The 531154-nt window shown below is 44.3% G+C and overlaps 2 protein-coding genes across 4 annotated transcripts; one reads left to right on the top strand and one right to left on the bottom strand.

The window, feature by feature from the left end:
* The first annotated feature begins 158669 nt into the window (after positions 1-158669).
* On the top strand, positions 158670-483644 carry RALGAPA2 (Ral GTPase activating protein catalytic subunit alpha 2). Of its 3 annotated transcripts, XM_069768931.1 has the most exons (41): positions 158670-159046; positions 204671-204781; positions 207164-207213; positions 210491-210548; positions 214972-215015; positions 223005-223182; positions 228716-228831; positions 229159-229297; positions 232823-233022; positions 235502-235732; positions 237778-237951; positions 239051-239191; positions 242996-243144; positions 251258-251369; positions 251793-252030; positions 253779-253943; positions 254639-254779; positions 255702-255836; positions 256182-256282; positions 260664-260754; positions 263944-264120; positions 272693-272886; positions 273633-273731; positions 274757-274912; positions 302243-302371; positions 310566-310685; positions 315193-315251; positions 316149-316257; positions 325261-325371; positions 327092-327160; positions 330177-330314; positions 334291-334474; positions 336570-337341; positions 339148-339219; positions 360346-360469; positions 367653-367808; positions 371391-371549; positions 394298-394425; positions 451674-451795; positions 468294-468324; positions 479355-483644. In XM_069768931.1, exons 1-40 carry the CDS (start codon positions 158941-158943, stop codon positions 468296-468298), a joined length of 5763 nt encoding a protein of 1920 aa, XP_069625032.1. In that variant the 5' UTR covers positions 158670-158940; the 3' UTR covers positions 468299-468324; positions 479355-483644. The 3 variants fall into 3 exon arrangements, with proteins under 3 accessions (XP_069625032.1, XP_069625030.1, XP_069625031.1); XM_069768929.1 differs by lacking the exon at positions 468294-468324; XM_069768930.1 differs by lacking the exons at positions 254639-254779; positions 468294-468324.
* A 22115-nt stretch (positions 483645-505759) lies between these two features.
* INSM1 (INSM transcriptional repressor 1) lies at positions 505760-508503 on the bottom strand. Its single transcript, XM_069768932.1, has one exon. It carries the CDS (start codon positions 508421-508423, stop codon positions 507161-507163), a length of 1263 nt encoding a protein of 420 aa, XP_069625033.1. The 5' UTR covers positions 508424-508503; the 3' UTR covers positions 505760-507160.
* Between the last annotated feature and the right edge of the window lie 22651 nt (positions 508504-531154).

Genomic DNA, 531154 nt, shown 5'->3' on the forward strand with positions numbered 1-531154 from the left:
AGTACAGGTGAATACGGAAGCGCCTAAAAAGAAGGGTCTATCCAGGCACCACTACGTTCTACATATCCATGAGTCAGAATACAGACTACATTTACCGGGTTCACAAGCAGCAGCATAGCCTAAAATGCCTCCGTTATTACCTCCCCGCTTTGTTTTTAATGAATTGTCCTTAACTAACACCGCTCAAAAACTCTTGGGTAACTAGAACTAACCTCACCATCAAAAGAAGTATATGTCCCAGGGATCCAAGAAGGTGGATATGGAGAGCTCTTTTATGGTGTCCTTTTTGTCACATTTTCTGGGCTACCATCATTTCTGTCCAGGTCTATTTCATGAGTTTTATTTATTTATTTTTTTATTCTGTGGAAGCATGGTTGTAAAGCAATGTCTGACTTTCATTTGTCCATTTTCATAGATTTTTTATTTATTATTACTTTTGTCAGATTCAAGTTATTTCTGTGACCATTGTGGGTTTTTCTGTCATTAAACAAGGGGTACCAACAATTTTGACCACGTGTGTATACACATGGGATAAGTAGATACAGTTGTGCTCAAAAGTTTACATACCCCGGCAGAATTTTTGCTTTCTTGGCCTTTTTTCAGAGAATATGAATGATGACACTTTTTCTCCACTCATGGTTAGTGGTTGGGTGAAGCCATTTATTGTCAAACTATTGTGTTATCTCTTTTTAAATCATAATGACAACCCAAAACAGCCAAATGGCCCTGATCAAAAGTTCACATACCCTGGTGATTTTGGCCTGATAACATGCACAGAAGATGACACAAATGGGGATGAATGGCTACTAAATTTAACATCCTCATCTGTGACCTGTTTGCTTGTAATCAGTGTGTGTGCATAAAAGCTGAGTGACTTTCTGGGATCCAGACAGACTTTTGCATCTTTCATCCAGCCACTGACATTTCTGGATTGTGAGTCATGGGGAAAGCAAAAGAATTGTCAACAGATCTACAGGAAAAAGTAGATGAACTGTATAAAACAGGAAAGGGATACAGAAAGATATCCAAGGAATTGATATTGCCAGTCAGCAGCGTTTAAACTGTGATTAACAAATGGAAATTCAGGGGCTCTGTAAAAATAAAACCACGGTCAGGTAGACCAACAAAAATGTCATCCACAACTGTCAAGAAAATTGTTCAGGATGCAAAGAAAAGCCCACAAATATCATCAACAGAAATACTGGAGTCTCTGAAAACTAGCGGTGTGGCTGTTTCAAGATGCACAATAAGGAGGAACTTGAAATAAAATGGGCTGTATGGTCGATTCGCCAGAAGAAATCCATTACTGCGCAAATGCCACAAAGTATCTCACCTACAATACGCAAAATAGCACAGAAACAAGCCTCAAAACTTCTGGAACAAGGTAATTTGGAGTGATGAGACCAAAATTTAACATTTTGGCCACAACCATAAACGTTACATTTGGCGTGAGGTCAACAAGGCCTATGATGAAAGGAACACCATTCCTACTGTAAAGCACAGAGGTGGATCGCTGATGTTTTGGGGATGTGTGAACTACAAAGGCACAGGAAACTTGGACAAAGTTGAAGGAGAGATGAATGCAGCACGTTATCAGCAAATCCTGGAGGCAAATTTGCAATCATCAGCCCGGAAGCTGGGCATGGGATGTAATTGGACGTTCCAACATGGCAACGATCCAAAACACAAGACCAAGTATACCTGTTATTGGCTACAGCAGAACATAGTGAAGGTTCTGGAGTGGCCATCTCACTCTACTGACCTCCATATCATTGAGCCACTATTGGGAGATCTCAAGTGCACAGTTAATGCTACACAGCCCAGGAATTTACAGGAACTGGAGGCTTTTTGCCAAGAAGAGTGGGCAGCTTTACCTTCTGAGAAAATAAAGAACCTCATCCACAACTACCACAAAAGACTTCAAGCTGTCATTGATGTTAGAGAGGGCAATACATGGTATTAAGAAATGAGGTATGTGAACGTTTGTTAAGTGTCATTTGGATGTTTTGGGTTGTCATTATGATTTAAAAAGAGAAAACACAATAGTTTGACAATAAATGGCTTCACCTAATCCCTAACCATGAGTGGAGAAAAAGTTTTGGGGTATGTAAACGTTTGAGCACAACTGTATGTAGATGTCAGTGATACACATATATATGTACTGTATGTATAATAGATAGATAGATAGATAGATAGATAGATAGATAGATAGATAGATAGATAGATAGATAGCAAATAAATTAATGGCTGCACTCAAAATTAATCTGTGCTAGAGCAAGGAAATGTGTGATATATGAAATGGGAATAGCATAATGGCTTGTGAAATTTATGAAAAAACACATGAGATTCTTAGCACAAGATTTGGCCAAAAGTTGTGAGCTCATCCACCAATCATCAAGATAATCTCAGAACGGATGGGTACCTGAGCTGACTGCCTAGTGTGAACACTTACCTATGGCTAATAACTTGGTAAAGCCTGCTTATATAGGAAGCTCAGAACCAACTGTGTTAGGATGTAATTAAAATCACAGCATGGTGAAGGGCGGAGCGTTCAAGTCAGAAAAAATAGTACATAGTAGATATAGATTTGCTATATGACTTTTTTGGTTATGCACCAGTTCAGATTAGATTGCTGTTCAGTCAGTTTTTCTATATCTACTAGATAGATAGATAGATAGAAGAAAAGATGACAATTCAGCAGCCGCATAGTGTAAAATCACAGCAGGAGCCGACAGCATAGAATAGCTGAATTACATAGGGTAAATACACATAGAATACGTAGATATATGGATGTCAGTGACATATACTACTAGTACAGAAGCATTAACATTCTTTAATCAACCAGTATCTAAAGATGAAATCATAGATATCCTGAAGGACCTTCCTTTGGGTCTCCAGGTCTAGATGGGCTGACTTATTTGTATTATAAGACCTCTATGGAGGAGCTTTCCACTTACATGGTAAAGATGTTCAATTCTTTTATAAAGGGTTCATGCATCCCAGATTCGCTCTTGCACTCTTATCTGGTCCTTGTCCCCAAGTCTGGAAGAGATCCCTTGGATTGTTCAAACTATTGCCTGATAGCACTATTAAATTCTGACCTTAAAATTTTTACTCGCATACTAGTTCAATGGGCTTAATTCTTGGCTACCCCGGCTTGTTGAAAAGGATTAGGTATGTTTCGTTATTCCCTTCCGTCGGGGGGGACAATTCTAAACGAACAATTTACTTAATAGCGGTCTCTAATAGAAATAACGTGCAGATTCTTGTCTTGGATGCAGAAAATGCGTTTGATCGATTAAATTGGTCTTTCCTCTTTGGGACTCTGAGAGCATTTGGTTTCTCGGGGTCCTTTCTGACGGCTATCAGGGCCTTGTATAGTTCCCCTTCGGCCTCAATTAAACAGACTTTTCAGTCTTCTCCCTCTTTTAAAATTTTAAATGGTACGCGCCAGGGATGCCCTCTCTCGCCTTTACTATATGTTCTGTGCATATAGCCTCTAGCTGCCATGATAAGGCAAAATCCTGATATTTTAGGTGAAGAGGTTAGAAATAAAGTCTATAAGATTTCATTGTTCACGGATGATGTTCTTTTGACCCTTACTAAACTTCATACTACGTTACCTAACCTCATGGAGGTGCTAAAATTATACGGGAACTTATTGGGATACAAATTACCGTAAATACTACCAAAACAGAAGCCATGCCCTTAAATGTTCCTTCGGACGCTCTGTATGATTTGAAATTAAACTTTAAATTTAGATGGAACAATGATGCTCTCAATTATCTTGGGGGGTCTCCTGTCCTCTTCTTATAATACACTCTATAATTGCAATTTTCCGTCATTGTTCTCTGATCTGAGGAAATTACTAGATAAATGGATGCCCGTTTCACTTTCCTTGACAGGTCGTATATCCTCCATTAAGATGTCTCTTCTTTCTAAGGTACTCTATTATTTTGAGATTCTCCCAGTTAAAGTTCCCATGGAGGAACTTAAGTCCCTACAGGGTTCTATAATGAAGTTAATCTGGAATTGTAAGGATCATCGTTTCTCTAAGTATGTCCTTGTCTCCTACAGGACTCAGGGGGGTCTTTCTGTCCCTGATATCGTTGGATATTATTCTGCTGCCCTTTTGTGTAAGATCCCCTCGTGGACCTCTTTGTGGGCATTTAACAAATGGATGGATCTAGAAAAGCTATGGCTAGCCCCAATCTATCCAAATGCCTTATTATGGACAAATAAGCCCATCAGAGTTTCAGTTCCGCTTTTGGGACATGTATGAGAAAGTTTAACTTGGCTTCTTACAACTCGCCAATGATCATTTATTTCTCAACCTTTGATACCAAATAGCATGGATCCTGCAATGGTTCACCCATGGATTCAGGAGGGTTTGTTCAAATTTGCGGACTTGGTAGATGGGGACACCCTGGAGGTTCTTACGTTTGACAATATTAAAGCTAGATTTAATATAGCTAATAGGGAGTTTTTTCAGTTTATGCAGATTAAGCACCTTGCTTGGTCGCTATATGGATCATCAAAGATGTTCCCTCCATCTGACGTCAAGAGGATTTACAAAGGGGGCCCATCAACCAAGGGATTAATCTCAGAAATATACAAGATAATAAACCATCCTTAGGGGGGTCGGCAAATTAAACATCCGTACATGAGTAAATGGGAGTCTATTTTGGAGAGGGGTCTGTCGCCTCAAACCTGGCAACATATTTGGGATAGGGCAGCTAAGTCTTCTATTTGTACTCTATATAAGCCAGAAAGATTTTGTGGAAAACCATACAGTCACCGACATAGTTATCATCCCAATAGGGTATACATCACTGATTTAAAAATGGGACTGAATTCGGACCGTACTGGACAAACTGCATAGACATAAGTCGACCTAATCAACAGAATTTCAGTCAAAAAGTCCAAATGTGTGAAAACATAGAAAATACTTTATTTGGGATAATAACAGGCAAATAGATAACAGATAAGAACAATCACCGTGCCACCCACAGCACACACAAAAATAGGACAGGGGGGAGTTGCCTTATACTACAAACTGAGTACACGGAATGGCCATACATAGTATATACAGGTCAAATATACAAATCAGGGGCCAGTTCATATGTCTGCATATATGAAAATATACTTAAAGCACATGTAAGCAGTAAGAACAGCCACAGAAGTAATATACATACCAGGTCAGCCGTGAAAGGTGAAGATGTAAGATGTGCAGGCACCCCACCCCTGTCCACCCCGATGCGCGTTTCGGCAAATGCCTTTCTCAAGGCATCCCCTTGAGAAAGGCATTTGCTGAAACGCGCGTCTGTGCTAAGGGACTGTGCTATACATAAGTGAGCACATTTTATACTAAGGGACTGTGTTAGACATAATAATCGATAATAATGTATTCCTCCACCTCCCCCTGTTCTTAAACCCATTATAAATCCCCCGCATCCTATTATTGCCCTCTTCACCACCTCCATTATTGCCTTCTCCCCCACCACCCCATATCATTGCCCATTCCACCACCTCCATCATTGCCTCCTCCCCACCACCCCATCATTGTCTTTTCCACTGCCACCATCATTTCCTCCTGCCCCACCACCCCTATCATTGCCCTCTCCATCAACCCAATCATTGCCTTCGGCCCCATCACCCACATCATTGCCCTCTCCTCCACCTACACACACATTCACCTCTCTTAACACACAACACCATTCACCTCTCTGCACACACACACCTCACCTCTGCTCACACGGTATCCTGAAGCCGCACCATCACCAGCAGCTTCCTGTCTCGCAGAGCCGCAGCGCTGAATGATGATGTCATTCAGCCGCTGCTGTGTGACTGGACACGCAAGCAGGAAGCAGGATGGATCCATTCCCTGCAGCTCCGTTCCGCTGCCTTTTTCTCTTGCAGGCAGCGGAGCTGCAATCCCATGATGGCAATCTGGCCAGGGGCCCCCCGGAGCTTGATAAACTGGCCAGTGTGCCCTCATTATTAGCCACCCTGCAGGCAGGGCCAATTTTAGGCAAAGTGGGGCCCTAGGCAAAGTTTAAAATGGGGCCTCAAATGCATCACACAGAATCATTTCGGTTCTATTTACATTCCCTGAGTTCAGGCCGCTAAAGGAGTGTGATCGACAATATTGAAATCGTTCAACGCTTGTTTCCCAGCCTCTTTCTTCCGTTTGAGAAAGAATGATGGGAACACAATGATCACTACTAGATCATTAACAGATCACCATACAGTATCATGTTATCAGCAGCACATCTACAGTTTACACCGGCGATGTGCTGTTGAGAACAATGATTTCTGTTCCGGCATAAACTATCCAATCACTCGATGAATAGGCATTTTACTTGTTTAGTATAATATATCCCATAGTCCTCAATATATTATAATGTGCACCACAGTCCTCCATATTGTAAAATGCACACCGCATAGTCCTCCATATAATATAATGTGCCCTATAGTCCTCCATATAGTATAATACACTCCCTATAGTTCTCCATATAGTATAATGCACTCCTCATAGTCCTCCATATATTAAAATACAGTGCTCAGTCCTCCACATAATATAATACACTCATAGTGCTCCATATAGTATAATGCACCGCCATAGTCATCCATGTAGTACAATTCACTTCCCATAGTATAATGCACCTCATAGTTCTTCATATAGTATAATGTATTCCCCATAGTCCTCAATACAGTATAATGCAGCCGACATATAGTATAACGCAGCCACCTCATACAGCATAATGCAGCCACCCCACAGATTATGATGTAACCCCCATAGAATATAATATATAATAATGCAGCCCCCCTCATATAGTATAATGTAGCCCCCTCATAGAGTATGATGCAATCACCCCTCATAGAATATAAATATAATACAGCTCCCCATAGAATATAATACAGCCCACCTCCCCATAGAATATAATGTAGCCCCATCAAAGTATGATGCAATCCTCCCTCATAAAATCTTATACAGCCTCCCATAGAATATAATGCTGCTTCCAGTTCCTGCTCCTGTCGGCACACAGTGAGTGCGCGGCAGTGTCTCTCAGAGGCAGAGCGGGGAATGATGGGAGCGTCAGGTTACGCTCTCTCCTCCATCATTGCTTTGAACTGTACCGGCAGATTCCAGTATAGTTCAATGCAGCGTGGGAGTCGGCGCTGGTGGCAGGCGGGCCCCCTGCCTCACAGGGGCCCCATAGAAGCTGCATGATGTGCCGCTAGCTGGGGGCCCCTGGGGGAGCGGGGACCTAGTCAGCTGCCTGCCCCCTAACAAGGGCCCTGCCTGCAGGGCCCCCTGGAGCCTCCGGGCCCTGGTGCAGCCGCACAGGCTGAACCGGCGGTATGTCCGCCCATGGTTTACCAATCAGATTCATTTATTTTATATTTTGATAGATCGAACATTACCGAATGCAGCAATAACAAATATGTGTATTTTTTATTTTATTTTCAATGGGGCAAAAGGGGGTGATTTCAACTCTAGTGGGGGGGGGGATATATAATTTATTCTTTTTTCTTTCACTTTTTACTTTATTTAACCCCTTCCCGACCTGTGACACAGTGTATGCGTCATGAAAGTCGGTGCCAATCCGCCCTGTGACGCATATGCTGTGTCACAGAAAGATCGCGTCCCTGCAGATCGGGTGAAAGGGTTAACTCCCATTTCACCCGATCTGCAGGGACAGGGGGAGTGATAGTTTAGCCCAGGGGGGGTGGCTTCACACCCCCGTGGCTACGATCGCTCTGATTGGCTGTTGAAAGTGAAACTGCCAATCAGAGCGATTTGTAATATTTCACCTAAAAAACTGGTGAAATATTACAATCCAGCCATGGCCGATGCTGCAATATCATCGGCCATGGCTGGAAACACTTATGTGCCCCCACCCCACCCCACCGATCGCCCCCCCAGCCCCCCGATCTGTGGTCCGCTCCCCTCCGTCCTGTGCTCCGCTCCCCCGTCCTCCTGCCCGCTCCCCCGTGCTCCAATCACACCCCCGTGCTCCAATCAAACCCCCCCGCACTCCGATCCACCCCCCCGCACTGCGATCCCCCCCGTGCTCCGATCCACCCCCCCGCACAGCGATCCCCCACCCCGTGCTCCAATCCACCCCCCCGTGTTCCGATCCACCCCCCCCCCGTGCTCCGATCCACCCCCCGTGCTCCGACACCCCCCGTGCCCTGATCTCCCCCCCCTTATACTTACCTAGCCTCCCGGGGTCCGTCCGTCTTCTTTCCTGGGCGCCGCCATCTTCCAAAATGGCGGGCACATGTGCAGTGCGCCCGCCGAATCTGCCGGCCGGCAGATTCGTTCCAAAGTGAGTTTTGATCACTGAGATATAACCTATCTCAGTGATCAAAATAAAAAAAATAGTAAATGACCCCCCCCCTTTGTCACCCCCATAGGTAGGGATAATAAAAAAAAAAAAAGAATTTTTTTTTGTTCCACTAATGTTGGGGTAAGAACTAGGGCTAGGGTTAGGGGTAGGGTTAGGGTTAGGGGTAGGGTTAGGGTTAGGGTTAGGGGTAGGGTTAGGGGTAGGGTTAGGGGTAGGGTTAGGGATAGGGTTAGTGGTAGGGTTTGGGGTAGGGTTAGGGGTAGGGTTAGGGTTAGGGGTAGGGTTCGGGATGTGCACACGTATTCTGGTCCTCTGCGGATTTTTCCGCAGAGGATTTGATAAAACCGCAGGGCTAAACCGCTGTGGATTTATCGCGGATTTACCACGGTTTTTCTGCGCATTTCACTGCGGTTTTACAATTGCGATTTTCTATTGGAGCAGTTGTAAAACCGCTGCGGAATCCGCAGAAAGAAGTGACATGCTGCGGAATGTAAACCGCTGCGTTTCCGTGCAGTTTTTCTGCAGCATGTGTACAGCGATTTTTGTTTCCCATAGGTTTACATTGAACTGTAAACTCATGGGAAACTGCTGCAGATCCGCAGCGTTTTCCGCAGCGTGTGCACATACCTTTAGAATTAGGCTATGTGCACATGGTGGATTTGGCTGCGGATCCGCAGCAGTGTTCCATCAGGTTTACAGTACCATGTAAACATATGGAAAACCAAATCCGCTGTGCCCATGGTGCGGAAAATACCACGCGGAAACGCTGCGTTGTATTTTCCGCAGCATGTCAATTGTTTGCGCGGATTCCGCAGCGTTTTACACCTGTTCCTCAATAGGAATCCGCAGGTGAAATCCGCACAAAAAACACTGGCAATCCGCGGTAAATCCGCAGGTAAAACGCAGTGCCTTTTACCCGCAGATTTTTCAAAAATGGTGCTGAAAAATCTCATACGAATCCGCAACGTTGGCACATAGCCTTAGGGTTGGGTTGGAATTAGGGTTGTGGTTAGGGTTAGGGGTGTGTTGGGGTTAGGGTTGTGGTTAGGGGTGTGTTGGGGTTAGGGTTGTGATTAGGGTTACAACTACAGTTGGGATAAGGGTTAGGGGTGTGTTGGAGTTAGAATTGAGGGGTTTCCACTGTTTAGGCACATCAGGGGGTCTCCAAACGCAACATGGCGCCACCATTGATTCCAGCCAATCTTGTATTCAAAAAGTCAAATGGTGCTCCCTCACTTCCGAGCCCCGACGTGTGCCCAAACAGTGGTTTACCCCCACATATGGGGTACCAGCATACTCAGGACAAACTGCGCAACAATTATTGGGGTCCAATTTCTCCTGTAACCCTTGGGAAAATAAAAAATTCTGGGCTAAAAAATTATTTTTGAGGAAAGAAAACGTATTTATTATTTTCACGGCTCTGCGTAATAAACTTCTGTAAAGCACTTGGGGGTTGAAAGTGCTCACCACATATCTAGATAAGTTCCTTTCCGGGTCTAGTTTCCAAAATGGGGTCACTTGTGGGGGGTTTCTTCTGTTTAGGCACACCAGGGGCTCTGCAAACGCAACGTGACGCCCGCAGACCATTCCATCAAAGTCTGCATTTCAAAAGTCACTACTTCCCTTCTGAGCCCCGACGTGTGCCCAAACAGTGGTTTACCCCCACACATGGGGTATCAGCTTACTCAGGAGAAACTGGACAAAAACTTTTGTGGTCCAATATCTCCTGTAACCCTTGGGAAAATAAAAAATTCTGGGCTAAAAAATTATTTTTGAGGAAAGAAAATGTATTTATTATTTTCACGGCTCTGCGTTATAAACTTCTGTGAAGCACTTGGGGGTTCAAAGTGCTCACCTCACATCTAGATAAGTTCCTTTCGGGGTCTAGTTTCCAAAATGGGGTCACTTGTGGGGGGTTTCTACTGTTTAGCCACATCAGGGGCTCTGCAAACGCAACGTGACGCCCGCAGAGCATTCCATCAAAGTCTGCATTTCAAAACGTCACTACTTCACTTCCGAGCCCCAGCATGTGCCTAAACAGTGGTTTACCCCCACATATGGGGTATCAGCGTACTCAGGAGAAACTGGACAACAACTTTTGTGGTCAAATTTCTCCTGTTACCCTTGGGAAAATAAAAAATTGCGGGCTAAAAATCATTTTTGAGAAAAGAAATTTTTTTTTTATTTTCATGGATCTGCGTTATAAACTTCTGTGAAGCACTTGAGGGTTCAAAGTGCTCACCACACATCTAGATTAGTTCCTTTGGGGGTCTAGTTTCCAAAATGGGGTCATTTGTGGGGGATCTCCAATGTTTAGGCACACAGGGGCTCTCCAAACGCGACATGGTGTCCGCTAATGATTGGAGCTAATTTTCCATTTAAAAAGCCAAATGGCGTGCCTTCCCTTCTGAGCCCTGCCGTGCACCCAAACAGTGGTTTACCCCCACATATGGGGTATCTGCGTACTCAGGACAAACTGGACAACAACATTTGTGGTCCAATTTCTCCTATTACCATTGGCAAAATAGGAAATTCCAGGCTAAAAAATCATTTTTGAGAAAAGAAAAATTATTTTTTATTTTCATGGCTCTTCATTATAAACTTCTGTGAAGCACCTGGGGGTTTAAAGTGCTCAGTATGCATCTAGATAAGTTCCTTGGGGGGTCTAGTTTCCAAAATGGGGTCACTTGTGGGGGAGCTCCAATGCATAGGCACACAGGGGCTCTCCAAACGCGACATGGTGTCCGCTAACAATTGGAGCTAATTTTCCATTCAAAAAGTCAAAAGGCGCGCCTTCCCTTCCGAGCCCTGCCGTGTGCCCAAACAGTGGTTTACCCCCACAAATGAGGTATCGGTGTACTCATGAGAAATTGCTCAACAAATTTTAGGATCCATTTTATCCTATTGCCCATGTGAAAATGAAAAAATTGAGGCGAAAAGAAATTTTTTGTGAAAAAAAAGTACTTTTTCATTTTTACGGATCAATTTGTGAAGCACCTGTGGGTTTAAAGGGCTCACTAGGCATCTAGATAAGTTCCTTGAGGGGTCCAGTTTCCAAAATGGGGTCACTTGTGGGGGAGCTCCAATGTTTAGGCACACAGGGTCTCTCCAAACGCGACATGGTGTCCGCTAACGATGGAGATCATTTTTCATTCAAAAAGTCAAATGGTGCTCCTTCCCTTCCGAGCCTTACCATGTGCCCAAACAGTGGTTTGCCCCCACATGTGAGGTATCGGTGTACTCAGGAGAAATTGCCCAACAAATTTTATGATCCATTTTATCCTGTTGTCCATGTGAAAATGAAAAAATTGAGGCTAAAAGAATTTTTTTGTGAAACAAAAGTACTTTTTCATTTTTACGGATCAATTTGTGAAGCACCTGGGGGTTTAAAGGGCTCACTATGCATCTAGATAAGTTCCTTGGGGCGTCTAGTTTCCAAAATGGGGTCACTTGTTGGGGAGCTCCAATTTTTAGGCACACGGGTGCTCTCCAAATGTGACATGGTGTCCGCTAAAGAGTGCAGCCAATTTTTCATTCAAAAAGTCAAATGGCGCTCCTTCCCTTCCAAGCCCTGCCGTGCGCCCAAACAGTGGTTTACCCCCACATATGAGGTATCAGCGTACTCAGGACAAATTGGACAACAACTTTCGTTGTTCAGTTTCTCCTTTTACCATTGGGAAAATAAAAAAATTGTTGCTGAAAAATCATTTTTGTGACTAAAAAGTTAAATGTTCATTTTTTCCTTCCATGTTGCTTCTGCTGCTGTGAAGCACCTGAAGGGTTAATAAACTTCTTGAATGTGGTTTTGTGCACCTTGAGGGGTGCAGTTTTTAGAATGGTGTCACTTTTGGGTATTTTCAGCCATATAGACCCCTCAAACTGACTTCAAATGTGAGGTGGTCCCTAAAAAAATGGTTTTGTAAATTTCGTTGTAAAAATGAGAAATCGCTGGTCAAATTTTAACCCTTATAACTTCCTAGCAAAAAAAAATGTTGTTTCCAAAATTGTGCTGATGTAAAGTAGACGTGTGGGAAATGTTATTTATTAACTATTTTGTGTCACATAACTCTCTGGTTTAACAGAATAAAAATTCAAAATGTGAAAATTGCGAAATTTTCAAAATTTTCGCCAAATTTCCATTTTTATCACAAATAAACACAGAATTTATTGACCTAAATTTACCACTAACACAAAGCCCAATATGTCTCGAAAAAACAATCTCAGAACCGCTAGGATCCATTGAAGCGTTCCTGAGTTATTACCTCATAAAGGGACACTGGTCAGAATTGCAAAAAACGGCAAGGTCTTTAAGGTCAAAATAGGCTGGGTCATGAAGGGGTTAATAATTCCCTTAGGGTACTTAAAGCTGCGATGGTCCGACCACTTGTGCTAAACATAGCAGAAATCACAATCTCCTATAAGTGCTGGACACAGACCGACATTCACAGCAGGATCGTAATGACAAGCATGGTGGTCATCTGCTGATGCCTGGCTGTTATGGCAACCCATTGGCACCATGCGATAATGTCAGAGATTGACAGTTGGATTTAACATGCTGTTGGAGCGCCCCCATGGGGCCATGGGGTACTCGGTACCGGGTCCTTCGGTTCTCAGGGGGATGTCACAGTGGCTGACCCGGTCCGTGGCCCTGGGACATCCGTGTAAAAGGGAAAGGTCTTTAAGGGGAATGTTCGTGATGCCACCTGTGGTATTCGGTCAGGGTGACCGACGCTGCTTTAAGGGGTCCACTGGGGTGATGTTATGGCAGCTAGATGGTATACATTCCCATAGGTGAAGTGTATCCCCAGGGCTTCCCAGTGTGTCGATGGTGAATGATGAATGGCACAGTGAAGAATGAGGACTCAAGGTTGCAGTCTCTTTACTGAAGACTTCAGCATCCACAGTCCAGAGCACAGACCACAGGGAGGCAGAGTCCGGCCGGTTTGGAGACAAGTCCAGAGTTCCCTTATCCCTTATCCAGGTGGAAATCAGTAGCCTTCCTTTGCACTGCGGTGGTGCAGTCCTTTACTGCCTATGGCTTCACATAAGGGTCTCACAGATGCGATGTTTCACTCTCTCTGTCTCCCATACAGGATAGGACAATACCCGTATGACTGGTGACTTGTGCTTGTTTATAGGGTCTCTTAGATAACCCGGCTCTGTAGGTGTCACCGTGCCTCCTGGGTGTAGGTGCGGACAGGTAACTTGCAATTAGCTGTCCTGCAGGTCTCTGAAATAAGGCGTAGAGGTCCTTACTCCCTCGGTGTTCCGGCTACCGGGATTTGCGCCTCAGAAGGAGGCAGCCTGTGCGGGTCCCTTTCTGGTATCCTCTCCTTTGCTTCAACTTCCTTCACGCTCGCTGCAATATAGTTCTGCCTTCTGAATGTCTCTTTCTGGGAGCTAAAGCTCTGAGGGCATGCACAGCTCCTTTACCCTTCCATCCTCCTCAGACTCTGGTCTGAAACTAACAGAACTCCTGTCTGGAGCTCTGCCAGCAACTGAACTAACTTTCCCTACAGACTATCAGTTATATATATATGAGGAGTGACCTAATAAATAGGAGCAGAAGCTCCCCCTGGTGGTCTGGAGTGTGAAATGTGTTGCATGTTTGTGATACCTGGATGCAGTTATCCTTCTTTGCCTCCAAACGTAGCATCACTCTCCCCGAGAGGAAAGCAATACCACTGCGATGACCAGGACCCTGGGGTGCCACATTAACAGCTGCGGATGAAGCGCCACTCCACCCGTGGCTGTTAAAGGCCCATGACAGCTGATTTAAACAGCCATCATGTGTGAAGAAAGATGCGGGCTCAGTGAGCAAAACTGCATCAAAGGCAGGGATATGACATATTATATGTCATATGTCATGAAGGGGTTAATGCAGATTATTCTCCTGAATACAGAGTTTATATAATGAAATATTAGTCCAGGGGGAGAAAGCAGTAGATTTCTCTGATAAGATATATTACAAAGTTTGATTCATGGAAAACAAAATTAACGTGACCCTTTAAAGTTCCCCAATGCAAAATCAGTCAAATAAACCCTCACCTACCATGTGCCATTTTTAAAACTTTTCATATGACGGAGGGCTAGGGCTGCTGCCTTACAGCTATGCCCTCCCTGATAAATTACGTCAGTCACAGCATTGTTTCTTCCCCTGTCATTTGAGAACATATTTAGCATGATATTTAAAGGGTTATTCCCAAAAATTTTACATTATTCCCTAAAATTAATGATCACTGGTCGTCTGACCACTGATATCCATCTCAATCCCAAGATTGGTGACCACTGACCAGGGTCTGCAGCACCCTATCTTGAACAGTTTTGAGGTTCCAGAACTCGAATCCATTGATCAATAACTTATTCAATTATAGGGGATACATTTGTATTTTGGAAATAATAGTTTAATGAAGCTTTAACATTGGTAGCAATAAGGTTTAACATTGTGACCATATGTTTAACAATTATCTCAAGATTTAAAATAACAAAAAAAATAAATCAGAAATTAATCAGAGAATAACTTGTCGGTGATTTTTCTTACAACTATAAGAAACTCTTCTTTACCAGATAACATGGAAAGTTACAGTAGCTCTTCCTTAAATCTGTAATCCTTTGCATGCATATCAGATCATCTTATGATGAAGTGAGGCTTACAATCCTATGAAAAGGGGACATCAGAGGATAAAACGGTATTATAGCATGCTGTATCAATTCAAATAAAGGAAAATACTTCCAAACATGTGCTTCTGGGATATCGCTCTATAATGTAGGTTCACAAGGTGGCTGCCAGCTAGAATCTAGGATTTGTATCCAGCTGCCGATTTTCTTCAAGGAATACATTAATAGGCTTTAATGTGCTTATGTTTTTGTCTGAAGGGTATTTCTTGTAGTATTAATTCCCTTCTCTTGAAGATGTGATGTACTGGTTTTCAATTCTTCACTAGAACAATGAGTGAGATGTAGAAATATCTTTTCCAGTACATTTTACTTCATTTGTTTTAATTGGAATAAGACAGGAACTGTGTTCTTGTGGATTAATAGACTTCAACATCTGGTCCCTCAAGTCCTCTAAACCTAGTTCTTCTTGAAAGCCGGTCTCAGTAGTCCTCAAAAGCACAATGAAATGGGCTGCAGCCAGAGGCGTAGCTAGAGCTTTTGCCGCCCGGGGCTGTTCCCGAGTTTGGCGCCCCCCCCCCCCCAGCTCAATACACACAAAGGTTACCAAAAATGGTTTTCCTGTTTTGTAGAACTTAAACTGGGCCTAATGGTGTCACCCCCACATGCCACACCTGTGACTTAATACCACCACACCATGACCAGGCCACATAGTGACCGAATAATACTACATACAAGGGACAAATACCACCGCACCATTTCCAGACCACATATTACCACCACATAGTGACTGAATACTACAATACTGATCAGTAATAAAAAAAAAAACCACAATACTATCACCATAAGTGCCAGTATTCACAGGAGATCTGTACTTAGTATGCAGTGTCTGTGTAGAGGTAATACAGAGATCACTGGTGACATTATACACAGGACCTCTATATAGTATACAGTGTATAGTGTCAGTGTATAGGTAACACTGACTCACCAGTGACGTCTCTAGGTGAAGTCCTTCATCTTTTATCCAGCACAGACCGCCATCATTCCTTCCAGCCAGGACTCGTTTCTGCAGGAAATAACACAGTTATCTCGAGCTCCGCTTGCAGAACACATTACTTAATTTTTCACAACTTCTACATTACATCACATGAAGAAAAAAAGGTGATATAGTGTCACTCTGCACAGTAACAGGCCTGCCCCCCATTTAAAACAGTGTCCTCAAAAAATAAAATAAATACATCACTGCAGTAATAATATCCCTTAATTATCCCCTATGGTAATAATATTCCCCACCCTGGCCCCGTTTATCTCATTCCTGGCTCCAGCCATATGTTGTCGTATCCTGCCCTCATGAGTATCCATTCTACCCCATATGATCTCCCCATCCTGCCCCACCAGCCTCCATCGTATCCGTCCTGCCCCATGATCCAATCCTGCCCCGTGTCTCCAATCATGCCCCGTATCTACATTCTGCCCATGCCTCAAGTCCTGCCCCCAGTGTGTCCAGCATATTACCCCCATGTTGTCCAGCAATCTGCCCCAGTGTGTCCAGCATATTACCCCCAGTGTGTCCAGCAATCTGCCCCAGTATGTCCAGCATATTACCCTCAGTGTGTCCAGCAATCTGCCCTCAGTGTGTCCAGCAATCTGCCCCAGTGTCCAGCCTTTCCCCAGTGTGTCCAGCAGTCTGCCCCAGTGTGTCCAGCATATTACCCCCAGTGTCCAGCATTGCCCCAGTGTGTCCAGAAGTCTGCCCCAGGGTCTCCAGCATTGCCTCAATGTGTCCAGAAATCTGCCCCAGGGTCTCCAGTATTGCCCCAGTGTGTCCAGCAATCTGCCCCAGGGTCTCCAGTATTGCCCCAGTGTGTCCAGCATTCTGCCCCATGGTCTCCAGTATTGCCCCGGTGTGTCCAGCAATCTGCCCCATGGTCTCCAGTATTGCCCCAGTATGTCCAGAAGTCTGCCCCAGGGTCTCCAGCATTGCCTCAATGTGTCCTGAGATCTGCCCCATGGTCTCCAGTATTCAGAGTGTCCAGCATTCTGCCCCATGGTCTCCAGTATTGCCCCAGTGTGTCCAGCATTCTGCCCCATGGTCTCCAGTATTGCCCCAGTGTGTCCAGCAATCTGCCCCATGGTCTCCTGTATTGCCCCAGTGTGTCCAGCAATCTGCCCCATGGTCTCCTGTATTGCCCCAGTGTGTCCAGCATTCTGCCCCATGGTCTCCAGTATTGCCCCAGTGTGTCCAGCATTCTGCCCCATGGTCTCCAGTATTGCCCCAGTGTGTCCAGCAATCTGCCCCATAGTCTCCTGTATTGCCCCAGTGTGTCCAGCAATCTGCCCCATGGTCTCCTGTATTGCCCCAGTGTGTCCAGCAATCTGCCCCATGGTCTCCAGTATTGCCCCAGTGTGTCCAGCAATCTGCCCCATGGTCTCCAGTATTGCCCCAGTGTGTCCAGCAATCTGCCCCATAGTCTCCTGTATTGCCCCAGTGTGTCCAGCATTCTGCCCCATGGTCTCCAGCATTGCCCCAGCCCCAGTCAGAAATAAAGAAAAAAAAAAAAAGTAAAATCCTCACCTCTCCCGTTCCCAGCGCAGGTCCGGTGCAGTCAGCGTCTCTCCGGCTCTGCGACGCTCAGGACAGAGAGGCAGAGCGGCGCGCACAGTAGTGACGTCATCGCGCCCTCTGCTCTGAGACGTCGCAGAGTCAGAGGAGGCTGCAGCTGCCGGCGCCGCAGGAACCAGGAGAGGTGAGTATAGAGCAGGGGGCGGGGGCGGGGGCGGGACCCGGGGGTGGGGGGAGCTGGCCCTGGTCGTGGCGGCGGACGGCGCCGCCCGAAGATTTAAAGGGGCGTCTTTTTTTTTTTTTTTTTTTTTTTTATCTTCTTCTGCAGCGCCGGCCGCCCCCTGCATTGTGCCGCCCGGGGCGGACCGCCCCCCCCGCACCCCCCTTCCTACGCCACTGGCTGCAGCTAATCAAGTAGGCAAAGGGTTTGTTTTTTCTTCTAGTTTACAGAAATTTATATGTCACTGCATGGAAATAAGGCTGAGTGTTTATACTAGATGATAAATATACTTTGTGGACAAAAGTATTGGGATCCCTACACATTATGCTTACAATAGTTTTTACGGCTTCCCATTCTAAATCCATAGGCATAAAATGGAATGTGTTGCCAAAACAGGAGGAATTGCTTGTATCAAGTTTTTATGCTTACATTTATTTTTTCAATTTTTTGGTGTAAATATTTTTAAACCCAAAAATGACAAAAGTAATCTATTAGTGATACCTTCATTGGATAATCAGAAGAACTATGTTTGCAAGCTGTCAGAGTGTAGCGTGGCGCACTCGGTACCGAGTTCAACACAGTTCTTAAAGGGGAAAGTGGCCTGGTCTGTGGCCCTGGGCGTACAATGAAAGAGTCCGTGAATGAAAAAGGGTAAATAAAGTTTACAGGGGAAAATGTTTGTGACGCCACCTGTGGTACTCGGCAATAAAGGTGTTAGCCGGCGCTGCTTCAGAGTCCGCTGGGGCTGATGGTGATGCAGCAGAGTCGGTGCAGCTCTCCACAGGTGGAGCTAGACCCCAGGTCAACTGTAGTGTTAAATGATGAGATGATGGTGGTAGTGATAGGCCGGGCAGGTGTTGTAGAAATAACACAAGGACACAGCAAGGTGCAGTTTCCACTTTTACTCACAGTTCTCCAGTCCACAAACGCCAGCTGTATGCTGTATTCTCCGGGTCAGTGGTCCAGCAAACGCCCAGGTAGTTCGGGATGCACCTTTCCAGGACTCCTTTCGTATGTCTTTCTCTGGCCGTCTCACTACACTGGTTTCCACTTCTCCTGCCCAGCGCTTTCCTCACAGTGTCCCAAGCCAGGAGCCACAAAACTGGTCTGGTGACGTCTTCTCAATCCCCTGGATTCTATATGGCTGCCTTTTTGGTGAAGTATTGGTCAACTGTAGTGTTAAATGATGAGATGATGGTGGTAGTGATAGGCCGGGCAGGTGTTGTAGAAATAACGCAAGGACACAGCAAGGTGCAGTTTCCACTTTTACTCACAGTTCTCCAGTCCACAAACGCCAGCTGGATGCTGTATTCTCCGGGTCAGTGGTCCAGCAAATGCCCAGGTAGTTCGGGATGCACCTTTCCAGGACTCCTTTCGTATGTCTTTCTCTGGCAGTCTCACTACACTGTTTTCCACTTCTCCTGCCCAGCGCTTTCCTCACAGTGTCCCAAGTCAGGAGCCACAAACCTGGTCTGGTGACGTCTTCTCAATCCCCTGGATTCTATACGGCTGCCTTTTTGGTGAAGTATTGGTAGATGTGGCTGTGACTTTTGCAAAAGCCACAGCCTCCAGTTTCTTAACTGAACTTGAAGGATTCCACTAAGTTGGGGCTGGTCCCCTAACTGCAACCTGGTCCCTCCACTTCAGGATACGGGCCCCACGGATGGCTTCTGCACTTCTCGTGCCCATAAGACCCCTTATGTCATCCCGGGAGCTTCCGCTCCGTCTCAATTCTCTCTTTAGCTCTGTTCTCTTTAGGCTGTCAGGAGCTGTAGACCCTCATGTCTGCTCAGCTCCACTTCTACTCTCTGCACTGTTCTTCCCACCTTCTAAGCTCCTCCTCACTCTATCTACCCCCACCACCCATTACTGTCCAGTCTGGGATGATGGCTTCCTCCCTAAGGGTACGCCCAGGTGCCCCAACTGAACGGCTGTGTGTTGGATGTGAGTGTTAGAGTCCTGGGTATTGCTCCCTCCTTACCTGAGAGTGGAATACCACACCTCTGGATGAGGTGCAGTACTTCTGTGGTGACTGGACCCCATGGGTGCTATATACCCCCTCAACCACCCCCCGCCCCTTCCCCCCGTTGAACACAGCACTTCCGCAGGCTGGAACATAGCAAATACAATCAGGTGTTACAATGCGTTTCAAAGGGTAAAACAGGTGAACAGGTAAAAACATTTCTTCCCTTTATGGGAGGCACTCCAAATTTAAAGGTTGCAATTTAAATAACAATACTATCAAGCAGAGCATAAAACATTAGCATTCTTCATTAAAACTTTAACATACTTGCAATAAACAATAACACTGCTTTCAATTAACTCTTCTTGAGCTCACCAGGTCAGTCTTAATGAGAGGTAGTAAAACATCAGTAAACATTTCCTATTACGTGCAAGAAAACATTTCTATAGTAAGTGCAATAAAACACCTTTATCTTTATGTCAATTCTTTCAGAGTTCAACAAGCTTTAGTGGGATCCCCAGCCGGGGCATCCCTCTCTTTAGTGCAATATGGGGGTACCCGTCTCAAATCCCCAACGTAGGCTTGGACGTGACTACAAGACAAAGCTGGTCTCCACGTTGGACCACTTCTTCGGCCACGCCAGATGGTTTTTGTTCTTTGGTTTTTTATTAAAGGGGTAGAGTGTCCTACTCACACTCTTAAAGGGGTGATGTAAAATCAACAACGAGCACATTAAGATGTGCTAACTATGTACAATAAAAGTTCTGGTCACTCACTGTCCATGATCCTATTGTCTCTGCATTAACATGACTTAACTCTTTATAACACATTATCCTCTTACAAAACCTAACCAGGTGTAATTAACTATTAACATCAATGCCACATTCTGCTAGATACTCACTGTTGCTACCAGGGCAGTACCTGGTGCTGGCCACTCCCTGGCCAGGGAAGTTCTTGGTACATAACTACACCTGTTATGGCCAGTTACTCAGGTCCTACCACCAGGGTTTCGGTAGCCTTATCACACATTGGTGTTCTAGTTGGAACTGCAGGGTCTGGTGCAACGCTTGGTGCTACAGGAGGGACCGGTTAGGCTTCTGGCCTTGTTGACTCTGTCTGCTTCTTAGGACTGGCAGCCGCTGGACCAGGAGCTGTGTGCTTACACTTTCTGACTTCCAGAGCATACCACCCTTTTTCACTTCAATGACGGGTGTAGGTCACGTGGTCCCCTGGGTACAGATCCCATTCAGGGTGTCCTACCAGGAGGTGCAATTCCACATCCCACCTTGTGACGAATACCTCCGCCAGCATTCCAGGCTCTTTAATGAAGCCCCAACCCTTCTTAACCTGGAAGGCCACCATGGTGCCCTGCCTCCATGGGCCCCGGTCTGCTTGTTTGGCCTTGCGGGCCTAAGCTTTGGCCCTCAAGTTACGTTCCTCCATGGCCCTACGCTGGGAATTGCGCTCCTCTTCCTCCTTCTCCCACTCAAGCGCTAGTTGTTGATTGTACTCCTCCCAGCTGCGGACTTCTATGTGGGACCCCTCTGATTGGGCCTCCCCAGGGAACCCTATAATTTCAGTCCCTGTCTTTTCCAAGTGGAACACCACCTTCTCCATGCTCACCTCTAGTGGTGTTCCTGTGGGCTCCAGCGGAGCTTCCAGGCAATCTTCTATGCCTGGTGTCTGGTCCCAGGTCAGATTTTAGTACTCCCTAAGCCTAAGGGTACGCCCAGGTTCCCCCGACTGAACTGCTGTGTGTTGGATGTGAGTGTTAGAGTCCTGGGTAGCGCTCCATCCTTACGTGAGAGTGGGATACCACACCACTGGATGAGGTGTAGTACCTCAGTGGCGACTGGACCCCAGGGGTGCCACAAGAGCACAGAGGCTACTTCTTCGAGCATTTTTACAAATTAATACTTTTGTAATTTTGGGGCATTTACATCGATTTTTATGGCTAACACAGTACCACAATATAACTATTATTATACATCATTACATTTTTTGGCAATGCTATTTTTCATATCATGATCTTTATTAAAACAAAAAAAAACAGAATCAGTAATTTTGCAATTTTCACTCTTGCCACAGGAGCTACTTTCTGTACTTTCAGGAAAAGTTTGCAGCAATTTCTTTATCATCAGAGGCAAGATTACAATGACAGGTAACACCTCTATACACAGCTGATGACACAGGATCCACCATTGACCGCACCTTGAAGAAGCGAATGTGAAACTCACGTTGGGGCAGTGTGGCGCGTGTCCTTAGCAGCACAGCATGGGTAAGCACCAGGATTAGGGGGGATCTGGACCTGTATGGACAAAAACTGCACCAGCACTAGTACTATTTGCTATATAGCAATGTCTATTTAATTCATCTACATCCTGCCCTCTGTTACCTTGCACTATCCATTGTACCATATAACTGCTTACTAATATCTGGACACAGTAGTCATCCTCTACCTGATCTTCTTGGTTTTTGTTTCTTGTATTTATAGGTACTTTGTATAATGATTTTAAATATTGTATGCAATTATGGCTTTATTGAATACATTTATATTTCTTTAATGAATTATTTGGACAGCGCTGCTCCATAGTTCTTTTTCTCATACAATTTCAGGAAAAGTTTACAGCAATTTCTTTATCATCAAAGGCAAGATTACAATGACAGGTAACACCTCTATACACAGCTGATGACACAGGATCCATCATTCACAATAGGTGATGTCACAGCTGACCCTGCTCCTTTTCAATTCACAATGACTTTTTCACACGCTCCTTAGATGCTTCAGTAGAAGTATAGGATCTGGGACTGTTCATGTACCACACTTGCAACACCTCTTTTCATTTAAAATAAGTTCTGGAGGCATTTTCTCAGGGAGCTCTGTGTCCAGCCCATAGATCTTAACAGCTTTTTCATATATTAAGAAAAAAGTGGATGTTTCTGGGATAAGTTATCGGATCACACACATAAAGATTTCATTTCATTCAGCTTCCTATGATCTACATGCCCATATGGACGGCTTAAGTGGGTTTATCCTACTGACAGATTCCTTTAAGAAGGCCTTTCACTGGATTTTTTTAAAATGTAAACAGAGTTCCTCTTCAATTGCCATTCTTTCACTGATTCTATAATAGTTTTCCTTTTTTTCTGTATCTCTCTGTTCGAAAGTTATTTACCCCCCACTTACCACCAGCCCACAAGTTTACTGCAAAGATATATTCGACACCTCCTTTATGCAGCCATCCCAAACCAATAGTGAGGCATGGAAACATTCAGATCCCAAACTAGATAGCTAAATAAATTCAGGCTATCAACTTTCTAAAGCCTGAATCCACAAGTCCAGAGCTGGGCAAAGTGCGGCCCGTGAGACACATCCGGCCTAATGGCTGTTCCAGGACGTCCCGCGGACCGAGACAGCCGAGGGGATGAAAACAGTGGCCCACAGGCCACACCATGCCCTCTGCTGCCTGTACACCGATTGCCATCACCACTATCTTTGGGATACAGACAGCAGTGAATACATTGGTGGAGGATAGGCCGCCAGCTACTTCCTCCACCAATCAGCATGTGACACAGCAGACGGGATGACATCGCTTCATTACACACCTGCTTTTGTGACTTAGTGCTCAGAGTGCCGGGGCTGTGGGAATGAGGTGATTATGTATTGGTTTTTATCTTTCTTTCCTATGTGTATTGGACGTTTACATCTATATAGGAGGCAATGTGGGGCTCATACAGTACATTGGAGGCTACGTTGGGGCTCATACAAAATATAGGGGGCTGTGTGGGGACTCATGCTGCATATTGGAGGCTATGTGGGGGCTCATACTGCATTTAGGAGGCTATGTGGTGGCTCATACTGTATTTTGGAGGCTATGTGGTGGTTCATGCTGTATATTGGATGCTATTTGGGGCTCATATTGTGTATAGGAGGCTATATAGGGGCTCATACTGTATATTAGGGGCTATGTTGGTGGGCTTACTGTATGGTTGAGGCTGTGTGGGGGCTCATGCTGTACATAGGGAGGCTGTTTGGTGTCTCATGCTGTATATAGGGAGGCTGTGTGGAGGATTATTTGCATATAGGAAGGCTGTGTGGGGACTCAAGCTGTATATGGGCAGGTTGTGAGGGGCTCAATCTGTTTATAGGGGGCTATGTTGTGGCTCATGCTGTATTTAGGAGGCCATATGAGTGCTCATACTGTATGTAGGAGGCTATGTGGGGGACTCATACTGTCTATAAGGGGCTATGTGGGCTCATACTGTATTTAGGAGGCTATGTGGGGGCTCATGTTGAATATAGGGGAGGCTATGTGAAGACTCGCACAGTATATAGGAGGCTATATGGGGGCTCAAATTGTATACAGGGGCTATGTGGGGCTCATTCTGAATCTAGAGGATTATGTGGGGGATCATGCTGTGAATATTGAGGCTGTGTCTGGGCTCATACTGTATGATTGAGGCTGTATGGAGGCTCATGCTGTATATAGGGAGGCTGTGTGGGTGCTCATGCTGTATATGGTTAGGTTGTGTGGGGGCTCATGCTGTATATTGGGGGCTATGTTGTGGCTGATGCTGCATATAGGGAGGCCGTATGGGGGCTCATGCTTTATATAGGGAGTCTATGTGGGAGATCATGCTGTATATAGAAAGACTGTGTGGGGGCTGGGTTCATGTTTTATATAGGGAGGCTGTGTGGGGGCTCATGCTGTATATAGGGAGGCTGTGTGGGGCTCATGCTGTATATAGGGAGGCTGTGTGGGGGATCATGCTGTATATGGGGAGGCTGTGTGGGGCTCAAGCTGTATATAGGGAGGCTGTGTGGGGCTCATGCTGTGTGTGGGGGATCATGCTTTATATAGGGAGGCTGTGTGGGGCTCATGCTGTATATAAGGAGACTGTGTGGTGCTCATGCTGTACATAAGGAGGATGTGTGAGGGATCGTGCTGTAAATATAGAGGCTGCGTGGGGGCTCATGCTGTATATAGGGAGGCCATATGGAGGCTCATGCTTTATATAGGGAGGTTATGTGGGGGCTCATGCTGTATATAGGGAGGCTGTGTGAGGCTCATGCTGTATATAGAGAGGCTGTGTGGGGGCTCATGCTGTATATAGGAAGGCTGTGAGGTGCTCATGCTGTACATAAGGAGGATGTGTGGGGGCTCATGCTGTATATAGGGAGACTGTTTGGGGGCTTTTGTTATATATAGGAGGCTATGTGGGGTCTCATACTCTATATAGCGAGGCTGTGGGGGGCTCATGCTATATACAGTATATGGAAATGTTAGCTGACTTAAATAAGCTCAATTTTAAATGATAATATAAATATAAAATAATAATTATAATTGTAATTAATATCTTAAAGGGAATCTGTCACCCCAAAATTGACCTTTAAACTACGGCCATCGGCATCAGGGGCTTATATACAGCATTCTGTAATGCTGTAGATAAGACCCCGATATATCCTGAAAGATAAAAAAAAAGAGGTGATATTATATTCACCCAGTGGCGATGGACCCGGACCGCCATGCCCATCGGACTCGAACCGCACCGGAACCGCCCCTGGGTGAGTATAATCTAACCTCTTTTTCTCATCTTTCAGGATACATCGGGGGCTTATCTACAGCATTACAGAATGCTGTAGATAAGCCCCTGATGCCAGTGGCTTTAGTTTATATGCCAATTTTGGGGTGACGGATTCCCTTTAATTTTAATATTGAGCATGATTAGTTTCAGCCTACTGGTTCGTCCCTCCACAACAGTCACGGTCTCTCATATGGCCCCTCAGGAAAATGAATTGCGCATCCCTTCACAAGTCCATTTTTGTTGAGCACATCCTATCCACTTTTCTTTTTGGATAGTACATGGATACATTATTTCCTAAGACTTTTTTCATGTTCTGTTTTCGTATCTCTTTATTTGCAGACCGATGGTCTACACAAATAAAAGTAAGCAAGCCTAAGTTTTCTCTGATTGGCATATCAAGTTCATGTCCATGTAGTAGTTAATTTGGTCTTCAAGACCTGAGCTGCTGAAAAAAATGTGAATATACCTGGGAATCCATTTAGAGAACCGCATTTCTCCATGAGAGCTGATTTGGGTCCTTAAATTATTAAATTATATCAATAAATAAATATAAAACAGAAATGTTTCTTTCAAAACAGCATCATTAACAATTCCCATTCTCCCCTGCTGAAGATTCTTCCGTTGCAATAAAGGACTATTTTTAGGACGGTGAGTGCTCTCAGTTTTCTTCTTTCATTGGAATTAACAATTTTTGAATGAACTCCTCAGTGAAGTTGTTGCAAACATCTTAGGCCAGGTTCACATTATGTTTTTGGCATCCGTTAGACGAACTACATTACACCGCAGCATAACGCGGTGTAACGTAGTCCGTTAATGCCGCCATTTAGTTCAATGTCGGACGCATCGCTAGCGCACTCCCACAATGGGCGTGCGCTAGCGATGTGCCGTCATTGAGTGACGGACCCTGGGACGCAGGCTGCAGCCTTTCCGGGTCCATCACTTCTAGCGCAGATAGAGCATCTGTTAGCTCTATCTGCACTAGCGCGCTGACATACCGTCACTTGCGTTAACAGCAGCCCGTTAACACATGTGTTGAACAGGCTGCTGTTAACGCAATGTGAACCTGGCCTTAGAGAACTAACCACAAAACTTCTGTGCATGTAATACTATAAAGACTCGATGACATCGACATCAGGGCTCTTTGGGCTAGATCCAGGGTCGGCTCCAGGTTTTTGAGGGTCCCGGGCGAAAGAGTCTCAGTGGGCCCCCCCCCTTTAACACATACTACGACTCATGATGCACAGGTACAGGTATAGTACAATGCCAGATTTCACTTCTTACAGGAGTGATAGCTATTGTAAATTCTACTATACCGTATAGCAGAGGGGCTTTATATAAGTCAACCCCTTATATGCCAATTTTTGTGACCTACTCCCTCTTCCTCAGTTACCAGTAGGCATTTTATTGTTAGCTGAAGTTGCTGCATACATTTAATGTGACAATTTTTAAATGGAAAACTTTTTAAAGTAAACATTAGAAAGTATTAACGTAGAACATTTGGGGTATGTGCACACGCCAGGATTTCTGGCAGAAATTTTCCTGACAAAAACCGGACATTTCTGCCAGAAATCCGCATGCGTTTTTTTTGCGTTTTTCCAAATGCATAGAATAGCGGGAACATTACAAAAAAACGCAAATTTAATAAACATGCTGCTTTTTTACCGCGATGCATTTTTTTCGCAGAAAAAAATGCATTATGTGCACAAAAATTGCAGAATGCATTCTAAATGATAGGATGTATAATGCATGCATTTTTAATGAGTTTTTATAGCGTTTTTATAGCGTTTTTATCGCGAAAAAACCTGAACGTGTACACATACCCTAAAAGTGCAAAATGGGTAGCATATAGCACAGCCACGTAGTATATAACTCAGCTACATAGTATATAGCAGAGCCCACATAGTATATAACACAGCTCACTTAGTATATAACACAGCCAACATAGTATATAACACAGCCACGTAGTATATAACACAGCCACGTAGCATATAGCACAGCCACGTAGCATATAGCACAGCCATGTAGCATATTGCACAGCCCACATAGTATATAGCACAGCTCACGTAGCATATAACACAGCCCATGTAGCATATAGCACAGCCCATGTAGTATATAACACAGCCCACATAGTATATAGCACAGCCCACGTAGCATATAGCACAGCCCACGTAGCATATAACACAGCCACGTAGCATATAGCACAGCCACATAGTATATAGCACAGTCACGTAGTATATAGCACAGCCATGTAGTATATAGCACAGCCACATAGTATATAGCACAGCTACGTAACATATAACAGCCCACATAGCATATAACAGCCCACATAGCATATAACACAGCCCACATAGTATATAGCAAAGCCACGTAGTATATAACACAGCCACATAGTGTATAGCACAGCCCACCTAGTATATAGCACAGCCACCTAGTATATAACACAGCCACATAGTATATAGCAGTGTGGGCACCATATTCCTGTTAAATAAAGAACTAAAATTAAATATAGTTATATACTTACTTCTGCTGGCCCCCCGTTCCCAGTGATGCTTTGCGACAATGACCTGTGATGACGTAGCGGTCTCGCGTGATCCTACGTCATCTGGGGTCATTTCGCAAGGCATTACTGGGAACTGGAGCTGCCGGGAGCATCGCGAGGCTCAGGAAGGCTGCGGGGGCCGCCGGAAGGTGAGAATAGCAAGATTTTTTTATTATTATTATTATTATTATTTTTAACATTATACCTTTTTACTATTGATGCTGTGTAGGCAGGATCAATAGTAAAAAGTTGGTCACACTTGTCAAAATGGGCCCCCCATCTCGCTAGGGCCACGGCACTTGCCCTGGTGCGCAGCGTGCTGACGCCGGCCCTGGCTAGATCATCACTACTCTTTGTTCTTCTTTACACTGAAGATAATAATAATAATAATAATAATAATAATTTTTATTTATATAGCGCCAACATATTCCGCAGCGCTTTACAAATTATAGAGGGGACTTGTACATACAATAGACATTACAGCATAACAGAAATACAGTTCAAAACAGATATCAAGAGGAGTGAGGGCCCTGCTCGTAAGCTTACAAACTATGAGGAAAAGGGGAGACACGAGAGGTGGATGGTAACAATTGCTATAGTTATTCGGACCAGCCATAGTGTAAGGCTTGGGTGTTCATGTAAAGCTGCATGAACCAGTTAATTAATTTTTTTTTTTTTTTTTTTTAATATAGGCCACACAGGGATCGTTAGGTTAATGCATTGAGGCGGTAGGCCAGTCTGAACAAATGAGTTTTTAGGGCACGCTTAAAACTGTGGGGATTGGGGATTAATCGTATTATCCTAGGTAGTGCATTCCAAAGAATCGGCGCAGCACGTGTAAAGTCTTGGAGACGGGAGTGGGAGGTTCTGATTATTGAGGATGCTAACCTGAGGTCATCAGCGGAGCGGAGGGCACGGGTAGGGTGGTAGACTGAGACCAGAGAGGAGATGTAGGGTGGTGCTGAGCCATGGAGTGCTTTGTGGATGAGGGTAGTAGTTTTGTACTGGATAGTTCTTAATAAAATTTAGAGTGAATCGGATGCCTTCCTGCTGGTGTTGGCATGATGGATATGTATCTACCTGCATTTCTCAGTATTGAGGACACCAAGAAATGAGTGATGTTAAGGACGCAAAGGTCGCTCAAGAAAACTTAGTGCAGCAGATAAAAGGTACATCAGGTACATCATGCTTACTTCCCTTCTAAATATGTCCAGCAGTGCCATCACTTCAGAACTGGACAGCAAACAGTGGGACCCAGCTACATCCGTCTACTGCTCAGAGCAGTATGGCCATAAGTGGTCTTCATGAAAGAATTTTGCCCAAAAACTATACTTTCATTATGGAAACCAGGCCAAATGACTGCAGAATGCATGAAAACATATGTAAGTGAGTGCAGAAAAATTGCAATAAGTGATCTAGACTTTGGAGCCCAAATGTACAATATTTGACTGTAACAGAATTCAGTTTACTCAACAGTAATGATTGTCTGCAGTGGATTGTAAAGCATGGTGGAGGCTCCTTGCTAGTTTGTGGTTGTACTGTATTTCAGCAAATAGAAATTTGGTCAAGATTAATGGTGTTCTTAGTGTTAATAAATACGGACAGATACTTATCCATAATAATAATAAAATAAATTGGGTATCACTATAGAGAAGCACAATATTTTATATTATTCAAGTGCTTTGGTAAACTCTAACATCCCCCAGAGTGGTAGGTAGTTGAATAAAAATAATTAATTGCATATACACAGTAAATACACCAGTCAGTAGTAATTTACTACATAAAAATAAAATCAATCAGTAATATGATGCCTAAACTAAAACTACCACGGGGCTCTCATGGAAAAAATATTGATACTCAATTAAAATATCACATGGTAATACCAGTGATTTCAATATATGGCACTAAGAATTAATGTGTGAACTGAATATATACTAAAAATATGTGACAATTGCTAAAATACACTTGAGTTTTTTGTGGCACTACACTACATATTTGGATGAATGGTGAAAAATAATATAACCATATAAAAAATATAATAAAATGTTCATTTGGACATATGTAGATATGGAAGTCTCTCATCACAATCCTTATCTTGATATCCGTATTGGATCAAATATTCATCTAGAGCTCACATCATAAACATCAAGGTACCTATCTACTATATAATTGTCTAAGGGTATGTTCACACGTTCCTGATTTCCCTCCTTTTTTTCAGGACTGAAACCGCAGCTCTTTGCAGAAAACGCAGGTCCTTTTTTTGGTGCTTTTTTGGTGCTTTTTTGATGCGTTTTTTGATGCGTTTTTTTGATGCGTTTTTTTATGCAGTTTTCTATGCAGAGTCTGTGTGTTTTCTAGGAAGTTTTTTAGGGTTAAAATGGCTGAAAATACCCTAACCCTAACCCTACCCCTAACCCTAACCCTACCCCTAACCCTAACCCTAACCCTACCCCTAACCCTAACCCTACCCCTAACCCTAACCCTATTCTAACCTTAGTGGAAAAAAAAAATTCTTAATTTTTTTTATTGTCCCTACCTATGGGGGTGACAAAGGGGGGGGGGTGTGATTTACTATTTTTTTTATTTTGATCACTGAGATAGGTTATATCTCAGTGATCAAAATGCACTTTGGAACGAATCTGCCGGCCGGCAGATTCGGCGGGCGCACTGCGCATGCGCCCGCCATTTTGCAAGATGGCGGCGCCCAGGGAGAAGACGGCCGGACGGACACCGGGAGGCCGAGTAAGTATAAGGGGGGGAGATTAGGGCACGGGGGAAGCATCGGAGCACGGGGGGGCATCGGAGCACGGGGGGGGCATCGGAGCATGGGGGGGTGGGATCGGGGCAGCCACACTCCGCCCACGCACTTCCGCCCGCTTCCCCGCACTTCCTGCTGCAGCGGTTCGGCACCACAAACCGCAATAAAACCCGCAGATATATTTTTGATCTGTGGGTTTTACTGCGGGTTTGACCTCACAATGGAGGTCAATGGGTGCAGAACCGCTGCGGCTCCAAAAAAAAGAAGTGACATGGTACTTCTTTTTTACCGCGGCTATTCAGCGTGGCTTTTTTTACCGATTCCCGCATCATGTGCACAGTGGTTCCTGTTTTCCATAGGGTACATTGTACTGTACCCTGCATGGAAAACAGCTGCGGAACCGCAGCGGCAAAAACGCTGCGGTTCCGCAGAAAAAAAACGCACTGTGTGAACATGGCCTAAGGGTCACTTCCGTCTTTCTGTCTGTCCTTCTGTCTGTCTGTCATGGATATTCATTGGTCGCGGCCTCTGTCATGGAGCAGCCACGACCCATCAGCGATGGGCACAGTCCGGCGGCAAAATGGCCGCTCCTTCCTCCCCGCAGTCAGTGCCCGCTCCATACTCCCCTCCAGTCAGCCCTCACACAGGGTTAATGACAGTGTTAATGGACCGCGTTGTGCCGCGGTGTAACGCACTCCATTAACGCAGCTATTAACCCTGTGTGACCAACTTTTTACTATTGATGATGCGTATGCAGCATCAATAGTAAAAAGATCTAATGTTACAAATAATAATAATTTAAAAAAAACGTTATTCTCACCCTCCGACGTGCGCGCTGTCCTCAGCAGTGCAAGTGGCAGGCTCCGGTGCCAAGGATGCTAAGCGAGAAGGACCTTCCATGACATCACGGTCATGTGACCGTGACGTCATCACAGGTCCTGCGCTCATACCAACCCTGGGACCGGAAGCTGCCGCGTGCACTGCACACAGGTGCCAGGACTACAAGGGGCCCCTCAGAAGGTGAGTATATGTTTATTTTTTATTTTAAGTCTTTTTTAACTTGTTACATATGTGGCTGGGCAATATACTACGTGGCCGGGCAATATACTACGTGACTGGCCAATATGCTACGTGTTTATGCTATATACTACGTGGCTCTGTGCTGTATACTACGTCATTGTGCAATATACTACGTGGCTGGGCAATATACTACGTGACTGGGCAATATACTATGTGACTGGGCAATATACTACGTGGCTGGGCAATATACTACGTGGCTGGGCAATATACTATGTAGCTGGGCAATATAGTACGTGACTGGGCAATATACTACGTGGCTGGGCAATATACTACGTGGTTGGGCAATATACTACGTGGGCTGTGCAATATACTACGTGGACATGCATATTCTAGAATACCCGATGCATTAGAATCGGGCCACCATCTAGTACTGATATAACCCTACTGAATCATAAGCCGTTCCAGCCATGTTGTTCTGACCTGGACACCACTGGATGAATATTTGATTTGTCAAAGTGGACGAATGTGAATTTCAACAGGAATCTCTGACTCTAACTGCTGTACTCATCAGTCCGCAGGAGTTGACTGCTTTCCGTCGGCTGCTTATCTTCAAGGTTCTACTGCTGCACTGTGTACCAACCTCTGGCTATTTCCTGACTACGATACCTGTTTATCCTCTTATCTATACTGCTGTACCATGAACCGATCTTTGGCTATTTCCTGATGAGACTACCTGCTGGTGCTGCCCCTAGTGGTTGCAATATCAGTACTGCAACTCAGGTCAGTCCATAGCAAAGTGGGAGATGGTGCAAAATTTCTCTTAGGCAATGTTCACAGGATTCAAGCACATTGTGTTTTTTGCCACAATTTGAACAATTGCAACAAAAAATACAGCATAGTTGCAAGGCATAAACATGCCCTTAGGACACCGATCCACAGGCAAGATGGCCGGAGAGAGTAAGGAGTGGGGAAGGAGGGCAGCCAGCAAACTGTGAGTTCAGAGCAGGCACTGTAATGTTCTTAATTTGAGTTGGGCCGAGTTGCAGTTCCTTGGGCCATTTTATCATAATGAATGATTATAGTCCTGCAAGGGAACACAGCAGTTACCCATCAATTGCCAATCTGATAAAATCACTTTAATCACAAATAAACATGATCCAATAAGGGCTGTATTTTATGCCTGTTCTCTCCATATAAACCTCATAAATGAAACAATATATAAATCTAACTGTGATGACATAGCATTTAATCTTAATTATGCCAGATGTGTTTTTCTTTGGTGGGTCAAGAGACATAGGCCATTGTTCATATGAGCCTAAACATTGACTTTTGAGTTGATTATTGTGTTGCTATCCTTGGAAGACAGAAAGCAGGGTCATTGAACAATCGATGTTTGCTAATATGTTGATTACCCATTGTACAAGTCAATGTAGCTTGTTAATCTGCAAACAGTGAAGGACAAACTATGCTGATAGATTAAATACACAAACACTGAGAGTTGAACTCATCTCACCTTCCCTTTGACCTGTAGATGATAGCCTAAAGGATAGATGTGGCTATAAAAAGGACCTTTATCTTTCTACAAAGAGACTATATAGAGCAGCAGCCAGGACACCATGGCTCCAACTGGAGGGATACAGATTTGAAGAATTCTACGATAGGCCAGCTTAAGGGACCATAGCCCTAGCTGGAGGATTACAGATATGATCCATTGACCCTCACTAAACTCATGGAGACATTTGGAGATGCCAGGTTGGGGCAATTAGGTCACCTGGTCCCATAGCGACATTGAGAGAAGCCAGGTTGGGACAATCATGTCACCCGGCCTCATGGAGACGTTCAGTTAAGCCAGGTTAGAACTAGGGTTGAGCGAAACGGGTCGAAATTGTTCAAAAGTCGCCGACTTTTGGCAAGGTCGGGTTTCATGAAACCCGACCCGACCCCAGTGTGGGGTCGGCCATGAAGTCGGCGATCTTTTGAATCTGGAATCGGAATTCCGATCCCGATTCCCGATATGTTTAAGATATCGGGAATTGGTATCGGAATTCAGATTAAAGTGTAAAATATAGAATTAAAATAAAAAATATTGCAATACTTACCCTCTGACGCTGGTACTAACTGGCAGCCTTCCTCCTTCGAATCCGCGCTTCTAGGACCTTGCCGTGACGTCGCGGTGACGTCGCGGCTAGTGATTGGCCGCGCGGCCGCCCATGTGACCGCTCGCGCGGCCAATCACAAGCCGCGACGTCACCCGCGACGTCACCGAAGGTCCTGGAAGGGCTGATTCTTAGGAAGGAAGGCTGTCGGAAGGAAGCAGGGCACTTCCGAGGGTGAGTATATACCTAATAGGAATATACTCACCCTCGGAAGCGCCCTGCTTCCTTCCGACAGCCTTCCTTCCTAAGAATCAGCCCTTCCAGGACCTTCGGTGACGTCGCGGGTGACGTCGCGGCTTGTGATTGGCCGCGCGAGCGGTCACATGGGCGGCCGCGCGGCCAATCACAAGCCGCGACGTCACCCGCGACGTCACCGAAGGTCCTGGAAGGCTGATTCTAAGGAAGGAAGGTTCCCGGTTAGTACCAGGGCGCGTCAGAGGGTAAGTATAAGGATATTTTTTATTTTAATTCTATATTTTACACTTAAATATGGATCCCAGGGCCTGAAGGAGAGTTTCCGCTCCTTCAGACCCTGGGAACCATGGAAACCCAATGCACTGCATTGGGTTTCGAGTTTCGGCCGACCCCGACCCCGACTTTTTTATAGGATCGGCCGATTTCACTCGACCCGACTTTTCCAAAAGTCGGGTTTTGTGAAACCCGACCCGATCCTATAAAAGTGAAGGTCGCTCAACCCTAGTTAGAACCATCAGGTCACCTGGCCCCATGGAGACATTCGGAGAAGCTAGGTAGGGACAATCAGGTCACCTGGCCACGTATCTCAATAGACAGTCAGCTTCCTAAGTTTATCGTTACCTCCTTTCTGTGTGTGCCAGCCAAAAGCATTGTGCCACTGGTGGGAGTAGTCAGCCCTGGAAGCCCCAAAGCGCAGTTGCTCTAATCATGGTGAGCCAGCGGAAGGGTGAGACTTTGCAATTTGCACCATCTTGTCTATTTGCTGGACTGTTCTATGTTATTGTCTGTTGGTGGTTTTAGCCTCACCTTGTGTTGTTTGAGTAGTATTCTGCTCACAGGGAAGGAAAGCGAGCGATCAGTGGGATGAGCCCTGGTCCATGAGGTCTTTCTACAGACAGGTGACTCAATGAATGAAAGAACCCACTGACCCTCATGCCTCCACACTAGGTGGCAGCAGTGAGATACTACTCATCCCGGCGGATCCGGGGTTGCCACAGGGGACTGGTGTTTGTAGACACTGTCTAAGGCTCCACAACCAGGAAGGCATATAGACAGACCCAGAAGACCATAGGTGAGGCACACATAGCAGGTTTCGAATGCCCCTATTTCTAACCAGCTCAGCCTTGAAAAGAGGACTGGAGTCAATACAGCCTCAACAGGAAACAACAACTACTGCAGTTGCGCCAGCTTCGACGGATCGAATACAGGACCACCGACACTCGGTCAGATTCTTTGGAATGTAACATAGTAACATAGTAACATAGTTAGTAAGGCCGAAAAAAGACATTTGTCCATCCAGTTCAGCCTATATTCCATCATAATAAATCCCCAGATCTACGTCCTTCTACAGAACCTAATTGTATGATACAATATTGTTCTGCTCCAGGAAGACATCCAGGCCTCTCTTGAACCCCTCGACTGAGTTCGCCATCACCACCTCCTCAGGCAAGCAATTCCAGATTCTCACTGCCCTAACAGTAAAGAATCCTCTTCTATGTTGGTGGAAAAACCTTCTCTCCTCCAGACGCAAAGAATGCCCCCTTGTGCCCGTCACCTTCCTTGGTATAAACAGATCCTCAGCGAGATATTTGTATTGTCCCCTTATATACTTATACATGGTTATTAGATCGCCCCTCAGTCGTCTTTTTTCTAGACTAAATAATCCTAATTTCGCTAATCTATCTGGGTATTGTAGTTCTCCCATCCCCTTTATTAATTTTGTTGCCCTCCTTTGTACTCTCTCTAGTTCCATTATATCCTTCCTGAGCACCGGTGCCCAAAACTGGACACAGTACTCCATGTGCGGTCTAACTAGGGATTTGTACAGAGGCAGTATAATGCTCTCATCATGTGTATCCAGACCTCTTTTAATGCACCCCATGATCCTGTTTGCCTTGGCAGCTGCTGCCTGGCACTGGCTGCTCCAGGTAAGTTTATCATTAACTAGGATCCCCAAGTCCTTCTCCCTGTCAGATTTACCCAGTGGTTTCCCATTCAGTGTGTAATGGTGACATTGATTCCTTCTTCCCATGTGTATAACCTTACATTTATCATTGTTAAACCTCATCTGCCACCTTTCAGCCCAAGTTTCCAACTTATCCAGATCCATCTGTAGCAGAATACTATCTTCTCTTGTATTAACTGCTTTACATAGTTTTGTATCATCTGCAAATATCGATATTTTACTGTGTAAACCTTCTACCAGATCATTAATGAATATGTTGAAGAGAACAGGTCCCAATACTGACCCCTGCGGTACCCCACTGGTCACAGCGACCCAGTTAGAGACTATACCATTTATAACCACCCTCTGCTTTCTATCACTAAGCCAGTTACTAACCCATTTACACACAATTTCCCCCAGACCAAGCATTCTCATTTTGTGTACCAACCTCTTGTGCGGCACGGTATCAAACGCTTTGGAAAAATCGAGATATACCACGTCCAATGACTCACCGTGGTCCAGCCTATAGCTTACCTCTTCATAAAAACTGATTAGATTGGTTTGACAGGAGCGATTTCTCATAAACCCATGCTGATATGGAGTTAAACAGTTATTCTCATTGAGATAATCCAGAATAACATCCCTCAGAAACCCTTCAAATATTTTACCAACAATAGAGGTTAGACTTACTGGCCTATAATTTCCAGGTTCACTTTTAGAGCCCTTTTTGGATATTGGCACCACATTTGCTATGTGCCAATCCTGCGGAACAGACCCTGTCGCTATAGAGTCCCTAAAAATAAGAAATAATGGTTTATCTATTACATTTCTTAGTTCTCTTAGTACTCGTGGGTGTATGCCATCCGGACCCGGAGATTTATCTATGCCTGCAATGTCATAAAGGACAATGAGTTTTACCAAGAGGAATTGAACTGCATGATAAATTAAGGATCCAGTGTCAGTCTAGAATCAAGTACCCAGTCCCAAGCAGCCCGAATCTAGGAGTTATTGGTCGGATTGGGAACCTCAAATGGGAGAAGGAGCTAGAGGGTTTGTTGTATTTGTACTGGCATATCCATACCATTGAGCTGAAGATTCGCAGGGAAGGTGGTGCCACACTGTTTGCCTTCATCAGCTTCCATGAACCACGGGATGCAGAGGACGTGGACACACTTGATGTGAGTCGGTTCTCGATGATTACTTGAGGAGTTACCCAGGTCAAGCCAGGGATCAGAAGAAGGATGATCGAAATCCTATCACGTTTAGCTAATTAAGATGGGGAGGAATGTGATGACACAGCATTTAAGACCAATGGCCCCAACCGGAGGAATACAGATTTGAGAGAAACTGCCTGAGGCAAGCTTGAGGGACCATGACCCTAGCTGTAGGAATACATATCTGATCCCATGACCATCACTAAACCCATGGAGACGATTGGAGAAGACATGTTGGGACAATCAGCTCACCTGGCCATGTACCTCAATAAACTGTCAGCTTCCTAAGCTGGTCAGTTCCTCCTCTGTGTGGGAACCCATCAAAAGCGTGGGTCCACTGGAGGTGGTAGTTGGCCCTGGAAGCCCCGAAGTCACAGCTGCTCTTATCCCTGCGAACCAGCGGAAGGGTAAAACTCTGTAATTTTCACCATCTTGTGTATTTGCTTGGATTGTTTTATATGTTATTGTCTGTTGGTGGTTCAATAAAGTATTGCCACCCTGTGTTGTCTGAGTAGTAATCTGCCCACGGGGAAGGAGTGTGGGCATTCATATGATCTTCCTAAAGATAGCTGGGCCAGAGGAAGAGAGCATCCACTGACCCTTGTGTCTACACAATAACACCTCACATGTTTCTTCCTCTTCCATTAAAATTCACTTTCCCTTACATTTTTTATCAGTTCCTTTCAAATAATTGATGTCAATAACTTATTTACAGAATCTGAACAACACGGTAGTTGTGCTTTGAATCCATGACTTATCCAGTATCTCCAAAGATTATCATTAAAATCAGGAATATTCCCCATATGATTTTACAGAAAGTTGGTGAAAGCATTTCTTTCTTTCTTTCTTTCTTTTTTTGGCACCTCTGGTCAGTTTGAGCCTAATGAGCTAATGAGACGGTGAAACCTGCTGAGAACTTGGGCAGATCCAGCAACCTCTGCGCTTTAGAAAAGAGGCCAGGGCATGACAGAGCCCCAGAGGGAGTGGAGTCCATCTGGCTGTTCAGAAAGACAAGAGTTAGGCCCCCTTCACATTTCCATTTTTGGAGTACGTGTGTCATCTGCTTTTTTCACGGATGCCACATCTATCCATTATAGCTAATGCTGCTATGCACATGTCCATGTTTTTCCCACAGCTGACAAGAGGCAATACAAGTCTATGGTCCATGAAAAACATGCACAGGACACAGATGGCATCAGTGGGGCATCAGTGTGCCATCCATGTGCTGTACATGCAGGGTTGGACTGGGGCACCTGGACACCAGAGAATCCTCCCATGGGCCCACCCCCAGCCTCAGCTCCTGCCACCCACAAAGGGGAACCCCTGCATCTGCAGCCCCTTTATGAAGTGCACAGACAGTGTACAGCATTCCTTACAGTGAATAATGCTGTACATCTTCTGAAGTCCATGCTCGTATTTCCCAACCCCCACTACATCACCCCTCTCTCCCTGCAAGTGTCAGATTAAGTTGAGAGTGGGGGGACCTCACAATACAGAAGAGGTCAGACAGAGAGCAGGAAGATGTTTGCAGCACAAGTGAAGCACAAGGATCTGGTAAGTGTACATACAGTATATATATGTGTATCTCTGTGTGTATATTTGCAGTATACAGTGTGCGTGTCTGTATATGTGTATATAGTATGTGTGTACATATATACAGTATATAGTATGATTGTGTATATCAGTGGTGCATGTGTGCATATTTATATATATGCATGTACATATTGTAAGATAGCGCTCCCTGAGTGTGTTGGGGAACACTCGCTTGGCAACAGGATTAAAGCACTCAGGCACGGTTTCTCACACATACGGTCTATTCTGGTTTATTTAGACTCATAAACTGCACACTGAACAGTTTACTATAGACATCAACGGAACATAATAATCACTGACAGTCTGTTCCAATGGCAGATACTTCTCTGCCCGTAACCCCCTTTACCTGTAGTTATCTTACAGGAGCTCCTGTCCGTTCTGGTTTCCAGGGAAGCTGCCTAACTGGTATCACTGTTATGATCCGGTGACCTTGGAGCCGCATGAAACTTTCTCTGGAGTAGGTGGTAACTGTACTGACCGCAAATCCTGAACTAACACCGCAACTAGAAGTAGCCGTGGGGTGTGCCTAACAAACCCTAGACACCTCGACACAGCCGGAGGACTAAATACCCCTATAGATGGAAATAGGAATTCTACCGTGCCTCAGAGCAGAACCCCAAAGGATAGGCAGCCCCCCACGAATATTGACTGTGAGTAGGAGAGGAAAGACACACGCAGGCAGAAAACAGGATTTAGCAAAAGAGGCCACTCTAGCTGAATAGGAAAGGATAGGACAGAATACTAAGCGGTCAGTATTAAAACCCTTCCAAAAATATCCACAGCAGATAATACAAAAAATTCCACCATCTAACTAAAGACGTGGAACGTATATCTGCAACTCCTGAGAATCCAACTAGACTGAGAAAATGCTGACACAATCTAAGCTGGACAAGAAAAAACAAATGAATAGCACTGAATTATCAAGCACATAGCATGTGTGCCACAGAAACAAAACCAGACACTTATCTTTGCAGATTTGGCAGTAAGGCAGGAGGAACCAGACAGAGGTCCAACACCTCTCAGCAACCATGGACAACTGGCAAGGACTAATGAATCCTGCACACCTAAATACCCCAGTCAGAACTGCAATCAGCAGATACACCTGACCAGGACTGCAACCCAGGGACACATGCATTACCACCTACAACCACCGGAGGGAGCCCAAAAGCAGAATTCACAACAGATCACCGTCCTTGTGAACAGGGCAATTCAGATAGTCCAGACCCGCAGAAAGAATGGTAACTTCCCCAACGCAGTGCCATCACCAACTTTGCACATACGGCCTCTCCATGCGCTATTCAGGAAGTCCAGGCCCAGGCACTTCCAACACACAGGCCTTCAGTCCATAGCCTCACCATGTGCTTCCAGGAATCTAGTCCACTCCAGGACATTCCAACACACATGCCTTCAGGACCTCACACTCTGACTATTCAGGTCTATACACTCTGATCATGTTGCCAGACCTCAATCACATTATAAAGTCATAACCACACCCATAGATGGGATGTGTGTGTGGTTAGTCAGACCCGCCCAGCTCCCTGACTAACCCTGTAAGCCTCCCTTTAAAACTAAACAAACACTTGTGGGACTACAGGTCCCAGAACAACAACATTACTGGCTTACAGTGCAGAGAATCTCCTCTGAGACACATACGGGCCATTTAAAATAAAGCCAGTCATTGTCTCATTATCATCTTTAAGGTACCTTCACACATAACGATTTTGTTAACGATATCGTTGCAACGTCATGCTTTTTGTGACGTAGCAACGATCCCGCTAACGATCTCGTTATGTGTGACAGCGACCAACGATCAGGCCCCTGCTGGGAGATCGTTGGTCGTTGGGGAATGATCAGGACCTTTTTTTGGTCGCTGATCACCCTCTGTCATCGCTGGATCGGCGTGTGTGACGCCGATCCAGCGATGTGTTCACTTGTAACCAGGATAAATATCGGGTTACTAAGCACAGGGCTGCGCTTAGTAACCCGATATTTACCCTGGTTACCATTGTAAAAGTTAAAAAAAAAAACAGTATATACTCACATTCCGATGTCTGTCACGTCTCCCGCCGTCAGCTTCCCTGCACTGACTGTCAGCGCCGGCCGTAAAGCAGAGCACAGTGGTGACGTCACCGCTGTGCTCTGCTTTATGGCCGGCGCTGACACATTCAGTGCGGGAAGCTGACAGCGGGGGACGTGACAAACATCGGAATGTGAGTATGTAGTGTTTTCTTTTTAATACTTTTACAATGGTAACCAGGATAAATATCGGGTTACTAAGCGCTGCCCTGCACTTAGTAACCCGATGTTTACCCTGGTTACACGGGGACTTCGGCATCGCTGAAGACAGTTTCAACGATGCCAAAGTCGTTCCCCTGATCATTGGTCGCTGGAGAGAGCTGTCTGTGTGACAGCTCCCCAGCGACCACACAACGACTTACCAACAATCACGGCCAGGTCGTATCGCTGGTCGTGATCATTGCTAAGTCGTTTAGTGTAACGGTACCTTTACAGTTACGCCTCCATGCTTATCCTGAGGAGCACATACAGTGCTTCCTGGATGTAACAGAGGTCACTGCCTCACAATACAGTATATAGGATGTGAGTCTGTGTATATTATATTTGTATACTGCATGTGTGCACTATATTGTGTAAATGTATGTGAGCATACTTTATATAAACTGAATGTTTCTGTGTGTGTATACTTATATATGTCCTTGTACACACTGTATATCCATGAGCCGTCCATGTGCTGTACGTGTGCCGTCCGTGTTTAACATTGAAAGTATGTGATAGGCTTTGTAGTTTCATTTCCAGTATCCATACCGGAAAAACACGGATGGCACATGGACGGCTCACTGATTGAAAACACTGATGACACCGATATCGGAGTAACACATACTTTAACATAGTAACATAGTTAGTAAGGCCGAAAAAAGACATTTGTCCATCCAGTTCAGCCTATATTCCATCATAATAAATCCCCAGATCTACGTCCTTCTACAGAACCTAATTGTATGATACAATATTGTTCTGCTCCAGGAAGACATCCAGGCCTCTCTTGAACCCCTCGACTGAGTTCGCCATCACCACCTCCTCAGGCAAGCAATTCCAGATTCTCACTGCCCTAACAGTAAAGAATCCTCTTCTATGTTGGTGGAAAAACCTTCTCTCCTCCAGACGCAAAGAATGCCCCCTTGTGCCCGTCACCTTCCTTGGTATAAACAGATCCTCAGCGAGATATTTGTATTGTCCCCTTATATACTTATACATGGTTATTAGATCGCCCCTCAGTCGTCTTTTTTCTAGACTAAATAATCCTAATTTCGCTAATCTATCTGGGTATTGTAGTTCTCCCATCCCCTTTATTAATTTTGTTGCCCTCCTTTGTACTTTCTCTAGTTCCATTATATCCTTCCTGAGCACCGGTGCCCAAAACTGGACACAGTACTCCATGTGCGGTCTAACTAGGGATTTGTACAGAGGCAGTATAATGCTCTCATCATGTGTATCCAGACCTCTTTTAATGCACCCCATGATCCTGTTTGCCTTGGCAGCTGCTGCCTGGCACTGGCTGCTCCAGGTAAGTTTATCATTAACTAGGATCCCCAAGTCCTTCTCCCTGTCAGATTTACCCAGTGGTTTCCCATTCAGTGTGTAATGGTGATATTGATTCCTTCTTCCCATGTGTATAACCTTACATTTATCATTTCTTTTATATGGACATCTGACGGGGGCCTAACAGTGTTGTTGGTGGGGCAAGTTTGATGTTCTGCTTCAATGGTGCTGCTGGGTGATCCCAGCATATTCTCAACATACTTTGCGCTAATTTTGTGTATTTGCATTACTGAGTAGATGCTAAGAATATGCCAAGATGGCTTTTAGGCTAATTTGATTTCCAATTTTTAAAATTGGGAAAGGTGAAATTCCTATATCTTTGGGAATTATACATTTTGTTCAGTTAAGTCAGTTTTATATAATATTTATTTTTATCTAGTAAATAATACTCATTTTTTGTTATAGCACTTTAATGGGTACTCCCATATTTCCAGGATGTGCCACAATAGTAGATGTGGTTCTCACAAATGGAACAGGCATCTGTTTCACTGTTAGTGGAGAGATGGCCAGAAATTTGTCTACCTCACCACTTACATCACTGTGTGACGGGGCCCCGTGCTCAAAATACATGCAAATTCCAATTGTGGGACTTATACTTAAAGGAAATGTACCTTGAAAGTATTTACTGTTGAGTTATGCAACTTTCCAACAGGCCCTGAACGAGACATAAGGGTTTCTTTTTTGCCTGGAGTGTTTCTTTAGTTTGTTATTTATATATTAAGTTAAATTGGTTATTTATTGACTAATTAATATTATTACTCACTAATATAGCGCCATTTATTCCATCGCACTTTACATGTGAAAATGTGTCTTCAGGTTCCTTTTGAAGGTTACCGTGGTAGGCTAATAAACACTTTGTTTGATATCACCTCATTTTGCAACAGATTTGGTATTATTTCTATATAAATGCAAGGTGGGCCCCAAGAATGATTTTTCTCTGGTGGGCCCAAGGTACTCCAGTCCGACGCTGTGTACATGATTAACATTGCAAAGTATAGGAGAAGCTTTGGAAGTTAACCCTTTCCTTAACCGTACTGGAAAAAAACACAGATGGTAAACCCAGACAAATGCATGACACACTGATAGAAAACACTGATGGCAGTAGCACTGGTTTTCTACGTACATCATGCACACCAGTTGATATTCCAGTTACTACCTTTGGGTTTGTTCCAGTCTGTTTACATCATGTGCATATAAAGCTGGGAATTATATTGATGTGGTCTTCCATGTCTATGTATCCACTAGTTGGGCCCAGTCCTTCTTAGCCCTTATCCACATGCATGTCACTTGACAAATGGTAAGGTGTTTAATATTATAGTTAGGATTGTCCCAATTACGGTCACTGTGAAGTGGTCTTTTGCATTTTTTTAAATCAAAAAGCGTGTTAACTAAGTACCGTATTAAAAAAAAAACACTATTAACCTGCAGATATTATTATTATTATTATTACACATTTTTATAGCGCCATTTATTCCATGGCGCTTTACATGTGAATACGGGGCAAATATAGACAAATACATTAAACATGAGCAGATAACAAGGCACACGAGTACATAAGGAGGGAGGACCCTGCCCGCGAGGGCTCACAGTCTGCAGGGGGTGGGTGAGGATACACTAGGAGAGGGAAGATATCAGGTTAATCTGCAGGTTAATGGTGCTCTGAACTATATTCCCACCGCCGGCAGCCTTGGTCTTTTAGTCATAGGGGTGAATAGTGAGTGTTGGCTGTCACCGCTCCTCCAATTACATTGGTCAGTGTTCTAACCATAGGAGTGGGCATATGTTAGAAGTTGGGAGCAGATCACGCCCCTTGATCTGTGACACAACGCCCCTCACAGGAGAGGAGAACAGTGAGTAGCTCTGAATATCAGATACGGTACATTTCTATCTCCCTGCAGTATACCTTTAGGCTGTTTACGCTTATGTCTAACAATTACATTCGGTTAGTAAATTTGCTCCTCAATGGGAAAGTTATAAGTGCACATGCCTGCATCATGCAGAGAAGAAAAGTTGAAAAGTCGGCTTCTGTCACAAGTATCATCTCTGATGCATTATTTATGGATTGGTCCAACAACTGCCATAATAATTTGTGTTGTGAAGTGATTCATGAAATATGCAAACACATTCACAAATGAGTAATGATGAAATATTGGACCTGATAAATACAACTAGTGATTGTAAGTAGTGTTGAGCGATACCTTCCAATATCGGAAAGTATCGGTATTGGATAGGATCGGCCGATATTCAAAAAATATCGGATATCGCCGATACCGATACCCGATCCCAATGCAAGTCAATGGGACCAAAATATCGGAATTAAAATAAACCCTTTCTTGCCTTGTAGGTTCATTCTACATGAAGGAAAACAACTAAGAATAATGCCGGATGTATTTGGGGAGGTGGCGGAGACATTAAAGTCAAAGAAGTTTATCCCAATCAAATAGAATAGCATGTTTTTTGGGTTTTTTTAAGACGTTCGGAGTGACAAAGATATTGACTATGTAAATTTTTTTTTTATTTTGTCAGATATTGATGTTTCACTATTCCACGCCCTTCCCCTTCTTTTTTTTCTTTTTTTTTTTTTACTTTTCCCACACTTTCATCTTCATCATTATCATCAGCATCTTTGACATCAACTTCTTCTTCACCTTATTCATCTTCTTCTTCATCCTTTACCTTTTTTTTTTTTTTTATTACATTCTTCATATTCATTTTATTCAACTATTATTATTCTTCCTATTCTACATATTCTTTTTATTCCACTGTTGTTATTATTCTTCCTATTCTACTTCTTCATCATATTCTCATTTGTGACAGGCATTCCCGTAGTTGTTATCTATAAAAGTTTGAAGATTACACCTTCCGTTCTGCCAGTCACAAAAGTTACATTTGTCCGCGTTCAGTTTGGCCTGCAGCATCAGGCTTTATCCAGGGGCACCACGAGGAGGAACGGACTCACCCCCATACACTGCTTAGTCTTCTTCTGCATATAATTTAGATAATATCTTTTGCTCTGATATTAAGTCTTATGCTTAATGTTCTTCTGCTCTTTGTTCTGCAGCCTCTTGTTCTTCTGCTTCTCGGTCTTCCATGTCGTCGTCTCCAGGGTCGTCGTCTCCAGTGTCGTCATCTCCGCCGTCGTCGTCTCAGCCTTCGTCGTCTCCGCCGTCGCCGTCTCCGCCGTCGTCGTCTCTGCCGTCGTCGTCGTCGTCGTCATCGGGGTGGTCTTCCGGGTCGTCGTCGTCGTCATCGGGGTGGTCTTCCGGGTCGTCGACTTTAGGGTCTTCAACTTGGAAATGTAGCAGAAGGTACAAGAAGGCTGAGAAAATGCCAAGAACCAGCTGATGGAACTGGAACTCGGATGGCTGCCCGAAGGTTCAAGAGCCTATGGAACTACCGAGGACCAGCTGACGTTACTGGAACCCGGTTACTAAGCAGGAGGTACCCGTGCTAAAAAGCACTACCAAGGACCGCCTGACGTTGGCGGAACTCGGATACCCAGAAGGAGGCACCTAAGCCAAAGGCTCTGCCCGGAACCAGCTGACGTTACTGGAACCAGGATGGGGAGCAGAAGGTACAAGAGCAAAAGACACTGCCGAGAACGAGCTGACGGTACTGGAACCCGGATGGCTAGCCGAAGGTCCAAGAGCCAATGGAACTACCGAGGACCAGCTGACGTTACTGGAACCCGGTTACTAAGCAGGAGGTACCCGTGCCTGAAAGCACTACCAAGGACCACCTGACGTTGGTGGAACTTGGATACCCAGAAGGAGGCACCTAAGCCAAAGGCTCTGCCCGGAACCAGCTGACGGTACTGGAACCAGGATGGGGAGCAGAAGGTACAAGAGCAAAAGACACTGCCGAGAACCAGCTGACGGTGCTGGAACCAGGTGGTGGACCCGAAGGCCCACAGGAGAGGAGAGAACAGCTAGGCCGCGAGGCAGCCGCAGTTACCGAACCCCAACAGTTCTACAGGGGGAGCTGGGCCTACTGGCACTACAGAACCAGCCTTGACTACCAGTTCACGCAGCCCACATAGGAAGCTCCTAAACTGGAGGCACCCTGGAGTTGGCTAACCCGACCGCACCACGACGGGGCAAGCATAGGCGTCTCAGTGAACTTGACACAACCCGGAAACAGCTGACGGTGCTGAAACCAGGCTTGGCACGAGGGAGTACCTGTGACAAGAACACTGCCGAGAACCAGCTGGCGGTGCTGGAACCCGGATGCGTTGCCCCAGTGTGCAAGAGCCAATGGCACAAACGAGGACCAGCTGACGGTGCTGGAACCCGGTTACTAAGCTGTAGGTGCCCGCGCTTAAAAGCACTACCAAGGACCGCCTGACGTTGGCGGAACTCGGATACCCAGGAGGAGGCACCTAAGCCAAAGGCTCGGCCCGGAACCAGCTGACGGTGCTGGAACCAGGTGGTGGACCCCAAGGCCCACAGGAGAGGAGAGAACAGCTAGGCCGTGAGGCAGCCGCCTCAACAGTTACCGAACCCCAACAGTCCTACAGGGGGAGCTGGGCCTACTGGCACTACAGAACCAGCCTTGACTACCAGTTCACGCAGCCCACATAGGAAGCTCCTAAACTGGAGGCACCCTGGAGTTGGCTAACCCGACCGCACCACGACGGGGCAAGCATAGGCGTCTCAGTGAGCTTGACACAACCCGGAAACAGCTGACGGTGCTGAAACCAGGTTTGGCACGAGGGAGTACCTGTGACAAAAGCACTGCCGAGAACCAGCTGGCGGTGCTGGAACCCAGATGCGTTGCCCCAGTGTGCAAGAGCCAATGGCACGACCGAGGACCAGCTGACGGTGCTGGAACCCGGTTACTAAGCTGTAGGTGCCCGCGCTTAAAAGCACTACCAAGGACCGCCTGGCGTTGGCGGAACTCGGATACCCAGGAGGAGGCACCTAAGCCAAAGGCTCGGCCCGGAACCAGCTGACGGTGCTGGAACCAGGTGGTGGACCCCAAGGCCCACAGGAGAGGAGAGAACAGCTAGGCCGCGAGGCAGCTGCAGTTACCGAACCCCAACAGTCCTACAGGGGGAGCTGGGCCTACTGGCACTACAGAACCAGCCTTGACTACCAGTTCACGCAGCCCACATAGGAAGCTCCTAAACTGGAGGCACCCTGGAGTTGGCTAACCCGACCGCACCACGACGGGGCAAGCATAGGCGTCTCAGTGAACTTGACACAACCCGGAAACAGCTGACGGTGCTGAAACCAGGCTTGGCACGAGGGAGTACCTGTGACAAGAACACTGCCGAGAACCAGCTGGCGGTGCTGGAACCCGGATGCGTTGCCCCAGTGTGCAAGAGCCAATGGCACGACCGAGGACCAGCTGACGGTGCTGGAACCCGGTTACTAAGCTGTAGGTGCCCGCGCTTAAAAGCACTACCAAGGACCGCCTGACGTTGGCGGAACTCGGATACCCAGGAGGAGGCACCTAAGCCAAAGGCTCGGCCCGGAACCAGCTGACGGTGCTGGAACCAGGTGGTGGACCCCAAGGCCCACAGGAGAGGAGAGAACAGCTAGGCCGCGAGGCAGCCGCAGTTACCGAACCCCAACAGTCCTACAGGGGGAGCTGGGCCTACTGGCACTACAGAACCAGCCTTGACTACCAGTTCATGCAGCCCACATAGGAAGCTCCTAAACTGGAGGCACCCTGGAGTTGGCTAACCCGACCGCACCACGACGGGGCAAGCATAGGTGTCTCAGTGAGCTTGACACAACCCGGAAACAGCTGACGGTGCTGAAACCAGGTTTGGCACGAGGGAGTACCTGTGACAAAAACACTGCCGAGAACCAGCTGGCGGTGCTGGAACCCAGATGCGTTGCCCCAGTGTGCAAGAGCCAATGGCACGACCGAGGACCAGCTGACGGTGCTGGAACCCGGTTACTAAGCTGTAGGTGCCCGCGCTTAAAAGCACTACCAAGGACCGCCTGGCGTTGGCGGAACTCGGATACCCAGGAGGAGGCACCTAAGCCAAAGGCTCGGCCCGGAACCAGCTGACGGTGCTGGAACCAGGTGGTGGACCCCAAGGCCCACAGGAGAGGAGAGAACAGCTAGGCCGCGAGGCAGCCGCAGTTACCAAACCCCAACAGTCCTACAGGGGGAGCTGGGCCTACTGGCACTACAGAACCAGCCTTGACTACCAGTTCACGCAGCCCACATAGGAAGCTCCTAAACTGGAGGCACCCTGGAATTGGCTAACTCGACCGCAACACGACGGGGCAACGCATAGGTGTCTCAGTGAGTTTGACAGTACCCGGAAACAGCTGACGGTGCTGGAACCAGGCTGGGCACGAGGGAGTACCTGTGACAAAAACACTGCCGAGAACCAGCTGGCGGTGCTGGAACCCGGATGCTTTGCCTATCAAACATTGTCTTCCTACAGCCCCAACTAGCGGTGTTGGAGCAAAGGGTAAGCAGGGGGAGCAGAGTGTAGGCCGAAGCCTGCACTGGAGTCAGCTTTGTGTCTGCGTTGCGTTTGCAGGACACTTTGCCGGCTACACAGTGGGGGAACAGCAGGCGGTGCTGAACCCCACTAACACATTGGCTGGTGTTTTTCTCTGTGCAGCTAGCACTTCCGGGCAAAAACTAGCGTTGTTACAGCCCAGGGTCAGCAGGAGGAGGAGAGGAGCAGAGTGTAGGCCGAAGCCTACTTGAACCAATTTCAAAGGTAACCTTTAACCCCCCCTCAGGTGTTACAAAGTACAAGAGCCACACCTTGTGCAGCATTAATGCTGCACAAGAAAAGGTTGCTCTATTAATTTGTCTACTTGCACACGCTGAATGCAACACGTACACAATTTAGCCCATTCTACAGTCAAACTGTAGTTGAGGCGTGACTTGTATTTTAAAGGAGACGCAGCATAGGTGTCCCAAATAACGACTTTGTGCTTGGCGCAGCTTCCTGAGTGTTGTATTTTGCTGTACAGGAGTCTGCGCTCTTGTGTTATGCCTTGGCAATGCCCTGTTAGCGCTGCCCGTCTTATGACCTCATTTCATGTTGGCCGCTGCGGTTAACGATGGCCATAAATCCCAGACCCACACTGCCTTTTCATAAAGTCACACTGTGGTGCTGGGATTCGTGGCCTTGAGCAGTAAATATTTTCGACGCTCACACACGTCCTTACACCTGCTTCAGACTGGGCGGCCTCTGCTGATCCCTTTTCGCATGCCGCGGCCAGGAGGCCGCACAGTCTGAAGAAGGCGGAAGGAGATGAGTGACGACAGGCGAACATATGCACTGCTCGTGCCCATAAACCACACCCTCGCTGACAAAATAAATAAGACAACGAGGGGCGTTGTTTCACGCAGGGCGGATGCACAGGCGCAGCCAGCTAACCATGATGTCAAAAGACGGGAAGCGCTACCAAGGGGGGTGCTGCGTATCATTACAAAGGAAAGTCACACCTCAGGGACAGTGGAATGGTCTCAATGAGACACATTTTGTACGTGTTGAGTTCCACGTGGGCAAGGAGAAAAAGTCAGCCACCTTGTACAAATGCAGCAGTACTGCTGAACAAGGTGGCTGTTATACATAGAAACACCTGGGGGTGGGGGGCAGGCTCCCTTCAATTTCAGTTCATGTGCCTGCATGGCGTTTGCAGGGCACGTTGCCGGCTACACAGCTGGGGAACAGCTGGCGGTGCTGAACCTCACTGACACATTGGCTGGTGTTTTTCTCTGCGCAGCTAGCACTTCCAGGCAAAAACTGGCGGTGTTATGAGCCCAGGGTCAGCAGTAGGAGGAGAGGAGCAGAGTGTAGGCCGAAGCCTGCACTGGTGGCAGCTTTTGTTCTGTTGTGCCTGCGTGGCGTTTGCAGGTCACGTTGCCGGCTACACAGCTGGGGAACAGCTGGTGGTGCTGAACCCCACAAACACATTGGCTGGTGTTTTTCTCTGTGCAGCTAGCACTTCCAGGCTAAAACTGGCGGTGTTATGAGCCCAGGGTCAGCAGGAGGAGGAGAGGAGCAGAGTGTAGGCCGAAGCCTGCACTGGTGGCAGCTTTTGTTCTGTTGTGCCTGCGTGGCGTTTGCAGGTCACGTTGCCGGCTACACAGCTGGGGAACAGCTGGCGGTGCTGAACCCCACTAACACATTGGCTGGTGTTTTTCTCTGTGCAGCTAGCACGTCCGGGCACAAACTGGCGGTGTTAGAGCCCAGGGTCAGCAGGAGGAGGAGAGGAGCAGAGTGTAGGCCGAAGCCTAGTTGAACCAATTTCAAAGGTAACCTTTAACCCCCCCTCAGGTGTTGCAAGGTACAAGAGCCACACCTTGTGCAGCATTAATGCTGCACAAGTAAAAGGTTGCTCTATTTAGTTTGCTCCTTGCACACGCTGAATAAAACACGTACACTATTTAGCCCATTATACTGTCAAACAGTAGTGGAGGCGTGACTTGTCTTTTTAAGGAGATGCAGCACAGGTGTCAAAATTTACACCTAGGTGCTGGGCGAAGATTCCTGAGCGTAGTTATTTGCTGTACAGGAGTCTGCGCTCTTGTTATCCCTTGGCCATGCGCTGTGAGCGATGCCTGTCTTCTCACCTCATTTCATGTTGGCCGGTGCGGTTAGCGATGGCCATGAAACCCAGACCCGCAGTGTCTTTTAATAAAGTCACACTGCAGAGCTGGGATTCTTGACCTTGCGCAGTTAATTTTGTCGCCTGTCCCTCATGTCCTTACACCTGCATCAGACTGGGCGGCCTCATCTGATCGCTTCTCGCATGCCGCGGCCATGAGGCCGCACATTCTGAAGAAGGCGGAAGGAGATGAGTAAAGACAGGCGAAGATATCCACTGCTCGTGCCCATCAATCACACCCTCGCAGTCAAAATAAGCAAGACAACGAGGAGCGTGGTTTCAGGCAGGGCGGACGCACAGCCGCAGCCAGCCAACCAAAGATGTCAGAAGACGGGCAGCGCTAACAAGGGGGGTGCTGCGTGTCATTAAAAAGGAAAGTCACACCTCAGGGACATTGTAATGGTCTGTAATGAGACACATTTTTTCCGTGTTTAATTAAACGTGGGCAAGTAGAGAAAGTCAGCCACCTTGTACAAATGCAGCATTACTGCTGTACAAGGTGGCTGTTATACATAGAAACACCTTGGGGTGGGTGGCAGGGTCCCTTTAATTTCAGTTCATGTGCCTGCGTGGCATTTGCAGGTCACGTTGCCGGCTACACAGCAGGGGAACAGCTGGTGGTGCTGAACCCCACTAACACATTGGCTGGTGTTTTTCTCTGTGCAGCTAGCACTTCAGGGCAAAAACTAGCGGTGTTAGAGCCCAGGGTCAGCAGGAGGAGGAGAGGAGCAGAGTGTAGGCCGAAGCCTGCACTGGTGGCAGCTTTTGTTCTGTTGTGCCTGCGTGGCGTTTGCAGGTCACGTTGCCGGCTACACAGCTGGGGAACAGCTGGCGGTGCTGAACCCCACTAACACATTGGCTGGTGTTTTTCTCTGTGCAGCTAGCACGTCCGGGCAAAAACTGGCGGTGTTAGAGCCCAGGGTCAGCAGGAGGAGGAGAGGAGCAGAGTGTACGCCGAAGCCTAGTTGAACCAATTTCAAAGGAAACCTTTAACCCCCCCTCAGGTGTTGCAAGGTACAAGAGCAACACCTTGAACAGCATTAATGCTGCACAAGTCTAAGGTTGCTCTCTTCATTTTGCTCCTTGCACACGCTGAATAAAACACGTACACTATTTAGCCCATTATACTGTCAAACAGTAGTGGAGGCGTGACTTTTCTTTTGAAGAAGACGCAGCACAGGTGTCAAAATTTACACCTAGGTGCTGGGCGCAGACTCCTTACCGTTGTTATTTGCAGTACAGGAGAGTGCGCTCTTGTCTTATCCCTTGGCAATACCCTGTTAGTGCAGGCCGTCTTATGACCTCATTTCATGTTGGCCGGTGCGGTTAACGATGGCCATAAATCCCAGACCCACAGTGCCTTTCCATAAAGTCACACTGCGGTGCTGGGATTCGTGGCCTTGTGCAGTAAATATGTTCGCCGCTCACACATGTCCTTACACCTGCTTCAGACTGGGCGGCCTCAGCTGATCCCTTATTGCCTGCCACGGCCATGAGGCCGCACAGTATGAAGAAGGCGGAAGGAGGGGAGTGAAGACAGGCGAACATATGCACTGCTCGTGCCCATCAATCACACCCTCGCAGTCAAAATATATGAGACAACGAGGGGCGTTGTGTCGGGCAGGGCGGACGCACAGGCACAGCCAGCCAACCAATGATGTCTGAAGACGGGCAGCGCTAACAATGGGGGTGCTGCGTGTCATTAAAAAGGAAAGTCACACATCAGGGACATTGTAATGGTCTCTAATGAGACACATTTTGTACGTGTTGAGTTCCACGTGGGCAAGGAGAAAAAGTCAGCCACCTTGTACAAATGCAGCAGTACTGCTGTACAAGGTGGCTGTTATACATAGAAACACCTGGGGGTGGGTGGCAGGCTCACTTCAATTTCAGTTCATGTGCCTGTGTGGCGTTTGCAGGTCACGTTGCCGGCTACACAGCAGGGGAACAGCAGGCGGTGCTGAACCCCACTAGCACATTGGCTGGTGTTTTTCTCTGTGCAGCTAGCAATTCCGGGCAAAAACTAGCGTTGTTAGAGCCCAGGGTCAGCAGGAGGAGGAGAGGAGCAGAGTGTAGGCCGAAGCCAGCACTGGTGGCAGCTTTTGGTCAGTTGTGCCAGCGTGGCTTGTGCTGGACACGATGCAGGCTACACAGCAGGGGAACAGCTGGCGGTGCTGAACCCCACTAACACATTGGCTAGATTTTTTCTCTGTGCAGCTCGCATTTCCGGGCAAAAACTAGCGGTGTTAGAGCCCAGGGGCAGCAGGAGGAGGAGAGGAGCAGAGTGTAGGCCGAAGCCTGCACTGGTGGCAGCTTTTGGTCAGTTGTGCCAGCGTGGCTTGTGCTGGACACGATGCCGGCTACACAGCAGGGGAACAGCTGGCGGTGCTGAACCCCACTATCACATTGGCGGGTGTTTTTCTCTGTGCAGCTAGCACTTCCAGGCTACAACTGGCGGTGTTATAGCCCAGGGTCAGCAGGAGGAGGAGAGGAGCAGAGTGTAGGCCGAAGCCTTGTTGAACCAATTTCAAAGGTAACCTTTAACCCCCCCTCAGGTGTTGCAAGGTACAAGAGCCACACCTTGTGCATCATTAATGCTGCACAAGTAAAAGGTTGCTCTCTTAATTTTGCTCCTTGCACACGCTGAATAAAACATGTACACTATTTAGCCCATTCTACTGTAGAACAGTAGTGGAGGCGTGACTTGTCTTTTTAAGGAGACGCAGCACAGGTGTCAAAATTTACACCTAGGTGGTGGGCGCAGATTCCTGAGCGTTGTATTAGCTGTACAGGAGTCTGCGCTATTGTGATCCCTTGGCCATGCGCTGTGAGCGCTGCCTGTCTTCTCACCTCATTTCATGTTGGCCGTTGCGGTTAGCAATGGATATGAATCCCAGGCCCACAGTGTGTTTTCAAAAAATCACACTGCGTGGCTGGGATTCGTGGCCTTGTGCAGTAAATATGTCCTTACACCTGCTTCAGACTGGGCGGCCTCAGCTGATCCCTTATCGCCTACCACGGCCAGGAGGCCGCACAGTCTGAAGAAGACGGAAGGAGATGAGTTAAGACAGGCGAACATATGCACTGCACATGCCCATCAATCACACCCTCGCAGCCAAAATATATGAAACGAGGGGGGTTGTGTCGGGCAGGGCGGACGCACAGGCACAGGCAGCCAACCAATGATGTCAGAAGACGGGCAGCGCTACCAAGGGGGGTGGTGAGTATCATTAAAAAGGAAAGTCACACCTCAGGGACATTGTAATGGTCTGTAATGAGACACATATTTTACGTGTTTAATTCTACATGGGCAAGGATAAAAAAACAGCCACCTTGTACAAATGCAGCAGTACTGCTGTACTAGGTGGCTGTTATACATAGAAACACCTGGGGTGGTGGGGCCAGGTTCCCTTTAATTTCAGTTCATGTGCCTGCGTGGCGTTTGCAGGTCACGTTGCCGGCTACACAGCAGGGGAACAGCTGGCGTTGCTGAACCCCACTAACACATTGGCTGGTGTTCTTCTCTGTGCAGCTAGCACTTCCGGGCAAAAACTAGCGGTGTTTAAGCCCAGGGTCAGCAGGAGGAGGAGAGGAGCAGAGTGTAGGCCGAAGCCTGCAATGGTGGCAGCTTTTGTTCTGTTGTGCCAGCGTGGCTTGTGCTGGACACGTTGCCGACTACACAGCAGGGGAACAGCTGGCGGTGCTGAACCCCACTGACACATCACCTAGTGTTTTTTCTGTGTAGACAACACTTCCAGGTGGCAACTGACAGTGTTGAAACCCAGGGAATCAAAGAGGAGCAGAGTGTAGGCCGAAGCCTGCAGTGGAGCAAGTTGAAAGGGAACCTTTAACCCCCCCCCCCAGGCATTTGTTGCTGAAAGAGCCATCTTGTACAGCAGTAATACTGCACATGGAAAATGTTGGCTCCGAAAATTATGCTCCTTGCAAACGCTGAAGTACACACTTATATAATGTGTCCCCTCACACTGTCAAACCGTCCCGGAAGTGGGACTTTCCTTTGTAATGTGACACAGCAAAGCCGTCATTCCAACCCCCTTGGTGCCGTGCGCCACCTCCTCAACGTTGTTTGGTTCTGTCACGGAGCCCGGGCTGTTATGTTATCCCTTGGCCATGCACAGTTAGCGGTGCCCGTCTTCTGACATCATGTAGGTGTCAGGCTGGCAGTGCCTGTGCGTCCAAGCTGCCCGAGATCCAACCTAGCAGTGTCATCTAATGTAGTCCCACTGCGGGCCAGGGATCCATGGGCATGCGCAGTGCATATCATCGCCTCTCACTCACCTCCTTCCTGCTTCTTCAGACTGTGTGGCGTCACGGCCGTGGCATGCTATTAGGGATCAGCTGACGCCGCCTAGTCTGAAGAAGCGTGAAGAAGGGGAGTGAGAGGATAATATATGCACTGCGCATGGCCATGGATACCAGGCCCACTGTTGGGTTCACATTAGACGACACTGCGAGGTGGGATTTCGGGCAGCGTGGACGCACAGGCGCAGCCAGGACGACAACAAATGATGTCAGAGGACGGGCAGCGCAAACTGTGCATGGCCAAGGGATAACATAACAGCGCAGGGTCCATGACGGAATCAAACAACGCTAAGGAGCCAGCGCACGGTGGCAAGGGGGTAGCAATGACGGCTGTGCTGCGTCACATTACAAAGGAAAGTCCAACCTCCGGGACGGTTGGACGGTGTGAGGGGACACATTACATGAGTGTGTAGTTCAGCGTTTGCAAGGAGCATAATTTCAAGAGCGACCTTTCCCTTGTGCAGTATTAGTGCTGCACATGGTGGCTCTTTCAGTAACAAACGCCTAGGGGGGGGGGACAGGTCCCCTTACATTTTAGGTGTGCCAGCGTGGCGGTCGCATGACACGTTGCCGGATACACAGCTGGGGATCAGTTGACGTTACTGAACCCCAATAACAGAGGAGCGACTGTTGACTGTGCAGACAGCACTTCCAGGCACCAACTGGCGGTGTTAGAGCCCAGGGACAGCAGGAGGAGCAGATTGGAGGTATTGCCGCACACACAGCTGGGGATCAGCTGACGTTACTGAACCCCAATAACAGAGGAGCGACTGTTAACTGTGCACACAGCACTTCCAGGCACCAACTGGCGGTGTTGGAGCCCAGGGACAGCAGGATGAGCAGATTGGAGGTATTGCCGCACACACAGCTGGGGATCAGCTGACGTTACTGAACCCCAATAACAGAGGAGCGACTGTTAACTGTGCACACAGCACTTCCAGGCACCAACTGGCGGTGTTAGAGCCCAGGGTCAGCAGGAGGAGCAGAGGAACAGAGTGTAGGCCGAAGCCTGATTGGAGCAAGTTGAAAGGGAACCTTTAACCCCCCCCCAAGACGTTTGTAGCTGAAAGAGCCATCTTGTGCAGCACTAAGGATGCAAAAGGAAAAGGTTGCTCTTTTAATTATGCTCCTTGCAAACACTGAAGTAAACACTAAAAATGTGTCCCCTTATACCGTTCAACCGTCCCGGAGGTGCAAATTTCCTTCGTAATGGGACACAGCACAGCTGTCATTCCTATCCCCTTGGTGCAGTGCGCTGCCTCCTCAGCATTGTTTTAAGCTGTCACGGAACCTGCGCTGTTCTGTTAGCCCTTGGCCATGCCCAATTAGCGCTGCCTGTCTTCTGACATAATTTGGTGTCAGGCTGTCAGTGCCTGTGCGTCCACGCTGCTCCAGATCCCACCTCGCAGTCTCGTCTAACGTAATCCCACTGCGGGCCTTGGATCCATGGGCATGCGCAGTGCATATCATCGCCTCTCACTCACCTCCTTCCTGCTTCTTCAGACTGTGCGGCGTCACGGCCGTGGCATGCTATTAGGGATCAGCTGACGCCGCCTAGTCTGAAGAAGCGTGAAGAAGGGGAGTGAGAGGCTAGTATATGCACTGCGCATGCCCATGGATCCCAGGCCCGCAGTGTGACTCAATCAGAAGACACTGCGAGGCGGGATCTCGGGCAGCGCGGCCGCACAGGCGCAGCCAGCCTGACACCAAATTAAGTCAGAAGACAGGCAGCGCAAATAGGGCATGCCCAAGGGATAACAGAACAGAGCAGGCTCCGTGACAGCTTAAAACAACGCTGAGGAGGCAGCGCATGGCACCAAGGGGGTAGGAATGACGGCTGTGCTGCGTCACATTACGAAGGAAAGTCCCAACTCCGGGACGGTATAACGGTATCAGTGAACACATTTTATAAGTGTTAAGTTCTGCGTGTGCAAGGAGCTAAACCAAAAGAGCTACCTTTTCCTTGTGCAGCATTACTGCTGCACAAGATGGCTCTTTCAGTAACAAACGATGGGGGGGGGGGACAGGTTCCCTTACATTTAGGTTGCTGTGCCAGCGTGGCGGTCGCAGGACACATTGCCGGCTACACAGCTGGGGATCAGCTGACGTTACTGAAACCCAATAACACTGGGTCGTATGTTTTTACTGTGCAGCCTGCACTTCTGAGCCGCAACTGGCGGTGTTGGAGCCCAGGAATAGCAGTTCAGGTGGTAGAAAGATGAACACAGCAGGAGACCTGGATGACACCCAATTACTTAATCAGGCAGAGGAGTGGCAAATTCCTGCGAGATCCAGGCCTGGTTCATTTTCAGGAAAGTAAGCCGGTCAACGTTATCGGAGGACAGTCGCATGCGACGGTCTGTTAGTACACCACCTGCGGCACTAAAGACACGTTCCGATAAGACACTAGCCGCAGGGCAAGCCAGCACCTCCAATGCATACTGGCTTAGCTCTGGCCATGTATCCAGCTTAGAGACCCAAAACTTGAACGGGGAAGAGCCGTCTGGGAGTACAGTAAGAGGGCAAGCCATGTAGTCTGTCACCATCTGACGGAACCGTTGCCTCCTGCTGACTTTAGCCGCCGGTGATGGTGTAGACATTTGGGGCGGGCACACAAAAGTGTGCCAGAGTTGTGCCATACTGGGCTTGCCTTGGGCAGAGGCACTGCTTCTACTCCCTCTTTGGGCAGAGCCTCCCCCACTGCCTCGACGCACTGAGCTGCTTTGTAAAGCACTAGCAGCACTCCTCTCAGTTGGACAGGAGAAGATGATGGAACTCACCAGTGTGTCGTGGTACTCCCGCAATTTACGCTCCCGGGTCAACGCTGGGATGAGGTTTTGGACGTTGTCCCGGTAGCGAGGATCGAGGACGGTGAACACCCAATAATCAGGCATGTTGAGAATGTGGTCGATGCGGCGGTCGTTTCTCAGGCACTGCAGCATGAAATCCACCATGTGCTGCAGAGTGCCAACTGGCCCAGAAACGCTGTCCCCTGCTTGAGACATGATCTCTGCCCGCTCGTCATCACCCCACCCTCGCTGTACACACTGACCACTGGACAATTGTGTTGCTCCCTCCTCTGGACGGAGCTCTTCCTCCTCCATTGACTCCTCCTCATCCTCCTCACAAATTGGCCCCTGCGTACCCCTTTGTGAGGAACCACGTGGCGCTGACTCTCCAGAAGCTGATGGAAAAGGTGACTCCTCATCCTCCACCTCTTCCACAACATCATCCCTTAACCCTTGCAAAGTTTGCTGAAGCAGGCAGATAAGGGGGACAGTCATGCTAACTAGTGCATCATCTGCACTTGCCATCCGCGTGGAATAATCAAAAGGACGCAAAACCTGGCAGACGTCCTTCATAGTGGCCCACTCTGTGGTTGTGAAGTCTGATCGGCGCTGACTGCGACTTCTTTGCGCCTGATGCAGCTGGTACTCCATAACTGCTTGCTGCTGCTCACACAACCGCTCCAACATATGTAACGTGGAATTCCACCGGGTAGGTAGGTCACATATGATGCGGTGTTCCGGAAGGCGGAATCGGCGCTGCAGAGCAGCAATGCGGGATCTGGCCAAGCTGGAACGCCGCAAGTGAGCACACTCTAGGCGGACCTTGTGCAGCAGGGCATCAAGATCCGGATAGTCCCTCAGAAAACTCTGCACAACCAAATTGAGCACATGTGCCAGACATGGGATGTGAGTGAGGTTGCCAAGGGCCAAAGCTGCCACCAGATTTCGGCCATTGTCACACACTACCATGACTGGCTGGAGATTCGCTGGCAGTAACCACACATCCCTCTCCTGCTTGATGGCATTCCAGAGCTCCTGTGCTGTGTGGCTTCGATGCCCCAATGAAACTAGTTTCAAGACGGCCTGCTGACGTTTGGCCACGGCTGTGCTCATGTCGGTCATAGGTAAACGTTCACGGGTCCATGTGGAGGTGGACTGTGACGGATCCTGCAGAGAGGAATCTGAGGAACTGGTGTAAGAGGAGGAGTCGATGCGTACAGACTGGATTCCTGCAATCCTTGGAGTGGGCAGGACACGTCCTGCGCCACTCGCACGATCTGTACCTGGCTCAACAACATTAACCCAATGGGCAGTGAGGGAAACGTATCGCCCCTGTCCATGCTGACTGGTCCACGCATCGGTGGTGAGGTGGACCTTGCTACTGATGGCGTTCAGTAGTGCATGTTTTATGTTTGCCTCAACATGCCTGTGCAGGGCAGGGACAGCCTGCCTGCTGAAGTAAAAGCGGCTGGGCACCTTGTACTGTGGGACTGCCAATGCCATCAAGTCACGGAAGCTGTCAGTCTCCACTAGCCTGAACGAGAGCATTTCCAGGGACAACAGTTTGGCAATGCCTGCATTCAGAGCCTGTGCTCGGGGGTGGTTGGCCGAGAATGCCCGCCTTTTCTCCCATGCTTGTACTACCGATGGCTGTAGAGTAGACTGGGAGTGTGAGGATGACTGGGAAGGTGGTGCTGTGGGTGGAATTACACAAGGTCTCTGGACAACAGTGCCAGAGGTTCTTCCATGGCGATCCTGGGAGGAAGCCAAACCAGCTGTGCGTGAGCTGGAGGAAGAGGCAACACGAGCTGAAGAGGTGGTAGCTGCCGCTGTTGGTTGGCCTACATCTTCAGTCTGTTTCTGTAACTCCACCGCGTGCCTGGTCCGCACATGTTTCCACATATTTGTGGTATTGAGGTTGCTGACATTTTTCCCTCTTTTTACTTTCTGATGACACAGCTTGCATTTGACAAAACAAATGTCATCTGCAACTGTGTCAAAAAAGGACCAGGCACTGCAAGTCTTGGGAGCGCCCTTTTTGGCTTTGGAAAGAGACAGGCTCCTAACGGGTGCCAAAGTGGAGGCTACAGGCTCCCCAGTCTTCCCCCTCCCTCTCCCTCTTTGGCCCGTAAGTGGAAGCTCTTCCTCAGAGCTGCTCCCACCACCTTCCTGTTCCTCACGCCACGATGGGTCAAGGACCTCATCATCTCCACTACCCTCTGCCACCAACTGCTCCTCCTGGGTAGTCTCGGCAGCACAGTACGCACCAGAAAGCGGCACCTGAGTTTCATCATCAGATGCGTACTGCGCTGTGGTCACCGGAGGCAGTGGCCCACCTGCCTCTTCAGAGTCAGAGAGAAAAAGCTGTTGGGCATCACTGCACACTGCCTCTTCTTCCATTTCTCCAATGCTGCTTGGCTGGCCCCCTGTTTCCAAGCCAAGAGATTCAGAGAACAGAAGTAGAGACGGCTCCTGTCCTGGGCTCTCTGACTGCCTGGCCAATTTGGCAGGTGGTGAAGAGACAGATGGCTGCTCTCCAGTGCTCTGTTCCTGAGAGGATGTGGCACTAACTGAAGTCGATGCCGAGGCATTAGCTGCCATCCACCCGACAACGGCTTCAATTTGGTCTTCACGCAGCAGCGGTGCACGGCGCTCTCCGACAAAGCTGCGCATGAAGGACTGTTCCCTGCTGAAACTGAGTGACGACGAGTCACCGGCGCCCGCAGCAGGCACAGAATCACCACGTCCTCTCCCTGCTCCTCTCCCTGCTCCGCGCCCACGCCCACGTGCCTTACTCCCTGCCCTCTTCATCTTGGTTGACAGATAAAGATAAGCAGAAAAGTACTAAGGCCTTAGTGTGCTTATTCCTGAAATGCTCCTCCTAACAGGTGTAAGAAACACTAATGTTGTAAAGTGTGGACTAAACTTTATTATTTTTCAAATGTGGCCTACACAAGTGTGAAGTTGTGTTTGGTGAACTTTACTTTTTTTTTTGTGCAGATCGGGCTACAGGGCTAGTTTAAATCACACGGAGACCGTGCAGACAGCCGTAAACGGCGCTGCAAGGCCAAAAAACCCTCCTCTAGGTTATCCTATGTAGTGTTTTTCCACTATTTAGCTGGAGACGGGTGGAAAGACACTAATAGGAATTTTTTTTTTAAATTTTAAACAGGCTGCACTATTTGAAAAAACGGAAATTGTTTTTTAAGGTATGAGGCAGTAACGCACCCTGAGCTGAATACAACCGGCTATAGCTGCACACAGACTACAGGGCGAGCTGCGCTCACACAGAGACCGTGCAGACAGCCGTAAACGGCGCTGCAAGGCCCAATAAACCCCCTCTAGGTTATCCTATGTAGTGTTTTTCCACAATTTAGCTGGAGACGGGTGGAAAAACACTAATAGGAATTTTTTTTTTTAAATTTTAAACAGGCTGCACTATTTGAAAAAAAGGAAAATTTTTCTCAAGGTATGAGCCAGTAACGAACCCTGAGCTGAATCCAACCGGCTATGGCTGCACACAGACTACAGGGCGAGCTGGGCTCACACGGAGACCGTGCAGACAGCCGTAAACAGCGCTGCAAGGCCCAAAAAACCCCCTCTAGGTTATCCTATGTAGTGTTTTTCCACAATTTAGCTGGAGACGGGTGGAAAAACACTAATAGGGAATTTTTAAAAAAATTTTTAAACAGGCTGCACTATTTGAAAAAAAGGAAAATTTTTCTCAAGGTATGAGCCAGTAACGAACCCTGAGCTGAATCCAACCGGCTATGGCTGCACACAGACTACAGGGCGAGCTGGGCTCACACGGAGACCGTGCAGACAGCCGTAAACGGCGCTGCAAGGCCCAAAAACCCCCCTCTAGGTTATCCTATGTAGTGTTTTTCCACAATTTAGCTGGAGACTGGTGGAAAAACACTAATAGGAAATTTGAGAAAAAATGTGCAGCAGGCTGCACTATGAGCAAAAAAGGACAACTGTGTGAGGCAGTGTGAACCCCCCCTGAGCTGAATGCAACCGGGTATATGGCTGCACACAGACTACAGAGTGAGCTGCACACACACACACACACAGAGAGACCTTGCAGAACGCTGTTAAAACAGCGCTGCACGGCAAGAGCAAGGTGAACAGTGAAGAACACACAGCGTTTTGCTAAATTAGCCTTTGGAAAGGAAAATAAAGCAATTAGCTAGCTCAACTGGCCCTCAGTTAGAACACAGCGTCCTGTCCCTAACTGAAATCACAGCAGAGTGAGCGCAAAATGGCGGCAGCATTCTTTATAGTGCAGAGTGACATCATTTCAGCAGCCAATCACAGCCTTGCCAGTACTTACATGCCCACCATGCTAAACAGGATATGCCCACACTTCCAATCATTCCTCATTGGCTGCTGCGTTCAGTTTGAATTCTGGGAACTTCCGATTCCGGTATCCGATACGCGGGAAGTATCGGAATTCGGTATCGGAATTCCGATACCGCAAATATCGGCCGATACCCGATACTTGCGGTATCGGAATGCTCAACACTAATTGTGAGACAAACTTTCAAGTGACGATTTAGTATCAAAAGATGGGTGCACAATTTAGTTCTTGTATACTGTAAATTGCACATTAACAGCCTGAGGAAATGGGTATCAAAGTCTCCAGAAATTAATTCACGAGTACAAATTCAATTATTTAAGGAAATGCAGATTTGTGATTTTTATGTGGCTGAGAGAATACAGCTGTGATATTGTCATTGAGAAGTTCTTTAACTCAATGTTCCAATCAAACCATTCTGCGACTTTTTTTATTTTTAATTAAGACACCAATTAGTGACAGTTTCTCATTACGGTTCAGTATAGATGCCCAGTCCCCGATATCATAATTCAAATTATTTAGTTAAGAGTGTAATGCATTTATAAACTGTGTCACTATATTTCATATATCAAAAGACTGACTGTCACTACCAACCAGAAAGACAAATGTGAACAGGTCCAAGCTAAGAGAGCCACTCTATATGTAACTAACAAATTAAAGCTACACCCTGTAACGCTATAGTATGTAAACATGGAATGTATGAAATCAGAATTTGATTACTGCTGTAGAAGATAAGTTAAAAAAAGAAATGCCAATTCCTGTGAGCCCAACAGCCAGCGACAAGGCGTACCACTTTATTGGGACCCTAACTTAACATGATACCTCTCCCGGGCTAAAAGCCTATAATTATAAGGGCAGATTGGATCATGCACTATTTAGAACCGCCATAGGCTGATATGTGCAATGCTCAGTCAGAAGGTGTGTAGCATGTCGATCTCCGCAAGGAGAAACGATACTTCTTGGATAACGGTCTGACGCCTCACACACAGCCAAACCAGATCTCCGCTTTGCACTGACAAGGGGCAGTACCCCAAAACACAGTGTCTGCAAAATGAGATTCTGGTTTGGCTATTATACTAAGTCATGTGACAAGGCTCGTTAAAGGGTCAACATTGACTTGTAGGATTGCTACCTTCCAATAGGTGGCACTAGAGTTCTAGCTCTCTTCCTCTCTGAAGAGAGAATTTGCATAATTAACACATTACCCAGAGGAGCATTGGGGCTTTAAGTCTCCTCATCTCGGATGCTTAGCATGTCGATCTCCGCAAGGAGAAATGATACTTCTTGGATATTACAAACATCAAAAGACTGACTGTCACTTCCAAACAGAAGACAAATGTGAACAGGTGCACGCTAAAAGGGTCACTCTATATTTCATATATACCACGTTCAAAATTATTATGCAAATGTTATTTTTCTCTGAGTTTCTTAAATGGCCGATGCAAATGAATCAGTATAATGTTCATATCATCAGCCATTAGAGTATAAATCACATTTTATTGGACAAACCTCCCAATAAAAACAGTATATTTTTCAAAACGAAAAAAAGCTCATAATACACTGTTCCAAATTATTGTGTCCCACTGAATTTCCAAACATTTTATGTGTTGTAAACAACTGAAAATGGTCATTTGTTGAATTTGCAGCATTACGAGGTCACATTTACTGAAATAAAAACGTTTTCCAATCAAAAACATCTTAACAAGCCAAGTTACATGTTAACATAAGAACCCTTCATTGATACAGTTGGTACGGAAAGTATTCAGACCCCTTTAAATTTTTCACTCTTTGTTTCATTGCAGCCATTTGGTAAATTCAAAATAGTTAATTTTTTTCGCATTAATGTACACTCTGCACCCCATCTAGACTGAAAAAAAACAGAAATGTGGTAATTTTTGCAAATTTATTAAAAAATAAATACTGAAATATCCCATGGTTATAAGTATTCAGACCCTTTGCTAAGTATTGAGTAGAAGCACCCTTTTGAGCTAGTACAGCCATGAGTCTTCTTGGGAATGACGTTGTTGTTTTTCACACCTGGATTTGGGGATCCTCTGACATTCTACCTTGTAGATCCTCTCCAGTTCCGTCAGGTTGGATGGTGAATGCAGGTGGACAGCCATTTTCTGGTCTCTCCAGAGATGCTCAATTGGGTTTAGGTCAGGGCTCTCGCTGAGCCAGTCAAGAATGGTCACAGAATTGTTTTGAAGCCACTCCTTTGTTATTTTAGCTGTGTGCTTAGGGTCATTGTCATGTTGGAAGGTGAACCTTCGGCCAAGTCTGAGGTCCACAACACTCTGGAAGAGGTTTTTATCTAGGATATCTCTGAACTTGGCCGCATTCATATTTCTATCTATGACAACCAGTCATCCTGTCCCTGCAGCTGAAAAACACCAGCATAGTATAATGCTGCCACCACCATTTTTCACTGTTGGGATTGTATTGGGCAGGTGTTGAGGCTTGCCTGTTTTCTCCACACATACTGCTTAGAATTATCACCAAAAAGGTCTATCTTCATCTCAACAGACCAGAGAATCTTATTTGTCATAGTCTGGGAGTCCTTCATGTGTTTTCTTTTTAGCAAACTCTATGCGGGCTTTCATATGTCTTGCACTGAGGAGAGGCTTCTGTCTGGCTACTCTGCCATAAAGGCCCGACTGGTGGAGGGCCGCAGTGATAGTTGACTTTGTGTAACTTTCTCCCATCTCCCTACTGCAGCTCTGGAGCTCAGCCACAGTGATCTTGGGGTTCTTATTTACCTCTCTCACCAAGGCTCTTCTCCCACGATTGCTCCATTTGGCTGGACAGCCAGGTCTAGGAAGACTTCTGGTGGTCCGAAACTTCTTCCATTTAAGGATTATGGAGGCCACTGTGCTCTTAGGAACCTTGAGTACTGCTGAAATTCTGTTGTAACCTTGGCCAGATCTGTGCCTTGCCACAATTCTGTCTCTGAGCTCCTTGGCCAGTTCCTTTGACCTCATAATTTTCATTTGGTCTGACATGCACTGCGAGCTATGAGGTCTTATATAGACAGGTGTGTGCCTTTCCAAATCAAGTCCTATCAATTTAATTAAACACAGCTGGACTCCAATGAAGGAGTAGAACCATCTCAAGGAGGATCACAAGGACATGGACAGCACGTGACTTAAATATGAGTGTCTGAGCAAAGGGTCTGAATACTTATGACCATGAGATACTTCAGTTTTTCTTTTTTATTAAATTTACTGTTTTTTTCCAGTCAAGATGGGGTGCAGAATGTACATTAATGTGAAAACAATGAACTTTTTAATTTACCAAATGGCTGCAATGAAACAAAGAGTGAAAAATTGAAAGGGGTCTGAATACTTTCCTCACCCACTGTATAGCCTTCACAATTCTTAAATTCTTATATCCTTTGAACTTGTGAGTTTTGGGATAGTTTCTGCTTGAATTTATTTGTAGGATGTGTTGTGAATTCCGCTCTTGGGCTCCCTCTGGTGGTTGCAAGTGGCACTTTTGTGAGTTCTGCCCTTGGGCTCCCTCCTGTGGTTTTAAGTGCAATGGCTGCTCCTTGGATTTAGCAGTCAGCAGCTGCTTCCACTGATTGTCTATTCTGCTCGGCTATTTAGCCTGGCTCTTTCCTTCAACTTGTTGCCACTTGTCAATGGTTCCTGGTTGGGTTCACATCTCTTTGGATTTCCCTGTTATCCTGACCAGTTCAGCAAAGTTAAGTCCTTGCTTGCTCTTTTCTGTCCACAGGTTGTGGACTTATCCGCTCTGTGCTTTCTATGTTTGTCCAGCTTGTCAGTATGAATTAATTCAGTGTAGCTGGAAGCTCTGGGAAGCAGATTTACCCTCCACACCTTTAGTCAGGTGTGGAGATTTTTGTAAACTCTGTGTGGATTTTTTGTAGTGTTTTATACTGACCGCACAGTATTCCATCCTGTCCTATCTAGCTAGCTAGACTGGCCTCCTGTGCTCATCCTGGTTTCATTCTGTGTATGTCTTTTCCCTCTCCACTCACAGTCATTACTTGTGGGGGGCTATCTATCCTTTGGGGATTTTCTCTGAGGCAAGATAGTTTTCCTGTTTCTATCTTTAGGGGTAGTTAGATCTTAGGCTGTGACGAGGTGCCTAGGGAGTGTCAGGAGCATCCCACGGCTACTTCTAGTGTTGTGTTGAGCTTAGGGACTGCGGTCAGTACAGGTACCACTTCCTTCAGAGCTCGTCCCATGTTGCTCCTAAACCACCAGATCATAACAGTACAAGTGGCCAAAAATGAATTAAATGCATCTCAAAAGAAGGAAAAAATTCTGAGCCATTTTTTTTCTGTGCTTTGTTTTGTCTTTTTTTTCCTCTTGATCTCTGGGTGGTTCAGGATTTATGCTCTGGCATGGATGTTCAGGGTTTGTTTTCTCGTGTGGATCAACTTTCTGCAAGAGTACAGAGTATCCAAGATTATGTTGTCCAGACTCCAGCTTTGGAGCCTAGAATTCCTACTCCTGATTTGTTTTTTGGGGACAGATCCAAGTTTTTGAACTTTAAAAATAACTGCAAATTGTTTTTTGCTTTGAAACCCCGTTCTTCTGGTGATCCCATTCAGCAAGTTAAAATCATCATATCCTTGCTGCGTGGTGACCCTCAGGACTGGGCATTCTCCCTTGAATCAGGGGATCCGGCATTGCTGAATGTAGACGCATTTTTTCAAGCGCTCGGATTATTGTATGACGAACCTAATTCTGTGGATCATGCAGAAAAAACCCTGTTGGCCCTGTGTCAAGGTCAGGAAGCGGCAGAATTATACTGCCAGAAATTTAGGAAATGGTCTGTGCTCACTAAATGGAATGAGGATGCTCTTGCTGCTATTTTCAGAAAAGGTCTTTCTGAAGCCCTTAAAGATGTTATGGTGGGCTTCCCTACGCCTACTGGTTTGAGCGAATCTATGTCTCTAGCCATTCAGATTGATCGGCGTCTGCGCGAGCGCAAAGCTATGCACCATATGGCAGTATCCTCTGAGCAGAGTCCTGAACCTATGCAATGTGATAGGATTTTGACTAGAACAGAACGGCAGGAATTCAGACGTCAGAATAGGCTGTGTTTTTACTGTGGTGATTCTGCTCATGTTATTTCTGATTGCCCTAAACGTACTAGGAGGGTCGCTAGATCCGTTACCATCAGTACTGTACAGCCTAAATTTCTTTTATCTGTGACCCTGATTTGCTCATTGTCGTCCTTTTCTGTCATGGCATTTGTGGATTCAGGCGCTGCCCTGAACTTAATGGACTTAGAATTCGCTAGGCGCTGTGCTTTTTCCTTGCAGCCTTTGCAGAGCCCTATTCCTTTGAGGGGCATTGATGCTACACCATTGGCCAAGGATAAACCTCAGTACTGGACGCAGATGACCATGTACATGGCTCCAGCACATCAGGAAAATTGCCGTTTTCTGGTGTTGCATAACCTGCATGATGTTGTTGTACTGGGTTTTCCATGGTTACAGGAACATAATCCGGTGCTGGATTGGAAAACTATGTTGGGGACTAGTTGGGGTTGTCAAGGGGTACATAGTGACGTTCCTTTGATGTCAATTTCCTCTTCCCCCTCTTCTTAGGTCCCTGAGTTTTTGTCGGATTTCCAGGATGTATTTGATGAGCCCAAGTCCAGTTCCCTCCCTCCACATAGGGACTGTGATTGTGCTATTAACTTGATTCCTGGTTGTAAGTTCCCTAAGGGCCGACTTTTCAATCTGTCTGTGCCAGAGCATGCCGCCATGCGGAGCTATGTTAAGGAATCTTTGGAGAAGGGGCATATTCGGCCGTCTTCGTCACCATTGGGAGCGGGTTTCTTTTTTGTTGCTAAGAAGGATGGCTCCTTGAGACCCTGTATAGATTATCGTCTTCTTAATAAGATCACAGTCAAATTCCAATACCCCTTGCCTTTGCTTTCTGATTTGTTTGCTCAGATTAAGGGGGCTAGTTGGTTTACTAAGATTGACCTCCGAGGGGCATATAATCTTGTTCATATTAGACAGGGTGACGAATGGAAAACTGCATTTAATACGCCCGAAGGCCATTTTGAATACCTTGTGATGCCGTTCGGGCTCTCTAATGCTCCATCTGTGTTCCAATCCTTCATGCATGATATTTTCCACAATTATCTTGATAAATTCATGGTTGTATATTTGGATGATATTTTGATTTTTTCCGATGATTGGGAGTCTCATGTGAAGCAGGTCAGGATGGTATTCCAGATCCTTCGTGATAATGCTTTATTTGTGAAGGGGTCTAAGTGCCTATTAGGAGTTCAGAAGGTCTCTTTTTTGGGTTTTATTTTTTCTCCCTCGTCTATGGAAATGGATCCTGTTAAGGTCCAAGCTATTCATGACTGGATTCAACCCACATCTGTGAAGAGCCTTCAAAAATTTTTGGGCTTTGCTAATTTCTATCGCCATTTCATTGCCAACTTTTCCAGTGTGGTTAAGCGCCTTACTGATTTGATGAAGAAAGGCGCTGATGTGATGAATTGGTCCTCTGCGGCTGTTGAGGCCTTTCGGGAGCTTAAACGCCGATTTACTTCTGCCCCTGTGTTGCGTCAGCCGGATGTTTCTCTTCCTTTTCAGGTTGAGGTTGATGCTTCTGAGATTGGGGCAGGGGCCGTTTTGTCTCAGAGGGATTCTGATGGTTCTTTGATGAAACCGTGTGCTTTTTTTTCCAGAAAGTTTTCGCCTGCGGAACGCAATTATGATGTCGGCAATTGGGAGTTGTTGGCTATGAAGTGGGCGTTTGAGGAGTGGCGACATTGGCTTGAGGGAGCTAAGCACCGCGTTGACTGATCATAAGAATCTGATTTACCTCGAGTCGGCCAAGCGGCTGAATCCTAGACAGGCTCGATGGTCCCTGTTTTTCTCCCGTTTGGATTTTGTGGTCTCGTATCTTCCGGGATCTAAGAATGTTAAGGCTGATGCCCTCTCTAGGAGTTTTTCGCCTGATTCTCCTGGAGTCCTTGAGCCGGTTGGCATTCTTAAGGAAGGGGTGATTCTTTCTGCCATCTCCCCTGATTTGCGGCGGGTGCTTCGGGAATTTCAGGCTGATAGGCCTGACCGCTGTCCAGTGGGGAAGCTGTTTGTTCCTGATGGATGGACAAGTAAGGTGATTTCTGAGGTTCATTGTTCAGTGTTGGCTGGTCATCCTGGGATTTTTGGTACCAGAGATTTGGTTGCTAGGTCCTTTTGGTGGCCTTCCTTGTCGCGCGATGTGCATGCTTTTGTGCAGTCCTGTGGGACTTGCGCCCGGGCCAAGCCTTGCTGTTCCCGCGCTAGTGGGTTGCTTTTGCTTTTGCCGGTACCTGAGAGGCCCTGGACGCATATTTCCATGGATTTTATTTCAGATCTTCCTGTTTCCCAGAAGATGTCTGTTATCTGGGTTGTTTGTGACCGGTTCTCTAAAATGGTCCATTTGGTACCTTTGCCTAAGTTGCCTTCCTCCTCAGATTTGGCTTCATTGTTTTTTCAGCATGTGGTTCGTTTGCATGGCATTCTGGAGAATATTATGTCTGACAGAGGTTCTCAGTTTGTCTCTAGGTTTTGGCGGGCCTTTTGTGCTAGGATGGGCATTGATTTGTCTTTTTCTTCGGCGTTTCATCCTCAGACTAATGGCCAAACTGAGCGAACTAATCAGACCTTGGAGACCTATTTGAGATGCTTTGTGTCTGCTGATCAGGATGATTGGGTGGCTTTCTTGCCGTTGGCCGAGTTTGCCCTTAATAATCTTTTGTAATTTTGGTTTTCATCCTTGTTTTTCTTCTGGGCAGGTTGAGCCTTCTGATTGTCCTGGTGTGGATTCTGTGGTGGACAGGCTGCAGCAGATTTGGACTCATGTGGTGGACAATTTGACGTTGTCTCAGGAAAGGGCTCAACGTTTTGCTAACCGCCGTCGGTGTGTTGGTCCCCAGCTTCGTGTGGGGGATTTGGTTTGGTTGTCTTCTCGTCATGTTCCTATGAAGGTTTCTTCCCCTAAGTTTAAGCCTCGGTTTATTGGTCCTTATAAGATTTCTGAAATTATTAATCCGGTGTCTTTTCGTTTGGCTCTTCCAGCCTCTTTTGCCATTCATAATGTTTTCCATAGATCTTTGTTGCGGAGATATGTGGTGCCCGCTGTTCCCTCGGTTGATCCTCCTGCCCCGGTGTTGGTTGAGGGAGAGTTGGAATATGAGGTTGAGAAAATTTTGGATTCTCGTTTTTCGAGACGGAGGCTTCAGTATCTTGTCAAGTGGAAGGGTTATGGCCAGGAGTATAATTCTTGGGTTGTTGCCTCCGATGTCCATGCCGCCGATTTGGTTCGTGCTTTTCACTTGGCTCGTCCTGATCAGCCTGGGGGCTCTGGTGAGGGTTCGGTGACCCCTCCTCAAGGGGGGTACTGTTGTGAATTCCGCTCTTGGGCCCCCTCCGGTGGTTGTAAGTGGCACTTTTGTGAGTTCTGCTCTTGGGCTCCCCCCGGTGGTTTTAAGTGGAATGGCTGCTCCATGGATTTAGCAGTCAGCAGCTGCTTCCACTGATTGTCTATTCTGCTCAGCTATTTAGCCTGGCTCTTTCCTTCAACTTGTTGCCACTTGTCAATGGTTCCTGGTTGGATTCACATCTCTTTGGATTTCCCTGTTATCCTGACCAGTTCAGCAAAGTTAAGTCCTTGCTTGCTCTTTTCTGTCCACAGGTTGTGGACTTATCCGCTCTGTGCTTTCTATGTTTGTCCAGCTTGTCAGTATGAATTAATTCAGTGTAGCTGGAAGCTCTGGGAAGCAGATTTACCCTCCACACCTTTAGTCAGGTGTGGAGATTTTTGTAAACTCTGTGTGGTTTTTTTGTAGTGTTTTATACTGACCGCACAGTATTCCATCCTGTCCTATCTATCTAGCTAGACTGGCCTCCTGTGCTCATCCTGGTTTCATTCTGTGTATGTCTTTTCCCTCTCCACTCACAGTCATTACTTGTGGGGGGCTATCTATCCTTTGGGGATTTTCTCTGAGGCAAGATAATTTTCCTGTTTCTATCTTTAGGGGTAGTTAGATCTTAGGCTATGACGAGGTGCCTAGGGAGTGTCAGGAGCATCCCACGGCTACTTCTAGTGTTGTGTTGAGCTTAGGGACTGCGGTCAGTACAGGTACCACTTCCTTCAGAGCTCGTCCCATGTTGCTCCTAAACCACCAGATCATAACAGGATGTCAGAATAGCCTCCCAGAGCTGCTGTTTTGATGTGAACTGCCTCCCACCTCATAGATCTTTTGCTTGATGATACTCCAAAGGTTCTCAATAGGGTTGAGGCCAGGGGAGGTTGGTGGCCACCCCATGAGTTTCTCTCCTTTTATGCCCATAGCAGCCAGTGACTCAGAGGTATTCTCTGCAGCATGAGATGATGCATTGTCAATCATTCATGAAGAAAATTTTGCTGCGGATGGCACGGTTCTTCTTTTTGTACCAGGTAAGAAATCTATAAGGGTCTATCAGCTCTCTCCCCATGATTCAGGCCCAAAAACTAACTCCACCACTTTCTTGCTGACGTCGCAGCCTTGTTGGGATATGGTGGTCCTCATCCAGTACTCCATCCATCTACACCATGGGTCTCAAATACATGGCTTGTGGGCAGCATGCGGCCCCTGAGGCATCTTCATGCTGCCCTCAGGCATTGCAGATCCCATAGCATCCCTGCCCAGTTCAGGGAATCTGCCGACAGCAACATTTTATTTCAGCTGAATAGATGCACATCAAATTGAAATTATGTACCTACTGTGGTAGAGTGGTGGGGGAGCAGCAGCGGTGGAACAGTGAGTCACAGGAGGCAGGGGCTGGCTGTCACAGCTAACCCCTGTGCCCACTGTTAAAGAGAGATGAATATTCATGACTATCTATGCCCATGGGAGTGGAGAGAAAGGAAAACTAATTTCTCTTTAATAGCGGGCAGTGGCACAGTAAGTGCAGCCGCCAGCTTCCTGCAGCAGCCAGGCGATCATGTGTGCCCAATACTAAAGAGAATGAATATTCACTGCTCCCCGTGTCTATGTGACTGGATGGCAGTGATTATTCATTTCTTTAATTAAGTAGAAATATGTGATCACCTAGCCGCAAGAAGCCGGCTACTGTGCCCGCTTTTAAAGATCAATATTCACTGCTTTCCACTCCTATAGTCCCAGCGTGGAGAGCAGTGAGTATTCCAGCAGCTGTCCTCTGCTTGTAAGCAGTGCATGACGTCACTGCCATGCGTTGCTTACAAGTATAATCAGCTACTGGCATCAGAACAAGATACTGCGAGGGAGAGCAGGAAGGTAAGTTTAATGGTTTATGGGTTTTTTAATGTTTTTCTGATGGGGACCATGTATACCAGGATAGAAATGAGGGGGCCATGCATACCAGGATAGGGAAGAAGGGGCTAAGCATTCCAGGATAGGGATGAGGAGGCCATGCATTCCAGTATAGGGATGAGGGAGCCATGCATACCAGAATAGGGATGAGAGGGTCATGCATACCAGGATAGGGATGGGGGGGCCATGCATACCAGGATAGAGATGAGGAGGCCATGCATACCGGGATAAGAATGAGCGGGCCATGCATACCAGGATGGGGATGAGGAGGCCATGCATACCAGGATTGGGATGAGGGGGCCATACATACCAAGATGGGGATGAGGGGGGCACGCTTATCAGGATAGGGATGATGGGGTCATTCATACCAGGATGGAGATGAGAGGACCATGCATACCAGGATAGGGATGAGAGGGCCATGCATACCAGGATGGGGATGAGGAGGCCATGCATACCAGGATAGGGATGCATACCAGGATAAGGATGAGAGGCCATGTATACCTGGATTGATGACATATGACAAATATATACCAGGATAGGAGACATTAGTACAGAATTTCTTCACTTTTTTCTATTTTCCTCCTGTAAAACTTAGGGATATAACTACAATATGAGGACCTGGATATGGGGTCCGTGATGGGGACATACCTACAATACATAGACCTGGATGGGGCCAAAACTGCAACAGTGGGACATAACTACAATATGAGGACCTAGATGGGGACATGTCTACAGTATGGGGATCTGGATGGGGACCCATACCCAGGTGGAAATCAAAAGCCTTCCTCTGGAGCCTTGGTGTTGTAGTCCTTTATGGCTTAAAGATCCACATAAGGTCCTCACAGACGTTATCTTTCTCTCTGTCCCCCGGGTAGGATAGGATATAACCCGTATGACTGGTGGCTTGAGGCTGTTTATAGGGACTCTAGCACACCCCAGCCTCTGAGGGGTGCCACTGTGCCTCGTCGGTGTTAGGTCGGACAGGTAACTTGGAGTTCAGCTGTCCTGCCGGTCTCTGATGTAAGCCATAGAAGTCCTTACACCCTCGTGTTCCGGCTAAAGGTCTCTGCGCCTCAGAAGGAGGCAGCCTGCTCAGGGCTGGTCTCCCCCTGATGTCCTCTCCTGTGCCTTGCTTTCCTACACGCTCTCTGCAATGTATTCGGCTTTCTGTATGTCTCCTTCCAGGAGCTGGAGCACTGCGACTACACAGCTCCGTAAACCTTCTCCTCTGCCTCAGACTGATCCAGTCTGTGTCCTGGCAAGAACTGTCTGACTTTCCCTACAGACTACCAGTTATACATATATGGGGAGTCACCTAGCAAGTAGGATCAAAAGCTCCCCCTGGTGGCCTGGAGTGTGAATGTGTTGCATGTTTGTGGTACCTGGTTGCAGTTATCCCTTCTTGTCTTCAAGCGTAACATCACTCTCCCAGTGAGGAAAGCAATGCTACTGTGACGACCAGGACCCTGGGGCGTCACAAGTGCACATTTGTTATCACCACATCCATAAAGACCCAAGCTCTAAAAATTGTTTTAAAAACACAGCATAAATGTTCAAAAAATGTATAGAAAAATAAAATGCTATCACTAAAAATGTCACTTTGTCCTTCAAAGAATGTGGCCCCCCAAATTCAAATTTTTTCTACATGTGGCCCATATACCCAGCCGAGTGTGAGACCCCTCATCTAGACTACTCAGGGTTGCACAGCACTCATCAGTGAACAAGGCTGTTTTAAAATTAGTGTTCATGTAGGTTTGGGCCCACTGCAACCGATTCTGCTGGTGAGCACTGTTTAGGGTGGCTGAATAGTAGGTTTATGCGTAACTGCATGGGCCGCATGGGGGCTCAATAGTTAGCACTGCATCCTTGCAGTTCTGGGGACCTGGGTTCAAATCCTACCAAGGACAACATCTGCAAGGAGTTTGTATGTTCTCCCCATGTTTGTGTGGGTTTCCTCCGGGATTTCCGGTTTGCTCGCACACTCCAAAAACATAGGGATTCTAGATTTTGAGCCCCAATGAGGTCTCTAAAGTGCTGTGAAATTAATGTTACAAAATAAGTGAGTAAAATAAATAAATAACTGTAAGCCTCTGGAGAATTTTATACCTTGAGGTTTGTGGAACTCCAGAGGCACCAGCAACTTCAAATAATAGTTTCAGGGTTTGTAATGATATTTTACAAGCTGCTCTCTTAATCCAATGAATTTGCCTGGCAGAAACCTTCCTTATTATGTCTTTATATGCACAAACCCGTGAGCCACAAATCTCCTCACAGTACGATAATCACACTTAGGCCGGGGTCACACTTGTGAGTGTGATGCGAGAAACTCGCGCGAGTCTCTCGCATCAATACCCAACGGTGCCGCCGACACTTGGGACGGGAGTGTGTGGCTGCATAGAAATATATGCAGCAGCACGCTCCGGTCCCGAGTGCTGGCTGCAGCGCCGGGTATTGATGAGAGAGACTCGCAAGAGTTTCTCGCATCACACTCACAAGTGTGACCCTGGCCTTACTCAAAGGCTTTGGTCATACTAGCAGTATTTGGTCATTATTTTCTCTCAGCATTTGTAAGCCAAAACCATGTGAGGAACAATCAGAGGAAAAGTATAATAGAAACAATTCTGCATTTTTGACCCACTCCTGGTTTTGGCCTACAAATACTGAGAGAAAATACTGACCAAATGCTGATAGTGTGACCATAGCCTAAGGTTTTGCTCACATCAGCATATTGTAAATTGCTCAGATGTTCATCCCGAAAAAATTGCAAGAGTGTTATACAGGTAATGAGTTCAAACAGGTGCAATTAATACAGGTAATTAGTGCAGAGTAGGAGGGTTTCTTAAAGAAAAACTAACAGGTCTGTGAGAGCAAGAATTCTTGCTGGTTGGTAGGTGATCAAAAATAAAGACACACACAAACAAAAATACTTTATTTGAATAAACACTCTCCGATACTTTCCCTGGTTCACCAATTTATTAAAAACATGAAAAAAAACCCTTGCAGGTCCGTTGTAGTCCAGGAAATCCAACGTAGTTGAGCAAATCTAAGGTAGTCCACAAATGGATACCTGAAAAACATAAAAAGAGAGAAGAAAACACAAGACAGTGTCCCTTATTCACCAATTTATTCGAAAATAAGGGTCCAACATAGCCAACGCTTCCCACGACGTTCCCTGAAGCCGTAGATAAAACCCTATGAACGACGGCTCTGAACAGCGGTAAAGTCTTTAACTATACTGCTCATCAGATTCGTAGGATCACGCTGCCCTCTGTGACACTTGGCAACTCTGATGAGCGGCCTAGTTACTGATGTCACCTTTGTTCAGAACCACCGGGTCTTTTGGAGCGCAGCATAAGCCGGAGACGTCAGTACCCGGCGACTGTGAATAGCAGTAACATTACTGCTACTCACAGTCGCTGGGGCTGGATTCGGGGAACGCAGGACTAAGTCGGACCTGCATGGGAAAGTTTTTTCTAATAAATTGTATAGACAATAAAAAACATGTACATTACATTACATTACATGGAAAAACAAACAAAAACCCCAACAGCATACCCATGTATATATGAAGATTGCATATCAATTAATCCATATCCTTACCCATGCTGTCCAACTCAGATGAGGAAGTCAACAGCCCTGATGCACGTTTCATGTAGTCTTCCTCGGGGGGCTATCACACAGACAGTATAGTGCACCTCCCCCACACAGACTATAAAGCAGCCCCCGTCCACACACAGTATAATGCAGCCCCCTCCACACACATTATAGTGCAGCTCCCCTCCACACACAGTATAGTGCAGCTCCCCCCAAACACATAGCATGGTGCAGCTCCCCAAACACACAGTATAGTGCAGCTCCCCCCAAACGCATAGTATAGTGCAGCTCCCCAAACATACAGTATAGTGCAGCTCCCTCCAACACACAGTACAGTGCAACTCCCCCAACACACAATACAGTGCAGCTCTCACTCACACACAGTATAGTGCAGCTCCCCCAACACACAGTAAAGTGCAGCTCCCCCAACACACAGTATAGTGCAGCTCCTCCCAAACACACATTAAAGTGCAGTTGCTCCACACACAGTACAGTGCAGCTCCCACACACACAATATAGTGCAGCTTCCCTACACACAGTACAGTGCACCTTCCCTACACACAGTACAGTGCAGCTGCCCCAAACACACACTACAGTACAGCTCCCCCACACACAATATAGTGCAGCTCCCCAACACACAGTACAGTGCAGCTGCAGCTATACTCCAACACAGTATAGTGCAGCTCCCCCAACACACAGTACAGTGCAGCTCCTTCCTAGCACACAGTACAGTGCAGCTCCCTCTAACACATAGTACAGTGCAGGCGCAACCCCCAACGCACAGTACAGTGCAGCTCCCCCAACCCATAGTACAGTGCAGCTCCTCCCCAACACACAGTACAGTGCAGTGCAGACACGCATGCACACACAGTATAATGCAGCCCTCGCACTCTCACACACAATAATGCATATACACACACACACTTGGACAATACTCACCCCTCCTCTTTGTTCCTTGTTCCCTGCATTGCTCCAGTCTCTGCTGCTCTGGTCTCATCAGCTCTACTGCTGGCATAGCGGGGCACACGATGAAGTGACATCATCGCATGCCTGCTGAGTAACAAGCAGAGGGGAAGTGATGGGTAAGGGAGCATCAGCTGATGCTCTCTCCTCCATCACTGCTTTCAACTTATCGGCGTCTATGATGCTAAGTTGAATCAGTGAAGGGGAGGGCGGCCCCAGGCCCCTCAGGGGCCATGTGGTGTGCCGCTATTATTGACATGCCACTGGCTCAGCTGGGGGCCTCTGTAGGAGTGGGGGCCCTAGGCAGCTGCCTGGTCTGCCTGCCTCTAACGTCAGGAGATGTTGGTGAAGTGACTCAGCAGGTTTTATCTTAAGGGCTCATTTCCAATTGTGAGAAAAATGGACGAGTGCAATCCGATAAAAAATCGGATTGCACTCGGACCAATGTTATTCAATGGGTGACATCTCATCAGCGATTTTTTTTCTCAGCTGAAATTGGACTTCGAAAACAATCGCAGCACTGCAAGTCTACGATGCTACGTTCCCCTGCATTCCATTCATTCCCCAATTTTTACAGGCAGGAGCAACAGCTGCATTAGCAGGCTCCTGCTTGTAAAATTATTTAACCCCATAAGATGGATTTACAGCGTGGGACATGACTGTAAGGCCGGAGAGGTATGGGATATTGTTTTGTTTTTTTTAATTTTAACTTTGTTTCAGGTGACAAGGGTCTTCAATTGGATTGAGCGTATAATAAACTATTTCAACACCATATGTATTTATTTCATTAAAATACTTTTTTCCTAATGTGTGTGTGTTTTTTTAACCCTTTATTAGTATTGGATTAATAATGGATAGGTGTCTTATTGACGTTTCTCCGTTATTAACCTGGCTTAATGTCACCTTACAATAGCAAGGTGACATTAACCCCTTTTTATCCCATATCCCACCGCTACAGGGGAGTGGGAAGAGAGAGGCTAAGTGCCGTAATAGGTGCATCTTACAGATGTGCCTTTTCTGGGGTGGCTGGGGCAGATATTTTTAGCCGGGGGGGACAATATCCATGGTCCCTCTCTAGGCTATTAATATCTGCCCTCAGTCACTGGCTTTCCCACTCTGGCAGAGAATTTTTTTTTCTGTGAATTAACCCTTTATTTTAACACCTAGAGCCCCCAAATTTTACACACAGACACTTCTGACATTATTATTGAGAAATATGTAAAAAAAGAAGGAATATGAAATGGATTACTGTATGTAAACCATGTCTCATATCCTGTCGGGTTTGATAAGGAGATAGCAAAGCCGGCAATTGAATTACCGGCTTTTCTGCTATCTATCTCTGTATTAAATATAAATATAAACCGTAAAGACTAAAAGTTTGGACACACCTTCTCATTTAAAGATTTTTCTGCCAAAATCTTTCGGCCAACAAGAGCTAAGCATCTCTGGGAACTCCTTCAAGTTTGTTAGAAGACCACTTCCGGTGACTACCTCTTGAAGCTAATCAAGAGAATGCCAAGAGTGTGCAAGCAGTCATCAAAGCAAAAGGTGGCTACTTTGAAGAACCTAGAATATAAGACATATTTTCAGTTGTTTCACACTTTTTTGTTAAGTATATAATTCCACATGTGTTAATTCATAGTTTTGATGCCTTCAGTGTGAATTTACAATTTTCATAGTCATGAAAATGCAGAAAAATATTTAAATGAAAAGGTGTGTCCAAACTTTTGGTCTGTACTGTATATATAGGTGTCTCACTGACATATATATTTATATATATATGTGTGTGTTTTGAAGAATATTTCGTTGTAAAACGATGTGTAAATGTCAGAGAGCTGCTGTATGTAAAAGCTCATGTTAAAATCACATTGCACACGGATTGCATATGGTGCGCCCCCATGGGGCCGTGGGGTACTCGGTACCGGGTCCTTCGGTTCACAGGGGGGATGTCACGGTGGCTGACCCGGTCCGTGGCCCTGGGACGTCCGTATAATATGGAAAGGTCTTTAAAGGTGAAATGTTTGTGATGCCACCTGTGGTATTCGGTCAGGGTGACTGACGCTGCTTTAAGGGGTCGCTGGGGTGATGTTATGGCAGCTAGATGGTATACCTTCCCACAGGTAAAGTGTATCCCCAGGGCTTCCCGGTGTGTAGATGGTGGATGGTGAGAGGCGCAGTGAAGAACGAGGACACATGGTTGCAGTCTCTTTATCTTTACTGAAGACTTCAGCATCCACAGTCCAGGGCACCAGATCACAGGGCAGGCAGAGTCCAGCCAGTTTGGAGGCAAGTTCAGAGTCCCCTCGTCCAGGTGTAAATCAGTAGCCTTCCTCTAGCGCTGCAGTGTTGTAGTCCCTTACTGCTAAGCTTCTCATAAGGTCCAAACAACTGTTGTAGATGTTATCGATGTTATGTCTCTCTCTCCCTGTCCCCCGGATAGGATAGGACAAACCCGCATGACCGGTGGCTTGAGGCACTTTATAGGGACTCTATCATACCACAGCCTCTAAGGGGTGCCACCTTGCCTCCTGGGTAAAGGGCGGGCAGGTAACGTGAAATTAGCTGTCCTCTCTGGAGCAAGGCATAAAGGATCGTTGCTCCCTCGGTGTTCCGGCTACCAGGATCCTGCGCCTCAGAAGGAAGCAGTCTGTGTAGGGCTGGGCTCCTTCTGGTATCCACTCCTTTGCTACGACTTCTTTCACCCTCTCTGCAATACAGTTCTCCTTCAATGTCTCTTTCTGGAAGCTGCAGCTCTCAGGGCATGCACAGCTCCGTGTCCTTCTTCCTCGATCTCTGACAGGATCCCACCCCTGCCTGGGGCCAACTACCTGAGCAATGCTCAGCCAGCAACTCACTAACTTTCCCTACAGGTCACCAGTTTTACCTAAGTGTGGGGAATGACCTAATAAATAGGAGCAGAGCTCCCCCTGGTGGCCTGGAGTGTGAAATGTGTTGCATGTTTGTGATACCTGGATGCAGTTGTCCTTCTTTGCTTCCAAATGTAACACCACTCTCCTCTAGAGGAGAATGATATTACTGCAACGACCAGGACCCTGGGGTGCTGCACATACGGATGTAATACGAATGTCATACGGATGTTGCGATAAAAAAATAGCATGACAATTGCATGATTTACCTCCGTTTTTTCGGTCCGTAAATCGGACTGTATTTTTTCTCTCAAGTGGAAGTGAGCCCTAAGTCTGATACATTTACATGAAAGTTCATATTTAACATGCTTGAGCTATTTTCTGTGGTCTGCCATGTTAGCTTAGTAGAGCACTAAGGCCTTCCCACTAGAGTGTGGATTATCTACAGATTCTTCATCTGATTGCTGGTCTTGCAGAGACTGTATAATGTTCCCCTCACTCACTATATTTCACAGGAAGAATTGACCTGTATTGTGATGTGAGCTGCTGGATTCTAATTGGGTGGAAGCTGGGGGATGAGGCTGTGCTGTGAGCTTCACACACACACTGATGATTCCTATATGCTGTGAGCAGACAGACGTTCTAATGTCTGTGCTGTCTCTGTATAGGAGCTGTATACTGGCTTTACAGATGTATTTGGCAGAAATTCTTTTTACTATTCTGACTCCATAACTAGATTGAGTGTGTGGGATGCTTCAGAGACTGTTTCTGTGGCTGTCTATGCACCGTTACTCACAAAGTGATTTCATCAGATAGTTTGACTTGCACGTTTGACAGGAACGTATGAATATTCCGGAGACTACATAGTCTGAACCTGTCTTTGTGGCCATCCTGTCTGCTAACCAGATATTGCACTGTCTGCACCTGTCCATGTGGGCGTCCCGTCTGCTATCCAGAGACTGCACGGTCTGAATTTGTCCTTGTGGCCATCCCGTCTGCTATCCAGAGACTGCATAGTCTGAACCTATCCATGTGGCCGTACCGTCTGATTTCTGGAGACTGCACGGTCTGAATTTGTCCTTGTGGCCATCGCATCTGCTATCCAGAGACTGCACAGTCTGAACCTATCCCTGTGACCATCCCATCTGCTATCCATAGACTGCACATTCTGAACCTGTCCCAAGTGACCGTCCTGTCGGCACAGTCTTAACATGTCCCAAGTGGCCATCCTGTCAGCAATGTCTGAACCTGTTCCAGTGGCCTTCCTGCCCTGTCTAGGAAACTGAGTAAATGGCTAAACCCATGGGGTCAGCTGCTACTTCAGGACACCGCCCTGGAGTGGCACCCGGCAGCCTGGCAGCTCCCTGCAGCCCAAGCCTGATCTCACCACTAGAGGCTCCAGTGAACACCAAGTTGCTGCTTAGTCACACCTCTACGGGGTAGGTCCGGTCTGTGGTACAGTGAGTACACGAACCACGTGTGCCACCTGCATGTGTGAGACTTTCCACAGAATTGAAAAAAGAACCACTTGTCATCTCCTATCTCAGTTATGGGAAAAAATGTTTCACTGAATACAGATTTAACCCATGAATTGAGAATTAATGATTAATAAAGGAGGAAAAAAAAGCAAATAACTCTGATAATATGTATTACAACATTTCTCATTTTCATATGTCCCATTGATTTATGAAATAAAAATTAAAACGATGGTTACTGTTTGACAATGGGAAAAACGTGGGGAAAACAAGCAGTGATTTCACATGATGAGTACTTTACTCATACATTAATAACTAATAAGTGGGAAGAGTTCACTGGAGATAATAAACTTTGCAGCTACAATATCACAGCTGCAAACTTTGGTTTCTAACCAAAATGATGCTGCCAATTTATCTACAATTATGCAACATTGCCAAGCAAAACATAAAATACAATGGAAATTAAGCTTTTCAAAAGGTGGCAATAGTTTCAAATCTATGGCTTAAGAAATCTACTGGTAACATTATAATAGAGTTATAAAAAGTTGGAATTCTTAAAATTATCAACATTCATTTAGGCTAGTTTCACATTTGCGTTTAAATCCGCAGCGTTTAAAACGCATCCGCAAGTGGTGGAAAAAACGCATATAAACGCATGTGCTTAAAAACGCATGCATTTACATAGACAGCAATGCGTTTTTTTACACAAACCTTGCGCAATCGAACGCTTGCATTTCCTGGCAGCAAATAGATGCCTCTAGAAATTACTACATGTTGCATTTCCGCGCAAAGCCGCAAGCGCCGAAACGACGCATGCGTCGTCAAACGCGGCAAAATGCGAACAAAAAAAAACGCATGCGTTTTTAATGTTAAATATAGGAAAACACAACGCATGCGTTTATATGCGGTACAAACGCTGCGGCAAAAAACGCAAATGTGAAACCAGCCTTAGCCCTTCGTCCCTCCTTGCATTCTGGTCTTTAATGATGAAAACAAATGTAACAGTTTTGGTATGCCTTTAACAGTTCATAGCTTTGTTGATGTTGTACAGTATTTATTCCCATGAATTTGTCATTGTTGGTGCTATATATTTCAGGTATTCTTGATGCAGATGGTTATTTATTTTAAAGGTAATATTTTTATTTTTTTCCATAAATCTTCTAAAAAATGTATAGAATGTACAGTTTCATTCAATTTCACGTGTTACAAGTTTTAAATATATATTTGTTTGTTTTGTACACCGCTAGAGTTATATCTGTATTTTTCCTGACTACCTGGATACCCAATATGTGGATGTATGTTATTTTTATTTTACGACTCGCTTATGATGAAAAATACATTGATGTATTTTAAATTTTCAAAGGAAATTGACTTCACTACCCAACATCCTGATTTCATTGCTAACTGCAACCTCATTCTTCCACCATTTAGCATGTGCGCCTGAGACAGCAGACATGATGACATCACTACATCGCGTCTACTGTGCAATGCCTTAAGGCCCCTTCACATTTAGCGACGCTGCAGCGATACCGACAACGATCCGAATCGCTGCAGCGTCGCTGTTTGGTCGCTGGAGAGCTGTCACACAGACCGCTCTCCAGCGACCAACGATGCCGGTAACCAGGGTAAACATCGGGTAACTAAGCGCAGGGCCGCGCTTAGTAACCCGATGTTTACCCTGGTTACCATGCTAAAAGTAAAAAAAAAAAAAACAGTACATACTTACCTACAGCCGTCTGTCCTCCAGCGCTGCGCTCTGCTTCTCTGCTCTCCTCCTGTACTGTCTGTGAGCCGGAAAGCAGAGCGGTGACGTCACCGCTCTGCTTTCCGGCTCACAGACAGTACAGGAGGAGAGCAGAGCACAGCGCTGGAGGACAGACAGCGGTAGGTAAGTATCTAGTGTTTGTTTTTTTTACTTTTAGCATGGTAACCAGGGTAAACATCGGGTTACTAAGCGCGGCCCTGCGCTTAGTTACCCGATGTTTACCCTGGTTACCAGTGAAGACATCGCTGGATCGGTGTCACACACGCCGATCCAGCGATGTCTCCAGGGAGTCCAGCGACGAAATAAAGTTCTGGACTTTATTCAGCGACCAACGATCTCCCAGCAGGGGCCTGATCGTTGGTCGCTGTCACACATAACGATTTCATTAACGATATCGTTGCTACGTCACAAATAGCAACGATATCGTTAACAATATCGTTATGTGTGAAGGTACCTTTAGTGTATACAGCAAAGCTTGGAACAAAGCACTAGGGAAAAGGGAGCAAGGTAATTGTTTTTATTATTATTATTTTTTCTAAATGTGTGATAGAGTGGGAGCATAATTCCGTTTGGGGAACTGTGTGTAGTACTGTATATAAGGGGGCTATGTAGGAAGTCATAAAGTATATAGACAGGGCTGGAGTCACAACCCAGTGCACCCCGGCAAGTGCGAGGGCCCTGAGCAAGTGGGGTGCCCACTCGCCGTCGGGGACACCGGCACGCTGTGCGGCCCATGAGTCGAGAGAGCCTGGTCCAATGCTGGCAACGGGCTCCCCCCATGCTTTATCCTCTATGCAGCATTACACATTCTATATGGAACATTATATGGAGCCCATTTTCTATGGAGCATTTTATGGGGCACATGCTGTATAGAGCATTATATGGGGCCCATTCAGTCTAGAGCATTATATGGGGTCTATTCTGTATGGAGCATTATATGGGGCCCATTCTCTATGGAGCATTATATGGGGCCCATTCTCTATGGCGCATTATATGGAGCCCATTCTCTATGGAGTATTATATGGGGCCCATTCAGTCTAGAGCATTGAATGGGGCCCATTCTGTATAGAGCATTATATAGGGCCCATTCTGTATGAAGTATTATATGAGATCCATTATTCTGTATGGAGCATTATAAGGGATCCATTATTCTGTATGGAGCAATATATGGGGTCCAATTGTCACGGGTTTACCCCGACCGAGAGGAGACAGAAGACCGCAGTGTCTGATTTCTCCTACTCCTGCACTGTTTGGAAGCACTTGACCTTCATATTAAACGTTGCAGGTTTCTTTTAGCAGTGCAGGGGTTAATCTGCTCAGTTGTGAGCTCCTGGAAGCTTTCCTGCATTAAGGCTCTCAGCTGTGCACTGTTAGCCACTCCCATCTCATATATAATCTGGATAGCACTCATTGCCAGAGTTAGCTTATGCTGCATGGTTAGGAGATGGTGGTTTGTGGTTGGTGTTTGAGAAGGCACTCGGTGGATTTATCTGAGACTGCTGCTAGGTTTTGGGTCTGTGATAATTCCCCTCCTTCTCCTACTTTGGTTTTACCCCATCCTCCACTCCTCAGTGTTTACCTCTTATTTGTGTGATCATATTTGTATGACTAGTATTTTCCTTTGCCCAATCCAATATTGCTAAGTGGTCCCCAAACTGCGAATCCTTTTGTATTATCAAGCCTCATAAGGTAGTAGGTCCAACCTCCCAGGTCCCATGGTATGTGGCAGAGTTCCCACAGGTTTTCTTTGAGGAGGCCTCCCCTCCACATACAACTTATGACTGTTCCATCCAGCTCATTGAGAGTGCAAAATTGCCTAAGAGGAGAAAGTTTAACCTTTAATAATCCGAGAGACAATCCGTGAGGGAATATATTCAGAAAAAATTGAAAAATGGATTTATCCTCCCCTCTAAATCCTGGTAGGAGCAGGATTCTTTTTTGTGGCCAAGAAGGATGGCGGTTTGAGACCATGTATTGACTATCGTTAGCTCAATCGCATAACTGTAAGTAATCAGTATCCTCTTCCACTCATTCCTGACTTCTCTAACCTACTGGATCTGAACCAGATGGATCTGAACAGGCTTATAATCTTGTTCAGATTAAGGAGGAGGATGAGTGGAAAATGGCCTTCAATACCACAGATTGTCATTATGAGTATTGTGTCATGCCCTTTTTCTAAGGTGGTGAAACCTCTCACCGATCTTACCCATAAAGGAGTAGACATATCTAATTCTGGATTGAAGGCCATTAAGGCCTTTAATACCCTTAGAAAGGCCTTTTCCTCTTCTCCAGTTTTGATCTAGCCTGATGTCAATAAGCCTTTTGTGGTGGAAGTGGATGCCTCTAAGGTAGGGGTGGAAGCGGTGCTCTCCCAGGGTTCTACCACTCCAACACATTTGGTACTTTATGCTTTTTGTCTCTAAAAATTTCTACACCAGAGGTCAATTATGACATTGGTAATTGTGAACTTCTTGCCATCAAGTTAGCACTGGAGGAATGGAGACATCTCCTTGAGGAAGCTTAGCACCCATTCACAGTGCTTACTGACCATAATAATATGTTTTAATAAAGAATGTTAAGAAATTGAACTCGAGACAATGCCAATGGGCCTTGTTCTTTAAAAGATGAAATTTTTCAATCTCCTACCTCCCTGAGACCAAGAATATTCGGGCAGATGCTCTCTGTTAGAGTCTTTGTCCTAGTCAGTATGAAATTACGGAACCTGATTTCATTCTTCCAAGTGGCATTATAGTTTCTTCTGTCAATTTAGCTTGGGAGGTGGTTAAGGCTCAGTGGATTGTCCTGACCTTGGAGGCAGAGCTACCATGCACGCAGGGAAACCGATCCAATCTCTTGGAACATTGCGTTCTGGAGTATTTGAATGTGTGGGGATGTGGGACGTCGTATCTCCCATGTACTTCACTGCCTGGAGAACATGGGGAGCTGAGCAACCCAAGACATCTGGTACTAGGCAGTGGTGTTATTGTGTTCATTCTGCTGTGCAAGTTAGCAGGGAGTGCTTTTCTATGGATGATTGGGAGGTAGACAACACCTAATCATTTCCTTCAGCATCAGGTGGGCTATTTAACCCTGCTCCCCCCTGCTCAGGTCTTTGCTTTTTATTGCATGCCCTAAGTGATTTGGAGGTGAGTGGTGCGGCAATAGGTAGCTATCTTTTCAGATTTTTCCTTGGGGTTCGTCCCCTTGTGCTACACTCCCAGGAGTTCTTACAGAAATACCAGACGCCAGTTGAAAGGCAACAGTGGCTCTGGAAAGGCCTCTGCCAAATTCCCCCTTCCATCTCCGGGAGCTGGGTGAAGAGTATTCTCGGGCCTCAAGGGCCCGCCTAGCAAGGAAGCTTGCGCCTAGTGCATCTGTGACTGTGCCTTTGCTAGTTTGGTGCCAGTCTTACTGGGTCTTTCTGCATTGTGCATAACATAAACCTTATGCACATTAGGTCTATTTCACACATCAGTTTTTTTCCCCTGAACTTGAAAAACATACTTTTTTTTCTGTGATTTTCCTGACCGACCCTGTGAGCTATGCCTGCTGCTAATTTATAACTTCCCTCTATGCTCCAGTCACAAAGAGGTTGGGAAGAGGCAGCCTCTGTCAGTCGAGCACTGCTTTCCCTCCCTAAGTAGTTCTCCTGTATCAGACATATAACCCGAGCAGTTCTCCTTAGGCCGCTTTCACACATCAGTTTTTTGCCGTCAGTCACAGTCCGGCGAATTCCGAAAAAAACGGATCTGGCAAAAGTTGCCGCTGGATCCGTTTTTTTCTCATAGACTTATATTAGCAACAGATTGCGATGGATGGTCTCACGTTTCATCCGTTTTTTTGCCAGATCCGTCGAAAATTGGTTTTCCGCCGGCTGGCAAAAACGGACATAGTAACGTTTTTTGTGTCCGTCGAAAAAACGGACAGCGACGGATCCGTCACTGTCCATCGTTTGCTACAATGGTTCCGTATGGTGCCGGATCCGTCAAATGAAGGAATCCGGCGATGGATTCCGTTTTTTTTAACTGAGCATGCTCCAATTTTTTTAGATCTAATTAGCTGGATCAGCTAGTCGGATCCGTCGAAAAAACGGATCTGTCGCATCAGCTTTTCACAATCTGCGATGGATCTGTTTTTTTTCAACATTCGATGGATTGTGCCTGATGGCAAAAAACTGATGTGTGAAAGCAGCCTTAGTGTGCACAGTCCACTGGTTGTAGAGGCATGTGTGATACAGGGAGAGCAGAGGTGCACAGACACAGGCTGCCTTTGACTGGAGCGTGGAGAGAAATAGCAGCAGGGACAGATCATGGGGGCAGGCAGGCAAAGTACAGAACAACACAGGACATCAGGCTCCCTCAGAGCGTGTGGTTTCCATTACTAGTAAAACGAATGAGGAACCAGGAACAGGCTATGTCCTCTGATCTGTGACATAACGTTGCAGAACGCAGAGGGAGCACTCAGTAGCTGTATCTCCATCATAGTGAATAGTCCTGAACACCAGATACTGTGACAAATGAAAACAGTTATATGGAAGCAAACCTTTCACAGCTTATGAAATTATATCAATATGAATACAATTTAATCTCCCTTGAGTACCCCTTCAAATTAATAAATTGTATTGTTAAAAACAGTGATTGAACCATTACAAGCTTATTCATCTGTATTTTCTGCTGCGCAAATAATTTCCCATTATAGTGCATGTCACTATAGCAGCCAATAACTAGTGTGAAACAGTGATGGGAATCATAAGCGAGGGACGTTATGTATCCACCAGAATGTGATTAGAAGCATACTGAGCTGCTGGAGTGCATTGCAATCATAGCCACGGCTGTGGTTACCATGCCAAATAAAAGTAAGTGTGGACTGGGTCTAGTTATTTCATCAAGTTAGTTTAGGAAAACCTGTCTTGGGCTTTTATTTTTGGAGAGATCTGTAGGATGGTAGTGGGATGGATCTCTCCCTCCACTTCTGGTCTTACAAGTGGCCCATGGCCACAGTTATCATTTAAACCTGCAGATAAGGCTTGCTGTGTGTTAAGGTACCGTCACACTAAGCGACGCTGCAGCGATACCGACAACGATCCGGATCGCTGCAGCGTCGCTGTTTGGTCGCTGGAGAGCTGTCACACAGACAGCTCTCCAGCGACCAACGATGCCGGTAACCAGGGTAAACATTGGGTTACTAAGCGCAGGGCCGCGCTTAGTAACCCGATGTTTACCATGGTTACCATCGTAAAAGTAAAAAAAACAAACACTACATACTTACCTTCTGCTGTCTGTCCCCGGTGCTCTGCTTTCCTGCACTGACTGTGAGCACAGCGGCCGGAAAGCACAGCGGTGACGTCACCGCTGTGCTTTCCGGCTGGCCGACGCTGACACTGGATGCAGGAGGAGTGCAGAGAAGCAGAGCGCCGAGGACAGATAGCAGAAGGTAAGTATGTAGTGTTTGTTTTTTTTACTTTTACAATGGTAACCAGGGTAAACATCGGGTTACTAAGCGCGGCCCTGCGCTTAGTAACCCGATGTTTACCCTGGTTACCAGTGAAGACATCGCTGAATCGGTGTCACACACGCCGATTCAGCGATGTCTGCAGGGAGTCCAGCGACGAAATAAAGTTCTGGACTTTCTGCAGCGACCAACGACATCACAGCAGGATCCTGATCGCTGCTGCGTGTCAAGCACAACGATATCGCTAGCCAGGACGCTGCAACGTCACGGATCGCTAGCGATATCGTTGTGAAGTTGTTTAGTGTGAAGGTACCTTAAGTGTGTGTTTGGATTGCACATGTGGCAGAGCTCAAGGTATTGTGGACATATGCCTGGCTGTGTGAAGCTAACACAGACTGGAGCCAGCAACATGGGCAACCACGATAGCACCTCTGAACCTTATTGGGGTGCAAGTGCCAGAGGCACTGGACTTTATTTCCATATTCCTGGCTACAATCCAGGGAGTGAACAGAAGTTGGACTATAAAGGACGTTTTCTTAACTTGCCTGTGTCACTGTCTCACTATATTCCCTGGCGGAAACACATCTGCCTTGCACTAGTCTCAGCAATGAACCCATACACTGGCTGCAGCAGTCACATGTGCCCGTGACGGGATATCATTACTGCAGCAGGAAGTAAAGACGTCAGAGGAATGGCAGAAAATTGGTGAGATAAGTATTGATCTCTCTTTACTTGTCTTGGCATTATACAGACAAAAATTGGTTCCTAGACAACCCCTTAAAGAGGACAGCAATTTATTTTAGACTCTGTGCCAGGAATGTAATTTGCTCAGATCTCAGAAATGCACTTTAATCAAGTGGTAAAGTTTTATTGAAACAAAGCTTATAAAAAGGAGCATAAAATGTGTTCCAAATAATAGGCTTTTAGTGTTTACTGGGACCCTTGAAGTGATACAATCTGGCAATGTGGTTGTCGGAGCAGAAAAGGTTGTACACTCTTGAATTAAATGTGTTCTTTATTGCTCTACATTACTTTGAAGTCCTGATTTTTATCTCTCGGTGCACTAACCACGTCAACAAATCAAAATAATCAATGAGTGAACACTACCTTGGCCACAGAGGAATCATGTGGATGAGAAACTCTTCATCTCTGCTTTTTCTACAGATATGCTGGCTGGTTTCAGCAGCTCAACAAATTCCATATATTGAACTTCTCACTGTTCATTTATTTTATTCATTTATATAGCGCCAACATATTCAGCAGAGGTGTACAGAGATTGTGATCACATCCATCCCTGTTTTTATTGGGGCTCGAACTAATTTGATCTTTGCGAGGAAGCCCACAAAAACAATGGGAGAACATACAAGCTTCACGCAGGTTGCATTTGATTGGATTAATAACTAAGACCACAGGACTTCAAGACTACCAGTGCTAACCACTTAGCCACCATACTGCCATACTATAATAATTGCAAGTATTGTTCTATGTGACAAAATAGTTTATGAAAAAGCATACTATGTATTGTACAAGGTCTTGTGCAAAGAGCACCACACAACCTACGAGACACACAGCTTCTACAGAATTTTAAGGGACTCTGGTATATCAAATATGTCTCCACTTTCATGTCATATTAATAGATTTAATTAACCCCTTCCCGACCTGTGACACAGCGTATGCGTCATGAAAGTCGGTGCCAATCCGACCTGTGACGCATATGCTGTGTCACAGAATGATCGCGTCCCTGCAGATCGGGTGAAAGGGTTAACTCCCATTTCACCCGATCTGCAGGGACAGGGGGAGTGGTAGTTTAGCCCAGGGGGGGTGGCTTCACCCCCTCGTGGCTACGATCGCTCTGATTGGCTGTTGAAAGTGAAACTGCCAATCAGAGCGATTTGTAATATTTCACCTAAAAAAATGGTGAAATATTACAATCCAGCCATGGCCGATGCTGCAATATCATCGGCCATGGCTGGAAATACTAATGTGCACCCACCCCACCCCTCCGATCGCCCCCCCAGCCCTCCGATCTGTGGCCCGCTCCCCTCCGTCCTGTGCTCCGCTCCCCCGTCCTCCTGTCCGCTCCCCCCGTGCTCCAGTCACACCCCCCGCGCTCCAATCAAACCCCCCCGCACTCCGATCCCCCCCCCGTGCTCCGAACCACCCCCCCTGCACACCGATCCACCCCCCCTGCACACCGATCCACCCGCCCGCACACCGATCACTCTCCCCCATGCTCCGATCCCTCCCCCCCCGTGCTCCGACGCCCCCCCGTGCCCTGATCTCCCCCCCTGTGCCCTGATCTCCCCCCCTTATACTTACCGATCCTGGCGGGGTCCCGTCCGTCTTCTTCCCCGAGCGCCGCCATGTTCCAAAATGGCGGGCGCATGCGCAGTGCGCCCGCCGAATCTGCCGGCCGGCAGATTCGTTCCAATGTGAATTTTGATCACTGTGATATAATCTATCACAGTGGTCAAAATAAAAAAACAGTAAATGACCCCCCCCATTTGTCCCCCATAGATAGGGACAATAATAAAATAAAGAATTTTTTTTTTTTTCACTAAGGTTGGAGTTAGAACTAGGGTTAGGGTTAGGGGTAGGGTTAGGGGTAGGGGTAGGGTTAGGGGTAGGGTTAGGGCTAGGGGTAGGGTTAGGGGTAGGGGTAGGGGTAGGGTTAGGGGTAGGGTTAGGGCTAGGGGTAGGGTTAGGGCTAGGGGTAGGGTTAGGGGTAGGGTTAGGGGTAGGGTTAGGGGTAGGGGTAGGGTTAGGGGTAGGGTTAGGGTTTCGGTATGTGCACACGTATTCTGGTCCTCTGCGGATTTTTCCGCAGCGGATTTGATAAATCCGCAGTGCTAAACCGCTGCGGATTTATGGCAGATTTACCGCGGTTTTTCTGCGCATTTCACTGCGGTTTTACAACTGCGATTTTCTATTGGAGCAGTTGTAAAACCGCTGTGGAATCCGCAGAAAGAAGTGACATGCTGCGGAATGTAAACCGCTGCGTTTCCGTGCAGTTTTTCCGCAGCATGTGTACAGCGATTTTTGTTTCCCATAGGTTTACATTGAACTGTAAACTCATGGGAAACTGCTGCGGATCCGCAGCGTTTTCCGAAGCGTGTGCACATACCTTTAGAATTAGGCTATGTGCACACGGTGCGGATTTGGCTGCGGATCTGCAGCGGATTGGCCGCTGCGGATTCGCAGCAGTGTTCCATCAGGTTTACAGTACCATGTAAACCTATGGAAAACCAAATCCGCTGTGCCCATGGTGCGGAAAATACCGCACGGAAACGCTGCGTTGTATTTTCCGCAGCATGTCAATTCTTTGTGCGGATTCCGCAGCGTTTTACACCTATTCCTCAATAGGAATCCGCAGGTGAAATCCGCAGTAAATCCGCAGGTAAAACGCAGTGCCTTTTACCCGCGGATTTTTCAAAAATGGTGCGGAAAAATCTCACACGAATCCGCAACGTGGGTACATAGCCTTAGGGTTAGGGTTGGGTTGGAATTAGGGTTGTGGTTAGGGTTAGGGGTGTGTTGGGGTTAGGGTTGTGGTTAGGGGTGTGTTGCGGTTAGGGTTGTGGTTAGGGTTACGGCTACAGTTGGGATAAGGGTTAGGGGTGTGTTGGCGTTAGAATTGAGGGGTTTCCACTGTTTAGGCACATCAGGGGGTCTCCAAACGCAACATGGCGCCACCATTGATTCCAGCCAATCTTTTATTCAAAAAGTCAAATGGTGCTCCTTCCCTTCCGAGCCCCGACGTGTGCCCAAACAGTGGTTTACCCCCACATATGGGGTATCAGTGTACTCAGGACAAACTGGGCAACAATTACTGGGGTCCAATTTCTCCTGTTACCCTTGAGAAAATAAAAAATTGCTTGCTAAAACATCATTTTTGAGGAAAGTAAAATGATTTTTTATTTTCACGGCTCTGCGTTGTAAACGTCTGTGAAGCACTTGGGGGTTCAAAGTGCTCACCACATATCTAGATAAGTTCCTTGGGGGGTCTAGTTTCCAAAATGGGGGCACTTGTGGGGGGTTTCTACTGTTTAGGCACACCAGGGGCTCTGCAAACGCAACGTGACGCCCGCAGACCATTCCATCAAAGTCTGCATTTCAAAACGTCACTACTTGACTTCCGAGCCCCGACATGTGCCCAAACAGTGGTTTACCCCCACATATGGGGTATCAGCGTACTCAGGACAAACTGGGCAACAATTACTGGGGTCCAATTTCTCCTGTTACCCTTGAGAAAATAAAAAATTGCTTGCTAAAACATCATTTTTGAGGAAAGAAAAATGATTTTTTATTTTCACGGCTCTGCGTTGTAAACGTCTGTGAAGCACTTGGGGGTTCAAAGTGCTCACCACATATCTAGATAAGTTCCTTGGGGGGTCTAGTTTCCAAAATGGGGTCACTTGTGGGGGGTTTCTACTGTTTAGGCACACCAGGGGCTCTGCAAACGCAACGTGACGCCCGCAGACCATTCCATCAAAGTCTGCATTTCAAAACGTCACTACTTGACTTCCGAGCCCCGACATGTGCCCAAACAGTGGTTTACCCCCACATATGGGGTATCAGCGTACTCAGGACAAACTGGGCAACAATTACTGGGGTCCAATTTCTCCTGTTACCCTTGAGAAAATAAAAAATTGCTTGCTAAAACATCATTTTTGAGGAAAGAAAAATGATTTTTTATTTTCACGGCTCTGCGTTGTAAACGTCTGTGAAGCACTTGGGGGTTCAAAGTGCTCACCACATATCTAGATAAGTTCCTTTCGGGGTCTAGTTTCTAAAATGGGGTCACTTGTGGGGGGTTTCTACTGTTTAGCCACATCAGGGGCTCTGCAAACGCAACGTAACGCCCGCAGAGCATTCCATCAAAGTCTGCATTTCAAAATGTCACTACTTGACTTCCGAGCCCCGACATGTGCCCAAACTGTGGTTTACCCCCACATATGGGGTATCAGCGTACTCAGGAGAAACTGTACAACAACTTTTGGGGTCAAATTTCTCCTTTTACCCTTGGGAAAATAATAAATTGCAGGCTAAAAAATCATTTTAGAGAAAATAAAATTTTTATTTTATTTTCATGGCTCTGCGTTATAAACTTCTGTGAAGCACTTGGAAGTTCAAAGTCCTCACCACACATCTAGATTAGTTCCTTTGGGGGTCTAGTTTCCAAAATGGGGTCATATGTGGGGGATCTCCAATGTTTAGGCACACAGGGGCTCTCCAAACGTGACATGGTGTCCGCTAATGATTGGAGCTAATTTTCCATTTAAAAAGCCAATTGGCGTGCCTTCCCTTCCGAGCCCTGCCGTGCGCCCAAACAGTGGTTTACCCCCACATATGGGGTATCAGCGTACTCAGGACAAACTGGACAACAACATTTGCGGTCCAATTTCTCCTATTACCCTTGGCAAAATAGGAAATTCCAGGCTAAAAATCATTTTTGAGGAAAGAAAAATTATTTTTTATTTTCATGGCTCTGCATTATAAACTTCTGTGAAGCACCTGGGGGTTTAAAGTGCTCAATATGCATCTAGATAAGTTCCTTGGGGGGTCTAGTTTCCAAAATGGGGTCACTTGTGGGGGAGCTCCAATGCATAGGCACACAGGAGCTCTCTAAACGCGACATGGTGTCCGCTAACAATTGGAGCTAATTTTCCATTCAAAAAGTCAAATGGCGCGCCTTCCCTTCCGAGCCCTGCCGTGTGCCCAAACAGTGGTTTACCCCCACATATGAGGTATCGGCGTACTCGGGAGAAATTGCCCAACAAATTTTAGGATTCATTTTATCCTATTGCCCATGTGAAAATGAAAAACTGAGGCGAAAAGAATTTTTTTGTGAAAAAAAAAGTACTTTTTCATTTTTACAGATCAATTTGTGAAGCACCTGAGGGTTTAAAGTGCTCAATATGCATCTAGATAAGTTCCTTGGGGGGTCTAGTTTCCAAAATGGGGTCATTTGTGGGGGAGCTCCAATGTTTAGGCACACGGGGGCTCTCCAAACACGACATGGTGTCCGCTAACGATGGAGATAATTTTCCATTCAAAAAGTCAAATGGCGCTCCTTCCCTTCCGAACCTTACCATGTGCCCAAACAGTGGTTTACCCCCACATGTGAGGTATCGGTGTACTCAGGAGAAATTGCCAAACACATTTTAGGATCCATTTTATCCTGTTACCCATGTGAAAATGAAAAAAATTGAGGCTAAAAGAATTTTTTTGTGAAAAAAAAGTACTTTTTCATTTTTACGGATCAATTTGTGAAGCCCCCGGGGGTTCAAAGTTCTCACTATGCATCTAGATAAGTTCCTTGGGGCGTCTAGTTTCCAAAATGGGGTCACGTGTGGGGGAGCTCCAATTTTTAGGCACACGGGGGCTCTCCAAACGTGACATGGTGTCCGCTAAAGAGTGGAGCCAATTTTTCATTCAAAAAGTCAAATGGCGCTCCTTCCCTTCCAAGCCCTGCCGTGCGCCCAAACAGTGGTTTACCCCCACATATGAGGTATCAGCGTACTCAGGACAAATTGGACAACAACTTTCGTGGTTCAGTTTCTCCTTGTACCATTGGGAAAATAAAAAAAATGTTGCTAAAAGATAATTTTTGTGACTAAAAAGTTAAATGTTCATTTTTTCCTTCCATGTTGCTTCTGCTGCTGTGAAGCACCTGAAGGGTTAAAAAACTTCTTGAATGTGGTTTTGAGCACCTTGAGGGGTGCATTTTTTAGAATGGTGTCACTTTTGGGTATTTTCAGCCATATAGACCCCTCAAACTGACTTCAAATGTGAGGTGGTCCCTAAAAAAAATGGTTTTGTAAATTTCGTTGTAAAAATGAGAAATCGCTGGTCAAATTTTAACTCTTATAACTTCCTAGCAAAAAAAAATTTTGTTTCCAAAATTGTGCTGGTGTAAAGTAGACATGTGGGAAATGTTATTTATTAACTATTTTGTGTCACATAACTCTCTGGTTTAACAGAATAAAAATTCAAAATGTGAAAATTGCGAAATTTTCAAAATTTTCGCCAAATTTCCGTTTTTATCACAAATAAACGCAGAATTTATTGACCTAAATTTACCACTAACATGAAGCCCAATATGTCACGAAAAAACAATCTCAGAACCGCTAGGATCCGTTGAAGCGTTCCTGAGTTATTACCTCATAAAGGGACACTGGTCAGAATTGCAAAAAACGGCCAGGTCATTAAGGTCAAAATAGGCTGGGTCATGAAGGGGTTAAGTTCCCACATGGCGACACACAGAGGGAATGCTTATTGTTTCATAGTGAAGTATTGCAAGAGGCCCATGTCAACAGCATGCATGAGGACTAATGGCCGCATGGGGCTCTAATAGGCAGCCTGCCTAGATAGTGAGGTTCTACCTCCACTAAAAAAGCAGTGGTGGTTGGTTTAAACTGCCAGTAGAGCTGATGGTGTGAAATTATAGGTCTACATATTAACTCATGTCTGGGCCCTTAGATTTTTAGATATTTTGATCCCCTTTGGCAACTTCAATCTTTCATCCAACTACATCTGACATTTTATTCATGGTATGGTAGGTAGTAAACTACAGTACATAGCCCTATATTCATTTTATTGTTTGTTTTTTGTTTGTTTTTTATGCAGAATCACTGTTTTCTTTGGTCCCAACGGTCCATTGAAACGTTCAAGGACAGAACCCTAATCTTCAGCCTTATAAGTAGCACAGCCCTGTTTTGAGGTATACATTTTCTATCCACATCCTCTACTATTTTAAAGCACCATTCCATTTTTTTTATTTATTTCAGCTCTGGAATCGTGCTACTAACATAAAATCCCTGCATCTAATATTATACTCACCACCTGCTCTGGTCTCACAGCGCCATCTTTAGATTGCATTTCTGGCTGACCGGAAGTCAGGGGTAACTATCACAAACTCTCAATGCAAGTTTATGAGAGCCAGAACGAGTGTCCCAAAGTGCCTTAGGACTATGGGCGTTAACCAGGTCTCTAGAACTAAGGGCGCACTATCTATCTCTATTTACCGGATAACTCCTGAAGGTAGAGATGAAGAGTTCACGTTCTTTGCTATACTCCTATATCAATCCTAATCTGTTCTCACTCTGTGAGGTGGGAAACTGTAGTGTAAAGGATAACAGTAACCAGACAAACAAGAGAAGACGGACAGGGATATATGAAAGTAACAATCATACAAAAAGACTCACCAAAAACAGAGTGGAACACAGGGGAGTAAAAGAAAGGAGATACCAAATAGGAGAGGATGAGGATGCGCACACAAACAAAACTCCAAGTAACATCTCCTGAAAAAAATCTCCAAATGCCTAGTCCAACCACGAACAACACCTAAAATTCCAAACCAGATAGCAAGAACTAAAATTGGCAATCTCTAAGTGGCAGAGGCGAGCATATATAGCAAAGGGGAGTGGCCAACACTGAACAGCCGAGTCAATCCAGGTAGGAAAGCTCCAACTGAGCAGATTAACCCTTGCACTGCCAGCAAGGAAAAAACCTGTACTGTTTAACAAGATGATGAAATACTTCTAACCAGCGCAGGAGCTCCTGAAGCCAGATGCTGTGATCTTCCAGCCCCTCTCTGTCACTGTATCTCTGTGACAACAAGGCTCTCATAGACTTGCATCGAAAAGTGACCTCCGCTTCGATCTAACAAACACTGGAGCGATCCGGCAGGTCACAATCTGCTGGAGACCAACTGGAGTGGTGCGAGTAACAGCAGAAGACAGTGGATGGTAAGTATAAAACTAAGTTCATGAGCCTTACATTAATAGCACCACACCAGCGCTGCAATAGAAAAAAAAACACTAGAGTGGTGCTTTAACCTAGCTGAAGAAAACTGGGATGAAAAATGTATACAAGGAATAACCCCTTAAACATGGTGCCCAAAATCAGCAAGGACCGAAAGTCAATATTCAGAAGAGACAGAGAAGGTAGATTATTACATTTCCCCAACAGTTAGAAATCTCACCAGGAATATTAGCTGTTACAATTGAATCTGACTTGTTGCTCTGGTTTTATTCATCACTTCCAGATTCTATGTATTAAATAGCCTATGTAGCAATAATGAATGCACATCTGCTGAAAATAAACAACATGGGGAAACCAAGCCAAGTAGCTATCACATAACATTGCTGTAAATGTCATTTGGCTTGTTTATCAAGTACAATGAAAACTGCAATGAGAGGAAAGGTCATTGGAAACGGTTTTATTAGCATCTGAAACAAAAGGAGCTAAAGGCACAGAGCACACCTACAAAATGAACTGCATACAGTTAGGGCCAGAAATATTTGGACAGTGACACAATCTTCGCGAGTTGGGCTCTGCATGCCACCACATTGGATTTGAAATGAAACCTCTACAACAGAATTCAAGTGCAGATTGTAACATTTAATTTGAAGGGTTGAACAAAAATATCTGATAGAAAATGTAGGAATTGTACACATTTCTTTACAAACACTCCACATTTTAGGAGGTCAAAAGTAATTGGACAAATAAACATAACCCAAACAAAATATTTTTATTTTCAATATTTTGTTGCAAATCCTTTGGAGGCAATCACTGCCTTAAGTCTGGAACCCATGGACATCACCAAATGCTGGGTTTCCTCCTTCTTAATGCTTTGCCAGGCCTTTACAGCCGCAGCCTTCAGGTCTTGCTTGTTTGTGGGTCTTTCTGTCTTAAGTCTGGATTTGAGCAAGTGAAATGCATGCTCAATTGGGTTTAGATCTGGAGATTGACTTGGCCATTGCAGAATGTTCCACTTTTTGGCACTCATGAACTCCTGGGTAGCTTTGGCTGTATGCTTGGGGTCATTGTCCATCTGTACTATGAAGCGCCGTCCAATCAACTTTGCAGCATTTGGCTGAATCTGGGCTGAAAGTATATCCCGGTACACTTCAGAATTCATCCGGCTACTCTTGTCTGCTCTTATGTCATCAATAAACACAAGTGACCCAGTGCCATTGAAAGCCATGCATGCCCATGCCATCACGTTGCCTCCACCATGTTACAGAGGATGTGGTGTGCCTTGGATCATGTGCTGTTCCCTTTCTTCTCCAAACTTTTTTCTTCCCATCATTCTGGTACAGGTTGATCTTTGTCTCATCTGTCCATAGAATACTTTTCCAGAACTGAGCTGGCTTCTTGAGGTGTTTTTCTGCAAATTTAACTCTGGCCTGTCTATTTTTGGTATTGATGAATGGTTTGCATCTAGATGTGAACCCTTTGTATTTACTGTCATGGAGTCTTCTCTTTACTGTTGACTTAGAGACAGATACACCTACTTCACTGAGAGTGTTCTGGACTTCAGTTGATGTTGTGAACGGGTTCTTCTTCACCAAATTAAGTATGCGGCGATCATCCACCACTGTTGTCATCCGTGGACGCCCAGGCCTTTTTGAGTTCCCAAGCTCACCAGTCAATTCCTTTTTTCTCAGAATGTACCCAACTGTTGATTTTGCTACTCCAAGCATGTCTGCTATCTCTCTGATGGATTTTTTCTTTTTTTTCAGCCTCAGGATGTTCTGCTTCACCTCAATTGAGAGTTCCTTTGACCGCATGTTGTCTGCTCACAGCAACAGCTTCCAAATGCAAAACCACACACCTGGAATCCACCCCTGACCTTTTAACTACTTCATTGATTACAGGTTAACGAGGGAGACGCCTTCAGAGTTAATTGCAGCCCTTAGAGTCCATTGTCCAATTACTTTTGGTCCCTTGAAAAAGAGGACGCTATGCATTACAGAGCTATGATCCCTAAACCCTTTCTCCGATTTGGATGTGGAAACTATCATATTGCAGCTGGGAGTGTGCACTTTCAGCCCATATTACATATATAATTGTATTTCTGAACATGTTTTTGTAAACAGCTAAAATAACAAAACTTGTGTCACTGTCCAAATATTTCTGGCCCTAACTGTATGTGCCAGATCTGCAGCACTTACATTAACAGAACGTGAATTTGGCCTTCAAGTTTATAAATAGAAGTAATAGAATACCTGAGACTTTCTGAATTCCTCTTTTCTACATGTTCCTCATGTTTCCCTATATTTAAAAGGAATGTGTAGTAAGAAAACTGACTATTGACTAAATCAGGTTTTTATATTACAGAGATATTTTCAAGTTATTAAATTGTTTTAGGTAGACAGCATGCAAATAAGCACATTTGCAATTGATAAACTTGTTCTATCTTTTATCATTCTCCTGCTGTGAGAGCTTTTATTATTCATTGGGTTCAGCTGGTTTCCATAGAGTCAACCACCAGTGCCTGCCCAGACCCTGGCCAAGAGTGTGCAGTAGTTACTTTCCAGGAGAGAAGGTAACATACCAGCCACCTCTCTCCAGCCCTTTGATTTCTATCAGCAATTAGCTGCTCACCTCCCTCACAGCTCCTGAAAAGCTGCTGTTATCAATCTTTCAGAGCAGGTCTCGCAGTCACAACTCTCACTGTCCTTCCGGAGCCGTATGCTTGTTCAAATGCCCTATTATATCTGTGTAAATACATTGATAATAGTGTAGACTCACATAAAACCATTGATAGCTAAATGTGTTAAAGCAGAACTTGTGCTGAGCTTTAGGCTATGTTCACATGTTGCGTTTTTGCAGAGTTTTTCAGGATCAGGTTTTTCAGTGGGGAAAAAAGTATTTAGTCAGCTACCAATTGTGCAATTTCTCCTACTTAAAAAGGTGAGAGGCCTGTAATTGACATCATAGGTAGACCACAACTATGAAAGTCAAGATGAGAAAACAAATCCAGAAAATCACATTATCTGATTTGGTAAGATTTATTTTTCAAATTATGGAGGAAAATAAGTATTTGGTCATTAACAAAAGTTCATCTCAATATTTTGTTACATATCCTTTGTTTGAGGTCAAACGTTTTCTGTAAGTTTTCACAAGGTTGGCTCACACTGTTGGTGGTATGTTGGCCCATTCCTCCATGCAGATCTCCTCTAGAGCAGTGTTGTTTTGGGCCTGTTGCTGGGCAGCATGGACTTTCAAGTCCCTCCAAAGGTTTTCTATGGGGATGAGATCTGGAGACTGGGGCCAATCCAGGACCTTCATATGCTTCTTATGAATCCACTCCTTCATTGCCCTGGTGGTGTGCTTGGGATCATTATCATGCTGAAAGACCCATCCACGTTTCATCTTCAATGCCCTTGCTGATGGAAGGAGGTTTGCACTCAAATCTCACAATGCATGGCCCTATTCATTCTTTCATGTACACGGATCAGTCATCCTGGTCCCTTTGCAGAGAAGCAGCCTCAAAGCATGATGTTGCCACCTCCATGCTTCACAGTAGGTATGGTGTTCTTTGGATGCCACTCAGCCCTCAGTCTCCTCCAAACATGATGAGTTTTGTTTCTACCAAACAGTTCTACTTTGGTTTCATCAGACCATATGACATTCTCCCAATACTCTTCTGGATAATCCAAATGCTCTCTAGCAAACTTCAGACGGGCCCGAACATGTACTGGCTTAAGCAGGGGGACACGTGTGGCACTGCAGGATCTGAGTCCCTGGCAGTATAGTGTGTTACTGATGGTATCCTTTGTTACGGTGGTCCCAGCTCTATGCAGGTTATTCATTAGGTCCCCCTTGTGGTTCTGTGATTTTTTGCTCACCGTTTTTGTGATCATTTTGACCCCACGGGGTGAGATCTTACGTGGAGCCCCAGATCGAGGGAGATTATCAGTGGTCTTGTGACATACAAGACCGCTCTCACAGTTGATTTAATCACACCAAGCTGCTTGCCTATTGCAGATTCAGTCTTTCCAGCCTGGTGCAGAGCTACAATGTTGTTTCTGGTGTCATTTGACAGCTCTTTAGTCTTCACCATAGTGGAGTTTGGAGTGTGACTGTTTGAGGTTGTGGACAGGTGTCTTTTATATTGATAACAAATTCAAACAGGTGCCATTACTACAGGCAATGAGTGGAGGACAGAGGAGCCTCATAAAGAAGAAGTTACAAGTCTGTGAAAGCAAGAAATCTTGCATGTTTTTAGGTGACCAAATACTTATTTTCCTCCATAATTTGCAAAATAAATCTTGACAAATCAGACAAGGTAATTTTCTGGATTTGTTTTCTCATTTTGACTCTCATAGTTGTGGTCTACCTATGACGTCAATTGTAGGCCTCTCTCATCGTTTTAAGTGGGAGAACTTGCATAATTGGTGGTTGACTAAATACTTTTTTTCCCCACTGTATGTGAAAACAAACATTTTCTTCAAAAAGGGCAATTTGATCAAATTATTTAGTAGAAAAAGATTTTTTGGTCTGAAAAAATAGTGGCTATTCTGAACAAAAAAGTTCACAGGAGTTCATGAAAAAATACAGAATTTCAAATGAACCAGCACGGGAGTTGAATTCCTTGGAAATAGTTTACCTAAAGGTACCGTCACATTAAGCGACGCTGCAGCGATATAGACAACGAGCCGATCGCTGCAGCGTCGCTGTTTAGGTTGCTAGGAGACGTCAAACACCGGCAACAGCTGAACGATGCAGGAGCGATCCAGTGACGTACTTATCGTTCTCGCTGGTTGTTAGCTCCATGAAAAAACATTGCTGGCATCGTTGCTTTTGCTGTCAAACATGACAAATCACGCCGACCTGACGACCAAATAAAGTTCCGGACTTCTAGCTCCCTCCGGCCAGCGATGTCACAGCAGGATCCTGATCGCTGCTGCGTGTCAAACACAACAAGATCGCTATCCAGGACACTGCAACGTCACGGATCGCTGTCGTTCTCATTGGAAATTTGCTCAGTGTGAAGGTACCTTAAGACACTAGTAGAGAAGTGAGTTTGTAGGACACTGTTTACTTTACCAGTTCAGTCAGCCCTTGAGTTGGTCAGGTATTGTTTAATTTCACACCTTAGGTCAACCAATGTTTATTTTACACATATCACTAATTTAATTAACCTGTACTAATCCAAACTGCACTTCTCATGTGAGGAGACCAAGACATTATAGCTTAAACTTGGGAAAATCACTAAAATATTGTGTTTCACAAACCACTGTATGCCCTTCTTTTCACTAAAATGCAGCAAAACCTGATAGCTGAGTTTTTTGCTGCATTTTTGCATTTACTCATTGCTTTCTTTGCAGCAATTTTCCAGTTCAGTTAAGGTACCTTCACACATAACGATTTCGTTAACGATATCGTTGCAACGTCACGCTTTTTGTGACATAGCAACGATCCCGCTAACGATCTCGTTATGTGTGACAGCGACCAACGATCAGGCCCCTGCTGGAGATCGTTGGTTGTTGGAGAATGATCAGGACCTTTTTTTGGACGCTGATCACCCGCTGTCATCGCTGGATCGGCGTGTGTGATGCCGATCCAGCGATGTGTTCACTTGTAACCAGGGTACATATTGGGTTACTAAGCGCAGGGCCGCGCTTAGTAACCCAATATTTACCCTTGTTACCATTGTAAAAGTAAAAAAAAACAAACAGTACATACTCACATTCCGATGTCTGTCACGTCCCCCGCCATCAGCTTCCCTGCACTGACTGTCAGCGCTGGGCCGGCCGTAAAGCAAAGCACAGCGGTGATGTCACCGCTGTGCTCTGCTTTACGGCCGGCGCTGACACAGTCAGTGCGGGAAGCTGACGGCGGGGGACATGACAGACATCGGAATGTGAGTATGTAAGTGTTTTTTTTACTTTTACAATGGTAACCAGGGTAAATATCGGGTTACTAAGCCCGGCCCTGCACTTAGTAACCCGATGTTTACCCTGGTTACCCAGGGACTTCGGCATCGTTTCGACGATGCCGAAGTCTTTCCCCTGATCGTTGGTCGCTGGAGAGAGCTGTCTGTGTGACAGCTCCCCAGCGACCACACAACGACTTACCAACGATCACGGCCAGGTCGTATCGCTGGTTGTGATCGTTGGTAAGTCGTTTAGTGTAACGGTACTTTTAGGAAAAAAAAGCAATGTACAATATGTGCATAAGATGAAATCTCATAGCTTTTGCTGGCATTGTAAAATGCAGCTTAAAATATGCATAAAAGATGCAGGGGAAAAATGCAAAAGTGTGAACATATCCTTATAGTTCTGCGAATACTAAAGTTCTGCTATTTAACAGAGCTGTCACTAAAGCAGGAGCACTGACCCTGCTAGAAACCAGAAAGCGAAAGAGAATAATAAGAACATAAAAGAATAACCCTTTAAATGCAATGATTGAAAAATGTTTTTCTATGGTACAATCTTTATTAAAATTACAAATCTGGCACATTTTCACATTAACCACTTTTTAAGACTTTAAATACCAGTTCTTATAGGAAATCCACTTGTATACTTGTAGACTCAGACCTTATAATTTATATTCAAACATCTAATGAGCATGTGCAAAGGTCATTGTGAAGGGAAGTGGACAGGATCAGCTTTAACATTACCTATTGTGATTGGTGGATCCTGTGTTATCAGCTATGTGTAGAGGCGTTACCAATAATTGTCCTGCCTTTGATGACAAGGAGCCTATTGAAAACTCTTCCTGAAAGGATAAGAAGCATGAGGCCAAAAAAGCCCCAGCGATCAATATGAAAATTACAAGATTACTCATTTTGGTTTTCAATAAAGATAGTAATATGATTTAATTCAAATGCAGTCATGGCTAAAAGTGTTAGCACCCTTAAAATTGTTTCAGAAAATGAAATATTTCTCCCAGAAAATTATTGCAATTACGCGTTTTTTTATATACATGTTTATTTGTGTGTATTGGGACAACACAAAGAACAGGCAAATTGGACATAATGTCACACAAGACCACAAAAATGGGCAGGACAAAATTATTGGCACCATCAACATAATATTTGATTACTCAGCCTTTGGAATAAATAACTGCAATATATCACTTCCTATAATCAACAAGCTTCTTACACAACTCAACTGGAATTTTGGATCACTCTTCTTTTGCAAACTATTCCAGGTCTCTCATATTTGAAGGATGCTTTCTCCCAACAGCAATTTTAAAATTTCTCCTCAAGTGTTGAATAGGATTTAGATTCAGACTCTTTGCTGACCACTTCATAACTCTCCAGCCTTTGTTTCCATCCATTTCTGGATGCTTCTTGAAGTATGTTTGGGGTCATTGTCCTGCTGGAAGATCCAGGACCTAGGATGCAAACCCAGCTTTCTGACACGGGGCACTACATTGTGACCCAAAATCCTTTGGTATTCATCAGATTTCATGATTCTTTGTACACAGTCAAGGCACCCAGTGCCAGAGGCAGAAAAACAACCCCCAAAACATCTCTGAACCTCCATCACATTTGACTGTAGGTACTGTGTTCTTTTCTTTGGAGGCCTCATTCGGTTATCGGTAAACAGTAGAATGATGTTCTTTACCAAACACCTGTCACGAAGGTGTTGGGATTTTGGGCGCTAACCAGGTCCTTAGAACTGAAGGCGCCCTGGTCTATCTCTGTCCCTCAGATTACTGCTGAAGGTGGAGAGCTTGGTTGTCATGCCTTGCAGTGCTCCTATATCTACCCTGATCTGGCCCATTCCCCACCCAGAGTAGATGGAAGCTGAAGTGTATAGGATCGCACTAACCATATAAACAAGGGGAGATGGACAGGGATAAATGAAAATACTAACCATACCAAATAGTCACACCAAACAACAGAATGGGACACGGGAGTTAAAGGAAGGAGAAACCAAATAAAAGAGGATAAGGATGTGCACACAGACAAAATTCCAAGGAACAATCTCAATCTCAAAAACCTATTATTATAACCCAGCGCAGGCCTTTAGAGGAGAGAAAATGAGATTCCAAACAACCCTTTAATAATTTCCCCCTTTATCCAAATACCTATTATCTCAGTGTCCATGCAGCTGAATGACATTAGATTCCTCTTGGTAAATTGTAGGAAATGTTTTGATATAGGATAAAGGTGCCCATACACTTTAGATAGCTGTCATCCAGAAGCTTGTTTGCCTTGCAACTACAGTATTTATCTCACCTCTCATACTCTGCAGGCTATTCATATGTTTTCAATAGGGATAGCAAAGTAAGTAAGCGACTGCTGACAACTGGAGAAACAAAGCAACTTATATCCAAGGAGAACAAGAGAGTCGGTGTTTGAATTAAAACTGGTTGACCCTTTGCCCACTTTATTGCCAAATCTGAAAAACTTTTTCTCTTCAATCAGCTTACGTCAATTTCTAAGCCCCATTCACATTAAATTCTTCCGATTTCTGCAGTACCGACCTTATAACTGGTATAGGACTTTCCAGCTTTCCTCTAACAGATGCTACCCAGGTGAAGAACGAAGTGGCTTTCAAACACTCAATATTTTTGTTCTTATACAGAAGTGTTTGATAATGGCTAAAGGCCCATGTACATAGTCTGTGTAGCGCCAGTGTCTCTCCCTGCAGTCACTCTCTCTCTGCACAGACGCAAGCTTATTCACCGGTGCTGCCCCCTTCCTGCTCCTTCTGGGTATTTCTACCTGGGGTGCGTTCACTGCGCACAGGTCCCCGGGCACTGTGCCTAGGGTGCACGCACACTTCCCCTTTCTTAAAGGGGCCGCGCGTGTTCTCCAAAAGTGTCCCTAGCCAATAGCTGGAGAACGTTTACTATTTAAAGCACCTCTCCAACATGGAGGTGCCTGTGCAATGTTGTGAGTTTGTTTGCTTACACTCTTGTAAGTTCTCAGGTTCCTGTATTCATATACCAGTACACTGGACCTGTAAGTGCTCATCTCAACATCAGCTAGTCTCACTGTACCTGCCAGTTCTCATCTCACCATCAGCAGGACCAGATGCACCTGCCAGTGCTCATCTCAATGTCAGCCAGTCCCGCTGAACCTGCCAGTTCTCATCTCAACATCTTCTCGTCCAGTTGTACCTACCAGTGCTCATCTCAATTGCAGCCGGTCATGCAGCAACTGCCAGTGCTCATCTCAAGGTCAGCTAGTCCAGCTTCACCCGCCAGTGCTCATCTTAACGTCACATGGTCTAGCTGCACCAGCCATTGCTCATCTCAACGTCATCCGGTCCTGTTGCACCAGCCTGTGCTCATCTCAACATCAGCCAGTCCCATTGCATCTGCCAGCGCTCATCTCAACGTCACTCAGTCCAGTTGCACCTGCCAGTGCTCATCTCAATGTCAGCTGGTCCAGCTGCACCTGCCAGCATTTATCTCAACATCAGCCGCTCCCGTTGCACCTGCCAGTGCTCATCTCAATGTCAGACGATCCTGCTGCATCTGCCAGTGCCCATTGTAACGTTAGCCGGTCCCGCTGCACCTGCCAGGCTCATTTCTACATCACCTGGTCCAGTTACACTTGCCAGTGCTCATCTCTCCGTCAGCTGGTCATGTCTGCATCTGTGGTACCTGTCATCTTACTTCTCCTGCCTGCATCTGTTGGACATTCCCTCGGGCTGCCCCAGCTACCCATTCCTAGTGGGTCAGCTGCCCGTAAACAGGTTATGGGATGCAGTGACAGACAGATGCAGCGCAAAGGTTAACACAAAATTTAATTTTTAAAATAACTACTCCCCTCAGGTAGAACACACAACAGGGATAACAGGTCAGCAGAACACGGAATCAGGAGCAAAGAAAAAATGGGTGTGGAGAAAAAAAAGAGAAAAAAGAAAAAAAATAGTGCCAAGGGAGAAAATAAAGGAAAACAAAAATAATTTCTTCAACTACCGTCAACTTCAGGAAACCGGTTCGTTACAGGGATTTCATTGGCGTCAAAACTGTGACACATAGATGTCCGTTATGATCCTCAGAATAATGACGTCTCTGATCCTGGTGATGGTGTTAATCCTTCGGGATCTGGAGTATTTCACTTAACATTGACGTACTGTATATCCTCCTGACAGCGGTGGAGATTCCGCCGAGTACGGTCGGTGTGCAATCGATAGAGATGTGATGAGCCTCGTATCTCATAATTTATCTTCCCCTCAGCATACCGAGATCTCGTGTCACCTGTCTCTGTTGTCGCGGAAGAAATCTCTTCAAAGTTGATATCTAATTTCCCCCGTCTAAGCGTGTGAGCGCTTACGTCCTGTCTCTGGGATGTTTTCCTCACAGTACACGATGTCGGCAGAATCCCGGTACGTTGTGTTCGGTAGTCTCTATCTAAAGGCATGCGCACCGCCCCCCTATCCCTGTCAGTTTGGCACCTCGATGTAATGGGAGCCACCTCAATCCAGTGAGCTTTTTGTCCCCATTCTGTCGGCACAACCTCTCCTCAACCTGATGCGTGTCCTTCTTTTTTACCATAAAACCAAGCTCTGCCCCTTTTTCTCCTCAACCGTGCGCTCTGACTTCCTGGTCTCTCGCGGGCTTCAGCCCTATTAGCTTGCCCGTGCTCCCTTCTTCCCTGTATAACCTGTGTGACAGTCCCGTTGGTTCCGGACCCTTCACGGAAAAGATCCGCCTGGTTCGGGTCTTCTCCTTACATGCCATCTACTCAATGTCAGTCCTGGAGAAGCCCCTGGACCACCTCCCTTGTCTCTTCTCGGATCTCAGTGTCATACGCTACTGTGTACCCATGGTCAGATTGGGTGAGGCTCCTAGTCACACCCCCTCCAGGTCTTCCTTGGGCTTTGGCACAGTGGTTCCAACACAGCACGTTATAGTCTGATCAGTCTGGGTGAGAGATTGCCCTACGGTTTTCACTCCTCTTTTAATAATCACATCTAGAATTTTTTATTGTCTCAAAAATCAGTAAATATTTTATATAAATGTACCTCACTAGTGATGAGTGAGTGTGCTCGTTACTCGAGTTTTCCGAGCATGCTCGGGTGATCTCCGAGTATCTTGGGCATGCTCATAGATTATGTTTGTGTCTCCGCAGCTGCATGATTTGTGGCTGTTAGACAACCTGAACACATGCAGGGATTGCCTGTTTGTTAGGGAATCCCCACTTGTATTCTGGCTGTCTAGCAGCCACAGGGGATTCGCTGGTTTCAGACCGTAGACCGGAGGGTATGTATAAGTTATACATACAACCGGCCAGTGGGTGCAGCCTCGCTCCATACACTTGTATTTCTATGTATAATATGGAATAATACCATATGTGCCATTAGATGTATAACATGGAAATGTGAAGAGGCTTATCGGCAGTATAAATGAAGAACGAAGGAAAATAACCTAATTTGCAGCCTATTTGCTCAAAGATACATGCTTTATTAATACAAAATATAAAAAATAATTAAAAATATATATTGTAAGGTAAGGGTGGAAACAAATACACAGGGACTAAGAAGAGGACGCAATACAATGGGAACTGAAGGAGGTTATATTATAATAAAAAATCACAGCAGCACAAGATAAATTAAAGTTTGATATAAATATGAATCTACCGGTTTTAATACCACCATATCATTGTATTAAATGGACAATATGGATCCTCAAAGGAAAAACATGAAAGGTGAATTGAAAGGAATAGGGATAAAGTGATCATAGGATAAAGTAGGTAATAAGATGCATGTGCAAATATTATATCCTAAATTGGGTGTAAACAATAGACCTATAATATAAAACCAATCTCATTGAGTATCATTGATAAGATTAGAAAAAGACTCATCATCCACTAAAGTACCATGTGAGGAAAGGGTTAATTACCTGTGAGGAGCAGTGACAATGAGGATCCAGCTGTTGTCCCAAGGATGCGTCCTGTCATGATTCCAATGGCAGGGAATCACAAAAGGACAAGCACCAACGAGCTCTAGGGTGATGGAACCTGAGCTGACCGCGACCCTAAACCTGAACACACAAATAACAATAGCCGGGGAACGTGCCTACGTTGATCCTAGACGTCTCGCACCAGCCGAAGATCTAACTTCCCCTATTAGAAGAAACACAGACCTCTCTTGCCTCCAGATAAATACCCCACAGAAATAGCAGCCCCCCACATATAACGGTGAAATGAGAGGAAGGCACATACACAGTATGAAAACAGATTCAGCAAAATGAGGCCCGCTAAAACTAGATAGCAGAGGATACAAAAGTAAACTGCGCGGTCAGCAAAAAACCCTTCAAAAAACCATCCTGTAATTACTTGAACTCATGTTCCAACTCATGGAACATGAGGAGCAATTACAGCCCACTAGAGCAACCAGCAGCAAAGAAACAATTACATGCAAGCTGGACAAGACAAAAATAAAGCAAAACGTGGAACAAGAAAATCAAAAACTTAGCTTGTGCAGAAGATTACTGAAGCCAGAAGCTGAGGTAACAAAACACTCTGATAACCTTGATAGCCGGCGGGGAAATGACAAGAAAGCCCGGTTAAATAGGAAACTCCCAAATCCTAATAGAACAGGTGGACACCAGAGACAGCAGAACACAAATCACCCAGTACCATCAGTAACCACCAGAGGGAGCCCAAAAACAGAACTCACAACAGTACCCCCCCCTTGAGGATGGGTCACCGAACCCTCACGAGAACCACCAGGGCGACCAGGATGAGCCCTATGAAAAGCGCGGACCAAATCATCAGCATGAACATCAGAGGCAACCACCCAAGAATTATCCTCCTGACCATAACCCTTCCACTTGACCAAATACTGGAGTTTCCGTCTGGAAACACGAGAATCCAAGATCTTCTCCACAACATACTCCAATTCTCCCTCCACCAGCACCGGAGCAGGAGGCTCAAGCGAAGGAACAACAGGTACCTCATACCTCCGCAACAACGACCGATGGAACACATTATGAATAGCAAACGATGCCGGGAGATCCAAACGAAACGACACAGGGTTAAGAATTTCCAAGATCCTATAAGGACCGATGAACCGAGGCTTGAACTTAGGAGAAGAGACCTTCATAGGAACAAAACGAGAAGACAGCCACACCAAGTCCCCAACACGAAGTCGAGGACCCACGCGGCGACGGCGATTAGCAAACTGCTGAGCCTTCTCCTGGGACAACCTCAAATTGTCCACCACATGACTCCAAATCCGATGCAACCCATCCACCACCATGTCCACTCCAGGACAATCAGAAGGCTCCACCTGATCAGAGGAAAAACGAGGATGAAACCCCGAATTACAAAAGAAAGGAGAAACCAAGGTAGCAGAACTAGCCCGATTATTAAGGTCAAACTCGGCCAGCGGCAAAAAGGTAACCCAGTCATCCTGATCAGCAGAAACAAAACACCTCAAATAAGTTTCCAAGGTCTGATTAGTTCGCTCCGTCTGGCCATTCGTCTGAGGGTGGAATGCAGACGAAAAGGACAAATCAATGCCCATCTTAGCACAGAACGTCCGCCAAAATCTAGACACAAACTGGGATCCCCTGTCAGAAACGATGTTCTCCGGAATCCCATGCAAACGAACCACGTTCTGGAAAAACAGAGGGACCAACTCAGAGGAGGAAGGCAACTTAGGCAAGGGTACAAGATGAACCATTTTAGAAAAGCGGTCACACACAACCCAGATGACGGACATTTTTTGAGAGACAGGGAGATCCGAAATAAAGTCCATGGAAATGTGCGTCCAAGGCCTCTTCGGGATAGGCAAAGGTGACAACAATCCACTGGCTCGAGAACAGCAAGGCTTAGCCCGAGCACAAACCTCACAAGACTGCACAAAAGAACGCACATCCCTCGACAAGGAAGGCCACCAAAAAGACCTGGCCACCAAGTCTCTAGTACCAAATATTCCAGGATGACCTGCCAACGCAGAAGAATGGACCTCGGAGATGACTCTACTGGTCCAACTATCCGGAACAAACAGTCTCTCAGGCGGACAACGATCAGGTTTACCCGCCTGAAACTCCTGCAAAGCACGTCGCAAGTCTGGGAAGACGGCTGACAAAATCACCCCATCCCTAAGGATACCAGTGGGCTCAGAATTTCCAGGGGAGTCAGGCACAAAACTCCTAGAAAGAGCATCCGCCTTCACATTCTTTGAACCTGGCAGGTATGAAACCACAAAATTGAAACGAGAGAAAAACAGTGACCAACGAGCCTGTCTAGGATTCAGATGCCTGGTAGACTCAAGGTAAATCAGATTTTTGTGATCAGTCAAGACCACCACACGATGTCTAGCACCCTCCAGCCAATGACGCCACTCCTCAAATGCCCACTTCATGGCCAAAAGTTCCCGATTACCCACATCATAATTCCGCTCAGCGGGTGAAAATTTTCTAGAAAAGAACGCACATGGCTTCATCACCGAGCAATCGGAGCTTCTCTGTGACAAAACCGCCCCCGCTCCAATCTCGGAAGCATCAACCTCAACTTGGAAAGGAAGCGAAACATCAGGCTGACGCAACACAGGAGCAGAAGAAAACCGGCGTTTAAGTTCCTGAAAGGCCTCCACAGCCGCAGGAGACCAATCAGCAACATCAGCACCCTTCTTAGTCAAATCCGTCAAAGGCTTCACAACACTAGAAAAATTAGTTATAAAACGACGATAGAAATTAGCAAAGCCCAAGAACTTCTGCAGACTCTTAAGAGATGCAGGCTGCGTCCAGTCACAAATAGCCCGAACCTTGACGGGATCCATCTCAATAGTAGAAGGGGAAAAAATATACCCCAAGAAAGAAATCTTCTGGACTCCAAAGAGACACTTTGAGCCCTTTACAAACAAGGAATTAGCCCGCAGGACCTGAAACACCTTCCTGACCTGCTGAACATGAGACTCCCAGTCATCAGAAAAAAACAAAATATCATCCAAATACACAATCATAAATTTATCCAGATATTCACGGAAAATATCGTGCATAAAGGACTGGAAGACTGAAGGAGCATTAGAAAGTCCAAAAGGCATTACCAAATACTCAAAATGGCCCTCAGGCGTATTAAATGCGGTTTTCCACTCATCACCCTTCTTTATTCGTATAAGATTATACGCACCCCGTAGATCAATCTTAGTGAACCATTTAGCCCCCTTAATGCGAGCAAACAAATCAGTCAACAAAGGCAAAGGATACTGATATTTTACGGTAATCTTATTCAAAAGACGATAATCTATACAAGGCCTCAAGGACCCATCTTTTTTGGCCACGAAAAAAAAACCTGCTCCCAATGGGGACGAAGATGGACGGATATGTCCCTTTTCCAAGGACTCCTTAACATAATCCCGCATAGCAGTATGCTCTGGCACTGACAGATTGAACAAACGACCTTTAGGAAATTTACTACCAGGAATTGAATCAATAGCACAATCGCAATCCCTGTGAGGAGGAAGCAAACTGAGCTTAGGCTCCTCAAAAACATCCCGATAATCAGACAAAAATACAGGAACCTCAGAAGGAGTAGATGAAGCGATAGAAATCGGAGGTGCATCATCATGAACCCCCTGACATCCCCAGCTTAACACAGACATTGTTTTCCAGTCAAGGACTGGATTATGAGTTTGTAACCATGGCAGACCAAGTACTAGAACATCATGTAAATTATACAATACCAGGAAGCGAATCACCTCCTGATGAACGGGAGTCATACGCATGGTCACTTGTGTCCAGTACTGAGGTTTATTCATAGCTAAAGGTGTAGAGTCAATTCCCTTCAAAGGAATAGGGACTTCCAGAGGCTCAAGACTAAACCCACATCGCTTGGCAAATGACCAATCCATAAGACTCAGGGCAGCGCCTGAATCTACATAGGCATCGACGGAAATGGATGATAATGAGCAAATCAGAGTCACAGACAGAATGAACTTAGACTGTAACGTACTAATGGCAACAGACTTATCAACCTTTTTTGTGCGTTTAGAGCATGCTGATATAACATGAGCTGAATCACCACAATAAAAGCACAACCCATTTTTCCGCCTATAGTTTTGCCGTTCACTTCTAGACTGAACTCTATCACATTGCATTGTCTCAAGTGCCTGTTCAGAAGACACCGCCAAATGGTGCACAGGTTTGCGCTCCCGTAAACGCCGATCAATCTGAATAGCCTTAGTCATAGACTCATTCAGACCCGTAGGCGCAGGGAACCCCACCATAACATCTTTAATGGCCTCAGAAAGGCCATCTCTGAACTTTGCAGCCAGGGCGCACTCATTCCACTGAGTAAGCACTGACCATTTCCGAAATTTTTGACAATATATTTCTGCTTCATCTTGCCCCTGAGAGAGAGCTAATAAAGCTTTTTCAGCCTGAATCTCCTGGTTAGGTTCCTCATAGAGCAAACCCAATGAGAGAAAAAACGCATCCACATTAAGCAACGCAGGATCCCCTGGTGCCAATGCAAATGCCCAATTTTGAGGGTCACCCCGCAGGAAAGATATAATAATCTTAACCTGCTGAGCAGGGTCTCCAGAAGAGCGAGATTTCAAAGAAAGGAACAGCTTGCAATTGTTCCTAAAATTCAGAAAACTAGCTCTATCTCCAGCAAAGAACTCTGGAATAGGAATTCTAGGTTCAGACATAGGAGCATGTACAACAAAATCCTGTATATTTTGAACCTTAGCAGCAAGATTATTCAAGCTGGAAGCTAAACTCTGGACGTCCATGATAAACAGATAAGGTCAGAGCCATTCAAGGATTAAGAGGAGGAAAAAAAAAAAAAAAATCAGCCAGGCTGCAATTAAGGCTAGGCAGCAACCTCAGAGGAGAGAAAAAAAAAAAAACTTCCTCAGACTACTTTTCCTCCTACTTCAGCCCAAACATTTTGGCCGGCTATACTGTCATGATTCCAATGGCAGGGAATCACAAAAGGACAAGCACCAACGAGCTCTAGGGTGATGGAACCTGAGCTGACCGCGACCCTAAACCTGAACACACAAATAACAATAGCCGGGGAACGTGCCTACGTTGATCCTAGACGTCTCGCACCAGCCGAAGATCTAACTTCCCCTATTAGAAGAAACACAGACCTCTCTTGCCTCCAGAGAAATACCCCACAGAAATAGCAGCCCCCCACATATAATGACGGTGAAATGAGAGGAAGGCACATACACAGTATGAAAACAGATTCAGCAAAATGAGGCCCGCTAAAACTAGATAGCAGAGGATACAAAAGTAAACTGCGCGGTCAGCAAAAAACCCTTCAAAAAACCATCCTGTAATTACTTGAACTCATGTTCCAACTCATGGAACATGAGGAGCAATTACAGCCCACTAGAGCAACCAGCAGCAAAGAAACAATTACATGCAAGCTGGACAAGACAAAAATAAAGCAAAACGTGGAACAAGAAAATCAAAAACTTAGCTTGTGCAGAAGATTACTGAAGCCAGAAGCTGAGGTAACAAAACACTCTGATAACCTTGATAGCCGGCGGGGAAATGACAAGAAAGCCCGGTTAAATAGGAAACTCCCAAATCCTAATAGAACAGGTGGACACCAGAGACAGCAGAACACAAATCACCCAGTACCATCAGTAACCACCAGAGTGAGCCCAAAAACAGAACTCACAACAGCGTCCACCCCGACACGCGTTTCGACGTTTGTCTTCGTCAGGGGATCAATGTTCAGAAACTTTCCCATGCTACAGAGTTTATATCCGATCAGGCGGGGAGGCTGCGCAAGGCAGCTTTTCATTCATTCCTCCGTGGTTTACAGCCCGGCCGATAGCATTAGCACCGCTCTGAGTTGTAAACTATTTGACCCATTGAGATGGATTGCAGCGTGGGACTTGAGTGTACGGCGGACAGGTATGGGATATTGTTGTTTTTTTATTTTGGATTTTTCTTTATAGAAGAAGGAGGGCTTTGCTTGGATTGAGAGTGCAATACAGATGTTAAACCTGTGTGTGTCATTATTTCATTAAAAGGCTTTATTCTTAATGTGTGTGTGTATTTTTAACCCTTTCATACTATTGGATTAATAATGGATAGGTGTCTTATTGACACATCTCCATTATTAACAAGGCTTAATGTCACCTTACAACAGCAATAATAACCCCTTATTACCCCATATGCCACCGCCACAGGGCAATGGGAAGAGAGCGGCTAAGAGCTGGAATAGTCGCATTTTACAGATGCGTCTTTTCTGGGGTGGCTGGGGCAGATTTTTTTTTTAGCCGGGGTGCGAATAACCATGGTCCCTCTCTAGGCTATTAATTTCTGCCCTCAGTCACTGGCTTTCCCATTCGGGCGGTGAAAATTGCGTGGGAGCCCACACCAGTTTTTTCCGTGAATTAACCCTTTAATTTAAGGCCGGCGTCACACTGGTGAGTTTTACGGACGTATGAGCGCAGAAAATACAACCGTAAAATACGCATAACACACGGCCCAATGATTCTCTATGGCCCAGCTCCTATCAGCCGTATTTAACGGATCTGTATTATACGGTCTTCTACGGCCGTAGAAAATCGCAGCATGCTGCGTTTGTCACCGTATTGCGCAAAAAAATCACCAATGAAAGTCTATGGGGGCGAGAAAAATATGGATTACACACGGACCAGCAGTGTGACTTGCGAGAAATACGCAGCGGTGTTAGAGAGAAAAGCTGGCAATTGAGTGCGGTGTACAGTAAAATCACACTGACAGCTTACAATAGAATAGGTAGAATAAATGTGTACACATAGAATAGGTATATATATATATATGTCATTGAGACACATGTATGTATATATATTAATATTTCATACAGCGCTAGATAGCTTTAAAGCCGGTAATTCAATTGCCGGCTTTTGCTATCTCCTTCCTAAACCCGACATGATATGAGACATGGTTTACATACAGTAAACCATCTCATATCACCATTTTTTTGCATATTCCACACTACTAATGTTAGTAGTGTGTATGTGCAAAATTTGGGCTCTCTAGCTATTAAATTAAAGGGTTAAATCGCGGAAAAAATTGGCGTGGGCTCCCGCGCAATTTTCTCCGCCAGAGTAGTAAAGCCAGTGACTGAGGGCAGATATTAATAGCCTGGAGAGGGTCCATGGTTATTGGGCTTCCCCTGAACTCGAGGCTGGGAAAATATTCTGATAAGTTCCCACGCTCGAGTTCATATGAGGACAACAAGCAAAGGGCGCATCACCGCGAATGAAGGTAACTACAGGTCATTGACCTACTTTCCATTCATTCTCTGGGGTTTTACAGGCAGGAGAACAGCTGCATTATAGCAGAGCTCCTGCCTGTAAAATAATTCAACCCCTTCAGATGGATTTACATCGTGGGACATGACAGATCATCGGAACGTATGAGATATTGTTGTTTTTTTATTTTTCCATTGTTACAGAGCAAGGGTCTTCAGGTGGATTAAGAGTCTAATAAAATATTACAACAACCTGTGTCTTTATTTCATTAAAATACTTTGTAATAATGTGTGTGTGTTTTTTAACCATTTCATACAATTGGATTAATAATGGATAGTAGGGTTGAGCGAAACGGGTCGAACATTTTCAAAAGTCGCCGACTTTTGGCTAAGTCGGGGTTTCATGAAACCTGATCCGACCCCTGTGCGGGGTCGGCCATGCGGTACGCGACTTTCGCGCCAAAGTCGCGTTTCAATGACGCGAAAAGCGCCATTTCTCAGCCAATGAAGGTAAACGCAGAGTGTGGGCAGCGTGATGACATAGGTCCTGGTCCCCACCATCTTTGAGAAGGGCATTGCAGTGATTGGCTTGCTGTCTGCGACGTCACAGGGGCTATAAAGAGGCGTTCCCGCCGACCGCCATCTTACTGCTGCTGATCTGAGCTTAGGGAGAGGTTGCTGCCGCTTTGTCAGAAGCAGGGATAGCGTTAGGCAGGGTCCATTAACCACAAAACCGCTTGTGCTGCAGCGATTTGCACTGTCCAACACCACCCTCGGTGTGCAGGGACAGTGGAAGTTTTTTTTTTTTTTTTCCCCCTCAGCGCTGTAGCTCATTGGGCTGCCCTAGAAGGCTCCCTGATAGCTGCATTGCTGTGTGTACGCCGCTGTGCAAACCAACTGCTTTTTTCAAAGCACAAATCCTCTTGTTCCTTCCTTTCTGCACAGCTATCTTTTTTGTTTGTCCACACTTTTTATTTGATTTGTGCATCAGTCCACTCCTTATTGCTGCCTGCCATACCTGGCTGAGATTACTGCAGGCAGGGAGATAGTAATTGTAGGACATTCCCTGTTTTTTTTTTTTTTTGGTGGGAGATTAAGATTGGCAATTTGGCATTTCTGCTAGAGTGCCATCCCTGTGTGTGCCATCTCTCTCACATAGTGGGCCATAGAAAGCCTTTTCATTTTTCTGTATTTTTTTTTGTGGGGTGTATAAATTCTCCCTGATAAAAATACAGTGGGAGATTAATATTAGCCTTTGGGCTTGTGTGCCAGTCCTGAGTGTGCCATCTCTCTCACAAATAGTGGGCCATAGAAAGCCTATTTTATTTTTTTTTGGGTTTTATAAATTCTCCCTGAAAAAAAGGGAGATTAATATTGGCCTCTGGGCTTGTGTGCCAGTCCTGAGCGTGCCATCTGTGCCAGCCCTGAGCGTGCCATCTCTCTCACAAATAGTGGGCCATAGAAAGCCTATTTAATTTTTTTTTTGGTTTTATAAATTCTCCCTGAAAAAAAGGGAGATTAATATTGGCCTCTGGGCTTGTGTGCCAGTTGTGAGCGTGCCATCTGTGCCAGTCCTGAGCGTGCCATCTCTCTCACAAATAGTGGGCCATAGAAAGCCTATTTAATTTTTTTTTTGGTTTTATAAATTTTCCCTGAAAAAAGGGAGATTAATATTGGCCTCTGGGCTTGTGTGCCAGTTGTGAGCGTGCCATCTGTGCCAGCCCTGAGCGTGCCATCTCTCTCACAAATAGTGGGCCATAGAAAGCCTATTTAATTTTTTTTTTTGGTTTTATAAATTCTCCCTGAAAAAAAGGGAGATTAATATTGGCCTCTGGGGTTGTGTGCCAGTTGTGAGCGTGCCATCTGTGCCAGTCCTGAGCGTGCCATCTCTCTCACAAATAGTGGGCCATAGAAAGCCTATTTAATTTTTTTTTTGGTTTTATAAATTTTCCCTGAAAAAAGGGAGATTAATATTGGCCTCTGGGCTTGTGTGCCAGTTGTGAGCGTGCCATCTGTGCCAGTTGTGAGCGTGCCATCTCTCTCACAAATAGTCGGCCATAGAAAGCCTATTTAATTTTTTTTTTGGTTTTATAAATTTTCCCTGAAAAAAGGGAGATTAATATTGGCCTCTGGGCTTGTGTGCCAGTTGTGAGCGTGCCATCTGTGCCAGTCCTGAGCGTGCCATCTCTCTCACAAATAGTGGGCCATAGAAAGCCTATTTAATTTTTTTTTTGGTTTTATAAATTCTCCCTGAAAAAAAGGGAGATTAATATTGGCCTCTGGGCTTGTGTGCCAGTTGTGAGCGTGCCATCTGTGCCAGTCCTGAGCGTGCCATCTCTCTCACAAATAGTGGGCCATAGAAAGCCTATTTAAATATTTTTTTGGTTTTATAAATTCTCCCAGAAAAAAAGGGAGATTAATATTGGCCTCTGGGCTTCTGTGCCAGTCCTGAGCGTGCCATCTGTGCCAGTCCTGAGCGTCCCATCTCTCTCACAAATAGTGGGCCATAGAAAGCCTATTTTTTTTTTTTGGGGGGTTTTAGAAATTCTCCCTGAAAAAAAAAGGGAGATTAATATTGCCCTTTGGGCTTGTGTGCCAGTACTAAGCGTGCCATCTCTCTCTCTCTCTCTCTCTCTCTCAGTCAGTGGGCCATAGAACGCCTATTTTTGGTTTTATTTGTTTTCTAAATTCTCCCTGAAAAAATCATTTTATTTTATTTGGTTTCTAAATTCTTCCTGATAAAATCATATTTTTTTTATTATTTTTTTTTCTAAAGTCTCCCTGAAAAAAACAAAACAAAAAAAAAAACAAACAAAAAAAACAGTGGGGGATTAATATTGGCCTTTCTGCTTGTGTGCCAGTCTTGACTCCTGTGTGCGTCATCTCTCACTCAGTGGGCCATAGAACGCCTATTTTTTGTTTTATTAGTTTTATAAATTCTCCCTGAAAAAATCATTTTATTTTATTTGGTTTCTAAATTCTTCCTGATAAAATCATATTTTTTTTATTATTTTTTTTTCTAAAGTCTCCCTGAAAAAAAAAAAAAAAAAACAGTGGGAGATTAATATTGGCCTTTCTGCTTGTGTGCCAGTCTTGACTCCTGTGTGCGTCATCTCTCAGTCAGTGGGCCATAGAACGCCTATTTTTGGTTTTATTTGTTTTATAAATTCTTCCTGAAAAAATCATTTTATTTTATTTGGTTTCTAAATTCTTCCTGATAAAATCATATTTTTTTTATTATTTTTTTTTCTAAAGTCTCCCTGAAAAAAAAAAAAAAACAACAACCAAAAAAAACAGTGGGAGATTAATATTGGCCTTTCTGCTTGTGTGCCAGTCTTGACTCCTGGGTGTGCCATCTCTCTCTCTCTCTCTCTCTCTCTCTCTCTCTCCAATTGTGGTCCATAGAAAGCCTATATTTTTTTTCCTTGATTTGGGTTCCAAAATCTACCAGAGAAAATAACTACATCAATCATTGGTAGAAAAATATTGGCCTCTGGGCTTGTGTGCCACTCCTGACTCCTGTGTGCGTCATCTCTCAGTCAGTGGGCCATAGAACGCCTATTTTTGTTTTTATTTGTTTTATAAATTCTCCCTGAAAAAATCATTTTATTTTATTTGGTTTCTAAATTCTTCCTGATAAAATCATATTTTTTTTATTATTTTTTTTTCTAAAGTCTCCCTGAAAAAAAAAAAAAAAAAAAAACAAACCCCCCCAAAAAATGGGAGATTAATATTGGCCTTTCTGCTTGTGTGCCAGTCTTGACTCCTGGGTGTGCCATCTCTCTCTCTCTCTCTCTCTCTCTCTCTCTCCAATTGTGGTCCATAGAAAGCCTATTTTTTTTTTCCTTGATTTGGGTTCCAAAATCTACCAGAGAAAATAACTCCATCAATCATTGGTAGAAAAATATTGGCCTCTGGGCTTGTGTGCCACTCCTGATTCCTGTGTGCGTCATCTCTCACTCAGTGGCCCATAGAAAGCATATAGTTTGTTACATTTGTTTTCTAAATTCTCCCTGCAAAAATCTATTTTTTTTTTTTTTTTGGGGTTTCTAAAGTGTTCCTGAAAAAAATAAAAATAAAAAAAAAATAATAGTGTGACATTAATATTAACATTTGTGCTTCAGTGACAGTCCTGCGTGTGGGGCATCTCTCTAATTTGCAGCCACCAAAAACAGAGTGTGTAACATTGGGCCTGATTTTCGCTGTGGTCTCACCAACCTGTAAAGGGGTAGCTAAATCATACTGAAGTTATAGCTCACCGTGTAAGTTGTGTGACTGCAACAAATAACGTTAGTTTGGTTACGTTTTTAAAACAATGAGGAAGTCTAGTGGAAGAGGTCGTGGCCGGGGGCGTTCATTGTCAGCTGGTAATGAGGGTAGTGGTAGTGGTGGAGCATCAGGTGGTCGTGGGGAAAAAAATATTGCACCTAAGTCTGGAGCTGTGGAGCCAGGTTCGTCGTCCGGCTACACAAGGCCTCGAACGCTCCCTTTTCTGGGATTAGGAAAACCGCTTTTAAAGCCGGAGCAGCAAGAGCAAGTTTTGGCTTATCTTGCTGACTCAGCCTCTAGCTCTTTTGCCTCCTCTCGTGAAACTGGTAAAAGTAAAAGCAGCGCGTCGTTAGTGGATGTTCACGGTCAGGGACAAGTCACTTCCTTGTCCTCTTCAGCAAAAACAACAACAGAGAAGAATGCAGCAGGCGACACAACGGGTTACTCCATGGAGCTCTTTACACATACCGTCCCTGGCTTAGAAAGTGAAGCAGTTAACAGTCCATGCCCATTACAAGTTGAATCTGACATGGAGTGCACTGACGCACAGCCACAGCCAGACTACTATGCTGGTCCTTTGACTCAGACCACAACATTGCCCTCGCAGGGTGCTGATCAAGAATCAGACCCTGATGAGACTATGTTGCCCCATCACGAACGCTATACCACCAAACGACACGGTGACACAGACGGTACAAGAAGAGTTATTAGATGACCCAGTTCTTGACCCCGATTGGCAGCCATTGGGGGAACAGGGTGCAGGCGGCAGCAGTTCTGAAGCAGAGGAGGAGGAGGGGCCGCAGCAGGCATCAACATCGCCACAGGTTCCATCTGCCGGGCCCGTATCTTGCCCAAAACGCGTGGCAAAGCCAAAACCTGGTGGAGGACAGCGTGGCCATCCGGTTAAAGCTCAGTCTGCAATGCCTGAAAAGGTATCCGATGCTAGAAAGAGTGCAGTCTGGCATTTTTTTAAACAACATCCAATTGATCAGCGCAAAGTCATCTGTCAAAAATGTTCTACTTCCTTAAGCAGAGGTCAGAATCTGAAAAGTCTCAATACTAGTTGCATGCATAGACATTTAACCACCATGCATTTGAAAGCTTGGACTAACTACCAAACGTCCCTTAAGGTTGTTGCACCCTCGGCCAATGAAGCTAGTCATCAACGCAACATCCCTTCCGGCAGTGTAGGACCACCATTTAGCGCACCACCTGCTGTATCTGTGCAGGTATCTTTGCCAGGCCAAAGCAGTCAGGGTCAGGGAATCACCAGTTTCGTAGTAGGAAACACTGCATCTAGGGCACCGGCGGCAACAATACCATCTCCCACCGTCTCTCAGTCTGCCATGTACACCGGCACCCCCGCTAGTTCCACGATCTCCAGCTCTCCAGTCCAGCTCACCCTACATGAGACTATGGTTAGAAAAAGGAAATACTTAGCCTCGCATCCGCGTACACAGGGTTTGAACGCCCACATAGCTAGACTAATCTCGTTAGAGATGATGCCCTACCGGTTAGTTGAAAGCGAAGCTTTCAAAGACCTGATGGACTACGCTGTACCACGCTACGAGCTACCCAGTCGACACTTTTTTTCCAGAAAAGCCATCCCAGCCCTCCACCAGCATGTTAAAGAGCGCATCGTCCATGCACTCAGGCAATCTGTGAGCACAAAGGTGCACCTGACAACAGATGCATGGACCAGTAGGCATGGCCAGGGACGTTACGTGTCCATCACGGCACACTGGGTAAATGTGGTGGATTCAGGGTCCACAGGGGACAGCAAGTTTGGGACAGTTCTGCCTAGCCCACGGTCTAGTAAACAGTTGTCTGTAGCCGTTCGCACCCCCTCCTCCTCCTCCTCCTCCTCGTCCTCCTGCAGAAGCAAGAGCTCGTCCACAGACCGCAGTCGCACAAACACTCCATCCGCACCTGCCACTGTTGCACACCAGGTCTCCCATTATGGGGCAGCTACTGGCAAACGTCAGCAGGCTGTATTGGCTATGAAGTGTTTGGGCGACAATAGACACACCGCGGAAGTTCTGTCCGAGTTCTTGCAGCAAGAAACGCAGTCGTGGCTGGGCACTGTAGATCTTGAGGCAGGCAAGGTAGTGAGTGATAACGGAAGGAATTTCATGGCTGCCATCTCCCTTTCCCAACTGAAACACATTCCTTGCCTGGCTCACACCTTAAACCTGGTGGTGCAGTGCTTCCTGAAAAGTTATCCGGGGTTATCCGACCTGCTCCTCAAAGTGCGTGGACTTTGCGCACATATCCGCCGTTCGCCTGTACACTCCAGCCGTATGCAGACCTATCAGCGTTCTTTGAACCTTCCCCAGCATCGCCTAATCATAGACGTTGCAACAAGGTGGAACTCAACACTGCACATGCTTCAGAGACTGTGCGAACAGAGGCGGGCTGTTATGTTTTTGTGGGAGGATACACATACACGGGCAGGCAGTAGGATGGCAGACATGGAGTTGTCAGGTGTGCAGTGGTCGAAGATTCAAGACATGTGTCAAGTCCTTCAGTGTTTTGAGGAATGCACACGGCTGGTTAGTGCAGACAACGCCATAATAAGCATGAGCATCCCCCTAATGCGTCTGCTGATGCAAAGTTTGACGCACATAAAGGATCAGGCGTCTGCACCAGAGGAAGAGGAAAGCCTTGATGACAGTCAGCGATTGTCTGGTCAGGGCAGTGTACATGACGAGGTACCGGGCGAAGAGGAGGTGGAGGATGAGGAGGATGATGGGGATGAGTATATTTTTAATGAGGAAGCTTTCCCAGGGGCACGGGAAATTGGTGGCGTGGCAAGGCCGGGTTCTGGTTTTTTGAGGGACACAAGTGACGTAGATTTGCCTGCAACTGCCCCTCAACCAAGCACAACCACAGATTTGACAACGGGAACTTTGGCCCACATGGCGGATTATGCCTTGCGTATCCTCAAAAGGGACACACGCATTACAAAAATGATGAACGATGACGATTACTGGTTGGCCTGCCTCCTTGATCCTCGCTATAAAGGCAAATTGCAAAATATTATGCCACATGAGAACTTGGAACTAATATTAGCAACAAAACAATCAACTCTTGTTGACCGTTTGCTTCTGGCATTCCCTGCACACAGCGCCCGTGATCGTTCTCACACGAGCTCCAGGGGCCAGCAGACCAGAGGTGTTAGAGGGGCAGAAATCAGAAGTGGCGTTGGCCAGAGGGGTTTTCTGACCAGGTTGTGGAGTGATTTTTCTATGACCGCAGACAGGACAGGTACTGCAGCATCAATTCAAAGTGACAGGAGACAACATTTGTCCAGTATGGTTACAAACTATTTTTCATCCCTTATCGACGTTCTCCCTCAACCGTCATTCCCATTTGATTACTGGGCATCCAAATTAGACACCTGGCCAGAATTGGCAGAATATGCATTGCAGGAGCTTGCTTGCCCGGCAGCTAGTGTCCTATCAGAAAGAGTATTCAGTGCTGCAGGTTCAATACTAACAGAAAAAAGGACTCGTCTGGCTACCCAAAATGTAGATGATCTAACCTTCATTAAAATGAACCACAACTGGATTTCAAAATCTTTTGCCCCACCCTGCCCGGCTGACACCTAGCTTTCCTATGAAAAGGTCTTGCCTGTGGACTATTCTGAATGACTTTTCCAATCTCGTAATTTTCTTCACCTGATTGTCCAGCATACGACATGTTTCCACCTCACGAAATGGCCAAACTCCCCACACGGGGCCGTGCTATCGCCACTTTGCGCTTGGACCCTTGAGAGTGCTGTTTGTCTGAAGAGGTGGGTGTGGCCGCTTTTGGTCGACGGCACTGCCACTGGGTCCCTCATAGTACAATAAAGTGTCTCTGGCGGTGGTGGTGCGCACCCAACGTCAGACACACCGTTGTAATATGAGGGGCCCTGTGCCTGTACCGCCGGCCACAAGACAGTTCCCCCCCCCAGCTCAAACAGTGCTCTACCACTAGCAAAATTATCTCTCACAGCTTCACCAATGTGTAGTCTAGGCGCTGACATCCTTCAATGCCTGGCACTGACAATACCATTGTTTTGACATTTTTGTTATGTTAGGCCTTCGAAGCCTGTCTGCGGTCCCTTCTTTCTACAACTACTACACTGACCAGGCCACTGCTGGCCGTGTTACCCTGGAACCAATTTAAAAGTGCCTACAGTCAGCCCAATTTTGTTATGTTAGGCCTTCGAAGACTGTCTGCCGTCACTCCTTCCACTAGACTTCCACTGACCATACACTGCTGCCCATGTACCCCTGGAACCAATTTAAAAGTGCCTACAGCCAGCCCAATTTTGTTATGTTAGGCCTTCGAAGCCTGTCTGCGGTCACTCCTTCCACTAGACTTCCACTGACCAGACCACTGCTGCCCGTGTACCCCTGCAACCAATTTAAAAGTGCCTACAGCCAGCCCAAGTTTGTTATGTTAGGCCTTCGAAACCTGTCTGCGGTCACTCCTTCCACTAGACTTCCACTGACCAGACCACTGCTGCCCGTGTACCCCTGGAACCAATTTAAAAGTGCCTACAGCCAGCCCAAGTTTGTTATGTTAGGCCTTCGAAGCCTGTCTGCGGTCACTCCTTCCACTAGACTTCCACAGACCAGACCACTGCTGCCCGTGTACCCCTGGAACCAATTTAAAAGTGCCTACAGCCAGCCCAAGTTTGTTATGTTAGGCCTTGGAAGCCTGTCTGCAGTCACTCCTTCCACTAAACTTCCACTGACCAGACCACTGCTGCCCGTGTACCCCTGGAACCAATTTAAAAGTGCCTACAGCCAGCCCAAGTTTGTTATGTTAGGCCTTCGAAGCCTGTCTGCGGTCACTCCTTCCACTAGACTTCCACAGACCAGACCACTGCTGCCCGTGTACCCCTGGAACCAATTTAAAAGTGCCTACAGCCAGCCCAAGTTTGTTATGTTAGGCCTTCGAAGCCTGTCTGCGGTCACTCCTTCCACTAGACTTCCACAGACCAGACCACTGCTGCCCGTGTACCCCTGGAACCAATTTAAAAGTGCCTACAGCCAACCCAAGTTTGTTATGTTAGGCCTTGGAAGCCTGTCTGCGGTCACTCCTTCCACTAGACTTCCACTGACCAGACCACTGCTGCCCGTGTACCCCTGGAACCAATTTAAAAGTGCCTACAGCCAGCCCAAGTTTGTTATGTTAGGCCTTGGAAGCCTGTCTGCGGTCACTCCTTCCACTAGACTTCCACTGACCATACACTGCTGCCCATGTACCCCTGGAACAAATTTAAAAGTGCCTACAGCCAGCCCAAGTTTGTTATGTTAGGCCTTCGAAGCCTGTCTGCGTCCCGTTCTTTCAACTACAACTACACTGACCAGGCCACTGATGGCCGTGTTCCCCTGGAACCAATTTTAACTTGCCTACAGCCAGCCCTATGTTATTATGTTAGGCCTTCGAAGCCTGTCTGCGTCCCGTTCTTTCAACTACAACTACACTGACCAGGCCACTGATGGCCGTGTTCCCCTGGAACCAATTTTAACTTGCCTACAGCCAGCCCTATGTTATTATGTTAGGCCTTCGAAGCCTGTCTGCGTCCCGTTCTTTCAACTACAACTACACTGACCAGGCCACTGATGGCCGTGTTCCCCTGGAACCAATTTTAACTTGCCTACAGCCAGCCCAATGTTAGGCCTTTGATGCCTGTCTGCCGTCACTCCTTCCACTAGGCCTCCACTGACCTGTCTATTGCTGCCCGTGTACCCCTTGAACCAACATCATTAAATATAAAAAAAATTAATTTGATTATAAAAAATAAGATCGTGTTGAGATCTCAAATGCAGACATTTTAACAATCAAAACAAACACACAACAAATATCTGGAACTGTACTACAAAGGTCCAACAGCTACAATTTCTTTCTCCTGCAAGAAGTTAACTGAAAGTTTTTTGGAGTTGTTAACACAGATATGGCATCCACCGAGTGTTGTCCTGTCGCGTCTCCTTTAAATTATTTCCAATAAGATGTTAAACTATTAATTTAATAAAATCAATAATTAAAAAAATAATTGAGTAAGTCAAAAGCACATTGCAAATAAACATTAATTACAAATCAAGAAGCATGGCGCGTCCGAGGGTGAGTAGATACCGAATAAGAATATAATCACCCTCGGACGCGCAATGCTTATTTACAACAGCCTTCCTTCCTAAGAATCAGCCCTTCCGTGGTGTAGAGAGAGGTTGTGTTACACTCCAAGGTGTTCCCCAGGTTGCCTTTCCTGAGCTTCGATCTTCCGGCTCTCGTTTAGTAGCTGTTGGAAACTACGCTGCATTAGGCCTACTAATTGTGTATGGGTGAAACAGTGGCGCATCTGCGGTCCCTCCTTCCACTAGGCCTCCACTGACCTGTCTACTGCGGCCCGTGTACCCCTTGAACCAACCTAATAAAATATTTAAAAAATTAATTTGATTATAAAAAATAAGATCGTGTTGAGATCTCAAATGCAGACATTTTAACAATCAAAACAAACACACAACAAATATCTGGAACTGTACTACAAAGGTCCAACAGCTACAATTTCTTTCTCCTGCAAGAAGTTAACTGAAAGTTTTTTGGAGTTGTTAACACAGATATGGCATCCACCGAGTGTTGTCCTGTCGCGTCTCCTTTTAATTATTTCCAATAAGATGTTAAACTATTAATTTAATAAAATCAATAATTAAAAAAATAATTGAGTAAGTCAAAAGCACATTGCAAATAAACATTAATTACAAATCAAGAAGCATGGCGCGTCCGAGGGTGAGTAGATACCGAATAAGAATATAATCACCCTCGGACGCGCAATGCTTATTTACAACAGCCTTCCTTCCTAAGAATCAGCCCTTTCGTGGTGTAGAGAGAGGTTGTGTTACACTCCAAGGTGTTCCCCGGGTTGCCTTTCATGAGCTTCGATCTTCCGGCTCTCGTTTAGTAGTTGGTGGAAACTACGCTGCATTAGGCCTACAAATTTGGTATGGGGTGTAGAGACAGGTTGTGTTACACTCCAAGGTTTTCACCAGGTTGCCTTTCCTGAGCTTCTATCTTCAGGCTCTCATTAAATTGTGGTTAAATGGAACAACTGCATTTGGCGTACTAGTTGGTTTGGGGCCTACTATCGGTGTCTGCCGCTCCTTGCTGTTCTCCTGGTTTCCTGTCCTGAAATTCCATTTTCAGCCTCTCGTTAAGTAGTTGTTAATGTTAAACTGCATTTGGCCTACTAGTTGGGTTGGGGCCTACTATCGGTGTCTGCCACTCCTTGCTGTTCTCCTCCACTGAACAAAGCTGTGCCGCCTGTTTACTACGGTTGCCAATTTTGAACTGCATTTCGACTACTTACTGATTTGGCCCTACTCTCTGTGTCAGCCTCTCATTCCAGTTGTCCTCCACTGCAATACCCCCTGGTTATTCCTGTGTTACCAATTTTGAACTGCATTTAGCCCACTTTCTTCTTTGGGCCTATATCTGTGTTTCCACTTCATCGTGCCCATTGCCCAGCCAGTGATAGATGAGTCTGCTGGTACATTGACCCATAACGCAACATTCCCCGTGCACGCTACACAACAACATTGTGACCCTGCTGAAAGTCAGGTTGCTCTTCCCGCATACCATACCACCTTACACGGGGACAAAGAGGAAGGTGCAGATGAAAGTGCAGGTTCCTTCATCAGGTGGGGGGAGGAATACTAGTTGGCGACGTCACTGGCACAGGGCCTCTCATAGTACGCAAAAGTGTTGCTGCCGGTGGGAGGCGCCCCCGCCGTGCAAACACACCGCTGTACTTTGAGGGGCCCTGTGCCAGTGCCAATGCCAACGAGTGGGCCCCCCCTGCTTGCTCAGGTTCACAGCACTTGCAAAGTTGAAATACTTACCTCTCCCTGCTCCACTGCCGTGACGTGGTCCAGATTTCCTGGGCCCACTAATTACTTGAACCAGCCCTACCCCCCACAACTTTAGCCAAATGACCCCCAATTTCAAATGCCTTCCAATTATTATAAGGTAAATTACGCTTGACAAGCTTCATTAAGAAGAATGGATGGTTTTGACATTAAAATGGGCACTCTAGGTGTTTTCCTGGCCCCCACTCACTGCCGACTATGCTGCCCCATTGACTTGCATTGGGTTTCGTGTTTCGGTCGATCCCGACTTTACGTCATAATCGGCCGATTTCACTCAACCCGACTTTGGACATAGTCGGGTTTCGCAAAACCCGGCTCGACTCTAAAAAGGTCAAGGTCGCTCAACTCTAATGGATAGGTGTCATAATTGACGCCTCTCCATTATTAATCTGGCTTAACCCCTTTCTGCCATTAGACGTACTATTCCGTCCATGTGGGGTGGGCTTTACTTCCCAAGGACGGAATAGTACGTCATAGGCGATCGGCCGCGCTCACGGGGGGAGCGCGGCCGATCGCAGCTGGGTGTCAGCTGCTTATCGCAGCTGACATCTGGCACTATGTGCCAGGAGCGGTCACGGACCGCCCCCGGCACATTAACCCCCGGCACACCGCGATCAAACATGATCGCGATGTGCCGGCGCTGCAGGGAAGCATCGCGCAGGGAGGGGGTTCCCTGCGGGCTTCCCTGAGACCCCCCAGCAATGCGATGTGATCGCGTTGCTCCGGGGGTCTCCTACCTTCCCCCCTGCAGCAAGTCCCAGATCCAAGATGGCCGCGGATCCGGGTCCTGCAGGGAGGGAGGTGGCTTACCAAGTGCCTGCTCAGAGCAGGCACTTGGTAACGCTGCAGCACTCTGAGACAGATCGGTGATCTGTCAGAGTGCTGTGCAAACTGGCAGATCACCGATCTGTATTGTCCCCCCCCTGGGACAAAGTAAAAAAGTTCAAAAAATTTTTTACAAGTGTGTAAAAAAAAAAAAAAACCTAAATAATGAAAAAAAAAAAAATATTATTCCCATAAATACATTTCTTAATCTAAATAAAAAAAAACAATAAAAGTACACATATTTAGTATCGCCGCGTCCGTAACGACCCGACCTATAAAACTGTCCCACTAGTTAACCCCTTCAGTAAACACCGTAAGAAAAATCAACGCTTTATTATCATACTGCCGTACAAAAAGTGGAATAACACGCGATCAAAAAAACAGATATAAATAACCATGGTACCGCTGAAAGCGTCATCTTGTTCTTCAAAAAACGAGCCACCATACAGTAATATCAGCAAAAAAATAAAAAAGTTATAGTCCTCAGAATAAAGCGATGCAAAAATAATTATTTTTTCTATAAAATAGTTTTTATCGTATAAAAGCGCCAAAACATAAAAAAATGATATAAATGACATGTCGCTGTAATCGTACTGACCCGAAGAATAAAACTGCTTTATCAATTTTACCAAACGCGGAACGGTATAAACGCCTCCCCCAAAAGAAATTCATGAATAGCTGGTTTTTGGTAATTCTGCCTCACAAAAATCAGAATAAAAAGCGATCAAAAAATGTCACGTGCCCAAAAATGTTACCAATAAAAACGTCAACTCGTCCCGCAAAAAACAAGACCTCACATGACTCTGTGGACTCAAATATGGAAAAATTATAGCTCTCAAAATGTGGTAACGCAAAAAATATTTTTTGCAATAAAAAGCGTCTTTCAGTGTGTGACGGCTGCCAATCATAAAAATCCGCTAAAAAAAGCTATAAATAGTAAATAAAACCCCCCTTCATCACCCCCTTAGTTAGGGAAAAATAAAAAAATTAAAAAAATGTATTTATTTCCATTTTCCCGTTAGGGCTAGGGCTAGTGTTAGGGCTAGGGTTAGGGCTAGAGTTAGGGTTAGGGCTAGGGTTAGGGCTAGGGTTATGGCTAGGGTTAGGGCTAGGGTTAGGGCTAGGGTTAGGGTTAGGGTTAGGGCTAGGGTTAGGGCTAGGGTTAGGGCTAGAGTTATGGTTAGGGCTAGGGTTAGGGCTAGAGTTATGGTTAGGGTTAGGGCTAGGGTTAAGGCTACAGTTAGGGTTAAGGCTACAGTTAGGGTTAAGGCTACAGTTAGGGTTAAGGCTACAGTTAGGGTTGGGGCTAAAGTTAGGGTTAGGGTTTGGATTACATTTACGGTTGGGAATAGGGTTGGGATTAGGGTTAGGGGTGTGTCTGGGTTAGAGGTGTGGTTAGGGTTACCGTTGGAATTAGGGTTAGGGGTGTGTTTGGATTAGCGTTTCAGTTATAATTGGGGGGTTTCCACTGTTTAGACACAACAGGGGCTCTCCAAACGCGACATGGCGTCCGATCTCAATTCCAGCCAATTCTGCGTTGAAAAAGTAAAACAGTGCTCCTTCCCTTCCGAGCTCTCCCGTGTGCCCAAACAGGAGTTTACCCCAACATATGGGGTATCAGCGTACTCAGGACAAATTGGACAACAACTTTTGGGGTCCAATTTCTCCTGTTACCCTTGGGAAAATACAAAACTGGGGGCTAAAAAATAATTTTTGTGGGAAAAAAAAAGATTTTTTATTTTCACGGCTCTGCGTTATAAACTGTAGTGAAACACAGTTTCACAGAAACACAAAGTTCTCACAACACATCTAGATAAGTTTGTGGGGGGTCTAGTTTCCAATATGGGGTCACTTGTGGGGGGTTTCTACTGTTTAGGTACATTAGGGGCTCTGCAAACGCAATGTGACGCCTGCAGACCATTCCATCTAAGTCTGTATTCCAAATGGCGCTCCTTCCCTTCCAAGCCCTCCCATGCGCCCAAACGGTGGTCCCCCCCACATATGGGGTATCAGCACACTCAGGACAAATTGCAAAACAACTTTAGGGGTGGAATTTCTCCTGTTACCCTCGGGAAAATACAAAACTGGGGGCTAAAAAATAATTTTTGTGGGAAAAAATTTTTGTTTTATTTTTACGGCTCTGCATTATAAACTTCTGTGAAGCTCTTGGTGGGTCAAAGTGCTCACCACACATCTAGATAAGTTCCTTAAGGGGTCTACTTTCTAAAATGGTGTCACTTGTGGGGGGTTTCAATGTTTAGGCACATCAGTGGCTCTCCAAACGCAACATGGCGTCCCATCTCAATTCCAGTCAATTTTGCATTTAAAAGTCAAATGGCGCTCCTTCGCTTCCAAGCTCTGTCATGCGCCCAAACAGTGGTTTACCTCCACCTCCTGTAACCCTTGGTAAAATAAAACAAATTGGAGCTGAAGTAAATTTTTTGTGAAAAAAAGTAAAATGTTAATTTTTATTTAAACATTCCAAAAATTCCTGTGAAACACCTGAAGGGTTAATAAACTTCTTGAATATGGTTTTGAGAACCTTGAGGGGTGCAGTTTTTAGAATGGTGTCAGACTTGGGTATTTTCTATCATATAGACCCCTCAAAATGACTTCAAATGAGATGTGGTCCCTAAAATAAAATGGTGTTGTAAAAATGAGAAATTGCTGGTCAATTTTAACCCTTATAACTCCCTAACAAAAAAAAATTTTGGTTCCAAAATTGTGCTGATGTAAAGTAGACATGTGGGAAATGTTACTTATTAAGTATTTTGTGTGACATATCTCTGTGATTTAATTGCATAAAAATTCAAATTTGGAAAATTGTGAAATTTTCAAAATTTTCGCCATATTTCTGTTTTTTTCACAAATAAACGCAGGTAATATCAAAGAAATTTTACCACTATCATGAAGTACAATATGTCACGAGAAAACAATGTCAGAATCACCGGGATCCGTTGAAGCGTTCCAGAGTTATAACCTCATAAAGGGACAGTGGTCAGAATTGTAAAAATTGGCCCGGTCCATAACGTGCAAACCACCCTTGGGGGTAAAGGGGTTAATGTCACCTTACAATAGCAAGGTGACATTAACCCTTCATTACCCCATATCCCACCGCTACACGGGAATGGGAAGAGAGTGGCCAAGTGCCAGAATAGGCGCATCTTCCAGATGTGCCTTTTCTGGGGTGGCTGGGGGTAGATGTTTTTAGCCAGGAGGGGCCAATAACCATGGACCCTCTCCAGGCTATTAATATCTGCCCTCAGTCACTGGCTTTACTACTCTGGCGGAGAAAATTGCGCGGGAGCCCACACCAATTTTTTCCGCGATTTAACCCTTTAATTTAATAGCTAGAGCGCCCAAATTTTGCACATACACACTACTAACATTAGTAGTGCGGAATATGCAAAAAAAATGGTGATATGAGATGGTTTACTGTATGTAAACCATGTCTCATATCATGTCGGGTTTAGGAAGGAGATAGCAAAAGCCGGCAATTGAATTACCGGCTTTAAAGCTATCTCGCGCTGGATGCAGTATTAATATGTATACATATATGTGTCTACTGACATATATATACATATTAGATTGTGGCCCGATTCTAACGCATCGGGTATTCTAGAATATGCATGTCCCCGTAGTATATGGACAATGATGATTCCAGAATTCGCGGCAGACTGTGCCCGTCGCTGATTGATCGAGGCAACCTTTATGACATCATCGTCGCCATGGCAACCATTATGACATCATCGTCGCTGTGCCCGTTGCTGATTGGTCGAGGCCTGGCGGCCTCGACCAATCAGAGACGCGGGATTTCCAGGACAGACAGACAGAAAGACAGACAGACAGACGGAAAAACCCTTAGACAATTATATATATAGATATATATATCTATATATATATATATAGACAGTATATATGTTTTTATGATTATTTGAGACCATGGATCCATTGTATAGCCGTATGTCGGTTTTGCCAGCCTGCGAGAAAAACACGCAGTACGGATGCCATACGGATTACATACGGAGGATGCGATGCGCAAAATACGCTGACACACCCTGCCTACGGAGGAGCTACGGACCACTATTTTGGGGACTTTTCTGCGTATTACGGTCGTAAATTACGGACCGTATTGTCTTACGCCGAGTGTGACGCCGGCCTAGCACCTACAGGTCCAAAATTTTATACACACACACACACTACTAACATTATTAGTGAGGGACATATAAAAAACTAACAGATATGAAACTGTATGTAAACCATGTGTCATATCCTGTCGGCTTCTGCAATAATTGTACAGAAGCCGACAATTGAATTATCAGCTATTAAGCTACCTAACTCTCTATGAAATATATAAATCAATATACAATGCCTACAAGTAGTATTCAACCCCCTGCAGATTTAGCAGGTTTAATAAGATGCAAATAAGTTAGAGCCTTCAAACTTCAAACAAGAGCAGGATTTATTAACAGATGCATAAATCTTACAAACCAAAAAGTTTTGTTGCTCATTTAAATTTTTATAAATTTTAAACATAAAAGTGTGGGTCAATTATTATTCAACCCCTAGGTTTAATATTTTGTGGAATAACCTTTGTTTGCAATTACAGCTAATAATCGTCTTTTATAAGACCTGATCAGGCCGGCACAGGTCTCTGGAGTTATCTTGGCCCACTCCTCCATGCAGATCTTCTCCAAGTTATCTAGGTTCTTTGGGTGTCTCATGTGGACTTTAATCTTGAGCTCCTTTCACAAGTTTTCAATTGGGTTAAAGTCAGGAGACTGACTAGGCCACTGCAACACCTTGATTTTTTTGCCTCTTGAACCAGGCCTTGGTTTTCTTGGCTGTGTGCTTTGGGTCGTTGTCTTGTTGGAAGATGAAATGACGACCCATCTTAAGATCCTTGATGGAGGAGTGGAGGTTCTTGGCCAAAATCTCCAGGTAGGCCGTGCTATCCATCTTCCCATGGATGCGGACCAGATGGCCAGGCCCCTTGGCTGAGAAACAGCCCCACAGCATGATGCTGCCACCACCATGCTTGACTGTAGGGATGGTATTCTTGGGGTCGTATGCAGTGCCATCCAGTCTCCAAACGTCACGTGTGTGGTTGGCACCAAAGATCTCGATCTTGGTCTCATCAGACCAGAGAAGCTTAAACCAGTTAGTCTCAGAGTCCTCCAAGTGATCATGAGCAAACTGTAGACGAGCCTTGACATGACGCTTTGAAAGTAAAGGTACCTTACGGGCTCGTCTGGAACGGAGACCATTGCGGTGGAGTACGTTACTTATGGTAATGACTGAAACCAATGTCCTCACTGCCATGAGATCTTCCCGGAGCTCCTTCCTTGTTGTCCTTGGGTTAGCCTTGACTCTTCAGACAAGCCTGGCCTCGGCACGGGAGGAAACTTTCAAAGGCTGTCCAGGCCGTGGAAGGCTAACAGTAGTTCCATAAGCCTTCCACTTCCTGATGATGCTCCCAACAGTGGAGACAGGTAGGCCCAACTCCTTGGAAAGGGTTTTGTACCCCTTGCCAGCCTTGTGACCCTCCACGATCTTGTCTCTGATGGCCTTGGAATGCTCCTTTGTCTTTCCCATGTTGACCATGTATGAGTGCTGTTCACAAGTTTGGGGAGGGTCTTAAATAGTCAGAAAAGGCTGGAAAAAGAGATAATTAATCCAAACATGTGAAGCTCATTGTTCTTTGTGCCTGAACTACTTCTTAATACTTTAGGGGAACCAAACAGAATTATGGTGGGTTGAGGGGTTGAATAATAAATGACCCTCTGAAAAGACTTTTCACAATTTAAAAAAAAAATAAACAAAGAAATAACATTCTTTTTTGCTGCAGTGCATTTCACACTTCCAGGCTGATCTACAGTCCAAATGTCACAATGCCAAGTTAATTCCAAATGTGTAAACCTGCTAAATCTGCAGCAGGTTGAATACTACTTGTAGGCACTGTGTATATATATATATATATATATATATATATATATATATATATATATATGATAAAAAAAGGGAAACAGCACAAAAAATTGAAAAAAGTGGACTTTATTGCCACGCCTTTTGGGCAATAAAGTCCACTTTTTTTCATTTGGTTGTCCTTTTTTTATCTTTACTTCTAAGAGCCATTTGAACAGTGGTTGGGGAAGCTTTTCACATTATCAAGGTAATATCTGATGCTGTTCCAATTTTTTTACTATATGTATATATATATATATATATATATATATATATATATGTGTGTGTCTCACTGACATATATATACACTGCTCGAAAAAATAAAGGGAGCACTAAAGTTCCACATCCTTGATATCACTGAATGAAATATTCCAGTTGTAAATCTTTTATTCATTACATAGCGGAATGTGTTGAGAACAATAAAACCTAAAAAGTATCGACCTACATCCCAACTAATATCCCACAGAGGTCTGGAGTTGGAATGATGCTCAAAATTAAAGTGGAAAATTAAGTTACAGGCTTATCTAACTTCAGTGGAAATGCCTCAAGACAAGGAAATTATGCTCAGTAGTGTGTGTGGCCTCCATGTGCCTGTATGACCTCCCTACAATGCCTGGGCATGCTCCTGATGAGGCGGTGGATGGTCTCCTGAGGGATCTCCTCACAGCCTAAAGCATCCGCCAACTCCTGGACAGTCTGTGGTGCAACATGACGTTGGTGGATGGTGCGAGACATGATGTCCCAGATGTGTTCAATTGGATTCAGGTTTGGGGAACGGGCGGGCCAGTCCATAGCTTCAATGCCTTCATCTTGCAGGAACTGCTGACACATTCCAGCCACATGAGATCTGGCATTGTCCTGCATTAGGAGGAACCCAGGGCCAACCGAATTAGCATATGGTCTCACAAGGGGTCTGAGGATCTCATCTTGGTACCTAATGGCAGTCAGGCTACCTCTGGCGAGCACATGGAGGGCTGTGCGGCCCCCCAAAGAAATGCCACTCCACACCATTATTGGCCCACTGCCAAACTGGTCATGTTGAAGGATGTTGCAGGCAGCAGATGGCTCTCCATGGCATCTCCAGACTCTGTCATGTCTGTCACATGTGCTCAGTGTGAACCTGCTTTCATCTGTGAAGAGCACAGGGCACCAGTGGCGAATTTGCCCATCCTGGTGTTCTGTGGCAAATGCCAAGCGTCCTGCATGGTGTTGGGCTGTGACCACAACCCCCATCTGTGGACATCGAGCACTCAGACCATCCTCAGGGAGTCAGTTTCTAAACGTTTGTGCAGACAAATGCACATTTGTGGCCTGCTGGAGGTCATTTTACAGGGCTCTGGCAGTGCTCCTCCTGTTCCTCCTTGCACAAAGTCTGAGGTAGTGGTCCTGCTGCTGGGTTGTTGCCCTCCTATGGCCCCCTCCATGTCTCCTGGTGTACTGGCCTGTCTCCTGGTAGCACCTCCAGCCTCTGGACACTACGCTGACAGACAAAGCAAACGTTCTTGCCACAGCTCGCATTGATGTGCCATCCTGGATGAGCTATACTACCTGAGCCACTTGTGTGGGTTGTAGAGTCTATCTCATGCTACCACGAGTGTGAAAGCACAACCAACATTCAAAAGTGACCAAAACATCAACCAGAAAGCATTAGTACTGAGATGTGGTCTGTGGTCCCCACCTGCAGAACCACTCCTTTATTGAGTGTGTCTTGATAATTGCCAATAATTTCCATCTTCCATTTGCACAACAGCATGTGAAATTGATTGTCAAACAGTGTTGCTTCCTAAGTGGACAGTTTGTTTTCAAAGAAGCTTGATTTACTTGGAGTTAAATTCTGCTGTTTAAGTGTTCCCTTTATTTTTTTTTAGCAGTGTATACATATATATACCTATACTATGTGTAGACATTTATTTGATCTATTCTATTTTAACCTGTCAGTGTGATTTTACATTACACCACACTGAATTCCTGGCTTTTCTATAGAACACCAGTGCATATTTCTCACAAGTCACATTGATGGTCCGTGTGGTGTGAGAGTTTTTCTCGCACGCATAGACTTTCATTGGTGAGTCTCGGACCATATACAGTGCAAATCGCAGCATGCTGCGATTTTACTCGCACGTATAATACGGCCGAGAAAAAAACTGATGATGTAAGCTGCCCCATAAATTAACATTGGTCCGAGTTCTATGCTATTTATTTTGTTCATAGCACTCGTCTGTATTCCTCTCTAGTGTGACTCCGACCTAACTCGTACATACCATCCAGTCCCAGGTCTGAAACCGGTGAATCCCAGAAGTTGGAACAGGGAGGAGGAAAAATAAACAACAAAAAGAAAAACTTCATGTTCCATATCTCCTGCCTCTTCACTTTAGACCAGTACTTCTGGCTATGTTCAGACCTCGGAGGTTACTGTGTATTATAAAGTCGCAATATTTATGTAGACATTATAGAGCTGTAGGCACTGCACTACTGAGGTAGCCCTGTAACACGGCATTACAAAGTGTTTTCCATTATTTTATACTTTTAGAATAAAACCTTTATTTCTCCAGTGACTGCATGGACCTGTAATACGGCCATGTGCATGAGCCTTAAAATAGCCAAATCGATATTAGGTCTCATTGAGTAACTTTTCCATTCACCACTTTATACAAGGCAACTTATTCCCTACAATCATGAATTTCTACTGGTATATTTCTTTTACAGACAGCCTGCAATGTGATCATGGCAACTATCACATATTAGCACTGAGAGAGGAAACCCTTCATAGAAAGTCACATCACATCTGGTAGATTAGATAATGGGTTTGGTTCAAAACATCCATTGGTTTCCAAACACACATCCTTCCTCTATACTGAAAGGAAACGAATGCAAAGATCGTTTCTGCCTGGATTGCTGAGCTAAACGACAAGCTGAGAGAAATGGAAAATAAAGAAAATGGGTCCAAATCAGAATAAAACAGCAACAACCCAGCAGGAAACGCCACCTTCTATGCTCAGCATCAGGCAGAATAATAGGATGTGACTTGATAAATTGACTTCCCTAATGAGCTAACAAGTGAGACTTGACCCTTCCATATTAGGTCAGACAACTGTTCTTAATTAATCTTTGGATGCTGAATCCAGAAATGATCTCAGTTTTTCTCTATCACGTCAAGTTTTTGAACTATAGGATTTTTGTCTTCTCAAAACTATGTAAACTACTGTACCTAAAAAGTGTTGTTGTTTTTTTAAATAGTACAAATATGAAGAAAAAAATGAAATATATAAGAAATAGGCATGACAAAGTTGTGACTACTCTTACAAGTTGCCATGTAGCTCTATATGAGTCGAATTGTAATCAGATAACAAGTCTTATTACAGATATCAGTGCAATTGTGCTTCTCTGGCAGGTAAGTTGTGGAGGAAAAACTTGACGTGCTAGAAAAAAACTGACTACATTTTTGGAATCAGCATGCCAATTTTAGTATAAATCAGCTCAAAAACCTAACTCAACAGAAAATGTTTTTCAAATTGTTCCCCTGTGTTATATATCCGTGATGTTATAACTGTTGATGCACTGAACTAATTCCTGTTAATTGAATAAAATGTTCTACTTATTCACAGTTAATAAGGGGGGTTTCTCAAAACTAACATTTATCACCTATCTACTGTATAAGTAATACACGTATGGATGGGATTACAAATCGAGAATATAATGTTTAATTTCAATGACCCAGGGAAACTGAACAATTACTGAGAAATTTCCCTACAAATTACAGCTGAACACGGGAGGTTCCAGCAAGAGGATTTTCAGCTTATTATCCAAGGACCCTTCTAATAGAAAACATACTTTAAGGGTATGTGCACAGGTTGAGTATTTGGATGCAGGAATTTCTGCACCATTTCTGAATATCTTGTCATTTTTGGCAGGAAAAAGGCAGCTTACAATACACACATTTGTTAGGCATATTTGCATGCATTTCTGGACAGCAATGAATGGTATAGAGATAAATAACAGATAGACAGATACAGTTAGGGCCAGAAATATTTGGACAGTGACACAATTTTCGCGAGTTGGGCTCTGCATGCCACCACATTGGATTTGAAATGAAACCTCTACAACAGAATTCAAGTGCAGATTGTAACGTTTAATTTGAAGGGTTGAACAAAAATATCTGATAGAAAATGTAGGAATTGTACACATTTCTTTACAAACACTCCACATTTTAGGAGGTCAAAAGTAATTGGACAAATAAACATAACCCAAACAAAATATTTTTATTTTCAATATTTTGTTGCAAATCCTTTGGAGGCAATCACTGCCTTAAGTCTGGAACCCATGGACATCACCAAACGCTGGGTTTCCTCCTTCTTAATGCTTTGCCAGGCCTTTACAGCCGCAGCCTTCAGGTCTTGCTTGTTTGTGGGTCTTTCTGTCTTAAGTCTGGATTTGAGCAAGTGAAATGCATGCTCAATTGGGTTTAGATCTGGAGATTGACTTGGCCATTGCAGAATGTTCCACTTTTTGGCACTCATGAACTCCTGGGTAGCTTTGGCTGTATGCTTGGGGTCATTGTCCATCTGTACTATGAAGCGCCGTCCAATCAACTTTGCAGCATTTGGCTGAATCTGGGCTGAAAGTATATCCCGGTACACTTCAGAATTCATCCGGCTACTCTTGTCTGCTCTTATGTCATCAATAAACACAAGTGACCCAGTGCCATTGAAAGCCATGCATGCCCATGCCATCACGTTGCCTCCACCATGTTACAGAGGATGTGGTGTGCCTTGGATCATGTGCTGTTCCCTTTCTTCTCCAAACTTTTTTCTTCCCATCATTCTGGTACAGGTTGATCTTTGTCTCATCTGTCCATAGAATACTTTTCCAGAACTGAGCTGGCTTCTTGAGGTGAGGCAAGTCTCATCATCATATGACAGTGACTCAGCACAGTGCACACAGTGAGTCACTGTCTCACTGACACAGTGCAGTGGCACCCCCGGCCGTGACCCACCCACCCAGCCGCCCGCCTGCTGCCCCTGTCAGAAGACTGGTTTGTTTGTATGTGTTGCCGCCGCCGGCGCGAGTGCCGGGCCCGTGCGGCCGGCCGCCGTGCCCCTGCCGTGCCGTCACTCTCGATCACTGAGGACACTGCCCATGCCGTGCCGGGAGCCCCCCCGGACCCGGTGGGCAGAGAGAGGGGGCCCGCATCGGGCCCCGTCTCATCTGATCACCGGGCCCCTAGCGGCGTTGCCTGCGTCGGTTAGTTTCCTATTGCCGTGCGGGCGCGCCCGCACGGCAATAGTTAACGTCGGCCGCAGGCGCAGCGCACACGTCGCCGGCGTCTGACGTCATTGTCAGTCGCCGGCGAGTGCGCGCTGCTGGAGGGGAGGGAGCTCACCGCCTGGATCGTTGGTAAGGTGAGGACTGGAGAATTTTTTTTTTTTTAATAATCTGAGTGGAGATATAATAAATATAACGGTGGAGAAGTCGGGAGTGGGGGTGATGGGGGTGTGTGATTGGGGGGGGTGATGGGGGTGTGTGATTGGGGGGGGGGGTGGCAGGTGCAGAATGCTGGGAGCAGGAGGACACAGTCTGGGACTGGGGCAGTCTGATATCTGGACACACTGGGTCTGGGGGGGCAATGATGCTGGAGGAGGAGGGGACACAGTCGGGACTGGGGGGGCCTCAAATGATTGCTATTTCTGGACACTGGGGCCTGGTGGGGGGCAATGCAGGAGACACTGGGGGGGGGGGAATGCTGGAGGACACAGTCTGGGGACTGGCTGAGCTGTGGGCAGATGATTGCTGGACATACTGGTCACGGTGCAATGATGCTGGAGGAGGAGGACACAGTCGGGACTGGGGCCTGGGGCCTCAAATGATTGCATTGCTATTGCTGGACACACTGGGGGGGGGGCAATGCAGGAGACACTGGGGGGGAAATGCTGAAGGACACAGTCTGGGGACTGGCTGGGCAGATGATTGCTGGACATACTGGTGCAATGATGCTGGAGGAGGAGGACACAGTCGGGACTGGGGGCCTCAAATGATTGCATTGCTATTGCTGGACACTGGGGGGGGGCAATGCAGGAGACACTGGGGGGGAAATGCTGGAGGACACAGTCTGGGGACTGGCTGGGCAGATGATTGCTGGACATACTGGGGCAATGCTGGAGGAGGACACAGTCTGGGGCAGATGATTGCTGGAGACACTGACTGGGGCAATGCTGGAGCCTGAGGACACAGTCTGGCTGGGGCAGATGATTGCTGGACATACTGGGGCATATTGCTGGACAGGACACACTGGGGGCAATGCTGGACATACTGGGGCAGATTGCTGGATACACTGTGTGGAGGTAATATGCTGGACACACTGGGGGTAATATGCTGGCCACACTGGGGCAGATTGTTGAACATACTGTCATGGGACAGGATGGAGACAGATGGGGCAGGATGGGTAAATCATATGGGGCAGGATGGATACTCATGAGTGCAGGATGCGAGAATATATTGCAGGAGCCAGGAATGAGATAAACGGGGCCAGGGTGGGAAATATTATTTCCGTAGGGGCTAATTAAGGGATATTATTACTGCAGTGATGTATTTATTTTATTTTTTGCGTATACTTTTTTTAAATGGGGGGGCGGTCCTGTTACTGTGCAGAGTGACACTATATTGCCTTTTTTTCTTCATGTGGTGTAATGTTGAAATTGTGAAAATTTAAGTAATGTGTTCTGCAAGCGGAGCTCGAGATAACTGTGTTATTTCCTGCAGAAACAACAAACAAGCCCTGGCTGGAATAAATGATGGCAGTCTGTGCTTCATGACAGATGAAGGACTTCACCGCTAGAGACGTCACTGGTGAGTCAGTGTTATCTATACACTGACACTATACACTGTAAACCAGGGGTGTCAAACTGCATTCGTCGAGGGCCTCAGCTCAGACCGTGCGTGTTTTCAAGATTTCCTTTGCGTTACACAAGGCGCTGGGATCATTCTGTGCAGGTGATTAAATTATCACCTGTGCAATACAAGGAAATCCTGAAAACATGACCTGTTTGCGGCCCTCGAGGAATGCAGTTTGACACCCCTGCTGTAAACCATATACAGAGCTCCTGTGTATAATGTCGCCAGTGATCGCTGTATAACCTCTACACAGACACTGCATACCAATTACAGATCTCCTGTGAATACTGGCAGTTATGGTGACAGTATTTTGTTTTTTTATTTATTTATTACTGTCAGGATTGTAGTATTCAGTCACTATGTGGTGGTAATATGTGGTCTGGAAATGGTGTTGTGGTATTTGTCCCTTGTATGTGCTATTTGGTCACCAAGTGGTGGTAATATGTGCTCTTGACATGGTGTAGCGGTATTTGTTCCTTGTATGTGATATTATTCGGTCACTGGTGGTAATATGTGGTCTGGCATTTGTTCCTTGTGTGTGATATAATTTGATCACTGTGGTTGTAATATGGTGTCTGGTCATGGTGCGGTGCTATTTGTTCCTTGTATGTGATATTATTCGATCACTGGGGTTGTAATTTGTGGTCTGGTCATGGTGCGGTGCTATTTGTTCCTTGTATGTGATATTATTGGTCAAAATATACCTAAATTGTATTGCAGATTTTAACAAATATTAAATAGGTTACAGTAGAGTAGGACCCGGCCATTTTTCTGGAATAATCTGGCTCGGGTATGTTACATGACCCCCGTCACATGACCCCCGGGCCCCGTCACATGACCCCCGTCACATGACCCCCGTCACATGATCCGGGGGGCCCACAGTGTCTGAACAGCCCGGGGCCCTGGCTACCCTTAATCCACCCCTGATTACAGAGCTATGATTCCTAAACCCTTTCTCCGATTTGGATGTGGAAACTATCATATTGCAGCTGGGAGTGTGCACTTTCAGCCCATATTATATATATAATTGTATTTCTGAACATGTTTTTGTAAACAGCTAAAATAACAAAACTTGTATCACTGTCCAAATATTTCTGGCCCTAACTGTATATAGACATTCAGACAGACATATAGACAGACATAAACACAGACGACAGACATATAATTGCACAACCCCGGACATGTAATAAAATTGCACTCTGTGGGGCTTACAGTACAGCTTTTATCATCAATAAATGAAGAAAAAAAATGATGTGGGGTCCCCCCATTTTTTGTAACCAGCAAAGGTAAAGTTGAGAGCTGATATTATCAGGCTGGGAAAGTCCATACCATCCCTCAGCCACCCCAGAAGTGGCGCAACACATCAGATTTGCTTTTCTTTGGCTCTTTTTGTGCCCTGATGTGGTGGAAATCAGAGTAATGGAGTTTGAGGTTTATGTCAGCAGTGAATTGTCCAAAAATACAGCAGACATCAAGCCCTTGTGCTAGTAATGAAGAGGTGTCTACCAGACACCCCCATTACTAGTCCAGTAAAAAAGACAAACAGACACACACAAATATTTTATTGAAATTAACACTCCCAAACGGTCTCTCGTTCACCAATTTATTAATAAAAATGTTCCCATATAGTAACATAGTAACATAGTTATTAAGGTTGAAGGAAGACTTTAAGTTCATCTAGTTCAACCCATAGCTTAACCTAACATGTTGATCCAGAGGAAGGCAAAAAAAACCACGTGGCAAAGAGTAAGCTACGTCTTTGTCCTGAAAATCTAACGTAGAGCAGAAAAACTAGCGAAGTCCAGTGAATCCGACCTAGTCCAGAGCACAGAGTGACCAGGAATGCCTGTGTCACAATGTGATGGTCTGAAGTACAGTAAGTGAGATGGACCTGAAACTGTCCTTGGAGCTGGCGCTTGTTGTGAATTCCGCTCTTGGAATTTCGCTCCCTCGGGTGGTTGTAAGTGGCACTTTTGTGAGTTCTGCTCTTGGGCTCCCTCTTGTGGTTTCAAGTGGTATGGCTGCTCCTTGGATTTAGCTGTCAGCAGCTGCTTCTACTGATTGTCTTTTCTGCTCGGCTATTTATGCCTGGCTCTTTCTTTCAGCCAGTGCCACTTGTAAATGGTTCCTGGTTGGACTCACATCTCTTTGGATTTCCCTGTTATCCTGACCAGTTCAGCAAAGCTAAGTTCTTGCTTGCTCTTTTCTGTCCACAGATTGTGGACTTATCCGTTCTGTGCTTTCTATGTTTGTCCAGCTTATCAGTATGAATTATCTCTGTGTTGCTGGAAGCTCTGGGAAGCAGATTTACCCTCCACACCTTTAGTCAGGTGTGGAGATTTTTGTAATCTCTGCGTGGATTTTTGTAGTGTTTTATACTGACCGCACAGTATTCCATCCTGTCCTATCTATCTAGCTAGACTGGCCTCCTGTGCTCATCCTGGTTTCATTCTGTGTATGTTTTTTCCCTCTCCACTCACAGTCATTATTTGTGGGGGGCTAATCTATCCTTTGGGGATTTTCTCTGAGGCAAGATAGTTTTCCTGTTTCTATCTTTAGGGGTAGTTAGCTCTTAGGCTGTGACGAGGTGCCTAGGGAGAGTTAGGAGCATCCCACGGCTACTTCTAGTGTTGTGTTGAGCTTAGGGACTGCGGTCAGTACAGGTACCACTTCCTTCAGAGCTCGTTCCATGTTGCTCCTAAACCACCAGATCATAAAAGGGGCCCTCGCTAAGCCTGTCCCAGGGCCAGGGTACTCTTAAAGGTAGAGAGGCCTGGGTCTCCAACTATACTATACCCCTGAATGCAAAATTAACTAAATCCTCCCCCACCCAGGGAGGTATGGGACTGATGAGAAATGAGAGCACAAACCAGAACAGATAGGGGAAATAGACTGGGATGAAAGGAAACTGCAATCATACAAAAATGCTCATGAATAGTGTTGAGTGAGACTTTCTGATATTTGCAAGTATCGGTATCGGATGGTATCGGCCGATACCGACAAAATATCGGATCTCGCCGATACCGAGTTCCGATACCAATACAAGTCAATGGGACACAAATATCGGAATGTATCCTGCATGGTTCCCAGGGTCTGAAGGAGAGGAAACTCTCCTTCAGGCCCTGGGATCCATATTAATGTAAAAAATAAAGAATAAAAATAAAAACTATGGCTATACTCACCCCTCCGAAGAATCCTGGCTGTCACCGCTGCAAGCGTCCGCCTCCGTCCTTAAGAATGCTGTGAGTGAAGGACCTTCGATTACGTCGCGATCAGGTGACCAGTCACCTGACCGCTCACGTGACCGCTCACCTGACCGCGACGTCATCGAAGGTCCTTCACTCAGAGCATTCTTAAGGATGGAGGCGGACGCTAGCAGCGGTGACAGCCAGGGTTCTTCGGAGGGGTGAGTATAGCCATATTTTTTATTCTTTATTTTTTACATTAATATGGATCCCAGGGCCTAAAGGAGAGTTTCCTCTCCTCCAGATCCTTGGAATCATACGCACCGCACACTCCGATACCGATTTCCGATATCACAAAAATATCGGATCTCGGTATCGGAATTCCGATACAGCAAATATCGGCTGATACCCAATACTTGCAGTATCGGAATGCTCAACACTACTCATGAAACAACAAAGAGGAAAACAAGGAAACTGTAGGAGTGACCAACCAAATGGGAGAAGATAAGGAAATACACACCAAAACCACACAGATAACTCCTAGAGTAAATACCAAGTTATTGTCACAAATAAGGACTACTCCTTCGCCACCAAACTGGGTAGTTGTAAGTTATCACCAGCAGGGAACAGAGGTGGCAGTGAAGTTTAAATAGAAGGCCCTGCAGAGTGATAGAATAGGCCAAAAGCAAATGGAAAACACCTTCTCTAAGAAAGGAGTAGACAAAAGGCAAAGGGAAATCAGCACCCGGACAGCGACAGGAACTCCAGTGACTCAGCGGATAGAGACGCCTGCAGACAACCACAAGATTGCGGGATCGAATTCTCTCAGTGGCAGTGTGGCGGCGTATGGTTACCATTTACCAGTTGTTTACAGTAGGCTCACCTGATGAAGTGGTTCTTCTAATCCCCAGGTCCAGGTGGGCACACTGACCCAGCGTGTTGGTGTGACAAGCAGGAAGGCATGGAGGAAGAGGACATGGTACATACAGGAGTCTCAGGAGCAGCAGGATGGATGAAGTGGAACCCAACAAGGATGAAAGCAGATAATGCACAGTATGCACAGAGGATGAGACACCTCAAACATAGAGATCTGTAAAGTCAATCCCAAGACACAAATGTTTTTGTCAATGGCCATAAATAGGTCTAGAGAGATGATATCATTGATTCATGCTGGGCGACCGGCAAAACCTGACGTGGAGCACAATCAAAGTTAGTGGACACAGGAGAATGGAGCAAAGCCCGGCATCATGAATCCTGGTGAAATTGTGAAAGATCACATCTGGCTTGACTAATGCCGTTCATAGTTTTCGGATCCATTAGTAGGGAATACCTAAAACTTCTCTATTTGTTTGCCATAATCCTGAAGGTGTATTCATCAAAATTACATTCCTTAGTGAGCAAGTGGTTGAAGTTATATTTCCAGACACACAAACCTTGTTTGAAAAATTTGGCGCAAAACATTGGAGGAGAGTCCAAAGCTCTCATCTGTCACTATAACAGAAGTGACTGGTAGTACTTAAGATTCAGGCAGTTGTTAAAGAAGCACTCCCATCAAATAAAAAATGTTTATCCTCTTAAAGGGAACCAGTCACCAGGTTTCTTCCATATGAGATACGACCACCACCTTTCAGCCCTCATATACAGCATTCTTGGTATGCTGTATACAGGGCTGCCACTAGGAATTTCAGGGCCCCATACTGACAAAATTTTTGTGCCACCTTGAGATTCCGCCCAGGCTCCACCCATGCTCCGCCTCCACCCTCAAACATCTCACAATCCAACCACCTTGAGATCATGTGAGCGGAGCAGCAGAATGTTGCAAAGAATACGCCTAAGGTAACTAATTTATCACAGCACACCTTCTCTCCAATAGAACTGTCTCCTCTTTCTAAAGGCCTGACATTCTCACCAAGCATGTGTTTGGATAGTTATCCTTATTGCCAGTGGTGTCCCAATTTGAATATTAGGGATAATTATACCCAAATACAGTAGATTTGACCTACAATTTAATGTCCTCCCGTTATTGGATCTAGTCAAGCATAAATTTGCGGTGTGGAGTAAATAGTGCAGCGCCCCAGAGACCTGGTCGTTGCAGTAATGTCGCTCTGCCGCTAAGGAGGGTGATGTTATGTCTGATTACACTAAAGGAGTTCATCTGACCAGGTATCACAAGCACACATTACACTTCACACTCTGGCCACTAGGGGGAGCAAAAGGCACTATTTACTAGGTAACTCCTCACACTGGTAAAACTAGGGGTCGGATAGGAAGTTGGGAGAGAAAGTAGCCTGGGTGAGCTCCAGGGAAGACCTGTCAGAGGTGGGTTCCTGACAGGGGCCTAGCAGAAAGGACTGATTGTTACAGAGCCGCGCCTGCACTACCTTGCGGCGGCATCTTAGAAGGGACACGAAGAGAAGGATAATGAGGAGCAGTGAGAAACGGGATCAGAGTACAAAGGAGATAGAGCCAGTAGGAGTCTTGCCCCGAGAATGGCAACATCCTACTGAAGCGCGTAGCCGGTGGCCGGAGCACCGAGGAAGTAACAGACTCTACGCATTACTTCAAACAGCGGCAGGACAGTTAACTACAGGTTGGCTGTCTAACTTAAATCACCTGAACGGACATAGGAGGCAATCGTGGGAGAGGGGCATCGCTAGGGTCCCAGAATAACTCCAGGCCTACCTGTCATACGGGTGCATCCTAGCCATATCATACTGGGGACGGAGAGAAAAGAGAGGACAGATACGACAGTTGTGAGGACTATCCCGTGGTGCTCAGCAGGGAAGGACTACAACACACAGGCGCTAGAAGGTAGACACTTATTTCCACCTGCAAAGGGAACTCTGGATGTGCCTTCGGACCGGCCGGTCTCAGCCAGCCCTGTTAGCAGTGCTCTGGATTGCGGATCCCGAAACCTTCAGTAAAAAGGTAAAGAAACTGCAATCCTGTGTCCTTGTTATTCCTCGCGGTCTGCACTACGCACTATCACCTTTTATTGGACGCCCCTTAGCAGGGTCACGGACCGGGTCTAGCCACCGTGACAACCCCAGACCAAGTTCCCCGCGGCCCTGTGTCTGGGGGTGCTCCAACTACCTTAGTCTGTTTCTGGTCGCATAAATCTGATCAAGATGATATTACTTCCGAAGCTCAATTATTCCCTTCAGCACAGTGCAGTTCCTGTTCCCAGATCCTTTTTTTCAAATCTCAATTCGTTAATCTCATCCTTTATATGGGGGAAAGCCAGGCCTAAACTTAAATTATCTACTTTACATAGATCCAAGCAAATGGGAGGTGTGGCGTTACCTGACTTTTTCCTGTATTATTTGGCCGGAGAACTTAGGGTCCTGAGTAAGTGGATGCCTGGGGGTCATTTACCAAACTCGGAGAGTCATCTGGCCCACGCTGCGAAGCTTGATTGCCCATTAGGTTTTTTAGAAATTGATAGATCCAACACCTCTAAATTATTACCGCTTTTCCGCTTAGCGAGATTGGTTTGGGAGCAGGTGAAAAGGGCCATTAATTTTGAAGGTATTATAGCCGAAATGCCATTATGGAATAATATGTACTTCCCGGAGCTACTGAACCACCCATCTACTCAGCTACTCAATTCTGGACCTCATGTGGTGTTGTTTTCATTAATAATTTGTATGAGCAGGGTGTCTTAATGTTTTTCGAACAGTTACAGACTAAGTATGATATCCCAAGGCCCCAATTCTGTCGTTATCTGCAACTCAGATCAGCAATACAATCGTACATGCTCAGAGTAAATGCTGTGCTAATGATATCATCCCTTCCATTAATAGAGATCCTTAAATTACAGGGGCTCCGGGGTCTTATATCCACATTGTACACTCATATGCTATCCGTAAGTGCGGACTCGGAAGTATTGCTGGATAAGGAAAAATGGAAACTCCTAGTTCCTGATCTTCAAGATGAGGACTGGGAGACAATTCTTCGCAAGGCAAGATTGCCTTGTGCAGGCATGTACTACGGAGGACAGAGAATGAACTTCAATCCAATATTGCAGCCATCATGCAGCCGGCGGGTAAGGAAATGGTGAATCAAACACCCGAAAACCCCACCCCTATGGCTGAAGATTGTTCCCTCCAAATTCAGGTGACAGAGTCCCTTTAACCCCATCACGACTATTTAAAACTGGTTGGACTAACTCTTCAGAATGTCAGAGATGCCATATAGGGGAAGCAGATTTTTTACATATGGTCTGGGGATGTCCAGTTATTCAATCCTTTTGGATTGAGGTGACATCGTTACTAACCTCCCTTGTACATATCCCCGTTACTTTGAACCCATTAATATGTCGGGGTGCTGGAAGAAGAGACGTAGGGGCACCATGTTCAAATTTTTTTAGGAGAAACGCTTTTTCTGGCAAGGAAAATAATAGCTTTGCGCTGGATGGGAAACAATCACCCATCCCTTAGGGCCTGGATTGATCTGGTGAATTCAGTTATACCTTATGAACGCACATTATACCAGAATAGGGGTTGTATGGGAAAATTTGATAAGATCTGGGATATATGGAACTCATCATACCTCGCCATGTCATCACGGGACAGATAGCCTTGCCTCATTATAATAAATGGTAGAATTCTACGCTGGTTTGCGCCTCATTTCAACATTTAAACACAATTCAGATGGAATTGGTTTTGGCAGTAAGACAGTTTTAGAGTTTTATTACCGGTCCGTGGATATACTGTATTACTTTAAGTTTTCTGAGACTGGGTCTGTGTACCAAGATATGTGCTGATATGACTTGTGCTAAACATTTGTACTGGCTTGGTTGCAAGCAACATGTATGTCTTATTGTTCTTTGTTCTTTTGATGTTTAATAAACTAATTAAAAAAAAAAAAGCATGTGTTTGGATCATTTCACAGCTCTAAAAGATCTTCAGATTTTTGTCAAAGCTCTGGTATTGAATAAATAGTTTCATAACTAACAAAAACAAAAGAACTGCCCAATGCCAGAAGAGCAAGCAGTGTTACAAATGTTGGAAGAATTGGCAATTGAACACAAAAAAAACCTTGTGTAGGTAAGATCTCTACAGCAATCTGCCAAAATACTAAAAAGTTTCCTCCATTGTCGCTATATCCAAACGTGGAAATATTTGTTCAGCTAGTTACTAATGAGTTTGATAAGATACTTAGCAACATCTACAGTTGAGAAAAAAGTATTTAGTCAGCCACCAATTGTGCAAGTTCTCCCTCTTAAAAAGATGAGAGAGGCCTGTAATTGGTATCATAGGTAGACCACAACTATGAGAGTCAAAATTGTGAAAACAAATCCAGAAAATCACCTCGTCTGATTTGTCAAGATTTATTTTTCAAATTATGGTGGAAAATAAGTATTTGGTCATTAACAAAAGTTCATCTTAATATTTTGTCACATATCCTTTGTTGGCAATAATAGAGGTCAAACGTTTTCTGTAAGTCTTCACAAGCTTGGCACACACTGTTAGTGGTATGTTGGCCCATTCCTCCATGCAGATCTCCTCTAGAGCAGTGGTTTTGGGCCTGTCGCTGGGCAACACGGGCTTTCAACTCTCTCCAAAGGTTTTGTATGGGGTTGAGATCTGGAGACTGGCTAGGCCACACCAGGACCTTCATATGCTTCTTACAAAGCCACTCCTTCGTTGCCCTAGCGGTATGCTTGGGATCATTATCATGCTGAAAGACCCATCCACGTTTCTTCTTCAATGCTCTTGCTTATGGAAGGAGGTTTGCACTCAAAAGCTCACTATACATTGCCCCATTCATTCTTTCACAAATCAGTCGTCATGGTCCTTTTGCAGAGAAACAGCCCCAAATCATGATGTTGCCACCCCCATGCTTCACAGTAGGTATGGTGTTCTTTGGATACAACTCACCATTCTGTCTCCTACAAACACAACGAGTTTTGATTCTACCAAACAGTTCTACTTTGGTTTCATCAGGCCATATGACATTCTCCCAATACTCTTCTGGATAATCCAAATGCTCTCTAACAAACTTTAGATGGGCCTGGATATGTACTGGCTTAAGCAGGGGGACACATCTGGTACTGCAGGATCTGAGTCCCTGGCGGCTTAGTGTGTTGGTGGGAGAAGACGTTATCAGAGATTTGTAATGAATTGTGAGGTGGCGGAGGATGCTCAGCACCTGATAGCGTCTTCTCCCACCCCCAAATTCATTATGATGCTATCAAGTACTTACAATGAATGGGGGGACACAGGACAGTTACTAAGGCTATGTGCACACGTCCAGGATTTGCAGTAGAGAATTCTGCTGCATAACGTAATTTGTTGGCAGGAAGAACGCTGGGAAAAATTAATTTTTTTGCAACGTTTTTTCCATGCTTTTGTTGTGTATTTTACCCCACTCATTAGTACGAGTGGAATAGGCTACAAAAATTTACATTATGCAGATTTTAAGCTGCTGCAAATCTTCAAGGAAAAAATATGCTATGTGTGTATGAGACTTCAGGAATGTCGTTCACTTTTCTTGTACCGTAAAACTTTGCACATTTTACGTGTGCACATAGCCTTACAGTTAATTAGGGGGAGTCACAGACTGAAGAATTTATATTACTGGGTGGCGGAGATTATAGTTAATGGAAGAAACAGTACTGCTTATCACTTTATATTTTTAATGGTGGGGTACATATCTGTATTCAAGGGGGAGACAAATGAATGCATACAATGAATGTCATCTTGGCAAGATGAGTCCTGGCTCGGAGATGTCGACATGAAGGTCTGACCAGATGGAGAAGAAACAGCAGAAAACATCTCTAATTAGATGAATCATCAGCGGCAAGTCCCTGGATGTAAATGTTTTTCTGTATCATTTCTGTGTAATAATGTTATCTGTAAAATCCCTTATTCTACATTCTCACATTTGTGTGAAATGTCCGTGTGTTTCCAGGTTTTTTTTTTATCAGACTGCACACGGAAGTTTTATAGGTCCATTCACACATCTGTGAAAATCATGGATCTGAGAATGAGATGCATGAGGGTCAGAGAATGTCCTGTTCTGATTTTGACCTTGAGGATTAGAACAGGACATGCTCAATGCATCTTTTTCAATGTGTCTTTTTCAAGTGAAAAAAAATATTGAAATTGTTTTTTTCATTTGTAAAAATTATAGTCCAGCGTTAAAACGCGTTGTAGAAATAAAAAACATTTAACTCATCTTGGTCCCAAGGATTCTTTATTACAGCAATGCTGCCTGATGTTATTACTCCAAAAGAAACATAAAAAGACAGATTAATGTTTACAAATGCACACAGGAACAAAGAGCTTAATTTTTGGAGACATGTCCTGTGGTCGGATTAAACTAAAATTGAACGTTTTGGGTATAATGACCATTGTTACGTTTGGAGCTAAAAGGGAGAAGCTTGGAAGCCTAAGAACACCATCCCCACTGAGAAACACGGGGGTGGCAGCATCATGTTGTGGGGTTGTTTTGCTGCAGGAGGGACTGGTGCACTTCACAAAATAGATGGCATCATGAGAATAGAAGATTATGTGGCAATACTGAAGCAACACCTCAAGACATCAGCCAGGAAGTTAAAGCTTGGGAGGAAATGGGTCTTCCAAATTGACAATGACCGGAAGCATACTGCCAAAATGGTGACATAGTGGTTTAAGGATAACAAAGTCAAAGTTTTGGAGTGGCCTTCACAAAGCCCCGATCTCAATCCTATTGAAACTTTATGGGCAAAGTTGAAAAGGCAGGTGCGAGCAAGGTGATCTACAAACTTGGATCATTTACACCAGTTTTATCCAGAGGAATGGGCCCAAATTCCGACCGATTATTGTGAGAAGCTTATGGAAGGATATCCCAAACGTTTGACCCAAGTCATTTAGTTTAAGGGCAATGGTACCAAATTTTAATGAAATGTATGCAAACATTTGACTTTGCAAGCAAGTAATAAAAATGCCCTAAAACATTCTCTCTCTCTCATTATTCTGGTATTTGGCAAATATTAATAATTATGGTAATCCTAATTGACCTAAAATGGGAAAGGTTTATACTGATTTCAAGTCAGATATTGAGAAAACCATGCATATGTGTCTTTTTATATAGTGTACTGTAGTGCAGCGGGGTTGGTGCAGTGTGACAGATAGGCAGGGTCCACAGGAAAGTTCACAGCAAACGCGTTTAATGTCCAAGCAACTCACACAATGGACACACAACTCACACGGTATCCTCCGGATCGCAGCCAGGGCATCTCAACAGTCCGTATACGAGACTGGTTGCCAAGGGCAACAACACCACCGTGTCATGCTGTGAGGTGCCAGACGTTCACTGCTCTTGGCTCTGTGTTACCTCACATAGGCTGGACACTGCAGAGCCACCTGCTCTGCCACTTCCAAATAAACCCCGACACACCCAACCATTTGCTGCAGGTTTTGTAAAAATGGAATCTGTGGCCATGGGTCAAATTGTAAGACCCGGACCGAAGGGAGGGAACTGCCCCACTACCAACCTGTAGTTCACTCCAAAAATAAAAGCCCTTAACGGGTTTTCCTGAGCATTTCCTTGGTCAAATTGCTTGACCAGGACCACACTTAATTTTTGCACTCCAGCAGGATTAACCCCTTAAGCCCCAAGGGTGGTTTGCACGTTAATGACCGGGCCAATTTTTACAATTCTGACCACTGTCCCTTTATGAGGTTATAACTCTGGAACGCTTCAACGGATACCGGTGATTCTGACACTGTTTTCTCGTGGCATATTGTTCTTCATGATAGTGGTAACATTTCTTTGACATTACCTGCGTTTATTTGTGAAAAAAAAACAGAAATTTGACGAAAATTTCACAATTTTACATGTTTAAATTTTTTATGCCCTTAAATCACAGAGATATGTCACACAAAATACTTAATAAGTAACATTTGCCACATGTCTACTTTACATCAGCACAATTTTGGAAACATGTAACAGTGCTGTGTGTATAGTACCGTGTGTAGCAGGTAACAGTGCTGTGTGTATAGTGCTGTGTGTAGCAGGTAACAGTGCTGTGTGTATAGTGCTGTAGGTATAGTGCCGTGTGTATAATGCTGTATGTATAGTGCTGTGTGTAATAATAATAATAATCTTTATTTTTATATAGCGCTAACATATTCCGCAGCGCTTTACAGTTTGCACACATTATCATCACTGTCCCCAGTCGGGCTCACAATCTAAATTCCCTATCAGTATGTCTTTGGAATGTGGGAGGAAACCGGAGTGCCCGGAGGAAACCCACGCAAACACGGAGAGAACATACAAACTCTTTGCAGATGTTGTCCTTGGTGGGGTTTGAACCCAGGACTGCAAAGCTGCTGTGCTAACCACTGCGCCACCGTGCCACCCTATGTATAGCGCTGTGTGTAGCAGGTAATAACAGTGCTGTGTGTATAATGCTGTATGTATAGTGCAGAGCTGTGTGTGTAGCAGGTAACAGTGCCGTGTGTATAGTGCTGTATGTATAGTGCTGTATGTATAGTGCTATGTGTAGCAGGTAACAGTGCCGTGTGTAAAATGCTGTATGTATAGTGCCGTGTGTATAGTGCGGTGTGTAGCAGGTAACAGTGCTGTGTGTATAGTGCTGTATGTATAGTGCAGAGCTGTGTGTGTAGCAGGTAACAGTGTCGTGTGTATAGTGCTGTATGTATAGTGCTGTGTGTAGCAGGTAACAGTGCCGTGTGTATAGTGCTGTATGTATAGTGCCGTGTGTATAGTGCGGTGTGTAGCAGGTAACAGTGCTGTGTGTATAGTGCTGTATGTATAGTGCAGAGCTGTGTGTGTAGCAGGTAACAGTGCCGTGTGTGTATAGTGCTGTATGTATAGTGCTGTGTGTAGCAGGTAACAGTGCCGTGTGTATAGTGCCGTGTGTATAGTGCGGTGTGTAGCAGGTAACAGTGCTGTATGTATAGTGCTGTATGTATAATGCCGTGTGTATAGTGCGGTGTGTGCTGTGTGTATAGTGCTGTATGTATGTATAGTGCCGTGTGTATAGTGCTGTGTGTAGCAGGTAACAGTGCCGTGTGTATAGTGCTGTATGTAAAGTGCCGTGTGTATAGTGCTGTGTGTAGCAGGTAACAGTGCCGTGTGTATAGTGCTGTGTGTATAGTGCCGTGTGTATAGTGCGGTGTGTAGCAGGTAACAGTGCTGTATGTATAGTGCTGTATGTATAATGCCGTGTGTATAGTGTGGTATGTGCTGTGTGTATAGTGCTGTATGTATGTATGTATAGTGCTGTGTGTATAGTGCTGTGTGTAGCAGGTAACAGTGCCGTGTGTATAGTGCTGTATGTATAGTGCCGTGTGTATAGTGCTGTGTGTAGCATGTAACAGTGCTGTGTGTATAGTGCTGTATGTATGTATAGTGCCGTATGTATAGTGCCGTGTGTAGTGCTGTGTGTATAGTGCCGTGTGTATAGTGCTGTATGTATAGTGCTGTGTGTAGCATGTAACAGTGCTGTGTGTATAGTGCTGTCTGTATGTATAGTGCCGTATGTATAGTGCCGTGTGTAGTGCTGTGTGTATAGTGCCGTGTGTATAGTGCTGTATGTATAGTGCTGTGTGTAGCATGTAACAGTGCCATGTGTATAGTGCTGTATGTAGGTATAGTGCCATGTGTATTGTGCCGTGTGTAGTGCTGTGTGTATAGTGCTGTATGTATAGTGCTGTGTGTAGCATGTAACAGTGCCGTGTGTATAGTGCTGTATGTAGGTATAGTGCCGTATGTATAGTGCCGTGTGTAGTGCTGTGTGTATAGTGCCGTGTGTATAGTGCTGTATGTATAGTGCTGTGTGTAGCATGTAACAGTGCCATGTGTATAGTGCTGTATGTAGGTATAGTGCCGTGTGTATAGTGCTGTATGTATAGTGCTGTGTGTAGCATGTAACAGTGCCGTGTGTATAGTGCTGTATGTAGGTATAGTGCCGTATGTATAGTGCCGTGTGTAGTGCTGTGTGTATAGTGCCGTGTGTATAGTGCTGTATGCATAGTGCCGTGTGTATAGTGCTGTATGTAGGTATAGTGCCGTGTGTATAGTGCTGTATGTATAGTGCCGTGTGTATAGTGCTGTGTGTAGCAGGTAACAGTGCCGTGTGTATAGTGCTGTATGTATAGTGCTGTGTGTAGCATGTAACAGTGCCGTGTGTATAGTGCTGTATGTAGGTATAGTGCCGTGTGTATAGTGCTGTATGTATAGTGCCGTGTGTATAGTGCTGTGTGTAGCAGGTAACAGTGCCGTGTGTATAGTGCCGTGTGTATAGTGCGGTGTGTAGCAGGTAACAGTGCTGTATGTATAGTGCTGTATGTATAATGCCGTGTGTATAGTGCGGTATGTGCTGTGTGTATAGTGCTGTATGTATGTATAGTGCTGTGTGTATAGTGCTGTGTGTAGCAGGTAACAGTGCCGTGTGTATAGTGCTGTATGTATAGTGCCGTGTGTATAGTGCTGTGTGTAGCATGTAACAGTGCTGTGTGTATAGTGCTGTATGTATGTATAGTGCCGTATGTATAGTGCCGTGTGTAGTGCTGTGTGTATAGTGCCGTGTGTATAGTGCTGTATGTATAGTGCTGTGTGTAGCATGTAACAGTGCTGTGTGTATAGTGCTGTATGTATGTATAGTGCTGTATGTATAGTGCCGTGTGTATAGTGCTGTATGTATAGTGCTGTGTGTAGCATGTAACAGTGCCATGTGTATAGTGCTGTATGTAGGTATAGTGCCATGTGTATAGTGCCGTGTGTAGTGCTGTGTGTATAGTGCCGTGTGTATAGTGCTGTATGTATAGTGCTGTGTGTAGCATGTAACAGTGCCGTGTGTATAGTGCTGTATGTAGGTATAGTGCCGTATGTATAGTGCCGTGTGTAGTGCTGTGTGTATAGTGCCGTGTGTATAGTGCTGTGTGTAGCATGTAACAGTGCCATGTGTATAGTGCTGTATGTAGGTATAGTGCCATGTGTATAGTGCCGTGTGTAGTGCTGTGTGTATAGTGCCGTGTGTATAGTGCTGTATGTATAGTGCTGTGTGTAGCATGTAACAGTGCCGTGTGTATAGTGCTGTATGTAGGTATAGTGCCGTATGTATAGTGCCGTGTGTAGTGCTGTGTGTATAGTGCCGTGTGTATAGTGCTGTATGTATAGTGCTGTGTGTAGCATGTAACAGTGCCGTGTGTATAGTGCTGTATGTAGGTATAGTGCCGTGTGTATAGTGCTGTGTGCAGCATGTAACAGTAAAAAAAAAAGGAATGTCCAGCTTCACCGAGTCCGTAAAAAAGCGTTTTCTTTATTCACAAACTTTAAACATGGAGGATACAGACTTCAGCACAACCATATGGGTAAGAATCTCAACGCGTTTCTGGAGACTAGGCTCATGATTAAGGGAGCCTAGTCTCCAGAAACGTGTTGAGATTCTTACCCATATGGTTGTGTTGAAGTCTGTATCCTCCATGTTTAAAGTTTGTGAATAAAGAAAACGCTATTTTACGGACTCGGTGAAGCTGGACATTCCTTTTTTTTTTTTTGGATTTTGTACGCCTGGACACAGCGGGTCCGTGCTCCCGAGGTTTGGTTGTTGAATCACGGGTGAGCTGGTTTATGTTCCTTCTTACAAAGCATGTAACAGTGCCGTGTGTATAATGCTGTATGTATAGTGCCGTGTGTATAGTGCTGTGTGTAGCCTGTAACAGTGCCGTGTGTATAGTGCTGTATGTATGTAGAGTGCCGTGTGTCGGTGAAGCCCAGTCCTTGTCATGTGTCCTCAGTACATTTTTGTCATCTACTCCTCCGGGTCGCCTACAGTAGCAGCACAGCCTGGCTCCGCCCACACACACGTGCTGGTCACGTGGTGATGACGTCACGGCAGGTCCTGTCTCCTACTCGGCAGCTGTCTGCGCCCTCCCTCCGCTGTCTGACGTTGGCGCTGGTCAGTTCCGTGTTTACACCCCGGGAAGGAGACAGGAAAGAGCAGGCAGAGAGCCGGGAGCCGCGGCGGCAGGAGGAGGCGAGCGTCCCGAGCACAGCGGCAGCGTCCGTCCTCCAGAGCAGTCCGGGGCGCAGGACATGCGGCGGCCGCTGGTGTAGCGCCCCATAGATTACACCGAGCACATCGGCAGCTCCCTCACACACAGCGGCATGTTCTCCCGCAAAAGTCATGGAGACCTCAAGAAATCTACACAGAAAGTTCTGGACCCAAAGAAGGACGTTCCCACCCGGCTGAAGCACCTGCGGGCGGTGCTGGGTGAGTGTCCCCGGCCACGGTGGCCATTGTTATCGTGGGCTGATCGCACAGTCAGTGGTGTCTGGTGTGCCCCCTGCCGGCCGGGCCGTGCACTGCACAGGTGCTGTGGTGTCACTTGGTTGTCATGGATTTAACCCCTTAGCGACGTTCCACTTGTTGAGAAGTAAACAATGCACCTCACCCCCGTCTGCTGCCCCCTGACTGTCTGCCCCTGCCAGTGATGAGCTGCCACTGTCCACCCACTGACGGCGCTTACTGTCCCCCAGCAGCGGGCAGCGTGTACGGACAGCGCCCTGAGCGGCCCTCCCTGTGGCCCCGGGGCTGACTGCACAGAGGTCTCCCCATGTGTGGAGGCTGCGGTCACTCTTCACCTCACTGGTGATCAGTGGTTGGAGGAGACACATGGCTGTTACTAGCAGAGTACCCCCTCCGGGGCGGCATGGGACACCCATGTAGGACTAATGGCACCTGTGCCACCATCTGACCATAGTGTCCTATCTCTCAGGCACATTCCATGGGAGATCAGTGCCCGCCAGATGTGGGAGCTGCACCCCTCTCCTGAAGAATGAGACCCCTTAACGCCGCTGATAAGCGACATACGTTCTGGAGGTTACAGGGTTAATCTGAAGTGCTATTAGTTTTAGATTAGAATTCCTAGTGACTGATCCTGGGGGTAACAGGCGGGGGCTGATGGCTCGTCACATCTGTAGCCAGTGTATTGTGTACATGTCACACGCTGTGCGCAGACTATGGGGTGTGGGCTGTGCCACATGTGATGGTGTGTGCCCGGGATTGGGCCTGCTCTGACCATCGCAGCCATACATCAGCTATGGCCTCCATTACTAAACCAGTCCCAATATTGGGCTCCGTCATTTCTGATGCCACGACGATGGCTGCAGACTTCTCTTCTGTTGCCACAACACGAAGGGCAGGACGGGAATAGGATGACCGCAATCTGTGGATCTGCTGCTATCTGAGCCTTCACTGTGATTAATGAGGTCCTGGCGATCAGTCCTCCAGCCGTGGTACATCCTGGGTGTCCTCCATGGAGAGTCATGTGATTGAGAGACCTCCATGTTGCCCCCCCCCCCCACAGTGTGTATCAAACCCTACGTCTCCGTATACCCTGCAGTCACATCTGTATGTTCAGGCCGTGTTACTTCCTTGAGGTTGAGCAAATGGTAACTGTAAAAACTGAATGAAATGTTGAAGTGTGGACGCTGGTCCAAATACATCGCTGCGGCAGAGGGTGAAGCACTATGTGACGTGCTGCTCTTATCTCCCAGCCTGCACATTGCTTCTCTAGACTGGAGCTCTCTGCTCGTCTCTAGGGCTCTGGTCACACTGCGTTGGGCTCAGTCTGCCAGCAGTGGCTCTTGCGTTTCTTATGTGGCTGTTTACATGAATGGCTGCCACAAAAATGCCCCATACAAAATGTAAATGTCTGTCTCACCCATTACCTCATCCTTACAGCAGAAATGTATCCAGTCCCCCAACTGTGCAGTTGTAACTGGGCTGTGGAGTCGGTATAAAATGGACTGACTGACAATATATAATACATTGGATACTGTGCAGGATGTGATGTCAATGTTTCCATAATAATTTGGGAAAGTTATTAAATGTCCTATAAATGTCTGTACTGTTCCTGATCTAAGGATCTCGTCTGTTAGTGGAGATGAATCTGTGCTGCACTTTATGTACATGCTCAGTAGTGACCAGTGCTGGGGAGTCGTGGATGAGATGAATCTGTGCTGCACTTTATGTACATGCTCAGTAGTGACCAGTGCTGGGGAGTCGTGGATGAGATAAATCTGTGCTGCACTTTATGTACATGCTCAGTAGTGACCAGGGCTGGGGAGTTGTAGATGAGATGAATCTGTGCTGCACTTTATATACATGCTCAGTAGTGACCAGTGCTGGGGAGTCGTAGCTGAGATGAATCTGTGCTGCACTTTATGTACATGCTCAGTAGTGACCAGTGCTGGGGAGTAGTAGATGAGATGAATCTGTGCTGCACTTTATGTACATGCTCAGTAGTGACCAGTGCTGGGGAGTTGTAGAGGAGATGAATCTGTGCTGCACTTTATGTACATGTCAGTAGTGACCAGTGCTGGGGAGTCGTAGATGAGATGAATCTGTGCTGCACTTTATGTACATGCTCAGTAGTGACCAGTGCTGGGGAGTCGTAGATGAGATGAATCTGTGCTGCACTTTATGTACATGCTCAGTAGTGACCAGTGCTGGGGAGTTGTAGAGGAGATGAATCTGTGCTGCACTTTATGTACATGCTCAGTAGTGACCAGTGCTGTGGTGTCGTAGATGAGATGAATCTGTGCTGCACTTTATGTACATGCTCAGTAGTGACCAGTGCTGTGGAGTCGTAGATGAGATGAATCTGTGCTGCACTTTATGTACATGCTCAGTAGTGACCAGTGCTGGGGAGTTGTAGAGGAGATGAATCTGTGCTGCACTTTATGTACATGCTCAGTAGTGACCAGGGCTGTGGAGTCAGTCAGGGATATTGAGGAGTCCGAGGTTTGGCTGACACTCAACAGTCCTGGCTGTGACATCATGTGAGCTGTGTAATGAGTGTTATTGCATAGGACTGCACCTCCCACAATGCAGGGCGCCAAAGCTCTCATTTAGGCTACAGTGTGCATTTGTTCTAGGGGTTGTCCAATTTTCAAGACACACATATATATTTTTTATTATTATAAAGTATATGATTTGAAAAATCCAAACCCCTTAAATGGATGTGTTTTGGAGTAAAAATTATTTTTGTGGTTTTATTTAAAATGTTACCCTGTTTGCCTTCTGTAGCCTCTCTATTGCTGGTTGCAGATGAATGAACTGAAAATCTGCTTATGACTCTTTTATCTGTCTTTTTCGGAGTTCCTCTCAACTGATCTGACAACAGATCAAATCAAGGTAGAATGTGTCCTGAAACAAAGTCAGTCTGTGTACTCGGAGCGGTGACTGAGACCGGATTCTGGCGGGAGAATAAGGATCATTTTCTCTCTGCTGTATTTGGCTGCGTGCAGGCACCGGACAGCATCATAACGCTGGTAAGCTGCAGAGTAACCCCTATCTGCAGGTTAACAGCGTTATTCCTGGTGACAGGTTCCCTTTTAACTTGTTTTTTTTCCCCATGGGCTTCAGATAGATCCATAGTGATCTATATCCTCTGTATGTGCCGGTTGTGTGTATTCCAGGGTTACAGGGGGTCGCCTGCTTGTCATCAGTTATCAATACTAGATTCACTCGAGATGCATCAAGAGTGCAAAAAAACAACAATGGCATTGTTGCTTCTTATTTCCATCACTACCACAAACTGAGGCTGAGAAATCATGTAGTGCTCTGCTCATGTCCATTACTAAGAAGCTGCTTCTTGAAAGTCGCCACTGGCTTTTCGGTGCATTAATGGAAATTAGTTTGGGGAAGTTTTTAACTATAAGGCCGGGGTCACACTGGCAACTTAAACGGACGAGTGCAATGCGATAAAAAATTGCATTGCGCTCGGACCAATGTTACACTATGGGGCAGCTCCCAGCAGCCGATTTTTTTTTTTTTTTTTTTTTTTTGTCAGTAGTTTCCCTCGGTCCGAGACAATCTCAGCATGCTGCGATTGTCACGGACACTCGGCTGACTCTCGGCTCACTCGCATCCATATAAGCCTATGGGTATGAGTGAGACAACGCACATCACTCGAATATCATCCGAGTGGTGTGCGCTAAACGCAGACCCCGGCAATGGAGGAGATGGAGAAATTAGTTTCTCCGCCTCCTGCGCAGCTGTGCTCCGATCCGCTCTCTGCGAGAGGCTCGGAGCACAGACGCATGACACTCGGCTCCTGCTCACAGCAGAGCAGGAGCCGAGGGTCATTAGCATATGCTCTCGCATCGGATGCAATACGCTAGTGTGACGCCGGCCTAAGGTCTAATGCGGCCATCACTCCGGTAAATAAAACTCAATGCCCCCTGGGCAGAAGTCACAAGAAGTGGACCCCCTTATCACATTATATAAGGAGGCGCTCGCCTTACCTTCATTCCCAGCCTTATTCTATCTGCCATGCTCTTTTTGTTCTTCTATGAAGTTATTTATGCAGTTATGCAAATCTAGTGACTGTTCTCCACCAATCTGCAAACCAAAGTGATCAGCAGATTGCACTGTGTGACTGCGTACAGACAATCTATTCTGTATGATGCCCAACATATATACAGTTGTGTGAAAGTGTTTGCCCCCTTCCTGATTTCCTATTCTTTTGCGTGTTTGTAACACTTAATGTTTCAGATCACCAAACAAATGTAAATATTAGACAAATATAACACAGGTAAACAAAAAATTTAGTTTATAAATGAAGGCCTTTATTATTAAAGGGACACTGTCACCTGAATTTGGAGGGAACAATCTTCAGCCATGGAGGCGGGGTTTTGGGGTTTTTGATTCACCCTTTCCTTACCCGCTGGCAGCGTGCTGGCTGCAATATTGGATTGAAGTTCATTCTCTGTCCTCCGTAGTACATGCCTGCACAAGGCAAGATTGCACCTAGTGCAGGCGTGTACTATGGAGGACAGAGCATGAACTTCAATCCAATATTGCAGCCAGCACGCTGCCAGCGGGTAAGGAAAGGGTGAATCAAAAACCCCAAAACCCCGCCTCCATGGCTGAAGATTGTTCCCTCCAAATTCAGGTGACAGTGTCCCTTTAAGGGAAAAATAGATTCAAACCTACAAGGCCCTGTGTGAAAAAGTGATTTCCACCCCCATATACCCCCGTAAAACATTAATTGTGGTTTATCACATCTTTGGGAAGCTGAGTTTAAATTCCCCAGCCACACGCAGGCCTGATTACTGCCACACCTGTTCTCAATCAAGAAATCACTTAAATAGGACGTGCCTGACAAAGTGAAGTAGACCAAAAGTTCCTCAAAAGCTAGACATCATGCCGCGATTCAAAGAAATTCTGGAACAAAGGAGAAACAAAGTAATTAGATCTATCAGTCTGGAAAAGGTTATAAAGCAATTTCTAAATCTGTGGGACCAAGATCATGTTTTCACACAGGGCCATGTAGGTTTGGATTTATTTTTTCCATAATTGTAACCTTCATTTAAATATTGCATTTTGTATACGTGTTATCTTCGTCTAATATTTCTTTGGTGAACTGAAACATTTAAGTGTGAGGCCGGCGTCACACTCAGCGTATAAAAATACGGCCCGTAATTTACGCAGAAAAGTCCCCAAAATTGTGGTCCGTATCTCATCCGTAGGCAGGGTGTGTCAGCGTATTTTGCGCATGGCATCCTCCGTATGTAATCTTTTTCACAGGCTTGCAAAACCGACATACGGACATACAATGGATCCATGTTCTCAAAAAATCAAAATCGTATATGAACTCGAGCCTGGGAACTTTTCAGAATATTTTCCCATGCTCGATCGAGTTCATATGAGGACATCCAGCAGAGGGCGCCTCACCGCAACTGAAGGTAACTACAGGTCATTGACCTTCTGGGTTGGCTGGGGGCAGATGTTTTTACCCGGGGGGGGGGCAATAACCATGGACCCTCTCCAGGCTATTAATATCTATTAATATCTGCCCTCAGTCACTGGCTTTACCATTCTGGCGGAGAAAATTGCGCGGGAGCCCACGCCAATTTTTTCCGCGATTTAACCCTTTAAATTAACAGCGCCCAAATTTTGCACATACACACTACTAACATTAGTAGTGTGGAATATGCAAAAAAAAAAGGGATATGAGATGGTTTACTGTATGTAAACCATGTCTCATATCATGTCGGGTTTGGGAAGGAGATAGCAAAAGCCGGCAATTGAATTACCAGCTTTTAAACTAATTATGATGTGCACACGTGTCCTGTAGATTATACCCACTGATATCTCTATAAGATGGCTCCAGTGTCTGTCCCATAGACGTAGCTCTTTAAAATCTTGCTAGTAGTAGGCATATATCTTCATCCACAGAATAGAAATATATTTACAACTGCTGAGGGTTCGTCTGCTAAGATCTTGATAACTTGGCTCCCAACGTGTGAGTGGAGCAGTTGTGAGCATGTGCAGCCAGCACTCCATTTACTGTCTATGGGACTCCCAGAGATTGTCACGTGCGGTGTTCCCCAGTCTCATAGACAGTATATTCAGCAGTGGTCATCTATATATACTGCTGCACCATTCACGCAAGGGACTCGGACCCCCATCCTCTGGAGCAGTGATAAATGTAATTAATGGGGGTACCCTTTTCTTAAGAGATGATGCTAGAATTCTTAAAAAAAAAAAAAAAAATCTCCTTTCTTGTCCATTTGCTGTGTTTGGTATCGCACTATAGTCCCATTCACTCACTTCATGCTACGTCTATGGTAGATATCTCCCCTCTCCTTTATCTATGCCGAGCCCCAAGTCTCAGTGTAAGCTGTGTATTGGTTGGCACAGCCTGTACATCAGAACAATGGATTCTACAGTCAGAAAGCAAACACGTGGTTATTCTAGAGCAGGGGTCGGGAACCTATGGCTCGCGAGCCAGATATGGCTCTTTTGATGGCCGTATCTGGCTCGCAGACAGGGGGCCCGGGGCCGGCAAGTCAGACGCCCCTGGTCACCGCACTATGTCCGCCTCCTGCTCCCGCACACTTCCGTCACTTACTTCCAGGGGCGGATTATCAGAGGGTCAATATGGGCGGTAGCCCAGGGCCCAGTGGTCTGGGGGGGCCCTGGGCTACCGCAGATTAACCCTCTGATAATCATTTGTGAATGCCGGCCCGTGCCGGCCGCCGCCGCCGGCGTTTATGTGCCCCCCGGACCCGGTGGGCGGAGAGAGGGGGCCGCATCGGGCCCCTTCTCATCTGCTCACCGGGCCCCTTGCAGCGCTGCGGCGGTTTCCTATTGATGTGCGGGCGCGCGCCCGCACATCAATAGTTAACAACAACAGCCGCCAGCCAATTGGAGGCTGGCGGCTGATGTCGGCCGCAGCGCACACGTCGCCGGCGTCTGACGTCATTGTCAGTCGCCGGCGAGTGTGCGCTGCTGCAGGGAGCTCGCCGCCTGGAGCGCGGACAGGTGAGGAGACTGCTTGTTTTTTTTTTTTTTTTTTTGGATCAGTTATCGGTGGACACACTGGGGGAGTGGGGGGCAATGCTCGAGGACACACTGGGGGGCAATGCTGGAGACACTGGGGCAGATTGGAGGACACACTGGGGGCAATGATGGAGACAGTGAGGCAGATTGGAGGACACACTGGGGGGGCAATGCTGGAGGACACAGTGGGGCAGATTGCTGGAGACAGTGGGGCAGATTGCTGGAGACAGTGGGGCAGATTGCTGGAGACAGTGAGGCAGATTGGAGGACACACTGGGGGGGGCAATGCTGGAGACACTGGGGCAGATTGGAGGACACACTGGGGGCAGTGCTGGAGACAGTGGGGCAGATTGGAGGACACACTGGGGGGCAAAGCTGGAAACACTGGGGCAGATTGGAGGACACACTGGGGGCAATGATGGAGACAGTGAGGCAGATTGGAGGACACACTGGGGGGGCAATGCTGGAGGACACAGTGGGGCAGATTGCTGGAGACAGTGGGGCAGATTGCTGGAGACAGTGAGGCAGATTGGAGGACACACTGGGGGGGGGGGCAATGCTGGAGACACTGGGGCAGATTGGAGGACACACTGGGGGCAGTGCTGGAGACAGTGGGGCAGACTGGAGGACACACTGGGGGGCAAAGCTGGAAACACTGGGGCAGATTGGAGGACACACTGGGGGCAATGCTGGAGACAGTGGGGCAGATTGCTGGAGGACACACTGGGGGGCAATGCTGGGGGACACACTGGGGGCAATGCTGGAGACAGTGGGGCAGATTGCTGGAGACAGTGGGGCAGATTGCTGGAGACAGTGGGGCAGATTGCTGGAGACAGTGGGGCAGATTGCTGGAGACAGTGGGGCAGATTGCTGGAGACAGTGGGGCAGATTGCTGGAGACAGTGGGGCAGATTGCTGGAGACAGTGGGGCAGATTGCTGGAGACAGTGGGGCAGATTGCTGGAGACAGTGGGGCAGATTGCTGGAGACAGTGGGGCAGATTGCTGGAGACAGTGGGGCAGATTGCTGGAGACAGTGGGGCAGATTGCTGGAGACAGTGGGGCAGATTGGAGGACACACTAAGGGCAATGCTGGAGACACTGGGGCAGATTGGAGGACACACTGGGGGCAATGCTGGAGACAGTGAGGCAGATTGGAGGACACACTGGGGGCAATGCTGGAGACAGTGGGGCAGATTGGAGGACACACTGGGGGCAGATTGCTGGAGACACTGGGGGCAGATTGCTGGAGACACTGGGGGCAGATTGCTGGAGACACTGGGGGCAGATTGCTGGAGACACTGGGGGCAGATTGCTGGAGACACTGGGGGCAGATTGCTGGAGACACTGGGGCAGATTGCTGGAGACACTGGGGCAGATTGCTGGAGACACTGGGGCAGATTGCTGGAGACACTGGGGCAGATTGCTGGATACACTGGGGCAATGCTGGAGACACTGGGGCAATGCTGGAGACACTGGGCCAGATTGCTGGACACACTGGGGCAGATTGCTGGACACACTGTCTGGGGGTAATATGCTGGACATACTGGGGCAGATTGCTGGACACACTGGGGGTAATATGCTGGACACACTGGGGGTAATATGCTGGACACACTGGGGGTAATATGCTGGACACACTGGGGGCAGGACTGGAGGCATGGGCAGAATGTAGACATGGGGCATGATTGGAGACATGGGGCAGGATGGATACAATAATAAAATAGACAATTGACATAACTGACAATGCGTTGTGTGACATGTCCAACATTCCAGCTTCTTTCTTCTGCGAATGCCTCAAAGCTGGCATTCTCTCAACATCAGGTGGGAAGAATGCCAGCTTCCAGTCATGCGCAGGAAAAAGAAGAAGCCAGACTGCTGGACTGATGTCATGCATCGCAAGCTCACAATGTAAGTTATTTATTTAATTTTTTACTGCTAATTACCATTGTTTCAGTCCAGTTGTGGCTTTATACAGCAGGGAGGAGCATTCCTTGCTGTACTAAGTGAACATTGGAGCGATTGATCTGTCAATGGCCCTTTAAACATATTGTACGGCTCTCGCGGAATTATATTTCAAAATATGTGGCGTTTACGGCTCTCTTAGCCAAAAAGGTTCCTGACCCCTGTTCTAGAGTGTGGGGTTCAGGTCACACCTGTTGTCTCTCTGTACAGGTGTTGGCTTAAGAAAACATCAGTACAACTTCATATTAGTCCTCATACAGATGTTCGTGGTTTTTTCCCTTCTAGACAAACCAGGCTGCTTTATATTGATGTGCAGGATCCTACATCATCCTTTTTTCTCGCATGTAAAAAATCCAAGTTTGTTTTACCCACTGACGACATTCGCATAGTTGTCATCCGTGTGCTAGCCGCTTTTATCATGGACCAATTCTCATGAATGGGTGAGTTTGATTCTCAAATAGGACCTTTTTTGACGGGGAAAATCAATTCTCATCCACCCCTATCACCAGAAAAAGGTCTTATGAAAAGCCGCATAGACTCTAGTGGGTAGATGATCTAGTAGGGGTTTCGGCTCTCTGGTAGCAGCTTGGATACATGGAGGGTGTTTATATCAAAACGGAATAAAGAAGATCAACCAGTTTCACCAACATGGTATTACAGGAACCTCTCAGGCTGCAGTACAGAGCGTCCACCACCTCTATCTTTCCCCAGCCCAAGTACACTCCTACTACCTGAGCTAGACAAGGTGCATATTTTTTTTTTCTAGGCCAGTGAGACCTGGACTGGCATATGGGAGCGACCTTTCCCACCCAGGCTCTTTTGGTCGCTCCTAAATCCCAGACTCAAAATTCAGTCACAATACAAACCATCTCAATAACACATATCTGCCATCCAGGACTTTACCTCCTGCTTTCTTACAAAGGTTTGTGATAATGCCTCGGTTATCGTGTCCAACAATAAAGCGGTTGTTTAATCAAAGACTGATGACTTTCCCAGCCCCACCGTCACTTTAAACCAATAAACCGGAATTACAGGAATCAGACACCTGCCAGTTGCTAAAACGAAGCTGTAGCAGTGCTAGAAATGCACAGAGTCCCTGCAGTCTCTTAGGAGGCCGAATGGGCGAGAATGCATGTCACATGACCGCTATTCCCGTCACCGGAAAATGTTCACAGTTCACAATACATGCGATGCGAGGGTTCACAAGTATAGAGTGACTGCAGACTTGTAGTTTAACACCAAACAACCCCTTTAAATATTGATCCTCTAAATGCAATGCTGTAACAGAGGGCTAACGGGTGCAGGCCGCACTGTATATGTGGATAACCTGGTGACAGGTCCCCTTTAATGACAAATCGGGGGAAGGGGGTACATGGCCATATGGACCTTATGATTGGATGTTCTGTATGAGGTTGTTTGTATTGAGTCTATGGGTATATCATTCTTGATTATTTATTGTACTTTTTTTTTTAAAGCTATTCAGAATATAGATCTAGAGTCAGAAGTGTTATTGACATTAATATACTCCGGTCTTGAAGTGCTTCTTATTGAAGTAATTTCCGTGAACATTGTCATTCATTATACTTATTGCATCATTTGTTTAATTCGAACGGTTGCTATTATTTGTTGCGTTATTGTGTTAAAGTACAAAATTTAAAGCCTTTAAGAAAATATAGATGGGTTATTTTTATGACACCCCTTTAGTTGTGTCCACTGAGAATAACTTTTTCATATGAAAACAAACTTAAAGGGGTTGTCCCATGAATAAAGTACATTTTAATTAATCGATCTTGTATAAAATTGTAGTATTCCAATATTTTATTATTTAAGAACAGTAAAAAGCATATGGACCAATGGCCTGATTTAAATTTGTAATAACAAATGATAAATAACTTTGAATAATACGGATGATAGTTAGATGCAAATGAAAGTGTCCCCAAACACAGTGTGATACCCCACAGTGAATTCCTCCACACGCACAGTATGATGACCCCTCTTTCAAACCTCCCCTGACAAAGAATTGTGACCCCATCACAGTATGACTCTCCAACTATAACCAGTATGATTCTCCAACTATAATCCCCACACAGTCCTCCATACAGTATAATGCCCACAAAAGTGTTACATACAGTGTAAAGGGCCCCACATAGTCCTCCATACAGTATAATGGGGTCCTGCATTGCCTTCCATACAGTATAATGGCCCCACGTAGTGCTTCATCCAGTATTAATGGCCCTAAGTATTGCTCTATACAGTGTAAATGACCGCACATAGAGCTCCATGCAGTATAATGGGTCCCACTTGGTGCTCCGTGCAGTGTGATGGGGGCCCCCCGCGCGGTGCTCCGTGCAGTATAATGGGTACCATAATGAGCCATTATACACTATCGACATACAGAATACCAATATACGGTAGTTAAGGTGCAATGCCCGATGTTGTGGGCCAAATGTAGTCGGGGGAACCCGCCTTGTGTTGCGGCCTTAATATACTCACCTAGTGGGACACAGTTTGACCTATATGGTGTAGACCTACCCAAATGCAAAATCCAGAAGCCCATGGCAATAAATGACTCGAGGGAATTGGTTTTAGCCCCAGTAATACATTTTGCGTGTGCTATTCGGTTAGACTCGTGTTATCTTGTGTTGGCGCATCTCTCATTTTAGGCCCAGGATTGTAGGGTGTAATGAGCTGGTTTATACTTGGTTGTATTTTCCATTATTTATTGGATTATTTTTAGCAAATGGCAGGTTATTCAAGGTTAATCAATAAAGTCTTAAAATACTTCCCCAGCTCTCTACGTGGCTGGTAGACGGACACATCACGTTCTCAGTAATGTGCCGGTCCATTGTCTGAACCCACTGTGCTAATGAATAAGTAATAAGAAAATGTCTCTCCAGATGACTTCTCTCCTGCACATCCTGATGCCCTTACACTCGGAGACATTACCACGGAAAGTTATTGGGACAGCGCTGGTCACATGTATGTACCTCCTCGCTGCTTAGCACATCTAGAGGTCCTGTCCCTGGTCATAGATGCCATTTTTACCTCCGTTCCTGGGATCTGGCTGTCTCTTCCCTTTATGTAAATCTATTCCTTTAACCTTAGGCTTTATTCAGACATCTGTGTAACACGGTCCGAGCATGGAGCACAGCGCGTGGACTGGTACAGGTCTTCTGACCGGAGTGTGACAGCCTGATGCATTTCTATGAAGCGTTATGCTCTGGTTCGGAGACCCACACCCAGTCCAGCATTGAGGTCTGTGCTTGGACTGTGTTGCGCTAACGTCTGAATAAGCCCTTAAAGGGAACCTGTGAATTTGATCATAGTGCCTGATGTGCCAGCAGGAGCTGATCAGTGATATGTATGATTATGGGAAAAGTTTCAATAAAGGTTGCGTTTTGGTCATTGTGTAACAATAAAAGAATGTTCTCCAGAGATTTTCTTGATCTCTTGGGGGACAAATTATGTAAAAAGAAAAATATTTGGTAGCTATATGTAGACATATTCATGTATAGAAAGATAGCTATAGATAGATCTACCATATGTTCTCCTTTTTTACATAATATATTGATTTTGGGAATATGAAATAAATAGAAAATTTGTTTAAAAATACAGCAAATGTAACCTAAACATAATTTAAACTTCTTCTTCTTATTTTTTTTAATATCTATTTTGAAATCTCTTATCAGTCTGGCCACTCAGCTGACCACTCAGTATATTTTAACTTTAAATGCTCCCGCATTCCAAAGAAAATATAGTTGTGACATCCGGCTACCAAAACCGCAGACAATGACGCCCATTACAGTTTCTTTTTATCAATACTGCTCCAGGTGATTGTCAGGTCTCTCCCAAAGCAAATAAACTAGATCAGTGCAGGGAAAAATTAGAGCGGAACATAACTTGGCTGCTGCAAGTCTGCATTCAGGCTCTGATCCATGCTGCCTGTAGTTTCTGCAGCATGAAGCTGGTGATGGGTTTCCTTTTACTGTTACTGTATGCTCTCTCTGTTCTGTACGGATCTGTAATTACCTGCCGGTATCCTACCTGTGATAGTAATGAAATTACCTCTATATGCAATAGATAACACAGGGTCCATCATTCATTATAAGTGATCATCACAGCTCTCCTCCTCCTCCTTGTTGCGCAATGACCTCAGCACAGATCACAGAGCATGCCTAGAAAGCTCTTCTGTAGAAGTCACTGGGTCAGAGCCTGTCTATTTCTGATCTCTCTAGATGCAGTTAATAGCCACTCGAGCAGGATGGCTGCTCCCATACTAGTGACAAGAAAGTAGAATTAATAATCATACAAGCAGAAAATAAAAGCAAATTAGAAAAAAATTGTCAAATTGTTTTTTTTTTTTTTATTGCTAAGCATATAATGGGAATCTGTCAGTAGGATCAACCCTCCTATGGGAATCCAGGTCATATAGAGTTGAATAAACTGACACCTTGATGTCTGTGATCCGATCTCTTATTCCAGAGAAATCCACATTTTTCTTACATGTAAATGAATTGGTAAGATCTATGGACTGGTCACTGATCTACATGAGAATCTGCCTCCAGAGATTATTATAGATGATAGGAGGAGTTACCAGTGTGAGACATGTAGATCAGGAGTGCAGGCTGTCGGTCATTACATGTCTCACACTGGTAACTCTTCCCTGTCATCTATAATAATCTCTGGAGGCAGATTCTCAGGAGATCAGTGACCGGCCCTTAGATCTTACTGCTCATTTACATATTAATAAATTCTTGTATTTATCTGGAATAAGACATTGGATCGCAGATGTCAAAGTATCATTTTATTCTGCTTTTTGTGACCTTCATGCCCATAACCTGCTTGAGGGTTGATCCTACTGGCAGATTTCCTTTTTTTATATTTTCTCTAAAACCCCACCTCTTTTTTGAAAAAACCCATAGCGGTTCTTCTGACAGGTTCCCGTTAATGTCTATAAGGGTGCACCTAGTGCAGACATGGAGATTAATAGCGTTTGAGGGTCACACATTGTTCTCCGCATTCATGCGAGTGTATAACTCTACAATCGGAGACGTCCTCGCCCAGCGATTGTTACAGTATGACATGATCTGAAGGCGGCTGTCTCCATTCTTCGTCAGTCTTGAGATTGCACTGTCATAACTCATTATGGCAGCGAGAGACTGAGATGTAAGGAGAGATGAGGTGCAAACACTGTGATAAGCAGAATCAGACCCGAGCAGCCCCGGGCATGGCATTCTCTCCTAAAAACACAAAGCTTTCTCATATAATATCAATGCTCCTAAGAGGACCATTGTCAAGTGAGGGTATTGTAACTTGAGACCATGTTTGGTGCCAAGGAAAGGAAGAAAGCCGAAAACTAATACATGTGAGGCAACTCATATATTTAGATACAGAATCTCAGGAACCAATATCATACTAGTAGTTAATAAGACCACTTCATAGAACTACTATAAGTAATAATATGTGATGCTTCTTGCTAATCATCAAAACACAAAATTGAAGCATGGAATCGCATCAAAAAGAAGTAAAATAGAAATACACTTTATTTTTCATTTGTAAAAAATACACAGCAACTGTGCAAATTTATATTACAGTCAAAAGTACATATAACACAACCAGAGCAGATTGAATCAGGAGCAAAGGTGCACCCACTAAAATGTGCAGCACCTTAAGGTACCTTCACACATAACGATATCGTTAACGATATCGTTGCTTTTTGTGACGTAGCAACGATATCGTTAATAAAATCGTTATGTGTGACAGCGACCAACGATCAGGCCCCTGCTGGGAGATCGTTGGTCGCTGAACAAAGTCCAGAACTTTATTTCGTCGCTGGATCTCCCGTGGACATCGCTGGATCGGCGTGTGTGACACCGATCCAGCGATGTCTTCACTGGTAACCAGGGTAAACATCGGGTAACTAAGCGCAGGGCCGCGCTTAGTAACCCGATGTTTACCCTGGTTACCAGCGTAAAAGTAAAAAAACAAAAACACTACATACTTACCTACCGCTGTCTGTCACCGGCGCTGTGCTCTGCACTCCTCCTGCACTGGCTGTGAGCGTCGGTCAGCCGGAAAGCAGAGCGGTGACGTCACCGCTCTGCTTTCCGGCCGCTGTGCTCACAGCCAGTACAGGAGGAGTGCAGAGAAGCAGAGCGCCGGGGACAGACAGCAGAAGGTAAGTATGTAGTGTTTTTTTTTTTTTTTAACTTTTACGCTGGTAACCAGGGTAAACATCGGGTTACTAAGCGCGGCCCTGCGCTTAGTAACCCGATGTTTACCCTGGTTACCCGGGGACTTCAGGATCGTTGGTCGCTGGAGGGCTGTCTGTGTGACAGCTCTCCAGCGACCAAACAGCGACGCTGCAGCGATCCGGATCGTTGTCGGTATCGCTGCAGCGTCGCTTAATGTGAAGGGGCCTTTAGGGTCCAGGCTCAATAGATAACCAGTGAGTAGAAAACTAAAGTGCCAGTGCATAAATAAACATCGTGGTTGTCAAGTATATACCAGTATTATCAACCTAGTCTCCGGTCAATCAAAAAACATCTGAAGAGCCTCTACAAGTACACAGAACAGTGTTCCCATCAGGTCATCTTACCCATGTTCCTGTCCAAGTGCATACACACGCGCCCCAACGTGCGTTTCGCCCTCGGCTTCCTCACTGGTTTTTCTACTCATTGGTTATCTATTGAGTCTGGACAAATGTAAAATAAAGTGTATTTCTATTTTACTTCTTTTTGATGTGATTCCATGCTTCAATTTTGTGTTTTGGTGAACCCTTATATTTAGCAGTCAGAAATAATGGCTGAAAGCTGTGTATCCCTACTAGTGATGGGCGAGCACTAAAATGCTCGGGTCGAGCATATTGGAATACTTGGGTACTCGGCCAGAACAACGAGCCCAATGTAAGTCTATAGGAGACCCGAGTATTTTTACCGTGGTCCCCCCGGGGGTCCTTTTAAGGTCTAAAAACATCCGAAAATGATGGAAACCTGCTCAAATGACACAGGGACATCATGGGGATCGCCCCTGGAAGCATTCCTGACTCCTAGGTCACAGCTGTAAGCAATGTTGTCAGAGTTTCACACCATTTTTACAGGTGCACACAATAACGAAACCAAAATGGATTTTACTGTGAAATATGTTAAGGTACTGTACATCCTTTCCAGGGTAATGACTTATATAAAAGGCAAAATTATTAACCCCAGACCAAAATGTTCATCCACCACTTAGGCTTAGTTCAGATGCAGCGTTTTTGAAGCGTTTTTCAACTTCAACATTGCTTTCAACCACTACAAATGCATTCACTGGGAAATGTCATTGTAACATTTAACACCCCTAGCTGGCCATGTGGTGTGTGACACATAAGCAGACCCATCTTGTTTCATTTATGAAGGAGGGACTCTTAAATTCACAGCCTATTTTTAGAGGGGCATCAGGCGGCATTAATATTCTTAAAGGGCCATTATTAAACAGTGGGTCTCCTATGCTGTTATTGCCTATGCAGTGAGTGGCTGGGCTGCAAAAAATTATGACACACTCCAATAGCCCTTTCAAGAGACGTACAGGAGGGCCTCCTGAAAAAATGTTGCGTTGAATGCAAGGCCAGCCCTGCCCCAAAGTTATATGCACCCCAAGAATCCTTTGAACCCAGGTACTGGATGGCCACAGGAAAACTCACTTCATATTCATTTTGTACTCCATACTGTTATCGTATGTGTTGACTGCAAGGCCTGCCCTGCTACCAAGTCATATGCACCCCAATAAGCCATTGAACCCAGGTACTGGATGGCCACCAGAATACCCGCTTAACATTCTTCAGTTGGTCCTGCCATACTGTTCCCTTATTCATTGAATGCAAGGGCCGCCTTGACCCAAATTTGCACGCACCCCAATCCCCATTAGAAGAAACATGGAGGAGGGCCTCATTAAAAAAACTGTCCCATTACAAAGGAGGGGGTCTCCTAGACTCGTAATGCCCATACACTAAGTGTGTGGGCTGACAAACATTTGCCCATGGGGGTACATTTTTTTTATTTTTTTTTTATGGGGATCATAGACACCCTTGTCAAAAAATAGACTGGCTGTAGCAGCATAGAACACGTTCAACCCCGGTGATCTAGTGGCGGTGGATGATGAGACGTGGAGGAAGACCTCATTAAAAAATAGGCCCAATTTAATGGAGAGGGTCTCCTAGGCTTGTAATGCCCTTACACTAAGTGTATGGGCTGACAAACATTTCCCCCTGGGGGAGTAAAAATTTTTTTTGTTTCAAATTAGTAACGAACATCATAAAAACACCCTTGCACAAAAATTGAGTGACTTTTGCATCACGGAATACGTTCACCCTGGTGTTATAGTGGTTGTGGATGATAAGGATGAGGATAAGAAGGATGATAACACCAAACAGACCAAATTGGGAAGAGTATACCCATGAGTGGTCGTGAAGAGGTGCGTAAGAATACATCTCCACAAAAAATACAATGTATTTGAGGTTATGTTTCGCTGTTTTCATTCGGTGGTGTACAGAAGTCTTGCACAATCCAGCCCTTGTTCATGTTTTATAAGAGTCAGCCTTCCAGCATTTTCAGTTGACAGGCGGATGCGCTTATCAGTTAAAATTCCCCCAGCGGAACTAAAAACCCGCTCTGATTGAACGCTAGCAGCAGAGCAGGCCAGGACCTCCAAGGCGTAGAGAGCCTGGACCTCCAAGGCGTAGAGAGCCAGTTCATGCCATGCGTTCAGCTTGGATACCCATAATTAAAAGGCACAGAGGACGTTTGTACGATTAGCAAGGTTCTCCCTCACCATCTTCCCAAACATTGCACTTCTTGTGACAGCACTCCTTGCCTCTGTGCCGGCGCGAGGGGAGGGTCTGAGAAAACTGTCCCAGAACTTTGCCATTGTTCCCCTGCCTGTGCTGGATTGTACTTGTCTCTCTCACCTGTACTCCTTGGTTGTACAACCGACTCTGACGTCTGCTGCCAGCGTTGTCAGATGGGAATTTTTTTAGTAACTCCGCTACAAGGGCCCTCTGGTACTGCAACATTTTAGTACAGCTGTCTGCCTCTGGAAGAAGAGATTGAAAGTTCTCCTTGTAACGTGGGTCTAGAAGTGTCACCAACAGTAATGCGTGTCACCGAAAATTTTAATAATGCGAGAGTCATGGGAAACGCAGCGCAACATAAAGTCAGCCATGCGTACCAGACTGCTAACAGGAAAGACTTCCATGTCCTCACCAACAGGACGACTGACCATGCTGTCGTCGTCCTCCTCCTCCTCCTCCTCTCTGTCCTTAGGCCATCCATGCTGAACAGACTGTATGACAGCGGTGCTTGTAGTACCGTCTATAGCGCATGATAGTAGCTCCTGTTCTTCCTCCTCCTCTTCCTCTACCAGTCCACGTTGGGACGACATGAGGCTGGGCTGTGTGTAATCACCCTGTATGGTTCCTTGCTCCATGTCCTCGTGCTACGCCTGCTATGCATCCTCTTTAATTGTGAGCAGAGAGGTTTTCAGAATGCAAAGAAGCGGGATGGTGATGCTAATTATGGCGTCATCGCCGCTCACCCTCTTGGTTCAGTCCTCAAGGTTTTGGAGGATGGTACATATGTCTGACATCCATGTCCACTCCTGAGGTCTTATGTGTGCAGTCTGAACTGAATATCGACGGCCTTGTTGATGTTGGTAAACTGCCCTCTTCTGCTCACAAATCCTTTCCAACATATGCAGTGTAGAGTTCCAATGCGTGGTGACATCACACACCATTGCCGGAAGCTGCAAACACTGCTGAAGCACGGCAAGGGTGGCTGAAGCTGTAGCTGACTGTCTAAAATGGGCAGACAGGCAGCGTACTTTCACTATCAGATCCTGCAGCTCCGGTTATCTTTTGAGAAACGTTGAACGACGAGGTTAAGCACATGGGCCAGGCAAGGTACGTGTATGAGTTCACCTTGCCTCAGAGTCGCCACCAGGTTCTGGCCATTGTCACACACGACCATGCCTGGTTGTAGGTTCAGCGGTGTCGGCCAGAAATCTGACTACTCTTTCAGCGCTGTCCACAACTCTTCAGCATTGTGCGGTTTGTCACCAAAGCAGATTAGCTTCAGCACAGCCTGTTGCTCCTTGGCTGAGGCAATGCTTCCAGCTTCTGACTGATGTGCTCATTGCTCATGCACAGGTAATGTTGTGGGACACATGCTGGTGTAATGCCGGTACAGCACACCGTGAGAAATAATGGCTACTGGGGACAAAGTACCTTGGGACGGCCGCCGCCATCAGGTTGCGGAAAGCTTCCATCTCAACGAGCCTAAAAGGCAACATTTCGAGCACAAGCAGACGAGAAATGTGAGAATTTAGTACTGTGGCCTGTGGGGCGTTGGCTGCGTATTTCCGCTTGCATTTCAATGACTGGGGTATAGATAACTGAAGGCTGCACTGGGACAAGGACGTGGACTGGCTTGATGATGGTGATAGTTGACTGTGGGCAACAACAGGTGCAGGGCACGAGGCATCTTCGCATGCACCGTGGACTGGGGATTGGCTTGGACGCAAAACAGTGGAAGGAGCAGTGGTGTTACCTGCAGACAGTGTTCCTGGAGCATGGGGTTCGGCTCGCAAAGTCAGGTGCTTTGCTGCCATGTGCCTGATCATGCTGGTGGTGGTCAGGCTGGTAGTTTTACTACTCCTGCTGATGCGGGCATGGCAGTTGCTGCAAATGACCTGTTTGGGGCTATCGTCAGTCTTTAAAAAATAACCAGACTCGGGAAGATCTAACAGTTGGAATGGCAACTTCCGTCATGTTCGTGTTATGGGGAACGGATGCACGCCTTCTGTCTGCGGCAACCACACTGCTTCTTCCTGCCTGTTGGGGTGGTATGCCTCCTTCCCCATGTGTGCTGCGGTCCTCGCTCTGCTTGTCCTCCTGCCAGGTTGGGTCAGTTCCTATGTCATCCACCATCTAGTCTTCCACATCCGCACCTTGCTCCTCCTCCTGACTTTCTGGCAATTGTGTCTCATCATCGTCCACCTCTTCTGACACTTTTCATCCATCGCCTTCGTGTGACCGGGGCTGTTCAAAGCTTTGGGCAGCTCTACATGAGATCTCATCTGTCCCCACTTCAAGTTGACCGGCTGAGAGTTCAGAATCTTGAAATGGAAAACTGAACAGCTCTTCAGAGTGTCCAAGTGTGGGATCAGTTGTCTCAGGGCACTCGGCATGGTGGGAGGAATGAGGATGAGGGTGAGTAATATGCGGTCCAGATTCACGGCTACTCAGACTTGACCATGTGGAAGACGTGGTGGTGGTGGCGGCCAAGTGACTGAAAGCATTATCTGCTATCCAACCAACAACCGTTTCACACTGCTCTGGCTTCAATAGTGATGTGCTGCGGTCCCCTAGAAACTGGGACAGGAAGGTCGAGCGAGAAGATATGGGGCTTTGTTGTGGCCCACTTTCAGCTTGGCCACGGCCTCCTCCTCTGCATGCACCATTAGCATCACTGCCACTTCCCCGTTCCTTGCCCCTTGCCTTGCCCATTTTAAATGGACTATTAAAATATTTTAAAAGTTCAATCCAAAAGCATTAATTTTGAGAACACTTTTATATGTGATCAGTGTGCTGAAAAAACAGCTTTTAATTCAGGGGAATGTTGGTAATTTTTTTTACTTTGTTTCTAACAAATTTTATTAATAAATAGGGTAAGACACACCAAAACCAGTTCAAAGGAGCACTCAAATGCAACATTTTTTAAACCACAGATAGCGGAGGCGTCTGACAGAGAAACCACAATGTTCAATATGTGGCCTGGATTTTTGTAAATTTTTTTAAACCACAAATTATTGTATAGAACAAGGGTAGCAGACAGAAAAAAATGGAATCTATGCCTGAAAAGCAAGTATTTGGACACCACAGATAGACTGGGCGTCTGACCGAGATAATAGACTGTTTCAATATGTGGCCTGGATTTTTTTTTTAAACATTTTTAACTACAAATTACTGTATAGAACAAGGATAGCAGACAGACAAAAGAAAAAAGGAATCTATGCCTGAAAAGCAAGTATTTGGAGACCACAGATAAACTGGGCGTCTGATGGAGATAACAGACTGATCAAAATGTGGCCTTGACTTTTTTGGGACCACTAAAATTGTGGATTCTGACCCTATCTCAGCAGCAGCTCTCCCTGCACTAGCTGAGTCCGGAGCGGAATGCGGCCAGCAGGGCGGCGCCAGGTCTCTTATAGACCTGATGACGCTGTGCGGCCAGCCAATCACTGCACGACCACAACAAAGATGGCTGCGGCATTACAGTGCATGGCAGACAATCCCTGTATGTTCATTGACACTCTAAAAAGCGCCAAAATTAAAAGGAGGAGACCCGAGCTCCCGCCGAATAATCCTGGAAATGCTTGGTGCTCGCCGAGCACAGTGATACTCGGGCGAGCACGTTCGCTCATCACTAATCCCTACCTATGTATAGGACAAGAGTTTGTTCAGGATCCTGTACAATACACTGTGTATCTGAAAATTACGTGAGGGAGCCGATCAGCCATGGGTAAGGCCACATTCAGACTTGTATGAATTCAGACTGTGAGGGCTGGGTCTCCTGACTTGACCTCCTGAGGTTGCTGAGTTGGGGTCAGGACACCCTTGGTTGGGTCTGGTCATCTTGGGGTACTTTCACACTAGCGTTTTTTGTAAATCCATCACAATGCGTCGTTTTGCAGAAAAAAAGCATCCTGCAAAAGTGCTTGCAGGATGCGTTTTTTCCCCATAGACTTCTATTGGCGACGCATTTGCGACGGATTTGCACACTTCGCATCCGTCTTGCGACGGATGCGTCGTGCTTTGGCGGACCGTCGGGGAAAAAAAACCCTATATGTAACGTTTTTTTCTCCCGACGGACCGCTTTTTCCGACCGCGCATGCGCGGCCGGAACTCCGCCCCCACCTCCCCGCACCTTACAATGGGGCAGCGGATGCGCCGGAAAAAGGCATCCGCTGCACCCATTGTGCAAAGCGTTAAACGCTAGCGTCGGAATCTCTCCCCGACGCATTGCGACGGGGAGATTCCGACGCTAGTGTGAAAGAAGCCTTAGTCTGACCTTGTTTTTCTGACCTCTGAGTTCCTGCCTAAAGACCGGGGAAGAAAATGTATAACCACACTGTATTGTTATGGGCGCTATGCGCGTGCACTTCACTAGGGCTCGCACTCGTCAGGTTTTTCTGTACATTGCTTTCCATTATTTTAACTGATGGCTTATGGCCTCATCACAGTCGGAGTGGCTTTTCATATGTCCTTTTTTTTTTTTACTCCCACCATTAGCAGATCCCTTTCCCCCCCCCCCCCCCCAAAGAAAAAAAAAATGGGATGCTGTGTTGAGGATCAGGCTTACCATTGCAGGTCAAAGACTACATGGAAAAAACAGCACATGGTTGTTCTAGTTGTGCTGTCCGTATCAATGCATGCGGGATTGTCCAATTTTCATCCAGAAATAAGCAATGTTTCATCCGCATTATTTGTATGTGATATATATGTCTTTCTGTGTCATACATCCGTATGTGCAATTTTTTTTTTCTTCCGTATGACAGCCATTTTTACATGAGCAATTTATTAAATAACAAAAGGCCAAATACAAGTTCCTATGTTAATATTGTAACATATCCATGAATTTGCACAACATGCAAATTGTAACCTGTATTTGATATTTTTTTTTTGTGTCCCATACACTTTTCAAAGCAATAATACTGATCGCGGTTGTGCATGCAGCGATTTATTTTATATAACAATGCGCAGACCATGTGTAAAATGTAAACAGTCTGTTCGTTACCTGTCTTGCATGTGATCAGCGCACGGACGAGCCCTAGAGGGGAGGAGAAGCGAACACAGACCACTGGAAGACCATTACTGACCACTTGGATCTGCTTGGATCTGCTGACCTTGATAGGTGCTGCCTGCGGCATTGCACGTTGAATGTGATGTCGAAACCTGAGGCAATACTGTACTTGGATTCCTTAAAATAATGCATGAAAAATCCCTGTGAAGGATTGTTTCCTGAGGCTTTTGTGCACACGTCAGGATTTCTTGCAGAAATTTCCTGAACAAAACCGGACATTTTCTGCAAGAAATCCGCATGCGTTTTTCTCGCGTTTTCTGTGCGTTTTTTCCGGAGCTTCCCAATGCATTAAATAGCGACAAAAGCGCGAAAAATCCACAAAATTAATGAACATGCTGCGTTTTTTACCGCGATGCGTTTTTTTCGCGGAAAAAAATGCATCATGTGTATGCATTTTTGAAGCATTTTTCCTGCGGAAAACGGCCGAAAAAAGCGAAAAAACAAAAAATCCTGAACGTGTTCACATAGCCTTAAAGAGAAGCCCTGAGCTGTTGTGTCCCAGCCCCTGAGGGACCCCCAATCTAGACCATTGACTACCATGGATTGGTACCTCTCCAGCTTGTGCTGCTTACATGCACAGTCCATGTGTACATTGCAATGGGGTGGAGGGCGTTTACAAAATATCGCCCACTCAGTGACTGCTGCCGGCTACTACACACCAGCTTGTGTCCATAACAGGAGCTGATCGGCAGCAAGTGGCAGCCGTCACTAACCTGTGTGCCGCTCCATACAGCCCCCTGATAACGGCTGATTGGTGGGCTGCCGGGGATCGTCATCTGTAGCAAAGCTGTGAAAACCCCTTTAAGCTTTGTTTACTTCAAACTGGAAAACCCTGTTTGAGAAGAGCTTTATTTTGTATATTGTTTAAAGGGGTTTTCTAATCATTCTAGTGATGGTATCAATTTTTGGTCTGCTTGTTCTTCCTTGGTAATAAAGCAGCTTCATCATTAGTGAAGTATGTTCATAGAGCTGCAGCTCAAAAAATGGAGAACAGACAAATGCTCCATTGTCCTCCGGATGAGACTGGTGCCAGAGCTGAGCACCATCTATTTTATTATATGGCATATCACAGCATTATGATGTGAATCATTGACCCTTTCCCTTTAAGTACTCTGCTCCAATTGCTCGGAGTCCATTGTCTTGCTCAATAGGTTTCTGGCCTATAGGAAATCCTTCGCTGCAGTGATCACACATGCTTCCTTCCTATTATTAATTGCTCAGTCTTCATTTGTTTTATTCGATTATTTTAATTGAATATGGACTGTTCAGCCGACGGCCAAGTATGATCCGGTTATCCCTCTGCCGGAGATTGTTTATTCTATGTTGGAAGGTAATAGACTGTATTCTTTCCCACGGAGAAGATAATATTCTGTAGCACAAATTACACTTACCGTATATACTCGAGTATAAGCCGACCCGAGTATAAGCCGACCCCTCTAATTTTGCCACAAAAACCTGGGAAAACTTATTGACTCGAGTATAAGCCTAGGGTGGAAAATGCAGCAGCTACCGGTGAATTTCAAAAATAAAAATAGATGCTCCATACTGTTCATTATGGCCCCATAGCTGTGCCATATAGTGCCCTGCACCGTTCATTATTTCCCCATAGATGTACCATAGAAAGCTATGCCATATAGTGCTCTGCACCGTTCATTATTGCACCATAGCTGTGCCATATAGTGCTCTGCACCGTTCATTATTGCACCATAGCTGTGCCATATAGTCCTCTGCACCGTTCATTATTGCCCCATAGCTGTGCCATATAGTGCTCTGCACCGTTCATTATTTCCCCATAGATGTACCATAGAAAGCTGTGCCATATAGAGCTCTGCACCGTTCATTATTGCCCCATAGCTGCCATATAGTGCTCTGTGCCGTTCATTATTGCCCTATAGCTGCCATATAATGCTCTGCGCCGTTCATTATTGCCCCATAGCTGTGCCATATAGTGCTCTGCGCCGTTCATTATTGCCCCATAGCTGCCCGTATAGTGCTCTGCGCCGTTCATTATTGCCCCATAGCTGCCATATAGTGCTCTGCACCGTTCATTGTTGCCCCATAGCTGTGCCATATAGTGCTCTGCGCTGTTCATTATTGCCCCATAGCTGTGCCATATAAAGCTTTGCCATTGCTGCTGCAATTAAAAAAAAAAATGCCATACTCACCTCTCTTGCTTGCAGCTCCCAGCGTCTCGTCCTGGCGTCTCTCCGCACTGACTGATCAGGCAGAGGGCGCCGCGCACACTATATGCGTCATCGCGCCCTCTGACCTGCACAGTCAGAGCAAGGGGAAGCGAAGACAGAGCGGCGCCCGGCGTGTGGAACGCGGACAGGTGAATATTACATACTTACCTGCTCCCGGCGTCCCGCTCCCTCTGCCCGTCACACGGTCTTCGGTGCCGCAGCCTCTTCCTCTATCAGCGGACACCGGCACCGCTGATTAGAGAAATGAATATGCGGCTCCACCCCTATGGGAGGTGGAGCCGCATATTCATTTCTCTAATCAGCGGTCCAACGTGACCGCTGAACAGGGGAAGAGCTGCTGCACCGAAGACCGTGGGACGGGCAGAGGGAGCGTCAGGACCGCCGGGACTAGGTGAGTATGCCTCAGCGCCCTCTCCCCCTCACCCGCCGACCGTGACTCGAGTATAAGCCGAGAGGGGCACTTTCAGCCCAAAAATTTGGGGCTGAAAATCTCGGCTTATACTCGAGTATATATGGTAAGTGGGTCCAAAAATGTATCCGGCTGATAGCACACATGGCAGAGGCCCTGGGGCATGTCATAGAAATACTTTGTAATATGATGGCCAATGGTACTCAACCCAAAGGAAAACCCTGTATACCTCACTGTGACATTGGATGTATCCGGGGGAGCAGTACTCTGTTGTTTCTTATTTTGGCGCAGTACAACTCTAAGGTTCACATTTGACCAGTTTAGATCATCGCCATGATGTGCGACCCTAAGACAACCTATTAGGTTGAATTCTTGAGCTATCCTTTATTTATTGACACTTTATTAGCAGAATGAGCTCCCTTTTCCATTTTGTAAAGTAAAAGCATTCTTGATGGTTAATGGAGTTTTCTATGCTCAAGTCATTCTGTGGGCACCACATAGTCCCTCCATACAATGCTGTAGGCACCACATAGTCCTCCGTACAATGCTGTGGGCACCACATATTCCTCCGTACAATGCTGTGGGCACCACATAGTCCTCCGTACAATGCTGTGGGCACCACATAGTCCTCCGTACAATGCTGTGGGCACCACATAGTCCTCCTTGCAATACTGTGGGCACTACATAGTCCTCCGTACAATACTGTGGGCACCACATAGTCCTCCGTACAATACTGTGGGCACCACATAGTCCTCCATACAGTAATACGTACACCACACAGTCCTCCATGCAGTATTCTAGTCATGATTAAGGGAGCCTAGTCCCCAGAAACGCGTTGAGATTTTTATCTATATGGTTGTGCTGAAGTCTGTATCCTCCATGTTTAAAGTTTGTGAATAAAGAAAACGCTTTTTTACGGACTCGGTGAAGCTGGACATTCCTTTCTTTTTTTGGATCTTGTACGCCTGGACACAGCGGGTCCGTGCTCCCGAGGTTTGGTTGTTGAATCACGGGTGAGCTGGTTTATGTTCCTTCTTACAAAGTATTGTGGGCACCACACAGTCCCCCATGCAGTATTGTGGGCACCACACAGTCCCCCATGCAGTATTGTGGGCACCACACAGTCCCCCATGCAGTATTGTGGGCACCACACAGTCCCCCATGCAGTATTGTGGGCACCACACAGTCCCCCATGCAGTATTGTGGGCACCACACAGTCCCCCATGCAGTATTTTGGGAGGTTCCCCATATTGTTCCTTACAGTATACTGGACCCCATATATTGCTCCATACAAAAAAAAGGAAAATCTACTGCTCACGTCTCCTCAGCGTCTTCTGATTCTTTGCAGTGCTCAGCGCAGAGGGTGCGCTATAGTGACGTCATCGCGATTTCTGCCCGGAGACGTCACAGAGTCAGAAGATGCTGAAGACACTGGAACTGCGGGGAATGAGGAGAGGTGAGTATTTTGAGGGGGATGTGTTCCCCCTTATTCATAGGCCAATGCGTGCTGGTGTCCCTGACGGCGAGTGGCAGGGACTTGCCTGGGAGCGCCAGATGGTGTGAGAACAAGAGGATTGCTGCTGTCTTCCAGAAAGTGGCCATTGATGGAGGATGAGTGTCTTGGCATCACATAAGTAACTTCCATTAATGATACTGTGCCTGCGCTCATTTTCCACCAAGTATTGGGACAAGCCTGATGTCCAGGGGTCTGTCATTTGCCTAGTGTGATGGGGAAGTTCTTGGTACTGTCGACCATATATCAGTAGCCAGGACTGGACCAAAAAAGACCTTGTTTACAAAGGGGCATAAGATAAGCCAGAACTTGTAATGTCTGTAAGCTGGCTAAATTCTCCATATCCAATGCTTTATATAAATGTACATAAAGCAGCCCACTCGTTAGGTATTGGCTGTATAAGAGAATAAATGGGTTCTGTAGACTATGGGATATTAGTGAGATGGTGTCAATATTGACTCATTAACACAAGTTTCCTTCTAAGATGTCTACGTTCCTTGTACAAACAGGCGTTTCAGACTAATATCAAATTCTTTGTAAATGCGTGCTCCTTGCCAGTTAGAGAAGGCTGTGATGGGGAAATGCATAGCCGCATATTCCTGCTGTCAGAACGGCAGCGGCATCTTCTGGAGTTCAACTTCACCTAAGGGTACCGTCCCACAGTGGCATTTTGATCGCTACGACGGCACGATTCGTGACGTTCCAGCAATATACTTACGATCTCGCTGTGTCTGACACACTCCTGCGATCAGGGACCCCGCTGAGAATCGTACGTCGTAGCAGATCGTTTGAAACTTTCTTTCGTCGTCAAGTGTCCCGCTGTGGCGGCATGATCGCATGGTGTAACAAAGGTGTGCACGATATTGTATACGATGCGCGCATAGTAACCAACAGCTTCTACATCGCACATACGTCATGAAATTATCGCTCCAGCGTCGTGCATTGCGAAGTGTGACCGCAGTCTACGACGCTGGAGCGATAATGGAGCGATGCTGGAGCGTCACGGATCGTGCTGTCGTAGCGACCAAAGTGCCACTGTGAGACGGTACCCTAAGCGTCACAAACGGTCATTTATAGATTTGTTTTTTCCTATTTATGTAGATCTAAATGATTCCTTTTGTCTTACTGTTGCATTCATACTAGTGACACAAGAGTTTCTAACCATAACTACTACATGTGGTCCAGCAGATGGGAAGTGATGTCCAGTAATACGTAGAGCAGGAATGGCAATTGTCCAGTCATTCTAAGATAATATAGGACCATAGAAGTACCATACAATAGAACAGAGCGCTGTGCAGCAGTAATGGAGCAGAAGACATAGAGGCCACCAGTAGCCATCAGGTCACAAGTAGATTGGGGGATACTTGGGGCCAGGTGGTCCCTGCAGAAGATGGTGATCTTTGTGACATGTTGTAGCAATATTCTGGGCATTTGGGGTGCTAATATACAGTTGATGTCCCAGGTGTAAATAAGCTCAGGTTCAAGCCAGTAAAACTCATATTAATCCATAAAGTTCAGGTCAACACACTTTTGTAGTTTTTTCCTGATCTACTTTGTACATGAGACAGACTCTGCGATAGCAAACAAAAACCAAGGGAATTCAGCACATCCATGATATACTTAAAAAGAATCCATTTTATTGCTAATCCATGGAAACAGAAAAAGACAGAGTTGCCATTAAAATAAATTGCGTTTCTGGCACCAAACCCCCCTGAATCATAGAGAACACAAACCCAACTGAGAAACCCGTTAGTGTCCGCATCATGTTGTAGGGGTGCCCATGCATTTCACAAAATATATGGCACTAAGAGGAAGAAAAATTGTGTAGAAATATTGAAACGGCATCTCAAGTCTTCAGTCAAGACAATAAAGGTTCTGGGGACAAATGAGTCTTCTAAAAGGACAATGACCCTAAGCATACTTCCAAACTTGTGGCAAAAATGGCAACAAAGTAGGTGATGGAGTGGGTCTACCTCATTCCCATAGAAAACGCATGGGCTGGAGTGAAAAAGCGTGTGTGAGCAAGGAGGTCTACAAAGCCGAACGCAGTTCCAGCAACATATTGTGAGAAGTGTTGGGAAGGCTGTCCAAGCAAGTGAGCCAAGTCATGCCACCATATACTAACCACGTGTGCGATAACTTCTGATCCACCGGAAATGTGAAGAAAGAAGTCACTGTCTCTCGTGCTCCGACGTTCACATTCTTAAGCTATAGTACGGATAATAACTGACCTAAGAGAGAGTGTGGGATTAAATATCAGGAATGTGGGGAAAAAAACCCTGCGTTCTGATGAATGTTGCTATGGTGTATGCACATTTATGACGTAAAGTGTACTTATTGTATATAAGGCAGGTAAAGGACGTGACCTGGACGCCAGATGATCATTGTATCACCACAATGGAAAGCCAATGATTGTTGTGGTGGCAGCATCTCACTTTTATAGAATTCTTTTCCTTATCTTGTTGAGGAATGTTTGTGTGTGTGTGTGTGCATAATTTTATATTATTATTATTATTGGTATGTGTGTGTGTATATATAATATTATTGGTGTGTATATATAATGTATATTATTATTGGTGTGTGTGTGTATAATGCATATTATTGGTGTGTGTATAATGCATATTACGGTATTATTGGTGTGTGTATAATGCATATTATTATTGGTGTGTGTATAATGTGTATTATTGGTGTGTGTATAATGTATATTATTATTGGGGTGTGTGTGTATAATGTATATTATTATTGGTGTGTGTGTATAATGTATATTATTATTGGTGTGTGTATAATGCATATTATTATTGGTGTGTGTATAATGTGTATTATTGGTGTGTGTGTATAATGTATATTATTATTGGTGTGTGTATAATGCATATTATTATTGGTGTGTGTATAATGCGTATTATTGGTGTGTGTATAATGTGTATTATTGGTGTGTGTATAATGTGTATTATTATTGGTGTGTGTATAATGTATATTATTATTGGTGTGTGTATAATGCATATTATTATTGGTGTGTGTATAATGCGTATTATTGGTGTGTGTATAATGTGTATTATTGGTGTGTGTATAATGCATATTATTATTGGTGTGTGTATAATGCGTATTATTGGTGTGTGTGTGTATAATGTGTATTATTGGTGTGTGTATAATGTATATTATTATTGGTGTGTGTATAATGCATATTATTGGTGTGTGTATAATGCATATTATTATTGGTGTGTGTATAATGCATATTATTATTGGTGTGTGTATAATGCATATTATTATTGGTGTGTGTATAATGTGTATTATTGGTGTGTGTGTGTATAATGTGTATTATTGGTGTGTGTGTATAATGTATATTATTATTGGTGTGTGTGTATAATGTATATTATTATTGGTGTGTGTATAATGCATATTATTATTGGTGTGTGTATAACGCATATTATTATTGGTGTGTGTATAACGCATATTATTATTGGTGTGTGTATAATGTGTATTATTGGTGTGTGTGTATAATGCATATTATTATTGGTGTGTGTATAACGCATATTATTATTGGTGTGTGTATAATGCATATTATTATTGGTGTGTGTGTATAATGTATATTATTATTGGTGTGTGTATAACGCATATTATTATTGGTGTGTGTATAACGCATATTATTATTGGTGTGTGTATAATGCATATTATTATTAATGAAAATGATTGATTCCGCGCTTCAGGATGGACCACTAAACAGACGTATTGGCAGAGTGCAAGGAAACTGCCTGCTACCAATTGTAAATTATAAATATGCCCAATTAAATGTAGTGCGCGTGCAATATAGACATACAGTACACGCCAGCATGGCACTCAATGGTGTCCTGCACCAGTACCAATCTGACTCACCAGGTTCCCAGGGTGTTGTAGATGCGCAGGGTTCTGCATGTATGGACGGCTGTCAGGTTTCCTGATGGCGGTCCTGTCAGGTGGGGATTGGGCAATGGAATCAGGGTGAAGAAGGACTGTGATCCTTCGAAACGCATCTGATACCTTTTGGCCCCAGCAGCACCTCGTAGCTCTTGTGATGTCACACGCTGAGCGCTTTCGTCGGCCATTTTTCGTCTCTGTATCCAGGGATGGCCTGGCCGGGGAATTCTCAGGCTCTACGCCGACTCACCGCCACGCCGTCTCGCTGCGGTCAGCCCCATTCCATTGCCCAATCCCTGCCTGACAGGACCGCCATCAGGAAACCTGACAGCTGTCCATATATCCAGAATTGGTACTGGTGCAGGACACCATTGAGTGCCGTGCTGGCGTGTACTGTATGTCTATATTGCACGCACACTACATTTAATTGGGCATATTTATAATTTACAATTGGTAGCAGGCAGTTTCCTTGCACTCTGCCAATACGTCTGTTGTTTAGTGGTCCATCCTGAAGCGCAGCATCAATCCTTTTCATTATTATTACTTTTGTGTCAGCCCTGGCACCTGGCTGTTTGATTCCAGCTGCTAAGGATAGTACTCACATAAGAAAGCGCTGGTGTTTTTCTATCTAGCATATTATTATTGGTGTGTGTGTATAATGTATATTATTATTGGTGAGTGTGTGTGTATAATGTATATTATTGGTGTGTGTATAATGTATATTATTATTGGTGGGTGTGTGTATAATGTATATTATTATTGGTGGGTGTGTGTATAATGTATATTATTATTGGTGGGTGTGTGTATAATGTATATTATTATTGGTGTGTGTATAATGTATATTATTATTGATGGGTGTGTGTATAATGTATATTATTATTGGTGGGTGGGTGTATAATGCATATTATTATTGGTGAGTGTGTGTGTATAATGTATATTATTATTGGTGTGTGTATAATGTATATTATTATTGGTGTGTGTATAATGTATATTATTATTGGTGTGTGTATAATGTATATTATTATTGGTGTGTGTGTATAATGTATATTATTATTGGTGTGTGTGTGTATAATGTATATTATTATTGGTGTGTGTGTGTATAATGTATATTATTATTGGTGTGTGTATAATGTATATTATTATTGGTGTGTGTGTGTGTATAATGTATATTATTATTGGTGTGTGTGTGTATAATGTATATTATTATTGGTGTGTGTGTGTATAATGTATATTATTATTGGTGTGTGTGTGTATAATGTATATTATTATTGGTGTGTGTATAATGTATATTATTATTGGTGTGTGTGTGTGTATAATGTATATTATTATTGGTGTGTGTGTATAATGTATATTATTATTGGTGTGTGTGTGTGTATAATGTATATTATTATTGGTGTGTATAATGTATATTATTATTGGTGGGTGTGTGTATAATGCATATTATTATTGGTGAGTGTGTGTGTATAATATATATTATTATTGGGGTGTGTGTGTGTGTATAATGCATATTATGATTGGTGTGTGTGTGTATAATGTATATTATTATTGGTGTGTGTGTATAATGCATACTATTATTGGTGTGTGTATAATGTATATTATTATTGGTGTGTGTGTGTATAATGTATATTATTGGTGTGTGTGTGTGTATAATATATATTATTATTGGTGTGTGTGTGTGTGTGTGTATAATGCATATTATGATTGGTGTGTGTGTGTGTATAATGTATATTATTATTGGTGTGTGTATAATGTATATTATTATTGGTGGGTGTGTGTATAATGTATATTATTGGTGTGTGTGTGTATAATATATATTATTATTGGTGTGTGTGTGTATAATGCATATTATGATTGGTGTGTGTGTGTGTATAATGTATATTATTATTGGTGTGTGTGTATAATGTATATTATTATTGGTGTGTGTGTATAATGCATACTATTATTGGGGTGTGTGTGTGTGTGTGTGTGTGTATAATGCATTATTGGTGTGTGTGTGTATAATGTATATTATTATTGGTGTGTGTGTGTATAATGTATAGTATTACTGGTGTGTGTATAATGTATATTATTATTATTGGTGTGTGTGTATATACAATGCATATTATGATTGTTTTGTATGTGTGTTGAGTTCTGTGCAGTGCTGTGCACACATTGTCCGGTGTGTGGACTTTTTCCCTCGGCAGATGCTATAGTAAAGGTCAGCTGTATGAAAATAACTCAAGCCTCCTGTTTTGTAAAGGAAGAAAATAAATGTGATTTAAAGCATCTCCCCTCTGCCATGCTGTACCCGCTGGGCTGAATGCCCCGCTGTGTGCTCACTGTAATGGCACCCAGTGGGACATCGAGTACTCTGGGAATTACTGTGGTTAGTGCGGCAATTACGTGGAAGAGTTCGGTGTGTACAAAGTCAGTCGTTATAAATTGTTCTGTGCAGATAAAATTCACTTAAGTGACACAAAAAGAAAAGCCAATAGTTGGTGACTGCGGGGTGTAAGAAATCCTTGGATTCAGGCTTTTCTCTTTGTGTTTCTGTTGGGTGAGGTTCTCACCTGCTTGCTGTGTCCCCCGGATACTGCCAGTATCGGGGCATCGAGGTTGTGGAGCTGCCGATGGTCTTCCTGCAGTTAGATTCCATTACATTATCGGTTTCTGTCACTGAGCTCATTATCCTAAGCATGGGGGCAGACTTCTGTCTGTCCGCCTATGGCTTGTACCCCCTTCCTACCCCTTTCATGCTGTCCTGTGTCTGATGAAGACGTGCGAAGGCTTCAATGCTTCCGTCTTTGTTGACGTCATTGCTTCTGATGCAGCTGCCTGTAGGACCAATCCCATTCTTGTTGACTCCTGAATTAACATTTTTAGGCTCTATAGATGGGGTTTTGGAAAACTAAAATATCCAATCATGCAAAGTATAATTCCAACATATTCTGATCTATTCTGGCCAAGAAAATGGCATTAGCCTTCTATAGGATTTGGCAAGTTGATCAAAGTACTACGGTATTTGTTGAACTGTTCTTTTTAATTCTTAATTTGTGAGACTGGTCTACTGCAAAGGGAAAAGAATCATCTGATCTCTCAGTCTCAGGTTTTTACTTTCTAGTCCCCATTTTTTTTTTAATTCGTTTTATTAATTTCAGAATAAATCATACAATACACACATTTGCATTCATATCCATTATTATCAGGTGTAACATGAAGTACAGATAATTGCAGTGTGTCGCCACATCTAAATATTGCAAGAATAACAAATGGTGTATGTCAATCACTAGTATCTTACAAAACTCCTATAAAGCAGATAGCTTGAGTTTAGGTCTAGTCTTTCCCCCATATAAAGGACGTTGTTAAGGAGTTTAGAGTCGCAAATAAGGACCTAGGTATTGGCACGGCACTATGTTGAAAGCAGTAGCTTACCGTAGTTTGGGGAGTAATATCATTTTTATTAGGTTAATACGACCAGCAAACGAGAGCGGGAGTTTTTCCCAGGTTACAAATTTAGATTTGACCAAATCCAATAGTGGGTAAATATTAAGTTGTAGATCCAATTGACTATGTTGGGACATGTGGATACCTAGATATTTAACGTTAGAGACGATAGGCAACGACGAGCGAGTTTCAAGACCTGACATTGGGGTATGAGAAAGAGGCATCAAAGCAGATTTATCCCAGTTTATATAAAGACCAGAGAATTTACTAAATTTATCTATAATCGCTATTACTTGCTTCAGCGTTTCCTCTGTTTTATCCATGAATATCACCATATCATCAGCATAAAGACCAATGATGTTCACTCGATTCGCGATATTTATTCCCTTAATATCAGTGGAGGACCTTATACGTATTGCTAAAGCCTCTATCGCCAGGGCAAACAGATCCGGGGATAGAGGACATCCCTGGCGAGTTCCCCTGTGTAAGGAAAAAGGTTCAGAAATAGAATTATTCACAATCATATGTGCCTTGGGTTTCGTATATAATATGCCTATCCCTCTCAGAAATGTATCCCCAAAACCATATTTCCGCAGACATGCAAAGAGGAAGGGCCATTCAAGGGAATCAAAAGCCTTGGCCGCGTCTAGCGATGCCAGTGCCCAGTTATTATCTGGTTCTAAAGAGATATATTGAATGACTGACTGAACCCGCCTAATATTGATGGAAGTACTTTTACCAGGCATAAAACCAGTTTGGTCCGGGTGTATAAGGTCCAGTATGATTGTATTCAGCCTAGTAGCCAGAATTTTAGTAAAGATTTTATAATCTACGTTTACTAGAGATATGGGTCGATATGATCCACAGTCCAAAGGGTCTTTCCCCTCTTTCCTGAGCACAATAATATTTGCATCATAAAATGTTTCGGGCATAGACCCTCCCTCCTATATTCCCCTGAGTACCTTCAATAAAAGTGGTGCCAGCTTATCCCAATATTTCCTATATAGCTCAATGGGAAACCCATCAGGTCCAGGGGCCTTCCCAGTAGCCATATCCGCTATAGCATGTTCTACTTCCTCCAAAGTAAACTCGGCATCCATAAAGGCCCCCTGGGTTGGGTTCAATGAGGGGAACCTTATATCTGATAAATAATCTAAACATTCAGTAACATCAAGACCGCTACTAGATTCATATAATGATTTATAGTAATCATGAAAACACCGAAGTATTTCATCAGTAAAATATGCTAATGAGCCATCAAGTGTACGAATCTGCAGTATTATGTTGGCGCACTAAGAAAACCAGGAGTGTGCTGGCCTGATTCCCCAGTTCAAAGTAGGATTGACGGGTGAAAAATAATTTGTGTTTCGACTTAACGTCTGCATGCTGAGCATACAACCTCTGGGAAGTAAGCCATTCAACCCTGTTACCGCTAGTTTGATTAGCTATATATGCAGCCCTCGCTGCTCTATCTCATCATCCTCCATCGCCGTTATCCTTTTAATATAGGAAATTGTAGAGGACAAACACCCCCTTAAGTATGCCTTAAGCATATCCCAAAATAGACCAAGATTTTGGGGTTCCGGATGGGTTGAAATGAAACTGTTTAACTGATCTACCGTCCTATCACTAGAATCTATTAATTTCAACCAGAAGGGATTCAATTTCCAGGATATATTATTATTAGTAGATTGACCATATTTAAGTTTAAGAATAACCGGACTGTGATCCGAAATCCCCCTATTGCCATGTTCAATGCCATCCACCCACAATGCCAGTCCACTAGATCCAAATATATAGTCTATATGAGATAAAGATCGCTTAGTAGATGAGTGGCAAGTATACCCCCTAGCCACAGGGTGACTCATTCTCCATAGGTCCAGCCATCCGTTACCACCCATAAACAGCGCCAATTGGGAAGGGGGCTGAGGCATAGGCTCCCCAGATATTGTGTCGTCCAGTCGTAATCTATCCAGGGAATTATCCATGACTAAATTAAAATCACCCATACAGATAACATTAGCATCAGGATAGTTTAAGGAGAAACCCATTGGTATACGAAGAACCGATGTGTTAGCAAGGGGAGTGTTATAGAAACATAATATCACATATTCACGCGAATTAATAAATGCATGCACAAAAACAAAGCGACCCTCAGGATCTCGCCGTGCCTTCCTGGCCTCCCATCTAACGTCCCTGTGTATTAACAGAGAGACCCCTCTTGAGTAGCTGGTATGAAATGCATGAAGAGACCACTGTACCCACGGCTTTTGTAGACATCGAACCGCATCTCTAGTCAATGTGTCTCCACTAGTGCTACAACATGAGGGTGGTAACGTTTAATCTGCGAAAATACCTTGATCATCTTCTGGGGAGTCTTAATGCCCTGTATATTCCAGGTCATGCATATAATCTCAGACCCCATGTTTACACGTGAAAGAATAATGTGCATTATTATTCGGGCAAGGTTCAGAGACATCACACAGAGCATAAAGATAGTATTGGCGGCCGTACACATCAAACATTCAAAACTGGTATAAAAAACCAAACCAAACAAAACTCGAAAAATGGAGGAGTATGATCCTATACTCCTGCAGTCAGATAGAAAAGGGGATACCCTCACTGAATTCAGCTTCCGGTATTGTTGATAACCTCAGCACCCACATAGAGTTCTCCGTTTATATTGCCATTTGACAAAGAACACAGATTAGGAGTCTTTCACAGTAGACACCCTGTGAGACCGCACCCATTTGGCTACCTCCGCCGGGTCTGTAAAGAATAAAGAGGAACCATCATGGACAATACAGAGTCGAACTGGATAGAGCATGGAATAGATAATATTCTTATCACTAAGTTGTTTCTTGATGTCCATGAACCGCGCCCACTGTTGCTGGAGCTCCATGGAGAAATCCGAGAAGATCGATATGGTAGCATTGTTGAATTTAATAGGGCCCTTCTGCCGCGCCAGACGAAGAATAGCATCTCTGTCCCTACAATTGAGGAGACGTGCTAGGAAAGGTCGAGGCGAAGTTCCAGGGGGAAGAGGTCTCGTTGGGACCCTTTGGGCTCTCTCCACCGCGAATGTTGAGGAGAATCCATCCCCCAGAGATGACTTAAGCCAGTCTTCCAGAAATTGTTCGGGTTGCTGGCCCTCGGAGCGCTCCGGCAGACCGATAATTCGAATATTATTGCGGCGTAGTCTGTTCTCCAAATTGCCTGCCTTTTTATTTCCAGGCGTTTACTTACAGAGCCAGCGGCTTTTGTCAGTTTAGCCTCCATAGGGGTAATGGTATCCTCTATATGAGACACTCTTGTTTCAACCTCCGAAATAAGCCCTCTCATAGCTTGCATATCATGCCGCAGACAACCCATTTCAGTATGCACATCCTCTATTTTTTCCGTAAGAGATGATCTAGTTCACGGGATATATAGTTACATAGTTATTAAGGTTGAAGGAAGACTATAAGGCCATGTTCACACTTTGCGGTTTTTACCGCGGATCCGCGGCGATTTTGACGCTGCGGGTCCGCAGCAGTTTCCTTAGCGTTTACATTAACATGTAAACCCTATGGAAACCGCAAACCGCTGTGCACATGCTGCGGGAAAAACCGTGCAGAAACGCAGCGGTTTAAAACCGCAGCATGTCACTTCTTTGTGCAGAATCGCAGCGATTCTGCACCCATAGAAATGCATTGAATCGCTTACTTCCCGCATGGGGCTGTGCCCACGTTGCGGGAAGTAAGCGGATAATGTGCGGGTGGTACCCGGGGTGGAAGAGAGGAGACTCTCCTCCAGGCCCTGGGAAGCATAAATAGTGTAAAAAAAAAAAGAATTAAAATAAAAAATGATGTTATACTCACCTCTCAGCGCTGCCCGCGGCCATCCGGTCTTCGGTTTGCTGTGCGAGCAGGACCTGTGGTGACGTCGCGGTCACATGACCGTGACTTGATGACGCCGCGGTCACATGACCGTGACGTCACGAAGGTCCTTCTCGGCACAGCATCTTTGGAACCGGACCGCCGGGTGCAGCGCCCAGGAGATCCGGACATCAGAGGGGGTGAGTATATCATTATTTTTATTATTTTTATCATTACTATTGATGCTGCATATTGCTGCATATGCAGCATCAATAGTACAGGAGTAATCCCGCAGCAGAAACCGCGGAACAAACCGCGATAAATCTGCAGGGATAACCGCAGCGGTTTTGCCCTGCAGATTTATCAATTCCGCTGCTGGATAAACCTGCAGAGCACACCGCAAAGTGTGAACATGGCCTAAGTCCATCTAGTTCAACCCATAGCCTAACCTGACATGCCCTAATGTGTTGATCCAGAGGAAGGCAAAAAACCCCATGTGGCAAAGAGTAAGCTCCACATTGGGGAAAAAAATTCCTTCCCGACTCCACATACGGCAATCAGACTAGTTCCCTGGATCAACGCCCTATCAAGGAATCTAGTATATATACCCTGTAAGTAATGAATCACTCATTACAGCATCATACGGCAGCGAGTTCCATAGTCTCACTGCTCTTACAGTAAAGAATCCACGTCTGTTATTATGCTTAACCCCTTAATGACCGCCAATACGTCTTTTAACTGACCTGAGATATAAGAGAATAGCCTCCCCATACAGGTGACAATCCAGCATCTGTCAGTTGTACACTATAGCTGACAACTTGCTGTACCAGCCACAATCAGTGTTTGCACCATCTAAATCTATTTAACCCCTTAGATGCTGCTGTCAATAGTGACTACATCATTATAAATGGTTAACAGAGCGTGGGGGCTTCTTCTTTGTCCCAATTGGTGCCCTCATATCTATCATGATTTTGTTGTCCTGATGTTTGCCATGGCAATTCATGGCCAAATAGCGGCCTTAGAGTCTGACGGCTGTTGTAACCTGTTCAGAAGTTAGAGGCATTTAGGTGGTAAAAATACACATTTTCATTTCTGTCATACCACTTTGCATTAATTCCTGTAAAGCACCTGAAGGGTTAATAAACTACCTGACCGCAGTTTTTGATATGTCAGGGGGTGCTGTTTTTAAAATGGTATCACGTTTGTGGGTTTCCCAATGTATGGGACCCCTAAAGTCACTTCAAACATGGATAAGTCCCTAAAAAAATAAATTTTGTAAATTTCTTTGAAAAAATGAAAAATTGCTGCTACATTTTTAAACCTCCTAAACTGCTAACAAAATAAAATAATATTTTACAAATGGTGCTGATGTAAAGCAGACATGTGGGAAATGTTATTTATTAATGGTTTGCTGTGGTATGACCATCTGGATTAAAAGGGATAATCATTCAAATTTAGAAAATTGCTAATTTTTTAACATTTTTCTCAAATTTTTGATATTTTTTTATAAATAAACACAAAAAATGTTGAACAAAATTTACCATTATCATAAAGTATAATGTGTCACGAAAAAACAATCTCAAAATCACTGGGATTTGTTGAAGCGTTGCAGAGTTATTACCACATAAAGTGACACTGGTCAGATTTCAAAAATTTGGCTCTGTCACTAAGGGGTTAAACCTTTTTTTCCTCCAAACGCAGACGATGCCCCCTTGTCCCGGGTTCAGGTCTATGATTAAAAAGATCATCAGAAAGGTCTTTGTGCTGTCCCCTCATATATTTATACATTAACATAAGATCACCCCTTATAGCCTGCATTAATTGCCCGGATGCCTGTTTAAGAGTCAGTTCGTCTTGTTCTCCCTCCTCATTACCATCAGAAAGACGATTTTTGCGCTGGGCCTGTGCAGGGTTATTTCTGAGTGCGTATATTGTCAGGGGGATCATCCCTGGCATACTTCCTTAGTTTGTCAGCAGCCCCTGCTCCCTTGGGATGATGCATGGCAGACAGCAAAAGGGACTTCACAAAGTGATTGCAGTTATATTTGTATATAATCCGCTCCCCAATCTCGGGCACTGCAGAGTTAGATACAGGATTATATCCCAAAGAGACCACTAGACGGGCAGCTGAGATATTGAGAGTTATAAAGGCAGCAGCTTTAATGTTCACCTGGGCTCTATATATCAGAGCAGGTCTCCAGTCTCCACAGGGGGGAACAGCAGGGAGGGGGTTAATCCCTCTAAAGTTATGGCGCTGGCAGAAGAAATGTCTATCTGATAGGGGGGCGCAGGGCCCAATCTTCCAGAGCACACACTGCACCACCCCCTTATTATCTCAGGTTATCTGCTCACCTCCTGAGCAGCACCGCAAATATGGCAAGGAGCGCCGCTTCCCTTACTGTTAGGGCGCGTGCTGTAGTAATGGCCGCTGCCCCCGCAGGCACCTCCATTCACTTCAGGTTTCCCGACTCCTGCACGCCGGTGTCCCACAGCGCTCACCGCTAAGGTTCAGAGAGGGCCGATTCCAAGAAGGAGGAAGCTTTGCACCAATAGAAGCCGGCGCCGCGTCCTGTCTCGTCGGAGCGTGCCCACAGAAAATGGCTGCCGCTGCACGTGGAGTCCTCCGCCCGTCCAGGCCACTACAGCTCCCGACGTCCCAGGTCCTCACAGCAGCCGTCCGGAGGGTCCACAAGGCTCCCAGGCTTATGGGATTCTAGTCCCCATTTTCATATGGTGGCCAAAGCAGTGCTGTGTTAGTGGCCCGGCAATATCACCGTGCATGCAGAGCAGAAAACAACCCTCTAGGGTAGGCATCAGCCGCACTAGGGGTTCACTCCTGGAATTTGACAATTATTTTCAACTATCTCAAACTTTAAGGGATTGATTTATCACATATGCATATGATAGAAGAAAAATGTATGATTGCTGGGGTCTGGCTACTGAGACCTCCACTAATCCGGAGAACGGGATTCCAGAGCCTCTTTGTGACTAGAGCGGAAGTGATCATGTGTGACCACAACTCCTATAGACATGCACATGATCACTACCACTGCAATCACACGGGACTTGGGGACCCCTGCTCTTGGTATGATTGGAGGTCTTAGTAGTGAGAGTCCTGTGATCATCTATCCCAGTGTTCTCTATCTCCAGTCCTCACGGCACACAATGGATCGTGTTTTCAGGATTTCCTTAGTATGGCACAGGTGATGGAATATCAAGGCATCAGATATTGTCACAGGTTCTCTCACCTGTCCACACATGATTAGTATGGAGAACACTGATCTAACCTGTGGATATGCGATATGTGTAAAGGTGTGTTTTAAAATAAAAAGATATGTCACTTAAAAGTGCAATTCAATTGATAAAGGTGCTTCAATCTCTAGTTATCATTGTTTGTCCCGGCAACTCAACTTCTGCCTATTTTGACACTGGATACAGCTTCATGAATCAATATGAGACCCGGGGGCTTACTGACTGTTTCAGTAGCCAGCCTCTCTCTACTTATGCATTGGCCATGACAGAGTAGGCTCTGCTATTGAAATGAGCCAGTCAGCCAGCCCCCTTAACACATAACATTAAGTGACAAGTTGTAAGCGGAAATTGCGGCATCAATGCTGATATATGGGGACCAGGGCATCTTTTCTTATAAACAGTTGTATTCCGGATTAGTATATCTTCCTGTTTTGTTTGTTGTTTTTTTTTAAAGCTAGATACCCTTTAACTGTTCCACTTTACATCGCTGCTACATATTAATTCTTAAGGTTTATGTAAGGCCAATGGTTAATAGAAGGATCTGCTAATTTTTAAAGGGGTTGTTTCATGATGGCAACCCCTATCCATATGCCCTCTTAGCCATCCCCCACTTTGAAGTAGCACATAGACCAGTTCTGCTAGTAATGTCTATCAGCAGAGCAGTAGTAGCCATGAGACACCCCAGTAAGGTCTGAGCTTCCACTGCTGCTGAGCTCTTCTGTCACTAGGGAATATTTAGAGAGTTAGGGAGCACCACAACTGGGCGACTACCATAATTATGATGAACATATAAAGGGGTGCAGCTCAATGCATAGCAAAAACATCATGGAAAAACAACAAGAGAAAGAAAGCTATGCAAATAGGGCGCACGCCCAAAAAAATACAAACTGAATAGCAAAAAATACAAAAATAATTTATTAAAGAAAGAAACAAATGCACAAAAATAAAAACATATAAAATACAACAACCACACTACTGGTCCCAAGATATTCATATATAAACAGCCCAAATATAAATGATATTAAACGACAGCAATAAAGACATGCCACAATTGGATTGTTATACCATAGAAGAATATGCATGAATATATATACATACCTTTCCCAAAACAATATATGGGAAAGGCCTATAATATGGAAAAATAAGAACCGCCTGATGCTTATATAGGTAAAATATGACTCAATATTTCAAATGGCCACAATATAACAATATCTATACAAATATAAACATATATGAGCATAAAGAGTCTGGGCGTCCCCAGACAACCTTGCAATAAATAAAGTGCCCTAATATAGAGAAAGAGACTAATACCATCAATGGGGCCCCAATAAGCGCATAAGAGAATAATATATATATCAAAAAAAAATTATATATATATATATATATATATATATATATATATATATATATATATATATATATATTTTTTTTTTTTTTTTTTTATGAGATATTAGCTAAGTAAAGAGATGCGACAAGCAAAGCATCCAGGTGGGGAAATAAACCCACTCAGGTATAGAGAAGGCGTCCATAAAAATGGAAGTATGTGGCACAATGATGTAAAAAGATACAGGGGTTAAAGGTAAATACCCAGAGTAGGTCATCCAGTATGTGGCATGGGTCGTCGGCAGTCAGTAGTCCCCTGAAGCTGCGTCTAGCAGCGATACGCGTGGGGCTCCCCCCACACTCTCTGTATCCCGGGTTCGCCCTTTTCCACCTTTGACTACTGACTGCCGCCGGGCCTCTCTGACCTTTCCGGCGCCTGCGCACTGCAGTACTTTGTTCTGCCCTCAACAGGGCAGATAAAGTACGCCTGCGCCGGAGCCGTGGCTGAAGATCAGAAGAGGACGTCTTGTAATGAAGATGGGAGGCGCCGCAGCTGACCAGAGACGCCCATCCGACCGGACCAGCAGCAGGACCGCCCCTGGGTGAGTATAATCTAACGTCTTTTTCTCCTCTTTCAGGTAACATCGGGGGCTTATCTACAGCATTACAGAATGCTGTAGATAAGCCCCTGATACCGGTGGGCTTACCTCACCCGCGATTTTCAGGGTGACAGGTTCCCTTTAAGATGGCTATGGATCATGGAGGGAGGAGGTGAATGTGCCGAGAGCAGTAACAGGGAAAAGAAGAGAGGGGATGCCCCAAGATACTCTAAAGATAGGATGATAATAAAAGCTTATCCATTCTTTTTAAAATTAACCTATCACGTCCAGAAAACCTTTTTACTTGCAGATGTAGGGTTAATATACAGATAAATAGTGTTAAAAATTGCTTCCAGTCATCTGTGTGGTGCAGGGGACAGCTAGTCACTTTTTAGTATTGGGGTGAGGGCTGTGATTACTCCCCCAGCACATTGATAGCCTGCTCTGCACACACACTCACACTACACACACGCACACTGCACACTGCACACACTCTGCAGAGCACGAGGGGGAGATCACAGCGGCCCTTAGCGTGTAGTGAGACTGATAACTGGAACAGCTCCCTGCACCGCTGGAAGTGAGTAGGTGCAGAGAGAATATGCCTTGATTTTCTCTCTGCAGCTGCTGCTCCAGTAATCTGGATATAAACAGGATTTAAACGATATTTACTTGCAGCTTGACCCTGTGTCTGTGGTTTACCTTTTCTATAGATGACAGGTTGTCCTTAAGTAATTTTCTACTAATGGTGCTCAGAGGAGACTTTATCTTGAGGTATGGGAGCTTGTGGTTACTTTTTGATTGTGAAGCTATATTTTTAGGATAGCTACCTATGAGTATCATTACCATTATTGGCATACCCACAGGTATGACATAAATGCCATGTAGCCGAGGGTCCTGCGTCTAATCTGCTAACACCATTCACAAATTTTTGGCTACCCCTTTGTTAAAGTTCCAGAATGCTGTAGGAAAAAAAATCAGCAAATGTGGGTCCGGATTCTGTCTTCTTGGTACGTTCTGGCCCTTTTGGATATTACTCAAGGCTCTGAAGTTGTAAAATGTTTGCTACTTTTGCAGTTTTGATGCCGCCAGAATAGGCAGAGTGGAGGAAGGACGGGGACGTGATGTAGTTTCATGACAATCTGTGGTGTGACTTATGTCAGGATCTTACTGTGGTCCCAGACTGGAGTAGGACCACCACTGTTAAGATATGCTTGATTCATTAAGAGGTGGGCGCCTGACACCCTCATCAAGACCAGTGTGGACATCGCCAGGCTCCATGAATTGTCTAACATAGGGATACCTGAGTAGTCCTATCCTGTGCCTGTTAGAGCCGGTCGCCGGCCATGTTGGCAGTAGGGGGAGGGGGTTCTTAGTAAAGTATTACTGCATTTTGAAATAATTTTCTATTAAAATTCCTATAACTGTAGTAATAGCCATGCAGCACTTCACATTAATTAGACTCTTGTTTTTGTCGTCTGACATGTACTATATGTAACCACTTCAGCTTGTCCATTGTAAGTCCTGGAGTGATTCATCCTCTTTTTCTTGTATTTTGTAAACCGCTCCTACAGCCAAGATTGTTTCCGGACACGCTGAGAACCTATTACTTCACATTTCTGTTTCCTTCCATGCTATGTGGGTTGCACAGTTTTACCATTTTCACATGTCCGCTCTGTTGGCACGTTATTCACCTCGGGCCGCCATGGTGGCCTGGGAAACTGTGTTACCGCTTTGGTTTGTGTCCATCAGACTCATGGGCCAATGTAGATACCTTGTAATGGCATGGAGACCGTCCTCGGCTGAGCTTACGCCATGCGGGGTCTATACACCATATGTCAGAGGGTCCCTAGAGACGAGCTAACACTTAGTTCCAACGGCATCGGTGCCCTACATATAATGTGTGTGCCAGGAAGAGCCCCCGCGTGTACATTATATGTCACCGAGGGGCATCCTTTTGCCCTCTGTTAATGTTATATGCACCCGGGGGCTAAAAATGGCCGCACCTGTGAACCTCACAATCATCTTCTATACAAGAGGAATTATAAAGCTTTATGTGGCCCCCGCAAGGCTAATAGGGGTCAAGAGTGAGGGGCTCTCCTCTATTGGGAAACATACGGTACTTTTTAAAGGGTCGATTTAGTGGTTGTTAAATGTATACAATCCAGCTGTAAATTTTGATTTTGCAATAATCAGTCTTTTTTTTTTCCCACCCTCAGATATTCAGGAGAGGAGTGAATTGAAGCAATTCTTTGAAGACCACTATTCTCAGATTTATTTTATCTTCTATGAAAATTTCATTACACTGGAAAGTAGCTTAAAGCTAAAAGGTATGCCTTGTTCTGCCCTGTATGCTCAGGTGTTGTGCCCGATCTGTACATTATCTGTCCCCATCACTAAAGCGTCACTGCGCCGCGCATCCCGTCACTGCGCCGCGCATCCCGTCACTGCGCCGCGCATCCCGTCACTGCGCCGCGCATCCCGTCACTGCGCCGCGCATCCCGTCACTGCGCCGCGCATCCCGTCACTGCGCCGCGCATCCCGTCACTGCGCCGCGCATCCCGTCACTGCGCCGCGCATCCCGTCACTGCGCCGCGCATCCCGTCACTGCGCCGCGCATCCCGTCACTGCGCCGCGCATCCCGTCACTGCGCCGCGCATCCCGTCACTGCGCCGCGCATCCCGTCACTGCGCCGCGCATCCCGTCACTGCGCCGCGCATCCCGTCACTGCGCCGCGCATCCCGTCACTGCGCCGCGCATCCCGTCACTGCGCCGCCTCTAGCTTGGAGTTAACCTCAAAAATCAGTTTACCTCTCTTTGCTCTATATGCTCTTATTACATGCCACTGTCACTGCATAGTATATAGAATTTGATTCTGTGTCTTTATGTAACTATTTAAATGCTGCCAGGACCCATTAGTCTGGATCGGCGTTTGATCAATGGTTCAGTGTTAATCACAGATTGTACACTGATGCCATCCGTGTCCTATCAGTGATTTTCACGGTCCTGAAACTTCCATGGGTGATTTTGATCTGTGACTGATCAAAAACGGACATGCCACAGTGATTATTTTCGTGAAATAAAAAATACAGATATAAGAACAGTCCTCCAGATGATAATGGGTACATGTTCTATCTGTAACAACCAGAAAACTCCTACACTATGCAGGGATGTCTGAATGGAGATTTATACTGAAATTATTGAGAGAAGACCATGGCTTGAATACTACCCAGGCACTGGGGTTGAGGCTCCTTCAGGCTTTTACCTTTCCGCATTGGTTTTGTTAACAAGTCTCTCAATATTTACATTATAGGGATCGACCTGTCAATCAAGCCTAGTTGGGTGGGAAATAGCACGCGGATGCCACCCGGCAGACTGTTCTCTGTGTGCATGGACTTTTTTTTTCTTCACTAATTCTTCTAGCTAGATATTCTACCAGGCGCTGCAGAGTTTAAGTAAATTAAGTTTTCTGTAATGACCAAAAGGCCTGAATTTCTGTTTTCTTGTCTGTGAAGCTAGCACAATTAGCAATGTCCTAATGTGCACAGAGTCCTACACAAATCAGTCCTGCCTGTTAGTGATAGGCTGCTTCTTTTGATGAAGTTAGTATATTAATTACTGCACTAGTTTTAATCCTTGATGGGAATAGTAGTACATGCATTCCTCTGTATAATGCTGCACAGCATGCGAATTAGTATTGAAGAGTCATATGGGAGGTGGCGATGGCCTGAAGAGTCTTATGGGAGATGGCCATAGCCTGAAGAGGCTTATGGGAGGCGGCCATAGCCTGAATAGTCTTATGGGAGGTGGCCATAGCCTGAAGAGTCTTATGGGAGGCGGCCATAGCCTGAAGAGTCTTATGGGAGGCGGCCATAGCCTGAAGAGTCTTATGGGAGGCGGCCATAGCTTGATGAGTGTTATGGGAGGCGGCCATAGCCTGAAGAGTCTTATGGGAGGCGGCCGTAGCCTGACGAGTCTTATGGGAGGCGGCTGTAGCCTGACGAGTCTTATGGGAGGCGGCCGTAGCCTGAAGAGTCTTATGGGAGGCGGCCGTAGCCTGACGAGTCTGTTCCCTAAACAAGTCATGCCTGGCCTGATCAATGTGATGTCATTACAAGCTGCCTCTTGTGGAAAGTTAATGAAGCCTGTAGAGTGTCCCTAAGGACCAGGCTGCATTACTCCTCAGGATAGCGGCACCTTCCAGATGAGGTGCAGGACTCACAATGTTGTAAGTTCTTTACATTTTGAAGATTGGGCAAGTCCTACAATAAGGTTACTACCATCCAGTATAACAGTATGGTGGAGGTTTTGGAGAATAAAACGAGTTGCCTTTAAGTAATTCTTAACTTGCGCTTCTTATCCTTTGTGCATCCTTTTACAGCTGGCATTCTTCTTGCTCTTCACCACTGTATTTTATGTTTTTTTCACATCTTTCAATTATTTAAAATGTAAAAGTATTAATGGAAATGCACATTGGCTCTTGTGGCATTGTACTCTGATACTGCACTCCTGTGGTAAACTCTATACTAAACTAGTTTGTGTTTTTACTTCTATGATCTGTACAAAGAAGGAATAAGTACCCCCATCACCAGTAACAATCAGCGACTCCTGCCCATGTGTCTATCATCTGTCCCTTATCTTTTCATTATAAATATGTGTTGTGTAGAAACGTCCATATGTTTTGTGAAATATAAGAATTTTTTTTCTTCCAGGGAATAAATCTCAAAGGGAGGAGCTGGACTCCATCCTATTTCTTTTTGAAGTAAGTATTTTTCTTTCGATGATATGCACGATCTTTAGTTGGTGCCGTAAGCGTTATTGGCCAATATTTTTATATCGCGTGATGTTGTAATGCAAACTAATTAGATTAATCATTCGTTATTTCCTCAGAGGAGTTCTTCCTTTTCTTGACCATCCCTGTGATAGATGGTTAGACAATCAGATGATGAATTTGGGTCCAGCTTCTAAATCCTGTTAGGCTGAACGGGTATCGCAATGGTAGTTTTTACTCCCCACACATTTGCTCTTCTTTGGATTTTTCAGGGGGTATGCCGTGTTATATGATGGTCATTCACTGCGGGTATCGGCTATGATCTGTAGCCTAGTCTGGGCTTTCATTAGGACCCAAATCAGTCATCTGTCATGAACAACTGTTTAACTAAAGGACCCAGCAAGGACATCCAGCACACCAGATCGACTGTTCTTTTGTATGTGTGTTTTGAGCTGGCGTTTCTCACCCTTCATTCATTGTCTAAATTGGATTTGAAGGACATCTGGAAGGGTCATGTAAAAAAAACAAAAAACCCCAAACCCTCTCGACCCGGAGATATGGAGCTTATCTGCATTTTAATAATGTTCTAAAGCCATGCCACACAGAGAGCCTGGCCATCAGGACAGTAACGTTATCCCTCCCGTCAGCCTCCAGCTTTCAGTCACACAGTTGTGGCCGGCTCGACTTCAGTCACTGCTCGGTACATGCAATCCCTGTGCTGACTGCTGGGAGGAAGGGACTTAATTTCTTCTGTGTAGTCGGCCTTTCAGTCCAGCGGTCTCAGAACACTATTACCCTTCAGATAAACACTACAGGTCAATAACGTTTTTTGACATAATAGGTCGCCTTCAAGCTATCCTTACATTTATCTTCAGGAGCACACTGCTCCCCTGCCTCCTGGCTTCCTGTGTGCCAGGTGGCGGCGGTGTGCTTTTGACCGATTGTTGTTCCGCAGGTCTGACGCTGTATTTTCCAATGTTTCCATCTGAGACAACTTTGCCTATGCAGCATCAGAGCCTTGCAGGTCACTAGAGCCGGCCGGATCCAGTGATTTGGTGAGCATTACAGTAGTGCTTACAAGTTCTCTTGGAAAGAGCTTGTAGCTGCTGCAGTGGTGGTTGGTCTTGTAGGCTGTGAGCGGTGCGCAAAAGAAATAAAAAATCCCTCTGCTCTTGAGTTTTTACAAGCTCTTTGCAATTTCACCCACTAAAGAACTTAAGAATAATGCTTTAAAGTGCGTATCCAGGACTACTTTATTTTTTTTTACTATGGACCTAAGAACCTTCAGGCATGTACGGTAATTGCCAACTACCTTCCTGTTCTATGATGCGCCGGCCAAGAGCGGTAACAGACCAATCCTTCCGGCGATTCTGCGGCTTCCACTGACATCACACTGACAGAGCAGCTGGTTCTCTTACGCTCTGCTAGGTTGAAGGAGCGTGGCTGTCGATGTCCTGCTGATTGACAGCCTTCTCCCCTAACTGCAGCATGACGCCGCTTTCATGCACTGTCAACAGAGCAGACCGGGTGTGTAAGCGTTTCTCTGACGGGGAGCAGCAGAGTCGCCGGTAAAAGTGGTCTGAGCGAGCGCCGGGTGTGACAGGCAGGTGATAAGCAACTACCTGTCTGTTAGATCTTAGGCCAATAGAAGCAAAATAGTCCCGGAAAATCCTTTTTAGGACTGTTGCACATCTAGATGACAGGTTTGATTGATCCATTTGATTGAGCACAATGTCTGCTGGGCACAGTACCTCGGTGATTGTACTACCTGTGTGTAGTTCTATCTCCGTACCTGCTGTCCGATCACAGGAGTGATGCACTCGCTCCACGTTGGGCTATGTTCACATCCCGCTTAGCCATTCATTAAACCTATAAGCCAGGACGCGCGTTACGCTGAGGCCTCTGATGGATACCATGCAGTGAAGTCCACCAGAGGATGACAGTGTGTCTTCCCACCATCCTGACAAACCCGCATCAGTTATGCCAGTGGGTAAAGTCATATCAGTAGAATGAACGTCCCTGTAAATAGGGCTGCTGTGGACGCCCAAGTTACAGTGAAAAATAATAACAAAGCTCCACATGCCCATAGGTCAAAAGGAACAAATGATGACTTTTTTTGTTTGAGTTGTAACTAAACATTTTAATAATTTAAAAAAAATCATAAATCCCCTCCCCAAAATCACCTTTTACGCTATATGTGCCTAAGAAAAAAAAAAACTAATGCTATAATTATAGATTGCTCAAAAATTCATATGTATTCTCCAAGTAGTGCTTAAATATAAAATAACTTTCTCCTGTCTAGGATAAAGCCTTATACAGCCATGTCCGTGAAAAATCTGCTGAAATGTGACAACCCCCCCCACCCCCCCAAAATAAATAAATAAAACTGGCCAGTCAATAAATCATTCTCGCCTGGTCATTAAGGGGGTTAAAGGTGCAAAGTAGCCTGTTAATTAAGAAGACAACGTTCTAGTAAATCAGCATTGATTATCAGTTATAAGTAATGATGACCTGGAGCTTTCATGGTTACAAACAGGATTAGAAATCTAGAGAATTGGGTTAATTACCTGGTAATTCGAGTCCCTCGTCTGAGGCCTCTGCGTCCCTGAAGGGCTGAGCCGTGTAATTGTCATAGTACTGATTAAATTCTGCCAACCCAGAAGAGAGCTCGCCCTGTGTAACCTGCATTTTCCTAAAATAATGTGAAACCGAGCGATGTCCTGCTTCCCCTCCAGTATGAGCCTCAGTATAGTGGGGCTGCTCTGCAGCTCTCAGCGAATATTAAAGGGGCTGTTCAAGAAAAGCTGTACATAGGCAGCAAAGCATCTAATCTATCACTGCGCTCTAGCATCTCGTTCCCAACACTTCTCCCTTCACTTCTATTTCTCCTGGGTAGACGCCTCGACTTATGTACAGTCCTAAGGAACGCTGCAGCAAATCACTAGCCTCAGCAGTAAATGGCACAAGACTGCTGCCGCCAGTCTTTAGCTGCAGCGGTCACCTGGGGTATGCAGGCTGTGACGTCTGCAGCCAAAGTGTAGAGAGTTTGGCAAAGAGTAATATGGGGCGTACTGTATCTTGTTTTGATAGATTACATCATGGCTGCCTGTGTGCAGTTTCTTCATTATATCTTCATTTTATTTTATATATTGCATTTTACGTTTGATTTGTGGAGGTTACCTTATTTTCACACCTAAGTATATATATATATATATATATTTTCCTATATCTCATTTTAATTGTGTTTCGTTGCTATTCTTTTTATTAGAAAATTTTACAACTACTACCTGAAAGGATTTTCTATCGCTGGCAGTACCATAGCATAGGTAAGAATCATGTTGACGATGATCATAATTTTGTATGCTTTTTTTTTTTTTTTTTTTAAATACTGAATTATTTCCACTGTAATTTCTAAAATGATTTTAGTTGGATATAAAATAGTTTATAAAATGTTCATCGTTATATTCTGAATAAAATACCCATTTCAGTTCAGCAAAATATTTCATTCTTTCATCATGGAAACACATTTTTCGCTGATTAAACAATTTATGCTGCCATAAGGATCATTTTGCCTCCATGATCTTAAATCGGGACAGTTCGTCATCTGTGAAAACGCCAGAGGAGGGCTTTCATGGATGCACACATTAATTATATTAAAGGGATTGTTCAGGACTTTTATATCCTTAAAATCAGGGCTGTGGAGTCGGTAAGCCAAACCTCCGACTCAGACTCCTCAATTTCCATGACTCCGACTCCACAGCCCTGCTTAAAGTAGGTCATCAATATGTTATCGGTGCCCCACCGCCGATCACCTGTTCCCAGTGTCTGTACAGCCAGGTGTGCTCAGTTCTGGAGATCTGCAGATAGGCCGCAGCCGGGTACTGCACAATGCCCCGTATTGATTCGAATAGGGCAGTACCCACCAGTGGCTGCTATGCAGCTCACACCGCTCCAGAGCTGGGCACATCTGGCCGCCGCTGGTACTGGAAGCAGCTAATTGGTGGGGGTGCTTGGTGTCGATCCCCACTGATCAGATATTAATGACCTATCTTAAAGATTTGCCATAGCTAGAAATTTTTTTTTTTTTGCAAAACAATTGCACTTTTTTGCTTTTAATACATTGTGACAAATTGGAGGAGATTAACTCGTAGACTTGCCTTTGTAACTCACAGACCATATCATAAAAAAATAAGTCTGTGTATGTGTAGATAGATATATAATCTAGTACTATGCAGAAGTTTTAGGCAGTGGTGTGGAAGAACTGCTGCAAATTAAAAGTGCTTTTAAAAATAGTTAATTGTTTATTTTTAATAATTAACAAAATGCCTGGCTTTGTCATTTTAAAAAGTCTCCTAAGACACTTTCACATTCCCCCGTGACGGCCTATTCATATCATTGCTCATGTCTTCTCCAGACCAATCTCCAGCTAACTTGGCTTACAAGACAAAAGCTGGATTTCTCGCTGAAGAGGATAGACCGCCATTCCAGCATTCATTGGCTTTTTGCCCACACCAATGGTAGCTTTTGAGAGCAGTGATATGATGTCCTTTCTGGCTTGCAGCCCAATGCCGGGAAAATGCCTTCTGATGGTGTGTGTAGCCGTTGTTTGATGCCTTAGCCTTGCTATGTGATGTCTAATTACATTTGCAGCGGATAATGGATCAGTCGTGGAACCAGGGGTATGGCAATTTCTGTGGACTGTCCCTGGAGCCGTTTTTCAACTCGACAACACCAGGCCACGTGTTTCTTGTGCTACTGCGAGCAGCCAGCATGGCCTATGGCCTGCAGCATCATCAGACTTGTCACCCATCGAGCACATCTAGGACATCATTAGTCAGCAATTGCAAAGACAGCTGCCAGCAGCAGATTTTGATGATTTGCGGAAGCACCTTCAGCATAGCAGAACATTTCTTAGACAACCATTAATAACTAGATTGATAGCAGCCAAGGCATTTAAGTGAAATGATTTCTGAAAGTGGCGCTGATACTGAATAAATTGAAAACATTTTGTTTTTACTTTATCATTTGTATGTTATCTCTATTCATTTTGTTATTTCTAGCCCAGAAGACGCCAAACTAACGAGTTAACTTCCTCCACGTTGTCATAATATCTAAAAAAAACAAAAAAAAAAAAAAAAAAAAAACTAGAAAAATGTAATATAATGTTTACATGAAAAATATTTGAAATCAGAAAAATATGGGATATATAGAGAGATCCCCTGTTTTTTGGAGTAGAAGACGCTCCTTATTATAAAACACACCCAAGGGTTAGACATCCTAAAATCACATTTCCTACTAATTAAAACTTCCCTGGTGGTGTAAAGAGGGGACAATGCAAGCACCACACCTCAAATTAACTCCAGGCCTTTTATCTGCTTAATTGAGAATAACATAGCGAAGGGATTGCCCACACCTGTCCATGAAATAGCCTTGGAGTCAATTGTCCAATTACTTCTGGTCCCTTTAAAAACAGGGTGGCACATGTTACAGGAGCTGAAACCCCTAAACCCTTCATCCAATTTTAATGTGGATACCCTCAAATGAAAGCTGAAAAGTCTGAACTTCAACTGCATCTGAATTGTTTTGTTTAAAATTCATTGTGGTAATGTCTATAACCAAAATTAGAAAAATGTTGTCTCAGTCCAAATATATATGGACCTAACTGTATGTAGTTCTCAGTCCTGACCCAGTCTATTGATAGTGTAAGGGAGAACTTGCTGATAGTTGGCAGTGTGATCAATGGGTCCACACTGATTCTGAGAGTGAATTCTTGCAAAGCTGAATGGAGCTGAGGTCAAGCATGTGCAGCTCCACTACAGTGGCATGTAAAAGTTTGGGCACCCCTGGTCAAAATTACTGTTATTTTGAACAGTTAAGATGGTTGAAGATGAAATGATCTCTAAAAGGCCTAAAGTTAAAGATGACTGATTGTCTGTGTGTGTGTGTGTGTATATATATATATATATAGATATAGATATAGATATATATATATATATATATTGAGATATATATATATATATATATATATATATATATATATATATATTGATAGAGAGAGAGAGAGATATCTCTCTCTTATATATATATATATAATCTATCTATCTATCTAAGGACAAAAATGGAACAGCACAATTCTCACCGGTGGGTGCCCGGCCTCCTGGGTCAAGTGGTCCACTATCCCCAAATGTATACAAACAGGCAAAGGAAGGCAGCACTCCAAATGTCATAAAGTGAAAAGTAGTGAGGTTTATTCAGCCCACATCCTCATGCAGCGACGTTTCGGCTCACACTGAGCCTTTTTCAAGCCCTTCAGTGTGAGCCGAAACGTCGCTGCATGAGGATGTGGGCTGAATAAACCTCACTACTTTTCACTTTATGACATTTGGAGTGCTGCCTTCCTTTGCCTGTTTGTATCTATCTATCTATCTATATATATATATCCAACATATTCCAGAGCGCTTTACATACAGATTAACAGCATACATAATAGTGTATATATATATATATATATATATATATATATATATATATATATATATATATATATATATATATATACGGTGAAGTCGTCCTGTCCCCTTTGCAGAATAGCACTCCCAAAGTATGATGTTTCCCCCACCATGTCACACGGTTGGGACGGTGTTCTTGCGGTTGTTCCCTCCTTCTCACTCCAAACATGACGAGTGGAGTTGATACCAAAAAGTTTTATTTTTGTCTGGACTTGACAATCTCTGGTAATCCTATACAGAATGAATGGAGCACAGGTCCAAGTACTCAACCTCTGCTCTGTTCCGGTTCCTATAGGGCTATGTTCACATGTGGAGCTTTTAGCAGCATTTTGTTTCTGCAGAAAAGAAGATGCATTTTCCACTACCCTCAAATATCTCAGAAATCTCATGCACTCAGCTTTTTTTTTTTACTGAAATTGAGAACGGCAACCTTTATGGAAAATCTGCAGCATGTCCATTCTTATTAGCATTTTTCCACCAATACAAAGTGCAAAAAGGCAACTTAACATCCGTGCTTCATTTTTGCAGCATTTTTTGCTGCGGTTTTGGTGAATAAAACAAAGTTTATTACTGTAGATAAATTGCATATGTAATCTTAAAGATAAAGACAGCAAACATACAGCTATTTGCCTTTTTCATATGCAGCATTTTTACTTTCTAAGAATAAGTTTTGGTTGCAGAAAAAAAGCTGCAAAAACTCTGTGACCCCTTACTGAGCCCCATTCTCTGGATCGTTGGGGGTCCTCACGCTATCCCCAGTCCTATGTGATCGGTGATAACAACCCCTATAAGTTATGTGATCTGCCTTTTGGTAGATCATTAATGTAATAAACTCTGTTGCAAGTTGGATAGAAATAACGATCAGCACGGCGGCTACATCTCGGTGTCCTCTACTTTTGCTGAGCGTGCATCTGTGGAAAGAATGGCTGGAAATGGAAGGTCAGGGAAATGGGAAGACACCAACATCAGTGCTGACTTACTGAAAGTTTCTTCCTTCCTTTGTGCGTTCTTTCATTATCATTCCAGGACAAAACCTTTAGTTCTTGTCACCATGTTTTAGTGAATAAATATTTCATGACTTTAGGATTCTGAAATCCCCGTTTGTTTTCCCGATCCACCCTCTCGTGTTCCCTTAGGACGTCAATTTTCATTGGTATAGCAGTCTTTCCACGTTTATTATATATGTACATCAGATATTGTTTTGTATTTTGGGTTGTGAACATTTTCTTTGTCTTTATAGGTTCAGTTTTAAAGAAACTTTTACACACTGGAAACTCTGTAAAGGTGAGTGCTCTCCAGAATGTTGTGAATAATAATAGTAGTAATAATAATAATAATAATAATACTTCCCTAGGGGTCAATGCTCACGTGCTTACCGTGATGTAAAAAAAACCGCACATTTTTTTTACACATTGTTTTTACTGCCTTGATGCAGAAATGGCGCAGAACTTTCTGCATAGAATACTTACAATACTGCATACAATAACAGACTGGAAAATCTCCGGTTTTCTCCTGTTTAACCCCTTAGCGACCGCCGATACGCCTTTTAACGGCGGCCGCTAAGGGTACTTAAACCACAGCGCCGAACGGCGCTGTGGAAAAAGTCCATAGCGCCCCCCAGAGGCCGATTTTCTCCGGGGTCTCGGCTGCCGAGGGTAGCCGAGACCCCAGAGAACATGATTCGGGTAGGGGTAGGGGTAGGGTTAGGGTTAGGGGTAGGGTTAGGGCTAGGGTTGGGGCTAAATTTAGGGTTAGGGTTGGGGCTAAATTTAGGGTTAGGGTTGGGGCTAAACTTAGGGTTAGGCTTCTTTCACACTTACGTCGGTACGGGGCCGTCGCAATGCGTCGGCCCGACATACCGACGCATGTTGTGAAAATTGTGCACAACATGGGCAGCAGCTGTAGTTTTTCAACGCATCCGCTGCCCAATCTATGTCCTGGGGAGGAGGGGGCGGAGTTACGGCCACGCATGCGCGGTCAGAAATGGCGGATGCGACGTACAAAAAAACGTTTCATTGAACGTTTTTTTGTGCCGACGCTCCGCCAAAACACAAGTGATCCAGTGCACGACGGACGCGACGTGTGGCCATCCGTCACGATCCGTCGGCAATACAAGTCTATGGGCAAAAAACGCATCCTGCGGGCACATTTGCAGGATCCGTTTCTTGTCCAAAACGACGGATTGCGACGGAATGCCAAACGACGCTAGTGTGAAAGTAGCCTTAGGGCTAGGGTTAGGGTTGGGGCTAAAGTTAGGGCTAGGGTTGGGGCTAAAGTTAGGGTTAGAGCTGGGATTAGGGTTAGGGTTTGGATTAGGGTTGGTATTAGGGTTAGGGTTGGCATTAGGGTTACGCTTGGGATTAGGGTTAAGGTTAGGGTTGTGATTAGGGGTGTATTGGGATTAGGGTTAGGTTTGAGGTTAGGGTTGAGATTAGGATTAGGGGTGTGTTGGATTTAGGGTTTTGATTAGGGTTATGGTTAGGGTTGACATTAGGGTTGTTTTGGGGTAAGGGTTGTGATTATGGTTAGGGTTAGTGATTAGGATTATGGATCAGGTTGGGATTAGGGTTAGGGGTGTGTTGGGGTTAGGGTTGGAGCTAGAATTGGGGGGTTTCCACTGTTTAGGTACATCAGGGGGTCTCCAAACACGACAGCCAATTTTGCGCTCAAAAAGTCAAATGGTGCTCCCTCCCTTCTGAGCTCTGCCGTGCGCCCAAACAGTGGGTTACCCCCACATATGGGGCATCAGCGTACTCGGGATAAATTGGACAACAACTTCTGGGGTCCAATTTCTCTTGTTACCCTTGTGAAAACAAAAACTTGGGGGCTACAAAATCTTTTTTGTGAAAAAAAAAATATTTTTTATTTTCACGACTCTGCATTCTAAACTTCTGTGAAGCACTTGGGCATTCAAAGTTCTCACCACACATCTAGATAAGTTCCTTGGGGGGTCTAGTTTCCAAAATGGGGTCACTTGTGGAGGGTTTCTACTGGTTAGGTACATCAGGGGCTCTGCAAACGCAACATAATACCCGCAGATCATTCTATCAAAGTCTGCATTCCAAAACGGCGCTCCTTCCTTCCGAGCTCTGCCGTGCGCCCAAACAGTAGTTTACCCCCACATATGGGGTACCAGCATACTCAGGACAAATTGGACAACAACTATTGCAGTCCAATTTCTCTTGTTACCCTTGTGAAAATAAAAACTTGGGGGCTAAAAAATCTTTTTTGTGGAAAAATTTTTTTTTTTTATTTTCACGGCTCTGCATTATAAACTTCTGTGAAGCACTTGGGCATTCAAGGTTCTCACCACACATCTAGATAAGTTCCATGGGGGGTCTAGTTTCCAAAATGGGGTCACTTGTGGGGGATTTCTACTGTTTAGGCACATCAGGGGCTCTCCAAACGCGACATGGCGTCCGATCTCAATTCCAGCCAATTCAACATTGAAAAAGTAAAACGGCGCTCCTTCACTTCCAAGCTTTGCGGTGCGCCCAAACAGTGGTTTACCCTCACATATGGGGTATCGACGTATTCAGGAAAAATCGCACAACAACTTTTGTGGTCTAATTTCTCCTGTTACCCTTGTGAAAATAAGAATTTGTGGGCGAAAAGATCATTTTTGTGTAAACAAAAGCGATTTTTTATTTTCACGGCTCTACGTTATAAACTTCTGTGAAGCACTTGGGGGTTCAAAGTGCTCACCACACATCTAGATAAGTTCCTTAAGGGGTCTAGTTTCCAAAATGGTGTCACTTGTGGGGAGTTTCCACTGTTTAGGTACATCAGGGGCTCTCTAAACGTGACATGGCGTCCGATCTCAATTCCAGCCAATTGTGCATTGAAAAAGTCAAACGGCGCTCCTTCACTTCTAAGTTCTGCGGTGCGCCCTAACAGTGGTTTACCCCCACATATGGGGTATTGGCGTATTCAGGAGAAATTGCATAACAAAATTTATGGTTACATTTCTGTTTTTACACTTGTGAAAATAAAAAAAATGGTTCTGAATTAAGATGTTTGCAAAAAAAAGTTAAATGTTCATTTTTTCCTTCCACATTGTTTCAGTTCCTGTGAAGCACGTAAAGGGTTAATAAACTTCTTGAATGTGGTTTTGAGAACCTTGAGGGGTGTAGTTTTTAGAATGGTGTCACACTTCATTATTTTCTATCATATAGACCCCTCAAAATGACTTCAAATGTGATGTGGTCCCTAAAAAAAAATGGTGTTGTAAAAATGAGAAATTGCTGGTCAACTTTTAACCCTTATAACTCCCTAACAAAAAAAAATTTTGTTTCCAAAATTGTGCTGATGTAAAGTAGACATGTGGGAAATGTTATTTATTAACTATTTTTCGTGACATATCTCTCTGATTTAAGGGCATAAAAATACAAAGTTTGAAAATTGCAAAATTTTAAAAATTTTCGCCATATTTCCGTTTTTTTCATAAATGATCGCAAGTAATATCGAAGAAATGTTACCACTAACATGAAGTACAATATGTCACGAAAAAACAATCTCAGAATCAGCGGGATCCGTTGAAGCGTTCCAGAGTTATAACCTCATAAAGTGATAGTGGTCAGAATTGCAAAAATTGGCCTGGTCATTAAGTACCAAATTGGCTCTGTCACTAAGGGGTTAAAGGGCGGCTCCTGTATTGGGAAGTGAGCGATGCTGAGCAGGTCTCAGACGGGGTCCTGCCACAGCGTGTATATGATCGGCAGGTGTCAGGCACTTGGCCTAAAATACTTACGCAAGCACACATCATAAAAAAGGAGAGCAGCACACAGCCAAGTCATATACAACTGAGAACAATCTTTATTAAGTGCCATTATACTGACCAAACAAGAAAAACCTCCATATTAAGGGCATCTAAAAATAAACATGAATTTACAGGAAGAGCGAAACCGTCTGTGTCCCAGCAAACCATCCTATGTCTTATCTTTATGGCAGTACCCGGCAATATGTGCCAAAATAGGTGAGTAAGACACAGCAGAGCCTGGAATATAGTACCTGCCAAGGAACCCAGTAATGGCAGCACCGAACCGTGCAGGAAGAACATGCTAATGCATAAAACATTTAAAGGGAATCTGTCATCAGGTTTTTGCTACCTAACTTGAGAGCATCATGTAGGGACAGATACCCTGATTCCAGTGGCTTGTTGCTTACCAATTTGCTTGCAGTAGCTTTTATAAAACACCGTTTTATCACCAGAAGATTATCCCTAGAGGACTAGTAAACCTACTGCCATGTAGTCCTCCATATTCATGAGCTCTGTAGAATCCTGCCACCTCCTCTGATTGGTAGCCTTCTGCCTATGCACAGGGAACTGCCTATGCACAGGGAACTGCCTATCAGAGGTGTGGGTGGGGTTAAACAAGCATTCCGCGATCTGCAGCAGAAAAATTGATTTTCTCAAAGCTGCAGCAAGCAGCCCAGTAAGTGATACATTGCTGAAATCAGGGTCACTGCCCCTACATTATGCTCTCAGATTACATAGCAAAAACCTGCTGACAGGTTCCTTTTAAGTAAAAGCACATGTTAATAGGATAAGTGCAAATATATAGCCAGGTATAAGGGTAGCAGTCTAAGGCTATGTGCACACGTGCAGGAATTTTCGTGTGTTTTTCGCGTTTTTTTCCTATAAAACCGCGAAAAAAATGCATACATTATGCATCCTTTTATTAGAATGCATTCCGCATTTTTTGTGCACATGTTAAGTTTTTTTCTGCAGCGGAATCGCATTCCGGAAAAAACGCAGCATGTTCTTTGTTTGTGTGGAATCGTGGGGATTCCACACACATAGAAATGCATTGATTCGCTTACCTTCCACATGTGGCTATGCCCACCATGCGGGAATTAAGTGGATCATGTGCGGTTGGTACCCAGGGTGGAGAAGAGGAGACTCTCCTCCAGGCCCTGGGAACCATATAATTGTAAAAAAAAAAAAAAAGAATTAAAATAAAAAATCGTGATATTCTGACCTTCCGGCGCCCCTGGCAGCCTTCCTGCTTCTTGCGATGGTTCCGTTCCCAGTAATGCTTTGCGGCAATGACATAGCGGTCTCACGACATGGCTACGTCATCTGGGGTCATTGCCGCTAGGCATTATTGGGAACGCGAGCATCGCGTCACAAGTGTGCCCAACCTGTCAATCAGTTTTCCAAGCGATGCTACAGATCGCTTGGAAAACGCTAGCATTCTGCAAGCTAATTACGCTTGTAAAAAGCTAGTGTTTAGCGGGAAAACGCATGCGTATTCCGCATGCGTTTTTCCTGCGGCAGGGAGTTCCAGAATTGCCGTGGAAATTTCCGCTGCAATTCTGGACGTGTGCACATAGCCTAAAAGTAAACCCCAGGATGGTATGCTCTGAAATTCCATGTTTATTGTCATTCACATAACTTCATCCAGGTCCCTGATTTTATTACTGGGTATCCTATTCCAGGTTTTGCCGTGTCTTTTCTTCATCTATATTGGCACATGATTGCTGGGGGGTTTTCTTTATAAGATATAGGGCCTAATTCCTTAAAGCTTTCATTACAGAATTCTCACATAAAGCTTTGAAAAGTTACAAAATTTCGGCGCAACTTGGAAATTCTCCTAAATTTTGCAACTACTGTCATCTTCACGCCATTTTCTTGCAGCTACTCTGATACGTGCAGGGCTGTGATGGGGTCTGGCAGCCACTCGTCAATTTGATGGGGCTGGAGTAGGGTCTATGGCGTGGCCCACACAGACTTGCGCACCACTCGTCCGCCGCTTCTTCATGAATCAGGAGCATCTGATGCCAGCACCCAACCCCCCCACACCAAGATTGGCATGAACATAGGGCAAGACCTGGTGACACACGCTATGTGTCTGTTTTTAGATATTTTTCACTTTTATGGAGGTTTCTTCTGTGGTTTCTATTAGTGCATCTAATAGATGGTTATATTCTGCATATTACTTGGTTGTGCGCTGTGTTCGATATGAGGTGTTCTTGCTTTCTCTAATAAGTATAGATTGGTCGCTCATAAGTGGGCTCCACAGACTTGGTTTTGCGGTGCCCACTTCCTTTGGATTACGACACGTCGTGCATTTGTCCAATTGATTAGAATAAGGCACGCACACATCCCACAGGCACCTACGTCATCAGCCTCGCCGAGATAATATTTAGTATTTCGCAGTCTTCCGATTTATGTTTCTATGAATAATGACCAGCAGCCACTGAATTAGCAGCAGTAGAGCTGAGTAAGTCATTTGGCACTACTAGTCTGTGTTTTCCTATGGTTTTACATAGGACTAAAGTTAAAGGGAACCTGTCACCCCCAAAATCGAAGATGAGCTAAGCCCACCAGCATCAGAGGCTTATCTACAGCATTCTGTAATGCTGTAGATAAGCCCCTGATGTATCCTGAAAGATGAGAAAAAGAGGTTAGATTATACTCACCTGGGCGGGCGGTCCAATCCCATGGGCGTCACGGTCCGGGGTCTCCCATCTTCTTAGGATGACTTCTTCTTGTCTTCACGCTGCGGCTCCTGTTGAGGGCAGAGCAAAGTACTGCAGAGTACTGGGCCTCTCTGACCTTTCCCGGCGCCTGTGCACTGCAGTACTTTGCTCTGCCCTCAACAGGACAGACAAAGTACGCCTGCGCCAGAGCCGCAGCGTGAAAAAAAAGAAGAGGATGTCATCGTAAGATGATGTGAGGCACCGTACCGAACCCCGACTCCAATCGGATCGGACCGCCCCTGGGTGAGTATAATCTAACCACTTTTTCTCATCTTTCAGGAAACATTGTAGATAAGCCCCTGATGCCGGTGGGCTTAGCTCACCTTCGATTTTGGGGGTGACAGGTTCCCTTTAAATCTACATAATTTCACATTGACCAATTCGCTCTGCACGCTGTCCCTTTTCTGACAATGTTCTGCCTCAGTCTGTTGAACCAAACAAACCATGCTGCACTTCTCATCCTCCTCGTGTCTGACTGCAGCGCTAACATCACGATGACTATGCGCAGCCAATCCGAGAAAACAGTGGCTCCCCCACTGTCCGCACCGCAGCCGTACACGAGGAGCAGTGGTGGAGAGTCTGCGCTGGAGCCAGGGACGGAGCATTGTCTGGAAGGGCATAGCCCCCTTATCCGCCCGGCCGTGCTGCCATTCTCCGCTGCTTTATCTGTACGCTGGGGTCAGCATTCACACTCCTTGCTGTTTATCCTGGTAGAACACGTCAGTGGCACCTGTCAGCCACCACCTTGCAGCTATCGTCGCCCTTCCCCTCTTGGCTGTGATGTCACCTCTAGAAAATGTCAGTGTAGTTTCACTGCCGGCCGCCTCCCTTCCTCCGACCAGAGAAGTCGCTGAGTACCTCCCGCATCCTAGAGGAGCACTTCTCTGAGAATGTATATATGCAGGAACCTGTGAAGAAAGCCTTGAGGAGCTGCTGTACTACTTTCCTCCTCAAGGCGATGGCGTAGAGAATTTTCAGTGACTTATTTTGCGTTTGTGCAGGTTGTAAAATCTTAGGCTCAGGTCTTATCTGCATCATGGCCTCTATAAATACCGGAGACCCTAACAGCGGTCCATCCCATGGCTGGCAGTGGATGGCCAGCTATAGACTTTAGTTGCTAGTTTTCCTATTAAAAATGATGCAATCTGTAGCAGAAATTCTGAAGGCAGATGTGACGGTGTCTGTGTCACCATCATGGCCATAAATATTATGGTAAAGATAATGATGGAGATCAGGAAGAGGAGTCTGTGCCCCGCTCACCCTGAATATAAATGGTATTTCAGCTTCGCCCCAGTGCTTCGCCCCAGCAGAAGACGCCACGTACCAATATGACACCAAGGGAAGCGCTGATCCGATGGCGCCATTTATTTATTCCAACCTTCACCCCCTGTCTGCAGCACGGCACCCTAGTCCAAACCTGTGCCCAGACCCGTCCATCATTAACCTCCGACAACCCAGCACATGGTAAGGAGGACTGGCAAATGCACGTTGTTGTACAGGGCTGGTCACGTGTCCCTCCATCGATGGCCATGTTGGCACTGAAGCGCCATTCTGCAGACCAGGGAGGTGATCGGAATAAACAGTGCGGCAGTATATGAGTGATGAAACCGGGGCCGATCTTCACATATTATATTTATAAGTAGCAGCCACCTGAGCGCACAAGCTGGTGGCCTGGTTTCCCCTCTGCATGCTGCCATCTCGCGGTGCCCCCTGCCGTCTTGCATGTCTGGCTTCTGGCATCACTTGGCACAGGCAGCCTTTTTACATGTAAATGTCTTTTATCCTTAGATACGATGTGAAGGAATGCGGCTGTTTCTTCTCTGGCTTCAAGCTCTGCAGACAAACTGTGGCGAGGAGCAGGCACTAATATTTGCATGTCTTGTCCCCGGCTTTCCTGTGGTCATGTCATCTCGAGGTCCTTGCACACTGGATACCCTGATAAGCCCTGCTTATAACTTACCTGATGGTTAGTGACTGCTCTCACCGGCTCCTTGTACGCCGGACACTCTGCGTTAGTGACCTGTTCTGTGCGGTGGTAGCGGAGGTGATAATTGTGTTATGCTTCTATGTCGGCATCTTCTCCGAGAGCTAAAATCAGGGTTAATCTCATTACAGGGATAACTGGAGAGAGCCCTGAGGATCTTATGACTTTCCATAGACAGGGATGAGTTGCTGAATTCATTATTAGTGTCTTACAGGAATTGTTCAGTATGATCCTGTGAGTTTGGGTATTTTCAGCCAAAATAGGGCAGGAGGCGCTTACATATAAGAGCTCGTTTCAGCACCTTTACTATCCGATTAGCCACTGGGAAGGGATTACCTGCACATTTGCAAAGCATTTAACAAAAAAAACAAACTATGAACTTGATGTTTTTAACCCCTTCAAGTCGCAGCCCTTTTTCGTTTTTGCATTTTCTTGTTTTTCACTTCCCAGAGCCACAACTTTTTTATTTTTCCGTCAATATGGCCATGTGAGGGCTTATTTTTTGCGGGACGAGTTGTACTTTTGAACAACACCATTGGTTTTACCATGTCTTTTACTAGAAAACGGGAAAAAAATTCCAAGTGCGGTGAAATTGCAAAAAAAGTGCAATCCCACACTTGTTTTTCGATTGGCTTTTTTGCTAGGTTCATTAAATGCTAAAACTAACCTGCCATTGTGATTCTCTAGGTCGTTATGAGTTCATAGACACCTAACATGTCTAGGTTATTTTTTATCCAAGTAGTGAAAAAAAATTCAAAACTTTGCTTTAAAAAAAAAAAAAAAAAAAAGTGCCCCATAGCGTCTCCATTTTTTGTGATCTGGAGTCGGTTGAGGGCTTATTTTTTTGCGTGCCGAGCTGACGTTTTTAATGATACGATTTCGGTGCAGATACGTTCTTTTGATCGCCCGTTATTGCATTTTAATGCAATGTCGCGGCGACCAAAAAACGTAATTCTGGCATTTCAGATTTTTTTCTCGCTACGCTGTCTAGCGATCAGGTTAATGCTTTTTTTTGTTGATAGATCAGGCGATTCTGAACGCGGCGATACCAAATACGTGTAGGTTTGGTTTTTTTTTAATTGTTTTATTTAGAATGGGGTAAAAGGGGGGCGATTTAAACTTTTATATTTTTTATATTTTTTTCATATTTTTAAAAACATTTTTTTTTTATTTGTGCCATGCTTCAATAGCCTCCATGGGAGGCTAGAAGCTGGCATAGCCTGATCGGCTCTGCTACATAGCAGCGATCATAAGATCGCTGCTATGTAGCTGAAATGCAGGTGTGCTGTGAGCCCACAAGGGGGCGCTCACAGCAGGCCGGCATCAGTAACCATAGAGGTCTCAAGGACCTCTATGGTTACCATCCTGATGCATCGCCAACCCCCAATCATGTGACGGGGTCGGCAATGACATAATTTCCGGCCGCCCGGCCGGAAGCGCCGGTTAAATGCCGCTGTCTGCGTTTGACAGCGGCATTTAACAGGTTAATAGCGGCGGGTGAATAGTGATTTCACCCGCCGCTTTTGCGCGCACATGTCAGCTGTACAAAACAGCTGACATGTCGCGACTTTGATGTGGGCTCACCGCCGGAGCCCACATCAAAGGGGGTGACACGGCATGCGCAGTAATAGTACGGCGCATGTCGTGAAAGGGTTAATTATGATTAAAGGGGTTGTCTAACCCCCCATGGCTTGCAATAATAAGCTATGCGACTGTTTAAGCCAGGTGCCACCATCGACCGGTAGTCTCTTTACATGTCTTGGCCATTTTTCTTCTAGTGATGTGTTTGACACAGGACAGCATCTCAACCGCTAAGCCAGCACCCTTCTCTGTCGCAGTGTATCACTGAAAAAGGGGACTGGCTTAACAGTCAGACAACCCTTTAGCACACACCATTGGTCACGTAACAAAACGCTGTCCTGTGTTTGGCACAAACCGAAAGAAGAATTCTTGGGGTTCCAGCTTGTTTGTAACGGTATGTGCACACGTTGCGGATTTTGCATGCGTTGTACAGTACCATGTAAACCTATGGAAAACCAAATCTGCAGTGCACATGCTGCGGAAAAGCTTCTGTTTATTTTCCACAGCATGTCAATTTTTTGTGTGGATTCTGCAGCATTTTACACCTGTTCCATTATAGGTATCCGCAGGTGTAAAAACGCAGGCGAAATCCGCACAAAATCTGCAGGTAATCCGCGGGGAATCTGCAATGTGTGCACATACCCTAAAGCAGGGGTGTCAAACTGCATTCCTCAAGGGCTGCAAACAGGTCATGTTTTCAGGATTTCCTTGTACTGCACAGGTGATAATTTAATCACCTACACATATAATGATTACAGCACCTTGTACAAAGCTAAAGAAATCTTGAAAACGCGCATGGTTTGCAGGCCTCGAGGAATGCAGTTCGACACCCCTGCCCTAAAGGTCAAGACACCTTTCATACATCAAGTTTCATGGCTTAATAATTTATACAGATTTTATATAAACTCGGATTGGGATCACTTCTACCGCACACCAGAACAAGATATTCAGCAGTGTTCAAGGAATTGGGACCCAGATGCAAGGCAGAATGGTTCCTGTCTGAATTATTAGTGCATCAGGGAAAAGATTTTCTCAGAACTCACAGCCAAAACTAACAGACAGTTCTCTATCTTCCTCCTTCTCGACATGTCCTCTGCCTTCGATACAGTCGACCACTGCCTACTGCTACAGATTCTTTCTTCCCTTGGCACCAAAGACCTTGCCCTGTCCTGGATTGCCTCATACCTTTCCGACCGCACATTTAGCATTTCCCACTCCCACACTACCTCGTTATCCCGCCTTCTCTCTGTTGGGAGTCCCTCAAGGCTCTGTCCTAGGGCCTCTACTTTTCTCCATCTATACCCTTGGCCTAGGACAACTCCTAAAATCCCATGGCTTCCAGTACCACCTGTATGCCAACGACACTCCGATCTACCTCTCTGGCCCAGATGTCACCTCTCTGCTGTCCATAATCCCGGAGTGTCTATCAGCCATATCCTCCTTCTTCACCCCTTGCTTCCTAAAACTAAATGTAGACAAAACCGAACTCATCATCTTTCCGTATCTCACGTATCCCCCCCTACCTGATCTGTCCATTATGGTAAACGGCATCACACTCTCTCCTGCACCTGAAATCCGCTGCCTCGGGGTAACTCATCTCAGCCCTGTCCTTCAAACCGCACATCCAAACTCTTGCCACCACCTGTTGCCTCCAACTCAAAAATGTTGCCAGAATCCATCCCTTCCTCAGCCCATAATCTACTGAAACTCTTATGCATGCCCTCATCATCTCCCACCTCGATTACTGCAACACCCTCCTCTGTGGCCTCCCCGCTAACTCTTGCACTTCTCCAGTCTGTCCTCAACTCTGCTTCCCGGCTAATCCACCTCTCCTCGATACTCCCGTTTCTCCCCTCTGAAAATCTTTCCACTGGCTCCCAATTCCCCAACGAATCCAGTTCAAACTACTAACACTGATCTACAAAGCCATCCACAACCTGTCCCCTCCCTATATCTCTGAACTAATCCTCCCAAGTCCTCCTACTCTCCTCCACACTTATTCACTCCTCACACAACCGCCTCCAAGATTTCTCCAGAAATTTCTTCCTGTAACACTGCTTGGAGAAGTTGTCTTCCAGAAACTGGCAGTAGGTCTGGGAGTTGAACTTCACTCCATCCTCAACCTGAAAAGGTTCCACAAGTTCATCTATGATGAAAGCAGCCCATACCAGTACCCCACCTCCACCTTGCTGACATCCGAGTCGAGGTGGAGCTCTCTGCCCTTTACTGATCCAGCCTCTGGCCCATCCATCTGGTCCATCAAGAGTCACTCTCATTTCATCAGTCCATAAAACCTTTGAAAAGTCAGTCTTAAGATATTTCTTGGCCCAGTCTTGACGTTTTATCTTATGTTTCTTGTTAAAAGGTGGTTGTTTTTCAGCCTTCCTTACCTTGGCCATGTCCCTGAGTATCGCACACCTTGTGCTTTTTGTTACTCCAGTAACTTTGCAGCTCTGAAATATGGCAAAAATGGTGGCAAATCGAATCTTGGCAGCTTCACGCTTGATTTTCCTCAATTCATAGGCAGTTATGTTGCGCCTTTTTTGCCCAACACGCTTCTTGCAACACTGTTGGCTATTTGCCATGAAACGCTTGATTGTTCGGTGATCACGCTTCAAAAGTTTGGCAATTTCAAGACTGCTGCATCCTTCTGCAAGACATCTCACAATTTTGGACTTTTCAGAGCCCGTCAAATCTTTCTTCTGACCCATTTTGCCAAAGGAAACGAAGTTGCCTAATAATTAAGCACACCTTAGGCTATGTGCACATGTTGCAGATTGGGGTGCAGAATTTTCCACACAAAATCTGCATCTCCTGGCAGAAAATGCAGGCGCAGATTTGCCGCGGATTTTATTCGTTTTTGTTGTGGAATTGATGCGGATTTTCTGCGTTTTTTACCCCTGCTGATTTCTATAATGGAAGGGGTCAGAAACGCTGCAGTTCTGCACAAAAGAAGTAGCATGCTACTTCTTTTGATCCGCAGCTGTTTTCATGTGGATTTTTCCGCACCATTAGCTCAGCATTTTTTTCTTTCTATTGATTTACATTGTGCTGTAAATCACTTTGTGGAACTGCAGCGTTTCTGCGCGGAAAAATCCGCTGCGGATCCGCACTAAGCCTACTTTCACACTTGCGGCAGTACGGGGCCGTCGCAAACCGTCGGCCCGACGGACAGTGTGTTAAATGTAGCACAATGTGTGCAGCGGATGCAGTTTTACAACGCATTCGCTGCCCATTGCGATGAGCGGGGAGGAGGGGGCGGAGTTTCAGCCGCGCATGCACGGTCGAAAATGGCAGCCACGACGCACAAAAAAAGTTACATTGGACGTTTTTTGTGCGTCGTGTCCGCCAAAAACATGACGCATCCGTCGCACGACGGATGCGACGTGTGGCCATGCGTCGCAACGCGTCGCTGATGCAAGTCAATGGAGAAAAAACGCATCCTGTGGGTAACTTTGCAGGATGCGTTTTTTTCTCCAAAATGACGCATTGCGACGTACGCCAAATGAAGCTAGTGTGAAAGTAGCCTAATTCCGCATCATGTGCACACATAGGGTTTTGATGCCATTTAGAGATGCCCATCACCTGATTTACTTAATTGGTAGTTGGCTCTCAAGCCTGAACAGCTTGGAGTAGGACAACATTTATAAAAAGTATCGTGATCAAAATACAACTTCAGGGCTTTGTAAAAGTTTAGTTTTCATCCAGCTTTCTTAATTTGATAGACGAGGATATTTAAGCTTTTTGTATATTAATTTTTTTTCTGAAGCTTATGTATGTGGTCAGTATCAGTATATAGGTCACTATGCATTAAAAATATTTATGTAGTATAAGGTAAATGGCCTCCAGCTGTATATCAGAATGTACACAAGTCGAGAATAATAATAAGTGTACAATAATACCATGTATGATTACACTGCTCTTATTACTTTAGGTAAAGTCTCTCCTGAGGAAATTACGCCTCTTGTACCTGTAGTTTCTGGTGAAAAAAACCCTGACGATCCGAGCTGCTTTTTCTTACAGATGTTGTTGAAGTACATGGTAGTACAGGTAAGCATGCGGATTGCTGGTTTCAGGCTTATGGGTAGTTGTACATCCCTATTAAAGATGTTGTCCAGGACTTGTATATTACTGATCTGTCCATAGGAAAGGACCCACCCCCACCCCGATCCCCACCCCGACCCTTACCCCGATCAGCTATTTGTAGCAGCTCAAATCCCCCCCAGATGTACGCAGGATAGGAGCGATACTACTCCGTGCAGTCTAGTGGCCACCCCCTGGTACTACAGCTTAGCTCCTGTTCACTTCAATAGGTATTTTGATATTTTACACCATGGGAACAATATTACTTTTTTGTCCCTTTCTCTACTTTTATAGGCTGCAAGCTTGTCTTGGAGAAATAAGGAGAACCAAGACACGGGCTTCAAGTTTTTATTTAACTTATTTAGAAAGTATTACCTGACTCACTTGTTTCCATCATTTACTAAGTTAACAAACCTTTACAAGCCTGTACTTGGTAAGTACAGCAGATTTGTCTGCAGTGTGTGTGTGTTACCCATGTACATTTATAAGACATATGTTTCATTTCTGTATACTGACTGGTGGCTGATTAAATATTCCTAAATGTCAGATGAACAAAAAAGGTCACTTATGTCAGTCGTTCAGTGCAGGTCACCTGTGACGGTCTTACAGTGCAGGTCATAACATGGCCTTTTTCTGCGAAACAATGCACTCTGTTTGGACTAGGCACAGAAAGTGTCTAAGGCCTCTTTCACACATCCTGATATTTCCGGTACTTGGAAAAACAGTATTGGGGCTATCCGTGTCCATGTGTAATATCCGTGTGTATCATCAGTGTGACACTTACCGGTATCTGGGGAAAAGCAGTACAGTTAGCGTTGTTCCCAAGCGCTGAATGCAACTCTCATCATCATTGTCGCCTGGTCTCTTTGTGGCCTCGCAACCAGTCGCCACTGATGAGAGTTGCAGACAGCACCCACCGTCTGTGTATCACATATTAAATAAAGAAAGAAAAAAAATAACTTGGTGTCCCCCTTAATTTTCCTAACCAGCTGAGGGAAAGCAGACAGCTGGGGCTTGTGGTAATATTCTGGGAAGGGGGTAATAGCCATAAAGTTTTCCAGCCTATTTATAACACCTTATTGCCATTTTCTTAGCCTTTACTGATTATTAGGGGGACCCCAAAAAAATATGACTTGGAGTTTTCCCCCATTATTACCAATCAGCAACTGCTAAACAGACAGACAGAAATGGCACATCCATTTGATGCCCCAATTTTGGCGCTTCGCCTCAGCTCTTCCCACTTGCCCTGGTGCATTGGCAAGTAGGGAAATAGTTTTGGGGTTGTCAGCTGTTTAATGTCCGCTGACATCAAGTCCAGGGGTTATTAATGGAGAGGTGTCTATCAGACACCCACATTACTAATCATATTAATTAATTAAATTAATAAAAAGACACACACGCAGAGCAAAGTCTTTTAAATTGAAAAAAGCACCCCCGACCCTCTTTTACCCATTTATTAATCTAAAAATAAAACTCAAAGTAGTCCTCACCTGTCCATAATGAGGAGGTCCCACGACGATCCCCAACTCTGGTACATTCGGATGGTGTGGGGAGCGGTGATATCAGTAATGTGACCGCTCACCATGCCAACCGGAACACACTGTGTTTAGCGTGAGAACGCGGCTGCAGTGATGAGGGTTGACGTCATTAAGGTTGCTGCAGGTCACAGGCAGCGGTTCTCACGGTAACCTCTGTCTGAGCCGACCTATGAACGTGGTAACCTTTTTGACGTCACTGCTCGCAGCTTGAGAAATTTCTCATGCTGCAAGCAGTGACGTCAGTAAGATTGCCACAGTTCATAGGCCGGCTCACACAGCACTGACCGCGAGAACCGCTGCCTATGACCTGCTGCAACCTTAATTACGTCACCATTCATCACTGCATCCGCGTTATCATGCTAATGTCGGGACCCCCACATAACTTTTTTTTTTTTTTGTGGGTCCTCCCTTTAATGATAACCAGTAAAGGCTAAGCAAACAGCTGTGAGCTGTTAATAGGCTGGGGAAATGTATGGCTATTGACCCCTTCCCAGAATATTAACAGCCCCCAGCTGTCTGCTTTCCCTCGGTTGATTATAACCAGGCAAAAATTATGAGAGCTGGATTCAGCACCCGGTGCCTGGGAACAGCACTAACTGTACTGCTTTTCCCAGGCATGTCACACTGATGTGCACACTGATGACATACTTATAACGTGTGCAGGGGACATATTGCGGACCGTGCTGCCGTAAAAAAAAACAAATATGCCAACTTGTTTTGCACACGGTCCATGGAAATACACTGACATGTGGACAGAACCATAGATTTGAATGGGTCTACGTGTGTAAGAACCACTCTACACAGATGATGTCTGAGTTGTATCTGTGTGCTCTCCATTTTTTTTTTATGAACTACCGTATTTTTCTGACCATAAGATGCACTTTTTTTCCTCCAAATTTGAGAGGAAAGTGTTGGTGCGTCTTATGGTAGAGATGTAATGTGGGGAGGGGGCAACAGCGAGTGGGATTGCACTGGGAGGCAGGAGGCAGAAAAATGTCCCTGCCAGGCTTCAGGAATCAGCAGTGGGGAAACCACATGGTCCTGATCATTAAAGTGCAGTGAATATTCACTAGCTGCTTCCCTGCCCACCTGTCAGCTGAGCAGTGAGTTGGGAGCAGCAAATGAATACTCCTTCACAGGGACACGCATGGTTTCCCCAGCGCTGGATTCCTGCAGCAGCTGGGGAGTTCTGTGTCTGGTGGAGGAGGGGGCAGGAGCAGAGACCAGGGGAGACAAGATCGCTGCATACCTGCCTGCCAGGCCTGTGCTGGATGCTGAGTGCTCCAGCACAAAGACCTGTGTGATGTCATGAAGAGGGCGGGCTGGAGCATCACATGGCAGCACAGAGCCCTCCCTCTTCTGATGTCATCACAGGTCCTGCAGACACCACACTACAATCTGCAAGCTTACTCCTGTGCTGTGGAGAGGCAATAAGAGTGAGCGCTCTGTGGTGTCATGGGATGGGATGCTCCAGCATTTTACCTCACCATAGTGTGGCTGGCTGCCACAATTAAAAGGTTAGTCACTACAACACACAATAAAGCACTCTGCCACTTCTGTGGTGATCTAGAACTCCCAGCATGCCATAGGTTCTGCAGAGTTATAGTTCTCCCAATGGGATCTCAAAGCAGCACTCCAGTGTTATTTTTCAGTGCTGGAGTGGTGCTTTAAATATAAGCCCTGTGCCCGCCACTCTTATACTCACCCTCTAGCGTCTTCATATAGGACTTTACAGACACCACAATGTCCCGCACCACCATCTTCTACCCGCAGCTCCCAACATAATAACATACTATTATATATAATAACAACACATATAATAGTATGTTTATGTTATTAAATATTTTACCACCTTTTTTGCTTCAAATATTTTTTTCCCTATTTTCCACCTCTAAAACCTGGATGCGTCTTATAGTCCGAAAAATACGGTAGCTTCTATGAAAATCTTGGGAACCTCCATTAGTTTTTTTTTTTTTTTTGCATGTAACACACAACGCACGGATGGTAAAATCTGACACTCATACAAGAAATGGATGAAATATGGATCCAAACAGTAACCTAAGAAATCCAACTTTTTTTCTGGTGACATCCAGGCTGTCTTCATACATGTTATATTGGTGCCGTCTTCCATTGAAACATTAATGTTTATCTGATACATAAACATATACAGCTGCAAATGTGCCGCACTATACGGGCTTTTCTTATCTCATAAAGCAAAGGTCATCTTCAGTCTGTTCTGACTTTGTCTTTCATTAACGCAGTGTAAATATATAGACATGGATATTTCTAGCCACTCGACGGAAGTCTATTCACGTGCTCGGCTTAAAACAATATACTTACTGTTTGCCGATCTCAGCGAAAGCTTGTAAAGTGACCTGGCTTAATGATACTGTGAGATTAACAGTTTCTCTGTGTTTCAGATATTCCGGATGTCAGACCAAAGCCTGTGTATGTCACCGTAACCCGAAATAATGAAAACCTTTATAGCACAAAAATCCCTTACATGGCAGCTAGAGTCGTGTTTATCAAGTGGCTTGTCACCTTCTTCCTGGAAAAGAAATATGTAGCACCTTCTCAAAGCACTAAGAATGGAGGCGAGGTTCTACCCAAGCTGATTCAGGTAGTCGCTGGCCTTCCTTAGTTACACAGGTCTCATTAAAATGAAATCCCATTTTTAAAGGGATTTTTTTCATTCAGCCTACAATTCGGAAAAAGGGGTCGAAGCTAGTGAGGCAAAGATGCCATTGTTAATGACAATCTGTCAGCAGGATTTCACCCCAGAAACCATATGCGCATGGAGCTCTCCAAAGTGGCCAAGTACAGTCATTTGCCAGGTCTCCATATAAGAACTATCTCATACATTACATGGTGGATCTAAAGCCTCTGTCACTCCATTCCCCACCCAGCGCCGCCACCTCCTGTTTGACCGACTGCTCCTTTGCTTGGAGTCACACAGCACATAGGCTGTCAGTCAAGGAGAAGGAATCCGCGCTGGGCGGGAAATATGGCTTCAGATCTTCAACCTCAAATTCAAATGCAGCTTAGTGCAGAGGAACGGACTGACCAAGTAAAGGTATTACTGGACTTGTATATGAAGGAGCTTTGGGGTGTATTTGGGGTGTGAAATCCTGCTGACGGATTCCCTTTAATGAGGTATCCATAGAAAGAGAAAGCTGAGCTGTTAATCAGGGGTTTTAGTCAGTATAGGCGCAACCAGACATTTTACTGCTGTGAAGTCCATATGGTGGAGAAGGGGTCTCAGAAATAGCAGAGATGGTAACTTTGTAGCTTGACATTTGCGACATTCTTGTGGTAGGTTAATGTGTGGGCAGGGGCCAGTGGCAGAATGCATCCGCCAGAGGAGACACTTCGGACCTCTGTTAGGTGGCCAGACTGCGCCCCTTCCCCCCGCCAGCTGCGCCCGGGGCACATGCCCCCCCAGATACGCCTCTGCACTCAGACTCTGAACCAGTGTGCAGTAGTTACATTCTAGGAGGAAATTTATCACCTGACATCCCACACACCTTTCTCCAGCCCATCGATTTCTACTGTGGCATGTAAAAGTTTGGGCACCTCTGGTCCAAATTACTGTAAGTGTGTGAACAGTTAAGCAAATAGAAGATTACGGTAAATGATCACTAAAAGGGCTAAAGTTAAACCTGACACATTTCCTTTGTATTTTAGGCAGACTATATATATAGTATATATATATTAACTATTTTCTGTATTTTTTAAAATTTGAAAAAAGGAAAATGGGCCAGTGCAGATGGTTGGGCACCCCAAGAGATTTGTGTGCTCTGTAAACTTTGACCAATGTGTCAGACCTTAATTAACCTGTTAAGGTCATGGCTTGTTCAGTATCATCGTTAGGAAAGGCCAGGTGATGCCAATTCCCCAGTTTTATATAAACCAAACCTCCTCCAACCTTGAGCCAAAAAGCTGCAGCCATGGGTTCTTCTAAGCAGCTGCCTAGCACTCTGAAAATGGTGGAGGTCCTCAAAGGAGGAAAAGGCTATAAGAAGATGGCAAAGCATTTTCAAGTTGCCCCTTCCTCAGTTTAAAATGTAAATATGAAATGGCAGTTAATAGGAACAGGGGAGATCAAGATAAGGTCAGGAAGACCAAACAAAATTTCAGTGAGAGCTGCTCGTAGGATTGCTAGAGAGGCAAATCCGAACCCCGCGTGACTGCAAAAGCCTTTCAGAAAGATTTAGCAGACTCTGGAGTTGTGGTACATTGTTCCCCTGTTCAGAGACATTGCACAAATATGCCCTTCGTGTGAGAGTCTTCAGAAAAAAAATCTCTCCTGCATTCTCACCATAACATTCGGTGTCAGAAGTATACAAAAGAACATCTAAACAAGCCTGAAGCATTTTGGAAACATAACACCATCTGTGAAAAAGCTGAAGTTGAGAAGAGGATGGCTACTACAAATGGATATTGATGCTAAACACACATCACAATCCACAATAGACTATCTCAAAAGGTGCAGTCTGAAGGTTTACAATGGCCCTCACAGTCCCCTGATCTGAACATCATTGAAAATCTGTGGCTAGACGTCAAAATAGCAGTGCATGCAAGATGACCCAGGAATCTCACAGAACTGGAAACTTTTTCCAAGGAAGAATGGCTGATAATCCCTCATACAAGAATTGAAAAACTCTTGGCTGACTACAAAAGCGTTTACAAGCTGTGATACTTGCAAAAAGGGGGTCTTCCTTTAACTTTAGGCCTTTTACAGATCATTTCATCTTCAACTTGCTTAACTGTTCACAACAACAGTAATTTTGACCAGGGTGCCCACATTTTTACATGCCCCTGTATATAGCCCTTATCTACTTGCCGCCTCCTGCTACCTCTCAGGTCCTTACAAGCTGCTCTTACTAGTCCGTGTAATCACAAGGGAAAAAAACAAGGATAAAAAACAAACCATCGTCCTATCTTATAAAGCTGTGGTCAGCATGCAGTATGGCTCGCAGATCTTGTTTTATGGGTTTCCTTAGTAATAGGTGCTCTTACATGATGTAATGTGTTATTTGCAGTTGTATTGTGTTACAGTGTGAAAGTGTGATGCAATCCCATCTCATATGTCCTTTTAGACAGTATCTGTGATTAATGTGAACCAAGAAAAGAACACTGAAGTCGAGCCCACTGGATCTCAGGAACAGGAGAAGAACCACTCGAACAGCAGCACGTTGTCAGACCGGAGACTCAGCAACTCCAGCCTGTGCAGCATAGAGGAGGATCAGAAGCCGGTGTACGACATGGTGCAAAGGATCTTCCTGTCCACACGCGGCTATGTCAACTTCATCAATGAGGTCTTCAGACAGGTGCGTCATCCCGCCTGGGTCCATACACTCTCCAACGGGATTGTTCCTTCCAGGGAGTTGTGCAGATTGTGTTCATATACTCTACATTCCTCAGCCCTGTCCACATCTCTTCATAGTGAAAACTACATACAGAAACTTAGACATTTGAGCAAGCATTACTTGCCTGTCTCTGTGACTCCAATAGAAGTGAATGGAGAGTGCTGCTCACATGCTTGGCTCTGCTCCATTCATTCTCCATCTGGGTGCAGTGGCCAGAGCTGGAAATGCCACAAATGTCTGACTTGTGAAGCCCTTTCCCCTTCTCTTGTACTACGGTGTATCTCCCCCCTGCCCTGGCCTCCAGGATGACCGCTCTCAGGCCTCAATCAGACATCTGGGTTTTTTCACTTTCACAAAAAAAAGTTAGAAGTGTCATCAGTATTTTGGGTCAAAGTCTCACCGGTCTCGGGTGTAATGTTGATGGTAAAAAGCGACACGTGTTTTTCACATGTGGATTAATAAATTGCAGAGTTTCTCCCATCCTTTACAATGGTGATCACGGCCAGGGCATGAACTGTACACTGATGCATCCGAGTGCTGGCTGTGATTGTCATGGACCCATAGAATGGTATTCATACTTTTCATCCAACCTACTGGGACAAAACACCTGGTCCTCAAAAACATGGATGTCAGAGAAGCCCCATAGGCTATCTGTGAAAACTATGGCTAGCACACTTATGTGAATGGCCATCTGAGTGAGACCATGTTCACGGCTACGCTCTGCGTCCAGCTAGGGGGTGTGTGGGCTGCGCCAAATCGGGGTCCGCTGTCATCCTGAGTGCTAACCCATTTCTGTTCTCTGACATCAACCAAATACTGAGATCGTAAAAGTGATAAGGAATCGAAACATTGATATTAGGAAGTTGTGTAATGTACATGCATTTTGGTTATTTTATTGGAGACTTGTTGATGCCTTGAAGCCTTGTGTTGTGTTGCAAAGGTCATTTGCAGTTATGTATAATTTATTATGGCTTCTTTGGTATTTGGGGATTTTACAGGAAAGTTAGATAGTAGTGAAATACTTTTTTTTTTCATTTCTAAGTAGTTTTGTGCCACCTAATGGTTAAGAGTGGAATTTCACGTGCACGTTACAATGATCACATCTAACCTTTTGTGTCTGCTTTGTGCTTAAATGGGTATTCCATGCGTTCATGTAGTTATTTTATAACATATGGGAGAGTAAAAAAAATAAAAATAAAATAACAACTTGTCCATCACTGCTCAAGTGCGGCACCATCTCTTCTGCCCTTTACCAGGGGGCAGCCGTAGAGTCTGAGTATAGTTCATTGTGTCATGGAAAACCCATTTAATAATAATTTCTTATCCAGTTTTCTGCATATCTTTTACAATGCCAGTTTGATGACAGCACTGCTGTTGTTCATTATACCTCTAGTGAATAGTACGGGGGGCTTCTATAAGCTGCAGCCTGGCGTAGCATAATGCATGTCAATGCTGGAGGGGTATTAAAGGGCATATTCCAGAAACACACAAAGAAAGCTAATTCTAGTCAACACTTTAATCAATAGATCTTTGAATAATAATAATAATAAGTTCCACAATTGGATGTGTTAAAATAAAATGTTCTTTTCCCAAAATAATCTTCTAAGTGTGCCCCTGCTGTGTACTGTGTGATGTCTTGTCTGATCATATCATTGGGATTGGAGCTCCGCATCCTCCTCCTGAATCCATTCATGGTCTATGGCAGTGCCACGTGCTCTGCTTCTCCAGCAGTGCCATAGACAAGGAGAGTAGTGAGGGTTGAACATCTGCGCCTCTGCTCTGTTCTAGATTGGGGCTTCAGTAATTATCATGGGATCCCTGGGTGTCTCCGCAGTCGGACCCCAATGATCTGCACGTTATCTCCTATCATATGAGAAGGGATTATTTTTTATTAATTTTTTTAAAATAACCCTTTATCTTTTTAGTACAAATACCATACTATTTATTCTTTATTTAGCCAAAGTATCACAGTATTTTATTAGTGTGTGTTTCGTTTGTGTTTTTAGGCGTTCCTGTTACCTGCATGTGATGTCTCTGCCACAAGGAAGGTTGTGAAAGTCTACAGGAAATGGATCTTGCAGGAGAAGCCTATTTTTATGGAGGAGCCTTCAAACCCATCGAGTGACCACGTGAATTTGCCTGTTTTTGAATCATCTGTAACAGAGACTGATAGCAAACAGGTATGGAAATGTATAGAGGCCGGTCACTGTGCAGTATAGTTCACCCTATGGGGGTATTCCAGGATTAGAGAAACATGGCTGCTTTCTTCTATGAGCAGCGCCCCACGCTGGCCACATGTATAGTATGGCAGCTCGGCTCCAAACACTTTCATGAAGATGAACCACAGTACCCACGGTCTAGTGCTGTTTTTTTGGCTAAAATTTCCACCCAGCAATTATTTTGTTAAGCACAAAGCAAGACAAGGCACCACTGCTCCATCCTTAAAGGCAGAGAATCCGATTGCAAATGGTCCTTCGCTATCTACCAGACTTGTCCTTGCATCAGGAATTCATAGACGTCCTTGTAGACAGAATTGTCTTTCCTCCTTATTTCTAAGGAGCCTTTTAAAAAAAATATTGCCGGCAGATTAAAATAGAATATATTCTAAAATCCAGCATAGGATTAGATCAGTTCATGACATTGATAGAAAAGTATATAAACCTGACATGGATAGGTAAAAAATCACAGTGTAAAATGTTAGTACACCCACCACCTGAAATCAGAGGTAATCTGTACCCAGCATGCTGCTGGTGGTCTTGAGAGTTGTATATTAGTAATATCCAACCCGCGGCTCCCCAGCCCTTGCCACTCCAGGCATGTTGGGAGTTGTAGTCTCGCACAGATTGGAGACCCCCTGTCCTCCATTATGCTATGGTTCAGCGCTGGAGACTAGGGCTGGACGATCAGTCTTACTCCGTAGCTGATCGGGGATAGTGTTGGTCACTGGGTTGCATCTAATGATTGCCAATTTGGATGTGTCACTTGTAAATAAAATCTGATCCTGTTGGTTTGGTGACAAGTGACCTGCAGCTCCCCCCTAGTGTCGCCATGTAGGCCCAGCCTTTATGGAGGGTCCCCGTACTGTGCACACAGCAGAGGTTACTAGATGTCCCACTACACAGCATATTACACCACGGAGGGACGCCTCCGCTTACTCCGGCTTCCAGAACGTCACATTCCTATCCACATTATCCAACCCATAATTCTAGGAATCGCAGCTTGTCTATTGGGTTTGGCTGTTATGACAGTGTTAGTAATTTGTGCTGACGTTTGTTACAGGTCTCGGCAGAGCAGAGCGGTGGACACAAGCGCTCGTCCAGCTGGGGGAGGACGTACTCTTTCACCAGTGCTGTGAACCGAGGTTGTGTGTGCGAGGATGAGAACATGGACGTCAAAGCGGGGGATCAGGCGGCTTTACAGGTAACTTCACAATGTGAGGGCGCAGAACACGGCAGACAAAGGTGGATTATTGTGTCATGGAAAAGCACTTTGTTTCACGGTTTCTCAATTGTTCAAGATCTCATCTGCAGTCATGGAATGAAAACATTAATTGAATTCCGTCTAGAAGCTTTAAGTGTTTGTTTCCATATGTCGTATTACTTGCTGAATTTCCATAGTGCAAAAATTACAGTAAAATCTAAAGGGGTAAAACTGCAGATTTTACAAACCTCTCCCCCTATGCATTGCAATGGTGGAAATCTGCTGCAGAAGGCGATTCTGTGCATTTGGAATCTTCAGTGCAGGACAATTACCGCAGCGGATTGTTGTGGGTATAAGATTTAGGAAGATCTGTCAGTCCTGGTACACTTTCCACAGCTGGAAATCTGCTGCATTTACCATTCATGGGAGCATATCCTAAAGCATGCTGCTACAGGTGCAGAGCAGGGCTTTAGTGTATGGATGAGGTATTAAAAATTGTTCACGTTTCATCTAGAAAAGTGGGACAGTTTTCTCCCTTGTCATCCGTGTGCAGTCCAATGTTTACTTTTTACAGCCACAGCTTTTAATAATTCAAAAGACAATTTACAGTCTCCTATGTTTCAGAGTTGTAATGTATCCCTAAAAGACGGATACTATACTGTAGCTCCATATGGTAGTTGATTATTTTTCTTTTTTGCTTTAGCACATCCATAGACTTAAATGGGTGAGTTTCATCCAATTTACAAAATAAATTTGTGCATGAAAAAATAAACTCATCTGCATTTCACCATTGAATAATATTGGTCCGAAAGCTATCTTTTTTTTTATATTTTCTTTCCATATAACATACATCTCTCAGGCCAAAAAATGCGGTTGAGTGAACGAGCCCCGAAGAGCGAGAGCACAGTACTCTATAACAACAAGCCTCATACCTGTGTAACTGTAGATTCAGGACCGGTCTTTAGTAGTGATGAGCGAATATACTCGTTACTCGAGATTTCCCGAGCACGCTCAGGGGTATTTTTTTAGTGCTCGGAGATTTATTTTTCATCGCCTCAGCTGGATGATTTACAGCTATTAGCCAGCTTGACTAGATGTGGGGATTCCCTAGCAACTAGGGAATCCCCACATGTACTTATGCTGGCTAATAGATGTAAATCATTCAGCTGCGGCGAGGAAAACTAAAACTCCGAGCACTAAAAAATACTCGGAGGACCCCCGAGCGTGCTCGGGAAATCTCGAGTAATGAGTATATTCGCTCATCACTAGTCTTTAGCAATGCACAATTTTTGCATGTGAAAATCTTTAGTGTTTCTCCACATTCAGTAGCGTCATGGATGTTCTGTACCAGTTATGTGCACAAAATCTGCAGGGTGTTTATAGTACCACAGCGTAAAGTCACCTGAGGTGTGGCTTTTAAATCCTCAGTATGTCAATGTATGTCATGGATTTATACCATGGATTTTCTCCTGCGCAATGGATTTCTGCAATGAAAAAAAAAACAAACAAAAAACCAGGAAGTCAAATGCAACAAATTAACCCCGTGTGAACGCAACCTGTACAGGTATACGGTACATGTAAAAAGGTTACAGATATATATATATATATATATATATATATATGTATGTATATGTGTGTGTGTATATATATATATATATATATATATATATATATATATATATATATATATATATATATATATATATATATATATATATATATATATATATATATATATATATATATATTCTTGTTTTTAACCTGGATAAATATGTACAGTATTTTAATTTTATTTCCATTTTTGCATTTATTTGTTTCTGTTTACCCCCAAAAGAAGGCACCCCCCCCCCCCAAAAAAAAAAAAAAAAAAATTGCACGTATCAGACCCTAAGCAATAGAGTTGGCAAGTGAATGGGTTCTCACATTCAAATCTGCATTGCTGTCAGGTCTCCCTGCATTCAACAGCGGTTGGCTCCCCTTGCTGGATGGAAGTAGTATTACTCGTGCGGAGTTGGCAAGAGTGGAGTGATACTGGGACCGTGTGTGTGTGAGCGAGTGGAGTGATACTGGGAGTAGAGGTGGGCAGACCTCCGGATGTTAGGGTCTGGCAGGTTTGGCCGAACAGTTAAAAAATAAATAAATTGGGGTACTGTAACAGTACCCGGACCCAATTTACTTCAATGGGGGGTACAGACAATCAAGTGCATGACAGCGCGCAAACACTGCTTCTGATTGTCAGTAAAATCATTACCGCTGGTCAGACATCCGTGGTTCCCATGCTGTCAAATGACAGCGTGAGCCTGCTGCTATGATCGGAGGTTAAAAGTTTACCTTCGGTCACTGTCATCGGTTGATGTGACTAGTAATCCCTTCAGCCTACGCCTGCTGCCGCTAATAACAGTGAGAGCAGACGGCAACTGATGGGAGTTTTCATCAACTGGTGCCTGCGCTCTAAATAAGTTAAAAAAAAAAATACTGTGTGGGTTTCCCTGTATTTTTGATAACCAGGCAATACTCACAGCTGCGGGCTGCAACTCTCAGCTGTCAGCTTTATCAAAACTGTTCTCAAGAATAGAGGGGTCCCCATGCCGTATTTTTTAATTATTTAAATAAATAATTAAAAAAAAAAAAAAAAAACTTTTTGGGTCCCCCCCCATTTTTGACAACCAGCCAAGCTAAAGCAGATATCCGGGGGGCTGGTATTCTCAGTCTGGTAAGGGGACATGGTTATTGACCCTTCCAACCTAAAAATAGCAGCCCACAACTGCCCAGAAAAGGCACATCTATTAGATTCGCCAATTCTGGCGCTTTGCCTGGCTCTTCCCATTGCCCTGTGGCGGTGGCAAGTGGGGATAATATTTGTGGGATTGATGTCACCTTTGTATTGTTCGATGACATCAAGTCCATGGCTTAGTAATGGACAGGTGTCTATAAGATGCATATCCATTACTAATCCTGTAGTTATATTATAAATAAACACACAGTAAGTGTAAAGTTTTTTTTTTTATTTGAAATGAAAAACACACTTCTACTTTTTTATTTAAAAATAACACACAGTTATACTCACCTGATGCCCAATTCCACTGAAGCCAACATCTCCTGTAAAAATACAAACACAAAACAACCATATCCCTCACTTGTCCGACTTTCTGTCCCATGCCGTAATCCATGTCGGTGAATAAACAGTTTTAAACCTGGATGATGCCAGGCTGAAAACCACTGAGGAATGATCTTTTGCCAGAACAGCTCAGTGACATCTCGCAGAGTGAGAAATGTCTCACAAGTGAACTCCTCGCTGCATGTGAGACTTTTTCCCATTGTGCTAGTGGTGGTAGTTGCGAGCATCGCCACATGATACATGTAAACGCTGCTGTCAGAGCTTGACTGCGGCATTTAAATGGTTAACAGCAGCAAATAGAGCTTAGCTCCGTCCACTTCTAGTAGACACAGATGTGGTGGTGTAACACGGCCGGCATCCACTGTTTTTGCCAAGAGATCTGCTCCAGAGCCCTCTGGAATCATTGCAATCATGTACAAATATGTGATTTTAGGGGTTAATTTTTTTATGTTTAAGCTAAGATTTCCTTTCAGTACTGTTTTACCGGTATCCTGTTAGGTAACCTGTCTTACCACATATCCAGGGTGTGAGGAAACACATTTGTATTGTCCGTGGTGAAGCTACCGGCCAGTAACCACAAGCAGATGTAATGTGGGGGAAGTGGGAGAGAGACGTTAAGTTGTAATGTAATACCGCTATTATACAAGGTCTTATAACCTGCAATCCTAAACCTTATTTCTGCTCAGGTGTTCTTGACCAACTCCGCCAATGTGTTCCTGCTGGAGCCGTGTCCGGAGGTTCCTACGCTGCTGGAGGAGCAAGTGGAGGCCTGCAAATCTGTGCTAAGCATCTATAGGCGGATGATCATGGATCTTGTGATGGATAAAAGGACATGGTAAATTACCAGCATCGCGGCGTGTTCAGTAGCATCGTGATAAGTAGGCCAGGAATTGAAAGTTTTCTCACGCAGACATCATCCATGCAATCTTTTTCCCATAGTTGAGTTGTGGGCAATGTACGATGTACTAACCAGCACGCCAGAAACACTAAGGGGCTAATTCATCATTTGCAATTTATTTGAAGAGACATTTTCTTTAATGACCTGTGCTCTTTGTTACCATTTCTTCAAAATGGCACATTCGAAATGATGAATTTTGCCCAAATTAAAAATTCTTTTTTACCTAATTCGTGCGTTTTTTTTTTTTTAAGAGTAAAAAGTCTCTCAATCCCTTAAATTGTCACACGTAAGGTATGTTTCCACGGTCAGTATTGGCAGCGCTTTGGATGTAGCACATGTACGCTCCGTCTAAAGCGCTGCTGGCTTTTGTACGCGCTGTGATTCCGCATGTGTTCATTGAACCATGCGGAATCATTGCATCCAATACATAGGACGGTGATAGTTTCCTATCTCCACGACAGCACCCATTACGAGAGAGGGGATCCGCCCACCATCAGGACAGGAACCTACAGCTTAAAAAGGGCGGTTCCCCTCGCCTCTCCAGTTTTGGGTTCCTGTCTTGCACGGGAGCCTGCAGGTTGAAAACTCATCCAGGTCCATCAGCCTCTGTGCCATCTCTGCGTGAATAGCAGAGACGGGGGCACTGGAAGCAGCATCGGGGGTGTACTGCTCGCAGATCCCCCCTCAACTGGGCATAAGGATGTCGTGATCCCAGGGGCCGGGGAATGCCGCCCTGGGTCGCGTGAGCGCGGCGCTGCTCAGGCGCTCATCTCGGGAAGATAAAGCGCTCGTGAACCGGAAGTAGTTGCAGTACTTCCGGGGGAGGCCGGGAGGAGGCGCGCGGCATTTCTTAAAACAGAGCCGTAGCAGATGAGCAGTGTGCGGCTAGATGTCCTCTGTGGGGGAAGCAGATCACCGTCAGGTGGAAGTGCCCGAGCAGCACAGAAAGAGTGGTAGTAGCCGTTCAAGAAGCAGCAGCAGTGTGGTATGGGGGCGGCAGAGTTCGAACACCCCAGCGTCACGAGGCAATTCACCTCCTCCGGAACCGGTACTCCTTTGGTCAGCCTTTGGTGAGTGTGTGATCTACACCTGGTAGCTGATTTGTTCTGTTTCTTGTGCTTTGTTATAGGTTAAAAAAACAACAAAAACCAAACACAAGCAGTGTGCATTATGCACAGTACCCTTCTCAGACAGCTATGTTAAAAAGCTGTGTCAGGTGTGTATTTGCCGTACTTTAGAGGAAGAAGTTCCCCTCCGTACATTGGACTTAAGAGCAGTTATCAGGGAAGAAATCAAATGTTCCCTTAAAAGCAGACCACATGAAAAACCTAGTATGGGCTTATCGTCTGATTCCAGCCTATCTCTACAGGAGGGTGAATGTTCAGGCTCTTCATCACCATCCTCCTGCGACGAGGAGGGAAGACCATGCTTCTCTGTAGAAAATATGGATGCGTTAGTAAAGTCGGTTCCCACGACCATGGGAGTCGCAGATAATAAGGAACCTAGATCCACCCAAGATATTATGTTTGCAGGGTTATGCCAGAAAAATCGCAAATCCTTCCCGGTGGTAGACACAGTTAAAGATCTTGTTAGGCGTGAATGGGATAAACAGGATAAGGGGTTTTTACCATCATCCGCAAAAAGGAGATACCCCTTTGATGATGAACTTTTGTCTGAGTAGGTAAAAGTCCCTAAAGTGGACGCAGCTGTGGCTTCCACATTAAAGTCAGCCACTCTACCACTGGAAGATGTAGGCCTTCTTAAAGACCCATCTGACAGAAAAGCAGACATGTTCTTAAAGAAGGTTTGGGAATCATTATCTGGAGCATTTAAGCCTGCAGTTGCCAGTACTTGTACTGCCAGATCTATTATGGTCTGGGTAAGTCAGCTGGAGGACCAGCTTAAAGCTAAGGTTCCTAGAGATAAACTGCTAGACTCTCTATCTCAAATCCGTGAAGAGGTAGCGTACTTGGCGGATGCATCGGTAGACTCTTTGAAGTTGGCAGCCAGATCGGCAGGTCATTCGAATGCTGCCCGGCGAGCTCTCTGGCTTAAAACCTGGAAAGGTGATGCTCAAGCTAGAGCAAAATTGTGTACTATTCCATGCAGGGGCGAGTACCTATTTGGCCCTGTGCTGGATGATATCCTTGCGAAGGCAGAGGATAGGAAAAAAGGATTTCCTAAGGTATTTAATCCTACTTTCAGAAATGCCTTCAGAAGACGAATGCCTTTCTGGAGGTCTCATTCAGATCGAGATTGGGAACCGAAGGAGCAAAAGAAAAAAGGTGCATACTTCGGGGGCTCTTCATCATCAAGACGCATGCGCAACTATAGATGAAACTGATCTCCCAGTGGGTGGTAGATTAAAATATTTTAACCAATGGGCCAAGATAAGGCTGGGTTCCCATTGCGTTATGGGACCGCGTTTAGGCTACGTTCACACTAGCGTTCGGCTAGTGTGTGTCGCGCTAGCGTCGGGCGACGCAGCGGCGACGCACGCGTCATGCGCCCCTATGTTTAACATGGGGGACGCATGCGTTTTTGCTTGTTGCGTTTTCCGACACGTGCGTCTTTTTTGACGCTAGCGTCGGACCAAGAAAACGCAACAAGTTGCATTTTTCTTGCGTCCGATTTTCGTCAAAAAACGACGCACGCGTCGAAAAACGCAGCGTTTTGTTTTTCGGTGCGTTGTGCGTCGCGTCGCCGACGCAGCAGCGCACAACGCTAGTGTGAACGTAGCCTAAACGGACAGCGTTGCACGGCGAAATTAACGCCGTGCAACGCGTCCGTTAACGCGCCCATTGAAGGCAATGGGAACGCGCTTCACTAGCGCGTGCCATGTTCGGCACGCGCTAGCGACGCGCCGGTGATTCCTGGCGCGCCGCGGATGCTGCTTGCAGCGTCCGAGGCGCGCCCGCGGTCCGTTCCCCGCTCTCGCAGATCGGGGATCTGCGAGAGCGGGGACGTTACCGCGACCCCGACCGCAGCCCCATAGAAAACATTGCGTTAGCGCAATCCGCTAGCGCTAAACGGATTGCACTAACGCAATGTGACCCTAGCCTAACATCCAGTAGCTGGATGTTATGTATAGTTACATCAGGGTTGAAATTGGAATTTTGGAAAATACCTCCAACTCATTATGTATTAACTACTCTTAATTCTTCGGACCAATAGCAGGCCCTAGAAATAGAAATTCAGCAGTTAAGGAAAAAGCAAGTTATTGTAGAAGTTCCAAAGGTTCAGGAAAGGGAGGGGTTTTACTCTCCTCTATTTTTGATTTCCAAGCCTGATGGATCCTTTAGGATTTATTTAAATACATTTTTACAATATCGTGCCTTTAAGATGGAGTTCATTAGGTCGACAACTAAGCTTCTATTTCCCAGGTGTTACATGTCTGTGCTGGATCTAAAAGATGCATACTACCATCTACCCATTTACAAGGATCACCAGCAGTTCCTCAGGATGGCAGTGCAGCTAAACGATCAGGTTAGGCATTTTCAGTTTGCGACAATGCCTTTTGGCCTGTCCATGGCCCCGAGGGTATTTACTAAGATAATTGCGGAAGTAATGCCCCATGTCAGAGAAAAGGATACCCTCATTGTACCCTACTTGGACGATTTCCTGATAGTTGGAAATTCGTTTATCCAATGTAAGGCCCGCTTAAACTGTATAATATCATCTCTGCAGGACCTTGGTTGGTTGATCATCCTAAAGAAATCAAAACTAGAACCCTCAACGTGTCAAGTTTTCATCGGTATTCTTCTAAAATCGGAGGATCAGTCATGTTTTCTGCCAGAAGACAAAAAACAAAGGATTATTCACAAAATCAGGGCAGTGAGAAAAAATCCAGATCTAACATTAAGAGACGCAATGTCCCTCCTGGGGTCATTGACATCATGTTTACCAGCTGTTCAATGGGCTCAATCCCATACTCGTGTACTGCAATCCGAGATCCTCGAGGCAGAAAGAAAACTTCAAAGTCGCCTAAATGGGAAACTCAGGCTATCGACTGCTACTCTCTACGACCTAAAGTGGTGGCTGGACATGTACCATTTGTCAAAGTGGGTTCAATGGGGAACAACGTAGTCACGACAGATGCCAGCCCATTTGGTTGGGGAGCTCACATGGGGGACGTTCTGGCCCAAGGGCGGTGGTCAGTCCTAGAATCCCAAAGTTCTTCAAACTTGAAAGAACTCGCAGCAGTCAGATTTGCGCTCCTTCACTTGCTACCGTCCCTGCGGGGTTCACATGTACAGGTGCAAACTGACAATATGACAGTAGTTGCCTACCTCAACCATCAAGTGGGTCAAGATCACAATCTCTAATGTCCACCACTGCAGAGATACTCACTTTAGCAGAAGCTCACTTCCTTTCCCTTTCAGTAGTTCACATAAAAGGGGAGCTCAATGTGGAAGCAGACTATCTCAGCCGACATTGCCTATGCCAGGGGGAATGGCTGTGGACCGGCAAATATTCAAACAAATAGTCAGGCTCTAGGGATTACCAGTTATAGATCTGTTTGCTACAAGGAGAAACAGGCAGGTCAGGAAGTTTGCATCGCTTCAGGTGACAGACCATGCATAGTAGACTCCCTTCAAGTCCGTTGGGATTTCCCCCTAGCATATGCATTTCCCCCAATGTGCTTGATTCCTCTAGTTCTCGGGAAGATCAGGGAGGAGAAGGCGAGAGTAATTCTAATTGCCCCCTTCTGGCCCAGGAGACCATGGTTTTCTCTACTCAGAGCGATGTCAGTAACCGATCCTTGGGTGTTACCTGTGAGTCCGGGGCTCCTTTCTCAAGGTCCATTTCGTCATCCCAATATGGAGGGTCTTCATTTGACGGCGTGGAATTTGAGAGGGAGTTAAAACTGAGAGGATTTTCAGAAGCCTTAATATCTACTTTATTAAATAGCCAAAAGGAGGTTACAACTAAAATTTATTCTAAGGTCTGGAAAAAATTTCTTGCATTTCATCAGCATCCCCTAACAGACCATGTTCCATTTCCGGCTATTCTGGAATTCTTGCAGAAAGGCCGGGAATTGGGGTTGGCAGTCAATACTCTTAGGGTTCAAATGTCAGCTTTAGGAGCCCTATAAAACAGCAATGTGGCGGGAAATAGATGGATTTCTAGGTTTATTAAAGCTACTGAGCGTAGTAACCCAGTTCATATTGCTAGATTGCCACCATAGGATCTAAACTTAGTGTTAGATGCGTTAACACATTAGATTCTGCCTCAATTAAGATTCTAACCCTAAAGACAGCTCTTTTGTTAGCCTTAACTTCTGCTAGACTGGTTAGTGATATCCAAGAGTTATCAGTGGATCCTTCCTATCTAATCGTCTTTCAGGATAAAATTGTTTTGAGACCAGACCCAGCATACTTACCAAAGGTAGCTTCTAGGTTTCATAGGAGCCAGGAGATATATTTACCATCCTTTTACAATAATCCAGTTGCAGCAGAAGAGCAGAAATGTCATACTCTAGCCCTTTCACGACATGCGACGTACATGTACTGCGCATGCCGTGAATCCCCCTTTGATGTGGGCTCCGGCGGTGAGCCCGCATCAAAGTCGCGACATGTCAGCTGTTTTGTACAGCTGACATGTGCGCACAATAGCGGCGGGTGAAATCGCTATTCACCCGCCGCTACTAACCTGTTAAATGCCGCTGTCAAACACAGACAGCGGCATTTAACTACCGCATCCGGCCGGGCGGCCGGAAATGACGTCATCACCGACCCCTGTCACATGATCGGGGGTCGGCGATGCATCAGGAAGGTAACCATAGAGGTCCTTGAGACCTCTATGGTTACTGATGCAGGCCTGCTGTGAGCGCCCCCCTGTGGTCGGCGCTCACAGCACACCTGCATTTCAGCTACATAGCAGCAATCTGATGATCGCTGCTATGTAGCAGAGCCGATCAGGCTATGCCAGCTTCTAGCCTCCCATGGAGGCTATTGAAGCATGGCACAAGTAAAAAAAAAAAAATGTTTTTAAAAATATGAAAAAAATATAAAAGTTTAAATCACCCCCCTTTCGCCCCATCCTAAATAAAACAATAAAAAAAAATCAAACATACACATATTTGGTATCGCCGCGTTCATATACATATACTTCACTAGTAGTGGAATTCACCGATTTGTTAATCGCCATGTGCGTTTACCCCTATGGTTTTTAAATTGATTATTATTGGCCGCCCCCCAGTTCTGTGAGTAAATCTGCTGTAACTTTGCTTTTCCTGTGTCATATGGTCATTACCAATCAAATTGAAACCTGTATGTCGGTGGTGCGGCTCCTGGCTGCCCGTCAGCCCCATTCCTCCTACGCCAAGGCTTGTAATGCTGATGATTGGTTTTGCCTATAAGCTAGAGATGCTGCCCAGAGAAACTTAACTCTATATGAAATCTTAGTTTTGTGGGTTTTTGAACAAGGAACACTTTAGATGTTCTTGCTTCTCGATTTTGTGTTGGAGCACTCCCAGAAATATTCGATGGTCAACTAGTCATGCCAAAAAAATGGCTTTTTCAGCAAACATTTATCGAACTAGACCATTTACAATACATAGAAATAGATTGATGGTTGAACAACCGCCTGGCAAATGATCATACACGTTTCTACTGTCATACATATTGACCATACGTTTTCAGTTTCATCAGACAAAAGATGCTTGATTAGTCTGTGAACGTTCTTCCCTGCAAAGATTATTTGTGCACTAGAGACTATGGGATAAAAATCTTGAACATTGATCTTCTGGGTTGAACAGTTTTAGAATAATACATAGGCCATCTTAATAGAGGATGGACCTGTGTAATGTGACACTGCTAAGCTCAGCTGCACTCCCTCCTTCCACACACTGACTCATGGAGGAGGATAGACCAGGAGATCAGAGCCATTCTACATCTCACAAGCTGAGAAGCATGTTATGAGCTGCAGTGGGGGTCTGTTCTTTTCTTGAGTGTTGCTGCCTGCTTATCATTTGTCACCATAGAGGGAGAAGACGTGCATGCCACCAGTGAAAGTGTCTGGTTTAATCCAGTTGAACTTGACTCTTTTTGTTTTGTTTTTTTGTTTTTTGTCATCGGGTGCAAAATACTTTGTGTTCTTATCTTTGCAACGAAGAGGTGAAATAAAAAAAAAAAAATGCAGCCACTATTACATTGTGTGTCTAGTTTAACATAAAAATTTGGTGAAATGACAAAAATAAAAATCATGGCACATTTTCTTTGTCATGGCTGCTAGATCACTAGGTGTCCTAATTTGATAAGCCGCATTATTGGTACATGGCGATCTTGTTTGTAGTGATAGGACCTAGTTTTCGGAGTTTGTGCCATTACTACCCTTTTTGCAATTGTCAGGCCTGGTAGTTAATCATTGGTGAATACACAACTGTGTTGTTTCCTCTGTTCTGTAACTTGGGCATATCTGTGTTATCCACAGTCTAATTAGAGCAGTTACGTTTCGCCATGAACCGTTCAGTTATTGGCAGGTTACAGATCCTTCTGCGTTTTCTTCTAATGTTATTTAATTCTGCTGATGGCGGAGGAGGACGTGCCACGTTTTTGGAATTAGACCGTTCTCATCAAAAGGACATGTTAGAAATCCGCAGAGCAATAAAGCTATTTACCACCTAGCCATGCCAAGTTATCAGGCTTTTATACGCTTCCAAGATGTGGCTTTTTGCAGATACTAAATGGTATCCCTGAGCCAATTCTACAGACCGAAAATCTAACATTTTCCTATCTGGGTTCTTTTTTATTATTATTTTGTTCACATATTCCAGTATGCAGCCAATTTTCTTCAGACCATTTTTTTTGAGACTCCTAAAAATGTAATTAAACTTTTCTCTTTCAATAGATGTACTCTTACCATGTGCAATGCTTTCAGATTGTGTAGTCCTCCCATGTAGAGCGAGCTCTGGATCTGTAGTATTTACATGAACAGATTGAATCCGGGAGGGGAAAGTAGATTTGTCCCCTTTTTTATGACATATTTAGTATTAAAGATTTGTGTTTGTGGCTTTTCAGTATTTCCCTTCCATTTTTACATTCCACAGGGAGCAGATGTTACAGATCTTACTACGAATAACAGAAGCCGTAGTTCAGAAACCAAAGGATCCCTCAAAAAAGGATTTGTTCTCTCAGGATCTTGCTGGGGTCTTATTCCGGGTGAGTTCTACAATTTGCATTGTGGTTACTGCATGAGCTGCACTCTTTAACAATTGTGTAAGTGAACGTGCTCCGATAAGGTGCTAACCATCTCATGATTCCCCATGCAAGTGGGTGGTCAGGTCACCATAAATGCGATTTGCATACTTGCGGTTACATGCTGACTCGCATGGAGCATACAAGGGAATCTTGACTGTGTGCTTTGTAGACCAGCGCCATTCAGCAGTCTTCAGTCATGGAGTGACTGCACAATTTTCTTCTTTAACTAGACAACCCCTTTAAGTATCCTGTAGTATTAGGTCTATAAAATACCCGTGTCTCCATTAGCTATGTCCGTCTTTCATTCGCACGGTTCTATCTAATTAAGGTGTGTTTGTTTGTTTTTTTAGTACTGTCCCAATAACAACCTTTTTCTTGTCTTAGACACTCATTGTAGCGTGGATCAGAGCCAATCTGAGTGTTTTTATTTCTCGGGAACTTTGGGATGAGCTGCTGAGCGTTCTGTCCTCCCTCACCGACTGGGAAGAGCTCATCAGTGAGTGGTCCAAGATCATGGACTCCCTCACCGCGGTGCTAGCACGGACCGTGTATGGACTGGACATGACCAGCTTACCCTTAGATAAACTGAGTGAGCAGAAGGAGAAGAAACAGAGGGGAAAGGGTAAGTCATGTAGGATGGACCATAGAAAATTATTACCGCCAAAGTCAGGACCTTTTCACTACATTTTTTATTTTAAACTATGAAACTCACTATAAAGGGGATGAAACCATGATTAAGATTGCAGAGATTTGGCCTCCTGAAGTTTAGGGCTCCTAATATGCTAATTTCCCCTTATACAATGAGCTGAAAACAGACTCTTCTCTTGGGCATTTGTGTTCTCTATGACGCTGCCCAATCATAAAAAACAGTGTCAATGAGGTGAAATAGAAAGCCAGTGCCCACAGAGAGTGTCAAAGAAGGCATTTTTAGTGTGATTTGGTAAGACTTGATGACGCTAAGAACTCCTCACTCTCGTCACTTAGTGAAAATACTGCACTGAGAGGAGGAGCGCTATCGTGTAGGAGCACTACAGCCTTGAAGATCATGGCCGCAGCTGGACCTACTGCAGGTATCTGGGAGTAAGGAGATTGATGGTATTCCCCCATTACCTGTAGCAGGTCCAATATGCTCATCACGGCTCTGGCGATGCCACATTGCAGCTTTTCTCCTCTCCTGGAGCAGTAGTCACAGGTGGGAAGTTCTCAACATGGTTAAGTGAGATACATCAAATCTCACCAGGTCACCCTGAGAGTGCTTGTTCTGACCTCTGCAGGCATTTGCTTTTTTATTTCCTTGTGTCATGCTGCCTTTTTATATTTGGGCAGCATCTTAGAGGTGGAAAAGTGCATTTTCCCAGAAAATAAAATGTTACCGTTGAGACGAGCTTTGGACTGTAAATGGAGCAGTTGAACCTATGGCCAGGGTACCTGGTATAATGTAACTATATTATTAATTTGAGATGTTTCAATTTTTTGTATTTTGGATGGGGGATGAACAACACCTTTAAACTTCAAGATGTAAATATCTCATTGATATATTAGTGTTCGCCTATACAGCTGACAAAATAGTGACACCTAATGGCTATTTAGCAAAATTCAATTTTATGGTGAATGATCGTATCAGCATGGCCTACAAGTCTCCTTACACCGACTTGGCAATCTCCACAAGGAGATACTTTATCCTTAGACTTCCCTGTCAGAGCTTCTCACCCAGCTAAGCAAGCTATAATAATAATGTTTATTGCTATACCACCAACATATTCCCCAGTACTTTACATTGCACATACAATAAAGACAAAGCAGAGTAAACACATAGTTTTAACAGATACCTCGAGAAGTGGGTCCTGCTCACAAGATTACAATTGAATCTGTTCACCTGCTTTGCGCTGCTAAGCACGTGTTTGCAAATGAAGTTTTTGGTTTGATGGCTTAGGCCGGGGTCACACTTCCGAGTTCATTGCGAGAAACTCTCTCATCAATACCCGGCCCTGCCCCCGGCACTCAGGACTGGAGTTTGCGGTTGCATGTATTTCTATTCATCACGTTTCGGTCCTGAGTGCCGGTGGCAGTGCTGGGACTTGATGCGAGAGACTCGCACAAGTTTTTCGCTTTGAACTCACAAGTGTGACCCCGGCCTTATCCTAAATCGTGACGAAGCCCTTTAAAGGTCGATAGTGAGTTTTAGGATTGCTACTTCCAGTAGGAAGCACTAGACCTCCTATCTTCGTCCTGTCTGAAGAGACTATTTGCACACACAGATGATTAGAATATTGTATTTTAGCTCATTTCTAAAAGGTCAGGAGTTCTGTGCTTCTTGCATTAGGTTACTCCAACAAGACCTTTTCATGGTCTTCCGTATACTTGTCGTAGGTTGCTTCGCTGATCCTCAGAAGGGGGCTGCCGTTGGCAGGTCTTTCTCTTTGAGTTGGAGAAATCATCCCGATGCTCATGAGCCAATGAGATTCCGCAGTGCTACTACCTCAGGGGCTCCCGGTGTGGAGAAGGCGAGGAACATGGTGCGGCAAAAAGCCACAGGTAATTATTAAAAAGTTATTAGATGTAAATTGGATGCGCCTTATTTGTGTACTCTCTTATTTTTTTATTGTACTTTTTTTTTCGTTGCCTTTTCTGGCAATTTTTCAAAATAGCTTAGTAAACGGGATAGTGCCATGTGGGGTCAGACAGACTCACAATCATTTACACCAGAAATTTTCATACATTGTAGTGCAAATATATTCCATTGATATTTTGGTACACACAAAAGAGATAGATATCGCCTTTGGTGGAGTGATTTCCCAACATTCCTCCATCTCCGATCTGCCGTGCTTGGCTTCTGTACCACTGCAGACAATCATTGACCACCCTCTCACACACACACACACACACACACACACACACACACACACACACACACACACACACACACACACACACACACACACACACACACACACTCCATCTTTCCTATCGTTGCTTAGTGGTCAGATTTTCATATGCCTTCATCTTCCATGGTTTTGTTTGACTTTACACCTCAAAACATCACCCTGAAGACTCCACTATGAAGACAAGCACTTAATCCCTCATTGTTTCCTAACGAGTTCACGTTTGGTCTCCTCGGTTCTGGTACTGAACTCTTATAGAGTTCCTATGTTGGATGTTACAGTTTTGGATCTCTTGGGTGATGGTCATTATTTGACGCTTTTTCTTATTCCCTCTACTCTTCTCTAAAGCCAAGAGAAGTCAGTCAATCAGCAACTGTGTTCATCTCTATGAGGCTTTGCCAGCTGCTAAAAGCGTCCCACATCTCCTCCACACTGTGAGCTCTCTCTTACCTGGTATCTCTTATGCTTCTTGCTCTCAGAAACTTTCAGGTACTGTATCTATCTCTCCGTTCTTCATTTTCCCTGCTCTGCCGTGTTAGGTTTTCCATATTCTTTTACTTTCCAGTCTAACGTTATCTTTCCTTCTCTCCAATCTGGACTGATTTAGATGCTTGCAGCTCCTTGTTTTCTCGTTGTCTTCATTAAAGTCTTCTATAATTTACTACTCGAATTAGTAATAAACTATATGAAATTATTATGGAATATTAATAACAGATATATGCAATTTCTAATGTAAAGTTTTAAAGGGTTTGGTTGTCAGCTTGACAAAAACGATAATCCTGGATCTAGGTTTGATTAATGTACACGGTGGTGTTTGCTTCAGATCCGATGTTATTTCTTACTGTGAGGGCATATAATAACATGGAGGTGACAGGCATCCAGTAATAACATCTGCCGGCCCTTGCACCAGTATTTGGTGTCTGCAGGGGCTCCCAGCAGTGATCAGGGGGGCTCCTGTACAAGCAGGATGAAGGCACAGTTTACAGGTTTGGAGGGAATAACGGTGACATTTAAAGCAATCGGTTCAGCAGTGAGGATGATTTTACCATTGAAGCTAGAGATATCACTGTGTAGGTCCTAGCACAAGAATAGAAATTGAAATGAAACCAGGTCCAAATTGGCTTTAGAGTGTGGAGGTGGACACTCACCATAGTCCAAGTGCATCCACGTGCCCCCAATGCTCTTCCAGGATCTTTGCATGAGGCTATAAAGCTTGATTAGATTTCTCAGTGCTGACATTTCGTATTATTACAAAGTAGTTCTCAATTTTATTGTTGTACAAAGACCTATACAGCCACTTCACTAGTTTGTCGTCAAGTCGTCATGACATAATGTCTTTTAAACAATATTCATAATATACAATACTATTTAAGTTTACCTTTTTTTGTTTTGTTTTTAAAATACTCATTAGAAGTGGATGAAATGCATCAGCCACAGGAAGCCGGCTATGAATCTGGAGGGGTTGGCTGTCAGGAGCCCCCGGAGCTTACCCGCTGTAGCAGTACCTCTGATATAGCCGAGCAGTCATGTCCTGACTCCCTACAAGGTGAGCTGTCAGCCATCCTGCATCGCTACTTTGGATGGTCCACATTGACTTTTCAACCCCCAGAGCAGGCAGTTCTCCTCTAATGAAAATGTTATTCAGTATCTGAACGCTTTTGTTACTGCTATGTGGTTAGCACTGTGGTCTTGTAGCACTGGGTCCAAAGTTAGAAACCAACCAAAGAATCGCCAACACGGAGTTTAGTTTTCTTTGCAGTGTTTGCATTCTGATACTTTTATACAGCATTGCATATATTATTAATAAAGTTATTGGATTAAGGTGCACATCTAACTTCTCACCCTCTGAGACTTGTCTGACTGTGTATATACTAATTCCTTTATATTACAGAGCAAACAAACGATAACACTAATGAATGTTCACTGGACTCCGTCACTGCACAAGACCAAGAAGCCACCGATGGACTGGTGAAGGATGCTGATCGGCCAATGGTAAATGCTTCTGCGCAAGGCTCGATTGTAGGCTTCTCCATATACAGTAACACTCCTTTGATGTTAACATTACCATATAGTCCAGAAATTCTGGACGGTATATACGGTATATATAATATAAAAAAAACCTCCCTCTCACCTTTGTTGTCCTTTCTCATTCTCGGGTCCTCTACCAGAGGCCTGGGAGTTTGAGGGTTCTGCGCAGGATCTTAGCTGTTCCCAGCTCTGCACTTTTCTGGACAGAGAGCTCAGATGTTGCTCCTGGGATCTGTTGTAGCCATTCTTCCAACTTAGGGGTCACTGCTCCAAGTGCTCCTATCACCACTGGAATCACTGTTGCCTTCACCTTCCACATCTTCTCTAGTTCTCCTCCGATGCCCTGGTATTTCTCTAGCTTCTCATATTCCTTCTTTCTGTTGTTGCTGTCACTTGGCACTGCCACATCTATTATCATTGCTGTTTTCTGATCCTTGTCCACTATCACAATGTCAGGTTGGTAACCAGACACCTGCTTATCCATCTGTATCTTGAAGTCCCATGGGATTTTAGCCCTTTCATTCTCCACCACTTTCTCTGGGGTCTCCCACTTGTACTTAGGGGGACTTAGCCCATATGCTGTGCAGATGTTCCTGTATACAGTCTGTGCTACTTGGTTGGGGCATTCGGTATGCGCTGTTTCCTGCTTGCATTTTGCATCCTGCCACTATGTGTTGGACGGTTTCTGAGGTTTCTTTGCATAGTCTGCACTAGGGTTGAGCGACCTTTACTTTTATAGGATCGGGTCGGGTTTCACGAAACCCAACTTTTTCAAAAGTCGGGTCGAGTGAAATCGGCCGATCCTATAAAAAAGTCGGGGTCGGCCGAAACTCGAAACCCAATGCAGTGCATTGGGTTTCCATGGTTCCCAGGGTCTGAAGGAGCGGAAACTCTCCTTCAGGCCCTGCGATCCATATTTTAGTGTAAAATAAAGAATTAAAATAAAAAATATCGCAATACTTACCCTCTGACGCGCCCTGGTACTAACCGGGAACCTCCCTTCCTTAGAATCAGCCTTCCAGGACCTTGCGGTGACGTCGCGGCTTGTGATTGGCCGCGCGGCCGCCCATGTGACCGCTCGCGCGACCTATTAGGTATATACTCACCCTCGGACGCGCCCTGCTTCTTTCCGGCAGCCTTCCTTCCTAAGAATCAGCCCTTCCAGGACCTTCGGTGACGTCGCGGCTTGTGATTGGTCGCGCGAGCGGTCACATGGGCGGCCGCGCGACCAATCACAAGCCGCGACGTCACCGCAAGGTCTTGGAAGGCTGATTCTAAGGAAGGAAGGTTTCCGGTTAGTACCAGGGCGCGTCAGAGGGTAAGTATGGCGATATTTTTTATTTTACACTTAAATCTGAATTCCGATACCAATTCCCGATATCTTAAACATATCGGGAATCGGTATCGGAATTCCGATTCTAGATTCAAAAGATCGCCGACTTCATGGCCGACCCCACACAGGGGTCGGGTCGGGTTTCATGAAACCCGACCTTGCCAAAAGTCGGCGACTTTTGAAAATTTTCGACCCGTTTCGCTCAACCCTAGTCTGCACCTTGGGTCTTGTCTTGTGTGGTAGATTCCTGCTTCTATGGATCTGGAACTTAGTTCTTGCGCTTCTGCCGCTATGATTAGTTCCACTGGTCAAAAGTTTGGTCACACCAGTTCATGCAATGGTTTTCCTTATTGTTCTTGTAAATTGTACTTTGTAGATTCAGACTGAAGGCAATAAAACCACCTAAGGGACACACATGCAAACAAAAAATAAAGAAATACAGGAGAAACAAACCATGATGTGTTAATCCCTAGATTTTTAAAAGTACCTCCTTTTCTGATGTCATTTTTACACCTCCTCATTCTCTCAAGCAGCTCCATTAGGTAGTCTTCTTGAGTGGCTTTCCAACAGTCTTTAAAGAGAGCTTCTCAGCATGCTTTTGTAATATAAAGACATGGATGTAATGGCGCTGATTAAATTGATACCTATGATGGCAGACAGTGTCTCATATGTGATGTGTACACAGGAGGCTCGGTGTCTCCTATGTGATGTCTTACATGGCTGTAATTCAGATTAAATTGATACTTTTGATGAAGAAATCCTCATTGTTTTTCTTCTTTAATCAACGTTTGAAGTTTTTTGCTATCCAGATTTCGGTGCACAGGGTCCGGGCTGTGCACTGGATCTCCTCATGCCTTTCTGTGATTCCCCAGCCCCTTTTCCTGCCTTCGGCCTTTGAATGAGAGGTCACCGCTGAGATTTCAAACAGAGGAGGCAGGTTATTCATGGCAGGAGAACACCCAGTGCACAGTTCGGCCCCTGTGCACAGAAATATAATTAGCAGAAAACTTTACATGGTGATTAAAGAAGAACAACAAAGCGAATTTCTTCACCAAAGGTATCAGTTTTGCCTGCATTACAGCCATGTCTTTACTTCACATTATAAAATTGTGCTGACAGGCAGTCTTCAAGAAGTTTCTAGAGATGCTGAGCACTTTTTGGCTGCTTAGCCTTCACTCTGTGGTCCCACACATCCCAAACCATCTCATTTGAGTTGAAGTTGGGTGATTGTGGAGGCAATGTCATCTGACACACCACCCCATCCCTCTCCTCATTGGTCACATAGCTCTTATATGGCCTCTAGGTGTGCTTTAGGTCGTTGTCCTGTTGCAACAAAAATGATGGTCCCTCTAAGTGCAACATTCGGGATGGCTTGTTGTTGCAGAATGCTGGGCTAGTCATGCAGGGTGTGTGCACCTCCAACAACAATGATGTTTTATACTTCATAATTCTGTTCTATTATTGCATTCTGTAAGAGAATGATATAGAGGATGAGGCTGCATCATATACATTACACCAAGACTCCTGCACTGTATACATCACATAGGCGACACTGAAACTGCTGTGTGTGCATACAGGATACACGGAGACTTTGCAGTTATCTCATTGGATATACTGAGTCTCCTGTATAAACCTCATATAGGATACCATGAGAATGTTGTATACGTCCTATAAGGCACACTGAGACTGCTGTATACATATTATAGGATACACGAAGACTGCTGTGTATATATATCACATAGGATATACTGAGACTGCTGTGCCAATCACATGGGATACACTGAGACTGCTGTGTAAATCACATAGGATACACTGAGACTGCTGTGTAAATCACATAGGATACACTGAGACTGCTGTGTAAATCACATAGGATACACTGAGACTGCTGTGTAAATCACATAGGATACACTGAGACTGCTGTGTAAATCACATAGGATACACTGAGACTGCTGTGTAAATCACATAGGATACACAGACTGCTGTGTAAATCACATAGGATACACTGAGACTGCTGTGTAAATCACATGGGATACACTGAGACTGCTGTGTAAATCACATAGGATACACTGAGACTGCTGTGTAAATCACATAGGATACACTGAGACTGCTGTATAAATCACATAGGATACACTGAGACTGCTGTATATACATTTCATGAGACACTGAAACCACTGTATATACATTACGTAGGATAAACAGAATGCTGTATATTCATCATGTAGGAGACACTGAGACTGCTATATATACATTGCATAGGAGATGCAGCGATTTTTTTTTTTACACTGAGACTGCTGTGTAAATCACTTGGGATACATTGAAACTGCTGTATATACATCACATGAGACTGAAACTACTGTATATACATCACATAGGATAAACAGAATGCTGTATATTCATCATGTAGGAGACACTGAGACTGCTGTGCAAATCACATGGGATACACTGAGACTGCTGTGTAAATCACAGGATACACTGAAACTGCTGTGTAAATCACATAGGATACACTGAGACTGCTGTGTAAGTCACATGGGATACACTGAGACTGTTGTGTAAGTCACATGGGATACACTGAGACTGCTGTGTAAATCACATGGGATACACTGAAACTGCTGTATATACATCACATGAGACACTGAAACTACTGTATATACATCACGTAGGATAAACAGAATGCTGTATATTCATCATGTAGGAGACACGGAGACTGCTATATATACATTGCATAGGAGATGCAGCGATTTTTTTTTTTTGATTTTTTTTATTTTTTTTAAATACATCAGGGAATAGTTGCTCAATGTTACTGAGCTATCCCTGGCAGCCATTTCATAGGAGCAAGAGCAATGGTGAGACTCTGGCAGCTGCACTATGTTGGAAAAAATACAGGATTGCTTGTCTATGGAATTAATATTCTCCTTTGAGGCAATAAAGGCAATTTGCTATGCAAAAAATCACAGCATAAAGTACAGAATAAAATGATTGCTTTGTTTTATGAGCTTGTCTCCTTTTTCGCAGATAATGATTCGGAGGAGCAGCAGTCCGGCAGAGTTGGAGTGGCACAGTGATTCTCTGCATTCAAATGGACGTCGTTCTGATCACGAGAGAGGTATTAACCAGATCTTATGTTCATTCTTTAGGATTTATGCTCTCGAGAAGGCTCCATAGGTGACATCTGTGATCAAGTTTTCAGTGATTTCCAAAATGTCATCAATAAAGAAGTCACTTTTTTGTGATTGATCGGCTATATCTATATAATAATGTAAGAAAAGGCCACTGATTTGCAGTTTTGTCTGCTCAATTATCTTTTGATTGGCAAAGTTCTTTCATTCTGGAAACCAGTGGTGGTCCAAGATCAAAGACCTCAGCCTTGTCCCATTCTCACATGTATATATCACAGAGCAAAATATAATTTCCAGTTAACCTCCAAAGGTAATGTTTCCTGTTACCTTGCATTGTGAAAAATGTTTAGTACTTGTCACCAATTTGTTAATGGAAAAAATGTACAACTCCTGGCAAAAATTATGGAATCACCGGCCTTGGAGGATGTTCATTCAGTTGTTTAATTTTGTAGAAAAAAGCAGATCAGACATGGCACAAAACTAAAGTCATTTCAAGTGTCAACTTTCTGGCTTTAAGAAACACTAAAAGAAATAAAGGACAAAAAATGTGGTAGTCAGTAATGGTTACTTTTTTTTAACCAAGCATAGGGAAAAATTATGGAATCACTCAATTCTGAGGAAAAAAATTATGGAATCACCCTGTAAATTTTCATGCCCAAAACTAACACCTGCATCAAATTAGATCTGCTCGTTACTCTGCATCTAAAAAGGAGTGATCACACCTTGGAGAGCTGTTACACCAAGTGGACTGACATGAATCTTGGCTCCAACACGAGAGATGTCAATTGAAACAAAGGAGAGGATTATCAAACTCTTAAAAGAGGGTAAATCATCACGCAATTTTGCAAAAGATGTTGGTTGTTCACAGTCAGCTGTGTCTAAAATCTGGAGCAAATACAAACAACATGGGAAGGTTGTTAAAAGTCAAACATTCTGGTAGACCAAGGAAGACATCAAAGCGTTAAGACCGGAAACTTAAAGCAGTATGTCTCCAAAACAGGAAATGCACAACAAAACAAATGAGGAACGAATGGGAGAAAACTGGAGTCAATGTATGTGACCGAACTGTAAGAAACCGCCTATAGGAAGTGGGATTTACATACAGAAAAGCTAAACGAAAGCCATCATTAACACCTAAACAGAAAAAAACAAGGTTACAATGGGCTAAGGAAAAGCAATCGTGGCCTGTGGATGACTGGATGAAAGTCAGATTTAGTGATGAATCGCAAATCTGCATTGGGCAAGGTGATGATGCTGGAACTTTTGTTTGGTGCCGTTCCAATGAGATTTATAAAGATGACTGCCTGAAGAGACCATGCAAATTTCCACAGTCATTGATGATATGGGACTGCATATCAGGTAAAGGCACTGGGGAGATGGCTGTCAATACATCTTCAATAGATGCACAAGTTTATGTTGTTATTTTGGACATTTTTCTTATCCCATCAATTGAAAGGATGTTTGGGGTTGATGAAATCATTTTTCAAGATGATATTGCATCCTGCTATAGAGCAAAAACTGTGAAAACATTCCTTGAAAAAAGACACATAAGGTCAATGTGATGGCCTGCAAATAGTCCGGATCTCAGTCCAATTGAAAATCTTTGGTGGAAGTTGAAGAAAATGGTCCATGACAAGGCTCCAACCTGCAAAGCTGATCTGGCAACAGCAATCAGAGAAAGTTGGAGCCAGATTGATGAAGAGTACTGTTGGACACTCATTAAATCCATGTCTCAGAGCCTGCAGGCTGTTATAAAAGCCAGAGGTGGTGCAACAAAATACTAGTGATGTTTTGGAGTGTTTTTTTTTGTTTTTCATGATTCCATAATTTTTTCCTCAGAATTGAGTGATTCCAGAATTTTTCCCCTATGTTTGGTTAAAAAAAGAGTAACCATTACTGACTACCACATTTTTTGTTCTTGATTTATTTTAGTATTTCTTAAAGCCAGAAAGTTGCCATTTGAAATTACTTTAGTTTTGTGCCATGTCTGTGATCTGCTTTTTTTCTACAAAATTAAACAACTAAATGAACATCCTCCAAGGCCGGTGATTCCATAATTTTTGCCAGGGGTTGTATTTCTATTAAGAGTAACAGAGGGATAATACAACAAAGAGGGTATAATTCATGGACTACTAAGATGGGCATCTGTTACTGTCATCTGAGCTCTCATAGTCCACTTCTTTCTAGTAACCAGAGTCCAGCAGAATTTACTTTTCAGTCTGGGCAGGCAATAAAGCTTCTATTTATTGAGTGTTACAAGCTAAGAAAAGCAGTGTATTTCCAAAGTTAATTACCTTTTTATGTAAGATAAAGGGTTTTCTCAGTAATGGAATTAGTTCCTAAAAGCCTCGTACCTCCGCACCAGTGACTGTTTGCAGAAGCCATTACCCAAGGGTGAACCTAACAGTGGCATGTGGGTACTGTGATACCTCCCGTGAGAGAATCAGTAGAAAAAATTTAGTGCACTGCAAATATACTGTTTGGGGTCTTGCGTAACCGTACCATGAATGGGGAATTGGGAAAACCTCTTTTTAAACTTAAAATTAATTTGCTTCCTTCTTGGATATAAGAGCCTAGCAGACGGGGTAGAACGGACGCCTTGTATCCTCATGCACAGGTGTCACCATAGAGTGGCTGCACCCGTGTGCTGCACTGTTGATATATAAGCATATACAAGGTGCCCAGATTGTTTTCTGAGGATCTGGTATACCAGAGTCCGCTATGCAATATATTTGCAGGATATTTTGTGCTCATTTTACTATGGAATTGCACTTAAAGGGAACCTGTTAGCACATTTTGACATATGAAAGTAATTGTATGGTTGCATTGGCGCTTGTCCTCAAATAAAAATTATATTTTTTGGGTAGCTCAGTTGTTCCAGTCATGAGAAATCTAGAGTTGAATCTACATGCAAATCCGGTTGGGCTTGTCCAGCACTCCAAAGTGCACTGACACGCCCCAGTGCACTTACAAGCTTATTTGCATATGACAATCCCACCAGATTTCTCATGACTGGCACATTGGATCTGTACACAAAACATGTCATTTATATTGGGGAACAAGCCACTATACAACCGTATCATTAGTTGAATATGTAGAAATGTGCTGACATCTTCCATTTTAAGGAGCTGAATTTTCCTTTGAGAATTGATGACTAATTGTAAACCTTACTGCAGGTGAAAGTGTCAGCAGTGATGTGATGAATGGCTACAGTCGGGAAACGGAGTATCTAATGCCATGGCAGAACTGTGAGGACGAGCCCGAGATCACAACACCGACTGATGTGAATATCGACCATGATGCCCGGCGGTGGCTGCAGCTCACACCCACCGATCCTGCCGCTCCTCTCACAGGTTTTTTTTTTTTTTTTTCCGCTCGAAAGGTCGTGTTTTATTACACAATTAGGCTATGTGCCCACGTTGCAGAAATGCTGCGGAAATGTCCGCAGTATTTCTGCAACTCCCTGCCGCAGGTAAAACGCATGTGGAATTCAAATGCGTTTTCCCGCAAAACACAAGCGTTTTTAGCTTGCAGAATGCTAGCGTTTTCCAAGCGATTTGAAGCATCGCTTGAAAAAGTGATTGACAGGTTGGTTACACTTGTCAAGCATAGTGCTTGACAAGTGCGACCAACTTTTTACTATTGATGCTGCCTTTGCAGCATCAATAGTAAAGGATAAAATGTTAAATAAATAAATAAAAAATAATATGGTTATTCTCACCTTCCGACGGCTCCCAATCTCCTCAGCGGCGCTCCTGGTACGTTCCGTTCCCAGGGATGCTTTGCGTGAAGGACCTTTGTGACGTCACGACATCGTAGTCACGCGACCATCTCAGGTGCATCCCTGGGAACGAAAGCTGCCGCGTGCACCGCTGAGGAGATTGGGAGCCGTCGGAAGGTGAGTATATCCCTATTTTATTTTAATTCTTTTTTTTTTACTGGAATATTGTACCCAGGGCCTGAAGGAGAGTCTCCTCTAAACCCTGGGTACCATCCGCACATGAAGCTCTCTTTACGCATGGCGGGCATAGCGATTCTGCAGAAATAATGAACATGCTGCAGATTTTACAGCTATGCGATTCCGCAGTGGGATAATCCGCAGCATGGGCACAGCAACTGCGGAATCCCATAGGATTGCATGGGAATGCGTTTTTTAAGCGTTTCCGCTGTGGCAAAAAATGCAGCAGAAATGCATAAAAAAAAGCAAAGTGGGCACAGAGCCTTACAGTCTTCACCTGCACTGGAGGATGTGTGAGCTCGGGACGCATTCCGTCATCTCCGCTGGATTACGCTTTCTGTGCGATGTCTCTCATATTGCCCTTTAAAGCTTGTAAGCGATGATGTAACGTGCCACAGGTCAGCGCTGCTTGGTTGGCAGACAAATTATAAATGGGAAAGTGTGAAAGATTGTATCCCATCTTCCTGCAGGTCAGTCACTGTATTGTTCTGCCGCTCGGCTGTGCGGCCCATTCTAGTGTATTGTATTGTGGCTCTTCTGGGAAGAAATATAGTGATCTTGTACATCTCAAACCCTTTCTTGCCTAAACTTCCAGGTCTCCTCCTCAGTCATATTCTGCTTGTTACCCACCGTCTAATATAAAGGATTGTGCCTTCCTTTGCTGTTATTCTTCCAAATCCAGATACATATAGTTTTGTGAAGTAGGACATCTACCAACAAGCCATAAAATCAATTTTCACGCCTGTTAAAGGGTTATTCCAATAAGATCAATTTATGATCTGTCCAAAACATAGATGAAAACTACTAAATTGCTGGAGGTCTGACTGCTGTGACCTCCACCAGTCACTTCTGTTCTCCATTTTCCTGTAACGGCAGTCATGGACACACACGGCCGCTGTGTTCTCTCTCTATGGAGCTGCCTGAGAAAGTTGAATGCTAGACTTGGCTATGTTCCTCAGTCCCAATAAAAATGAATGGTGCTGTGGTGTGCATGCTTGTCTGCTGCTGCACTCAAACAAGAGGCCGAGATGGTTAGATGCCCACCGATCCAGTCGTTATTATCTAACCTGTGGCTACTAGATAGATCCAACCACTTCGGTCACCATTTGAAAGACCTGTTATAATGAATTTTCCTAAGTAAATATGAAGTTTTACTGGCGTTACAGAGAACCGATCAGTGCAATTTTGTAAAGTAAAGGCATGGCTGTAATGGTGCTGTAACACAGATTAGATTGATACCATTGGTGAAGAAATCCGCTTTGTGGTTCTTCTTTAATTCCCATTTGAAGTTTTCTGCTAATTAGATTTGAGTGCACAGGGGCCGGACTGTGCACTGGGTCTTCTCCTCCCTATCTGTGATTTTCCAACCCTACGCCTGCCTCCAGTTTCTGAATGACCGGTCACTACTGAGATTTTATATAGAAGAGGAAGGTCATTCACAGACCCGAGGCAGGCGGCGGGTCAAGAAATCACAGTGAGAAGACCGAACGCACAGTCCAGCCCCTGTGCACCAAAATATAATTAGCAGAAAACTTCAAATGGCTATTAACCCCTTATTGACCAGGCCAATTTTTTTAACAATTTGACCATTTTCACTTTATGTAGCAATCGCTCTGGAATTCAACATGTCTCAGAAGAGTGTTGTGTTTTTGTTTGTTTTCTTTCATGGACAGAATTTACATGGAAGAAAATCGCAGCATGCTCTAGTTTCTTTTGAATGTCGGTTGAGACTCGTCTGTTAAAATCTATTGGTGTGCAAAGAAAACAAAATAAAAAAAAAAACATCCATTACACATCATTTGTATGGCATCTGCTTTTTTACAGATACATTGCAGTTCTCAAAAGAGCCTTTTGTCTTGTAAATATTAATATTAAAGATGGGCGAACCTGAACAGTAAAGTTTGTCATCCGTACCGAGGAAGTCCGTGTTACTGTTCGGGTTTGGCTGCCTGAACTCAGGGTGTTTGTCACGCTGTCATGTGCATGACAGCATGGAAAACATCGCTTCTGATCGGTGGAGAAATCATCCCTGCCGGTCAGAGCAGCGGTTCCCACGCTGTCAAAAGACAGCATGAGCGCTCATCTGTGATCAGAGGTATAAAGTTTACCTCCGGTAACTGAGGTCAGCTGATGGGACTACTGCTCCCATCATCCGACGCCTGCTGCCGCTAATAACAGCAAGAGCAGGAGCTGCTGATGGGAGTATTCATTAGCCGGCTCCTGTGCTGTAAACAATAATAATAAAAAAAAATGGCTTGGGTTCCCCTCTATTATTGATAACCAGCCAGGCAAAACTCACGGTTGGGGGCTTCAACCCTCAGTTGTCAGCTTCAAGAAGGCTGGTTATCAAGAATAAAGGGGTCACCACATCCTATTTTTTAATTATTAAAATAAATCATTTAAAATGGCATCCCCGCCATTTTTGGCAACCAGCCTTGTTAAAGCAAACAGTTGGGGGGTTGGTATTCTCAGGCTGGTAAGGGGCCATGAATATTGCCCCTCCTACTCATCCTAAAAATAGCTGCTCAGAGAAGGCATATCTATTAGAGCCGGCAAGGCGCCAGAATTGGCGCATCTAAAATATGTGCCTTTTCTGGGCAGATGCGGGCTGCTATTTGTAGCCTGGGGGGACAATATTCATGGCCCCTTACCAGTCTGAGAATACCAGCCCCCAGCTGTCTGCTTTAGCATCGCTGCTTGTCAAAAATGGGGGGGAGACCCACCGGGGGGGAGACCCACCCCCACTCCATTTTTTTACCCCCCCCACTCTATTTTTTTAAATTAATTAAATAATACGGTGTGGGGACCCCTCTATTCTTGATAACCAGCCTTGCTAAAGCAGACAGCTGTGGGCTGGTATTCTTAGCCTGGAAAGGGGCCATGGATATTGCCCCCCCCCTTCCCTTTCCCAGCCTAAAAATAGCAGCCGCAGCTGCCCAGAAAAGGCACATCTATTAGGTGCGCCAATTCTTCAGCAGCTCCTGCTCTCGCTGTTATTAGCGGCAGCAGGCGGCAGATGATGGGAGCTTTAGTCCCATCAGCTGACTCTAGTGACTGGAGGTAAACTTTATACCTCCGATCACAGCTGAGCGCTCACCCTGTCTTTTGACAGCATGGGAACTGTGGCTGTCTGATCTGTGGGGATGATTTTACCGCCGGTCAGAAGCGGTGTTTGCTGTACTGCCATGCACATGCCAGCGTGGCAAACACTGGATGTTCGGAACTCCATTGAATGGGGTCTGGGTTTGGGTACTGTTCTGGTACCCGAACCTGAACTTTTTGTAACTGTTCGGCTGAACCCACCAGACACGTACATCCAGATGTCTGCCCTTCTCTAGTTAATATCTGCCCTTGTAAAAAAAACAACAAAAAAAACCGATGCCATACGGATTGCAAACTGGATGAAAATCGTCCTTTTTTTTCTAGATTATGAAAATCTGGCCATTGTTGAACCCAGCCTAACAGAAGCAGACATGCATCAGAACCCCTAAACCGGCTCTTTTGTGTAAGAATTTGCTGTGAGGGCTGGCCGGGCGCATGCGCAAGGAAAACTTAGACGTGCCCCAAAGTTAAACCAAGTATTGTATTGTAGACGTCTTGGCGATCACATCCCCTCCGATAATAAAGTGATGGCATATCCTAGCTACCTGCCGTCACTTTGTGGGACGGGAGCAGCTCTTTAAATTATACAGTTACATGGAAACTTAAGGAGCTTTTACTGACAGTAGGAAAATGTTCTATGCTGTTTTCCTGATCCTCCTCAGAAAGTGAATGACCTGGTCTTGTACTGCGTTAGTTTGTCACATCATGTACAGCACGTGCCTCGTAAATCCTGCTTCACTTTAAGCGTAATAAGAAAAAAGGAAAAGTAAATGGCACAAAGGCTGTTTTGTGTCCAACTCTCCCAGCTGCCTGCGCCCGGGCTGTGAAGGTGTACAGTGCAGGCGCTTTGTCCAAAGTCACGACTTTCCTCCTTACGGAGCCTGCAGCTGCCGGCAGGTGTTCCCACATCCACCATCCACGGATCCGGGTTTAACCCATGAAGTGACACTGCTGACATAGACGCTGTTATCTCTCCTTAATGTTTGCTGCCCAGCGTCTTGTATTCCTGTAACCTGCAGGATGAATGGCGGCTGTATTTATCAGCATTGTGGATATTCATACGTTTCCTTGTATGCAATAGATCGGAGCCGAGCCCCTTAGATACGCCGTTTAATTTACCCTAAGCAGCTGCTGCTCCACGTCGCTCATTAAAAGGAAAGTGTAAGGTAGAAGAGACAGGTGCTAGGAGGCTGCAAAGCGTCGGTCAATAGGAAGCCTTCCATTGTCATGCTCTTGGCACTGCTCTATAGCATTTAAGATACCACTTATCTTATTCATTCTGGCAGCGGCAAATGCAAAGCTGGGACTTTCTCCCACATGTAGGAGCATCTACACATTCATGGCTCCTTTTTGTTTCACCTCATTGTTGGAGAAGACCCCAAACTCCTCTATGGTCTGAGAGGATTTGTTTGGAGCCTCGGCTCCTGAAATGATGTTTCCAGAGAGGCTCAAATCTTACACATTCAGCTGGCAAATAGTCTCTGTGGCAAACGGCCGCAGCGCTCCGCTATTGTCCCACAAACAATGTCTGATCTGTACCGCGACTCTTACTGAGCTTTGGTGGTGTCTAGTGTTTTCAGCCAAGTATTCCAAGATTTCTGGTCAATACAGCACTTACCACATTTTACAGAATGCTAGACGTACTTTTAGAAGATGCCCTTGTTTTGAAAAGTTTGTGTGGCTCATAATTCAAGGATAGTTGTGAGCTACATATCCTTATGAGTTTTAACCTTTGTTCACATTAAGGTTTTTATTTTGAGCGGATCTTCTACAAATCCTCCTCAAAAACGTCTTGAATAATGTCTGCAAACCTGTTACTTTTCCTTTTTATATTGGAGATCCATGTTGAGGAGGTTGTTTTTTTTTGTTTGCTTTCTTTTAGCATTTTTTTTTCTTAACCTTGAAAAGGTATTCAAAATTACCTGCTGAAAAAAAAACAAGGTGGATGCCACTTCTTTGAAAGGCTTCTTGCTGGAATCTGCCCCCTAACTAGGCAATGTACAATCAAAAGGCTGCAGGGGGAAAAAAAACTGTTTCAAAACATTTTAAAAACTTTTCAGGAAAAATAAAATCTCCTCCCGAAAGGAGCGTTTCCTGAAGCAGTTTCAGCTTGAAAAACTTGTCTGATTTGTCCACCACAAAAAATAACGGGAACATGTGAACAACACTATGTACAGTAAATCCAAGTAATTCACACTTCTGTGAAATCAACCGGTCCAAATATAAAGCAACACTGATTCTGAATCAATTTCTCCTGCTGTTGTGCAAATGGGACAGATGACAGGTAGAAATAATAGGGAATTAGCAAGCCAACCCCTATAAAGGAGTGGTTCTGCAGGGGGTGACCACAGACCATTTTTTTGTTCTCATCCTTTTTAGCTATTGTTTTGGTCACTTTTGCATTCTGTCATTGCTCTCTCCCTAGAGGTTCAGTAGCATGATACGGTATCTACAACCTACTGAAGTTGCTCAGGTAGTGCAGCTCATCCAGGATGGCACATCAATGCGAGCTGTGGCAAGAAGAGTAGCAGTGTCTGACAGCACAGTGTTCTGAGCATGGAGCAGATACCAGAAGACTGGCCAGTACACCAGGAGACGTGGAGGGGGCCATAGGAGGGCAGCAAGACCGCTACCTTCTCCTTTGTGCACGGATAAATCCATGTGTCTGCTCAAACTCAGAAACAGACTCCATGAGGATGGCATGAGGGCCTGACGTCCTCAAGTGGGTGTTTGTGCTTACAGCCCAACACCTTGCAGGGCGATTGGCATTTGCCAGAGAACATCAAGATTAGGAGATTCGACATTGGCACCCTGTGCTCTAAATGGATGAGAGCAGGTTCACACTGACAACATGTGACAGAGTCTGGAGACGCCATGGAGAACGTTCTGCTGCCTGCAAAATCCTCCAGCATGACCAGATTGGCAGTGGGTCAGTAATGTTGTGGGGTGGCATTTCTTTCGAAGGCTGCAGAGCCCTCCATGTGCTTGCCAGAGGTACCCTGACTGCCATTAGGTACCGAAATGAGAGCGGAAATGGAAAATGTCCAGTTCCTTTGAAGGGTTAAAGAGCCTTGCCATATGACAGCAGATAAAAAAAACAAAAAAAACGAAATTGTCTGCAAAATGAAAATCCCTCCATTTTGCAGACAACGATACTGGGTTCTTGCACCTTGTCTGTTGGAAGTGGCAGACTGGTCAGCTCCTGAGCCTGCTTCATATTAATGTCCTACCACAAAAATGGATGTAGTAGGTCGTTAGCCAGTTAGAGAAGACATCACTTCTCAGCAAAACACTAGTGACTGCACACGAAATTAGAAGACTTTTTTTTTTTTTTAAACATTAATTTCGCCAGAGTAAGCACAAAATCTGGTGGAATTCTCTTTTGGAGATGTGAGCAAATTGCACACAGTATCTGGCCAGTAAATGGAGTCTCATGCTCAGATACTACATAATCTGCACAGTTTTGTTGTATTTTTCTTAATTGCTGTTCTATAGAAAATATTGAGAAAATCTGTTCATCTATTTTTCTCATAAATTTGCTGAAAGGGAAGTACAAACCTTGTGAAATAATTAACCAGTCCATCCCAGTTTGTTGCGAATCACCTCACCTTCCGGCTGTCTCAGATCTTTACTTGATGTAAAATATTGTTGTTTAGGAGCAATGTAATAGGATGTTCTTATGTATTATCTAGCCTAGATAAATGAGGAGGATACAGCTGCTTCTAATCTACTTTGAGAAGGCATTGCTGCATCTAAATGGTTTATCTGAATCTCACTCCATACACACAGAGGCCACAAACTGAGGAGCCATGACAGGTTTTACCTTTGGTTTCTTGCTGCTTCCTCTTCTCCTGACACTCTGTAATAAGCAGACATTGTACATTGCTTCATATATTGCTACATTATGTAGGATTCCCTTACATGTACACACAGTCCCCCCACACAGTGAGATCTTCCAGCTCAGAGGCATGAAGTCTCACAGAGCTATCAACATAGTGAGACAGTGGAGAGCCGGACTGTAGCATCTTTGTCCCAAAGGTCCAGCTTTCATTTTTCTAACTCAATGAAGACATTTGTTTACGAACTATAGTTTGAGAAAGTTTTATGTTTTGGTCTCATTTTACCTAATAAAGTTTCCCTGGAAGTCATAGGTCCTCTTTAATGACCACTGGAGCTCAGATCTCTGTACCCCCACAGGTCCCGAAAATGATGAGGCTTTAGCACTGCCTCCCCGATAATTAGATGTTACTGTATCCTGGCAATATGCAATCGCTTACTGAGATGGCACTGCCGCTTTGAATGGTGATTTTGTTTACCTACAGCCACTTCTAGGAGGCCCTCACTACCTATAGATGTATACAACTATTACTGACCTCGGTGAGTGACTCCTAGTGGAAAGAAGGGAAACATTTTAGACTAGGTTCATGGTAGAATTATCAGGCACTGTAATAGAACAGGAAAATGGATTGAATCCCTGATGAACACTTTGACTATAATAGGGTCCCTTTGGTTTTCGTTATGTGTCAGTCATTTTAATGGTGGCTCCAACACAGCTGTGAACCTGGCATCACATGCAGTGTTCAGGGGGTCTTCATGTCGGTGGAAAGCTTGCAGTAAATGCTGTACACACGAGTGCAGTGAATGTCCTCATCCTGACGACCGGCCTTCTAAGCTGGGATTTCCTAAGAGCGGATGTTTGCACAGTGGTAATAATAAACTTGTACTTTTGTCTTCATATTTATGTGTTTCTTGAAGAAACGCCGGGCAGGTGTAAAGTTTATAGAAGGGTACATAGTGCTTGTAAGGTATTTTGGGCGCGTGCTATACACCTGACACTTACCATTATGGCTCGGCTTTCCTTCCAGACAGCAGTGAGTGTCTTACTGGGGACTGCAGCATCATCGCTGGCGGGAACCTCGCGGGCTGGCATCCGGACTCCGCAGCTGTTTTGTGGAGAAGAATCTTGGGAATACTCGGAGATGTGAACAATATCCAGTCCTCCAAAATCCATGCCAAGGTGTTTGGCTACCTCTATGAGTTGTGGTACAAGCTGGCTAAGGTAGGACTCCGCTGCACCCGGGCAGTATGGAATGGGGAATCTGCATCGGAAAAGCAATGTGATTGAATTACTGTCCTTAATTAGCGCTCTGATGGTAAATAAGGCGGGCTTTAGGATAATAAGCCACTGAAATGCTTAATGTGACGGCACAATTACCTTTTTCGGAGAATATTTTAATAGCTGCGACCTATTTTAAAATTGACTCTGGAACCATATCGTGTTTAGCCGGCCCTCAGAATTTAGAGCCTCTAAATATTCTCACCATTGACTCTGGGGCGTGCGCTTTGCCAGAAATACTACTCCAGGCGGGGGGGGGAAGAGGAGTAGGCCCCTATGTGTGTAGTAAAGTGGCAATGAAATTCCGCCATTACACGAGACCTAAATTAGTTTAGGCAGGATTTCCATTTAAAGAAGTTCTTTAGTTCTCTAAAATAAATGTCCTTATCTGTACAAGGCCGTAAGGAAAAATCCTATGTCCTTTGGAAAGGACTGTTTATACTTAACTTATAGAGAAGTATACTTTTTGTCAATTACCTACTGTATTAAAAAAACATTACAACATGTTTTTAAAGGGGTATTCTCAAGTTATCCATAGATTACATTTTTTTTCTCTTTGCTGGTTGGAAACTGCACTGTGAAATGTGAACAGCAGGTGGCAGTACTGTATCACGCCCTGGCCCGGGAAGGGTGAAAACTTTCTATACAGAAAAAAATCTCTAGATTTTGATTTCTATTTTTTCCTCCAGATCAGAGACAATCTATCTATCAGTCTGGACAATCAGTCTTCCCCTTCACCTCCCATTTTGATCCCACCACTTAGGATGTTTGCCTCCTGGCTGTTTAAGGTGAGAAGTGTTTTATTTTAAGATATTTTTGCGTTTCGCTATCAGGAATGTAAAAAGATTAGATGTAATCATAAAATGTATATTATTGTATTCTTTTGGGGTTTGACAACCTAGAAAAGGTAATTCTCGTATTTCGTAAAAACATTTTTATTGCATCTATTGTACAGGTAAAATTAATTTTGCATTTTCACAAACTGAACTTGATCCCGCGGCTGCCTGTCTGTCCGCTGTTCCACAGCTGCCCCACATGCAGGGATCGCCTAACATACAGAGGCTCGCTGCCTGTGTTGAGGCTGGTGAACAGAGGAGAGACATGCAGGGGTGGGGTCTCGCATACATTTTTCAAACACGCCAAAGTCACTCGGCACACGAGCATGCTCAGATAACACCTTATCCAAGCACGCTTGCTCATCCCTTATAACCACTGATCTACAAAGCTGCAAATAATTTTTAGGAACATATACATGACCATAAAAAATCTGTTTATTCAGCAAATCAATCACATGCATATTTTATCAATAGACAATGCCTCTTTATGTTCATCTTTATGTTCCTAAAAATAAATTACATGTTTCAGATAGTGCTGGATATCCCTTTTATGTCCAGATATACCAAACCTGCAGAAGAGCCTGATTTTGCTGCCCTTATTCCCAGCAAGTTCAAACTGCTTTTGGTGCAAATACCAGTCTAATATGTTCAGGAACGGTCTTAACGCTTATGCTCCACTGGCATCCACTCTTCAGAGTGAGCATCTACTCTATATCATTCTGCCAGCACTACAGGTGCTGGAACCCTTAGTTCCCAGCATGCATTGCACCTGCTGTAGTCCAAAGACTTGTTTTGTTATGGAGTGAAAGCTCATCTGTTATGCCTGTATGCAGACTGATAGACAGGAGAGTAGGAGCAGAGACAGAGGCCCATCCCCACTCCCTATCCTCTATCTGTGCCTCAGTAACCATTTACATTGGGGTAATTTACTGTAATCTCTCTATGGAAATAAAAGAAACAACTTGATTTCCAAACAGGCAACTACGCTGCCGAATGAGTACAAGGAGGGCAAACTGCAGGCGTACAAGCTGATCTGTGGCATGATGACAAGACGCCAAGATGTCCTACCCAACTCTGATGTTCTGGTTCATTTTTACCTTGTCCTGCATAATGGCCTCAATCATGAAGATCAGGTAGGTGTCGTAGGCATCATTTCACGCCGAGCCGCTGCTGTATTTTGATTTAATATTTGATTTCCAGGAGGAATTGAAATTTCATTCAGGAATGCAAGTATTTATTAAAACAGACTTGTCAGAAGGACCAAGGGGTCCTGGAAATATGTGGATGATTATCAAAGCGGTATCAGAAAATTCCTGGCTGAGCACTATTTTAGCACTAGCCCAAAGACTTTTTTTTGAGCGGTATCTCCTGCCTACATCGGCCATAATGATTTTCAAACCATAAGTGTTTTTTTGCATTTCCAAAGCTTGGTTTGGCCAATATCGAGAGAAATGCACAAGTCTTCAGACAGCCTAAAGGTGCCCATACACCGAGTAAAGTTGGCCAAACCCAGCAATTTCAGCAGGACCCCGCTGACTTTCATATATGTATGGGGGCCTCCTCTCTAAAGTTGATGTTGGGGAAAGTAGGATCAGACCTTTTGGGTTGTAGCATGTCCGATCCTTTGTTCTTGGAGAGGTAAGCCGCCATCAGTAGTGTCAGCGGCTTCCTCCCCTCTCCCCGTTGAAGTTACATGCCTGCTAGGCCAATCTCCGTGTAAGGGGAGGTCAGGAGGACCACTACTGACGGGATATGGGCACGTTAAGCTTATGCCGGGCACAATATCACATGAAATCGAGCTTTTATTATGACTATTAGTACACAAAGATAATTATAAAGATGGTATGGCCACCATAGTGAACAGGTTAAATACGTGTTTTCCTACCAGAACATAATAAGCCTTTCACAACTAGTCACTGAAGTAGCACAGTGTCAAACTCCTTGTCTCCAAGTCATCTAACACAAAAAATACATGAAGGAGCCCTTTATTGCTAATGCAGGTCAGGATAACCTGTGCTAGTGATAATGTGGTCTCCTGTTCAGAGTCCAAGAGACAACAAGAAGTCTTAGCTTCCATGAGTAACGGTGCTCTTCTGCATACAGCGCCAGGGACTTGCTGGACTCAGGAAGGCTTTACCTCTGTTTTCCTGCAGTACGGGGGTGTACGAAAGCTGTAAGGAAAACGTGCAATAGTTACGTTTAACCATTTTAATGACCAGACCTTTTAAAGGGTTTTCCCCAAAATCGCAAATTATCACCCATCCATATGATAGAGGTAAATTCGGTTGAGACCATTTTCAGCCTCAAGAATGGGGGTCTGCAGAGCTCCATTTTGAATTAAGTAAAAGTGCACATACTCTGCCTCCGCTGCGTTCATTGTCCGACATTGCCGTAATTAGCCCAGCGCTGAAATCTGCTTCTCCGCCAATCTCAATGAGTAGAGCGGAGGCCGAGCATGCACAGCTCAGAGGTCCTGCTATGCCGAGCATGCACACCTCAGAGGTCCTGCTATGCCGAGCATGCACACCTCAGAGATCCTGCAGTGCCGAGCATGCACACCTCAGAGGTCCTGCTGTGCCAAGCATGAACCCCTCAGCGGTCTTGCTGTGTTGAGCATGCATACCTCAAAAGTCCTGTTGTGTTGGACATGCACATCTCAGAGGTCTTTCTGTGTTGAGCATTCACACCTCCGAGGTCCTGCTGTGTTGAGAATGCAGACCTCAGAGGTCCTGCTGTGCCGAGCATGCACACCTCAGAGGTCCTGATATGCCCAGCATGAACCCCTCAGCAGTCTTGCTGTGTTGAGCATGCATACCTCAGCGGTCCTGCTATGTTGAGCATGCACATCTCAGAGGTCCTGCTGTGTTGAGCATGCACACCTCAGAGGTCCTGCTGTGTTGAGCATGCACACCTCAGAGGTCCTGCTGTGCCGAGCATGCACACCTCAGAGGTCCTGCTGTGCCGCCCATGCACACCTAAAATACATAAAATGTTTATTCCTGTAATTGACATTCATGGATGCAATTGGATGCAAGTGTGAACAGTATCTAAATAGGATAGTATGGCGTTCTTGGGACCATGCATGATGTTACCCGCTAGAATGTATATTTTTTTAATTTTTTCCATCACTTGACCTGGATGGTTTTAGTTGATGCTGCTAAATCCGAGAAAAGGGAAACTTTCCAACAATCATTTTGTATTCAGTAAGAATTTTAATCAGATGTTTATAATGAAACGCACGTGGCCCACATGCAGGCGGGCCCGAGGGATACACTGCCAACATGCAGATGGGCCCCAGAGAGGCACAGCCCACAAATGGGGAGCCCGAAGGAGACACAGACTGTATGCGGGCCCAAGGAAGGTGCTGCCTACATGCAGGCGGGCCCGAGGGATACACTGCCAACATGCAGATGAGCCCCAGAGTGGCACAGCCCACAAATGGGGAGCCCGAAGGAGATAAACTGCGTTCCCGAGGGAGGCGCTGCCAACATGCGGTCAGGTCCGAAGGAGGCGCGCACTGTGTTACCGAATACTTTGACCCTGAAGGATAGCAAATGCCCTTGTCTTTTGGGATACAGCACTGATTCCTGTATAAACAGATCACATTTGGGCTTTTTCCTGTGGCCTCACAAGCCCTCTGTGTCATTTTGTGAGCTTTTATTTTTGGATATGGCAATTTGAAAAAATTCAGATGCAATGTAAGAGTAATTTTTGGAGCAAAATCTAATAGCTGAAAAGATGCTAAGATTTTTTTGATTTCGGCAGAATCCCTTGGATCCGTCACTTTCCATTACATGTAGAATGGTAAATGCGCAGCCCTACAATTTCAGCTTATGTTGCCAGCCGCTTTCATAATGATCACTTTTAACACAGAAACCAATATGCTGATTATTTTAAGAGCAGAGAAAATGTAATAGTCATGTCCGGATTTAATAGTGTGCTTTGGAAATGGGTGTATGAAGTGCAGGTATGCTTGCTGTGAAAAGTATTGCTCAGACGAATTGGGGAAAAGTGTGAAACCTGCTATCTGCTCTGTTACTATAAGGGGTCTTCTGCTTCCTAGCCTTTTCCTTTACGATTAGACAAACTTTTGGAGATTTTCCCTTACACATTATATAAGAGGATAACTGCTCAAGGAGCGCCTCTCAGATTTTGTGGACGGACTATGTCACTAGAAATAAGTTTTACCACCAGTCATGATTCAGTCCCCCTCAGACTCATTTTAAAGAAGACCTGTTATTTCTCAAATTTTTTTGCGTTAAATACCTTATTAAAAAAAATCCCTGAACTCTCCTGATTCTGTCGCTCTTTTTCCATCTTGCACTGCATTTCTTCATTGTAGAGATATTCACGTTTGTTGCTTTTTAATATGTGAATTCTCTGCTTGTAATGCAACTTTGAGTCTTCTCTGAAGGTGTGCGCCTTCACCCTTCCCTCCAATAACCGCTCAGCAGCTGATCTAGCATTCTCTGATACTGCTGAGCGGCCATTGAGAGCCCCTGGGAGGAGTAAAGGCCTGCACCCCAAGAGAAAACCATGAAGAAATTCCAAGTTGCGCTACAAGCAGAGATTTCACATAGTGCTCTCCAAAAGCAATACGTGTTAATATATTTATGCAATGGATAAAACACAAAATGGAAAAAAGCGGCAGAATCAGGGGAGTGGACTTTTTTTTTTTTTGCAAGGTATTTAATGCAATTATTTTTAAAAAGTGATAAGTTCTCTGTAAAGGGAACCCATCGTCTACAACATATGCTATCTACGCTGATATTGCAGGTAAATTTAGTTTGAAATTGTGTCCAGCACAGTAACTAAAAAAGTGACTACAGGGAGAAAATTAAGCTTTATTCTCCCTGCAGCTTTTTGCTTCCTATCATCAGGGCGGTGCAGGAGCTGTTACTATACCATGAGAGCACTGTGATCCCTCTCCAACACAGGGACAACCTGCCCTGCAGCATGTGTCTGCACAGCAAGCTATCAGTCACGGAGCAGGGGAGTGATCACAGTGCCGAAACTAATAGCTCCCTGAGATGGCTCACCACCCAGGTCATCTGGGGGAAAGTCTGCACACCCCGATACCTTTTATGAGGTCCTCCTTCATGTGACCTCTAGGCTGGATCCACACGTATGGCGGACGGAGTACAGACCGCCATGCCCAGTCACTTGACAACCTCATAGATGCCTCTGAGGCTGTCGAGTTCATGTCGGGAGACGTGTTTCTGGTCTATGAATCATGGATGTGTGAATGCAAAATGTTTTCTCCTTTACAATCAAAAATGATTATCTTGCTGGCAATTATTGATTTTTTGTACTATGTAGATCTTATTAAAGAAGAAATACTGTATGAATGAAATCTGAAGATCCGAAAAACTTTGCTAATGATCAGATGACTGGAGGATGCCACACGATGGCGCTGTTGGCTATGGTTTTCCTACCCAATTTTTTGTGTGTTTTTTTTAGATTTTGCCTGATTCAGGATGTTAATAAACAAAAGATAAAAACAATCATTTCATTGCATTGTAAGGAGACATACAGATGGTCCACAGAGATAAACATTCACTAATGAAGTACATTTCTAACCAGCTTTCTAATTGTTTTTTTGCCATAATGTACAATTCCTTTCCTAGTACTGCAAGTCTTCTTGATGACATTGGCATGAATCACCAGCGTTCCTCGGGTCTCTAGAACGAGTGTCCTGACCTTTTTAATCTGAACTTTTATCGATGTTCTCAGGTCTCCATCCTGTGCCTGCTCACAATTCGGCTTCTAGCTGCCGATTAAACAAAATGTTCAGGTGAAGATCAGAGTCCGGCCGCTGACGGCTGAAATATTGGGGCAGTTTGCCGAGAGTAGGGTGTAAGCAGGTTCTAAACTATTCTGCTAACTTATCAGTTTAGACTTTCACTAGAAAGTATTGGACAGATGAAAATTAAGATATGTTAAAGGATAAGACAATTTTGGGCTCCGCTAACCGAAATAATGATTCTTGATCCAATATATAAGGAAGCGTTTTTTCTTCCACAACGCGTTTCCACACTGATCTGGCATGGAAGCTTGTTGTAGAATATGTATTCTTGGAAGAAGGATTATCATTACGGTTCATGCAGCGCCAAACCGTGAATTGTCTTTTCCTTCAATCACCTTGGTGGAGGTCATCCCTGACCCACGGGGCCCACACTCGGCAAAACGCTGTGGAATTTGTTTGTATGATGCAGGTAGAAATGTGCAGTGCGTTCTTGAACCAGCAAAGTGGAAAATCTAATCTACACGCTATGTAATAAAAGCGGAAATTGACAATCAATGTGAATAATAAATATGCAGCATGTCCTTTTATGTTGTAGGTTTTTACGCAGATTTCGCCCTTTGTAATGAATAGGGTAAAACGTGTGGCAAAATACACGACATCTCCACGTGTAAGTCTGTTGTCGATTTTTTTCTGTTTATTTGTGGCCTAAGCCATGTTGGATATGTTTCCGCTCAGTGTACGGCCCATGTGGACTTACTGTGGCGTCCAAAGATATGTAAAGACTTGTGGATGAAGGTGAGATTTGCAGACCTAGTCAGAAATATGGACTAAACATTGATGGTGTAAAATGAATCTGTCTCTGTAGAACCCTTGAGACAGACTAATGAGCTGGCCACATATGACCTTCCCTCCGTGAGACATTTCGGCCATTCAGTGTTTCAAAGTTGGCAGCCCAAGACTAAAGGTACCTTCACACTAAACGACGCTGCAGCGATCCAGACAACGATCCGGATCGCTGCAGCGTCGCTGTTTGGTTACGATGCCGGTAACCAGGGTAAACATCGGGTTACTAAGCGCAGGGCCGTGCTTAGTAACCCGATGTTTACCCTGGTTACCATCCTAAAAGTAAGAAAAACAAACGCTTCATACTCACCTTCCCGCTGTCTGTCCTCGGCGCTGTGCTTCTCTGTACTGGCTGTCACCGCTCTGCTTTCCGGCCGCTCTGCTCACAGTGAGTGCAGGAAAGCACAGCACCGGAGGACAGACAGGTTATTTCTCTCACCGGTCTTAGTGAGTGGTCGTGGTGGAGTCAGATGCTCCTGGTTCTTGAAGGAGCATCTCATCTTTGTTGTGTTCCTCTGTAGGGAGCACCACAGCTCGAGATGATTTAGACCAGCTGTGGTGTCATAGCCCCGTCCTGCCCCAGCTCCGTCCATGTTGAAAATTCGAAAAGTGATTGCGTTTTTGCGCAACTCCCAGTTGCGTTAACATTTTTCAATTTTTCAAAGCAGTTTACGCCTGAATTCTGGCAAAATTACCTTTATGAATTGGGACTTTAAAACTTTGCAGTCTACAAATGAGACAAATTTATGTCAGCGGTTTGTGCCGAATGAAGAATTTGGCATATCTTAAGAAACCTTTGAAAAACTTGGCACCACCTCTCGGCTTAGTTTGCTCCTATTAATGTGTGCGCTTTTCCACAAAAGTTGCTCCCTCGTTTCCAAATGCACAGCCTTTTTGAGCAAGGCAAAAACTGTGGTTTACAGATATAATAGTGAATGAAGTAGACGCTGTTGAGGAGCAATTACAGATTTGCCCCATTGTGCTTTCCGGACTTGTGCCGATAGTGCCATGATGTGCAAGTTATGCAGCTCCACAGAGGTTACGGTGGAATCCTTCAAGAATCCACTTTGTAAAACCTTGAAAGACGACACTGGAAGAATGTCCCGTGAGCAGATGGTGATGGTCCCAGTAAAGAGCTATTAGGTTTTCGCCTGCATGTCATGAGTGTGCTTCAATATGGTGGAGGAGTAAGGTGATAGGCAACCCTTTCCTCATTTACATAGTGCGCTTTGTAGCGAAGAGGTTAGCGGGGGCATGTTTACTGCGACTGGGTCATTAGCAGCAGATGCTGCCGAATATCATTTCATGTGTTTGCCTGGATTTCTTTACAAATATCTTTTAATAAAACATTTTGAAGAGAACCTGTCTCCAGTTAAAAATTGGACAGTTTTTTCAGATTTTGCTTTTGTTATTCTCACCGCTCCCCTGACTATTAAGTTTTCTGTTTTTTTATGTTTTTTTAATTCACCATACAGTACCAAAGATTTGTGTCTTAAGTGCTATTTTTTTATGGTCTTTACCCATTGATAAAAACTATATAAATTCGCACTTAATAAAAAGACCCATGTCTGTGGAACCATATGGTGGGTTTAAAAAATAAATAATATTACAATGGGGGCGATTCATCAAGACGGTTGATACTCATGCTGGTCTTGATGGGGGTGAGCGTTGTGGAGCAGACGCTCCTGATTCATTAAGAGGCAAACACCTCTTAATGAATTGGGTGTGGGGCATAGTGGCGTGCGCCTCACCCCAAATCCTGCTCAAGACCCTGCTGGAGTAAGATTTGTGGCATTGCGAACCTCGCTGCTCTTCATGAATTTGAGTGCTTGTCAACAAGCCCCAGCTCCACCAAAAGTGGTCACTTTTGAGCTGCTGACAAGTGCTCTTTAAAAAGGAGTGTAAAACATAGGTTGCATAAAGCAAAAGGGTTTTTTTCTTTTGCTTTAAAGGGAACCTGTCAGCAGGATTGTGCACAGTAACCTACAGGCAATGTCAGGTCGGCGCCATTAGACTGATTAATGTGATATCTAGGTGATTAAATCAGTCTTGTGGTTGTTGTTTTATCTTTATTTTCAGCTTTGAGTTAATGATATGTAAACTAGGGGGCAGGTCAGTGAGGGGTCAGTGACCTGTCAGCAGTCTGCATTATAATAATAATAATAATAATAATAATAATAATAATAATCATGAATATCTATTCAGAGCACCACATGAAGACCCCCACAGGCCGCACCCGTGCACGCCATATAATTAGCAAAAAGCTGAAAATAAAGATTAAACAACAACTACAAGGCGGATTTCATCAACCAAGGTATCATATTAATCAGTATAACGGCGCCGACCTGACGCTGTCTGTAGGTTACTGTGCACAATCCTGCTGACAGGTTCCCTTTATAATAATATAATTCGCCTCACAGTTACCTGGCTGCTCATGGTCTCCGGCTTAGTTGTCCTGACAAGCAAAGTGCCCATGTTAAAGGGGGGAATTAGACTTCTTATCTGGTAAATCATTGTCTGCAAGTGATCAGATTTCGAGTACGTGTATGGCTAGTGTGAAGTATCATAGTTGTCATTTTCACTTCTTCATGGCTCCCCTATGACAGATCCTCCACATATGCTATGGAGCAAATGAAGAGCAGCTGTCCGAAGCTTTACATTCGTAAATCTGCGAAAGATTGAATTTTTACGTTAAATACTAGTAATACAAATCTTTACAAAAGGAAAGGTCCCCACTGCGAAAACATAGAATTATGATATTGCCACCCACTAAATCTGGTTACTTGGGTTCGAAACGCCGACCGCTCTTTGGCTGCAAGATTTCGTGTGAACCTACGCTGCTGTATTCTTCAGTTGGCCGGGCTTTCTCAGTGTGTTTGTGCATGTGTCGTCATGTCTACATTAAGTTTATGTGAAACACGTAAAAATTATATTCTTTAATAGAGCACTAGAAATAAAAAAGAACTCCAGTATAAAACCACACTGCAATGGTTGACACTGTGTCTGTGTGTTTAGAGTCCGATATAAAAGTGACTTTTATGTTTCAGCCTTATTTATTTATTTTTTTTTTACAAAGTTAAAATATCACCTTCATCTGAATGAGACCTAAATTGTATGTTAGTGAAGCATCTGACGTATTCTTCAGACATGGCGTTCTTTCACTGTAGCCAACAGACAGAAGTGTCATCCTTATAGCCCTCGATGCCTCAGTCCTGTAAAGTCCTTTTCCATCTATAAAGCCACAATATTTGTCCACTTTTGTGTCACCCCATTATGAGCCTGTTCCATGTTTGATTTAATCCATTTCTCCTTCTCTTTGCAATTATATTATTTCCATGCTATTGGCGAGATATTGGCACTTCTTATTATATCATTATTATATTCCCAATATAATTTTTCTAGGATTATATCCTATAGCTTCCAGGTAAAAAGAAAAAAAAAAATCCTAAATACCAACAATTGTATAGATCGTCTTTTAATAAACATCCCTTCAAAGTAACAAATTGTACTTGGAATTTTGGAATTACAAAATGTAATTTCTTGAAATCATGATTAGTGTTGTTTAAGGGGATAGTATAAGAACCCCATGTGAATGAAACTTTGGTCGATCATACGCACATCCCCTCCAACTATCTTAAAGGGGGAAAAGCTGAGCGCAGCACTACCCCATGCGCGTGCGCGACCACTGCCCCATGCGCGTGCGCGACCGCTGCCCCATGCGCGTGCGCGACCGCTGCCCCATGCGCGTGCGCGACCGCTGCCCCATGCGCGTGCGCGACCGCTGCCCCATGCGCGTGCGCGACCGCTGCCCCATGCGCGTGCGCGACCGCTGCCCCATGCGCGTGCGCGACCGCTGCCCCATGCGCGTGCGCGACCGCTGCCCCATGCGCGTGCGCGACCGCTGCCCCATGCGCGTGCGCGGTCGCTGCCCCATGCGCGTGCGCGGTCGCTGCCCCATGGGCGTGCGCGACCGCTGCCCCATGGGCGTGCGCGACCACTGCCCCATTCCTTAGATTAATATGTTACACCCACGTTCATCCCATAAGTAATGTTGTATGAATCTATAGTACAAGACTTTACTCGGTGATGTAGGAAATTGTTATGATCTGTAATAATTGTCCACAAGTTGCCAATATTATGTCCTTTTACCCTAAAGTAAAGATTCTATGAATGTTTGCTAAATACCTTTTCCATAATTCTAATTACAAAAGGAACAATCTGTGAAGCTTCTGAGAAACAGATTAAGGACGTATTTGGTTACACTGCAGTAATCATTTTTCCCCTTTGGCAAAAATGTCAAGTTAAAAATAGTCCCGTTGTTGCATATTTATTTTCCTTTGACCTTTCACTCTCCAGATTTTATTAGTATGTACACCTTCGATTATCTTGTGTGCGAATGTTGCAGATTTTAAAAGTCCGTGCAATAATTGCTGCGTTTTCTCCACGGAGGTCTCTTTACTCCTCACCGGTCTTCAATGGCATCTTACAGCTGTGACAGGAGATTGTACGGGGTTAACTCTGTTATCATCCACCCTGTTAATCATCTTAAGCTGGCACACCTAGGGTCCTTTTTTCCATTTCTGCCACGGCAGAATTTTCATTTTAGATTGGAAATGGTTCATAATGGCTGCAGTTTTCCCCCCTCCTCTTTAATACCTTTCCATAACAACACAAGCACTAAATTATAGCTGTGCAATTATGTAAACAATGGAAATGCTTGCAGAACGCACCCTACCTTCTTCGTACCATTTCATTCCATGTAATTGCCGAAAGCTTTGGAGCCAATAATAAGCAAAATTATTTTACACATTTATCGCTCTAAAGGTCAATTATGAAAGTGCTGCAGAAACAACGTCGCTCCAAATGAGTAAACCAATTTCTATTGCCGCCACCATATGTTTCCTCCTCATTGGCGGTGTTTTCCCAAGCGCTGTGTACATACAGTAGCATTCAATTAAGGTGATTCATTTACTAGGCAGTACGCCTGTCAGAGCAGTTTGTGTTTAAAGATCTGCACTTTGCTTTCTGGAAAGGAACACATCTGTTTGCGTGACGTGATTTCAGTCCAATGTGCGCCCCCCGTCCTTTACGAGCCCGCTGATAAACGACTCATGTACTTAGTATTTAAATTCTTAGAGAACCATTAAAAGCTGTTTTCAATTCCGCGCAGGCTAATTGACGCTGGCTACCTGTAGAATGGGAATTTTATTTAGTTTTTTTAATTTTTCGGTCTACAATTCAGTTATTTAAGATTTGGTATGCATTAGAATATGTCTTTTGAGCTGAATTCATTTCTTCTAGATTGAAGCATAGCCCATTTAATACACTGTGCGCCGAATTATTAGGCAAGTTGTATTTTAGAGGATTATTTTTATTATTGATCAACAACTATGTTCTCAATCAACCCAAAAGACTCATAAATATCAAAGCTTAACCCCTTTCTGCCATTAAACGTACTATTCCGTCCATGTGGGGTGGGCTTTACTTCCCAAGGACGGAATAATACGTCATAGCCGATCGGCCGCGCTCACGGGGGGAGCGCGGCCGGGTGTCAGCTGCTTATCGCAGCTGACATACGGCACTATGTGCCAGGAGCGGTCACGGACCGCCCCCGACATATTAACCCCCGGCACACCGCGATCAAACATGATCGCGATGTGCCGGCGGTGCAGGGAAGCATCGCGCAGGGAGGGGGCTCCCTGCGGGCTTCCCTGAGACCCCCGCAGCAACGCGATGTGATCGTGTTGCTCCGGGGGTCTCCTACCTCCCTCCCTGCATCAAGTCCCGGATCCAATATGGCCGCGGATCCGGGTCCTGCAGGGAGGGAGGTGGCTTACCAAGTGCCTGCTCAGAGCAGGCACTTGGTAACGCTGCAGCTCTCTGAGACAGATCGGTGATCTGTCAGAGTGCTGTGCAAACTGGCAGATCACCGATCTGTATTGTCCCCCCCTGGGACAAAGTAAAAAAGTAAAAAAAAATTTTTTTACAAGTGTGTAAAAAAAAAAAAAAAAAAAAATCCTAAATAATGAAAAAAAAAAAAAAAATATTATTCCCATAAATACATTTCTTTATCTAAATAAAAAAAAAAAACAATAAAAGTACACATATTTAGTATTGCCGCGTCCGTAACGACCCGACTTATAAAACTGGCCCACTAGTTAACCCCTTCAGTAAACACCGTAAGAAAAAAATATATATATAAATAACCAGGGTACCGCTGAAAGCGTCATCTTGTCCCGCAAAAAATGAGCCGCCATACAGCAACATCAGCAAAAAAATTAAAAAGTTATAGTCCTCAGAATAAAGCGATGCAAAAATAATTATTTTTTCTATAAAATAGTTTTTATCGTATAAAAGCGCCAAAACATAAAAAAATGATATAAATGAGGTGTCGCTGTAATCGTACTGACCCGAAGAATAAAACGGCTTTATCAATTTTACCAAACGCGGAACGGTATAAACGCCTCCCCCAAAAGAAATTCATGAATAGCTGGTTTTTGGTAATTCTGCCTCACAAAAATCGGAATAAAAGGCGATCAAAAAAGTCACGTGCCCGAAAGTGTTACCAATAAAAACGTCAACTCGTCCCGCAAAAAACAAGACCTCACATGACTCTGTGGACTCAAATATGGAAAAATTATAGCTCTCAAAATGTGGTAACGCAAAAAATATTTTTTGCAATAGAAAGCGTCTTTCAGTGAGTGACGGCTGCCAATCATAAAAATCCGCTAAAAAATCTGCTATAAAAGTAAATCAAACCCCCCTTCATTACCCCCTTAGTTAGGGAAAAGTAAAAAAAATTTAAAAAATGTATTTATTTCCATTTTCCCATTAGGGTTAGGGTTAGGGCTAGGGCTAGGGTTAGGGTTAGGGCTAGGGTTAGGGCTAGGGTTAGGGCTGAGGTTAGGGCTAGGGTTAGGGTTAGGGCTAGGGCTAGGGTTAGGGCTAGGGTTAGGGCTAGGGTTAGGGTTAGGGCTAGGGTTAGGGCTAGGGTTAGGGCTAGGGTTAGGGCTAGGGCTAGGGTTATGGTTAGGGCTAGGGTTAAGGCTACAGTTAGGGTTAAGGCTACAGTTAGGGTTAAGGCTACAGTTAGGGTTAAGGCTACAGTTAGGGTTAAGGCTACAGTTAGGGTTAAGGCTACAGTTAGGGTTAAGGCTACAGTTAGGGTTAAGGCTACAGTTAGGGTTAAGGCTACAGTTAGGGTTGGGGCTAAAGTTAGGGTTGGGGTTTGGATTACATTTGCGGTTGGGAATAGGGTTGGGATTAGGGTTAGGGGTGTGTCAGGGTTAGAGGTGTGGTTAGGGTTACCGTTGGAATTAGAGTTAGGGGTGTGTTTGGATTAGGGTTTCAGTTATAATTGGGGGGTTTCCACTGTTTAGACACATCAGGGGCTCTCCAAACGCAACATGGCGTCCGATCTCAATTCCAGCCAATTCTGCGTTGAAAAAGTAAAACAGTGCTCCTTCCCTTCCGAGCTCTCCCGTGTGCCCAAACAGGAGTTTACCCCAATATATGGGGTATCAGCGTACTCAGGACAAATAGGACAACAACTTTTAGGGTCCAAGTTCTCCTGTTACCCTTGGGAAAATACAAAACTGGGGGCTAAAAGATAAGTTTTGTGGGGAAAATTTTTTTTTTTAATTTTCACGGCTCTGCGTTATAAACTGTAGTGAAATACGTGTGGGCTCAAAGTTCTCACAACACATCTAGATAAGTTCATGGGGGGGTCTAGTTTCCAATATGGGGTCACTTGTTGGGGGTTTCTACTGCTTAGGTACATCAGGAGCTCTGCAAACGCAATGTGACGCCTGCAGACCATTCCATCTAAGTCTGCATTCCAAATGGCGCTCCTTCCCTTCCGAGCCCTCCCATGCGCCCAAACGGTGGTTCCCCTCCACATATGGGGTATCAGCGCACTCAGGACAAATTGCACAACAAATTTTGGGGTCCAATTTCTCCTGTTCCCCTCGGGAAAATACAAAACTGGGGGCTAAAAAATATTTGTGGGAAAAAAAATTTGTTTTATTTTTACGGCTCTGCATTATAAACTTCTGTGAAGCTCTTGGTGGCTCAAAGTGCTCACAACACATCTAGATAAGTTCCTTAGGGGGTCTACTTTCCAAAATGGTGTCACTTGTGGGGGGTTTCAATGTTTAGGCACATCAGTGGCTCTCCAAACGCAACATGGCGTCTCATCTCAATTCCTGTGAATTTTGCATTGAAAAGTCAAACGGCGCTCCTTCCCTTCCGAGCTCTCCCATGCGCCCCAACAGTGGTTTACCCCCACATATGGGGTATCAGCGTACTGAGGACAAATTGTACAACAACTTTTTGGTTCCAATTTCTTCTCTTACCATTGGGAAAATAAAAAATTGGGGGCGAAAAGATAATTTTTGTTACAAAAAATATTTTTTATTTTTACGGTTCTGCATTATAAACTTCTGTGAAGCACTTGGTGGGTCAAAGTGCTCACCACACCTCTAGATAAGTTCCTTAGGGGGTCTACTTTCCAAAATGGTGTCACTTGTGGGGGGTTTCAATGTTTAGGCACATCAGTGGCTCTCCAAACGCAACATGGCGTCCCATCTCAATTCCAGTCAATTTTGCATTAAAAAGTCAAATGGCGCTCCTTCGCTTCCAAGCTCTGTCATGCGCCCAAACAGTGGTTTACCTCCACTTATGTGGTATCAGCGTACTCAGGACAAATTGTACAACAAGGTTTGGGGTCCATTTTCTCCTGTAACTCTTGGCAAAATAAAACAAATTGGAGCTGAAGTAAATTTTTTGTGAAAAAAAGTAAAATGTTAATTTTTATTTAAACATTCCAAAAATTCCTGTGAAACACCTGAAGGGTTAATAAACTTCTTGAATGTGGTTTTGAGAACCTTGAGGGGTGCAGTTTTTAGAATGGTGTCACACTTGGGTATTTTCTATCATATAGACCCCTCAAAATGACTTCAAATGAGATGTGGCCCCTAAAATAAAATGGTGTTGTAAAAATGAGAAATTGCTGGTCAACTTTTAACCCTTATAACTCCCTAACAAAAAAAAATTTTGGTTCCAAAATTGTGCTGATGTAAAGTAGACATGTGGGAAATGTTACTTATTAAGTATTTTGTGTGACATATCTCTGTGATTTAATTGCATAAAAATTCAAAGTTGGAAAATTGCAAAATTTTCAAAATTTTCGCCATATTTCCGTTTTTTTCACAAATAATCGCAAGTAATATCAAAGAAATTTTACCACTATCATGAAGTACAATATGTCACGAGAAAACAATGTCAGAATCACCGGGATCTGTTGAAGCGTTCCAGAGTTATAACCTCATAAAGGGACAGTGGTCAGAATTGTAAAAATTGGCCCGGTCCATAACGTGCAAACCACCCTTGGGGGTAAAGGGGTTAATATTTTTGGAAGTTGTAGTGGTTTTTTTTTTTTTATTTGGCTATCTTAGGAGGATATCTGTTTGTGCAGGTAACTATTACTGTGCAAAATTATTAGGCAACTTAATAAAAACCAAATATATTCCCATCTCACTTGTTTATTTTCACCACGTAAACCAATATAACTGCACAAAATTTAGAAATAAACATTTCTGACATGAAAAAACAAAACTCCAAATAATTAGTGACCAATATAGCCACCTTTCTTTACGATGACACTCAACAGCCTTCCATCCATAGATTCTGTCAGTTGCTTGATCTGTTTACGACCAACATTGCGTGCAGCAGCTACCACAGCCTCCCAGACACTGTTCCAAGAGGTGGACTGTTTTCCCTCCCTGTAGATCTCACATTTTGAGGGACCACAGGTTCTCTATGTGGTTTAGATCAGGTGAACAATGGGGCTATGTCATTATTTTTTCTTCTTTGAGACCTTTACTGGCCAGCCACGCTGTGGAGTAGTTGGAGGCATGTGATGGAGCATTGTCCTGCATGAAAATCATGTTTTTCTTAAACGATACCGACTTCTTCCTGTACCACTGCTTGGAGAAGTTGTCTTCCAGAAACTGGCAGTAGGTCTGGGAGTTGAGCTTCACTCCATCCTCAACCCGAAAAGGTCCCACAAGTTCATCTTTGATGATACCAGCCCATACCAGTACCCCACCTCCACGTTGCTGGCATCTGAGTCGGAGTGGAGCTCTCTGCCCTTTACTGATCCAACTTCTGGCCCATCAAGAGTCAATCTCAATTCCTCAGTCCATAAAACCTTTGAAAAGTCAGTCTTAAGATATTTCTTGGCCCAGTCTTGACTTTTTATCTTATGTTTCTTGTTCAAAGGTGGTCGTTTTTCAGCCTTCCTTACTTTTCCTCAATTCGTGGGCAGTTATTTTTCGCCTTTTTTGTCCAACATGCTTCTTGCGACCCTGTTGGCTATTTGCCATGAAACGCTTGATTGTTCGGTGATCACGCTTCAAAAGTTTGGCAATTTGAAGACTGCTGCATCCCTCTGCAAGACATCTCACAATTTTGGCTTTTCAGAGGCCGTCAACTCTCTCTTCTGATGCATTTTGCCAAAGGAAATGAAGTTGCCTAATAAATAAGCACACCTTATATAGGGTTTTGATGTCATTAAACACCGCTCCTCATTACAGAGATGCACATCATCTGATTTACTTAATTGGTAGTTGGCTCTCAAGCCTTGAACAGCTTGGAGTAGGACAACATGTATAAAAAGTTTCATGTGATCAAAATACAACTTGCCTAATAATTCTGCACACATTGTATGCTTCTATACCAAAAATAAGTTGTGCCACATTTCTCTTTTAGAATGGGATCCAATGATTAGGAGAATTAATTCTACAAAATGACTTTAGCATTGATGCTCATCCACCACATTGCAACGAGACAGTTGTGACGAGTCCGACAGCATCATTTTTCTATAAGGTCACTATTGTTGTAATGACCTCATGATGCACTACTTCATTGACCTAAAATCTTTACATCTCGCCTTGTTGGGGTGTTACAGTTGTGAGGGCTCTGTCATAATAAATTGATACTAAAGAAGTTGTCTGCTACATGGACAACCCCTTCTCATATGCCACACTTGGCCTCTATAAAATAAAAAAGCTTCCCTCTCATGCCAGCACCGTTCCAGTGGTGTCGGCACTCGCGTTCCCTGGGCTCTCGTTCAGTTGTGATATCACGTGACCCTATCGCCCAATCAGAGCTGGTGTCACTGCCCCCGCCTTCGGATAAATCAAACATCAAAAGGAAGTCAGGGCTGCAGCTGCTCTCCCACTTCCTCTTGATGTTCAATTTGTCTGAAGGCGGAGACAGTGACACCAGCTCTGATTGGGCGCCAGGCTCACACGTCGTCATAACCGCAAATAGCCCCGAGAACGCGAGTGCAAACAACGCTGGAACATTTATTTATTTATTTTATTTATTTTAACGCCGCCAAATATTTAGATCAGGAAAGGGTTGTCCTAGTAGTGGACAACCCTATTATATCATAATATTGATATTAGACCATTGTAGTTTATATAATGAGTGTAAGTAAAGGCTTGTCAGAAAACCATTTCAGCAAGAGACCGGCAATGGAATAGGCACCTAATGGTATCCATTGAAAGACCTCTTTGTTTAAGGCCTTCTTGGCCAACTTTTTTGCTGAAAAACAGACTAAAAGAAACTTGGATAAAAAGGAAGGGGTGATCAGATCCCTGCGTGCTCCGATTCTTCAAGTTGCTTTATGTGGGTTATATGGACTGGTTTTCAAGTAGTTCTTTTTTTTCTTTCACCAATTTGTGTGACAGAAATGTGTTTTGCCTTTGTGATTTTAGAGTGTACGATAGCTATCAAACTTTCCTATGTGCTGAAGAACTTCTTACCAGGGCTGTGGAGTCAGTGAGCCAAACCTCCGACTCCAACTCTTCAATTTCCATGACATCGACTCCACGACTCCGACTCATACCAGGGCTGTGGAGTCGGTAAGCCAAACCTCCGACTCCTCAATGTCCATGTCACCCACTCCGACTCCACAGCCTTGCTTCTTACTGTACATTATTTGGGGGATAAATGCCTCCACCCAATCCATTCAAAAGAGAAAGGATCAAATAGTTTTTCTAGGAATAGTTTGTGGTTGGGATTTGCATCTTGAGCTTTCTTTCCCTAGTGATCTGCAATGGATGAATTGACTTTGAGGATCAGTTAACACATTGATGAATATAGCAAAGTCCTCATATTTCCCATTTTTAAATGCCATATGGGGGATACCATGGTGGAAGTTTGGATTTCCAGCAAAGGTTTTTGGGTAGGGAGATGATCTACAGTAATGTTTTTACATGTCCTAATTTTGTTCCAGTCCTGCCATTACATCGGCAGAGGGTTCTCCTTCTACTTGGTGCTATGCCTCTTCGACCCACTGGCAGAGGCCTCTAACTCAGCTACGATAGCACTGCTCCTGTGCACTGATGAGAGGCAAACGCCTGAGAACATGCATCTGCAAATCTAGTTACTGGTTTGGCTTCTTAACCAAAGTCATGTGGCAAGGATCGTTAAAAGGTCGATATTGATTTTTAAGATTGCTACCTCCAGTAAGAGGCACTAGAATTATTGTCCTTCTTCATTCTGAAGAGGCTGTTTGCATATTTAAAGGGTAAACTTCTGCTCCTTTTCTTCCAGGCTTCAGACAGTTGAGACCAGTGGTCGTGCTGCTGGTCTAAACTGTGATCTTTGATGCTGGTAGCGGAGGTCACTTGTGCAGCATCATAGTAACACAGGGACAGTGCAGCTGGTTGGATCGAGCAAATCGCTTCCAAGCGTATGCTCATTTCCTAGGAAACCGGCCACTCTCATAGACTTCTGAAGTGACCAATAACCTAGGCAACAAGTTGTAAACTATAGAATTAAAAATTCCTCCATTCTTCAGGACAGAGATAATTTTTAATAAGAGGGGTACATTGCAAAGTTGGTTGTTTTTCCAATGTTAACCATTTAAGAAGATGAGACCACACTTCTAAGGTTTTAGAGCAGGCAGAATGTCACTGGTGTTAAGACCTCACCATTGTAATGCCATGACATAACAATAGGACACGTCATTGATTCTTTAACCTCTTTCTGGTCTAATTATATGTGAGGAGGTCACAGTTGTTGGGTGGAGGGTTGAAAAAAGGTCAGATCAATAAATGAATGTGAACCATTTCATGATCTTAACCGCAGTGTGTGTGAAATTAAAAAACATACTATGTCCACAATATTCTCAATAATAGGTCCTGTTCAGATGATAGATTTTATATTGGAGCCTTGTAATTTTTGCTTCATTACTCCTGCTTAAAATAATAGATTCAGTAAAACCTGGGGGACCTTCAATTAGTCAGGACACACTGCATTTATGGCCACATCGGCATAAGAGGGATCCACTATAGGGATCCATTGTTTGTTTTTTTAAGTACCGTATGCTTGTTTTTTTTGTTTTTTTTTTCTTTCTCGGTGGCTTTCTGTATAGGAAATCACAATCTGCTCTACTTTCCTTTGCTGTTAAACAATGATATACAGATGCAAACCAGGCAGACGGAGCATGAAGAACACAAATTTGAGCACATTTCAGTGAGTGATGACCTTATTCAGACGTCTGTGAGTCACATTTGTGTTCTATCCATGTGTCTGATAGATCCTGTACCCATTAAAGTCTTTCGGACTGTTACCATGTCCATGTTTTTTTTTGCTGGTAGAGTGATCGGCAAAACATCACAGGGACTGGTCCATTTCTGATCCAAGTGATTCTCTGATCAAAATTGCCCACACAAGTCTATGGGTCCATGAAAATTGATGTTTGTGCGATCTGTGATTTTTGATTGCAATCTATAGCAGAAGCTCCATAATTTGCTTATGTTTTTTTTTTCATCAGTGAAAGGTACGGATGGTAAAAACTGACTTATTGGCAAAATACTGATGAAAATTGAATGAAAAGCGCTGATGATATTCATGCCGGTTTCTGCTTGCGTACGTAAAAAATTACCTTCATCCAAATGAGACCTAAATTATATGTTAGTGAAGCGTCTGACATATTCTTCAGACATGGCGTTCTTTCACTGTAAAGTCCTTTTCTATAGATAAAGCCCCAATATTTGTCCGCTTTCGTGTCACCCCATTATGATCCTGTTTGATTTATGTTGTCTTTTTCGCCTTCTCTTTGCAATTCTGTGTAATTCTATTATTTCGATACTGTTGGGGAGATAATGGCATTTTTCATTATATCATTATTATATTCCCGATATAATTATTCTTGGATTATATTCTATAGCTTCCAGGTTAAAAAATAAATAAAAAACCTAAATACCTACGATTGTATAGATTGTCTTTCAATAAACATTCCTTCAAAGTGACAAATTGTACTTGGGCTTTCTTGGAATTTTGGATTCACAAAATGTAATTTCTTATCATAATATGAGTTGTTTGGGAAGTAAGTACATACAATGATCTGTGTTCTGTTTGGTGTTTGTGTGGAGCCAAATCATATGTCAGAAAAAATTAACCCTTTGAAGAGGACCAGTGGTATTCTTTTTTGTTTCTTCCATCATTTGTCTAAGCTTTCCATTATATTTAATACCTTTATAATAATCTTATTTATATTGTGCCAACATGTTCCTCAGCACTTTACAATTCAGAGAAATCATGTACAAACAATATCAGACATTACACAGTAATATATATATATAGGTCATCAGTTCTTCAAGAGCTTACAGTCTACAAGCTATTGTTGGTTGCATGAAAGGTAAAAAGTTCTTGTATTTGTATGGCCTATCTCAGGGGTGAGCAACCTTTTTTTTTTTTCTCTTTTCTTTTCTGCCAAGGACCATTTTGGATTTTTATAACCTCATTCAGGGGCCGTACAAAATGATCAAATTAAAAATTACCACGCTATATTTGGTCACACCTCTAATTAAATCGCCCTTAATGTAATGTCTGTAGCTGCATCTCTTTGGTGCCGCTATGATGCTAGGTGGTAGTGATGATGTTGCTTACTCATAACTTCTTTTCCAGTTTTGTGTCGATCTGCCGCGCAATCAACTTTGTGATTACATTTTGTAAAGAACTCACAGCAGTAAGTTGTTTCGAACACATAAATATTTCTGTACATGTCTCTTAACAGTGCGAAACTAATCATTGTTCACATAACGTTTATATAACTCAATCAGTGAGGGGGCTGCTATATACATCACATATTAGACACCAAGACTGCTGTGTACATCACATAGGAAACAGACTGCTGTATACACATTGCATAGGAGACACTGAAAATGCTGTAAATACATCACATATATGAGACTGATGTATATACATTACATAGGATACACAGCGACTGCTGTATGCATATGATATTGGATACATTGAGACTGCTGTATACGCTTCATATAGGAAACACTGAGACTGCTGTATATGCATTACAAAGGAGACGCTGAGAATGCTGTATACACATCACATAGCAAACTGCTGTTTAGACATCTCGTAGGCCTGAACGCACCAAGAAGCTCCTGGCCAGTGCTGCATGTGACATGGCGTTTATTATGCTCACACGCTCTCTACAGAAACATTGAAGTACACAGCAGGAAAGACTGGGCCAGCTGCCCGAGCACTGCGGCCCACCGTTATCTGCCCAAGGACTGGATCTAATTACATTGCAGGCCTCAAACTGATGTTGCCCACCCCTGATCTAGCCAGTAAATAAGGTAATACGTGTAAAGCTGCAGGAAGTGATCACTAGCTTGTGTGTGTGTGTACAGATATGGAGTGTGTGTGTGTAGTGTGTGTGTGTGTACAGATATGGAGTGTGTGTGTGTACAGATATGGAGTGTGTGTGTACAGATATGGAGTGTGTGTGTACAGATATGGAGTGTGTGTGTGTACAGATATGGAGTGTGTGTGTGTACAGATATGGAATGTGTGTGTACTGATATGGAGTGTGTGTGTGTACAGATGTGCAGTGCGTGCGCGCGAACGCATGTGTACAGATGTGCAGTGCGTGCGCGTGAGCGCATGTGTACATATGTACAGTGTGCGCGACCGCATGTGTACAGATGTGCTGTGCGCGCGTATGTGTACAGATATGCAGTGTGTGTTCGCGTATGTGTACATATATAGAGTGTGCGTGTGTATACAGAATGCAGTGTGTGTATATACAGATATGGAGTGTACGCGTGTATGTGCACAGATATGGAGTGTGTCTGCGTGTGTATACAGATATGGAGAGTGTGTGTGTATACAGATATGGAGTGTGTAAAACAGATGAAACAATGAACAAAGTTCTGAGAGGGGATGTAGGAATGGGGCATCTGGAAAAATGTAGATTGGTGAGTTGATGATCTAGACACATTTAAAACTGTGTACAATGGTCTGCACCACCACAGACTATCAGGTATTTTTCAGAGATCTGGTGCAGCACAATAAAGGTCTAGCATAATCGCCTGATTTATGTAAGACACAGTAGAAAATATTCTGTAGGATTTGTCTGCATAGAAAAGCGTAGCTGTTTTTGTTTTTCTAAATAATTATATAAAAAATAAAGTTGAGGCAATAAATGCCAGCCTTTGCCTCAGGCAGATGAGTGGAGTTCTCGGAATACATTTGACTGGTCAATAGGTGAACAGAGCCTTTCACCTTTATTTTATGGGTAGTATAGGTTTATGGCTATTAAAATCAGACCATGATTAAAGGGTTATCCTCATGAGCACCCCTCTGCCTCCTGGCTACCTGCTCACCACGGGCATTGTGCTCCTAAAGGACTGACCAATTGGGCCACTGGCATTTTCTCACCACTGGCCCGTATCCTGCGCTCTCTGATGCCTCTGCAGTATTGGTGGAAGTTGGGTATCCGATGCCCTCTGATTCCAGGCATCGCTCGCAAGCCCTATAACAAAAGCTTCCACGAGCCCGCTCTTTGCCTAGGAGACCGGTCACTGCAGGTATATTGCAGAGGTGGTGGCTGCTGGTAGCATAGAGAATGAGCAATAAACTATAGAATTAACAATTCCTCTGTTTTGGAGAACAATCTACTATATAATTGTCTAAGGGTCACTTCCGTCTGTCTGGCAAAACAGCAACGACCAATCAGCGACGGGCACAGTCCGCAAGAAAATGGCCGCTCCTTCCTCCCCGCAGTCAGTGCCCGGCGTCCGCATACTACCCTCCGGTCGGCGCTCACACAGTGTGAAAAGCAGCGTTGACCGCGGTGTAACACACTCGGTTAACGCTGCTATTAACCCTGTGTGACCAACTTTTTACTATTCATGCTGCCTATGGGCTGCGCAATATACTACGTGGGCTGCGCAATATACTACGTGGGCTGGGCAATGTACAACGTGGGCTGCGCAATGTACAACGTGGGCTGCGCAATGTACAACGTGGGCTGCGCAATGTACAACGTGGGCTGCGCAATGTACAACGTGGGCTGCGCAATGTACAACGTGGGCTGCGCAATGTACAACGTGGGCTGCGCAATGTACAACGTGGGCTGCGCAATGTACAACGTGGGCTGCGCAATGTACAACGTGGGCTGCGCAATGTACAACGTGGGCTGCGCAATGTACAACGTGGGCTGCGCAATGTACAACGTGGGCTGCGCAATGTACAACGTTGGCTGCGCAATGTACAACGTGGGCTGCGCAATGTACAACGTGGGCTGCGCAATGTACAACGTGGGCTGCGCAATGTACAACGTGGGCTGCGCAATGTGCTGCGCAATGTACTGTGTGGGCTGTGCTATACACTACGCATACATATTCTAGAATACCCGATGCCAAGTCGTCTTGCTTTTACAAGCAGTTTGTACTTTTACCTACTTATGGTTGACTAGATGGTAGCCCGATTCTAACGCATCTTGTATTTTAGAATATGTATGCGTAGTGTATAGCACATCCCACGCAGTACATTGCGCAGCCCTCGCAGTACATTGCGCAGCCCACGCAGTACATTGCGCAGCCCACGCAGTACATTGGCAACATGAATTGTAAAAAGTTGGTCACACAGGGTTAATAGCAGCAATAACCGAGTGCATTACACCACGGTCAACGCTGCTATTAACCCTGTGTGAGTGCTGACCAGAGGGGAGTATGCGGGCGCCGGGCACTGACTGCAGGGAGGAAGGAGCGGCCATTTTCTTCCGGACTGTGCCCGTCGCTGATTGGTCGTGGTTATTTTGCCACGACCAATCAGCGACTTGGATTTCCATGACAGACAGAGGCCGCGACCAATTAATATCCGTGACAGACAGACAGACGGAAGTGACCCTTAGACAATTATATAGTATATGAGAAAACCCCCTTTAAAGGTAATTTTGACATTAATTTAGTTTTGTTGTATCCAATAACCCATTTGAGTTACTTTTAATATCCCTGTACTGCCTATGTTTTTCTTTTGTGTAGGGAATAGCAGAGAAAAGGTCTGGTTGTGCTCTATTTTATTATTATGCATGTTTTCTTGTATTGGATAGATGCCAATGTGCCTTTTGGGCGCGTTAGATTTTCCTAGATTGGTTCTAATGCACCATTTTTATTTCCAAGTGCAACAGATGGATGTGAAGCCGACCCAGCATAGCTGTTTGCGTTATTAATCTTCAGATATGCTACATTCTGTCACCTCTCGGAGCCAGGTTTCGTCTCCCCCTTTTATTGTAGCATATGTCAACAGAAATGTGCTCCCATCTGCTGCTGTATAGGTTTCTGCCTGAAATCCGCAGACAAGGGCTCCGCACAATGCCGAGCTGTGTCAGTAATTACAGGTGTGTTGTGGGGAACCCTCCGCTTTAATCAGCCCCTTAATTATGGGAAAGGTGGGCCTTTTGTTCCTGCACGGAGCGCCTCGGCACACTTTTTATGAGGCCCGGCATCCATCTGCTCACTCTCAGAGTGTTTACTCTGACTGATATTGACATAAAAATGTATCAAAGGAAGTGATTAAAAGCAGTTTACACATTAACCTGAAAGGAGCATTAGAGCTGCGTTTGTCCGGTGGAAGCACAATCTGTTGAGATGTCAGGAATAAGATGCTGCATTATATTTCTGCACATTTGTTGTAATGGTGGGAGTTGTATATAACAAACCTTTGACCGTTCTTAAAGAAAAATGTAGCTCATGTATAAATTCAGCCGTAGCTGTGATTGTATGTGGGGGAACAAAGGTTAATGAGGCCCGATGGCTGCAAATGTCACAAGGTGCCACCCGATAATCTGTTCTACAGCAAAGACCTAGTGGTGTCCTGATTCCTAGAAACACAAACATGTTCCCATGTGTTTACTACTATATTGGGAAGATTTTACTACTTCTAGCAGAACAGAGTTCAGTAAGTGCTTTGGTTTTTCGTGTTAAGCTCTGTTCATGCCTACATTGTGTCTTTGCTTTATCATCTTGACATTTACCACTGGTGCCAGACTGGTATCGTTGACTTAGTTGTGTCCTTTTGGGCTCCATTGTGGTTTCTCCACTTTTGATGAGATATATAAATTACTGTTCTTTACGTCAAATTAGATAAAGCAATTTAAACTTTTATGGCTCCCCAATCTGAAGATTGTGGTACTGTGTGCTGGTTCAGGTCCTTTGAGGGAACCGGTCATCTGCTTCATGTTGTCCAAGTCGTGGGTGGCATGAATCGGAACCTGGCTGGGCTATTGCAGCCCAGAATAGGTTTTATTTTTAAAAGCTCTTGCGTTTCAGAGAAAATGTTTTTTAGATCGTTCCTGCTCTTCTGCAGGTGAATAGCAGGTCTCACTGATTGACCGCTCTCTGTCGTGTGTACATCACCTGCAACAGCGGCTTGATCAGCCCGGCTCTGATTGGTGCAGCCCGGCTCTGATTGGTGCAGCCCGGCTCTGATTGGTGCAGCCCGGCTCTGATTGGTGCAGCCTGGCTCTGATTGGTGCAGCCCGGCTCTGATTGGTGCAGCCCGGCTCTGATTGGTGCAGCCCGGCTCTGATTTGGGCGGCCCGGCTCTGATTTGGGCGGCCCGGCTCTGATTTGGGCAGCCCACAGTCTGGGCAGCAATAATCAGACAGGTTCTCTTTAATTCCCACAGAGCAAGACTGACATCTACCAAAGAGTTGGAGCTGCACGTTAGACGTAGAATCCCATTTTAGGAGTGTGATAGATTGCATCGCGTGGGTATTAACATGTGGTAATGTTTCGGATATATTTGCTCAGGCAGGAGCAGAGCAATCTGGACACATGAAGAAATTGGACATCATACTCCTTCAGATATGAACTCCGTGATCAGGATATAGGAGTGAACCCCAGGGATTTCTTCATGCATACCTGATCGTTCCTCTCTTAGGCTTCTTTCACACTTCCGTCGGTACGGCGCCGTCGCTAAGTGTCGGCGCGATGTACTGACGGACGTCGGGGTTTTCTTTGCACAACGTGGGCAGCGGACGCAGTGTTTCAACGCGTCCGCTGCTCAAAGTAAAGTCCCAGGGAGGAGGGGGTGGAGTTCCGGCCGGGCATGCACACTTTAAAATGCTGGACACGACGTACGAAAAAACGTTCCCTTGAACGTTTTTTTCGCTACGACGGTCCGCCAAATACCGACGCATCCAGTGCACGACGTATGGAACGTGTGTCCATACGTCGCAATGCGTCTGTAATAGAAGTCTATGAAAAAAACGCATCCTGCGGGCAACTTTGCAGGATGCGTTTTTTTCACAGAACGACGCATTGCGACGGTCACAAAAAGATGTAAGTGTGAAAAGTAGCCTTAGCTGAAGAAGGATTGTGTAGCCTCCATCATAGTGGAAACCAGATTATGCAAACCCGTATTGCAATGGTAAATCAGAGAGGGGGCTTGTCACCGCCGGTACTCTCTGTAAACTTATCAGCTAGTCGTAGAGGGGAGACTGTGCTCTTATAAAAATCATCCCGTAGTGAAGGTCTCTCCTATACGGGTATTCTTAAAATGATCGTTATCTATTATGCGAATAAGTGTGACCTGTGCACCCTGAACCATAGAGAAGCAGCGAGTGAGCGGCTGCAGCAGACGAGGTGCGCATAGCGCCCCCTATTTGTACAAAGTGGTTAATTTTATGCGTAACAATATCTGAGAACCCCCGCTGTCAGATTTTTATCATCTATCCTATCTAAAACAAATTCCTTTATGCAAAGAGAAGGAAACTTCATTGAAGGGAATTTGTCACCCCCAATACTCAAGATAAAGTATCAGTCATATAATGGGCTTCAGTCATGCTGGTACCCCTCTGATCATGAGGACAGGTGTCTAAGGCCTCTTTCACACTTCCATTTTTTACAATCAGTCACAATCCATCAAAATATTGAAAAGACGGATCCTGTGCTGTTTGTAAAAAAACTGATGCACTGGATCCGTTTTTCTGATGGACCCGTCGAAGCAGGTGCTGCCTGAGTTTAAAGGAACAAAATTCTAGAGAGAGAAAGATACATACATACATACATACATACATACATACATACATATCCTGCCAGGCATGCTCAATTTCAAAACACGGAGTCCGTCGCTGGATTCCTGCTATTGACAGTCATAACTTTTGAACAACATATCTGCGTATTTGAGTGCTGATGGACCCCCTCTCTGCTCCAGTACTTGTATCTTAAGGAAGATTTTCCATCCATAAGATTTTCAGGAAAGCAGCCCTGCAATCCCTGCAAGAATTGTCATGTCGGCCATATTGTGTAAAGTGATGTGAGGTGCATTTAAGGGGAACCTGCAAAATAAGTAACAAGACACTAGGTCTGTCTAGACAAATCTGTCTTTGGGGGGGTTAGCAGTTTTGACACTGATCTAGTAACCCAGATGCTGAATGCCACATGTCACTGCTGTGGACTCGCTGAGTAATCGGAACGTTGGAGATAAATTGCAATTTGAAGCGAATGTGGTACCTTCCATAGGATTTATTGGTTTTCCCTTCTGTTTGCAGGAAATCGTGAACACAATCATAAAGCACTGCTCGTCCAGCTTCTTCTTCCTCGGCCTGCCTGGGTACACAATGCTGGTGGGAGACTTCATCACAGCTGCGGCCCGGGTTCTCAGTACGGACATGTTGGAGGTAAGTATGACAATGCTCATTCTGCTCTCTGGAGAGAGCCCAGTCGCTAACAAGGTTCAGATTTCTCCACTCTAACAGGTGTGGACTCATTAGTGCAATGTGAAACTGGTCTCTGGAGAAAAGCTACCAGGGCAGCCGACGTGTGAAATTGTAGGATAGGATGACACACTGGTGCTGCGGAGGTGTTTCATCAAAGAGCCGAAGTTTAACAAATCATATCCTCACTAATATTGTGGCACGAACTGCCGAGACACTGCTTTCACGGCCTCATTAGCTTTGCTCAATAAAGGTGATTGGAAATGCCAATGTGGAGGAGGAAGCTGCGGAGCTGTGCCAGCGACATGTCTGCTCTGTCCAGGTGAACGGGAGACTTTTATATGCTGCAGTCAATAGCAAAATACCATTACTCTTTATTTCTTGCTCTGTGCAGTTATTTTTGCACAAAAAGATGATCTCGAATGGCGGAAGGGTCTCACAAGCAAGTGTTTAATTCCCTGCTGCGGTGCCGCGTTCATACAATATCAATTTCCATTCAGATCAGCAGACCACCACATAATGCATGAATATGCAGGGTCTTCTAATGGAGAAAATACGCTTTGCAGCCACTGAGTTGAGACCCCCAAATTATTCTGAATTTCGCAGTTTATTGCACGAATGTTTGTTTTCTAAACCAGGCAAGCCCTTTAAAGTGAACCATGAGCATCATGAATTGGGGGCTGGCAGCACAATTGCAGCAAGATATATTTTTCTCTGAAACTTTCTGGCGCTTTGGAGTAAATATTCTTTGAAGGTCCGGGCGGGGAGAGTAGACAGAGAATAGTCTATTCCGGTGCATGGTTGTAATTGTGCTGCCAGGCACTGACTCGTGCTGTCCGCAGTTTGGGCAGCATGAATCAGCGGACAGAATTCCTTTAAACATAATTCTTTCAAATTACTATGATGATGGCAGGTGAAATTTGTGACACTGTTCTCCTTTATCAATTTCTTTGATGCTATTTTGTCTCATATTACAATTAAAACTGAGAAATACACTACGGTTCCAAAGTTGAGGGTCACCCAGACATTTTTGTGTTTTCCATGAAAACTCATACTTTTATTAATCAAATGAGTTGCCAAATGAATTGAAAATCTAGCCCAGACATTGACAAGGTTCGGAAAAAAGATGATAATTTTCTCCTTCGTACGTTGCTTTTGTCAAAGAATGCTCCCTTTGCAGCAATTACAGCATTGTAGACCTTTGGCATTCTAGCAGTTAATTTACTGAGGTAATCTGGAGAAATTTCACCCCATGCTTCCAGAAGCCGCTCCCACATGTTGGTTTGGCTTGATGGGCACTTTTTGCACCATACGGTCAAGCTGCTCCCACAACAGCTCAATTGAGGAGTTGAGATCTGGTGACTGTGCTGGCCACTCCATTACAGATAGAATACCAGCTGCCTGCTTCTTCCCTAAATAGTTCTTGCATAATTTGGAGGTGTGCTTTGGGTTATTGTCCTGTTGTAGAATGAAATAGGCTCTAATCAAGCTCTGTCCACAGGGCATGGCATTGCAAAATGGAGTGATAGCTTTCCTTATTCAATATCCCTTTTACCCTGTACAAATCTCCCACTTTACCAGCACCAAAGCAACCCCAGACCATCACATTACCTCCACCATGCTTGACAGAAGGTGTCAGATACTATTCCAGCATCTTTTCAGTTGTTCTGCGTCTCACAAATGTTCTTCTGTGTGATCCAAACACCTCAGACTTGGATTTGTCTGTCTATAACACTTTTTTCCAATCTTCCTCTGTCCAATGTCTGTGTTCTTTTGCCCATATTAACCTTTTCCTTTTATTAGCCAGTCTCAGATATGGCTTTTTCTTTGCCACTCTGCGCTGAAGGCCAGCATCCCGGAGTCACCTCTTCACTATAGACATTGACACTGGCATTTTGCGTGCACTATTTAATGAAGCTGCCAGTTGAGGACCTGTGAGGCGTCGATTTCTCAAACTACAGACTGTAATGTACTTGTCTTGTTGCTCACTTTTGCAGTTGGGCCTCCCACTTCTCTTTCTACTCTGGATATAGCCTGTTTGTGCTCTCCTCTACACTTTTGTAGGAAATCTTCAGTTTCTTCTCAATTTCTCACATGGAATAGCCTTAATTTCTAAGAAGAAGAATAGACTGGCGAGTTTCACATGAAAGTTCTTTTTTTTTGTGGCCATTTTGAGAGTTTAATGGAACTAACAAATGTAATATTCCAGATTCTCAACTAGCTCAAAGGAATGTCAGGTCTATAGGTTCTCTAATCTAATCTGCCAAACTGTTTTCAGCTGTGCTAACATACTTGCACAAGGGTTTTCAAGGGTATTCTAACCATCCATTAGCCCTCCTACACAGTTAGCAAACACAAAGCACCATAACAACACTGGAGTGATGGTGGTTGGAAATGGGCCTCTATACACCTATGAAGATATTGCATTACAAACCAGACGTTTTCAGCTAGTATATTCATTTACCACATTAACAATGTATAGAGTGTATTTCTGAATCATTTAATGTTAGCTTCATTGGAAAAAAATTGTGCTTTTCTTTAAAAAAATAAGGACATTTCGAAGTGATCCTAAACTTTGGAACGGTAGTGAATGTGTATTACAAGCTCATCCATGTCTTTCCTTCTCATCACTGCCCTGCATATGGCTGTGAGACAACTGACTGCAGCAGAAGCCTCCCCCTTCTCTCGGGCTGTAGTAGAATGAAAGATTGCTAAGCCTCGCCGCTTTTGCATCAGCCATCACCCAAAGATAGAACTGATTGGCCAAATATTACCCCATTTATTCTTTCTTTTAAACTGCTTCAGGCTACTCACACAGTAAGGCCGGAGTCACACACAGCGAGATACGGCCGAGTCTCGCTGGTTAAAACCAATCTCTGGCACCGGCACTCTGGAGCAGAGCGTCCGGCTCCATGTATTGCTATGCGGCCGCACGCTCCGCTCTGGAGTGCCGGTGCCAAAGCTTGGTTTTAACCAGCGAGACTCGCCCATATCTCGCTGTGTGTGATCCCGGCCTTAGATAGACAAAACCTTGGAAAATTGTACGGTGAGCGCCCCTAGCTGTCACCAATCCACAATGGCTTGTGTCAGTGGGGCAAATGCAGATTTGTTAGAAATTTGCAAATATTGATTTTTATTTGCTTCTGGCCATTAAAATGCTATTGAAATCTCATAGAAACATTTTTTTTTAAACCTTTTTGTGTCATTAGGACAGAGGCTCATGCAGCGATATCGTGGCATATTCTTCCCTTACTGATATTTTACAACACTTGCCTGCAAATAGTCTATCTGAGGGAATGTTTCTCCACAGGACGGGCCGCTCTGTGGCATATTCACTGTCATCTTGTAGCAATTTGTAAGAGAATAGCGAGTGTACAACAAAATGACCCGAAAATAGAGCTGAAACCACTGCAACATTCTTGAGTTTCTCCGTTCATTATAGTTCATCAGTCTGGCAGCATCTCTATACGGCGCTATTTTTAGTTGCCCTTTAAACTTTTGTACGCTTTTCTGTCCCTCCGTATTCCTGACGGAAGAGTAGGCGAATAACATGATGTAATCAGCTGCGGGGACTGCGGTGGGGGATCTATATGGGGGAAAAAAACCTTGCAGACCAAGGAAAGGTTAACTGTGTCTCGTGGGAAGAATAATTCCCATCATAAGTACTACTTGTAATCAACCACTGTCATCTCAGGCACTTGCCCATTCTACCACACTGCAGAAATAATTATTAGGAAAATGGCTAACCGGAAATAAAATCACATCGGAGGAGGCTGATTGGAAGTGAATCCATCTTCTCCGGGAGGTTAACTACATATGTGCGCTGTCAGATGCTGCCATCCGAACACCGTCCTTCTGTCACTCATGTGCCGAGACTCCTGGCAAATTGTGTGGGCAGCGTTAACACCTTTTCATTGATTAAGAATGATATAAACAGCTCAATGTTTTTATTTAAAGGGTGAATTATGTTCGCAAGGGATTTTGTGCATTCGCGGGTATTAAGCGTTCCATTGGGAAAACTGATGGGTGATGAAAAATAAAATAAATAAAATCACTGAGCAATTGTAATACCAGATTGTCAGAATAGCTGTAGGGCCCAATGTAATATTCGGTTTCCTATCATGAGATGAAGACATAAAACGATTTCTACCAAATTTGAAGAGTTACCACCTTTCTTGGCACAGGAAGTTTTTTCAAAATCAAATCCCCACAAAGCAATGTGCAGTTATTTTCTGGCAGTCCGATAAATAATGAATGGAGATGATGTATAGATACACACGTCCGGCAACGCTCTGTGAAGGCACTTTGTCAGCATCGGTGGGGTTAATAATAGTGGGGAAAAAGATAACATTAATTCTGTGGGTAGGTAATGTTTCTGACTGGATACAAACTTTACACTGAGATTTGGAAAGCCACAAAATATGATGCATTTTAGGGCTATTTGGGGAATTTTTACTATTTTGCGCAGTGATTGTACATTATTTTCACCTTGTACCTCTGTAAATTTGTGGGCTCCCAGATGTTCTCTTCCTTCATCTACTGTACAGTATATGCAAATTGCCTCTTCTGAGAAAAAGAGGACTTAAACTCTATAGCGTCACCTGTTGGAAGTAGCGATCCTACAAGTCACAATCAACCCTTTAATGAGTCGTGCAATATGACTTGGGATAAAAGCCAAATCAATATCTCAATTCGCAGACAGTGTTTCGGGCTGTTAGCCCTCATCCGTGCGAAGCATGACAACTACCGTATATACTCGAGTATAAGCTGACCTGAGTATAAGCCGACCCCCCCTAATTTTGCCACAAAAAACTGGGAAAACTTAATGACTCGAGTATAAGCCTAGGGTGGGAAATGCAGCAGCTACTGGTAAATTTCAAAAATAAAAATAGATACCAATAAAAGTAAAATTAATTGAGACATCAGTAGGTTAAGTGTTTTTGAATATCCATATTGAATCAGGAGCCCCATATAATGCTCCATAAAGTTTATGATGGCCCCATAAGATGCTCCATATTAAAATATGCCCCATATAATCCTGCATAAAGGTTAATAATGGCCCCATAAGATGCTCCATAGACATATTTGCCCAATATAATGCTGCACAAATGTTGATTATGGCCCCATAAGATGCTCCATAAAGATATTTGCCCCATATAGTGCTGCACAAACGTTATGGCCCCATACAGACACTTGCCCCATATAGTGCTGCACAAACGTTATGGCCCCATACCGACACTTGCCCCATATAGTGCTGCACAAACATTATGGCCCCATACAGACACTTGCCCCATATAGTGCTGCACAAACATTATGGCCCCATACCGACACTTGCCCCATATAGTGCTGCACAAACGTTATGGCCCCATATAGTGCTGCACAAACGTTATGGCCCCATAAAGTGCTGCACAAACGTTATGGCCCCATACAGACACTTGCCTTATATAGTCCTGCACAAACATTATGGCCCCATACAGACACTTGCCCCATATAGTGTTGCACAAACGTTATGGCCCCATAGATGCCCCATACAAACACTTGCCCCATTTGCTGTTGCTGCGATAAAAAATAAAAATCACATACTCACCTCTCCGTCGCTCAGGCTCCCGGCACTTTCAATAGTCACCTGCTCCTCGTTCCGGCATCGTTCCATCTTCAGCGTCTTCTGCACTGTTGTTCAGGCAGAGGGCGTGTACTAACCATGTCACTGCGCCCTCGGACCTGAGCGTCACTGCAGAAGACGCTGAAGACGAAGTGGCGCCGGAACGAGGAGCAGGTGAATATCGCGCTGCGCTCCCCTCCCCGTTATACTCAGCTGCTCCTGGCTCTGTGCAGTCCCTGCTTCCCCGGCGCTGCAGCTTCTTCCTGTACTGAGCAGTCACAGTTACCGCTCATTACAGTAATGAATATGCGGCTCCACCTCTATGGGAGGTGGAGCCACATATTCATTACTGTAATGAGCAGTACTATGTTACCGCTCAGTACAGAAAGAAGCTGGGGCGCCAGGGACCTGCAGGGACCGCACCGGGAGCAGGTGACTATAATTAGACAGCCCCCGCTCCCCCTCCCCTGCCGACCCCTGGGTATGACTAGAGTATAAGCCGAGAGGGAGACTTTCAGCCCAAAAAAGTGGGCTGAAAATCTCAGCTTATACTCGAGTATATACGGTAATTTGGCTAGATGAGAGGCTCTGGACTGGGGTCTAGGGGTTAAAGTTTCTCCTTGTGGAGAGTGACATACCAAACATCTACATACAGTGCCTTGCGAAAGTATTTGGCTCTCTGGAACTTTTCAACCTTTTCCCACATATCATGCTTCAAACATGAAGATACCAAATGTAAATTTTTGGTGAAGAATTAACAACAAGTGGTACACAATTGTGAAGTTGAATTAAATTTATTAGTTATTTTAAATTTTTGTGGAAATTCAAAAACTGAAAAGTGGGGCGTGCAATATTATTCGGCCTCTTTACTTTCAGTGCAGCAAACTCACTCCAGAAGTTCATTGTGGATCTCTGAATGATCCAATGTTGTCCTAAATGCCTAATGATGATTAATATAATCCACCTGTGTGTAATCAAGTCTCCGTATAAATGCACCTGCTCTGTGATAGTCTCAGGGTTCTGTTTGAAGCACAGAGAGACCAAGGAACACAACAGGCAGGTCTGTGATACTGTTGTGGAGAAGTTTAATAATAATAATAATTTTTATTTATATAGCGCCAACATATTCCGCAGCACTTTACAATTAAGCGGGGACATGTACAGACAATAAATTCAGTACAAGTTAAGACAATTTAAACAGTGACATTAGGGGTGAGGTCCCAGTTCGCAAGCTTACAATCTACAAGGAAATGGGGGGACACAATAGGTGAAAAGTGCTTGTTATTTCAGGTCTGGCAATTATAATAAATAGGGATTTAAGTTTAAAGGCAGATTTGGATACAAAATGATTTCCAAAACTTTAAACATCCGAAGGAGCACTGTGCAAGCGATCATATTAAAATGGAAGGAGCATCATACCACTGCAAATCTACCAAGACCCGGCCGTCCCTTTAAACTTTCAGACAAGGAGAAGACTGATCTGAGATGCAGCCAAGAGGCCCATGATCAATCTGGATGAACTGCAGAGATCTACAGCTGAGGTGGGACAGTCTGTCCATAGGACAACAATCAGTCGTACACTGCACAAATCTGGCCTGTTGAAAAGTTCTAGGGAGCCGAATACTTTCGCAAGGCACCGTACATCTACATACATCTACTGAAAAGAGTCTCGAGAGGAAGTAGGGAAGCACGGCATACATCATATTTGGCCTGCTCGCTTGTTGTACGTTTAACCTCCCTTTAGCAGGAATATCTTTCATAATCGGCTTTCAATTTTAGGAAACGTTAGAGCACTTCATGCTTCCCTCTGCTGATAAGCTTTTTGGAGATGGAAATTTTATTCTCCCGCAGGACTTGGCACCTGACCACACTGCCAAAAGTACAAATACCTGGTTTAAAAACAACAGCATCACTTTGCTTGATTGGCCAACAAACTCGCCAAACCTTAACCTCATAGAGAATCTATGTGGTATTGTCAAGCGGAAGATGTGATACCAGACCCAACAATGCAGACAAGCTGAAGGCTGCTAACAAAGCAACCTGGGCTTCCATAACACCTCAGCAGTGCCACAGGCTCATCGCCTCCATGCCACACCGCATTGATGCAGTAATTGATGCAAAAGGAGCCCTGACCAAGTATTGAGTTCATTTACTGCGCATACATTTCAGTAGAACAACATTTCGGATTTTAAAATCATTTTTCAAGCTGGTGTAATAATGTATTCTAATTTACTGAGATAATGACTTTTGGGTTTTCATTGGCTGTAAGCCATAATCATCAACATTAACAGAAATGAACACTTGAAATAGATCACTCTGTTAGAAATGACTCTATATAATATGAGTTTCACTTATTGTATTGAAGAACTGAAAGAAATTAACTTTTTGATATTTTAATTTTGTGAGACGCACCTGTAGTTCAGTTGGGTATTTATTATGTGCTGTTTTCCTGTGCTTTAAAATGACATTATTTTATATTCTCTCTTAGATAGATCACTAATAATCCCTATACAAAAGCTTTTATTGCATTTATTACCAACCTGCTGTCTCTCCTAGGCGCCACGTCTGGAGGCACAGATCATTTTGGGTTCCCTTGTTTGCTACCCGAACATTTATAAGGACCTTCTGTTGCTGGAATCGACCAGTGACATCATCATAGACAACAAAGACATTAAGGTAAGAATCACCATTACATTTACTGTCCTAATAATTGCAAATCATCATGAGTAAGGGTGCGGAGTCCCCCAGAAACGTGTCAATGTTTCTATCTATTGACTCATGATGCAGATGGAGATGTTAATATTGAAGATTTTATACAATTGAGCAGGCGTTCTTTTGCCACATTCTGATCATCCTCGTCGGTCACAGCAATGTTCATTCTGTGCTCTGGATGGACTAGGCAACTTCACGCCCACCACAACTCTTTTTTTTTTTTTGTTGTTTTTTTTTAACTTTTCCTGTTTTATTTTCTATTAATTGCAAAGGTCAAAGAAATTGACTTTTTTGTAAATGTAATTAATGTATTTTTACATTTTGTACATGTGCCATGAGAGATTCGTAAAAATAGCATGACCCATACAATTGCTAAAAAGACATTGTGCCATACAAGCGATAAAGCAGCAGGTATAGTAAAATCCATTGCTAGGATCAGCGAGGTATTGGCTTATCAGCTGGGTGTCATGTAGGGTAGTACTGTAAAGGTACCTTCACACATAACGATATCGTTGCTATTTGTGACGTAGCAACGATATCGTTAATGAAATCGTTATGTGTGACAGCGACCAACGATCAGGCCCCTGCTGGGAGATCGTTGGTCGCTGAATAAAGTTCAGAACTTTATTTCGTCGCTGGATCTCCTGCTGACATCGCTGGATCGGCGTGTGTGACACCGATCCAGCGATGTCTTCACTGGTAACCAGGGTAAACATCGGGTAACTAAGCGCAGGGCCGCGCTTAGTAACCCGATGTTTACCCTGGTTACCATGCTAAAAGTAAAAAAAAACAAACACTACATACTTACCTACAGCCGTCTGTCCTCCAGCGCTGTGCTCTGCTCTCCTCCTGTACTGGCTGTGAGCCGGAAAGCAGAGTGGTGACGTCACCGCTCTGCTTTCCGGCTCCCAGACAGTACAGGAGGAGAGCAGAGAAGCAGAGCACAGCGCTGGAGGACAGACGGCTGTAGGTAAGTATGTAGTGTTTGTTTTTTTTTACTTTTAGCATGGTAACCAGGGTAAACATCGGGTTACTAAGCGCGGCCCTGCGCTTAGTTACCCGATGTTTACCCTGGTTACCGGGGACCTCGGGATCGTTGGTCGCTGGAGAGCGGTCTGTGTGACAGCTCTCCAGCGACCAAACAGCGACGCTGCAGCGATCCGGATCGTTGTCGGTATCGCTGCAGCGTCGCTTAATGTGAAGGGGCCTTAAGGGCTCAAGAAATTGGTGCAAAAGAAAGGTTTTCACCATGACTTGTCCTTAGATAAACCAGATCAGATCAAACAGTAGTACCATCCGGGGTGTGCACCTTCAGACATCACATTCTTGTTGTTAAAAGATATAATGGGCATAACAAGTACACACACCCCTGCTAAAATATCATGGTTTTTGTCATGTAACATTTCATACCGAGAAGAAGCATTTCAGAACTTTTTCCACCTTTGTCTAGTTGGGCCATTCCAAAACTTTGGTAGTCTTCTGGAGCAGCAGTTATTTTCTTGATTGGGAGGTGAGCTTAGGGTGGTTGTCCTCCTGAAAGGTGAAATTTCTCTTCATCTTCAGCTTTTTAGTGGAGGCCTAAAGGTTTTTTTTTTTTTTTTTTGCAAAATTTGTATTTGGAATCCTTCACAATTCCCTCCACTTTGACTAAAGTCCCAGTTCCAACTTCCAAAAAACATCCCCAAAGCATCACCAGGCATCATTGTGGATATGGTGTTCTTTTAGTGATAAACAGCGTTTGCTTTGCACCAAACATATTTTGGAATTTTGATGAAATAAATCAACCTGGATGTAGACTGTGACTTTGAGGCTATGTTCACACGCTGCGGATTTTGCTGCGGATCCGCAGTGTTTCCGCAGCTGCGGTTCCGCAGCAGGTTCCCATGCATTTACATTACAATGTAAACCTATGGGAAACGCAATCCGCTATGCCCATGCTGCAGAAAAAAAAGCGCTGAAACGCAGCGGTTTACATTCCCCAGCATGTCAATTCTTTGTGTGGATTCCGCAGCAGCTTTATACCTGCTCCGCAATAGGAATCCGCAGGTGTAAAACCGCAGAGGAATCTGCACAAAATCCACTATAAATCCGCAGTAATTCCGCAGGTAAAATGCAGTGCCTTTTACCTGCGGTTTTCACAAATCCGCTGCGGAAAAATCCGCAGACCTCAAGAATACGTTTGCATATACCCTTACAAAACACAGCTTGGCTTGGATGTTTTACTTTTGTAAGAAAATGCTTCCATCTTGCAATGGGCGAAACACGTCGAGGCAGTCCAATATAGGGTTTATGGACTGTATAATCATGCTCCATCATCTATGCTAGCCTCTCAATAATTATAAGGGGCAATGTGTGCGCTTGGGGGGAGGTGTGTTAAATGAATGGATGAGAATATATTTCACCTCTCCATAGATCAGTCATCCTCCAGTCTAATAGGAGCTGCTATTTAAGCAGTTAATTATTGAGTAACTTATTAGATAGAATAGACCCTAGGTAATACTGGTGAATTTAGACTGGTGTTACTAAATTGTGCCACAGTATCTAAAGGAAGAGTAGTTTTGGAGAGAATATACGTAGTCCCAGTATACTAGATACTTTATTGATGAACAATCCAATCTATGTGATGGGGCAATGTGCAATAGACTAACTCCTAAATGAGTAATACAGGTTATACCTCTATGGGGCTCTGTATCAAATCCTCAAAAACTCTTTGATACAGTCATATGTAGGTAGGATGTGATTTTCTAGTGAGTATCTCCCTGTAGGATTTGTAATCGGGCTGTTTCATTGCCACCTAAAGACACTTAGTTGTCTACTAGTATCCACAATATGACCCTGATATGTATCTATTAGGGCATAGTGGATAGACTGCAAATGAGCACGGTGGATACGGTGAAATAATTTTCATAAGAAATTACAGGATAACATTTTAATACTATTCTAGTCCACCACAGTCAGTGAATTCACCCTACCCCACATGCCAGACATGTGAAAAATACTGAAGATTTTTGTCACATGCAGTACGCAAACAGTACTTGACAGAAATCCCTGCAGCTCCTTCATTGTTGCTGTAGGTTTCTTGGCAGCATCACAGGACATTTTTCTTCCTGTGATTTTATCAATTTTTGAGGGACGTCAAGTTCTAGGTAATGTCACTTTTGTGCCTAATTTAAGCCACTTCCAGATGAGTCTTCACAGTGTTTCATAGTAGATCTCATGCCTTTTGTACCTTTCTCCTGGCTGTTGACTTTCAACAATGACATCCCTTTGCTATGTTGTAAGCTATTTACAGACCATTGGCTTTTACTGTACAATGCAACTAATGTCGAGAAAATCCTACTATAGCAGCCAAACTTTATGTGGGGTTAATCAGAATCACTGTAAATGTGGACACAGGTGTGTATTAACTACAATATAACATGCGTCTACTTGTGACTGGCTAATTCTGAACTCCACCACATCCACAGTTATAACCGTGTTCACACCAATGCAAACATATTACTATAGTTTTATTTTGATTTCCCCCCTCAAAATGACTTCAGTTTATTTCTCAGTGGATTTGTACAGATTGCGGAAGATGCTAAAGATGGAAAACGTTTTCTAACATAGCCTTTCTTAAAAATCTGTCATTTTAGTGCAGCAGACTGTCTAAATATCTGACCGTCTGAGTGATATGCAGAAAGTTTACAAATCTTAGAGCTCCTTTTCCTGCTTCTCTCCTCCCTTTCTCTTGTTTCTTCCCTCCCTGCTACAACAAATAACCGCAGGGAGAGGAGTGGATTGTAAAGATTTCTGTAAAGTGTAGAGCTGAGAAACCATCTACAGTCTTAGGGAGGACTGAGAAATCCAGCTGTAGATGATGAGGAAAGTGCAGGATAGAAGCTGTGCTGAAATCTACTAATGAAGACGGCAGCACCCTGCTGATTTATAAACCTCATATTCAACCTATATTACCGGGAGAGACACTCGTACAAGTGAAAAATCTGAAATTCTGATCAGATTGTGAACTGTATATCTGGGAGGGAATAAAGATTTCATACTGAAACTTTGGGCAATATTATTATCTAAAGGTAACAACGACCATTGTAAAAACAGATAGAAAAAAATCATGTTCGAAGGTGTCCATAGTGTTAAATAACTTTTAGTTACGTTCCAGTAATAGTGATTGTTTGATTCCCACTGAATGGCATCATCTATGCACTGGTAATTTCATATTTGCTGCTCCTCCTGATACCTCCCCGTTTTGTATTAATCCGTTTTGTTTTCCTGGAGTCTCCAGACAGGCGGGCTGCACATATGAGATTACCTGTACTTCGGTACCACTTTTTTCAATTTAGTGGTAACTAAGGTCCTGATGATGTGAGTGTAATAAATACATATAGCTCCAGACAGGTGACGGATTTTGACTTCTTTCCCTATTTTGTGGCTCGGACAATACCCATAATATTACTGATGTTTGTGTTCTGTTTAGCGTTTTCTGGTTGACATTTTGCTGAAGAATGCCAGGGAGGAGCTGAACGAGGCATCCAGGTAAATTATACAAGCTCACATTGATACTGAGACTTTTCCTAATCTGACTTTCTCTAGGTTTTCTGCTGATCTGAGAGACACTGGGTGCATTCCCATGTTTTTTAAATTAGATTTTTCACCCAAAATGTAAAAGTAGACTTATTAGTCAATCTTAAATCACAGTGAAGGTCAAAGGTGGCAATGTTTTGTAGCCCTATAGGTTGTAAACTGTAAATTAGGGCCCCCATGCACAATAGATGGCTCTGCCGACTCCTTCATTGCTGAGCACTCCTGTGTTCTCTGAGAGCCACTGCCAAACTTCTGGTGGTTGTGTATATCACATAGACCAAAGGCAGACATGTCAGATCCTGCTCTCCACTGACCTCACCAGTCGGGGGAGTCTGGGGGCCCCATACACATGACACTGTTTGCCAAACCCCCCAATATAGGCCTGCGGTCAGCTGACGTTAGTCTGAGTATGGGGGCTTGTAGGCTCTGGTCTCACACATAAGCCCCTGTATAGGCCTACCACTCCAAGGTGCCCACCCTCCTAATGTGCCCCTCTGCATAGGGAAGTGAAGAGTGGAACAAACTGTACTGATGCATACTAGCTGTTATTCTAATGGATGTGATATTTGGGACACGTTCGGTACGTAAGACGATGGATACGTTTGTCTTTGAACGTCGGGGACTTTTTTTAGTGCACACGCCAGTCGTCATATTATTGATTGAGCACGCTGATAGATGATCGAATATTTAAAACTGCGCTAAATACCCTGTATGTATACATGTCAGTACAGTCTGTAGATCCTGCTTGTTTTTGCTATAAGTCTCATTTAAAAAATATCCTTATCGACCAAGAACACTGGCTTCTTACCTTGTACTGTCCTATTGGTAATGATATTTTTTTGTGTGAAGGTGCATTGCAATCTGTTGTCTTGGGATCTGGATCTGTGAAGAGCTGGCAGAGAATACCAATCATCCGAAGGTCATCGATGCAATTAACGTTATTGGAGTAACGCTAAAGGTAATGCACTGTGCTCTTCTAAGGATACAACAGAATATATCTATATACATAATTGTCTAAGGGTCACTTCCGTCTGTCTGTCTGTCCTTCTGTCACGGTTATTCGTTCACTGATTGGTCTCGGCAGCTGCCTGTCATGGCTGCCGCGACCAATCAGTGACGGGCACAGTCCGATTAGTCCCTCCCCTACTCCCCTGCACTCACTGCCCGGCGCCCGCTCCGTAATCCCCTCCACTCATCGCTCACACATGGTTAATGGCAGCGGTAACGGGCCGCGGTGTAACGCGCTCCGTTACCGCTGCTATTAACCCTGTGTGTCCCCAACTATTTACTATTGATGCTGCCTATGCAGCATCAATAGTAAAAATAGGTCATGTTAAAAATAATAATAGGTCATGTTAAAACCTGCTATACTCACCCTTTGCCGCTCCTCGCCACACTCCCGGGACCACTCCATTGCAAGCGGCAGCTTCCGCTCCCAGGGCTGGTGTGCGACAAGGACCTGCCATGACGTCATGGTCATGTGACCGCGACGTCATCATAGGTCCTGCTCTCACACCAGCCCTGGGACCACCGGAAGCTGCCGCTTGCAATGGAGCGGTCCCGGGAGTGTGGTGAGGAGCGGCGGATGGTGAGTATAGCAGGACTTCCAACGGGCCTTCGGAAGGTGAGAATATGTTTTTTTATTTTTTTTAAGTCTCTATACTACGTGGCTCTGTGCTGGGCAATATACTACGTGCCTGGGCAATATACTATGTGGCTCTGCTATATACTATGTGGCTCTGCTATATACTATGTGGCTGGGCAATATACTACGTGACTGGGAAATATAGTATGTGACTGGGCAATATACTACGTGACTGGGCAATATACTACGTGACTGGGCAATATACTACGTGACTGGGCAATATACTACGTGACTGGGCAATATACTACGTGGCTGGGCAATATACTACGTGGCTGGGCAATATACTACGTCACTGGGCAATATACTACGTCACTGGGCAATATACTACGTGACTGGGAAATATAGTACGTGACTGGGCAATATACTACGTGACTGGGCAATATACTACGTGACTGGGCAATATACTACGTGACTGGGCAATATACTACGTGACTGGGCAATATACTACGTGACTGGGCAATATACTACGTGACTGGGCAATATACTACGTGACTGGGCAATATACTATGTGGCTCTGCTATATACTACGTGGCTCTGCTATATACTACGTGACTGGGCAATATACTACGTGGCTGGCCAATATACTACGTGGCTGGGCAATATACTACGTGGCTGGGCAATATACTACGTGGCTGGGCAATATACTACGTGGACATGCATACTCTAGAATACCCGATGCGCTAGAATCGGGCCACCATCTAGTGTGTATATATATATATATATATATATATATATATATATATATATATATATATATATATTTATATATATTTATATATATATATATTTATATATATTACTAGTAGCAGCTAAAAGACCATGCCTTATGTACAGGGTGATGGGAGCATTCAAATGAACGCCAGTTCCTGACCATTGCCCATGTACACATGCTGACGAACAAGAGAACACCCATTTATATGCTGATTGGGCTGTTTATACGTACACTTGTTGTCTGTGGAATATCCATCCATGTGATCAGGGGATGTGCAGGCAATAATATGCATGGTGCATGGGGTCAGAAGAGTTGTATTCACCCCTCAACGCTCCATGACCTGCCATTACTAGAGAGTTTGTCAGATTCAATTCCTCTCAAATGACTTTGTCCATCTCTAATTAGGATAGGTCACCAATGGCAGAACAGTTGGGTACTGGTATCTCCACTGGTCAGTTGTTTTCCAGTCTGTCGGCATTGACCGGAACTAAACCGCATGGCTGCAGCCCCGCTCCTGTCCACCTCAATAGATGCTGGTGGGCACTGCACAAGGCTGTGCCATTCGTTGCCGTTCACTATTTGCATCCTGGTTCCACCGCAGATACAACCAGCAGACTGATGTTGGTGCTCTCAGTCAGACCCCAACCAATCTGATATTGATGACAGCCTGCAGAGAAAAGTCAGCAATATCCTAATTTTGGGAAACACCCTCAATATGTGTTTTTTGTGTGCAACTACTTGAGTTCAGGGAGGGAGACTCAGAATTCATCTAGTATTCTGTGCGTACACTGATCTCACAGAACATCCGTTTCTCAGCGTTTTTTTTCCTTGTGTACACAGGCACCTGCTGGTCATTAGTAGATGAGGCTGGAGGAGAGATACAATCTCAGTAACCATTGAGAGAATATATAACCGTATGATTATTCACTATATGGAGAATAGTATTGGGGGACAGCATTTAATCACTGAATTTAAGTTTTTCATTCAGTTCCATTACCACAGGTGTATACATCCGGCCCCTCGCCCTGCAGTCTGCCTCTGATAACGTCTGTGACATAATGGGTCATCCTAAAGAGCGCACTGATACCCGCGTGGTCCTGTAATAGGACATCAGCAGTGTAACTAGTCCTTTCAGGACATTTCTTCCATCCTAAATATTCCACCATCTGCTGAGTGGTATAATTGAGAAGTGGAATCGTTTAGGAACCTCAGGAAGTCAGCCATGATATGGGGACTACGTAGAATTACAGAGCGAGGTCGCCGAGTATTCCTGTAGGCAGGGCTGTGGAGTGGGTAAGCCAAACCTTCGACAACTCAATGTCCCAGACTCCGACCCCACAGCCGTGGACACAACTGAGCATGTAGATAAAGTGCAGCACAGATTCATCTCATCTACGACTCCCCAGCCCTGGTCACTACTGAGCATGTACATAAAGTGCACCACAGATTCATGTCATCTACGACTCCACAGCACTGGTCACTACTGAGCATGTACATAAAGTGCAGCACAGATTCATCTCATCTACGACTCCCCAGCACTGGTCACTACTGAGCATGTACATAAAGTGCAGCACAGATTCATCTCATCTACGACTCCCCAGCACTGGTCACTACTGAGCATCTACATAAAGTGCAGCACAGATTCATCTCAACTAACAACCAAGATCCTTAGATCAGGAAAAGAACAGACATTTATAGGACATTTCATAACTTTTCCAAATTATTATGGATCCTTTACAGCATATACAGCATTGTAGTACTGCACCCAAGTTATTATATATTGTCCGAGTTGGTCCATTTTTTACCAACTTCCAACACCACCAAAATGGACACCGACTCTAACTCCACCTTTCTGTAATTTTACCATGTCTCTACAATATATAAAGAGCAAACAGGAGGAAAAAGAACATGATCTTATGTTAACACCCACAACACAAAAAAAATATATAGATAGATATAGTGTTGTTAGTGCCTACATGAGGTCATGTTTTGTTTTGTTTTTTTGCTTGTTTGTTTTTTTTATATATCGTAGATTTATGGTGAAATGCCTTTGCCTTCTCTAGTAGTAAATATGTATGTAATCCTTTGAGTCCATGTAGTTTGTGTATACAGTGGTCTCCGCACATCCTGGAGGTCTGTCTGCATTATATCTGACAGCTGCGTTATGCAGGAGACACATCCCATCTTTCCCGTCTTGCTCCTTCTAGGTGTCTTGTGCATCTGTCACTGTTTGGTATTCTAGCATAGCACTGTTCTGCATTCTAGGAGCGCAGGTATTCGTCTGACTGTAAGCTTGCTGACCGATGACCGATTCCAATCTGCAGACCTGTGAATGCTGCTCTGGCCCAGAATATAATGGGCAAAACAACAATAAACAACTAATATTTTAAGTGGGAATACTCATACCCCCTCTTTTTAAGTTTTAAACTAATATGATTTTTACTTAGGTTAATGGTTACCTTTATTTAACCCTCCGTCAGGGGCAATATGTTTCATAACGAGTTTAGGGGCATTGCACCTGTCCGGCACAGGCTAGAAAATTGGCTATATTTTCCTTTTTTTAAAATTTCAATGCTCTAAAAGTGACCAGTTACCTTAATAGGAATGTAATAAATGAGAATACACATAATCAGGTGTAAAAAATAATGTTTAAAAACCAGAAAAGTAATATGTTTCTATGTCTTGAGCATCCTCCTCACTCTCTCCATCTTGATCTGTATCAGACACATCTGGACATTCTTCCACATCATCTTCTGAATCAAGGTCACTTTCTTCCCCTAAATCTTCTAGCTGTAAGGGGTCTGTCACATCATCAAGCAGTATATTTTGCACTTGCTCAACATGAAGGGCATTGGACAAGTCAAATATTCTCCTTGCCATTTCATAAGAAAAGCAGAAGCAAGAGAGAGAATGTGTTAGGGCGCAATGTGCCTGAGAAGCACACTCTTATTTCTAACAAAACCTTCTATGACAAATCCACAAATTTAGCACTAGCTATTCATAAAACAAGCTAAAAAACAACTGGGATGAATAAAACAGCAAATACTAATCGTCAAAGGTGTGACGCATTCAAGGTACTGGGAGGATGGTGTTTCCCAGACAAACCACTGAAAATAGAGAAATGAAACTAAGTGAGCTGCGCCTGTCAGATCAGTGCCCCTGACGGAGGGTTAATAAATCTGCTATAGGTATTCCTTCCTTTATTTTAGACACCCTAATATGCAGTTTGCTCGAAGTTTCAGATTTTTTTTTTCTTGTGGAGTGTCTCTTCAAGTAATATAGGCTGCAAAATTGTGACTTTTTAAAAAGGTGATTTAAAGGGAACCTGTCAGTCGATTTACTGCTGCCCAAACTTTGGGAAGCATGTATCGGAGACTGTTTTCTCAATTACAGCCAGACATTTTTTTTTCTTAAATACCGTACTTCTGTGTTTCAGATAAAACACAAATTAAAGATTTGGCTACAGACCATAGGCAAAGATGAGACCAGTCCAGCGCGGCCCCTGCCGGCCTCTGCCCACATCGCTCCAGGAGATTGACAGGTCTTTCCCATGTGTGTACATCAGGAGAGACCTGTCAATCGACTAGAGCAGATCAGGGAGAAGCCAGCAGGGGCAGCTTTGTTTCCTCTGAAACACCAGAGCTATCGTGCAGCCTGGATCCCATTAATGCTCCTGAGGTTTCGGCAGCAGGATTTGACAGACGGGTTCCCTTTATCTTTGCAATTATGAAGCAAATTAAAAATAAAATCTTTCCAAAGATGTGCACGTCTATGAAAGTATTATTAGATCTTCAACTCTGAACTTGAAAGGGGTTTTACCAAGATTTTAAATCCATTTTGCGTAAAGATTTTGGAAAAGTAAGCTTTTTTTAATGCAATTCATTTTCAGAAACACCTCATTTTTCTATGGCAGACTTATCTATATGGTCTGAATGGTTGTCTGCTTTTGTGCTGCCTACAGTTAAAGGGAACATGTCACCCCCAAAATCGAAGGTGAGCTAAGCCCACCAGCATCAGGGGCTTATCTACAGCATTCTGTAATGCTGTAGATAAGCCCCCGATGTATCCTGAAAGATAAGAAAAAGAGGTTAGATTATACTCACCTGGGTGGGCGGTCCGATGGGCGTCGCGGTCTGGTCCGGGGCCTCCCATCTTCTTACGATGACGTCCTCTTCTTGTCTTCATGCTGCAACTCCGGCGCAGGCGTACTTGTCTGGCCTGTTGAGGGCAGAGCAAAGTACTGCAGTGCGCAGGTGCTGGGCCTCTGACCTTTCCCGGCGCCTGCGCACTGCAGTACTTAGCTCTGCCCTCAACAGGGCAGACAAAGTACACCTGCGCCGGAGCCGCAGCGTGAAGACAAGAAGAGGACATCTTAAGAAGATGGGAGGCACTGGGACCGCAGCGGAACCGCCCCTGGGTGAGTATGCTAAAACCTCTTTTTCTCATCTTTCAGGATACATCGGGAGCTTATCTACATAATTACAGAATGCTGTAGATAAGCCCCTGATGCTGGTGGACTTAGCTCACCTTCGGGGTGGAGGTGACAGATTCCCTTTAAGTTGTTCCAGTAACTGACTTCAGCTCTGGTCGGACATGGGCAGAGGCTTTCTGTAGTAAAGGCATACGTGTGCAGAGACCAGGGAGCGCACACAACTGTGTAGCATTCATGACACTGCGCCGAGGACAAATGGGCACATTCATATGAAGGAGATGGATAGCGTTGTTGTATTCAGCCGCCTGCCTGTAGTATGGCCGAGAACGCACAGTGACTGTGTAACCCCTGGCCCGTACCTCGCAACCAGACGGCTACATAGAGGCGTCTGACCTGGGCATGTGCAGTACAGGCCGGTGGCCGCATACATAGTCACCGTGCGTTCTCAGCCATATAACAGTGCTGTCTGCCTCCTTCATAGGATCGGGATGATTTACTCTCTGAATATTGCCATGAACACAACTCAACATAACCCGTTTACTACAGAACACCTCTGCACATGCTCGACCACCGCAGAAGTCCGATACTGGATGACAACTTGTTAGTAACAATTAATACAGTGCGTGATCTGCTCATGGAGGTGAACCTGCAATGCAAATAGTAGGCATTTTTGAATATAAATGACATTTGAAAATATTGTTCTTCCAAAATCTCTTCCTCAGAATGTATTTATTATCGGGATATAATCCCCTTTAATCTAGTCTCCTCTAGAGTCGGAGCTGCAGTATCTTTTTGCCATGTACCATTCTCATTCCTGTTAGCACTTATCTTTCATTGTTAAATGTGTCAGATGAGTGTAGGTTGTAAAATATCGTAATCATTTTTATAATGACTTTGGAAGCCTGCTGTAGTCTGGACTTCTCCGCTTCAAATTAAAGGACACTTTGTTTTTCACTAGTATTAGAGTATGTTCTAGTGATCGGAGGCTGCGGTTTATGCTTGTCACTTGCCATCTTTTTTTCTTTTCTTTTTTGTTCTTTCTACCATAACAAATAGATAACATCAGCTTTGTGGAGCTGTCATACTCTCCTGTTAGCATTCCCTGCTGCTTTCTAGCTCTGTTGGTCTTCAGCACCATGGACAGCTCCGGTTATATTGTCCAATGCCAGTTGTGTACAGCGCAAGCATCTGTGACCTGTCTTCTTGCTGTGTATTTGTATGGAGTAAAGGGGGGAGGGGGAGTATAAACTAGAAATATAATGGCTGTATATTTGTATTTTACTATAGATTACTAATGTAATACCCCGCTGTGACCAGTGGGGTACCGCAGGGGTCAGTATTGGGACCTGTTCTCTTCAACATATTCATTAATGATCTGGTAGAAGGTTTACACAGTAAAATATCGATATTTGCAGATGATACAAAACTATGTAAAGCAGTTAATACAAGAGAAGATAGTATTCTGCTACAGATGGATCTGGATAAGTTGGAAACTTGGGCTGAAAGGTGGCAGATGAGGTTTAACAATGATAAATGTAAGGTTATACACATGGGAAGAGGGAATCAATATCACCATTACACACTGAACGGGAAACCACTGGGTAAATCTGACAGGGAGAAGGACTTGGGGATCCTAGTTAATGATAAACTTACCTGGAGCAGCCAGTGCCAGGCAGCAGCTGCCAAGGCAAACAGGATCATGGGGTGCATTAAAAGAGGTCTGGATACACATGATGAGAGCATTATACTGCCTCTGTACAAATCCCTAGTTAGACCGCACATGGAGTACTGTGTCCAGTTTTGGGCACCGGTGCTCAGGAAGGATATAATGGAACTAGGGAGAGTACAAAGGAGGGCAACAAAATTAATAAAGGGGATGGGAGAACTACAATACCCAGATAGATTAGCGAAATTAGGATTATTTAGTCTAGAAAAAAGACGACTGAGGGGCGATCTAATAACCATGTATAAGTATATAAGGGGACAATACAAATATCTCGCTGAGGATCTGTTTATACCAAGGAAGGTGACGGGCACAAGGGGGCATTCTTTGCGTCTGGAGGAGAGAAGGTTTTTCCACCAACATAGAAGAGGATTCTTTACTGTTAGGGCAGTGAGAATCTGGAATTGCTTGCCTGAGGAGGTGGTGATGGCGAACTCAGTCGAGGGGTTCAAGAGAGGCCTGGATGTCTTCCTGGAGCAGAACAATATTGTATCATACAATTATTAGGTTCTGTAGAAGGACGTAGATCTGGGGATTTATTATGATGGAATATAGGCTGAACTGGATGGACAAATGTCTTTTTTCGGCCTTACTAACTATGTTACTATGTTACTATGTTAATGTGTTAATCTGTCCATATGTAATTCACTGATAAATGGACCTTACATTCTTATTACTGGAGCTATACCTCTTTTACTCTATGGAGGATAGTAAAAAGCTGATGGCTGTTGAGAGCATGATTTGCTTAGGGTAGTTGTGAATAGTGAAAGCTGATGGCTGTTGGGAGCACTGCTTACTTAGGGTAGTTGTGAATAGTGAAAGCTGATGGCTGTTGGGAGCACGATTTAGTTAGGGTAGTTGTGAATAGTGAAAGCTGATGGCTGGTGAGCACTATTTACTTAGGGTAGTTGTAAGTAGTGAAAGCTGATGGCTAATGGGGAGCATGATTTAGTTAGGGTAGTTGTGAACCGTAAAAGCTGATGGCTGTTGGGAGCTCTAGTTACTTAGGGTAGTTGTGAATAGTGAAAGGTGATGGCTGTTGGGAGCACGATTTAGTGAGGGTAGTTGTGAATAGTGAAATCTGATGGCTATTGGGAGCACTGCTTACTTAGGGTAGTTGTGAATAGTGAAAGCTGATGGCTGTTGGGAGCACTGTTTACTTAGGGTAGTTGTGAATAGTGAATGCTGATTGCTATTGGGAGCACGATTTACTTGGGGTAGTTGTGAATAGTGAAAGCTGATGGCTGTTGGGAGCACGATTTACTTGGGGTAGTTGTGAATAGTGAAAGCTGATGGCTGTTGCGAGCACTATTTACTTAGGGTAGTTGTGAATAGTGAAAACTGATGGCTGTTCGGAGCACTATTTACTTAGGGAAACTTTCTCAGTTTTTTAATCCAATCCATTTTACGATCTTCACATTTTATTTAATGATTTTACTTTCTCTACAGTTTTCCAACAAAACCGTTGCCCAGGTGGCCTGTGATGAGCTTCAACTTCTAGTTTCCTATTGGCGAGAACTTCAGAACTCCGATTTGCCTTTGTGTAGAAAGATCACAGAGGTGGGTTATTTCTGTATATTCGGTAATGGAGAAGTGCATGTCTCCATTGTGTAAAACATTATGCAGTTTCCTGATCTACTTTGTGCATTAATTCCCTAACTTGCTGTCCTCACATTCTAATGATTATTTCTTTTCAAAGACTAAAATGCTTAGTTATGAGACAAAGCTCCAATGACTGTAATGTATTGAGCTCTGTGTGATCATTATATAACTAGGACGGATATTCATCAAGTGGATGAAAGTGGGTTAATGGATACCTACGGAGATCTTGAGGATCACGGAGAATTGATACAAAACGAATATTAGAAAATTACATACTGAATATGTTTTATATACTGAAATCAGAATGTCTCTTTTACTGTGAGGCTGTGATTGCATTTCATCTGTCGGCAAAAGCCAGTGTGCCCAGAGACTTCAATAGCCAAAACTATTCCTCAAGAGTGCCCTTTTGGTCATACCTTTTGGCCGGTGTTCTTTTCTTTTTTTTTTATTTCTCCACTTGCCTAATCTGAACTAATTTCAAGTTCCTGAGTGTCTTTTTTTACAGGACCCCGCTCAAGCCTGCCTGGGCATAACAATCCCAACAGTAGTTATAGGCACAGTCGTAGTCGACTGAATTGCTGTCCTATTACCCCAACATCAGGGCTAATCTTTTGTGAAATGTACAAGGGAAATTAGTGGATATTATCTGCGCTGCTGAACAAATAAAAATCCAGACGTACTGATGCAAAGGAATTGTGGCTTTATTCAATGCGTTTTGAAGTCTCTGTATGACTTCTTCCTCAGAAATGCCACACCCGTATATCTACAGAATGGGAGGAATAGAGCTAATCAACAGCATGTGTAAAAGATTTGGGTATACTAAAAGAGCACAGACTGCACATGAGTCAACAGTGCGATGCAGCAGCAAAAAAGGCAAACACAGTTCTGGGATGTATTAAAAGAAGCATAGAGTCTAGGTCGCGTGAAATAATTCCTCTCTATTGCTCCTTGGTCAGACCTCATCTGCAATACTGTGTCCAGTTCTGAGCACCACATTAAAAAGACATTAAAAAACTAGAGCACGTTCAGAGAAGAGCTACCAGGATGTTGAGCGGACTGCAAACTATGTCCTACGAGGAAAGGTTACAGAATCTGTGAATATTTAGCTTGTAAAAAAGAAGGCTAAGAGGAGACTTAATAGCTGTCAACAAATATCTGAAGGACTGTCCCAGTGTAGAGGGATCATCCTTATTCTCATTGGAAAGGGAGAAGATACAGATTGGATATTACAAAAAGCTTTTTGACAGTGAGGGTGATCAATGAGAGGAACAGGCTGCCAGGAGAGGTGCTGAGTTCTCCTTCAATAGAAGTCTTCAAACAGAGGCTGGACAGAGATCTGTCTGAGACGGTTTAGTGACTCCCGCTTTGAGCAGGGGTTGGACACAATGACCCTTGAGGTCCCTTCCAACTCTAATATTCTATGATTTTATGAAATATGCAAGGAAAAAATCTCACTCACTTTGCTGGTAGTGTTAAAAGCTGTTTTTTTCCACAGGAAAAAGCTCAGCAAATGAGCAAACCCTAAGACCAGTCACAAAGTGTTACGTGAAGGTTTAACCATTTAAATACAGGCTGCACTGTGTAATATATTGTTTGCTTAAGTAGTCACATGTCAAATGTTTCCATTGTTACAGTAAGTTTCATTTGTCAGCAATGTGTTTTCCAATTTCTCTTGTAGATTTTGGTAGCAACTATTTCATTCCTTCTGCCAAGTGCGGAGAACTCGTCAGTGGAAGCAGATAAAAAGGTGAATGTCTCCCTGTAGCAATGTCTGGCATGGCTGTATTCATTACGGTGATACATATTCTGAGTCCTGCCATTGTTTGCCGAGGGTAGAAAGGGGAATAACAGTTCCTGATGTGTAAACTGTTTATTAGGTAATGGTTCACCATAGCATGAACTTTTCCACATACATACTTGATTATCTGTATTTTAGTTTTTCTGTAAAAGTGTAGCGTAATCAGGTGATATTGGATAAATGCATGTAAGCCATTTCTGATACTTCTGCTACATTTCTGGAAAGAAATCAGTAAAAAATCTAAATTCCTGTTTTATGTCTAGTTTAAAGCAAATGCAACCTTTCAAAGTGAAATTGGGGTGTCTAGACTTGAACTTTTTACTTTTAAGGAATTGAAAATTTGTGTGTAGCAGAAAATTCTGCAAGGGGCGGACGTTTTTGAATGGATAGAAGGCAATAAACTGTTACATTGCGATTAATAGGATTCTGATTCCGGTTTTAGGTGTTCTTAAGGCAAAGGTGGATGCTTGGATTAAGTTACATTTATCTCTGGTGGGCAGGGTTAATCTCATTAAAATGATTTTGATGCTGAAAACTCTATACGTTCTTCACAATGCGCCAGTTTGGATACCGCGTGGGAAATTTAGGCAGATTAATTCCCTGTTCAGGAATCTGGTGTGGGGAGACATTATCCACGTATCAGACTGGAGACGCTTCAGTGACCCAAGGAAGATGGTGGCTTGGCTCTGCCCAGAGTCAGCATTTAAAGGGCTGGGCGCATGAGGGGTCGCCCAGTGCGGTACAGCAATTGATGGAAAAGGTGACAAAAAGGAGGCCAGTAATAGTGTCTGGAGGATGGTTCCCTGGGGGCATTGGGGAAATTGTATCCAACTATATTTTTGATATGTAAGCTGTGGGGTAGATTGAAACAAATTTGTGGGATTACGGGTCTGACCAGGTTCTCGCCGCTATGGCATAATAATAATTTACCGGAGCTTGTGGCACTAGGGGTACTACTAGAGTGGCAGGCCAAGGGAATTCAATATGTGTATCAGATAATTGAGCAGCGAGAGCTGAAATCCTTTTCCCGATTGCAGGTGGAGTTTGGTCTCGGGCCCTCGGGGGAATATCAGTATTTGCAGATGAGACACGCATTTAGAGCTCAAAATAGGGATAATTGTATTCGAATCCAAGGAGATATAGTGTTGGAATATGTGTGTGGCGAAGGGACTACGAGGGGGGTTATCTCCACCCTCTATAAAGAATTACCTCATACATACCTTTTGGAATTTCCGATAAATGCGAGAGCGAAGTGGGAGATGGATCTGGGCCCACTGGAGAATGAAACTTGGGAATGGGTGTTGGATTGGGTTCCACGGCTGTCACTAAGCGAACCGTGTAGGCTGCCACAGCTCTATATAATACACAGAGTTTACAAATCTCCGGAAGTATTGTACAAAGCAGGTTTGCGTGCTGATTCTGAGTGCCCGAGGTGTAAGACTACAAATGCTGGTATATTTCATATGAGGTGGACATGTCCGAGACTGGCTGCTTTTTGGTTGGTGGTTTTGAGTCGTGTGGAAGGAGCGTATAGATGCACGGTGCTAAGGGATCCGATGGTGTGTTTGCTGGGTTATGTAGATGGGATTGGATAACAGCCTGAAGATAGCAATTGCCAGATTGTTGTATATGGCCTGAAAGGTAATAGCACGAAATTGGATTAAGGATGAACCGCCCACAAGAAGAGAAAAAAGGATTTATAAGAAATGGGGGAAATAGAAATGTTCAATAAACTGTGGTCTTCGTGGCTTGAAATGGGATAGAGGTTAGATATAGGGGACGGGAGAGTCAAGGGCCTGACTCGGTGAGAACAAAATATGGTGTATGCGGTCCTAAATGGGATAATATCCGTTCAGTATTATTGATGGTCGTGTTATTAAAAGAGGTGGGCTGTCTTATTGGGATGGGGAGGGATAAGTTGGGAATGCTGGGGTTTGGTTATGGGGAAAATTTTGTATTGAAAACAAGATTATAATATGTAAAATGCATTGGTATTCTTAATAAAAATCTATTTGAGTAAAAAAAAAAAAAAAAAATTGTGATATAAATGAAGTAGAACACATTTTCAATAGGGTTTATTTGAAAATGCTGACCAGCTCCGCTTCTTTATGTATCTCCATACACGGCAGACTGCAAATGAGTTACCGTAATAGGAAATCCATCAGTGAAGTATTCTGAAGAATTTTGTAATTCTTATTTTTTTTCCTGGAGTCGTCTAAGTTGGTTAAAACTGTATGTATCTGCTTAGAATAACTATGGCTGTAGTGGTATTCTGGGACCAGCGAATTATTAGGATGGATAACCGGTATCGGATCGTTGGGGTGTTTCCCTACTGCTTCATAGTGGAGGCGGTATAGGTGCCGCTCTGAAGTCCTCTCGATGTTGTTTGGCTTCGGTTTAGCCGGATGTTAATAGAAAGTTGTTTTCCTATACGACACATCAGATGAAAGCAGTCCGCTGCGGCTCGTGAATACAGAGGACTCCGCAGCATTGACTCCAGTGCTGCTCTTGATAATCTGATAAAAGCCTTTGCGGAAAACAAGCAGGCACTAGAATCAGGAGCTCAGGCACTACATTATGTTCTGTTGTGAATTGCTTATGTTCATTTCATGAAGGTGATATTTATAGGGCACAAATACTTTTTCACAGCATAGTGCAAAAAATGTAGGTTTTATGCAGCTTTTTTTGTAAGGGTGCAGACTTTGAGATGCCGGGCGCACTGCATCTGTCACTGACTATTGTCCACCCTTGCTGGCTCATGACAATGGAATATGTTAGTTAGGGTAGTCAAGCTGATAAATCTGGGCACAATGAATTCCGTTACATTGCAGTTGTTTTATTAGCTTTTGTCACCTGAGTAGGCCGATGTTGGTGTTATTGTTTTTTTTTATTTTTTTAAGTAAAGGCTTGTATTTAGATTGTGAAACCCATTTAGCCTCCCTGAGATGATTATTCTGTTTTGCAGTTTATAGTGTCCTTGTTGCTTTGCCTCTTGGACTGGTGCATGGCTCTTCCCCTCCAGACATTACTCGAGCCTATATCTACATCTCCCCTTGAAGACCCAAATACAGCAAAACCTTCTCTCCTCGACTACATTTACAGGGTATGTATATCCGAGGCTGTGATGTTCTGTTCCCCGCTCCATGATTACAGCCAGAGGCGCTACACAGTGGGGTCACTCTGCGCTCCACTCTTTATGAGGGTCAAATGGAGGTTTGTGTCATTTCTATGATTTGTGTATTACGGTGTAACATAAAAACTGCTGAGCTGTTGTGACTCTAAAAATGTTTGCAATGTGGACAATTTCATTTTTAAAGTTCCTTTTATAGCTTATCAATAAAGTAACGATATTTCATATAGTAAAATTTTGTACATAAATTACGGAACAGCAATGTCTCTTAAGGCCCAACTTTCTTTCCCCCATTTTAACTTGGGTTTGTGTTGGTTTTATTGTAGGATCATTACAGACAAGATGAGATCAGTGTGATTTATTTATTCTCCTGCATTTTTATATATTATAGATTTTTTTAATAGTGGGGATTTTTCCTTTTTTGTTGGACAGCCATGCTGCTCTATATACTCCTTTCCTGGCGTGCGTGTGTGTATGTATGTGTATATATATATATATATATATATATATATATATATATATATATATATATATATATATATAAAATCATCATGATTACTCGCTAATCCCGCCCCTGCACAGTAGCTCCACCCCCCACCACATCACCACACACACTCCCACCCCCACCCCATTACCACACATAATCCCGTCCCCCCCACATTACCACACGATGCTCTGTCCTCACACATTACCACGCGAGGCTCCGTCCTCACACATTGCCACACGAGGCTCCGTCCCAACACATTACCACACGAGGCTCCGTCCCACCACATTACCACACGAGGCTCCGTCCCACCACATTACCACACGATTCTCCGTCCCCACACATTACCACACGAGGCTCCGTCCCCACACATTACCACACGAGGCTCCGTCCCCCCACATTACCACACGAGTCTCCGCCCCCCCACATTACCACACGCAGCACTTCCTTTCTATGTAATTCAACCACTTCAGCCAAGGTAAACGTACATTTAATTGCATAATCACCAGCAGCGCTAATTAGATATCAATGAGCGTGCCGAGCGTTAGCTGGCTGGAAACAGCTAGTGTATATATATATATATATATACAGTGGGGCAAAAAAGTATTTAGTCAGTCAGCAATAGTGCAAGTTCCACCACTTAAAAAGATGAGAGGCGTCTGTAATTTACATCATAGGTAAACCTCAACTATGGGAGACAACCTGAGAAAAAAAAAAAAAACAGAAAATCACATTGTCTGTTTTTTAAACATTTTATTTGCATATTATGGTGGAAAATAAGTATTTGGTCAGAAACAAAATTTCATCTCAATACTTTGTAATATATCCTTTGTTGGCAATGACAGAGGTCAAACGTTTTCTGTAAGTCTTCACAAGGTTGCCACACACTGTTGTTGGTATGTTGGCCCATTCCTCCATGCAGATCTCCTCTAGAGCAGTGATGTTTTTGGCTTTTCGCTTGGCAACACGGACTTTCAACTCCCTCCAAAGGTTTTCTATAGGGTTGAGATCTGGAGACTGGCTAGGCCACTCCAGGACCTTGAAATGCTTCTTACGAAGCCACTCCTTCGTTGCCCTGGCGGTGTGCTTTGGATCATTGTCATGTTGAAAGACCCAGCCACGTTTCATCTTCAATGCCCTTGCTGATGGAAGGAGGTTTGCACTCAAAATCTCACGATACATGGCCCCATTCATTCTTTCATGTACCCGGATCAGTCGTCCTGGCCCCTTTGCAGAGAAACAGCCCGAAAGCATGATGTTTCCACCACCATGCTTTACAGTAGGTATGGTGTTTGATGGATGCAACTCAGTATTCTTTTTCCTCCAAACACGACAAGTTGTGTTTCTACCAAACAGTTCCAGTTTGGTTTCATCAGACCATAGGACATTCTCCCCAAACTCCTCTGGATCATCCAAATGCTCTCTAGCAAACTTCAGACGGGCCCGGACATGTACTGGCTTAAGCAGTGGGACACGTCTGGCACTGCAGGATCTGAGTCCATGGTGGCGTAGTGTGTTACTTAAGGTATGCCTTGTTACATTGGTCCCAGCTCTCTGCAGTTCATTCACTAGGTCCCCCCGCGTGGTTCTGGGATTTTTGCTCACCGTTCTTGTGATCATTCTGACCCCACGGGTTGGGATTTTGCGTGGAGCCCCAGATCGAGGGAGATTATCAGTGGTCTTGTATGTCTTCCATTTTCTTATTATTGCACCCACTGTTGATTTCTTCACTCCAAGCTGGTTGGCTATTGCAGATTCAGTCTTCCCAGCCTGGTGCAGGGCTACAATTTTGTTTCTGGTGTCCTTTGCCAGCTCTTTGGTCTTCACCATAGTGGAGTTTGGAGTCCGACTGTTTGAGGGTGTGCACAGGTGTCTTTTTATACTGATAACAAGTTTAAACAGGTGCCATTACTACAGGTAATGAGTGGAGGAAAGAGGAGACTCTTAAAGAAGAAGTTACAGGTCTGTGAGAGCCAGAAATCTTGATTGTTTGTTTCTGACCAAATACTTATTTTCCACCATAATATGCAAAAAAAAATGATAAAAAAAACAGACAATGTGATTTTCTGTTTTTTTTTTTCTCAGTTTGTCTCCCATAGTTGAGGTCTACCTATGATGTAAATTACAGACGCCTCTCATCTTTTTAAGTGGTGGAACTTGCACTATTGCTGGCTGACTAAATACTTTTTTGCCCCACTGTATGTATGTATATATATATATATATATATATATATATATATATATATATATATATATATATATATATATATATATATATATATATATATATATATATATATATATATATAATTGTCTAAGGGTTTTTCCGTCTGTCTGTCTGTCTGTCTGTCCTGGAAATCCCTGCTCTCTGGTCGAGGCCTGGCGGCCTCGACCAATCAGAGACCGGCACAGCATCGACGTAGAAATCCCGCGTCTCTGATTGGTCGAGGCCGCCAGGCCTCGACCAATCAGCAACGGGCACAGCGACGATGATGTCATAATGGTTGTCATGGCGACGATGATGTCATAAAGGTTGCCTCGACCAATCAGCAACGGGCACAATCTGCCGCGAATTCTGGAATCATCATTGTCCATATTCTACGGGGACATGCATATTCTAGAATACCCGATGCGTTAGAATCGGGCCACAATCTAGTCTATATATATAATTGTCTAAGGGTTTTTCCGTCTGTCTGTCTGTCCTGGAAATCCCGGCTCTCTGATTGGTCGAGGCCGCCAGGCCTCGACCAATCAGAGACCAGCACAGCATTGACGTAGAAATCCCGCGTCTCTGATTGGTCGAGGCCGCCAGGCCTCGACCAATCAGCAACAGGCACAGCGACGATGATGTCATAAAGGACGTAGAAATCCCGCGTCTGATGGCGGCCTCGACCAATCAGCAACGGGCACAGCGACGATGATGTCATAAAGGATGTAGACATCTCACGTTTCTGATTCAGCGACGGGCACAGTATCGACGTAGATGTCATAATGGTTGCCATGGCGACGATGATGTCATAAAGGTTGCCTCGACCAATCAGCGACGGGCACAGTTATATATATATATATATATATATATATATATATATATATATATATATATATATATATATAATCTCACTATGACATACATGTATGCCGGTCCGTCGCCATTCTATGCTGCAGGTGACCTGTCATTGACAGATGCTTATAGAAAAGACTATAAAATGTCATTGAAAGCTCTTTCCGGTAAATGACTAAAACAAAATACATTTACAAAATATCTGCTTTCAGTTGTGTGTTTTCTCTGCTAGGTCTTTTGCTTCTCTTATGAAATTGCACATTTTATGTTGCAATCTGGTGCACAATTCAAAGGCTAGATAGCTGTTAGACTTTCTGGTCAATCACATTTTTAATTCCATAGTAATGTAAATGATTTATGAATTGTTGGGTTTTGTAATTTTCTTCTGATCCTTACATTTGAAGGTTCTGCACTGTTGTGTGTGTGGCTCTAACACCTACACTCAGCAAAGCCAGTATATCCTGAGCCTGGCCGACCTCTCCTCCATGGAATATGATCCATTTCTATCACTAAAGAACGTGAAGAATTCCGAGCCTGCTCCTTCTTTCTTCTCCTCTGACTTCAACAACCTCCTGACAGTGGCAGAAGGTAAGCGACGGTGCGGTGATTGTAAATGTCACCGATGAGACCATTCCCTCCTGCATGAAAACAAACACATAAATAACCACGCTCCGCTTTCTCTGAAAAGAGAATACATTCAGTACGAGCCCCCCTCCAACTAAATTCACAGAACTGGATTTAGAAGTAATTACAGTGAATGCTGATGGGTTTGTAAAAGAAATTTAACATAATGAAGAAGTTAGACTATAATTGAGTGCATTTATGTATTCCGGCAACAGATGCTGAAGTGAACGCTGTTTTGCTGTGTTCGGAGCTGTAGTTTGCAGCGTATTAGAACGAAGTAACGTTTATGTGACGTGCTGATAAAATGTCATCTTTCTTCCGTAATCAAATTTTGGAGTAATTTTGCACATTCAAAGCAAACTTATTGGGATTAGTATTTTTAATCGGCTTTATGTTCACATTTGCCATCATTTATTAACCCCTTTCATTCAGTAGGGTAGAGCACTTAAAGAGAACCTGTCAGCAAGATTTTGCTAAGAAAACTACAGATACTGTCAGGTTGGCACTGCTACACTGATTAAAATGATACCTGGGGTGAAGAAATCTGTCTTGTGGTTCTTGTGTAATCAGTCAGTGTTAGAAGTTTTTAGTTAATGACATGTCTGTGCTCCGTGGCGGGACTGTGGACAGAGTTTGATCTTCCTGCTCTAAGCCAGAGAAACTAAGGAAAGATATGCCCACAGGCCACCCTGAAGCACAAACATGTTCCTCATCATAGAGGTCTCTTAGTTTCTCTGGCTTAGATCAGGAAGATAAGACTCTGCCTGCAGTCCCGCCCCAGAGCATGGGCATATCATTAGCTGACACTGATTACACAAGAACCACAAGGCTGATTTCTTCACCCCAGGTATCATTTTAATCCGTTTAACACTGCCAACCTGACAGTGTCTGTAGTGTACTTAAAACAATACTTCTGATCGGTTCACTTTAAAGAAGTTGTCTCATGCTTTTTCTTCAGGAGCACACTGCCCACCACTCCTCCCCAGCCTCTCGTCGTCCTGCCTGCCAGGGGCGTGAAGCACTCCTAATGTATGACAGTTTAGACTAATGGCATAGTTGAGTCGCTGTCCCAATCTGTGCGCTTTCTGATGCTGCAAGCAGAGGCATGGCAAGTTTTGGAGCTGCTCTGGGAAACTCGATTTCAAAATGCTTGCAATGGCTGCATTCATTGCCTAGGAAACCAGCCACCTTTGCTAGACTGCAACGATGGCCAGTAACAGGCAGCAAGTAGAAAATTATAACATTAAAAATCACTCCAAAAGGATTTTTAATTGCGAAGATACTTGGTTTTATAAGCACTTTACATTTTTTAGCATTTTAGTAAGATGAGACAAGGAATGTATCTTTAAAAAAAAATACATACTAGTTAAGTCAGTTTCTTAGTATTTTTTTTCTAGTTTTTTTGTAGCTTGATTGTCAGCTTTGCTGTGTAGATTGGGACAGAGTTAGCAGAGCAGAGGAAATAACAATAGATGATAACTTTACTGCTAGAGGTCTAATAAGGGAGAACAGTAATGCACAGTATGCACACTGTGCGCCATCGCTTCTTGAAGACTGCAACCTCTGCCAATTTAAGAGGTTATCCGGCAACTTAATATTTATTAAAAAATATGCTAAAACTATGATATTAGTAATCTTGACCTCATCGTTTCCATGCCACTTCCTTTCCATTGCTTTTTGGGGTTTCCTTTTTTTGTTCTGCTTTGTCCAGACAACACTACGTGTGACTGCTACATTGGCAGTGATGCTTTGGTGTTCACTGTTTTGCAGCAATCGCATTTATACCCAGATGTAGTGGAAATTGCAAAGGTGAGGATTTATTTTCTTTACTTAAAAAAAAATAAATAAATAAGTGGCCGACTGCCTCTTTAATTCTCGTTCATATCCACTTCCATAAAGCAAGTACCCTGTTTCACGGACTGTCCAGAAAATAAAGGAAGGAAGTCGGTTTCCATAAAAAATATATATTTCTCTTCTACATGCTTTTATTTAACTAATGGAACTAAGATTAAATACTTGTTATGCTCTGTAATATTTACCTTGTTTTTCCATATTTTAGAAAAGAAGAGGCGGAATATGGAGCTCATTCCTCTAACTGCGCGTATGGTCATGACCCAACTTGTCAACCATCTTGGACACTATCCTCTAAGCGGGGGCCCAGCTATTTTACATAGTCTGATTAGTGAGAACCAGGATAACCCATTTGTGGAAGCAACTGAGCTTTCAAATGATGTATTCCGAAGCCCTAATTTGCAACTTTTTGTATTTAACGATAGTGCTCTTATTTCTTACCTGCAAATCCCTCCAGCAAATTCCATTGGGAGAGACCAGGCCCCTGGGGTGCCCGGCGATGTGCGCATAATTGTTCGAGATATCTCAGGGAAATACTCTTGGGATGGTGGGATCATGTATGGTCCATTAGAATGCCCCACAGACACTCCGAAACAAGGAAATCTACAAAATGGACAATGGGATTGTAGTGATCCAAGTTTGACGCAGTCAGATACATATGACGGAGATGATTTTGATGCCCTCGATTTATTACTAGAAAAGCTTGGCAGCACGAGTCCAGAGTGCTTACAACATCCGGAGCGAAGGCTGAATGAGCCGGCTTTACCTCCTGTTGGAATGAGCCAAGAACAAGAAGCGGAAATCATACAGGCAATCACAAGACAAAGTGCCAGTGAGGCTGAGCACATAGAGAGATGTAATTGTGACCCTAGTGTGAAGGTTTCATTCCAGGAGGAGCCCAGCACTGCTGAGCCACAAGCACCTTTTTATTTCTGTAGACTGTTGTTGAACGACCTAGGGATGAACTCCTGGGAGAAACGGTACGTTTAAGGCCCCTTTAAATTTATTGATTGAGTGTATTCCAAAAAGTTGCCCAAAAGTTTCCATTTTCATGAAAGTGGACTTCAAATTCACTAAAATGGCAAAAACAGAGCAGGTACTCGTCTTCCTAAAGTCCCAGCTGCCCACCGTTGCATAACCGAGTGTTCTTTGGCTCAAGCGTTGACATCACCCGCATGGTGGACATCATCATCGTGGCCCATTTCTGAGCTCAGGGCCGTGCCGAGGTAGAATGCATGAGCCGCAGAGTGAGTGATTGGCTTCAGTGGTGTTGCACGCTGCTGATGTAACATCATCGTGGCTCCAAAAACACTGAGATCTGAGCCATAGGGGAGACCTGCTACTGGACCTTGGGAGGTGGAGTACCTGCTGTGTTTGCTAGTGTAGAGCATCTGCTTTCCTGGGGGAAAAAATCTTTAAAGTTAGTCTGTGAGGAGTTTGGGGCTAGTAAAGTAACGAGAGTCCCAGATTGTGGACTAAAACACAAGTGCCAAATTTTTGCCTGCAGGTAGAGCAGGCATTACTAAGGAAACAAACTTTGGTCCATTATGGAAATGAGCTGGCAAGTGCTGTAAGGGCGGTCCAAATCCAGTAAGCGCTCCAGCTCTTCACTGTAAGCTTTAGCCTTTAGGCTTGATGGACATCGCCACCATTCTGGCTTGTCACCGACTTCGATATCCCGCTGCATTACTGGTGCACGTGCTTGGGGTTCCAGTGTCCTTCATATAGCAAAAGAGTGGTGCCAACGATGAGGCATTGGGCAGGGTTTACTGCAGAGAGCCACTTGTCAAGATTATAACTGCCCTTTGAGCACTTTGCAGCTCATTTGCATAAAAGATTAGAAGATCGTTTTCTTAGCAATACAAGCTCTGTGTGGAGCTTTGGCCACTACCTAGTGCTGTTTATGGTTTTAATAGCCATAAATCTCCATTTTAAGACACAATTTTATTAACGGAACACTTTTTTGACTAAACTGATATTCTATGCCATTCCTAGTGCCAGACTTAGAGGCTTGTATGTCATAGGGATGCTCTCTTTCCTGGGATATAAGTATTAGGACTAATGGGGACCCTGGTAGGTGATACATGCTGCCCGCGTTTTGGACAGCGTGTATCACGTGTCAGGTCCCTTTTAAGTATTAGGGGCTTATCTCCATTCAGTTATATGGTACATGTAGAGATTACTGTTGATAATGGAAATAATATCGGAATTATAAAAGTGAATTCTTGGTCATTTAGGGCATATCCACAGGTTATGCCATAAATGTCTGATATATGCAGGACCACGTATGAGGCCATGTTTGAGATAAGTGGCCGCTCAGTTTAGTAACTTTTTTGGGGAGTTACAAAAATAGTGAGTCGACGTACTTGCTCATGTGCAGTCTTCAAAGATGTTACCCTCAAAAATACCGTTATGTAGAAAAACCTAATTAAAGTCAGTAAGGCCCATGACGTTTAATCAAAAACTGTATCCATCACACTGCTCACGACCCTGATAGGAACAGAAGTCATGACACTGGTGTAGAGTGTAACCATATGGTTTTAAGAATCAGCATATTATATCATGTCCTGGTCATCGCAACCAAAATGATGGTGCGAGAGTGCGCGCCTATATAATTCTGCGTTTCTGTTCTAATGATTGAAAATGTAATGCCCCAGGTCACATCTTATCTGCTGGTTTTATTTTACAACAAATTACTCGCTGCAGTTCTTCATTTTACTAGCCCATAAATATTGATTTTTTTTATATTCTTTATAGTATGTAATTTAACTAATGTCTTTATGCAGGAAAAATTTCCACTTGCTAAAGAAAAATTCCAAGTTATTACGAGAGCTTAAGAATCTGGACTCCAGGCAGTGGTAAGGCCCTCATTCTCTTTCTGATTAGATTTGTGCAATTTGTAAAAAAAAAAAAAAAAAAAAATGTAAGGGCGTTTAAGCCGAACCCACATTATTAATTTTCATATGTCATTTTGCGGCTCAAGAACGATTGTCCCGTCCCTGCCTGTGATAGTCATATCTCTAACCAAATGGAAAATAGAAAAAAAACAACCAACACTAAAAAAAATAAAGAGCGGGTAAACTGCCCAGCAGCAGTGAGCATCGAACATTTAGTAAAAGGTGAACCATTGTGTGCGTTGTGCTTGCATTGTTCACCTTTTATGAGCTGGTCCTGAAGGACAGTCCTCCAGCTTCTGAGGCACCTTGGTGTTTAGACTTCTCTGCTACTTTTGACTTACACAGAAATGGGTCATCAAGAAATTGTCGAAATGCAGTAGCCAAAGTAACAAATAAGTAGAGCAATAACTCAGCCGGAAGCTTATAGAGAACATCAAAGGGAACAAGTTTTCATTCAATCCGTACTGCGAAATAAAAGTGCTTCCACCCGAAATCCAGGCGACAGACCTTGTCTGTAAGGGTTACTCCAGCTCTCTCCCGCCGCGTATGTCAACAGGCTCCCTGAGAGGACATTCATGTAGCAGTAATTCTCTGCTATCCATACATTTATTATTGTAAATGTAAGTCTTTTGTTGTCGGACCTGGTGATTCAGGAAAAGTTCCCCCACCAGCTGCTGAGCACCAAGCTCCAGTGGTTCATCCACCGCAGCAGGAGGAATAGTCTGTAGACATTAAATAGAAATCATTTTGCGCCAAACAGACTGTTAGGAGAAGTCATGCTGAACGCGAGGAAACCTCAAGCTCTGGTCTAAGTTATTAAATAGACAGAAATCTTCATGAAGGAGGAAATAGAGTTGACACTTTGTGCAAATGCAATGGAGATCTGATAGAGAAGTCTACGTTAAACGCTGATTCTGCAGATGGTTTTTTACCCCTCTATTTTCTGTTCTTATTGCTGGAGCGTTGGTTGTGCATTTTTATTATTTCCTTTTTTTTTATTAAATGAATTTTTACTTGAACTTCAGTAAATTGTTGCCATTCTCGATTTGACAGTTACACACTACATATAGTGTTCATAGTTCCTTCCCATGGTTTCCCTAAGAAATAATGTGCACTGAATAATATTGTCCCCATGTCCATATTTGTGAGATGGTTTACTGCCACTAAAGCACAACTCCAGTGTTTCGTTTATTTTTCCAGTGCTGGAATAGTGCTTCTAATATAATGTCCCTGCCCACTGTCATATACTTCCCCGCCGGTGTCTTTCCCGTTTTTTTCGGCACTGCTCCTTTCTCAGGGCACCATCTTGTGAGCATTGCTTCTGATTGGCCGGAAGTCAGAAGTTGCGGCACATACTCTCAATGCAAGTTTATGAAGAACGAGGTCAGAACGAGGTTCTCATAGACTCTTATGGAATTCCGACCTCCAGCTTGCTGCAGCAAATACTGGAGCGATCCAACAGGCCACAAACTGCTGGAGCGGCGGTGATAGAAGGTGAGTATGAGAGTAGGGGCACGGACCTTACATTAGAAGCAACACTTCAGCAGTAAAATATAAAAAAAATGCTGTGATGGCACTTTTAACCCCTTCATGACCCAGCCTATTTTGACCTCAATGACCTGGCCGTTTTTTGCAATACTGACCAGTGTCCCTTTATGAGGTAATAACTCGGGAACGCTTCAACGGATCCTAACGGTTCTAAGATTGTTTTTTCGTGACATATTGGGCTTCATGTTAGTGGTAAATTTAGGTCAATAATTTTTGCGTTTATTTGTGAAAAAAATGGAAACTTGGCTAAAATTTTGAAAATTTCACAATTTTCGAATTTTGAATTTTTATTCTGTTAAACCAGAGAGTTATGTGACACAAAATAGTTAATAAATAACATTTCCCACATGTCTACTTTACATCAGCACAATTTTGGAAACAACATTTTTTTTGCCAGGAAGTTATAAGGGTTAAAATTTGACCAGCGATTTCTCATTTTTACAACGAAATTTACAAAACCATTTTTTTTAGGGACCACCTCACATTTGAAGTCAGTTTGAGGGGTCTATATGGCTGAAAATACTCAAAAGTGACACTATTCTAAAAACTGCACCCATCAAGGTGCTCAAAACCACATTCAAGAAGTTTATTAACCCTTCAGGTACTTCACAGCAGCAGAAGCAACATGGAAGGAAAAAATGAACATTTAACTTTTTAGTCACAAAAATGATCTTTTAGCAACAATTTTTTTTTATTTTCCCAAGAGTAAAAAAAGAAACTAGACCCCAAAAGTTATTGTACAATTTGTCCTGAGTACGCCGATACCCCATATATGGGGGAGAACTACTGTTTGGGCGCACGACAGGGCTTGGGAGGGAAGGAGCGCCATTTGACTTTTTCAATGAAAAATTGGCTCCAATCATTCTTTTAGCCTCAATTTGTTAATTTCCACATGAGCAACAGGATAAAATGGATCCTAAAATGTGTTGGGCAATTTCTCCTAAGTACACCGATACCTCATATGTGGTCACAAACCACTGTTTGTGCACACGGCAAGGCTCGGAAGGGAAGGAGCGCCATTTGACTTTTGAATGAAAAATTAGCTCCAATCGTTAGCGGACACCATGTCGCGTTTGGAGAGCCCCTGTATGCCTAAACATTAGAGCTCCCCCACATGTGACCCCATTTTGGAAACTAGACCCCCCAAGGAACTTATCTAGATGCATAGTGAGCACTTTAAACCCCCAGGTGCTTCACAAATTGATCCGTAAAAATGAAAAAGTACTTTTTTTCCACAAAAAATTTATTTTGGCCTCAATTTGTTCATTTCCACATGGGCAACAGGATAAAATGGATCCTAAAATGTATTGGGCAATTTCTCCTGAGTACAGTGAGTGATACCTCACATGTGGGGGTAAACCACTTTTTGGGCACACGGCAGGGCTTGGAAGGGAAGGAGCGCCATTTGACTTTTTGAATGAAAAATTAGCTCCAATCTTTAGCTGACACCATATCGCGTTTGGAGAGCGCCTGTGTGCCTAAACATTTGAGCTCCCCCACATGTGACCCCATTTTGGAAACTAGACCTCCCATGGAACTAACCTAGATGTGCGGTGTGTTGTGAATTCTGTGGCAGAGCTCCCTCCTGTGGTCACAAGTGGTACTTCGGCTGATTCTCTCTGAGCTTCCGTTGGTGGAGGAAAGTGGTACTGCGGCTTCTGAGTTTCCTTCCTCAGGTGATGTGGTGAAGTCGTTAGGTGCTGCTCTATTTAACTCCACCTAGTGCTTTGATCCTGGCTTCCAGGCAGTGTTCTAGTATTGGACTTGCTTCCTCCTGGATCGTTCGTGTGGCCTGCTGCTCTGCATAGCTAAGTTCCGCTTTTGTTATTTTTGTTTGCTGTTTTTTCTGTCCAGCTTGCTTATTTGGTTTTTTCTTGCTTGCTGGAAGCTCTGGGACGCAGAGGGTGTACCTCCGTGCCGTTAGTCGATACGGAGGGTCTTTTTGCCCCCTTTGCGTGGTTGTTTGTAGGGTTTTGTGTTGACCGCAAAGTTACCTTTCCTATCCTCGCTCTGTTCAGAAAGTCGGGCCTCACTTTGCTAAATCTATTTCATCTCTACGTTTGTCTTTTCATCTTACTCACAGTCATTATATGTGGGCTGCCTTTTCCTTTGGGGTATTTCTCTGAGGCAAGGTAGGCTTATTTTCTATCTTCAGGCTAGCTAGTTTCTCAGGCTGTGCCGAGTTGCATAGGGAGCGTTAGGCGCAATCCACGGCTGCCTTTAGTGTGGTTGGAGAGGATTAGGGATTGCGGTCAGCAGAGTTCCCACGTCTCAGAGCTCGTTCTATGTTTTTGGGTTATTGTCAGGTCACTGTATGTGCTCTGACTTCTATGTCCATTGTGGTACTGAATTACCTAATCATAACAGCGGTGACCACTTTAAACCCCCAAGTGCTTCACAGAAGTTTTTAACGCAGAGCCGTGAAAATAAAAAATAATTTTTCTTTCCTCAAAATGATGTTTTAGCAAGCAATTTTTTATTTTCACAAGGTTAACAGGAGAAATTGGACCCCAAAAGTTGTTGTCCAGTTTGTCCTGAGTACGCTGATACCCCATATGTGGGGGTAAACTACTGATTGGGCACACGTCGGGGCTCGGAACGGAAGTAGTGGCGTTTTGAAATGCAGACTTTGATGGAATGGTCTGCGGGCGTCACGTTGCATTTGCAGAGCCCCTGATGTGTCTAATCCGTAAAACCCCCCCACAAGTAACCCTATTTTGGAAACTAGACCCCCAAAGGAACTTATCTAGATATGTGGTGAGCACTTTGAACCCCCAAGTGCTTCACAGAAGTTTATAACGCAGAGCCGTGAGAATAAAAAAATAATTTTTCTTTCCTCAAAAATGATGTTTTAGCAAGCAGTTTTTTATTTTCCCAAGAGTAGCAGGAGAAATTGGACCCCAATAGTTGTTGCCCAGTTTGTCCCGAGTATGCTGGTACCCCATATGTGGGGGTAAACCACTGTTTTGGCGCATGTCGGGGCTCGGAAGGGAGGGAGCGCCATTTGACTTTTTGAACGCAAGATTGGCTGGAATCCATGGTGGCGCCATGTTGCGTTTGGAGACCCCTAATGTGCCTAAACAGTGGAAACCCTTCAATTCTAACTCCAACACTAACCCCAACACACCCCTAACCCTAATCTCAACTCTAGCCATAACCCTAATCACAACCCTAACCCCAAAACACCCCTAATCACAGCCCTAACCTTAACACACCCCTAACCCTAATCCCAACCCTAAACATAATCCTAACCCTAATCCAAACCCTAACCCCAACACACCCCTAACCCCAACACACCCCTAACCATAACCCTAACCACAAGCCTAATCTTAACCCTATTTCCTAGCCCTAATTCCAACCCTAACCCTAAGGCTATGTGCCCACGTTGCGGATTCGTGTGAGATTTTTCCGCACCATTTTTGAAAAATCCGCGGGTAAAAGGCACTGCGTTTTACCTGCGGATTTACCGTGGATTTCCAGTGTTTTTTGTGCAGATTTCACCTGTGGATTCCTATTGAGGAACAGGTGTAAAACGCTGCGGAATCCGCACAAAGAATTGACATGCTGCGGAAAATACAACACAGCGTTCCCGCGCGGTATTTTCCGCACCATGGGCACAGCGGGTTTGATTTTCCATAGGTTTACATGGAACTGTAAAGCTGATGGAAAACGGCTACGAATCCGCAGCGGCCAATCCGCTGCGGATCCGCAGCCAAATCCTCACCGTGTACACATAGCCTAATTCTAAGGGTATGTGCACACGATGCGGAAAACGCTGCGGATCCACAGCGTTTCCACCGCTGCGGGTCCGCAGCAGTTTCCCATGAGTTTACAAAAAATGCTGCGCACATGCTGCGGAAAAAACTGCGCAGAAACGCAGCGGTTTACATTCCGCACATTTCACTTTTTTCTGCGGATTCCGCAGCGGTTTTACAACTGCTCCAATAGAAAACCGCAGTGAAATCCGCTGAAAAACCGCGATAAATCCGCAGCAGTTTTGCACTGCTGATTTATAAAAACCGCTGCGGAAAAATCCGCAGAGGACCAAAATACGTGTGCACATTCCCTAACCCTAACCCTAGTTCTAACTGTAGTGGGAAAAAAAAAATGTTTTCTTTATTTTATTATTGTTCCTACCTATGGGGGTGATAAAGGGGGTTTCATTTAACTTTGATCACTGTCAGTGTTTCCAGCCATGGCCGATTATATTGCAGCATCGGCCATGGCTGGATTGTAATATTTCACCAGTTTTTTAGGTGAAATATTACAAATCGCTCTGATTGGCAGTTTCACTTTCAACAGCCAATCAGAGCGATCGTAGCCGGGGGGGGGGGGGGAGGCTAAAGTACCACTCCCCCTGTCCCTGCAGATCGGGTGAAATTGGAGTTAACCCTTTCACCCGATCTGCAGGGACACGATCTTTCCATGACGCCACATAGGCGCCGACTTTCATGACGCATACGTGGCGTCATGGGTTGGGAAGGGGTTAAATGTTATTTCGAAAAAGGGAACCAATTATGTAAGAATCGTTGCAAAAGCCTCCCAGAGTGCTGATAGTGTAAAGAGTCTCTCATCAGGATTTTATACGCCGGGGTAATGGCAGGCGCTATAATGCTGAGTAAATCCTTACCTTTCTTGCAGAAATCCTTTTTGCTATTAGAGAAATCCATAGTTGGGTGTTAGAGTTGCAAGTGCTCTGGGTTTGGACATTGCACTTGCAGCTCTCCTGCGCTCTATCCCTATTTTCTGCTTCCTGTCGCTGACAGGTCACTGAGACAGGGGTCACTAATACAGGGGTGAGCTATCCATCAGAGACGGGATATAAAGGAGAGGGCAGCAGAGCTGCAAGTGCAATGTCCAAACCCACTGCACTTACAACTCATTATCATACAGATTCAACTCTGGATTTCTCTAAAACTGCAAAAAGGATTTCTACAAGAAAGGTAATTATTTACTCAGCATTAATGCTCCTTTACATACTTAGTTTGGGGTATAATATCCTTTTGACGGGTTGTTGTTTCACCGAAAACATGTAGGAAAGCATAGCCTTACTGCCCTAATCCCCAGTAAAAAACACTTTTGGTGCTCATACCAATCTAAGATTTCTATGAGTTTTTCTGCTCGATGATTCGCCATCCATTGTTTTTGAGTGATCATTTTCTCTCTGAGCATTCTGCCAGTACTATAGATGTTGGAACTTTCTTTCCCTTACTTGAGCGTGCTACTGTCCAATAGTTACCCCACGTCCTGTAATCTCTTGGCAGCTTTGCTTCTAGAGACAAACTACACTTAACAGGCAGTGGGTAGCAGGTTAAACAGGAGGGAAACATCGAATGGTTGGCCTTTGAAGTTATTTTTTGGGGGGGTTAGAGGGTAAGGCAACTTAGATAATATTTAGTGGCTTGCTGAAAACCTCTTGCAAACTCAGTTACGTTTCTTGCGACTCTATCAGATGTAGGAGGATAGATAATATCAAAAGTGCCCGTGCCCTGAGTTGACAGATAAGGAGGTGTAGGTCGCCTTTACTGGCGTTGGGGTGGACTTATTACCCGCGGTTTTAGCTTTGGTCCGTCATTGTACTGATGGGAATTCTGCTACCTTGTGCATGATATTACACATAGGGTGAGTGCAGAGTATAAGGCCATGTTCACACAGTGCGTTTTTTACTGCGGAACCGCAGCGGTATTGCCGCTGCGGTTCCGCAGCCGTTTTCCATGCAGGGTACATAACAATGTAACCCTATGGAAAACAGTCACTGCTGTGCACATGATCCGGAATTTCGTGTAAAAAGCCGCGCAGAATAGCTGCGGCAAAAAAGAAGGAGCATGTCAATTCTTTTTCCTGAACCGCAGCGGTTCTGCACCCATAGACCTCCATTGTGAGGTCAAAATCGCAGTAAAACCCGCAGATCAAAAATATATCTGCGGGTTTTACTGCGATTTGATGTGCAGAACCGCTGCAGCAGGAAGTGCGGGGGAGCGGGCGGAAGTGCGTGGGCGGAGTGTGGCTGCCCCCCCGTGCTCCGATCCCGCCCCCCGTGCTCCGATGCCCCCCCGTGCTCCGATGCCCCCCCCCCAGTGCTCCGATGCCCCCCCCCCCCGTGCCCTAATCTCCCCCCCTTATACTTACCCGGCGTCCCGGTGTCCGTCCGGCCGTCTTCTCCCTGGGCGCCGCCATCTTGCAAAATGGCGGGCGCATGCGCAGTGCGCCCGCCGAATCTGCCGGCCGGCAGATTCGCTCCAAAGTGCATTTTGATCACTGAGATATAACCTATCTCAGTGATCAAAATAAAAAAAATAGTAAATGACACCCCCCCCCACTTTGTCACCCCCATTGGTAGGGACAATAAAAAAATTAAGATTTTTTTTTTTTTTTTTTCCCCACTAAGGTTAGAATAGGGGTAGGGGTAGGGTTAGGGGTAGGGTTAGGGGTAGGGTTAGGGGTAGGGTTAGGGTTAGGGTTAGGGGTAGGGTTAGGGGTAGGGTTAGGGTATTTTCAGCCATTTTAGCCCTAAAAAGCTTCCCAGGAAACACACAGTCTCTGCATAGAAAACTGCATAAAAAAAGGATCAAAAAACGCCTCAAAAAACGCATCAAAAAACGCATCAAAAACGCATCAAAAAAGGACCAAAAAAAGGACCTGCGTTTTCTGCCAAGAGCTGCAGTTTTTAAAAAAACTGTCCTGAAAAAAAAAGGATGGAAATCCTGAACGTGTGAACATACCCTTAGAACGGTCTTCAATCTGCGTTTATGGGATGACTGAATAGGTGACCCCGCAGGATACTATAAGGTATCGGCTATTACAACGTTTTACGTGTTTTCTATTTTCGGTCGGTATTGGTGGCTGTTTTTTAGCATCTTGGCCTTTGCGGCTCTTCGATGACATAGTGATTAGCTATTAAGTGGATCTGCATTTTCATCCCCTTCAATATTTAGATGTTGTAGTAGGCGCTGATATTTCTGGGATTCCCTCCAATGGCCGCCTGGCTGCAGACCGCTCGCTGCTAACAGGCCAGGCATCCCATGCTGTCCTCTCATGGAAGGCGATTGCCGTTTAGGAAAGAACACGTCTCCATTGTGCACCCTGAAGATAAGATGCACCATCGTGTAATATTCCCACTCCGGAATGGAGCAGATCCGCCTAGAATCCCTCATCTCATCTATGTAATAAGAAGGAATTACCCCTTTCATTTTTTTTTTCCGTTTTTTTTTTTTTTTTACTGTCGACACCAAAAGAACATTAGGACGTGTGAATGAGTTAACGCCACTCGGCTCGTTCTCCATTGTGATTGGCTCTACACTTTCCATTTTCAGCTTTTCCTCAAAGGATGCATTGATTATTCCTAGCCCACGCCAGGATCATCATGCACTATTCATGACAGTCGTGTGCCAAGGGAGATAGATTTCCTTTTGTGTTCACCAGCTGAAAAACAGCCCCTTCAATAAGGACTTTGCCAGGGTAGGGAAACTTTTCATATCTGGCCTTTATTTCATTTTCACAGCTGACTGCGAGCCGTGCGCTTCAGGATGCAGTTAAGCAAACTTTTCTTTTTTTTTTTTTCATGTGCGGTTAATTGGTCCTCTTAGACTTTTAATGGCTTGGCGTGCTTTCAACCCTTGCTGCATGCTCGCTGCCGCGCATCAGTCATCAATCACAGCCTTATCGGCAAATCTGGGTTCAAATTGAATCATTTCAATGAATAAGTAAGTAGTAATATGGGACTGGGGCTTTTCAGTCCTGCTAAGCTATATCCTGCAGACGTATTGTGTCACGGACATGTGTGATTTATGCTCCTCACAATGCCCAGTTTAGGGAGTACTTACTGCAGTGGATGGAGCGAGCAGCAGGGTCACATCCAAGACTGGGCGATAAAACAGCAGATGGTCCAAACAGCCCATTTACTGCCGATGACATAAATCCACGAAATACCTAAATGAATCATTAGGACCATATGTAATTCTTAAGTCACTCACTAGTAAGGATATGTTTCTAGATATATTTTTCTGCATTTCAGTCCATCATGGAAAGGCAAAAAAAACCACTTGAGACCGTGCATGATTTGGAGAGCTGCACTTGTTTTCTGAGTCTCTAACTACTAATCCATCCTTTTTTTTACATTGTTTTCCCTTTTGCAGTTCTCAGAAAGTTTTAACGAACTTTTACTTGATCCTGAAAATTAAAAAAAAAAGATACAGGAGTGAGAGTTTGGTGTCCTTGGGTAGGTGCCGGTGTTACAGACCCAGGTAGTCCTCCGATTGGACCATTATTTGTCAGATTGCCATCTCAGCACTGAGTGAGGCCCGTCCTCAGAAGTGTCCTCGGCCACCCCTAAGGGAATAAAGCCCTGGGAAATTAGAACAAAAGTGACATTTGAAAAAATGATTTTGGAAGGTTGGGGAAAAGAAATGAAAGATGGCTTGTGGAGGCCACAAAGATGTAATAGCAGACATTAAAGGGGTATTCCCATCTCGGACAGTAAAGAGTGCGTGCTTTTAGAAGGAAAAAAATTGTTTAAATCAGGTTTTTATGTTAATTAAAATAGTTTTTAGTTGTGATATCAATGTATCGAAAACAGTTTACACACTGACCCTGAGGCCTAATATTGGATTATTAGACTCCTGCTAAACACATGGACAATGACAAAAGTGACTGACGCAGACCCTACTGAATGGTAATGAAGTATTTATTGAGCATGCTGCAATCTGGGGAAATGCTGTTGTGAAGCGAGGGGGAGCAGGTGATCTGTAACATCACCTATTGTGAAACGTGGATCCTGGGTTGTCTACTGTACATTAAGATGTTACCTGCTGTTGTAATCCTGCCTCTGATGATAGTGCGACTGCTGAAAAGTCCTAGAGGCCAGTTTGTAATGACATCTGATTTGTTATTTTATGTAATGATTGGAAACTGAAGAAAGTGTTTATCTTTTTTTTTCTTTTTGACATACATACACACACACACACACACACACACACACACACACACACCCACACACACCCACCCACACACACACACACACACACACACACCCCCACACACACACACACACACACACACACACACACACACACACACACACACACCCACACACTTTTAATCCAAAAACCTTGTTTAAACAAGATGTCAGAGTATCTCTGATAGATGGCCTGTGTGAATAGCCACCATGTAATGGTGCAGCAGCTTGCTGAAGTTCTTACCCAAAACTTTGTGTTCTCTGAAGTTATGTGGGGTCAACTTGGAGTGATCAGCTGATCTCGCTGATTGCAGGACATTGAAGACGTCATCTTTTTTTAATGGGAAATGTGGCACAAAATATTTTTACAGGACATTTAGCAATTAAATTAAATTGATTTTGGATTTTGATATCAGATAATTTAACAAAAACAGTTTGAATGTGAAGTCCTGTGAACCCAACCTTACAGCACAAATAAGTCCTTAAGGAGTAACTCTTGTTTTAATTTTTATTTCACAAATTAATAGTACACATAAAAATAGGAAAAATTGTTATATATCTTATCAGACAAGTTTGCTTTTTTCCACTCTCAATTCACAGTTAAAATCTGTAATTTCAGTATTCAGTGAAGACGGCTATTCCCATTACCGAGATAGGAGATGACGGTTGGTGCTCATAATATTCTATGGGGAAGGAGAAGCTAGAGGCCAAAACAGACATTCTGCTGCTGAAACCACAGTTACCGTTCTCAATTGAGCTTTATCAACACCAGCTCTCATCTTTAGGGATGAGCGGACCCGAGGAGGTTTGAGTTCTGGCACCCAACTTGAACTTTACTGCAAAGTTTGGTTTTGATACCAGAACTGTAACTGAAGCTGAACCAGAACCTGAACCCCATTGAAAACAATGGGGACCCGAACTTTTGAGCTGGAAAATTCTTGCTCTCTCTCCTCCTGTACTTCCCTGGAACGCCGAACATTGCAACGGACTTCCAGGAGAACTCATTGTTCAGCGTTTAGCCCCGGACACTAACTGTCTGGTACAAATCCTGAACTTTTACCTTCGGGTTCACTCATCTCTACCCATCTCCTATCTCCGTAATGGGAAAATATGTGTTCAGTGAAGGCAGATTTTACCTGTGAATTAAAGGGAATCTGTCACCCCAAAAATCGTATATAAGCTAAGGCCACCGGATCAGGGGCTTATCTACAGCATTCTGGAATGCTGTAGATAAGACCCTGATGTATCCGGAAAGGTAAGAAAAACAGGTTATATTATAATCACCTAGGGGCGGTCCCCGCTGCGTTGCGGTCTGGTCCGGGGCCTCCCATCTTCTTACGATGACGTCCTCTTCTTGTCTTCACGCTGCGGCTCCGGCGCTGGCGTACTTTGTCCTGTTGAGGGCAGAGCAAAGTACTGCAGTGCGCAGGTGCTTGGCCTCTCTGACCTTTCCCGGCGCCTGCACACTGCATTACATTGAGGGCAGACAAAGTACGTCTGCACCGGAGCCGCAGAGTGAAGTCAAGAAGAGGACGTCCTCCTATGAAGATGGGAGGCACTGGGCCGTGACGCCCATTGGACCACACCGGGACCGCCCCTGGGTGAGCATAATCTAACCTCTTTTTCTCATCTTTTAGGTTACATCGGGGGCTTATCTTCAGCATTACAGAATGCTGTAGATAAGCCCCTGATGCCGGTGGCCTTAGCTCATATACGATTTTTGGGGTGACAGGTTCCCTTTAAGAATTCTGAGAATGAAAGATCAGCTCAGGAGGAGAAGAACGTGGATTTCTCTAATAAGATATGTTACAAAGTTGCTTACGTTCACAAGTACTATTGATTTTTGTAGAAAAAATTTAAACAACGGTCACTTTAATATTCATATTTCTTGATTATTTCGTAAGATAACTTTGTGTTCAGTGATGGTACATGGAAACATTAGTATCGGCTGCTTTCTCTTCTTATTGCACTTTAAATACCATTGTAGAGACTATTACAGCGGAAAACACCAATGATTAATACTGTTCTTGTAACGTGTCTGAAGGCGGTGATGTCCCCGGAGATGATTACATTATTGGTAAATCAATTTGGTGCCACATCACATCTGTCCTAGATATAGGAATAATTGTATTACTCCAGTGTTACTAATACGCACCGTCGTATCTAAAGAACGCTCTTCTACAGCACCAGTGTGTGACAGAATGGAAATTGTGTATCCTCTCCTGGAATTCTTTCTATGTAAAGTATCAAATATGTTAATTGTACACTATTTCGCACTATACAAACAGTTCCAGTGATTTTTTTGTTACTTTTCTGACATGTCTTAGTACATTGTCACTGCAGCGTTCAGTGTAATCAGCATTACGTTTGCATGTATATCATGGCTGGCATGACTTTTCCTTTGGATTCTCCCTTTTTCCTCTATTGTAGTTATGGGTGTTTTCTATATGGAGTGTGAGTAGAGTAATGAAATTCGATAGTAAGCTTCACTGGGCTGAGGGACTGATAAAATGGATGATTGTGGCCATTACACGTGACAGGTGGGAAATCATACCTGAGTTTTAGAAGCTTTGGGAATTTTTTAAAGTATAGATGTGAAGCCTCTTTCTTTTTTTTTTTTTCTTTTTTGCGCTTCCACCCCCTGAATGTACATGTTAAAACCTGAGCTGAGCCTGGGGTGCCACATATATTCAGGGAGTCTTGGAGATCGCCCCCTTTTTTTCTGAAGCTCCATAGACATTTCATTAGAGCTGGCAAGTATCTGACATTGTAATGATCATGATTATTTAGGATGGGATTGTTAGGTTTCCAGAATCTCGAACGCTAAACACAGAAGTCTTCCCGGACAAATGACACTGGTACATATCCGCAGAACTGAGCTAGATTCCGTCTGATCCAAAGACGCTGCATATAAAAGTGACTGAGCTGAGGCTTTGTGTATTTGTTTCAATGACATATCAATATTCAACAGTATCTATAATAAGGTGTTAGTAATATTTTTCCGATGTTGTATTTAACAGTAAACCTGGAGGACACGATGGCGCAAATGGCGGACACGACGCACAAAAAATGTTACATGGAACATTTTTATGTTCCGACGGTCCGCCACAACACGACGCAACCGTCGCACGACGGTTCCGACGTGTGGCAATGCGTCGCTAATGTTAGTCTATGGGGAAAAAACGCACCCTGCAGACAACTTTGTAGAATGCATTTTTTCTCCAAAACGACGCATTGCGACGTGCGTCGTACGACGCTAGTGTGAAAGTAGCCTTAGCCGACAGAAAAAAATAATGAAAATGAGGAGTCCTCAGTGGGTTGTAACTTGTTCTTTTAGCCATTGAAAAACATCATCCACTGAGGATTCCTCAATTTTTGCATTAGCAATGTAATTCACATCATAAATGGTTGTTAAAATACTCCTTCAAATTGCCACTCTTTGAAATCTGTCCAGATCCATGTTCACATTATACATTCCTGTTGCTTTATTTGCCTTGATTTGTTAGAAATCGCAATTAAAAAAAAGCATAATATTTAGAGCAGTTTTTTTGAAAACCGCAAAAACGAAGCATTTTTAAAGCTTTTTTATTTTTGCAGAGTTTTGACAAAAAAATGCAATTTGGATGTATCGTGTGAACGTACCGTAATAGCTTTTATTAGTTGCAGCCGGGATGAGGCAGGAGCTCCATTGGAGAGCCTTGTGTACACGGACAGGGGGCTCGGGAGTAGATGCACATTGTGCGGAGTAGTCCTCCCTCCTGGAGGTACAGCCTGTAGGCCACACGCGGGTGCAGAATAGGGGCGAGCTGAAACCCAGAACATGGTGCATTGTTAGAGATCTGGTTTTTTTCTCTGTTCTGTTCCTGAATGGTTTATAGTGTGAGAAATGCCAGTGTGCCCGATGTCTTCCATAGCGCTCGCAGCAGCTATCCACAACTATCCAAACAAACAAACAAAATAAATGCTGAAGGTAAGTATTTCTAGTATTATAAAGGAACCTGTCACCAAGAAAATGCAGTCTAATCTACGGGCTGTATGTTATAGAGCGGGGGGAGCGGAGTGGGTTAATATTCCTGTGTTTTCATCATTTAATCCTCTGTTTTTTCTGGGGGTTTTCAGGCCAGTGGGCCGTCCAATCAGTGACTGACAGCGATCTCTATGCACAATTATACTAAGGAAGCTGTCAGTCACTGATGGCTCCACCCACTGGACTGAAAACCCCAGAAAGAGCAGAGGGTTAAATGCTGAAAGCACGGATTATACGGCATCTATTCCCACAGTACTATGTATCAGTCTGCTCTTCTCCCCCTGCTCTATAACATCCTGCCTGCAGATTGCACTGCACTTTCCTGGTGACAGGTGCTTTATTTCACCGCTGGCGTGCTCTCTATAATCCATGTTCCCTCGCCCCGGTAATATACTTACCGGCCGTCGTCTTTTGCTCCTCCTGGCACCACTGTGGTCGTGACCCCCCATCTTGTGACTGCAGCTCCTGACTGACCGGAAGTCAGAGGTAACGATTAGTGATGAGCGACCATGTGCGGGAGTTATCCGAGTGACTCTGGCGTGCTCTAATGATACGTTTGAGTCCCTGCGGCTGTAGACAGATGCGACATGTGCCTGTTTGTTAGGCGAATCCTGCATGTGTTGTGGCTGTCCTAACATATTATTGGGGCACGCTGAAGATAGTCGGATATCTTCTCAGAGCCTGTTCGCCCATCACTGGTAACACTCCCAAGCTCTGTGTAACTCTAGTACTGCCACATTCTGGCTTTCATAGACTTACATGTAGATGTGACCTGTGGCTCGCCAAGCAAGCACTGGAGCGATGCAGCAGCTCAGAAACCGCAGAAGAGCATCGGAGCGGCGCCCTTAAAAGAAGATGGCGGCAGCTGGTAAACATATGACTAGAGTCAGGGAATGTGTATTAGTGGCACCAGTCCAGCGTTGGAGTGGTGCTTTAATATTGGTCTATCCTTACATCCATGAACTCCTTACTCTTATCAACCAGTTTTCTGAAGGGACCTCGCTGCCCCCAAATGGCCATTGTCCCCTTCATTATTTCCCAGGCACATCAGTTCTTTAACCCTTTAGTGACTGCTCCTTTTTTGCCTAAATGACCAAACCCCATTTTTTTTCAGTTCTGACGTTTTACGGGGTGATAACTTTGGAATGCTTCAACATATCCCAGTGATTCTCAGATTGTTTTTTTTTTTTGTTTTTTTTTCAGGACACATTGCATTTTATGTGCTGTAAATTTAGGTCAATATGTTTTGCTTTTCCTTTATTAAAATGTCTGAAGTTGAACATTTAGCAATTTTAAAACTGGCAATGCCTACATCTTTAAACCAGGCGTAGCACACAAAATAGTAAATAACATGTCTTATGTCTCCTGAACATATGGCGCATTGATCACATTTTATTCCATTTTCTGTGTGCCAGTATGATAAAAAAAAAGCTACATTTTTGCCTTTTTTTTTTTTTATTTATTTTTTTATATATTTTTTTTACATTAACAACTTTTATTTATTTATTTATTTACTCAGTCCTATATGCAATTTGAATGTTTTATTTAATTGTTGGTCTCATACACTGGTACTCATATGCTTCAGTACATGAAAGCTGTCTGTTTCACACTGACACAACCTATTAGACCCTGGTTATGGCAGAGCCTAATGTCATGCCACCCTGATGTCATTACATTGGGAGTGCTAGTCATTTATTTGTCAGCGCAGTAAAAAAAAAAAAAAAAAGCTGCAGCATAAGGCCTCTTAATGATTTGCTGTAAAATAGGTATATTGGCAGTCATTAAATAGTTAAAGCGACCCTCCACCCTAATATAGAATAGTGACTGCACATCCACTGTTCAGTCCCCATTCTGGGTGCTCTCCATTTACCTCCCATTGTCTTTTTGGTTGAGACCTTCATTCCTTTCCTCCCTTCTCCAAGATGTCCACTGTAGTGGTGTAGGGAGCAGTGACAATCCTGAACCGTGCCTCCACAGCATAGGAGAGGCAGGGAGGCATGGTGTAGACGTACCTCTGCGCTCCGGCTCCTCGGGTCACTGCAGTGGTCATGCTTGATTCAGGAGGACTGGAAAGTCTTGGCAGATCCAAAAAGCAGCAGGAGGCCTGCAGAAGGCAATAAGTAAGGTGACCATACTTGGCAAGGTAGAGCGTCTCTTCCAGTAGCAGCTGTGCTTGGTGTTACAGCTTTCTCACATTCAGTTAAATGGGTCTAAGCTGCAATACTACGCACAGCCACTGCTAAAATGATGGCGCTGTTTTGTATGAAGCACTGTACACAATAAAGGGGTGTTTCTATCTTTGATGATCATTGATCTAATCGTAAGGTCCTATACTAAGGATAGGCAAAACTGCTTTAAATTTAAGGATCAAGTCAATAGTCGGCCTATTTGTGCTGTGAGAGTACATCCTGTAGAAACCTATGGATATCACTGCAGACAACTGACTGCTTAGGGGTTTTTGTTATTGAGGAACACCCCATGGTGGTCCCCACACTCCTCAAACATCTTTACCCACCACAGTTCCTGCTACACTTGCATTTACACTGTGGTATACACCTTCATGGCTTCCTGTCATGTTCCATTCTGTAGGAAGAGCAGCTTTTTTTTCTTTTTTTTTGTAGCCTTTTCTTTTGAAAAACAGAAACATCATTGCCTCTTTTTTCACCTTTGTCAACTCACCTTTTAGCTTAGATAATAAATAGAAAATCAATGATTTCTTGTGCTCGTTTCGTTTTATGTCGTTTTATAGATATGAATGGAACATTATGAATAAAATCCGATACATGATCATCTCTTCCAGCAAATTATTTCTCATAGGCACATGTGATCCTAAGGCCCCCAAAGCCCTTAGGCTCAGAGTTGTTAAGTAGACATGTTGATTAATTCTGGAAGGGGAGAAATTAAATTAGGTAAGGAGAATCCCAGTGATAATTTAATTGGAAGGCTATTGAGGTAGGCAAATACCAGCGATTTATAGATTTACATTGGCTAAATGAAAAAACTAAGCCGTGGAGCAATTATTGAATGAGTCTCTTGGCTGCGCTCATTACAACCATTCCGCTCTCTATATATGTCTGTTTGTCTTCTTTTCTCTGTATTTATTGCAGTAGGTGAGTGTAGAAGTAGATACTTTACTGACTTGTTCCTTCGGACTCTGAGGAAAATTACCCTCTTACAATGGTTTGTGCCCAAAATATTGAATATAGTGTACCAATTATCAGATACCAATTGCGGTTTCCTGGTGGGGTATGGCAAGCACCGTCAGTCTGTGGATGACTTACATTGTTCGGTCAGCGGCACTAATGACATGGCATCAATAGATGGCTGCCAGGGTGGGTGCAATAGAGCAGGATTCATTGCATTCACTTAACTCTAGTGAATAAGACCAGTGCATGAAACCCAACTGGCTTCCTGGCCAATGCAAGGTCATTAGCACTGCTCACCTCCTAATTCGGAAGTGGTCGGCACCAGGGGACCACAGTAGCTCGTCATAGCAGTCACATTATCACCGAGTGCCTTGTATCTCAACGATGCCTGATGGATACATATAAGCCTGCGAGGGCTTCTTTACTTACACTGGGATCTCTTTACATTAAGATTACCCAATTTTTTCTGGTCCAATAGCCACAGGTCACACTGAACCAGGGTCTGGAATAAAACCTGAAAACGTATTGGCATTTTAAGACATTTATGGAATATCAAAAGTGTCTGTTGTGAATTTTTGATATGTCCTGGTTTCTCTTCTAGGACTCCCACCTATTCAAATATTCCATATACTCTGTATGTGTGCAGTTTGAGTTGAATAAGACTAGTGCCTGAAACCCAGCGGGCATCCTGGCCAATGCATAGCCATTAGCACTGCTCACCTCCTAGCCAAGTGTTTTACACCTGCACTCCTGCATGGTCACATTTCCACCTTATCTGCTCCTTTTTTGAATGCCTCAGAGAGGTCATTTTCTGCCGATTTTTGCACGTTCAAGACATGACGAGATTCTGCTTGATTATTCCTTACCCGCGCTTCTCTTCTCCCTGGCACCGGATAAACATGTGAGCAACTGCTCGACATAGACTTGCATGTCTGTGAAAAATGCTTGGGGCAGCATGTGCCCCAGGTGTACAGTTTAAGTTTTATCATCAGAGCAAGATGACCCCTCCATCCACATCCAGACCTTTGTACTGTTTGTGTTTTAATTCCTTGCTCTCTAAATGTAAACTTAGTCAACCTGTCAACCCCAAAAACGAAGATGAGCTAAGCCCACCGGCATCAGGGCCTTATCAACAGCATTCTGTAATGCCCCCGATGTATCCTGAAAGATGAGAAAAAGAGGTTATATTATACTCCCCTGGGGGGGGGGGGGGCGGTCCGGTCCGATGGGTGTCGCGGTCCGGTCCGGGGCCTCCCATCTTCTTACGATGACGTCCTCTTCTTGTCTTCACGCCCCGGCTCAGGCGCAGGCGTACTTTGTCTCCCTGTTGAGGACAGAGCAAAGTACTGCAGTGCGCAGGTGCTGGGCCTCTCTGACCTTTCCTGGCGTCTGCGCACTGCAGTACTTATGGACTTATGGAGGATGTATCTGATACAGGAAATGCTAGCACCTGTGACATAATGAAGACCATAGCATGTATTACTAAGAGGGACAAACCACATGACTCTAGCTTGAAACTAGAAACCTGTTGTAATATCCCTGCATATCAGCAATTCTGAAAATGAATGAAAGAATGAAAATTGCTGCTTAATATGGCCACTTCCTTTGCAAGTAACCAAATGAAATCCAGGATTTTACAACAATTTAGGCTTTGGTGTTCAAATTCAGTCACCACAAAAATCAAAATGGAATTTTCTCTGCATTTGCCTAATTTTTCTTTTGAGTTTTTTTTTTTTAATTCTTTGTGTCCCAAATGGATACGGAGGGGTCACTATTATGAAGTTGCCATTGAGTGTATTTATATACATAAGGATTAAAAATATATACGGTATTTCAAGAACCATCACAGTGGTATCAGTAGTAAAAAAAATTATATAGTGGATATTAGGGTTGAGCGACCTTGACTTTTTTAGGGTCGAGCCGGGTTTCGCGAAACCCGACTATCTCAAAAGTCGAGTGAAATCGGCCGATTATGGCGAAAAGTCGAGGATCGACCGAAACCCAATGCAAAGCCAACGGGAATTTTTTTTTTTTTTTCTCTCTCTCTCTCTCTCTCTCTCCTCCGTCCCTGAACTGCTCTCTCTCCCTCCCTCCCTCTCTCTCTCCCTCTCTCTCTCTCTCCCTCTCTCTCTCTCTCTCTCTCTCCTCCGTCCCTGAACTGAAAAGCTGGTGTTACACAGTGCAAATCGCTACAGCGCACAAGCGACAACATGGCGATAGGCGTCCACGCCCCTAAGACCTATGTCATCACTCTGCCCACGCCCCTTCATTGGCTGAAAAAAATGGCGCCAAGCGCGTCATACGAAACGCGACTTTGGCGCGAAAGTCGCGTACCGCATGGCCGACCCCACACAGGGATCGGGTCGGGTTTCATGAAACCCGACTTTGCCAAAAGTCGGCGACTTTTGAAAATGAACGATCCGTTTCGCTCAACCCTAGTGGATATGAAAAGTCTACACACCCTATTTAGCACGCCCCCTGAAGAAATGTGGACGAAACGCGCGTCGGGGTGAAGGGACACGGCACCAGCCCTACACATTGTAAGTATAATGGGGATTGTGTAGCCTACATATCTATATTAAAAAAGCTCCAAATTTGTAGTGGCATATGAGGATTATCGGCACTTTAGCATGAGAAACTATGGATATTGCCAGGTCATGCACATCGGTATTTGTTAGTTGTTAAATACTCCTCTATTGTGGCCAGGTCACATTTTTGTCTTCTATATTAATATGTATAGACTATTCCCAGCAACTTTTATAATTTTGTTAGTAGTGTGTTTAAAGAGGCTTGTAGCCCATTGTGTCCCTCACATCTAAGGTTATTTTGCTCAAAGTGTTCTTGTAATTTATTTATTATTTTGGTGTTTTAAAAAAATTTACGGTAATAAAATATGATTTTATGATAGTTTTGGAATTGTGCATTTCTGTTTCATTTCCTTTTGGATAGTACAGTGTATCAGACAGATTTTGATATTATGTGTAGCACGTTATGATTGTTGGAACATTTATTGATGAATAAACCCTAGTTAAAATGTAAGATCTTTCACAATTAAAAAAAATAAATAAATAAAAATTCATACCAACAAGAATAATTTCAGAACTTTTTTCCTTTTTGATGTCCCTCACAATCTGTGCAATTCAATTGAAAAATAAACTGAAATATTTTCTTGTGTAAAAATGAAAATAAAGAACGAAAATAAAGTGGATGCATAAATATGCACATCCTTAAACTAAATAGTTTGAGTTTATGACCACATTGAGTGTTTTTGGGCAGGAGTGTATCAGATCATTGTCTATTGTTTTTAATTGTTTGCAACAAACGTTATAGTAAAGTATTTAAACTATGTATTCAATAATTAAGAACAAAAAGTTCATAATTGCATATTATATGAAGTGTGTTTTCTTTACCAGCCGTGAGACTCACAAGATCGCTGTGTTTTACATAGCTGAAGGACAGGAGGATAAGTGCTCCATACTCTCCAACAGCGGGGGAAGCAAGGCCTATGAAGATTTTGTAGCAGGGCTCGGGTGGGAGGTAATTGTGCATTATTATCAATTATCGGTGTTTGATTTTATAAACATTTTAAGAAAAGATTTATTATGTTTAAGTGCACTAAATTGAATTGCATATATGTTGTATATATACAGTATTTAATTTTTTTTTTCATTCAGTATATATGGAGAACATTTCTACTTCTGTTACGCATATATGCTAAAACATGGCCCTTAAATAGTCCAAAGGAAAACCTGCTGACAGGTGCCATTTAAATAACAACAGTCTGGTTACCTGCTACTACAAGATAACTATATGCATCCCACCTAATAAAGGGGTTCTCCGGGGAGATGAAAAAAAATGTTGTACTACTGTCCCTGCCCTGATAAACTATAAAGATATAATCCCCATTGCACTTTAATTACCGTATATACTCGAGTATAAGCTGACCCGAATATAAGCCCAGGCACCTACTTTTGCCACAGAAACTGGGTAAGCTTATTGACTCGAAGTATAGGCCGGGTATGCATTGTCTCCTCATCCCTGTCCTGCTATGCATGGTTCCCCCTTCCCTGTTCTGGTATGAATGCCTCCCCCTTCCCTGTCCTAGTATGAATGCCTCCCCATCGCTGTCTGCATGCCTCCCCCGTACCGTACCTGTATGCATGCCTCCCCCGTCCCTGCCTCTGTATGCATGCCTCCCCGTTACGTCCCTTATGCATGCCTCCTTATCCCCTATCCCTGTGTGCATGTTTCCTATTTAAAAAGATCCTCACCTACCTGCTGGCACTGCATGTCATTCCGGCGCCTGCCTGCAGCTCTTCCTGTGCTCAACGGTCACGTGGTACAGCTCATTAAGGTAATGAATATGCGCTCCATGCCTATGGGAGTGGAGACACGTCCATATTCATCACCTTAATGAGCGGTACCAAGTGACCGCTGAGCACAGGAAGAGCTGCAGCTGCCAGAGGCCGGAATGAGATACAGTGCCCCCGACTCACCGAGGGCGTGCAGGTTGGTGAGTATGATGTGTGCGCCAGCTCCTGGCACCTACTGCTCCGTCGCCTTTGCCCGCCTGCTTCCTGGACCGTGACTCGTGCATAAACCGAGGGGCGTTTTCAGCACAAAGAAATGGGCTGAAAAACTCGGCTTATACACAAGTATATACGGTATCTTTATAACTCTTGTAATACCCTGTGACAGAAGTTGCTCCTCACTGTTCCCCCCCCCTGTCTGGGTAATTACATCGCACACCAGTGTTCAGCTCCCCCATGTGAGTAACAGAGAGCCTGAAAAGAGGGGGTGTGGCCAAGACTCCTGTTCTCTGTAGGCTAGGTTCACATTTTCGGTTGAGTCCACAGCATATCGTCCTCAAATGCATGATAACACTGCGTTTTTTTTATCCTCATCAGCTTACGCATGATGGCAAAAAAACGCAGCGTTTGCATGCTTTTGATAGGAGGGCGTGTCTCAATGGGCATGTCTAAATCAGTTCCTGGACATGTGCAGTCAGAAGTACGCAAGCGCATCCAACGCATGCGTACACAAGACATGCGTAATAATGCGTTCCCATAGACAGTAATGCTTTTTTTAATGCATTCATGCGCATGCCTGCGCATATTTGATGGAAATTTGCCGCCTCAAAAATTCCAACATGGTGCGTTAGCCGCACACTGTGAAAAAACGCATGCTTAAGCAAACATGGGTAAACGCATGCACCTGCGACTACAATGTTAAAGATAGGAAATCAAAATGCATGCGGATGTATGGGTCAGAAACGCTGCGGACACAACCGCAAATGTGAAACCAGCCTAAGCTATTATCAGGAGACTGGCTGATGACAACGGGGAGCTGCATACTGATGTACTCTCCCAGACGGACGGGTGAGCAGTGAAGAGCAGGTGATGTCACACCAGCCCTCTGATAATGGCGCCCTGTCTGCTGTCCAGGGTGAGGGGATGTGGCCTACTTCCTGGTAGTAGCCCTGCAGTGAAGAAGACATTATCAAGGGACTGGCTGCTGCTACTAAAAGCTGAGCGGCAGGCCACGCCTTCCTTACCTGCACCCTCACCTCGGACTGCAGACAGGGAGTCATTCAGTGTGCTGGTGTGACATCAGCTGCTGTTCACTGCTCACCCGTCCATCTGGAACATTGCTTCAGTGTACAGCTCTGATAATAGCTGATTCTATGCAGAGAACGGGTTGTGGCCACACCCCCTTTTCTCAGGCTGGCTCATTCACAACGGGGAGCTGCACACTGGTATGTGATGTAATGTCAAAGACGGGAGGGGGAGCAGTGAGGAGCAGCTTCTGTCACACTAAATTACAAGGGATATAAAAATTAAAGAGCACTGGGAATCTCATCTTAATAGTTTGAGGGCAGGGACAGTATAAACATTTTTTTTATCTCCACAGAGTACCCCTTTAATAAATTTATTATTTGTTGGCTCCTAAACTCCCTCTAGTCGTGGCTGTAGCTAGGAGGAGTTGTAGGTGTTGACCAGCATTTTTTTTTTTTTTTTTTTTTTTTGGGGGGGGGGGGGATTGTTTTAAAGTAATGGAGGCATTCCTATCTGCTGTGAACTCTTAGGCTATGTGCACACGTTGCAGAATTGCCACGGGAAATACGCATGCAGAATTGGCATGCATATTCCCGCTAAACACTAACATTTTGCAAGCGTAATTCGCTTGGAAAACGCTAGCATTCTGCAAGCTATCTGTAGCATCGTTGGGATAACTGATTGACAGTCTGGTCACACTTGTCAAACATAGTGTTTTCTTTTTCTATATATATATATATATATATATATATATATATATACATATACATATATATATATATATATATATATATATATATATATATATATATACATACACATATATATATATATATATATATATATATACATATATATATACATACATATATATATATATATATATATATATATATATATATATATATACACACACACATATATATATATATATATATATATATATATATATATATATATATATATATATATATATATATATATATAAATTTGTGTAAGGGGTACCTCCGTCTGTTTGTCTGTCTGCAACTTCCGTAACGGAAATCCCGCATCGCTGATGGGTCAATCAGCGACAGGCTTAGTCTGGCCGCGAATTGGCCCCTCCCTACTCCCCTCCAGTCAGCGCCAGTGTGTCGCCCCATCTTGGACCAACTTTTTACTATTGATGCTGACTATGCAGCATCAATAGTAAAAAGATATAATGTTAAAAAAAATAAAAAATCATGCTATTCTCACCATCCGTCGCCTCCGCAGCTTTCCCGCTCCTTGCGATGCGGCAAGCAGCTTCCGTTCCAAGAGATGCATTGCGAAATTACCCAGATGACTTAGCGGTCTCGCGAGACCGCTAAGTCATCCGGGTAATTTCACAATGCATCACTGGGAACGGAAGATGGCGGCAGCACCGCGCGCATCGGCACAGCTTCGCTGGACGCCGGAGGCGGAGTATATAACTATTTTTTATTTTATTTTTTTTAACAGGGATATGGTGCCCACACTGCTATATACTGCGTGGGCTGTGTTATATACTGCGTGGGCTGTGTTATATACTGTGTGGGCTGTGTTATATACTGCGTGGACTGTGTTATATACTGCGTGGGCTGTGTTATATACTGCGTGGGCTGTGCTATATATTGCGTGGGCTGTGTTATATATTGCGTGGGCTGTGTTATATATTGCGTGGGCTGTGTTATAAACTGCGTGGGCTGTGTTATATACTGCGTGGGCTGTGTTATATACTGCGTGGGCTGTGTTATATACTGCGTGGGCTGTGTTATATACTGCGTGGGCTGTGTTATATACTGCGTGGGCTGTGTTATATACTGCGTGGGCTGTGTTATATACTGCGTGGGCTGTGTTATATACTGCGTGGGCTGTGTTATATACTGCGTGGGCTGTGTTATATACTGCGTGGGCTGTGTTATATACTGCGTGGGCTGTGTTATATACTGCGTGGGCTGTGTTATATACTGCGTGGGCTGTGTTATATACTGCGTGGGCTGTGTTATATACTGCGTGGGCTGTGTTATATACTGCGTGGGCTGTGTTATATACTGCGTGGGCTGTGGTTTATACTGCGTGGGTTGTGCTATATATTACGTGGGCTGTTATATACTGCGTGGGCAGTGTCACTTATTAGGCTTTCTGCTGTCTATTCTACACAATGAGTGTTTTTTGTGTCAGCAGGAGATTCACTACAGGGCTACAGCTCCAATGTTTCTGGTCCAGCTATGTCCCCACCACCAACGAGCAGCTTAGGCTTGTTTCACACTTCCGTCGGTACGGGGCCGTCGCTAAGCGTTGGCACAACGTACCAACGGACGTTGTGAAAATTCTGCACAACGTGGGCAGCGGATGCAGTTTTTCAATGCATCTGCTGCCCATTCTAAAGTCCCGGGGAGGAGGGGGCGGAGTTCTGGGCGCGCATGCACGGTAGGAAATGCAGGATGCGACGTACAAAAAAAGTTCCCTTGAACGTTTTTCTGTGACGACGGTCCGCCAAAACACAACGCATCCAGTGCACGACGGACGTGACATATGGCCATACGTTGCGATCCGTCTGCAATACAAGTGTATGGGGAAAAAAAACGCATCCTGCATGCACATTTGCAGGATGCGTTTTTTTTCCCAAAAACAACGCATTGCGATGGAGGCCAAACGACGCACGTGTGAAAGTAGCCTTAGGCTGTGTGTACACGATGCAGCTTTAGTGCAGATTTAGTGCAGATGTGCAGCGTTTCTTTCCGCGCAGAGACGCTGCAGAACCGCACTGTGATTTACAGTACAATGTAAATCAATGTGAAAAAAAAAAGCTGTGCGCATGGTGCAGAAAAATCCACGCAGAAACGCAGATTTAAAAGAAGTGCATGTCTCTTCTTTTGTGCAGTTCTGCAGCGTTTCTGCACCCCTCCATGATAAAAATCCGCAGTGGTGAAATCTGCACAAAAACTGCACAAAATCCGCAACAGAAACGCACAAAAACTGCAGAAAATCTGCACCTGCAGATTCTGCCAGGAGATGCAGATTTAGTGCAGAAAATTCTGCACCACATTTCCTATGTGTGCACATAGCCTTACTGTCAATATACAATGTACGGTACACAGAAAGCTGCTAATTGGTGTGTGTGGGGTTAGTTTTCAGAGCCATGCTAGATGTAAAGACTCTGATTGTATCACAACTGCTGCACCCAGTAAAGTAAGTGACTCATTGCTGAAATCAGGATCGCTTTTCTTACATTATGCTGCACTCAGATAAGGTAGAAAAACCTGGTTACAGATTCCCTTTGATGGATAAAAAACATAGCTTGAACCTTTGTGAAATGTATTAGTAAATTAATAAGCACTTACCATATTTTTCGGTCTATAACATGCACCTAGGTTTTAGAGGAGTAAAATAGAAAATTTTAAAAAATGAAGCAAAAATGTGGCCTTGAAGCACTGTTATGAAGGGGATATCTGTTGCTAACACTGCTATAAAAGTAATGTTCCCCAATTTTGTACTAATATCCCAAATCCTGGTATATGTCCCCATCCTGGTATACATGCCCCCCCCCCCATCCTGATATATATGCCCACATCTAGGTATATATGATGACCATCCTGGAATATATGGGCCCCCATCCTGGTATATACCCACCATCCTGTATTTATGGTCCCACCCTGGTATATATGGGCCCATCCTGGTATACGTGGCCTCCTCATCCCCATCCTGGTATACATGGCCTCCTCATCCCCATCCTGGTATACATGGCCCCCTCATCCCCATACTGGTATACCTGGCCCCCTCATCCCCATCCTGGTATACATGACCTCCTCATCCCCATCCTGGTAGACGTGGCCTCCTCATCCCCATCCTGGTATACATGGCCTCCTCATCCCCATCCTGGTATACATGGCCCCCTCTTCCCCATCCTGGTATATATGGTCCCCATCATGCTGCACACATTAAAAAAATAAACAATTCTACTTGCCTTCCCTCCACTCCCTCGCAGCGTCCTGTGCTGATGCCAGCAGCTGATTTCAGTGTGTAAGCAGCGCATGATGTCACTGCCATGCGCTCCCACCCGCCAAGGTCAGCTGCTGGAATATTCACTGCTCTCCATTCCTGGGACTATGGGAGTGGAGAGAAGTGAATATTCATCTTTTTTAATAGCAGGCACACTGTTGGCACGGCTGGGTGATCACGCATGCTCACTATTAAAGAGAATTAATATTCTCCACTCCCATAGTCCTGTCCATCTCTTGGCGCCGACTTCAGTTCATAGAGATGGGACGGAGTATGGGCGTGGGTTGTAGTGGATATTGATTTTCCTTAACAGCAGGCATACGCTTTCACTGCATCCGCCGCCCGTGACCCACTCCGCAACAACCGCTCCCCCCACCCCCCATCCGAACTAAGGTATATTTAGACTTTAAGACGTGTCTTACACCCCCCCACCCCCCCTCCCACTTTCCTTACAAAATTTTGAAGGCAAAAAGTGTCTTATAGTCAGAAAAATACGGTAAGTAGAATGAAAAATATGATAGGTACACTTGCTGCCATTTTGACATTTGTACTGCTATACTTTACACATCCCCATTGTAGCAGCTGATTTGAGCCCCCCTTAGGCTGTGTGCACACGATGCAGATTTGGTGCAGAAAAATCTGCTGGAGTTCTGCACTAAATCTGCATCTCCTGGCAGAATCTGCAGGTGCGTTTTTTATGCGTTTTTGGTGCGTTTTTTATGCGTTTTTGATGCGTTTTTTATGCGTTTTTTGAGCACAAATCTGCACAAAAAACGCATGAAAAACGCATCAAAAACGCACCTGCAGATTTCTATTATGGAGGGGTGCAGAAACGCTGCAGAACTGCACAAAAGAAGTGACAGGCACTTCTTTGAAAACTGCAGCGTTTCTGCGCAGATTTTTCTGCACCATGTGCACAGCTTTTTTTTTTTCCCATTGATTTACATTGTACTGTGATCACAGTGCAGTTCTGCAGCGTTTCTGCTGCAGAAAAATCTGCAGCAGTTCTGCACTAAATCTGCATCGTGTGCACATACCCTTAATTATCAACAGTGCCACTGTAATCCATTAAAATTCATAAATATGTGTGCTCTTCTAACTAAAAGCAAAGGCATATATAACACAATATGTGGATATGTAACCCCATTTTATTTCTATTTCAGGTTGACCTTTCTACTCACTGTGGGTTTATGGGTGGTCTGCAGAGAAACGGAAGCACTGGACAAACTGCACCTTATTACGCTACCTCTACTGTTGAAGTAATCTTTCATGTCTCTACACGCATGTTGTCTGATTCAGATGATTCACTGACCAAAAAGGTGACTGTAAATAACATGGATAAACATAACATATTCGTAAAGGAGCACTGAACCTACAAATGATTGATTAAATGAAACAAGAAATCTAGCTCCCTCGCTGGTTCTTGGTCTGCAACATTTCCTGTATAGTCCTGGAACCATCAGTCATAGAAATCCTGTAGAGTACACAGGAGGTTAATTCTTGGCTGATCGGCTCCATCTTCTGCTGGAGGCCGGCTGAAACCGAGCGCTCAATATAAAAGTCATTCTAAGTTTAGAGTTTTGTTTGATTTGATAGTTGACTTTTTCCACCAAGACTTGTCTTGGTCCATATCCTGTGACTTAGTAGGCCCGTCATATGAGTTTTAGTGTCATCCAAATGATTTCTAAACTTATCCATTACTCTGTTTAGAACCTTTTTTAATCATTTGTTGGTTTGACCTTTATTATATTTGTACACCGAGTTGACGCTATGATTGTAATGTAGGCTCTGTCCTGATCATACAGTACATACAATATGTGTATATATATATATATATATATAATATTGTGTGTGCGTGCGCATGTGCAAATAATGGGCAAAAGAAAAATCTAAATGACTTCAATATTTGGTGTGACCATTCTTTACCTTCAAAATTTCATCTCGGTACACTTGCACAGCTTTTGTAGTATCTGCCTAGATTTCTTAGCCTTGCAGTTGTGGGGATGCATTTCAGCAAATAGAGTTGGCATTTGATCAAGATTAATGGTGTCCACAATGCTGAGAAAGTTAAGTAGACACTTATCCATCATGTAATACAATCAGGGAGGCGTCTGACCAGCAAACATACAGCCCATGTATTTAAGAACAATTTTCACAATAAGGAAGAACAAGAAGTCCTAGAAGTGCAGAGCCCTGATCGCAACATCATCCGATCTGTCTGGGATTACATGATGAGACAGAGGAGATCTGTGGTTAGTTCTCCAAGATGTCGGAAACAACCTCCTTGCCAAGTTCTTTCAAAACCGTGTGCTAGTGCACCTAGAAGAATTGATGCTATTTTGAAGGCGCAGGGAGGCCACACCAAGTATTTATCTATTTTGGTAACTGATAATAAACTATTAGCATGTCTGTTTTTAAGCATTCTTACTGCAAAATTTTCGCACCGCTGCTTAAACATTTGCACAGTACTGTATGTGTCCATATGTAATGGATTAAAGTAAATTTTATGTTGGACTCGTGCTTTTCTCCTTATTCAGCGTTAGCCTTGACCATATTAATGCTGTATTCAATAATCTGAATTGTTATCTTTCTCTCTCACTTCTTTTTCCTTTGAGTGAAGTAATAGATCACCTGCATGAATGCCCCTGTAACCTTTGTCAGAAAAGCAAGATTCATCTTGTGTTCTTCAGCTGGAAAGTGTCATGTTCATTGCTGATTGATGAGCTTTGATGAAGCCATGGCTTCTTTCGTTGAGGCAGTTGCCGTTCTCTGAGCATCACACCACACTTGTGGGAATCAAGTGACTTGTAGCTGTGGTGCCTAGATGAATCCAGCCATGCTGAAGTCCACCTCTAAAGACTGCGAGCTAAGGAGTAACTGATGCCTTGGTTTTGGCAGGAAGATTCCCCGCCGAATCGGCCATGACTCAGATGATACCTTTTTCAGCTTCCAAATTTGTGTTCATTAGCAATAAACATTCTTTATCAGGATGTCTCTCGGCTAGAATAAAAAATCAATCACGCTAACAGCTTCTTGCAATCTGTCCTGTTATCCTAACTAAATTGCCGCTAACAGCTCTGAAATGAGTTTTTTTCCCTTCCTGTTGTAGAAGAGGTAGGGTTTATTTGATAGTTGGCCGCATTTGCAGTCAAACCTTTCCCCATGCCGAGACCTAGCCGTAGCCCGATCGTGAACTCTTGCTCCTTTGCTGTAGAAATTTGTTAGCTATTTCGAGATTAGATTTTTAGTCACTAATCTCACTGCTGTAGGGGTTTGTAAAGTGGGGACAGGGCTGTGCTATTGGATTTGTCCAATTCATTTGACTTCAGGACTATAATTGCACTTATGTCTTACCAGCCTTTTATAGCCTGGGGCTGGCCGGCAGCAGAAAAACAAATTGGCAATGATACAGTAAGAGTGAAAGGGAATGAAAGGAGCACATTATTAGTCTCCAGGCATCGCTGATCTGGCAGGAAGTTTCTCGGTTAATTTACAAATAAAACTTAGATTTTAGGATGGGCATACTGTCAGGAAAACAATGGGGTTGTCAGGCTCAAGATACTTTGTGAAAGCAGCAGCCATGACTATTGGAGAGCAGAAATTCTTCAATCAAACAGACACGTTCTTGCTGGAGCCAGCTGGCCATGTAATGCAATTAGTAGGGAATAGAGGTCAGACCATTAGGTGTTTACCATGACCAGTGTCACCAGTGGCGTGCTGCCCGGCTGGCTGCATATTGGGAAGAAGAGTGAAGAGGGGAATTAGCTGGCCTTTTCAGCTACTGAATGAGAGTGGCACATTGACTGTCTCTTCAAGTATTAGAGTGTTTTCCTTAGGCTGGGAAAATGAGCATTTGTTCAGAGGCTTACAGTGGACGCAGGCTGCTGCCAAGGACACCCAGTTCAGACTCAATGAATAGCACTGGCCTTACCGGAGACATGAATAACGTGTGTGTGTTCTGACCTAACATCCTCAGACAGGACAGACTGAAACTTGCCCTCTTGTTCACTTTACTGGTGCACTAAATGTACAAATCAGTCTCTTAGGCACATCCATATTATTTTTTATGAAAGAAAAGTTTTGGGGTCCCATCAGGAGGAACAAAAAGTTTTGTAAACTTTTTATATGCGAAGTAAGTTTACAAGCAATCTTTCTCTTAGTTACAGAAAGTGAAGTTAAAACTAATCTCCAGTGTTACTTATTGAGGCTTATTTGGCTGGGTATTTTTTCCTCAGTTTTCTTACTAGTTTTATTCTCTTTCTACCCTGTAAATTTGCTATCCATTCCCTGATTCTCTGGCCTGTGGGTGTCGATCTTGTGGATATACACAGATTCATCGGTCGAGAGTAAAAACTTAAAAAGCATAAAGAATTGACTAAGGTTCCTTTTATTAGTGGAGAGTTTCACGTTCCTTTAGACTCGTATAGATGTGCCACAGCGCAGCAGAGCTAAAAACCGCAAGTTGTACATCGTGTTTTGAATTATTGGAGCTTAGTGCACACTAGAGGCACACGTAGTGGCATCTGATCCGGCAGTTATACTCCCGTCTGTCCCCAATTACTTGCCAGTGAGTTGGTGTGAATTCAGAATCAGACTACACAATGTTTGTGTGTAGTCTGTTACCATGGAGATGTATTTGTTTTCATAGGAGCCGTGATTGGAAATAAAAGGATATATTTAATCAAGATCATTTGCAAAGTTGCTACCTTCTTTATATTGCGATATTCTAAGATGGTGTAACTACACTTTTCTTGTCTTTTGGTAATGCACGTTGTTTCGCCTTGGCATTATTATAAAAAAAAGTGTTGGTGAAAGTGCATTTAGAAAACATGCAGTTGCAAATAATGAAAATTGTCTCATATAGTTACTGTTATAAACTTAATTTTTTTTTTTTTTTGCAGCTTCGGCATCTTGGAAATGATGAAGTTCACATTGTTTGGTCTGAACATACTAGGAACTACCGAAGGGGCATTATCCCTACAGATTTTGGAGATGTTTTAATTATTATTTACCCAATGAAGAATCGGATGTATTTTATTGAAATAATGAAGAAACCAGAGGTAATTTATTTTTAAAGATAGTAATAATTTCATAGGTTAAGGTTGTTAAAGAAGTACTGTGTACTTACAATTGCTCATTAGGTCTGTGCAATCAGGTGATTAAAAACTGACTAGCTGAATCCTTCTAAGCTCTATGTAGAAACAGCAGGTCAATTTTTCCCTGTATGACTCATGGGTCACTGCAAAAGTTCCTGGCGGTGGGACTGGGGGGTGCAGCTGAGTTAAGATTTGAAGAGAGGAATGATTCATGCAGGGACAAGAGACTTCCTGTTTCTACACAGAGAAAAGAGAATAATGATATGGGTAGAAAGGCAAAAAGAGCAACTGCAAGTACACAGATATATTTACAGTACAGACCAAAAGTTTGGACACACCTTCTCATTTAAAGATTTTTCAGTATTTTCATGACTATGAAAATTGTAAATTCACACTGAAGGCATCAAAACTATGCATTAAACACATGTGGAATTATATACTTAACAAAACGTGTGGAACAACTGAAAATATGTCTTATATTCTAGATTCTTCAAAGTAGCCACCTTTTGCTTTGATGACTGCTTTGCACACTCTTGGCATTCTCTTGATGGTAATCCCCGGAAATGGTCTTCCAACAATCTTGAAGGAGTTCCCAGAGATGCTTAGCACTTGTTGACCCTTTTGCCTTCACTCTGCGGTCCAGCTCACCCCAAACCATCTTGATTGGGTTCTTTTCTGGTGACTGTGGAGGCCAGGTCATCTGGTGTAGCACCCATCACTCTCCTTCTTGGTCAAATAGCCCTTACACTGCCTGGAGGTGTGTTTGGGGTCATTGTCCTGTTGAAAAATAAATGATGGGCCAACTAAACGCAAACCGGATGGAATAGCATGCCGCTGCAAAATACTGTGGTAGCCATGCTGGTTCAGTATGCCTTCAATTTTGAATAAATCCCCAACAGTGTCACCAGCAAAGCACCCCCACACCATCACACCTCCTCCTCCATGCTTCACAGTGGGAACCAGGAATGTAGAGTCCATCTGTTCACCTTTTCTGCGTCGCACAGAGACACGGTGGTTGGAACCAAAGATCTCATATTTGGACTCATCAGACCAAAGCACAGATTTCCACTGGTCTAATGTCCATTCCTTGTGTTCTTTAGCCCAAATAAGTCTCTTCTGCTTGTTGCCTGTTCTTAGCAGTGGTTTCCTAGCAGCTATTTTACCGCGAAGGCCTGCTGCACAAAGTCTCCTCTTAACAGTTGTCGTAGAGATGTGTCTGCTGCTAGAACTCTGTGTGGCATTGACCTGGTCTCTAATCTGAGCTGCTGTTAACCTGCGATTTCTGAGGCTGGTGACTCGGATAAACTTATCCTCAGAAGCAGAGGTGACTCTTGGTCTTCCTTTCCTGGGGCGGTCCTCATGTGAGCCAGTTTCTTTGTAGCACTTGATGGTTTTTGCAACTGCACTTGGGGACACTTTCAAAGTTTTCCCAATTTTTTGGACTGACTGACCTTCATTTCTTAAAGTAATGATGGCCACTCGTTTTTCTCCTTCGCCTCATTGGGGGACACAGACCGTGGGTGTATGCTGCTGCCAATAGGAGGCTGACACTAAGTGATACAAAAAAACTTAGCTCCTCCCCTGCAGTATACACCTTCCTGCTGGCTCTCAGCTAACCAGTTCTTGCTTAGTGTCTGTAGGAGGCACATGGGTCTGTTTCAGACCCCAACGTTTTTATTTTATTGTTTACTTTTCTGTAAATTTTTATTTTTTAATTAACGGAGTGAAGGGGGCGACGGTTCCTTTCAAGGTTCCGATCTCCCCCGAACCATCAACAGGCGAGCACGGCGAGTATACCTCCCTGTACCCTTTCCTGCGACGTGGGAAGCCATGCCTGAGCTCACTTCAGGGGCGACGGTTCCTTTCATGGTCCCGATCTCCCCACACCAGCAGCAGGCGACCACATGGAGTGTCGCCTCCATGTATCCTCTCCTGGAGCCAGGCCTAATGCCGGACAACTGGCCCTGTCCACCCGGACTGAACTCCGTGGCTGTAGAGAGGCCCCTCTCTATGGCGTCCGAGCAGCTCCCACTGTCCCACCACTGTGAAAGCGGATGGCACAAGGAGGCGGACGGTTCCTCTCCACCTCCCTAACAAACGGATGATGGATTGAGATTTATCCCTGCACCGTCCACGCTGCACACAACAGCGCTGAAACCCACATCTGCGGCGGCTCCATGCCGGGACGCGCACCGATGGTGAGTGGATCCATCTTCAGTGGGATATTCACATGCTGACAGGCAACCTCAGCCACTTCCCTGTGGCCCACCTCTCTGAGGTAACGCTCTGGATGGCTGCAAACATTTAGCCCCCGGCTTCGGCCGATTTGTAGGCCGCATCCTGGAAGTCTTGCCTGGAACGACCTACTGGTGACTTCCGCCGGCTACAGAACTTTAGGCCCCGGCTTAGGCCTATTCAACATCGTGTCTGTGGCTCCACCCCCCAAATTGGCGCTTCTCGCTCTCTGCGAGATTTTATCAACTCTGCAGCTCCCGGTGGCCATCTTGGTCCACCCGGCCAGCTCACACTGGGATCACAGTATTTTTGCATTAAAGGGGCACATCGACTCTACATCAGTACCCGGGTAAGGAAGTACCTGGTCTTAAAGGCACATGACCAGTATTTCCTGGTCTTAAAGGCATATGACCAGGATTCCCAGTCTTAAAGGTGCATGACCTGTATTCTCTGGTCTTAAAGGTGCATGACCAGTATTCTCTGGTCTTAAAGATGCATGACCAGTATTCTCTGGTCTTAAAGGTGCATGACCAGTATTCTCTGGTCTTAAAGGTGCATGACCAGCATTCTCTGGTCTTAAAGGTGCATGACCAGTATTCTCTGGTCTTAAAGGTGCATGTCCAGTATTCTCTGGTCTTAAAGGTGCATGACCAGTATTCTCTGGTCTTAAAGGTGCATGACCAGTATTCCCTGGTCTTAAAGGTGCATGACCAGTATTCCCTGGTCTTAAAGGTGCATGACCAGTATTCCCTTGTCTTAAAGGTGCATGACCAGTATTCTCTGGTCTTAAAGGTGCATGACCAGTATTCTCTGGTCTTAAAGGTGCATGACCAGTATTCTCTGGTCTTAAAGGCGCATGACCAGTATTCCCTGGTCTTAAAGGCGCATGACCAGTATTCCCTGGTCTTAAAGGCGCATGACCAGTATTCCCTGGTCTTAAAGGCGTATGACCAGTATTTTTCCTGGTCTTAAAGGCGTATGACCAGTATTTTTCCTGGTCTTAATGGTGCATGACCAGTATTCCCTGGTCTTAAAGGCGCTTAATCAGTCCGAGGAGCCCTCCGCCGCCGACCCCAGCTTTATCCTCTAGTTCCCCTCAGTGGAATTCTTCACTGACCAATCCATGGTTCTCGGACCAAGAGATTGAATCCCTCTGTGTACCCTCTGTGTTTGGAGTGCTCGCAGGACCAATATACATGGTCCCTATCCTACATGGGAGCCGTCGGCTAGCAGGGGCCGCAAGTATTCTAGAAACGTGCAGGCATCTAGAAACATACAGGCATCTAGAAAACGTAAGTTTTTCGTTTTCTGCTCCCTCACCAATGATTTGATGACAACAAGGCTCTGAATATGGATTGGATATTGCCTGAGCTTGCCAGAGCTTCGAGACCAAATTCCCTCGAGCGCATTTGCCATTCAATTCGGATAAGCGATTCACTGGACAAAAGCCTCTACGTGGGATGCCATGCCTGGCCTGTTTTTTTAAGGGCGACGGGTCCTTTAAAGGGCACCGATCTCCCCACACCATCAACAGACGAGCACACGGAGTGTCGTCTCCATGTTTCCTCTTCTGCATCCAGGCCTAACGCCAGACAACCTGTCCTGTCCACCTGGAGACCTGAACTCTGTGGACATATAGAGGCACCCTTTTTGGCGTACGAGCTCCCCCCTCTGCATCACCACTATTAAGTGGATGATGCAAGAGGGCGGACAATTCCTCTCCACTTCCCTGTTAAGAGATTGATGGATCGAGGGTTCCTAATTTTTATCTCTGCACCGTGAAAAGAGGAGATGGCAAGAGACTATGACCTGCTGGATGCAGCCGCACATTCTGCCATGGGGCAGTTTAACCGGGTAGAATCTCCTGTGGTATACCTACCAGTATCCCTACCTGATGGGTCATCAATTAAAAATACCACGGACTGTCAGATAGCAAATCTGGTTCGTTCCGTCTTGCGGCTTCGGGTCCAGCGCTCTATCCTCCCTAGTGGCCGCATGGATAGCTAGAGCAATGGTCTCCTGGCTGGAGACCTTAACTACCTTGATTCACACCAGCAACAACTGGCCAATCAAATCTTTTGAGCGGGAGACTGACAAAGGATTGTATAAGGATTGTCCAGCACAGTCTAGATCTAAGGGATCTTGGTTCCAAACAGGGGAACGAAAGGTAAGATCGACCCTGGACCTCAAACTTCTAACAACCTTTGACATGGTCCTCCTTCTTTGGATGGAGTCCCTCCGCTCAGCCATTACTTCAACAGAAAAAGGTGCAGTTTCCGGCATCCATCGACATTCGGGTTGCTTGCCCTCTACAAAAATTCCTTCGCCTTTCCATTCGTCAACAGCATTTTCAAGTCACAACCTTGTCCTTCGGCCTTGCTTCCGCACCCAGAGTGTTCGCTCGGGTCATGGCGGAAGTCATGTTTCTCTTGCACTCTAGAGGCGTGCTCGTCCTGCCCTGTTTGGTCTGTCTAGCCGCCCTTCCAGGACTACGCTGAGTCGTCTATATCTCTTGCGATACCTTCTCTCCTGGGCTGGCAGCTACACTTAGACAAGTTCTCCTCATTTCCAGCCCAGCAGATATCCTTTTTGAGGATGATCCTGCACACTTCTAGAAGGATGGTAATTCTTCCTCGAGACAAGGTCATGGCCCTTCAACAGGGAGCTCGCGCAAGGAGAGTTCTGAGGACTTGATTACTCACCCCCTCATTTCATTCGATTTGCTAAGAGAGTTCTGAGCAAAAATGGTGACGACAATGGAAACGGTTTCCTTCGCTCCGCTCGTTTTCAGCAAGTCAAACAGACTTTCAGACAATAGTCTCTGAGCTCCTTCTTCATCCAGGGCCTTTCTCCCGGTTCAATGGTTATTAGTAACTACCAATGCCAGTCTTCTTCTCCCCATCATTGTTCTGGAGATCCGAACTGTAGTCTTACAGCAGGTCCACTGCCTTCTGGCGGGTCTCCCTGTCCGAATTCAATTGGATAATGCCACGGCGGTGCCTTACGTCAGTCATCTAGCAGGTACCCACGGTCAGGCGCCATGACCGAGGTACCTCACTTTCTCTGATGGGCCGAAGTCTATTATTCGGTGATCTCGGCAGTATATATCCCAGAAGTAGAACTCTGAACGGCAAACAAATTCAGCCGTCAGGGTTCCGCCTCAAGTCAGTGGGAACTTCACCCCGAAGTCTTCCATCAGATCTGTCCTTACTGGAGCTCTCCAGTTGTAGGTGGGATGACATCCAGACTGAAGGCCAATGTACTCGAGTTCGTGGTTCGGCCTCGAGATCCAAGAGCCATCGTTCTCCATGCTCTGGTTCTGCCGTGGTACCAGTTTCCATAACTCTCCTTCCACTGCTTCCGAAAGCCTTTCGGAAGCAGAAAGGGGCCCCAGTGATCCTCAGAGATCCGCACTGACCACGTCCGTTTTTTTTGTTTGCGGAGCTAGTATCTTCTCGCCTTATCGCAGCACAACCGCAAGTAGGGACTTTCTCCCAGGGAGTTTTTCACACGTAGTTCTTCCCTATCGCATACCGTTAGATCATTGTGACCTTATTATTCCTAGGAGCCTTACAGTAGGCTCCTTTTTCATCCGGGCAGACTTTACTATCAGGGAAAGTCGTCCCGTTCCCCTCTGCGATATTCTCACTCTGACGAGTCTTCGGAGCTAGCTTCTCTGCTCTTTCAGACTTTTTTCCTTTATTACCTTCGAGGCAAGGTTGTCCTCAGGCCACCTCCATCCCTTGTTACCAAGGTGGTACTGTATTACCACTGTTATGAGGGCATAGTTCTTCCCTCATCTCTTTTGGCTCCAGTCCACAAAATGGAATAAGATCCCCCATATGCTGGACGAAGTGAGTGCTCTGAGTAGGTACGTCTTGAGGACGGCGTCCTTCTGAAGGTTGGATGTTTTATTTGGGCTTCCTGACGGTAGAGGAAGGCTTCCTGACATTTTCAGGAAGGGTTTACCTGTTTCATCGACCATGATAACATGGTGAATTCTTTTCACCATCCAGGAGTCCTTCCGTGCTAGATGTCAGCCTATCTCCCTGTCTATCAAGGGTTCTAGGCACCAGGCGTCAGCAAGGCACGCCTGCAAGCTTGCGGATTCGTCCAGTCCGCATGCATTCTTGAAGCACTATAATTCCCACACTTCCACAGATGTGAGTCTGGGCAGGCGGACTCTAAAGGCCGCGGTGGCGCACTTGTAAGTAGCGGTTACACAGGGCCTGATCTGTTGTTGTCCCCACCCAGGGACTGCTTTGGGACGTCCCACGGTCTGTGTCCCCCAATGAGGCGAAGGAGAAATAGGGATTTTTGTGTACTCACCGTAAAATCCTTTTCTCCGAGCCATTCATTGGGGGACACAGCTCCCACCCTGTTATTAGCTTATGATTGTTATATAATATGACATGCTATACGCTCATATATTGTTATTGATCTCCTACTGCTTTTGCACCGAACTGGTTAGCTGAGAGCCAGCAGGAAGGTGTATACTGCAGGGGAGGAGCTAACTTTTTTTGTATCACTTAGTGTCAGCCTCCTATTGGCAGCAGCATACACCCACGGTCTGTGTCCCCCAATAAATGGCTCGGAGAAAAGGATTTTACGGTGAGTACACAAAAATCCCTATTTCTTTACTTAGCAGCTTTTTTTCTTGCCATAATACAAATTCTAACAGTCTATTCAGTAGGACTATCAGCTGTGTATCTACCAGACTTCTGCTCAACAAAACTGATGGTCCCAACCCCATTTATAAGGCAAGAAATCCCACTTACTAAACCTGACAGGGCACACCTGTGAAGTGAAAACCATTCACGGTGACTACCTCTTGAAGCTCATCAAGAGAATGTCAGTAGGACTATCAGCTGTGTATCTACCAGACTTCTGCTCAACAAAACTGATGGAACCAACCCCATTTATAAGGCAAGAAATCCCACTTACTAAACCTGACAGGGCACACCTGTGAAGTGAAAACCATTCCCGGTGACTACCTCTTGAAGCTCATCAAGAGAATGCCAAGAGTGTGCAAAGCAGTCATCAAAGCAAAACGTGGCTACTTTGAAGAACCTAGAATATAAGACATAATTTCAGTTGTTTCACACTTTTTTGTTAAGTATATTTTTCCACATGTGTTAATTCATAGTTTTGATGCCTTCAGTGTGAATGTACAATTTTCATAGTCATGAAAATATAGAAAAATCTTTAAATGAGAAGGTGTCCAAACTTTTGGTCTGTACTGTGTGTGTGTATATATATATATATATATATATATATATATATATATAGTCTTTTATCTCCTATGTCCATGGGGTGCCGTAATCTGATAGTGCCCTGCTACTGCTGCAAAACCAAGATGTTAGCCCCCAGTGCATTCTTTAAACTCATATAACACATGAAATCTGTTTCACATGCATTTCACACTTGCCTATAGCAGCATGTTATGCTACATTACAGTGATTTATTAATGACCTACAAATGCGGTACCTTCCCTTTAAGTCCAGAACAACCCCTTTAACATCACACATTTTTTTGTGGTTCCTGATAAGAAGAGAGAAATGCAGTTCTCCACTTACAAATGGCACTTTCCAAAATTATTTCCAAGATTATTTTGAGACTTCATATGTGATCGAAGAGAGCTAAGCGAGCTTAATCAGACCCTGGAGAAGGGGCCCTATTCTCAGCTTATAACTTCTATGCTTCTGCCCTTATTATTTTAGCAATCATTGGGGGTTCAAGCACCCAGACCTCCACTACTGGACCACTGATCAACACTTCTGTGTGCGTGTCTTGTGTCTTAGAGGAACTTTCTTTGTGCTGTTGAGGGAATGTTGTTCTGGATACTATGGCAAGAAAATGCACATTATCGATCTTCTAAAAGAGGAACTGTTAACAATTAGACTTACCTCCACAAAACATAAGAGTTGTAGCTGTGTGGACTCATAGAGGTAAATGGATGCCTCCTAAATCTAAAGGTACCGTCACACTAAGCGACGCTGCAGCGATACCGACACCGATCCGGATCGCTGCAGCGTCGCTGTTTGGTCGCTGGAGAGCTGTCACACAGACAGCTCTCCAGCGACCAACGATCCCGAGGTCCCCGGTAACCAGGGTAAACATCGGGTTACTAAGCGCAGGGCCGCGCTTAGTAACCCGATGTTTACCCTGGTTACCATCCTAAAAAGTAAAAAAACAAACGCTACATACTTACCTACCGCTGTCTGTCCTCGGCGCTCTGCTTCTCTGGTCTGGCTGTGAGCGCCGGGCAGCCGGAAAGCACAGCGGTGACGTCACCGCTCTGCTTTCCGGCTGACCGACGCTCACAGCCAGAGCAGGAGGAGTGCAGAGCACAGCGCTGGAGGACAGACAGCGGTAGGTAAGTATGTACTGTTTGTTTTTTTACTTTTAGGATGGTAACCAGGGTAAACATCGGGTTACTAAGCGCGGCCCTGCGCTTAGTTACCCGATGTTTACCCTGGTTACCAGCGAAGACATCGCTGAATCGGTGTCACACACGCTGATTCAGCGATGTCTACAGGGAGTCCAGCGACCAAATAAAGTTCTGGACTTTCTTCCCCGACCAGCGACAGCACAGCAGGATCCTGATCGCTGCTGCCTGTCACACTAGACGATATCGCTAGCGAGGACGCTGCAACGTCACGGATCGCTAGCGATATCGTCTAGTGTGACAGTACCTTAAGGCTTGCCTGTTTTTTACCCACGTCCACTGCCAAGCGGCAAAGATATGCCTGTAAATATAAAATAGTTTTCTGCATTCATCTACTTGGAAAACAGTGATCAAAGCCTAGTCTCAAGTGCTAGAAAGCACAGTCAAGGGCTCTGACTGCCGGATAAATGAGGGACTGAGGAATCATTAAAGTACTTTAACATTCTGTTCGATATGATGTTGCAAATGTATCACAATTGGGTGTACCGAATAGTTCCAGAATTAATTAATGCACTGTAATTATTTCTGCAGGAGACACAATTTTCTTTAAAAACATAAACCTAAAACTTTTTTTCTCTTGTAAACAATAAGCCATAAGGGTAAAATCTGAAACCTGTATTGATATGCTGTGATGACAATGTATGTGGTGCGCTGGTGAAATTTGTTGGAATCTCGCCCACTTTGCAGCTGCTTTTTCCATCCATCCATAATCTGACACACAAAGGTTTCCACTGCTTTATTGTATAGATGTCTTCACTCCTTGCTGCTGTTCCTAGGCATGCATGTAAAGCAGTCAGCCATGTCATCATCATGGTACCGATGCTTCTTAGTCGGAATCTCTGTATAGCGGTTTTCACTTTTTCCTCACACATGCTACCATTTCCCTCTGAAGATTACAGTGAGGGTGTGCAAATATTGGGCATTGATCTCTAAGAACAGATCCTCAGAGCTTTCAATCTAACTGCAGCTGTCGGGGAATGCTGGGAATTGTAGTTGTACAACTGCTAGTATGCCAAAGGTAGCTAACGCCCTGGTGTGGGGTATTCTACTTTAAATGCACGGTTGGCTATTTAGTTTATTCCCATATACACTGTTTTTCATATGTTGTGCTTCTAGAGCAGATCAGTAAAGGGAATATGAACTTCAAAGAGGGGAGTCCACCTCTTGGGACCACCTTTCTTAACGCTCAGCTCCAGCTAATAAAGTACTGATTTTGCCCTAGGTAACAGGACCATATAAGTGTTATAGGCAATACTTACTCATTTAAAGGACTACACTTTCCCACTGTGCCTGTGCTAGATTACTGCAAGTGTAAATTGTAGCGTGCTTCAATTTTCTGAAATCTCACACAAACGCTACAGTGAAAACCTGCATTATAAATTGATAGTGCGTGTAACCCACATTGCCATGTCAGAATGGCTGCAAAAACTTTTCCAACCCCTTCGCGACAAAGGATGTTGGGTGCAACTCCTTAGCTGATGCGTTGACGGCCCTATCCGCTGCCACCATCATACTCCCGTGAAGCCTAGCCACAGGTTTGGCTTCATTGGAGATCTTTTTAGCCAACAGCACAAAAAAATTGCCTATTCATGAAGGGGTTAAACAATTTTCTGCCTGACATTAAAATTACTCCAGTTCTAAAATACTCATCATATGATGCCAGGGCATTAAAAAAGTGGATTTCTTTATCATGCAGAATGTATGACTATCACGTCTATAAAATTTACACTGCTCCCCCAGTTCTCTTCTGTATGTAATGCTTTCTGAAGTTTTTAAAGGAAACCTGTCACCAAGTTGTTGTCCCATGTGAGAGCAACTTAATGTAGTGCCAGAGACCCGGATTTCAGCAATGTATTACTTACTGAGCTGCTTATTGTAGTTTTTATAAAATTACTGTTTAATCAGTAGGAGATTATCAGTAGGGGACTATAAGTCTGCTGCCAGGTAGTCCTCCATATTCATGAGTTCTGTAGAACCACGCCCTCAACACTGATTGGCAGAGTGTCCACACAATGCTGCCAATCAGTGGTGTGGGCGGGGTTATACAAATCTTAACCAAATTCCCCATTTTGTCTGATCTAGTCATAATGTTTCCCATTAGTTTCAGATTTCTGGCATTTCATTCCAAATGTACTTTACCAGTAACGGGGAGCAGGTGGAAGGAGTAAGACTACGTGATCAGACTACACAGGGTTAGTTTGTAGTCCTAAAAATTGTAACACGTACGTCTGCATATAAGAGATTTTTTTCCCCCCCAGAGACTGTCACATAAGCTTATAAAGAACATTCTACAGATATCGATAACCTAAATACAGAGCCAATGAGAAAAATAGAAAAGCAGGTTACATAAATAACACTTAGATATCAGCATGTATAATCTGCTTGCAGAGAACTTCCAGTTTAAAAAATTCTAAAATAAAGAAGTATATGCAGGAAAATGGCGAGGGAAAGGTAGTGTGGGTAAGGGAAAATAGAGAAAAAGATGTAGAGGGGAAAAAAGAGGTGGCAATATAAGAACAGTAACCACTCAGGTGCGAGAACAAATGATCTAAGAGGGGACACATCCCTAAGGAAGACCCCCAATTAGGAAGGTGGATTGTTAAATACCAAGGTGTTTAGAACTTAAGTATCATGGATTTTAAGTAATTTTTTACATACATTGTCATGACGCCGCACTGCGCCGCCTCTCCTGCTGCCCTGCCTGCCTTCTCTGCTCGCCGGCATACTTACCTGCTTCGGCCCGCTCCTCCTGCAGGCGCGCGTTCTTCCTTCTCCTCTTCATGACTCACCGCAGCTTCTGGGATTCCGCCGACTGCGCGTGCGCACTACGCACTCCAGCTCCCTCTGCGCACGCGCACTTCCTCTTTTGATATACAGGCGCGCCGCTTCTCCTCTCTTTGACCCTGGAGGACCCTGACCGGGAAGTCCTTCTGCGTCCCATCTATTTAAGGTAACCCTTTCTCTGCCTCCTTGCCTGATTGTCATTTGTGCTACTTATGACCCAGGTCCTCTCTTGTCTCTGCGTGGTCTGTCCTGTGTCTCTGCTCAGTCCGGTTCGAATAGTGTCTCAGTGATTTTCAAGTCTTCCTTGTTTCTCCGTTCTAGTCTGGTCGGTCCTGTGTCTCCTCCGTGTCCTATCCACTTTCTGCCTCTGTCTCGCCCAGCCATCCCTGTGTCTGCGTCATTTTCAGTAATCTTCTTGTCTCGTTTCTTTCCAGTCCATCCAACGTCTTTTCTCGCTCAGTCAGACCTACACTCTCCCTCTCTCTTTTGAACCTCCTATTTCCTGTCCCAAGTGCCAGCTTCTGCGGCAATAGTCTCCCTTGGGCCTGCCCCTAACGAGCCTTGTATTGGGGGTGGTCTACCTGGCTAGCTCATCGTTGGAGGTTTGTTGTCGCGGATCTGGGGGTTCACTCTAGGAGTTCCAAAACCTTACAGTAACATCACATACATGACATCATTTACCAAAGCCATAATGAGAACAATCTGTATTTTTTTTTTCAAAAGTAGTGGAATAAAATCTCTTGCCTTTTAACAAAAATTAAAAAAATGATGGTGTATTTATATATGGAGATGGAAGTTTTGCAGTGATGGAGGAAGATCAATGCAGGGGCAAAGTCTCCCAACCGATCTATGACTAAACATATGAGTCCCTTAACCCTTTCACAGAATATAAAAAGTGTTTAATCAAGACAGTTTGCAAAGGTGACTCATATTAAATATAATTGAGCAATAAAAATGGTTGCAAAGGTAGAAGTACCCCTGTAGGCGGTCTATTATGGGGAAACGCTCTAAAACTGAGCATATTTGTGCTGAGTAGCAACTGGTAACCTGTCACCAGTTGAAAAGATGGCCACTTTTTTCTCCTATTTTAATTTTTCTTCTGTCCCTGATTATTCCCTTTTTTAACCAGCTGATTTAATCACCCATCATATATCTTTATCAACTCCGCTCCTCCCGCGGCTGTTGGCCTCTTACTTTCCACTGTCCCTCTCTGACAGCAGGATTTAAGAAGACCGCCGAAGATCCCTGTCTGCTCAAGACCCATGTGCCTGTCATTACAATACTCCTGTGAATGATGGCTTGTGCCGACGTTCACAGAAGATTGTCATTTCTGCTATACATAGCAGTGCTGAAGCCCTGCCATGTATAGGACAGCATTGCTGCTTCAAGTCTCCAAAGAAGACTATTAAAGTTAAAAGGTAAAAGAAAAAAAGTTTTTAAAGGGAACCTGTCACCCCGTTTATTCAGATTGAGCTATAAATACTGTTAAATAGGGCCTGCGCTGTGCGTTACTATAGTGTATGTAGTGTACCCTGATTCCCCATGTATGCTGAGAAATACATTACCAAAGTCGCCGTTTTCGCCTGTCAATCAGGCTGGTCTGGTCAGGTGGGCGTGTTCACAGCGCTCTTTTCTTCCCCAGCTTTCCGTTGGTGGCGTAGTGGTGTGCGCATGTCCAGAGTTCCGAATTCCCTGCGCCCACGTGAAGACACAGCGCGCGATCTGCGCTGTAATCCCTTGCATCGGTGGGGGCGGCCATCTTCCTGGGGCCGCGCGTGCGCAGATGGAGTGCTCTGCTGCACGGGGCTTCAGGAAAATGGCCGCGGGATGCCGCGCGTGCGCATTAGAGATTGCAAACTCTGCTTTGGGAAAATGGCCGCCGCGATCTCTAATGCGCACGCGCGGCATCCCGCGGCCATTTTCCTGAAGCCCCGTGCAGCAGAGCACTCCATCTGCGCACGCGCGGCCCCAGGAAGATGGCCGCCCCCACCGATGCAAGGGATTACAGCGCAGATCGCGCGCTGTGTCTTCACGTGGGCGCAGGGAATTCGGAACTCTGGACATGCGCACACCACTACGCCACCAACGGAAAGCTGGGGAAGAAAAGAGCGCTGTGAACACGCCCACCTGACCAGACCAGCCTGATTGACAGGCGAAAACGGCGACTTTGGTAATGTATTTCTCAGCATACATGGGGAATCAGGGTACACTACATACACTATAGTAACGCACAGCGCAGGCCCTATTTAACAGTATTTATAGCTCAATCTGAAAAAACGGGGTGACAGGTTCCCTTTAAAAATCTGAAAAAAAAGCACAAAAGTTCAAATCACCCCCTTTGTCCCATTGAAAATAAAACAATTAAAAAAATAATAATAATACACATATTTGGTATTGCCAAACCTGCCAGAGATATGGGCCTTTTTTCTTTTTGGGTATGTGATGCACAGGGTAATAACACAGACAGCCTAAAGACATGCCTTGGATAATTTCTTTGAGCCACTTATTGGCAAACAACATAAAAATTAACACTAAATAAAAGGGCCCATATATTTGGAACTGCATAGTGCATGTAAAAATTTATATATATATATATATATATATATATATATATATATATATATATATATATATATATATATATATATATATATATATATATATATATATATATATATATATATATATATATATTGTGAAGCATGGGAATACTTTCACAGCAAAAAATGGCAATTTTTTGCCCTGATGACAGGTCCTAGGTAGGGAAGCACTACCATCTATATATTTTACTAGCTAATGTATATATATGCATGTAATATTGTGTGAGTGTATTAATATACTCACCTCCTGCTGCACTCTCCAGTGTCCAGTGCTGCTCTGCTCCTCTTCTCAGTGACATCACCCCTCTGCAGACTATCTGAGTCACCTTGCGTTACCTGAAAGTGGTTGTTACAATGTAAGCCTGTGGTGTGCGAGAATGAGATTCTATAGACTTACATTGTAAAGGAGACTTCCGGTTCACATGGAGCGTAGAGTGAGGCGGCTAGTCACAATTGTGGTGACGTCACTGAGAAAAGCAGCAGAACAAATATACAATTTTAATAGAAAAAAAAATCTAGATGGGACTTCTTTAAATACCACTACACTGTGTGCAGAATTATTAGGCAAGTTGTATTTTGATCACATGATACTTTTTAGACATGTCCTACTCCAAGCTGTTCAGGCTTGAGAGCCAACTACCAGTTAAGTAAATCAGGTGATGTGCATCTCTGTAATGAGGAGGGGTGCTGTCTAATGACATCAAAACCCTATATAAGGTGTGCGTAATTATTAGGCATCTTCCTTTCCTTTGACAAAATGGGTCAGAAGAGAGATTTGATGGGCTCTGAAAAGTCCAAAATTGTGAGATATCTTGCAGAGGGATGCAGCAGTCTTGAAATTGCCAAACTTTTGAAGCGTGATCACTGAACAATCAAGCGTTTCATGGCAAATAGCCAACAGGGTCGCAAGAAGCATGTTGGGCAAAAAAGCAAAATAACTGCCCATGAATTGAGGAAAATCAAGCGTGAAGCTGCCAAGATGCCATTTGCCACCAGTTTTGCCATATTTCAGAGCTGCAATGTTACTGGAGTAACAAAAAGCACAAGGTGTGCGATACTCAGGGATATGGCCAAGGTAAGAAAGGCTGAAAAATGACCACCTATGAACAAGAAACATAAGATAAAACGTCAAGACTGGGCAAAGAAATATCTTAGGCTACGTTCAGACTAGCGTTGTGCTAGTGTGCGTCGGGTTGGCGTCGGGCGACGCAGCGGCGACGCACGCGTCATGCGCCCCTATGTTTAACATGGGGGACGCATGCGTTTTTGTTTGTTGCGTTGTGCGACGCATGCATCTTTTTTGCCGCAAGCGTCGGACCAAGAAAACGCAACAAGTTGCATTTTTCTTGCGTCCGATTTTCGGCAAAAAACGACGCACGCGTCGCAAAACGCAGCGTTTTTGCGTGCGTTTTGCCGCGTTTTTGCATGCGTCGTGCGTTGCGTCGCCGACGCAGCGGCGCACAACGCTAGTCTGAACGTAGCCTTAAGACTGACTTTTCAAAGGTTTTATGGACTGATGAAATGAGAGTGACTCTTGATGGACCAGATGGATGGGCCAGAGGCTGGATCAGTAAAGGACAGAGAGCTCCACTCTGACTCAGACGCCAGCAAGGTGGAGGTGGGGGACTGGTATGGGCTGGTATCATCAAAGATGAACTTGTGGGACCTTTTCGGGTTGAGGATGGAGTGAAGCTCAACTCCCAGACCTACTGCCAGTTTCTGGAAGGGTATGTGTCCACGTTCAGGATTGCATCAGGATTTTGTCAGGATTTTATGCAGGTAAAATCCTGATCAAATCTGCACCCGAGGTCACTGGCAGGTCACCTGCATTGTCCTTGCATTGTTTCAGCAATGTAAGGACATGCTGCGTTCTTAAACGACGCGCCGCATGTCCGTTTCCGCGGGTCAGCCGCATGCGTCTTTTAATGCATAGTGGAGATGGGATTTCATGAAATCCCCTCCACTATGCTGTAACATCTGGACGCTGCGTGTTTGACGCAAAAACATGATTTTCATGCAGGACAATGCTCCATCACATGCCTCCAACTACTCCACAGCGTGGATGGCCAGTAAAGGTTTCAAAGAAGAAAAAGTAATGACATGGCCTCCTTGTTCACCTGATCTGAACCCCATAGAGAACCTGTGGTCCCTCATAAAATGTGAGATCTACAGGGAGGGAAAACAGTCCACCTCTTGGAACAGTGTCTGGGAGGCTGTGGTAGCTGCTGCACGCAATGTTGGTCGTAAACAGATCAAGCAACTGACAGAATCTATGGATGGACGGAAGTGTCATCATAAAGAAAGGTGGCTATATTGGTCACTAATTTGGGGGGGTTTTGTTTTTTAATGTCAGAAATGTTTATTTCTAAATTTTGTGCAGTTATGTTGGTTTACCTGGTGAAAATAAACAAGTGAGATTGGAATATTTTTGGTTTTTATGAAGTTGCCTAATAATTCTGCAGAGTAATGGTTACCTGCACAAACAGATATCCTCCTAAGATAGCCAAATCTAAAAGAAAAAAACACTCCAACTTCCAAAAATATTAAGCTTTGATATTTGAGTCTTTTGGGTTGATTGAGAACATAGTTGTTGATCAATAATAAAAATAATCCTCTAAAATACAACTTGCCTAATAATTCTGCACACAGTGTAGTTCCTAAACAATAAAAACATGCGTGACCAGAAAAAGGAAAAAATCTGAACGTCTTTGACGTGTAAATGTCACCCCAATAAGCATAGTGCCTAGTAGGGATAGGAGCTCATGGCTCGGCCCTGCACTTGTAATGGCACTCCTATATTAAAAAGAAGACAAAGCCATTACAAAGCAATAAACTGTATCCAGACATTTCCAGGGCAAGTGCCGCTGACCCTTAGTTCACTAGCTACTGACCCCAGGGTGGATGGAGAAGCTCAGAAGGGAGATGTCTGCTATTTGGCCTCTTTCCTGCTATTTAAATTGTGTTCCCTAATCAAATGATGCCGCGTCTATCATCTTACAGCGCCCCCAGCAGCATTAGGCCATTACATAGCATAATGTTAGTCTTTTGGTTTGCATTCAGACTGGGCCAGTGCGGACTCTGTATGCATTTCTCCATCACACGCAAAGTTATTCTAGATACAAAATTAATGCAGCAGAATTTACATTTATTTTAGTTTGTCGCCTTAAATTCAGAAATCTAACTTCTTTTTTTTTTTCTTCACTTAATTAAGCAACATAATTATCACACACGTAATGCCGCCCTTGCTCAACTAAGCTGCAGAGAAAAAGACAATAGTAAGTCTGTTAGAATGAAAGCATTCCACGCGTCACAGATGTATGAGGGTCTTCTGCACAATGAGGTGAAAAGCTGCCTGCCACGGCGGACAAAGGCTAGCACGCGGGCTGTCCTCTCCGCACATACCGCTAGGGACCCGGTATGGGCTCCCTGGGACACAGATGCCTCCTTATACTGCGGCCAGCCATTGGAGATTCATTCTCAGCCATTTGGTGCAATAATTTACCCATTCCCTAGTGTTTTCACTAGTGTCTTTGACTGTAGACTATAGACTTCTGCACCTCGTTTTCTTTCTATTGTGAGAATTTTTTTAGTTCATAGTCAAAACTATTTCAAAAGTTTTGAACACTTTCAGTCCACGAGCTATTACATATCTATCTATCTATCTATCTATCTATCTATCTATCTATATATATAATGAGCAAACGTGCTCAGATAAGGTGGTATTTGAGCATGCTTGGATTCTAATCGAGTGATTTTGGCATGCTCAAAAAATATGTTTGCGTCCCCGCAGCTGCATGTCTCGCTGCTGTTTGGCATGTACAAATGTGGCAGTACCAATTTTTTTTTTTCTGTTTTATTTTTCGTGGTTAAAAAATGTGGACCTTGAAAATGGCAACAAAAATATTTAAAAAAAAAAAAAAAACTTATTAGTGGATTTTTACAGAACAGGGGATAATGGGTCAGGAATTTGACTCCAGTTGTTTATTTGTTTTTACCACCGATTGCAAAAAAAAAATAAAAAAATTCTGAGACATATAATTTTTTTATTTTTCTGGCAAAGGAGCTGCGTAGGATTTTGTTTTTTTGCGTGGTGGGTTGGCATTTGTATTTGGATTATTTTGGGGTACTTAACTATGTTTTGATTGCTTGATAATGCATTTTTTTTTATAGAGGTGCATCAACAGAAACACGGATTCTGGAATATCTATTTTTTTCATTTTACAGCATTTACTGTATGGGATAATTACGTTTATATTTTTCAGAGATTTGACTTTCACGGAAATGGTGATTCCATATTTGTGTTTTTTTTTATTGTATATTTAAAATGGGAAATTTTTGTAGATTTTAATTTTGTTTTATTTTTTTTAGTCTCCTTGGGGCATTTGATCCTGGGATCCTGATTGCTTGTTTTATACTCTGCAGTACTTCAGTATTGCAATATATAGTGTAAATTCTGGTCTTCTATGGATTACGTGTATTGTGTCTGTAGACAGTGATCAAATCAGGCAGGAATCTTTCATTAGCTATGCCATGAAATGGACTTTATGCACAAGTAGATTATTATTTTTGTTTCGCTTTCTGCCATTTCTGATTTGGGGGGTTAGCCGTTTGGTCCAGAAGCAGTTTAGATAGTTTTCCCAGTCGCTCTGCTGTGTGCATGGGAACACCTGAAGGCATGCAGCTAGCTTTTAAAGTGCTAAATTAATAATTCAAATAGCATGTGTCCCTTCTCTTGCAGTGGTGTTTTACTAAATCCGCACCCCTCTGTATCTGAGCTGGCTCTGGTCAGTTAGGGCTGCTCTGCAGACAAGGGGAACAGATGGTGCAAATCTGGTGTCAGACCTGACCGTTTTCTCCCTGGAGGACCTAAGTGAGCTTATCAAAGTGCAGGAGTGGAGGCAGAGGCTGCTCAGTCTGCCCTGCTGAGCTCTTCAGGATGGGAGGCAGTTGTGATTGGGTCGATCGATATTCAGGCTTTATATACAGTCTTTTTTTTTTTTTTGCACCCCCCTCTCTTTCTCGTCCTCTTCTAATGTTGGATGCTGATTAGATGCATGTCTGCCACTTTTCTGGAACAACTGGCGGAGCTGTATACTGAGTATTTGCTTCGTAGCTTTTAACAAGGCTGTAGCGTTTGTGATTTTTTTTTTTTTTACTGCTTGTACATTCTACATTTCCTCTTTATTATTAATGCCACTCTATTATCTCTTGATGTATGCGTAAAAACAGATTCCCCATTCATCCTGGCAGTGTCGGGAGCAGTTTGTGACCCCTGTCAGATGTCACTAATCGCTGCATTGCCCAGCTCTTGTCTTTCTTCACACAAAAAAAAATAAAGACATTCTTATGAATGACTTGTTTTCTTCCAATTTCTGTCATTTGTGGTTGTTTTATGGCCATTTTGTTTTTAATAATTCAGAAAATACTACTGCTAACATAACAGGATTGAAGATCCGATTGTGACTTTTCTTTTGCTACAAGCCAATTATTCCATCCTAGTTTTCGGCAGTAGCACTCATTTATATGACTTTTCCATTGAATTTATCACTCTAGCACAGACCTGGGCAAAGTGTGGACCGCGGGCCACATCTGGCCCTCTGGCTCTTCCAGTCCGGTACACGGACCGAGACAGAAGGGGCTGGAAAACAGTGGCCCATGGGCCGCACCGTGCCCTCCCACGCCTCCCACTCACTGTCCCCGCCAGTGTCTTATAGTCTGGAGGCAGCTTCCTCTGTAATCTCCTTCTGATCACTGAGAGAACCGCCATCACCTCTGATTGATCTGATCGATGCAGGAGGATGTTACCCGTATGTCTCTAATGCTGCATGAATGCTGCAGTCCTGACTAGCTAAAGGACCCTTCAGGTTATGTGACCCGAACTTCAGAATGTGCTGGTATTTACACATGTAGTGCATGTGTGTGTGCTCATGTAGCAGTGCCGTGTAAACATACAATGCCTTGCAAAAGTATTCACCACCCTTGTTTTTTTCATGTCTTGCGACCTCACAACCTAGAATTTCATTGTTTGTTGTGAGGGTTTGCATCAGGTCATGTAAAGGACATGCCTATAACTGTGAACATTTGGTTTTCTTTTTATTGTGAAGCAAACAACAAATAGGACAAAATAACTGAATACTTCAGTGTGCATAACTATACATCTCCCCTCAAGTCAGTACTTTATAGAGCCTCCTTTTGCAGCAATTACAGATGCAAGTCGCTTTGGATATTTTCTATATGCTTTCCACATCTTGCAAAACTGCTCCAGCTCCTTCGTTAGATGGTTTCCTCTGGTGAACAGCAATCTTCAAGTCTGACCACAGATTCTCGATTGGATTCAGGTCTGGACTTTGAATATGGCCTCTCCATAACATTTACACATTTCCCCTTAAACCACCCAAGTGTTGCTTTAGCAGTATTCCTTGTGTCATTGTCTTATTGGAAGGTGATCCTCATTCCCATTCTCAAATCACTGACAGACTGAAATATCTTTTCCTCAAGAATATCCCTGTATTTCGCACCATCCTTCTCCTCGACTCGGACCATTTTACCTGTCCCTGCTGCTGAAAAACATTCCACAACATGATGCTGCCATCACCATGTTTCACTGTGGGGATGGTGTCCTTGGGGTGAGGAGCTGTATTGGTTTGGCTCCTAACATAGCATTTACCTTGGTGGCTAAAAAGTTTATAATTTTGTACTCATCTGAGCACAGCACCTTCCTCCAGTTTGGAAGTAATTGTATTTGAACTAAATTTGTCTCTCTTCTTTTCTGTTATAATTAATTAATGCTATTATAGTACAATGTGTACTCTTGAGAGTATTCAGTTAAACCATATGTCCTCCTCTGATATTCTGACATCCATTTTTAAGGAGTCTGATAGATGTGCAAGTTCCAACAAGACGACTGTATTTTAACATCCTTAGTACTGTTCTTCAGGAACCTCGAGAGGTCTTGGTCTTTTTTACCATAACATGGATGTTAGATGGCTGCTATAGAGTAGCATTTTAACCCCTTAATGACGGGGCCATATTTTTCAAATGTGTCCACCAGTGTCACTGTATGTGCTAATAAGTGTAGAAAACTTCAACAGATCTCATTGATTTTGACATTTATTTTACGTGATACATTGTAGGTTAATAGTATATTTATATCGATATTTTGTGTTAATTTATAAAAAATATCAAATTTGTCAAAAAATGCCATGCCACAGAAGTCATTACATTACATAACCTTTCCCTCATGTATTCTTTACATTAGCACCATTTTTAAAATATCCTTTTATTTTGCTAGGATACTAGAAGGTTTAAAACTGTAAGAGCAAGTTTTCATTTTTTCAAGAAAAAGTAAAAAAAAAAAAACCTTACTTTTTTTAGTGATCTATTCAGTTTCGAAGTGACTTTGGTGTACCTATGTGTCGTAAAATCCTCAAAAGTGAGACCATTTTAAAACCCACACCACTGAACGTATTCAAAACTGATGTTGGGTAGGTTATTAACCATTCGGATGCTTTTCAGCAATTAATAAAATGTGGCATGACAGGACATCTAAATGTTGCTGACTTCTGAACAGGTTACTATAGCCGTTAGGCCGTTATTTGAATGTGACTTGCCATGGCAAACATCAGGACCACGCAATCATGATCTCAGGGTGCCGATGGTGTTAAAGAGGGAACCCCCACATGCTGTTAACCATTTACATGCTGTAGTCACTATTGACAGCAGTATCTAAGGGGTTAAAAAGCCATGGTTAGTGCCAACACTAATCAAGTCTGATACAGCAAGGTGTCAGCTATAGTGTACAGTCGACAGCCAACGCATTTTCACCAGTTGGGGGATGCTATTGTCTGATAGGTGAGGTCAGTAAAAAGATGCATTGGTGGTCACTAAAGGGTTAAGCTTTGTCATGGATGGAACTTATAGACTTGGTCACTGATGGTTTTGCCCAATTACTGAGTTACTGTATATTTAGGGCCAATGAGTAGAAAACCACCTAAGTAATATATTCTTACTCACCTTGGCCAGGTGCAGAACCCTCGGTGCTCATGAATATTCATTAGGAAATGCACAAGTCCATTTTATATGTAGACAATAGCCCACAAAGTGCAGAATATCTGTGTTGGCATTTTGGTGTCCAATGACGAGTGGTCTGTTTGGTAGAAACCTACACTAAAGATATAACCGTTATGATAAAACTTTTATAGTTGAGCTAATATGTTCGAAATCGGTCACTGAATCTGAATTTGCCATATTCGTGCAATATTGGTACCCTATTCGTGCCGAATTTATGTTTGATGATTGGTTCCGGACATATTCGTTCATTTCTACTCCGATTGACTCCAATGACGTTCGGATGTGTTCGGCAAATATTGCAAATACAATATTCACCGCCGATCATAATCGTAACCGAATTTTGAAAAATGTGCTCAACTCTAATAACTTTGTCTTTCTCCCCATACAAAGATGCCTTTTGGATGTGTGATGTTGTATATTGTGTGTTACCGGTAGAGCACCTTGGTGTGTGTATACATAGCGAATACTATCTGTGAGGCTGCAGAAATGCACACATTGGCACTATGACAGCTTTCCTTTGGAGACAATTGTGCTAAAAATGTTTTTTTAATCAAAATCCTGTGTTTATTTTATAGGTGCCATTTTTCGGTCCCCTTTTTGACGGCGCTATTGTGACAGAGAAGCTGTTGCCAACTCTAGTGTGTGCAACCTGTATCAATGCCAGCCGGGCTGTCAAGTCTCTTATCCCTCTCTACCAGAGCTTGTATCCTTTTTATGTTAGGCATGTGTCATACAGAAGGCCTCCTTTGGACTTGGTAAGTGCATTAATTTCATATTTTGGCAGCGCACAGGTAGCTGCCACGTGGAGATTGACCGTTTACATAAATTGAAATAACAATTGCGTCATCTTGGAAGAATAATCAAAACACAACCATTATCCCTACTGATGTTGCTCCGTCAACAGTACGCCCACCAGTTGACACGATCCATATTGAGTCTTACTAGTGGCATTCAGATAATGTGAATGGATGGTGACATGGGGGGTTGTGTGGACTTGCTATTAAGGGATTTCTTTAATTAAGACAGGAGGACATGTCATTATTAAGCTAGAGTGACGTGCTTGATTCTGGAAAATGTTTAAGAAAAAATATAAACTTTACTGATTTGGGATTACAATGTATTAATAATCTGAAATACATTTTCTCCTAATAGTTTCCATAACTAACAGGAAATACATTTTTCAGCACTGAATTTGCAACACCAAGAAGGAAAAGTCCTAGAATTATGTTAATTGAAATAAATGTTAGTGTTATGGAAATGATAAAAAATGATATAAATGAGGTCCATAATTGTTCTAAGAAATGTTCCTGCCACACTGGATGAGATTAGGCAGGCAAATCATCAAAATCGACTGGTGAAAGCTCCATTTTCAATTGGCAACCAATGATGTACCAAATGTTCATGATGGGAGCCATGGCAGCATGTTTAGGCAATGCAGGATGCAACATGTGGTCTGGTATTGTCATGTTGAAAAACAGCTCCTGGCACACTTTGGAGAACCGACCGTACCTGTAGTTCCATGACTACAGCAATGTAATGCTAACTGTTAGTGTACCAAGAATGAAAAGTAGGAGAGGCTAGCTGCAGTATATTATGCCACCCCACACTGTAATCCTGGAGTAGGACCAGCATGATGTTCCCTCATTTATTGCCCATGTGGTCTCCAGACCCTTCTTTTGGTACAATTGTGATCAAGACAAAAATAGGATTCATCGTTTAAGAGGCTAGCCCTTCTTTACAGTCTCCATTGCTGTCTTGCCCTGCACCATGAGAGCGGTGACATGGTCAGTAGAATACCTGTACCTGGATGTCTAGCTCGTAGGCCAATGTCCTGCAAACACTTCCTGATATTTTGCGTAGACGCTGTTGGTGAATTCCAATTTCACCTGCAATACTGAATGAATCACCATTCTTCTAATATGATCTCTCTGTGCAGAGGTTCCCCTCTGGGGTAAATAACCCTATTTAAGGGACTGTGAACTAAAACATGACTTTTGTTTATTTCAGTTAATATTTAATAAGTCTAATTGTTAAAAATACATTAATATAGAAGAAGCACATTTGTATTTCAGTCTCTGATAGTACCCTATATAGGGACACCTATCCTACCTGTCACTGACATTAAATAGCTAGATTAAATTATTATAGCCTCAGACCCCTGATGACCTCTATCTAAGTGAAACATGTTGGGGAGGCCACGAGCTATTGAACTACTCTAACGGCTTGTTTGGCCTTGTATCCATCACTGTATATACCGTACTTACCCTCATAACTTCATGCCATCTCATGAACTGAAGCCTTCAATAGGATAATTAAATCTAACTTTTTAGCATCACTGGCAAGTAGGACAGGTGTCCCTAAATTGGGCACAATCTCAGACTAAAATACATTAATATAGGACTGCATTTGTATTTTTAATAATTACACTTAGTAATTATTAACTGAAATAAATAAGCTGTGTTTTATTGTACAACCACTTACGGTAAATAAAGTTATTTACTCCTCTGGGTAATTTGTTAAAAAATATTTGTTCATCCCTATAGACTTTGTCTAAAGCTTTTTTTTTTTTTTTTTTTTTTATTTATTGAGGTTCGTCTCTGTGCACCTCTTGCTGTCAGTTCAACCACTGAGACACGCAACATTGAACCTGGATTACATCAATGGCATTGCCATCTTCTATAGTTTACACGGACCGAACTATTTGTAAATCTTTACTGAATAGCGGTCATTTACATAGGCAGACGCAAGAAAACGAGAGCACTAAGCAACTAATACTGAATCGCTCAGTGTACAGGCTGCATGGTTCTTGGTAGTGCCAGTCCTATTTACACAGGACGAAGCACCGACAAGGACAATATCTTTTACGCTGCACGAAAGATCACTACACCCTGCTTGCTCATCGGGTGATTGGCAACTTGTTTACACGGTAAGATAATTAAACAAGCGTTCTTAAAAAAAAAAACTTGTTCACGATGATCTTGCAGCGTAAATTCATGTTCATTATGCAACAAGTTGTGATACCTGGCACATCCAAGAACAGGAGGCATCGCACAGTTATCCCAGGAAACTTGTTCTGAATTTTTACTTTAAAAAAAAAAAAGAAAGAAAAAAGGTTCAATCTGGCTTTTATGTCCCTCCCACATGCCACAGATTGGAGCACGGGTGCTTGAAAATGTGAACATTTGCAGGTCTTGGCGACACCAGTCTATTCCTCGATTTGCATAACCTTACAATGTCTCCTCTTTGTGTTGCAATTTCAATGTCAAGTGTAAAACCTACTTTCAGTTATTTGTAAGTACTACGTACACTTTGGACAACGTGCACACTTGAGCTGAGCTAAAACACTTGGTTAATAAAGCTGAACTTAATACGTCAGTTATTTAATAATAATAATCTTTATTTTTATATAGCGCTAACATATTCTGCAGCGCTTTACGGTTTGCACACATTATCATCGCTGTCCCAGATGGGGCTCACAATCTAAATTCGCTATCAGTATGTTTTTGGAGTGTGGGAGGAAACCGGAGAACCTGGAGGAAACCCACGCAAACACGGGGAGAACATACAGACTCCTTGCAGATGTTGGCCTTTCGTCCGCCATCCACACAGCATTCCGTCACTCATCCACACCCTGGGTTTTCAAGGGCTGCAGGTAACTGGCGCTCTGTTCCTGTTTGGTGGGGTCTGGATTCTGGAACTTTCACCACTTGGTCACTGATCGGTAAAATCTCTGACCAAACATCAGTCTTTGTGCACTCTCATACAGGAGCTGAGTACTTTCCGCTCCTGACCTCCTTACATCTGACGAGTCTTTTGAGCAATTGGTGGGTGACTCTGGACATGGCCACCCAATGATCTGCACATCAGCCCCTATCACTTATGTATTTAAAAGTGTATCCACCTTTTTTTTTATTTTAAGATTTATGGTAGTCACAAGCCTCAGGTGTCAGCTTCTGTGGGATCCCCTGCCCCATCTGCCCCAAGCTCTCCTAAAGTCACCTCTGATTTTACGTCTGTTCTGAAGTAAGTACAATAAATACCAATCTATAAAGTGCAATGGTTGGATAATTTGGTTAATGAAACAATTCAGGCAGGTTACAGTTGGGATGAGCTTCAGAAGAGCGGGGTCCTGACCTGCCCTCAGTCTGATTCTACCTCATGAAAGTTGTGAGGAGCTTCCTCTGAAGAAACTACAAAGACGACAATGGAGTGATGGCTAATTGTGTCTACTAGAGTTTGGGGAATGGGTGTTTCTGAAACAAATCTATCTCCACAAGGACAGTGGAGGCCTGGCAGCCGTTTTTAAGTAAAGACAGCTGAAGTCACTTGTTGGAAAGTCTGCAGACTCTGGATACAGCTGCACTTGTCACAAGCTTTGAGGGAAGTGTAATCAGCTGCAGAGACTAATTTGCATCTCAATTAGAAGCGAGTCATGAGGAAGCACTGAAGTCTGCTGCTGGAAGCTTGCAGAACAAATCTCATCATGCACAAAAGGCCCCAACATTCAATGCTCCAGCCGAGTGGAGGACAATGTACCAGAATTGGTTTCCATGGGGACCAGAAACCTGCTGAGCCATTGAAAAATCTCAGGGGTTTGCACTGTAATCATTTGATCATGATGGCAAATTCCACCAAATACATTTTTTACTGCTAGAAAGGTTTTCCCAAGTAAGTGCCAGTGAAGTTTTTAGTTTATTTTCTTAGTAGACCACTTTTGTTTTTATTTTTTTTCTGCGGAATTTTATAGATTTTGATATCTATACCAACTCTGGAGCCCAAAGGGTATCCCAGCAGGCGATATTCCACCAAACTGGCATGTCTCACCTGTGGAAAGGTGACGAATATTAGTGACAAGAAATACCCCTTTTAATAATTTGCTAATGAAATCCTATTCCTTGGTCATAAAAAAAATCATCTGAAATGTGTGAGACATATTGAGGGATCGTAATGTGTTTTAAGGTGCAGACATCTGGATTTCATGGTCTCTATCCACACCGTAGCGAACTGTCCGCTGGCCTCCTGATGTGAAACTACAGCCTCACATATTCCTATGAGGTGGTAAATTTGGGTTGCGAGACCCAAGGTTTGTCTGTGCATTGTGGATAGTACTTGGACCTTGAAATTTCAGCCATCTGAACCTCGCCTTAGGCTGCATTGTATTACCCAACGTCGTCCCTCTGCCTGACTTTGGCTGTTGTCCTTGATGGGATTGGGTGATTCCAATCATTAACTTTGCTTCCCAGCGGATGTCAGTCTTCTTGGATTTTCATATCATGCAATAGCAGCGAAAATTTAATGAAATGTATCCGTGCAATTCTAAAATGCCAATAATATATTTAAGCATTTTTTACAATTAAACGTTTAAACTGTTATGTATTGTAAATGTACTGTATATGTCGTCTCAGTAAGGTTGGTCATACTGTGTTTTTTGCTTTATACCGCAATAATACTTTCAACTTTTTGTTTAGTTATATTGCTTTTCCATCTATAGCGTGAAGATTTAATTCAACTTTTCTTGCCATATCACATATCTAGCTGTACAATTGTGTAAGGAAACGGACTCAAAAACCGTGTTTAGCCAAAATAATTCATTTTAACACCAATAAAAATACAGACTACCCTTAGCTCAAAATCAGACTTGAGCCTCTTGCGAAACAAAAACTTCTTAATTGGTTTCCCATGGAGCAAAATTACTTTTGTTTTTGCTCAAATTAAAGCTACTAAAACTGCCAGAGTCCTAATTTTATACCTCGTCCCAGAAGTTCAAACATTAACATAGCAGAGAGCTTCTTTCCCCCTTTCTCTGTCAGTGGGTGACATTCTTGAGGGAGCTGGGAGAATGTCACATTTCACTAGCCCCTACCTCCCTCTAAAGCCAGAATAGGAGGCAAACTAATAAAGATAGTTAATGATGATAATCTGTCAGCCTGCCCCCTTCTTACTGATCAGATGGGGGAAGCAGGGGATGATTTTGCTCTGTTTTGTGTTGAAACTAAGCCCGAAGTGTAGGGATTGGGTTTAGAATTATCATTTTAGAGAAGCAATCAGAATGAAAGTGTGTTAGTAATTTGTATTAATTTTCATCTGGATAACTCCTATAATATGGAGCTTTAAAGGAGAGCGCTGAACAGTACACAGAAAATGTAATATGCCAACAAGACCGTTCCAAAAATTCTATTCACTTTGTGTGTTTTTTTTCCAGTATAAATATAATCATTGTGGTTTTTTCCTCCTGGATAGTGGTAATTGCTCAGGTGACCTTTTGCTTTTTTTACACTTTCTTGCCATTTCCCCACTACAGCATGCCATGCCCTGAACCTGAACTTGGTTAAGTCACTAGAAGAGGTCATACCTCTTTAGAAAGTTCCTTTAAAGTTCAACATGAAATATTGTCCATTTTGCAGAGCCATTGTCACGTTCCCGTCAGCAGACAGATCTCGGTTGATGGAATAGTATAACTCATATACTGTCTACCATGAAGCGCTCTTCTGGGTTTCATAGAATAGGCAAATGGCCGTAAGGGTCATGCAGAGTTTTAATCATTGCCTTGTACAAAAACTTTACAAAATGCAGCTATTTCACCTGCAGTCATAACCGATTTAATTTATATACTAAAAAATAAATTTTTCTTTGAAACTTTAGAACTTCAAAAATGTCACATTTTAACTTCATAACAAGAAGGTCTGATTATGTTGTAGGTCATGTTTCCGAATCCAAAGTACCGTATATACCCGAGTATAAGGCTACCTTCACACTAGCGTTTTCTGCAATCCATCACAATGCGTCATTTTGCAGAAAAAACGCATCCTGCAAAAGTGCTTGCAGGATGCGTTTTTTCCCCATAGACTTGCATTGACGACGCATTTGCGACGGATTGCCACACGTCGCATCCGTCAAGCGACGGATGCGTTGTGCTTTTGCGGACCGTCGGGAGAAAAAAAACGCTACATGTAACGTTTTTTTCTCCTGACGGACCGCTTTTTCCGACCGCACATGCGTGGCCGGAACTCCGCCCCCACCTCCCCGCACCTTACAATGGGGCAGCGGATGCGCCGGAAAAATGCATCCGCTGCCTCCATTGTGCAATGCAGCAAACGCTAGCGTCGGAATCTCTCCCCGACGCATTGCGACGGGGAGATTCCGACGCTAGTGTGGAAGGAGCCTAAGCTGACCCGAGTATAAGCCGACCCCCCTAATTTTGCAACAAAAAACTGGGAAAACTTAACTTGAGTATAAGCCTAGGGTGGGAAATGCAGCAGCTACCGGTAAATGTCAAAACTAAAAATAGATACCAATAAAAGTAAATTTAATTGAGACATCAGTAGGTTAAGTGTTTTTGAATATCCATATTGAATCAGGAGCCCAATATAATGCTCCATACAGTTGATGATGAGCCCCATAAGATGCTCCATATTAAAATATGCCCCATATAATGCTGCACAAATGCTGATTATGGCCCCATAAGATGCTCCATATTAAAATGTGCCACATATAATGCTCCATACAGTTCATTATGGCCCCATAAGATGCTCCATATACAAATTGCCACATATAATGCTCCATACAGTTCATTATGGCCACATAAGATGCTCCATAAAACAATAGTGAAGTATATCGTGGCACAGCTGTGTCGGTGCTCAAGAGAGGTTTCCCACACCAGTAATCATATAGTAGATAAATAACTTGGCACTCAACTTCGTGGATAGTGATGATAAAGAAAATAAAAATGTATTACTTTGAGTAGCAGTCCAGCAAAATAAACGTTTCAGTCAAACATTAAGACCTTCTTCAGTAAACTGCATAAATATGTGACAGAACATGACAATTACAATGTCGAAAAAGTATTAACAAAAGAGTAAATCTCATAGTCTAGATATGTGATGGGTGGGAAGGAAGGAAAGAGAGGTAGGGAAGAGATTTTTTTACATACCCGACTGCTGGCGTGATGGAGTATATAGGGCACTTATATATGTATGAAGGGTCCTATGATGAAGTTTTGTGGGACCTCAATGGTGGAGGCAAATATCCTAAGATAGTAAAAGGGATATGTGAAGAAATGTGCCATATATATCACTAAATTAGGAGGATATAGGTGTACTAACCGAACAAAAGGATATGTATATTCATCCACAATAATTATGTAGAAATTATTGTGGATGAATATACATATCCTTTTGTTCGGTTAGTACACCTATATGTAAAAAAATCTCTTCCCTACCTCTCTTTCCTTCCTTCCCACCCATCACATATCTAGACTATGAGATTTACTCTTTTGTTAATACTTTTTCGACATTGTAATTGTCATGTTCTGTCACATATTTATGCAGTTTACTGAAGAAGGTCTTAATGTTTGACCGAAACGTTTATTTTGCTGGACTGCTACTCAAAGTAATACATTTTTATTTTCTTTATCATCACTATCCACGAAGTTGAGTGCCAAGTTATTTATCTGCTCCATAAAACAATGTGCCACATATAATGCTCCATACAGTTCATTATGGCCCCATAAGATGCTCCATATAACAATGTGCCACATATAATGCTGCTGCTGCATTAAAAAAAATGACACCTCTTGTCGCTGCCCACTGCTCCTCAGCGTCCCGTCTCTCCGCACTGACTGTTCAGGCAGAGGGTGGCGAGCACACTAATACGTCATCGCGCCCTCTGACCTGAACCGTCACTGCAGTGGATGCGGAAGACGGAGTGGCAGTGGAACGAGGGAAGGGGAATATGAAATACTCACCTGCTCCCAGCGTGGTCCCTGGCAGCTTCTCCCGGACAGATGGTCTCTGGCGCCGGCAACTTCTTCCTCTGTTCGGCGGTTACTGGTACCGCTCATTACAGTAATGAATATGCGGCTCCACCCCTATGGGAGTGTAGTCCATATTCATTACTTTAATGTGCGGTACCGGTGACCGCTGAACAGGGGAAGAAGCTGCCGGAGACCATGGGACACGCAGGGACCGCGCGAGGAGCAGGTGAGTATGTGACCATCATCGCTCCTCCTCACCCGCCAACCATGACTCAAGTATAAGCTGAGAGGGGCACTTTCAGCCCATTTTTTTGGTGAAAATCTCGGCTTATACTCGAGTATATATGGTAATTATCGTATGTCTAGATTTTCAATGTTTCCTTTTTTTAAGTTTTCTTTTCCTTGATTTCTTTTTTTTTTTTTTAATAACTCGTATGTTTTAGGGTATGTGCACATGTCCGGATTTTTTCCTGACAAAATCCTGAGAATTCTGCCAGAAATCCGCGTGCTTTTTTGCGCTGATTTTTTTCTGAATTTTTGCGGATTTTTCTGGAATGTCCATTTTGATAGGAAATCCGCAGAAAATCTGCAAAAAGATAGAGCATGTCCGGATTTTTTGCGGTATGCGTTTTTTTTGCGGCAAAAAACGCTAACATATGCACAAAAAATGCGGAATGCATTATAAATGATAAAATGCATAATGTTAGCGTTTTTTTAGCGGATTTATAGCGTTTTTATGGCGAAATTCCGCAAAAAAAAACGCTAAAAATCCGGACGTGTGCACATACCCTTAATCATGTTATATTATCTATTGAACTATTTTGAGATTTGTTTGAACCTTCTGAGATAGATTTTTATCCTAAAAGGATTAGTCTTCTTAAGTAATAAGTAAAGCTTATTTGTATGCGGTCCATTCTTCATCTTGATTCATTTTCTTTCTTCATGAATGTGTCTATCTAACACCTGTATGTGGATTCATTTGGAAACGATTATGGAAGTCTTAAGGAGAGCCTGACATTGCTTCGCCAATTTATTCACTGTGGCACCTGACAGCTCTCTTCAGTGAGCTGATCATGGTCGAGTGACAGGTTTGTCTGCGGTCGGTCTTTGTTACCTTGCTCAGACGGAAGCACAAGATTTAACCTGCCATCTTGAGCTGTTCCTGTCAGTTATTGTAACCAGTTATCTAAAGACAGACTGGAGTTTTGAGGCATAAGCACTTGCCCAAGCAACACCAATCTTGGCTGTGCCCTGATGAACACTGCGGTAGCTATAATAGGTGGGATAAAAAAAAGCCCTGACCTTCATTTTGAAGTGCAGTTTCCCTGCTGCTGGAGATCGATATTTTAGCTGTCTGTCTCCACTGCTTACCTTCCGTTCTCACAGTGAGAACCTTCTCCAGGCATCAATCGATGGCTCTAATCTGCCCTAGCCTGTTACAGCTCATGCAAGGCAAAGCTTTTTGGTAGCAGTACATGAGATAGTGGAAAAAGTGCTCTTACTTGTAGCACCCTTCAGAAACTTGGGCAAAAATTTCAGATATTCCATATTCTTGCTACGATTTGTCAATTTATTTTCCAGCATATAACAAGCACTGAAAATAAATTATTTTATTTTTTCTACCTGGTCTTATTTCCACTCTAAAATCAATCTTTCAATTAATCTATCACTGCGTTCTTTATTACTGCCAAATAATCATTTTACCAGAGAAAACCCCCTTCAATATGAGAGGGCCCAAACTGGCTCTACACGGTGCACAGGCTGGTTTTGCACGCGGAAGTCGTAGTTTGGTGGACACGTTCCTTGCAACAGACTAGTTGGGTATAGAGGTAGGGGATAACCTTGTGGGACACAGCCCTAATCCTGCCATTTATGTATAAACTGTGGTGCTCAGAAACAGATATTTATAAAGATTAAATTATTATTCAGTGGAAGGAAAAATGAATTTATTTATTTTTTGAGACCTGAAAACATATAAAGATAAATATACACCTATCCTTTTTAGTTTTGTTTGGATGATTCTGTAGATGGGCTCTATCTCCCCTTTTGCCCCGTATGTGAGACACTGTAGGAAACAGGTTTTGAATGTATTAAAATTCAACATGCCAATCCATTCTTTCCATGGGAGTTAAGCAGTTGCCAAAGGCGTGTCTGATAACTGCACATCCCCCTTACTGTAGTGAAATAAAAATGTGAGTTCGGCAGGGTCCAGTGTGTGTTTGATAGTTAGGAGAGGGTATATTCTGGTAAGTCTGTGGCCAGCCAGCTTAACTACCCCCCAATAAATGGGTCTAAAGTTGTCTGAACCTACCACTATCAACAGGATCGGCCTACACCCTAATGTCTTTTGGAACCTTCTGACTCTCCCCTCAAGATGATGTCGGGGGAATGAAGGATTTCACCTTTTGAGTTTGTGGCCAACCTTTGTGTTCAGTCTGGAGAGAACGCACTGTCTGAGTTTGGCAGCAAGTGTCTCATAAAGGAGGAGCTGGGAAGGATAGCTTTCAGTCACTGGACCTTTTTTAGACTTTTAACTTACTAATGTTTTAGGAAACAACACCGTTCACCAGGATGTGATCATTGTGGCTATGTTCACATGTTGTTTTACTGAAGTAACAGGAAGTTGGCCTAAGAAAAACAATGGTCAGTGTGTAAATTGCAAGATTTCAATTTTTTATGTTTAATTCAGATTTAAATAGATAAAAAGACATTATTACCAAAATAAAATAGATAAATAAAGATAACCTGAAAACTTGATTTTCTTATGATGGCTTCCCTTTACCAATCTTTGATCTTTTTAGAGCAAAATACATAGCCCTCTCTGTTTCACATGTATTTGTTTTATAACTGTTCATGTTAGATTTTTTTCTGGAAAACACCTCCATTGTCTCTTCTTTTACCAGTGAATGGGGCCACATATTTGGGCGCACCAATGTGCTCGGGTAAACATTAGATCCTTTGCTGTGCGGATCTATGGGGATGCCGACGGTCTGAGCGCCCTGCTAATCACACATTCTCATTCTAGGGATAGGCCATCATTGTATGCAAGAACTGGTAAGAGGATTTCATTATTATAGAAAATACCGGTTTTATGTATTTTTTTTTTACTTACTCTTTGGCAGATTTTTCCACCCTCATCCCTACTGTTTTATGTATTAATCAAAAAAAGCCTTGCCCTAGGAGAGGAGCCACTCTTTTGTAGTAGTGTTATTATAGAATCTTTCACTCTAGGAATTAGAGAGGAATAACTACCTAACAGATGCCGAGTCTTGCTGTTAGATAGTAGTGTGTTGCGCTGCATGTTGCTTTCCTGCATTATGTCTCTTAATCTCTGATTATTTATATGCAGTGTTTGCAGGCCACCTTTGCACTTAAGGGGTTAATTGAGCAGTCTGCATCTCAAACACTTCATCAGCTTCATTTTCCTTCCACTTAAATATGCCGGATTAACACAGTAACCAGCCGCCACTCAGCGAGCCATAATACACGTATCAGTGAGCTTTTGAGGAGCCATTGCATTTAGGAATATTAAACAGGACTGTTCATTAGCATTTGCTTTAGATGTCATCTCGCATTGCTCACGCAAGTGTAACGCCATCGAAACGTCCACAAATATTGCAGCGTTTTAGGCTAAGCTTTTAGGTTGACGCTGTTGAGTTGATAGGGGCCCTACTAATGGCTGTTGCAACATTTTATTGTTTACTACATCAAGTAGCAGAATTGCCCAACGTTCAGATCAGAGGAGGTGTTTGTCTTGTTTATGTGGTTTCACACCTTTTTTATGCTATATTAGATAGTTGGCGATATATTGTCTTTCCAGCTTGCAAAAAGCAAAATTGGAACACAAGATAATTTTCTTTTAGGGGTTGTGTTGTCAGCTCACTGAATCTCATTAACATTCTAGTTCTGTATTGCCATGGCTTCTTGCTAGCTTACCAGCTGTTCCTGCTGCTAGCTACAATGTCTGATGTGTTCAGATCACTGGGTTCCTCCACTCACCACTGCGAGGAGACAGCCTTTCCATTGGGGATACCCACGTGTCTGCCCTGTCTACAACGGCACCAAATAAAGTAATAGAGCCTCGCATGGCATATGGTGTCTGGATTCATACAAGATGCAAAACTATTCCAGCTCTAATGCACAATGACTCATAGCATTGCTAATTTTTCCAAACAAAAGCCACCTTCCACACCCATGCTTTTAACCCTCCGGCTATGGAGTCTTACAAAGCGTGTGGTTATTAAAGAAAAAAATCATCCTAAAAGTTTTTAAGCTGCAAAATCGCAATTCAATGGTCTTTACAGTTTGGAATTTTTAGAGAACTTATAAAATGTCATAGTTAATGTTTAGATAAGTATGTGCAATAATTAAAGTATGTAACTGGAAATTACTATCTTATTTTTGTTCTGCTTTTTTTCCCCAAATGTCTTGTTAGTCACCTCACTTGAAATAATTAAAAAAAAATTAATTCTTTAATGAACCTATACATATTGGGGTCCTAAATTCAGTGGTGTTTCTGCTCAGATTTTTTGGAAAGAAAATCTGCTGCTTACTACACTACAATTATATGGCTGAGATTCTCTGCCATCCCATCCACGAGCTGCAGAGAAAATCCGTAGTGTAACCTAAAGATTTGACATTCGCTCACTGACCATTTTATCCTGTGCGTTTAATTGCAAAAGGAGAAATGTGCAGTAAATCAACAGCAAAATATTGAGGTTTTGGTGCAGATTTGGCTTTTGTGGTGCTGAATATGTATCAGTTTTTACCACATTGCCGAAATCACAAGCTTTTTTTTTTTTTTAGTACAACCTGCTGTAATTTTGCAAAAGAATTTTAGTAGTAGCGCTGCCAATAAAGTTATGCCACGATTAAGAACTGTACATTTCTAGGTTTGAAACGAGTGGGATGTTTTTGCCAGATATCCTGTTTTTACACTTGTGTGTTTTTTTGTATATACTTAAGGGTCCAACAAAGCTTTTTTTTTTTTACTTGGCAAATTTAGAGATTTGCGCTGGACAAGATTTACGTCTTTTTTTTTTTATTTTATTTTTTTTTAAGCAAATAAGGTGGTAAAACATATAATTCCACTTGCCATGTGGCTGTAAGAAGCATCACAAAACCAAAGCAGTTTTTTCTTTCTTTAAATAAAGGAGCAATGAAAAATGACGCAGCTAAACGAGTATTGTTAGACGAGGTGAAAGAAGTTTATTCCAAATGTGTGCACCCGTAGGTGTGGAAGTGGTTGATGTAAAATGGGAGCTTTGTCTCAATCCAAATTGTCCTCTTCCTTGACTGTGGATGCACAATATGGCTCCTTTCCCTTTTTACGATTCAAGTTTATTACCCAAAATGTACTTAACCATTTACATTGAAAGCTTAATCTGTGCATCCCCCAGTGCAAAGGCTGTGTTTTCGTTTTTTTCCTGAATTATAATGCTAATTGACATGTGTTGCCCACTCGGGTCGCACATCTTCAAAGTGATTTCTGGCACTGTTTGTAGGTGCTAAAGTGTGTTGTGGTCATTAGCCTAATGTACACTGCTCAGCTGGGCGGCAGGAATGTTCTAAGGTTTAGAATCTGCTGATTTTTAGTGAATACGCACGCTTAAGGCAGGACTGTGGTAACTGGGACAGTACGAGCTGTTCACCCTAAGGCCTTGTTCACATGTCATTTTTGCTTACATTTTTATGCAAAAAAAGGGACATTAATTGAAAGAAACATTATTTTTTTTATACATTTTTATTTTATGCTCTGTGTGTATTTTCATATGAACATCTATATTTTGAGATGGATGGGGGTCCCGCTGCCTTCACCATGGGCACGGCTTCTTTTCACCTGTCATTCTTTATGTTAAAGTTTAGATGTCCAGCCTCTGTAGTAAAGCTGTCTTTCGAAAGTCTTTATTCTATTTACATGTGTGCCCATACACATTAGATTATAAAGTTGATAAACATTCGCAACATTCACAAAGCCTCTGACACGCGCTTCTTCCGGAGCATGCGCATGTATCAAATGAAGCCATGGATGTATACCCCGCTTCAGTGCCTATGCCCGGGGGACTCAGATTTCCTCTGCAATTGGCGTGACGTTTGGAAAGTATAGGCCATCAATCACACTTCATTGGCCATGATACTTTTTTTTTTTTTTTTTTTTTTACTTGTATAGTGGGACATTTAAATTGAGAACAGCGTGTTGGTGATGGACATTGCATAAGCTATAGGACATTGCGGCAATTTAGTAGGGATTAATGACCCCAATATCTATAATTTGGGTACAGAAAAAAAACATAGAGCATACAGTAGAGCATAAGCTATTCCAACATTTTGATGATAGAAAATTACCAAAAAGCATCAGTCTATTTTTTTTTTTTTTAAACACAAGAGAACATCAAAAAATAAATAATATCGGCTGCTCTTTTATGTCATAGTAACAAAACCGATCAGTCCTGGAATGCAAATACGTTTTTTTTTTTTTACTGAAGAAATAAAAAATAATTGCCAGTTTTGACCTTGAGCGCACAATTCCAAAAGTTTAAACTTTATTCTAATCGCGTAGATTTTAGGCTATGTGCACACGTCCGGAATTGCCACAGAAATTACTACGGCAATTCCAGAACTCCTTGCTGTAGGAAATACGCATATGGAATGGGCATGCATATTCCCGCTAAACACTAACGTTTTGCAAGAGTAATTAGCTTGCAAAATGCTTTTTTCAAGCGTTTTCCAAGCGATCTGTAACATCGCTTGGAAAACTGAATGACAGGTTGGTCACACTTGCCTATGCAGCATCAATAGTAAAAAGATCTAATGTTAAAAATAAAAAAAAAATCAATATTCTCAATATTCTCACCTTCCGACAGCCCTCGATCTCCTCAGCGTTGCACACGGCGGCTTCTGTTTCCAGGGATGCTTTGTGCGAAGGACCTTCGTGACCTTTGTCATCCCAGGTCCTTCGCGCAATCCATCCCTGAGAACGAAAGCCGCCGCGTGCACCGCTGAGAGGCTGGAGGACTATTTTAATTCTTCTTCTTCTTTTTTTTTTTTTTTTTAACAGGGATATGGTGTCCAGTCAGTGGAGGAGAGTCTCCTCTCCTCCACCCTGGGTACCAACCGCACGTGATCTGCTTACTTCCCGCATGGTGGGCATAGCCCCATGCGGAAAGTAAGCGGATCGATGCATTCCTATGTGTGCAGAATCCCCGCGACTCCGCAAAATGAATGAACATGCTGCGTTTTTTTCCGGAATGAGTTTCTGCTCTGGGAAAAAAACACAGCATGTGCACAAAAAATGCAGAATGCATTCTAATAATAGGATGCATGATGTAAGCGTTTTTTAGCGGTTTTATGGCGTTTTTATAGCGAAAAAAACGCGAAAAATCCTGAATGTGTGCACAGTCTAAAGGGTTAAAAATCTGCTATTTTATAGTGTAGACTTAAGATATTTTCAAGTGTCATTTCTTTTTTAGTTGGGCTGATTTTATGTTATGCAGGATACAGTGGAGAAGTGTCAGATATGACGTCCAGTCAATCCGCTTGCCATCAGGTTTTCAATTGTTACTGAAAATGGCAGTTTATTAATAAAAAAAATCACTTAGGCTTCTTTCACACTAGCGTCGGAATCTCCCCGTCTCAATGCGTCGGGGAGAGATTCCGACGCTAGCGTTTGCTGCATTGCACAATGGAGGCCGCGGATGCATTTTTCCGGCGCATCCGCTGCACCATTGTAAGGTGCGGGGAGGTGGGGGCGGAGTTCCGGCTGCGCATGCGTGGTCTGAAAAAGCGGTCCGTCGGGAGAAAAATACGTTACATGTTTGTTTTTTTTTCCTCCCGACGGTCCGCCAAAGCACGACACATTCGTCGCAAGACGGATGCGAAGTGTGCAAATCTGTCGCAAATGCGTCGTCAATAGAAGTGTATGGAGAAAAAACGCATCCTGCAAGCACTTTTGCAGGATGCGTTTTTTCTGCAAAACGACGCATTGTGACGGATTTAAAAAAACGCTAGTGTAAAAGTAGCCTTATTCTTGCCATAAATGTGGTATAATGGAAATTATAATCCGCAGCTAAGGATTTGCAACAATGTTTTTTTTTTTTCACTGATATATAGTACATTTTCTTTTAAGCGGTTTTACAGAATTTAAGAGCAGACATTTCCTCTGTTCGGCATCCGAGGCAACAAAGACGGACTTACAAAGAGAGAAGGTTAAGAGCCTTTTAGTTCTGTATGAGCAAGGGTCTAATTAATGCTATGCAGAAAAAACATCATATTTTTTTGGTTTGAAACCGTCTTATTAACTCAATTTTGTGGATAGCTCAGAAGAAAAAAAAACACTAAGTACCTTGGATTCTCTACCTTTTTATTTCGCTACAGATGAAAAAGAGCCCTCAGTGTCTCATTTTCAATAAGGTATTTTGTAAGTGACAAAAAAAAAAGATTTCTGTTCTACTAATTCTGTATTCACTTGTGTTCAGGCTGTGGTTTCAGCAATTTAAGGATATGCCTACAGCACCCCAACTATTACTTTACAATATCTGCCTACTTCGTAACTATAATAGAGCTTGTGTTTCTATGTATGAGCAATGTGCATGTTAGAATATGAGCAAATCTATGGCTGAAAAGTTAGCCCAACTCACCCATTCAAAATGTATGCTTTAAAGACTAAGACTTCAAGACTTGTTCATTTCAGTTAAGTTGTTCCTATAGTTTTGTTGTTGTAGACTTTATATAACTCTTTCACACTGCTGCCTGTCCTGCTGCTTTTGATGTAGATTCTATAGCAGAATGCTGGTTGTTTTCAGTTTCTCGGTCTCCTCTCTCCTCTGTGTTAGGTATAACAGCCCAAAGATAGTAGTAGTGGTAGTAGTATTACAAAGGAAGATGGCATCCAAGGCAAATGCGAGATCTATTGAAGGCAGCAACATTTTAGACACACAGTACTCGCATCAAGCATCTTCTGCTGAGATATGCAAATTGCCTCTTCTGAGAAAAAGAGGACTTAAACTCTATAGCGCCACCTGTTGGAAGTAGCGATCCTACAAGTCACAATCAACCCTTTAACGAGTCGTGCAATATGACTTAGACACTCAAAGGGAAGGTTTGTAATGATTGCCGCCTGAAATTCAGATAATCAAATAGTGTTATTCTATATTAAACGTGTCCATAGCCTTAAAGAATAAAAATTCATATATTTAAAGAGAACCTGTCTAGTCCCCCATGCCCTCCAACCCAGCAGCATTCACCTTTGTATGATTAAACTCCCTGCCTCACCAGCCTTGTACAACGTAATTCAGTTAAAGCATTTATAATCTCCCTGTTTCCTATGCTTATGAGGGCTTTGACTTGCTGATGGGGTGTTAGTTGCCCCAGACTAATCAGCCCTCTTTTCATGTTATTCCACCCCCTTTGGGCGTGATAACATAATTTGCAACCGGCCTCATCACCAGCTCATGCACATCTAGTGCATGTCAATGCATCCCTGAAGCTGGATGTACACTTCCCGGCTTCAGAGATTCACTGCGCATGAGCGGATTTTCTGAAAATGGCTTCCGGTCATGCGCAGTATGCCTCAGCTCCTATGACTAAGGGTGCCGTGGTGCGCCAGAAACGCGTCAGGCAGAGAGTCTTTCTCTCTTCTTTTTTAAAAACTGTTTTTTAAAATGTTCTAATAAACTTGGAAATTTTACCTACACTGGATGGACCTGCTGGAAATTCCCTTCCTCCTTTCTCACTTCAGCTGAAATCACCAGCAGGTACGGCACCCTCCAGTTATATTCATTTGCAACGGTTCACAAATGCATGTCTCAGCGTGTCAAGCTCCAACTTTTCCCTTTCCCCTCCTCTCTCCCTCGAACCTGAGAATTGTACATATAGCTTCAGAGACTCATTGAAGTTGCACATGCGCTAGACCTGCATGACTTAGCTATGAGACAGACTTGGGCAAAATATGTTATCATGCCCACAGAGGCGTGATAACATGGAAAGACGACTGACTAAAGGTACCGTCACACATAACGATATTGTTAACGATATCGTTGCTTTTTGTGACGTAGCAACGATATCGTTAAGGAAATCGTTATGTGTGACAGCGACCAACGATCAGGCCCCTGCTGGGAGATCGTTGGTCGCTGAGGAAAGTCCAGAACTTTATTTCGTCGCTGGATCTCCTGCTGACATCGCTCCCTCCCCCCTCACCCCCCCCATTGACTAGTCAAAGCCCTCATTAGCATAGGAAATAGCATTGTCTGAATGGTTGATAGCCGTACACAACTTTCAAGGTTCTGGTCACACGGTTTTATGCCTTTCACAAGCGTTCCTTGATTCACCCTATATTACATATTGTACTCTGTAAGCATACAGTGGCATAGGTCGGCCATTAACTTCCCAGGTTAAAAAAAAAAAAGTATACTGGGCAGTATTTTTTTTTCAATCTGTTTTCCTCATATACCTAGCAATGAAAAGATAAACTAATTCCTAATGGCACAGCATATTACAAAAGGACACTGTTGGTATGCGCCGTGTGCATGGGGTCCTATCAGGCTCGGACTGGCCTACAGGAGAACAGATGAATCCCCCGATAGGCCCCTGTGCAGGAGTGAGCCCTCCAGCCTTCTATATGAGCTGTAGTTGGCACAAAAAACTTGTTTCTTTATGTATATACAATGGCAGCAGCTTATCAATCATTTAACAAATTACCTAACCTAATGTTTAAAAGTTTTGTGATAAACGGTAATGCAATATGGGCATGTAGATGAAAAGTGGGCCCTCAGAGCCAATGTTGGGTGGGCCCTTGGAATCCCAGTCCGACACTGGGTCCTATGGATATGCTTGACATGTGCATCGGGAGCTTCTCTGGTGCACAATCTGAAGGTGAAGAAGGGATTGCTGCCAAGTTATTTACCGTTAAGAGGATCTTTGTGTGAACATTAAGATTTTTTTCTAACCTTATACTGAAATTCCATTTTGTGGCTTCACTGCTATGTTATAACTTGTTGCCTAATAAGTCTGCTCATCTTTCAGCGTTTTTTTTTTCTTTTCTCTTTCCGATAGTGATTGATGTTCAACCACTTGTTTTATTGAATCTCATTAAGGTCTGCAAACCTGCATGCCAACTTACAGTAATTAAAGTCCGGATAGCCATTCCATCTGTTCTTCAAGTACTGTTTAATTAATGAACTTTTCAGCATGTTCTTTGCCTTGTAAAAAGCTCTTAGTATTCTCAAGATGTTGAATAGGATTTGCATTCCAGCTTTTTGCTCATTGATTACAAAGAAATTTTGCAGTGGCGTTCATTATGGAATCCCAAAACTCACACTTACATATTAATACTTGAAAAGAGTTGCAAAGAGATTAGGGTTTTATTATTCTAGTGGTTAATTAGAGTTTTTCTCAAAACTAGGTTTGAAAGGAGTATTTTTTTAATTAAGCTACTGTATTTTATTATTGCACTAGTATTTCATGGAATAAAAGCTTTAGTTTTTAGTATCCCTTTTAGCATTGCCAATCCAGTGGTTTAGGTTTTTTAGTGTACTGAATGATTATTGTCCTTGGCTGGAAAAAAGCAAAAACTTTTTCCTTCTTGTTACTGTTGCATTTGATTTTCCTTAGCAACTTCATTGGCTTTGAGCTTCAATTATATTCCATACTTAGCAAGGTTTCTCCAAAAGACAGCCCCCCATATATATGCGTTAGGTATATGGACATCATGAATGGGTAGGCTCAAGACTCCTCACCATAAGCCAGAACGGATAACCTCTCTGTTGGATCGGCTCGTGTTTTGACGGACTTGAATCTTCCTTGTATTACATAAACTCCATTCATCTGAATGGCCACAATGAAATACTACACTTCTTTGTAGTGTCCATAGCGTTCCCTGGTAAAATCAGCTTTTTGCGGAGTACTCTGGAGCAAGACCTTAGGTGGTTACCATGGCCATATTGGTAATGTCGCAACCTATTTAAATGTCACCTACTATCAAAAATAGTAACTTGATTGTGATATTTAATCCCTAGCAGGGTATTCCTGGAATTTAAAGTTGTCCCCTGTCCCCAGGATAGATTGTGACTTAAGGTACTGTCACACTAAGCGACGCTGCAGCGATTCCGACAACGATGTTGATCGCTGCAGCGTCGCTGTTTGGTCGCTGGAGAGCTGTCACACAGACAGCTCTCCAGCGACCAACGATCCTGAAGTCCCCGGGTAAACATCGCGTTACTAAGCGCAGGGCCGCGCTTAGTAACCCGATGTTTACCGTGGTTACCGTTGTAAATGTAAAAAAACAAACACTACATACTTACATTCCCGGTGTCTGGTCATGTCCCTCGCCTTCAGCTTCCCGCACTGACTGAGCGCCGGCCGTAAAGTACAGCGGTGACGTCACAGCTGTGCTGTGCTTTACGGCTGGCCGGCGCTCACCAGTCAGTGCGGGAAGCTGAAGGCGAGGGACCTGACCAGACACCGGAATGTAAGTATGTAGTGTTTGTTTTTTTACATTTACAACGGTAACCAGGGTAAACATCGGGTTACTAAGCGCGGCCCTGCGCTTAGTAACCCGATGTTTACCCTGGTTACCAGTGAAGACTTCGCTGGATCGGTGTCACACACGCAGATTCAGCGATGTCCACGGGAGATCCAGCGGCAAAATAAAGTGCTGGACTTTCCCCAGCGACCAACGATCTCCCAGCAGGGGCATGATCGTTGGTCGCTGTCACACATAACGATTTTGTTAACGATATCGTTGCTATGTCACAAAAAGCAACGATATCGTTATGTGTGACGGTACCTTTACTGATAGCTGGTTGTCTGACTACTGGGAGCCTAGCCTTCCCATAAACTGGACTCTGCAGAGCTCAGTCTTGAATCCCTCAGAGATGCACATCCTATAGATAGGGCTTTCATTTATTGGAATACCCCTTTAGGCGCACCATCAGTAATATCTAGAAGGAGAAATCTAGATGTAACGGAGTCCAGTACGCATGTAATGTGAATATCTTCTACACAGGAGATTCAGGTCTGGATCTAAATCAAGAGTAGCCAAGAAACTATATTCACCCTAATGAACGTCATCTGTTTCCTTGCCAATTTTTGTGACATGATGACATAAATATGAACAAAAAGTACCGTATTTGGCACTCCAAAAAGATGATAAAAAATTAAAAGTATATTCAGGTTTCTTTATTAATTTTGTGTTCAATCAAAAAAGGGGATGTATTGATAATGTTTCGGTCACTATAATGGGGACATTCATCAGATACAGATATTAAAGATAGTACTGAGAAGATGGGTGCAGTCGTTATATGAAGAGTGCTCGGTTTGCCTATAAATATAATAAAGAAACCTGAATATACTTTCTATTTTTCATCTTTTTGAGTGTCAAGTACTTTTTGTAATCTTCATGACAGGCTGGAAGCCTTCTTAAGCACCACTTTTTAACATGTAAGTCTAGATCGCCATAGATCTGGACACTACAATATCTGCCATTAACATCTGTTGTGGTACAAGTCCATGTGCTGTCTGATTTATAAAGGCACAGCACATGGAACCGTAGATTTCATTGATCCGCACACATTGATCCATTGTAAAAACTGATGTGTGTCCGATCTGATGAGACTCAGTACATATTCTATGTTCATCCTTTTAACGGATCAGACTCTCTCATTAAATTCTATTGGGATCCAATCAAAAAGATAAAATATGGAACATAGTCCATTCATGTATCACCAGTTTTTAACTGATCCATTGTTAAAAGTCAATAGATAAAAGAAATTCTCGTAAACACACGGTCTTAAAAAAAAAAAAGACGTGAATAGCACGATAGACTTTAATAAGTACATATTATATTCATGAAAATCAGAGTTCTGAATGGTGCCCAAGGCAGGGTTCAGATGGTCGTCTTTCAGTCAGTGAGCTCTCTGTATACTCCATGGATAGCACACTGATCCAATAATAAACCAATGTACCTCCGTACACCAATGATGATCCGTGTGAAAGAAAAAAAATCCAGCATGCGCTAGTCTGGTCATATTCACAGGCCAGTACATGCCAATAACTGGGTAATCCTGTGCTCGTCCGCTAGGAGGCTGAGCCCACAGAACTTCACCCAGATCCAGTCACATCCACAACTTGTGGACATGACTGGGCCGAGACTTATTACAGCTATTTAACCGGCCTTGGACATACCTTGTCAGCAGGAGAAAAATCTACGTATAAGGACTGGAGAAGCGGTCGGGGTCAGGCATATGTGAAATCATTCGAGCTGTCGCCTGTTGCTTGTTATGTCCATGTGGCATCTGATTCTATACTCGTACTTCAACAGTTTAAAATGTGCGTGATCAAATAATATTTCCTATGTTAATGGCAGTGTGTCTGCACAAATTGGATGCAATGCGGTTGATACATACAGGATCCGATTTTCTTATTGGAGCACCCATAGAATTGTATACGTGAGTGGCATCCAATATTCAGAAGAGTGCACATTGCGATTTCTTATTTTTTTCACACGGACATCCCTATTCATTTGAAGATGGGGTGAATCTTTACTACCTGGGCTGGCACCGGTAGCAGCCAAACTCCTGGCTGGAGGTCTTAATGGACTGTTCTGGACAGCACTTCTTGGGAGGGAGTGATGTGGGGGGGGGAGGGTCATGTAGTCACACCCCCACCAATAATGTATTAATGGCCTATTCTGGACAGCGCTGCTCGGGGGGGGGGGATCTGTGTAGTCGCAACCCCACCAATTAGATATTGATGGCCTATCCTGCTAGCTGCCTTAACTATTTGTTGATCTTGACTGTCTGCTTAGCGTACTGTTAGTATGACATCTGGTCTAGTTGTGATTCTGGGTCATGCTGTTTTGGCTTTCCCCACTCCCTAGCTGTGCAGCTATTGCCTGTAATATTTCATGTGATTAAAGACCATTACATGCACTGCTATTTTACGTTACCTTAAAAGTTAGAGTAAAATCTAGGAGTCATATAAAACCGCCTTTCATCTTACCTTTCCATGTTTCTTGAGAGCCTGCCTAATAATTACATCTTATTATTTGTAGTAGGATCAAATAAAACAAACAGCACCATACGTCTCTATATAGGGTTGATTGCAGCTTTGGTTATTCCAATAATTTCTAATTTGGGATTAATTCGGAAAATACAGTGAGTTACAACTTTTTGAAGCACGATGATCTTTGCAGTTAAAAGGGTTGGCAAAGTTCATTTATTTTTTTTAAAGTTGCAAATACTGTAAATACTACTCATCTTTTCTTTCCTCCGCTGTTCCAGAGCTGATGCTCTGCCACTCTTACCTGACCACAGCAGTAACATGCTATTCTACCGGTGGTTCAGCGTGTCTCTGCTGGTGATATTGGTTGCAGATCAGCCGTGGGTCAGCAGGGGAAGGAGGCAAGTGGTGGCATATTTCTCCCACACATTTACAGTATATATACACTGCTCAAAAAAATAAAGGGAACACTTAAACAACAGAATATAGCTCCAAGTAAATCAAACTTCTGTAAAATCAACTGTCCACTTAGGAAGCAACACTGTTTGACAATCAATTTCACATGCTGTTGTGCAAATGGAATAGACAACAGATGGAAATTATTGGCAGTTATCAATTATTCTGCGGTGGAGACCACATCTTAGTACAAATACTTTCTGGCTGATGTTTTGGTAACTTTTGAATGTTGGTTGTGCTTTCACACTCATGGTAGCATGACATGGACTATACAACCCACACAAGTGGCTCAGGTAGTGCAGTTCATCCAGGATGGCACATCAATGCGAGCTGTGGCAAGAAAGTTTGCTGTATCTGTCAGCATAGTGTCCAGAGGCGCCACCAGGAGACAGGCCAGTACACCAGGAGACGTGGAGGGGGCCGTAGGAGGGCAACAACCCAGCAGAAGGACCGCTACCTCAGCCTTTGTGCAAGGAGGAGCACTGACAGAGCCCTGCAAAATGACCTCCAGCAGGCCACAAATGTGCATGTGTTTGCAAAAACGGTTAGAAACCGACTCCATGAGTATAATCTGAGTGCCGGACGTCCACAGATGGGGGTTTTGCTCACAGCCCAACACCATGCAGGACGCTTGGCATTTGCCACAGAACACCAGGATTGGCAAATTCGCCACTGGCACCCTGTGCTCTTCACAGATGAAAGCAGGTTCACACTGAGCACATGTGACAGACATGACAGAGTCTGGAGATGCCGTTGAGAGCGATCTGCCTGCAACATCCTTCAGCATGACCGGTTTGGCAGTGGGTCAGTAATGGTCTGGGGTGGCATTTCTTTGGAGGGCTGCACAGTCCTCCATGTGCTTGCCAGAGGTAGCCTGACTGCCATTAGGTACCGAGAGAAGATCCTCAGACCCCTTGTGAGACCATATACTGGTGCGGTTGGCCCTGGGTTCTTCTTGATGCAGGACAATGCCAGACCTCATGTGGCTTGAGTATGCCAGCAGTTCCTGCAAGATGAAGGCATTGAAGCTATGGACTAGCCCGCCCGTTCCCCAGACCTGAATCCGATTGAACACATCTGGGACATCATATCTCACCATCCACCAACGTCATGTTGCACCAGGAGTTGGCGGATGCTTTAGTCCAGGTCTGGGAGGAGATCCCTCAGGAGACCATCCGCCGCCTCATCAGGAGCATGCCCAGGCATTGTAGGGAGGTCATACAGGCACTTTGAGGCCACACATACTACTGAGCATCATTTCCTTGTCTTGAGGCATTTCCACTGAAGTTGGATCAGCCTGTAACTTCATTTTCCACTTTGATTTTGAGCATCATTCCATCTCCAGACCTCCGTGGGATATTAGTTGTGATTTACATTGATAATTTTTAGGTTTTATTTTTCTCAACACATTCTACTATCTAATGAATAAAGATTTACAACTGGAATATTTCATTCGGTGATATGTAGGATGTAGGATTTTAGTGTTCCCTTTATTTTTTTGAGCAGTGTATAATATTGCAGTGTATAATATTCATGTAGTCTGGATTGTATTTTCCAACATGCTGAGTAATACAGAATATGTTACTGATCAATACCATTTTTGATCAGCACTTAAAATCGCATGTAAAAATTTAATTTGTAAAGAATATACATTCTATGAAGATAGATTATCGGATCTTATAATGCAGGCTGTATACATTATTAAGAGGATCTTGGACCTGACAAGGCTGGTGTATATACCTTGAAAATCCTAGTCAGAATGGCTGTATAATCCTCTTACCAATATGAGCATTTTATCCATCTGGACTAATAAATTGCTGAATTTATTATCAGGCAAAAAGACTTTTCAAAAAGGATTACCGTATATAGCTAGTCTGACATGGATTTTCAAAGTAAGAAGGCCAGCATCATCAGGTCTAACAGATCTAGTTAATTCATACAGTTTGTTTTATAAAATATGTACCTATAGGAACATGTAATTTTACTTCCCAAAAGTTTTAATATTTTCATGGGCATATTTGTTCAGGCATATTGCCAGAAAAATGAGACGCATAGGAAGAAGCCCTCTATGTTTGTACCCTGGTAATTGGCCATGAATGTCTGTATTGTTTGATAACATGGAGGGAATGCATTGTGCTGAGTGTAACTGCGGAGGGTTAAATCATCAATGCAGTATATCACCGTCCTGTTTATATTGAGGTGGAAATGATGTCCTTGTAACAAATCTTCTCATTTGAGTCAAAATGGATTTTTCACCAATTGCCATTGAGATGAAAGTGGCAGCCATGCAAATGTTCTTCCCGTTCTCGGCGTGCCTTTTGATGTGTTAATGTGCACACTGAATCTTTTCATTTTAGAAAGAGCCGGTCATTGTTTTGACACAGAGAAGTGTCTTCTTCAAATAATCACATTCTGATACCTCCGCAATTAATGCCCCTTGAACATGGGATAATATTATTGGTGGTTAACGGGCAAGGCTGAATTTGCTTTTGATGTGTAGGGGTGACATTTTGTTTGGTAAAGGAGTTTTTGCAGGTGTTCATTTTCACTCACAGTGGAAAGCGGACAGAAAAAGTTTTTAGATAGGGCAGTCAATAGAAGAACCTCATTATGTGCCCCTTCATGTTCAATATCATATCCTTTCCGCTTTAGACTGGTTTCACATGTTTGGCTTTTACGATCGAAGTATGAACCATCATGGCCAGACTGGCCTCGTAGGCATATATAAGGCTGTGGAGTTCAGGTCAGGAGGCGCTCAGCCATTGAGACACCGAGGTCCATGCTCAGACTGTGATTGTCAGATGTCTAAAATCAGCCTAAATTGGCCATCAAAGTGGATATATTACTTTATAGTGAAAATGTATACTTCGCATAGGGAAATATACCATTTAAATTCATAAAAGGGATCGGGCGGCACGGTGGCTCAGTGGATAGCACAGCAGCCTTGCAGCGCTGGGGTCCTGGGTTCGAATCCCACCCAGGACACCATCTGCAAAGAGTTTGTATGTTCTCTCCGTGTTTGCGTGGGTTTCCTCCGGGTACTCCGGTTTCCTCCCACATTCCAAAGACATACTGATAGGGAATCTAGATTGTGAGCCCCATCGGGGACAGTGATGATAATGGGTGCAAAACTGTAAAGCGCTGCGGAATATGTTAGCGCTATATAAAAATAAAGATTATTATTATTATTATCTTCTGTGACTATAATATTAATGGCTAATCCTTAGGGAATCCAACAACTCTGTGGATTGAGCTGTATTGTATCGAGACCTCACTATACATTTCGTACGGACCGTGCTTATGACCCATCACTATAGCAGGCATAGCCTGGATCTATCAAGTGTAAAATAGTGGGACCACAGTCTCGTATCCCCTTCCCTATTCACAAAGGCTGCTGGGAGTTAGACCTCTGAAGATCTTATGTTGATAGGTGATATGGTGTGCAAGTGCGTGTATTTCTGCATGTCGGGCTCAATTGAGTTGGTTTAAGAACTTTGTTTCGTTTTTTGTGTATGTATGGTATAATGGTTCATTTCAACTTTCAGTGCTTGTATCTCAGGGTATGTAGGCTATCTGAAACCCAAAATGCAGAGCCCAATTACTAACCTTCACTGATTTCACTGTGTCGCTATAAAACTACACTTCCCAGGCTTTTTCTTTGTTTTCTAAATCAATATTTTATTGAGAGCTACTCGTAGGTTTGCTAGAGAGGCGAATTAGAACCTCCGCTTGACTGCAAAAGACCTTCAGAAAGATTTAGCAGACTCTGGACTTTTGGTACATTGTTCTACTGTTCAGAGACACCTGCACCAATATATTCATGGAAGAGTCATCATAAGAAAACATCGAAGGTAATGGGAAAAGGGAATGGGTGAGTCAGCTTCCCTTGCATTCTCTGATGCACCTTCTTGTGGATATGATCTCCGCACTGAGCCGCCCTGGTCCAGGACGCATCACCAAGAATAAAGGAAGAAAACAATGTGTCCAGGAATGGTTATTGTTAAGAGAAAACTTCACATTTATTTCTTATATGTAAGAAAGTGAAATGCTGGCGGACCAGCTAGTACCCGAAACAAACCGGCACGTTTCAAATCGAAACGCGTTGGTTTGTTCATGGGTACTAGGTGGTCTGCCAGCATGGCACTTTTTTTCACATATAAGAAATAAACGTGAAGTTTTATCTGAACGAGAATCTTTGCTGGAGAAATTGTTTTCTTTTATCAGAAGAAAACCTCTCCTGCGTATTCACCATAAGCTTCAGAGACAGAAGTATGCAAAAGAACATTTAAACAAGGCCAGATGCATTTTGGAAACAAGTTTTGTGGACTGATGAGGTTAAAATAGAACTCTTTGGCCACAATGCTAAGAGGTATGTGTGGAGTAAAAAGTTCACAGAATTTCAGGAAAAGAACATCTCGCCAACCATTAAGCATGGGGGTGGATCAATCTTGCTTTGGGGTTGGGTTGTAGCCAATGGCACAGGGAACATTTAGTGGGTAGAGGGAAGAATGGATTCGGTGAAATTTCAACAGATTCTTGATACTAATATAACACTCTGTAAAAAAAAAATGCTGAATTTGAAAAGAGGAGACTTGGATACAAATGGATAATGATACTAAACACATGTCAAAATCCACGTTAGTCTACCTCAAAAAGCACAAGCTGGAGGTTTTACAATGGCTCTCACAGTCCCCTGATCTGAACATCATTGAAAATCTGTGTCTGGACCTCAAAATAGCAGTGCATGCAACACAACCCAGGAATCTCACAGAACTGGAATAAGTTTGCAGTGAAGAATGGATGAAAATCCCTCAAACAAGAATTGAAAGACTTGCCTGGCTGCCTAAACTTTTGCATCAGCCTATTTTCCTTTTTTCTAGTTTTTAAAATGTAAACCATGAAAATACATATATATTTTGCCTAAATTACCAAGGAAATGAGTCATGTTTAACTTTAGGCCTTTTAGAGATCATTTCATCTTCAACTTGCTTAACTATTCACAATAACAGTAATTTTGACCAGGGTGCCCAAACTTTTACATGCTACTGTACTTGACTCCTGAAGATAGTTCATAAGCAAACATTTTAATAAAGGGAACCTGACACGTTTAAAAAAAAATACGCTATTAACCTGCATATATGGGATTCGCCCCTTCTCTTCCTCCAGCATTTAGGTTTCCTTTAGAATCATTCTGGCCTGATCTGAGGTATTCTTGTGCAACATTGCTATGGTCTGTCATTTTGACAGCTTGGGAGTCCTAGAAAAGCGAAGTCTGACCATGTGATATTAGCCCTGTAGGAGATAGATAATATGACTAATTTATCTGAGTGTTGGGGTCTCTGATTTAGTATTTATGGCAGCATTGTGGAATTTTGAAAAGGCGGTAGATCCCTGAATAATCGGTGATCTGCACAAGAAGCCGAGGAGGCTGATGGAGGGCGGAGTATGAGAAGAAGACCCTGCCACCACCTCCCAACCTGAAACACATATAAGACGTCATTTTGTGAAAATGTCATAAGGCGAGTATTAAACAACCCGAGTAGATCCCTTCACATCAGGTATATTAATCCGCATCACAGCACCATTATGTCCATGCCTATAATTTACAGGGCTCAACCCTGCTGACGGGTTCTCTTCAAGCTTTTATGAAGTAATATTCCTTTCAATGTCTTATAATCCCATTCTACATTTTTACTTCAGTATTTTGAGTTAGCGCTGTTTATTCACAAGTCATGTTTTATAGAGGAACCTCATTTCTTTGTAATTAGTTATAGTACTAATGATTAAATTACGCATCCCTTTAAAATTGGTGAAATTCTCCTACAGATGGCTAATAACTCATTTGCCCCATCGGAGGTCTATATAGGATCTCTCCACCAGTATATTTTCCCACACATAAGGCTCTATGATTCCCAATGCCGAGAAGCAGGTGCAAGAGCCATTGGTGTCCAGAACTGGAGTTACCCATTTGTATAATCTGGCCTACTTCCAAACCATCTGGGAATCTATTCCTGTAGTGGTTAAATAAGGGGAATTACACTTTTGTAATTAGTTGCTGACCGCTTATCAGAGGGAATGTTAGGTGCTTACCCAAACGGATCTGTACATGTAACTTGGCACTTACAGATAGGATTTATGAGGCGGTCTTGTGAAGACCACTCATCCAGAAGATGTGACAGTTTAGTGATAAATGGCTTTTCTTTTACTTTTTGGTCAAACTCCGTTTTCCGTTTCCAATGATTTAATTAATCTCTTTTCACTTAATAGGTATTTTCCATTGCTATGAAGCTATGTTTTTTACAATCAATATATAAAATGGGCACTACCAATATTACATACAAAACCAGATGCAGGCTTCAGTAAGTTACAATGCAGTCCAGAAACCAACAAAAGAAAACTGATAAACACATTGCAGGTCGCACATCAAAATACAGGAACATTAATGGTTATAAAACCAAAGGAAAAAACTACGCTACTAGAAGAAATCTGTTCATTATTAGCCGTCTGTCAGTAGGATCGTCCCTCCTAAGCGGTCTATATGGGCATGTTGGTCATAGGAAGCTGAATAAAATGATACCTTGATATCTGTGATCTGTTGTCTTATTTCAGAGAAATCCACTTTTTCTTATATGTAAATGAGCTGGTACAACCTATGGGCCGGACTCTGATCTGCATGAGAATTGGCCTCCAGAGATTTATTTTATATGACAGGGGATATTACCAGTGTGCCGTGTGATGGCTGCTATCTGCTCTCACTGCAGAGCTGTGTGCGGTTATAACTGACACATCTGCAAGTTCCTCTTAGCTGCCGCTTAAAGCTCACAGGCAGACGGGGTTGCAAAACAACAAAGCTCAAGAGCTGCAAAAAAATGTGCTTGCTAAACAACAAAGTTCATTTTTACTTTTCTGTGTTAGTAACTTGTCTCACACTGGTAACTCTCCCCTTTTACTTATAATCTCTGGAGGCAGATTCTCAGGAGATCAGTGTCCGGCCCATCTTAACAGCTCATTTATATATGAAAAATGTGGATTTCTCTGGAATAAAACATCAGATTGAAGATATCAAGGTATCATTGTATTCAGCTTCCTATGACCTACATGCTCCTATAGACCGCTTAGGAGGGATGATCCTACTGACATATTCCCTTTAAGATGTTTACTCCAAAATTCTTTGTAGAACACCTTAAAAAAACTACATTTTTGTTCAATAATTTCTTTAGGAGGCCACCGGCACCTGCTGTATGCACTACATGAAGTGGTGTGCGCCTCTTAATGATTCTGCACACTTTATTCCACTACATCCCTTCATTAAGACTGTTCGGTACAACTCCGGTCTTAATTAATCAGCCCCTGAATACATATATAACTATAAATACATTTATAATGATGGCTTGTTCTGATGCACAACATCAGCGTTAGTCCATATTCATATTATACTACTCCAAAAGAGATTCATTCGCAGAAAAAGAAATGTTCACCTCACCTGATGAACTCTCAAGATCTGCACCGATACTGAATCCCAGTTGGAAGGACAATAGAAGACATGTAAAAAAAAACGTAATCTTGTAGAGCATTCAACCTCCAATTTTCTAAGTAAAAAAAAATCCAATAAAAAGATAAGAAAAACACACAAGAAAATACTAACACGTTACAAACCTAGAAATCTGTCCGGTCGGATCCTAATCATGGCAGCCGTACAGTCCTACACTGCTTACAAATCCCAGGCAGATATTACTGCCAGACTTCAGGCATAGCTGAGAAGATCTGTGAGATGGCAGTCTATGTAAGCCTTGCTTAGCCAGAGGATTTATGTAAATTACAGTAGCAGTGTAATATTTGCTGCATTTTCGGAAATTCATGAAACCTGCTACTTGTCTGTAAGGTACTTTCGTGTAAAAGCTTCATTGCTAAACTTTCAGAGGTCAGTGCTTCATGTGAGCCCTTAGCACTACAGTGAGATCATCTTTTATATTCGTATGTAATGTCATGACTCATGAATCAAGTAGTATGAGCCCGAGGTTAGGAAATAAAGATGGCCGGGAAGATGATGAGATGAAGAAGCAGGTGTTCTGCCCATTCGATCTTTGATTTTGTGACTGAAGGGCTACGTTTGGAAAAAAAGCATCGTCCGGGTCTTCATAATCTGCTGTACTCGTGTCACTTATCAGCTTGTGCAAAATTGATTTTGATACATTTTTTTATTTTTTATAAACATTGGATATTTCTTTATCAAGCTCCAGCTGCAATAATCATTCCTAATTTAATAATAATCTTTATTTTTATATAGCGCTAACATATTCCGCAGCGCTTTACAGTTTGCTCACATTATTATCACTGTCCCCATTGGGGCTCACATTCTAAATTCCCCATCATTATGTCTTTGGAATGTGGGAGGAAATCGGAGAACCTGGAGGAAACCCAGGCAAACACGGAGAGAACATACAAGGGCTCTAGCGCTGCAAGGCTGCAGTGTTAACCACTGAGCCACCGTGCTGCCCCTAATTTGATATAAATATTGGGTATATATATATGATGTGGGCATATATCATCTGTACATATATGCTATTAAACCTAAGCTTACAGACAAGTGAGTGTCTAATCTGAGGTCTACATTTAGTTTATGGACATGACTTATTTAGGAAGATAAAGGGACAGATCAGTTTTGGTCTTCCAATACATATATCCGCTACACATGACATCGGTAGAAGTATCATAAAAATCTTCTTATCCTGCCAAATACAGTGCAATGTTTCGACAGTACCAGTATTTATCAAGAAAAACTGGTATTGTCGAAATGTTGCACCGTATTTGAGAGGATAAAAAGATGATTTTTTACTTCACTCAAGTTTGCATGCTTTTCTTCTGTTCTACTGATGATTTATCCACGTGAGCTCCTTGGAGATTGGGACGCTGCATCTGTGTGGGTGTGATGACCTGGTTCCTAGAGTGCTGCGGTTAACTTTCTGCTTTTGCCATGTACATGACAGTCAAGAAATGCCAGGTATTAAAGGGAATCAGTCAGCAGGTTTTTGCTATATAATATGACAGCAGCAAGATTTGGAGGATGAGACCCTGATTCTGGTGATGTGTCACTTACCTGGCAATGTCATGGTTAATCTGTCTGCATGAATATCCCTTATAAATAAAACAAAACCTTCCGAACATTTCTGCAGATGTTTGGGCTTAACCAATCCTGACAGCTCGCAGTAATTGCTATTCCGTATGATTCCTGTCAACCAGTTCATCCAGAACATTTTTCAATTTGCTCTGGAGAAATTGAAGGCTGGATGAACAACAAATGTGTCATGTATAGACAATATGAACATTATCACGCTAATGTGCTTCCGACGATACACAACCATGGAGACATGGCTAAGTCAACCAGAGCTGGCCATGCCACTTTAAGCATCTCCAAACATGCAAGCCAGTTTTGGTAACTGCAGTAGACGGGAACATGAAGTTCTTTGTACAGTGTAATTATTCATATCAGCATGCAGGCGATGAGAACTGCATACATTAACCTTGTAAGATAACCCATAAAGGGTTAAAGAAGAATATCTCGGAATTGTTTTTCCTTTTACCATTACGTTCATTGGACAGTCTCAATCCATTGCTATTCCTACTCCAGTTCATTGATGGACATTAGTGATGAGCGAGTATACTCGTCGCTCGGGTGGTCTTCGAGTATTTGTTAGTGCTCGGAGATTTAGTTTTTGTTGACGCAGCTGAATGATTTACAGCTCCTAGCCAACCTGAGTACATGTGGGGGTTGCCTGGTTGCTAGGGAATCCTCACATGTATTCAAGCTGTCCATCAGCTGTAAATCATGCAGCTGAGGTGAGGAAAACTAAATCTCCGAACACTCACAAATACTCGGAGATCACCCGTGCGTACTCGGAAAAACCCGAGCAACGTGTATACTCATCACTAATTTACATGTTTGTGAGTTGACTTCTGTGGTGGTGACTTCTCCATGAAATATAATTGGTGAATTCTTTGAGTCTTCTGTTCAAATCTATGGTTTTGCATTTAGAAGTTGATGGTAAAGCTTTCCTTTACAACTTACTTAGACGAACCCCTCACTTTCCCACGCACGCCCCAACCATACTCATGTCGCATGGAGAATGGAGTAAGTTGCTGTGGGCAGCTTATCTCCAGCAAAAAGAAAACGATCCACCATTAAAATCAGTGAAAACCAAATTAGTTGTGTTTAAAAATAAAAGTAAGCTATCCTTTTTTCCCTGATATCGGTCAGCTTAGAAAAATACCCATATACATTAGGAGGGCTTTGGGATCCATGGAAGTCCTGACTGCTGCAGTCAATCATGGGGGCTCAACTGTGGTGATGAAGTTGTCCGCAAGAGACAGTGGAGCCCTGCAGTCACGTGCACAGTACTCATAACGTCAGCAGAACAAAGGCCATGGGTCAATGGGTCTGTAAAGCAGAGTATGGCATTTTTAACTACTTGCCATGCGTGATGTACTTGTGTCACATCGTGTACGGGCATATGGAGGAGGCCAAGGATATGAGCCCGCACCGTACGCTGTAGATACCGGCTGTTTGCTGGCATGTGCTTGAAACAGCAGAGATTGGCGCTCACTTAATCTCCGGTCGCTGATAGTAACCCATTGACAATCTCTGACAGGAATATAAAGCAAACAAAACATTGTATGTAACCCAAAATGGTATCCATAAAACGTCAGATCATCACATGAAAACCAAGCCCTCACATGGGAATAGTGAAGATGTTATTAGTCTCAGAAAATGTGAAAAAAATTTAGGCAAGTTTTGGTAACACAGTAATGGTACTGAAATGAAGAATCACATAGCCAGTTCATGTTTACCGCACAAAAAAAAACCCCAAAAAGTAGTGGCTGGATTAGGGGAGGAAGGGGCATGTGATTCACACTTGCATTTGGGTAGAGTGCGTAGTGCTGCGTACTTCCTCCCTTAAGCTCCGCCTACTTCCACGCTTCTTCCCTTAAGCTCCGCCTACATCCGCATGCGTCCTGCATACCTATCTTTAACATTGGGTACGCAGGGACATGCGTTGTATGTGGATGCATCCGCATGCGTCATTATGACGTGCCCACCGACAGCACAGGAGCGCAACATGTTGCGTTTCCATGCAGTTGGCGGTCACGTCAAAACAAAGCATGCGGACGCATCCACATGCAACACATGTCAATGTGTATCCAATGTTAAAGATGTGTATGCAGGATGCATGCGGAAGTAGGCGGAGCTTAAGGGAAGAAGTACGCAGCCCTACGCACTCTACCCAAACGCAAGTGTGAACCCGACCTAACTCCCATTAGATTTTCCCTATTTTTTGTTGTTGTTTTTTTTTTTTATTAAATACGTTGTATAATAAAATGGATGATGCCACTTAAAACTACACTTTGTTCTGTAAAAATATAAATGCTCACACTCCTATGCCGAAAGAAAAAAGAAGAGGGCAAAATGAGAATTGTCCGCTGTAGGAAGGGGTTAATCTTGACAAGACAAAACTAAATAACATCTTAAGATTGATTTGACTAGGACACATATATGCCTTATGGAAAACCCCATTTATTTTTTGCAAATAATTTATATTTCTTAAACTGTTGACCCAACCAATGGAGCAGTATGTATCACTTAGTAAGATATGTGAATTTACTATAGAGAAACACGTTTACATGTATTGATTTGTTGTTTGCTATCCATTTTCTAGACATACTCTGCGTAACGTTTATAAATGTCTTACTCGTTGGCCTTTCGCTTTACTGTTTATACATTTGCATTGAACTTTGTGAAATCTTGTTCTCAATTAGAGTAAATGTAAGCTATGTTGGCATCAGTTGGACCTGTGCCCATGACTCAGCCCCTATTGGTAAATGCAGACACCCAGGGTGTTATTTTTTTATTTTTTTATCAAGTCCTCTAAAAGTGACTAGGTCATAAATATTTCATAAGATTTGTAAAGTTGAAAATAGTCACATCACTATAGATAAGTACTCGGGGCTCAGAACCTCACCACTGCTCTGGTGCGCCGTGTAAATCCAAAGAATAAATAGTCCACCACAATGAATGTATAGTAACATTTTCTCTTACCCCATGACGGCACTAACGAGAGAGGGATCCGCCCTCAGGGACAGGAAACCCACAGGTTAAAAAGGCGGGACCCCTCCTCCACCTCAGTTCGGTTTCCTGTCCCCGACGGGAATCCCACAGCTCACCATCCAGGAGTCCAGGGACCATCGGGCCGAGTTCAGGCAGCGGGGCGCCCTGCCACGGTCACGGGTGGATTCCTCCCTGAGGGCGCGTTCCGGGGTCGGCGGGCCTCGTGGATATGCGCGGAGGGGAGGCAGTGAAGAGGACCGAGCCTGCCTCCCCTTTTCAACGGAGACGACCGGTAATAGGTAGCGGCGGCTACCTGGAGTTTTTTCTCCGCCGGTCCATGAGGCGCACAGGGGGTGGTGACGCCGGTCACCGACAAGCGGCAGGACGCAGGGAGCAGCGGCGGCTGTGGAAGCTCCGTCCCTCCTGTGAGCCGGCAAGTAGTGAGCGCGCGCGCGAGGTCCGGCGATTTACTGCGCAGGCGCGGAAGTCACTTCCGGGGCGCGCAGGGTACCTCTGGGTAAACCGGAAGTTGCCTGGCGCCGCTCTGTCAGCATAAATCCGGAAGAGAAGGGGCATACCGCTGCTCAGAGATTACCACCATGAGTGGAATAGAGCAGTCGGTGGAAGAAATTTCACAGGCCCCTGTGACAAAGAACCCGAAGGAGCGCCATTCTTCGCGGAAACCTACGCAGCGCAGCAGCTCAGGATCCCAGCACAGCAGAGGCTCTGGTGGATCCAGGAGGGAGACGGTGGTTCAAGTGGAGGAGGCGTCCTCAAGACCAGAACCGGTATCTTCCTCATATTAGGAGGGTAAGTGACCTCCGTGAAAGTGTGTATTCTAATAGGGGTTTATTGTTTTCCTAGGGAAAGAAATGCCAGGGAAAAAGTAAACATAGAGTATGCCCGCTTTGTTCAGCAGATTTGCCGGATTCATGGGTTAAAAAACTCTGTGCGTCATGTATTAAAAACACCATTAATGAGGAGTCGCCGAGTTTTACATCCGAATTAAAAGACTTAATTAAAACCCAGGTGGCAGACGCACTAAAAAGCGTAAAAAAACGTAAAAGAAAACGTAAATAAAAAACTCCAGAGTACAGCTCCAACGAGGGAGATAGCACGTGCGAGGATTCAGATAGCTCTACAGCCTCAGCATCCTACTCCGCATCTTCAGAAAGCGGTCGCAACTGTTTCCCAATAGATGAAACGGATGCGCTGGTAAAAATGGTTAGGGCAACAATGGGTCTGGCAGACACTCGTTCCAAAAAATCGGTACAAGATCTTATGTTTAGTGGCCTGGAACAAAAAAAAGTACAGAGTGTTCCCATTAAACGAGAAAATACAAGCCCTAATAAAAAAGGAGTGGAAGAGACCGGACAAAAAAGTGCTGTTAACACCCAAAAGAAAATATCCATTCGATGACCCAGCCTGCGCCTCATGGGGGAAGGCGCCAAAATTAGACGTCGCTATCGCGAAAGCCTCTAAAAAATTCGCCCTGCCTTTTGAGGACATGGGGACCCTCAAGGATCCTATGGATAAGAGGGCCGATGTCTTCTTAAAAGGGTCCTGGGAGGCCGCCAGCGGGGGGCTAAAACCCGGTATTGCTGCTACTTGTACAGCGAGAGCGCTGATGGTCTGGCTGGATCACTTAGAGACTCAATTGAAAAATAAAACCCCGAGAGAGTCTATATTGGACTCCGTGTCGGCGATGAGAGGTGCCACTGCGTATTTAGCAGATGCCTCAATAGACTCAGTTAGGCTGACGGCAAGATCAGCTTCTTTCTCAAATGCGGCTAGGAGAGCATTATGGCTGAAGTGCTGGCCGGGGGATCTGCAAACTAAAGCCAAGTTGTGTTCCATACCGTGTGAAGGTGAATATTTGTTCGGTCCCACCCTAGACGATGTCCTTGAAAAAGCAGTGGATAAAAAGAAAGCCTTTCCAGGATTCCCAAATCAGTCCTACAGGTGGCCCTTTCGAGGGAGGAGGTTCACACAAAGACGACCCCCAAGAAACCAAAAGGAGGGGTGGGAAGATAGAAAATTCAAAAAAGGAGGTTTCATGTTTAACAAACCGGAAAACAAAAAACAGCCACAATGAGGGTGCGCCCCAGGTAGGAGGGAGACTGACTCACTTTCTTCAAACCTGGGAAAAAATTTCTGGAAGTGCCTGGACTTTAAACATCATAAAGACAGGCCTAAGACTAATATTTCACACGATGCCACACAATCAGTTTGTGGTTACACCACAAAGAAAGTCGGAGGTCGAGCAGCTGAGTATCCAGAGGGAAGTTCTCAGTCTTCTGGAGAAGAAAGTCATACAGGAAGTTCCGCAACAGGAAGAAACGAGGGGGTTTTACTCTCCTCTCTTTCTTCGAACAAAGCCGGACGGAACTTTCAGAGTAATAATAAACTTGAAACAACTAAACAAATACCTGGTAATAGAAAAATTCAAAATGGAAACAATAACATCATGTGTCAGATCCCTTATCCCGTCTTGTTTCATGACTGTTATAGACTTAAAAGACGCATACTATCATGTGCCAATACATCCGGAGTTCCGAAAGTACCTCAGAGTGGCAGTGATGATACAAGGGAAACTAAAACATTACCAATACAGAGCTCTTCCGTTTGGTCTAGCCATTGCCCCAAGGGTATTTACAAAATTAATGGCGGAAGTAATGGCCCATATAAGGGAACAAGACATATTGATTGTGCCTTATCTGGACGACCTCCTAGTGATGGGCAGTTCCTCTCTACATTGCAGCCAGCAACTAAGCAGAGTGATGATAGCTCTATCGAAGCTAGGATGGTTTTGAACCTGGAAAAGTCCAGGCTTATCCCGTCTCAAGTGCAGTTGTACTTAGGGATAGTAATAGACTCGACAAAGCAAGAGTGTCGTCTGCCGGAAGAAAAAGTATCCAAAATGATACACTTAGTGAATCATTTGAGTCTCTCTCCCCTGATTACTCTAAGGAAAGCCATGTCCATACTGGGGTCAATGACATCCTGTATCCCAGCGGTCCAGTGGGCTCAGAGCCACTCGAGAGATCTCCAGTGGGAAATATTAGAGGCGGTATCCCATGCAGGAGGAAATTTAGAGAAGCAATTAAAAATATCCTCTCAGACGAAAGCTTCCTTAGCTTGGTGGACGAATCCGTCCAATCTCAGGAAGGGGGTTCCATGGGTGTGGCCGGTCTCTGTAATCCTGACCACAGACGCAAGTCCTTGGGGGTGGGGAGCCCACCTAAACAGGCAAATTGCCCAAGGTCCTTGGTCAGGGGAAGAAAAGGACCTTACTTCAAACATGAAAGAGCTTTTGGCAGTTCAGTACGCTATCAATCATTTCTTAACATCCCTCCGTTCCCATCACGTGAGAGTACTGACGGACAACAGGGTGGTAGTAGCATATGTAAATCATCAGGGAGGGACGAGGTCTCAATCTCTAATGAAAGTAACAAATTCCAATTTTTCTAAATTTTGGTTATAAACATTACCACAATGAATTTTAAACAAAACAATTCAGATGCAGTTGAAGTTCAGACTTTCAGGTTTCATTTGAGGGTATCCACATTAAAATTGGATGAAGGGTTTAGGAGTTTCAGCTCCTTAACATGCGCCTCCCTGTTTTTAAAGGGACCAAAAGTAATTGGACAATTGACTCCAAGGCTATATCATGGACACGTGTGGGCAATCCTTTCGTTATGTCATTCTAAATTAAGCAGATAAAAGGCCTGCAGTTGATTTGAGGTGTGGTGCTTGCATTTGGAAGGTTTTGCTGTGAAGTAAACATACAGTCAAAGGAGCTCTCCATGCAGGTGAAACAAGCCATCCTTAATCATCGAAAACAGAAAAAACCCAACCAAGAAATTGCTACAATATTTGGAGTGGCAAAATCTACAGTTTGGTACATCCTGAGAAAGAAAGAAAGCACTGGTGAACTCATCAATGCAAAAAGACCTGGGCGCCCACGGAAGACAACAATGGTGGATGATCGCAGAATAATCTCCATGGTGAAGAGAAACACCTTCACAACAGCCAATCAAGTGAACAACACTTTCCAGGAGGTCGGCGTATCAATATCCAAATCTACCATAAAGAGAAGACTGCATGAAAGTAAATACAGACAGTTCACTGTACGGTACAAGCCACTCATAAGCATCAAGAATAAAAAGGCTAGACTGGACTTTGCTAAAAAAACATCTAAAAAAGCCAGCACAGTTCTGGAAGAACATTCTTTGGACAGATGAAACCAAGATCAACCTCTACCAGAATGATGGAAAGAGAAAAGTATGGCGAAGGCGTGGTACAGCTCATGATCCAAAGCATACAACATCATCTGTAAAACATGGCGGAGTCAGTGTGATGGCTTGGGCATGCATGACTGCCAGTGGCACTGGGTCACTAGTGTTTATTGATGATGTGACACAGGACAGAAGCAGCCGAATGAATTCTGAGGTATTCAGAGCCATACTGTGTGCTCAGATCCAGCCAAATGCAGCAAAACTGATTGGTCGTCGTTTCATACTACAGATGGACAATGACCCAAAACATAAAGCCAAAGCAACCCAGGAGTTTATTAAAGCAAAGGAGTGGAATATTCTTGAATGGCCAAGTCAGTCACCTGATCTCAACTCAATGAAGCATGCATGTCACTTGTTAAAGACTAAACTTCAGACAGAAAGGCCCAAAAACAAACAGCAACTGAAAACCACCGCAGTGAAGGCCTGGCAGAGCATCAAAAAGGAGGAAACACAGCATCTGGTGACGTCCATGAGTTCAAGACTTCAGGCAGTCATTGCCAACAAAGGGTTTTCAACCAAGTACTACAAATGAACATTTTATTTAAAATTATTGAATCTGTCCAATTACTTTTGGTCCCTTTAAAAACAGGGTGGCACATGTTAAGGAGCTGAAACTCCTAAACCCTTTATCCAGTTTTAATGGGGATACCCTCAAATGAAAGCTGAAAGTCTGAACTTCAACTGCATCTGAATTGTTTTCTTTAAAATTCATTGTGGTAATGTCTATAACCAAAATTAGAAAAAGGGTGTCTCTGTCCAAATATATATGGACCTAACATTATATATATATATATATATATATATATATATATATATATACAATGTGTATAGAGGAGCTTATATAAGTTATATAGTTATGATTTGTTGTGTAAAATAACCAATTAAGTTACAGCAGAAATTCCCTGCAAGGCTCTGTAAACCAACTGAGGTGGAGGAGAGGTCCCGCCTTTTTAACCTGTGGGTTTCCTTTCCCTGAGGGCGGATCCCTCTCTCGTCAGTGCCGTCATGGGATCAGAGAAATACCGTTATCGGTAAGTAACTACAATATTTTCAATCTTTCATTCCAAAATGTTTAAAACAGGGACAGAAAATCCATTAAAAAAATCCATACCACCAACGTGTCTCAGGTGATAAACCTGAGTAAGGGCACTTGATGCCAGAAGCGCATTGGTGGTACGGATTTGATGTACCCATTTTATACAATTTGGAATAAAGCATTGAAGAAATGTTAGTTCAGCTGGATTCTTCTTTCTATGGGATACAGATTTGATCACTGGGATGCCCAACAATTTCCTCACTGAATAGAAAAGCACAGTTGTTCTTCGCCACTTACTCAAATAGATGGCGGAGTGCTATACTTCATGTATCTTCATCAGTGCCATAGACCTAGTGGCAGCTGTTGTGCAGTTTAGCCAAAACTTTTTCCAAGACAATAAGTGCAATAGGCATTTTAAGAAATAAAATATTAAGGAATCGATAGTTTGTATTTTTAAGACTATCCCATAATTGTCAATCTAGTAGATTTGTGAGCAGTATTTTTGCTGTTGGACATTCCACCTTGTTGGTGTAACAAGTGAGAGAAGTGGCCCTATCAAGTGAGAAATTGTAAAGTCCCCAGTGATTCAATTAAGTTTCCATTCCTTGCTACAAAGCAGCAACTGATTAGGAGACTTCTAGAAACACGTACATGTTACCGTCATTATGAATGGGATTAACGGTATAGCCGCACACAGAGGACCGCATTGCTTGGTTACATGCAGCCTTTCCCCGCAAATAATTCCCTTGGTAAAAGCTCTGCTTGTAGAACAAGGCAGCTAATTACATGACGTGGCTATCGGCAGCGCTGATAGAACAGGACACCTACATTGTTACACTGCTCTCAGAAGACCAAGAGATGTTCAGGGATTTGGATTCGACAGGAAACAATAAGTCGAGAGTACACATGCCGTGAGTTTCTAAGAAACGGTTGACATTACTGGGACATATTTTAGGAGCTGTGTAATAAATGTGTCTTACGATTATGTAACAAACTTTCTTGCTATGATGTGCCAAGCCTTCACATGTCTTGTTATGTATTAGACTTTTTAGCAGTTTGTGTTCTTTAGCATTACTGTTGCAACGCTTACAGCGCCAACCTTTCCTGTAATGATGTACAGAGATTGCCACCATTCACGTGTCCCCTGTTTCCCTACACATTATAGGCTATTTCATATGAAGCCAGCCTAAAGGGAATCTGTCACCATGTTTGTACATCATTCTGAGGGTACCATAAAATGGGGACAGAGACCCTGCTTGCATCAGTGAGTCATTTACTAGGCCTTTTGTTGTAGTTTTGATAACACTGCTGTTCTACTAGTTCTCTCAATCATGGACTCCTTCTAGTCATGCCCTTACCATTGATTGTACATAGGCAGAGAGCTGTCAATCAGTCAGTGGTTGAGGCTCATGAATGTGGAGTACTACTTAGTAGGAGCTCATCTTTGAGAAGACTAGCAGATCTGCAGAAGCTGAAATTGTTATTTATCAAGAAGCTCCCTGGAATCAGTGTCTCTGACCCTACTTTATGCTCCTGTCAGATGGGGCAGCACAAATTTGGTGATAGATTTTCTTTTTAACCTACCAGTATGTTTTTTTGTTTTTTTTTTGCAATGTGGGTGCTAAACGAAGTAGAGGGAAGAAATCTCAAACACAGTGAAGATGTATGAATTCTATGTAAATGTTGGTCTTGTGTGTGAATGGACTGGTAGCATATGTGCCACCATTGTGTCCACTTCTTGAGGCCTATGGAACAGTGGTATGTCTGTGTGTCCTCTGTGCCAATAGACTGAGAATTGATCGGCAATCTCGAATCTGTAATATCGTGCCTTCCAAATGGGGGGCATGAGGTCCCTAAACTTGTGATTGGTTGGGACTCAGTGGTTACACCAATAATACTTTTTTAATGTAAAAATAACTTAATCATATTGAAATATGCAGTTAAGCAAATGTCTTGCCAACATGTGGCTTTCCTTAGCACAGGTAGGTGTCAGGAGGTGTCCAATCCCTTGCTCCCTACCATTTGGGCCTTCCTCTCCCATTTTCTATCCTGTCAAATTTCTATGCTGTGTCGTCTGCCAGACATTCCCGGGTCCAAGCGTGTTACTGTAGTGGATCATGTAAAACTTACAGTAATCCCAAGAAGTCATCGAAGTCTTTGCTGAATGACTGACCAATGTAGGGCAATCATATTTTCAGCCTCCTTGGCCCAAGTTTGGTAATTATGGCTGAAGTTTTAGTCAGCAGAGATATCCTTTTTCTATTGTTACTAGAAACCAATATGGAATTATGTCCATGGCTATGTCACTCTAAATACAGCGATGTACAGACAGTCTTTCGAAGTCTCCGAAGACCTCTTGTCCATGTCCATTACTGTGAATTATATGGCACAATGAATATACTACCTTCTTGCTTGATCCGTCATTTAAAAGGTCAGCTCTTCTTGTACTGAATATCCAGTAATTGATTATTGAGTTTCCATTGCCTGGTCCCTGTTATTTCTATTGGATTCTGTGCTGTTGACCCTGGAGTTTTGATTTGAGAGCTACTATGTGAGACCCAGCTGTTCGGCAGCATGCGCTGGTAATGTGGTCATTTGTGTTACAGGCTTGAGAATTTCACTCAGAAAGCACGCACAGCCGTCTTACTTGATAGAGAAAGTGACTTAAGCTTTATAGGAGGCTTTTCAGACAAAATGAGAAAATGGATCACATTCAACCATTGATTGCTCCTAGCTCTGCATCGTCTTTCTACTTCATTTTCTGAGATGCTCAAACTGAATCAAGAATACTTTGTAGTGTTCATGGGTGCTTTAAAGAGCTTTCTTCGAATTCCATATGTATCTTCTTGAGATACCATCACTGTATTTTTTGCATTTTATAAGTAGATAAGACAAATAGGAAAATACTGAATGGTTTTGCATTAGTTTGGCGAGCCAGTTTGTACCATAAGCGTAAGTCTCTGGAGTCATTACTAAAAAACAGGACTTTGCGCACGTGATTATATGGTGGCAGAATTATACTACATCAATAAGTAATCAACAGCAATCATTACAATTATTGGATGATGTAGTTAGATGCAGAATAGACCGTTTGTATACGGTATGATTTGAATAAAGGTTACTTATTACGAAATAGGGCAATCTATACGTTATTTCCTTGTAAGCTTTTCAGGCTGGGGAAGTTAAGTCTAGACATAAGTGCATCAAGAAGTTCAACACAGTCAAATGCAAATGTTTCCATTACTGCCATAGAATTTAATCGGCATTGCAGAAACAGATTCCGTAACTTGGCGTTGACCCGATCGAGGCCATTACAATGTCCTTATGGCCTTCCCTGGGTTGGTATATGTTGTTGTGCCTCTTCATTCTTAGCAAAGCATCCAGTAAGAAAAAGTATAACTTGCTCAAGGGACACAAGAACCACTATACTCCTATACAATGGCATCCATCCGGGACCAACATTGTGAAAACCTTGTGACGTTTACCGAAGATGAACACTGGAAAACAAGGTATGAAAGCGTTCTTGTAGAGAAGTCCAGGTCATGGCCACAACCTCCATCTGCAGACATGAACATTGATTCATTAAGATGATGATTACTACGTCAATCTTAATGATGAGTGCTGGAATAAGATGCGCCACATTCATTAAGAGGCATTCACTTCTTAATGGATTTCCAAGTACGCCAGCCGGGCAGTAGGAAACATTTCTGTTGTAATTTTCTTTGTGGCTTAAGTTAGGATGTATATGTTGGGTGCTCTTAGTCATGCCCTGTCAGAACTTCATCCATTTTTCCAATAGTATGCAGAGCTGGGCGAGCCATGACTTAAAACGGCAAAAGTTGCAAAGTTTTTGTTACACAAGTTTTGCAACCTTTCAAGCAGTTTTACGACAGGGTTCTGGCAAGAACTGCTTGATGAATCGCAGGTCTGTGGAGTCTGAGTCGGAGCCCATTTTGGTGGAGTCGGTGTCATGGAAATTGAGGAGTCGGAGGTTTGGCTTACCGACTCCACAGCCCTGATGAATCGTGATCTTAGTGTTTCATTTCTTTTTCATTTAGGCAGTTATATTATTTGCTAGTCACAAAAGTATTAACAGCATTACTATGATGCAGCTTCATTGTTTTCCTCCCAGAAACAAGGTCGCTGGTGAACTTCCAGTAATTTCAGACCTTTTGAGATGGTCACTAGATCACCCTTTACCTTGAACTTTTAAGTTGCGACGCAATCATACTAATGCAGAAAGCTTACCTTGACTTTTGTGGAACCAAGGTTAACATATTACAAATGATTGTCATTGCTACTCAGAAAAGAAAAGCATGATGACATTGTATTAGTGGCTTTTCTTTGGGCTTTTAATAAAATACTTTTCTTAATTGCACCATCTAATGGCTAATTATCCTTTGGCAATGTTTATTATGAGTCAATCAGACTTGATGATGTTTCTTTTAATGTCCATATTCAGTGTTTTTGACTTGTCTTTAGATGAATTGAATGAGTGAACACAATGCATTACAGAGAGTTCATGTAAGGTTCACCTCTGTTTTTCTTGTTTTTTCCATTTTTATGGCATTTAAAGAGAAAATTCACATTTTCATAACCAATGAGAAATTCTGAGCTTCTGTGAGCTGCCACTTCTTCATATGACGTCTTATTTTTAAAAACTTTCTAATTTAATAAATGGACTGATTCCTAAATGCTCATCTTGCCTGAATTCATTATCTGTTGACCGTTCGCAAATCACTTGATCGAGTCATCTGGTGCCATGATTATTTGCCATAGTAAATAATGGTAGGGCTATTTAGTTAATTTATTTCCATTAGTATAATAACAGTTTGTCACAGTTTTTCATCAGGAGAGCTGCCGAGACCTCTAAATTACCCTGCCTTCCAGGACGCCAAGATTTGCTGCAATTGCAATCTACATTTAGACATGAGGATTTCTAAGACGTCTACATATCTATCATAATAGCAATGATACACACTTTATAGTATTGATTGCATTTCCACCATAATATTATTGGTGGTGTAAGCATACTGTGGGATCTTCTTAACTTATTCCTCATTCACACATCCATGAGTAATGTACATGTCCTATATGGGATTTTCATAGATAGTATGAAACGGAGAAGATACAGATTAGATGTTAGGAAAAAATTTTGGACGGTGAGCTGCCACGAGAGGTGGTGAGTTCTCCTTCAATGGAAGTCTTCAAATAGAGGCTGGACAGACATCTGTCTGAGATGGTTTAGTGACTCCAGCATTGAGCAGGGGGTTGGACACGACGACCCAGGAGGTCCCTTCCAGCTGTAACATTATATGTGGTTGTTCACATGTCTGTTTGCAGACCGAGTGATCTGTGAGAAATCACAGAGACATGATTATTTTTAATGCATGTCAAGGGTTGAAGTATGTCTGCAGGTCCATAAAAATCACAGATATGCATCTGTGTGCAGTCCATGTGCTGTCTGTGATTAACATTGTAATCGGAGAAAATTTGCATTTTTATTTTTTATCAGTGAAAACTGGCATGCTGACCAAAGATTAATGAAAATCTGATCCAACGCACAGTGATGAAAATCAGAGGTCTTTTACGTACAATAAAAATGACAAACATTGGAATGAGATGACTTAATCAGCCATGGTCGCATATTCCATGATGGTGCGATGATTGTTAGGACATATTTTATTAATGTCCCAGTGTTTGCTAACATATAGTGCCCATAAATTAATATTCTGGCCTCATTCCCTGGCACAGCAGAATGGAGTGGGCAGGATGGCCGTGCCATGGTAAATGTCATCAGCCAGTGCCCATCTGCTCCATGGTGAAGTCTTTACTGTCATCTAATATTAGGAGTCAGCACAGTTTCTGGAAGGCGATCAGATGGGTTGAAGGGGTAGATTAAAGTCAAGGCAATATCCATCACCTTGATTATGGGAGTAGCGGCAATTTTCGGAGAGAAAAAATGTCAGGGCTGAGTTTGGGTACTTAACCCCTGCCATTTTCTGAAATGTGACCCTTTAGTTGAGTCGTCACTTATATTATCTGTCCATATAGAAGTGATTCTTCCCTTGATTACTTTTTATTACCTGAGCAGGGATTTTTTGCTTTTGTAGCATGGTTTGTACTGGATAGTATCCTTGTATATAGCGCATCACCGTTTGTTTTTCACAGGTCGGGCAGACAGATTTCCTGTAGACTTTCTCCATTGTTGCTAGCCAGCAAAATTGCTCCTATATGTACCTGCTGTCTTGTCTGTGAGCCGGAGGAAGAACTAATTAATTACCACATTTTCTGCAGCTGCTGTGATCATTTGTTAGATAGACATGCACTAAGTTCATGTTTTAGGTCCTTCTAAAATAAAAAAAACCCTGTAATCCTAATTAGAGCATGAACTTGAATTTGTCTTATTTAGAAGATGTGTAAACTATTTCACTGAAAAGTCATGCGCTGTCGAGTGTGCACCGTCCAGTCCTAGGCTGTCGGGTGTGCACCGTCCTTCCTAATTTCAAGTTAGTCCTTCTCTTTCTTTCTGTTTTTAGAACCTTTCCATTAACTCCAGTTGATTATTTTATGTCCGTTATTGAGAGATTCTGCAGAATCACAGTACAGTGCACTTTTGTATATTGCTTACTTTATTTCTCCAGTGTTACATCTTTGGCCATTGGGATTAGCTTTGTCAGCCATTCTTTTCCATTTGTAACCACAATTGTATGATTGACGTTTCTGGTGTTTCTGGAAAATCCCCTATATTTTTTTTGAAATTCAAGAGCCTTAATATGAAAGTATAGGATTACAAACCTTCAGGACGTCATGCATATAACCATACAGAAACTTTACTTCTTCAGCCACCAGTTATTGAGCCTTTAAAATTAGTCTTTATCTTGAATTCTGGGAACTTGTCTGTAGCATGAATACATTTCTTGTTGCTAACATTTCCCTGTTCATATTGTGTGTGCGTGATCCCACAATATAAAGCTATGTATACACAGTGACATAAAGGTTTAATAAACTTAGTGTTTTTCCACCCAAAAGAATGTCAATATCCATCCTATAAATACAGCATTATGGGGCATCTTTTTTTCTTATACCTCTGCTGCTGCAGGCTAACAGTGGAATTACAGACTGGCTGGGCATAGAATAACAAGTGCCACCAGTGTCATAACTTGAGTCCAGTGGGCGCCGGTGAAAAATTTGACTTGGGCCCACAACTACATGTTGGTCAGATGTATGGGCTTTTGTAGCGTTCTAGATCCTATAAAGACATGTTTACCCACATGTAGTAATGTCTCCCATCCTGGGCCCCTTCCTGGTATAATGTCCTCCATCCTGGGCACCTTCCCCATTTTGAGTCCCTTCCTGTTATAATGTTCCACATTTTGCCACTCTTGTCCAACAAATTTTTAAAAAAATTCTTATCTTCTTGCCCCCCTCCCACACACACACACACTCTCACGACATGCAGCCTCCTCTTCCATAGCCAGCTCAGAGGGCGGTATCTGAGGATGCATATCCAAGTGAAATAGGTGCTGATATTGGTGCCCCCCTGCTGCATCACTTTGGTTACACCCTCTGCGAACACGGTCGTTGTGCCCTAGTGCAACTCTTTCTTTATGGTGGTCCTCTCTGTCCAGCAGAGGAGTGTCCTAAATGATGGATACTCCTTTTAAAACAGCTATTTGCCCCTTAAGTGCAATGGAAAAAAATACTTTTATTAGCACATATAAATGTTGTATTATGAAGCTAATCATGTCCCACTATCTAAGATTAACTTTAAAAGAAACGTACCTACCAGTGGTGTCAGAGATGTACATAACCTATCTATTTGCAAAAGTTCTCGATAGAACCCTCTGAGAACTGGCTGAATAGTTTTCTTTTTTTTTCCTGCAGCTTTGTATGAAAATCAGTAGACCTTTGTAATTGTTTTTTCACTTTGGTGATCAGAAAAAGCCTCAAAAAGTGATCCTCATATTTCATCCATACCATAGACAACCTCTTCGGCTTACTAAGCCCCTTTACTCTGATGATCATTTTCTCACTGGTGGTTAGTAGTCTGTACTTTATAATCATTCTTTCAATGACTGTAATAGAAATTTGTTCTCACTGTACTGATTTCCTGGAGTGCCTATTATAGATGTGTTTATACACAGCAACCAATCAGATGGCAGAACTACAGAGGGAGGGGAAAAGGGACTAATTATGAGGCTGGGTGAGTGTCTAAGACTTCCACAGACTCCCGGTAGGCATTGTAGCTAAGCTGGAGTCCAGATCCCAGCGCTCTAGGAATGAAGCTGAGCTATATAAGGATAAGGGCATGCCTGCATGAGCTGTAAGACAGACGCTTTCTCTATCCATGGTCCATATAGCTAGATATCACAGTCCAGTGGTTAGGCAAACTAGAAACCGACTGACCTATGTAATAGACCCGCCTGTATAAATTATTGGAATGTCAGCTAATTTATAATCTTCATTAGTTTCCTTTTAGACTCCGGACCTTTGAAATACTGGAGTGCAGCTTTGTTACGGCCCTTTTTCTGCCTCCCGGTGATTGTTTACCTTCTAATGTAGAAAATAATTTGATTCTTTTATTTTTCCGACCCTTGTTGTTGTCTCTGTTTCCGTATCATCGAACAGGTGTATATTAGAATAAATTAGCATTTCGCAATTAATGTCCTTTTTTTTTCCTTCGGTCATCTCTCTCCTGTCATCTTTGTTTTCTGATGTGTTGAAGAATATTCGACGTTCACATGTAAATTATTTTAATAAAATGGGGCCATAGCAATGTGAAAAGTGGAATGTTAATGTTGTGCTCGTCTAGTCTGTCAATTCGGGGAGGAGGGATTCGGAATCGTTTAGTGCTGATACAAAGCTTTTCTGTTTGAAGCCCTCTCTTTCCAGAAGAAACATTTTAATTTACTTTTATTATTGTCTTTGAGACCGAGCACCGTAGAATTCCTTTCACGGCACGCACTGAATGAGCAGCTCAGTCACACAAAAGTTCTCCTTCTTCAAACAGACGTATTCAGGCACACTGCTCCGCTAACCCACATTGATAAATGATGCTGGGGTTTTTTTTTTTATTTAAAAAAAAAAGGCAAAATCTAAGTAGCAGATGCTGGTGAGGATTTAAACAATATTTAGCTTAAGCAGCTTATAAAAGAATCAGTTGTTTTGTATAACTCCATTGCCGTGTGTGGTAAGTGTCCATTCTCTCTATGCCTTTTTTAGAACCTGATCGTGTGATTGGTGTCACGCTATGTTTGCAAATAAAAGTAATAAATGCATTAATATCTGTGGTTTTATCAGGACTCTAATTCAGCACCATGGACAGCTCACTACACTGCAGAGCGTCTTGCCATTAGGTACTGTAGTAAGCTGTGTGGTAGATGAAATTGGTAGATACTGTATATACATTTGAAAAGATAGAATGTGTGTATGTATATTAGTATCTAACAAAAGTGAGTACACCCTTCACATTTTTGTAAATATTTTATCTTTTCATGGGACAACACTGCAGATATGACACTTTGATACAATGTAAAGTAGTCACTGTGCAGCTTGTAGAAAAGTGTATATTTGGTGTGCCCTCCTAAATAACCCAACACACAGCCCCTTCAAGTCGCGGCCCTTTTTCATTTTTGCGTTTTCATTTTTCACTCCCCTCCTTCCCAGAGCCATAACTTTTTTATTTTTCCGTCAATATGGTCATGTGAGGGCTTATTTTTTGCGGGACAAGTTGTACTTTTGAACGACACCATTGGTTTTACCATGTCTTTTACTAGAAAACGGGAAAAAAATTCCAAGTGCGGTGAAATTGCAAAAAAAGTGCAATCCCACACTTGTTTTTTGTTTGGCTTTTTTGCTAGGTTCACTAAATGCTAAAACTAACCTGCCATTATGATTCTCTAGGTCATTACGAGTTCATATTTCAAAAACCTGACCTGCACATCCAAACATAGACTGAGTGTGAACAGGTGCTGAACCCAGAGTCGCCAACTCGCATATAGTTAAGTAAAAAGGGCAGCACACTGCAGCGCCAGAACATGCAAACTTGAAAACATGAAATTTGAACTGCATTACTGCACTAGAAATATGAAAAATGAGAGCTTTTAGCGCATAAAAATGGCCATATTTATGTGTACCTCGTAGCCACTTTACGGCATCTCTCTTATACGAGGTCCTACGCTTGACCTACCTTGCTGAGAATAAACGTCTCCATCTGAATGGGTACATGTGAAACCTCTTCTTGGACTCAAATTCTCTTTCTCTGTGGAGGGGTATTGGACCTACTATAATTAAAACACCTGTGGCTAGGAGGCGGGGAGTGCACGATCAGAAGGCTAAAGAATACATTTCAAAAACCTGACCTGCACATCCAAACATAGACTGAGTGTGAACAGGTGCTGAACCCAGAGTCGCCAACTCGCATATAGTTAAGTAAAAAGGGCAGCACACTGCAGCGCCAAAACATGCAAACTTGAAAACACGAAATTTGAACTGCATTACTGCACTAGAAATATGAAAAATTAGAGCTTTTAGCGCATAAAAATGGCCATATTTATGTGTACCTCGTAGCCACTTTACGGCATCTCTCTTATACGAGGTCCTACGCTTGACCTACCTCGCTGAGAATAAACGTCTCCATCTGAATGGGTACATGTGAAACCTCTTCTTGGACTCAAATTCTCTTTCTCTGTGGAGGGGTACTGGACCTACTATAATTAAAACACCTGTGGCTAGGAGGCGGGGAGTGCAGTAATGCAGTTCAAATTTCGTGTTTTCAAGTTTGCATGTTTTGGCGCTGCAGTGTGCTGCCCTTTTTACTTAACTATATTACGAGTTCATAGACACCTAACAGGACTAGGTTATTTTTTATCTAAGTGGTGAAAAAAAATTCCAAAAAAAAAAAAGTGCCATTTTCCGTTACCCATAGCGTCTCCATTTTTCGTGATCTGGGGTCGGGTGAGGGCTTATTTTTTGCGTGCCGAGCTGATGTTTTTAATGATACCATTTTTGCGCTGATACGTTCTTTTGATCGCCCGTTATTGCATTTTAATGCAATGTCGCGGCGACCAAAAAAACGTAATTCTGGCGTTTCAGATTTTTTTCTCGCTACGCCGTTTAGCGATCAGGTTAATGCTTTTTTTTAATTCATAGATCGGGCGATTCTGAACACGGCGATACCAAATATGTGTATGTTTGATTTTTTTTTTTTTATTGTTTTATTTAGGATGGGGCGAAAGGGGGGTGATTTAAACTTTTATATTTTTAATATTTTTTTCATATTTTTAAAAACATTTTTTTTTACTTGTGCCATGCTTCAATAGCCTCCATGGGAGGCTAGAAGCTGGCATAGCCTGATCGGCTTTGCTACATAGCAGCGATCATCAGATCGCTGCTATGTAGCTGAAATGCAGGTGTGCTGTGAGCGCCGACCACAGGGGGGCGCTCACAGCAGGCCTGCATCAGTAACCATAGAGGTCTCGAGGACCTCTATGGTTACCTTCCTGATGCATCGCCGACCCCCGATCATGTGACGGGGGTCGGCGATGACGTCATATCCGGCCGTGTTTGACAGCGGCATTTAACAGGTTAATAGCGGCGGGTGAATAGCGATTTCACCCGCCGCTATTGCGCGCACATGTCAGCTGTACAAACAACTTTGATGTGGGCTCACCGCCGGAGCCCACATCAAAGGGGGTGACACTGCATGCGCAGTACTAGTACGGCGCATGTCGTGAAGGGGTTAATGTCTAAACCACTGGCAACAAAAGTGAGTACACCCCTAAGTGAAAATGGGCAAATTGTGCTGAATGTATCTATTTTGTGTGGCCACCAGTATTTTCCAGTACAACCTTAACTCTCTTGGGCACTGTTAATGAAAAAGACCTGGGTGTATGGGTGGACGACAAACTAACATTTAGTGGCCAGTGTCAGGCAGCTGCTACAAAGGCAAATAAAATAATGGGATGCATTAAAAGAGGCATAGATGCTCATGAGGAGAACATAATTTTCACTCTATACAAGTCACTAGTTTGACCACACTTAGAATACTGTGCACAGTTCTGGTCTCCGGTGTATAAGAAAGACATAGCTGAACTGGAGCGGGTGCAGAGAAGAGCGACCAAGGTTATTAGAGGACTGGGGGGTCTGCAATACCAAGATAGGTTATTACACTTGGGGCTGTTTAGTTTGGAGAAACGAAGACTAAGGGGTGATCTTTTCACAATGCATAAATATATGAGGGGACAGTACAAAGACCTTTCTGATGATCTTTTTACTCATAAACCTGAGACAGGGACAAGGGGGCATCCTCTGCGGTTGGAGGAAAGAAGGTTTAAGCATAATATCAGACTCGGATTCTTTACTGTAAGAGCAGTGAGACTATGGAACTCTCTGCCGTATGATGATGTAATGAGTGATTCATTACTAAAATTTAAGCGGGGACTGGATTCCTTTCTTGAAAAGTATAATGTTACAGGTTATACATATTAGATACCTTGATAGGGTGTTAATCCAGGGAACTAGTCTGATTACCGTATGTGGAGTCGGGAAGACATTTTTTCCCCAATGTGGAGCTTACTCTTTGCCGCATGGGTTTTGTTTTTTGCCTTCCTCTGGATCAACATGTTAGGGCATGTTAGGTTAGGCTATGGGCTGAACTAGATGGACTTAAAGTCTTCCTTCAACCTTAAATACTATGTATGGAGTTCACTAGCACTTCACAGATTGCCACTGGAATCCTCTTCTAATTGATGACATCACAGAGATGGTGGATGTTAGAGACATTGCGCTTCTCTACCTTACGTTTGAAGATGCCCCATATATGCTCAATAGGGTTTAGGTCTGTAGATATTTCTTTAGCAGTGGCAGTGGTGGTCTTGGAAGTGTGTTTGGGGTCATTATCATTTTGGAATACTACCCTGTGGCCCAGTTTCCCAAGAGAGGGGATCATGCTCTGCTTCAGTATGTCACAGTACATGTTGCCATTCATGGTTCCCTCAATGAACTGTCGCTCCCTACAGCAATCATGCAGCCTCAATCCATGACACTCCCACCACCATGCTTGACTGCAGGCAAGACACACTGGTCTTTGTACTCCTTACCTGGTTGCCGCCACACATGCTTGACACCATCTGGATCAAATAAGTTTATCTTGGTCTCATCAGGCCACAAGATATGGTTCCAGTAATCCTTAGTCTGCTTGTCTTCAGCAAAGTGTTTGCAGGATTTCTTGTGCATCATTTAGAAAAGGCTTCCATCTGGGACGATACACCATTGTTTTTCTTGTGAAATTCTCAATAAGTTTGATGTGTCACATGACCCTCTTCCCATTGAAAAAAATAAAGTTGGATCCAATATGGCCAACTTCAAAATGGCCTCTATGGTCACCACCCATCTTGAAAAGTTTCCCCCTCCCATATACTAATGTGCCACAAACAGGAAGTTGATATCACCAACCATTCCCATTTTATTTAGGTGTATCCATATAAATGGCCCGCCCTGTATATATGGAAGTGTCTATACATATGTGTATGTATGTGTGTGTGTGTATATATATTGCTCAAAAAATAAAGGGAACACTAAAATACCACATTCTAGATATCAGTGAATGAAATATTTCAGTTGCAAATCTTTATTAACTACATAGTGGAATGTGTTGAGGACGATAAAACATAAAAATGATCAATGTAAATCAAAATGAATATCCCATGGAGGTCTGGATTTGGAGTGATACTCAAAATCAAAGTGGAAAATCAAATTACAGGTTGATCCAACTTCAGTGGAAATGCCTCAAGACAAGGAAATTATGTTCTGTTGTGTGTGTGTGTGGCCTCCATATGCCTGTATGACCTCCCTACAACGCCTGGGCATGCTCCTGATGAGGCGGCGAATGGTCTCCTGAGGGATCTCCTCCCAGACCTGGACTAAAGCATCCGCCAACTCCTGGACAGACTGTGGTGCAAAGTGACGTTGGTGGATTGAGCGAGACATGGTGTCCCAGATGTGTTCAATCGGATTCAGGTCTGGGGAACGGGCAGACCAGTCCATAGCTTCAATGCCTTCATCTTGCAGGAACTGCTGACACACTCCAGCCACATGAGATCTGGTATTGTCCTTCATTAGGGGGAACCCAGGGCCAACTGCACCAGCATATGGTCTCACAAGGGGTCTGAGGATCTCATGCTGAAGGATGTTGCAGGCAGCAGATCGCTCTCCGCGGCGTCTCCAGACTCTGTCACATCTGTCACGTGCTCAGTGTAAACCTGCTTTCATCTGTGAAGAGCACAGGGCGCTAATGGCGAATTTGCCAATCCTGGTGTTCTGTGGCACATGCCAAGTGTCCTGCATGGTGTTGGGCTGTGACCACAACCCCCATCTGTGGACGTCGGGCACTCAGACCATCCTCATGCCGTCTGTTTCTAACTGTTTGTGCAGACACATGCACATTTGTGGCCTGTTGGAGGTCATTTTGCAGGGCTCTGGCAGTGCTTCTAATGTTCCTCCTTGCACAAAGGCTGAGGTAGCGGTCCTTCTAATGGGTTGTTGCCCTCCTACGGAACCCTCCACATCTCCTGGTGTGCTGGCCTGTCTCCTGGTAGCGCCTCCAGCCTCTGGACACTACACTGACAGACACAGCAAACCTTCTTGCCACAGCTCACATTGATGTGCCATCCTGGATGAGCTGCACTACCTGAGCCACTTGTGTGGGTTGTAGAGTCCGTCTCATGCTACCACGAGTGTGAAAGCACAACCACCATTCAAAAGTGGCCAAAAGTCAGCCAGAAAGCATTGGTACTGAGATGTGGTCTGTGGTCCCCACCTGCAGAACCACTCCTTTGAGTGTGCCTTGATAATTGCCAATAATTTCCATCTGTTGTTTATTCCATTTGCACAACAGCATGGGAAATTGATTATCAAACAGTGTTGCTTCCTAAGTGGACAGCTTGATTTCACAGAAGTTTGATTTACTTGGAGTTATATTCTGTTATTTAAGTGTTCCCTTTATTTTTTGAGCAGTGTGAGTGTATATATATATATATATATATATATATATATATATATATATATATTACATACATACATACATACATACATACATACATACATACATACATACATGTATGTATTTTGAGATTCAGTTACTACATTATATAAGAGATGAAATAGACAGCAAGTAGGTGGATACTTGGATATGAGGTGGGTAGATGAATGGATACATAGACATGGATAAATGTGAAGTAGGTGGCTACATACAAGGCATATGTACAGAGATGTTCGATACAGATCTCTAGCTTGGCTGGAGTTGGGGGTCCTGTATATTACACAGGGTATTTAATAGGTGATACATCCTCAAACCAACCTTTTGAGCAGAATGCAGAATAAAAAGGTGACAAATGAATAGTAAAAAGATGGCAGGCCCAGAGAGGTCTGTGGCTCAGGTGGCAATCTGACATAAGTTTAGCTGGGCTCTTTCAGTAATTTGTCACGCAGTAGCCTGCTCCTGCTGTTCCAGCACGTGCCAGCTTAGTGTCAGAGTGCTTGCCCGCCAGACGGCCACTCAAGCCTTGTATCCCGCTGTGTACAGGACCAGAGGCTTGCTGTGGCGATGTGCAGCGTGGAGCCCTGGCAACAGCCAAGCTCTGAGCAGAATAAGCATGCTTGTAATGAGCTGTGAATGGCATCATTCCTTCCCCTTAGAAAAGAGTTTGGGCGTGTGTCTTCTCTCCAAACAAGTTTGGAAGCTAATTCATTAACTAGTTCAGCCAGTAATGACCACAGCAGCAGCACTTTGATAATTTGTAGCCACACAAACTGCCCAGACAAGAGGCGGTACGCTGCATTTACCGGTCAGTCAGCTACTTGGCCACTGCGGAAACCATTTAGGCTGCATAGAATCAGGCTTTTATAATATTACCTTTTATGTAACAGAATAGTTTTTCATTTCCTCCAAGCATTTGATGTAACAACCTGACTAAATCATAGTTTGTCTTAAAAAAAAAAAATCAAAGTTGGATACGCTTTAATTTTTTTTTTTGTTTGACTTATTTGAAAATGTAAAACTAAGATTCAGAAAATATAATAATTTCATAGTTATGTAGTATAAAGTGGCTTTTTATACTTGATGTCTAATATACTACTGTGTTTTAATGGAATTTTTTGTATTTGACTGTTCTGTGGTTTGGCTTGTTGTGTTGATTTTTTTTTCCCAGATCGCTATGTAATTTATAATTGCCATCTAAACTCTTCAGTGCATTGTAACTTTTTGTTGTTATTTTGATCTATCCTTGATTTATCCTTAACTTAATCACTCCAGCTACGAGGAAAGGGCTCTATACCTTGAAGCAATAATTCAGAACCACAGAGAGGTGATGACGTTCGAAGACTTTGCTGCTCAAGTGTTCTCTCCGACCCCCAGCTACTCTCTGGTTGGCTTAGGTGAGTGTTACTATCTGTAGAGATTTGTATAGATGATTATTGGACATTATTATTATTCTGTTTTACCCCTAATGGCCAATAGAGCACTTTTGATATACAGGTTCTAATTACAGAGCAACAGAGAATCTGATCAGTATTCATTCTGAAACCAAAACAACTTAGGTTGTCGTCTTTCTGGACGGAGGTCTACCTTATATCCTCCTGTTTTTGCTTTTGAAACAACACATTAGCTGGAGTGCTGAAAATATGAAAAATCAGAAAATACTCTTGTTAATACCATGCAGTAAGAAAAATACATTTATTTGTTAATCTGTTTTATCCAGGAGTATAAAGGTAATATCCACTAGTGAACAAAAATCACACATATAGTGTGAAATATACCACTCTGGCTGCAGGCACCACTACAAGGCTCTGTATACATTCTGCTCTTTAGCTCCCCCCACTGGCGATTGCAGGACCTATAATGTAATCTTTTCTTGTTTTACCAGAAAAAGCCCCTTCGTTTCAGTAATTAGTGAGGATCTTTAATCTATGGCACAACACTTTTTTTTTTTACTTTAAACCTCTTTACCTAGTGAGCTTATTTTTGCTCTCTTTTGCCGATGGTCTACAACTTGTATTAAACACTAAAGAAGGTGCATTGCTAAGGAGAAAAGTCTACATTTCTGCTAGCCTGTCTTCTGGTTTGGATGCCGCACTGAAAGCAGGGGACAGATTGGCCATCACAGTAGAAGTCACTTCTGCTAATGCTAAACAGGGATTATTCTGCCCAGACACCAAGGTCAGGGATTAATGAACAGGAATGCTTGGGTGATGCCCATAGGACAAGTGTAAGGTCTTATTGTTTCTCAAATCGTCTAGAAACAAATGTGAGCGCAATGTTTTATGTGGCATCTTTGGTTTTATAGTTTTCACATTTTAATGGAGCTGTGGGTCATTCTGGTTAAAATTGGGAACTAGCATTATTCCCTGTTTGGCCTCCTGCTGGGTTTAGTAAGTACGTAGCTTTTTCTCTGCTGCTTCTTTGTACATGTTTATGGCCTTGTCTTTATATTGCAGGCTGAGTTATTTGCTGCAGACCTGGTATATGTTCTTTGCGTGTCACTGTATATTATATACAGCTAATATACATTATGGTGGTTAGCACTGCTGCCTTGCAGCGCTGGGGTCCTGGGTTTTAATCCCACCCAGGACAACATCTGCAAAAGAGTTTGTATGTTCTCCCTGTGTTTGTGTGGGTTTCCTCCGGGTTCTCCGGTTTCCTCCCACATTCCAAAGGCATACTGATAGGGAATTTACCGTATATACTCGAGTATAAGCCGACCTCCCTAATTTTGCCACAAAAAACTGGGAAAACTTATTGACTCGAGTATAAGCCTAGGGTGGAAAATGCAGCAGCTACCGGTGAATTTCAAAAATAAAAATAGATGCTCCATACTGTTCATTATTGCCCCATAGCTGCCATATAGTGCTCTGCGCCGTTCATTATTGCCCCATAGCTGTGCCATATAGTGCTCTGCACCGTTCATTATGGCCCCATAGCTGTGCCATATAGTGCTCTGCACCGTTCATTATGGCCCCATAGCTGTGCCATATAGTGCTCTGCACCGTTCATTATTGCCCCATAGCTGTGCCATATAGTGCTCTGCGCCGTTCATTATTGCCCCATAGCTGCCATATAGTGCTCTGCGCCGTTCATTATTGCCCCATAGCTGTGCCATATAAAGCTGTGCCATTGCTGCTGCAATAAAAAAAAAAATGCCATACTCGCCTCTCTTGCTTGCAGCTCCCCAGCGTCTCGTCCCGGCGTCTCTCCGCACTGACTGATCAGGCAGAGGGCGCTGCGCACACTATATGCGTCATCGCGCCCTCTGACCTGAACAGTCAGAGCAAGAGGACGCGAAGACAGAGCGGCGCCCGGCGGGTGGAACGCGGACAGGTGAATATTACATACTTACCTGCTCCCGGCATCCCGCTCCCTCTGCCTGCCACACGGTCTTCGGTGCCGCAGCCTCTTCCTCTATCAGCGGTCACCGTTACCGCTGATTAGAGAAAAGAATATGCGGCTCCACCCCTATGGGAGGTGGAGCCGCATATTCATTTCTCTAATCAGCGTTCCCACGTGACCGCTGAACAGGGGAAGAGCTGCAGCACCGAAGACCGTGGGACGGGCAGAGGGAGCGTCAGGAGCGCCGGGACTAGGTGAGTATGCCTCAGCGCCCTCACCCCCTCACCCGCCGACCGTGACTCGAGTATAAGCCGAGAGGGGCACTTTCAGCCCAAAATTTTGGGCTGAAAATCTTGGCTTATACTCGAGTATATACGGTAGATTGTGAGCCCCATCGGGGACAGCGATGATAACGTGTGCAAACTGTAAAGCGCTGCGGAATATGTTAGAGCTATATAAAAATAAAGATTATTATTATTTATTATATACATTTAAGACTAACGCACATAGACATTTGGATTAGGGCTTCACAAGGCAATACAAATAGGCCAGTGGGACACTTTCTAGTAGGTTAGGTGTAGTTTGCTACATGAAACGGCTTACAATAGTATTATATTCAGGACATGGTTGTATTAGTGCTAAGACCATGTATGAGGATGTAAGAATAATGGCCATCAGCAGGTGGTCGCTTTCTGAACATCCATATCCACTTAGTGCACATTCTATTCCAAAATGTTTCTACAACGGCCTCTGCTCCTCCAGGACGTCTTGGCTGGCAGGATTTACATGTAGTCACCCACAAGAGCTGCAGTCCGGACATTTTAGAATCTATGCACAGATTAGGTGATAAATGTCAGCAGGAAACCCAATAATTGCTAGAATGAGGGTCACAGGCCCCCTTGTTCCACCTCACTATACTGCTATAGTGAGAAGATTCTGCAGAACAGCGACAGGCATTGGAGCAGTGGGCACAACCACGATCATAGTGGAATTCATACTCTTCACTACTGTCTCGTAGTCAGGAGGAACATTTGGCTTTAGTACTCCAGTCTTAGCGGTCAGTAGAGCGCAAGCAATCATTTATCATCCTGCAGTGATGGTGGATAAATGTACAGTATAGGACAACCAATTTTAAATATTTTTTGTAGGGAGTGTCAGCTGATACTACATAAATGATGTGGAGAGCAGTGTAAACATACCACGGGTGATGGTCACGCAAGATGTATTAAAGAATACTCCATGATTTACTGCTCCCAATACCGTGATGTCAGGTGTCTAGGTGGCGGCCATTCTCCTGGGCTCCCTGCTCTTAACTCTCACCAGCCTCTTCTTGCTGCTCTGAGTGATGAAACACTACAGTCGTCCCTCAGATGACACTGCAAATTACAGGGCTACCTCTTGGGCACCTTAAATTAAGATGTTGGAGTCATTAACATTGTGGATCACACTCCTATGCATAACTATCACCCCAGGTATGTTTGCATTGATCTCCAAATCCTTTAGATAAGGTCAAAACATGCGGGGCTAGGGGCCGGTCATGCCGGGCTAGGGGCCGGTCATGCTGGGCTAGGGGCCGGTCAAGCTGGGCTAGGGGCCGGTCATGCTGGGCTAGGGGCCGGTCATGCAGGGCTAGGGGCCGGTCATGCAGGGCTAGGGGCCGGTCATGCAGGGCTAGGGGCCGGTCATGCAGGGCTAGGGGCCGGTTATGCAGGGCTTGGGGCCGCTCATGCAGAGCTAGGGGCCGGACGACTTATTGCTTCAGCGGTTTTCACAGACCCAAAGCTTCCGCACGCTCGTCACATTTAGCGAATGGGCTGGCTACAGTCTGCAGACTATAGATGAAATTCATCAGCACAGATACATGTCCGTCATTAGCCATCTAAAACCCTTCTCTCCCTTCAGTTTAATTAATACCTGCGCTCCTAGACATCTTGCTTTTCTAATCTCCCATTTGGCTCAGTTCATAAATATCCCTGATCAAAACTGAAGTCGTGAAGAAAAGAAATGAAATTCGGCTAAATAAATGGTGCAGAGAATCAGCCATGCGTCACTGTCCAGCATTGCTGGCCTCCGTCCTTGTGCCGTTCTCGAGCTTTGTTCCGAGATAAGAGCTGTGTGCACACACTTGTATTGGCCGCCAGCAGCAGCAGGCAGAAGGCTTTGGAGATAAGCAAGCTGGCAGAAGTAAAGGGCCCGATGCTATTTACATAATCGTCCCCCCGCATCCTGGAGAGGCGTCAAGAAACATTGGGATGGCCTCTATTTATCTTTGTTGAACTGGAATACTAAGCAACATTGGGGAACCGCCGACGTTAAGGCTTTTCATTCGCCCTTATTCTCTTTATTCCCCCCTCTCAATAGTTAATAGAAGTGGGACAGGTGCAAACTATTTTTTGTTCGTGTTTTTTTTTAACTTTCTGCCAAATTTTGAACGACTCCAATTAATAAAAAAAATAAAACTTCCATAATTAGCTGCTGTGTACGTGGCTTGAGATCGATTTTCCCCTACTTATTATTTTCAGCAGGAAATGTTTGTTAGCGGTGCTTTTACATAAACAGCCACAAAGGGTTACAGATGAGAGCATATATTTTATGTGGCCCTCTCTATAAGACATCATAAACCATAAGGATAATCATCATATGTCCATTTACTTAAAGGGCTTGTCTGGTTTCTGGTATTGGCTGTGGCGGCGGTGTCACGTTGACAGCGCTGCAGCCAATCGTTAAGCTCGGCGGCTCTGAGGGGGTGCGTTCTGTCTACATGGACAGAGCCACTGAGCTGGGTTATTAGCTGCCATGATGTTGATGTGATGTCAGCGTCACAGTCAGACGCCTGGAGCAGAGTCAGACTCTGATCTGGACCCAGGGACAGTGAGTAAAGCATTGTTTGTTATTTTAGGACAAACTTATTATTACATACTAGATGGTAGCCCGATTCTAACGCATCGGGTATTCTAGAATATGTATGTAGTTTATTTATGAAGATTTTAGAATAATACATTGAATACACAGGATTCGGCTGGCCGTGACCAATTAGTGAAGCGTGGTTCGAATCCCGCGCCATTTCGCGTCCGGACTGCGCCTGTCGCTGATTGTTTGCGGCCGGCCACGTAGTATATAGCACAGCCACGTTGTATAGCACAGCCACGTAGTATAGCACAGCCATGTAGTACATAGCACAGCCACGTAGTACATAGCACAGCCACGTAGTATATAGCACAGCCCACGGAGTATATAGCACAGCCCACGGAGTATATAGCACAGCCCACGGAGTATATAGCACAGCCCACATAGTATATAGCACAGCCCACATAGTATATAGCACAGCCCATGTAGTATATAGCACAGCCCACGGAGTATATAGCACAGCCCACATAGTATATAGCACAGCCCATGTAGTATATAGCACAGCCCACATAGCATATAACACAGCCCACGTAGTGTATAACACAGCCCACGTAGTGTATAGCACAGCCCACGTAGTGTATAACAGCCCACGTAGTGTATAACAGCCCACGTAGTATATAGCACAGCCCACGTAGTATATAGCACAGCCCACGTAGTATATAGCACAGCCCACCTAGTGTATAGCACAGCCCACGTAGTGTATAGCACAGGCCACATAGTGTGTAACACAGCCCACGTAGTGTATAACAGCCCACGTAGTATATAGCACAGTCCACCTAGTATATAGCACAGCCCACGTAGTATATAGCACAGCCCACCTAGTATATAGCACAGCCCACCTAGTATATTGCACAGCCCACGTAGTATATTGCACAGCCCACGTAGTATATAGCAATGTGGGCATCATATCCCTGTTAAAAAAAAAAAAAAAAAAAAAGAATTAAAATACAAAAAAAGTTATATACTCACCTTCCGTTGGCCCCCGGATCCAGGCGAAGCATTTACCGATGCTCCTCGTGCGCTCCGGTCCCAAGAGTGCATTGCGGTCTCGCGAAATAATGACGTAGCTACTTCATCATCTCGCTAGATCGCCATGCATGGAGCGGTCACCGGAGCGTCGCGAGGAGCGGTAAAGGCCTGTTCTGGATCCGAGGGGCCAACGGACGGTGAGTATATAGCTATTTTTTATTTTTTTTAGCATTAGATCTTTTTACTATTGATGATGCATAGGCAGCATCAATAGTAAAAAGTTGGTCACACAGGGTTAATAGCAGCGTTAACAGAGTGCATTACACCGCGGCATAACGCGGTCTGTTAACGCTGCCATTAACCCTGTGTGAGTGCTTACTGGAGGGGAGTATGGAGCGGGCACTGACTGCGTGGAGTAAGGAGTGGCTATTTTGCCGCCGGACTGTGCCCGTCGCTGATTGGTCGCGGCAAAACAGCCACGACCAATCAGCGACTTGGGATTTCCATAACAGACAGACAGAAAGACGGAAGTAACCCTTAGACAATTATATAGTAGACTAGATTGTGGCCCGATTCTAACGCATCGGGTATTCTAGAATATGCATGTCCCCGTAGTATATGGACAATGATGATTCCAGAATTCGCGGCAGACTGTGCCCGTCACTGATTGGTCGAGGCAACCTTTATGACACCATCGTCGCCATGGCAACCATTATGACATCTACGTCGATACTGTGCCCGTTGCTGAATCAGAAACGCGGGATGTCTACGTCCTTTATGACATCGTCGCTGTGCCCGTCGCTGATTGGTCGAGGCCTGGCAGCCTCGACCAATCAGAGATGCGGGATTTCCAAGATAGACAGACAGAAAGACAGACAGACAGAAAAACCCTTAGGCAATTATATATATAGATTGTTATTTTGTAACAAACTACACCTGGGAGCAAAGATTTTCTGAAAGGGAACAACCCCTTCTATTTCTATTGAAAGTCGGGCCAAGCTCCAGTGCATTAAGAATAGTTTCTTTCACCCTTAGACCATTCCTACATTATACTTTTGATGCATGGAAATTTTTAAAGTTTTTCCATCTCACATTAAAATTATCTGGAGCTCATTGTAAAGGGCTGTCATCAATATCGGATCCTATGGTAGATCAACTCTGGCTGCAATGAATGGATCTGACCTGTAGCACACGAGAGCAGATACTAAACATTGGACAGAGCGCTGGTCTCCGGCTCCATCCGCCTTCTTTTAATATACGGCTGGAAAACTTTCAAAAGTATTATTCAACACTAGTCTGATATTCAATGTAAGTACACCAGTCTCATTAGGTCTTAGAGATTTTCTGCTGTTTGTGTTGTGAAATATGGTGACAGATTGCCTTTAACATAACTTGTAAAAGAACCTGATACTACTGCTTCCTCCTATTTTACAAGATACATTTTGTCTTGTCCAATAAACACTGGTGATGAGCGAATATACTCGTTACTCGAGATTTCCTGAGCACGCTCTGGTGTCCTCTGAGTATTTGTAAGTACTCGGAGATTTAGATTTCCTTGCAGCAGCTGAATGATTTACAGCTATTGGCCAGCTTGATTACATGTGGGGATTCCCTAGCAACCAGGCAACCCCCACATGTACTCAGGCTGGCTAGTAGCTGTAAATTCATTCAGCTGAGGCCATGAAAACTAAATCTCTGAGCACTAAAAAATACTCGTGGAGGACCCCCGAGCGTGTTCGGGATATCTCGAGTAATGAGTATATTCGTATATTCGCTCATCTAGATATATAATTGCTTAAGGGGTACTTCTGTCTGTTTCTAACTTCCGTCTGTCTGTCGTGGAAATCCCGGGTCGCTGATTGGTCGCGACCAATCAGCGACAGGCACAGTCCGGCTGCGAATTGGCCACATAGGGTTTTAGCAGTCCGTTACCCAGAGTGCGTTACACCGCAGCATAACGCGGTGTAACGCAGTCCGTTAACGCTATTAACCCTGTGTGACCAACTTTTTACTATTGATGCTGCCTATGCAGCATCAATAGTAAAAGATCTAATGTTAAAAATAATTAAAAAAATAAAAAATCATTAGATTCTCACTTTCGTGAGACCGCTACATGACCACATGTTATTGCCGCAATGCATTCTTGGGACCGGAGCGTCGCAAGGAGCATCGCTAAACGCCTGGCCTGGATCTGGGGGCCAAAGGAAGGTGAGTATATAACTATTTTTTATTTTAATTCTTGTTTTTTTAACAGGGATATGGTGCCCACATTGCTATATAATACGTGGGCTGTGTTATATACTGTGTGGGCTGTGTTATATACTGCGTGGGCTGTGTTATATACTGCGTGGCCTGTGTGATATACTACGTGGCTGGGCAATATACTACGTGGCTGGGCAATATACTACGTGGCTGTGTTATATACTACGTGGGCTGTGTTATATACTGCGTGGGCTGTGTTATATACTGCGTGGCCTGTGTTATCTACTGTGTGGCCTGTGTTATATACTACCTCGCTGTGCTGTATGCTACGTGGGCTTTGCAATATACTGCGTGGCTAGGCAGTGTACTACGTGGCTGTTATATACTGTGTGGGCTGTTATATACTGCATGGGCTGTTATATATTGCGTGGGCTGTGCTATATACTACGTGGGCTGTGCTATATACTACGTGGGCTGTGCTATATACTACGTGGGCTGTGCTATATACTACGTGGGCTGTGCTATATACTATTCTACAATACCTGATGCGTTAGAATCGGGCCACCATCTAGTCACTACTAAACAGCCATTCATCCCCGCTTGTACTTAAAGTACTTTTTTTTGTAACCTTCATGATATGAAGATTGTTGTAAGTCAGTATTTGTAGCTTTTGGCTTCTTTGCAATGTCACAAACTGGAGTTTCCTTGATGACGGCAGCAGGTCTTCTCCCAGCCACTACCTCACCAGAGCTACCAGGGCTGTCAGAGGCAGCTGCAGAAATGGCTCCTCACCATGGGATGCTGCGATCTCCTTGTGTTGCCATGTGTTGGGCTTTTCATGGATGTAGGGGTTTGTTCTATTCACTTACACACAGTGTTGGTTTCACCTGACTACAGCTCCATCTACCATTGTTTTCACTTCTTATTTTTTAGGCAGCAGGAGCCGAGTTGTCCACATTTTTCCTTTTTTTTTCTCCTTTAAAAACTAGTTTTTATCTCCATTGCATCTTCTTATAAATCTACCACCGATGACTATAAGGGTATGTGCACATGTATTTTTTAGGGCTGCGTATTTTTCCGCAGCGGATTTAAAAAATTTGCATGTAAAAGGCACTGCATTTTACCTGCGGATTTACCGCGTTTTATATGCGGAATTTGTGCGGATTCCACCTGCGGATTTACACCTACGGATTCCTATAGAGGAGCAGGTGTAAACCGCTGCGGAATCCGCACAAAGAATTGACATGCTGCGGAATGTAACCCGCAGCGTATCCGCACGTTTTTTTTCCGCAGCATGGGCACAGCGTATTGCATTTTCCATAGGTTTACATTGTACTGTAAACGCATGGAAAGTTGCTGCGGACCCAGAGCTGCAGATCTGCTGCGGATCCGCAGCAAAATCCGCAACGTGTGCACATAGCCTTAGAAATCCATCTCCGCCTGTAACTCCTCTACTAGCATCTTTCTTGCAGGATGGGAACTTTCTGGATTCATCCACATTACTAAAACATTTCAATCATTTTGCTATATTTTTCGTTGTCGTGTTCTTGTTACTCGGTGCGCAGTGTTGCCTATACTCTTACCATCGTTATTAATCTTTTTAATGTTCCTGAAATACTGATTTTCGCTATGATCACGACCTTTTAACTCTTTCAGCACTGCAATGGATGTTGATCATTGTGCCTAAGACAAGTTGGGGGCATGTTTAGTCTCATAACAGAATAGTTCAAACATGGGGTCACAACAAAAAAAAAAAGGAAAAATGTTTTTTAACTTTGATACTAAAGGCACAATGATCTGCGCCATAATGAATGTACATCTGTTGTAGAGAATTTCTTTCCCTGCGCTGAATACTTTTTGCATGTCAGTGATGCTAATACAGTCGTCCCGGCTAATAAATGCTTGTTGTTTAGGAGCAGCTGATATTTTTTTCCTCCTTTTGTTACTGGTGAATTCCTGTAAGATTTGTTGGAGAAGATGATGTGTATGACCGGCCTCGCAGCCGCTCTCGCAGTACGTTGCCCCCCTAATTCAGCAAGCTGTTTGTGGTCTGAAGTATTTGCTCTTTCTAGGCTGAGTGTTGGTGCTGCCGCACAATGCCCATGATCATTATGTGGAGGGAACTAGATGGAACGTCCAAAGGGTTAATTACATGGGGACCGTCCACCGCTGAGAGGACTGATCTAATCACGGCTGCCTCCATGTACATCTGTTCACTATGAGGTCATTCTGCATGCTAATGATTTGCAAAAAACGAGGAGTAGGGTTGTGCCCAATACTAATAGATATAAACGGACCCTGTACCTGTTACTCTGGGCGCAGATATAGCTAGGACTGACTGCTTTCTCTGCACTTGTATTTTTCATGCGATCATCTAAGGGATTATTATTTCCAGTTTCCTACCGTACCGATTTCTTTTTAATGAATACATCATCGAGGGTCACATATGTTAATTTACGACTACAGCAAAGTCTGTCACTTGTGACAACACAAGCCCATTTCTGATACTATGGACCCTCTAAATCGCAGCCCGAGGCATCTCGCCCCCAGCCACAGGATTGCACTAATTGACTCAATTAGGTATATTTCTGTCACTTTTCAATACACGTTAGATAAAACACGTCCTTAGCTCTATTATAGGACATTAGCATAATTATATGTGTGTATAAACATGTTTGTTGGGTCATATAGTTGACAATTTGCATATCTTTGCCAGTTGACAATCTGTTTTTTTTTGTTTTTTTTTTATTATTTCATATGTCAAGAGGTTAGTAAATGTTGAAGCCCTAATTATTACTAACAGTAATTATGTGGCTCTATATTAATTTTCATGTAATTAACTGAATTATGTTTTCATAAGGAACTGCAGTCACGCTCGCAACAATTATTTTATCGTTCGGTCCTCACATGTGTGATCGAATTAGAAGAAAATTCACCATGGTAATGTATTGTACAAGAGGACTAGGAGAACATTCCCAAAGTATTCCCACCTCTATGTACAGCTCTAGGATCTGCATTCACTTCTACTTATGAATTACCATACGTTGGACTAATTTGATGAGTTGAACAATGAAATTGCCATGCCAACATGGCTACGTTGTGTAAATTTGGGGAACAAGTAGTCTAACTTGTGAATGAGAACATGGGGTTCCAGTATTTAGGGATTATAAAATGCTTAATCAAACTTTAAGGGGACTTTTCACAGTCAACAAATTCTCTTTAAGTCAAGAACTGCAAAAAATAATAAACTATGATTATTCCACTGTTAGTCCACCTGGTGATCCATCCCATTTTATGCAGCAGTCAATTGTGTAGATTGCACGTGGTCACTGCAAAAAAGTAGAACGAGGTTTTCAAGGAGCAGTGGCAGGAAATTAGGAAAGGTAGTGTTTGCTTAGTTACCTCATGGCATTTATTGCCTTTTTAGCACATTTTTTTTTGATCGTGGTAGACCCCTTTTTTATTGTTGAAAAGCGTAGACATTAATAGTGCAATAGAGCCTTGACTACTTTCTCATACATGGAGCCTGACTGCAGGTATGACACCCATTCTGCAAAGTGTGATTAACCTTATGGACTGGAGCAAAGAACCTCTACTGCAAGCCCCCCAACACACCACACTTCAGTAGTGACATGCAGAACCTCCTTATAAAGTATTGGGAAGGGGATAATGTAAAGCCTAGTCTTTAAAGAGGTTATACAGGACTATATTAATTTTTTACCATGGTCCTAAGAACTGACTAACTACCTGCCTGTTCCTCCCAGTGCTGATCTGTGCAAGCACAGGGTGGTCATTGACTTCTGCTGTCTGCGATTCTGCAGCTTCTTTTGACATCACCTTGACAGATCAGTTGCTTCCCTTCCGCTCTGCTCTGTTGACGGGGCGTGACTGCCGACGTCATGCTGATTGACAGCAAGTTGTCAATCAGCATGACGTCGGCAGTCACGCCCATTTACAGAACAGCCTGGAAGAAGAGCTGCTTTGGTGATGTGGAGCAGCCGAATCGCCGGCAGGAGCATTCAGTGAACACTCAGAGCCAGCACAGGATAGCACCTGCCTGTCTTTTGGCTCATCATCAACAAAAAAAAATGTAGTCCTTGATAATCCCTTTAAGTGAAATACATTTTTTTCAGCAGGAGTCCAATGAAATCTAGAAAATTTAAAGAAGATCTTTCTCTGAATTTTTCATGTTGAACAGGATGTAATGTGGCTGCAGAGCAGAATAAAAAGTGTGTGGATTTTTTTTGTTTTTAAAAATGTTTGCCTCTATGTTGCGGAGACGATGGCAATTAAGGTATTTGACCCTTAATGAGTTAAAGGGGGAAAAAAAAAGTTTTATTCCGCTTTGCAAGCCACTATTACATTGCCTGTGTAGTTGAACATGAAAAATTTGCTAAAAGGTCAAATGTAAAATTTTAAATGAAAGTAGAATGTAAGTAAACAAATTAAATTTCCTACAATATACCGTAACTTTATGTTGAGAAGACAGAAAATAGCAGATAAGTGAATACTTGTAAAATATATTTGCCCTATATAATAAATTGTATGGCTTTATAATTATTGTGTTATTGAAGTATTAGGCGAAGTTCACATGACGGTATTTTCGGTATGAGTGCTGCCCATGTAAAAAGTGACAGCACTTGGACAAATGTTGTTGGACTGTTCAGATCCCCATTTTTTACACAGACCGAAAGTCTACATGAAAAAAATTTCAGCACAAACTATATAGCATACGATTTTTACGGAAGCAGTGCAACTCTTCAACATAGGAACCTTTATTTGTTGTAAATTTAATGACTGCTGATGCATAAAAAGGGATAACAGTACAGATGATGAAAAATTGTCCTGTTTTTTTTTTTGGGGGGGATGAAAATGAGATTTTCTTATACACTTGTGTGAACTTTGCCTAGTATTGTGGATTGTACCACAATAATTTAACAGTAAAAGTTAATTGGAAGAATTTTTGGATTTCCACATTTGCGATGACTACAGTCCCCCTTTTATTTTAGTCCACACCGACCCAATGTGAATCGGGCCCTGAAGAAGGCGACTATGGCAGGCGTCTGATCTAATAAAGTGCATCGGTCATTGAAGACTTTCGCATGTATTGATAACAACTATTTCATTGTTGTTTAGCCCTAAAATAGAACTTTGTTGGAGTCCTTATAGCTGAGTAATTGATCTGCAGCATGTATGACTATCCAGGGCTTAACCGTTTAGGGAACAGCAGTTGTGCATCTCCAGTGCGGTCCTGGGTGGAGAGGAGCCCTGCTTAACAGCTGTCATAGCTTGAGGGTGGGCTGGCGTCTGGAGCGGAGGGCAGGGAGGGAGGATGCTGGAGATTAATTATATATCATCATTCTTCCACTTCCAGCATGGCCATGCATTTATTTTATAGTAGTAATTGCTTGTTTTTCATGGTATTGGGTCCATTTACATCATTCAGCGTAAGATGTTTGCAAAATGAGATTTTATTTATTCAAATTTATTATATAATGTAGCAACTTTTCCATATTCCTTTGTTGCAATAGTTAATCTCACTTGCAAAGTGCTGACAAAAAGTATTTTTCTCTTGTACTTTCTCCATAATGAAGTAAGAATTGAATGTGTCCTAGTAAAACAATTCATCTGCTCATCTCTCCAGCCGTCAGCAATATGACTTCTGCTACCCCCAGTCCCAGTGGATCCCTTGTTCAGTGTCAGTTCCCCTTCGCTCTATTGTTACTCGTTCCAGCCCCCTCCCTCTTGCCCTCATTCATTTCTGACCTATTGTGTCCTTTTCCCTTCTAGATATCTTCTCCCCTTCTGTGCCTACATCTGTTCTCCCCCTCCTCACCTTCTCTTTGTCCACCCCAAACATTCCCTTTGCCAAACCTTTCAGGCTGCTTCTTTTTTTTATCATCCATCAAAGGAGGTGCTGGCTTTCCTACAACCGGACACTTTTTTGTCTGCAGAAAACTCTGTTCTTTGCTTCCCGAATAGTGTACTATCGGTATGCTGAATCCCTGCCTTGCTATGCCTATGCCCTGGTCTTTTACGCATTGGTTAGAAGGTCTTCATTGCTTTAACACACTCTTACAAATTATGCAAGACCGGCCAAACGCATTTGATGGCCATTGACAGAACGATGCTTTGGCCAGTCGTTCAGCTGACAGCCGTCTCAGTCGACTCTCCCATACACAGGAACAATTGCTCAGCCTTGTTCCGAAATCTGATGTGTGTGATTGACATCTCTCCTGGCCATAAGTCAGCCGGCGCCCCCATACACATTAGACCATCGCCCAAACCCGGCAATATCGACTGGTTCAGATTCTGTAATGTGTATGGGGGGCTTAATTCAAAGCTGCTTTTCCTAAAGTGCACATCATGGAGAATTCTACCGTGAAATTGTAATCCAACGCTCATGTGACTGCTAATGTATCACATTATCAGAAGTTGGAACATTTTTAAACTTATCAATATATTTGATGGCACGACTGATTTATTCTTTTGCTGACCCTATTGTAACTCTCTGCCACCATCACTATTCTGGAGGACCTGACACCACCAGTGCTACTCCATCAGCTTTGCCCGTGTGAACAGTGCTTTAAGATGGTGGGTGAACATTGTTCTCCAGATTTATTCACAAATCTCAACCATGTATGCTGCTATTTTTCCCAGAAAGAAATGCTGTAAAAACCATGACATGATTGCATGTGGGGGGAAAAAACATGTATGTCCAACTATAAGTTCTTTATAGGATTATTATCTGAACTGTGACTTTGGCTGTCCTATAACATCTGAGATCTGTCATCAAACTATTAGGCAAAAGATTGTGCTATTTGGTTAAGAGAATTGATGGAATAATACACAGGACACTTAGTTTAGGAGTCCAGTATATTCATGAGAGGACGTCTTCCTCATTGACTAATTGTGATTGGCTGCAGCAGTCACATGACATGACATCACCACAAGAAATTAGATCATACAGGGAACAAGTCAAGGGAAACACCGAAGCTTCAGAGACCATGTAGACTGGTTTCTTATTTTTGTTTCTTTTTCAGGAGTTGTGGCAATGTAAATATGGATTTTTTTCCTCTTATCAGTGTACGAATACTAGAAATATGAAATAAACATCCCTAGCCAAATGTGACTAGTACAGAACATTGGTCATCCCTGTGGGTTTGCTTGTAATTATGAAGGATTATGATATTGCGTTCTAGGATGTAAACTAATCCTTTTGACTTGAAAGGAGTGATCTTTTTTCCTGTGCTATAATGCTTAATGAAAAAGGAATAACAGCCAGAAGCCTTCTCCCGGAAATAACAAGGCATCCCTCCACCCCCAGCTCCCCAATCCTGTCCATGTTTCTTGCTATCTCAATGTGTGTAATATTTTATGAGATGCCACTTGTTACATGATAATTAATGTACTAAAAATTCAGCATTGGCTGCAGAATTATACATCAGCATTTCTAGAATGTGCTTTCCCTGGGGGTCCAGTCAGCTACCTGATCTGTCAGAGACCCCCATGATGGTTATGGTCTGGTATTGTCATTGCAGTTACTGTACTATCAATTACATTTCCAGCATTTTATATCATGAAAATAAACAGGTAAGTGTGACTCAAAAACTGAGTTCAATGCCTTTGGCGGAAAGTTGTGGTCCTCGTTTTTGTAATAATCAATAAATGTACACCTCAAAGAATGACTTTTCAGATCGATCCTTACATATTTTTTTCCCACAGCAATTTTGGCACTTGCCAAAGTTCATCTTTTCAAAGGCTTTTGCAGTATTAGCAGCATCTAGCTTTCTTGCTTAGCAATATAAGAAAGTGTTGGACTATTATAAAGGGTTGTAAATTCACGAGTGGCTGCTCAACTGGAGAAATTGACATCCGTTTAATATCAGAAGTAGGTTCTTGAGAGATGACGAGAACTCCTCAATGGCTACTAACACTATGCCTAAAATTCAGCCAATCTGGAGCCAATCACCTGATGCCTTAAAGCGCCTCTGCACCCAGGCACTGAAACGTGACCACATTTGCATTGTATAGTTGCCCTACCTGGTGCCCCATGTTTGTCTCCGCTGTCTCCTCCACTGAGACCAGTTTTCTTGTCTTCCCTTGGCACTAAGAGCAATGGAGAGTCTGAGCCACAGCATAGGAAAGCCAGGGAGTGTGGATGAGAGGGACATGTGCTCCCGCTCCCCAGATCACTACGGAGGCCATCTTGGATGCAGTGGAAGGCACCAGGAAGGATGAGGATACCTGACAACTGTATAGTCCCTTTTCAGTGCCATAGTGGAGAGTCACTTTAATGATTTATCTTCCCTAGTCCGATTGTCTCCCTGATTTGTCTGCTGCTCACTTTTATATCTATCCTGCAATGTGTCCGCTAATAAACAACCCAGCTTATTAGGCTTATGGCGCCTGTCATACTTACTCCTTGTTGTTGTTTTTGTTTTTTTCCCTCTGTTCTTTCCTTTCTTTTAGATTAGAAAATGTCTTAACGGTTATGAATAAGGTAAGACTTGTACAAATAGGAGGCTGCACCGGTAACCCTGGCTTGTTTCACTGTGGCTTTCCTCCTTTACTAATCTGCTCTTATTATGCGGCCTGTAATGGGGGCGCGAAAGACAAAAAAAAAAAATTCCTTTCAATTAAAAGAAAACAAATTCCCAGAGAAGCTTCTCTGAAACAAGTGTTATTGGGAATGAACACCTGACTGTAGTGGCACTGACAATAACTGCACCATTAGTAATTCCCCCTGCCCCTGCATGTCTGAGCTTCAACGGAAAGGCACATTCTTTTTCCTTTTCTCCGGCTTCTGTTTGCTTGGGGCGGAATCTGACACCAGCACCTGCCATACTGGAACATGTCTTTGTTGCTTTGCACTTTTGTTTGAATTGCTGCAGGGGCGCCAATGGGAGTTAAAATCCATTTACTTTTTCTTTTGCCTTCTCTCTCGTTGCCTCTGTAAGCTTAAGAAGCATAGAATCGGATCTGCAGATCCACAGATAAGAATCGGCACGTGCTGTGCTGCTATAGCCCTTTGAGTTAGCTAAACTTAATAAGTACCTTTTTTTTTTCTCCCTTTTTTTTCTTTCCTGGGGGAGGGCAGATTGGGCTTCTGAATGGAACAGCTGGGAGAGGAAAGGCAGACAAAAGAAGAGGAATCATTGAGTGCTATGAACCTAGAGATTGGAGGGGAACAGTGTATGGAGCAGGGAGCAGGCTGGCCACACGCCAGGTGTGACCTTTGCAGGCTCCTTGGCTCTGCTTGTTTGTCTGGGCAATTTACAATTCAGCAGTAGGACTGAAGGATAGTGACAGCGTACTTGTTGTATATAATGAAGGACGCAGAGGAAGCCTGGTCGAAGGCATAATGATCAGAACTAAAGCTGTAACCTCCAGGGAAAGGGGGATCGCTAAATTATTCCTTGGAATGCTAAGAAACAAAAGTGCATACGAAATCGCCTCTCGTATGAGGAGCGATGCATAAAATTGTGTTCCTCACTGCAAGTTATAAGGGAAAAGACTGGAGACGGGCACTTCTATGTCTATTATATGACACTATATACGGTATTAATCAATATCCTCATTTCTTACATAATCGGCACTTGGGTATTAGTTCCGTCCTAATACCCGCCATCAACATTCTCCTTATAAACCTCATCTAGCGTCTCCCTACCCAGCGATCGGCAACATTCGCCTGTACGTGTCATGTCTAGAAGAACAGAGAGGTCCTCTTTATTATAAAGGTCTAGAATCCGCCACAATCATCGATATGTTACCGAAGGAAAGGCGAAGAAATAATTAAATGGCAAAGTACATTCCTTCCATATGTACAAGTAAGGGATTTTACAACCACTGGCTTTTGGGGAATGTGTATTGCACACCTGCTCTTTCATTTATTGCTATTCACCCTTTGCTTTCTACATCTTTTATCCTTTTTTTCCCCCCCTTAGTTTTTGATGTCACTGATGTTTGTTTTATAAATCAATTTTCTACAATTATTGTCCAATCTAAATTTCCATTGATTTCTTTTAGCCGTGGATTCTATTTATTCTATTTAAAAGCCTTCTTGATGTATAAGATATTTAACAGAATTGATGGAAAATGCATCTAATTTTTTTAAATATAGATTTATTTATTTTTTAATAAAATATGTATATTTTTCAGTTTGTTGCGTTCTTTGCACTGATGATTAATACTTCTTTTACTGCCTTGCTGTTAAAACACCCTGTCTGGGATAAAGCGGGTTAATTGGGTTACAGCTTGGTGTGGAAACAGACCTTCAAAGTTTCATTACAAGAAAAAGGCCAAGTAATTAGAGTTCGTGCCAGGCAGCTTGCAAGTGGAATTACAATATTTGTATGAAAGGCTTTATCTTCTGAGGTTATTACTTGCTCGTTGTGCAGCTGCTGTCGCTCTATCAATCAAGATGCTTCAGAAGAAGCTTCAAGGTTGATTGCATAGTTAAGGATTTGCCAGAAGAAAGTTCTGACTGATGGAATGTGCAAAGTTTTCGGGCTAATGGAATGTTGCGAGCGCCTGTAAGCGCCTAGGTGTGGCTGCCTTTACACACGCCGCCGCTCTGTTTGGACTGCGCTGTTCTTTCTATGCACAGGAGCAGGATTGTTCCGTAGCTTGCGTGAATACTGCTTGAGCTTGCCCAATTGGCTGAATTTGTATTAATTTGACCATCTGCCATTCTGTTTAGCTGCAGGAACATATGATACAAAAAGCCGCTCCCTCCCCCCTATCTCCATGCCCTGAGGGAACTGAAAAAAAAAGGATAAAGAATTTTCATTCCTAACCCCAGACTAACAAGCATCTGCATTTTTTCACAGAACAGTTTTCTTTAACTATGAGTGAATTAGATTTTTGTCTTCCCCTCTCCTCCCTTCTGTTCTTGCTGATCTCCGCAAGTTTTTAATTTTATTATCAGTTTTATTTCTTTTTTTTTTTTTTTTTTACTTTATAATACAGCAGCCTATTTATGCTGAAATTCTTTTTCATCTACAATTTCAAACATAATAGAATATCAACCGTGCAAATCCGTACATGTCGTTTCATAGATTTTACTGGAATGTCCGTCCAGGAATACAATAGTTGTCACTAATTTTAGGGTTAGGCTGTTTTATATTTTAGGTTCACAGAAAAATGGAATTGTGCCATATTTATGTTGTTTTACAATGAGAAATAAGCAGATGTATTTGTAACCCTAAAATGCTGACCTGGGTAGGGAGTAAAGGGGTTGTCTAATATGGAAAAAAAAAAAACAATTCTTGGTTCAGGTCCCTTTTGGAGAGAGGGGGTGGGCGGGTTCCTTGACAAAAAGCTGATCACAGCAAGTCATTTCCCCTGCAGCGCTACCACGGGGGAAATGGAGCATTACAGAAATCACATTGAAACGAATGTGCAGTTCCACTAAATGCATGAATGTACCCATCCTTCAGAGCTGCTCTGACTAATAGTGAGTGTTGAACATGGAAGCCTCCGATACCATAAAATCCCCAACTATGTAAAACTGGGCGCTTTAGATCATCACTCTTAGGCCGGCTTCACACTCAGCGTATGAAAATACGGTCCGTATATTACGGCCGTAATACGCTGAAAAGTCCCGAAAATAGTGGTCCGTAGCTCCTCCGTAGGCAGGGTGTTTCAGCGTTTTTTGCGCATATGTAATCCGTATGTCATCCGTACTGCGTGTTTTTATCGCAGGCTTGCAAAACCGACATACGGATATACAAGGGATCCATGTGTTAAAAAAAAAAAATATATATATATATATATATGTCAGTAGACACATATATGTATATATATATTAATATTTCATCCAGCGCGATATAGCAGAAAGCCGGTAATTCAATTACCGGCTTTTGCTTTCTCCTTCCTAAACCCGACATGATATGACATGGTTTACATACAGTAAACCATCTCATATCACCATTTTTTTTTGCATATTCCACACTACTAATGTCAGTAGTGTGTCTATGCAAAATTTGGCCGTTCTAGCTAGTAAATTAAGGGGTTAAATGGCGGAAAAAATTGGCGTGGGCTCCCGCACAATTTTCTCCGCCAGAGTAGTAAAGCCAGTGACTGAGGGCAGATATTAATAGCCTGGAGAGGGTCCATGGTTATTGCCCCCCCCCCCCCCTGGCTAAAAACACCTGCCCCCAGCCACCCCAGAAAAGGCACATCTGGAAGATGCGCCTATTCTGGCACTTGGCCACTCTTCACATTCCCGTGTAGCGGTGGGATATGGGGTAATGAAGGGTTAATGCCACCTTGCTATTGTAAGGTGACATTAAGCCAGATTAATAATGGAGAGGCGTCAATTATGACACCTATCCATTATTAATCCAATAGTAGTAAAGGGTTAAAAAAATACACAAACACAATATTAAACATTATTTTAATGAAATAAAATCAAAGGTTGTTTTAATATTTTATTGAACGCCCAATCCAATCACTGAAGACCCTCGTTCTGTAACAAAAAAAACATAATAAACCAACAATATCCTTACCTTCCGCAGATCTGTAAAGTCCAACGATGTAAATCCATCTGAAGGGGTTAAAATATTTTGCAGCCACGAGCTGTGCTAATGCAACATTGCTCATGTCTGAAAAACCCCGGAGAATGTAGGTAAAGTAGGTAATTGACCTATATTTACCTGCATTTGCGGTGAGGCGCCCTCTGCTGGCTGTTCCTAGATCTTGGGAACTTTCCTAGAAAGCTCCATGGCTCGCGATCATAAGAGGGCGCCCTCTGCTGGTTGTAGAAAGCATTAAGACATCCAGTAATCACAATCAAAATGACTGTAAAAAATATTTATATGTAACTATTAAAATATCAAAATGGAAAAATAAACATGCTAGACCTACCCGTTTCGAGCACTAATACTTGATGACTGCTTTGCACACTCTTGGCATTCTCTTGATGAGCTTCAAGAGGTAGTCACCGGGAATGGTTTTCACTTCACAGGTATGCCCTGTCAGGATTAATAAGTGGGATTTCTTGCCTTATAAATGGGGTTGGGACCATCAATTGTGTTGTGCAGATGTCTGGTAGATACACAGCTGATAGTCCTACTGAATAGACTGTTAAAATTTGTATTGTTGCAAGAAAAAACAGCTAAGTAAAGAAAAACGAGTGGCCATCATTACTTTAAGAAATAAAGGTCAGGCAGTCCGAAAAATTGGGAAAACTTTGAAAGTGTCCCCAAGTGCAGTGGCAAAAACCATCAAGCGCTACAAAGAAACTGGCTCACATGAGGACGGCCCCAGGAAAGGAAGACCAAAAGTCACCTCTGCTTCTGAGGATAGGTTTATCCGAGTCACCAGCCTAAGAAATCGCAGGTTAACAGCAGCTCAGATTAGAGACCAGGTCAATGCCACACAGAGTTCTAGCAGCAGACATATCTCTACAACAACTGTTAAGAGGAGACTTTGTGCAGCAGGCCTTCATGGTAAAATAGCTGCTAGGAAACCACTGCTAAGGACAGGCAACAAGCAGAAGAGACTTGTTTGGGCTAAAGAACACAAGGAATGGACATTAGACCAGTGGAAATCTGTGCTTTGGTCTGATGAGTCCAAATTTGAGATCTGTGGTTCCAACCACCGTGTATTTGTGCGATGCAGAAAAGGTGAACGGATGTACTCTACCATGCCTGGTTCCCACCGTGAAGCATGGAGGAGGTGTGGGGGTGCTTTGCTGGTGACACTGTTGGGGATTTATTCAAAATTGAAGGCATACTCAGCCAGCATGGCTACCACAGCATCTTGCAGCGGCATGCTATTCCATCCGGTTTGCGTTTAGTTGGACCATCATTTATTTTTCAACAGGACAATGACCCCAAACACACCTCCAGGCTGAGTAAGGGCTATTTGACCAAGAAGGAGAGTGATGGGGTGCTACGCCAGATGACCTGGCCTCCACAGTCACCAGACCTGAACCCAATCGAGATGGTTTGGGGTGAGCTGGACCGCAGAGTGAAGGCAAAAGGGCCAACAAGTGCTAAACATCTCTGGGAACTCCTTCAAGATTGTTGGAAGACCATTCCTGGTGACTACCTCTTGAAGCTCATCAAGAGAATGCCAAGAGTGTGCAAAGCAGTCATCAAAGCAAAAGGTGGCTACTTTGAAGAACCTAGAATATAAGACATAATTTCAGTTTTCACACTTTTTTGTTAAGTATATAATTCCACATGTGTTAATTCATAGTTTTGATGCCTTCAGTGTGAATGTACAATTTTTATAGTTATGAAAATACTGAAAAATCTTTAAATTCGAAGGTGTGTCCAAACTTTGGGTCTGTACTGTACGTTTTCAGGTAATGGATTAGTGTAACAGGTTTACCTAGTAGTTGGTGGTTTCTGAGTGATGAGTTTATAGTATTACACGATTCTTGACAGCTACTTATATACTTCTGTTTCCCAATATACAATGCAGTCTATTGTATATGTGGAGCACAATGAGCTTATACCTTTGTGTGTGCCTTGTTTTTCAGATCATTTTAATAAAGTATGTATGGAGTCCTATTCATGAATATTGTTGTTTTTTTAGATCAGAAAATAAGAATTGCATAAGAGGCCAAGGAAGTCCTAGTACAGTGATAAGTGGCCACATTGCGTGGTCAGGTGCCAGCATGTTGGCCTCCAGTAGAATGAGTGACAACAGTCCCATATTGGTGGCTTCAGACACCATTGAGGAAAATCCACATTTGAATAGCCAAAGCCAAGCGGAGTTTTACATTTCAAAGGCATATTGTTTAGAATAATTATATAATTGCACCCAGCTAAATCCCCTCACAATGATCCACTGACCTCTCTTGGTGGTGAACAGAAGGAAGGGAGTGGGCTGAATAGGGACTGTATAAATGTTTAGCTGTTTGGAGCATATAATGCTTTGGCCTCACAATGTCAATCTGGGTGGCAGGTAATGACCTTAGGTTTTCTATATTGGTTGGAACTTTTCTTTTCTGTTGTTGGACTGTATTTAGAGCAGAACTGCACACTGACAGTGTGATCACAGAGAGTGTTTGTAAAGTAGGAGACGAATGGAAAGTGTCTTGGAGCTTATAAGGAAAAAAAGTTGTGTTTCCCTAATGGGAAATTCTAAGTTTTTCGGGATCTACAGACCAGACCTTAGGCCAGCTGTATGGAGCGTCTGTCCCTCAGGAGGACGCATCACACAGACCTCCCATTGAGATGGATGAAAAGATGAAAATCTGTGTACAGAATCCACCACATCGCTACAATATCGTTGGCATGCAGCAATTTTAATAATCTGGAATATGCCCGAAAATTTTGAATTAAAAAAAATCTATCCAGTGATTTTGAATGTATAAATTGAAGTTTTGCAGCGGATCTATGAGAACGTAGCCTTACACACTTTATAATGCACTGGGATTCCCTAATCACAGAGTGGCCATTCGTCTTCTGGAGCACTAAACCATAGGTAACGCTGCAGCCTCAACGCTCTCTATAGTCCCGCCCTGATGACAAGATTGTGAGATTATAGTACCAGCTTTTCTGTAGTCTCCTCCCCTTCTTCGTCCTTATTTCTCTGTCAAAAAATCAGTTTCAAAGTCTTTAAGACAAGAATTAAAGGTGTTGTCCAGGCTTAAGGTTCAAGTCTGCTGTCACTCTGTGACTGCTGACTTGTGAATCCTCACAACACGCAGTGGGCACTGTCAGGATTTGCCAGCATCGGTAACAAGTGAGTACACAACTGTAAGTATGCTATTGGCATACATGCAGGCTAGATGTGCGTGTTATCGCTCGATACTAGTGTATTGAGTGAGTCCAGACACGTCTAGTCAGAAAGTATACAAATCTTATATTTGCGAGAACACCTAGATGAAAAAACTTTACATAAGAGGGCCGAGATTTAAATGATTAAAAATTATAAAGTTTATTCAGATACATTTTAAAAAAATATATATATAAAACAATAATAAAAAAACAGTGACGGTAGGACACTGCAGGTGTACAGGAAAAAGGTGGGTACACCCAGGTAATAGATGGAAAGTACTCAACTAAGTTATGTTACTATAGGACCCCCCTGCATTTGTAAGTTTCAAACAGAATGGTAAAAGCCACATGGTACAAACAATTTATCGTAATAATTATATAGTGTATACAAAACTAGCAACTGCACAGCGAAATTTTAGAGCAATAATGAAAGGCAAAGTTGCCATGTAAAAATCCTGTAAGCCCAATGCAGAGTTGCCAGTTATGTAAAACAAGGGGGAAAAATATACAAAGGAGAACAAGCAATTTCTTAGATAATAATAGAGTACATAATAACCGGTAGTTTACCTTTGAAAAATGACAGCTGGGGACCCACCACACCCCGACGCGCGTTTCGCAATGAAATGCTTCGTCCAGGGGTCTTAGCTTATATTTGCGGTCACATGACTGCCCAATCTTCACAGTGTGCACTGTGAGGATTCACAAGTCTGCAGTCTGAGTGACTGTAGACTTCAACCCCAAGCCTGGACAATCCCTTTAAAATTGTTTTCCAGCCCCTAAAATAATGTCAGACGTCTCAAAAGGTTATTAAAAAAAACAATTTTATATGCTAGGGATGAGGAACCCTTGTGACCAAAAGGGCAGGATTGTCACTAAATGTGTGTTGTTGTTTTTTAAATGTTGTTTCCTTGAATAAATCTACTAAACCATTTTTTCACAAGTCTTAGAAATAGAGATCCTTTTATAAGCAATGTAGTCTTTTTATAATGTGTATAATGGTTGCAGTACCCAGACCCCTGTGGGCTACGAAGCTTAGGAGCTCCCGACTCTCCCTCGATAACTTAATAAATCCAATCTACCCTATCCTTTGTTCCTGGTCTCTCCATTGACAGTAACTGTTGGACGAGCTTGTGTTTATGGCTTTAGAGCGACCTAAGCTTCTGGGATTTGGGTTTTGATGCCGATTTCTGAGGCTAAAATTCACCCTTGTGAAACCTGCCTTAGCCCTCTGTATATCACCGCAGCGCTCCTCGATCGTCTGCTATATTATTAATAATGGTAATTACGCAGCACATTCTGCATTTCGGGGTTTGAGCGCTTTTAGATTTGTGCATCTCTTTAGTATTCTCCAGTGCAGCATTTTCCCTGGCATCCACTTCATTATCACTCTCTTCCATTGTGTCGGAGGGGTTAGCGCGGAGATTTTAGCATGTGCAGTTGTTTGTGGCAGTATCTCATGATTTAAAGATGATGCATAAAGAGAGTAAGTGATGAAATTAAATTCCCTCTTCCCGTGCTGCCCAGAGAGACTGTGCGCCAACTGCAAGCAACAACAGTCCTCGATTGCAACAGACATCTCTGAATTCCTCGGTGCATGGTTATAATTGTGCTGGGGAAGATTTGTTACTCGCAGGCCGTAATTTTATTCATTTTCTGTTATGTTTAATAGCTGCTACCTCATCTGCTTCCATTCAGACGAGCTATTTTGTCCTGACCTTCAGTCATCTTCCTCTTCGGGGAATAATTGCTTTATAAGTTGATGTTTACTATATCAGCATGTGAGCTGACGTAAGCCTGGGACCTGCAGTGTGTCCTCCTCCTACTGGTTTATCATTTCTTCAGTTTTGGCACCAAAGCTTGAGATAAACCTGAAACCTTCGTCTCACCCATCATACAACACACGGGCAGAAGCTCTACTTATCCCCAACGCGTTTCATCACCGTTCCTTTTTCAGCACATTACTAGTGGCTGTTTCTCTCCTTCACTAATATTCCTAGAAAGCGCTGAACATTGCTTGAAAGTAGCCTGACAACTTACATATGCGGCTCGGCCCATGGGTGCATGTGTCAGTCACTGGCTGCATGTTTTCAGCAATATATGTTTGATTGAAATGCTTCCGCGTTAAAAGGAAAAACATACTTTAAAAGCCGCTGACGACCGAGCCGTACAGGAGACTAGTCGGACCGGTGGGTCCCCGACATCTTCCCCTCGCTGCCAGTGACTTAAAGGTCACTTTTTATAGACATACACAGGAAGAGACCGGTCGCGCCAGGGCAGCGGGTACAGAGAGGCCAACGGGTACAAGCGCCTCTAACTAGTCCCTACTCGGCTTGGTCCCTGTGTGCATTTAAAGTATATTTTTCTTTGAAATACCGCAGCGTTTTAATGTCAAACATACAGGGGCAAAAACATTCATCCAGAGTCTGATACGTGCTGCCCGTGGATCATGCATCCACTGTCAGGTTCCCTTTAAAGTGGTGGGTCAGGGATTGGGAAAAAAAATGTCTTCCATTCTCCAAAGACTGTGTCTAGTATCGCAACTGTTCTCATTGCTTAATTGCAATACCAGGCATAGCCTATGGGCAAGAGTGGCGCTATTTTTTGGGTGGGAGAACATTGCTGGTAGGACTGAAAAACCCTACCAGCACATTCTCTGTGGGCCTGCCTGGTCATTTTGCAGCATGGTAAAACTACTCATGTTTTATTGTGCATGCAAAAAGAATGCGGACAATCACTGCAGTCATTTACGGCAAAATGGCGGCGCCACTCTGCCTATCTGAAAGTAGCCTGAATGATCGCCATGTTATAGCGCATTTCATCGGGCCACTAAGTGAAGCACAGTTACAGGGTACAGTCCCACATATCAGCGGCCGCCATACGGTGGGCACAGTTTTCACATACATGGTTATTGTGCATTGGGTGAGTGCGGAGAGCTGGGCTACGAGGAAATACTTTGTCATAGGACGCTCTGTTACTGACCCTTTGTGTTCACTATTATACTGTAGATTGTGGTTACGTCTCAGTCCATGTAGTGGATTTCTGGATTGGGTATCCCATATGTTGGTTAACCCTTAAATTGTGGGCACAAGTTATCGGGCCCTGTGTGAAAATTTGTCCAAAAAAATAAAAACACTGGCCTGTAGCAAGCAATCAGATTTTGGCTTCTAACTTTTTCAGAGTAGAGAATGGTGATCAAATTGGTCCCTGCAGGCAACATCTGCTGCTTTGCCCTTGTTTTCATACTGGAGACGGACTTCTGTGGGCCAAGGCTGGAGCTTGTAGACATCTTTTATAGAACATGCACTATTGTTTATAAGGTTTTCTTATGTAATATATTCATTACTTACCAGTAGTCCACGTCATTTTTACTAGTCTTAAAGGGATTGTTCAGTAGGTGTTCTTCCATAAAATATGATCTCTAAGGGTCTTGGGGTAGTAATAGTTAAAAACAGAGGAGCCCTTTAAGAACATTGGTGTAACATTGAGAAGGAACATACTAGGTAGCTGAGTTCTGATGCAGAAACCAAACATCTGCCACTAAATACATCTGGAAGCTTGAGATACTGATACGTAGAAAGTGTCTGGAAGAATGTGCAGAAGCGAAGGTCCCAGCACGTGATCCAACGCTGGATAACATCAGTCACCCTGAAGAAATGCTATCAAATTACCAATTTTTTGTGTAAACCTGTTGAATCGAACATTTTTCTGTTGGGACCTGCTCGTCTTTGTAATGAAGATCTCCACACAGCCATGTAAACCTTCTCTCAATGTTTAATTTCCTTTTATTTTCTAGGTCTCCCTTCGAGTACCAGTTCTGATCTGTCGGTGAGCACAGGACCAGACCCACCAGAACCCACCTCTCCAACACTAACCCGTGCCACCAGAACTAAGGTTTCGGGAAAGCTCCGACGCTCCGCCAGTGCTGTCAGCAAATCTTCCAATTGAAGCACTTTTTTTTTTTTTATACTGAACTCTAGTAAAGAGCTGTTTTTAATCGTAAAAGAAAAAAAATCTATAGAAATCTATGACGTTGCACCTGTGAATATAACTTTTTAAAAAGGACGAGCTGTGCTATTGTTGTATGTGTGCCTGATGGGGCAGGATCCCCCCGGGCAGGTTGGTCGTACGCGACCATTAGGCACGGAGATATGATGTAACTATGATGACGGCAAGAGGATTGTCTGACAAAGCCTAATGATGCAACTGCACCGAAGGCCGAGGGACCACATCTGCCACCGGCAGGAAGCACAACAACACTTTTCGCAAGGCTTTTTAGGTATGAAGGATGTGATTGCCTCACATTGTTACGGCTAGCTGTGTAACACTTTCACTGCTGGGAAGTGGAACAGAGGGCACACTAAACAAGGCTAAGCCACGTATATTTAACCTTCTCGTATACCGGGTTCCTTTAAGAACAGGCTGAAGTATGGATCTGTGGGAACAGGGCCTTAAATATGTGAATTTTCCAGTGGTGTGTATAAAAGAGGGGGAAAAAAAATCTATATTTTTATCTGCAGAGATCTTGACCCAGTGATATTTAGCTTGGTGATATTTAGCTTGGCGCAAAGAAATGGAATTTTAAGGGACAAATCCACCTTGAAAGCATCTTGTGACATCAGAAGATAATCTAGTTGAGGGTCAGACACCCACTAGGTACAAATCCCAAGTCGCCCTTAGGGCTACTGGGAGACGTACGTCATGAATAGCCTCTCTAGAAGATGCTTTTAAGATGGGATTTTCCTTGACGTGCACCACCACCATGGCATCTGCTCTAGGAGATCTCAGATCTGCTCCATTTTCTCTGTTCTCACTGTTGTCTTATTTTGCATGGTTTCCGCACATATTTATACAATTTTTGTTTTTAATGTTTTATTTCATACCTTAATTTCCTAAATGAAGGGGGAAAAAAACAAAAGTTTATTTCCAGTTTTGCTCCAGGCGTACCTTTGTTTTAAGTTCATGTTTAATTGAGCGTATTGTCGTCGTGGCCTTGTACGTTGCTTTCACTTCTGTATATTGGATACTGCTTAATTTTCGTGTGATTTTCTTACATTTTTCGGTCCTCTGAATTAGCGGCTTAGGACGTTGATCGATGTGGTTCAGTTACATTAGTCATATATGAAGTAGATGTCTTTACATGCAGCTGGATGCATATTCGGGCACTTGTGCGTTTTGTGTGTGTCTATGGGATTTTTGCACTAATTTAAGTGATTTTTTTCTGTACTTTATTCAGGTTTGTACCCATTAGTTTGAAGTAAATAGGGACTGTAGATTACACTGAAACGTCGCTCCATGGACTTTAAATGAAGAGCAGAAGCTTTATTTCCACTTTCAGACAGCGATGGCAGAGCATTAAGCAGCATGAATCTCCTGAGGCTAGATCAACAGATGTCTTCACAGTGAGAGAGCCTGCGACTGTAAATCCGGGCCTCGCAGACGCCTCTTGCCACCTTCACTTGCTCATCTCCAGCAGGTCAACTGCAAATTAGTAGTAATTGTGTCATTTGCATATCGGAGGCAGTGTAGCCCCCATGTTTGTGTTGTATAGGTGGAAGAAGGTTATGATTAGCACCTAGCACAGGAGGACAGATTTACCCTAGCAGCAACCTTTCCAATATAATTAAAGGGGTTATCGAGACGTTAAGGTTTTTTTGGCCATAGGACTACAAACTTGCAGGCAGATAGTTGCTGACTCCCATGCCTGTTATGCCCTACGACGATCCCTGCTGGCTCAGAGCGGTTACAGACCGATCCTGCCAGCAATTCTCCTGCTTCTGATGAAGTCATGTTGACAGAGCAGCTCCTTCTCTTTCGCTTTGCTCTGTCGATAGCGTGTCACTACCGATGTCATGCTGATTGAAAGCTGGCTCCACGCTGCCTAACTGCAGGAAACTAGCTCTCAATCAGCATGATGTCAGCAGTGAAGGGCTACCAACAAAGCAAAGCAGGAGAGCAAGAACTGTTCTGTTGATGTGAGGTCTATTTAAGCTGGAGAATCACCGCCTGAACCGGAAGAAATCGTCGTAGGGCAGAACAGGCATGAAGTTAGCAACTACGTGCCCTTAAATGCTTTGCCATATAGGGAAAAATGCCCAAAGTTCTAAATAAAACCCTGTAAGGGGCCATAGACCTGATAATAGTTTGGCTAATTCCACAGAAGCCAATGTAGTAAGTTGTGTAATGAGGACATACTTGGAATCTATACTGCTAATAATTGTCGTTTTTTCTATTTTGGTGTATGTATGTACAGACTAGACAAACTTCTCCATAATTAAAATATATTGGAAAGTTTATCTGATCAGTCATACATATATATGTCATTCCTACCTAATTCTACTTATACCATATACACTATAAGTCAACAGCATTAGGGAAGCCTGTGATCAAACCCAGACCTGCATGCAGTGGCCAGGAGCCCTGCCATTGTAACAGTACCGCCTGGGTGCACTTGTGGAATGGTGTGCCCGATGGCCTCCACACTTCTGTCCACATCCAATGGCCACAGTGTGAAAACCTAACACTAATCCTGAATAGTGGGATATCCTGGTAATCGATTTTACCATCAACTACAAAATTAGGTCAAGGGTGCTGTCCATGGACTGATTTTGCAGCCGAGCCCCATTCTAGTGCAGACTATGGACACATTGCTGTTTTTGGAACAAAAGCAGACATTTATGTAATCTTAGACAATCTTTTTAAAGGGCTATCCCTGTCTTAGACATATTAGACCCTTCTGTAGACTGTACAGGACAGAAGTACACATACACGACCACTCACTGCTGCCGCTTCACCAGCGAGACTGGGAACGGGGATCGTACCCGACCGCTTTTACAACCAGTGTTCTAGGAGATAAGACTTGTGGGGAGCAAAGTGCACTAGCGAAAAGCTTACCCACACCAGTGTCCCAAATTCTCTACCCTAAATATGCACTTGGACGGGAGTATGACGGAGCGTCTTAAGGGTCACACACACCCTTCTTAAAGTCCTGGTTTTCAGGAGGTTTTGGAACAATTGTTCCTTCATCTAAGAGTTTCCCGGATATCATGAGAGACTTGAAGTATGAGATTGGAGAGGTGGGACTGGCATCTATCAGATGTTTTTTGGCTTATCCTGTGGATGGACGGAAATGTATAAGATGGGGATAGCCTCTTAAATATGTAGGCTGGCGACATGGCCTGTTAGCAGTTATCAGCCGCTATGGATATTCATGGGGATGTAATCGCTGGCTGCCATAAATTGATGACGTTTTACCAGGGCTGGAATCATTGTGCCATGTACAGTAGTAGGAACGGGTGTAATGTTTTTAGCTGGCAGAGAGGATTACACTCTGTTCTCTCCGGATTCCTGCTCTTCATCTCGGTGATATTTATTCAGCACTCAGGGTGATGTGAAGGAGAGGATTTAAGCACTTTGGCTGTCAGTTCCTCTGGAATTACAACGGTGATGCCTGTAAATATGAGTCAGTGCAGAATTCAGAATCGCATTCATCTTGCCGATCACCATTAAGTCTGTTTTAGAAGCTGTCAGTCACCCTGTGTTCAGTCCGTACCACCCAGATCTCGCTTGTATGGAACGTGAAATGGAAAAGAAGAAAAAAGTGGACCAGAAAGATTTTCTTTCTTTCCTTCAAATATTGTTTGTCTTGGTCTTTAGACGACTGGGAGTGACCAGGGTTCTTTGTATTCTTGTGGGTTGTGCGTGAACTTGATATTGGGGTTTGTGGCCTTTCTCTGTGTGCGGGGCCACCTTGTCACAGGCCTTTCTCGCACTGGTTGGGGACGTTTTCAGTGTGAACAGTCCGTTCTGGATGTTCTATATTCTTAAATTCTATTAGATGTTGTACATAGGAATATAAATGTATATTACAAATCACGTTCTTTATATTGAGGGTGTGTTAGAAGAAATGCGGGTTCTTTCAATTTTCCCTTTTGGTGCATTAATTGTAATATTTGTAAAACAAAATGAATGCTTGAAAACCCTCAATTTACTGCTGACATATCATTTGTTCCTTTTTAAATATTTCCTGAAATGATTTGTGTTTTTCCTGATTTCAATTGAATTTAATTAAAAGTATTTAAAATTCCTGCTCGGTCTCTTTATGTATGCAGTAGATGTCATTTCCTTTCTGTAGCTTTTACAGCACCATTATTTTACAGCTTTGCATGAAGATTATCATCAGTCCCTATCGCCAATAGGCCTCAAAATAAAATATCCATATCTCGGTCTCGGACACAAGGGTCAATTTCACAGACCGTGGTCAGTGCCGTTCTATGCATAAATCTAAAGTTTATTTTATTTGCTGATCAGATAAATATGCTTTTTTTCCACTTATGAGACCCTTCTACTCTCTCCTGAAAGCAAACCTCATTCCCTTATAAATATATATATATAAAAATCTGTCTTGCTTAAGACTAGATGGACTGCCATTTCACTGATACATCAAAATGCAGCTGCCTATGCCATAGTTCTGTTCCTTTCTAGTAGGTGTTTTATTTCACAAGTATCATATTCTCATATTCCCGGCTACAGTAATGCTGTATAATGTCCTTCACGCTGCTTCTATCCATATGCTACATAGACAGAAGAGCAAGAATGTGTGCACTGTGTATGGGAGACATCATAACAGCTTGTCTTCACCCACTAGCTCAGAAATAACTGAAAAAATTGGAGAGAGCCAGCAGAGAGGAAAACTGATGGAAAGTGCATTATACAAGTCGCGTAATAACCAAAAACTGTTATTCCTCATGTACACACACAAAAAATTATCCTAAAACGATAGGTAGACTTTAAATATCATAGAAAAATATTTTATGATTTTTTTATTTTTTGTTTGCATGTGGACAGGTTGTGACTTGTCATTATGACATGTTGTACAGCCATGTAGATGCATATACAGTGACGAGCAAAAGGTAACAATGCTTATACCGTATTTTCCGGCGTATAAGATGACTTTTAATCCCTGAAAATCGTCTCAAAAGTCGGGGGTCGTCCTATACGCAGGGTACGGCGTGTGCAGGGAGTGATCCTGGATGGTTCCCAGGGTCTGAAGGAGAGGAGACTTTCCTTCAGGCCCTGGGATCCATATTCATGTGAAAAATAAAAAATATGGATATACTCACCCTCTGACGGCCCCGGCTCTCAGCGTTGCAAGCGGCAGCCTCCGTTCCTAAGAATGCATTGAGCGTAGGATCTGCGATGACGTTGCGGTCACGCGACCGGTCATGCGTCCGCGATGTCATCGCAGATCCTACGCTCAATGCAGGAACGGAGGCTGCCGCTTGCAACGCTGAGAGCCAGGGGCCGTCAGAGGGTGAGTATATCCATATTTTTTATTTTTATTCTTTATTTTTTACATGAATATGGATCCCAGGGCCTGAAGGAGAGTCTCCTCTCCTCCAGACCCTGGGAACCATACGCACCGCACACGCCGTATAAGATGACTGGGCGTATAAGATGACCCCCGTCTTATACGGCGGGTATATCCCAAATTCCATATTTTATATGGAAAAATTTGGGGTCGTCTTATACGCCCAGTCGTCTTATACACCAGAAAATACGGTACTTTTGACTTTCAGACTCCATCTCTCACCATCCACTACCGCTTTGACCGTGACGCTACCATTGTTTTATAGACAAATCATCTTGGATGTCTCATACATAAATTTGACTTGCAACTATTTAGCATATGATTAGTTGCAGATTCTTGACATTTTTCCTTTTTGCCTGAATTTTTCGGTGCATGCTCTCAATTAGATTCACGCATGTGTCAACCGAAATCTGATCACAGGTCTCTTCTACACATTCTCAAAGTTTGTGCCTACTGGTCGACTCACTTGTATACAGTTTTTTCATCAACTCTACCCACAAGTGTTTGATTGGGTTAAGGTCAGGGGACTGTGGGGGACAATCCAGCTCCTCTACTTCATTGTCATTGAACCACTTTGTTGCCAAACTCGATGTACAGGTCCTTCTCAAAAAATTAGCATATAGTGTTAAATTTCATTATTTACCATAATGTAATGATTACAATTAAACTTTCATATATTATAGATTCATTATCCACCAACTGAAATTTGTCAGGTCTTTTATTGTTTTAATACTGATGATTTTGGCATACAACTCCTGATAACCCAAAAAACCTGTCTCAATAAATTAGCATATCAAGAAAAGGTTCTCTAAACGACCTATTACCCTAATCTTCTGAATCAACTAATTAATTCTAAACACATGCAAAAGATACCTGAGGCTTTTATAAACTCCCTGCCTGGTTCATTACTCAAAACCCCCATCATGGTAAGACTAGCGACCTGACAGATGTCAAGAAGGCCATCATTGACACCCTCAAGCAAGAGGGTAAGACCCAGAAAGAAATTTCTCAACAAATAGGCTGTTCCCAGAGTGCTGTATCAAGGCACCTCAATGGTAAGTCTGTTGGAAGGAAACAATGTGGCAGAAAACGCTGTACAACGAGAAGAGGAGACCGGACCCTGAGGAAGATTGTGGAGAAGGACCGATTCCAGACCTTGGGGAACCTGAGGAAGCAGTGGACTGAGTCTGGTGTGGAAATATCCAGAGCCACCGTGCACAGGCGTGTGCAGGAAATGGGCTACAGGTGCCGCATTCCCCAGGTAGAGCCACTTTTGAACCATAAACAGCGGCAGAGGCGCCTGACCTGGGCTACAGAGAAGCAGCACTGGACTGTTGCTAAGTGGTCCCAAGTACTTTTTTCTGATGAAAGCAAATTTTGCATGTCATTCGGAAATCAAGGTGCCAGAGTCTGGAGGAAGACTGGGGAGAAGGAAATGCCAAAATGCCTGAAGTCCAGTGTCAAGTACCCACAGTCAGTGATGGTGTGGGGTGCCATGTCAGCTGCTGGTGTTGGTCCACTGTGTTTCATCAAGGGCAGGGTCAATGCAGCTAACTATCAGGAGATTTTGGAGCACTTCATGCTTCCATCGGCTGAAATGCTTTATGGAGGGTGAAGATTTCATTTTTCAGCACGACCTGGCACCTGCTCACAGTGCCAAAACCACTGGTAAATGGTTTACTGACCATGGTATTACTGTGCTCAATTGGCCTGCCAACTCTCCTGACCTGAACCCCATAGAGAATCTGTGGGATATTGTGAAGAGAAAGTTGAGAGACGCAAGACCCAACACTCTGGATGAGCTTAAGGCCGCTATTGAAGCATCCTGGGCCTCCATAACATCTCAGCAGTGTCACAGGCTGATTGCCTCCATGCCACGCCGCATTGAAGCAGTCATTTCTGCCAAAGGATTCCCGACCAAGTATTGAGTGCATAACTGAACATTATTATTTGATGGTTTTTTTGTTTGTTATTAAAAAACACTCTTATTTGATTGGATGGGTGAAATATGCTAATTTATTGAGACAGGTTTTTTGGGTTATCAGGAGTTGTATGCCAAAATCATCAGTATTAAAACAATAAAAGACCTGACAAATTTCAGTTGGTGGATAATGAATCTATAATATATTAAAGTTTAATTGTAATCATTACATTATGGTAAATAATGAAATTTAACACTATATGCTAATTTTTTTGAGAAGGACCTGTATGCTTTGGGTCGCAGTCCTGCTGGAGCACTATGTCATCCTTTTCATACCGATAGTACTCGAGAACATATACACCCTCTGAAAACAATACACTTTATTAAATGTTTTTTGTTTGTTTTTTTTAAAACACCATACCCTATGGCCGGCTTCACACTCGCGAGTTTTACGGACGTAAGAGAGGTGCAGAAAATACGGATTGCACACGGTACAATGCATCTCTATGGCCAAGCTTCTATCTGCCGTATTTTACGGTTCCGTATTATACGGTCTTCTACGGCCGTAGAAAATCGCAGCATGCTGCGTTTGTCACCGTATTGCGCAAAAAAATCGCCAATGAAAGTCTATGGGGGCGAGAAATATACGGATTACACACGGACCAACAGTGTGACTTGCGTAAAATACGCCAGACATCTCCAGACATCGCCAGGTGCAAGGAATTGAGCCAAGCCCTCAATCATGAAACTCAGACATGCTAATTAGCTCAAAAAGCCACACAGACATCCCGGAAGTCTGGTGCTCGCCTCCACAGAGTTCCAAGCAGCATGGCAAACATCATCAATGTTGATATGCTCCTCATCCTGGTCCAAGAAAGGCCTGAAATATGGGACCAGAGGGATCCCAACTACTCCAACCGGGCCAGGAAAGAGGCAGCTTGGAGGGCCATCTGTGGGCTACTATTCCCTGATTATGCCCAACGGCCACGTGCGGAGCAGACAAGTCTATGTAAGTACACTCATGTATTCACAAGATTTAACTTTAAAAGATGCTTTCCCTACATGATTACTTGAGCAATCATTTTTATCTTTATATGTCATTTATGGCCTTATTTGTCATTTTCTAAAGCTGAGGAACATGCCAAAGTGTTTCTGGACATAGTTCATGTTGATCTTGCCCTGCTAAATATTTTCTTGGCCTCATACCCCGTCCAGAGGGTTGTTGTCCCTTGTCTTATTTTTAGATATTTTTGAGCATTATTCTCATTATAGCACAAGTCATTTTCCTTTCCTATCCTAGCATATCTTACCTAATGTATGTTTGCAAGAACAGGGTTCTCTCCCCTCTCTACCAGTCTGATACTGTCAAGTTCTTAACTGTGGGCGATATATAGACCTCTGCATGTAACCCCTTTATCATCTGACTCACCATGGAAATTATTGTGCTATAGCCACTTTTTGCTTTAACAATACAAATATGTCTGACAACTGGACTAAGCTATGTCCAGAATGATATAGAACATTATTTGTGCCCTTGTAATTGCAGTGGATGATGTTATGACAAGATGGCGCAGCATCCGGGACCAATACCGGCGGGAAAGACAGCAGCGGGCTAGGAGTGGGTCAGCAGCCCCACTGAAGAAGAGGAAGTATATATATTACGACCGTCTTTCCTTTTTGGATGCCAGTATGGATCTTAGGCAGTAAGTACAAACCACTCTAGACATTTGTAATGTAACTAAATTTTTATTTTTTTTGTGGATTAGGGTTATGACATTGCAAGTTCCATGTAAGGATGTGTCAATATAGTGCCAACAATAATGTAAACAAGCATAAATTCCAAAAGTGTCCTGGAGGAGAGAGGACCCTGGCCGCCAAGCATCCCAAGATTCAGAGATGTTCAGGCAGTGTTTTGTGGTATGGGTTGTTACTGCATGGTATCTTATTGTTTGAAGAGGTGGTTGTGCCTGGTTTTTGTGTAGCTTGAAATGGTATGCCACATTATGATGTGTCGTGATAGTGTTTGTTACATTTGTGGGGCTCTACAAGACAAATCTTGGATATTCTTGTGTGAATATGAGATAATAGGGGAGTAGAGAAGGAGATGTTGTGTTTTTTGTTTTTTTTTGTTTTATTTTAATATTGCACACCGATGTCTAATTAAACAATGTCAAAATAAAAATTTTATTTTATTGTTTTCTTTACAGAACACAGTCAAACCTCACAGAGAGGGAAACCGGATCAGAATCAGACCCTATCATTGATCCTGTAAGTGTGGAGGAAGAGGTTGCAGGACCATCTGTGGCTGCATCAGGATCCATCATTGAGGACCCATCAGCAGCATCATCACTGCAGGCAGCAGCAAGTGATGAAGATGCTGCACCATCACCCTCAGCAGCACATGTACCAAGGCCTGTGGAACATGGGCACAGCAGCCCTACAGGCCCACTGGTGTCATCCCCACAGGCAGCTGGGCCTTTACGGAGATCCCGGCGAAGGAGAGAGCTTGAAGGCAGAAGAAGTGAAGTTGATGCTGGGGTCCTCAACTATTTGGCCAGGGCAGCCACAGATGATGGCGAGGAGGCCTTTGCCCGCAGCCTTGCCCGATACCTTAGACCCCTTCCCCGTGAGGTGAGGCTACGTGTCAGAGGGTGTATGCAAATCCTGATTGATTTAAGCACCCCTCCAAATAACCCCTATGAGGTTTTTGAATACCTGGAGCGAAGGCAGCTTGGCCAAACAAACCTCTTGCGCCTTCAATTCCCTCAACAGGAGCCAAATCAATCAGGATTTGCTGCACCTACTCCACGTATGCCTCCCCTTCAACCCCTCCCATCCCAAAATCTACAAAGGCCATTAGAGTACCAAATGGCAGGCTTCAACCCCCAATCCCAATATGGCCACTTCTCCAGACACAGTGATGTTGGCTGGTCCCAACCTGGGTTTGGACAACATGGCCATTTTGGGTTTGGGTATGATGCAAGGCAATCTGTACCTCAGCATGATGCCCAGAGCCAAATGGCTTTTGGTCAACACACATCTGGCCAATATGGACAAGGCCAGTATTCTGGGCCGCAAGCCACTGCATCCTCACAGGATGAACTGCCATCGGCCCAACAAAGGCCACCAGACCAGGACCCAGAGCTGCCAACATCTCCCCCACCAACTTACAGGGATCTGTAATTTAGTTTTGTTTTTTGTGTTTTGTTTTGGTAGCTGGCTACCATGTTAATGTTGTGTTTTCAAAACATTTCCACTTTGTTGTGGATCCTTGGTATAAAGCAACCCATAAAAAAGGCTTCTCAAAACCATATGGCAAAAATATGGGGTTAACAACCCAAAAAAAAGGGTTGCAAAGTTAGTAAAAAGTTTACAAAAAAGACAATTGATGTTTGTAGACTAATCATTTTTGCATCACACACATATTCAGAAAACAGAAACATATGGTAATTAAGGAAAAAAACACACACAGTACGTTTTCAGTGGTTGATAATAATATATTACAAAAACATATCTTTAAAATAACAAAAATCACAACTGAGAAACAGCATAATCTTGCCAGGGAGTAGAACCCTGAGGAGAAACAAAATAATTGGTCAAAACATCCCTAACTTTGATACCAGAAAGGGGACGGCGCGGAGGTGGGCCATGTGGTGTTGGACTACTGACACTACGCAACATGTGTTCATCATTACCATCTGAGAAGCAATCATGTATGCGGGTATAGTTGTGCAAAATTACAGATGCTTTGATTACTTCATTGACTGTAGCCTCACTGAGCTGCATGGCAGTCTGTAGGACACGCCATTTGGCCACCAGAATACCAAAGGTGCACTCCACCAGTCTGCGCGCCCTAGAAAGGCGCAAATTAAATATCCTCCGACGGTGGTCCAGGTTGCGCCGGGGATAAGGCCTCATGACGTGTCTGGTGAGTTGGAAGGCCTCATCTCCAACAAAAAAAAAAGGCAGTGCTTCTGCAGTGGAGCCTGGGAGTTGTTGTGGTGGTGGGAGGTCTAACTGGTTTTCACCTAGCCGCCGACCCATTATAGACGAATTGAAGACCCTAGAGTCTCCAGTTCGTCCATAGGCCCCAATATCTACAATTATAAACCTGTAGTTACTGTCAACTACAGCTAACAGAACTACAGAGAAAAACTGCTTATAGTTGTAGAATTGGGAGCCAGAGTTCGGCGGCTTACGTACCCTAATATGTTTCCCATCCACCGCTCCAATGCAGTTTGGGAAGTCACAATTGACCTTGAACCCACTGGCTATTTGGAGCCAATCAGCCTGTTTGGGCTCAGGCATCACAAGGTCCTTAAGTCTATCCCATATTTGGCGACAGGTTAACCGCACAATGCCAGAAATGGTGGAGCGGCCAATCAAAAATTCAAGGTGGAGACCTGCAAAGGACAATCCAGTGGACAGAAATCTGTAAGTGAAACAAACACAATAAATTAGGTTTGTTTCAAGAGTGCACACAAAACATGAATAAGCACAATCATATTTGCATTTGTGGCCTACTAAATTAACACTGAAATGGGAAAAATGGCCTTAAGGGGCTGAAATATAACAGTTACGTCACGTTGTCACATCTGCTTTGGCCTTAATGTACACATATTATGGGTAAAAATTTAAAAAATAAGAAACATTTATAAAAAAGATCATCAACATACAGTATGTGAGGATGGAGAATACATACCGTAACGTGAGGAGAAGACGCTCCTCAGCAGAGATGGCTTTGCGCAGCCTTGTGTCCTGAAATGTTATTCCTGGGCGTAATATCTCCAACAATCTGTCAAAGGTTTGTATAGACATGCGACAGTACAGATAAAACTTGTCTGGATGTTCCCGCAGAGCTGTATATAGCCGATGAAAATGGCCTTTAGTGAGGCGTTTAGTCAGAAGAGGATGCACCCACATTCTTCTGCTCCTCCTTCGCGGATCCACAAACACAGGGTATGGGTGCCCAAACCGACGAGACAATAGCCAGTTAAACAAAACACGCTGCGTTGGGGTGAACTGCAGGTGGTCAGACATGGTCCAAATGTTACAACAACACTCCAACAGTTGCAAAACCACAAAATGACCATATGGGAGTGAGACACATGTTGTAGAGGCCTTAAATAGGGTTGCTGAGGGTAATTTAAATCAATTTCATCCGCAAAAACCGTTATATGTCCATTTTGTCAGGTTGCGTGAAAAATACGCATTACGGTGGGCATACGGATTACATACGCAACATTACATGCGCAAAATACGCGACCACACCTTGCCTACGGAGTTCTTACGGACCACCGTATTTCTAATTTTGGAGCGTATTACGGCCGTAAAATACGGACCGTATTTTTCAACACTGAGTGTGAGGCCGGCCTATGTGGAGTGAAATGGATGATAATCCATGAGGACGATCGTAACGATGAACTACCCGGTATACTTAATAATCCCCATTTTTCCTGCCTAAGCTGATGCTGCCTATCGCAGAGGTTGGCACCCTAGTAGGCACGGATTGGTACCGACCTTTTTAGCCTGTGATCCTCTCATCAGGAATTTACAGCCATCGTGATTATTTTTCATCAACTGAGCCTCCTGATGAACTGAATATACAGGGGAACAAACGCGTTGAGGCAGTTTCTACGAATTATAAATGTCTACATTTATCTACATATTTTCATATGTTTAAAAATATCTATGTATTAGTTTAGGCTGTCGCTCATTCTCTGTTTCGTTCGCTCTTATCGAGCATAATAGGGAGAGTGAGGGAAAGCAGTCGAGGAGTAGAGGCGCTAATCTGTGCCTACTAGGGTGCCAACCTCCGTGTTAGGCAGGAAAAAAATAGGGATTATTACCGTTAGTCTATGATTAGTATTATCAGAAGTTTAGAACTATTATCTGAAATAAAATTTGAGTAATTTGTCATTACAGTGGTCCACATGGATTATAGTCTATTTCACAGGACTATGTGCTGCCGAATGATTATTTTTAAGCAAGCTTAAAAATCATAGCAACTGACTAGTGTTTTGCGTGTTTGTGGGTTGATTAACAGCCTGATAACAGTGCTAGATTATTATTAGATGAGCCTTCCTAGGAACGCTTGCTCACAATAATGTAAATCCAGCATTCACTTCCTGCAATAAAGTCTTGGAAAGCTCTGATACAGACAGTGCCCCTCTTCCTAGCTGAATGCAAATAGGCCAGGTAAGACGGCCGCTGGAAATATCTGGCTTGTCTCAAACGCAGCTCCGTGTGCTAATCACATTTTGGACGGTGCCAGAACTGCCTGCTAGTTCATATATTATTCTTCAGAAAACGATCCAGAATAGTACAAGCAGAAAATTTTTGGGGGGTTCATTTGGAAAAATTTTTATGTGCACTTGTAAATACAGTATGTAAACCAATGACTTCAACTGTAGGTTAATTTTGGTTAGAGTGCTGTCTGTTACGCTCACTGACCAAAAAAATCGGGCATCTGAATGAGGCCTTAGGCTACATTCACACATAGGTGTCTATTTTTTCATGTACTTTTTTACATTTTAACTTCTCTTCGTATGTGTCATCTGTTTTGCACGTTTGTTAAAAAACTAAAGTTGGCAGACTGTCTGAACTTTTTGTTATCCGTTGACTTATTATTTATTGTTATAGTGCCATTTATTCCATGGCGCTTTACATGTGAAAAGGGGTATACATAAATCTATATGCACATGTTGCGGATTTTACTGTGGAATTTTCTGTGCAGATTCTGTATTTCTTGGCAGAAAACGCAGGTCAGAGTCTGCACTTTTTTTGCGGATTTCTTCCTTTTTTTTTTACGCCTGCAGATTTCTATTATGGAATGGATGCAAAAACGCAGCAGATCCGCAAAAAGAATTTACATGGTCCTTTTTTGAATCCGCTGTGTTTTCTGTGTGGATTTTTCCGCACCATTAGCACACCATTTTTTTTTGCCATTGATTTACATTGTACTGTAAATCACTTTCGGATCTGCAGCATTTCTGCGCGGAAAAAAACGCTGCGGATCTGCAGGAAATCTGCAGCGTGTGCACATAGCCTTATAAAAAGACAAGTACAATAATATAGACCAAAACAAGTCAGGTGCAGGTACAGGTGGAGAGAGGACCATGCCCACGATGGCTCACGGTCTGAAAGATCTGTGTTTACCAGATCCCCAGATACATGCTGTGAGTCTCACGTCCCGGAAACATGGATCCATTTGTTAAACTGATGTGTGATGAATCTCTATGGGTTGATGTGCTCTCAAAGGAAAAAACACACATGGACGTCTACAATGAGAACGCCTTACTGAGAACTTTATGAAGAGTGCAACTCCACTACATGCCTGGGCTTCTTTTGGGTTTTTGGAAAGCTGACATTGTATTTTGTCGCAGTATATTATGGTGTCAAACATTTTACCTTCTAAGAGCCACGACTTTACAAATTTGGGGATTGTTTTTGCAGGATGACTTTTTTTCTTTTCGCGGCACCGTTTAATGTACCATATTTAGATTGTGAGCCCCATCGGGGACAGCATAGATAATGTGTGCAACCTGTAAAGCGCTGCGGAATATGTTAGCGCTATATAAAAACCGGTTTTTACGTACCGGTAATAGGATTTTACAGAGTCCACTACAGCACCCCTACGAGAGAGGGGATCCGCCCACCATCTGGACAGGAACCTACAGGATTTAAAGGGGCGGACCCCCTCACCACTCCAGTTTGTGTTTCAGAGTATAAGGGACACCGCCATTAAGTTAGTACATAAACATATACACTTAAACATTAGTAAATACCATCATCTTCTAAAGAGTGATATTTAAAAGCACACTTTCCAAAAGGGTGCAGAAACCAGTGATTAACTATGGGGGGGGGGGGGATGTGCGGGTGCTGTCGTGGACTCTGTAAAATCCTATTACCGGTACGTAAAAACCGGTTTTCCTATCGCCACGACAGCACCCCTACAAGAGATTTTCAAAGATCAATCACCTGGGAGGGACTACAGCACTAAGTACTGTACGGCCAAAAACTAAATTGGCCTTTGATGATAAATCAAGACAGTAATGTCTATAAAAGGTGGAAGGAGATGACCACGTTGCCGCCTTACATATTACGTCTATGGAGACGTCCGCTCTTTCCGCCCAGGATGAGGCCATGGCTCGAGTGGAGTGGACCCTGATGCCATCTGGTGGTGTCTGGCCTTTGGCAGTATAAGCAAGGTATATGGCATCTCTTATCCATCTGGCGATAGACGCTTTTGTTACACTCGCCCCTTTCCTTGGGTTCTGAAAGCAAACAAACAGAGCCCTACTCTGCCTCCATGGTTCTGTTTTGTGCAGGTACTCTAACAGTGTTCTTCTAACATCTAGCATATGATATTTCTGCTCTTCAGCTGAAACCAGATTGTCACAGATGGATTGGTAAAATTATTTCCTGACTTCTATGAAATTTGGAAGCTACTTTTGGTAGGTATGCTGGATCTGGTTTTAACACTACCCTATCCTGAAAGACTATTAAATAAGAGGGGTCTAACGACAATGCTTGTAAATCACTCACTCTCCTAGCGGAAGTCAGGGCCACTAGGAAGGCTGTTTTTAAAGTTAAATTTTTAATGGAGACAGAATCTAACGGCTCAAAGGGGGATTCTGTTAAAGCGTCTAAAACCAAATTTAAATCCCATGGTGGTAATTTAGGAACATATACTGGGTTACTACATTCGGTGGCCTTAATAAATCTGGATACCAATCTATTTCCCTACACGTCACTGTTATATAATGCCCCCAAAGCTGATACTTGGACTCTAAGGGTATTTACCGCCAAGCCCAATTCTCGGCCTTTCTGTAGGAACTCCAGAATAGCCGGAATTGGAACCTTGCCTGAAAAGGGATGTTGGTAGAAGGCAAGGAACTTTTTCCAAGTTTTAGAACAGATCTTAGTGATAACTGGCTATTTAAAAGGGTAGATATCAGAGCCTCTGAAAACCCCTTTCTCCTCAATAACTCCCTCTCAAATTCCACACCGTCAGATGCAGGGATTCCACCTTGGGGTAACGGAATGGACCCTGAGAAAGAAGCTCCGGACTGACCGGCAATACCCAGGGGTCGGTCACAGACATTGCCGCAGCATGTCACTTCTTTTCTGCGGATTTTCACCTGCTCCAATAGGAAACTGCAGATGAAAATCCGCAGAAGAAACTGCAGTAAAAACCGCGATAAATCCGCAGTAAAAACCGCAACGGGTTTTCACTGCGGATTTTGGAATTCTGCTGCGGAAAAATCCGCAGTGGAATCTGCAAAGTGTGAACATAGCCTGAGTCTTCCGCCTATTTGACCTTGAAGACTCCTCTCTGCATCCAAGACCTGGGCCTGCAATACTCGAGTGTGGAATTGAGCCCACTGGACGGCCGGTATGCAAGATGTTAGGGATCCCAGAAGGGACATAGTGTCTCTCAAAGTCAGATCTGGTTTTTTTGTTACAGTACTGACTTTGTGCACAATCCTCTGCTTCTTCTCTTCCGGAAGGAAACATAGTTGATCTTCCGAACTTAGCAGAATATCCAGTAAAGTCTGAGTCATTGATGGTTCCAATCTTGATTTTTGCATATTGACTAGCCAACCCAAGTCCTGTAAGGAAGATATTACATGCTTTAGGCGACTCCTACACTGAAAAAACGAATTTCCCACTACCAGGAAGTCATCCAAATAGGGTATAATTAATGTATCTTGTTCTCTGACATAGGCCATTACTTCCGCAATGACCTTAGTAAATACCCTTGGTGCCATAGATAGACCAAATGGCATTGCAGTAAACTGAAAGTGTCTGACCTGGTCGTTTAAGCGCACCGCCATTCTGAGGAATTGTTGATGATCCTTGTGAATGGGCAGATGGTAATGCGCATCCTTTAAATCCAGGACTGTCATATAACATCTGGGAAAAAGAAGTTTAGTCGCTGTTTTAATAGATTCCATTTTAAAGGCATGGTATTGTAGATACTTGTTCAATCTCCGTAAATTTATGATGGTTCGGAAGGATCCATCTGGTTTGGAGATCAAAAATAAAGGGGAATAGAACCCTTCCCCCTGCTGATGTTTTGGAACCTCTACTATAACCTCCTTCTGTCTTAACATCTGAACCTCTTTTTCCAGGGCCTTTTGTTGGTCTAAGGAATCAGGGGCAGTCAAAATATAAAAATTAGAAGGTCTTTCCCGGAATTCTAATCTTAAACCCGACTTAACTATACCTAGAACCCAATTGCTCGAAGTTATTCTGGCCCACTGAGCATAGAAGTGCTTTAACCTGCCCCCTACTGGGAGATCTTTATTAACGATAATTTCTTCTGCGTCTTGAGGAAGATGATGAGGCATTAAAGTCCGAACCTTTCTTTTTCGGCTCAGTTGACTCACAGTCTCGGTTTTGGTAAGGTCTTCGGTATGGGAAGCGTCTCCTGAAGGTATTCCTAAAGGTAGGATTGAATACTTTAGGAAAACCCTTTTTCCTATCCTCAGCTTTAGCTATGATGTCATCCAATACCGGGCCAAACACGCACTCACCCCTACACGGAATTGTACACAGTTTAGCTCTTGCCTGAGCATCCCCTTTCCAGGTCTTAAGCCATAGAGCTCGGCAAGCAGCGTTCGAGACACCTGCTGATCTGGCTGCCAGTTTCAGAGAATCCACTGATGCATCCGCCAAATACGCCACACCCTCACGTATTTGCTATAGGGAGTTCAGTATCTTGTCTCTAGGCACTTTGGATTTTAGCTGTTCCTCCAGCTGGGTTATCCAGACCATGACGGATCTAGCTGTACAAGTACTAGAGATCGCCGGTTTGAAAGCTCCAGCCGATGACTCCCACACTTTCTTCAAAAACATATCCGCCTTTCTATCTGACGGATCTTTCAGAAGGCCTACATCCTCCAGAGGCAAGGTACCAGCTTTAGATGTAGAAGCCACCGCCGCGTCCACTTTTGGGACTTTCATCCATTCCGCCAAGTCATTATCGTCAAAGGGATACCTTCTCTTTGCCGATGATGGCAGGAAACCTTTGTCCTGTTAATAAGGGTCTTAACTGTATCCACTACCAGGAATGACTTACGACTCTTCTGGCACAAGCCCGCAACCATTATGTCTTGCGCAGATCTTGGTTCCCTGTTCTCTGCAACGCCCATGGTTGCTCGGACTCCTTTAACTAACATATCCATGTTATCAACCGAAAAACATGGCCTTCCCTCTTCATCTGAGGAGGATGGTGATGAGGAGCGGGAACATTCACCTTCTTGCAGGGACGGGCTGGATCCAGGAGATATGTCCCTGACCGACCTTTCATGGCGGCTGCCTCTAAGGGAATAGCTTATTTCCTCCCTGATGACCGCTCTGAGGTCTGATGAACGAAGGGGAGCTTCCTCTTCTAAGGTCTGACAGATGCAAGCCTGGCAAAGCCTTTTAGTATAACTGTCAGGCATTGGAGTCGTGCATAAAGCACATTGCTTATGTTTAGATTTTGATGTCTTTTTTCCCTAAAACAAAGCACAAAATAACGGACCATATCAGCACCAGGTGTATTGTTAACACTCACCATAAGGCTGATTCTGTGAATACCGGCTTTGGAGGAGAAGAATCCCTCTGTGACGCTGGGGCGCTCGCATGCTGCTGCCCCTGTACCACTCTGCTGCTACTTCTTGAGCGGCCGCTACCGCTCTTGCTGCGCTGCTCCGGTCCATCTCCCTGAGGGTGCTCCGCGTCCCCTACTGAGGACATTTTGCTGCACACTTCATTCCATAGCCGCCGCTCTTTCATATCCGCAGCAGCGCTCCTCCCCTGGCTTACCCCGGAAGTGTTACAACTACTTCCGGGTTCACCAGCGCCGGTGAGAACGCTGAACCGCACGCTCGCACTGCGGACCAGGAAGGCACTGTCCGATCCCTGGAACGCGCTCCACATGGCCAGACGAGGGGGGGTCTGCACGCAGGACACCCCCGACGCTGCTTCCGGGCCCCCGATTCTGCTGTTCCCAAACGGATACATGGTGGACCCGGGTAAGTCCATCCTGCAGGCTCCCGCCGTCCGGACAGGAACCCATAACTGGAGTGGTGAGGGGGACCGCCCCTTTAAATCCTGTAGGTTCCTGTCCAGATGGTGGGCGGATCCCCTCTCTCATAGGGGTGCTGTCGTGGCGATAGGAAACCCCTTCATTAGACCTGCATCTGTTAACCCTTCAGCACCCAGAGATTATGTTGTGGGGGGAGATGAGTGACAAGGGGGCCTTCTCCCTTCATATAACTTCTGAATGTGACCTCTAAGTGTATGTGCACACGTTGCGGATTTTGCTGTGGATCCGCAGCGGTTTTGACGCACAACTTGTGCACGTGGCCGAAAGCTTTGATCAGCCAGTGCAGTGGAAGCCTACCATTACACTGGGCATGTGCCATACACCTTCCACAATAAATATACTGCAGATGGCGCCAAGCTGTTAACAAATTAGTATTTTTAGATGAACATTTTCTGTTATGAGAGGTTTTTTTTAACCCCTTTAACTGAATTGTCACATTCTTTGCCAATTTTGTAACCACAGGAACAAACCGTGGGGTTACTGTTCTTCATGTTAGAAGTTAATGGAGGTTTCTGTGCATTGATCTTACTTTATCTCCTGGCTACACCCACAATCAGGCGATGGGGATCAGCCTTCGTTATTACAATACTGTATTCTACTCCTATGTAGCTGCAATCCTTTTTAACAAGGCTTGTATGTCCAATATCTGGTCTCTTCAGGCGTTGGCTACTTTGCACATCTTGGACACCTGGCTAATTTACCAGGTTGTTTTCCCCAGTGACCCGAAGTGAACACGATGAACACATCACCTCACGTTCACATGGGACCCACAAGCTGCTTGATCTGTCAGCTGTAAATGCTCGATGGACATTTCTAATCATGGTGGAATCTCGTCTTTGTGAAGTTGTCAATTCTTCTAATAGAAATGTATGCAGGTTATAGGTTTGGTAATAATTATCAAGCCCTTAAATATGGTTCCATCTCCAGAAAACCCTTGTCCCTTCCTACCGTGGAGAGGCTTTTTAGTGTGTGAAAAGTAGAAGCATTTGTATAATCTATATCCTGCTCCAATGCCACACAAGTATAGAGCACCATTTACCATCTGTTGCTGGTTTCTGGGAGCCCCATAGTCAGATTTTAGGGAAACTGTCACCTGAAGTAGCTGAATATAGTGTGCACTTTTGACCAGACTAGGACTCTTCAGATTGGGGTACTCATAGGGGCTCGGGCTTTGGGTGTTGGACCAAGGATGTAATCGGACATGAACCAATATCAAACTAGTTGAACGGAAATGTTGGTTTCCCATGGTTCCAAAAGCAAACAGAAAAATCCAGCTCTAAGGCCGGTTTCACACATCAGTGGCTCCGGTACGTGTGGTGACAGTTTCCTCACGTACCGGAGACACTGACACACGTAGACACATTAAAATGACTGTGTCTCTGCACATGTCAGCGTGTTTTCACGGACCGTGTGCAAAACACAGAGACAGGTCAGTGTTCGTGGGAGCACACGGACCCATTAAAGTCAATGGGTTCGTGTAAACACAAACCGCACACGGATGCAGTTCGTGTGCTTTTTTTTAAAACTCATAGGGTTAAAATTGTTTCAAAACACGGACACACGGATGACACACGGATGGCCTACGTGCGCACACGGATAAGTCCGGAACCGTTTCTTCACGTACCGGAAAAATCTGGACTTGTGAGACTGGCCTTAGAGTAGAGCAAGGAGAGTAACAAACATAATAGAACAAAACATTAAAAAGGGGGAAGAAGAGACAAGGTTCTAACCCCACAGTAAGGCCACATTCACATGTTGAATATTCTGTGAGTTTTTTACCTCAGTATTTGTAAGCCAAAGCCAGGAGTGGGTGATAAATACAGAAGAGGTGACGTGTTTCTATTATACTTTTCCTCTGGTGGTTGTTCTCCTCATTTTAGCTTACAAATACTGAGGTAAAATACTGACCAAATACCCAAAGTGTGAACGTGGCCTAATCCAGTAATCTTGATTATACAAACATGTAATCTATTAGTTTATATTAAAAAAAATTGGGGGAAATAAAAATTGTAGGTCCACAGAAAAAATGGTGACTCATAACGTACAATAGGACACGATAAATGTAATTTGCAACCCTGAGATGAAGGCTTCTACCACAACACATGTCGAAGCTGGCGCCAATCGAGAAGGATAGGACAAATAGATGATGGCTCTTGTTTTTGGATTCACATTTTGTTATTTATGCACTACTGTTCTACTATTGCATTAAAGGGAATCTGCCAACAGGCATTTGCTACCTCATCTGAGAGCAGCATGAACTAGGGAAAGAGACCACAATTCCATTGATGTATCACTTAGTTTACAGGTGCAGCATTTGTGACAAGAGTTTTTAGCAGGGCTGAGAAAGCAGCCCACACCAGGCACTGTATGTACATAGTCTACAGACAGTAAGCTGCTTATCCCAGGAGGGGGGGAGTGGTCGGTCCAGCAGGCACATGAGCTGTAGTAGTGATAATCTGCAGGTGATAAAACCTTCATTGCGAGTAAAGACAGCACACAGCATAAGTGACACATCCCTGGATTCAGTTTTTTAACCTCTGCCTCATTCTGTCCTCAGATTATATAATAAAAACCTGCTTACAGATTTTAAGTTCTGCATACATTTTATTATATGTATTATCTCACCCATAGTTGAACATGCTATTAGTATTCAGTAGCTCCTTCATCCAATAAATGTGTTTGTACTATCATTACATTTATCAAGTCCTATCCTGCTGTTGTCACCATTTTTCTGTGGACCTAGAGGTTTTATTTCCTTTTTTTTTTAAAATAAACTAATAAAGTGTACATGTTTTTATAATCACAAATGCCTTATTATTGTGGGTTTAATACCATGTTTCCTCTTCTCCCCCTTTTTGATGCTATGTTATGGGTTACCCATAATGTTGTCCATATTTATGTTCCTCCTTATTCATTATACTTTAAATTGTATATTGTGAGGTGCTGTTGTCCTTATGCATATCTAATCCTGGATGCCAAATTATTATTTTTTTTAATATTGGCACAAAATAATAATGGAAGTTACAATACATGGGGCTAATGACTAGAACATTACCAGGGCTAGAATTCACTGTTGATACATTTCCCCAATGCTCTTCCACCGAGGTGGGCCGCCTTCACCTCTGAGCCCCCGGCAGCTCTAGGGGCCTTTTAATGATTTCTCTCTTTCATTGCACTGCAGAACAGAGATTCTGGGAGTTCCCTTGAAGCGAAGTAATACAGCTCTATTACCTGAACGTAAAACATACTGTCACTTTCTGATGCACCTTCTCATACCATTAGCCCATAGCCTGATCTTGTGGAGCCCAGAAATTGATCTGCTGGGAGTTTATGTACACACTATAAAAAAAAACCTCTGCATCATCCGTGGTCCTGAGATGCAGCCAAAGTGTCCTGCAATCACATTATAAAGCTCAGCGCAGTAATACAAGGCAATAAGACGACCTCCTGTGCATTGTATTTGTGGACTCACAGACACACGATTAGTCTTAAGTATGATACATTAGTCAGATTCAGACGTTTGATCCCCTAAAAGTTCAGTTTAAGAGGTCACCACTATGGATGACCCATCGATGCTTGGATTTCATGTTGTTCGACCGGACTTTACTCCAAAGTTCGATTCGGAGGCTAGAACTCTATCCGAACTTGATCCAGAACCCAAACCCCATAGAAGTCAATGGGGACCCGAACTTTGGTGCTGTAAAACGGTCGTAATAAGGGCTAGGGGGGCTGCCAAAGGAAGCAGAGTCTCCTCTTTCTCTTGGAACTCCAAACAATAAAACAAACTTCCAGGAGAAGTCGAATTGATTATATAAATGACACTCAGACCAAAGTCTGATCCGAGTTTCAGTTTAGTGTGATCTGATTTTTTGGGATGAGAGAATTATAGCACAAGTGAGAAGATAGAAACCAAGTTTTTGCCATCGTCTCCATTCTGTGAGTCTGCAGAAATCGGACTGCACTCAGATGTCTGATAAATTCCACGCACCCATGGGTGCGCATTAGGGTGCCAAGGAAATGCATGGTAAAAATTAAGTAGCAAATTTTTGAAGGTCTTACCTCCTTATTTGTTCCTTTTTGGTCATAGATATTTTAGAATTTTCTTTTTTTAAGATTAGTTATCATTTACTGCAGTGTTCCCCAAGTTCGGTCCTCAAGAGCCACCAACAGGTCGTGTTTTCCGGATTTCGTTAGTATGGCCCAGGTGATGGAATTATTGCCTGTCTAGATGATGGAATTCTCACATGGGCAATCCTGAAAACATGACCCGATGGTGGCTCTTGAGGACCGAACTTGGGGAACACTGATTTACTGGTTGCTCAATGGCACATCGTATTGCAGTTTTAAATGTTTGTTTAGTATTTATCGTCATGCATATCCCGCGTTATGTATGGTATGTTATGCCGTTTACCGATCAGATTAACTGATTTTATATTTTGATAGATTGGGCACTTCTCTATGCGGCGATACCAAGTGTGTGTGTGTGTATACATATATATATATCTATACATACATATATATATATATATATATATATATATATATATATCTTGAGCAAGTGGTAAATCTAAATTTAATGTCAACATATTTTACATGGTGAATCCTTATGCCAAAAGGAACAAATTTGAGTGACAAGACTTACCGATTTGCAAAGTTCATATTTCCTTGGCACCCTAGTGCGCTTGATCTGATTTGTAGAGCCACTCGCACCATGCTGCAATTTTGTTTCTCATGCTGAATAGACATGAGAAAAAAAATAAAAAATAAATAAATCAGCAGTGCACCATCGTATATCATTGGTCCGAGTGCTATGTGATAAAACATCGGAGAGCACTAGTCTGAGATATACACTCGTGTGAGCGACTCCTAAGCCAATCTATGTGTGTGACTACATTATTGTAAAACCAGCACTGATACACATCCCAAAATATTTTAGATGTTCCCTCCATGTCGGATATATCAGGCTGAGATGGATGGAGAAAATCCTGTGTTCTGCCACTCACTTGTCTATACAAGAAAAATGATAAAATGCTGCATATAGGGAGGTACAGTATAGGAATACTTAAAGGGGCTGCACATTACTGGATAACTCTTTGTGAAAGTCCTCCATGTGCTAAATACGTAAAATTCCAAAAATATATCTTTATAATGTGTCGGCCAGCAGAGCGTGCGACCATAGCATAAAGGTTTATCAAATGTGAACTGTACTTTCACTGACTGCAGTGATTCAGCACAAATATGGTCAAAATAATTCTCTAGGTAGGACTAGATTATCCATCCAAATGTGTAATACAGGACATGCCCCAAAAAGGTCACCAGCCAACCAAAATCTACAATTACTCAAGGGTTAACGATTGCTGGCACTTATTGTCCCACTGACTGTAAACCCCCTCAACTCCCCCCCGGTATATATATATATATATATATATATATATATATATATATATATATATATATATATATATATATATATATATATATATATATATATATATATATATATATATATATATATATATATATATATATATATATATAATTTTTTTATTTTTTTTTACTTTCTATGTCCTTATCAGGTAATCCCAAAAACAGATGTCCCCTTACAATTTAATTGATTGTGTAATACCCCCTAAAGATCACAAACCACTTGTAACTTTGTGTCATTGTTATCTATATTATAAGGCTACATCCCCACTTTGAGGTTACAGATTTTCTACACACTTTCAGTATAATGGGTTACTTGCATTTTTTTTTTTTTTTTTTTAACTCACAGTAGGAAGGTAGCCGGTGTTAGATGATTAGAAGATTAATGCGACTAGTAGAATAAACTTCTTAAGTTAATTGTCATTTTAAAGAAAGAAAAAATAATTCTAAAACAAGATCTTATGTTCCAAAAATTAATAATCAAATAAAAAAGATTTTAACAAGTAAATATTACAGTATATAACTACAGATACAAATGTAAAGAATAGTAAAGTGATAAGATGCCGCGATTCTGAAATCTTGTGCTGTCTGATAGAGAATTGATTTCCCTCCTGCTCTTAGATTGTCCTGTTCTGCGATGAGCGGCTCCTTATTCACCATTTTTGGGTAACTACTCGATAGCCTGCGGGGACACAATATATAGTGACATCTCCTGGAGCTGAGCAGAGGGGGGATATATGTGGGATAGAAGAATTATCACAGAATAATGGGGTCTACAGTAGGGGTCTCCCTATGTATCACAGAATAATGGGGTCTACAGTAGGGGTCTCCTTACTGATTACAGAATAACGGGGTCTACAGTAGGGGTCTCCCTATGTATCACAGAATAATGGGGTCTACATTAGGGTCTCCCTATGTATCACAGAATGGGGTCTACATTAGGGTCTCCCTATGTATCACAGAATAATGGGGTCTACTGTAGGGGTCTCGCTATTACATAATAATGGGGTCTACATTAGGGGTCTCCCTATTTATTACACAATAATGAGGTCTACATTAGGGGGGTCTCCCTATTGATCACAGAATAATGGGGGTTTACATTAGGGGTCTCCCAACTGATTACAGAATAATGGGGTCTACATTAGGGGGTCTATGTATCACAGAATAATGGGGTCTACATTAGGGGTCTCCCTATTGATCACAGAATAATGGGGGTTTACAGTAGGGGTCTCCCTACTGATTACAGAATAATGGGGTCTACATTAGCGGGTCTCCCTATTTATCACAGAATAATGGAGTCTACATTAGGGGTCTCCCTGGGCTATTGGGGGGCTACATTCTGTGTGACGAGCCCCCTCTGCTGATTTATGGATCATGTAGAGTAAACACAAGAGTCACAATTTTTTTAACATTTGAATTTGAAAATATTTTTATTTGAATAGCAAATTGTTACACAGTGGAAACAGTTCTATGAAGCTCTCTAGAAACAGCTAGCAGATAAGAAAATAATGTATGTAGAAAAGAGATTGCTTCTAGACATTAAGAGCTATCCGTATAAGAGGGGCTATCTGTATAAGAGGGGCTATCCGCACAAGAGCCGTCTACCCCTTAAAGCACAATGAATGGAAATAGCCATTTGTTTAGGAATGTCGAAAGGCGCAAACCTTCAATGCTTCACTATAGGAGGAAAAGGCAAATAAATAAAAAAACAGGTTACAAATCCGGAATGTTCTACCAAAAAATACTCCAATAAAAGCGTGATCAATCACAGTCACATCTGTCATCACATAAATAAATAAAGGAATAAATAAACATAATCATAAAATTAACATATACATTTGGATAGTAGTGTGAGCGCCGGGCGGTGGCGGTGACCGGCGGTGGTGGTGACCGGCTGGCCTCTACACTGGTGAAGGCGGACAAGGCAGTTTCTCGTTTCTTCTACAAGTTATGAGACAAGGCATTTGTGGCTAAAGACTAAATAAACGTCTCCCCTCCCCCACTACCAGAAAACATCGAGACGGACGGGAGTCGGCGGCATTCGCCAGCCATTATAAAGCTAATCATCAGGTCGGGCACAGGCTGGGAGCGAAAGGCAGAAAACGTGGACTCCGCACAGAAACAGGGACGAGAATTACAGGAGACCGTATCTACGGAGAGTGGGCGAAGCGGGCAGGTAACAGGAGCCCACCGACACGGCAGGAGCTACGCACAGTACACCGGGACGTCTTGTGTCACCCTACAACAGACTACAGAACAGCTAGACTCACAGTCCAGTGCCAGGGCAGGAGGCGCGGGCACCATTACATGGTTGGGGATGGCGGGAGGCAGCACAGCAATAATGTTTCCCCTATTAAGGCTGGAGGTGCAATGCCAACAAGTGGCGAGTCAGTGCAAGGTGCCACTCCGGGGTGGGTGAGGGGACGGCATTGCCTCACTTCTCAGTGGTGGACTCTGGAGAGCATTATTGCTTTCCTACAGGGATGCTGCCTCCCTCAGCAGGTGGGCACAGTCCTCGGTCCAGTCAGCCATGGCGCGCTCGGCCCGGGCAGGTGGCTGGCTGGCTTTAAAGCACAATAACCACAATAATGTGGCACCGCCTCTGGCTGGGGCTTCATTTGGCAGCGAGAGAACAGTCAGTAGAGGTGAAGGGTGGCAGCAGGGAAGGCACAGTTCTCGTCAGTGTGGCAGCAGTCCATCTCCCCCGGGCAGTCCCTTTGGAAGGGCTATGGTGGGCAGACGTGATGCCCTCCTGTGAGCGCCCCCTGGCGGCGCAGTCTTTGGCTCTCAGCAGGCCGGGCGCACGGGCACCTGCAGCAGGATCACCTGCCGGTTCTCGGACGGGTGGCACTTGTTGATGTGCCGGGTGAGGCCGGGCGAGCTGTAGAAGGTGGCCGGGCAGTACTTGCAGGGGAACAGCTGGGAGGAGTGCAGCAGGCGGAGGTGCCGCTCCTGGCTGCTCTTCCCCGGGAAGGTCTCCCCGCACACCGGGCACGGGTGGCACTCGGCGCTGCCGCTCAGGTTGATGGGCCCCGGGCTCTTGGCTCTCCGCTCCTCCGGGTACAGCAGCTCCTCGGCGGTGTGGCACAGCAGATGCTTCCGCAGGTAGGCCTGGCGCCGGAACTTCTTGGCGCACTGCGGGCACTCGTACAGGCCGTCCTCGGAGCCGGACTCGGAGGCGCCGGGGCTCGGGGTGTCGCGGTCACTGAGCGGCTCGTCCTTGGCGGGGGCGCTGGGCACGGCGGGCGGCCGGGGCTTGTGCCAGCGGCGGTGGGAGGCCAGGTTGGCCGGGCAGCTGAACACCTTGTCGCACTCGGGGCAGCGGTACTCCACCCGCACGATGCGGGAACACTTGTGCTGCGCCAGGGAGAACGGGTCGCTGTACTCCTCCTTGCACAGCTGGCAGATGAACTCGCCCAGCGGCTTGTGGCCGGAGCTGCGGGGCGGCTCCACCGGACCCTCCTTGATCTTCAGCCCCAGCACCGGGGACGTGGTCACCTCGTCCTCGAACGTCAGCTTGCGGATGGCTTTGGTCTTCTTGGCGGCGGGCGGCTTGGCGGCCGGGTGGGCGCTCATCTTGCTCGGGGGCTCGGCCGGACGCTTCAGGGGCAGCCCGGAGGAGGCGGAGGAGGCCGGCGGCAGGTTCCCGGAGGAGCTGAGCTTCAGGTCGGTGGGCGCGTACAGCAGCGGCTCCATGGAGGTCACCAGAGCCGGGAAGGACTCTGCGGACACCGGGGAGCCCAGGCTGAAGCTGCGCTCCAGGTAGTCGCGGCTCACCGGCCGGGTCGGGCTGGACAGCGACTGCTGCACGGAGTCGGGGTTCCCGTACTGTCCGGCCGGGGGCTGCCGGGGACTGCAGGGGGGAGCCGGGGCCGCTCGGTCTGGACTGGCCGGGGCCGGAGAGCCTCCTGTTGGCGGACACAGCTCCGGCCGCTGCCCGGACACAGCGGCGATCATCAGCCACTGGCCGCGCTCCTCTTCCTCATCCCGGACCCGGTAGGACACGGGCGGGGACTTTCTGCTCCTCTTCACCAGGAAGCCTTTGGGCATGTCTGCGGGCGGCGGTGCGGGCACTGTCCGAGGTGCTGCTCTGGCCTCGCCGGCTCTGTCCGAGGTGCTGCACGTTCTGTGGATCCTCAGCCCCCGGGCCGCCTCCTCTTTATAACCCGCGATGTTCGGAGCGCACGCCGAGCTGTCACCGCCGCAGCCAATCACAGGCCGGGCCCGGCGGCTGGAGTGCTGCTGGGGGCGGGGCCAGGAGCGAGCGGCAGATGTACCTGAGCCCCGCCCCTCCCCTCCGGCGGCGGCACACGCCCGGCCCCGCCCGACCTCACGCCTCGCTGCATCTCAATAGCCGGACACACGTGCCGGGAGGCGGGGGAGAGGGCGACGGTGACCTCCCATCCCCCACACAGCCCGCACTGCGGCCGGGGCTCACTACTGGCTTCACCCGGCTCCTGAGAGGCCGTGTCCCCAATAGCTTCTGTTACCCGTGTATCATCCCTCCCCCCGGTAACATCCCCGGTGTGCAGGATGATGAAGGAGACATCCCCAGACCTGTCCTCCGCCATTTCCAGCACAGAGGTCCGTTACTCCGGCAAATACGACTTGTTGACATGATTCCTCCTCTCCGCTGTTATCTGTTCCCAGAAATAACATAACACAAAACTACAAAGTCATCTACAAGGAAATCATGGGGGAGAGGCCATCAGCACAGGTCACTGCTCATGGGGGAGAGGCCATCACCACAGGTCACTGCTCATGGGGGAGAGGCCATCACCACAGGTCACTGCTCATGGGGGAGAGGCCATCACCACAGGTCACTGCTCATGGGGGAGAGGCCATCACCACAGGTCACTGCTCATGGGGGAGAGACCATCAGCACAGGTCACTGCTCATGGGGGAGAGGCCATCACCACAGGTCACTGCTCATGGGGGAGAGGCCATCACCACAGGTCACTGCTCATGGGGGAGAGGCCATCACCACAGGTCACTGCTCATGGGGGAGAGGCCATCACCACAGGTCACTGCTCATGGGGGAGAGGCCATCACCACAGGTCACTGCTCATGGGGGAGAGGCCATCACCACAGGTCACTGCTCATGGGGGAGAGGCCATCACCACAGGTCACTGCTCATGGGGGAGAGGCCATCACCACAGGTCACTGCTCATGGGGGAGAGGCCATCACCACAGGTCACTGCTCATGGTGGAGAGGCCATCACCACAGGTCACTGCTCATGGGGGAGAGGCCATCACCACAGGTCACTGCTCATGGGGGAGAGGCCACCACCACAGGTCTGCTCATGGGGGAGAGGCCATCAGCACAGGTCACTGCTCATGGGGGAGAGGCCATCACCACAGGTCACTGCTCATGGGGGAGAGGCCATCAGCACAGGTCACTGCTCATGGGGGAGAGGCCATCACCACAGGTCACTGCTCATGGGGGAGAGGCCATCACCACAGGTCACTGCTCATGGGGGAGAGGACATCACCACAGGTCACTGCTCATGGGGGAGAGGCCATCACCACAGGTCACTGCTCATGGGGGAGAGGCCATCAGCACAGGTCACTGCTCATGGGGGAGAAGCCATCACCACAGGTCACTGCTCATGGGGGAGAGGCCATCACCACAGGTCACTGCTCATGGGGGAGAGGCCATCACCACAGGTCACTGCTCATGGGGGAGAGGCCATCACCACAGGTCACTGCTCATGGGGGAGAGGCCATCACCACAGGTCACTGCTCATGGGGGAGAGGACATCACCACAGGTCACTGCTCATGGGGGAGAGGCCATCACCACAGGTCACTGCTCATGGGGGAGAGGCCATCAGCACAGGTCACTGCTCATGGGGGAGAGGCCATCACCACAGGTCACTGCTCATGGAGGAGAGGCCATCACCACAGGTCACTGCTCATGGGGGAGAGGCCATCACCACAGGTCACTGCTCATGGGGGAGAGGCCACCACCACAGGTCACTGCTCATGGGGGAGAGGCCATCACCACAGGTCACTGCTCATGGGGGAGAGGCCATCACCACAGGTCACTGCTCATGGGGGAGAGGCCATCACCACAGGTCACTGCTCATGGGGGAGAGGACATCACCACAGGTCACTGCTCATGGGGGAGAGGCCATCACCACAGGTCACTGCTCATGGGGGAGAGGCCATCAGCACAGGTCACTGCTCATGGGGGAGAGGCCATCACCACAGGTCACTGCTCATGGGGGAGAGGCCATCACCACAGGTCACTGCTCATGGGGGAGAGGACATCACCACAGGTCACTGCTCATGGGGGAGAGGCCATCACCACAGGTCACTGCTCATGGGGGAGAGGCCATCAGCACAGGTCACTGCTTATGGGGGAGAGGCCATCACCACAGGTCACTGCTCATGGGGGAGAGGCCATCACCACAGGTCACTGCTCATGGGGGAGAGGCCATCACCACAGGTCACTGCTCATGGGGGAGAGGCCATCACCACAGGTCACTGCTCATGGGGGAGAGGCCATCAGCACAGGTCACTGCTCATGGGGGAGAGGCCATCACCACAGGTCACTGCTCATGGGGGAGAGGCCATCAGCACAGGTCACTGCTCATGGGGGAGAGGCCATCACCACAGGTCACTGCTCATGGGGGAGAGGCCATCACCACAGGTCACTGCTCATGGGGGAGAGGCCATCACCACAGGTCACTGCTCATGGGGGAGAGGCCATCACCACAGGTCACTGCTCATGGGGGAGAGGCCATCACCACAGGTCACTGCTCATGGGGGAGAGGCCATCACCACAGGTCACTGCTCATGGGGGAGAGGCCATCACCACAGGTCACTGCTCATGGGGGAGAGGCAATCACCACAGGTTACTGCTCATGGGGGAGAGGACATCACCACAGGTCACTGCTCATGGGGGAGAGGCCATCACCACAGGTCACTGCTCATGGGGGAGAGGCCACCACCACAAGTCTGCTCATGGGGGAGAGGCCATCAGCACAGGTCACTGCTCATGGGGGAGAGGCCATCACCACAGGTCACTGTTCATGGGGGAGAGGCCATCACCACAGGTCACTGCTCATGGGGGAGAGGCCATCACCACAGGTCACTGCTCATGGGGGAGAGGCCATCACCACAGGTCACTGCTCATGGTGGAGAGGCCATCACCACAGGTCACTGCTCATGGGGGAGAGGCCATCACCACAGGTCACTGCTCATGGGGGAGAGGCCACCACCACAGGTCTGCTCATGGGGGAGAGGCCATCAGCACAGGTCACTGCTCATGGGGGAGAGGCCATCACCACAGGTCACTGCTCATGGGGGAGAGGCCATCACCACAGGTCACTGCTCATGGGGGAGAGGCCACCACCACAGGTCTGCTCATGGGGGAGAGGCCATCAGCACAGGTCACTGCTCATGGGGGAGAGGCCATCACCACAGGTCACTGCTCATGGGGGAGAGGCCATCAGCACAGGTCACTGCTCATGGGGGAGAGGCCATCACCACAGGTCACTGCTCATGGGGGAGAGGCCATCACCACAGGTCACTGCTCATGGGGGAGAGGACATCACCACAGGTCACTGCTCATGGGGGAGAGGCCATCACCACAGGTCACTGCTCATGGGGGAGAGGCCATCAGCACAGGTCACTGCTCATGGGGGAGAGGCCATCACCACAGGTCACTGCTCATGGGGGAGAGGCCATCACCACAGGTCACTGCTCATGGGGGAGAGGCCATCACCACAGGTCACTGCTCATGGGGGAGAGGCCATCACCACAGGTCACTGCTCATGGGGGAGAGGCCATCACCACATGTCACTGCTCATGGGGGAGAGGACATCACCACAGGTCACTGCTCATGGGGGAGAGGCCATCACCACAGGTCACTGCTCATGGGGGAGAGGCCATCAGCACAGGTCACTGCTCATGGGGGAGAGGCCATCACCACAGGTCACTGCTCATGGAGGAGAGGCCATCACCACAGGTCACTGCTCATGGGGGAGAGGCCATCACCACAGGTCACTGCTCATGGGGGAGAGGCCACCACCACAGGTCACTGCTCATGGGGGAGAGGCCATCACCACAGGTCACTGCTCATGGGGGAGAGGCCATCACCACAGGTCACTGCTCATGGGGGAGAGGCCATCACCACAGGTCACTACTCATGGGGGAGAGGACATCACCACAGGTCACTGCTCATGGGGGAGAGGCCATCACCACAGGTCACTGCTCATGGGGGAGAGGCCATCAGCACAGGTCACTGCTCATGGGGGAGAGGCCATCACCACAGGTCACTGCTCATGGGGGAGAGGCCATCACCACAGGTCACTGCTCATGGGGGAGAGGACATCACCACAGGTCACTGCTCATGGGGGAGAGGCCATCACCACAGGTCACTGCTCATGGGGGAGAGGCCATCAGCACAGGTCACTGCTTATGGGGGAGAGGCCATCACCACAGGTCACTGCTCATGGGGGAGAGGCCATCACCACAGGTCACTGCTCATGGGGGAGAGGCCATCACCACAGGTCACTGCTCATGGGGGAGAGGCCATCACCACAGGTCACTGCTCATGGGGGAGAGGCCATCAGCACAGGTCACTGCTCATGGGGGAGAGGCCATCACCACAGGTCACTGCTCATGGGGGAGAGGCCATCAGCACAGGTCACTGCTCATGGGGGAGAGGCCATCACCACAGGTCACTGCTCATGGGGGAGAGGCCATCAGCACAAGTCACTGCTCATGGGGGAGAGGCCATCACCACAGGTCACTGCTCATGGGGGAGAGGCCATCACCACAGGTCACTGCTCATGGGGGAGAGGCCATCACCACAGGTCACTGCTCATGGGGGAGAGGCCATCACCACAGGTCACTGCTCATGGGGGAGAGGCCATCACCACAGGTCACTGCTCATGGGGGAGAGGCAATCACCACAGGTTACTGCTCATGGGGGAGAGGACATCACCACAGGTCACTGCTCATGGGGGAGAGGCCATCACCACAGGTCACTGCTCATGGGGGAGAGGCCACCACCACAAGTCTGCTCATGGGGGAGAGGCCATCACCACAGGTCACTGCTCATGGGGGAGAGGCCACCACCACAGGTCTGCTCATGGGGGAGAGGCCATCAGCACAGGTCACTGCTCATGGGGGAGAGGCCATCACCACAGGTCACTGCTCATGGGGGAGAGGCCATCAGCACAGGTCACTGCTCATGGGGGAGAGGCCATCACCACAGGTCACTGCTCATGGGGGAGAGGCCATCACCACAGGTCACTGCTCATGGGGGAGAGGACATCACCACAGGTCACTGCTCATGGGGGAGAGGCCATCACCACAGGTCACTGCTCATGGGGGAGAGGCCATCAGCACAGGTCACTGCTCATGGGGGAGAAGCCATCACCACAGGTCACTGCTCATGGGGGAGAGGCCATCACCACAGGTCACTGCTCATGGGGGAGAGGCCATCACCACAGGTCACTGCTCATGGGGGAGAGGCCATCACCACAGGTCACTGCTCATGGGGGAGAGGCCATCACCACAGGTCACTGCTCATGGGGGAGAGGACATCACCACAGGTCACTGCTCATGGGGGAGAGGCCATCACCACAGGTCACTGCTCATGGGGGAGAGGCCATCAGCACAGGTCACTGCTCATGGGGGAGAGGCCATCACCACAGGTCACTGCTCATGGAGGAGAGGCCATCACCACAGGTCACTGCTCATGGGGGAGAGGCCATCACCACAGGTCACTGCTCATGGGGGAGAGGCCACCACCACAGGTCACTGCTCATGGGGGAGAGGCCATCACCACAGGTCACTGCTCATGGGGGAGAGGCCATCACCACAGGTCACTGCTCATGGGGGAGAGGCCATCACCACAGGTCACTGCTCATGGGGGAGAGGACATCACCACAGGTCACTGCTCATGGGGGAGAGGCCATCACCACAGGTCACTGCTCATGGGGGAGAGGCCATCAGCACAGGTCACTGCTCATGGGGGAGAGGCCATCACCACAGGTCACTGCTCATGGGGGAGAGGCCATCACCACAGGTCACTGCTCATGGGGGAGAGGACATCACCACAGGTCACTGCTCATGGGGGAGAGGACATCACCACAGGTCACTGCTCATGGGGGAGAGGCCATCAGCACAGGTCACTGCTTATGGGGGAGAGGCCATCACCACAGGTCACTGCTCATGGGGGAGAGGCCATCACCACAGGTCACTGCTCATGGGGGAGAGGCCATCACCACAGGTCACTGCTCATGGGGGAGAGGCCATCACCACAGGTCACTGCTCATGGGGGAGAGGCCATCAGCACAGGTCACTGCTCATGGGGGAGAGGCCATCACCACAGGTCACTGCTCATGGGGGAGAGGCCATCAGCACAGGTCACTGCTCATGGGGGAGAGGCCATCACCACAGGTCACTGCTCATGGGGGAGAGGCCATCACCACAGGTCACTGCTCATGGGGGAGAGGCCATCACCACAGGTCACTGCTCATGGGGGAGAGGCCATCACCACAGGTCACTGCTCATGGGGGAGAGGCCATCACCACAGGTCACTGCTCATGGGGGAGAGGCCATCACCACAGGTCACTGCTCATGGGGGAGAGGCCATCACCACAGGTCACTGCTCATGGGGGAGAGGCAATCACCACAGGTTACTGCTCATGGGGGAGAGGACATCACCACAGGTCACTGCTCATGGGGGAGAGGCCATCACCACAGGTCACTGCTCATGGGGGAGAGGCCACCACCACAAGTCTGCTCATGGGGGAGAGGCCATCAGCACAGGTCACTGCTCATGGGGGAGAGGCCATCACCACAGGTCACTGTTCATGGGGGAGAGGCCATCACCACAGGTCACTGCTCATGGGGGAGAGGCCATCACCACAGGTCACTGCTCATGGGGGAGAGGCCATCACCACAGGTCACTGCTCATGGTGGAGAGGCCATCACCACAGGTCACTGCTCATGGGGGAGAGGCCATCACCACAGGTCACTGCTCATGGGGGAGAGGCCACCACCACAGGTCTGCTCATGGGGGAGAGGCCATCAGCACAGGTCACTGCTCATGGGGGAGAGGCCATCACCACAGGTCACTGCTCATGGGGGAGAGGCCATCACCACAGGTCACTGCTCATGGGGGAGAGGCCACCACCACAGGTCTGCTCATGGGGGAGAGGCCATCAGCACAGGTCACTGCTCATGGGGGAGAGGCCATCACCACAGGTCACTGCTCATGGGGGAGAGGCCATCAGCACAGGTCACTGCTCATGGGGGAGAGGCCATCACCACAGGTCACTGCTCATGGGGGAGAGGCCATCACCACAGGTCACTGCTCATGGGGGAGAGGACATCACCACAGGTCACTGCTCATGGGGGAGAGGCCATCACCACAGGTCACTGCTCATGGGGGAGAGGCCATCAGCACAGGTCACTGCTCATGGGGGAGAGGCCATCACCACAGGTCACTGCTCATGGGGGAGAGGCCATCACCACAGGTCACTGCTCATGGGGGAGAGGCCATCACCACAGGTCACTGCTCATGGGGGAGAGGCCATCACCACAGGTCACTGCTCATGGGGGAGAGGCCATCACCACAGGTCACTGCTCATGGGGGAGAGGACATCACCACAGGTCACTGCTCATGGGGGAGAGGCCATCACCACAGGTCACTGCTCATGGGGGAGAGGCCATCAGCACAGGTCACTGCTCATGGGGGAGAGGCCATCACCACAGGTCACTGCTCATGGAGGAGAGGCCATCACCACAGGTCACTGCTCATGGGGGAGAGGCCATCACCACAGGTCACTGCTCATGGGGGAGAGGCCACCACCACAGGTCACTGCTCATGGGGGAGAGGCCATCACCACAGGTCACTGCTCATGGGGGAGAGGCCATCACCACAGGTCACTGCTCATGGGGGAGAGGCCATCACCACAGGTCACTACTCATGGGGGAGAGGACATCACCACAGGTCACTGCTCATGGGGGAGAGGCCATCACCACAGGTCACTGCTCATGGGGGAGAGGCCATCAGCACAGGTCACTGCTCATGGGGGAGAGGCCATCACCACAGGTCACTGCTCATGGGGGAGAGGCCATCACCACAGGTCACTGCTCATGGGGGAGAGGACATCACCACAGGTCACTGCTCATGGGGGAGAGGCCATCACCACAGGTCACTGCTCATGGGGGAGAGGCCATCAGCACAGGTCACTGCTTATGGGGGAGAGGCCATCACCACAGGTCACTGCTCATGGGGGAGAGGCCATCACCACAGGTCACTGCTCATGGGGGAGAGGCCATCACCACAGGTCACTGCTCATGGGGGAGAGGCCATCACCACAGGTCACTGCTCATGGGGGAGAGGCCATCAGCACAGGTCACTGCTCATGGGGGAGAGGCCATCACCACAGGTCACTGCTCATGGGGGAGAGGCCATCAGCACAGGTCACTGCTCATGGGGGAGAGGCCATCACCACAGGTCACTGCTCATGGGGGAGAGGCCATCAGCACAGGTCACTGCTCATGGGGGAGAGGCCATCACCACAGGTCACTGCTCATGGGGGAGAGGCCATCACCACAGGTCACTGCTCATGGGGGAGAGGCCATCACCACAGGTCACTGCTCATGGGGGAGAGGCCATCACCACAGGTCACTGCTCATGGGGGAGAGGCCATCACCACAGGTCACTGCTCATGGGGGAGAGGCAATCACCACAGGTTACTGCTCATGGGGGAGAGGACATCACCACAGGTCACTGCTCATGGGGGAGAGGCCATCACCACAGGTCACTGCTCATGGGGGAGAGGCCACCACCACAAGTCTGCTCATGGGGGAGAGGCCATCAGCACAGGTCACTGCTCATGGGGGAGAGGCCATCACCACAGGTCACTGTTCATGGGGGAGAGGCCATCACCACAGGTCACTGCTCATGGGGGAGAGGCCATCACCACAGGTCACTGCTCATGGGGGAGAGGCCATCACCACAGGTCACTGCTCATGGTGGAGAGGCCATCACCACAGGTCACTGCTCATGGGGGAGAGGCCATCACCACAGGTCACTGCTCATGGGGGAGAGGCCACCACCACAGGTCTGCTCATGGGGGAGAGGCCATCAGCACAGGTCACTGCTCATGGGGGAGAGGCCATCACCACAGGTCACTGTTCATGGGGGAGAGGCCATCACCACAGGTCACTGCTCATGGGGGAGAGGCCATCACCACAGGTCACTGCTCATGGGGGAGAGGCCATCACCACAGGTCACTGCTCATGGGGGAGAGGCCATCACCACAGGTCAGTGCTCATGGGGGAGAGGCCATCACCACAGGTCACTGCTCATGGGGGAGAGGCCACCACCACAGGTCTGCTCATGGGGGAGAGGCCATCAGCACAGGTCACTGCTCATGGGGGAGAGGCCATCACCACAGGTCACTTCATGGGGGAGAGGCCATCACCACAGGTCACTGCTCATGGGGGAGAGGCCATCACCACAGGTCACTGCTCATGGGGGAGAGGCCATCACCACAGGTCACTGCTCATGGGGGAGAGGCCATCACCACAGGTCACTGCTCATGGGGGAGAGGCCATCACCACAGGTCACTGCTCATGGGGGAGAGGCCATCACCACAGGTCACTGCTCATGAGGAAGAGGCCATCACCACAGGTCACTGCTCATGGGGGAGAGGCCATCACCACAGGTCACTGCTCATGGGGGAGAGGACATCACCACAGGTTACTGCTCATGGGGGAGAGGCCATCACCACAGGTCACTGCTCATGGGGGAGAGGCCATCACCACAGGTTACTGCTCATGGGGGAGAGGACATCACCACAGGTCACTGCTCATGGGGGAGAGGCCATCACCACAGGTCACTGCTCATGGGGAAGAGGCCATCACCACAGGTCACTGCTCATGGGGGAGAGGCCATCACCACAGGTCACTGCTCATGGGGGAGAGGCCATCACCACAGTTTACTGCTCATGGGGGAGAGGCCATCACCACAGGTTATTCATGGGGGAGAGGCCATCACCACTGGTTACTGCTCATGGGGGAGAGGCCATCACCACTGGTCACTGCTCATGGGGGAGAGGCCATCACCACAGGTCACTGCTCATGGGGGAGAGGCCATGACCACAGGTTACTGCTCATGGGGGAGAGGCCATCACCACAGGTCACTGCTCATGGTGGAGAGGCCATCACCACAGGTCACTGCTCATGGGGGAGAGGCCATCACCACAGGTTACTGCTCATGGGGGAGAGGCCATCACCACAGGTCACTGCTCATGGGGGAGAGGCCATCACCACAGGTCACTGCTCATGGGGGAGAGGCCATCACCACAGGTTACTGCTCATGGGGGAGCAGCCATCACCACAGGTCAGTGCTCATGTGGGAAAGGCCAGCATCACAGGTCATGCTCATGGGGGCAAGCCTATCACCACAGGTCACTGCTCATTGGGGAGCGACCATCACCATAGATCACTGATGATGTGGAGAGGCCATCACCACAGGTCACAGATGATGGGGGGAGAGGCCATCCCCACAGGTCACTGCTCATGGAGGAGAGGCCAGCACCACAGGTCATGCTCATGGGAGAGCAGCCATCACCACACATCATTGCTCATTGGGGGAATGGCCATCACCATAGGTCACTGCTCATGGAGGAGAGGCCAGCACCACAGGTCATGCTCATGGGGGCAAGCCTATCACCACAGGTCACTGCTCATGGAAGAGAAGACATCACCACAGGTCACTGCTCATGGGGGAAGAAGCCATTTCCACAAGTCACATCAGCAGATAGAGAAATACTAAATGTTTTTTGATACTTGTCATCTTTTATCACCACCTTCTGCACTACCATACATCTCCTCCATCATCACTTTATATCACCCTACCGTGCTTTCCGCAGCTGATCGAAGACTAACAGCCTGACAGACTAATAATCTGGACTCCTGACCTCCATCCCCAAGACTTCTCTCATGCTGCACCAGTTTCCTAGAATGCACTACCCTGGACCTAGCCCCTACATTTTTAAGCAAGCTTTAAAAACACTTCTATTTAGGGCCCATCACCTCACTTCACTTATCCAACTCTTCTTTGTTCTTCTCTGTTCCCCTCTAGTTTTTCCTCAGAATCTGGACCCTCCTATTCATCTGTCTCCACATCCTCCATGCACCCAATAACTTTTGATAACTGTACTTGGACAGATACTGGCTGATGACCGGATCATGCATCTTTTTATGCAAACCCCTATTTATTATAATGATGGCTGGACCACACTTGACAAGCACGTTCTACCTAATGTATCCCCCTATTTTCTTCTAGATTGTAAGCTTGTGAGCAGGACCCTCACCCCTCCTAACTATCTGGTAATCTGTATGTTTCTCTGCAATGTTTTTATTGTCTGTACATGTCTCCTCTTAAAGGGTATATCCAGGCCTATGCCAAAAGCAAAGAATGCACCTAAGCACTAAGGTATGTTTCCACATTCAGTATTAGCAGCGCTTTGGACGTAGCACATGTCCGCTCTGCCCTAAGAGCTGCCGGCTGTTGTATGTGCGGTGATTCCGTATGTGTTCATTGAACCATGCAAAATCACCACATCCTATACATAGGACGGTGCTATTTATCTTGCGGAGACGTGCAAGAAGGACGCGCCGCATGTGCGTATACACAGGGAAGCCGGAGGCATCCCTCACGCACAGTGGAGATGGGATTTCATAAAATCCCATCTACTATGCTGTAACATTTGGATGCTGCGGCTGTACAGAGAGGAGGCTTCTATTCCAGTCTGCTCTGTCAACGGGGCGGGAGTGCCGGCATTCTGATTGACATCCGGATCCCCACTGCCTAACTGGTGGGAGCCGGCTGTCAATCAAAATGACTTCGGAAGTCCCAGCCCATTGCGTCAGCAGAGGCAGCTGAATCTCCAGCAGGAGCGGTCTGTGTCTGCTCTGTGCACAACAGGCAAGCTTGTTGCAATAACCTGCCTGTTCGTGTTTAGTACATGTTTTGTAAAGTCCCGGATATATTCTTTAATTATAAAGTGCTGTGGAATATATTGGCGCTATTGAAATAACATTATTGTTATTGTACCTCCTTGTTAGACAGTTGGACGTCATAGCTGTAGAACATTTCAGCCACAGATTGGTATTTAGCAGATGTTCTCATCGGGCAGCCCCCCAGTCCCTTACTAGACTCATAGGTTCATGTGAAGAGCAGACGGGGAGTGGTGGGGGGCTTTGGTGGAGAAATAACTGATATTGTTACTGAGTTTCTTGTGGCTCTTAAAATTTCCTTTCTCATGTGAAATACTTAACAAAAAGGCTAAAAACATAATAATAGTTTTCTCAGTGGTGAGTGTATTTTGAGTACTTGTGGCGTTACTGTATTACTCTAAGTATTCACAGTTATTACTGTGCAGGATGTCAGTGTTATTATAACTTATTAGTGATGCAATATTCATCGAAGTCATAAATGTGTGGGGTCGGCTGCTGTGTGTATGGCAGTGTACAGAACCGCGGATGGTGATGGCCCTATGTATTACTGAGTGTTGGACCACTGAGCGGACCCCGCTGCTCGCTCACATTAATGTGCTGTTCTTTCTTCTGTGCTTTTCTTTCACATTTTAATTTGTTTGGGGATTTTTCAGATCAAAAATCCAGAGGCTGGTGAGGACTTATTGCACATGCCACAGATCTGTGCCTCTCCTGCTCCAGTCCTGCCAACGAGACTAGTAAGACTTGTGTACTGGGGATGTTACTACCGTACTTGTATCATACTCCTTATTTATCGGCAGTGGGTATTACCGAGTCATTATAGTGTTAAACGCTATTTACTCTGATGCTTGTTTCTGGGGTCCTCATTGTGAGCAGTACAGAGAGCTAATGGGCAGGCGCTATAAATAAAGCGTGTAGACCCTTGGCCCCTTCACCTCTGGCTATAGGAAATTAACCTCTTGCTATTGAAGAGGGGATTGTGGCCAATCTGTTGTGTTTGGAGACACGTGCCTGGAAGAAGAGGGGGTGGGCAGGGGGGACGCGGCCTCCTCTGACCAACTGTCTCTCCATCGCCACAAACAAAAAGCCATGTATAGCCTGCCCTGGCACAAAGTCACCAGAGGCCGAGCCACCCAGATTGTGGTCATCACATCTCCATCCATCTGAGCCCACACAAAGGAGCCAGCCGCAGGTCTATGGCTTTATTGCAGGACAATTTATCACGTGGGATAGAGATTTGGAATTATGCTAATAACATCCCAATCGGAGATCTCAAATTAATTGATTTACTGTAATATGCAGTAGATTCTTAGAGTTGCCCCTGTGATGATAATTCATCCGACCGTCGGTGCAATAATGATGGTTCAGATGTGAAATCCCCAAGTTCTTCCTGTATAGAAGGGGACAGAGGTTTCATGGCGCTGCATTGTCCTGCGTGCTGGGGCAGATGACGCTGCGTGGAGAGGTATGGTGCTGTACAGTAGCTGCAGGGCTCGACAGCTGACACTACACAAGAGAAGCAGCAGAGCCCAGCAGGGCAGGTGCAGGATGTGGAGAGATTACATACATCTCTGTGCACTGACCAGACCCTGTACCTGGCCCCCCTGTACACTGACCTAACCGTGTACCCAACCCCCATGTACACTGACTAGAGCCTGTTCCTGACCCCTCTGTACACTGACCAGACCTTGTAGCTGGCCCCCCGTACACTGACCAAACTCTGTCCTTGGCCCCCCTGTACACTGACTAGTTCCCCCTGTACACTGACTAGTTCCCCCTGTAGAAATGGCAGTAAAAAGACTGGCACATCCAAACTAGTGTGAATAGGTGCATACCAGGAGTAGCTACCTCCATATGTAATATACAAAAAAAGGTTGCACTCTATCGTGCCAAAACACGTCAAATATGAAATACATGAAATATGAATAGCAAAATGGCTTTTTGAACATTAGGAAAAAAATTTCGAGACGCTCAGCACAGAATTTGGCCAAATAGTGTGAGCCCATCAACCATCGTCAAGGTGGTCTCATTAAACTGATGGGCACCTGACCTCCCTGTCCAAATGTGAACACTTACAGAAGGCTAACGATGGTTGATGGGCCCACACTATTTGGCCAAATTCTGTGCTAAGCATCTCGAAAAATGTTTCCTAATGTTCAAAAAGCCATTTTGCTATTCATATTTCATGTGTTTCATATTTGACGTGTTTTGGCACGATAGAGTGCAACCTTTTTTTGTATAGTTCCCCCTGTACACTGACTAGTTCCTGTTCCTGCCCCCCCCCCCTGTACACTGACCAGACTCTGTCATCGGCCCCCCTGTACACTGACTAGTTCCTGTTCCTGGCCCCACCTGTACACTGACCAGACTCTGTCCTTGGCCCCCCTGTACACTGACTAGTTCCTGTTCCTTCCCCCCCCCCCCCCGTACACTGACCAGACTCTGTCCTTGGCCCCCCTGTACACTGACTAGTTCCTGTTCCTGCCCCCCCCTGTACACTGACCACACTCTGTCCTTGGCCCCCCCGTACACTGGCTAGTTCCTGTTCCTGCCCCCCCCCCCCCCCCCCGTACGCTGACCAGACTCTGTCCTCGGCCCCCTGTACACTGACTAGTTCCTGTTCCTGCCCTCCCCCCCCCCCCCCCCGTACACTGACCAGACTCTGTCCTTGGCTTCCCTGTGCACTGACTAGTTCCTGTTCCTGCCCCCCCCCTGTACACTGACCAAACTCTGTCCTTTGCCCCCCTGTACACTGACTAGATCCTGTTCCTGCCCCCCCTCCCCTGTACACTGACCAGACTCTGTCCTCGGCCCCCATGTACACTGACTAGTTCCTGTTCCAGGCCCCCCCCTGTACACTGACCACACTGACCAGACTCTGTCCTTGGCCCCCCCGTACACTGGCTAGTTCCTGTTTCTGCCCCTCCCCCCTCCCCCCCATACACTGACCAGACTCTGTCCTTGGCCCCCCTGTACACTGACTAGTTCCCGTTCCTGCCCCCCCCCCTACACTGTACACTGAGCAGACTCTGTCCTCGGCCCCCCTGTACACTGACTAGTTCCTGTTCCTGCCCCCCCCTGTACACTGACCAGACTCTGTCCTCGGCCCCCCTGTACACTGACTAGACACAGTTCCTGGCCACCCTGTACACTGACCAGACCCTGTACCCAGCCCTTCTGTACACTGACCAGACCCTGTACCCGGCCCTCTGTACACTGACCAGACCCTGTACCCAGCCACCCTGTACACTGACTAGACACAGTACCTGGCCACCCTGTACACTGACCAGACCCTGTACCCGGCCACCCTGTACACTGACCAGACCCTGTACCCGGCCACCCTGTACACTGACCAGACCCTGTACCCAGCCCTTCTGTACACTGACCAGACCCTGTACCCGGCCCTCTGTACACTGACCAGACCCTGTACCCAGCCACCCTGTACACTGACTAGACACAGTACCTGGCCACCCTGTACACTGACCAGACCCTGTACCTGGCCACCCTGTACACTGACCAGACCCTGTACCCGGCCACCCTGTACACTGACCAGACCCTGTACCCAGCCCTTCTGTACACTGACCAGACCCTGTACCCAGCCACCCTGTACACTGACCAGACCCTGTACATGCCCCCCCTGTACACTGACCAGACCCTGTACCTAGCCCTTCTGTACACTGACCAGACCCTGTACCCGGCCACCCTGTACACTGACCAGACCCTGCACCTAGCCCTTCTGTACACTGACCAGACCCTGTACCCAGCCACCCTGTACTCTGACCAGTCCCTGTACATGGCCCCCCCCTGTACAATAAGCAGACCCTGTACCCAGCCCTTCTGTACACTGACCAGACCCTGTACCCAGCCACCCTGTACACTGACTAGACACAGTACCTGGCCACCCTGTACACTGACCAGACCCTGTACCCGGCCACCCTGTACACTGACCAGACCCTGTACCCAGCCCTTCTGTACACTGACCAGACCTTGTACCCAGCCACCCTGTACTCTGACCAGACCCTGTACATGCCCCCCCCCCCCTGTACAATAACCAGACCCTGTACCCAGCCCTTCTGTACACTGACCAGACCCTGTACCTGGCCCCTGTACACTGACCAGACCCTGTACCCAGCCACCCTGTACGCTGACTAGACACAGTACCTGGCCACCCTGTACACTGACCAGACCCTGTACCCGGCCACCCTGTACACTGACCAGACCCTGTACCTGGCCACCCTGTACACTGACCAGACCCTGTACCCAGCCCTTCTGTACACTGACCAGACCCTGTACCCAGCCACCCTGTACGCTGACTAGACACAGTACCTGGCCACCCTGTACACTGACCAGACCCTGTACCCGGCCACCCTGTACACTGACCAGACCCTGTACCTGGCCACCCTGTACACTGACCAGACCCTGTACCCAGCCCTTCTGTACACTGACCAGACCCTGTACCCAGCCACCCTGTACACTGACCAGACCCTGTACATGCCCCCCTGTACACTGACCAGTCCCTGTACCCGGCCACCCTGTACACTGACCAGACCCTGTACCCAGCCCTTCTGTACACTGACCAGACCTTGTACCCAGCCACCCTGTACTCTGACCAGTCCCTGTACATGGCCCCCCCCTGTACAATAACCAGACCCTGTACCCAGCCCTTCTGTACACTGACCAAACCCTGTACCCAGCCACCATGTACTCTGACCAGACCCTGTACATGTCCCCCCTGTACACTAAGCTCCCTCATCACAACCCTTACTGCAGGTCACTTCTCAGTTCCCACCAGACTGGGTCTTTGTTTTGTCCCATATACTTTCATACACATATAGTCTTATCTTTAAAGGTATGGCCTGCTATAATTTTTTTTTTTATTTGCAGGTCGCCAAGATTGAAGCAAAGTCTAGGGGGCACAAGAACCATCTGGGATCTCCGAGGAAACTTCTTTTTAGTACCTATTTTCTTGCTGTATTGCTTTGTACCTAATGGTCATTCACTGGTTCTCATGATCTTACAGGTACAGCTCTGACTATTTAGAGCTCGCTCATAAAGCGATGATTTTCTCCTACAAGAGAATCCGATCGATTATGGTAATAACTGCTCAGAGTTTGATCTGAGTGTCAGTTTACTGTTATCTGATTCTATTGAAGGTGCAGAGAAGGCAGAGATTGTAATTTCTCCATTGTCTGTGTCTGCGTAAATGAGACTGCACTCGTAACATCCGAGTGCAGTCCGATGTTTTACTAGTACCCATAGATTTGAATGGATGTGTGTCATCCAATTTGCTGAGCCATTTGCAGCATGCTGCGATTTTGTTCTCATACCATATTGGCCTTAGAAAAAAACCGCAGATCTTCACTGCCCCATAGTATAAGGGTATGTTCACACGTTCCTGATTTCCATCCTTTTTATTTCAGGACTGTTTTTTAAAAAACTGCAGCTCTTGGCAGAAAACGCAGGTCCTTTTTTTGGTCCTTTTTTTGTCCTTTTTTGATGCGTTTTTTGATCCTTTTTTTTTATCCTTTTTTTGATCCTTTTTTTTATGCAGTTTTCTATGCAGTTAAAATGGCTGAAAATACCCTAACCCTACCCCTAACCGTACCCCTAACCGTACCCCTAACCCTAACCCTACCCCTAACCCTACCCCTAACCCTAACCCTACCCCTAACCCTACCCCTAACCCTAACCCTAACCCTACCCCTAACCCTATTCTAACCTTAGTGGGAAAAAAAAAAAAATTCTTAATTTTTTTTTATTGTCCCTACCTATGGGGGTGTCATTTACTATTTTTTATTATTTTGATCACTGAGATAGGTTATATCTCAGTGATCAAAATGCACTTTGGAACGAATCTGCCGGCCAGCAGATTCGGCGGGCGCACTGCGCATGCGCCCGCCATTTTGCAAGATGGCGGCGCCCAGGGAGAAGATGGCCGGACGGACACCGGGACGCCGGGTAAGTATAAGGGGGGGAGATTAGGGCACGGGGGGGCATCGGAGCACTGGGGGGGGCATCAAAGCACGGGGCGGTGGGATTGGAGCACGGGGGGGCGGGATCGGAGCACGGGGGGGCAGCCACACTCCGCCCACGCACTTCCGCCCGCTTCCCTGCACTTCCTGCTGCAGCGGTTCGGCACCACAAACCGCAGTAAAACCCGCAGATATTTTTTTCATCTGCGGGTTTTACTGCGGGTTTGACCTCACAATGGAGGTCAATGGGTGCAGAACCGCTGCGGCTCCGAAAAAAGAAGTGACATGGTACTTCTTTTTTCCCGCAGCTATTCAGCGCGGTTTTTTTTTTTTTTTTCCGCATTGTGGGCACAGCAGTTCCTGTTTTCCATAGGGTACAATGTAATGTACCCTGCATGGAAAACAGCTGCGGACCCGCAGCGGGAAAATCGCGGCAATTCCGCATGAAAAAAAGGATCGTGTGAACATGGCCTAACAGTGGTCCGAGTGCTATGCGATAAAACATTGGATAGCGCTCGTGTGAGCGAGCCGGTAGGTAGAGATCAGCCTTCCTGAGCATATGTAAGCTGGATGCTTCATCATTTTGTCCTGCAAATCAATAGTATAGTATAGTATAAAGTTCTTGCCTCAGACTAAAAATTGAGCTATTTATCCTTTTTCAGAATAATTAATAAGAGGTTGTCCGGTACTTTAATATTAGGATAGGTCATCGATACTAGATTGTTGGGGAAACGACTCCTGACTCCCCCGCCAATCAGCTCTCCCCATAGCTAGCGGCAGCCGGATGTGATCAGTGGTGTAGCTGCACAGCTCCATCAGCCGCATAGTGGCCACGGCTAGGTACTGCACCTTTGTGCCTATTGGAATGCATATGGGCGGTTCTGCAGTACATTGTTGTGGCCGCTATGCAGCTGACGGAGCTGTGTAATTCTGCTCCGCAACTGAGAATATACGTCCGGCAGCGAGAACAGCTGATCGGCGTCTCACAGCCATCCATCTGGTATTGATGATCTATGTTAAGGATCAGACATCAGTATAAGAATACCAGATAACACCATTAAGTCTATGTTCACATCTAATTCCATCAAAAAACATGTTACACTTTTTTTTTTTTGTGAAATCAGACACCATGATGAAAACTGAATAGCCACCATTATAGTCCATGAGGTCTGTAAGACGCCATCAGTGTCCGGTATGTGGGTGATGCGGTGCTGCCATTATTTGCCGTTTTCTGTTCCAATAAGTGAAAGCTTGGTGCAAATGTGACCCCGGCCTGAGAATGCGCATGGCAGCGTGTTGGTAGAGCTTCCTGTATTATTATCTGCGCCTACATAATCTGAATAATAGTTTTGCAGTAAAACTACACAAGGCTTTTTTATTACACTTAGTTTTATACCTTTTTTTTTTCTTCCTTCATAAAGAATGAATACAAGAATATTACTGCGACCTTCCAAATTATCCTCGTAAATAGCAGGAAATTCATTTACCCAAGGGTATGTTTAAGTGCGGTGCAGACATCCCAGGCGGAGGATTGCAGGAAGCCCCCGCATCATCTGATGGTTCCTATATATGTCATAGCGCTATTGATTCAGTCTTACACTATGGGAATGCGGCTGCTCTACAATGAAAGCAAAATCAATTTGTTTTTTCCTTTTACAATTTTTATTTCAAAGAGACACCAAATGTACAGTAGAATTTCTGGGCATTGACAGTGATGTTTGTCAGCGGCATCGCAGCTCTGCGCCTATGGGAACCACTATTTTGCGCATCTCCAGAAACCTTTCCATAAGGATGCACTGTGATTGTTTGATACTTTCAGCCGCTTGTTTCCTAGAAGTGACGGCAACAGAAGCATTTGGGGTTTGTCATAAAATGAAAATTAACATCCAGGATCCAGATATGGCGCCAGTGTCCACTGTGGGCGACGTGTGTCAGAGGAAGGTGTAATTCAGGGGCAATATTTCCAGTGATTGTTAGATACACGTGGTGCAATGGAGACTGCTCCCCCTTCAACCTGCTGCCTAGAAGAAAAACCCCAGATAAACACGGACAGGAATGGGATTTTAGATAATGAATGTGATTTCAGACGACAGAAATGGCACATTCTGCTGTTAGTGCTCAGCGGCTCTTCAACTCCTGCAGCTTCTGTGATCAGCTAAATTCCCGGCTATTACATATTATTATGTAAGTTAGTATTTGTGAAATGAGGAGCGAGAAGTGTCTGCACAGCAATTTGACCTGGTTAGATGTAATCTAACTCTCCGATGCCTTTCTCTGAATGCTGCCGCATTATGGTGCCTGTCCCGCTTTTTGTCTGATGATCTATTTTGCAGTCGTAATCAATAGCTCGCTGATGGCTGATTCTCCTTCTGTGCCTTTGTTTTATTTCTGATTGTGTCAGTAGAAGTGTGCGGCATTCAGGGGCTCCATCTCTCTATTGTCACACCGAGCATGAAGAATGGGCTGGCTTGTGTAGTGTTTGACCCCGGAGAAGTTAGCCGTGAGGGCATTGTATCTGGAGGAACTAGTGGCTGTTGCATCTTGGAGATAAAGGAGGACAACCTGGTCACCTTGTGAACGGAGATGTACACTTCGCGCCATTGTTCCACTTCTAGTCACACAAGTGTCGGCGTACACAGAAGCTGGACATCATTCTGCCCCAAAGGGCCACAGACATGGGTCTACGATCTCGTAAAACTTCACAATCATTGTCCAGTGGAAATTTGTGCACAGGGGTGCAAGATCGGCAAAGATTTCTTCTGCACGTATATTTTATGGAGGCCTAAATAAGATAATTTTTCAGCAACATTCTGAAAGAAAACTCACCTATATGCATGTCTTTCAACTTTTAACCACTCTCTATTTTATTTATATATATTTTATAATTTATTTTATTTGTTCTTGTTTTGACAAATTTATCTTCAAGCGTAAAAAGACCCTAAGGCTATGTTCACATAAAGTACCGGTATACTTTCAGTGTTGTTTCTTTTGCTGTTTTTTTTAATAGAAATATGAAGCTGTATTTTACAGTACCATGCAAAAACTATGAGATTTCGGAAATCTTCAGCACTTGCTATTTTTTGTTGTTTGTTTGTTTTCTACCCTATTTGATAAGTGCAGTGTTTTTTTTTTTTTAATCTGCAGCATGTAAAATCTTTCATCATTTTTGCAGGCTATTTTTGCCCATAGAAAGCACAGAAACACTGCAAAACAATACAGTACACCGGCGTCTCTGTGTTTTTCGATGCATTTGTGTAACTAAAACTAATTTTATTAAACCTGTACTGTGCACAAAACACTCTTGTAGTCCACACAAAAAAATCACTACAAAAATCAAACAAAAACTGTGTTTTGAATGCAGATTTCAACTGGTAACAGAGCGAGTTTGGGGTGAGGAATCGCTGTGTGTGAAAATAGCCAAAGACCATAACAGCTCCTCTCGGTCTCTTACCCCTTACTGATATTGTCTACACTGCTGTCCCTCTATAACACTTCTCTTTGTCACTTTGTCTTTTTTTCAAACCAGTTGCTGAATATTACAGTTGATGACCCAATATCATTTGCTTTACTGCTATTTTTTTTATTTTGTTCTTTGTTTTTTTTATCAAGAAGAGCATTTTGGTCTTTTTAGTGGCTCTCTTTGTACAGTTTGGTTTTTAACTACCGTATCTCATGAAAAGTGAATGTTTACTGAAAACGTTTTGCTATTATTTATCTGATAATTTAATTTATGGTCTTATCATGGATCAGAACGTTCCAGATAAGTTTCGATATTATCATTGATTAGTTTAGGAAATGTTAAAATAATTATTTGGATGCTGAAAAAGTGGCAAATCTATTAAAAAAGCACATAGAAGATTCTTTATATCCTTTATTACTATTTCAATGCTTTAATTATTAAATAAAAATATTTATGGCACAAATCAACAAGGATACTGGCCACAGGATTATTATAGGATCTATATTTGTTCCATCTCCTGCCACACGGTATAATGGCTCTAAACTCATAGCTGAACTAGTTATTTGGCATCTTGGGAAGGAATTGGGATCACTTTTAATCTTTATATCACATTTTGCTTATTTTTGGAATTCCAGTGTTGAGTATAATAACATACACAGCCATGGAATAAGTGTGCCACATAGGGAAAACCTCTTCTAGTTTTGTGTTAGTCCATGGCTGCCTTTATATAAGCAGGGGAAGTCATCAATCCCCAAATTGTAGCACTCACTGTTCTTGTTGCCGAGTTGTATTTTCTCTTCCAGTAGCACACACATAATCATACACCGGCACATGGTCATCCCCTGGCACTCTTGCTGAATCCCCCTCCCTCCAGTCTCATTTCTTTCCCTATTCACCTTACTCCCCTCCCCAGACCCCTTTCCTTTGTTCGGGTCATTAGCATAAAGCTGCAATAGATCTCCCGTTTAAATAATTACATTCATAATAGAATGGTATGAACAGGGAAAAGGGAGAAAGGGAAATTAATAGGGAGAGACAGTGGAATAGGGAATGAATATAAAAAAAAAAAGGAACGAGGGCCAAAACTGAAAAGGGGGTAAATACATTAGGAATTTGCTGAACAATACACATTGCAATCTGTTGCCTCCATTCAAACCTTCCAGCAAAACGCAAAGCCAGGCCTTTTGTTAACGTCTCCAGGTTACCAAATGGTTAACACATACTAGTATGGGGAAGATTTTCTTGGAGCGGGATAATAGTGTGACCAATCATCATTACTTTACAAGGGAAATAGATCAGGGCAGTAATTTAGTCTTTGTTCCCATCACAGAGTTTGTTGTTTAATAGAA

This window comes from Ranitomeya imitator, chromosome 5 (assembly GCF_032444005.1).
Source record: "Ranitomeya imitator isolate aRanImi1 chromosome 5, aRanImi1.pri, whole genome shotgun sequence".
Taxonomy (NCBI): Eukaryota; Metazoa; Chordata; class Amphibia; order Anura; family Dendrobatidae; genus Ranitomeya; species Ranitomeya imitator.

What these genes read in the sequence shown, in the direction of transcription:
- RALGAPA2 (XM_069768929.1), top strand. Translation starts at nt 158,941, where the DNA reads ATGTTCTCCCGCAAAAGTCATGGAGACCTCAAGAAATCTACACAGAAA. An exon ending in GAGCTGAACGAGGCATCCAG is followed by an intron (nt 315,252 to 316,148) that starts GTAAATTATACA and finishes TTTTGTGTGAAG; the next exon opens with GTGCATTGCAATCTGTTGTC. An exon ending in TAGCAGGGCTCGGGTGGGAG is followed by an intron (nt 360,470 to 367,652) that starts GTAATTGTGCAT and finishes TTTCTATTTCAG; the next exon opens with GTTGACCTTTCTACTCACTG.
- INSM1 (XM_069768932.1), bottom strand. Translation starts at nt 508,423, where the DNA reads ATGCCCAAAGGCTTCCTGGTGAAGAGGAGCAGAAAGTCCCCGCCCGTG.